Source organism: Vulpes vulpes, chromosome 7 (assembly GCF_048418805.1).
Source record: "Vulpes vulpes isolate BD-2025 chromosome 7, VulVul3, whole genome shotgun sequence".
Lineage (NCBI taxonomy): Eukaryota > Metazoa > Chordata > Mammalia > Carnivora > Canidae > Vulpes > Vulpes vulpes.
The window spans coordinates 73,386,777-73,949,156 of record NC_132786.1 but is presented as its reverse complement, the minus strand read 5'-3'; the positions used below and the strand labels follow the sequence as shown (position 1 = coordinate 73,949,156).

The window sequence follows — 562,380 nt, the reverse complement described above, 5'->3', positions numbered from 1 at the left end:
CTGGTATGGCAATGTTAAGTTTGAAATGCCCTATTAAATGTGTATGTGGCAGTTGGGCCCATGATATTGGAGCTGCAGGGAAAGTTCAGGGATCTGATGAGATCTGTAAATCACTGGGATAGGGTCAATGACAATCATAGTCAATAATTCTGATTAAGACCCTTCATCTCACAGATAAATGTAGCAGAAGCCCTCCAACCCAATTCACTTCGGATTTGTAGTTGGTTAATTAACATTCCTTTCACAGGGCTACAGGGCTCTTGGTTTCAACTGAATCCAGAATCCCTTGTTCTGGACCCAGCTGCCACAATCTGCCTTTGTGCCCACACCCTACATCTCTCACATAGACCTCCAGGTTTTTCCGGAGGACCTCCCATTGGTGAGGCAGACCTGCCCACCCACATATACATGTATATATTGCCCACATATGTGCAATTGGGAAGTGTGAGGAAACTAATGCCCCCTGGGGTAGGTCTTTGACTGACGCAAAATGGCAGCTGACAGATAAATTCTTCCTTCCACTAGACTTTATGAACTGACCTGAAAATAAAATACATCAAAGCCTGTCAGAAAAACAAAGAGATGGAAAAATATTCCATGCTCATGGATTGGCAGAATTAATATTGTGAAAATGTCAATGTTACCCAGGGCAATTTACACGTTTAATGCAATCCCTATCAAAATACCATGGACTTTCTTCAGAGAGTTAGAACAAATTATTTTAAGATTTGTGTGGAATCAGAAAAGACCCCGAATAGCCAGGGGAATTTTAAAAAAGAAAACCATAGCTGGGGGCATCACAATGCCAGATTTCAGGTTGTACTACAAAGCTGTGGTCATCAAGACAGTGTGGTACTGGCACAAAAACAGACACATAGATCAATGGAACAGAATAGAGAACCCAGAAGTGGACCCTCAACTTTATGGTCAACAAAGCAGTAAAGACTATCCACTGGCAAAAAGACAGTCTCTTCAATTAATGGTGCTGGGAAAATTGGACATCCACATGCAGAAGAATGAAACTGGACCACTCTCTTTCACCATACACAAAGATAAACTCAAAATGTATGAAAGATCTAAATGTGAGACAAGATTCCATCCAAATCCTAGAGGAGAACACAGGCAACACCCTTTTTGAACTCAGCCACAGTAACTTCTTACAAGATACATCCACGAAGGCAAAAGAAACAAAAGCAAAAATGAACTATTGGGACTTCATCAAGATAAGAAGCTTTTGCACAGCAAAGGATACAGTCAACAAAACTAAAAGACAACCTACAGAATGGGAGAAGATATTTGCAAATGACGTATCAGATAAAGGGCTAGTTTCCAAGATCTATAAAGAGCTTCTTAAACTCAACACCAAAGAAACAAACAATCCGATCATGAAATGGGCAAAAGACATCAACAGAAATCTCACAGAGGAAGACATAGACATGGCCAACATGCACATGAGAAAATGCTCTGCATCACTTGCCATCAGGGAAATACAAATCAAAACCACAACGAGATACCACCTCACACCAGTGAGAATGGGGGAAAATTAACAAGGCAGGAAACCACAAATGTTGGAGAGGATGCAGAGAAAAGGGAATGTGAACTGGTGCAGCCACTCTGGAAAACTGTGTGGAGGTTCCTCAAAGAGTTAAAAATAGACCTGCCCTACGACCCAGCAATTGCACTGTTGGGGATTTACCCCAAAGATTCAAATGCAATGAAACGCCGGGACACCTGCACCCCGATGTTTCTGGCAGCAATGTCCACAATAGCCAAACTGTTGAAGGAGCCTCGGTGTCCATCGAAAGATGAATGGATAAAGAAGATGTGGTTTATGTATACAATGGAATATTCCTCAGCCATTAGAAACGACAAATACCCACCATTTGCTTCAACGTGGATGGAACTGGAGGGTATTATGCTGAGTGCAGTAAGTCAGTCGGAGAAGGACAAACAGTGTATGTTCTCATTCATTTGGGGAATATAAATAATAGTGAAAGGGAATATAAGGGAAGGGAGAAGAAATGTGTGGGAAATATCAGGAAGGGAGACAGAACATAAAGACTCCTAACTCTGGGAAAGGAACTAGGGGTGGTGGAAGGGGAGGAGGGTGGGGGGTTGGGGTGATGGGTGACGGGCACTGAGGGGGACACTTGACGGGATGAGCACTGGGTGTTATTCTGTATGTTGGTAAATTGAACACCAATAAAAAATTAATTTATTAAAAAAAAAAGCCTGTCAATGAATGACCTCACGAGATTGAGAAACCAGGGGCGCCCAGGTGGCTCAGTCGGTTAAGCATCTGCCTTCAGCTTGGGTCATGATCCCAGAGTCCTGGGATCCCACCCCACAACAGGCTCCCTGCCCAGTAGCTCCCTCTGCTGCTCCCCCTGCTTACCTTCAATCTCTCTCTCTGTCAAATAAAGAATAATAAAAAAAAAATCTTTAAAAAAATATTGAAAAAAAAAGATTGAGAAATCAGTCATTCTTTTTAAGATTTTATTTTTAAGGAATCTCTACACCCAATGTGGGGCTCAAACTCACAACCCCAAGATCAAGAGTTGCACACTCCACTGACTGAACCAACCAGGCACCCCCAGAAATCAGTCATTCTCAGATCCAAGTGGAGGCCAGTTGATTAGTGCATGCTCGTATTTATTCACTCTCCTCTCCTCTCTCGCTTCATTACCCTTTTCCCCTCATTGTTCTCCTGGGATTACATTCAGAACGGAAGAGTCCAGGTGGAGGTGCAGCTGCTCTGCCACCTTATCACTCAGCAGATCTGGCGGTGCTAGAAGCCGTGCTAGAGGCCATGCTAGAGGAAGCTGTGATGGATAAGAATACTGTGTGGAGTCTCAGAAAGCTTCAGTGGTAGAGATAGCACAAAATACTAAGGTTAGAGAGCAAAGCCACATCATCTATGGCCAAGAACTAATTTCCATTTGAAAAACAGCTCCTAGGGCACCTGGGTGGCTCAGTGGTTGAGCTCAAGTCTGCCTTTGGCTCAGGGCGTGATTCCGCAGTCCCAAGATTGAGTCCAGAGTCCCTGCATGGAGCCTGCTTCTCCCTCTGCCTATGCCTCTGCCTCTCTCTCTCTCTCTCTGTCTCTCATAAATAAATAAATAAATAAATAAATAAATAAATAAATAAATAAATAAATAAATCCCCAAAAAAGAAACCAGCTCCTGGTGTGCCACTGGGTCCTAGTAGAGATTGATTGACCTTGGGATACCAACTGGCTATGCAGATAAGTATGAGAATTGCCCATTCACTGTATATGATTAGATTCACCAAATCATGAGGTCAGCTTCTTACTGAATCATGAGGTCAGGCAAGTACAGCAATCCACTAAATGATGGAAAATGAGGTCTGAGTAAATTACGTGCACAGGTCATCCAGATTCCCATTCACTTGTCTCAATGGCATCAATATCTCTTCCTCAACTCACTCCCATAGACGCACGGAGGATTCTTTAATACCAATTAACAGAGAGAGAAAGAACTCAAGCCTGGTTCATAGATGGGTCAATAATAATATATTGGTACAAAACCAAAATAAAGCAAAAAAAAAGGCAAAAAAGATTTTAATAAAATAAAAGACTAATAAAAATTAGTGAGGAACAGACATAAAAGAACTGTGATGAAGGGAACTTCTCCCTGTAGGCAGACTTCTGAGCATTGCACATGGTCACCCACTCCAATCTGGGATGGCCTAAAGTACAGATACACATAGATTCCTGAACAGTGGCAAAGAATGGCCTATTTGGTCAAGTCCTGAAAGGAACAAGCTTGGACTTTGGGGAATAAGAAGGTCTGGGGAAGAGGTATGTGAATGATCTATGGAAGTTGACACTAAGTGTTTAGATCTTTGGGTCCCATGTAAATGTCCACAGGAAGTGACCCTCTCAGACAAAGCTCTCACCAACCAGATGGACAGGGTGACTTGTTTTACAGACATGAGTCGACCTTTCTTTCTTGCCCACCATAGTGATTGTACAATTGACCCATGCTTTATCCACAGCCTCATCCAAGCTACCATGGTAGGGTTGGACATATCACATGGAACATTGCCTTGGACCAAGGAAACCACTTGGGAGAAGAGAAGTGTAACAAGGGACACATGCCCATGGACTCCACTATCTCACATGTACCTCATCACCCTGAAACATTCAGGCTAATAGAAAGTGTAATGGTGGGTGGAGGTGGGGGAGCAGAGGACATTGGTGGGGGTGGGAAGCAGGCTGCTGAGAACCCATCGGGATAGCAGGGAAAAGAGGAGAGACTGAACACACCATGAACAGAAACTCCAAGCCCCCACACATGTGCTTCACTATCCCTCAGACTTCTCTTACAAAACACACATTCAGAGACAAAATTATTAAGAATTTCAAGACAGCAACTACGGAACGTTAAACCCAGAAGTCAGCCCCTCCTGAGCTCAGGGTCCTGTATGGGTTGCCTGCCCAGGAAACCAGCCCTAGTGCCCATGGGTGCCTACACAGGGGGTGTAAACAAATCAGCACTGCACAGAGCAAACTTTTAACCAATGGAAGAGGGGAGGCAGCAAGTAAACTCTTCTCCCTCTTTACCCTAGATATACTGCCCTGAAAAGCAGCCACTTACATAGCTTCTCAGAAAGTAGTCGTATGAGATCAAGAAATCCCTCATTGCTTGCAAGTGCAGGCCAGCTCGTACTAGCACTTTTCATACAAGCACCCCTCATTCCTTGCCTCACTCCCCTTTCCTTCATCCTGCCTGGGTTGTATTCCTGATTACAGCAATAGCACAGGAGCCATTTCCACCGGCTCTGCATTCCGCATTCCGGGTAACCCAGTGTAAGACAAGCAGCTAACTGAAAAAGGAAGGAAACAGGAATGTACTTTAAATATTTTATTTTAATTTAAACATTTAGTTTTAATTTAAAATGTTATTTTGATTTAAAATGTTTAAGCATGCATTTGTTTGCTACTTCTCCAGAGGCTTTTGGGTTTTTTTCAAGCCCGGATCCACAGATTGAAGTTCTATTTTATCTTTATTGACTAAATCACAACCAAAGCACATCATTTACATCTTATAGCCTTGATTTATTTAAAGTAAAACAGTAATTTAAAAACTCTGTTCAAGCAACCTGAATGCATAATTCCTCTAAATTTTTATAGATTTTTTTTTTCTGGCCTTTAACAGTTGCCCCACCAAACAACATTATTTTAGTGAGGACCAGTGCTGGTTTTGGCAGCACATAAACTATTCTAGTGAGTACCTATATTAAGTCCTTGCAAAGACATTCAGTTTAATTTCATAGTAAGAGTCCTTTTTTCAACTACTCTTTTGTGGGTTGATGTGATATTTCATTAAATTACAATCACAAGTACATTAAGTATAAACAAATTTACACTCTTACAATTGTAAAGACAATCAGAAATACAGTATATATATACAGGTTTCAAGATATAGATAAATATAACATTCAGCTCAGCCTACAGTGACAGAAGGCTGCGGTGTCCTCAGATCAGCCTCAAAGAGTATCCCCAGACAGCAGCAGCAATGTCTTCTGGGAGCCCCTTAGAAATGCAAAATTCCTAGGCTCCATCCCAAACTTACAATCACAATCTTAAATTCTCCAGGTGATTCTTAGCACAGGCAAGTTTGAGAACGACCGTTCTAGAATATATAGTTTAGTAGGCAGGAACATTTATATGATGGGCAACTAGCACACATCACTGAGGAAGTGGACCCCCCCCCTCCCTTTTTTAAAGATTTTATTTATTTGAGAGGAAGAGAGAGCAAGAAGCAGCAGCAGGGAAATGGAGAAGCAGGCTTCCACACCAAGCAGGGAGCCCAGTATGGGGCTTGATCCCAAGACCCTGGGATCATGACCTGAGTGGAAGGCAGACACTTAACCAACTGAGCCACCCAGGTGCCCCTAGTCAGGACCCTTAATTTCACAAGGTCATTAATTGGAGGTCAGTTCAAAGAGCTTCTACTGTGTTTTAGTTAGAATTAGCTTTGACTTCATAGAAACAAAACCCAAAACGACAGCAGTTTGCACAAATATAGTTAACATTACTGAAATGTATACTTAAAAATGGTTAGGATGGGAAATTTATTTTTCTTTTTTACCACAGTTTTAAAATGAATATATTAGTTAAAAATTTTAAAACAGTGGCTTAAGTAAATACGAAATTTATCTTTCTTTCATCTAGAAGAAATCTAGAAGTAGACAATGCATGACTTTTTTGACACTCCACTGAGTGACCAAGGACCCAAGGTGCGTTCCAGCCCACTCTCCACCATCTCTAGCGCAGGTCCCTCCTCCTCGTTGTCTGAGAGGGCGGCTAGAGCTTCAGCCACTGCATAGCCATCCCAGGCAGCAGAATGGAGCAAAGAAAAGGACAGGGTACTTCCTCCCCCAACGCCATTTTGTGGGGAGCGTCTCCTTGTATAATAGTCACGTGGGCTTGCCTAGCTGCAGGGACCTTAGCAAATGTCTTTGAGCTTGAGGCACAATGTACCCACTTAGTTATTGAGATGTTCTTTCTAAGAGCTGGAAGAGGATAATAAATACAGGGAGACAATTAGCAGTCTCTATAACATATTGTGACTGTAAAATCATGTGGGCCATTACTCCAACCTCAAATGAAGGAATCTCTCATAGAAACATTTCTAGACATTGGTGTAGTAAAAATATATGTAAATCCAGCTCTCTTTTGAGGAATAAGGATTCTCATTTTTCATGAGATTTTAAAAGGGAAAAGGGGGAGGAAAAATACTTTCACCAAGGCCTATTACATGCCAACCAAGGTGTCTTTGTATCTGTCCTCTCAGTGATTATCCACCAGCAGGTGTGGCAGGAGGTCTGACCTTCTGTAATAGGGTGGGCTAGATTTGATACTGTTAAAGAGAAAACTCACTAGCCACTTTTTGGGAGGGAGACAGGGAAATGGTGGAATCATGCAAGAGTTCCTGTAGGTCAAAGCAAGGGACATGACCACGCCCAAATTCTAGCAGGTGACCAAGTGCCGGGGAAAGCTGGAAACAGTCACTAAGCTTGAGGTTAGAAAGAGGCTCCTTGACACCAGATGCAGTGTCTCACTGCCTTTGTAATTAGCGTCTGGCCCACAGTCCCTCACACCAAGGAACCCAGTACATATTAAGTTGAATTGTTCACTGATTGTAGTTTAAAAATCCCCTCCAAATCTCTCACGTGAACTTCAATCATCTTTCTGAAACCACTCTTCTCCCAAAAGAATTGGCTTCTGCAGCATTTCTTCCTCGAATTCACCCAGGTAATGAAAAAGTAAGAAATTGCTGAGAATCTGGTTCTGCCCCACTCCGTCCACACTGCCTGCTGCCCAGGGGAGAACTCCCCCAAACAGCGTGGGGACCAGTCCTCTAGTGGAGGAAACACTTACTTTGGTTTTCAGGCTGCGATACAATTTCATATGTCAAAATCCTGCCTGCCCTTTTACAAGGCAGTAATAACAGATGTTGCCATGGGAATTACATTTTTCCGATGATTAGATTATATGGCGAACTAATCGCTTTTGCTTTTATGAAGAATAAAGTGCACTACCACACAGCTGGAGTTGTTATTAGCAATTGTCAACTAAATAATGTAAGCGGTCCTGTTTGTGCAAGTCCCTAATTACTGCTGGGATTTGTACAGTAAGATAGAATTAATGATCTTTTCTGTCATATCTCTTCCGTAATGTGATGACTTTTGTGAGCTTCCTCCTTCTAATTGCATAAAACAAGGAAAGCACTCTGCTAAGAAAAAATGGGCAACTAAATAATGATGAGTCAAAATCCACCTAATTAAGCCATGAGTGCCAGAGCTGAGCCCAGAGCTACTTAGGGGCACACTTCTAATCATTACTGGATGTCTCAAAAACAAACTGTGCATGAATACACCAAGGGAAACGGCCAGCATTATCCACCCAAGCATCTTCATCCACACATTCCAGCATGTTAGCATCCTTAGTGATGGAATTGGATGACTTCACACCATGTTTAAAAATAAACTTAAAAAAAAAAAATAAAAAAAAATAAAAAAATAAAATAAACTTAAAAAAAATAAAAATAAAAATAAACTTTATTATGTGGATTCTCATCCCATCTCCCCAGCGTACTTCTGGACCCACAGACACTTTAAGTTTTTGTGTGTGTGTGTGTGTTTTTTTTTAATGGCCATTGGACCATTGCAGACTTTTGATCTTTCCCGTGATTTCATGGAGGTATTTGCTGGCCTAGACTCTGACCCGAGGCAGTTAAAGTGAGCCACGAGGGAGTACAGACAAAGCTCGGGACCATGACTCACACAGGAGGTTCGAGGCTCATCACCCTGCTGAGGTATGCCAAGAGCAAGGGCAAAAGGACATCATTATAGAGAAGAAGGGCAGAGCTTCATGCATAAAGGAGATTAAAGACAGCGGAAGAGTGCTTTTCTCTCCACTTAGGAGATTCTGAAGGGCTCAGCCTGGTCTGAGGGCAACACCAGGTGACCAAGAAGAGTAGCCTCTAAGTCAGGGCTAAGATCTGGAAAGCCACTAAGGTGGCTGGAAGGAGCTATTAAACACATTATACTTTAGCCTATGATTTCCTTAAATGTGTATTTTTGTGCCCTTAAACCACCTTCTATCATAATAAAAGTTAGCATGGACAAGCTTTGACAATCTACTGATTGCGTCATTCCTACACTCAACACATGTAGGAATTTTACTTTGCATGAGTTTTACTTCCTTCAAACTTGTTCAATATTTATCTTTTAAATCTTCACGAAAACTCTTTATGACTTCTTTATTTCAATAGAGGGCGGGTCTGTGGCTCTAGCTGAGGGAAGACACACATCAATCCAGTGCTTAGAAACACCCTGATTCACAAGTGGCTGGTACCCACCATGGGGAAACCTTGCATTGACCTATGAAGCTGGAGCTCAAGGAAGAGTCCTGAACTGGAGCACAGGTTTAGGGGTCATGTGGTGGGGGCAATCAGACTTAGGAAATTGGATGGTCCCCCAAGAGAGTTGTAGAGTGATGACAGAAGATCAAATACAGAACTCAAATGAACTACAACATTTTCAAGCAAGTGGGGGAGGTAATTAAGTCACAGAGATACGAAGAGAGGAAGTCAGAGGAGAAAGAAGAAAGAGGTGTTGCTTTCTAGGAGAGAAGTTTGGGAAACGGATGGTTCATAGTGTCCGAGACTGTGGCCACACTATGACCATCATGTGGTCAGAGGTCACAATGATCAAGCAGATCTAGGATCTGAAAAGAGAGGCATGAAGGATCTGAAAAATTTCTGCATGAAGGTGTGGGATGGGTAACCCCTAGAGAAGAAAATGTGGGCATATCCCATGGAACCACTGGGCAAAGTTTTTAGGAGGAATTTACACCTTTTGGTTCTTTCAGATAATGGGACAAATATTTCACAAGGAAATCCCATGTAGGCAAGACTTCACTGTGGGGAATAGAAGGTGGGGGTAACCTATATTATCATCTATACTAATTACTCATAAATTTTTGGATCATGTTGGGGCTCACAATTATAAGGCTCCAGCTTCAGGCTTCTGGCCTGCCAGGGACCAGGAATCACCCCAGTTTGAGGCCCGCCAAGCGTAGCTGGTGCTATACACCCTCCCAGCACCATCCCCATCAGATGTGTGGATTTCCTTAGGCCGCCAGAACAGAGAACCACAAGCTAGGTCGCCTAAAACAGAAAGGTATTCTCTTTCAATTCTGGAATCCACAAGTCCCAAATCAAGTGTCCCTCTTCCTGCCTTCTGATGGCTCCTAGCAATCCTTAGTGTTCCCTGGCTTATGGGTACATCATTCCATATTCTGTCTCCAACTGTACATGGCCTTCTCCCATCTGTGTGTCTCCTCTTGTTGTAAGGACAAAATTCATTGGATTAGGGTCCACTTGAATCCCGTATGACCTCATCTTAAGTAATTATACCTGCAAAGACCCTATTTCCAGTTACGGTCACCTACTAAGGCTCCAAATAGATGTGAATTTTAGAGATACTATTCAGCCCATTACACTAAATAGGTAAGCACCTGCCTAAGAAAACCAGTCACCACTTGAGGGGTAGGACAGCCTGCCAAGTCATTTCTCTCCCCTTCCTCTACCTCTTCAGTCCCTCTTTTTCCTCAGCAGCATCCCCCAGGGAGGTGGACAGAGGCATCTGGTTGGCCAGGCTGTCTACCTCTAACAGCTTGTCATAAGAAGTATGCTGACCCATTGTGCCCCCCAGTCAGAGATCTTGGAACCTGAACTCACTTCTGAATGACCCAGTTACATGGCTTACACACCCCAACCTTTGCTCATTCTCACACTAAACTCACGAGTTTGACACAAAGCCTGGCAACACTTTCAGCTCCTGACCTTTGGCTCTGCTGTGGATGCAAAACTTACCTGAACTCCCTGAGATGTGTTCTCATGGGTCAGTCCTTTCCTAACAGCCATTCGGACATGGCTCAGGATTACAACAGTCACTCGTCCTTCAAGGCCTCATCCCCTCTAGGACCAGAATGTGCACTTCTGCTCCAGTGTTCTCATCTTCCTATCCATTCACCCAGGATTTTAAAGTCCTGTCTTTTATACACAGGTAAATGGATCTTTTCCAGGCTACACTGATGATTCAAGTGGTATCGATAACTAGCATTTAAAGAAGTCAGATGGGGGTCACCTGGCTGGTTCAGTCGGTGGAGTATATGACTCTTGACTCAGGGTTGTGAGTTTGAGCCCCACATTGGATGTTGAGATTACTTAAACATAATAATAAATCTTTTAATAAATAAATAATAGAGAAGGATGACATTCTTTAAAATAGTCTGGCCAATGCAGAGCTAAATTCTCTGATGGGAATGGGGACATTATATTTGGGTATGATTTAATGAAGTCTTAATTTTAGAATAATTTTAGATTTACAGAGAATTTTCAAAGACAATATAGAGAGTTTCCACATACCTCAAACTCAGTTTTCCCTATGATGAACATCTTACATTATGGCATATTTGTCCCAATTAATAAAGCAGTATCAATACATGATTATTAACCAAGGTCTATACTTGATTCCTATTTTCTAGTTTTTACCTAATGTCATTTTTCTGTCCTAGGGTCCCATCCTGGATACCATGCTACTTTTAGTCATCATGTCTCCTTGCACTTCTGGCTGTGACCATTGGGACTCTATCTTTTACAATAGTTCCTCCATCTCAGGCTAATCTCTATCCATCTCCACACTACCTAGACTCCTGGGATCTATGAATATGGGGAGAAAGGTCATAGGGACAGACATGAGTCACTCAAGGTAACACATGAAGTCTAATCCAATCTGCACTGTTGACAAAGGCCTATTAGAACAAGTGAGATAGCTCTTACAGTGATGTCAGAAATAGTACTTGAGGAGTCATGGCTTTGGCAGTTATTCCCTGTGACCTCCTTATTTGCTACAAATGAAAGTTTCTTTGTGTGTGACAACTCCAAAAGAGAAAAAGCAAGCAAGCAAGCAAGCAGGCAGGAGGAATACTTGGTTTGTACAGCACAAGAAGAGAAATAAGAGACAGATCAAGAATAAAGCCACAGGGCTGTGAAGAGGATTCCAAAATATGTGTTAATGAGGAACTCTCTATCACTGGGGACTGGAGGGAGGACAAATGGCTTGAGGGCCCAAAGCAGGGTCAGCCAGGGCGTGCAGACAGGCACTGCTAGTTCACATTCCCCCGTGGAGATTAGGGACACAGGCATCCTTAAGATTCATCCTCCTCCAGTCAGTCACATAGTGGCCAACAGTGATCTATCAGGCTCACAGAGCTCCTCCCCTGCGCCATCAGGGCCAAGGACTCTCAAGGACATATATTCCCTTGAACCAGAAGTGCCTCCCACATGGGGACACCATCAGGATAGGGATTGTGAACCCTATTCCATTCTGTGTCCATCAGCACATTCTCTATTTTATCTCCATAGGGCCCAGAAAAGCCATCTCTCTCCCTGGCGAGGGCCAGGTCAGCCTCTCATAGTCAATATCCTCCTATTTGTGGGAAGGAGATCTAACACATGGGAAAGAAAGGGTCAACCACCCTGAGGCCTAGAGAAGGAACTGGGGGGGTGGGGAGCAAACAACTAATGGGAGAAACTTTTCCAATCTCTTCTCCATGTCCTCTAATTATTCATCACTCATTTTGCCTCCCTAGCCCTCCTAGCATGCTTTTAGTAACTTTATTGAGATACAATTCACATATAAAACAATTTACCCACTTAAAGTGTACAATTCAACAGCTGATGGAGTTTTTAGCATATGCACAAAGCTGTTCAACCATTACTGCTAATTCCAGACCATCACCTCCAACATAAACCTTGTGCTTAGCTGTCACTTCCATTCTTCCCTTCCTGCTCCCCAGCCCCTAGCAATGACTAATCTACTCTCTGTCTCTATAAATGTATGTGTCCTGGACATTTCATACACATGGAATCATGCAACATGTGGCCGTTGTGTCTGACTTATTTCACTTAGCATAATGTTTTTCAAGTTCTTCCATGCTGTAGTGTGTATCAGTACTTCCTTCCTTTTTATGGTTGAATAATATTCCATTGTGTGGATTATACGACATTTTGCTTATCCATTCATCAGACGGCAGGCATTTGGGTTGTTTCCACTTTGTGGCTATTATCTGTATTAAGAGACATTAATATACAAGTTTTTGTATGGAAGTGTGTTTTCAATTCTCTTGGATATAAACTTTGGAGTGTAACTTATGAGTCCTATATAACTCTATGTTTAACTTTTTGAAGGGCTTCCAATGACTACACAAACTCTTTCACAAGAACAATAAATGAATTTCTCTGCTATTGAAGCCAGTGTTCTTTTGGGTTTTGATATATGCACAACTAAGCCTCATTATAACTGGTATCCTTGGCCATTAAATCTCTAGTATTTTATAAATGGGTACATATATATGCTTTAATTCCCACAGTGTGTCTTGTCTGCTCAATAAGACTGAAGGCAATTTGAAAATGGAAATCATGTTCTTATCTTTCTTCTTCTGTCACAGAGCCCATTATTGTGTCATGCCCAAGCAGAATTAATTTAAATACCTCTGGATATATGCATGGATATGGGGGCCACAACTAGGTCTAAAGAACAGATAGAAGAGCTATGGATGAACCTTGAAAACATTATGTCAAAAAAAAGAGAGAGAGAGAGAGAGAGAGAGAACAGATAGAAGAGAGAATCATCAGTCTTCTTCCACTATGAATGGTGAGAATTTCCTTCCTCTGCCATCAGGAACTGAGCTGTACCTTCTATCTTTTTAATTATGGAACACTTTATGTTTTCTGTTGAAATTTATTTGAAGAGACACTAGGTGTTGCTGGTTTCCCATGAAAAAGTATATCGCTAGGAATATTCCAGTAGTACCCGAAGCTTTTATTACCAAGAAGTTAGAGAGAATTTTCATTTTCCATTTCTGCTCGCTAAAATTCTCTCCAGGTAAAATATTTACCAAATATATACTGTGGTAGGCAGAATAATGTCCACCACAGATGTTCATGTCCTAATTTCTAGAACCTGTTAGGTTACATGGTAAAGGGGAATTAAAATAGAGAGATGATCCTGGATTATCCCAATGACCTAATGTAATCATGGGGTCTGTAAGAGTGGAAGAAGGGAGGCAGAAGAGTTAGAGGAAGATGTGACTCTGGGAGAAAGGTACACAGCAATGTCACATCTCTGGTTTTGAAAATGGAGGAAGGGGACCATGGGAAAAAACGCAGACAGCCTCTAGAAGCTGGAAGAGGCAAGGAAATGGCTCCTCCCTCCAGCCTCCAGAATGGAATAGAGCCCTGTGGACACCTTGATTTTAAATTTTTAATTTTATGTTTTTTAAAAAAGATTTATTTGAGAGAGGGAGAGAGACAGAGAGAGAGAGAGATGGTGAGCACAAAGGCAGAGGGAGAGGGAAAGGGTCTCAGGCAGATTCTGCACTGAACATGGAGCCTGTTGCAGGGCTCAATCCCATGACCCAGAGATCATGACCTGAGCCAAAAGCATGAGTCAGATGCTCAACTGACTGCACCATCCAGGTGCCCTCAGCCCTGTCAGGTTTTAAATGACTTTACAACAGGATTTGAAATGGCTTTTTAACATTCACATGTATTCCGCTGTATAGCTCAGCCACTGTTTTCCATATTTCCATAATGAAACTCAGTCTACCTTGAATTCTCTGACATCCCTCCACTGGCTTTCTCCTCCTTTTCTGGTTGTTCTTGTCTGTCTCCTTGTGCTTATTTCACTCTGCCTGTTTTCTAAATGTCAATGAAACATATAATATTAATGAAACATTACAGGATCCATCCTAGGGTTCTTGCTGTAGAAGAAACACAAATATGGAATGGATGGATAATGCAAAAACACTGTGTGGAAATGGATCGGAATTAGAGATATCAGTGTGAGCTCATGATGTATAAAGTGTGTATTGCATATGTGTATAGCCACATGTGTACGTGTATCTATGTATATACATTATATGCATACATTTCCCAAGTCTGCCTACCTTGAGGACCTAAAAGCAAAGATACCCCAGTAACAATGAACTTCCATCACTCCCAGATATTGGTTTCTAATACCAGTCTTCTCTAGTAGGAACCAAGGACCCCCAGAGAAATAATTGATTTCATGACTGGGGTATAGAACTCAGAAGATGAGCCAGAAACACATTTTTTGCCAGAAATGATGGGGGAATGACACAAGAATATGGCAGTTTGAAGGGACTTTGACCAAATCTGAGGAAATTTGAGTTAAAATAATTAAGTAAAATAGTGAATTATAAACTGTGGAAAAATAGGAATCCATCAGTTCATACTAATAATAAATAGATAAATAAACTGTTAAATAAGCAACGGAGAAGGCAAGGCTCTTGCTTAGAAAATATCAAAGACCAAAAGATAAATGCTAGAGTTGAAAACCATTTTGCAACCATCACAGCCAATAGAGTAATGATTGGATTATCATTGGTTGATACTAAATTTAGAAGGGAAGCTTTGATGAGGAGCAGGATATCCGCAGGGACTTAAAGCATCTCCCCATAGATTGCTTGTTGGTAGCAAGGCAGAAAATATTAACTACATAGTGAAGAAATCAGATATCTGTGTGGGCACCACAATCAATATCATCAATGAAGGACAAATGGATACAATTTGCCTCTAGATGTGATATTCTGAGATCACATCACTTGTATAATATGCTGGCAGGGAATGTATAACCAGCCATCGAATCATAAAGAAATTTCTATTAAGGGGAGGCAGGGAGCTGTATTATCTAAAAATGCCTCTGTTGTAAAAGATAATGAAAAGGTAAAAAAAAAAAAAAAAAGATAATGAAAAGGTGAGGAACTATCCTAGATTAAAGAAGACTAAAGAGATAAAGCAATTAAATGCAATATGTGATCCTTAACAAGATCCTTTACAAGACGAAGAAAAATTCTATGAAGAATATTATTGGGTTAATTGACAAATTGGAATGCAGATGGTGGACGGGGTTATAGAATCCTATGAGACTGGTATTTTCAGCCTCTTTTCCATCCAGTCAGCTCTGTATTAAGCACTCAGTAAGTGCCAGGAATGAGAAGTCCTAATAGTACAAAGATGAATAAGGCATGGGGCATGACATTGAGGAATTTACAGGCTAGTCAAAAACACAGAGAAGTAAGTTTAAAAATAAAAGTACAAGAGGGGCACCCGGCAGCATAGTCAGTTAAGCGTCCAACTCTTGGTTTTTGCTCAGGTCATGAGATTGAGCCTGCCTAGGACTCCGCACTCAGTGCAGGGCCTGCTAGGGAGCCCTCCTCTCTCCCTCACCCTCTGCACCCCCGCCACAACTCCCTCTCTAAAAAAAATAATAATAAAGTATAGGAAATCACTGTGCCCAAGGTCAGTATGAAAAAAATTGCAAAGGACCTCAGAGAAGGAAGCACTGCACATGGCTAAGTATCAGAGAAATCAGCATGGAGGAAGTGACATTCCAGTCAAGCGTGAAAGGGCAGGAGCATCCAGGTTGGGATGGCATTGGGGGAAGGACCTTGAGGTAGAGAGAATGGTGTGGAGGATCCCAGTTTCGGGAAATGGAAACTGACCAGGTGACCCAGCGAAGGCCTGCAAACCCAACATGAACAAGCTTGGCCTCCAGACGCCTTCCAATCACAACTCAGCTGACTAAAGCCACATGCTGGGCAGATAGGCCAGTGGAGTATGCAAGCTGCCAGGATAGGATGCCCCGGGAAGGGTCTGTGATACTGTCTAGACTGAAGCTGTATTTTCAGAGACCTGATAGCTGCTGAATTAAGATAAAGACAAGGGACCCTACTGTAAATACTAACCTCCAAAATATTTTGACAGGGGACAGCACGGCCTCAGATAAACATGTTTGCATTCCGATTCTGCCATTACCAGCCCTGGGCCTTTGGCAATTCGTCTCATTTTGCCAAGCCTCCATGTCCTCCTTTGCAAAACAGATACACTTCACAAGATTGGTATGATAAGTAAATAAAATAATGTAGGGGAAATGTGAGCAGTCTGCTTCCTAGCAGGCACTCCACAAAAGGCCATTGTTTTTTGTTTTTTGTTTTTTTAAGATTTTATTTATTTATTCATGAGAGACAGAGAGAGAGAGAGAGAGAGAGAGAGGCAGAGACACAGGCAGAGGGAGAAGCAGGCTCCATGCAGGGAGCCTGACATGGGACTCGAATCCCGGGTCTCCAGGATCAGGCCCTAGGCTGAAGGTGGGGCTAAACCACTGAGCCACCTGGACTAACCCAAAAGGCCATTGTTATTTCTACTTTTGCTTACAGCAAGATTTGTGGCTAAGAAACACTGGACTTAAATCCAGAGAGCTCAGTCTAACCTCCATTCTGCCACCTAAACACTCTGGGTGGCGGGGGTGGGGGGGGCGTGTACTCAAACATGGTTTGGCACCGACTTTGTTTTGGGTACTGGGCTGGTTCTTTATATACTTAGTTTTTCTTTAAGATGAGGACAGAACCCTGAAATAGGTGGTATTACCCCCATTATAAGAAACTTAAGTAATATTAATTTGTTAAGGTCACAGAACTGACAGGAGATTGGATTGAGATTTCAACCCAGAATGTGTGAACCTAGTTCCTTGCTCCAAAACCATCAACCTGGGGTAACCAGGCTGCCTAGAGAAGCATGGAAAGACAGAGGGGGGGGAAATAAAAGGAACTGAAGATTAGTGACCCATTCATTAGTGTTCTATTTTTAATTCCCCAAGCTGTTTTCCCTCCTTACTAGAGGTCATAGTTGGAACCACAACAGCAATAGTTGATACCCAGCCCTCCTTTTGTTTTGTTAGTGATCCAAGTCCTAAAAATTAGCGGTCATCTAGAACCTGGGGGAGAGGACAGCTTTAGGGCTCTTTAGAAGGAACAAATGTCGCCTGTTTAACTCTACAGCATAGCAACATTGCTTGACTGCAATTTATGGCTGGAGACCTTCTCCCCATTTGAACCAACCCAGTTCAACCTAGCAATCCATCTCTCCATCCCTGAAGTCACCTGTGGAGATAGGCCCTGACCCTCACAAGTCCTAAGAAAGGACACCCAGATTGAGCAGGTGTTGGGTAGCCAAACCTGTTTCAGACATTTCCAGTTATGTGACCTTGGGCAAATTTAACATCTCAACCACCCTCTCTTCATCTGTAAAAATGGGAGGATAGCAACATGTATGTGGAGTAAATGATATAATGGGTGTGAATGGCTTGACATGGTGCTAGTACACTTGGCAAGTTACCAAACACAACCCTGTAGTGGCAGCTTCTCAAGACAAGGCCAAGAGCCCTAGAGTTCTGGGTAACAGATGGGGATTTACATCTGGGGCATAATTATATGACTATCTGCTCCCCAGAGAGGAGATCCCCAACAAGAGAGGAGAGAGGAGGAGGAAAGCTGAGAGCCCTTAGAATAATCAACTTGCCTTCCTGCTCCCTTCTCCCTGCATCTGTTCTCAGCAATCCTCCCAATTTGTGTGGTAATAAATAAGGCTGTCTCATTCCTTTAGTGACACATCTCATGTACTGTCCGATATTCTGGAACCAAGGCCAGGGGAAAACTTATTTTTCTCTGACTGTATCTGATCCCAATTCTTTTCCTCTCTCTCCCTTTCCTTTCTCAGAGTATGTAGTAGCACTGGAAAACCAGTCAGGCAACTGGAAAACATATTTGGGAGGAAAATGTGGGGAGACAAAGAACTTGTGTTCTTCTGAAAGGTAGGAAGGGACCATGCCTTTTCCACTTCAGTAGGGAGTAGTCATGGGCTTATAAATATCAGTACTTTAACAATTATTTATCAGAACTTGACTTGCTTCTTTGCCCCTGTGGTGTCTTCTCAAAAATAAAAAGCATAGGAATGATTGATTAGTCCTAGGAAAACAGCTATGACTATGGATCTTTCTGTGCTGTCCAAAACCACCTAGAAATAACAATAAAAATATATGCTACATTTGAGGGGATCGGGTTAATTAAGACAATTAAATGATGATTATGATTTTAGTTTAGTTTGAAATACTCAGAAATTTTTCCAGGATACTGTGAACCATGATTTGAAGCATAATAAAGCATTCAATACACTGATTATTTCTAAAGTTTCAAGCAGCAATTACTGAAGATTCAAGCCCATTCACCAAACCTAGGAGAAAGCTTTTTCTAGTGTAGCTGTTTATTTACAGTCTTGTAGCACAAATACACACACGTAATTCCAGGCTGAAAAATTTGTTTTGTAATTGAGGTAAAGCATTGAGACATTCCTCTCTAGATTCAAGCTCATGGATTTCTTTTTAAGATTTTATTTACTTGGGACACCTGGGTGGCTCAGGGCGTGATCCCAGGGTCCTAGGATGGAGTCCCACATTGGGCTCCCTGCAAGAAGCCTGCTTCTCCCTCTCCCTGTGTCTCTGTGTTTCTCATGAATAAATAAATAAAAGCTTTAAAAAAAATTTACTTAAGAGAGACAGGGAGAGAGCATGAGCAAGGGGAAGGGGGCAGAGCAGAAGAACAAGCAAACTCCCCACTGAGCACAGAGCCGGATGCAGAGCTCCAACCTCAAGATCCTGAGATCACAACTTGAGCTAAAGTCAGATGTTTAACCCACTGAGCCACCCAGGTGCCCCTCAAACTCATGGATTAATATATTATTTCCATCCTTTTTATTCACCATTTATATTCACATTCTGTGTGTATGCATGTGTATGTATGTGTGCATCTCATTAAGAAAGCACAGAGGTCAGGTTGTTCAGATTTAATGATTCCATGATCTGTTATCATTTGAACACATCACATCTGCTTCATTAAGTCTGCTGTTTGTAGACAGTCCAAGGTACCCAGTCTCCCAATTAGAACATGTAAGCAAAGTCTTCTGCTATCCCAAACCTACACAAATCAGACTTCTATGATGAAGTAACAGAAAGATACATATTAATCCAGTCAGTGGTAAAGCACTGGTCTTTAGGGTCCAAAGATCTCTATGCCAGGAAGAGCAGATGAGGGAAAGGATAGAATAGAGGAACTGATACTGTCTCAACCCAACTTACTTGAGTCCCCTCTTTCCAGATTGCCTGAGGTCCCCTTTCTTTATGCGCAGATCAAATCTACTTTCACAAGACCAAACATAAAAAAAATAAAAATTAAAAAATTAAAAAAAAAAAACCAGAAAGGAGGAAAATTTGTAGTAACACATGTGGGGAAGACGAGGATTGTGTACTGAAACTCTATTACCCCCTAAAAGAGTTGGCAAAACACCCTGGTGACAGCAACCCATGAATACCCTGGCTTGCAGGGACTGGAGATTTAGCTAGAATGCTATTCACGGGTCAGCTAGCACCCCAGCTCCTCCTAAACTTCCACCACTCTCTTGGGAGGGTCACAGCAATCTTCTGCAATCAGCAAATCTTCCTCCTCTTCTCTGTCCCTACAAAGCCGCAGAAACAGCTGAGGGGCGGGGGGGATGGTGAGGAGGCTGTAAATCTCTGAGGTAATTCTCTGTATCCAGACAGGATCAGTTTCCCAATCGGTCCCCTCTCTATAAGAAGCCAGGATTTTTTTTCTTAATGGAAGTTCAACACAGAGGAAAGCTAGCAAAATCATTCACTCACAGTCTCAGGCCATCCTGAGGCAGATAGGTGAAGGCAAGGTCAAATGCAAGAGGCCTCCGATAACCCTATCCAGGGCGAAAAGCAGGTTACTCAGGAAATGCCTAAGACGGACGTGGTGCTCAGGGCCTTCTACAGGATGGACACAGTGGTGTGTTTTGTCCAGACCGACCAGGCCATACCTAGCCCCAACTAGACCAAGCTTCCCAGTTCCAGAATGGAAGAATCTATGGACAACAGCAGACAATCTGTCACTATTTCAAACTTCTTGGTCCCTCTCTCCAGCCTGGATTTATGTCCCCAGAAAATTGGGGCAGCAGTGGACCAGACTCGGACTATGATGAGATGGGGAGTAAACAGCTGGTCCTTGTGGGGGTTTAGAAATAACTGAACTCCCTTTGGAGTCACATTTACTCCTGGTTCTGGGCTAGGAGCATAATACTAAAACAGAAAGTCTTATTTTAAAAGATTCCCACCACTTCCTCAACTTTGGCACCTCCCAGTCTTCATCTCGCCACCCTGTCCCCCTCACAAGCACACCACCCGAGGAAATCTTGGGGACATTTCCAGTATCTCTAGGGCCCAAGGACAATGTGGCTTTAATGGCGTTTGGCAGAAAATTCCACCCCACATTAAAGACTCTCCCAGTTCAACACAGTGAAGAAAAAAATTGATAATGTAATAGAAGAGGCAGTAGAAACAGAGTCTGTCCCTTCCCACACAGGAGGCACAGTAATGTTGGGAGTTGGCGAAAAGGGTATCATCTCTTGCCAGAAGGCCACCAGCTACCACCGGTTGGAAGCCGCATGATCACTTGTTTCTCCTCAGGACTGAAATGCAAGATGGTCAGGATGGCTGTGAGTGTCTGCCGGCGGCCCAGGGTGTCAGGCAGGGTCAGGAAGCGGTAGATGATGTTTTTGAGGTACTCCAGGTTGGCTCCCTCCCTGCTCTGGTCCCTGATATTCTTCTCAATGTGACTCTGTAGGGCTCCAACCCGCTCACGGTGCCGCTCCCCCTCCTCCAGCAGCCGATCCTGCAGCTGATGCACCTCCACCTCTAGCCTGTGTTTCTGCTTCCTCAGTGATGTGATCTCCACCTCCTTGCGGGCCAGCTGCTCCGCATACAGGAAGAACGTGGGCTCATTGGCTGCAGCCAGCTGCAGTGCCTGTGTCAGGCTATCTGGGGCAGACACATCGGCAAGCTCTCCTGGCCCTCCAGCCCCCACGGGGCTTCTGCGCCCTGGCAGCCCAGAGGACAAGGCTGCAGAGCGCAGCTGCTCCAGCTCCAAGTCCTTCTCAGCCAGCACAGCCAGGGCCCGATCCCGCTGCTTGTGCAGCTCTTCTTCGAGTTTCAGCGTGCGGTCCCTGAAGTCCAGCTGGCTCCGCTCTAGCTCCTGCCGGTGGAGATGCTGCAGCCGGGCCAGCTCCTGCTTCCAGTCCTCAGCCTCCTGCTGGTGCTGGCGCTCGAGTTCCTCGCAGGACAGCCGCAATGAGATATACTTCTCCTTCAGTTCTGCAAGCTGTTCCTGGGCCTCCTCCAGCTCCTTGGCCAGATTACCGTCTTTGGTGTTCTTGCTCTTGAGGACCACCTGGGCCCTCATCTTGTACCTCTCAAACTCCTCCTTTAGCTGCTTCAGCTCCTGTTGGTAGTAGAGCACGGAAGCCTTCTCCCCGTCAGCAGCCTCTGAGCTGGGCATGATCTCCAGGTCACAGAGCTTCTCCACATCCAGGGTCACCTGGCTTTTCCTGGCTGCCACCTGCAGCAACCTCTTCAGCTTCTCCATCTTATCCTTCAGGACATTGACATCCAGACTGGACTCTTCTCCATGGCTGTCTAGAGGGGACCGGCTGGAGGCCGCCAGAGCCAGTGTCTTGTTCTCCAGATCCAGCTGCAGAATGCGCTCCTTTAGCTTCTGGATGGCCAGCTGGTCCTTCTGCTTGGCTTTCTCATAGGTGCCCAGTAGTTCAGACACCTCAGATATTTGATTCTCCAGGGCCGCCACTCTCTGCTCTTCTACCTCAGATTGCTGCCGCAGTTGATCTTCTGCAAGGGCTGTCTGTAAAACAAAGGAACAGATGGAAATGCATCCCCAAAAAGCCACAAACGCCTATAGCAAACTGAGAAAGCAGGAGAGGGGAGCAAAAGGGTCATGGGATTGGGATGACCTAAAAAGAATGGAAACTGGGGATTTTTCTATTGATCTGGATACTAACGAAAGTTCCTATAACCTGTTTGGGTTCTGCTCCCAGAGATACATTATACCAAACAATATTAAGAACCTCTGTAAATCTGCTGTTGTTCTGCTTTAGTGCTTCCACTTTCTTCTACCATAAACAAGGCTCCCATACGAAGTGTATTATCTTTATGTTTCCCCAAATCCTACTAAGAAATCACATGACATTCTTTTCCTCTCCCAATATTCTCAGAAGTTCACAACTCAGTTGGATCTCTCTCCACACTGAAAGGAGCACTGTAAAATAGCACATCTTTCCTGAACAGGCAAACTGTTGAGAAGCAATTATAAGAGGGTACTTCTGAGAAGATTCCTTTTGCACCTCCTGATCCCCCAGGCATATACCACTACCTAAATAATACATATACCCGTAGGCATACACACTCCTTTCACCGCGCAGCTGCCACTCTACTGCTCCACAGAGCACAGCTGGTAAGATGCCACTGCCCAGAAGTTCAGAGGCGTCTGGCTCCAAACCAGCCTTACACTAATAGAGTCCATATCCTGTTGGAAGTGCATTCTGTGGATACTGTCAACACCCCACGGAACAGATTTTCCAGGATTTCCCATATTTCCCAGTGCAACATTCTGAATAGCATCAAAAATCGACAGTGCAGCCACTTAATTCTAATTACCAAAGGAGAAAAAACCCTAATGTTTTCCACTTCAGGCTAAATGACTAATGTTTCAAGGACATGACAATAATTACCTTTCTCATTTCCTGCTGCAACTGAGCCTGGAAATGGCTCTTAAGGCAAGCGGCCTCTTCCTGAAGCTCCTGCAGCCGAGGGTCTGGCCGATTCTTCTCTTCTCGAAGAGCTTGTAGCTCACCTTTCAAGTCCTCCACCTCACGGGTCAGCTGCTTGGTCTGCAGTTCAAACCCTTCCATCTGACCGGCTGCATATGCCCGCCCCGCCAGGACCTCTCGGGTCTCTTCCAGCCGAAGCTCCAAGTCCTGGCGCTGAGTCCTCTCCTCCTGCAGCAGTTTCTGGAGCTCACGAAGCATCACAGCATGGTCACTCTGCTCTTGGGCCCGATCATGCTGCTGGGTGATAAGTCGGGCTTTGGTTTCTGCTATCTGCTCCTGCAGCCCCTTCAATTCTCCCTCCAGACGGCCCCTCTCCTCCTCTGCCTTTTTACTGGTATCCTCTAAGTCCTGTTTCATCTTCTTCTTGTCAGCCAAGTAAGAAGCTTCCATGCGAGACTTCTCCTGGGTGACTGTGGCCAAAGAGCTGGTCAAAGTAGCCAACTGAGTCTTCAGCTGGTGCAGCCGTTTGTCCACTTCTCCACCCCCAGATGCTCCATCTCCACTGCTACTGCTAACGCCACTCTCTGATCCGCTGGCTTCTTCGGACTTTGGAGGTGGTAGGCCACGGGCCAGCCTGTCATCCTCTACCCCAAACTCACCCTTGGTGCTGGTGAGACTGGCCGCAGTATCCAAGCTCGTGGCTGTCCCAGTGCTATCTTCGCTGTGAGTGGAGCATCGGTCATCCGCAGAGTCAGGGAAAGAGAGGCCTGGAGGCTGGACACCTGTGAGGCCCACATCCGCCTCGTGGGATACCGACAGCACCTTAATGCTGGCCTCTAGAGCCTCCTTCTCTTTCAGTAGACTTTTATAGGCGCGGACCACATCCTTGAGACGTGCCTGGTACTGCAGGAGCTGCTTCTTCTGCGTCTCAATGGTCTCCAGCAGGTCCTTCTTGCTCGGTCCGCCCCCGAAATTCATGCCAAACTTCTCCATGTTCAGAACGGGTTGCTCGACGTCAGTCAGAAGAGGCCCGCGGAGACCTTGGCGGGGGCGGTAAACGACAGGGACAGAACTGTCCCCGAAGCCGCACACCGGCTCCTCCCCGCTGTCGGAGACCGGATGCAGAGCGCTGGGCAGCCGGGCAGAAGCGCCCGCGGGGTCCCAGGCACCGAGGGCGGGGGCGGGTCCTATCTTAGAGGCGGGGCGACGCGGGCGCCAGGAGCACACGGCCGGAGGTCGCCTGTACTGTCCCAGAAGCCGCTCCACGCTCCGCGCTCGCCCAGGCCACAGCAGTCCCGGCCGGCCCTCAGCCCACGGCCGGCCAAGAGTTTAAACCGAGCGTAATCCCATCCCCACTTCCTAACTGCAGTTGCCAGAGAAGGGCGCTTCCGGGTCCGCTGGAAGTGACGACACGTGACGCAACTGGGCCCGCCCCCAGTGGGCGCGTGGTGGGTGGGAGGCGACCTGTTCCGAACTCAGTGCGGCTGCGAGCGCAGGACCACCAAGCCCGGGATTCCGGAGTGACAGTGCTACGGTGGGGGCGCCTGAGCCTACCCTCGGGCTCCGATGAGCGAGGAACAGTGCGCAGCGTCACACTGGGTCCTCCTCAAACACCCGGATGAGCGACGCTTCCCCACATTTAGCTCTGTCGCTACAGATCAACAAGTAAGACTCCCATTTAGACCACGAAAACTGTAAGCCTTGATAGGACAGTTTTGGCACCTATTAGGTATATAGTATAAAAATTATCAGCACATTGGGCAGCCCGGGTGGCTCAGCGGCTTAGCGCCGCCTTCAGCCCAGGACGTGATGCTGGGGTCTGGGAATCGAGTCCCACGTCGGGATCCCTGCATGGAGCCTGCTTCTCCCTCTGCCTGTGTCTCTGCCTCTCCCCCCCGCCCCCCGCCCCGTGTGTCTCTCATGAATAAGTAAATTTTAAAAATCTTTTAAAAAAATTATTAGCACCTTTCCTGAGTTCTGCTGAGTTGATTCAACAAATATCTGTAGAGAGCACCCTATGGCCATGACCCTCATCGTATGTGCCAACTGTATTCCAGGACCTTCACGAGAGTTTTGATATTAAGCCCTTGGAGTTATTCTTCTCAGTGGATGGAAACATGAGACACAGGTTAAATAACATGCCCAAGGTCACACAACTAGGAATTCTACCTATATGTGTCTAACTCTCACCAAGTGCTGCTCCAGGTGACCACTATGAAGAGATAAGGTCCTGTCCTCAAGGAGCTTCTTCTATCTAGTGTTACAAACACAACTCCTGCTCTGATACCAGTATGTATGGGGATTTTCAAAGTGACATGTAAGTGAAGAGGAGGGCGGCCTGTCTAGGGGAGGCAGAGAATGTTCTCAGGGAAAATACTCAGGGATTTGAAGCATGAGTAGCAATTGTCCATCTAACTAAAGATGAGGGAAACAAGCATTCCTGGTAGAGGGGAAAGATTGCAACAGACTCCTACAGCATCAGAGAGGCTGGTTTACCCAGGAAGCATTGAGAATCATTTCATGGCAGTAACTTAGGGTATGTGAAGGAGGTGGCAACAGATGGGGCTGGCACAATAGGTGGAGACAAATTAAGGCCTTTCGATTTTATCTTGGGTGTTAAGAAGACACTAAACAATTTTAATCTTGAGTGGCATCATCCAGACTTGCATGACAGGTTGAAGATACCAAGGGGCAGCCGACTGGTAAGGACACTATTTTTGTCCTAAGGAAGAGGATATGGTAATGAAATAGGGCAATGACAATAGGGCAAAGGAAGAAGCTAATTAAAAGAGCTAAAAAGCTGTAGAACTGACCTGACTCGGTCACTAGTTATTATATCGAGAAATTCTTTTAAATGCACTCTTCAACCTTGTAAAAAGCCTTCTTAGGAATGCAAGTCTATGGCTGAAGAGTAAAGGAAAGTCATGGACTCACTCATACCTAGTGCCCAAAGTCTGTTCTCTTTACAGACTTTTCAGGTCAGGATGGGGCAGGAGGTCTATTCAGACCTAATTAGTTTCTTAGTGGCCCAGATAACATCCAGCTGCACCATACAGACATACAGATATATTATCATTTTAATCTTCACCATAACCTCATTAGATAGGGCAGATATTAGTCTCCTTCTGTAGAAAATAAATGAGTTGTGAGGATTGAAGCTAAACCCTCCAAAAGAGGGGGTGGGTGGGGACAGAACTGAGATTTGACTGAGACCTGGAACAATGGTCCATAGTGGGCATTCAATATTTGTTGAGTGACTGAATGAATAAAGGTTCTCTGACTCTCAGCTCCCCTCACCATGTCCAGTCCCTAAGCAATTGATCCTAGAAGCCTACTGGCAATCCAGTTTCAAATTGCTTGTCCTTGCTCCTCTGAGCAGCCTATTAGTCCATTCAAACCAGCAAGTACTGTATTTATTAAGCATATATTAGGTGCCTGGCACTGACCCAGTCTCAACCATAGACACAATTTAAATTAATTCCTGTTTTGCTATTTCCCCCTTCGTTGCTGAGTGGGAAAATTACTTACGAAGCACTTTGAGTCTAAAGCCACAAGAGTTTCATAAATTCCTGGATAGGTGTGCATTAAAAATCCGGGTTCCCAGGTCTCTGGCAAAGTGAAGAAGCTTCAGAAAAGCTGCCTGGATCTACTGAAAAGCATTGTGCCCGGGGCCATCGAGGCAAAGGCGTTGTTGTCCAGCATGCAGGAGTAGGTTCTGCTGATTGCAAAACCAAGAAGGCCAGCTAGCGCTTGGACACCCTTTTTCCACCACCTCTCTTTCTCACTCCTCTCGAGATTCTACAGTCACTTGAACTACCTGCAACGCTCAAAGCCCCTCTCTGGGCGCTGAGGGGCCAAAGCAGACTACGACGCGTTCACAGAGCTTCCGCTCCCCTAGGAGGGCGGTGCATACAGTGGATGATGCTAGTTCGCTAGAGCTAAACCAGAAAGCAGGGTGGGCTGGACGCGACAAACCAAAGCCCAAGAGGCCGGCCACTTAAGCGGAGGATTGGGGAGCACTGTAAACTTTCCTCGGCCCCGCTCGGGCTGCCGGCGAAGCAGCCACAGATCTGCCGGCCCTCGAGAAAAGGGGAAACCCAGACCCTTCCCCTCTTTAAGCCTGCGCGGGACGCGGCGAGCTTGCGGAGACTCGCTGAGCTTCCGATTCAGCCCGAGCGGGAGCCTGGGGGCGGGGAAGGGGCGGGGCGGGGGCGGGGCCCGGCCGGGGGCGGGCCCGCGATGACGTAGGGCGGGCCGGGACGCGCGGAGGCGGCGGCGGAGCCTCCTCCTCCTGCTGCTGCGCCCCATCCCCCAGCGGCCGGCCGGTTCCAGCCCGCACCCCGCGTCCGTGCCCGCACCCCCTCCCCCGGGCCCCGCCATGGGCCTCACCGTGTCCGCGCTCTTTTCGCGGATCTTCGGGAAGAAGCAGATGCGGATCCTCATGGGTGAGGCAGATCAAGCGCGCGGCCCGGACCGGAGCGTCGGCCCCCGCGCAGCCCTCCCGCCCCCGCGTCCCTCCGAGCCCAGCTCAGCCGGGTCTCTGAACCCGAGTCACCCGCCGCCTAACCCCCCTGCGGTCACTGCTCTCGGGCGGGTCGCGATCTGCAGCGCCGACCCCGGGGCCTGAGCCCGGGAGCTGCGGGCCTGGGTGGGGTGAAGCTCCCTCCGCCCCAGCCAGGCTGGTAAGACGGGAGGATTCCGCCCTTGGAGACGACTTTTAAAAGGAGCGCAGCCCTCCTCCTAGACCCCTTACCCCCACCCCTCTCCCGCCTCTCGCCCGCTTCGGGGCACGAGTTGGTGCTCACCACCCAGACTGCTCTCAAGGCCTCGAAGGTGGAGAACAGCGCGCACCTGCAGGCGCTAGGGCTCTCCGCCCCTGTCTCCATCAGCTGTCCTGGCCTCTCCCCTTCCCTGATCTCTAGAGGGCTCCCTCGCTCCCGTCTCCATCCCTATGCCCCTCTCCGTTGCAGTTGGCTTGGATGCAGCTGGCAAGACCACAATTCTGTACAAACTGAAGTTGGGGGAGATTGTCACCACCATCCCCACCATAGGTGAGTTCTGAGGCGAGGCGGGGAGGAGCGGGAGGCTGATGGGAGGCCGCCTCAGGGGCTGCTCCCCATTCTGCCTGAGGCCCTTATCTCCGTGCAGTGAGCTGACCCTGACACCAGACACTGCCACCTGAGAAGTGGGTCACAGTTACCTTTAGTTGCTGGATGGTGCCGAGGCAGGGTGAATGTGACCTAGCCCCGCCTGGTCTGTGGACTGCCGGTGCTCTGCGGTTCTGTTCCCATGGGACTTCGTCGTTGCCTTCTGGTTTTATATGTCTCTGATGAATCCACCCAGATTTAATGAGTTCCTTTCTTTCAGGACTTTGTTCTCATATTTTTTTTCCCATTATCTCCAGGCTTCAATGTGGAAACAGTAGAATACAAGAACATTTGTTTCACAGTCTGGGACGTGGGAGGCCAGGACAAGATTCGGCCTCTGTGGCGGCACTACTTCCAGAACACTCAGGTGGGGTGGGGCTCCCCAACCCCCGGAGAAAAGGTGTTAGAGCTCCAAACCAAGATGTTGGCATAGGCTAGGCCCCCAAGCTAGGAAAAAAAAAAAAAACCTTAACCTCCTTCTGTTCTCATTTGTAGGCTTGCTTCTACTCATCCTTCACAAATGGCCATAGTCTTCTGAGACTTAGCCACCTTATGCTTCTCCTGAGAAGCAGGGTTCTGAGGCCATGTGGCCTCGTTTATTTATTTATTTTTAAAGTAAGCTTTCACCCAATGTGGGCCTTGAACTCACAACTCCAAGATCAAGAGTTGTATGCTCTACTGACTGAGCCAGCTGGGTGCACTCATGCTGCCTCATTTAGCTCTGGTCTCATCTTTCCCTGTTCCCTTGCACTTCTTCTAGCTACACTGCTTGCCTGAGGGCAGAGTGTATCCTTCGCAGGGTGTCACCAGTTTGTGTCAGCATGTTTGCAGAACCTTAGTGAAAATTTACTAGATGAGAAGGTTTAGAGCAAAGATGGGGAAAAGAGAGAAAGAGCCAGACTAGGCTATGTCCCAGGTGAGAGTGATTGCTTGTCTTTTCTTCCTTCCCACCCAGGGCCTCATCTTCGTAGTGGACAGTAATGACCGAGAGCGGGTCCAGGAATCTGCTGATGAACTCCAGAAGATGGTGAGCACCCAGAGCCCTGGTTGCTGAGCCCTTGTTGGAGACAGATATCTGAGGTCTCTGTGCTAACATGAAAGTCAGGAAATAGCTTACAGGCTTTGAGTGTCTCCCTTTGTGGATGCAGACACAAGGAGTATCTCACCCTGTTTTGAATTTGAGTTGCGTGAAAGGCATATGACTGACTTTTTCCTTGAATTTTCATGTCTTCATATCTGAGAAGTTGGTGGGGAAAGGAGGAATTATGTGTGGTGGAGAGAAATATCATCTTACATTCTTGTTTTCCCATTTGGAAATGTCATTTTGACTAGGGCAAGTCATTAGAAAAAGGGTCTTTTTGGATATAAGTCCAAATGACTCCAAGCTGATTTATGACTCTGTCTTGTGTTCAGCAGTAGACTATGCAGTATTACTTTTTTTTTTCCCACAAATCTGGTAGGAGGTAGAAAAGGGTGCTCCCCTACACAGCGGGGAAGAGGAAGCCTGGAGACTCCGCTAGGACTCCAGACTCCATCCCCTTCACCTCCCTCAGCTGCAGGAGGATGAGCTGCGGGATGCGGTGCTGCTGGTGTTTGCCAACAAGCAGGACATGCCCAACGCCATGCCTGTGAGCGAGCTGACCGACAAGCTGGGGCTGCAGCATTTGCGCAGCCGCACGGTGAGAGTGCTGCCTCTCCCAAGGGAGCCACAGGCTGGGGCAGGAAGTCAGGGCATCCCCTTTTCTTCCTTGCTGCTGATCATTCTTTCCTTTCCCCCCCCCTCCCCCCCCCGCAGTGGTACGTTCAGGCCACCTGTGCCACCCAAGGCACAGGCCTGTATGATGGGCTCGACTGGCTGTCCCATGAGCTGTCAAAGCGCTAACCAACCAGGGGCCGGCCCCTGCTGCCCAGAAGCTCCCGCGTGCATCCCCGGGACAACCAGATTCCCGGACTCCTCAGGCGGTGCCCTTCCCTCCCACTCCTCTCCCACAGACACAGGCCTCTGCTCCTGCTCCTGCCTGCATGTTGTCTCTGTCATCTGAGCCTGGAGTCTCACTCTCCGGGCACGGAGGGGTCTGCTCTCCTGCCTGCTCGGACCGTGGAAGGGACTTCCAGGGCTGAGGCCCTTTCTTCCAGAGGAGGAGCAGGGATCTGGGTTTACTTTTGTTTTTTCCATTTTGGGTGTACCCTTGGGGCCAGGTGAGGAGGGGAGGTGAGGGCTCCGGGTGGTGCTATGATGGATATTGAGTAATAAATTTGCTGTGGTTTCTACACAGTGTTGTCTGTAGCCTAGAATGGGGGGTGGGTGTTGTTGGGTACAAAGAGACAATATGATATGGGGGAGACTCAAAGCAGCTAAGGCTGCGGCGCCAACCCTCCCACCAGCGTGCCTGCGGACACACTGCTGCCTTCATGTAGCTCAGCTTCACCCTCATTATTCTCAAGGGTACAAGTACCTCAGGTACCACATTCCCTCCCCAATTCCAGGGGACCTTTATTGAGAGTAAACAGGCTCTACCTTCGTGAATCTGTAAATCCCATACATCCTGTTCGTCTCTCTCTCCTAGCTACTTAGAGCAGTGGTTCTTAATGATTACTATGAACATTAATACGGGGGGGGGGGGAATATTTATTAAAAATACGGTCCTGAGGTGTACTTCAAGAAATATGATTCATAAGGACTGGTCTGAAGCCCAAGAATCTGAATCTTTAAAATTACACTGGTGATTGTGTCACTAGTAGTCTCTTAGCCTTATTTTATAAAACATTGGTAGGATCCTTTTAATCCTTGGGGGTGAAAGCTCCTCACTGTGCACTGGACCTCCTACCTGGGAAGACACCCCTGCCCTGTACTACCACACCCCCCACCACGGAGGACTAGGAAAATGTATGTATGGAACCAGGAGGGTGGGCTATTGTCCAAGTGTGGTTCACACTATCCATTCTTTGAATCCCAGCAAAGCTTAAAACCTACCATCGCCACCATTATTTCTTCTTGCCTTTCTCCTTTCATGTCAATTTCTCTAGGTTCTGGACTGATTTTCTCCATGAGCTTTGTAAGAAGTGAGTCTCAGAGGCTGTTGGCCAACAGGGACCCTTTGAGGGAAAGGGTGCACTAGCCATGTGCCCAGCAGCAGTGCAGCTGGGGATTCTGAGGGAGATGCCCAGTGCTCTTCCCATCTAGAACATTTTCCTTCCCCTGCTCTGAGCTAGCCCTTTCTGATGAATATGAGTAATTTGATCCTTGCTGGTTATCTATCTAGGGTTTCCTCACATTTCCTGAAAAGTACCTTCTGAGACATTTTGGCCTCATTCTCCCAAGGGCTGTAAAAGTTAATAGATTTTTCCTGGATATCTTGAACTTTAAAAAAACACTTGAGTCCCAAGGGAGCCAAGCAGAAGTTACTTCCTAGGGAGGAAAGAGGCTGGTTTTTATCCTGTGATTAAAATGGGAAACAAGTGAAGACGATGTTTGCCTATAGTCACAGGTGAGCGCCAGCACAGGCCAAAATTCTGATTCCCAGTCTCAGCTCAGCCTACCTTGGTGTCTGGAGTTGCGTGGGGAGGTTAACGCCAGAAGCCCTAGACCTACTTCCTCTGGGCTGTGAATTGACATTGCCAGGCCAGTGCCCTTTCCTCACTGTGCATAAGAGGCAGCCTTCACAGTCACAATGCTCCCGGGTCACAGAGGTGCTGGGCCCTAGGCCAGCCTCTGCCTGAGAAATTCTCTCCGGGAACTTCTTCTGGTGGGTACTACAGGCCTGATTCCAGGCCCTATGGCCTGTGGAACCGCACCACTGGGGGGAAGGCAGGGCCGGACAGAGTCATCACCTGTGGTGCCGGCCCCATGGATGAGGTGGAGTGGACACGAAGACCCAACCCTGAGGAGCTGAGGGTTGGGCTCATCAGCTGGGCAGGATCCTACCTCACTTCTGAGGCTTATAAGAATACGGTCACTGCTACTGCAAAGGGTTTGGGCCGGAGACAGGTAACAAAGCAAACCTGTACTGGAGTTGTTTTTCCCAGTGGCCAAGCTTGCTCTTTCACATTCTCTCTCTCTTTCTTTCATATGTGTGTGAGTGTGTGGTGCCTGGGGTACACTTTCAACCTAATCATTTTCCTAGCCTTTGTCACTACTAGGCTGAGACCCTCCTACCCCAGGATTTTGCTCACAGGTCTCCTTCTCTCTGTCTCCTCCTCTCTAAACCTGTTCTGAGGGGCAAAGGCTCAGCCCTTGTCTTCTCCGGCTGCTTTCTTCCCTCTGCCCCAACACTGGGTGGTTGTGTCATCACAATGAGTAGAGGTCAAGAGCCCAGGCTGGAAGGCAGAATTGTGGAAGTCCAGAGCAAGATGTATGGGTGGAGGGACTGTAGGGCTGGTGATACTGTCCTGGTTGTGGTTTAGGAATGGGGAACTCTAAAGCCCTAAGAGAGTGAAGCTCTTCATTTTAGGGAGAGATGTAAGCAACCCCACAATGGCACTACAGAGTGAGGTAGCAGCAAGGCTCTCGTTTACAACAGGGTTGATCACAGCTGAGCCAGACAATTGCATCTCAACTGTGTGTGTTCCCATCCTTATCCCTGGACCCTGGGCCCACCTGTAAGAGATCTTGATTTTCTCCTGCCACGCTGGGGAGGTGGGCTCTGGGGATGGGAGTGTTAGCTAGTGTGCTATCCAGGGACAACAGTGAGGAAGAGAAAAGTAAAACTTAAACCAGAGCACTAATTAGAAAATTAGGTATTGAAGGAAGCCACCGAGTAAGAGAGAAAAAGGTTTACCTTTGGTTAGCTAGAAGAGGTAGGCATTTAGAACTTCTCCTGGGATCTTGAGTAGTACTCTGATTCCAGTAGTAGAGACCTCCCGAAATCTTTCGATTACTGTTGGATGAGAGAGCGGGAGAGCTGACAGTCAACATGGAGGCCGATGTGGAGGGGAAGGTGGTTGGTCCCCATGAAGGTTCTAGGATTAGGCCAGGAGTAATGGTGGTAGGACTCCCTGGCCTAGTCATTTGGCTGTAGTACATTTTCTTCTCCCTCCCAATGCCTCCAGACCTGGGAGATCTTGGTGAGCAATGAGCACGACACCCAGGCTGTAGTACGACTGAGGAGCTTGCAAGGCCTCTACCTCCTGTGTGAGGCAGATGGCAGTCTGTGCTATGGCCGGCCAAGGACCAGTCACCATGGATGCTTCCTACTGCGTTTCCACCGCAATGGCAAGTGGACTCTCCAATGCATAATTAGTGGTCGTTATCTGGAGTCTGATGGTGAGGATGTGTTCTGCAACTCCAGGGTGCTTTCAGCTTACCACATGTGGACCCCCCGGCCAGCCCTACATGTCCATGTGATCCTTTACAGCCCTGTCAACCACTGCTACGCCCGGGCTGACCCCACTGTGGGCCGCGTCTGGGTGGATGCACCTGTTCCCTGCCTAGAGGAATGTGGCTTCCTGTTGCATTTCCAAGATGGATGCTACCACCTGGAGACCTCAACACACTTCTTTTTGTCCCACTTAGACCGGCTGGTCCCCCAACCCTCAACACAGACAGCTTTTCACATGCAGGTACGGCCTGGAGGGCTTGTGGCACTAAGCGATGGAGAAGGAGGCATGTTGTACCCACAGGGTGCACGCCTGCTCCTGGGCCTGGGCTCCAATCCCCACAGGGGCGAGGAGTGGTTCATCCTACAGCGCTGTCCGACGTGGGTCAGCCTCAGGTCAAAGACTCGGAAGTTCCTCTCCATCATTTATGGCAAGTGCTGGGTTCAAAACAGCTGTGGAGGGAGGGAGAGCTGGCTGCTGAAAATGTGCTCAAGATCAGTAAGGATTTTTGAACCTCCCAAGAAGGAAGATCCTGGGGTCCCAGCAGGATCTCTTAGGCCATGGAGCAGGGTGATAAGGCAGGGCATGGGCTTCAGGGAAAAGTCGCCTGGGTCTTCTCCAGGCTCCTACGGTCCAACAGAAGGCAGAGAAGGCTGAGGAGGGAAAACAGGGAACCCAGCCATGAAGTGTGGAGGAGGAACTGAGACTGAGGGTGAGGCCAGAATCTGGCTTCTTCTGACATGTTCTTTCCCTTCAGATGTTGAGATATATGCTGCCTCTGAGCATGTAACCCCAATGTCCTTGTTCCAGTTTGAATGTGATGATGAGAGCTCCACCTTGCAGCTTCGTGCAGCCAATGGCTGCTACCTAGCCCAGGTGAGACCTTTGCCTTCTGAGCAAGAGAACCCTTAATACCTGAGCGCTCCCATTCTAGACATACTTTCTCCTTCTTTAAGGCAGGTGAGCAGATGCTGAGGTGAACTGTAGAGGCCCTTGTCAATTTTCAACCAATGGACCCTGTTTCATCCAATGGGGCCTCTTTTAAAAAAAGAAAAATGCAACTTTATTGAGGCACAATTGTATAAAGTACACTCATTTAAGCGTACAATTCAATCAGTTTTTTAAAGATTTTATTTATTTATTCATGACAGACACAGAGAGAAAGAGAGAGGCAGAGACACAGGCAGAGGGAAAAGCAGGCTCCATGCAGAGAGCCTGACATGGGACTCGTCCGGGGTCTCCAGGATCACACCCCGGGCTGAAGGCAGCGCTAAACCACTGGGCCACCGGGGCTGCCCAATAAGTTTTGATCAATGTTCACATCTATGCATGCCCCAATCACAAGTTGGAGAATATTTCCATCACCACAAAATTTCCTCTTGCCTCTTTGTAATCAGTTCCCCTTTCTCCTTGCCCTCCTCTCCACCGCTGTTACATGTTCTGTCACTATAGATTAGAGTTGCCTGCTCTAGAATTCCATATAAATGGAATCACATCATATTACAGTATGTACTCTTCCTTTCATCAGCATAATGTTTTTGAAATTCATTCATGATCCACGTATCAGTGGTTTGTTTTCTACTGCTGAGTAGTGTTCCATACTACTACTCACCAACACAAACATAATTTGTTTCTCCATTTGCTTGTTGAACACTTGAGTCATTTCTGGTTTGGGCTACTGTGAATAAAGTTGCTAGGAACATTTATGTACAAGTTTTTTTGTGGGCCTATATTTTTGGTTATCTTAGGCAAATACATAGGGGTAGAAATACTGGGTTATGTGATAAATGTGTATCTATATTTTTATTCTTTTTAAAGATTCTATTTATTTGAGAGAGACCATGCTAGAGACAGGGAGAGAGAAAGAGATCATGATTGGGGGGGAGGAACAGAAGGAGAGAGAACCCACACAAGGCTCAAGGCTCCATCCCAGGATCCTAGGATCATGACCTGAGCCAAAGGCAGACACTCAGCTGACTGAGCCACCGAGGCACCCCATGTTTATATTTTTAAGAAAATGTTAAATCGTTTTCTGAAGTGAGTATACTATTTTACATTCTTGCCAATAATGTATGAGAGCTCTAATTGCTCCACATCCTCATAAACACTGGGTATTGTCTGTGTTTTTAATTTCAGCCAACCTAATGGATGTGTAGTGGCATCTTACTGTGGCTTTAATTTGCATCTCCCTTATAATTAATAATGTTGAGTATCTTTTCATGTGCTTATTGGCCATTTGTGTATCTTCTCCATAAGGTGTCTCTTCATATCTTTTGCCCATTTGTCATTGGGTTGCTTATCTTATTACTGAGTTGTAAGAGTTCATTCTATGTTCTAAAGTCAAGTTCTTTGCCAAATGTATGTATTTTAAGTGTTTCCTCCCAGTCGGTGGCTTGCCTTTTCATTTGCTTAATAGTGTCTTTTGAGCAGCAAGTTATTAATTTTGATGAAGTTCAATCTCTCCACTTTATGAAAGAGTAGTGGTTGTGTTGTCCTTTTTTTTTTTTTTTTTTTTTTTTTTTAGATTTTTATTTATTTATTCACGAGAGAGAGAGAGAGAGAGAGAGAGAGGCAGAGACACAGGCAGAGGGAGAAGCAGGCTCCATGCAGGGAGCCCGATTTGGGACTTGATCCTGGATCCCAGGATCATGCCCTGGGCTGAAGGTAGGCGCCAAACCACAGTGCCACCCAGGGACCCCCTGGTTTTGTTGTCCTAATAAATCATTGACTGCTCCAACATTGCAAAGAATTTCTCCTATGTTTTCTTTTAGACATTTTCATTTTTATGTGTATGATTAATTTTGAAATGATTTTGGAGTGTAGGCCAAGGTTTATTTCTCTCCATGTGGATATCCTAGTCCTTTTTTGATAATGGACTCTGGGATATAGCAAAGACTGGGGAAGTGGGAGAGCTGAGGTCATAATATGTTTTCCAAAAACAATGTGAAAGCATAAAGCATGCCCTGGGAGAATGAAGAAGGCTAGTGGGTGAGATGTAGGAAAGGGTCTAGAAATAAAGATGATGGGAAGAAAGCTGAGATTTTGTCCTTGTTCTCTTCTCTGCTCCCTATAATTTCTCCAGAGGCGCCACAGGACAGTGGTGGCTAATGGACACCCAATGGAGTCTGACACCTTCTTCCGCGTGCACTGGAATTGTGGCAAGATCATCCTGCAGTCTCCTAATGGACGCTTCTTAGGCATTGTGGACAATGGCCTGTTGATGGCCAATGCCACCATTCCAGGTGAGTAGAACAGCCCCTTCACCGGGTTATTCCAAGTCAGAGATGCTTTAAGGGGGAGCTGGGATATAATAGAGCGCTGAAGTTGGGACCAGAAGATTTAGGTCTGTGTATTTGCTGTGTCACTGAATTTTTGTCATCACTCCTTTGAGCAAACACTCCTTTGAACCTCAGTTTCACTGGTTCCATTATCAATGGAGATGATATCCAACCTGCCTGCCTCACCGGATTATCATGAAAATTAAACAGATTCACACATCTTGCAGGAAGAAAGACGATTAAAATCTCGGGCTCCACACTGTACTAAGTGCTTTCATAAACATTCCATAATCGCCTAGCCTAAGATCTGGCACATAGTAGGCATTCACTAATTCTTAAAATGTTAACAACACTCTGCAATTAGTGTCCCTTTTCCTGCTTCTATTTGGGAAAGCATCTAGAAGTTGCTCATCCAGATAACTCCATTCTATTTCTTTCAGGCCCAAATGAGGAATTTGGGATTCGATTAGCTAACCGTCGCTTCCTTGTATTGCGAGGTCGTTATGGGTATGTGGGCACCTCATCAGAACACGACCTAATGAAGTGCAATATGGATCAGCCCGACTGCATTCACCTGCTGCCTTGCCGCCAGGGCATCTACCACTTCCAGGGTGAGGAGCTCCTCTTTTTCATCCCTGGGTTCACAGTCTAGTCCTGCCTTACCCCCAACTCAGACTTCAGGACCTGCTGCTCAGAGCCTACTCATCAGAAACGGAGTTTCTGTTTGTTTTCACACTTCAAGTCCCCCAGAATGGGTTGGCAGAACAAAACCAAGCCCTCCTGCATTTTCATAGAGGCACCTGCCAACACAAGCAGGGAAGGGTAGTCAGGGAGGGGTGGCATGCTTCTCAGGAGCCTCCTCAGGCTACACCCACTGAAGGGCTTCATCCTTCACCCTTCCCTCCCCAGCACAGGGTGGATCCTTCTGGTCAATAACATCCTTTGGTACCTTTCGCCCTTGGGGAAAGTTTGCTCTCAACTTCTGTATAGAGCTTCATGGAAGCAACTTGCTCACAGTGCTGGCACCCAATGGCTTCTACATGCGATCCGACCGAAGTGGCACCCTGTTGGCAGACAGCGAAGAGATTACCAAAGAGTGTATTTGGGAGTTTTAGGTAAGATTAAGTGGGTAAGGACCTGGAGGTGGAAGAGCAGGAGCTGAGGGGCAAGAAAAGAAAGGATGTGGGGGAGAATGAGACAAAAACACACCAGTGGACTGACTTCTGTCCCACAGCTTGATCAACTCAGGACATTTATTCCAAATCTGTGCCTTTCCTTTCAGGGCTTCTAAACGCAGACTTGCTGGAGAAAGGAGGGGAAATCAGATCTAGGTCTCTCACTATTGTGCCACACTGACACGTGAGTGCAGGCAAGCTTGCAGGGGACAGAATCAGGGGTACTCATGTGTTTATCTCTCTTTGTTAAGACGCAGAGTTTTGCCCCATTTTTAGGGAAGACAGATAACTTTGAGGGTATGCTTTCTATCCTATGCACTTTCTGCTTCTACACCCCTGGATCCCTGGAGTGCTGATGGTTTCCAAATATTCATCTGCAACTCTGACCCTTGTCCTGATCTTTAACCTCTTCTCTTTCCAACTTCCTGATTCACAGCTGACTTGACTTTGTCCTGCCATCCCCTCAAAATCAGCCTCCTCACCCTCCCCTCCAAAGATGATTCTTCCTAAGTTCCCCAAGGCCATCTAAGGCATTGCTGTCCTCCCAAATGCTCTGCATCAAGACTTCAGCACCAAAAAAAAAAAAAAAAAAAAAGACTTCAGCACCATCTCTCTTTCCTCCTTTTCATTCCAATGACTTCACTGAACCCTGGAAATTCTTGGGTACTTCCTTAATGCCTCTTGAGTGCTTGTTCTTTCTTAAATCTTTTTTATTTTTATTTATTTATTCATAAGAGATACAGAGAGAGAGGCAGAGACACAGGCAGAGGGAGAAGCAGGCTCCCTGTGGGGAGCCCGATGCAGGACTAGACCCCCTGACTGGGATCATACCCTGAGCCAAAGGCAGACGTCCAACAGCTGAGCCACCCAGGCATCCCTAGTGCTTGTTCCTTCTTAACTACCTTTGCTACTGTGTAGATCCAGGTTTTTCACCCAAAGCCTCTACTGCAATATAAGGACTCCTCAGCAGCACTTCCTGACTCCAGATCCATCCCATCCAATCTCTTCTCCACACCAAGTTCACTTTCCTAAAGTGCTGTCTCTAATTCATCATTCCCTATTCACAACACTTTAGGATACCTCATTGCTCTTAGCTGTATTTCTTCATAGTTGACCTCGCTTCCCTGGCTTGGAAAATCATAAGGATGTTATAGGAAGAAGAGCTTTGGTTTTGATATCTTGGAACCTCAGGGAATTTGCTTTAACATTTCTGGGCTTTATTTCCTTATCTGTAAAATGGGAGCAATATCTACTTCATAGGGTGGTATGAAGGTTAAGTAACTATGAATCAAGATGTAGACCCTCAATATATATGTTCACTCCTTTCCCGCATTTTCTTCTGGTATTCTACACAAACCCTTTACTATGGCCAAACTGGAAAAAATCAAATGAAATCCCACTGGGCTTGTTTTCTTATCTGTTTCATGAAGGGTTTCAATTGAACTAAATTTCTCAGGCTCCTTCCAGGCCTGACATTCTAGTAGACAATGTATCATAGTGGTTAGAGCTCATTCTTGGATATTGAACTGGATTCTTATTAGATTTTTTATCAGTTAAACTTAAACTTGTTGTTTGACCTTGGAAAAATGAACCTCTCAAAAGCCTGTTCCTTGTTGATGAAATGGGAATACAGTATCTATCTCATAGGATTGTTGTGTAATGTGAGATAATGATTACAAGATGTGTAGTAAACAGCCTGGTGCCTTAATGCACTGTAGTCTATCAGAAGTCTTTCCTGATCTGATTGAATTCTTAGTAAATCTTATCTCTTGACTATAGTACCCCTTTGAACTCTGATGGTATTTTTTACACCATTAATTTGATTAGAAAAAGAATTTGTACTACCTTTTCCTATAAATTAACTTCACATACATCTGTGTAATCCTTCATCAAGCACGGCAAAACAGGGCACCTGGGTGGCTCAGTTGGCTAAGCGTCTGGCTCTTGATCTCAGCTCAGGTCTTCATTTTAGGGTCATAAGTTTGAGCCCTGTGTTGGGCTCCATGCTGGGTGTGGATCCAACTTAAAAAAAAAAAAAAAAGAATGGAGCAAATCACTTTATTCTATCTTTTCCCAGATGATCTTACCAGATTTTTCCTAAAAGCCCAAGATGAGCAAATGATTGACTGAAAGTTTCTATTTCCCCTTACCTTCTCAGGCCAATGGGATGCCACCTATGGAAATCCAAATCTTCCAGGAGAAACTACTGCACTAAACACAACAGGAACCTCAAAGTCAAGATCCATGAGAATATCTGTTACACAACTTTCCCTACCCAGTTTAGCAAAACACCTGTTTCGGGCAACAATACATCTCAAAAGGCCACCCCCAAGACCCCTGTGTGCTGTGCTCTTCAGTACGGAATAGAGGTCTTGATGTGGGTAGACAGAGGCCTCAGGCCACTCCCAAGTTCTATCCAAAAGAGACAAGACCAGATGGTAACCAGTTCTTCCATTCATCTTCCCCATCCCTGCCAGGACCAACAGAATTTTTCCAGTATTCCCATAAGGAGCCAGTTTTGCCCTGAAGGACTCAGAATCCAGAAATAATTAGATGTCCTTTTGGTTTTGAAAGAATGAAGTATTATGAGTCCTATGGGCACAGGGTCATTGTAATGACACACCTTATGGCTATAAGGCCCCCCTCCTGATCACCACCCCTTTGAAGTTTACCAAATATCCTGCTTTATCCTTACCTTTGATCTCATCAGTTGGGCAAGATGAGTACTATCCCTATCGCTGCCCACCTTTTTTTACAGGGACCTGAAGTGATTTGCCCAAAGTCCCATGACTGGGAGTTCTGATTCAATTCTTTGTTTAGAATGGACTATAATGTCCATTACTCTTTCCATCAAAACAGAGCTTCCACAATGACCATCATTCTTGTACTGTCTTTATAACTTTGGCCTTCATCTATCTACTATCTGTTCTATCAATGTCTTTATTGACATAGACTCTTAAGTACTTTTAATTGGAAAGGAATATTCTAATCACTATCATAAAATGGAAAATGAGAAATCACTTGCCATAAATAGAAAGCGACTTAAAAATAAATACAATGAAAACAAAGTGATGTTATCAAATTCTAGTTAGATTTCCCTCCCCTGCCCAAGGCTCAGAACCTGAGGTTCCCTTTCCCTCTGTTACCAAAAAGATTAACAACTGTTACAGAGGCACTAAAAAATAGAATCAAAGTGAAAGTTTTCTCATCAATACAATCAGAATTGAAAAGGAGTCAAAAGGGGAATAATTTCCTCATTTCTGACTAAATGTTATTTAAGGCAGTGTCTATATGCCTCCTAAAATGTTCTCAAATACCAACAGTGATGCCTGACCCCTACTTTTGGGAAATTGCATCATACTATAATGAGTGCCTGGTTTTTAAATCTATTGAGAAAAGAAGCTAATATCACAACATGAGAGAGATTCCATTTTCATAGAGAAAATGACCTCAGGTTTTTGTAAGTATGTTTCTCCTCAAGAGATATAAAATAATTCTGTAAAAATTTTAATCTAGCAAGTGAGGCTAAAGAACACTAGAGACCAGGGCATCTCTTTCCAAGAGAAAGTTGAGAACAGGCCAAAGATATGGAGTGGAATACACAACACCCTTCAGAGAGGTAGGACCTTAGAGGTCATTTAATGTAGATTAATGATTAAGAGATTCTTCTCTTCCTCGGCATTCCATAAATGCATGTACAAATTTAGATGCAAGAGCTTGCATATGCACAGAAATACACACATGTGCACACATACCCTACACATAGTCTCTTATCTCCCATTCCCCACAAGTGGCCATTTATCCTCCATTTGACTGTATTTGGCCCTGGAGCCTCAGCTGGCAGCTCCCTCCATGGCTGACATGAGTCCCATTGCTAAGTGAATGGCTTGTTCTTAGATTGTGCTGTGCAGATTGTCATCCCACAAAACTTCACTCATTTTCCTGGGCAGTCTGTCAGCAGGGCAGGGGTAGGGTGTACTCCACCACTCTTGGAATTTCATTCTAGAGCTATACTGTCCCATAGAACTTTCAGTGCTGATAGAAATGTTCTATAATGTTTATTCTTTGATACAGTAGCCATGGGACACCTGTGACTATTGGCCATTCCATATGTGGCTAGTGTGAATGAGGAGCTGAATTGTTCATTTTACTTAATTTTAATTACATTTAAATATCCAATGTGATTGGTGGCTATTTACTGAAGAGCACAGCACTAGAGTTTTTGATAACTTCTGGATGAGTACCCCTCCCAGATGGGAGAAAACAAACTTGCCCCCACTCCTTTTATCCTGCTTCACATCATCATCATTCTATCCCCAGCCCATCAAAAGGGCAAAAATTGGGAGGGATGAGCCCATCCCCCATTCAAAATATCCCTTTCTTCACCCTCTTTTCCCTGTATTCTTCTCTTTCACTACATACCGAGGCTTCCCAGGAGGAGCCTAGAGATTTCTCTGAAGAGAGACAGAATTGAGAAGATTTGGAACTTACTGCCAAGAAGAACCAAGCAAACATGCCCCAGGAGCATGTGGACAAGCAGAGTATGAATAATGGCATTTCTGCTGTGCTGCTTTGCAAAAAGTACATATGCAATTAAGGAAGTAATGTGTATTTTCTTAGATAAAGGAATTATTGTAAATTTTTTTTAGATGTTGTAGTTATCTAAGAAAAGTTCCTTATTTTAGGGGAATGTCTGTTGGGGACTTAGGGGTGACATGCCATGATCAGTGTATGGGTGTGTGGGTGCATGTGCATATGGGTGCATGAGTACCCAAACACTGTTATAGATCATATCTACATACATACATATGTAGATATATACACAGGTAAATATATAGATTAGACAGATTGGATAGTTACATAGACATAGATACATTAAATAGATGATAATTAGAAGCATACATACATAATTACATGTATAAATAGATCATAGATAAATACATAGATTAGATGGATTAGAAGATAGGGAGATAGGAAGATAAAGATGATAGGTAGATAGAGCAAACTTTCTTAAACGTAGGGGTGGGAGTATGAATGTTCATGGGAAAAACACTAACAGGAACTACTGCTAATTTAAAAAATGCTTTTATTCTTGCCAACTAGGAGCCATTTAAGGTCAGCGTGAGTAGTGGGTGGGCACAGTTTCTCCAGCCCCGGTGCTGCATTGGAGAGGCAGTGAGGCGGAGCCCAGCCAGGTCCACAGATGAAAAAGAGTCACAGGAAGGAGGAGGCAGCAATAATCTGCTTGGGCAGGATTAGGTCCTCCTCACCCTGTCTCCTTCCCAGCCTGGCCCTCCTCCCTCGTGCCAGGCTTTGCAGGGGTGGGGGGCTGGGCCAGAGTGAGGTCTAAGGGGCACCAAGACTGGTAATGGAGGCAATGGAAGGAAGGGCAAGGGTGGCAGAGCAGTACTGAATCCAGGGATCTCGGCTGCAGGAGGCAGGTAACCTACAGGGACAAAAAGAGGCTGAGTTTGCATTTGTTGCTGTCACCCCAGCCCTCAAAGTCACTGGTGGGAAGAGGGACAGACCTCAGTTCTCTCCCCTGAGGACATATATACTCAAGTCCCAATCCCATCCCCTCTTCCTGCTAAGGCTCTCAGTGATGCTAGAGACTCAGGGCCAGGGGGCTCTAGTGTCCAACCTTGTAAGTCATGCAAGGAAAGAAGAAAGCTGTGTCAAGATTTCTCGATGACCCCGACTGAAGATCCATGCCTTCTTGTAGGTCATAGAGTAAGTCCTCCCCACACTGTGCAGGAGTGAGGCCTGGCCTGTGGATTCTTACCCCAGCACGGCTTGAGAGAGGCTTGGGGTGGAGTGTCCCTCAGACACCTGTCTGGTGATGTCTCCCAATACAACTGATAGCAGGAGGGACCCAAGGATTCCAGGGCAGGTGGGACTGCTGTGGGCACACTGCCAGGGGACTGCTAGAAAAAGTAAGAGACCCCCAGGTGTCAGTGATGGCTCCTGTTCAGCAGACCTGGGGTTCTAAGGCAGCCCCCTGCCTCTGGCTGTATCCTGTACCACTCAGGAGGGCAGCATTCACAGGGTAGACTATGAGGATGGGGCTTTTCTAAAGTGTGCAGTGTAGGAACCTGAAGCAGTCAGGAATTCTAGCTCAGGCTCACTGGGAATGGCAGAAGCAGTGAATTCTTGTCTCCCCAGTTAACAAACGCCCCTCTCTTCCTGGATACCTGTGCAAAGGTGGTCCCTGGGGAGGCACTCGGGAGAGTCAGATCCTGGGAAGCACCTACAAGGTGAGAGCAGATCCACTCAGAAGGAGTAATGGGTCTAGGGAGTGGGGAATAGTGGGGAGTAGCTGGGAGGTCCTAAGAAAGCCAGCAACTTTTGGCAGGGATGAGAGGAGAGGGATGCTATGACCCTAAACAGCCTCCTCTCTAAGGCAGAGCCTTGGGAAACGGGGAAAGAAGGACTAAATCTCAGAGATGGTAAACTGGGAACAGTGTAGGTCTGAAGAACAGAGACTCTGAATGCCAAGCATCTAACATGGCCTTGCACATGGAAGATACCGAGTAAATGTTTGGTGGATGGATGGATGGATGGATGGATGGATGGATGGATGGATGGATGGATGGACGAGTGGGTGGATAGATGCATAGGTAAGTGCATGGATACATGCAAGGATTGGTGGGTAGGTGAGTGGATGGATGAAAGGACAGATGTGCAGAGAAATCACCTGAAATCTGCCTCTCCCACTTGAGCTTCTCTTGTCGGCGCCATTTGGCTCTTCGGTTGGAAAACCAGACCTGAAGGAGGGCAGAGACAGTGGACCTGGCTGTGCTCCCCACTGCCTGGCCCCTACTGCTCTCATCACATGTTCCTGGTCTAGACCCAGAGCACAGCCCTGTCCTCAGACCTGACATCCTCCCTCCCTGCTCTGGCCTTTGTTCTCTGTCCTCTTCCTCACTTCAAAGGCTTGGAGTGGGGAGGAGAGGAGAGCAACTAGCAGAAGGAGAACAAGGAGGGTCTTGTGTCTGATTTCGGCTACACAGATCTGTTTCCACCTTCCGGCCCCCTTCTCCACCTCACCAGAACTCAAAGCCTTCTCCATACAGACTCTGGATTCTTGTAGTTTGTGCCCCGTGTGTGGCAGAGCTCACTCACCCTCACCGTGTCCTCAGGCAGAGAGGTGGCAGCAGCCAGCTTCCCACGGGCCACCGAATCAGGATACTGGCCACGCTGGAACTCTGCAGAGATCGAGGCTTGCACAGTGAGGGCATGCAGAGAGGAACAAGGCCTGGGTCTCCCCCTCAGGCTCCTTGCACCGGCCACAACCCCACACTACCCTCCTCCCCAGGGCAGGGCCACCTACAGGCTCTGCTTCTCAGCCTTGCCCACAGGCCACAGGGCTTTGCCTCCATGGGTCACACCAAGCACCCTCTCACCCACTGTCTGCCCCAGCCCTGGCACCTTTCTCCAGCGCCTCAGCTTGGCCTGGGGAGAAGATAGTCCGATTCCGGTGGCCAGTCCCTGGGTGGGGACCCCGGGGAGTCTCAGAGCCACTATGGGGCGTGTGAGGAACTGGAGTTAAAACAGCTGTAAAGGCGGACAATGGCTTATGGTTGTTTGTGATAATCATTCTTCTCATCCCATGGGGTTCCCAAGCCCCTGGGGCTGTGGACAGGGGACAGTATGGGTATAAGAGCAGAGCCATGTTAGCAGGACATTCACAGCTCCTTGGAGGTTACTGCAGGGGCACTTAGGGGGAGGCACACCCAATGCCATGGTTGGGTGCATGCTTGGTGTTTGGGGAAATAGCAGCAAGGTTGGTCCAGGTTGCATGATCCCACAGAACCTGAAGGGTGCTCTGAGAAGCTGTTCTCGAGGCAGAGGGAGGGCATGGAAGGTCCAGTCCTTCCTCTTCCTCAGTAGATCCTGTGAATCTGAGGGCCAAGGGGCCTGAGTCCTGTTCCAGGACCTGCCAACGACTAGCTGGTAGCCTTGGGTAAGTCACTTCCCTTCTCTGAGCTTCAATTTTCTTCTACCAGGAGAGAACAATACTCCCTGCCGGGCCCTCCTTATTGTCTTTTTTGTGAGGGTGATCCAAGAGAGAACAAGAAAGGGCTTTGCAAACTGTAATAATCTTACATTTGTTCGGATCATCCCTGGGAGCAGTGCCAAGACCCACCTGGAGATCTGAGCTGTGCCCAGGGCAGTCTCTGGTCCTCCTGTAGTGCCCGCAGGACTCGATTGATGGAGGAGACCTGGGGGTGTTGGCGTGTGTATTGAGTGGGAAGACGGTGCGCAGACCCAGGGTTACATCCTGAGGATATTTCCCCAATAACCTTTCTCGCCTCTCTCTAGGCCCACACATCATTCCCAGGGTAGCCTCCTCTCTTCCCATGCTTGCTTTTACTCTCTTGTCCCACGACCCCACTTTTCAAAAGAAAGCCCATCAGCCTTGCCTCCCCAGCCTGGGATGGTCTCATTGCCAAATAAGAAGGGGTCTTCTCCCCAGATGGCCAGGTTGCCAGCCCTGGTGCAGGCAGGAGAGAGCACTTACACTGGGAGTCTTGTCCTGGGTGCAGAGTCCTTCAGCACAGAGCTGGCGTTGGATCTCCCAAGCAAAGAGGGCAGGACACTCACCCTTTAGCTGGGCAATTCGAGCCACCACAGGGGGTGTGGCCAGACGTGGCTTGCTTCCCCCAATCCCCTTGGGCTCCAAGACACCTGTGCGGTAGTAACGTGCTAGGATCTTGCTCACACAGCCATTAGATACCTGGGTCGGGTGAGAAGCAGGGACAGATGATGGCATGATGGGCAGAGGGTGAGCGTCCCTGGGGCAGAAGGAGGCTACAAGGCAAAGTGAGACCTAATGCCCCAGGCTGCAGAGTTGAGAATTCAGCGACACCTTTGAGAGCCTAAAGATCCCTACCCCGGACCCCAAGAGGGTCTCCTAGGAAGTAGCCCAAGACCCCAAAGCCCTCTGAGTCTGCAACAGCCTCACACTTGCCTTAGGAGGGTGTTTTGTCCCTGCTTCTTGTCCCCATCACCGGGTAAACCATACTACCTTAAGGCTCCGTGAGATGTCACAGGGCCGCATCCCGCTGACTGCTAGCTGCACAATCTGCTGCCGGGTGTCCAGGGGCAGGGGCCGGCCATTCACAAAAAGGCCCCCCAGCTGATTCACACTGCTGATCCCTGGGCATAAGAAGGAGGCATCCACACATCTCCCCTCTCCCCAGCCCACCTGTGGCATGGAGGACTCTCTTGGGGAGGGTTACTCAGGCTGCTCTGGTCTGGCTTCCCATCACAGAGAAAGTCCTCCCCTGAAACTCCCCAGCTCCCACTTTCTTTGGGAGGTGGCTCATGGGTGAACCTTTGCTTTGAGGCCACTTACACTGAACCCTGTGATCTAAGGGAAGCAAGGTGGAGCAGGAAGGAAATGACTGGATGAGGCTCCCCCAGAACACCAGCCAAGGGCACGGAAAGTGGTGGAGGGAAGCAGGGCCCTGAGGTATTTCCTCCCTCCTTAAGCCAACCTGTTTTTCCCACTTCTCCCAGGTGTCTTACCATCCTGCGGCATGTTCCTGGCCAACCCTCTTCACAGAAGGGCAGGGACTGGGAAGACTAGAGAAAGGAATTCCTCCGAGGAGCTCCTTCTTTGGTCTTGGGGTTGGGTCTGCAATGATTGCAATTATTTGGGTGAGGTCTCTGGCTCATGGTGGTCTTGGGTTGTAGTGTTTTGTGATAGAGGGTCAGGTTTCTCAAATTTGCAAGCAGGTTGGCTGAGAAAATTCAAATTCTCTCTACTTATACCCTTCAGTGATGAACTAACATATCACCAGTCCAGCAGAGGACTAGATCTTTCTGGATATCCTATAAGGGTGGGATAGAGGGTAGGAAGGCTCTCATTTCTCATACTTGCCATCATAAGAGGTCAGGGAAATAGAATAGGATTATGCTTACAAATGTTCAGGCTTTCCCTTTTAGAAGTCGGCGCCTGTTGTCTCCGACCCCTCAAAAGCCTTCTCAGCCCTGGGTGATATACTTGGGCCTCCTAAGTTCAGATTCAATTGGGTCAAAACCCAAAAATCTATAATATTCTGCCCAGCCAGAAGAGGGCATCATTGACTAAAGATCTCATTTGCTCTGGTCTGAGGCTAGAGACTAGGTTCAAGACTGCCTTCACTATCAGGCAGCTCCCAAGCTTAGTTTCTCCAAACCACCAACCACAGAGCTTTCCTCAGAGCACTTCATGGAAGGGTCTTGCTCCTGATTTTTTTCTTTTATACTCTCCAGGAAGCTCTGAGGAAACATGGGGGCTCAGCTCCACCCCTGGGCATTGAGGCTCTGGTCCCACACACTGGAAGTAAAGATGAACAAGCATGAATTCCAGGTTTCTCTTGGAAGAAACATCTCTTGACATCTTCCAACCTGCTGGGGTTGTTGGTTCCTATTAACTCTGGAGAGTTCTAGATCTTGCAGTGAAGCAGCTTCACTCTCAGAGACCAATTGTCTGGGATCACTCATTGAACTAACACTTAGGAAAGACATGTTGAAGGAAGAGAGTGAGGGGCAGGAGTGAGCACCATGCTACCGCACAATACCTTGTGAGCACAAGAGAGTCTGACCAGCAAAGGTTGCAGATCATGGGCCACCATGCCTTTCTTGCTTTTATCAGGGAGTAACAGGAGTAGAAACCACCTCCTTTCTCACCTGCAAACCTGGTAGGGCTGGAGGTCACCCCAGAAAATAGCTCATGAAGAGACCTTTCCTGTAATAACTATGCCGTCTTGGCTCAGCTCACTAATCTGCAGTTCTTTTCTGAATAAAGTATTAACCATTTGTATATTGCTGGTTGTTCAGGATGAAGGGAGTGAAAAGAGAAGGAACAAGGTTTTTGCCCCCCAAGAGATTACAGAGCAGCCAGGAAGAGGAGACCAGCACAGGTGAAACAAGGAACCCACAGAATATGGAATCTGGAGTTGCTTTTAACTCAGTGGCTGAATTCGCTTTTACTCACTCCTCTCCAAGGAGGTAGAGACATGTTCCCCCTTCAAGCTCTCACCTTTCCAGAAAGCCAGGATAGAAGGCAGAGATCTTTCCAAAAAGAAAGCTGAGGCACAGATTGGGGTTCCCACAAATCAGGGGGCCACCCAGGGAGTAAAACTCAAGGAGGTTTAGAAGCCAGTCCCTCATTGGAAGCCAAAATTTCCAGCTTCTATTCCTGAGGTTATTTCTCTGCCCCCTACCCCTGCTTCATGTTTGTGTAATTGCCATCAAAAGAGAAGAGAGTCAAGCTGGAAATAGAAAGGGCTCTGCCAGGGCAGGGGATGTGTGAGCTCAGGATATCAGCCAAAACTTTGCTATGACTATGTCCCCTCTAAGTGACCAGAACTCAGAGGAGGAATGGGGACTTGGGTTCAACATCCAAACCTCAGTCAGGTCCAAATGTAAAATTCACAAACAGAAACTCCATTCCCAACAGCCACCCCACTCCTCCCCAACATTCATAACTTGTCTGATAAAAGAGCTGGTTCTCACAAGATGGGAAAGCAGGGTAGGGAGTTGGAGGGGCAGGAGAGTGCAAGGCTGCAAAGACAGAGGAGGGAAGTTGGTTTTGGCCACAGAAAGACATGGAGACAGCATGGGAGGCAGAGCAGACAATGAGCCTGCAGGTGAGCTACCTGTGTGGAGGTAAGGAGGTGGGTGCTTCAGTAGGATGATCTCAGTCTCCTATGCTGGACTCCTGAGACCCCTGCAGGCTCCAGGGGTGATGATGGTGGTCTGGTCCTAGTAACAGCCTCCACTCTGCTCCTGCTTCAGTCCTGCCAGGGGGTCCAGAGCTACAGAGAGCCCGTGCTCAGAAGCAGAGGGCAGCCTTCTGGGAGCAGCCAGTGATGTCACAGGCCATGAGCAGAGGAGAGAGGAGGAGGGAGGTGTGCATGGGGCTGACTGACACTGGCCCTGAGGCAGAGCAAACCACAGCCAATGACCCATTCTGTCCTTCCATGGGAAGTCCTCAGAGCCCACCTGGTGTTTACCTGCCACCCTCAAGCGCACCCACTCAAGGGCCAGAACTCCTGAAGGGATTGGGGAATATAGAAGATGGGGGAATTTCAGACTGTATCCTCAATGTTTTGAATGCACAGAAGCCAAGGGTGACATCTAGAACCACAGACAGCTTTCCAGCCAGAATGCACATGCTAGAGTTTGGGAGTCAATTCCTGGGTCTTGTGTATATTACTATAAAAGATAATTGGTTATATAGACTGATACCTAATACTGGCCAAGTTAGCTCCTAAATCTCTGAGAGAATGATGGTACATGTAGAAAAGCATGTGTCACATAGCACCAGCTCTCTCCACAGAGCATCTTCACCAATACTCCAGTTGGCTCCTTGACTGAGGTGACACCAAGGATGAATTTTAGAAATAGGGGCACCTTGGACTATAGAACCCTGGCAATAGTGGTGATGGCAATGAGCCTCTAGGGTAGTTAGGATGCAGATGGGGTGTTTACGAGGAGGTGTGCAACTTGGTTTTCTTCTTCCATCCCTAGATATTATCAGGCTCCATTCCACTAATGATTTGGTGCTTTTAAACTCCGTGTCATGAATGATGCTCCTGTGCCCACAGAGGACACCACAGGTTATATGGATCATCGTTGGGGTGGGGGAAACCAGGAGCTGGCTAGGTGGTTCTTGTGGAGTGGGGTGCTTGGAAGTGAAACATAGCTCTAGTGATGAAAGCTTTGTTGCCACCATGGTCTTGTGCAGATCCTTTATGAATAATCCAACATGGAAAGTCCTTTGGGTCCATTCCATACCTTGGATTCTGTGAAACCCTCTCAGAAGTCAGGCTGAAAGTAAGCAGGGTGTAGAGCAATAAAGCTAGACCCAGAGGGTGGAAGAATGGATTTCACGTTTGGGGGTGGGGGAGATTAGGTGTGGATGTTGTATATTCAGCTTGATCCTAAGGTTGAGAACGCTTGTTCTCAAAGCAGGGCCAAATGTATCACAGAAATGGGTGTTCTATATGACCTCTCCTCTTGCAGACCCCTCCAGCCTCCTCAGGCTGGCCTAGAGCCCTGGGCCACAAGGGGAGACTGTAGCAGTTGGCTTCAGCACCATGGGCAGGGTGGCACATACACTAGTACCTATGGAGCCCATTTAATCCCTGGGCATCTGGAACTGCTGCTCACTCTACTCAGCCATGCCTGGGTGACAGAGGGTCTCATGTAAGTCCCATGGAAGCCCTGCTCTTAGTCCTCCTTTCCTGCCTCAGCCCTTCCCCCTCACATCTGCCCCTGTGTCTGGGGGCACAAGGCTCTGTGTCCTGACCTATTCCCATAGACAGCTGCATGAGGGGTGGGGATAGGGGTGTCAGGGGGAGAGGGGACAAGCCCTGGCAGATGGTGGTGGCAGCGATTTCCCCCATAAACTACCCTCTCCCCCCCGCCTTTACAACGCGATCTTGGGTCTGAACAAACAGAGGCTTTCGACCTAGAGTTGATGGAGGGAGGGAGAAGAGAGGAAGGGCCCTGGCAGGGGGGCCTAGCCAGCCCAAAGGCTCAGCCACTCAGCCCTCTGCCCAGCTCACCAGACTGTTTGAGAAGCAAATATCTGCCCTCACTGTCTGACTCTCTCAACCTCCCTCACCAGGTTTGGGGCTAATTGTCCCTCATTAGCTGGGCCCAGGCTGCCACCAGCCCCCGCCATCTGCTCGAAATTATACATTAACTCTGAGGTCTTGCCACCCGCCAGCCAGACTGCGCGCCCCTCTCCAGGCCGCCCATGGCCATTCTAGTCTGTCGCTCGCCCTGATGTAAAGCCCTAACTGCTGGCTTCTTCTGCCTTAGGGACCTCCTAGAATAAAGCCTGGTGGCTATGGAAAAGATCTGTCCTCAGGGGAGGGGGCAGGAATTCCCCTGACCTCCTCACAGGGCCAGAAGACAAGACAGGCCCGTGCGCAAAGCTGGAGAGGGCAGGGGCAGCCAGTGCAGAGACCCAGCGGTGACAGCGGCTTTGGTCTGACACCTCAGCCGGGGTTTCTGGCACTCACTGGAGGAGGTAACACCAGTTCCAGGCTGTTTCCACCCCCTCCCTGTGGCAGCTGTTAGTTGGCTGTGGGGTCCTGTCTCCCATCTTCCTTCTCTTCAGCAAGAACCTTCTCTGGCCAGCCCTCAGCTTTCCAGAGCGCACTGCGCTGCGCCACCTCTCCAACGCCACTCTCTGGCAGATGCGTCTCCGTTTACTGTCAGAGCAGTTTCCTTGCTACGAAAGCACGGGGAATCTTCAAGGTCCCTGGCTATTCCTAAACTGGATGTGGAAGTTGCAACCCCTCCCCACCCCCAAAGCTTTAGGTAGTTATCCTGCTCTGCCTACCCAGACCAAGCTCTAATACCTGCAAATCCTGCACTTTCCACTGAGTTTCTAGAAGGCCGGCTACCTGGCTCCCTCCCTCTGAATGGGCCAGGGAAGCAGTAACAACTTGTCCTCCCAACTGTGGCTTTGAACTGGGGCACCGAAAATGCCTCCTTTCCTCCTCTTTTTTCCAAGAGCCCCTAGCTTCTGAGCTCAACTCCTCCCCAAGGTTCTCTCAGGACTGGGCTCTGCAGGGGAGGGTGGTGAGTCTGCACTTCCCTAAGAGAGCTGGGGAGTTCCAGAATTAAAGCCTAGAAGCCAGAAGGCCAGGCAAGGAAACCCAAGGGGATACAAGGGCAGGATAGGAAGAGCCCAGCCCACCGTGCGCCCCCGACTGCAGCCGGCCGGGGTGGTCGGGTGATGCTCTGCCGCCGCCTGTGGACAATGTGTCCTCGGGCCACACGCGGGCCAGCCCTGCCCGGGTGGGGAAGCTGCGGCCCAGCTGGGGTTTTCACACCCACCCAGAAACCTGAAATTCAATCTGTTCCCTGGAGCCTGCTAGCTCTGTCAGAGCTTCCCCTCCTCCTCGCAAAGCTTCCCTCCTCCTCCCCTCCTCCACTTTTCGTGGGGTAGAGGATCTGGGAAGGCAGATAGCAGTCCATTTTTTAAATACACTTCAATAAACTTTATTTTTTAGAACAGTCTTAGGTTTACAGAGGACTTTCAAAGATAAAGTCCTCATACATAGAGTTCTTATACACCCTATGATGTTATTATTAACATCTTACATTAGTTTGTATATTTGTTGTAATGAAGAAGCCAACACTGACACATTGTTAGTAAATCCATCTTTTATTCAGATTTCCTCAGGTTTTCCCTAATGTCCTCTTTCTCTTCCAGGATCCCATACAGGAGATTACATTTAGTCACCATGTCTCCTTAGGCTCCTCTTGGCTGGGGCAGCTTTCTCAAACTCTCTTGTTTTTGATAACTGAAAAATTTGAAGAGTCGAGTATTTTGTAGAGTGTCCTTCAATTGGGATTCATCTGATGTTTTTCTTATGATTAGATTGGGCTTATGAGTTTTGAGGGAAAAGACCACAGAAGGTAAGTGTCATTCCTATCGCATCATGTTAAGAGTATATGCTGTCAAATGATGACATCACTGTTGATGTTGACTTTGATCACCTGGTTGTGGTAGTGTCCGTCAGGTGTCTCCACTGAAGTCACTCTTGTGCCTCCTTCCCATACAGTGCTTTTCTGAAGGAAGTCCTTATGCACAGCTCACACTCAAGGAATGGGGAGGGGAGTTATACTTTCAGCTTGAGGGTGGGCCACCTACATAAATTATTTGGATTTCTTCTGCCCAGAAGATTTTTCTCTCCTCTCTCATTTTGGCAATTCTGTAAGCGTGTGGTGGTATCTCATTGTTGTTTTAATTTGCATTTCCCTGATGACATTTGATGTGGATTATCTTGTCATGTGCTTATTTGCCATCTGGGTATCTTTTTTGGTGATGTATCTGTTAAGGTCTTTGGCTCATTTTTAATCAGATTGTTTTCTTATTGTTGAGTTTTAAGAGTTCTTTGTACATTTTGGATAACAGTTATCAGATGTATCTTTTGCAAATATTTTCTCACAGTTTGTGGCTTATCTTCTAATTTTTTTTGACATTGTCTTTCAAAGAGCAGAAGTTTTTAATTGCACTGAAATCCAGCTTATCAGTTATTTCTTTCATGGATTATATATTACTTGTTGTATCTAAGAAGATAATCACCATACTCACAGACTTCATTTTTTTTTTAGAGCAATCTTAAGTTTATAGTACAACTGAGAGGAAGAGACAGATTTCCCACAGACCTCCTGCCCTCCACACATATATAGTCTCCTGCATTCAACATCCCCCATGTTACAACTGATGAAACAAAGCTATAGGTTTTGTAGATGTTTTTTATCGAGTTGAAGAAGATCCCCTGTATTCCTAGTTTACTGAGAGTTTTTATCATGACTGGGTATTGGATTTTGTTAAATGCTTTTTCTACATCAGTTGACATAATTTTTTTTCTTTAGCCTATTGATGTGGTGGATTATACTGATTGATCTTTAAATGTTGAACTAGCTTTGCATACGTGGAATAAATCCACTTGGTCACGGTATATAATTCTTTTTATACATTGTTGGATTCAATTTGCTAATACTTTGTTAAGGATTTTTTTTCATTTGTGTTACTTAGACATATTGGTCTTCAGTTTTCCTTTCTTGTAGCTTCTTTACCATTCTTTGTCATTAGGGTAATTAATGCTGGTCTCCTACCATGAGTTGGGAAGTATTCTCTTGGATAGCCAGCTTTGAGAGTGAGGGCAGGGTCTGCCAAGGAGATGTAACTCAGGCTGAGAGACACACAAAATGCATCTCCTGTCACTGCATCCAGGACAGTATGACTCAGTAATTATCAGCAGGACCTTTAAAACCATCAAACCTCAATTCCTATCCTGTCTCTGCCATGATATCTGCATGATCTTGGGCCAGTTAACTGTTAATTTAACAAATAATTATTGAACACCTACTATGTGCCAGGCATTGGGATAGCAGTAGTTAATAGAGAAAGACCAATACCATATGATTTCAGTATATGTGGAATTTAAGAAACACAGCAAATGAGCAAGGGGACAAAAATAAAAGAGAGAGAGAGAAGCCAAGAAACAGACTCAGCTACAGAGAACAAATTCATGGTTGAGCAGGAGGGGGCCGGGGGAGGGGGAGACAGATGAAATCAGGGATTAAGAAGTGTACTTGTGATGAGCACTGGGTGATACATGGAATTGCTGAATCACTATATTTTATACTTGAAACTAATATAACACTGTACGTTAACTATACTGGAAATTAAATTAAATTAAATTAAATTAAATTAAATTAAATATAATAAAGAAAGACAAATCCTAACCCTTTCAGAGCTTGCTTTTTGGGGGCTTACATCTTAAAACTTTCTGTTTTCCACATCTTCAGCTTTCCACATCTATAAAATGGGACCATAGCAGTGCTTACTCCATAGGACTGTTGCATTACATATGTTAGTATATATAAAGAACATTCCATACAAGTATTATATTATTATTGTTACTACTGCTCTTACTACTGTTAGGCACCAGTAGGTAATCCCATTATCTATTGACTGAGTTCTGTAGCTCTAGTCTAGAAGCTTCCCAGCCCCACCCTTGCTGTCTGTAGTCTGCATTCCTGTCATTTCTGCCTCTATGCTTCTTCAGTTGACCCTTCTGATCTCCAAGTTCATGAAGCCTATTATATGAAATTCCTTCTCTGACCTAGAGTCACCTAACTTGGGAGATAATTGGGCGGCTATCTTTCAAAGGGCGGCCTTTGAAATACAGTAAAAGTTTTTCATTTTTGAAAGGGAGGGAATGAGGAACAAAAGTCATCAATGATCCAAGGTCTTTGTATCCTTTCTGATGGTTGCAGGGGCTTGGCCAGGCCCAGGACAGAGAGGGGACTGTGTTAATTTAAGCTAACCATCCCTGAAACTAGATCTGTCAAGGGTCCTACATAAGAAAGCTCAGTGCTCCAGCTCGGGTAAGTTTCCACTACTTAGTAAGACTCAAAGGCAATGGGGAAGAAAATTCTCTAAGGATAAGGATCTCATCTCTGTCTCAGAAATCCAGAGCTCTTATCTTTACTGTGCCTCCAAAGGCTTCCAAAGCAACACCTGCTCAAGCCCAACAGAAGTCACCCTATCTAGAGATTAAGCTGTGTAAAGATAGGTAGTTTTAAAGAAAGTCTCATTGCTATTTCTGGCTTGGCACCATCCAATACAATAACCAGATTCTGAATGGTCCATGGTCCCAGGTTTCATCCATGGTCCCAGTTTGCATCCCCATTCACCATCAACCCCAGCTCACCTGATTCCTCCTTACTGGTCCTCAGGTCCACTCTTGGTTCTACATCAAAGGGCTCTTACTCTCAAGTCTCCACTACCTGGAATCAATGATTTTAGACTTCCCTGCACTGCTCCACATTTCCCTTTTATTTTTATTGGAAGACACGCAACATTAATGTTCAGGGGAAGCCTCTGTTGACTATCTAATTCTTCTTCCCTCTCTCCCACTCTCCAGCATTTAGACCGCTGACTGCAGCCCGGACTTACTCCACCCACCTTGCCAGTTTCTCTCCAGCCTCCTGGTACCTTGATTTCATTCTCTTAATTTTCTTTATATTTTCTGTAATTTAATGTATAATAATAATTGTTCCAACCAAACAGTAGTTGGAGAGAAAGCTGGCTATCTCTGCTGGACCCCACGGAGATCAGTCCCTTGGGAGCCTGGCAGACCCAGAGGGCTCATTGGGTCTGTAGGCGGGCTCCCCCTGCAGCCTGCCCAGTGCCTTGCATTTGGTGGGGACAGCCTGATTGTAACTGTAGGTGACCCAGGCTTCCATCCTCACAACTTCCCTGAAAGTGTGAGCAGTGTGACGGGTGGGGGAGTCAGCACCAGGTCAGAAGGGGCAAAAGAGTTGCAGACTTGGGCAAGAACGGCAGCTGAGAGTGCTCTGGGATACGTGGACCCTTTCAATCCCACATCCTCCCAAACTGCTCCCCTATGCATCTTTCTGTCTCCAGGGATGGAATTGAAAAGACAGGCTCTGGAACCCAACAGAGTAAACTATTTTGGAACTGTTCGAGGAAGCTGGGTTTGAGAATAGAATTCTCCAGTTTTATTTTTTCAGGGGAAAACGGAATTTATTTTAAAACAAACAGTAAAAATATCGGTCAAATTATCTAACATAATTGCTCAAAGGCACTAATCTTAGTAACTCAGAAAAAAATTGTAATTATGTAGGATCTGTAGTAAAAAATGCTGATTTTTACCTAAAGCCTACCATTTTAACCACTTTTTAAATGTATGATTCAGTGACATTAAGCATATTTACAGTGTTGTGCAACTATCATCACTGTCCATTTCCAAAACTTTTCATCATCCCAAATTCTGTACCCTTTAAACAGTAATTCTGCATTCCTCCCTCCCCTAACCCTTGGACCTCTACACTACTTTCTCTCCATGAATTTGCCTATTCTAGGCACCACGAATGTGTGGGATCATGCAACATTTGTCCTTTTGTGTCTGACTCATTTCATTTACCATGGTGTTTTTAAGAAGGAATCTCTTGTGCATGCTTCCACTTGCCCTCCTCTTCATCATCACGGTCTCAAAAAGTTAAAGCTGATTTTGAAGCTATTGGCAGAGTCTTGCAGGGAAGAATGGAGGTGTTTGTCTATGAAGATGATGGGTAGAAGCAAAGCAAGTATGTAAATAACAAACTCCCTTAGGATTGAGTTCACACATCTTGAGTAGTGGGAGGGCCCCAGTTGAGAGAGAAGACAAGAGAATTTCATCAGTCAGTTCACAGAGAAACCAGGCAATTCAAATAAGATGATGGCAGCTTCTCTCCCCCGGATGCTTGGGGTTCTCTGCACTAGAAGGTGAGTTCTCTGAGCTCCAGTCTCCCTTGGCAGATGACAAAGATGTAGAGGCAAAATAGAGGAATAAAAATCTCCATTGAGTCCTGCCTCCTAGCTTTTAAATTGTTCCTCTTCCAATTCATTCTCATGAATTTTTTTTTTTAAATTCATGGAGTAGGAGATGAAAGGGAACAGTTTGGAGTAGGAGGAAGTAGTATGTAGGAGGGGAATGAGAAAGAGAAGACATGGGAAAATCTCTACTCTTGACTGCCTGGCATCTTCTGTCCTGCCCCATCAAGACAAGGTGGGAGAACACCATTGGCAAGTATGTGGAGGGCTAGAAAATTTAATTTTTAGGTCAAACTCTGCTACTTATTTGCCATGGGACCTCAGCTTTCTAGGAATAAACTATCTGTAGTTCACTTTGTCTTGTTGTTACAGGGAGTTGTATTAGTTTGCTATAGCACCTGAAACCAAATACCACATAGTGGATAGCTTAACAGAGATTTATTGTTTCACAGTTCTGGATGCTGGAAGTCTGACATCAAGGTGGCAGCAGGTCCATTCTCCTTCTGAGGTTCTAGGGAAGGATCTGTGTCAGGTCTTTCTCCTAGTTTCTGGTAGTTCATTGGCTTGTGGCTGCATGACTTCAGTGTTCCCACAGTGCCCTTCCTGTGTATATGTCCTTTTGCAAGGCATTCTTCAATTAAGATACCTGTCATATTGGATTAGGGGCCCACCATACTCCAGGATAATCAATTTTAACTGAACTATTACATCTACAATGACCTTATCTCCACGTACAGTCACATTATAAGGTACTGGGGGTGAGGATTCCATCACATTAATTTTAGGAGGACACAGTTCAACCTGTAACAAGACTGAGTCCATTGTTTTAATCAGGACCTCTTCTATGGTAACCTCTTAGCAGTGAGGCCTGGAGACAGATAACCAGGCCCTTCCTGGCCACATCCCAAGAAGAGAGCATCTTCCTCTCTATCCTGTCCTGTCTGGTCCCCAAGATGAGTTCCTACCCTGCTTCTTGGGAAGGGACTCTAGAGCAAGTGCCCAGCCAAGCTGGCTCTCACAAACATGACATCACTTTGTGCTGGTCATCATGTTCTTAGAAGTGCTTCTAGGACTCATTTTAGGTTCATCCTGTCTCTTCCTGGAGTTTCTAGGCCCCAGGGTGAGGAGATCAGTTGCTGCCCAGGGTCCATACGATAAACAGTCCTCAAGTTAACTCACTGCCTCCTGCAAATCCACCTTGACCATCCTATGACATCCACAATATGTCCGTTGGATGGAGAAAGAAGCCACAGGCCAAGCACTGGGCATGCCCTGCCCATAAGGCTTTGCTGGGCAGCTAGAGGGCAGCATTTTGATCACCAAGTACCTGGAAGGAAGGAATCCCCAAGAGAAGGCAAAAGCCCTGGAAATGAGGGAGGGGGCTGGAACAAACAAGGATCATTAAAGTAAATCCCCTCCTTAAAAATCATTCCCAGGACTTCCAACTTTCTCAGATATTGTCAGTTTTGTCTAAACCCAAGAGGGAGTTGAGAAGAGACTCCCTCTAATCTCTATTTTGTAGGAACAGAAAATTTCTTGGCAGAGAAAGGACAATCAAGTTGGATAAAAGGGGGAAAAAATTCCCAATGAGCTAGATAACAGTTTCTGTAGGAGGAAAGCAGAGAACTGCCACGGTGGCTTGCAACAATGACTCATCTCTCCAGCATTTTGTTTCTAGGACTGAAATAAAAAGGATTATTTGGTGGGGAAAATAAAAGATGGGCGAGCAAGAGACCTTGAACAGTAAGAAAAAAATGGGCAGATAAGGTGAATGTTATTATATGGAACAAGTCTTTGACAATGATTTCAACCTTTGGGCAGGGTGGGATGGACTCAAAGAGGCTTCCAAAATATACTTCATGAATACATTAAATGATAGAGGGGTGCCTGGGTGACTCAGTGGGTGAAGTATGTGCCTTTGGCTCAGGTCATGATATCAGGGTCCTAGGATCAAGGCCCATAGGGGCCTCCTTGCTTAATGGAGAGTCTGCTTCTCCCTCTCCCTCTGCCCTTCCCCCTGGATTGAGCTCTCTCTCTCTCAAATAAATAAAATCTTAAAAAAATAAAAAAAAGATTAGCTGATAGAAGGATTAAGATTTTAAATTTAGGAGTCAAACAGACCTGGGTTTGAATCCTGTCCTCCTGAGCCTCAAGTTTATTGTCTTTATAATGGAAACATTTCCCCTGTGGGATTATTATAGAAATTTCATGAGATAAAATGATAATATATTCAAAATATCTATTACTATGCCTGCTGCATTGTAGAGACTGAATAAAAGGTAATGTTTCTAACTTGCTTACGCACCAGTAGAAGGCAACAGGAAGCTGCTTTGCTATCAAAAATGAGCATGTGCGTTATGCAGCCATACTGAAGTGGTACACAACAAAATCAAGCTAAACAAACAACTCAAATAGAAAAGTCTTTTGTAGGTTTTCTAGGCTGATGGCTTATAGTCACATGAGGCTCTCCTATTCATTCTTTCTCACCTAGGCGCATTTTTTTTTCTTTTTTTTGTTTTTTTTTTCTTTCCCTTATTTTTTTTTTCTTTTTTTTTCCTTGACCTTAAGGTTGTGATGAGCCTCCAAGGCCCCCCGGACCACACTTTGAGAACCCTTCATCTCTTACAATGTTTCCCAACAAGTGGTTCACACATATCATTTGGCTTGATGTGGCAAAAAAAAAAAAAAAAAAAAAAAAAGGTTTTATTTCAATAATTATGTATTTCAAGTGCTTATTAGAGGTTACACTAAAAAAAAAAAAGAAGAAGTTATAACTGATGATACACTTGACCTATCTGATTATTCCTTCGGGTGCAGCAAATCGGTCCCAATTAAAAAAAATTAATAATAATAATAAGCAATTGTCAAGTGTCCTCGTCAAAGAACAACAGTCGAGCCAAAACGTTCTGCTTTGTCTGCATTTTCCAGAAGGGTGGAATTCCTTCCACAGAGTGAAACTATTCTCCTAAAAAATATCACCATTCGCATTTCGTGAAATCAGCCATAGGTTGATGTGGGGAGACAGGTCGGGCTTTAAGATTCCGGGAGCATAAAAAAAAAAAAAAAGATTTCTATTTCCAGGAAGAAGCAGAAAAGAGGAATATAGGTAAATGGCTAAGGGCTCGTGGCTGGTCATCAGCCGGGTCTGGGTGGGGCCCGCAGGTCTGGCATTGCTCTAGCGCTGTGATCGCGAACGAACTGCCATTCGCAATAGAGTCACCTACGGGCCATTAGCCACGATACCGCACGGGAGGCAAACGGCACAGAGCCCGGCCCCGACGGGCACTCGGCGGCTCGTGGGTCCCACGACGCTCGGCATCCCCGCGGGCGCTGCAGATGCTCGCCCAGGAGCGCAGGTGCTCAGCCTCAGAGGAAAAAAAAAAAAAAAAGTTAGAAAGGTATAACTATCAAGCTGTCACTAAGGAGAAGCAATTTGCTCTCTTTCTAGGGTGCACTCTGGGCTGTGTTGGCCAGTAGACAAGGACTTGCAGGACCAAGGACTGCAGAGGAGCTACAACACTATTCCCTGAATGAATGATTAGAGCTGAACTTCTGGGCTCTTCTCTCCATTATACAACCAGCACCCCTGTGGGAATCTGGGAGGGGAGGGAGGTGAGAACCTCTGTGAGCAACCAAGCACTTCAAGGTTGCCTCACTGGGGAGAAGTTCATCAGTACCACTGACCTCCTAACCAATTGCTACACTTTTCTGTGAGCATTTATTATGCTCCCACTATGTTTTGACTCCTTTTCTGTCTATTGCATTTATTTCCTGGCCCTAACAAAGTTTTTACATTTTAGGTTGAAAATCTGAAGGAAAAAAAATCCTTGGGGGTGGAATTTTTGTATTGGGGGGCATTCAATTACAATGTGTTTATTTTTGGTTTAGGAAAAGAGACAAAAGCATTTAGAAATGTGAAGGAGTCATAAGCAAGAAGAAAGATGAATGGAAGGAAAAGAAGAAGGGAAATGAATGACTAGGGGAGTCTGAGCAGCATTTAACATTAGGGTAACTGAAGAGATTTTCCCATTAGTTTGTCATGGTGAGGAAGAAAAAATTGGCCTCATATCACAGAGAAGAGCAGGTTGGAAATCTAACTTCACTGGGATTCCATGGGTAGTAATTCCTAGGAAGAGAAACAATCCTAATCTTTCCAGGGGAATTCAAACACTAAGATGTAAAGGTCTAAAGTAGAGTTAAAATGCACTGATATCCTCATGTTTGCCCCTAAATCTGGGAATCCAGAGTTCAGAAGAGTTAATAATCTTGTTCTGGCTACAAGGACTAGATGGGAATGGAAAAGCTTATGTTTATTTGGCTATCACAGTGAGAAAGGTGGAGAGCCATAGGCTCAAGTAGAACTTGGTTTGGAGGAGAGGTCTGAGATGAGAATAGAGTGGGTTAGTTACTTCTTTTACAGAATTTGGGTCCTAAATTAAGTTGCACCAGGCTGCTTGAAGAATAAAGAGTTTTACTCTTTAGGGGCATAGGATTTTTGTTTTATCAGTTGGTTTACAATGAAGAATTTCTAAGCTCTGGGAGAAGGAGAATATTCCCAGGATTAGATACTGTCTCTAACCTCATTTTGGATTATGATAGCATGTAAGTAGTTACAATCCCAAAAAAATAAATTGAGGAAAGACAAATGAAATGAGGTCACAGTACCTCTTGGAATTGTTACTAATAATATGATTGGTAAAATAATAAAGCTCCTGGAAGATAATTTAGGGGAATATCTTTATGACCAAATGCCAGATACACATATTGTAAAATGCTAACCCTTATTAGAAATTAGGAAAATTATGTCTACATGGAGAAACAAAAGAAATTAGGAAAATTAAAATTAAGAACATAATGAGATACTACTGTATGGAGTCTAACTTGGTACCACTCTGGTAAAAGATCGGCATTATTCACCAAAGTTAAAGATATTAATAACCTATGACCCTCTATTATTCCCCAAAGAAATTCATGTGCATGAATGTTTATTTATAATATCTAAAAATTGTATGCAATACTGTTCCAGACACTGTTGCTATGTTTTAAGCCACCCTAAACTTTGAAGCATAAAACTACCACCATTTTGTTATGCTTATGGATTCTGTGAGTCTGGAGTTTAGAAAGAAACAGTCTAGATATCTTATCTCAGCTCTGTAATGTGGCTTCTACTGGGAGGTTCAAACACTGTGACTCAGTAGTAAAGGGCTGGAGTCATATAAAGGCTTTTTCACTCATGCATCCTTCTGTTGGTGCCTGCTATTGGCAGGAATTCAGCAGGGGCTATTGACCAAAACACTGGAATGCAGTTTTTCTCTGTTGGGTTGGGCTTTCTCACACCATGGTAGCTGGATTCCTAGTACAAGCATCCCCAAAAAAACATGATAGCAGAAGACTAAGGCATATTTTATGAAGTGGCTTAAGAAATCTTTTCACTGTAGTCTATTGGGAGAGGCAGAGCAAAGGCCCATTCAGATTCAAAGGGAGGGGCATAAACTCCACACCTTAACGGGAGGAAGGTCAAGGTCACTTTGTAAGAAGAACACGCATGTTGAGAGATATATCTGTGGCCATCTTTGGAAAATACAACCTGCCACAAACCAAATGTTCATCAAAGTAGAATGGATAAATATATTAGGATATATTTGTTACGGAGGAATACTACACAGGAATGAAGATGAGCACACAACAGTTACATGAGACAGCATGGATGAATCTCGCAAACATAATGTTGAGCGAAAGAAGTCATAGGAAGGAACATATATTGTCTATTTTCAGTTATAAATTTTAAAGAATATGAAGAGCAATAATTAGGAGAGTGAGTTCTGGAGATGCTGGTGTCATTTTCTTGACTTGGGTGGTAATTATACTGGTGTTCACTTTGTGGTAAATCATTAAATTGTACATTTTTGTTTGGGGGCAACTCCCTGGTGTCTTACAGTACACAATAAGATAAGAAAATGAGTCCTGTAATCATATAATGATTCTTTCAAAATAAGAAATGAATCTCTTGGCACTGAGAATTAAGTTTACTTGAAAAAAGTATTCACTATGGACTTCAGAAACAGTAGCCAGCAAACTGACAGATCATTAAACTCTATTAAAAATTTCATTGGGTTATTTTTTTAAAGATTTTATTTATTTATTCATGAGAGACATGGAGAGAGACAGAGGCAGAGACACATCAGAAGGAAAAGCAGGCTCCCTGAGGGGAACCTGATGTGGAACTCCATCCTGGGATTCTGGGACCATGCCCCAGGCCAAGGGCAGATGCCCAACCACTGAGCCACCCAGGCGTCCCCACTGGATTATTTTTTAATGTAAATATGTCTTCCTACCTTGTTATAATCAATATGTAGAACTCTTTCACATAATGGCTTTTTACATTGCACTATAAAGATAGTCTACAACATGTCATTTTTAATAGCTACCTAGTATTTCATTGTTTTCACATACCACAAAATTTCTGTTATTTTCATATCTTTGGGACTGTGAGTGACTTCAAATTTTCAAGATCATCATCATTATTAAGAGCTTATTAATAGCTCCCTAGATCCCAGGCACTGTGAGTAGAACTTTTTACTCATTATCTCATTTATTATCAGAACAACCTAATAAGACAGGTTCTATTTTTATTACTATCTTACAGATAAGGAAGCTGAGACTTGGAGAGGTTAAGGTAACTGTAAGTTTTGCAAAGTATACGTTTCACCAACAATCCATACTCTGGCAATCACATCCCAGCACTCTTATTCCTTACCCCTTTGTCAGAACACTTGCTTTGGACTCCTTCCACCCCGACCAAAGAGGGACCAAAGAGCAATTTTTTCCTGGAGATTTCCCAAAGTGAAATTGCCAAGTTAGAAGTCTTAGGCAATTTTAGAAGGCTCTTACACATCCAGATTATTCTCTATGTATTCTAAAACCAATTTACAATGACATCGGGTAGAATTTAGTGAAGGGTCAGGGTCATGTCAAGTTTAGGGAATCCAATTATGTAGCCTCTCCATACATCTTCCCACAGCAAAATGGTATGTGTTAGTGAATGCCTTAATACACTTGATCCACTTAGAATATTATAAATCTCATTTTCCCTTTCTTAAATATTTTAGTTAACTGTCAGTACCTAGAAGGAAAGAGTTATTTTTGTGCTCTTTTATCAAGCATATTTTTTTCTTTATGATGATTGTAGTGTCCTATCAAACTCTCACTGAATTTTACTATCCAATAGTATTCTTTTAGGTTTTATGTGAACTTTTTATAAGAAAGAGCCACATTTCTGCATGTCTTTCAAAATTCTGCTAAAAACATCGCCCATTATATTACCCACTGATTGCTCTTTAGATAAGAGTCTTGTAACAAAAACCTTCTAGAATTCAATGTCAAGGGAAAAGTTTGTTGCTTCTCATAAAATAATATGCTTCCTTTAATCAGACCATAAGACTTACATAACCTTAATGTGTCCTTTTATTTTTGCCTTGTTTGCAAATACCTCTAATCCAAATTTAAAGTTCAGCCATCATAATCATCCCATCCTGATTTTCTGATATCAGAATATAAGCTCCCAGAAGGCAGAGATCCTGTCCATTTCATTCCTTGTTGCAGGGACAGAATTCCAGACAGAAACTGTTCAAAGGCCTTGTATTGAGAAAAGAGATTAAAAAAAAAAAAAAAGCATGTAAACATTACAGAACTTGATGGTCGTTTAGCCTGTTTAAATTGCAGCATAAAGCAACATCCTGTCCTCTGAAGTACTCTTAAGAGAGCAAACTCTATTAACTGCTCTCTGCTGAACAACAGGGTGTAGTGTAATTTTAGAATTATCTTGCCTTTTCATAAAATCATTTCTTATTGGAATTTATACCACTCTCAAGTATGTGAAACAAAGACTTGGGTAAAGAGGAAAGAGAAGTGATTTTCTGACATCAAAATGTCTCTGTGGCATTTATATGGAATGTGGCTGAAATAGGGTGTACTTTTACTTGAAATAGCTATCCTTTGAGTGAGTTAAGCTAGAGGAAATTCAGAAAAGGGCACCTGAAAAAAGATGCCTAGATCATCCTGAAATTCACCTTGAGCAGACCCAGACCATGAGTCCCTTCAAGCTACCACCGGAACCCTGTCCCCTTGCCTCAGCTGCACCCCTACTCTTTCACCCCCAGCAGATGACACACGTGCCTGGACTCTGGTCATTTAACACTGGCAGCTCCAACCCCCACACACTCCAGCTACCTTGTCTCTGTTCCCTAAGCCCAGGGCCCAGTTCTCTTCACCTCATCTTGCCCCTACATTCCCCACTGTCACCTCTCACCCCGATCCTAACCTCTTGCCATGCTTCCTCTTTGTTGCTCTGACCCCTCAACTCTAACAGCTGAGACTGGCTGTCCTGGTGGGGACTATGTCAAACCACCCCAGAGTTCTGAGCGGGTTTGGATCAGCTTCTGGCTATTCCAGGCCACAGACTCCCTGGAAAGGGCTTCATCTTCAAACCTGGGGTCATGGCTTCTGCAGGGATTCATCCTGTCTTCTGATACCTAAATTCTCTTAACTTCATGCAGAATATTGAGATTGTCCAATGTGACCATCTCATTGTTTTTCTTCTCTTCCACAAAATGTTTCTGCATCATTACATGATCCCTCTTCCTTTGCTCTTGACTTTAAAGGACAGTTCTGTTAGAGTCCCTGTTAATGGATGAAAGAGCTGCAACTAACCTGGGCCTTTGGATAACTGTGTGACTGGGTTGTTCTGTGAGAGAATTATACCTCTCTATTATTTAAGTCACTGAAAAATTGTTAGTTCTTTTGTTTCAGCAATTGGCCTATCATATCTAAGACAAGGGACAAATTAAAGTTAAGGTGAATGTGGTTGCCAGGGTTCAAGAAGAGGTGAAGACACAGATAAAATTCATGCCTCAGAAGAACTGTCTTATGTCCACTGCTGATAACCACCTATAATCCCCAACTTCCACCTAAAATACCCCAACATTCTCAGTTTGTTTCCAGAAAACACACATACACACAAAAACACATGATGCAAATATGAGAAGAAAAGAGAAAGTAAATAAGCCATCTCAATCATTCAAAGAGACTGAATACTTCAATTTCATTTAAAATATACTTATTGAAGAGCTACATTCTTTACAAGGCAATGCCCCACATATAGGGAACACAAAAACTAACAAGACTCATAGGAGGCTGTTATCAAAAAGATCACAGCCTCCTTCAACTGTTACACAAATAGCTATGACACAGGAAGAGTATAGTACACAAAATTGGAAAGGTAGAACCCAAGGGCCCTGGGGATACAGGGGAGGTGGAAGTCATTTCTAATTGCAGGTGTCTCAGAAGATTTTATAGGAAAAGCTGTATCTGCACTGAGTGGAAGGGCAACCTACATGGAGGGAATTGGGCCCTGGGTATATTTAGTCTGAGTTTTCCAGTGCAGTAGAGCTGCTGGGGCTGCAGTGAGCAACACAGGGCAATGCAACATGTGGTTCTGTCCCGCAGCAAATAGAAGGCTTTTCCATAGGCAGAGAAGGTAGAGAATGTTCCCTCCACTCCACAGAGGCAGGGATTTTAGTAGGGAAGGTTATAGGGAGGGCTAGAGTCCAGACACAGCAGAGATGAAACACAGGTTTGCTGCTTTAGCTTTTTTTAGTCTGGAAAGAATGAGGGGACAATATTCTCCCTTGAGAAATGGAATGGGGCTGAGAAATAGGCCAGAGTTCTAGGAAGGGCAGTCCAGGGCCAGAAGCAAAGAAGACACCCAATGCTCAAGCCGCCTCAGCACTCATTCTGGAATCCTTCTCCCTTGTCAATCTAAAGGCCTTCTCAGCCTCCCCTGCAGCAAGGTGAGGCCTAGGTCAGGGACTTCTGGGAAGGCTTTTGCTTTCCAAATAAAAATGGGCAGATATTTCTGGTACTGCTGTTTCTCTTCTTTCTTGCCTTCTTCTTCTTCCTTTTCTAGTGTCTGGAGCTTAAGCAGCTATTTTGCAACCACAAGGGAAAAGCTAAGAGGATTACAAAGATGTCCATCCTGAGATGGTTAAGCCTATAAACAAATGTCTCCAACTTCTTGATCTGTGAAAGAAAAATATACACTTAACCCATGGTTCATGTAGTTTGCTATTATTTGCTCAAATGTTCCTAACTCTTGAGTTTGCTAGCCAGCGACTTCAGGATTCTGGGGATAGAGAAAAAGGAATGCTTAGGTTCCATACTAACTTGATCATCTCAATTTGCATAGAGGAGAAGAGATTCAGAGCAAGATGCTTCCCTGTGATAAAGATGGCACCACTGGCTGGAGCTTTCCTTCTGCTTTCTTCCTCAGGGGTTTGAGTATGGCAGGGAGGGTCCAAGGTGACAAAACTTGATGGCAGTTAAAATGATGGCTGTAGCAGAAGAAAATCAATATACAATTATCTAAGACTACTGAGAACCCAGATTCACTGATTAATAACATTTGAGAGAATGGAATTAAGGTTGGTCTTGCCATCAAATGACAACAGGACAGGATACAAAGTTCATGTATTAACTAAGAGTTTTGAAACCATTGTCCAAATAATCATATAGTTGCATAAATGCATCTGACACCTTTATAAATCCTTTATGTTGACTTACTATATAGATATAGCAAATTGAGAAGAGTGCATTATCTTTCTTAGGTTGATACAAATTTTGTTCTAAGGTTCTTTTTCTTTTTTTTTTTTTAAGGATTTGAGAAATAATGTCTAAGTCTCAAGCACAGGATAAATTGTTCCTTTTCTTTTTTTTATTGCAAAGATAATAAAATTTCCACTTTTATTTTATTTTTATTTTATTTTTTTAAAGATTTATTTACTTATTTATGATAGACATAGAAAGAGAGAGAGAGGCAGAGACACAGCAGGAGGGAGAAGCAGGCTCCATGCCGGGAGCCCGATGTGGGACTCCATCCTGGGACTCCAGGATCGCGCCCCCGGCCAAAGGCAGGTGCTAAACCACTGAGCCACCCAGGTATCCCCAGAAGTTCCACTTTTAACGTTATACATTTATTTTGTTGTTTCTTAAGTTTTTTTTAAATGATTCCTTATGCTGTCATGCATTTTAATCAAGTTTGGACTACACGAGGAATATAGAAATCTCTTAATTTAAAAACTTATATAGAAAATTATGGTATTAGATATTCAAGTTTAATCAAGACTCAAGTTTAATCATCTAGACTGGTGCTGTGTAATACATTAGTCACTAGCCTCATGGGGTTATTTAAACTTAAATTAATTAAAATTAAATAACATGAAAAATTCAGTCCTTCAGTTGTACTAGCCAAGTTTTAAGTGCTCATCAGCCAAATGTAGTTGGTCTACTGTTTTGGGCAGAGGGTATACAGAGCAGTTCTGTCATCTTAGAAGGTTCTTTTGATCAGGGCTAATCTGGACAATTTGTGTTTGTGAGGCTTTTCTTTTAAGCAGATATACAGTGAAACTTTGTGTGAGTCCGTGTGGACTGCCATAACAACATGCTACACAGTGGATGGCTTAAAAAACAGAAACATATTCTCCTAGCTCTGGAGGCTAGAAGTTCAAGATCAAGGTGTCAGGGATGTTCTGGGGAGAACTCTCTTTCTGACTTGCAGATGGTCATCTTCTTACCACGTCCTTACATGGCCTTTCCTCTGTACAACTGCAGGGGAAAAAAAGAAAGAGGTCTGGTCTCTTCCTCTTCTTATAAGGACACCAATCCTGTGAGATGAGGGTTTTACTCTTATGACTTTGTGTAACCTTAATTTCTTCCATAAAGGCCCTGTCTCCAAATACAGACACACTGGGGTTTGGGCCTCAGCATAGGAATCTGGGGGAGACACTATTCAGTCCACAGGAAAAAAAAAAAAAAAAAAACCTTAAAAAAACGAGGAGGAGGAGAAAAGGAAGATAAGGAGGAAAAGTAGGCCAGGGCCAGATGGTAAGGGCCTTGTGTGCTACTGGATGGAGTTGAAACTACCCTGAAGCAGGAAGAGGGGCAATGCAGTGTGGAGGAGAAATTCTGTATGACTGAGATTGACCTTTTAGAAAAAACACCAGGTTAACAGTACAGGGATGGGTTGATGTTGGAGGTGGGTCAAGGAGAATGGAGACAGGAGTTACTCCAGTGCTGAGTGTTCTCCCTCAAGGAAGCTTACTAGCTTTGTCCAGCTTCTAGGTCCTACAAGTGCAGATCTAGAGTGAGGAGGGCATGCGTGGCCACCTTGGAAGCAGGCTAGCCAAATAGTTCAGAGCAGACCCCAGTCAGAAAGTTCTGGGTGTAGGGATGCCTGGGTGGCTCGGCAGTTGAGCGTCTGCCTTCAGCTCAGGACCTGATCCTAGGGTCCAGGGGTCCAAGATCGAGTCCCACATCAGGCTGCTTGAGGGAAGCCTACTTCTCCCTCTGCCTGTATCTCTTTCTGCCTCTCTCTCTCTCTCTCTCTCTGTATCCTTATGAATAAATAAATAAAATCTTTAAAAAAAAGAAAGTTCTGGGTTTAAATTTTGACACCATCCCTTATTAGCTATTGACCTAGAGTTGCTTGCTTACCTTTTTAAGCATTACTGTCCTTTGTAGAGAGAGATTGATTATGTATATTTCATAGGGCTGGTCTAAGAATTAAATTATGTAATGCAGATGAAAACATTTAGCACAAAGTCTGTTTAGTGTATATGTTTAGGGTTCAGTTCAATATGTTTTGCTTATTATTACTACCAGGGATATATTTCTTAAGTTTGCTCTCAAAGTGGGTACCTGGGTGGCTCAGTTGGCTAAACATCTGCCTTCAGCTCTGGTTATGATCTCAGGGTCCTGGGATTCAGCCCTGGGTAGGGTTCTCTGATCAGTGGGGAGTCGGCTTCTTCCTCTCCTTCTCCCCCTGCTTGTGCTCTCTTTCTCACTCTCTCTTGCCTTCTAAAATAAATAAATTAAATTTAAAAAATTGCTCCCAAAGGAATACAGGAAGCAGGGTGTTTTGTTTGGTTAAATGAATCTGGTCTAGAGATAGACAAGATAGACAACTGTGTGTATGTGTGTGTGTGTGTGTGTATGTGGTGTGTGTTCTCAACCACACATAAGGAGTCACCTCTAAGGACTTCAAAGTATCTCTTTTTTATCTCTGTCTTTTTTATAAGCAGCTCCACTTATTTCAGTAAATAGTTTGTAAATAAATCATTGGTAAATATTATAAGATTACATACATTTTCAAAATCATGCCAGTATACATAAAATGCACAAACATAGATCCTTTTAAAATTAAACATATACAGGGACCCTTGATATAAAATGCCTGACCCCTGTCTAGGGACAGGGCCACCTAGAGACATCTTACAGCAGGTATGGTTTCTGAGGGGAGGTGGGAGTAGGGGCTCTTGGAGGTAAGAAAGTTTGTATTCTGGCTTTTTACCCCATTCACATGCATCTGAGCTTTGATCCTTCTCCAAGAAGCTGCTATATAAACCAAGAAAGGCAGTTTTGGCACCCCAGGCCTAGTTCCAAGCAAGGGATTGGGGTGTATAATTAGGATCAGGAGCTACAGTTGTTACTGTATTCCACTGAGAGAAACCAGAGATGCAATCTCCACCATGTTTCCAAACCAGCAAATGCTCCTGGATCAACTTCTTGAGAGGAGGTGGGGCTTTCTCACCTCTACACCTGCTCAACACTCAGTTTACCCCCTCTGGTCTGATGCTGCCTGGGCATAGAAGTGACTAGAATCTACTTCTAAGGATGATCAAAATCTCTTTCCTCCCTATAAAGGCAAAGTGATCATGAGCTTTAGAGTCACAAGAATTGTGTCAAATCCTTTCTCTGCTACTTACTAGCTCTGTGACCTCAACAAACATCCTACATGAATCTCCAGCTCCTTATAGGTAAAATGTGTATGATAATACTTTTCTCCTATTTCTTTATTAACAAATATTGACTGACCAGACATTGGGCTGGGAATTCTACTGTAAATAAATCAGACTGAGTTTGATGACCTTTTAGAGGGCAAAGAGACAATTATGTTTCAATCTGATAAGTACTTTGATAGACCAAAAATAGGAAGAAAGAGAACTAAATCTGTCACTCTTCTCAATGCCTTTCAAGGGAGGCACTGTGATTTCTAAGTGGGAAATTGAAGAATGGGGAGCTGGTAGCCCTGTGAAGTGACTGGGGGTGGAGAGGAGGACAGAGGAGTAGAAAGAGTGATCCAGGCAGACACAAAAGTATGCAAACAGGCCTGAAGGCAAAGGAGTGTTTTCTTGAAAGATCAAAACCAAGTTTACTTGGCCCCTATAGCTGTTTGAAGGCTAAAACTGTGAGAGGAGATCTGGTGTGAAGAAATCACAGGAGGGAGTTGAGAAGAAGAGAGACATGAGCAGATCTGCATTTTAGAAATGTCACTTTTGAGGCCCTGGGTGGCTCATTTGGTTAAGTGTCCAACTCTTGATTTTGGCTTGGGTCATGATCTCAGGGTTTTGGGATAGAGCTTTGAATCAAGCCCCGAATCAAGCCCCACATCAAGCCTTCTTTGGGCTCTGTGCTCAGCAGGGAGTCTGCTGCTTTCTCTCTCTTTCCCTCTGCCTCACACATGCACGCTCTCTCAGGTAAAAAAAATAAATCTTGTAAAAAAAAAAAAAAAAAGAAATGTCCCTTTGGCTGCAGTAGGAAGAATGGATAGGGTGTAGGGAAGGAAGCATGGTATTGGGGAACCCTATTATAAGCCCTTGCAGCAGTCCAAGTAAAAGTATGCCAAGTTTAAGCAATAGGAGATATTTAATAATAATCATAAAAAAGTTAACACATAGATGATCCACATAGTGTTCTATGTGTTTAACATATACTAATTTACATAATCCGCAAGACCAGAACAACCCTAGGAGGTAGGTCCTATTTTTTTAAAAAAATATTTTATTTATTTATTCATGAGAGACACAGAGAGAGAGACTCAGAGACATAGGCAGAGAGAGAAGCAGGCTCCACGCAGGGAGCCTGATGGGGAACTCAATCCCGGGACTCCAGGATTACGCCCTAGGCCAAAGGCAGGCATTAAACCACTGAGCCACCCAGGGATCCCGAGGTAGGTCCTATTATCATATTTATTTTACAGAAGAGACTTCCATCAAATAGAGATACTATATAACTTGCTCAAGGTAATACAGTGTTGGGATGTGAACTCAGGTGGTCTGTTTCCAGGGCATGTATGCTTGGCTGTGCCCCTGCGGATCTAACAGATTTCAGAGGTTGACTAAGAAGTGGGAAATGAGTAAGAGGTGGAGTCACTAATGATCTCCAGATTTCTGGCTTGCAACTGGGTAACTTTTGGTGTCATTATCTGAACTATGACATACACTAGGCAAAAGCAGTTTTGGGAGGAAAGACACAGAGTTCTTTGTGAGATATGTTGAATTTGAATTCCCAAGGTGACAACCATGGGCAAACATCCAGAGTATTTTTGAACATAGGATTTAGAGCTCAAGAGAGAGATTTTGACAGGGGTTATATGTACCTATATTTGGGAATCCTCAGCATGCAGCCAGGGGGGTGGTTAAGATGTCTTGGGAAGAATATTTCAAATAAGAAAGGAAGATGCTTTGAGAAGGACCCAGAGGAACGTCAATATTGAGTGCAAGCTAAAGAAGTGTCTTTCACAATGTAGATAAGGAGGAGCAGCTAGATAGATGGGAGGAATACAAGGAACAAGGGAAGGAAAAAGGCATTTCGAAGAACAAATATCAAATTTTACAAATGGCTCAGCAAAGTGAAGTGTGCAAAGTGTCCACTGAATGTAGTGATGAGGTCAGTATTGACCTTGGAGAAAAGAGTTTCAGTAAATTGATAAAGAGCAAAAGTGAGTGTAGTGTGCTGAAGATTGAATGCAGGGTGAGGATGTGGGAGGCAACAAACATAAAGAATTTCACTGAGAGGGTTTGCCTGTGAAGGGAGGAGGAGAGCTGTTGAAAGAGGGATGTGGAATAAAGGAAAGATTATTTATTTGCAGTATACAAGAAATTTGAGAATATTTAAATGCTAATAAGAAGAATCCAGGATAGGGATGCCTGGGTGGCTCAGTGATTGTGCATCTGCCTTGGGCTCAGAGCCTGATCCCAGGTCTGGATCGAGTCCCACACGGGGTTCCCCACAGGGAACCTGCTTCTACCTTTACCTGAGTCTTTACCTCTCTGTGTGTGTCTCTCATGAATAAATAAATAAAATCTTAAAAAAAAAAAAAGAATCCAGGATAAACGGAGAGGATATAACAATAGGAGAGGGAATTATCTATGAGGAAAGTCCTTGGGGCACCTGGCTGGCTCAGTCAGTGGAGCTTGCAACTCTTGATCTTGGGGTTGTGAGTTCAAGGCCTCATTGGGTGTGGAGATTACTTAAAAATAAAATCTTAAAAAAAAAAAAAGAGAGTCCTTGACAAGGAGGAGGCGGTGGATCCAGAACATAGATGGAGGGGTTGGCCTAAGCAGTAGGAGGATGTTTTTTCTTGGTAACAAGGGAGAAGAAGAGGAGTGAGAAGGAAGGTAAGTTTTCAGATTTGGTGGTGGGAAGTGAAGAGAGTTCTTAATGGCTTTTATTATCTCTCTGAGTAGAAGGCCTATCACTATTTGAGAGTGTGGGAGCCAGTGGAATTGGAGTTAAAAGGAAACACAGGTTTAAACAGACTGACTTTATTTTTAATATATATATATATTTTTTTTGCGTCCTCCCTCTGCTCAGAGAGTAACTGATTTTTAGAGCAGTGAAAATACCCTGTATGATACCATAATGGTAGATACATGTTACACATTTGTTCAAATGCATAGAATGTACAACATCAAGAGTGACCCCTAATGCAAATTATGGACTTTGGGTGATTATTATGCGGCAATATAGGTTCATCAACTGTAGAAAGTGAACCACTCTGATGAGGGATGTTTATAACAGGGGAAGCTATGCATATTTATGGAGTCTACGGGAAATCTCTGTTCCTTCCTCCTCAATATTGCTTTGAACCTAAAACCTCTCTAAACAAAATAAAGTTAGTTAAACAACAACAACCAGACTCAGTGACCAAAATGGCTGAGGAAACAGAAGAACTCCAGGCAATATGTGAGGGCCCACAAATTCACCGTGGAACCAACCTGAACAGTCGAGTGTTTTCTCTAGCTAAGTGACAGGTTTGGAGAAGGCAGAGAGATGTAGAATTGGAGTTTTGACAGGTAAGTCCAATGGAAGACAACAGGGATTAGAGATGAGGATCCTGAGAAGAGAGGGCACAAGTAAGAGAGTCTAACCAAGGATCCAGGAGAAAGCAGATGATAACTGATTATAAAGATAGAGAGGGTCAGGGACTTTGAATTCTATGTAAAGCCAAAGAATAGTGTGTGATTGGCAGCCTCTAAGATGGTCCCCAGTGATCAGTGATCCTGCCTCTTAGTATTCTTGCCCTTGTGTAATCCTCTCCCCTTGAGGGGGCCAACCTACCGAAAGACTTTTCTAATGAATAGCATGTGGCCAAAGCAGTGGGATGTTACTTCTGAGATTAGGTTCAAAAAGACTGGTTTGCTTGTCCTCTCTTGCTCTCTCTGATCTGCCTGCTCTGATGGAAACCAGCTATCATGTAAGCTACCCCAGAGACCTGTAGGTAAAGGCTTTTCAGCTAAGCCATGCAGAGATTCCTGACAAATGTGGGATAATAAATGTTCACTGCTTAATACCTAAATTTAGGGGTAAATTGTTATGAAGCAATAGATAACTATAGAAGGTATAAAAGAAAGAACTGAGTGAGAAGGGAGAAAGGACAGCAATTAAGATCAGAGAATGAGGGATCTGGAGTTTACAATTTCAGCCATCAAACAGTTCCCATACTTCATCTGTACTGAAGAGGGTGGCTAAACTGGCACAGAGGTTAAGCTCACTGAAGATGAGGCCAAGGAATTGAGACCCCAGGGTACTGGGTAAGTCAGGTTTATAAATATTTTTTTTTTAATTTTTATTTATTTATGATAGTCACAGAGAGAGAGAGAGAGAGAGAGAGAGAGAGAGAGGCAGAGACACAGGCAGAGGGAGAAGCAGGCTCCATGCACCGGGAGCCCGATGTGGGATTCGATCCGGGGTCTCCAGGATCGCGCCCTGGGCCAAAGGCAGGCGCCAAACCGCTGCGCCACCCAGGGATCCCCAGGTTTATAAATATTTAAGCCATTCAGGGTCAGTGAGTGGAGAAGAAATGGGCACCAGGTGTTTATTTCAAGGAATGATAAGGTGGCAGTTGAGGCAGAGAAGATAACAACCTTAATGAAATAGGGAGTAGTATAAATCAGGTGGAATGAACCTTCACAAAGCTTTTATTTATTTTTTGAAGAGTGGCAAATTAATGGGATGCAAGGGGCAGCCCTAAGGATCTAGGAAGATGCTGACCCCCAAAACATGACCCTGGTCTATGTAAAGTGTGAAAGCATATACAACTTCTCAAAGAGCTACAGGGCAAGTAGCGTCCTCAGTGTAGAGTCCGATTTGAAGATTAAGATTAAATGGCTTAAAGGAGGGGATCCCTGGGTGGCGCAGCGGTTTGGTGCCTGCCTTTGGCCCAGGGCGCGATCCTGGAGACCCGGATCGAATCCCACATCAGGCTCCCGGTGCATGGAGCCTGCTTCTCCCTCTGCCTGTGTCTCTGCCCCTCTCTCTCTCTCTGTATGACTATCATAAAAAAAAAAAAAATTAAAAAGTGTCCTTTATTTAAAAAAAAAAGGAACTACAGAGAGGAGAGTTATAAAAGTCAGCCCCAAAGACTACTCAAGAGAATTAAATGCTGCTACACTGTTCCTAAAACAATTCAGAACCTACGGAAGAAAATTAAAATAAATAAATAAATAAATAAATGGCTTAAAGGAAAGGTCCTTGGCTCCACGTAGTGGCACAGAACAAATACTAGTAGTCTCTAGTTGTATGCCCTTGCTCTGCACCCCCTCCCCCAAACTCTTTATTCAAGAGAGATTAGGATCAGGTACCGGGTTGGGGTCTGGTGGTTGGGGGCGGTGTGGCTCATCACTAGAGGTGTCGGGAATGTCTCCTCCAGGCCCGGGGAGAGTGTGTACCGGGGCTTTCCCTAACCTGAAGCTAGGAAGAGCCTGAAAACGAGGGTCATTCTCCGCCGTGCACAGGGCACACCACCCCCTACGAGATTTATTTCTCCCAACGACGAACATTAATCGAGAGGCTTATGAGTGCTAGACACCCGCAACACAAACGAGATACTCTCCCCACTACAGGAGGGCGCCCGGCCGTGTTGCCTGTCAAAGCCAACATCCGTAGGTTTCGCGATGCTCAGGCTCAGACTTTTCCAACTTCTCCTCACACTTTTAGCTGAGGTAAAATGTCGGAATTAGGTGTGCAGCCGGTACTCGGAACTCCCCGATCTGGATGCTCCCTCCCGGAACCCCGCAGTCCACGTGGGCTCCCCCTGGCCCACGGGGCGGGCCGCTACGCGCGGGGCGAGGCTGGAGGGCGAGACTGGCCCCGCCCCCGGGGCTCCCATGGCCCCCCGCGCCCCGCGGCCAGATGCTGACGTGTCCTTTCCTTCCCACTACACCTCCCGACACTACCTACTACGGCTGCCCCGGAAGTCCCGCCCCAAACTTAGCCCGTCACCGCAAATCAGCTCTTTCAGCGCTTCCTGGAGCTTGCCACCCGTTTGGGGGCTAAAGGGCGGGGCTCCGCGAGCAGGGTGCCTATTGGCTTGAGATCCGGCGGGCTCTGGGCGCTAATTGGCCGGAGGGCGGTGGCGCTCTGGCACGCTTGCGCGGCGAGTAGAACGTGTGGCGGCGGTGGAGAACGCGTCTCCTCTTTCGTTCCCAGTCCCGCTGCTGCTCGTGTGAGCGCCCGGCGAGTCCGTGCCGTCCACTGCCCGAAACCCGTCGCTTGCCAGCTCCCTGCCGCGGCGGCCTCCCACCAGCACCGACACCCTCACTGACACCGCCAGGCCGGCCCACCTCCTTACCTCCTTACTTGCTGCCTTTCCATCTCTACACATGGCCTCCTCCGCGCAGAGCGGCGGCACCTCCGGGGGACCCGCGGTCCCCACCGTGCAGCGGGGCATCGTCAAGATGGTGAGAGCGGGGCCCGGGACACTGACCCCACCACTGCCCGACACCGGGCGGGTTTTGGCGCTGGCTCCTTTTCTCCTTCCGCCAGTCTGCCTGGTCTCCCAGATCCCCCTTTCTCTGTCTCTTTCTTCACTTTTCACCCATTCTCGGAATCCTCTTCTTAGACGGAACCCGACGCAGACTGCCCTCGGTACTTTGCTCCCCGCCCCCGGCAGCAGGGGTCACGGTGATTTCCGTAGTCGCGGCATTTGGATCTGCTGTTACCCAGATTGGTCACTTGATTGATTAACGGAGATAATAAGTTGCTATCTGCCCTCCCATCCCCCGTTCTTCTGTCCATTGACATCAGCTGGGCAGTGTGCAGCTTTTCGAGATCCTGACATCCGCTCTTTCCTGAAACCAAGAGCACTTAGCCATCTTGAAGCTTTTCAGTTTCTACAGACGCTCACTTACTTACTTCCAAGTTTTCTCGCTCTTTGGCCCTCATATTCCGTCTTTTTCTCTCTACACTTCTGTCAAGTGTGTAGTACCGGAAGTTTAGGATTTATGCCCCCCCCTCTTTTTTTGACCCTTAAATGCTAGGCCAGTAGGAATCTTAGCGATCATTACTGTTCCTTCACCCCGTACACACGAGGAGACTGGCTTGAAGAGGGCAGTGACTTGCCTAAGGTCATCACGTGGTGGCTTGGATTGGGGCCAGGATCAGGGCCCGGGTTCGGATTCCCAGTCTCTGGCCCTAATACTAGATTCTGCCTGATTTTATCCCTCCATTCCTTCCATTTTTGAATTTTGAATTTAAAACCCTACTAATTTTTAAAAATAATTTATCCTCCAGCTCCATGATAATTTTGTAGTATAAATTCTCTTTATGACTTGTCACCTCTGTTCTCTCCCCAACTCTCCCAAATCTTGGAACTTGATGTTTCTTGATTGTTAATAGATTTCCCAGTTGTGATGACTGCAGACTGATTACTTTAAGACATTTCAAACTTCAGTACTGACTTTCTTCTGGAACAGCAAATACCATTTATGACATTGTCTCCCAAAGCTCCACAAGTTTTTTGCAGTTGCAGAAAGTTTAAAAAAAAACATTCTGTTTTCTTGGCTCATTGTCTGTCAGGGTTAAGATGTTCTTTAGCTTGTGTGATGTGAATTTTTAAGATTTTTTTTTTCTCCAGCCTAATTCTCATGTATTTATTTCTTAGGTAATATTTTGCCACCAGCTGAGATTCCCAGGGTTTTCAGTATTGCTTTTCCACTTTATACGTAAATGGAAATTCAGAATTTATTAGAAGCTGAGTGAGAAGGGAATTTCCAAGGTCCACATATTTTTGCCTCTTTATTGATCTGACCCATGAGTAGCTCCTCTTATATTAGTTTTTTTCATTTGCACTGATTTTTCCCTCCACCATAAGGACACAGCATTGCTTGGTGGTTCAGTGGTGGGATTGGCAGCATTGAGTGGATCTTTCTGAATTTTTTCCTTCACTGAGGCTCGAATCTTTTTTTTTTTTTTAAGATTTTATTTATCTGAAGGAGAGAGAGCGAGCGCACAATTAGGGGGTGTAGCAGATAGAGAAGCAGGCTTCACGCTGAGCTGGGAGCCAGACTCAGGGCTCTATCCCAGGACCCTGGGACTAGGACCTGAGCTGAAGGCAGACACTTGACTGACTGAGCCACGCAGTGGTCCCAAGGCTTGAATTTTGCTTGATTTTTTTTTTCTTAAAGGTCCCTCTCATTAGTGAGGTAGGAGTGGAATGAGGCTTCTGTCGGTGCTAGAGGCTTCTAGGACATCTGGATTCTATGAAGTGACCAAGCCCATGGATTAACCCCCATGGATTAACCCCCATGGATACTGAATATCAACAATCATTTATTAAGGGTCATGTGTTGAGTATTCTGTTTATATTATTTCACTTATAACAGCTACCAAGTAGATAGCATTATTGGCTACAGTTTAGAGCTGTGTAATCTAAGGTTTAGGAAGAATAGTTCACCCAAGGACAGGCACTTTTTACTGGCAATAAGAAGCAGAGCTGGGACTTGAACCTAGGCCTGTCTACCACAGACATCATGCTATGCTGCTTCTCCCTTCAGGGTGTGACTTTATAATGTGGAGGGCGGGACCAGTGATGCATGACCACAAAATTGCAGGAAAGTGAAGCTGACTGTAATCAAGTTGAGGAAAGATTAGATGTTACTCCTTGTCTTATCCTTGAGCTGTTATTGTGGTGAGTGATTTCATTTGGTGCTTATGGTCATTATGTGCATAGGAGTGTGGTATGGAAGACACATTTGAATCTGGGAGGAAGCTTTGAAAATTTAGCCATTGAGTAGTCTATACTGCTTTTCTTTGTGGCCAAACTGCAGGGATAGGTGGGTGAATTGCAGGTAGGGGTTAGGGGAGGGAAGCCAGGTGAACTGCAGGGTGACAGGCAGATTGGTGCCAGGCGTAGAAGCCTTGTCTGGAATGAAAAATCGACCACTGACAAATTGCTCTGTGTGAAGCTCTTCTGCTAAGCAAAGTTGTATTTTCTTGGAGAGTAATCATTTCCTGTAGTACTAGGAACTGCTTTGTAAGAACTTTACAAAGGAAGATGGAGCTCTGTGACAAAGTGAGAAGGAAATAGTTACTGCCTTTTGGGAGAGGGGTAGAACCTGGATGTGTGCTTTTCAGGGCGAGCCCTCCATATTTGCCTAGACCCAGGCTGAGCTGCAGATATGAAACGGTATAGGGATGAGCTTTGCTACAGTGAAGAGGAATAGTCCTTCCTCTTTTTTGGAGAGCAAAAATAAAATTATAGAGCCATGGAAGATGGGTGTTTTTTCTGGTCTCTGTCTTCTAATCTAGTAAGTTCTCTGTTACTTTTTTTAAGGTTGAAGAAGAAAGAACTCGAAATCAAGTTGTGAAAAATCTTTGCATTGGACCAGTTTTAAAAAATGATGGTGAAGGTAGAGTCTGTGTCTGCTTTTGAGAGTGGGAGCAAAGGGACAGAAACAGAGTTGGTTCTGGAATGTGTTTAAGGAGGAAGTGGGCAGTAAGTTGACAAAAGCATTTTGGAGCTGTTCTGTTAGTGAAAAGGCAGTGAGAATGATGGAAAAACTGAAGGTGGGTTTTTATTTCCTGAGTTGGGATGAGACTGGCAAGAGTGTGGGCAGACGAAATATAACCTGGAAAAAGTAAATGTCTCTGTCAAATCAGATACTATCTTCTCAAAACTCTGAAAGATTTTAACTCTGGATTTTTTTGAATAATTTGCTAGACTTTAGCCACAACAGATTGTTACTAGCATATATTAGATGAGGTTGGTAGAAGTCTTGGGGTACTTAGTATGAAATTTGGTCACCCTACTTAGTTAGAAATGGCTGTTTTCTCTGGTCCTACACACTTTTTTTCTTTTTGGTCCTACACACTTAACTTACTTTCTATTTTGGGGGATAGAGCCCTTTTCTATGTCTTCACTCTGATTCCCATTCTAACTCTGTGTGTTTGTGTGTCTTTTTAAGCAGGAGCCATGTAGGTTGGTTTCAGAACAGCAGAATGACTCTACCACAGTTCTTGAATCTTTGGTGCTTTTCAGAAGCAGCTCTGGAAGCAGCATATCTTATCCTGCTTATGGATAAGATAGGCCAAAGGGAGGACAATGCCAAATCTCAGTTCATTTCACTCCACCCCATTTAATTGCCTAAAAAGGAGAAAGGAATCCCTCTGCCAGTCTTTGATTTTATGCTAAGAACCAGAATTCTCACTGGGTGATTAAGGTACAGGGGCATTAAAAGGAGGAGATGGCCACAGTTTCCTCCTTCAACAGGAATTGTGCTGTCAGGTTGTTCTAAAGTGGGATGTAGACTTCCTGATGAGTAGCTTAGTGGAAATTTCTCTAGTGTGCAGATTGTAGGAACTGCTACCTGTAATTTAGATTATTATAGCTTAATGTTTCTTAGGTTTCTGAACTAAGAAGTCTGTGTCTTTCCAGAGTATAGTAGGGATGAAGAGTAGTAGTCCATTAATCTGTTCCTTCCTATGTGCACTAAGCTCATGCAGACTGAAAGAAGAAAACATCTTTTCTAACCTAATTAAAATACTGTTATGCTACTACTCACAGGGACAAGGTAGCCAAATAACAGTATTTTAGTAGAGCCATTTGCAAGGAACTAGGTAGAACAGGATGGAAGGCTTTTCCCTGGAGTCTTAAAACTGCTCCCTTCTCAGCAGGTGAGCATGGTAGCTTTCAGTCAAGATCGTAAGTAAAGGAGCAGAAAAGAACTAAATTTCTACTGTATCTGAAATGTTTTCTTTCTTTTTTTTTTCCCTGTGTGAAAAGGAAGCATCCAGCTGGCTCTAGTCAATGCTCACAGTGGCTGCTGCAGTGTACTAACTAATGATACAGAATGATGAGCAATCATACTTCCTTTCTTGAACAGATTTTATTGATCATCTGCAGTGTTCAGCTTTGTGTGGATGTTGGAGAAACAGTGGTAAAAAAGTAGATCAGATTCCTGCCCTTATGGTTTATGGAGGAGACAGACAACAAAAACGTAAACAAGCAATAAGCATGGTATTACGGTGATTTCAGGGAAATGAGAGTGGTTGGGAGTAAGGAAAGGAGTGGCTTTCTTAGATCAGGTGTTAGGAAAGGCTTCTCTCAGCATTTGTGCTGAGATCTGATGGACAGCAAAGAACCAGCCATAGGGAAAGTGTGTTCTTCATAGAGGGAACAGTAAGTACAAAAGGTGTAGGGTCCCCATTAATGTTTATCTTCAAATTTTTTTTTTAAGATTTTATTTATTTATGACACACACACACACACACACACACACACACACAGAAGCAGAGATGGCAGAGGGAGAAGCAGGCTCCATGCAGGGAGCCTGGTGCAGTACTCCATCCCAGGACCGTGGAATCAAGCCCTGAGTCAGAGGCTCAACCATTGAGCCATCCAGACATCCCTGTCTTCAGTGTTTTTATAGTAGCTCTTTAACGCCTTCAAGTTCAGTGTTCTACATAAATAATATGGGTTTTAGGATGATAGAAGGCCAAAAAGCAGTAGAGGTGGTTGCTGTTCTGGTACCCCGGTAAGATCAATAGCTGACATTAGCTCAGTGTAAACAGTGAGAAACTGATAAAAATACTTGCTCTTGGTCATATTCATGTTTCTTACAGGGCCAACACTAAGGTTTTTTTGACTTCCTGTCAGCCAGTCCTGAGTATTCTTAAGGTAACCACCTTTCAGTGGATGGAGGGTACTTAGCTGAAAAAATAAATGCCAAGAGCAGGCTCAATGAGGGTCAAATTGTATGTAGAATTTGTCCTTGTTTTTGCTAACTTTTGTTCGCATTTTATTACTACATGGAATGTTCTGCTCTGGCCTCTGGCAACACTTTTTAACCTAGCAAGCTTTAGTGATAGTAATGGTGAAAAGCAAAGTAGCAGGCTTGAGAGCTCAAAGTAATGGTCTGGAAGGAGCTAGCTCATACATAGTGTGGCTTATTAACATGAGGGGAGACTTCTGAGGCTGGGTGGTGATCACTGCTGGTACTAAGTGGACACGGTTGTTGGGGTCTGTGCCTCAGTTTATTTGGAGTGTGACATTTGGGAAATGAGTGAAGGTTCTAAGTCTTGTTGTGTATTCACTTATCAGTGTAGACTAGCTGTCTAGCTGACAGGTGTGGTTCTAGCATGGGGTGTGTAGATGTCTTTGGATTTATTTTATTTCATTTCTCCAAGAAATGACATAGCTAAATATTGTAGGCAATTCTTTGCCTTATCCGGGACAAGGAATGAAGTAAAGGGATTCAACTCATAAGGGGTTTATGTAGCTTTTCCTCTTATTTCTTGTTGGAAATGGATAGACACCCAGTTTCTGTTGCTAATTCCTCTCTTGGGAGACTGACATGCTTTTTGTTTTTATAGCAGAAATTAATGCAGAATTACAGGCTTTGAACATTTGATGCAGATAGAGTGTTGTGGGATTTCACTTATTTCAGTGAGACTCAATTGATAAACAACTAATGTTTTTCACTCTTAGCTCTAATGTTTAGGAAAAAAACATTGGTTTCAGTTGGCATTTTTTGAAAATTAGGAAGTAAAACAACTTATAGGTAAAAATCTAATGAAAATTTAGGTGATGTTTTCATATGTCATTTTTGAGATGTCCAATCTATAATATAAACTGGTCTTGGAGCATTTTCCCTTTATATGCTTATGATGAGTGATTTTTTAAGGCACTATCTCTTCTCTTATGCCTTACCATATTTGGGGGTGCTTTAGATTCCATATGGGAAATAGTCTTCTTGGGATGGTCTTATAACACTAACCTAATGTGTAAGAGGAGGAATTGTAAAGATTGGAGAATCTGTGCCTCAAGTTAATTAATCTAATTTATTAACATTGTCTCTGGGAAGCAGCCTGGCAGAGAAGAGAGTTTAGCCTAGGATTCAGGGGATACAGTTCTAGCCCAGATGCTCCTATTCTCCACTTGGGTGATGTGGGGTAAGATATTTCACCTCAAAGATGCTCTTTTTTTCTTAAGTGGTAAACTCAATCTCTTAAGCTTTTAACAGTCTCAAAAAGGCTGTGATTGTATAAGAAACCTTCTATTGCATGTCTTTTAGGCATGATGAATCAAAACTGAGAAATCTACCTTATGGTAGGCTTCACTTTGAATTGCTGCTTATCTTGCATGAAACATGTTTTCTGTTTCCATTGCTTTTTTTTTTTTGAGACAGATGAAATATGAAATGTGGTTTTTATAGTGTAAAAGATGAGGAAGTTAGAATTTGAATTAGACTAAGTGATTGGGTAGCAGAGTTGGTTGAAGGTGATGGATAGAAATGAGCTAGGAGGTTCCTGGGCTCAGGATAGATTAGTGGGAGTGCTTGTTTGGAACCCAGAGGAACATGCCAGCAGATTTTATTTATACATTTTCACCTCTGCTTCAGAACACCCTGACATTCTCCTGGGGCAACAGGTCTTGAATTGAGAAGGGTGGGGATGAGAAGGGCACTCTGGGAACCTGTAGCTTATGAGGAGAGTTTATTCTCCTCCTGCTCTTAATTGGAGGAATCTGGGGGGATTGGTAGGGTTCTGAGTTCTGCTTTTCACACTTCAAGACTGGAGCTTCTTGCTTTAGATCATCTTAATTGTCTTTTGCAGATCTTTTCCACTTCATTTAATGTGCAAGTATAGGAATCATAATCTATTCTTGGGAGTTCCTCACATGGTTTCTTTTCTTTTGAGTTTATTTTTAATTGTAAGCTTTCTTGAATCCTTTCTGGGAGTAGATTTAGAGTGAAGCAGTCCAGTGATTTTTTTGAACAGATAATTGCTTCAGGACCATCTAGAAGCCCTTTCAGAGGCATTGAATTAGAATCTCTGTGAGCGCAGCCTGGGAATCTGTATTTAAAAAAAGCCTCTCCTAGGTGATTCTGCAAGAGTCATTTTTGGATCTGTTCAGGGACTGGCATTTGAGACCCAATGATCTTGTTTAACTCCTTTTCTATATGTAGTTGAAGGGGCAGGACACAAATGACAAAAGGAGCATAATATGTGTTGGGGTGGGTGCTTCAGAATTTTATGAGGGGGGATACTAGTTTCTCTTTCTTTTTAGAGCTTGTCTTGATGGCTCCCAGGACACTTTGCATTGCTTTTAACCTGTAGCTCAATATTGGGCTGCTGTCCTCAAGGGTCCATTTACAGTGATCTGAGATCCTATTCTTGGGTCATAACTGACAGCTAGCTAAGAAGTTGTTTTATATGCCTGATTTAGGCCATATGCTCATTTTAACACTCATCTGCCACTTTTTCTTCTATTTGCATAGATTCCCAAGATCTTTCTATAATTTGGCGCCAATAACTTGGCACATTGCTGCTGTGAAGTCTTTAGTGTCATCTACAAACATGAGAATTTTATGCTAATCACTTTTCTGCTTTTGTAATCCTTGGGAGCCACCCACTTGGACCTTCTATCATGTTTCTTGTTTATAAGCCCCATTCTTAAATATCAGTAAGTGACCTCTGGTGGTCTTAGTCTTTATTTTTTATACCACTAGTTTGTCTAATATGAAAATAAAATTTTCTTATAATTCTCAGGTCTTCGAGGTCCTTATGATTAAGGGTCACATCTACAGTTCCCTTAGTGGCTTTTCCTTATTTTGCCCAGCAGTTTTCTAGTTCATCCCTAAATTTCTTCAAAAAGTTCAGGTGAGGGATCCCTGGGTGGCGCAGCGGTTTGGCACCTGCCTTTGGCCCAGGGCGCGATCCTGGAGACCCGGGATCGAATCCCACGTCGGGCTCCCGGTGCATGGAGCCTGCTTCTCCCTCTGCCTGTGTCTCTGCCTCTCTCTCTCTCTCTCTCTCTCTCTCTGTGACTATCATAAGTAAATTAAAAAAAAAAAAAAAAAAAGTTCAGGTGAATGCCAACCAGCATTAATAATTTAATAATTACCAATATTTAAGTTTTGGACTTAATCCCTGCTCATAATATTTCAAATAGTATAAAAGTATATAAAAGTAAATACAAAAATATTTCTCCCTCTGGCCTTAGCCCTCAGTTTTCTGTCATTCATTCTCATTCCCCTAAGGAAATGTGTTTCCAAACTTGTCTCTCACATACACACACACACACCACGAGCAGGGGGACTCATTCCCCTAAGGAAATGTCTTTCTTTCTTTCTTTCTTTCTTTCTTTCTTTCTTTCTTTCTTTCTTTCTTTCTTTTCTTTTCTTTCTTTTCTTTCTTTTCTTTCTTTTCTTTCTTTTCTTTCTTTTCTTTCTTTTCTTTCTTTCTTTTCTTTCTTTCTTTTTTATATGACATACCTCCTGAGCATTTATTTTAGTTCATAAAGTTGGATTTTCAAAACAAATGACATGTCTTATCTAATGCTGTTTAGAAATATTTAGCTATGTTCCGCAGTTTTCAATAATGTTCTCTTAATGTGAAATTTAATTATGAGACTTTAATTCATTCATTTTCAAGAAGCTAGTTCTGAAATATGTGCATTTCTAAAACTTTTGCCAGTGTTACATATTTAAGATTAAAAACTACAAAGACTTGATTTTATACTCGTTGCTTCTGAGTTGGTGCATCACAATATGGCACATTTTCTACAAGGAGTTCTTTCCTAGGGACCAATTCTCTTCTATTTTCTTGGGAGAAGTTTCACTTTTATTACTTTTGAATTCTTCATTTATCTTTATTCTGGCTGCTTCTAATGCTCTGGTATCATTTTTAAAAACCTGTTGTCTGGTCCTTTGTAATGTTTTAAAGAGCTGTAAAACCTTGGCCGCCTGACCCATGGCTCTCCTCACCGCGGCGGCCACCTCTCCTCAGGAAATGTGTTTCTAAACTTTACACACACACACACACACACACACACACACACACACACACACACACACACGAGCAGGGGGACTCATTCCCCTAAGGAAATGTGTTTCCTAACTTTACACACACACACACACAGGAGCAGGGGGAGCAGAGGGACTGAGCAGGGGGACCGGTAGAGGGAGAGGGAGAAGCAGGCTCCCTCTCTGTTCCAGGAAAAGGCAGACACCTAACCATCCGAGCCACTTAGTTGTCCCCTGTCCTGCAACTTTTAAAAAAAATGACGATCATCTATGTCATAATTATAGATCCTATCTCATTCTTTAGTGGTTGAAGAGTATTCTATCATTTGGGTGTTTTTACTTACCCATTTGTTGATGTTTTTGGTTTTTCATGGTTCTAATACTGCTACACTGAGTTAACGTGCTTTTTACATCTTTTTGTTCTTGTGTTGGCATTTCCATAAGATACATCCTGGAACTGCAGTGCTGGTACCTTTTCATATCACTTAATGTTTTTGGTGGTTGTAGGGTGGTTTTACGTACACTTAACCTGTTTATTTCTTATAGATACCATCTTAGGTAAAATTCAGGGCAAAATACAGGTTAACCTCTCATTACTCATTAATTATTGCACGTTTGGTAGTCCTCTGTTTCTCCAATCAGAGTATCCTTGAAAACCACTTTATCTCTTCATTAGAGGGCAGGGCCCAACCGCCTGGGGATCACAAAATAACTACTTTTTAATTGCTTGAAGATCCTCAGGTGTTTTAAGGTCCTAGTATTTAAAGGAGAGTAGGTTACTTGAGCTTTAGCTTCATCTGCTTTCTCTGGGTTCTAGAGAGCTGTGTGACTAAGGAAGTGTGCAGCTACCTAGCTGCAAATGGCATGAGGAGGTGAAAGGCAAATTCATGTGAAAGGTTTGACTTTTTTCCTGTGGACTGGCACATAGCTTTTCTTTTTTCTTTTTCTTCTTGGATAAGAAGGTGGAGATGGGAGGTGGTAAGCATGACCACATCCTGTGTGGGGAAACCCTGCTATGTTTAGAGTTGTTTAGAGAGACAACCAGGGTAGTCAGCGTTGGTAGTCTTCAGTGAAGTGCTGAGCCCAGCCTTGGTGTAATGGCTTACCTCAGGTTTCCTGGACTTCACATGTGCGTGAACCTCTACCATGGTTTGAGCACTGGAGCACTGCCTCTACTTGTCTTTAGTTCAAAAGTCTTTTGAGCAATCAGCTATTTTAAAAATTGAAATATTTTTAAAGCAAACTTAATTTGGAGCACCTGGCTGGCTCAGCTCATGGTCTCCGGGTCCTGGGATTGAGCCCCACATCAGGCTTCCTGCTTAGTCTTCTGCCTCCCTCTCTCTCAAATACATAAATAAAATCTTAAAAAAAAAAAAAAAAAGTTTTTTCACTATTGGAAATGGAAAACCAGTGTTACTTGCCATAACTTGAAAGTACCTTAAAAAATGCACAACGAAAACAGTGTTATTAAATTCTAGCTAGGTACAGCATCTTGTGGAGAGCTATGAAGAAAGCTTAACAAGTTGTGAAGATGTGCTAAAGGCTCCTGCCACCAAACTGGAACTTTCTTCTTCATTTAATAGGAACGATTGAAAGAGATTTGGAAAGGAGTCAATTCTTATATATGTGTAAATATTAAATGCTGATATATACAGGGTTTACTTACATAAGGCAGTTTTTTTTTTTAACCCCACTCCCCACTTCTCCCCAACCCCGCATTGGGAAATAGACATTACTTGTGTCTTGGGGGTAGAACTGATTTCTGGAATGGCTGTGGTTCAAGTCATTAGCAACACTGATTACTAGCCATATGACCATGGGTAGGTTAATTTTATCCCTTCAAGTTGCAGCTTTGCGTGTAAATGGGTGTAATAAGAGCACTCTCCTTGTGAGGCTGTGGCTGATTGAGAGAATGCATGGAAAATGTTTAGCACAGTGTCCAGCGCATGTGACATTTCAGTGACCATTAGTTGGGTTTAGTCCAGCAGTTTCCGTATCAATCCTCAAGTCAGAGGGGGATGAAAGTGGAACTGCTGGAGCAAAATGAGGGAAATAAAGACACCTGGCAGGTCTTGTGCTGTTAAAGTTTTTCAATTTAAAGAACTGGCTTTAGTTTTGAGTTTATATTCTTACTACTTTTTCTTTTGCTAAAATATCCTTTATTTTTATAAATAATGTGACAACCTTTGTTTAATATCCTTAGCAAAAATAAAAACTAAGTAATGGGACATTTTGGGGACAGGGGAGCCTTGTCTATGAAATTTAGAAATCTGGGAACACCTGGCAGAAACGTGCGCATTGGCAAATGTGTAACTCTTCTGAACTTCAGCGATATTAGCTATTGAAGTATTAGGAAAGATTAGGATTAGGAAAAATGAAACAAATTTAGGTAATGCGTGGAAGATTGCAGTTGTGTGTGTGTGTGTAAATACTAGTTGTTGTTCAATGGCACAGGGGTGGCTAGTTAGGCAGAAACTCAACAGGGAAAAGTTTTGGCTCTCTTGGGTTCCCTGACCCCCATTCTCCCAGCAACCTTCTAGCCTCTGGTACTTTAGGACCAGGTTGCATCTCATGCCCTTCCGCCCATACCCTTAATCACCAGTGCCTCAACTCCATCTCTGCCCAAATCCACATCAAAACTTGAAGTTGATATAGTGACATATTTAGAACAAATTTTTTTTTTTTTTAGCTTATTTATTTACAAGAAACCCAGAGAGAGAGAGAGAGAGGGGCAGAGACACAGGCAGAGGGAGAAGCAGGCTCCACGCAGGGAACCCGACACGGGACTCAATTTCAGGTCTCCAATATCATACCCTGGGCTGCAGGCGGCGCTAAACTGCTGCGCCACCAGGGCTGCCCTAGAACAGTTTTTTCACTACAAAGTGAAACTTTTTTTTTTTAAGGCTATTTGAGAGAGGGTGCAAGAATGCACGACCATGTCCACAAGCTGGAGGATGGGGAGAGATTGGGGCAGAGGCAGAAGCACACTCTCCACTGAGCATGGAGCTCCATGTGGGTCTTGATCCTAGGATCTTGGGATCATGACCTGAGCCCAAGGCAGATGCTTAAGCTGAGTCACCCAGGGACCCCTTAAACATTTGTTGAGGAGAGTGCTCATGTAAGTGGGGGGAGGTGCAGAGGGAGAGAGAAAGAATTTCAAGGAGACTCCAAGCTGAATCAAGTCCCACTGGGGGCTTAATCTCATGACCCTGAGATCGTGACCTGAGTGGAAACCAAGAGTCAGTCACTCAGCCAACCCAGGTGCCCCTAAAACATTTTCTGTTTTCTTCTCCAAGGGGACTCAGTAATCCAAATTTGAGTTTTTCTTGGTTCCCTATGCCAATTCCCAGTCTCCCAGAGAAGGAGATAAATTCATTCTTTGCAAGGAATAGTTCCTTACCTGGCCTTGGCACCTTTGTAAGAACAGTCTGCTGCAGGCTGTTGCTGTTCACACCTGTTGTCTTGGCATAATTTTCATTAATGCCCCTTTTCACTTCGAAGTGCCCTGATTCCAGGGATAAAATGGATGTTTACTGTGCTTAGTAAGAACAGTCAAATCTGGGAGAGTGTGGGATGAAAAAGTTCATAGAGACCAATATAAACAGAAGGTAGATGTTTCTGTAAACCTAGCAACTGGGGTGGCCTGAGAGGAGGGTCTCATGGCTAAGAAAGCCTTTTATGGAGAGGAAGTGGCCTAGGCTTGAGACCCGAGGCTTTGGGCTGAGGAGATTTAAGTTGTCAGTCTCGTTAAAATGTTGCTGTTAAATAGAGGTAGGTAGCTTTGTTTTATAATGAAAGTGGAACTTGTGAGTTTAAATACTGATGGTTTTCTTGGAGGATGGATGGGTTAGAAAATCAGGAGTGATGTTTTCAGATCTGTTATAAAAGTTTAAAAAACCTTTTCTGGAGAGGTGGTGAAAGTGACAGGTCTTGACAGAGGCAGCGGAATAAAATGGATGAGATAAAAAGGAGAAATGGGTAAGTACAAGTGTGGGAATACTCAGATAGGCTTGGAAGCAGCTATGAGCAGTCTGGATGCAATGAGCAGGATTAAGGCAACTTGCTTAAAGCGACTAAGCACTGCTGGAAGTTTGTAGTAGAGAAAGGAACGAGAGGTGGGGCTTCTGAGTTTTTCTTTCCAGTCTCTGGAATGTGAGGTTAGTGAGCTTTTAAACTTTATGAATTCTGTTCCAGGAGAGGGAAAGTCCATTGTTTTATAGCCTTTAATACCAGGGCCATTTTTATTTTTGGCAGCAGCCCAAAATAGTGAATTATGCCAGGTGTAACTTATCTACTTAACTAACAGGATGCTCCCAGATCTTCATGAAGAGTCGTGCATTCTTTCCCTACCTCCTTTTCCTTTCCTCTGTGCGGAAGGGAGACTCTGGAATGCCTGGGTCCTGGAATCCTGTTGAGATCTATTATTCTGTGTGTAGTAATTGCTTGTGTTATTACTGTTGGCAGGTGAGCCCTTTCACAGCCCAGAGGCCAGGAGGCTGCCTCTATTACTTAAAAGCTGAGTTATCTTGTTAAACTCCTCTCTTGTGAGCACTTTAGAATCTCTTGAGACCTCCTGCAGGCTCTCTCTGGGGCACAGGCCCAGCTCTTGGGTAAGCCTGCCCTGCCCCCATGTTAGTCATCATGATTCCAGCTCTGGAGGACTAACTTTCCGTTACATAGCAAGGCAGCGTAGGGCTGCTAGCTGGACCTCTTGGTTTCCATTTAATTCTTAAGTGTTCCCGTATCAATGCTCTTAATCAAAGTACCTCTCTTGCTCTTGTGTCAAAGAAAATGTGTTTCTTTGATTATCAACAGGAGAAGCTGAAAGCCAATGTAGGGAGAATAAGAAGTTTGGGACTTAGATTATGTGAGGAAGTTAGAAAATTGGTTTTTGAAAGTGGTTGATGGCACAATGTGAAGAGTAAAGATGCCCTGTGAGTCTGAGCTATCTATAAACTTGGAAATTTCCTTGCTTTATATGTTAAATATATTTTATTATTCATTAAAGAGTGTGCTCCCCTCCCCTACCCCAAAAAGGAGAGGGGAATCAGAGCTGGTCTTTGTGGTTAGCATAGGATATGTAGAATATTATGGATGTTTCTATTTTTTTATTTATTTTTAAAGATTATATCAGAGAGGGAGAACATGAGGGGACATGGGGAAGGGGAGGAGCAGAGGGAGGGAGAAGCAGACCCCTTGCTGAGCAGGGAGCCCAGCAGGGCTCCATCCCAGGACCCCAGGGTCTTGACCTGAGCTAAAGGGAGCTAAAGGCAGCTGTCTAAGGGGCTGAGCCATCTGGGCGCCCTTGGATGTTTTTTTAATAAAAATGGAGGAGCAGTCTCTTCTGGGCAATAGCTGTAGTTAAAATAACACAGAATTCCAGGTAGGCCAGACAGCCTTCTGTTTGGCTTCTAGAGGAGGTATGCATTATCTGTGATGAAGGATGGAGGGGTCATGGAGACTGCAGTTTTTATTCCTCCATAGTAGTTTTCCTAGGATTTTAATGATAAGGAGAATTCTGGGGTAGTACGTTAATTTAGCAGTAAAGAACTCTGAAATGTTTAGGGTAGATTTGTGATTTGTACTTTATTTTGACATCTAAAATTGACTATTAATGTTGCAAATAAGAAAAGTTTCCAAACAAATCTAGAAAATAAAATGGGAAAATTAATGCTTTTCATGGGTAGCTTAGAAATTGAATTACATCCTTAAGTTCTATAGTCAGTTCTGCATATAAACCAAAATAAATATATTAGATATTCTTTAGAGATGATTCACTCTGAATCTGAGTATTCTCTATAAGCTAGCATCCTTTTTGCTATAAGTTCTTTCTAAGAAAAATACATAGGACTTTATGGAAGCAAACCTGAGAAATAATATTAAAGGCAACAATCTTCATTTCTTTCAGGTATTTCAGGGTCTCTGGTGTGCTTTCATTTTAGCAGGTGTCAGCCCTCCTTTCGGACTGTGGTGTGACATTCTGTACTCCCGGCCACTATGCAGGCAGAGCTGTGAGAAGTCAGACATGGCAGCTACAGCTATGGGGGCTAAGTAGAGTAATAGCTGTCCTCTGGCCACTGCCTCCTTGGATCAGAAATCAAGGGGTCCCTTCCCTCCTTCCTCTGAGCATTGAGGGTGCTAAGGAGGAAAAGAGTTGAAGTTGGGGATGGGGAAGATGGGTAGGCTGGGCCTGGACTGACCCAGTAACCGAGTAGCTCCCTGAATGCAGTCCCAGGCTTCTCCACCCTGCCTTAGCAACCCCTGCTTCACCTCCATCAGTTCCTGCACAGGGGAGGAATGGCCTTTTTTGTCATCAGGAACAACTTTTTCTTGGGTTTCTTTAAGGGAAGAAGTCTTTGTCTTTGGGGAACTGTATCCTCTGCCTGTGGTGGGGACAACAGAAGTTTAAGAGGCATATGATCTTCAGTCCTCTTCTCCTGTGACCACAGGAAGTAGTTCTGAAACAGAGTGGGCATGTGGATGAAATGTATGTGAACAGAAAAACTATCAGTTATTTGAAATCCATAAGACCAGCTGAGGTATCTTCTTCAGATAATCTAGAAGTGTGTATTTTGAAGTATTTAAGAAAAAGTACAAATCAGTGACTTTTCTTTTTTAAAGGAGTTTATTTATTATGAGAGAGAGAGAGAGAGAGGCAGAGACACAGGCAGAGGGCTCCCATGCAGGGAGCCTGGTGTGGGACTTGATCCTGGGACTCCAGGATCACACCCTGAGCCAGAAGGCAGATGTTTAACCGCTGAGCCACCCAGGCATCCCAAATCAATGACTTTTTAAAGTGCTTTCGGTGCTCTAAAATTTCTGGCAGTCCCCAACCAAATCTTTGGACTAGGGCTCCAGTCCACCATTGCTTGGTAATCACTGCTACATGTTGGGATGTGGAAAACATTCAGAAGGCATGGCCTGCTCATGATTGGCACTAGGACCATGCACGTACAGTGCTAGAAGAGACCTCTATATTAGAGTCCTAGAGTCTAGAGTGTGATGTTTCAAGTGCTGCATTGGACTCCATCTGGGATCAGGATTATGAGCCTGTCAGAGACTGCTGTGTGCTTGCTTGTGCCTTCTCTGAGGACTTCCCTCCCTGTCACAGTGTGCTCTTTGCCTATCCACTTAATATTTCTCTGAAGATAAAAAAAATAGTGTTACTTTCGTTGCTTTCAATTAAGACATTCAAATATATTTTCCTTACCTTGCTATTTGGATACAGGCTTTGGGGTGTAAATCTACCGAGACATTGTTGTCTGTTAAATAAGAATAAATGTAAGAATCATGGAGAATATAATCCTAGAAGAAATTATCGCTCTTGCTTAGTGTCCCTTTTAGGGATATAGGAAATGATTGAGGAAAGGGGGAAAACAATTGAATATTGAACATTTAATTGGGAGAGTCTCCATTGTGGTCTGGGATATAGATTTGAGTGGTTTCTGTTGAATAGAGTAGACTTGACAGCTTACAGGAAATAATTGCATGGTTAGAAATGAGTTAGGTAAGATGTTCTTGAAGGAGGTAACCAGGGAAATTCGACATCTTCTAATAAGAGGACTGATAAGGGAAGGGGGCTGAAGATGATGTTGACAGAAATAACACACTCCCAGGGGGAGAATGGAATGATGCTGAAGACTGTTGGAGCTGCGTTAGAGAGGGCAGAGAGAAGGCGGACAAGATACTGAACTCTTGGAATGGAGAATCCTGGATGAAGGGAGGAGGACTAGATGAGGACATGCTTGCCTGTGGGTCAAGCCCAGGAGATGGGTGGCAGGTGTTTGGGCTACCTGTTGTCATTTGGCAGAGAAATAGGAAAACAGCTGTGAATGTGGCACGTGCTCTTGAGATCCTAGCTCTTGTTAGCTTCAGCAAAAATTCACTAAGCTAGGAGTTAAGGACAAGGACCATGTCTTGATGTTCAGAGTCTGGCATTGTGCTTTTACATGGTAGAGGCACTCATTTATTAAAAAATAAACTGAATGCTTACTTTGTCTCCTGTCTTGTTCTGGGCTCTGGAGCTATTAGGATAAGTAGGGTAGACCTGGTCCTTGTCCTCCTAGATCTTGTTTTTGTTTTTTCTTGAAAGATTTTATTTACCTAGTCATGAGAGACACCAAGAGAGAGGCAGAGACCTACGCAGAGGGAGAGAAGCAGGGTCCTGGTGGGGAGCGTCCAGGACCCCAGGATCACAACCTTAGCTGAAGGCAGACACTCAACCACTGAGCCACTCACATGCCCCATCCTCATAGATCTTGTAGCTTCAAGAGGAAAACCAGTACTAAACAACTCTAGCGTTGTGATATATCCCATGGGAAGAAGTATACAGAGTACTCAGCACATATAGCAAATCTATCTGACCCAGTGTGGAGATTGGGTACGCCTCTTTGAGGAAACCATGTAAGCTGAATTTGCTGGAGAACATGCTCCTGAGCCCGGCAATTTGGGGATAGAGATCCGGAATTAATAAAACTTTATTGTGCGAACCCATGACTCAAGGATCTTATTGAAGTGCAGATTCTGATTCAGTAGGTCCTAGGTTGAACTGGAGTGTCTGCATTTCTAACAAGCTCTCAAGTGATTGCTGCTCTGTAGTTTTTTTCAGAGGCTTCCTGTGCATCCTCCTCACTTTTGCCTTTTTTATTCTTTTATTTCATTTGAAAGATCATGGGACTGGACTGGGTTATTTTTTCCTCCAGTCTGTAGCCATGGTGGCTGCAGTGCTATCACTGTTGAGTGTTTGTAGCTATAGTTGATCAGCAGTAGAGAGTCTTCTCCTGTCCCCTCCACATGCCAGGTGAAAATCCTACTCTGTCCTTCCATCACAACCTACTTTGTAGAGAAGGCCAAATGTATGGGGGATGGGAGGAGGAGGAGGAAATTTAGGTTGTGGTTAAGAACAAAAGAAAATCCAATAATGTCTTACATTATTAACAGAGAATTTCTTTTGGCATCTCCCAAAAGACCCCTTCTAGATTAGGGTGGGGTATTCAGGCATTGTTTATAATAAAGGCAGCCCACTCTGAGGGGTAAAGAAATTATAACCAAGATTACAAGGCTTCACTGAAAACAAAAGTGTGTGTGGAGTTCCTGTTTCTTATAGAACGTTCTCCATTATTATAACTGTATTCCCATCAGTTTTCTTTTTCTTTTTTTTTAAAAATTTATTCACGAGAGACAGAGAGAGAGAGAGAAGTAGAGACACAGGCAGAGGAAGAAGCAGGCTCCAGGCAGGGTGCCCGATGTGGGACTTGATCCCAGGACTCCAGGATCATGCCCTGGGCCGAAGGCAGGTGCTAAACCGCTGAGCCACCCAAAGATTCCCCCATAGCTGAATTCCCATCAGTTGTTTCTTAAAACTTTTGAGACATTAAGGAGTTTTTGACTTTTCTGAATATTAAATCTAATTAGATCACACATGTAAGTTTTTAAAATCCCTACCAGCATAGGAAGAAAGAGGGACTCTTTAAGACCCAAGAGATGCTTTTTGGGTGCAATAGCCTTTTTGAACTGTGTGCTCAGAGGAGGTTTGGATTCTGTGATTTTAAAGCATTTTATTTTGTGAAGAAGTGAATGGCTCATGTCAAAAGATGTGGTCCTTGCAACATAATAACAATTTGACATTTATTTTCTTAGTGTTGTATGCATAGAGCAGAAGAGGGAGGGAGGTGAGGAGCAAGACAACCACCAACTTCAGAGCTATCATGAGATCTAGTTTTAGTGATTGTTTTGTAGGCCTAGGGCAGCCTGTAGTATGTTTAGCACCTAAAAATTTTTTAAAGCTTTATTTTGAAAAATTTCAAACTTACATAAATATTGTGAGGGTAGTACAGACAATTTCTGTGTTCCCTTCATCCAGGGTCCCCAATTGCCCTGTCATTTTCTCTGTGTTTATTATAGTCATGTAATTCATGGTAGTTAGTCAAGTCATTCATGGTAGTTAGGTGCTGTGAAGTTGCAAACACTGAACTAGAGAATACTGAACCATCTCTCCTATGAGAAATACAGGTTTAGATTCCTGCAAGCCTCTGGTCATCACATTATCATCAAATGATAGATAGCTGACCTTGTTCCATATGTGCTTGTGCTTAAAGGTGCCTTATTTTAATATATACTCATGCCCGAGTGAAATTTAATCTAACATTTTCTCTGTAAGGCCCATCACAACATCTTTCTTTGTGCTTAAGAACACTTTAGGACTACACTTACGGGGCCATTTTAAATTTAAACTGTGAAATCAACAAGAAGCCCTGGTCACTGCAGTAATTTTCCTTTACCTTTAACATAGTCTGACTACTTGACCACAACCAGACATCCAAGTCCTTTAGTGATACTCTTTTATGTTCTGAAGTCAATTAATTTTTTCTTCTTTTGCTAGTTTTCACATGTGATTGTTGCTCACTTTGAAGTTTTCTCTTGACAACTGGAATGGATTTCTCTGAAATGACACTCCTGTTTGCCTGCCATATAGTTCTTCCTGAGTTCTTATTTCTGAGTAATTGTCTTGATCTCTGGGTCCTTGACAAGAGTAGAGCACATGAGTAGCAAGGACTTGGTTCTTCAGAGGATCATCATTCTGGGGACAGTCCTGGTACAGGCTTCCCAGAGATGGAGTTATTTCTTTCATGGGGAGATTTTATTTGTGGAGGAGTAAGCTATAACCTTGGTGCTTTATATAAGCTACCAAATTTTTTTTAAATATAATTGTTGTATACCTGAAACTAATATATCATAGTAGCCTGACTGTATATTATAAAATATTACCACAATGTCTAGTCAGCATCTGTCACCATACATAGTTACAAAACTTTTTTTCTTGTGATCTTTTAAGATTTCTCTTAGCAGCTTTCAAATCTGCAGTACAGTATTATTATCTATAGTTGCCATGCTGTATGTGACATCTTCATGGCTTATGTATTTTTAATTAGAAGTTTGTACCTTTTTGACTCTCTTCACCTACTTTGCCTACCGCCAACCCCAGCCAACCAATTTTTGGACTCACGGTTCTCATATATTTAGCATTTGGGGTTTACTGAAAATGTACTGGGAAAACCTGGGTTCTAGCTCTGCTGCCATCATGACTGTGCCACAGTTTCCTCCATTGTAAGATGTGGAGAACAGTGCCTGCTCAGCTTCTTCCGAGCATTGTTGTGAGGATGAAGGGAGTGGAGGGTAGGGAGGGAAGGGAAGAGAGACCAATGTACTTATATAACTTTTACTGAGTACCTGTTAGTGTCAGGGACTGTGAGGCCTCTCACTTAGTCATCCTAACAACTCAGAGAATAGTAGTATTGACCTCATTTATATGTGAGGGAATATCACAGTGCTAGGAATGATTTTTACTTGTTTGTTTTCAGACTCAAGACTGATTTCACAGTTCATCGTCCTCTGAGGCTGAGTGCCACCACACTTGGTTAGGGATAAAGTTCAGTGCAGATGTACATTATGATACTAATTTACCTTTATCTCTGAGGACAAAGATTCTGACATAAGCACTTAAATCTACTTTCCTAGACTGAGGGTATCTTAGCTGATAAATAGGAGAATTTTGGGTTTTAATAATTCAAAAAATTATGGATTATTTAATCCTTTCTGATTGAATTCAGTTGTTGGTGAATTTTCCATGATTTTGATATTTACTTCTATACCGCTGGAGGAAATGTCCACCTTTTTCTATTTTTTCTTTTTAAAATATTTTATTTATTTATTCATGAGAGACACAGAGAGAGGGGCATAGACATAGGCAGAGGGAGAAGCAGGCTTCATGCAGGGAGCCCAACGTGGGACTCAATCCTGGGTCTCCAGGATCACTCACCGGGCTGAAAGTGGTGCTAAACCACTGAGCCACCCAGGCTGCCCTACCTTTTTCAATTGTATATACTCTTACAATCTATACTTGAGACCACACTTTGAGCCATTTCTTGCTCTCTCTTTAAAGATTTAATTATTTATTTTACAAAGTGGAGAGTGTGTAGGGGCAGAGGGAGAGAGAATTCCAAGCAGACTCCCCACTGAGTGCGGTCTGATACGGAGCACAATCTCACAACCCTGACATCATGATCTGAGTCAAAATCAAGAGTAGGACGCTTAGTTCACTGAGCCACCCAGGCACCCCTGAGCCATTTCTTAAACAATATTGGCTGTTATTTATTAGGTCTTTTGGCCAGCTTCTATGCTAAATGCTTTTATTCTTACTTAGATTTCATAACAATTCTTGTGGGTATTATATATTTTATGAATATTTATAAGTGGGGAAACTGAGGCAAATAGAGGCAGTTAACTTTCAAAGATCACTGATACTGATTTGATTCGAAAACTAAATTTTTATTACCACATACCTCTGTCCCTTCTCTGATTACAAAAAGGAGCAGTTTGTATAACTTGAAGTGATAGTCCAGAATTTATTTTTGTTGTGCACTTGCTACTTAGACTACCATAAGACTAGTTTTCATCTCACTTCCTTGTCATAATATATCAGAGGTTGGCAAACTGACTTTGTAAAGGGCCAGGTAGTAAATATTTTAGGCTTTGTAGGCCATACGGTCTCTGTTGAAGCTGTTCAACTCAGCTTCCAATGTGAAAGCAGCCATAGACAAATGATCTTGGCTGTATTCCAATAAAACTTTATTTATGGATGCTGAAATTTGAATTTCATACTCTTTTCATATGTTACATAATACCCTTTCGATTCCCCCCCCCCCCCCCCCAACCATTTAAAAATGTAAAAGCCATTTTTAGCTCATGGGTTGTACAAAAAGCAGGCGGTAGCATGGATTTGGCCAGCCGGGTATAGTTTGCCAATTCTGTATTATCATCCTGGTGTTTTCTTCCTTTGTGTTTCCTTTTTGGGTGTTCTTTTGTAATATTGGAATCTTAAGTCTCTGCTTGCCTTGCATATGGTGGTATTTAACAAATGTTGGTTTGATTTTGAACAACTGGCTCATGGAAGCTTTACTTGCTTAGTGACTTAGTCTTTGACACTTGCTCTGCTGACACATATAAATGGAGATTGTAATTAGGGGAAAAGATTTAATTAGTAGGTAACTTAAGATACTTCTTTAATAGACGTCAGGTCCCCAGATACTTTTTTCTAACGTGTGGTGGTGTAGTGGAACATCAGGATTCAGGGACTTCATGTTCTAGTCCTTGCTTGGCCATCCATACTTTACTGTCCACAAAAGTCATTTTGCCTGTTTTGCTTGCAGATTTTTCATCTCTAAAATGGCCCAGATTAGATGTTCTCTTTAGCTGCTTCTTATCTGTAGATGATTGTTCTATTCCCTCTGAGATGTGAACTCCCCAATTTTCAAACTGAGGGCCAGTTTGTGGTATAGCTATTCTGGGGAGCAGCCACTTACTTAACGCTCATCTCTGCTAAATGTACTGGTGTGCCCAGAGCAAGTGAATGGCTTGTCATGAGGCCATGGGCTTCCAGTTCAGTGTGTTTGAATGCTGGGCCTCTAATTTAGGTTTCCTTCTGCTCTTGCCAGAAAGAGTTGGCTTGTTGGCGGGTATTCTGGGAAAGACCTCCGAGACCACACAGCTTATGTTCTTTTGGGATTGCTTGCTCTTTGTCTCAATGACTTTTTAATTTTCAAGTGATGATGATTCTTGTGGAGGCAACAGCTGTGGCTGCCAAGAAGCTTTTTTTGATATACTTCCTGAAATTTCCCCCAGTTTAGTTTCTCTTCAGTTACTCTTTAATTCTGTTTTTTTTTTTTAATAGAAGTTTTTTGCTTCATGAGAGTGTATCTAATAAAGGTTTTCCTATCTGATCCACAGCAGCTCCTTCCCCATCCCCTGATGGTATTTTTAGATAGAGAAAATGCCTTGTCCAGGGAAGGGTTCCTGGCCTGCTGCTTTGTCATTCTGACATGCAGTCCCTTTGTGTGTAGCTATGGTTGTGGCAGTTGCAGGCTTCCAGATGGCACTGTGGCTCTTTCAGCCCAGTGACTTTCCTGGTTCTTCTTTCTGTGCCACAGAGGGAAAGGAGTTCATTCTCTTTGCTGTAGTGTTTCTGAGAAAAAGCTTATATTCTTTTCTTCACTTTTAGAGTTTTGTAGATTTCATTGAACTTCTGCTTTCTTCCTGTGACTTTTCTACATTGTTATTTGTAGTGGACTTGAAAGTACACCGTAGCCCTTCATTCTTTGGTGAGTCACCATACCTCACTTTGGGTTCTGAGTCAACTGTCTTTTTAACGTATTTTTGTTAGTGTTGGTCAGCTAAGCATCTGATCTTCCTGGAAATGCTCTGTAGTGAAGCGTACATCTTAATGTCCTCATGTTTGTACTTCCATGTTGGGTGTTAAAAATTTTTTTTTGAAATAAATTCACATACCATAAAATTCACCTTTTTAAAGTATACAATTCAGTGGCTTTTACTGTATTTACATAATGTTCTCTGCTGTCAAATTCTAGAACATTTTCATCAGTACTGAAAAGATAAACCCTATACCTATTAGCTTCCCTCTCTCCAGCCCTTGGGAACCCACTAATCCTTTCTGTCTATGGATTTGCCTGTTCTAGACATTTTATTTAAATGAAATAAAAAATATGTGGCTTTTTCTGCCTGCTTGTTTTACTTATTGTAATGTTTTCAAGGTTCATGCATGTTATAGTATTGGTACTTCATTTCTTATTTCCGAATAATAATCCATTTTATGGATATACCACATTTTATTTATCCATTCATCACTTGAAGGACATTTGGGTTGTTTCCACTCTTTTTGGCTCTTATGGACAATGTTGGAATAACATTTGTATACAAGCTTTTGTGTGGTCATATTCTCTTGGGTATATACTTAGGAGTGGAATTGCTAGGTCAATGATAATGCTTTGTTTAATTTTGAGGGACTCCCAGACTGTTTTCCAGAATGACTGCATCATCAATAATCTAGGTTGGTGATTATCAACCAACAATGTAGGTAGGTTCTGATTTCTCCACATCCTTCTGAACAATTGTTGGTGTCTGTCTTGATTATAGCTACCCTAGTGGCTGTGAAGTGGTATGTCATTGTTGCTTTGGTTTGCATTTTCCCATGACTAATGATGTTGAGTATCTTTTCATGTACTTATTGATCATTTATATATCTTCTTTGGGTAAGTATTAAAATCTTTTCCCCATTTTTAATTGCTTTATTTATTTATTTCTAAAGATTTATTTATTTATTTATTTATTTATTTATTATTTATTTATTTATTTATTTATTTATGATAGAAAGAGAGAGAGAGGCAGAGACACAGAAGGAGGGAGAAGCAGGCTCCATGCTGGGAGCCCGACGTGGGACTCGATCCCGGGACTCCAGGATTGCACCCTGGGACAAAGGCAGGCGCCACACAGCTGAGCCACCCAGGGATCCCCCTTAATTGCATTTTTAAAAAATTGAGTTATAGTAGTTCCTTTTTCTAGATACTAGACTTTTGTCAGATATGTTTTGTGAATATTGTGTTTTCACTTCTTTAATAGTGTGTCTATTGAGTCACTGGTTTTAAATTTTAATGCCCAGTTTATCTTGTTTTTAGTTGCTTGTGCTTTGCAAGATGGCATCATATCTTAGAAACTATTGCCTAATCCAAGGTCATGAAGATTTATCATATATATATTTTTTTCTAAAGGTTTTGTAGTTGAACTCTTATATTTAAATTGGCTATTTTCTGAGCTAAGTTTTGTATGAGATGTGAGGTAGAGGTCCAATTTCATTCTTTTGCACACAGATATTGTTTTCTTGGCCCATTTTCATTGAAGATTCTTTCCCAACTGCATTATCTTGGCATCCTTTTTGAAAATCATTTGGCCATAAACATATGGGTTTATTTTAGGCCTTTTTGGTAATCTATTAGTGTTTAGGTGGGTGCCCTTTTTCTTTATATTAGGTCTTCATATTGGTGGGTGTTGCTAAGATATTTCTCTTGAATCTCTTGAATCTTAACAGACTTATCTGTTAAGCTGGTTGTCCTTGCAGACCTTAATCAGATGTTCTCAAGTAATAAGAGTCAATTCTCAGGCCAAGATAATTTTTACTCTTGGTACTCTGAAAAGAATACTGGTTTTATTGTCATACTAAATGGATTTCTTTTTTTCCCCTAAATATTTATTTATTTATTTGAAAGAGAGAAAAAGAGAGACTGCCATGAGAGTGAGTATGTTGGGGGGAGGTACAGGAAAGGGAGAGAGGAGCCCAAGCAGGCTCCTTGCTGAATGTAGAGACTGACGTGGGGCTCAGTCTCATGACTCCCAAGATCATGACCTGAGCCGAAACCAAGAGTTGGATATTTAACCAGGTGTACCACCCAGATGCTCCCTACCTAAATGGATTTCTATACTGTCACTTTTCTTTGCCCTAAGTATATAGCACGGTTAGAGTTTTGTATAAGTTTTCTATCTATGGTCTGGAGGTTTAAGAGTTACATGCACCAAATCATCTATCAGGATCTAGTAAAGGTTTAATGTGGTATTCTGTTGCTGGGCAACATTTTAGTGGCTGCCTATAAAATGTTTCACTGTTGGTAAATCTCCCCTTAAGCCTGTAAGTGGGTTTGAATAGTTTGAGTCCCTATTTTCCTACTTAGCTGGCTTGTTTCAGCCTTTGTCACCGTCCAGCTTGTGCCCTGAAGCCAGGTCTTCTGAATCAAACCAGTCCCTTTGCAACCTTTATTGGCAGAGCTGAGAAATGTCTAATCCATAACCTCAATCAAACTGATTCATGGTGACAGCTGTTTTCACAAACCTCCTGATGTATCAGGTAGGGCTAAGATCGTTTTTCTAGAGTATGTCATTTTATTAATATAATTGGGTAAAGCTGTTTACATAGGATTTGCTTTCTATGCTCTATAAATTAGCAATTAAGGATAATTACTGCATCTATGAAAGTTTGCAACATGAATCAGTACAGCTTTGGCAGAACAATTGTCTGTGACAGTTTCCTCTCAATCTTAACATTTTTCTTCTGACTTTAAATTCTGAATAAACAATATATTTTATTACTTGTTATGTTTATTGTTTGTCTCCTCTTACTAGAATGTCAGCTCTTTAAGAGTAGGTATTTTTATCTGTGTTATTCCCTGAATACGTCACTTGCCTAGAACAATACCTGGCACATAGTAGGCATTCAAATTTGCATTGATGTAATAAATGAATCAGTCAGCGAATACAATAACAATTACCTACTTAGATGTCAGGTCTTTCAGGGAGGAAAAATGATTTATTTTGGTGTGCTATAGGAGATACAAGTTAAATTTGATATATAAATATCAAATATATAATTTGGTCTTTTTCGTTTTTAAACACCCTTTAAGTATTTTTTTTTTTCACCAGAAGCTATTTCTCCTTGGGTTTATTTGGTGAGGAACCTTGGATAAGAGAAGGCCATTAAAATATTTTTTATTGAGGGGGGCACCTGGGGGGCTTAGTTGGTTAAATGTCCAACTCTTGATTTCAGCTCAGGTCATGATCTCAGGGTTGTGAGATCAAGCCCTGCATTGGGCTCCATGCTGGGTGTGGAACCTGCTTGGGATTCTCTCTCTCCCTCACTCTGTCCCCCTCTGCCCCCATTCCTTCTAAAAAAAAAAATTTTTTTTTTTAATTGAGGAACTTTAGTAAAGACTATTGGGAAATAAGACAGGTGGAAGGAGTTTAACAAACCTTAGAAAGTGAAATGGAGATAGTTCAACACACTACACCTGTTTTTTTTTTTTTTTCCAAGATTTTATTTACTTTTTCATGAGAGATACAGAGAGAGGTAGAGACATAGGCATAGGGAGGAGAAGCAGGCTCTGTTCAGGAAGCCTGATGTGGGACTTGATCCCGGAACTCCGGGATCACCTCCTGAGCTGGAGGCAGACACTCAACCGCTGAGCCACTCAGGCCAGGCATCCCTACACTGCACCTTCTTTATGCTATTTCAGTTCCTGTAAATAGTAGGAAGAGACACAGAGAGATAGAGAGGCAGAAGGAGAAGCAGGCTCCATGCAGGGAGCCTGATGATGGGACTCGATCCCAGGACCCTGGGATCATGCCCTGAGCCAAAGGCAGACGCTTTAACCTCTAAGCAACTCAGGCGTCCCAAAATAGGGCTCTTCTTTTTTTTTTTTTTTTTTTAAATAGGGCTCTTCTTAATGGTCTGCAGACGCAGTCTTTTCCTGCTTCTCCACCATGGCTATGGCTAGATGAGGGGGAGCAAGTTTCACTGGAAAGATGTACATGTGTCCTTTCCTCCTGGGGGAATAGGAATGGCAATGCCTGCCATGATGAGTATCTATTCTTGTCGCTTAGGAGGTTGTATTGATGCCTGCTACTTGAATTTATATACTCAGTAGTATAAAAGGGGTCAAACAACCTGTTAAGTTAAAGTCCTCTCTCTGATTAAATTAATCCAAGCATTGACTCTTGTCTGAATGGCATATTTGGCACAATAGTGCAAAGATACTCTCACAGTAGTCTTTAGAATAGCATTCAGGGATTGAGGAGGAGATAGGAAAATTTGCAAAATTCCTGTACACAAGTTGTTTGCCACAGCCCTCTTTGGGGCTAGGGTAATATTTATAGACCCATTGCCCCCCAGGGATCTAGTTTACTAGATAGAAGCGTTGGAGGTAGCACCTCTGATATTTAGGGACAAAGGAGATTCTTCTCATCAGTTCTGTTCTTGAGCTTCTCAGTGTTTTTTATTTATTTGTTTTTGTTGTTTTTTTGGGTCAGACTTGAGAAATAAGAATTTTTTTTTCTAGCCTAGATCAGTGCTCACTCATCTGTGTTTACCTTGATTAGCTAAGATGGGTTTTCTTCTAAATGGACCTTAGCTTTTTCCAGTTGGGCTCACTGAAAAGTACTGGGTCTCCTGAGAGTGCCTTATTACTTTCGGTGAAAGGTTGACTACAACTGAAGAGCAGGCACTGGGGACAGATGTTCTGGTTTATATGCTGTATGTAGCTTGGCTCTCCTCAGCCCCATTCAGAAATTGTGTGTGAATGATTTCAAGCACAGGTATTCTACAATGTGCTATTCTTGCTTCTGCTGCTTGTGAAGACTTGACTATAAACGAATCCCATCCAAGCTGTTTTCCTTTACTTCCTTTGGCGCTTCTCATTTTGGGAGCACCAGCCATCCTGTGCTCTAGTATACCTGTTCTTTCCTGGCTTCACTTGGAGAGCTTGTCTTTTTAGAATGTCCGTTCCTAGGGATGATGGCCTAGGGCATGGGTTCTCAGGAGAGGTGGTTACAAAGGCTGGTTGGAAGCTATAGAGTTTAATTGCTGGTAACACTTGATCAGAAAGGATGTAAATGAAGAGCATGACTTGTAACTAGATAAGAAAGACCGTCTTTTATTATATGTTATCCTGGTGTAGCCAGAGGAGAGCCATTTAGACCAAGGTTTGTGTGCTTAAGGTATTGAGGATACTGAGACATTAATCAGAGCACTGTTTTTTTTTTTTTTAATTGGAATAAGTATGTTTGTTGAACAGCTTCTGCAAAAAGGTAGTAGAATGGATGAATAAATTGTTCATACAATGAAATATACAGCCATGAAAGTGAATAAAGACGTTTTACATTAGCATGGGTGAGTTTCGCCAAGAAAAACAAAAGGCAGATGAAGCAAGTGACAAAAGGGCACATACAGTAGACTTGATTTATATGGAGTTCAGAAATAGGAAAAATGAAACCATGTTGTGTAGAGATGTATACATAGATGGTAAAACTGTACAGGAAAGCAAGGGAAGGGTTTTCATAATGGTGACAGGGAAAGGGGCTATAAGTAAACTGGGGCACAGAGGGGAGCCTAGGTTCCAGCAGTGTTCCTAGTCCTTTACTTGGGTGCTGTTTACTCAGTTGTTTGCTTATTTTTTAATGTGTATGTGTGTGTTTAAATGTGCTTCTGTGTTTATATTAATATTTCACAATTTAAAGCATTAATTAAAGAGATGAGGGAGAAATATCAGTTAAGCAACTGTATACAGGGGTTCCTTCCTTTCCAAGCATCCTTCTTTTACAGAGAACTCCATGGTATTGTCTACCATAGATCTCTATATTGGCAGAACTCTCCAACCTTCTATCCACTAATTTTTCAGCAGCTATTTGTTTTGAAGTGTGAGATTGGGAGTCTTTCAGAGCTAGTGAAGCCAGTGCTCGAGCCCATCTGTTCATTAAATTGTGCCTTGCTGAGCAAAGACAACTTGAATAGCTTGGGTGACGTTTGTCTTTTTTTTTTTCTGTATGGCTTTTCTTCTCTTCTCCCACTTGAAATCCTCCCTTCTTCTCTCCTGCACATATTTTAAGTTAAATTCCAGTGAGCTTCAGAGCTTTTTTTGCAAGGGGGTTCTATGCCTGGTGCCTTTGATTAGAAAGATAAAAAGTGTTACTGTTCTTGGGAGCTGTAAGATGCCTCTTTGATTTTTCTGTTTTATTCCTGGAGAGCATGGATTTTCTAGATCACTTTGTATGTCTCCCTTAGTCTAGACTGAGTGCTGTCTGCAACGGAAGTGTAGCATTAGGCATACTCTGCTCCTTGCCGATGGATTGTAGGGGCTTCTTCAGCTTCCCTTTTTTCTAAGGCCTTCCATTGCTTGCTTCCATCCTAAAATGGGATGTGTGGATGGGAAGACATTAACTTCTTAATAATTGAAAAGAACATGGGTAGTGGTGCTTGCTGGGATGAAATTACAAAGGTCATTCATCTCCATGTCTCACATGCCTCTTTATCCTAAACAGTCTATTTATTTTATGACTTTTCCATTGTTTGCTTAATTCCTACTTCTGTTTCTGGGTCTGTCATTTCAGAAGCTGGCTCAATGTTTCTGTAGGTATTTCTCTTATGCAATTAAAAACAATCCATTCGTTTAGTCACTCCACGAATATATGAATGCCTCCAAGGGGCCAAATACTGTTTCAGATGTTGGGGATACAGTAAGTGAACAACTTATATTATAGTGATCTTAACCTCCAGACAACTAATTTTCTTTTTCTCCCCCTCCGTAGGTCCTCTCAGGCTGTGCCATCATTGTCAGAGGGCAGCCTCGTGGTGGGCCTCCTCCGGAGAGGCAGATCAACCTTAGCAACATTCGAGCCGGAAATCTTGCCCGCCGGGCGGCTGCAACACAACCTGATGCAAAGGATACCCCTGATGAGGTAGGTGCTTCCAGAGGCTTCCCTGAAGCTGTGGACCCAGGTTATAGCCGAGTCTCCTAGTTTGATGCAAGTTTGTACTCTTTCTTTCTGTGTATACTTTGAGCATTTTTGTGTCACAGGAATGATGACTCTGGACATAACCCAACATGGCTTTTGTAGGTTTACACATTTGCCACCATTAGCAGTAATCCCAGCCTCAGGCTTTTTTCTTCTACCCTTTCCCATAAGCTAGGAGCCTTTTCAGGTTTGTCCATGTTTTCACTCCTTCTCTTGGCATAGGTTGAACTATTTCATCTCAGTCATTTGAGGTTGCCATTGATTATGGCAGAGTTCTTTTATTTATTAATTTATGTTTTAATTCTTCATGTCAGAAGGATAGAGAGTGAAACATCTGATGTTGTTAGTATCTTGTGTCTCCTTCCAGAGAGATTTATCACTTGTCCAAACAGGGACTCTTCCTTTCATAAGTAGTCACATACTGCATGCCTGTGCTTTATTACAGATTCTCAATTTTGGATCCATGCACCCCTAAAGGCATCTGTGAACCCCCTGAAATTGTTTGCAAGGATTTGTGTAAACATGTATTGTTAATGGAGGGAGGTTTTTGTTTTTTTTTAAAGAGTTTTGAAAGAGAGCACAAATAGGCAGAGTGGCAGGGAGAGGGAGAGGCAGGCTCCCTACTGAGCAGAGAGTCCGATGCGGGGGTGGGGGGAGTTGGGATCATGACCTGAGCCATAGGTAGACACATACCCAGCTGAGCCACCCAGGCGCCCCAAGGGAGGGAGTTTTTAATTGGTTTCTCAAGGCACCTTGTGGCCTAGTAGTCAAGAACCATTGTGTTATGGTACTTTGAGAGACTTCTGACCTTGTGTCCCAGCATCCCCTCCATTGTGCTGTTGTTCCCCTGCCTCTAACGCCTGCCCACCTTGTTGTCTTATTGGTCTGCCTTGAACTCTCCTAGCAACAACTGTGAGTCCAAATTTGGCATGGTTTAGTCTTCTTGGCTCTCCTAGTTTGAAACCCAGTTCTTGTCTCTTTGCAAGTAGTGCTTTTGGCTGTCATCAAAAGTGAAATTTCTGGGGCAGCCCTGGTGGCCCAGCAGTTTAGCACCACCTTCGTCCCGGGGTGTGATCCTGGGGACCTGGGATCTAGTCCCGGGTCGGGCTCCCTGCGTGGAGCCTGCTTCTCCCTCTGCCTGTGTCTCTGCCTCTCTCTCTCTCTCTGTGTCTCTCATGAATAAATAAATAGAATCTTTAAGGAAAAAAGTGAAATTTCTGGATTCTAGTTATTTGTCTTTTCCCCAACTTGATGATATTGGGCAAGTTTGGTACCTCCACTTTCCTCTGCTATTACCTGACATGGAAGTGAGGAAGGAAACACAGCTCATGGGGATGTTCTATTTAAGGAAAACTGTAGTTTTAAAAAATCTATAATGAAGGGGCATTTTGTTTGAATTATAATAATGAAGCAATATTCCAGAAAATGGAGAAAAGTCTCCCATAATTATGTCAGCAGCAATCCATGGGATGATGACAAAGTAGGCCAAAGAAATTATTTTTCATTGGTCCTCCATCAGTGACCACAAGTGTTGGGAATAGTGATAATGTAGACACTGGGGTTGTTTAGTGAGGATGAAATGATCATGTGAAGTGCTTAGCACATGTCTATAAAGTACTTGATAAATGTTACCTTTAATCTCTACTGCTGTTTGGTAATTTCTGTTACTCTGAATACTCCTAGTACTGTTAGACCAGACTCTAAAGATTAACTCTCTTGCAGTATTTTTCAGATTTTGGATGCTGAGTGCTTTTCTTGACCAACATTTGTAATAGTTCTTTTCGTTTCAGTTGTGTGTTGTAGAACAGCTTGAGTGCTTGTGAGAGAAGAGTTGACCCTGGCTGGCTAGGGCTGATCAAGTTCATTGCCCCAGAAGAAAGAAGCAATGTAGCCTCTAAGAAAGAAGGGGAGGGGGCTGGGTTTTAATTTCCTGATTCATGGATAGAAATCTAGGGCAGAGAAACACAAAGCCAGTTGGAACTTGTTCTGAAATATTTTAACTGTATCCTATGTAACAGTACAGTAAAGTCATACAGGAACTACCCTAGCTGAGAGAATACTACTTGATCTGATCCTAGCCCTCATTATAGTTCCATGTGTTTGTACAGTGTGCTGTTTTTTTTGTTGTTGTTGTTGTTTTTTCTCTCTCTTCCAGAGCAACTCCATCTCACTATGTTTCTTCTGGTAACTTCAGAGGTCCTGGAGACATGAAGTATTTGATAGCTACAGATTTCACCCTTGCTTAGCCACACTCACTACTTCTCTGCCCTGATAATCCAGTCTCTCTTTTCCGTGCTGTGATCTGGTTTTCTCCCCGTACCACACTTTTGAAACTGCTTTGGCTCAAGTGACTGGTGATGCCAACTGATAACCCAAATCAGAAACCTGATTTCCCTGCTCTACCCTTCCCCTGTGACATCCAGACCTTTATTAAGACCTAGAGAGTCTGCCTCCTTTAAGATACCTCCTCTCTATCCTTGAAACTTCATTATTCCTCCTACTGTTCTTTGTTCCACTCTGATGATGTGCTAGGAATGTTGAAATTATGGACCTTCTGCCTTCATTCTCTTCCCCTCTAATCCTTTCTCCATATGCTCCCAGATCTTTTTGAAACAAAATTTCATTTATTCCCTAGCCGTATTATTCCCACATTCATTCCATGTTTAGGTCTTTCTCTACTGCATTGTAAGCTCTTTGAGCGGGTGGGACCTTATCTCTTGTCTCTATTCTTGTGCTTAGGCAGTGCCTGACATGAAACAGATATACAGTGAATAAATACGAATAATGAGGGTAAAAAACCTGAGCATCTCCTTTCTGGGGATCAGTAGATTGTGGAATGTGGCCTTACCCTTTCTTTCTGGCTTTCCTTTGTCTTGGAGCATGTTTTCTTTTTCTTTTTCTTTTCTTTTCTTTTCTTTTCTTTTCTTTTCTTTTCTTTTCTTTTCTTTTCTTTTCTTTTCTTTTCTTTTCTTTTCTTTTCCTTCCTTCCTTCCCTCCCTCCCTCCCTCCTTCCTTTCTTCCTTCCTTTCTTCCTTTCTTCCTTCCTTTCTTCCTTCCTTCCCTTTTTTTAACGGATAGAGTCAAGGATGGTATTCCTCATTTGCTTCTCATTTTATCACTGTCCTGCATATCATTTGGTTGATTATTCTCTGCCTTCACTCATGATACTTTCTTTCAAAGAAGCTCAGATCTCTCCTAAGTTCTGTGGCAGTAAAAGCAACTCCACTGTATGTCCCCAGCCGTCACTGCCCTGTTCCAGGCTAATCCCCAGCGTTGCCTAGCTACTCTAGGCAGCTTAGATACTGCACTGATGGGCACTGTGGGAATTACACATTTATTTCCCATAGATTTACTGAGTTCCTATTATGTGTGAAGCTGTATGTTGGTTTCATGAGAAATACAGAAATGAGTGTTACAGTCTACGATTAGTGAAGCTTTTGAGAATTAGGGTGGTGGGGCAGAGAGGAACTGGTTTCATACATACAGAGTACAGTGAGTGAGGTGATTAGAAGATGGGACAGGAAGTATTGAACCCTGAGCCATGGACAAAAGTAGGTAGCTTTAAGGATTTACATACACTGTTTAGTAGTGAAGGAGTCTACCTAGTTCAAAAAAAGATTGGAATTAAAAAGCCTTATTTCATTGTAGTAGACCTTAGACCTTGCTTGAGTCGGTGCAGAGTGCCAGCTGCTCCGTTGCTTGCTGTTGAGAATTCTAAAGGGAAGAAGTAATTTTGAGACTTGGCTACTTAACAGCCATTTGCTTCTTAAATTGAGCTTTGGGACATCATGAACCAGATCACAGCTATCCTCCCTATGAAGCCATTCTGGATCTTATTTGATAAATGCTTTGGACATCTTTCCTTATACTTAATTCTTAGAGTTGTTCTGGGAGACTGTGTTGGGATAGCCTTCCCCAGCAGATAAGCTGTCTGCTGGTTGCACAAAGATTTGTCCTGGAGTGCTCTCTTGCCCTAGTGAGGAGTGATGTGTGGTCATTTGCTTCTGTGGGTCTCTTAGTTGCCTGTCTTCATAGCTAAAATCTTGTGCAGTTTGTGAATTTGCCCAACCTGGATGAAACACAATTGGAGAAGGCTGGTTTAAAAACAAGGTTATAGAAATTATTTTTTCTTAAAGGATTAGGCATATATCTGTCCTTTCCAAGATCTCCAGTGTGGCTTTCTCTTATTGCCCAGTGACTTACCAGCTGTAAAATATGAGGTATGAGGTCCTAAGAGAAGGGTGCCCCTTCAGCAAGTCTTAAAAGCTTTTAGTATTTCTTTCTTTCTTTCTTTTCTTTTTTTTTTGCTTTTAGTATTTCTGTGTAGTTGGTAGAAATTGCAGGTTTCCCCATAGGTGCTAGGTACTAAATAGTTCCTTGTGAACTGACCCGTGATAAATGAATTTTACCAAAGTCCTTTTTGTTTTGTCAGAGCTTTTCCAAGTATTTAGGAAAACAGTGTGTTACTGAATTTTAGGTATTAATGTGGTACTCAGAACTGGATCCTAACCTTAGATCTGTAGCTGAGGATGTTTTTAGAGTTAAGTGGATTACTAAGGTAATAAAAATGGAAGAGGCTGTGTTAGTTTGTTCAGTATGGTCTTTGTGATGTGGTTGATAATTGGGCTTATTTTTCAATTACAAGACTTTTTTTGGTGGCATTTTTAGGGAGTGGAGCAGGAGGGTGGAAATGGGACACAAAAATATGGTGAACTTTCTATGACCATTGAGTGACTTTGCTCTTTTGCTCTTGGGTGCTTTGAGGAAAGAGCATTAGATGAGTGAGGATAAGCTTGTTTTTGTTTCTTTCAGAAAACGTACACAGGATCAGTTCTTCCTAGAAGCATTACCAACTATAACTACTGTTATATAACAGTACTAGTTTTGTGAATACCAGTCCAGCGGGTTGGTGGACTGCCATCTTTTGATTGGCTTCTGCTTTCTGAGAAGTTATACAGAGGTCTTCCTTTTAGAAAAGCTTGTTGGATAACCCCATGGAATAATCTTAATAGTCTGAAAAGATTAGTAGAGACTTCCTTTCTAGACCAGTGATGTACTGTTTGCCTTTACTTATGTGTAGCCCGAGCTCTGTGGCTCTGGGTGATTGTAATAGACAACGTATGCATATCATATACATGCTTCCCTTTCATACTTCGGATGTTTTCTGCACAGGAACTCCTATATATCCTATATTCCTTGAACTCTTACCTCCTCCTCCTTCATTTCTGTTCTGAGGGAACTTGGGGGCACTGAGCTGCATCTGAATTATAAGTTCCAGTACAGGCAGCCGCTGACTGACAGGATGGCTTCAGAGGAGACCTCTCCCTTGTACTATCCTAAAAATGATGGGGCAGGCATCTGGAGATCACATGGAGATTGACCCCTTGTGTCAGGGCCTTAGGTGGATGAGAGGGGAGAACTATTCTCAGGATGACTCCTTACCAGGGCCTGTTACTGGTGTCTTCCTAAGATTCTGGGACTTGGGTAGCACTGGTACAGCTTCAGACAAGAGCAGGAAAGGATGTTTTGGGGAGAATAGTTCTTGTCCTTCTCAATTCTCCAGTTCTTAACAAAATAAAATAAAATAAAATAAAAGGTGAGGGAAATGATAGAAACAAGGCTCTTCCATGAGCAGGAGACTCTGAAATAAGAGCACTAGAACCTTGCCTTTGCTCTGATGGTGCCTTGAACTGGTTTCAGGCCAGTTTACTAATCAGTGAAAGCATTTTGTAAACTGGAAAGAGGCAAACAAATGGAGGTGGTAGTTACTAATGTTTTCCCTTTGACCAGGTGAGTTCCTGGAGACTGGACTTCCCATTCAGGAGTGGATTGATAAATTTAAGGCATTTAGAATAGTGGCTGGCTTATGGCAAGTGCTATAAAATTATTGGTAATTATAATTCATGAAGTAAACTATAGTCTGAATAGGAAGTGATGGAGGAGAAAGTACTACAGCCAGTATCTGAGCAACTATGAGACCTGTTTTTAGGGCCTGTGCTAGTTAAACCAACTGTGAGATCCTTTGTTTTTTATGAGCCTCCTAAGAATGCAATCTATGTTGTGTGCATTTCATTTTTATATTCCCCTCAGGGCTTAGCGTAGGGCCAGGGTATTAAAGGAATGAAGTTCCTTGAATGCTGATTGTGGTCGGAACTAGACAGTTCTCACGTGACGCATCTGTTTTGTCTTTCAGGCCTGGGCATTTCCTGCCCGAGAGTTCCTTCGGAAGAAGCTGATTGGGAAGGAAGTCTGTTTCACGATAGAAAACAAGACTCCCCAGGGGCGAGAGTATGGCATGATCTACCTTGGAAAAGGTGAGTTAGCAAGGAGAAAAGGACCGACTTCTCTCTGAGTCTAAAGTTTCTCCAAAGATCAGATTTTATCTGATGGAAGGCCATTGTGAGTTCTGGTGGAGGTAGTTCTAGGACAGTTTTAATAGGGTAATAGGAAGTCCTTTGAGTACCGGAGCTGATGGTGCATAGACCCCTGATTCCTGCTCCTTGTTTACTCCTGTGCCTGTTTTCCTGGCCTGGTTTATGTGTGCGTAGTACACCCATAGCATTCTTGTATTTAGACCATCACCCTGTGGAACTCAGTGGCTCTGTGCTTCTAGGTCCTAGTGCTAACTGAATTCCTATGGCATCTGCTATTTCCTTTATCTGTCTTGTGGCTTTACTTCTGCTGGGGCTTTTTAGGAAAGGAAAAGTTGTTTAGGGCTTGTGGGTTTTTGCAAACTACATGTTTTGCAATGGAATAGAAAGAACACAGGCTTTGGAGTTGTGTAGAGGTGGGTTAGAATTCTGACTTCTGTTGCCATGTACCCTTATTTAACTCTTAGCCTTTGTGAGTCCTAGTCTTTTCATTTGTAAGCTATTGAGAGAGTTGAAATAAATAGTATAGTAATAGTAAAGTACTTGGCTATCGGCACAGACTATGTACTCAGTAATTCTATGTGTACATGCACATATGCCTATTGTTTAGTTGGGCCAGATGGCTCATGGGGTCTTAGGTGTTCTGATTGTTTTGGATTTGGTAGAGGGAGAGGAAAATAAGATTGTGGAATGGAGTTTGAACAGAAATAGAACATTGAAAGGATTGGTAGGGTGTCCTCCATAAAGCAGCCATTTTGGGAGGTATTTTTAAAAAAATCTTTGATTAAATTCCGACTCTGATAAAATAACCTTTCAACTGAGCTGCTTTAGATAATCTTTTGACTTGGATAGTCAGTAAATACCTGCATGTAAGCAAGCAGCTAACAACATCCTCTTAAGATTCTGATTTTAACTGTAGAGGTCTTAGGAAAGTGAGTTAGGGACGACCCTGAGATATCTTGTTTGATTTACCCAGTAGACTAACACTCTTGTTAGCCTTCCAGACAGATGACCATCTGCTTTTTGATTGAATGGGAAATTATAGAAATACATAGAATCTTTTCAGAAAGAGAAACAAATTTGCCTTTTACCCAAAATTCAAATAATTTGGTAGGAAATAAAACACTTAAGCATTATTGTTAGATGGCTGCTGGTTAGGAAGACTAGAAGTGTGTGGTTTTCAAAATGCAGTCGCTCAAGGATTTTATCACTTTAAAAAATTGCAATTCCATAACAGCTGGTCAGTCTTCTGTTACCCTGCCAGAGACTTCACTGAAACTGACACAAAATGTCAGGCACAGTTACCTCTGTAAAGTGACCACCTCTGAGAGTTATTTTTTTAAAGATTTTATCCATTGATGAGAGAGAGAGAGTAAGCACAAGAGGGGGCGGTCTGGGGGTGGGGAAAGCAGAGGGAGAGGAAGAAGCAGATTCCCTGCTAAGTGACTTGGGGCTGGATATCAGGACCCAGGCATTGTGACCCAAGTCAAAGGCAGACAGACGCCCAACCAACTGAGCCACCCAGGTGCCCCAAGAGTTCTTTTAGGTAAACTTAGTCTTCAAATAAAATGGTCTAAGTATTTAAGAGAAGTTGACATTTAAAATTCTTTGTTTTTAGAAAGTTCATTTTTTAAATTGACCCAAATTATAAACTGAATATAATGTAGCATGGTAATGGACTAGTGTTTAGGATAAAACCAAGTATATAGCAAGTGACCAATAAATATATACTGAAAGAATATGTACTGAAACCTGGTATATAGAAAGTGCTCAATAAATATATACTGAAAGAATGTTTGGAATTATCTACATTTTTTAGTTTTAAAGGTTTAAATGACTCAAAGTTTAATATTTTCACTAGCTCGTTTAAGGTAATCTCCATACCAATTCTAATGAAAGGGTAGAGTGGCTTAGATAATCAGTCTCTATATGTTTATCCTATTTCATGGCTACTCACTTCTTTTTCTGATGGGGAAGAATGGTAGAATTTGAGAATTTGTGGTTGACCTAGAACTTAAAAAAAAAAAAAAAGATTAATCTTCTGACTTCTGGAGAAAATAGTCATTCTGTTGCTCAGAATACCATCCCATTTGTGACTTAATCAATTTTGTAATTTGATAAGTACTAAGCAAGAATAAGATCCTTGGCCTACAAATTCCCCATTTCAGTATTCTGTCCACCACATTTTGTTGCTGGAGTTCAGCCCAGGGAAATATATTTTTCTCCCTTTAGAAAGAGTAATGAGAACTCACTTTCTAGAAGTGGGCCAGCCAGTGGCCATTTCAGAGTGCCCTATGCCAAGACAGTGAAAGCTATTTGGCATGCATTTGATTGGCTAGTTTTAAGACCTACCCATCTTGTTTGTACCTGGGCTTCGTTGTTTCTACTCTCTGACCTCTTGCCACCTTACTGCTCAACTTTTCATTTATTTGTTAAACCCTTCTTTTTGACTTTTTACTCTTTGAGGTTCCTGTTGCTTTGAAACAACCAGTGTAATATTTGCTAATGTTAGATAGCTGTGTGTGTCTGTGTCTGGCCTCAACAGTAACTTCAGTGGAAAGGTCCTTGTGATCCATTATGAACCTGAGAATTCATTGTATAAATATTCATCTTAACTTTCCTTGGTAGGAAAAGAAGCTTATAATTTGCTTCTGTAGCAATTTGGGCGATGCTAATGGCAAGGCATTTAGGCTGGGCTTGAGGGTGATGCGTATATTGTTACTGCTTACAGAAGCCAATATATACTGTATTAAATATAAATCTTACAGAATTTTATTCTTTGCTGACATTACCTATTAGCTAGATTCCTCTGTTTCAGTTTATCTAGGATCTTGTTCTCTGCCATATTAAAGATTTTTATGCCACAGTTCCTTTACAGATGTCTTCCTTTATTGCTTTGTCTGACAAGAGGAGATTTAAGAGCATACAGAATCTGAAAGCTTTTTCAATAGCATGGAAATGCAATTAATGTTTCAAGTGCTCAAGTAGAACCTAATCAGGTTGGGTTTTAAGTTTAACTTCATATTTCTTGCCTGCTGCTTTATGATAGATTAGAAATCTAGACACCACCTCTGCCCCTGTGTCTCTGAGAGCAGGAGAAAGTCTTTGACTACGGTGTAGTTTGTCTTGGTGTCCTCTTGGAGCAGAGGATAGGGCATCCTGAGAGGAATTGGACTGTCTGTGTAAAATGTGATAGACAATCCTAAATGAATCCGTTTGATTGTACAGGTGTGGGTACTATTTTTGTTTGTTTGTTTGCTTTTAATTTCTGCTGTGTGCTGGGCACCGTGCTAGATTTACAGATATGGTAGTTTAATTTTTGCAAGAACTCATGTGGCAGGCACACTTCCCGTTTAATAGGTGAATGAATTAAGATACTGAAAGACCTTGTCTAAGCTATTAAGTGGTGGAATTTGTATTCCGCTCCAGGCCTCTGCTCTTTAGGTCAGTGTTCTTTATACTCTCTTGGGCTGCTGTGTGTCTTACTTTCTTTCAGTCTCCGTAGTTCCCAAGATTGCCTTTGACCTGGGAGATACACAAGAAAATTAGAAACAAAGTCTTAAAGAAGAAGATTTATAGACCTTGGGTCTTCAAGACTAAACATTTTCGGAGAAGAGATTTTCTGAAAAACCCAACACTATATTGCTGCCTTGTCCAATTCCCTGGCAACATCATTCTTGAAGAGCTAAGGGTGAAAGTGGTTCTATTCAAGCTCTGCTGCTATTGGAGACAGATTTGAATTTTGTATTTAATTCCCTTTTTCCTCTTCAGATACCAGTGGGGAAAACATTGCAGAATCTCTGGTTGCAGAGGGCTTGGCCACCCGGAGAGAAGGCATGAGAGCCAATAAGTAAGTATTTATTACTCTTCTGACCTCCTCAAACTTCCTTCCCCTCCACCATGAGAGAGCTGGGGTTGCCCAGGGGAGGATGGGTAGTCAGCTCAATTCTGGCTTTGCTATATTTTCTTTACCATTCCTTGGCATATAGTGGGTAACTTCTGGTGCTCTCCTGCCTTTTAGGGTATACCTGTCCCAGTGTGGATTATTCTGAGCCAGGAGGTCACTCAAGATTCATTAGTGGCATCTGACATGTATAAATCCTTTAAAAACAAGCTTTAAGACAGGGCACCTCTATTCTTTATATTCATAAGAGCCAACAGGCTATGCCATATGCCATAGATATTTAGTTCCAGAGTATTTATTCATCCATCCCAAAAGATTTATTGAGCACTTACTATGTGCCAGGCTATGTTCTGGGCACTAAATACAGCAGTGAACAAGCAAACAGCTTCTGCTAACATTTTAATGGGGAGACAGACAAGAAACCAATAAACAGATACATGATATATCACATGCAAGAAATAAGTGCAAGGAAAATTAAGTTGTGTTGAATTCTACAAAATCTGCTTAGAATCTAGGAAAACCAAAAAAGGGCTGAGTGGTACTGTTTTTTTTTTTTTTTTTTTTTTTTTAAGATTTTATTTTTTTATTCATGAGAGACACAGAGAGAGGCAGAGACATGGACAGTGGGAGGAGAAGCAGGCTCCATGCAAGGAGCCTGATGTGGGACTTGATCCCAGGACTCTGGGACTACTCCCTGAGCTGAAGGCAGATGCTCAACCACTGAGTCACCCAAGCGTCCCTCAGTGGTCCTGTTTTAAAGTCAGGGAAACTTTTCTTTTTCTCCAAAGCCTTTTAGGTCTGTTTTGGTCTGCAAATCTGTAAATGCTTAAGTAGTAGGTAAAAGTATATTTAGCTAATGGCAGTGTGAACGTAATGGGAATGAGTATTAGTTATGTAAGCTTTATAGCACATGTATCATGTTCAAGTTCACTAGTGTTGGCTCACAGTAGGATGGATTGCAGCTGGCTTTAATTAACACTTTAGTCTCTGAAAAGTGATGTGTTACATCAGTAATTTGGAGGCTAAAGATGCTGTTTAAATCATTAAGTCCTTGCTGTATTATATGACTGTTGTTGGTGTACAAAAGGCTCTAGGTAAATATTTGCATGAACTGTACCAGTGATGGGGATGAGCAAAGGCACTTTTTTCATTCTTCTGTCTTCATAGACTTTGAGGCCACCTCATTCACCATATACTTCTTTGGGTCCCTTCTAGCTTCAGAGAGACATTTTTTGGAACCTATAATTGGGGGGTGGACATGTGAGAATTTAATTGAATAAAGACATTTGTCTTAGGTGGTGTTTTTGGAAGCTGAAGTTGTATCTTAAAATCGTTGGCATGATTATCATTGCAGTATTTTTGGGGAATCCAGTTTGCAACCAGAATGAAAGTTTTTTAAAAGCTCGTAGCTCAGGATCCCTGGGTGGCTCAGCGGTTTGGCGCCTGCCTTTGTCCCAGGGTGCGATCCTGGAGTCCCGGGATTGAGTCCCACGTCGGGCTCTGGGCATGGAGCCTGCTTCTCCCTCCTCCTGTGTCTTTGCGCCTCTCTCTCTCTCTCTCTCTATGTCTATCATGAATAAATAAATAAATAAATCTTTAAAAAAAAAAAAAAAAGCTCGTAGCTCTATTATACCATCTCAACAAAGAAATTTCCCTCTGGAGTCCCAATCTTTTTTTTTCTGCAGAGCTGTCTCAACTTAAATTTTCCTTTTTTCAGTTTCTATGTCTGCTTCTATCTCTTAAGCTACATTTTTTTTTTATTGAATTCTGATTGCAGTATGGGATTCCCAAGAAGGTGACTGACTTTTCTGAGGGGTAATGGGGAGAAAACAGTACTGAAGACTTCTGGTTTAAGAAATTATAGGTCAGGGATCCTGTTCAGATATCCCTACTGCTCAAGGTGAGAGATTCAATTTATGCATATAGCTATTGATGGAACTGGGTATTGAGATTGTGGAAAGGCCTTGGAGTTCACTGTTCACTTTAGCTCAAGGGTGTGTGTGTGTGTGTGTGTGTAGTGTGTAGTATGTAGTGTGTGTGTGGTGTGAGAGAGAGAAGAGCCATTTCTGGTTTTGTTTTTTGGTCTGTCTTCTGGTTTCCTAGCTGATATCTATATTTGGTTTCCTGCTTCATGAAGGAAGAGTCTTCCATTTTCATAATGGAAGCTTTTCAAACTGCTTTTACTTATTAGCTGGTCTTACTGAATGTGTAAGTAGTTTTGGGATGACCTCTATGACTGTATCTGCTCTGCATTCCCCTGCCCTGTTCTGTAGACAATAGGGAGTAAGGGTGGTTCTTAGTCACTTTCCTTGCTCTGTGTCCTGCTGAGCTCTTCCTGGATTCCAGTTCCTGAGTCTAGCATAGTTAAATGAAGCTGTACCCCTCCCCCTCCAGAGGCTTCCCTCTGAGCCACCAACTTGTTCTCTTGTAATCACTGATGGTGGCAGTACTGAGATGTGTGTTCTTTGCATCTTCTCATTAAATGCTCTTATGAGCAAATCTGTTGTTTGAGGCAACAAGTCTGGAATTGGGAAATTGCACTCATGGTAATTTTTTTGGTTATATAGGCTTGTGTCTGCAGCCATAGATCTGAAACAAATGCTTTGGTCTTTTCAAGGGGAGCAGATGCTGAAGAAATCCAGAGTTCAAAGAAGAGCCTGAATTTTTTCCCCCCTGTTGTGAATTCACCATGTGTGTTTCTTTTTCCATGTCCCAGTCCTGAGCAGAACCGGCTCTCGGAATGTGAGGAACAAGCGAAGGCAGCTAAGAAAGGAATGTGGAGTGAGGGGAATGGTTCACATACTATCCGGGACCTCAAGTACACCATTGAGAACCCAAGGCACTTTGTGGACTCACATCATCAGAAGCCTGTCAATGGTAAGGCTGGTGGGAGAGGACAGACATGATGCAGAGTGATTCCTATTCTCAAGTTTTTTGAGGTTTTTTAAAAACTATTTTACTTGGTATCCAAAGGAAATTGTTAAGAGTCCAGCAGCACCATGGTATTTTGGAAGGTAACTTGGATCCAGTTCGTTGAGGTTACAACAGATATATTTGACAGAGGTTAGTTAGTCCTTTGCTGGTGCAGGGTAGTAGATCACTGGTAATTTTCCACATTGAGATCTTCCTGTTTTCTAAAAGCTGCTGCTTCAGTAATATCCCTGAAACTGTATTCTGTATACATATAGACACATTTTTACACACTCATACACACTGTAGTTCTTGGCCCAGTTTTGAGACCTTGTTAATTACAGACTGAGTAAAATTATTACCAAATCTGTATTATTACTTATTTTTTGCTGGGCACCTGGTAACTCAGATGAGCAGCCTAGCTTACCGATAACAAAGCTTTGGTATGAGCCATTAGATCCCAGAAAGTTGAGAAGACCTAGAAATCAATCTAATCTGTCTTCCCAGGAATAGTTTGTAGAAGAGTCTGTTATGTGGATATTCATGATCTTCTAGTGCACTTCTCAGGGGGAATTTGGGGAGAGGAACTGTGTTAAATGCAGTTGATTGGACATTGTTTATCCCTGGCACAACTTTTGCTAATGACTTAAGCTGTTTATTCTGTCACACAGCTATCATCGAGCATGTGCGGGACGGCAGTGTGGTCAGGGCCCTGCTCCTCCCAGATTACTACCTGGTTACGGTCATGCTGTCAGGGATCAAGGTCAGACCATATACTGGGCTATGGGGTGGATATATAGGGTTTGTGGAAGCATTCAGTGACAGTTATAGTCCTCTACTCTAGGATTCTGGATTTACTGATTCTTCCTAGTATGGGCTATTAACATTGATTATAGTACTTTACACTGTAAATTTTGCCGAGGGACTATTCTTAAGAGATCAAATAAAATTATTTTTTGAAGTACTCAGTGTTTGTTTGGAGTGGGCTGTGTGGAGAGGTTGTTGAGACAAAGGAGAGACGAGAAGCTCTGAAGTTCGCTGAGAATGGCTTGTCTCAATGAAAAATAGCCATTTTGATTTAAGGAAATTATAGAGATTTTTACTAGACACTGGTGACTCTTGGCAAGGGGGCATTCTTAAATGTGATTTAAAATTTCCCCATGATAGTGACAGGTGTTTTAGTTGCCTTCCCAAGAAGTCTAATAAGATGCTATTTCTAGTCACTTTTACCAATATGTTTTAAAAAGGGATTAGAAAGCCTGATTTGAGACCTTTGCTAGCTTAGCTTTATGTTTGTGGTTTTAGATGGTTTGGTGTGGTGTGAGAGTACCTGGCACTCATATTGAGGCTGCATACCCACCTACTTTCCTTTTGCTTCAGTGCCCAACTTTTCGACGGGAAGCAGATGGCAGTGAAACACCAGAGCCTTTTGCTGCAGAAGCCAAATTTTTCACCGAGTCTCGACTGCTTCAGAGAGATGTTCAGATCATTCTGGAGAGCTGCCACAACCAGAACATTTTGGGTACCATCCTTCATCCAGTGAGTGTGCACATGCAGACTGGGCTGTGTGGGGTTAGGAGTACATTTGGTGTTTGATGGGCTGTGGTTTGCTTCTCTTCTCTCTCTCTGTATTTAAAAAGCTTTTAAATATCTTGGCAGGATTATCCTCTGATTTTTGAGCCATTTTCTAGGGGGATACCAGTTAGCCGATAGAATTGGACAGATGTATCCAACTTACTTTTAGAAAATGAACCTCAGATTTTAAGTATGTCAGGGGAAGAGAAACTCCTATTTCTTCAGGTGTTGGTCTTTGAGGTTGAGAGTAGGTGATTTGAGGGGCTGCCCCACAGATGAGCAGGAGGCACTGAAGTGTGTAGAACAAGATTGCTGAAGTTTGTATGTAGGTCTAGGGGGTAGCTCTTTAGGTTTAAGGTATTGGTGGAACCCAGGGTGCCCAGGTGGTTCAGTCAGCTGGGTGTCTGATTCTTGGCTTTGGTTCATGTCATTATCTCAGGCATCATGAGGTTGAGCCCCTTGTTGGGCTCCCCATTCAGTGGGAAGTCTGCTTGGAACTCTCTTCTCTCCCTCTGCCCACGTGCTCTCTCTCAAATAAATAAATCTTAAAAAAAAAGTATTGATGGAATTCCGATGATGAAACCTTTTTATGGAAAAATTACTTTGTGTACTCCAAACCTTATCTAGTTACCTCCTAACTCTGCCTTTGAGCAGGAAATAGGTTCTTTATGTTCTTCTAGTTGTGCCTGTCAATTCTACTCAGACATAGGCTTTGGTTAGGTGGGTTCCTTCTGGAAAGGGAGTGACCTTATATTGTACCATCCAAGTGCAAGTGAATTTTCATTATTGTAACCTGTATCCAGGATAGGACATACTACTGTTACTTATTCTTTGGCTAGATAATTCTTTCATGACGGTTGTTGACAGTTGTTGTGGAGGGCTGGGAGGCTTGTTTTAGAAATGCACCAAGGTCTTGTCTTTTTCTTCTGGAGAACTAGCTGTCTGTCTATGCCCTACCAGCTGGCTCTTTGTCACAGTAGAATGGGAATTGTAATTCACAGGGCAAAATGGAGCTGCAGTTAACCCCTCCTCAACCCATTCTTCAGCTTTCTCCTTTTGAAAAGGGGAGTAAGAATTGATCTTAGGGAAGGAAATAATAAGGTGTAATCTCTACTAAAGAATAACATCCTCCAGAGGAACTATTGAAATGTCAGTTCCATTCAATGCCACTAACTTTTATCTTATTCCTATTAAGCAAGAGTTACTATGCTGGGTGTTGTGGGGATGGGAAGCCAAGGTTATTAGGACTTGCTACAGAGTGGTGTCTTCCATCTCAGGGCTGATTTCCAAATGGAGAGAAACAGCTTTACCCTTTTTCCTCATCTCATCCCTTCTTCCCCATCTTCTTCTTCTTCTTTTTTTTTTTTTTTTTTTTTTTTAAGATGAACTGCAGTATAGACTGTGGTTGTTGATTATGTTAGAAGTCTAGAGAAATGGATTTTCTTGTGTCTTCCTTCTCACGTGCCCTGTTTTTCAGAATGGCAACATCACAGAGCTCCTCCTCAAGGAAGGCTTTGCACGCTGTGTGGATTGGTCGATTGCAGTTTATACTCGCGGTGCAGAGAAGCTGAGGGCAGCTGAGAGGTAAGGTCTGTCAGGGAAGCCTTCCAGTCAAGGATCTTGTTTAGGGTCTTTAGGGAAAGAAATCTAGTGATCTTCTCTCACCTATCTATGTCAGTATTTGTTATATTTCAGTAAAGGATTAAGGAAATTCCAAAAGAGGCTAAGATCTCATAGAAGAGTTACTTATAAATCTTTGGGTTGTCTGATTCGCTGCTGTGTAGTAAGGCCTAGATTTTATTCAGAAATTGTTCTTCACCAGATTTGCTCTTTAATGTTTTTGAGTCACTTTTCTTCCAAGCCCCTCACTGAAATTCTGAGTTTCAGGCATTTGGAATGAAAATCTTGAGGCTCATTCGAGGATGATATAATCACTTATGAGCTACTACCAAACAGGCAGGCTGGAGGCAGGAGTATGATGGAAAGATAGAGCCTGTGGGTCTATCTTTATCTAACAGGACCATTCAATCCTGTTATTGTGAGGCCTCATGCCCTCATTTGTTGAAGCATGTTTTCTTTTTTTTTCTTTTTTAAGATTTTATTTATTTATTCCTGAGAGACACACAGGGAAAGACACAGTAAGAAAGGCAGAGACATAGGCAGAGGGAGAAGCAGGCTCCATGCAGGGAGCCTGATGTCGGACTTGATTCCAGGACTCCAGGATCACATTCTGGGCCGAAGGCAGGTGCTGAACCACTGAGCCACCCAGGCATCCCTGAAGCATCCCTAAAAATGTTAATGCAACCATTGTTGGACCCTGGCTCACGGGTGCCAACGTGTCCCGGTGGACACCCCAGAGACTCAGACCCCAGACAGGCAGATGCAACAAGCAAGAGGGTTTATTGGACGTTTGCGCAAACGGGCTCTCCGCCTCAAAGGTGGCAGAGCCCCGATTAGCAATTACAGGCATCTTTTAAAGGCAAAAAACCGCGGGAGTAGCATAGCATTCGGGTTATGACATGATTGATTTCTTTGAAGGTCAACACGACCATGTTCAGGGACTTTTCCAGTCAGGGCGGGGCGGGGGGGGATAGTTTTCTTATCTCGGAAAAACAGAATGTTTTTGTTGCTTGAATTCATGGGAGGCGCCTGGATGGGCTGCCTCTGGGTTAGGCCTGGTCCCACTCACGGAGGCGGGGGTGTGGGGTTTCTTCACCATGGGGTGCTGTTGTCACGTTTTTAGCTAGGTGCTTTGTGGTTAAAGCATATGTAGAAGTAACTTATTTCCAGAAGAACAATAGTTGGATATTCCAAAGATTGGGTGGCTATTTCAAGTGTCAAGGTTAAGAATATCCAGGTGTAGGTGAACTTCTTTAACTTAGTAGGGTAAATGGAAGAAAATGAAGCAGGTAGCAAGAGTAGATGAATAGAGCTGATGCTTGGGGAAAGGCCCAGCTACCATCTCCTAGCATACAATTAAGCAGAAGACCACCAAACATTGATGACAATGATCTGCTCTCAAGGTGTGTTGTATGACTTATTTCAGAATCATAAAATTATAATGGTCTTGACAACTTTACAATTTTTGCCTTTGAGGCAAAAACTAAGCTTGTGCAGCTAAGAGATATGCAAGAATATGATTGGAGGACTAGATTTTTTTCCCCCTTGGGTCTTTCATATCCTTCTGTGCCTATAAGCAGAAAGACTTGCAACTTTTTATAAAAGTAGATTTTAATCTGGGCCATTAGATAGATTCGGCATATCTGATTAAAAAAATGATTGTATAAAACTCTTTATGTTCCACAATTAAAGTCAAAAGATAAAATACTCTTACCAAATACAGTGTTCCAAATACCTGATTATTCTGTGATGCTCAAAAACTTTTTTGTTGTTCAGAAAATCCTGTAAGTCCATCATTCTAAATATAAATTTGGTTGATAATTCTTTTTGCATTTTTTAAGTTCCTGCCTCTCTTTGAAGAAAGCGAGTATAATGGCAGTAGTATCTACATGTTTTATAACATCTGTAGGTTTTATGGATTTTTTAGAGTGTTCATCATGAAAACACAGGTTTACAGCAAGGAATGCAAATCCTATTTCAATAATATGTGATTACTTGCCTGCTATTTTGCATGCTGTATTTGACTTGCTTGCATTGTTAAATCTCTGTCAACAACTACTACATGCTACTTTGTCTCTTTCTCAGTTAGTGCTTCTTTTAAAAAAAGTAATACTGTTTTCAGAAATAGTTCCTTTCCCTTGCACATGTATCCATTATTCATACTTATTTATAAAGACTTTTGTAAGTACAAAACACAAAGTGTATTTGTCAATATAGCTGTTCACTTTTTTTTTTTTTTAAAGATTTTATTTATTTATTCATGAGAGACACAGAGAGAGGCAGAGACACAGGAAGAGGGAGAGGAGAAACAGGTCCCATGCAGAGAGCCTGATGTGGGACTCAATCCTGGGACTCCAGGACCATACCCTGGGCCGTGCTAAACCACTGAGCCACCCAGGGATCCCCTGTTCACTGGTTTTTAAAAAATCTTTGCACATACTCCATTTGGCTCTCTTAGCCTGACTGAAAAATTCCTCATGATTTTGGTACTGTAAAACAAATGTCTTCCAACCTAGTTTTTTTCACTTTTGTCTGAACTGTTGGATTTTTGTCCCTTATTTTCTTTAGATGTACTACAGAGACAATTTTGTTCTTATTTTCCACGTAAATTTTGGTTAGCTGATGCTTTTTATTCAAATGGAAATTGGACTTATGCTTTTTTAAAAATATATTTGTTTAGATGAGGGTGTTCTTCCCATTTCTTCCCATTTAGTAGTCTCCCAGAAGATACTGGATAAACTAAAGACCTAGTTCAAGATGGACTTGTACTGTCTGGGCCTGACAAATTGCACACCTAGACCTCGATCTACCAGCCAAGGGTGTATGCTATATATGTCTCTTGGATAGTTCATTTCTATACACTCTTTGTTGAGGCTTTCACACTTGTTCTGGTTTCACTGGTGGCCTTTCTCTTGGGTGTCTTATCTGAGGTAGAGTAGGATTCTGTACTGTTTGTTCCCGTGGTGATGGCAGATTCCATTTGCTGACCCGTCTGAATGATTTGCATCCTCGTTTTTGTTGCCAGGTTTGCCAAGGAACGCAGGCTGAGAATATGGAGAGATTATGTGGCTCCCACTGCTAATTTGGACCAAAAGGACAAGCAGTTTGTTGCCAAGGTGAGTCATTCTTGGCATCTTAAGATGCATGGTGGACATTGTAATAATACAAAGATCTGAACAGTCAACCCAGAGTGAAGCATTTCTATTTTAAGGCAAGCCAGTGGTGTGGGGATGTATGTGCAATGATTGCATGCATGTGTCTGTTTATTGCAGGGGACTTAGAAACCCTAAGAACTTTCTTGTCATAATTTGCTTAACTTCATTTAGAAGTTCATGACTTAAAGTTGTGGATATTGCCATCTTGGAATATCTCCTATTTTGGGACTTCTGTCTGCCTAGCAGATGGATCTCAGATTTCCTATGTCAGAGTGTTATGTGACCTCAAGTTTTTCTTCTTCCTATTTTGGGACTTTCGTGGTTTTCAGTTTTTTTCTCATGTGATGTTTTTTTCTGAGAGCTCTCCTGAAGTGTCTGGAGTGTATTCCTTTGACAGGAACTAGTGCTGTTGAATAGATTGTTTGGGTCCAGCAACGGTGCTGTATGTTTTCTTAGTTGTTGGGTTTGGTACCTTGAGTGGTAGACCTGTTTTCCTCACTTTCCCAAAATGCTGCTGTAATGTTTTCCAGTCTTTTTTTTTCTTTTGGCAAGAGATGCTGGAAGCTTTGGTTTTATGAATTTAAAGAGCTTAATTAACGTATCTATATCTACTTAAAGGTGGCTGCCCCAAGTGAGTTTAAGATGGAAAGCCACTAGGTGGCACTGTCAGCCTAGAAAATTCTGGACTGGTTTCTCAGAATGATAAAATTTTAAGTCTTTGAGGAATTGGCTGAATTTCTTCACTTTCCTTTTTATTATGCCCAAAGCAATAAGGCGCAGAGTACTCAAGTGTCTTCTCTCCCTCCTGTAGTAGGTGGTCTCTAAGCAGCTGTCAAGTTAGCCTTGATTGGGTCTTTAGTGGACATTAGTAGGAATACTCCTCGTTGGATACTCCTCCATACATCTTCCAAATCTTGGTGAATAGACTAGAATGAACCCCTACTTCCTTTCTGTGTGAGGACAAGACTAGCTTGGAAACTTCGACACCGTTGCTCTACCTAACTGGAACTTACGTGGTTCTGCTTATATTTCCTGTAATCTGTTCTGTTCTAGGACTATAGCTGCACAGTGGAAGGTTGATCATTCACTCAGCAAGGGAGTCAGGCCTTCTGGTTTTCACCATCACTTTGAAAGGCTGGATATTAGTGATGTAGATGAGGCTTAGGAGGGTCCTATTCTTTTGTACTGTCTTTACTGGCCATTCTTCAGTTGAAACTGAGCTTCTAGAGAAACCCAGAAGATTTTGAATGGTTTTTGGGCCTTCACTGGTTGGGGGAACTAATGCATTGCTGAAGAAAGAAATTCAAAAATTGAGATGATTAAGTCAGTAGCTTTGTATTTTTCTTAAATATGACTTCATTGGTAACTAGAAAAGAGCTGGCACATTTCCTTTTTAAATTTAGGATTCCAGGATATGTTTGTTGTGTTTTGAAAGAGTGAGGGTTTTTTCATTACAATGAAGTTTTGTTTGTTAAAATGGCAGAATAGAGGAAGTTGCCTCCAAAAACTATCTGAGGATTATGGGGAATAGCTATTGTCCTATAGTATAAATTTAGGTCATTTGGATATAGGCCTACTTAGAGAGTAGAGAGAAATGTATTTGTAGGTAGATAAATGGTTTTAAAACTTCCTGAGTTTTAGAAATTCTTCAGCATTATTATTTTTTAAATAGGAGAAAAGCATAAAAAGGAGAAGAAAATACTACATGAAACTCTTATTCCACAAGGTGTTTAAAAAAAAGTTTATTATACGGGTCTTTCCCAGGATTGGCAAACTATGGCCCCGGGGCCAAGTCTGGCCCCCTGCTTGTTTTGTATGGCCTGTGAAATATGGATGGGTTTTATGTAGAAAAAAATGTTTTGTGGCACATGAGAATTATGACATTTAAATATCAATGTCAGGAATAAATTGGAACATAACCATGTCTGTCTGTTTACATGTTTACACGTTGTCTATGCATGTAATACAGTGGCAGAGGTGAGTTGTGACAGAGACCGTATAGCTTGCAAAGCCTACATGCTATCTGGTCTTGTACAGAAAAGTATGCCGACCCTTAATCTCTACCAGCCCTATTCAAAGAGCCTTGATAGAATATAAGGAGCTTGAGCCAGAATGTAGATCAAGGCATTGCTACTTTCATCAAGAAAAGCTTGCTAGAGAAAAAAATGTCAGCAATGTTCTCAGTGAAGTAGTTGATTTATGTTCTGGTACAAGCTCCTTCTCTTGTTGAAGACTGGCAGCAGCTTTTGAGTAGTACTAAGCTATATTCTTTTGTATATAATTTTTAAGTTTGTAAGTTTTTATTTTTAATGCATAAAGATTTTATAGAATTTTTTGGGCTTATTAAGAAATGTACTAGTCCATTTTCCCAGTCCCTTGAAACAGCCATTTTCAATTCTTAGCTAATCTATATTTTTGAATAAAATGTTTATATTATTCTTTCTTAATTTTTCAGTGTTAGGCATAACCCTTTTTCTTCATACCATGGAAGATGAGGATTCACATAAATGTGCATATGCTTTTCTGTAACCCTCCCATAGGACTGTATCCTAATTCTGGTTCAGTCTTTACTTTGTAAATGCTAATTACCACTGAGCCATATAATATATTATGATTACATTTCATTCTGTGCAGAACTTTTTGTTTACCCTGGATTTAATAATTTTAAAAGTTTATGTATTTTTTATGTACTTGTTAATTTGACCTCCAGACTCTACCTGTCTAAATCTCCCCTTAAGACACTGATTCATCAGCCTGTTAATTTTATCTTTTTCAGTAATACCCTCCAGGAGCCTTGTGACCTGTGTCAATCTGGACTAGTTCTTTGTTCTTTTTCACTGTTATAGAGCTGCCATCTTTGGATATCTTCACCATTTTCCTGGGGTTTTCTTTGCCTTACTCTGGGTTGGAGCTATGTTTGCTGGATCCCATGGCTTTATAATTTACTACTTTATTTCGGTGGCACACATTCTGTAGCTTCTTGGGAAGAGTGCTTGGCAGGTAAATGTTTTGAGACTTTTCATGTCTATTTTGTAATTAAACTTGATCGACAGTTTAGCTGGATATAGAATTTTATGTTAGAAGTTACTTTCCTTCAGAATTGTGAAGGCATTGCTCCACTGTCATTTAGCTATTGGAAATTTGTTTTTCTTTTTAAGAGGTCTGATACCATTTTGATTCCTCATCCTTATATGATTTGTCTTTTTTCTTTCTACAAAGTTTTTGCATATTCTTATTTTATGTGCATTGTGAAATTTCACAGTAGTGCATTGTGTATATCCATGAGTGAGCATATTATACTTTTTGATTTTTAGCCCTTTGTGTCTGGGAACTTCAACTACTTTTTGTTGTTGATTTCCAGCTAATTTCTCTGCTATTTTCTAGCAGGTGTTTGACTCTGTTGACTGGTCTTCTAGTTTTTTCCTGTTTTTCAATCTTTGTCTCTTGTTCTTAATTTTTTCATATTTACCCTTTAGCCCTATACTGAATATTTCATTTATGATATTTTAAGAGCTTGGTTTTTTTTTTTTTTTTTTTTTTTTTTTTTTTTGTTCTCTGGATGGTTCTTTTATTTTTTATTGCAATGTAACTGGCATATTATATTAGTATTATATTAGTTTCAGGTGTATAACATAGTGATTTGATGATTCTATACATTATACAGTGATTACCACAATAAGAGTAGTTATCATTCATCATCATATGAAATGTGTTATTATGCTATCATTGACTATATTTCCTATGCTTTTCATCTATGTTACTTATTTTTTAATCTCTTCACCTGTTTTGCCTTCACCATTTCCCACACCTCCCAGCCCCCTGGCAACAACCAACTTCTTGTTCTCTGTATTCGAATCTTTCTGTTTTATACGTTTGCTTGTCATCCCCCCCCCACCCTTTTTTTTTTTTAAGTGAAATCATGTGGTATTTGTCTTTTTCTAACTTGTTTCACTTAGCCTGATACCCCCTAGCTTCATCCATATTGTTGTTAATGGCATGATTTCGCTTTTTTTAAAGGTGGAGTGATATTCCACTGTGTGTGTGTGTGTGTGTGTGTGTGTGTGTGTGCGCGCGCACGCTTGCGCACACGCACGCATGCCTGTGCACCTATGTGTATCCACACTTCACATCTTTTTTATCTGTTCACCTATCCGTGGGCACTTAGGTTGCTTCCATATTTTGGCTATTATAAAGTTGCTGTAAACATTAAGGTGCATGTATCTTTTCAAATGAGTGCCTTTGCTTTCTTTGAGTATATCCAGAGATATAGTTACTGGGTTGTATGGTTTTGTGTTTTTCTTTTTTTTTTTTTTTTTTTTTTTTTTTTTGAGGAACCTCCATTGTGTTTTCCACAGTGGCTGCACCGGTTGATATTCCCACCACTAATGGGTAAAGGTTTCCTTTCCTCTACATCCTTACCAACACTTCTTATTTCTTGTCTTTTGACACTAGCCATTCTGACAGGTATGAGGTAATACCTTCTTGGGGTTCTGATTTGCGTTTCCTTGGTGATAAGTGAGGTTGAGCATCTTTACGTGTGTCTGTTGGCCAGCTGCATGTCTTCTTTGGAGAGATGCCTATTCAAGTCCTCTGTCCATTTTCAAGTTGGATTGTTTTTTGATGGTGTTCTGTGGAGTTCTTTATATATATTTTGGGTACTAACCCCTTATCAGGATACTTCATTTGTAAATATCTTGTTTAGTAGGTTCTTTTTCATTTTTGATGATTTCCTTTGGCCTGCAAAAGCTTTTTAGCTTGATGTAGCCCCAGTAGTTTATGTTTTGCTTTTGTTTCTCTTCCCTGAGGAGTCAGATCCAGAGAAAAACATTGCTAAGGTCTATGTCCAAGAGATTACTGTCTATGTTTTCTTTTAGATGTTTTATGGTTTTAGGTCTTACATTTAGGTCTTTAATCCATTTTGAGTTTATTTTTGTTTATGGTGTAAGAGAGCAGTTCACTTTGATTTTTTTTTTTTTTTTTGCATGTAGCTGTCCAATTTTCCCAGCACCATTTACTGAAGAAACTGTCTTTTCTCCATTGTATATTCTTTTTCTTTGTTGTAGATTAATTGACCATGTAATTGTGAATTTATTTCTGGGCCTCTTTATTCCATTCTCTTGATTTATCTGTGTATTTTTTCTTGTTATTTTTAATAGTAATATTACTTGTTTCAGAGATGAAATATCATCTATTACCTTTCTGAGTAATTATAATTTTTTGAGAATTTCTTTTCCCTGCATAGTGTATATTTTCCAAGTTGTTTTTAATTCTTTTTAGTTAGTTTGGTCTCTTATTTTTTTTTTTATTTTTTTATTTTTTTATTTATGATAGTCACAGAGAGAGAGAGAGAGGCAGAGACACAGGCGGAGGGAGAAGCAGGCTCCATGCACCGGGAGCCTGATGTGGGATTCGATCCCGGGTCTCCAGGATCGCGCCCTGGGCCAAAGGCAGGCGCCAAACCGCTGCGCCACCCAGGGATCCCTAGTCTCTTATTTTTTGTATGAGAGTCTTTCCTTGTTACCTGGTGGTCCTTAGCTCTTTATTTTATTTTATTATTTTATTTTATTTTATTTATTTTTTTCTCTCTTATTTTAGAACAAGATCTTAAACACTGGGTTAAAACAGTGAACTTATATATGGGATTTATGGTATATACTTGAAATCTAGTCCTAGGTTTTGGTCCAATTTTCATCTCCACTTGAGATTTCTGATTTGGCAATTTCTTTATCTTGGCCGGTGGGAAACTTTGCAGTATAAATCAGATTGGCTATTAGGTTTTCTTATCACTAGGCCAGGATTTACCTTATGTGAGTGTGTGGAGTCTGTTACCACTCATCTGCTTTCTAGCTTCCAATGTTTTGTTGCTCTATTCTTCTCTCTTGTTATATTTGTTCTATTGGACTTCTCCGCCCCCCCAATCCCTTTATTTTTATTTAAAGGTATTTAGAAAGGGTGCCAAAGTAAATGTTTGAGTTTGTTTAGTTTGTTCATAATGTTCCATTGTAAGACTGCATAATTTATGTAACCAGTCCCCAATAGGTCGATATTTGTATAGTGTATAATTTTTCCATTATTTAGAAAATGGAATAAATCTATGTAAATGGCAGTTATTTCCACAGGAATGTTTTAGAACATATTTACCAAATTGCTTTCTAGGAATGTTAACCATGTATAGCCAGCCCTACATGTGTTCATTTTCTAACATGCTGTAGAACAGAGGTGGACCAACTTTCTTAAAGGACCATATAGGAAAAAGTTATGTTTTATGAGCCATATAATCTGTTGTACCTGCTTGACTGCTGCCCTAGCAAGAAAACAGACTGTGAATGATATGTAAATAAATGAGCACGGTTGTGTTCCAGTAAAACTCTGTTTACAACCGTAGGGAATGGGCTAGATGGCCCTTGGGCCATAGTTTGCTATCCTCCGTTGTAGAGCACAGGTTATCAATGTTATGTCCAAAAACAAAAAAATGATCTGTGTTTCTTTTCATAACCTAGAACCCAACTGCTGTTTTGTAGTCATTTTACCTGATGAAAATGTCTGTTTATACTATGCTACTATTTTTTTAAAAGATCATTTATTTATTTATTTATTTGAGAGAGAGAGAGAGAGCACAAGTGAGTGAGCACAAGCAGGGGAGGGGCAGAGGGAGAAGCAGACTCCTCACCGAGCAGGGAGTCCAATGTGGGGCTCCATCCCAGGACCCCGGGCTCAATACCTGAGGCAAAGGCAGATGCTTAACCCTTTGAGCACCCCTATACTATGCTACTTTTTAAGGAAACCTCAAAGGGTCCTAAGGTGCCCTGAGACTTCACAAACACAGCCTGATGGTCCTACAAGTTTTTGCTGAAGGATTGTTTTGAGGCTCATGTGACTGTAAGGCCTGAACAAATAATGGTTCTCTCTTCAGCAGTCACCTACCCTGTCTCCTAGAAGCTAATTGTATAGGGAACAGCTAAAAGTAACCTGTGAACTCTTGAACTAGATGCCTCTTGGGCCCTATAGGTGATTTCTGGAACTGATGCTGTAGATAAGATGTATTGGTCAAGTCTCACATCCTAGGAACTTGAAATCAACAGAGTATTGTCTTGATACATGTAGCCTGCTGAAAGAATGTTTTCCATCCTCTGCTTAAACAGTTTCACTTCTTAAGGAAATGCAAGGGAGGACTCTCCCTGTCTCTCCAGGTTAGCAGAGAAACATGTTCACTTCACAGCGATTAGCTGAGCCTGCTTGAGACTTTTCTGCCTGTTGTGGCTTGCCAGTTTCCTGCCTGCCTTCCCTGTGGCGTTTTAGCTGATCTGTGCTGTTTGTAGCCATATGGTCCCCTGAGCACGTGGTTTGGCTTCCCTGTCCCTGCTGCTGGATTCTTGGGCCTTGCAGATTTTACAGACCCGAATAACACTAAAGGGTGGTGGGAAGGATGGGGAGTTGACAGCATGTTTTTAGGAGGTGGAGTCTTCTCACTGCCTTGATTAAAGGCCTCTTGCTTGGTTCTCTGTATTGAGTGATTGCTTAAACAAGCAGAGCCCTTCTGCTTTGAGAAGATGCAGAAGAATGAGAAGTGATTCCTGCTTTCAAGGGGCTATCATCTAGGGCTCTGTCTGGAAGATTATCCTAAATAGTCAACTGTCTGGACTTGGTGGCATGTGCAGTTTTGGAGGTCAGGTTAAAGCTATTCATGGAAGCATGCAGTGGATTCTAGGACTTACTTGGTCTTGCCCTGATCATTTTTTGCTATGCTTCTAGTCATAGCTCTGACTGGAGTTTTATTGTCATGCCTCTCTGAGATGGCTTTTAAACAAAGCCACCTTTTAATATTTTTGGTATTATCTAGACTTTCCCATTATATTTGCATTTGGTAATGTGGAGAGAACAACAACAACAAAATACTGGCTATTTCCTGGACTTTTGACAGAGAGCTTTCAGGTGAAGAGGAAGTTCTGGGGATGGTTTGGTTAGGAAGGTGGTCCTCTGCACCAAAAAGAGATCAAGACTTGATTTTGTAGCTTAAGTTAGTAAGCTGATTTGCTGATAGGAAAATAAAGTTGAAATAGAAAAGCTTTGTTAAAAAAAAATTTACTTGGTATTTTTCAATTGAGATTTTATTTTTCAAGACAGTTTTAGATTTACAGAAAAATGGAGCAGATAGTACAGAGTTCCTACATTACCCCTGCCCTCCTCCCAGTTTTTTCTATTACCTGACATTAGTTTGGTACATTTATAATTAGTGTACCAATATTGATATGTTATTATCAACTGAAGTCCATACTTTAGTTAGAGTTCCTTAGTTTTTCTCTAGCCTGTTTTTCTGTTCCAGAATCTCACCCACCATAGCACACTAAATTTAGTTGTCATGTCTCGTTAGGTTCCTTTTGGATGTGGTAGTTTCTCAGACTTTCTTTGCTATTGATAACCATGACAGTTTTGTAGAGTACTGGTCAGTTATGTTGTAGGGTGCCCCATCTGTTGGAATTGGTCTGATGCCTGGTTTCTTTTTAATTACTTATTATCAACTAATCTGCTTGCTCATACTTAGGTGCCTGGAATTACTTGCATCAAGATATTGTTGTGCTTAGTATTTTGTCAAGGGTATAGGGTGACCGCTGTACCCTTCTGGGGGAGGCTCAGGCATGTAGGGGGTGTGGCTCCAGGCCATTGCTGTTAACAGTTAGGACATACTTTTTACCCACTTCTGGTTCTGCTTCAGTGGTGTTTCCACGATTAGCTTTGGGGAGAAGAGACCTAGCAGCATTCAGTCTTAAGGAGCAGGAGAAGCAGCTGGGTGTCATGATTTTAGACAGTAATAAGGGTATTTGGTGTCGCATTCCCAGTAACTTCATCAGGGGCACTCCTTGGTGACACCCAGAGAAGCCCTGTGTGCGCTGATGGTCCTTTTATTTTTGTCCAGCACTGACAATTTAGGCAGCTTTGGGAGTATTGGTAGTTGTGTCTAGGGAGCTATTCTGAGGATCTCTGTAGCTCAGGAAACTGTTGGTGGCTCTTTTTGCTCGTTTTATATATGCTGCAGGGGTTTAGGAAGCTGAGCAGTAGCAGCCTTTGGCCTCCTGGTGAGCACTATGGACAGGCTCTGCAGATGGAGAGTATGGCAGCAGGCCAAGGATGGGAATGACTGTCCCTTGCCCCTGACAGACCTCTGCAGTTCTCTTGACTTGTGGCAGCCCTTAGCCTACGCTCATCATCATTAAGCCACTCATTTTTCCTTTTACAATTGGGCTTCAAGAAATGGAGAAATTGGATTTAGGGCTTGTATTTTGAGTCCAGCTAGTGAATTTTGTGGTGCAGAAGCCCCTGCCTCTTAGATTATATCCTGAAGTATGTGGTTTGGTAGGTGTGTATAGGGGTGGAGTGATTAGGGGATTCATAGCTTGTGGAGAGAGTGAGTGACGCAGGCATACATAGACTTACCCTGGTGAAAGCACCATACGAAATATCACGGTTACAAATGTGGTCTGCAGCAGTGCTGATGAGCAGGCTTTGAACAGTAATCCACTCTTCATTTTACTTATTGCACAGTACGTGACTGTAACCACTATTTTTTTTTTTATTTTTTTTTTTAATTAATTTTTATTGGTGTTCAATTTACCAACATACAGAAAAACACCCAGTGCTCATCCCGTCAAGTGTCCACCTCAGTGCCCGTCACCCATTCCCCTCCAACACCCGCCCTCCTCCCCCTCCACCACCCCTAGTTCGTTTCCCCGAGTTAGGAGTCTTTATGTTCTGTATTTTATTGCTTCTTCCGTGTCTGTGCAGGAGCTGCTTGCTTGTTCTCTGGACAGTAATGACACAATTTAAAGAGGAATAAAAGTCGTAAACCCCACTTACATACACACATGGACACACACACATGCACTCACTATACACCTCTTCAGAAAGCCGAGCCTTGTTAGGTTGCCAACATCAGAGTGCAGTTCCTGAAGAGGAGGTTTCTAATCAGGGAGATGCTGAGCAGAAAGTCTGCTGCTGAGGCCTGAAATTTACAGCTCTAAGAATCCATTTGCTGCTACTGCTAACACATTCTAAGGGGTGACGAATACCAGTAACTTGTCACAGGGGTATGCTTAGATCTTCACATTCTGTAATCAGGGGGTGAAGGTGTGAGCACTACAGTGCTTTCCCTGGTTTTATTCCTCTGAGCATGATGAGGGAGTGAAAACTGTCTAGGTATTTCTCATGTCTTGATCATGGGAATTTCTCTGTTTTTGGCATTTGATAATTTAATAATAGTTAGTTTTGGTGTGAGAGGAATGTGTAGCTCTGTCACTGAGATTTAGGAATTCTGTGAGATGTGTGCATTCAAGATGATAGTCTTGTACTTTTGAAGGAGGAGCAGTATTGATTTGCTGTAATAGCTGTTTTGCTTGGTATGGCTTTGTGGAATTTTTCTTCTCTGGTTTGAAGGCTGGATAGCAGAATCACATGTATCATGGATACTTTACCCCACAAAAGTTTTGTCATCCGTTTTATGATACTTCTCCTTTTACCCAAATGTGGGATTTTGAAGGGTAGAGAATCATCAACTGTGGTCTTTTTCTTGGTCAGTTGTCCAAGCCACTACTGGTATCTTTAGGGAGTGGGAGGAAGATTCTATTGTGACGGGCATTTTTGCTTGGTGTTAATGTGTCTAGATGGTAATGAGAACAAGATGTACTCTTTTTCTTTCAGTTGGTGAATCTGTAGTTTTGGTGATACCTTTTGGGCTGTTTTTAAGTTCTGCGTGATTGTTCTTTGATTTGGAGGGTCTGGTAAACTTTGGTACCACCCATACCCAGGTAACCAGCCCTGACCTTGTGGTCCTCGGGTGGCCACAAATCATGCTTTTGATTGCCCTTGGACTTTTTTTCTGGCCAGGCAAATTTTGGGTTCTTGTTGCCTTTGTGTTTAGCTTTTGTGATTCTCAGATCTGTCAAAAGGTTAAAGCAGAATGGCTATGGCTATTTGAGACGATCTTTTGCTGTGTTGAGGTTTGCAAGTTAATCTTAGATATTTGAAAATACCCGCTCTCTTAATTTACACCATTCTTTCTCAGACCTTTATTATTCTGCTGGTCACTGGCCTGTTTTTCCCTAAACGTGCTTCCCATTACTTGGGAATAAATCCCTGGGTTTTACCACATCTGCCAGCCATGGTCAGCCTTCCATGGACTACAGTTTAATTCTAACCATCATCTTTTTTTTTTTTTTCCCATTCATTCTGTCTGATGGCATTTTTTTCCCTGCTATTTCCTATCATGTATAATTTCTCACTTGCTTTTGGTTTTTGCTCTTCCTTCACATTGCCCCTTAAATCAGTCTTTACTCTTTTTGGTATGTGGTTGGCTTGTTCTTTGGAAAAGGTAGAGAATAGCCATTTTTGGAGGAGTCTGCAAGTAAATGGTTGTATTCTGTTTTAAAAGATGTGAAGCCTTCCATGGAATAGAGAGGACTCTTAGGATACTTATCAGTGTGATATCCACCATAGCAAAGGAAAGTCTAGCTCCTTTTGTTTGTTGCATGAAAGAGGAGGGAAATTTTGCGAGTCTTCCCTCACTGTGGCAGCTTACCCTGTAGTTTGTTTAGCTGCCTTTTGGCTCCTCATGGAGCCTGATTGAAACCTGGAAGAGTTGGTTTTGATTCTGCAGACAAAGTGGATGGTGACAGTGATTTGTAGTCAATAGCTGCCTTGTAGAAAAGTATTACTTGTGTAAAAAAACAAAAACCCCACCCAAAAAGCAAAAACCCCACCAAAAAATAAAAATCCCAAACAGCTTTGTAACAACAGGCTCTGACTATAATCAGGTGAACTGTAGACTGGAAGCTGAATTATGGGTTCTAGTTAAAACCCTGATGTAGTCCTAGGCTGGTTTCAATGCAATTTCATTCTATACACCCTGGTGGAATGTTCTAATAACCTCCACAGAGGAATATTTGTGCTTTTGTCTTTGGAGTAGGTATCCTTGTAGGTTTCTCAACAGTAGAAGTTAATCTTTTTTAGCTGAGATTGTGCTCCAGTGTTACTGATATTGTGGTCTAAAACAAAGTTGTCTATGGTAGTATTCTGAAAAGTTGGCTTTCAGAGTAGTTGAAGTAATGTCTTAGCATTTTGAAACGTTTACTATGAGATGAACAGCTGAGCCTCTCCTTTCCCCACACTGTGGTGACAGTTCTTTTTGCCCTTCACTTGTCTTTGATTTTTTTCTGCTCTTTAGGGACATCATATTTTGGTTCTTATCCAGTGCTAATGTCTTCTAATCCAGCCCTTACCTCTTTTCCTAGATTAACATTGAAATAGGGATTTTGATTTTAGTTTAGAATTTGTTTCAAAGAATATCTTGAATAACATGTATAGACTAGATTTCCAGTAAGCTTTGTAGTTAACCACAAGTCTTGGTCAGGGCAAAAGATAAAAAAGATCACTTTTATGAATGATACAGATTCTGTCTCATTGAGAAATCACAATATGGTCTTTAGAGGATTGATAATTCTAGCATTATTTTATCTAACATAGTTACACCTTGAAGGATGATATTGGATCTACCCTCAGATGGCTATTGATCTGACATTCCTCCCTGTGACTATGGTGGGCCTTACTCCTTAGCATGTGTGCTGTGAGATCTGGGCCATTGGAGCAGGTTTAAGTATTTTTGCCTTTTGCCCACAGGTGATGCAGGTGCTGAATGCAGATGCCATTGTTGTGAAACTCAACTCTGGTGATTACAAGACCATCCACCTGTCCAGTATCCGACCACCGAGGCTGGAAGGGGAGAACACGCAGGTGAGAATAGGGAGGCAATGGAGCCTCTTTTCAAAAACCAAAGGGAAGATGCTGGAGAATACTTAAACATGGTACATATATGTGAGAATGCTAAATGACAATATTTTATATCTCCAAAATATTTATTAACGTCTGTAGCCTCACTGTCATTGGGCAGACATCAGTTTCTCCTGGACCACATGCACTGCTCTGCTTCATTTTGGGTGGGCATTACTGGCATTCCTCCCTAGGGGGTTTGAGAGAGAGAGGGTTGAGATATGTGAGGCAGTGGTTAAGTTTTATTTATAACAGGATTTTACTTCTCTGAGAATAAAGAGAGGAGGTCTGTATCTCAGGTGCATGATTATAAGGCCCATTCATTTTGATTTGAAAGTTGCATATGTTTTGTTCAAGGAAGAAATGGATCTTGGTATATATATTCTCTGGAGTCACCTGCTTAATCTGTGAGTGGTAACTAATTATGAGTTACACTGTTTTTTGCTATTTGTTGGATCTTTTGGCCGCAAAGGTGCTTGCTCAACCAACGTGTATGATTGGCATATCAATTTTGAGAAATGTTTAAGATGAAAACTATAAGAGTTGGTAGTTTGCAGGCAGTTGTCTTTTATTTGTTTATATTTATTTATTTATTCTTGAGAGAGAGTGAGAGAGAGAGGCAGAGACACAGGTAGAGGGAGAAGCAGGCTCCCTGCAGGGAGCCCGAGTTGGGACTCCATCCCGGGTCTCCAGGATCACCCCCTGGGCCGAAGGTGGCGCTAAACCACTGAGCTACCTGGGCTGGCAGTTGTCTTTTAAATTTTCTTTCCATGGTTACGAAAAGTTGGAGATAGGGATTGAAGTGTTTCTTGAATTTGTTTGATTGTATCTTGTTTTTACAGACCTCTTTCCAACTCTTATTTTTACTCTCTGATAACTACAGTGTGTAACTGAGTGCCAGTGTCACAGGCAGATGTTTGGCCAGTTTTCAGAAATTAAACACAGCATGGTTGACATTAGTGCTCTGTGCTTTAATTTATCCCTTTTATAGTTCTAAAGACAAGAAATGTGCTTTTCTGATGTTTTGCACGTACACATGTCTTGGTGCATTTACAAGTTGAAATTCATGCCCTATTTTCATTTGCATGAGAGTTTACAGACAGCCCAAAGAGTAAAATAAAAATATCATGATTGTCTTTTGAATCAAATCATGCATAAGAAACATATACAGGATGGGTTCTTTGAATGTCTGGCCAATCAGTTCTTTTTACACCCCCCCCCCCCCCCCCCCGCCCCCAGACACACAGAGGAGGCAGTTTAATGCAGCAAATGGTATTGTGGTAAGGTTGAGAATTTAAATGCATGAAAGCCTAGAAATGCCAAAATAAGGTTCTCTCAGTAACTGTAGCTGTGCCTCATTGCACAGAGTAAATAGACATCTCCAATTTTATCAGTATTGGGAGTACTCCACGATTCGCATCTGTGCCGTGCAGTTGGAATTAGCGTTCCCACAGCAACCACAACTTTGAAATTCTTGAACGTTAATTTTTGTGTCTGCATCATTGGCCAAAGCATTATGTTAATGAAGACTATGTAGCTGTATTTCAAGCAGGTTTTAGGGAGGTGGGGATGTTGTAGCTTAGGTAGGGTGATAGCAGGTTTTCTGGAGTAGTAGGTACTACTACTGAGAATTTTTAGTTTTCCTAGGATGCTTTGGAACTCCTCAGGGGTAACGGATGGATTTTCCTCTTAGCCTAGTAGATAATGGGGAGTTAAAAAAAAAAAGATAATGGGGAGTTGTTGGAATATATTCCCTAGGTTAGGCAGGATCTTGTTTACGGAATTCCTTATTTTTTTTTTTTTTTAAAGATTTTATTTATTCATGAGAGACAGAGAGAGAGAGGTGCAGAGACACAGGCAGAGGGAGAAGTAGGCTCCATGCAGGGAGCCTGACGTGGGATTCGATCCCAGGACCCCAGGATCGTGCCCCAGGCCAAAGGCAGGCGTTAAACCGCTGTGCCACCCAGGGATCTCGAATTCCTTATTCTTTACCATGGTAGGCTATCACTTACTTTTTATTTTTAACTTCTGTTCACTCCTGAGATCTTACTCCATTTTAAGGAAGTAAAGCTCAAGTCAAAGAGTCTATAATAAGACTTAATTGAAGTGAGTAATGATTTTTATTTCTTCATTAAATTCTTTTGAAAGATTTTAAGGAGGCAGTCACAAGTTAACATAATGAGCTTTGAGTACAATGATGGAGGGTGCTGTGAAGAACCCAGTTTCAGTGTGCACTCAGGGAAGTCTCCCTAGGAACGACTAGTGTTGACTGATGAGAAGTTAGCAGATGGAAGAAAGGACACTCTAGACCAGCACTGCTCCATACATCTATAATGCAAACCATTAATATGAGCTATATTGGTTATTTAAAATTGTCTAGTAGTTGTATTGAAATTGATGTTTTTAGTATTATATATATATATATATATATATATATTCAAAACGTGTTATTTCAACATTTTTTTAAAAAAGATTTATTTATTTATCTTAGCATGCCCACATGTGCACCTGCACAGGTTGGGAGAGGGGCAGAGGGGGAGAGAGAGAATCTCAAGCCAACACCTCACTGAATGTGGAGCCTAAAGCAGGACTTGATCTCTATGACCCTGAGATCATGATCTGAACCAAAATCAAGAATTGGATGGTCAGCCAGTTGAGTGACCCAGTTGCCCCTCATTTCAATACTTAATGAATGTAAAAAGTTAATGAGATGTTTTACTTAATTTGATTTTTTTTTTAAACTAAGTCTTTGCAATCTAGTATATGTTTTATACTTGGAACATAATTCAGTTTGTTCTGATGTGTGCTGGCCTTCTGGCCTGAGAGAGAGAGAGAGGGAACAAGCATAAGCAGGGGGAGCAGCTGAGGGAGAAACAGGCTTCTGCTAATCAGGGAGCCTGTCTCAGAGCTCAGTTCCAGGACGCTGGGTTCATGACCTGAGAGGAAGGCAGACACTTAACTCACTAAGTCACCCAGGTGCCCCCGTTCTCATATATTTCTAGAGCTCAGCAGCCATCTGTTGGTAATGGCTTCTGTAATGGACAGCATAGATATAGAAATTAAAATGAATTTTGGGTTTGTCATCATTGATAAGTGTTTACTGGGCATCCACTTTGCACCAGGTGGTATCCTGGGAATGCAGCAGGGAATAAACTTACATGGAATCATCGTCATGAAACTTTAAAACCAAGTAGGGGAAATATACAAGTAATTTTATGTGAAATTCTATGGAAAAAAAATTTAGTTTACAAGAATGTATAATCTGGGAAAGCTTCTTGGAGGAAGTGTTTAATATTCCTTACTATATACCAACCAAAGACTCGAGGGTGACTGGGATTGAGCTAGGTAAAATGTTGTGAGTAGACTGTTTCTAACTGAGATAGCAGTAATGACAAGAGTTGAGTGAATTTGGGAAGAGGTAATGGTTGGCCATTATGGGTAGTACATGAGTGGTATGATACCTGTGTGGGACAAAACATAGGCAGGGCCAGATCATGCATGTCTTGTGAACATCTCAGGATACTCAGAGACTATTGGGTATTTGGTATGACTGGGAATAGAGGGTAGTTATGCTAGAGAGAACTGAGAAATGGTCTTGGGAGTTAGGCAGGGGCCACATGCTGAAAACGTTGCTATACTTTCAGATTTTTGTGTGAAGAATTTTAAACTAGGGAATGGCATGTTTGGATTTGAGTACTCTTGTGTTGGTGGCTTGCATTTACAAAACATGAAAGTAATTTGCATTTATAAGAGAAGATCGTACTAGATGAAAACTCATCTGCAGGAAGGAGTTGTGGTTTTTCTTTTGCTGAGCCCCTGTTGACCAAGGACCGAAGGGCAAATGGAGTACTGGAGGAGGATTTGGGATGTTGCTCTAGCAGTCTCTACACAGGATTTGAAGTGTTTGCCTTTCTGCTTAAAGAATTCCCCAGACCTCTGCTCTATGCTTACATTTAAGTTATCAGAGATTTACAATATGGGGGTAGGAATAAAAATCACCTGGGGAATCACCCCAGTGAGGCCATAACTATATGTATGTAAGGACTGGGAAAGTAGGCATCTCCTTGGAGTCTTTGGTCTGTAAATAGTAAGGAATATTAAAAAACCATTCTTGTAGCTACAGTGGGAGTCCAGTTAAATACTCAAGGCATAAATGTTGAGGCTGGGGCCTCTGTTAGCCATGTGGTTCCCTTGTGCAAATTATAGAGGGGTGCCCCTTCTTCCTGACAGCTTCTTGTCAGGGCATGTGGCTTGGCAAGCAGAATGGCAGCTGAATTTCAGCTCCATTCAGCCTCTGTCCCCTTGGCCAGTGCCCTTGCGCATAAGAATATGTGGCTGTCATAGCTAGAACAAGACTGATTATAATCTCCAGTGAGAAGGTTGGATGTGTTTCAGGAATTAGAATGGTCTTATAGTTGCAGAGATGTGGGGTGCTTGAGGATTGTTTGGAGATGACGGATGGACTGTAGATGGCCTTGCGTGAGACACAGATTGCCTTCTGCTTCTGGCTGGGGATCATTGACTTTGAAATGGGGAAAAAGGTAATCTGACAGTTTAGTATTGGAGCAGAGTGGGAGAAGGTGCAGGTTAAGGAACTAGAGGAGTAGGTGAAGAGGGAAGGGAAAGTCTTTGCATGAGTTCCCTCAAGGGCAGGCAGATGGCGGGTGTGACTCCTGCTGCGGCTAGGCCTCCCTATGGGCTCCCAGATGACCACCCAATGGGGTTTGCCCTTCAGGTAAGGAAGGGGAGATTCTTTTAATGTTTATCTTAACCAAACCCTAAAAACTCTTAATAATCTGTCATTAACTTATATAGATCTTCTGAGACATAACTACATTGTGGGGATAGTCGGGCAAATTGGGTTTTCCTTTTTTGAACACAGAACAAGTTATTTTCTCTTACATTATACATGAAGGCAAGGAGGTTTTTTTGCTCAAGGCTAACTGTATACTTCCATCCACCCCCCTCCCGCCCCCCCCCTTTTTTTTTCCTTTGGTTACTTTGTAATGCAGCCAGAGGAATGGCTCTGGACATAACAGCATGATCAAAGGAGCTGTTTTCATCCCTAGGCATTTGCCGTCCAATAATATCCAGGAATTCAGGGGTAGCCATTACTCCCAGATTTTGGTTAGAACTGGATTTGTTGCTGGAAAGTGTGACAGAGACTTAAAAGCAAGGGTGTGTAATACTTTCCTCAAAGATTACAGTTGGATGTCTGATGCTGTTGATTCTGTTTCTGTGGTATCTTGGCTTCTGGATTATTCAGGGTGAATCCAGTGTCATTTCCTTGGAGATCTTAACTCCTGCAGGCTGAGTGCCATTTTGGACACTGATGTGTGTATTCCTGAAGACCTGAATGTATATCGGGGTTTCTCTAAAGGTATACTGTAGTTTGTTTGAGATGGTTGTTTGCCACGAAGAAACAAGTGCTGAATGTTGGAGAAGGGTTGTGGGTTTTCTGAGCTACTGCCTTAGAGAAAAGGACATATTGTGCAGTCTCAGGACTTCCCAGGGAGGGTTTGGCTTTCACCTGAGACTGGGAAACCTAGTACTCTATGCCTAGAGCTGCTGTGGCTTCACGTCACACTTGGAGTGTTAATGACAAAGGACATGCAGACCCTCTGGTATCTGATGAAAGATCTGACTTACTCTTGGTTCTGCCTGTGCAGTGCTATTGTAGTGGATAAGGATACAGAGCTGCTATTTATCTTGAAAAAGGTACAGAATTTACCCAACTCGCAGGTGTTAAGCGTGGAAAGTTTGCTTTCAGTTGCAGGGCTTTCTTCCTCAAACTCTTATCCATAGAGCCTCTGTCCCCTCCCCCACCCTCCTCCCTCCTTCTCCATCCTCCCCACCCCCCACCTCTCTCTCTCTCCATCCCTACCATCACTCTCCCTCTCTGCCCTTGAGAGAGAGAAAGAGAGAGAGAGACACACACACACACACACCCCTTCAGCTTGGGCCTCTGGGAAGTCTGGAAACCTGAATGTGGAGCCTTTCCCCTGACCTTGCAGCCCCACGCTTTCAGCTTATATTTGATTCCATCATACTGTCTTTCACCTTTATCCCTGTGGAACTTATTTAACACATAAATGTTCTTTCACAGCAGGCCTCTAAACATTCAGATATGGGCACCAGAGGATCAGTTTTGTTCAAGCCATAATCTGCCTAATCTTCTGGTGTCCTTGCTGCCTTTTGAGGGGATGGTGTTTGTTTCCCAGGCTTGACCCCACAGGGTCTCCTCTGTAGGCAGTCATGGCAGACAATCTGCAGGTAGGCCCTGTTAGTGATACCCTGGGATTCCTAAGGGCTTTTTCTCAGAGGCAGGGCAGTTTCGGGTGCTAATAACTCCATTTGTTGTACAGGGCTCCAGGGTGCTTTGCCATTTAGACACGATTAAAAGCGGTTCTCAACCTATTCCCTTCAGTTGAGATTTCTGAAAGCCAGATGACTGGTCCCTCTGGACCCTAAGGCAGACGCTGCCACTACTGAGATACCTGCCAGCAGAGAGCTGTGGGACCACAGTCCCTAAGTGAAGCCGGGGCAAACCGATAAACCCACTGACTGTGATCTCGCGCTTGGGACTGGGAGCATAAGGCAAATAGCAAATTAGAGCAGGACTCCAGCTTGGCATTAAGGACCTTGGAGAAAAGCAAAAGCTCTTTGAAATGGATATAGCATTTCACTGGTTTCCAATGGAGAGACTTGGGGACTGCAGCAATGTGATCAAAAGACGTAGAATATGTCAGAGCGCTGGCAGAGGCATTCTGTACCAGTTTCCGATTTGTTTGATCTGGGCATTTTTGAGAAGAACACTTGAAACCTCCTTTGTTAGAAGACTGAAAAAAATTTACCATTCAGAGACTGTGGGTGGGTCTTAGCTCATGTATTTAAGATTCAGGATGTAGGTACTGTGTCATTTTTAAAAGATTAATTCCTGTTCCTCTGCTGGGGAGGGCACTGGGGGGCAAGCCTGACTTTTTGTGAGGTCAAGACATTTGGTATCTGGGTGGATAGCAGGGTTCCTTAAAAATGTACGTTCCACTGATCTCTGTAAGTGAATTATAACTGGGAAAAGACAGCAATTGCCTATCCATTTCCCTTTGATTTACTTTCTTTTTCCTATTAACAAATTATATTTTCTTTTTTTTTTTTAAGTTAATGCTTCCCTTTTCTCATGATTTTGCCTATCCCTTTCCAATAATTTTTGTTGAATTTTAACAATGTCATGGGGCCTGGTGCTTATCCTTCCCCGAATAATGTACATTTACTTCTTTGAATCCATCTTCCTCTCTTTCTTCTCTCTTCATTTAATCATCACTATTACACAGTTCTATATTTTCAATTTATCTAAATCTTCTGAGTGCTGGTGTGTTCATATTTCTTGCCTCTTTTCAGTCCTGTGAGCTGTAGTAATTCTTTGTTGTTTCCAGAGTTGACAGCACCATCATATTTACTGTCCTGTGTCCATTTACTATAGCTGCTGTGCTGAGGTAACCACATTTCTTGCCCTAGTTCAGGAAAGCTTCTTTAGGCCTGAGATTTCCATACACATAGTCTTTCCCTTCTCTGTATCATCCTGTACTGTTTATTGATGTCCACATGCTTTCCATTATGAAGCCTAAACTCCACTGTGGACAAGAGTGGAAATAGTTTTCTCAGCCTCATATCCCCTCTCTTTCAGAATCTTTCAGAGTGCTGTGACTAGGCATTTAATAAATGTTTATGTCAAAATATATACTGCAGCTTAAGACCCAATGCATAGATTGCTTTTTGAGTATGGATTGAATTTTTACCCAATCCATTGCTCATTTCCTTGACTGTTGATTATCATTCCAACTTGAGACAGTGCATCCTGGTATTGAACAGTCCTGGGAGGGATTTTGCGCTCCTGTTTTTTCTCCTTCCTAATTGGATTGCCATTTTTTTTTTTAAGATTTTATTTATTTATTCATGAGATACGGAGAGAGAGAAAGGCGGAGACACAGGCAGAGGGAGAAGCAGGCTCACCGCAGGAGCCCAAAGTGGGACTTGATCCTGGACCCCAGGATCACGCTCTGAGCTGAAGGCAGATGCTTAACCACTGAGCCGCCCAGACATCTTGGATTGCTTGTTTTGATGACCAGGCCACACCTGGCTTCCTTTTTTGTAGACACTTCCTCTTCCCCACTCCCATGTTTTAATCTAGTTGCTGCAGGTAGATTGTTTAGTCCTGCCCCTCTCTGAGCTCCGGTTTTCCTCATAATGGCATTCCATTAGTACAATGTGAATTGGGTTCAGCCCACCAGAGGGGTTAATTTCAGGATTTTAAGTGATGTTGCATTTGTTCCCCAATTGACTTTCTCTTAACACCTCTACTCTTATTCAGGCTTTCCCAAATATCCTTCCTCCATGGCAGTCCCGGTGTCTTCGAGTCATTGGAGTTTTTAGATATACTTTTTCCCCAAGAGCTATGTAATTTTTTAAAAAAAACTGTTGTCGACTTTGTTGGCTGTCAGATTATTTCTTTGCTTGGAACTAATTTTAAAATCAATTAGAGAGCTTTCCCTTCATCTTTCTCTTTTTATTTATGAGATACTGATTGCCGAGCTACCTACACGTGTTTAGACAAATTGCCTTTTTTTTTTTTTTTTTTGCATAGCATTTACATTCAAAGCAAGTTTAGTACAGTCATCAGTGCTTTCTACATCTTCAGGCCAGGGCTATAGGTTTAATTCCTTGGTGGGCTAATTAGCTTTTTACTGGGAAAATTTGATTTGGCTCAAAAACCAAACATTTAAGATCCTCATGTATTTTAGGTATTATGGATCTGGGAAGTTATTTTTATTAGGAAAGTGTTTATAATTTTAGAAACTGAATCTCTAATCCTGACCAGTTGGTGTGTGTTATGATCACAAGGTGGACTTCAGACCAGATGATAGATTGTGGAGGAAGAAGCATCATTTCGTGCCACTGCTTTGGAAAAGGCTTTTCAAGTAGGGAGACTAGAAGGGGAAGCTGAAGGACACAGATGCTTGCTTTTTTTCCTAGTAAATGACAGGTCTATTGCTTAGGCATATTTTTGATGTCACTTTTTATTTTGGCTTGCTCTTTGAAAATCTCTGGCCACACTTTATGGATTGTTCACATTTCATAGGCCTTCATTTCACCATCTAATGTGAGAGCAGTCTGGTTTTGGCTGCAAATGGCAAAGACCTTTGCCTGGTTCAGTGATATGTTGGTTGCCACCATGGTGCACTGCTGTTTCACAGGAGGATCTCTGTAGAGAGAAGCCAGTTGATATGCTCTCTTTCATCCTTGTTTCACTATATTGGGTCCTTAGGAGGCTAAGTGAAAATATCCTCTTTATGTGGGTATCCGCTGCATCTTTGTGTTCAGACATTGGTCCCAGAATTTGGGTCCTTCTACTTTTTGGATAACCCACAAAATGGATGCCTGTGGTTTCTAGTTTCTGCTTTAAAATGCTTTTTCCCTTCCCTACCCGCCCTCACCCCCCCTTCCCTACCCAAGTTTGGGTTTTCTGGGTCAAGTACATTCCTCATTTCTTTACATCTGTTGCTTGCTCCCTTCCCAGCACATAGTTGATACTCACATGTTTGTTGGGTAATGGCTCATTTCATTCTCACTGGCTGTCTTTTACTCTGGTTCATAATTTGGAACTGGAGGATGGGCAGAACACTAACACTTGACTCTGAGTCTGTAGCCGTTCCATTTGTAGGAATTTTTCTCTTCATTACTAGGGAGGCTAGTAGGAAGGTTTGACTTTTTTATGTGCAGTTGTCTTTTGTAAGGTGGTCCAGAATTAGGAGAAAGCCACATTCTTATTCATATGGAGCTGCCTTTAGCATCTGCTTATCCAGCTGGAGGGGCTTGTTTTAGAAACACTGCCATGCAGAAGACTGTAGGTGGATCTCTGCGGAAGGGCTGCTGATGTGCTGCATGCCCAGGGCTCCCTTTGCAGCCTACCTGCTCCCGCACTCTGGTTAGAAGCTGGTCCCTATGGGTGGGGATACAATCTGTACTGTCCGCCGTGTTCTTATTGGACCCTCTTTGTTTTTACCTCTTCGTGCAGCTGCTGTGAGTGAGCACACTGTGTTCTGCGTGGGAGAACTGGCAGCCGGCTCCATTCGCTGGTTTTGGCCATTGGGACAGTCAGGAGTATTAAGCCAGTTTGTGCTTTAAGAAGAGGGAGACTTCACATCACTTAAAGCAGTTTATTTTATTTATTTCTTACTTCTGGTGGAGGAGAAGGAAGTTATTCCAGCCCTTTGTTATTCCTTTCAATGTGTATTAAACTAACAGCTCAGTATTTTCCTTAGGAAAACATCCAGGGTTCCTCCCTCCATTTGGGCCAGGCTCTATCTTGCCTTCACAGATCATGTTGTGGTGCTGCCTCCTCACTGTTAAAGCTTTTTGGCTTTCTCCCCTCCCCCCACCCCCCTTCCAGTCCTCTTCTGTCAGAGGAGTGAATGGTTCTTTCAGTCTAGACACTCTTGTTTGCATACCAAGTTATAGTTACTCTGGAGGTGCTTTGGACTCCATAATGTCAGAGTTCAGAAAAATGTGTCTCAGTTGAGAAACCATTAAGCTGCTTCTGTACTAACAATTTGGCTCCATGTTGTTATTTTTTTAATTCAAGTATAATTTAATGTAGTTTCAGGTGTATAATATAATGATTCAGTAATTCTGTGCATTGCTCAGTGCTTGTCAAGATAAGTATATCCTTAATCCCCACCATCTCTTTCTCCCATTCCACCTCCCACCTCCTTCTGGCAGCCACCACTTTGTTCTCTGTATTGAAGAGTCTGTTGTGTTGTTTTTTGTTCTTTTTCTTTTTTCTTAAATTCCACATATGAATGAGATCATATGGTATGTATCTTTCTCTGAGTGGCTTATTTCTCTTAGCATTATACTCTCTAGCTCCACCCATGTTGTTTCCACTGGCCATATTTCATTCTTCCTTATGGCTGAATAGTATTCCATTGTGTGTGTGTTACCACTTTTTTATCCATTCATCTGTGGATGGACACCTGGGTTGCTTACATATATCTTGACTATTGCAAATAATGCTGCAGTAAACATAGGGGTGCATATATCTTTTTGAATTAGTGTTTTCATTCTCTTTGGGTAAACACCTGGTAGCATAATGATTAGATCATATGGCAATTCTATTTTTAATTTTTTGAGGAACTTCCATACTGTTTTCCACAGTGGAAATGTTATTATCCATGTTATTATTAGATATTCATAAAATACTGCAGGTAAAGAATAGTTATTGGAGCTCTGTTAGGGAGATATGTCTCTATCCTAAAAGATACAGATTAGTCCCAGGTATCTGATGTGGTAGATGGAACCTGACAAACTGAAAATTCAGCATAAAAATCCTACAGCCTTTCATCTCTTACCCTCATTATCCAGCAAGAAATGAATTCTGAGGGCAGAAGCTGATGGTGTTGGAGATCTCTGTCCTGGAATGTAATTGAATGTGAATGTGTTCTTGTGGAAACATTCTCTCTCCTTGCTGCTGTGCCCAACTCCGAGCTGGCTGTGCTGGAGACCTGTGGATTGATGCTGCCCCTTTCCCCTCAGGGGCAGTATCTTCTCCACCCCAGGCTCTCAAAAATTTTAATACAGGCTGCTGCCTGTTCTCTTTGTTTGCTTTTGTGTTTTGACTTGGAAGTATTTCTAAAGTATCTGAATGGTTAGAGTATTGATTTGTGTTTCTGCTACCTAAGTTTTAATTCTGATTTCTTTATCTCCCCCATCCCTCACTGTGATTCCTCCCACTCCCCTCTCCCACCTGTCTCCTGAAGTATAGAGATAGGGTTTGTAACTTTGGTTTGAATGAAGTCCTTTTGGCACATGCAGTTTGGTCATTCTGTTACCTGTTATTGCACACCTTACAACGGAGCTTGTGGCTGACACCCCCCCCCCCCCCCCCCCCCGATCCCCTTGGTCTTGAATATTGCTCTGAAATTACCTGTGCTATGTTTTGGATGCTACATGAGCCTGCAAATGAATGCTTAGCGTTGTTGATGTTCACTGTAACCCTTTAGCTGCCTTGCTTTGGGTTTGGCCAGGAGGTGGAACCTTTTTTTTTTCTTTCTTCCAATTTTTTTTTTTTTAAAGATTTTTTTTCTTTAGAGAGAGTATATGCATTCGTGCAAGCTGAGGTGGGGAGGGAAAAGAAGAGAGAAAGAATCTCCAGCAGACTCATGATAAGTGTGGAGCCCAATGTGGGGCTTGATCCCAAGACCCTGAGATCATGACTTGAGCTGAAACCCAGAGTTGGATGCTTACCTGACTGAGCCACCCAGGAGCCCCCAAGAGTGGCAACTTTAACCTGAATTCACTAAAAACATTGATGGCAACCAAACTGGATTGTTCTAGTTTTCTTGGATAACCATATTTAGCTGCTTATGAAATGTAATTTTATATTTTAGAAAACTACATTTGCTCAGTTTAAGCCAGGCCAATATCCTTCTGCTCCTAGAATTTACATAAATTGATATTTTCATTGGCCAAATCTCTAAATCTATAGCTGATAGATATTAATTTGAAGAAGGTGCCTCACTGGGTGGAGTAGTCTCTTGAGCCTGTACTGTGTGCTTGCAGTGGGGCAGAGTTTTTCTTCTTTTGGCTTGTGTTAAAGTGTTATTCATGACACTTGATAAAGTAAGGGACAACTGCTTCTTCACCATTGTGAGGGGTGTAGGGACCCATAGTGCGGTTTTGTATTGGGGGAGAGAGCTTGGGTTTTGAGTAAAGCAAAGACAAGTAGGAATTCATAATCAAGGAACAGGTTGTGGGGTGGGGATGGTGGAGGATGAGGAACCCAAACCCAGATATCGAGAGTAATCTGATATCAAGGTGGGGAATTGGGGCCAAACTGATCTTGGCAGGATTCTTGACAGAACTGGACAATGAGGAGGTGTAAATAGTGCCCAAAAGTCAGGGCCTAGTTAAGAATGGACTTCAGAGGAGCGTGAGTAGAGTTTGGTCAAGGGAGAATCTTTGTTGTTTGTGAAGGCAGTGTTATCCTTGCTGTTTATAACTAGTGGTAAAAGGTTTCAGAACTCCACTTCTTTAGAGACTGTAAGGTTCTCTTCCTTGGTACCTCTGGGAGAAAACAGGTCTTAGACAATTGCAGCGTCAAATACCTTTCCCAGCTGGTTTCTTGCTCCCTCTTTCACTGCTGTCTTTACACCTTTCCCTCTCTCTAGCTTCCTCCTCATTATTAGTATCTGGTGGTGGGTAGGATTAATGGGCAGGAGCAAAGAACTAAGAAAATAGTTTTATTTTTTATTTTTTTAAAACCCTAACTCCACAATGACTGTCTTTTCTGCCCAGTTGTAATATCCTGGGATATTAGATGTAGAGCCCTGCATGGTAGTAGAGATCACTGAGCTTAATGCAGTCAGAGTCCTGGGGGGTGTGTGTGTGTGTGTGGGGGGGATGTACGATCTAAAGAAGCAGTTTTTGACGCCCCCCTCCTCATGCTTATGTATCTTACAGCATTGTGGTGATACTGAGTTGAGTTTGGAAGCTGATGAATAGGGATTCATTGCTCTTTCTGGCAGCTGTTTGACCCTGGCACAACTCTCTTCTACCTCTGTCGCCTTCCATGCTAGGAAAATGATGCTTTTTTTTAATATATATATATATAAATAAATTTTCTAAACAATATTTTTATTTTTTTTAAAGATTTTATTTATTTATTCATAGACAGAGAGAGAGAGAGAGGCAGAGACACGGACAGAGGGAGAAGCAGGCTCCGTGCAGGGAGCCTGATGTGGGACTCGATCCTGGGTCACCAGGATCACACCCCAAGCTGCAGGTGACGCCAAACCGCTGCGCCACCGGGGTTGCCCCGAAAATGATGCTTCTATGTGTGGTTCAAAGATATTCCCTAATGGGAAGTTCTACAAAGGCAAATCATTTGATTGTTAACTGAAGTTCACTGCAAATATGGCTGGCAATACTGTTGCTTCTCATTTGCTACAGAGGAGCTCTGGCTTTCTGGCTTTTCACAGGACTGCTCCAAGGACAAAGATTAAGTGGATCCCTGTTGATGCCATATCTTTTGATTGAACAGCCACCTTGTAATGTGTTTAGGGTTCTGTCACTGCCCTTCTCCTGATTTCCCTTCCTTCTCCTCCCTCTAAGCCCCAGCTCAGATTACAAAGGTATGTGCATCCCTGACTCTCACAATGAAATCCAGATGAGAGCATTTCTTCTAGAGTAGAGACAAAGTCAGTTTTTCTGAGAGTGTGCTTTGCTTTGTAAGCTGTTTGTGTTAGAATCTCTGTGGTTAGGAAGCACTTGCCAGGTGTTTCCATTGTATTTCCACTTAGAGCTACTGTTCTAGATTGTTGTTCGTAGCAGTAGGAAGGTGGGGCTTTACCAATGCTGGCTGTCCAGGATTTGGAGCTCTGAGAATATCCGCTTTCTTCTTGGAGCCAGACTTAGATGCAGTAACATCTTTGCTGTTTCCTGTATGAGCTTTTCTTCTCTCAGGTTTCAGAGCCAACTGCAAACCAGATATATCCCTTCTTAGCTTAGAACATCTCCTGAGGATTCCAGTGAAAGGAGATAGGAGAGTTCTCCCTGAAAACATTTATCTGCTTCAGAGAACAACTCTCTGAGGAATAGGGGAGTTTCTTGGGGTTTATTGCATACGATTTGAGCCGGTTTAGTTTAGGTGGGGCCTATTCACAGTTTCTGGGTGAATTTCATGATAAAAAGTGAAAAGATTTATGAAGTGGTGCTTTGTTAGATCTGAGTCCCACGTCACACCTCATGTGCCATTATAGTAACTGAACTTAGTAAGGTGGAGAAGAGGGTACAGGATAAAGAATGTGCTTGTGTTGGACATGTGCAAGCAGCACTGGAATCACTGGAAGAAAATAACAGGTGCTTCATGGCACATACAGAGGAGCCAGAGCTTGATTGCAGTTCACGATACAGCACGGTGAAATCAAAGTGCCTTCTGAGTCGTGACAGGTGCACAGTGGTACATTGTATAGGTTTAGTGTTGGGTGATGATGACTCTGTATTAAGACTGAGGGAGAAGGAAAGCTTATCCGTTTTTTAAGACCTTACAGAAGATCTTCTTCTCAGCTTAGCTACTCTTGTAGGGCAGCTCTGAGCTTTATAAGCTGCAAAATGCTCTCTGTCAGACTGGTTAACTGATTTGGGCTAAATGAACTCACAAAGATGTGATTTTAAAGTCCTTTTGTAGATTTATTTATTTATGATGCGAAGTCCAGCTGCCAAGCAGACCAGAATGTTCTGATGGGTGAGAGTGTTCTCTTTCTTAGGAGGTAGTTGGTTTAATATTTATAGACTTGAAGTGAAGGGGGTTGCCGGATACTGAGGAAGGCTGAGTTGTCCTGGGTTGCCTGTGTGGCCCAGGCAGAGAGTGAGACACCAGGACCCAGTTCATGCTGTCTCCATTCCTATCCCTGTTGGACAGATAAACAAGAGGCTTGGGAAGAGAAGAGTTTGCCCAGGGCTTTTTCTCTGGTAAGTGGAAGATCCAGGATTTTAACAGAGATTTGTTTCACACATCTCCAAATGTACTCCATGGACTTTGATTTTGCCGGGGCCAGGTTAGTAACCTTACACGCTGCTGTGGGGAGGAGGGGGGAAAAACCACTCTGTCCACACTCTTGTTTCTCAGGATTTCTGCCACCTACCGAAGCTGCTGCTGGTTGTCTTTGTTAATGTAAGCTTTCTTATGGCCATGTATTTTTATAAAATAAAATATTTCCTGCGACCATTTTGGAGGTACCATAATTCTCACTGAGGGATTCTAATTTATACTTCAAATGGGTGTTTAGCATCGGAAAAGTGGATGTTCTTGTTCTTGAACATTGTTGTCAATGTCCTTGACTCCCGTATGAAGTTTTCATGGCAGTAATCTCCTTGTTTAGGTCAGGGCAACTCTATGAAGAGAGAAGAGATTGGATTCTTTTTTTTTTTTTTTTTTAAGATTTATTTATTAATGAAAGACACAGAGTGAGAGACAGAGGCAGAGACATAGGCAGAGGGAGAAGCAGGCTCCATGCAGGGAACCCCCAATGTGGGACTCGATCCCAGATCCTAGGATCATGACCTGAACTGAAGACAGGTGCCCAACTGCTGAGCCACCCAGGCTTCCCTGGATTCTCTTTTAGTAAGAGTCTCAACACTAGTCATCTTTGTATAGGTTTCTGAGCCCTGTGAGCATTTATTCTATACATTTTATTATTATTTTCTTTCTTTCTTTCTTTCTTTCTTTCTTTCTTTCTTTCTTTCTTTCTTTCTTTCTTTCTTTCTTTCTTGATTTTATTTATTCATGAGAGAGAGAGAGAGAGCGAGCATGCGAGAGAGAGAGAGAGAGAGAGAGAGAGGGGCAGAGACACAGGCAGAGGGAGAAGCAGGCTCCATGCAGGGAGCCTGATGTGGGACTCAATCCTGGGACTCCAGGATCAAGTCCTGGGCAGAAGGTAGGTGCTAAACCGCTGAGCCACCCAGTGAAAATCGCCTATTTTCACTATTTAATGTTCATTTAACCCTGTTAGATAAATGGCTTAGGTTTTGATTTCATCTAAATTTTCTACCTAAAATATCATTTCCTTCTTATAAGTAAAATGTGTTTATTTAATAAATTTTGGAAAGATTTTTTTTTTTAAAGATTTATTTATTTATTCATGACAGACAGAGAGAGAAAGAGAGAGAGAGAGAGAGGCAGAGACACAGGAGGAGGGAGAAGCAGGCTCCATGCCGGGAGCCTGACGTGGGACTTGATCCCGGAACTCCAGGATCACGCCCCAGGCCAAAGGCAGGCACTAAACCGCCAAGCCACCCAGGGATCCCCTAAATTTTGGAAAATTTAAAGAAGAAAATACAAATGAAATCTTACCATCTAGAGGCAACATCACTACTGTTAATATCTCATGCCCTTCTCACCTTCTTTTTGCTCATGTTTTCTGAGCTTATCTCTGTTGGCATTTAAGTAATTTTTCAAAACAATTTTTAAAAGATTTTATTTTTTTAAGTAATCCCCACACTGAGGGTGGGGCTTGAACCATGAGCCCAAGGTCAAGAGTCACATGTTCCACCTACTGAGCCAGCCAGGTGCCCCTGCAAAACATGATTTTTAATGGTTTTTAAAAATGTGGATGTACCATAGGCAGTTTCCACTAATTTTTGTGTATATAAATTACTTCCAATTTTTATAGATGTTCTTAATTCCTAAAAGAGAAAAATTGCCTTAAAGAAGAAAGTATGAAAAGGTCCATTCAGAACGGAGGTAGCTCTTGGGCAAGTTGTGCTGTAGTACAATATAGATACATGTAGTAGTACAATGTAAGATATTATAGTAGTACAATATAATATACACGTTCCCAGAGGGGCTGATATTTAGCTCCACTTGCAGTAAGTACATTCTCTAATCACCTAATTCCTTATCTATTTGTGTTATTTAGAAGCAGGCTGTGATCCAGGCCCTTTATGTTTTGTTGCCAGGATGGCTCCCTCCCCCCAATAGCTGAACTTGCTGCATCTGAAATAAAGGGTAGAATAGATGGTAAATCTTCTCCCAGGGACCACTGCTCTTTTCTGTTGCCCAGGCTGGGATCTGATGAGACACTTTAATGGGGAACACACAGACTCCCATGGCAGCTTTGCGAGTGCAGCTTGCAGAATTTGTTTTATCCCATGAGCTGCTCTGTCAGTGACTTCCATGGTGCCATGCACTTAGGAGTATTGGCACAATTACATTGCACCCTATTGTGATTAAAAACAATTATTCACAAATAAGTGTATGTACAACAATTATATTTAATTAAAAAGCAACAGCACTGGTGACTGGCAGATACTAAAATCACTAATGCTAGTTTAAAGGACCATGCCACGCCCCATCTTGGGGAGGAGGCTGCTGCCCATTCAAAGTTGGCAGGAAATGAGGCAAATGGGGGTTCTGCACAACCCTTATGCCACTCCATGTAGGAAGCCTGAGCACTGGCAAGATAGTCTTGTTTGATCTCAAGAAGTGGAGTGGTATTTACAGGGAGTTAAGGTTCAAAGCATTGAGGCTTTAAGCTACAGTCAGCATCACAAATACTCTTTCAGGCAAAAAAGGCAGCTATGGACAGATGCAGACACAGGTACTATCTGTGTTCCATGTCACTCAGCAGTTGAGCTGCTGCATTCTTATTGGCTAAAAACTGGGTGCCTTGGGAGCATAGAGCATATTATTACACACCAACCCAGAAGTTATAGTAACTCCTTAATTGACTATCTTTACAACAAATTCAGATACTCTCAGTCTATAAACTGTTCGCATGCACAATTTTGCATTCTTTTTTCTGATTACTTTTTGTCTTTTCTCTGAAGGTTAGTACTTGCTGTATTGGCAGACCCCCACCCCCAAGCTGAGGACTGTCACATTTCCTTACTCAGTGTGTTTTCCCAACCACTGGCAGAATAGCCCTGGCCACACTGAAAACTGTTTCTTTAAGGATCAGTTGTGTATCTGGGAGAACTCTGTCATTATGCGATTAGAGGGCCCCAAATGAAAGTTACATTTGTTTGCTTTTTTAATTTTTTTTAAACTCGGATCATTTTCATATCTGTCCTTCAGAGAGGATCGTCTCTTCAGATAAACATGGCCTGGGGATCCCAGGAAACTGGGGAGGATGAAGGGAGAACTGCTGAGTCACTGTTCTCTGACTGTAGGAGGTGCCCTGTGTGACCCCAGGAGTGGTCTTCACTCTTTTTACCCCCATCTTCCTGCTTCTGCTGGATAAACTCACCCTGTTCCCCTCTGGCTCTGGAGAGGTAGCTGTAAGAGCCAGTAGAGGGCTTTGGAAGGACACTTCCAGGGTTAGTTGTATCTGATGAACAGGAAGTATGAATGGAGATATTTTAATTTGTGCACAGGTGTGTAGCTTGGAGTGACATTGGCTCCCTCTGGTTTCTGATGAAACTGAGAGTGCTGGGTTTGTGCTGAAGTGTGTCTGCAATTTCAGGGAGGGAAAGAATGGGTTCAGGGCTGGTGATCATTTTGTGATATTGTGTTGTTCATGTGGGTCCTTCCCTGTGGTTCTGAGGAAGAAATTAGTGGTCATTTGAAAAAGTAATTTTGGCTCATAGACTCCCTGCTATAGTCGAGTAACTTTTGGAAAGTCTAATATTTTATCTAAATCCCATTAAATGTTGGGCACTCTTTCTATATTCCCTTTACTGTCCTTTAACTGGTTAGTGAAATATTTATGTGAACCCAGAAGGCTGATTTATTTATTTTATTATATTTTTTAATAACTTCTCTCTTGTGCTGAATGCTGAGGCCCAGACAACTGCCATGATTTCTCCTGCCCTCTCCTGGCCTCCATCCTCAAGGGACTGATTGGAGCTTTCTTGGCTTTGATGAAGCCTCTAGCTGTTCCTCCCCCTAGGTGGGTGGCAAAATGCCCCTACCAATGGACAGCGTAACTCATTTTGGGGTATATAGCAGATCAGTGGATAAGACTCAGGGCCCCCCCTCCGGCAACACCATGGAAGAGATGCCACATATCAAAATGGACTTGGACCTCTTGCTCTGGGAGCTTTTCTTGTTCTAGGTCTGGGGGTTTTGGCCATGGTTAATTCACTGGCCAAGCTGCTTCAGAAATTCTTAAGGTAATAAGGCACTTGCTAATAAGGGTGTTCTCTGAGATGTTACTCCGGAAATAAGTCACAGAACTTGGGGGCCAAGCCCTAAAATCATGGTGGTAAAAGACTAGTTGGCAGAGAGCCTCTGAGTGGGGAGATACATTTTGCACAATGCCTATCCCCCCAACCTTTCATTTTTGCCAGCATAAAGCACTTACGTACCTTCCTGGCAGATCCCTCCTTGTTGAGCTCTTGCTCATGTTGCTTTCCATGGTTAAATTCTCATTGTTGCCTGCAAGCACAGGTCTCAGGTGTTGTTTTAAGGTTCAGGGCAAAAGAGGTTTCTGTATCTCTTGCTCTAACTGTAACTGGCTGCATTTGTTTGTCATGGACACACGTCTGGCTGTGTATGGGGAGGGATGGGTAGCTTTCATTCATTAAGCATCTTTTTTTTTTTTTTTAGACTGTATTTATGAGAGAGAGAGAGCATAAGCAGGGGGAGAGGAAGAGGGAAAAGCAGGCCTCCCCCATGAGTAGAGAGCCCTGTCGAAGCGAGGGCTCCATCCCAGGACTCTGGGATCATGACCTGAGACAAGGTAGATGCTTACTTAGCTTAACCTACTGAGCCACCCATGTGCCCCATTAAGCATCTTTTGAATGTAAAAGGCTAACAGAAAAAGATAGTAACTTGGGTATTTTTTGCCGGGGGGGTATTTTTTTTTAGACATTAACTTTTTTATATGTTGATTTGGAATCATGGAATGAAAAGCACACACAACTTGGAACCCAATGAAAGATAAATGGGAAACAAAACCATGAACCTCATCAGTGTCTCAACTCCACTAAATTATAGTCGTAAAGAATCACAGTAACTCATCTGTGTGTCATGGAACAACCAATTATTGCCTGCTTCAACTCTGACTCTCATAACATGGCTCAGTCAGCAGAGCAGTGCAAAGTGAGTGTTGAGTAGTGAGGCTTTTAATGCAGAGGTTCTCAAACCTTGGCTGCACACCAGAATCACCTAGGGGTTATCTTAAAAATCCTACATGCCCCATTTCTACACATCAGAATTTCTAAGTGTAGGTCCTAGATGCCTTTTTTTCCCTTTCTTTTTTTTTTTTTCTTTTCCTCTCTTAGGTCCTTCTGATGAGCAACCAGGGTTGAGAACCACCTTTTTAAAAAAAAAAAAAAAAAAAAAAAAGATTTTATTATTCATGAGAGAGAGAGAGAGAGAGAGAGAGAGAGAGAAGCAGACACAGGCAGAGGGAGAAGCAGGCTCCGAGCAGGGAGGCCCAGTGTGTGGGACTCAATCCCAGGACTCCAGGATCACAACCTGGGCCGAAGGCCAGCACTAGACCGCTGAGCCACCCAGGGATCCCCAACAACCACCTTTTTTGTGTGTGTCCTAGGTGGCTGTGGAAGTGGAGATCTGGTGGCACGGCTTCTGAGTTGGGTCTTACTATGAAAAGTGATGGCATCTAACCCAAATTGTGTAGGTGTAAGTCTTGTTAAGCTTACTTTATGAATTGTTTAAAGGAATCATGTTCCTTTACACATTGGGGATTTTTTTTTTAATATTGGGGAATTTTAGCTTATTTCAGTATGAAGATGTCATAGTCACTTGTTTCTGACATGACCAAGTATTTACTTTCGGGAAAGCTGTTCCCTTATAAAGCATTATTACATATTCTTGTCACCTCTGGAGATAGGGAAAATCATTATCATAGTTGTGATTTATAATAATAAGTATTTATACTATAAATATATTTATATTATATAAATATATGATTTATAATAAAAATATATATTTGATATTCCTGCCTGTTCCTGGCAAAGAGGTCTTGGAATTTTTTAAGGGGTGAGCAAGATGACGATGTCTTTTGTTATGTTAATGAGGTAATGTTGGAAAAGCCAACTGTGAATGGGGCCTGGTTGTCAGAAGAACCAACTCTGAGATCTGAGGATTAGAGCTTCTGTCTGGCTGTTCCCAGAATTCTATTCTTTTATAATAAATCAGTAATCTAGTAAGGAAGATGCTTCTCTGAGTTCTGTGAACTGTTACAGCAAATTAACAACCTAAGAAAGAGATTGTTTGAAACTCCAGTTTTTTTTTTTTTTTTTTTTAACAAAACTCCAGTTTATAGCCATTCAGTCAAAAGCATAAGTAACTGCCTAGAATCAAAATTGGCATCTGAAGATAGAGGCACAGTCTTGGAGTCCTTAACCCTTAATCAGCGGGATCTGACGTTATCTTCCGGTAGATAGTGTCAGAATTGTTAAATTGTAGGACACCCAGCTAGTGTCAGAAAATTGCTTGTTGGTGTGTGTGCGTGTGTGTGTGTGTGTGTGCGTGTCCCGCCAAGGTAGAATTGGTATGAAAACTGTTAATAGTAATAATAGCGTCTGGCTTTGTCTTCTATTGTTTAGGCCAATAGTTGTCTTGAAAGCTATAATGTACGTCCTGATTTATGAAACTTACCTGGAAAACTCTAATTTCTCTTAGGAATCTCATAACCTATACAGATGCTTAGGTGGGTGTTTCATGTTCTCTATATAATTAGCTTTCTCAAGAAATAGAAGCTAAAATGACTTTTAAATCTTGTGATTTTAGGTTTTTGGCTTTCTCTTTTTTATAAGCTTGGTTCTTGAAATGCCCTATGTTTAGTTTTTGTCTGCTTGTTCCTTGTTTGTGACATTTTTATTAAGTTATTACATTAAAATTACCTGTGGAATTTTAAAAAAGAAAAAGACAACTCCAGGCCTCAACCAGAACAGTTAAGCAAAGTCTCTAGGAGTGGAGCTCAGGCGTTGTACACAGGCAATGCTAATTCTCCAACAGGATGGCAAACCACATACCACTATTTGAGTGTTGCTTGGTGGCCTACATCTTGAAGAGCCCCTTGCTCTTCCTCCTTCCTCTTTCTAATTGCCTTCAGCTGTTTATCTCTTATGGCCCTTGTGAGAGAAACCTAATAATTTCTCTTCTGCAGGTAACTTTAAAAGGCCCTCTTGATAGAATGGAACACAGTAGACCTACCTTTGAACTTCGCCTCTAATAAATGATAACACTGCTTATTTAGTGGTTTTTTGTTTGTTTGGGGGTGGGGTGGTTTGCTCAGTCTCTTTAAAAGCCTTATAATTAATCCCCACAGTGCTTCCCCAGAGTCAGGTAAGGTATTCTTTTTTGTTAAGTCTAAAACCCCGAAATTACTGGTCCTTGCTCCCTTTTTCTCAACTGGAATGCTACCCCTTAGGGTTTGGACAGGTTCCCAGATTGCCTTTCTGGTAATCTGAGCAGTAAGATTTATCACCTAGCTTATCTTTACCAGAAGATAAGGCCTGCAAAGTCTTCTGAAAGATACTCTTTCTAATCTTTGGTGAAGAGCTCTACTTGATGGGCCGCTGGTGGCTGGGCTTGGATAGTTGTAGACAGAGGATGTTGTAGTGTTAATGTAAGTGTGTGAAAGTGGGCATGAAAGCTGGACTGAGCCAAGGCAGAACCAGTGAGCCCAGAGGACAACATGTGCTACCAACATATATCTTTGGCTGATGTTTAAATTGCCTCAAATTAAAGGGTATTTCTCATTCTCCATTGTGGTGTCACCAAAGGGCTGAATTAATGTCATTTTCAGCAGCTTTGAGCTTCTGGAACTGTCACTCTCCCTGAGGGTCACTAGGGGTAGTAACTCAGCATTTCACATTCTGAAAAGGCAAGAAACTTCTCTGGAGGACTTCTTAGAGTTATACCAGTTCTGCTGAACCCTACTCATCATTTTTCCTGCAGTGCTTTTTTTAACCTGTAGTAAGAAGTTCATGTTAACTCCTGTCTATCATACTTACAAGAGCAAAGGTATTGGGTGGTGGGGAGAGCATGGCAAGCACCATGTGCTTTTTCTTGTGTGTAAATGCCTTACAAAGCATGGGTCATATGATTGTGTTCCACTTCTCCACATTTTCTAGTGGGAATGGTTCTCCAGGTACTTCCTTAGTTGTTAGAGCAATGCATTGTGTTGGGGGATGAGGAGGGCAGCAAAGATATGCAAAGTGAAGCCCACACTGTCAAAAGTTCAGTCTAGTAGTGGGACTGAGTCACGTACAAGTTAAACGAGGTAGTATGTGCTATTTGCTGGGAGGGCTCCAAGCTGAGTGCTGTGGGAAATCAGAGGAGAGAGAAATCCCATTTGACTTATCCTTTACTGCTTGGATTCTGGTGGTGGTCCTGCTTGTGCCCCTTGTGAGGTAGAAACCCAAACAGGGCCATTAGAGACTCTCAGCAGGGTGGTGACAATAACATGTTATATACCTCCCTACCCCCAAATTTTATTCTTGCTTCAGGAATTTGTTTTTTCCATTTAAATCTTTTAGGCAAATCCAGTGTTGCAGGAGCCAACCTCCTATCAAACAAAACAAAAAACAACAGTTATGAACTTTCCTCTTGGGAGAAGGAAAAAGATTCCAAAGATTGTTGGAGAGCTTGATACCAGGGATGGAACTGACTAGTAAGCTGGTCAAAAGCCACAGAAACCTGCAAAGTGTTGGTCATTAGTTGTAGGTTTTCCCTTTGAATAGATGTCTCCTGGTGTATAAGAACTTGAGTCTGCAAGGTGTTTTCTCTTGAAGTTCTGCCTTTTACCTAGGTATTTTGTGAAGGCCACTTCTCAGGCAGCCCTTGTCGTTTTGCTGAATGTCAGCAAGCATTTAGTGTCACCATTCTGATGCCAGGGAGGAAGGTGATGCTTTTACTTTCTTGCAAAATAGCCCCCAGCCTTTTGGTATCTCTACCTTTAAAGGTCAGCACCCTCTTTCCTTCTCTTGTCTCCTCCGTCTTCACTCTCATCTTTATAACCTGTCCCTTCTGGAAGCTGTTTTTGAAAAAAATCATTGGAGCTATATTTTAAAGAGCATGGTTTCAGCAAATCTGAAGGTTCTAGTGTGCACTGTGAGCTTGAGGTAGTCACCTTATTCCTCAGGAGGAAGTTCATGATTTATGATTATGACTTATGGAAAAAAGTAATACTGATTTTTTTTTTTAAGGGGGAATGTTTTTGACTTAAGGCATGCATGCTTACATTCTTGCCTTATCACAGCTTGAGCATATTATGATCTTGATTACCTTGGCCAATTTCAATGAAATAGCTAATCATGGTGATTTTAGCAGTAAAATCTTCACCTCTTGTTGCCCCATTTCACTTCCCAGGCTTTACCCCCGTCTTTATCAACTGGCATGTAAATTGCACAAAGATACAAATATTTTTCAAATGTGTAATGATGATGCTACTTATAATGAAGAACCTACAGTTACTGTAAAAACTTTTTAAATTAAGTTTGTATGTGGTGGTTTTTAATGATAGTAGATTATAATATATCTTTCATGATGGTGATTAAGTTGTAAGTTTAGTCAAACATCTGTTTATTGAAGCAAAGTGATCATGAATATTCCCTTTGCAATTAACACTGATTTAGGGAAGATCTGTATTTATAATTAATAGATATTGAAGGTGTGCTAAATATACTTAGGTTCCTCTTCGTTCCTATTTCTTTGATGTTCTTTTAATTAATTTTTTTTGGAGGGGGTGGCCTTGGAGACATTCTCTGCTTATGTTTGCTTCCCTTTATGTACTGAACTTATGATATTAAAAAAAAAATCCGTGTACTCTGAGATGATCACTTGCAAAATTAGTTTATTCTGTACAGCCATGCATGGCCAAAGTTAGAGTTGTTGAATGTACAGTGAGCATGGAGTAAATGTTAGTGCCTGATAGGACTCCTCCCTCCCATTTTTTCTTTTCTGTATCTCTTGCCTGTCCCGCACACGAAACATTTTGAACTGGGCCACTCAGGTTCCCATGTGAATATGTAAATAGTGGTATGCTCATTTCCCCTTAGCTGTCCTATGTTTTCTCTCAAAGGGACCATCTGTGTGTGATTATCTTTTCCCTTGTGTTTAAGAAAATAACATACTTGATAAAGTCCTTTGTCAGATGATGACTTTTAATCTTGGTCTCTTTCCTGTAAAATGCAGAAGTACAGAAAGAGAAGTGATTTCTAAAGAGTGCAAAATAAATAGTAGAGAGGGTTTGGAGAGATAATAAATACTCCTGTTTATAAAAACATACTCATAACTCCCCTAAATGCTTAGATGGCCACTTGGAGTCCATTTAAATTCTAAGATGACCACATGTGTAACTGAGTTTTCTCTAAATGCGGTCCCATTTGCATCCTGCAAATTATGTAATCCCTGAGCAGGATTTCCTTTTACATTACATTTATAAACTGATATTTAGGAAGATTAATTCCAGGAACATTAAAAACTATGTAAAAATAGTACTGTTAATCCTTTAAATACCCTTGATAAGTAGAAAGATACTCATGGGAGGAGTTGCTCACTCAACTGTGTGAAGATTTGGGAAAAGGATGGAAACAAGGGACTTAATTTGTTCAGCTCTTTTTTGTTGATGTTTTGTTTTGGTAGCAGCTTTAAGACTGTTTCTGTATCCTATTTTCAGAATTTTACTACTTTGCTTACCAGAATTTCTGATAGTTTACCTATTTTGGCATGCTGTAAATGACTCATAATGGTGGAGAGAGACTACTTAACAGAATGATAAAGTAAGTTGTGATTAGGTATCTTTGACTACTTGTAAAGTTACGGGTTGATACATATTTTCTGCTTGTCTTCCAAGAGCTGCCACAAATTTATGTGAAAGTGATTTTTATCTTCTTTTGCTCACGGAGTGGCTTCATCATGGACATAGTTAAGTCTCTGATGACCCTTCCAATTCACAAAACCTTGTATATTCTGATAAAATGCTGTATATAGTCTGGTAAAATGCTGGTTATTGATGATAGTTCCAGGATGGCCTGAGCCATTTAAAGGCTCTGAATGTTTGGGGAGGTATCAGGCCAGAGGACCTTCAGCAGAGCCCCTAATTTCAGCTCCTGTCTGTTTGGTCTCCAATATGTGCTCAGGTATTGAGAAGGCGTTGAGGCCATGATGGCCTACTCTGCTTTCTCTGCTGAGAAGGCTGTGATTGTGTGCACACCCATGTGTACTGCTGTTGGAACTCTTAAGCGCCATGGGGAAACTATAGGAAGTACTTGAAGGGAATGGTCATGGCTGAAAACTCTTATCTTTAGAAACCCCCCTTTATTTCATAGCATTAGTCTCTGCCGTTCTGATGCATTGTAATTTTACAGATACTTTTAAAAAATATATAGTTTGGCCATATCATTGCCTTACAGAATCAGGCAGAGGTCTTGATTTAATTTTCTTACACATTTCATTCAGCTCTTTCTTGCCAGCTAAACTAGCTTTTGAGCCCTCACCCTTGTGGTCTTACATTCATTTCCATAACAATGGGTTGTTGTGCCTCAAACTCTAGGGATTGTGATTTGAGGTGGGAGTGAATAGCAGGAACCCATGAATGCTTAAATGAGAAATCTGTTTGTAATGTCACAGACTCATCAGAGGAGGGCAAAAGAGATGGAAAAGAAGAATGGAAACACAGACATCCTGCTGGGAGATTGAAAGTTTCCCTCCTTCCCAATTTTCTGTGCCTTATTTCATTGGGAGATGCTTCTTATTGCTTTATGTGGCTGGCCTTTTCTTTACTGTTTCTTTCATCCTGTGAACGTTCATCCTTTGCGTGCAGTAGTGTTTTAGGCTAGACAACTGAAATCGTGCTTTGGCAGTACAAAAATACCCATTTATGTGCTGGCTTGTATGGCTTTGTTGCCATCCAGTCTCTTTCCCTTCAGTCTGCTATTTTGAAAGGGTTGCAGAAATGGCTAATAAAGGCAGCTAACATTCAGTCTTGCCACCAGAATAGTTAGCCTATGCTTAGTAATGTTTGACAATAGATAGCAATATGACTTCAAGGCAAAGTGCTCTGTGCTTCTTTGCTAGCACATTTTGTTCTGCATTTTCTTTGGTATTAAAATAATTTTTTTAAAAAAACTATGTTGGAATAAATAAACACTTTATGAATGGTTTTGCACTCAGTACACATAGGTGTCTTTTGTGTTTGTGGAGGATGGAGTTTGGGTGGTAGAGTTAAATTTTATGGAAGTAAAGGAAAAATGTGATTTGCAGGGCTGCCTTCCAGGTCGGCCACGTTCTTCGAATGGATAAACATCTCTGTGCCTTTGAAAATTATAGACATTCTGGTGTACCCTATCATTAAATGAATTGTCAAAGGCCCTGTGTCCTATGCTTCGGATATAAATAGCACATGTGGCTATAAGAGAGGACTCTGTTAAGTGTAAGATTGCCTGTAGCAATTCCTGCCCTGTGTCTCTGGGGAATCATGGACTTGAAATAATTTTTACTTCTGTATTTTACTCTTACAGATCACCAACACTTGTGCTAATTTAGCCAATTACTATAAAGCATCATTTCTTTTCCAGGCTCGCAGGGTATTCCAAGGAATTGGCATTGGGTGTTGAGAGATGTTTCTATGAGAATGCACTCTCTGGACATGAATGATTTCTCTAGTTACATACAGTCTTGGAGGGAAATTAGAATCCAGTAATCTAAAAACCTCATGTCCAACTTGGAAGATCCTTTAGAAGAAATTTTTTTTCTAACTGACAGCAGTTATCAGAGCCTGGTTGACATATTTGATAATACTGAACATTAGTGGTTTGAGGAAATGACTCTTACTTGTTTAGGCCCATAGCATGGTATTTTCTTATGAGGACTAATTTTTCAGGACATGCCACTGTAATAACTTTTCGGTTATAATAATAACTTCAGCTTTAGCTGAAGGCAACTGATGCCTATCTATTAATGTCCCCATATTGTCACTTACTTGGACTATCTCTCTTGACTTTTTATTAGACTAAAGTACGAAGAAACGGTATGTTGTAGACAGTAGAACAGTGTAGTGTATCTTGGTAATTGTAGAATTAATATATTTTTGTATGATGATGGGCAAGTGTAGTTATTGTCCTCCTTCCTCACCCCTTTCTGTGTATGTGTTGTATTTCCTTTGATTAGGAAACATCTTGGTCCTTTATATCTTACATATTTAGTTGCCAACTGTCTAAGTCAGTGTTGTCCTAACTTGTTCCTTTGACCTTATTTTCTGGCCCAGTGGTGGAAACACACACTTACCTGAATACAGGACACTGAAGCAAGAACCTGGCACTCAGGAGAGTCATTCTGCCTTGGTTGGATTTTGCCTACGGTTCTTTCTTTTGCTTACCTGACTTTGTCTCCTGTATCATTGCACTGACATCTTGTCTTCTGCCTACTGATTCCATGCAAATAGATATGAATACTTGGTAATATGATTTCCTGGACGAGGTCTTTGCACCTTTTCTTAGGATGTATACTGTGATCAAAGCTAGTATGCATGGTTATATGTATCCAGAGCACTGATCACCCTGCTTAGGGCACTGGTCCATAACCATAACAGCCTGGTATATGCTGGCAGCTATTTGTGGGAATTGGTAGCCATAAAGCCTGTTAACCCTTGGATATATGGCAGAAGTAATTTTAAAATCAATTTATAAGCTTTCAAAATATATCCTAATATAATGTGGGAGAATTAAACTATGTACCCAGTGAAAAAAGGAGTGTTAGTCTTTCTCTAAATTATGATCTAGTTGAACAAACTTAAACATACAAAAAATTTTTAAAAGAAGTATCTTATAAAATGTTCCTATTTCTGTAGAGAATAACTTCAGGAGACTATAGACTATATGAACTGGTTGTCAGAAATTGCTGTAGTTCAGAGGCAGAAGAGAGTGTTTCAAATAGGTTAGAACAGGCTGGCTTAGTGGAAGAAATGGTATTTTAGTAGGACCAGAAGGGTAGGTGAGTGAAAGGTGCAAGGCATACAAGGCTACTGGGAGTAAAAAAAAAAAAATTCTTCTTAAAGATTTTTTGTTTTAAACGTTTAAGTAATCTCTACACCCATAACTCTGAGATCAAGAATTGTATGCTCTACCAACTGAGCCAGCCAGATGTCCCTAAAAAGTTTTCTTATATCAGTGGCCCCCAAATCCTGAATGTACATGGGAGTCATGGAGGGACCTAAAAATATAAAGAGCAGTAATAACAGTCTGGGCCAATAGCTCTCTTAATTTAACCAAGATATTTGGGGGAGGTGGAGTGGGGACATAGACATGAGTATGTATCAAAAAATTCCCATTGATTCAGATGTATATCTAGCTTTAAGAAGATAAGCTTAGAAATTTTGCTTAGAACCAAAATTGAAAGGTCTCAAAAGCTACACTGTAAGGTGAGTAGTTTTGGCTTCATTCTGTGGGCTGAGAAGCCTATGATGAGACTTTAGAGTAGGCATTTGTGATGGAAGAGAAGGGTTAGGAATATACATCTTATGGAAAAGTAAACTTTAAATTGATGAAGACTCTACAGTGGAGTGTCAGTGAGGTGGCTTTTGGTGGTATTAGTGATGAATGGAGAGTCAGAATCAGGTAGAAGACATGGACAAGGAAAAGATGCAAGAATATTCATGCTATGAAGAGTCAGTGAAGTTTGTTGATTCATTAAATTTGGGAGGGATGGTTAAATTGTAGGTTAGTAGATATGGATTTGTCAATAGAGATGTAAGATTTTGATCCTGAGAGATAAGAATTTAGTTAATGGATAGATAGAAATAGAGCTGGTATGAGAGACTGGGTTAACCATAGGGAGTTCAGCTTCTGAGAAGTTGGCACAACCTGCAGGTGGGAGTGTTCAAGCAGGGAGTGAGAAAAAGGTGAGGTGTAACTTGGTAAAATGTGTGGCAATGAAAATTTTTTGATCTGCACTGAGATTTATTATTAATCCAGGGCATGTACTGCACATGGGTTAGAGAACAAGTCTTGAGAAAGCTTGAGAGTTGGGCTGGAGGATTTGGAGGCACTCAGTGTGCTGGTTCCCATGAGTAGAAAGAGTTCAAGCTGGCCACTGGTGGGGGTGATGAGAGAGTCAGGAGATACAAATCTGGGATCCCCTGTTAGAAATCTCCTTAGGATCACATGTTTCTGAATTCGGAGTCCTTTGGATTTGAGAAAATATATATTATATGGTACAGACATGGTATATTAATTGCACAGGAACCTCAGTGGAGTTGTGGATAGCACCCCTGTAATTCAACATGTTAATATATCTGCAGCGAAATACAAATATTCACACTAAGTGGGGTAAAGACTTTAAAGTTGCCTCACATCTAAGGTTAGGTTTTGTAGCAACTCAGTTCAGGTTAGGTTAAGTTACAATCTTTTGGTTCTTAGAGCTTTTCAAAGTTCAAATTGTGGATAAGGAATATTAAACGGGTAGTCTGAGGCTATTCTGCTAGAGAATTTTGACAGTCACCACCGCCACCCCCTACCCCCCAAACCAGAATCTGGCAGAAAGTCAAAAGTACAATGTAGGGAATCTCTTTTAAAAGGATGAATTTGTACTAGTATCTTTGCTCTCCAAACTCTTCCCTTCCATTTAGGGGTCCTCATTCTGGGCTGTGTGTAATGGTACTAGTGTTGATAGTAGGATTTTTTGGTTTACAAATGGCTCTGTTGAGTGCAGACCATTCTAGTCATTTTGATGTTACTGAAGCCAGTCTAAAGAATTGGACAATACAAGCAAACACATCCATTTTAAGAGGTGTTGGGATTTTGTTTCTATGGCAGCATTTTTTTGGGGGGGGGGGGGAGGGTCAGGGCCCATTTAGTTTCCCTTTTGTTGAAAGGGGCAAAAGCTACCTAACTTCAGGTTATAGATGGTCTGACTTGGTTCAGAAGAAGCATTCCCTGCTTCCCTGAATGGGTTTCGCAGCTTTTCACTTGGCTCTGAGTACTTGAGACATTTGGTATTGTAGTCTATTATGTAGGTGGTATGCATTGTTCGGAATACCAGGTGAGGAGTGGATGCTTGCCTTTCTGACTGACTGTACACTGTCCCTGTCAAATTCTGACATCTTGTGTTTTAACATTATATATGTATATAACATATATTTTATATGTTATTAATATATATACACATATATTTTAATATATATATGTACATTACACACACACACATATATATAACTTGAGGGATGGATTAGAAAGAGGAAGATTTTCCAAGGCAGACTAAGCTACTGATTAGTAGAGAGGAAGGAACTTGGTGGTGGGAACCTTAGGTTATAGCTTTTGTTTGGCCTGTGGACAGTCTTTCTAGAGAGACTGGCCTCAGTGTCCTCATTTGTTTGAATGATAATGTTGTGGGATTCTGTGTGACTCACAGCAATATCCCTGCTCTGACAAATCCTTGGCTAGGGCAGGATTTGGAAAATAAGGAGTGTCCTTGCAGTTTTCCAGGATTGTTGTTATGAACAAATGACCCTATTGAATTCCTTGGTTCCTCAGCACCCTCTGGATACTGGCCTAGTCATGGGCAATTGGCTGTCCAAATAACGTGAGTGGGTTTGCAGCCGGAGCTCTTAGTGAGTATGAGGCACAGTGCTTCCCCAGCTGACTGCTCGCGGGAGCATTACCCAGTGTGCAGCTGTTGCCTGAATCACAAGTAGCACCCGAGTGCAAAGCTGGCGCTTGCCCCACTCCCCTTCCTTTCTACTTGCTGCTCTGTGAATATCTGATCGAAGGGGCTGTGTATTGGTTGGATTCCAACTGAGCCAGCCATGTTGTTAGATGTAGCATTTCAGCCCTCTACCCTTCTCATCTTCTCCTTTGTCAACGTTCTAAGATACTGTCTTCCAAATAGAACTGGAGAATTTATTACAGCAGGAATTGTACTGTTTGTGCTGGTTTCCATATCAATCAAAAGAGTGGTTTTCATTCTACTCTCTGGTGATGCCCTGTGGTTTCTAAAAAATGATTATGTAGAGATTTGGAGGGGATGGGACGTTTTGGTAAACCCAGGGAGAAGCAGGGGGAGTTTCGTTGCAGAGCAGTAAGAATGCTTATATTCACAAGCCATCCAGTGACACACTCTATTAAATGCCTCGTGTGCCCCAGACATGGGAAATCTAAAGATGAATCTTACCACTTTCCTCTAGGGTCCCAGCTAGCCTCCCACTGCTGGACAGGCTACTCTCCTCTGCTTCTTGGTGGTTCTAGTGGTGAGCTCTGGCCTTATAGGCTCCATTCTTGGGAGGGGCAGAAGAGGAGTTTAGAGAGTAGAAGGTAGGGTTTGGCACATTTTCTTTTATAAGGGGCTAGATAGTAAATAGTTTAAGTAAATATTAAGCTTTGTGGGCCATACCGTTTGTCACAACCACTCAATTCTTTGACGACAACCCACCCCCACCCCCCACCAGCCCCATAAAAACCATTTTAAGCTCACATATCATACAAAAATAGGTGGCAGGTGAGATTTGGCCAGTGGGCAGAAGTTTGCTGATCCCCTGGTATAAGGGTTTGGGCATTGGCCTCTGTATCTGACTTGGCTTCCTTCTCCCCTCTTGCTCTCTCAGGAGTGTCTCTTTGAACACCGCTGGCTTAGCATCGATTGGGAGCTGTTTTTTGTTTCGGTTTTTGGTTTTGTTTGTCCCCTGAACTCTTGTTTGTGTGGTTTGGCAGCTTGGAGACAAACATGGTATTGACCCAGTGATCTTAACTGACTCCCAGCTTTTTTAGGGACAAGTAGCATCTCCCTTCAGGGCTTCAGAGGATCAAAAGTGCCTGCTCCTGGATAATAAATTCCTGTCAGGTATCTAAACTCAGACTTTGTTATAGAAGAGACTGGGTTCTGAACAACCTGTTTTACGTTCTTACTGGAATATGTTGTGCTTCTGGGAGGGTAATTTAGATGGAAATTTTTACTAACAGCCATAATGATAATAGGAAACAGTGGACTGTATAATCTTCAAAGAGCAGAGGTGGTACACAACAGGCCCATTGGAGTCTTGGATGCTGGGAAGCCAGATGTTGTATGTAGGTATGTTGGGCATGAAAATTGAGATGTTGATTTTTCTTTAAAAAAAAAAAATCTTTTTAATTGAAAAAGTCCCTTTTCCTCACACTCCCTGCCCTTTAGCCCCCAACCAAACTGTTTTTTTCTTTTTTTTTTTTTTTTTAAGATTTTATTTATTTATTCATAGAGATGCAGAGAGAGAGAGAGGCAGAGACACAGGCAGAGGGAGAAGCAGGCTCCATGCAGAGAGCCCGATGTGGGACTCGATCCAGGGTCTCCAGGATCACGCCCTGGGCTGCAGGCGGCACTAAACTGCTGCGCCACGGGGGCTGCCCCTGTTTCTTAATATGTTATGATTATTGGCTCTGTGAAAGGGCTATGGTAAGGGTAGGACAGGAAACATTTCTGGGGTGCCTAGATGCATAGTGCTCCTCATTTCTGATAAATCTTTTGGGTTTTTTTTTTTTTTTTTTTGGCAGAAAATCCAAATTGTGTAAACAAAGTAAGGTGGAACAGTCTGGTTCCTGGATTTTCCTTCCCCCATTATTATATTCGTTAAGATACTGCTTGTTATATTTTGCCTTCTTAGTACTCAGAGTTTTGCTGATCCTGAGATGTACTTCAACTCTTTACATCTTTTCTGTTGAACTCTGTATAGCTAATATAATTTTGTAACAATTCACTCCTGCTAAAATGGTTACTTCTCTTTGTCATACTTCACCTTATCCTGATTCCAGTGAGAAAGTAAAATTTTGACTCCTGAAGAACTAAAATAGGTAGCTTCTTAAAAATTAGCTTTCTGCAGGGCCTGGGTAGTTCAGTTGGTTGAGTGTCTGACTCTTGATTTCAGCTTAGTTCATGATCTCACAGTCCTGGGATCAAGCCCTGTGTTGGGCTCCACACACAGAGAAAAATCTTCTTTTCCTCTGCTTCTCCATTTCTCTCTCTCTCTCTCTCTCTCTCCCTCTCCCCCCTCCCTTACTCCCTCCCTCCCTTACTCCCTCCCTCTCTTTCTCTCTCTCTCAAATATAGAATTCTTTTAAAAAGTTAGCTGTCAGTAGAGGCCCCTGGAGCCCTCAGAGCCTATTTATTCATATTTTATTCACATTTAGCCTAAAGTAGATTATCAATTAGAAGTGAATTGGATCTAGCAGCCTTATAGCCAGATAGGAAGCAGAGAAAGATAAAACAGATACTAGACTTTCTGAGTATGTGTGTCATTTTGTATCATGGTATTTTCTGTTTTGAGAATAGAAAATGATTTCAGTTTTGGAATTGTATAGATTATCTTCTTGGGTGAAAATAGGGCTCAGGTTGAGAGGTCAGGTATAATGAAAGAATTTTGCTTTCCTAACATGAGCCATCATTCTTTGGAAGATACTATTCTGCTGATTAGATGTTTTGTTGCTTTTTACTGCAGCATTTGCTGGGACCAGATTTCCTGTAGCCTTTATTTAGTCCACATTAGCTAGGTTCTGTTGCAGTTACAAAGCTCAGTGGCTTATAAAAAGTAGGGGTTTATTTCTCACTCCTCTCTCCATCATAGGCAAGCTATGGCTCTGCTTCATGAGTTACTCACTTTGAGACTTAGGCTGATCATTCATTATCTGGACTCTTCCCAGTATGATAGTGGAGGGAAAGACGGGCATGGAAACCAAGAGCTGACTCATTTTCATTTCACTAGCCATTCTGAATTCACTAGGACAGCAATGTATAATCCTTCCCCGGGGAAGGTTTCTATAAACCACATGGCCACATTTGACAGTGAGGTAGGAGATTATTATCCTCTCCCAGTGAGAGAGCGAGACAGTATTTTGAAACAATACCACAGACTTGATGGATGGCCAGACTTATCCAGCCCCAAATGGAGAACCCATATCCCTTTCCTTTGGGGAGAAATGTCAAACTTCCTTTGGCTTGCAAAAATTCTCACTGGTCTGGTGGGTCAGTAATCATAAGCATTAAAAGCCTAAGGGAATAAGTCATGGGTCTTATTTTTCATTAGCATTTTGACTTTTCCAAAAGCTCATTTCTTTCAGACCTGAACAAATCCCTTTGGATCCATGGACTTTATCTGATTTGCATATCAGTATTTAGCTCTAGGGCCGAATTGTAGAGGTGATCTCTGTAACCTACAAAAAACAATTGGAGTATGGTCTTCCATCTGTCACCAATTTGTATTTTGGGTGAATGATGCCAAGAAGTCTGTTTTGTAACTGACATCTACTTCCTATTACCTGAAGTACTGAAGTAGATTCCTGCCTACTTAACTCAGTGTAGCATTGTTTATATTGGGTAGCATGGATCCTAAGAGGAGTAACATCTTGTTCTTCCACAGCCAGTGGAGTGACAACTAAATGCCTACCTCTGCAGTTGTAGTGTGGAGGCATCTGGTTGAAGCTAAACCAAAAGGAAGTTCTGCTGTTTGAAAGGGTTCATTTCTCTCCTACCTTCCCCTTTTCCCCCCATCTTTGCTGGAGAAGAATAACATTTGGTGATTTGACATGAGCCAAGTGCTGCTGTTAAAACCCACTATAACATCTGACCACATCTTTACCCTTGCCAGCCAATCTGAGTATCAGAATGAGTAGAATCTGTCTTATTTCAGATACTTCGTAAAATACAGTCCTGCTGATACCATGCAGCCATAGGTGCTTTGTATCTGGGAGTGAAATTTAAAATCTCTTGCTGCTGGTGAAGAGAAGGATGTATGCTGAGCTTCTGTGTCTGTGCCCTTCAGAGTGTGCAGCAACTGCTGCTCTCATTTGATGTGGTGGCTCTGGCTCTGAGAGCGGAAGCTGCTGGTTTCAGACCGGCTCCCTGTAGGATAATGAATTGTCATGCCTCTGCTGATTATCTAACAAGTTTGTACAATGTGTAACACAAGCTGACAAGACAAACAATTTTATTAATTTAAGCCTGGGGATAATGGGATTGCAGTGCTATATGAATGTAGGAGTATCATACACAAGTACAGGAGTGTGCTACCCAATGAATACTTGTGTTCCACGTTTGGTAAGGAATAGTCTTATTTTTAAGAAACATTTGTTCTCACTAAAATAATATTTATTTGAATTTGAATTGAAAAATACTTATGAATGTTCAGGGATTTGTGGAGCTCAAATAAAATGAGCTCTTGTATCAGCCTTTGAAGTATTAGAGCTGATAAATGCTGGTGGGCAGTAGATAAACTTTGGTTTTTACAAACCAATTACAACTAGAGGAGCTTTTGTCTTAAATCTGTCTGGGGTTTGGTCTTCAGTTGAGCAAGTGCTGGGGCCTTTGGGGAGATGGATTATATTTGTATGACCTCTGATCTGCAATATTTTAATTTCATATTCTCTCATGTTCTTATGTATGAATGTGACAGTTTGAGATAGTTGAATCCCGGATTGTTGACTAGAAGTGATTAACCTTATTTATGAAAGGAATTCATCATCCAGGAGAAACTGGGTGGGTCCAGGTAGATAAGAAAGAGGTTTCTTGTGAATTGTGTGTAATCCACTTCTGGGTTCTGAGAGATGTGTTCCCAGCATGGAAAGTGATCCAGCATAAGAACCAGGGAGTTTCAGAATACTAAGAGTACACAAATGTGGGATAATTTCAACAAGAGTGGTTACATTTCAGAGCTTCAGAGGTAACAGTGGGCTTCTCCTTTTGGCACTTTGGATAAGGAAAGTAGCAGGCTCTTGTCACTTGGGTAAGCCTACAGTGCGCAGACATTAAGAGAGTGCAGACTATAAAATGTGCCAAGTTAATGCAGCAGGCAATCAAGAATTTAGGGCACTGGCATTAAAAGAAACAAGAAAACAAAGAAGCAAAAGCAGCCGGTAAATCTAAAGTAGCAAGAGATGAAGGCTTTTGGAGTCATGCACTATTTACACCCCCACAGCTGTGACCTTGCTGCCCGCCAGTCAGCTCTCCTCTCCTCTCTCCCTGGTACCGCCTTCACACCTGCTTAGTGGCGGCTTATATACAGTTGACCATTGAATAGCATGGATTTGAACTACACAGGTCCACTTGTACACGAATTGTTCTCAATAAATACAGTATAGTACTGCAAATATATTTTCTCTTATGATTTTCTTAACACTTTCTTCTATAGTTTATTATCAGAGTGTAGTATGTAATACTTATAACATATAAAATACATGTTAACTGAGTGTCATTGGTTAGGCTCAAGTCAACCGGGAGCTGTTAGTAGTTAAAGTTTGAGGACCCAATAGTTTCATACATGGATTTTGTGACTATAAGGGGGTGGTCAGTATCCCTAATCCCCACATTGTTCAAGAGTCAGCTGTACTTCAGACTTGTGGGTTGGTGTTAAAGCAGATGGGGGAGGGGGCAGTAAGGACTACAAATACATTCTATAAGTGCATTTTGTACAATTTTTAAAAATTCACAAACTAGAGAATAGTTGTTTTGTATCTTTCCCAATTTACCTTCATTTTTCTGAAGTGGATGCTGTGTTCCCCATAATGTATAGCCTCTATTTCTTCCAGCATCCTTCCCTTGTTTCTTGTATCTTCCTGCACGTCTTTAATTTCCTTTTATCCCCTCAGCCTCTGCACTAGCCATTCCTCTTGAATTCTTGCCCTGCAAATGGCAATGTAGAACTTGGGCTTCCCCAACTTGTATACTTGCCCCCAAACAAATTAATGTACAGCTTCATTTTTAAAAGGTAGAATTGCCAGCTGCTACCTAGAAGTAACAATATATTTGCATAGTGGTACAAATTTCAAGTAATTTCCAGATTCTACTCCCAGTGCTAATAAAAGTTATCTTCATTTAAATGTAAATGGTATTGCTCTATCTTTGATACTGTCTGGAAACATTTTTAAAAGAAATTTTATTGAACTTAAACATTTAGTCAGTTTATTAAGTGAAGTAACCTTAAGTGTACAGCTTGATGAATTTTTAGGTATGTATACCACCCAGGTGGACATAAACTATTTCATCATGTCAGAAGGCCCCCATTCTTAGTATTTTTTTTTTTTTTTTTTTTTTTTTTATGTCACAAGGTAACCTTCATTCTGATATCTGCCATCATCAATTAGTTGTGTCAGTTCTGGAACTTTATGGGATCCTATATTAGGTGCTCTTTTGATTTTTGGCTTTTTTTTTTTTTTTTTGATTGATTGAAGATTTTATTTCGATTTTTGGCTTTTTTCATGGAACTTCTGCCCATGAGATTTACGCATTTTGTTACATGTATCAGTATTGGTTCTTTTCTTTTGTAGATAATACTCCATTGTGTAAATAAACTATACTTTGTTTACATATTCTCTTATTTTTTTCATATTCTCTTATTAATAGACAGTTGGATTGTTTCCAGCTTGGATCTGTTGCCTATGAACATTCTTGTATGTTATTTGGTGAACATGCACATTTATTTCTCCTTGTGTAGACCTTGGAATGGTATTGTTGGGTCATAGGGCAAATGAATGTGGATGGATTTGGGCTTTTTTGACTTCACAACTTCATTAATCTATTCTATTTATTCATTACTTGAGATACCTGATGATGAATAGCAAAGGAACAGACCTGAAAGGATTAGGATAGTGTGTGTCTGAAATTAGCCTACCACTAGTTCTGAGGCATTAAGATGATAAGGAAATCTGTTTTTGAATCTGTAAAATGAACATTATAATGATTACTTTTCTTGGTTGTTGTGTAGTAAATGAGGTTTAATTAAGATAGTGCATAGGAGGGGCACCTGAGTGGCTTAGTTGGTTGAATGTCTAACTCTTGATTTTGGGCTCTGGTCATGATCTCAGGGTCGTGAGATTGAGCCCCACATCAGGCTCTACCCTGGGTATAGAGCCTGCTTAAGACTCTCTCTCCCTCTGCCTTTTCCCCTACCCCTCCCTGCACGCTTGCTATGTGATCTCTCTCAAAAATTTTTAAAAAGATAGTGCGTAAGATGTAAGACGTTCCTAAGTCTTTTGTTTGTTTTATTTATTTTTTAGAGAAATCTGATTACCTGATGATGGGCAATTAGGAGAAAAGTGTTTGACTTTAATGTTATTAATTTTGAACTTTCCTAGCTTTGTCTAGGACGGTCATCCTTGTGCATTCACGACAATAGGGAAGATGAGTCAAGAAGTTAATGTTAAAACATTGTCAGTCCCAAAAGGCACCTCTCTGCTATATGGTTTGTCTTGCTATCTTTACCATTATTAAGGGATACGCCTCTGCAAACTCTTACCTAATTATCTTGATATCCATTGGTTCTTTTTAAGTGCTAGCTTTTTTGTCTAACAGCTTCCTCTTCTTTAGTTGTTTCTTCATACTTTTAAGCATTGTGGCCCTATGTGTCCAGACATTTACTAATTGCTGGTATTATAACATTATGGACTTGATGAAATAGAAACTGCATTGTAATTGCAAACTATATTCTGAACAAATTTTTATGTCATCACAATTTCAGTTTATAGCACAATATAATTTTTAGAGCACATTTAAAAAGTATAAAAAGATTTCAAAAATAGATTCCAAGTGGTTTATTGCTCTCCATATATACCTTAACTAGGACTTCTTGAAATCACTGTTTTCATGTCTCCATATGGTTTTCTAGGCCACCTACCACTACCGTTTTGGCCATCAAGTATAAGATCAGCATGCTGAAGAATTTTGAATATTTTGCCTGACTCTAATTATAATTCAACTTCTACTAAATTAATCCTTCCCAAACACAAACACATTTCTTTTTTTGTGAGGGGTAAAGGTTTTGAGGGAGGAAATTGCTGTTACCATTTACACGTGATTTCCTATATAAAGCAAATCCCTAGACTTGAGTGGTTAATAACTAATGCTGTGCATGGTTATCATTTGACCAGTTGCGGTTTTTTGGATTATTTTTCGTGAATTTCAGGGTGAGTAAGCTGTGCCATCATCTCATCTGGTATATTGGGGTACTTTACCTCCTCGATTAGCTGAGGAATGTATCAACTAAGAGCGGGAAGCTAAACAAATACTTAATATGCCAAGGATTTACAGAGACCTAGATATTTAAAATAAAAACATAGTTCTACTTAAACTGTCCTGTAATTCTCACCAGTCTCTTCCATCCTTTTCTATAAGTTGTCAGCTTTGAGAACCTGAAAGTTCTAGTTTTCGTCAAATTTCTTTATCCATGGTTCAAAGCTAACATCTATCTGGTATTACTGGTCATTTGACTTCATTCTCAATACCCATTTTTCCTTGAACACTGTTAGAATTAGCTTCATCTCCCTGCCAAGAGGAAGTTCTTCCTCGCATTCATTCAAAGGCCTTGTGTCTTTAAATTAACCTGTTTGTTTTTCCTTGAAGGCATGTCTTTTCTATAGTAGGTGGGTATGATTGGTATAGTATTCTCTAAAGCCTTACACCTAGACATATTGTTGTTTAAAACTACTGGCTGATTTTGAGCATCCTTAAGAATTGTGTTCCAGAAATTAATTGATTTAAGATTAAATTGTGGGTCTTTGGTATTGATCTTAGAAATATCTAGGCCTCTCATTTGTAATTATTCTTGTGATATGATGGAAAGAGCTTTGGTGTGAAGAAATCTACCTTGATCTTCCCCTTGCTTTGTAGTCACAGTGAAAATTCCTAACCTCAAAGAGCTTGGTTTCCTTATCTGTAAATGGAAGGCTTTGAAGTAGACTGGGGAGAACATGGGGAAATGTCCTCAGGGGTTAGACTGGTAACCAGGAGTTTGCTAGGGCTGCAGTGACAACATACCACAGACTACACTGCTAAAGCCACAGAATTTTTTTTTCTTACAGTTGTTGAATTTAGGTTCTTCTGAGGCCTCTGTCCTTGGCTTCCAGGTGGCTATCTGCTTGATTTCTTTTCACATGATCATCCCTCTGTACTTGTGCAACCCTGGTGTCTCTCTGTCCTAATCTCCTCTTCTTATAAGGACACCAGTCACGTCCTTAAGCGCCTACCCTACTGACTTCATTTTAACCTAATCACCTCTTAAAAGGTCCTATCTCAAAATGGAGTTTAGCATATGAATTTGGGGGAGACACAGTTTAGTTCATAACAGTAGCTCAATTTACCAGGTAGCTCAAGTCCAGCAGAGAGAAGACTTTGCTCTAGACTTTATATTCCCAACTATGACTGAGTCCCAAGTTAGGCTTGACACATCATGCTGACTCTCATCTGCCGAAGGCTAGACATTCTTAAGTAAATTATAAGTTGAACTCATGGCTATTTCAGGTTTAACAAAAAATCCTTTATTTTAAAGGAATACTTGAGAAAGAAATGGGATATGCAATGGCATCCTGTCCTTTGTTGGGACCAAGCAGTCAAGCTGGCTAAAGTTGTGGGTGGCTTTATAAGAGGTATATACTTTATAATCAGAATAGTCCCCCTCATAAAGCTCTGTTTAAGGAAAGGGTTTAAAGGAAGAGTCAAACTTTGTATCTGAAGATGTTCACTGTAATACGATCTCAGAAAAAGTAGTAGTAGTCTAAATAGCCAGAAATAAGGGCTAGGTTAAGTAAATTCTGGAATATCAATGGTCCATTAAGATTTTTCAAATTGAATTATTATTTTTTTTCAGTATAGTGTAGAAACCTTAAATGTAAGGTTTGCTGAACCTTTTTTTTTTTTTTTTGGTTTGCTGAACTTTTACATTTATACATAGCTATGTGTTGTAATTCTGTATTTAGGAAAATGATTATAGATCTGGGAAGATTGCTTAGGTACAGTGCTAAGTGATCAAAGAGGCCAGGATCATTCTATTTGTACTACAATAATTATTGTACAGAAATATAAGCACAGAGCAGATTGGAAGGGAACTATGTTTAGAGCATACTTACATAGTTGTATTTGGATGAAAAGTGAAATTTTAATTTTTAATTTTAATTTTCCTTCAAGGTTGGTTTTCTTTCTTTCTTTCTTTCTTTCTTTCTTTCTTTCTTTCTTTCTTTCTTTCTTTCTTTCTTCTTTCGTTCTATATATGTCTATAGATTTGTCTATATAACTGACTCTCCTCTATTTCAAAGATGAATTTTGCTGAAGAAATATCACATTAAAGCTTTCCTGCATTGGGCCTCTCATGCTGTAGGTAACTGTATCTATTGAGTTCCTCCAAAACAGTGGTTCTTAACCTTTTAGATTTGAGGACTCTTGTATATTAAATTCATTGAGGACCCAAAGAGCTTTTGTTCATATGTATTGATTGTATCTGTTGATACGTACTGTTTGGGAAATGAAAAATGAGACGTTTAAAAATGTTTAATTCATTAAAAGTAACAGTAATAAGCCTGTTATGTTAACATAAGTTTTTATGAAAAATATTTCCCACCAAACTGAGGAGTGACATTATTTTTATTTTGCAAATCTGCAAAATGTATGGTTAATAGAAGACAGCTGGAATCTTACCTGCTTCTGCATTTTCTGTTTCGATGTGTTATTTTGATGGAAACATTTGAAGAAATTTTAGCTTCACATACATAAGTAGTTGGAAAGGGAGGAAGAACAAGGAGCTGGGGATCTTTGGTTTATATCTGAGGACTGCTCTAAAATAGCTGTAGGTTTTTCCCAAATGACATTGTCAGTCACACTGAATGTACTACCTGAACCTTGTAGAAAGCTTTTGACTTGAAGTGTGTGTGTGGCTATAGATTGTGAGTGGTACTGTTTTAAAGAAAAGGAACCATCTACAAATCAATATCTTTGGACAGTCCACTTATATTCCCTTACAGTTGAAACTTAGATGAATGTAGTCACCTAAAAGAGCGAATATGCTCTCTAATTACAAGTAGGGAAGTTAAATCCCCAGAATTATTGGCTGACCACCTGAGTCAGGGAACAGAAATACTCTGTCTAGAATTGTGCATCTTGTGAGGCCTTTGTTTAATATCTAACAGGAGCTGTTTTTCTGAACATTTGGGACTCTGCCACCATTAAGTTTTAGAAGTATAGCACTGGTTTCCAAACCTGTTCAGGTGGCAAAACTAGAACTCTTGGTCTATGGAAATATTTAACGCTGTCATTTAAATTCAGAACAGTTCTCCAGGTAGAAAATGCATTATACATAAGTTATATAAAATGAAGCATATGTGTGCACTAAAATATTCATTCTATTAATAGTAATTAATGCAATACACTACTAATAATGATTTGATTCTGGTCATTGATTCACTGCCATTTGACAGCAGACGCTCTTTTTAAAGAAAAAGGGACAAAAATCCCAAACTGAGGCTGTTTTATTTACTAATTTTTGCTAACATTTTAACTGATGACACTTTTTCTGCATTCTGTTTCAGAAGCTACTAAAGTACTCTAGAAAAGCTACTAAAATTTTGTCAAGGCCTATTAAGTCTAATTTCAAATACTGATATAACTATGGGGTAGAACTTTTTTTGTTTTTTAAATTAAAAAAAATTTTTTTATTGGAGTTCAATTTGCCAACATACAGCATAACACCCAGTGCTCATCACCCAGTCACCCCACCCCCCCGCCCACCCTTATTCATTTCCCAGAGTTAGGTGTCTCTCGTGTTTTGTCACCCTCACTGATATTTTCACTCATTTTCTCTTTTTTCCCTTTATTCCCTTTCACTAATTTTTATATTCTATGGGGTAGAACTTAATTCCAATCTGATTATTATAGCTTTTGCAACAGTAATCTGTTATAAAGGTTGCAACTGACTTTTTACCCGTTGGTATTAAAGTGTTTCATTTCTTTTGCTAGAGGAGCACTCTCCCATCCTTTGCCCATCCCTACATAATGGGTACTTTCAAATTTCTTTTGGTTAGTTCCATTGAGTAGGTGCAGTGTGTGTGCCTGTGTGAGGTACTTGAAAAGGGTGATTTGGCTTTTCATGGTCCTGAACTCTGGAAGGAATTCCACATCCTCATTATGTTTCTGATAGTACCGTGTTATAGTTGCTGAGGGAGGCTTCCTCTGCCCTGGGCCGCTATCTTGAGTTTGCTCAGTGTAGGGTTAAATAACAAAACAAAGCCTACTATCATGTAGCAGGCTGAGACTTTTATCAGAATGTCTTTTTATGTTTGTATATTTGAGCTGATTTTCAGAAATCCTGTCATTTCCTCTTTGCATATCTATGTCAAAGTGAAAGATTTGGGATCAGAAAAAAGAATAATTTCTAAGTTGGTACCAAATGATGTTTCTAGGACTGGTTTGTAGGATCAGATGTGAGTTTTTCAAATTGAAACCTTTTCTAATGGGCCCTTGGGAAATGTCTTAGCTAAATTGCGACAGTGACTGGCGAAGTCAATCGAGGTAAATTGCTCCCATTGCTGAGGGTTCAGAAACCAGGCAGTCGAAGCTAAAATTCTCGGGGAAATCGGGCAGAACTATTGCAGATGGTTTCCCCCTTGAATAGAGAAGGGCGTTGGCGTCACTGTTGATGAATGAGAGGAGATTAAAGCCTGATTTTGCAATGAATTGGTAACATGGGCTTTAGGAAACTAAAGAGAAATTTATGAAAAGACCATCAGAATCATTTAGGTGATTCTTTTCAATATTGGCTACACATTGTGAGAACACTGGATTGTCAAATCGTTTGTACTATAGAAAGTAGCACCAAGAAACTTATAGTTGTTGTATACCCTCAGTGAGCTAGCTCAGAGGATGAGGGATTCCCCAGATTATTTCTACTATCTATTAAGTCAACTACTAAGCATTTAGATTTGCATTTAGAAAAAATACTGTATTTTGACTGTTCATGGTAATTATGTTAAAATAGTGGTCATCAAGAAAATACTTGTGATTGGCATTCTGATGACCTGGCTTATGTCTTTCTTAGACACCCACTACGCGCTGTATATTTGAGAAAGTCTTTTAATCTCCCTTCAAAATGGGAGATTAAAATAATAATAGTAATCATTATTGTAATAGTAAATCATAAAATTGTGTGACATCAGGTCTTTTGTAATTTATAAAATTCCATACTAACAACATCCGTCCATTGTGCTGCATTCCTAGTAAGTACAGAGAGCACTAAATTAAGCTAATACTTAAATTAACCATTTCAAGACTGAGGTCTTTCTGAGATCTGGCTCATCGAGTTGGTAGGGTACATTGTGAATGTCTGGGAATACAGGTTTTTGTGTGTTTTGTCAGTGGGATTTCTTAGGCATTAGTTCTGTGTCTCTTGGGAATACTTACCTTATAGATGTTTTGGATGCTCAAATCTTTTGTTTATCTAGGAGGATAAAGGACTTGGTGGCTCCCTGAGCTGATGAGAATTGTGCAGCTATCACTTGTAAGGGCTGAACTTCATAAACTTAGGTTTGCAGCTCTCCCAGAAGATCATTTTTATGACCTGTTTTCATTCCTTCTTTTTAAGCATTTGAGTGTTTATTCAGTATTCACATTTTAATATTACTTGGATGAACTTGTCATTATGTGATTAGAAAACCATAATTCATGTTTAATGCCAAAGGTGGAAATTGTCATAAGAAGTGCTCCACTATCAGTTCTTTACCTTCAGGAATTAAGGCTTTGGATTACTGATGATGGGTTGCTTTTGGTTTGTGTAAATTCTTCTTCTGTAGATCACTCTTTATTAATTAGTCATTTTCTTGCTCCTTCCCAGAATTATTCTTGCCAAGAATTTGGTGCAAGTAAATATTTTCCTGTTTTTCTCCCCACTCTGTCCATTTCTAATTCAGTCTGAGTTCCTCCAGGCTTTAGTGCCTATGTTCTATGGTTTGTAAAGAGCTGTGTACTTTTATAGCATCTATAAATAACACAATATAGCTCATGGCAATAACACTGTGGTGCTCTACATGTTTAGAGAGTGTATGTTGGAAAGATGGGGAGAGAGACCTATATCTTAGGTACAAAATAGCATGCAAATCTGTTCATCTCACATACATCAATAGTGCTTCTGATTTTTTTCATTTGATAGTAAATGACATCCCTTGATCTTTGGGACATTATATATAGAGAAACTAAATGTGATGCTATTCTCTCTTTTCCCTACTGCTTCCTTCTTTTAACATAGCAGAGATGAAGAGGGGAAAGCTGGTTTGCCAGTGTGATGAAATTTCTAAACCAGATGGTTGTGGGCTAGGGGCCCAGGTTCCTATCCTGGTATTCCTGGTTTTATTCGGTGGATTGCTACAGATGTCATCATGTATTTGGGAGATGTGAAGCTAGAAGCGATTTCTATTAGCTCTGTCAATATTGTTTGATAAAATGCAAATGTCTTTAAAATGGGTAGACTTCCAATTGAAAGGCTCCAGCAGGGAGTCTGTTTTGATAATGAAAGTGATTAAGAAGGCTCTATTTTTTCCACTGGTATGACTGTTCAGCTAAAATAGCTTGGTTTTTCTCTCTGTAATTGGACTTGCTAATGAGGATCTAATAACTCTGAGGTTCTAATGATTTTAGCAAATCTATTAGCTATCTTTGGTGATCAATGCTGGAGATTGAGACACACTTTCTGGATGGTAGTGGCATAAAGGATTCCTTTTCTCCCTCATTCTGAGAAATCAACAGGAGTTTATTTTCTTTTTAATTCTGTAATCTGAGTGCATCCTAGGTTAGAATAAAAAACATAGACAGTTGATCAGTGTTTATATTTGGAATTGCCTTTAAAATCTGCAATTTATAGGCCTGGAAGATTTGGTCTTGATGTGTAAAGGGGAAGGACAGAATAACATGGCTATGGAATTAGTTGTAGCCTAGGCTCTGAGACCTAATTTCTACAGTGTTTTATTTTCTGAACCCTTTCTTCCATACATAGCCCCAAGGAGGAACGTGGAAGAGGGATATGCTGATAAAACTGTGTTGAAGAAGTGAATATACTATAGCATAGTCTGGGACATGTATTGAGTTAGACTAGTTGTCAAAGCTGGGTTGCCTTGTTTATCTCTCAGCACCTCATTAACAGCCTTTCACCTTCCCAACTTTCCTTTAATAGGGTCAATATTTGTGTGTTCTCTGATTTTAATAAAAGTCTGTCCTTTCACTATTTCACTACCTCATTCATTACTCATTTCCAAAGGACCTAGGTGTTAGTTTTGTATCACTTTTACCTTATAACAAACTTGTGAGGCAGAGCATGCCTCTCTAGAAGGACAGGATTACAAAAGCTTTAGGGAGGAAATAACTGCTCCGTGACTCAGAATCATCTCCTAATTTGCTTTGTAATTTAGATTCATAATCTTTTTTTAAAAAATAGGATTTGGTAGAATTTTATTATTTTTTAAATTTTATTTATTTATTCATGAGAGACACAGAGAGAGGCAGAGACCCAGGCAGAGGGAGAAGCAGGCTCCATGCAGGGAGCCCAACGTGCAGGATCACACCCTGGACTCAAGGCAGGTGCTAAACCACTGAGCCACCCAGGGATCCCAGATTCATAATCTTTTTTCACTTTTTCTTGCTTACTTGCTTTTTTTTTGATGGGATACCTGGATTTTGGTGACCTTTTGATGTGCAACCCACAATCTCTTAGTTACACAGACAAGACTGCAACTGTGAGATATCTGAATGGAATCTATGGGGACTATGACAGAACAAAGAGGTTTTCTCTAATCTTGATATTTGAAGAATATTTTTTAATGAAGTGATAAAATGGACTAAAGATTTGCAGGTGATTAATCTTGACTTTGTGTGAGCATTCCTGTGGTTTGAAGAGCCATTTTTCACTGGTTTCAAACTTGAATAGATGATGTTCCTCTTCTCTGTAGCCAATTAAATATAGGGAAGTTACGGTTTTTAAATTTAAATACCAGAAAGACAAATTACAGTGGAGCTGTATCCTATTGGGAACTGGAGTCCAAGTTCAGAGTAGGAGATAAAAATTGTGTATAGTAAGAATCACTCATGAAAAATTCCTTTATTATTATTTTGCACAAAGAAGGGCTTTAGGATGGTCAGATATATTGTCTGAGACCAGGAACAGTTTAAAATCAAGTTCTTTCTCTGAGTGGAGTTAGGAAACAGGGATGGATAGACAGCTGACAATATACAAACATAAAATATATGGCAAATTCTTTGTCTTCAGTGCACCTCTGGAATCCATAAGGAATAGCCTCTGGAGAGGTAAATCCCATAAAATTTATTTTAGGGATTAGAAGAATGAAATGGGGATAGATAAGTTCTTGATACTGCTGGTGAAATTGTGTCAGACTCAATAATTAAAGTGGCTTCAAGAGGCAGACCTTGGGCTTGTTTCCAGAGGCCCAGAAGTATTAGGTGTAGTGTTTTTAAGAATTGCCAGCGCTAACAACTAAAGTTACTCTGCTTTCTCTGGATGGGGACTAATCAGTTCTTTTTTTTCTTTTTTAAAGATTTTATTTATTCATGAGAGACACGCAGAGAGGCAGAGACATAGGCAGAGAGAAGCAGGCTCATGCAGGGAACCTGATGTGGGACCTGGTCCCGGGACTCCCAAGATCACACTCTGGGCTGAAGGCAGACGCCTAACTGCTGAGCCACCCAAGTGTCCCTGGATGGTGACTAATCAGAAGCCTAGGCTGTCTGGCCACAAGTCAGGCAGGTGTATGCTATTTGCCCAGGGTAGGATAGAAAATGTGTTTTCCCAGCTCTGTTGGATTCTTCGTGCTGTTGCTGGGTGACTTTCTACCTAGGGTATTGCATTATTGCTAAATTCTGAGGGCTGTTTTGGTTTCTCTCTAGCAACATGTCCAATTCTGGTTACTTATTTTTCTGGCAGCCCCTCCCTGGTATCTCATTTGTTAGATAGGTTCTGACCAGCTTCTATCGCTTATCCAGGTCTATTCCATGTATCTTAGTCTTGAGTGGGGTTGTTCAAAATGTCCTTTCTGGTATAATGTTGGCAGACTTCATATATATGTATGTGTGTATATTTAATATGTAATTCCATATTCATGTATCTTCTTGTATCATTTTCTATTCTGTATGCATTACAGAGATGGCTGTATTAACTGGAACAGTGCCCTTTTGTAGCCCACTACTGGAGTGTGTGTTGCTTAATCCTCTCTTGATTTTTAAAGTCTCAGCCTGTGATAAATTCAATAGTTTTTGACTCTGCCTGATAAGGATATTTATGGGTCAGACTGGTAGAATTCCACAGAAGCACATTAGTATTGTCTTTGAGTAGAAGCATTTATGTAGAGGCATCCTTCTGAATGGAGGGAAATAGAAATGCTTTGGGACTTCTTGCTGCAACTGGCCTGCTTAGCCCTTCAGCTTTGTTCCACTTACCTTCATCAGAGTGCGCGCTGCCAGGCAGTGGATGCCGCAGACTGATGTCCATTCATGTTTCATTGCCCAGATATTTCTTTAGCTGCTTTAAAGAACTTAAGTATTTTTCAGTGCCATATTCGTTTCTGAGGGGACACAGAGGTATTCCAGAATGTAGATGGGGGTGGTGGGTGGGTGAATCAAGATAAAATACAAATAAAGACAATGCAGCATAGAAGAAAGGTGTTTTAGGAAACGCACAAAAGCAACAAACCAATGAAATTTAGAACAAGAAAGAGGTTTGAGGGTTGGGAAGTACATAGCTTCATAGTGCTTCAACTGTACTAATGATAAATAGCATGTACCATTTTGCATTTTCTCCTCTGTGCCAGATAATTGGTTAGAGTGTTTCTGCACTAATCATATACAAAGCCAAAGCCCCATGAGGTGAAGGTTTTATAACCTTTATTTTGCATGTGAGGAAACTGAGGCTTGGGAAGAAAGGTTAACTTGTGCAAGGTCATACCCATGGGAAAATGGAAGCCTTAGAAATAGAATCCAGGCCTGTATCACATGTCGTACTTTTAACTACTACATCTTACTGTTTAAATTCTCTTGATTTTTAATTCAGTGCTTTATCTAGGTCACCAGTTCTTTCAATTATAAAAAGTGTGGTGAAATGAATGTGTTGAGTAATTTGTGTTGTGCTAAATGCTTATTGCTATTTCATGCTATACACTTAATTGCTTCTATATGCTTATTGCTTAATTACATAAAATGCAGTAGTCCCTTTATCATCTCTCTGCAAAACTGCTCATTTATTATGGCTTAAGCCAATAAAAAAAAAGTGTGTGTGCTAATTTTAAATTTTGGTGGCCAGACTTGTAATGTTTTCTTTATTTTTGCACTGATAATTCATTGGCTAAAGTGTGTGTCTGGTCAGAATGCAGCTTTTCAGGATAGAAGTATGAAACAGCTGTCACTGTGTAGCATTGTTTCTAGGCACCAGGTTGACATCTGGATTCAGTATTTTGGTGCAAGAGAAATGGTTCTTGGTAAACGTGTTGTCACAGGATCATGTATCAAACAGAGCTGGGGGCTGTGTGTCTCTGCCAATTGCCTTCTGATCATTATTCACTCTGAGTTAATGCAAAGAAAATGATCAGCTTGGGGCCACGGGCTAATTCTTGGCATATACATACTATTGGGTTTCCCAAAGGAGCAAATTTAAGTTTATTTTCCCTAGATTGGTGTAAGTAATTTGGATGATGTTTGGCCAGGCTGTAAGCTAGCTAGGTATCTTCTATCTTCTTTTCTATCTGGTTGGCACATACAGTTTTAACTGTTTGAGGTCCACTTGCTGGGTGAGTGATTGTACTTGATATAAATGATACATAATGAGCATAAGGGGTGGGAATAGCTATAAAGTAAATTTACCAATAAGGTTTTTTTAACTGATAAAAATAATGCTTTGCATTTATGATATAATCCTTCCATCTTGACTTTATTGGAACTATACCACATTTCTTTTAATTCTTAAAAGTTCTATCCCCTTACAGTTTAGCATATCAGATTTCAAGATGGAATTTATTGTCATAACTGACAGCTTTTAATGGCTAATAAAATAATAGTTTATCTTACAATAAGTGGAGTTTTAAATTTGATTAAATATGATGGTTACGTCTTCATTACTTGGTTTTAATCTCCACTGTGATGTCTATTTCTGTTGACTTGGTAAATTGCTTTAGTAGATTTGGAACACCTGAGTTCTTTTGATTCTGGCTAGTCTGTTTACTTAAATAGATATTTACTCACTTTTGTCATGGGTGCTTTCCTGCCCACTAGATAATTTTTGTAATACTTGAGAGTTTTTGTAACATTTGAGAATCGTAGGTGATGGAAAAGATGCTAATATAAATGCACCAGAAGCATAGTCTTCATAAACATAATCAGTGCAGACAGACATTAGAGGAGGGGAGTGGAACATATATTTCGGTGATAATTTATTTGGATTTAATGGTGTTTACCAAGATCAAGAAAGAGCAGTAGCTGTGTCCTTGAATCTCGGACAAAGACTTTGAGGAGACTAGGTGAAGAGGTCTTTTCTCACAAGTCAAGATTAGATTTAAGTTCTTCTAATGAATGGTCCTTTTCCACATGAACAGAGGTTTAGTATTTCCTCACCCCCTCTGTAAGAATATTTTCCTATGCTTGCAGCACTTTTATCATAGGTAGTCGGCTTTGTGCCCTTAGTTCTAAAGAAATGCCTTTGTTTTTTATATCTATAAAACTTAAAAGAAGATGTAATGTTTTTGTCCCTACCCTGCTTATGGATGGTAAGTTTTAGGGTTGGAAGAAATGGACTGTGTTAGATATGGTGTCTTTATACCAGATCTAGATTCACTCCTAAAACATTAACCATATTTTATGCATTATTATGAATCATCAAAAAAAAATCACCTAGTTTCTCATCTGTGCCATCATGATGCTGTGAAATATAAAAGGATATGTTAGAGGTCCATTTTAATTCTGTTGTTTACAGGCTGCCTAAAAATAAATTAGGAAACGTATAGTTTCCATTTTTTTAATTACCGAATAATTTACTAGACAGACATCTCCAGGCACTGTCTGGCAAGCAAATCATCTGAGACCAGAGACCTTTATTTGATATATTGGCATTGATAGCAGAATGAACCCTCTCTCATCTGTGCATCTGAGAGGGTTTTTTTGAGGATCTGGTGACTTATAGCTTAGTCTTCAGATTATTCCTTAGTGATATAATGGGTGTAATCACTTAATTTCAGTTAATAAGTATTTCTCTATTTAACAAATCTTTTTTTATACTTGAAAATCTAGAGTATAGAAATCAGATTTTTTTAAAGATTTTTTTTTTTTAAGAATTTATTTATTCATGAGAGGCAGAGAGAGAGGCAGAGACACACACAGGCAGAGGGAGAAGCAGGCTCCATGCAGAGAGCCTGACATGGGACTCAATCCTGGGACTCCAGGATCACGCCCTGGGCTGAAGGTGGCGCTAAACCGCTGAGCCACCAGAGCTGCCCTAGAAATCAGATTTTTAGTGTGTTCTGTATTATGCTAAGCTAATTTGATTGGTACATATTAGACATTGCATGGAAGAGAAGAATGTTTGAGCTGTGGTAAAATCCTTTACTCTTAGCCCTGTAAGGATTCAAGAGTGCATTCTAACAATAGTGTTATGCATATGTGTAAATGAGTAAGTATGTAAACATGTTAAAGATCATGAAACACCTTTATAATAATGAAGGCTCTGAAGGACAAGACTAATACTGTAGAAGCAAATTCACTTCTAAGATGACACTTTCCCCTCCTCCTTTCTGGTTGTGAAAGTATATATGGTCCCTGACTTATGGCTGGGCTTTAAAAATTCTACTTTATGATGATGCAAAAGTGATATCCAGTAGAAACTATGCTTTGAATTTTGAATTTTGATTTTTTCTTGGGCTATTTATATGTTCTAAGATAATCTTTGGTGATGTTGGGCAGCGAGCTGCACCTATCTCTCAGTCAGCCACTCGATTGCAAGAGTAAATGACCGATACACTTACGGCATTCTCTACTCCTACAACCACTCTGGTTTTCACTTTCAGCACAGTATTCAATAAATTTACATGAGCGTCCTGAGCATGTTTAAGGTATGCTAGGCTCAGCTATGATGTTCAGGAGGTTAGATATATTAAATGCATTTTTGCCTTATGATATTTTCAGTACATGATAGGTTTATCAGAATGTAACCCTGTTAGAAATTGGGGGAGATTTGTAGATTCTTGGCCCCTAAAATTTAAGCAATATATTTGAGAAAGAAAATTGTTATTAGTCAGAGGGTGAATGGAATAAGGGTCAGGGATGTTTTGTTGCATGCATAATTTTGAAATTACAAAAACAGGAAACAGATTTTTGCATTTTGTTAGCCATATTGAAGTTCTTTTGATTCAAAGTGAGATTGCTGCAAGTATGTACTTAGACGGGAAAATCCTTATTGCTACATTAACAAAAATTTAGTTTTCCCTCATTACTGCCTCCTTCCTTGAAGAAAACTTTACTGTGTTAGATGTTTGCCCCCTCCCATCTTGTGTTGAATTGTCTTCTACCAATGATGAAGTTGTAATACTGAGTATCTGTGAATATGACATTATTTGGAAATAAGGTCTTTGAAGGATGCCTGGGTGGCTCAGTGTTTGAGCATCTGCCTTCAGCTCAGGCCGAGATACCAGGATCTGGGATTGAGTCCCACATGGGGCTCTCTGCCTGTGTCTCTGCCTCTCTCTGTGTCTCTCTCATAAGTAAATTAAAAAGATCTTAAAAAAAAAAAAAAAAAAAAAAAAGGAACTAGGGTCTTTTCAGTTGTTAATTAAGTAAAGATGCAGTCATATCAGATTATGTTGGGCCCTAAATCCAATGATTGGTGCTCTTACAAGAAGGTTGGCCACACACAGAAGGTGGCCATGTGACAACAGAGGCAGAAACTGGAGTGATGGGGCTGTAAGCCAAGCACTGCTGGCAACCACCAGAGCTGGAGGAGGGAAGGAAGGATTCTTCCCCAGACACTTCAGAGGCAGCTTGGCCCTGATTTCAGAATTTGGGCTCTCAACTGTGAGAAAATTAAATTCGAATTTAATTCATGTTTTAAGCCACCAGATTGTGGTAATATCTTATGGTAGTAGCTCTAGGATACGGATACCTGTGGGTGCTCCCTGCCCCTGTTTCTTTTCGTTTTACATCTTCTATCTTATAAGAAGGAATGACTTGCTTGTTTGCTTGCTTTCTTTTTTTCTTTCCTTCTTTCTTTCTTTCTCTTTCTTTTCTTACTTTCTTTCCTTCCTCCCTTCCTCTCTCCCTCCCATCCAAACACATGGTTTTCTAAGTGAACATCAGGTATGGCAAGACATGTTAATTTGAAATTTCAAAATGTTGCTTTGAAATGCTCCAGTTGGTCTTTAAAGGAACTGATACTTGTGGAAATGTGAGTGGGGGCAAATTTCTAAATATTGTTGTCCTTCCTGTGGGCAAGATATCTCTTCGTGCTTCACCTCTGGGAGCACTCTGGCTGCCCTGGTCGAATTAGGAAACATTTTTCTAGCTTCTCTGCTTGTAGTTCTTCCAAAGTGTCTGTCTCATTTCCAAGCATCCTGTTATTCTAAGTGTTGGTACTGGTGAAATTTAATTGAGAGTGATAAATGTAGAGCAGAGGTTGGCATATTATGAGCTGCATGGTATCTGTTTCTCTCCTATGACCTTTTCATGTACTCTTGGGCAAACTATCTCCCAGCTCTTGTTTCTGGAAAATAAGAATGGCCGTTCAGATTAAACTGACTCTGAGTGTAATTTTTTTTTTAAAAAGGTAATTAAGTGAAAATTCAAAAGACCTTCACAAACTTTATGTAGATCTCTAAACTTCTGATGATTGTAATATGTATGTGTTACTTTATATTCTGATATTTACAATTGTTCATGTCACCACTTTTCCCCTGTTTTTTCTCTGTTTTTACAGGGGGCTTTGTTGGGACATAATGGATATGCAGGAAGCTACACATATTTAAAATACATAGTTTGGCAAATTTTGAGAAATGCTTTTACCCATCAAATCACTACAATGAAGATAGTGAACAAACTCATTCTCCCCAAATTTTCTTATGTACTTTTGTGTCTCTTCCAGTCATTGATCAACATTCTGTTACTATAGATAGCATTTAAAATGGAATTATATAGCATCCTTTTTTTGATCTGCCTTCTTTTACCCAGCGTAATTAACAGATTCGTCCATATTGTGGTGTCTATCGGTCCTTCATTCCTTTTTACTGCTAAGTAGTATTCCATTGTAGGGCAGTACCATGGTTTGTTTGTTTGCCTGTTGGTGATTTGAGTTGTTTCTGCTTGCTTCTAGTTTTTAGCTATTCACATGTAAAGCTTCTATGAACATTTGGATACGTTTTTCCTTTGGATATATGTTTTCTCACCCTATGGGTAAACAGCCTGGAGTGGGATGGTTGGATCATCATTCTTTCTAATGCTTTCCTGTGGTTCTTTCCCTGGCCTCACCTGGTTGATATTTTCTGCACACCCCTGTGCTAATCTGTACTATGCTCAAGGGGGTACCCTGTGCAGATCTTAGCAGTTCTCTTTTGCTGCTCTCCCTCTTCATGTGTGCAGTGAATTCCAGCTGTCTTGGTCTCCCCAAACCCTTGTCTTTTCCCCTTAAAAAACTCTTTCTAGGTAGTAAGCAGTTGTAGGGCTCATTTGTGTCCTCTCTTTTAGGGATTGCTGCCCTTTGTTGCCTTTTATCTATTGTATTAGAAACCATGTTTCAAAATGGTATTGTGTTTTTGACTGTTTTAAGCAGGAGGGAAGATTTGATCCTTGTTCCATTTTGGTTGGAAATGGAAGTACCACATTTTTCTTTAAGGCATTTTTAATTTTATGTACACACACATATGCTAATACTCTAATTTATTGCTAATACTCTATTTTCTAATTATTACCGTGTTCCAGTTTCATTTTTTTAAATAGTACTAAACATACATCTTTTTGTTCTATTTAGTTATTTATTTTAGAATTATGTTCTCAAAGTGGGTTAATAGGCCAAAGGATATATAAACTAATTTTCAGAATATACCCCATAAATAAACTTTTCTACGTATAATTTGGTTTGGTTTGTTAGATTTCTCTATTAACTATTTTTGTTAGATTTCTCAGATTAATAGGACCTTAGAATTGTTTTTATTTGTATATAATATTGGTAGGAAAGATGTGCATTTTGCATGTTTTATCACATTTTGTTTCCCTTTGGGTATACCATTTATCTCCTTTGATTAATTAAAGGAGAATAATTTTATTGACTGTATGTATCTTTCTAGTGTGGCTTTCAGATGAGTGTCACTATATGGTTACTTTTCTATATTTGGACATGAATTTCCAATACATTTCATTTTATAAAACTTTTTTTTTTTTTGCTTTAGAGCATTGGTCATTTTATGTCTTAAATTTATTGTCTTCCCAAAGCCGGGCTTAAACCTCTATCCATCCTATCCCCCATTTATTTATTTGCTTTATTTATTTATTTTTTAAAGATTTATTTACTTATGATAGAGAGAGAGAGGCAGAGGCACAGGAGGAGGGAGAAGTAGGCTCCATGCCGGGAGCCTGACGTGGGACTCGATCCCGGGACTTCAGGATCGTGCCTTGGGCCAAAGGCAGGCGCCAAACTGCTGAGCCACCCAGGGATCCCCTATTTATTTGCTTTAAAGCTTAATTATGTGTTGCGACTAGAAGTTTATTGCAATTCCTGTTGAAACAAGCAGAGTTCTTGTTAGAATCCAACTCTCTTGGGATCCCTGGGTGGCGCAGCGGTTTGGCGCCTGCCTTTGGCCCGGGGCGTGATCCTGGGGACCTGGGATCGAATCCCACGTCAGGCTCCCGGTGCATGGAGCCTGCTTCTCCCTCTGCCTTTGTCTCTGCCTCTCTCTCTCTCTCTGTGTGACTATCATAAATAAATAAAAATTAAAAAAAAAAAAAAAGAATCCAACTCTCTTGATAGAGAAGTAACTGGCATCCCAGTTTATCCCAGCAGAGCTCAAGCCATCCCTTTAAAACTGCTTGTTGAAACCTTGGTTTTCATTCAACAAATGATTTCTCTGAAACAGCCATACAGATATTCTAGAAGCTTACTGAACTTCAGTAACTCCCTACTGGCGAAACACTTGTTTTTAGTGCAGAAGGTTAATCATTTCTGAAAATGAAAATTGGCTTTTAACATGGACATTGGCCAGTGCATGAGGTGGCAGGATTTAGTCTGAGTGTTGTGAATACATACATGTAGAGTATGTGTGCACATTTCCTCAGGTTGTTAGCTGCTACTTCAAACTCTCAAGTGGCTTAAGTTTGAATAGCTGTAACAGATATTTTTTGGTGTTTCCCAAGATTCCAGGTATTGCTTCTGAGTTCTTGACATATATTATAGATTTACTCCTAATAACAGTATGTGGTTGAAAGCATTTATGCTCACCAGTTACAAACAAGGAAATGGAGACACAGTTTTAGTAAACTTGCCCAAGATAATGCTGCTAAAAAAGTGTTAGCTAGTAAAGTTTGAAGGGAGAAAAATTAATTCTCTGACATTATACTTCACTTTGAGTCTGTAATTGCAGTATGGAATCATACAAGAGGAGGATGAATACCTAGAAAACCATTCATTTGGTCATGGCCCAGAAGAGAAAAGTTCAGTCACAAAGCAGTTTTCATGACTAAGCAGCTAAGACTCCACTGACCATTGAGGAAGAGCAAGGTGCTCTCAAAAGCTGTGAAAGTTGAATGGTGCCATACAATATGTTCCCATTCTGGCTCCCTTTTTCTTTGACACTGGAACTGTTTTTTTTCATAGGAAACTGAACATGGTTAGGATTATAATCTCTATCATCTTAATAGAAATGTATTGGTCTACATAATAGAAACTTACTGGCTATATAATGAACAGGTACTTCTAACTCTGCTTTCTAATGAACACATGAATTTATATCAACCCTTTCATCTTCTGGCCAAACTAGCTTCCGATCTTCATTTCATTGGCTCTTGTCTGGTTGTTCTAGGGCAAAGCCCTGTGGAATCTGAGTAATTCATTTGTTTGGATTGATCTTTAATGCATGGCATAGCATTTGAAATGGCTCTAGTAAAAGGATCTGCCGGTTTTCCTCATGATTTTTATGTGCCAACTTTGATTATCTATTAAAACTAAAGTTTATATTTATCTTGTTTCATTTAAGATTCAGTGATTTGTTGCTGTTTTAAGAAAATGGGATATATGTAGGGGCAGTGATGCTTTAAATTAGAAGATGAATGTGTTTGAAATGTGGTATCCTGGAGGCCAGACCATGCACTATGCAATTTTCTGGGCACAAGAATATTTTAATACAATACTCCTGTTTCTCAGGAAATAATTCTTCTCCTCCTACTCTTCAGACCTTTCCTGGGGATAGTGTGGCAGAGGTCTGTAAATATAAGTATTAAGAAAAATGTGTGAAAATGATATTTACCTGTCTAAGTGGATATAGTGAAGAAATTAAGGAGAGAAAATTCGTGTGTGTGTACAATTCCAGTTACTGTGCTTTGTAGACATCCAAGTGCAGGGGGTAGTACAAAACAGTGGGTATTTCTTAAAACCAGCAGTTCAAGACATTTCTGGCCATGGCACAGGAATGAGGATGTCAGGGTAGTAAAGAAGAAAGTCAAAGTTGTCGCAGATTTGTCTTATGATTAAGGCTTCACTGCACCTCCTTCCCACCTCCCCATAATGAGTGGAAACACATCCCTACAAAGAGAAAGTGAGGGACACCTGGGTAGCTTTGTCGGTTAAGCAGCTGGCTCTTCATTCCATGGCTCAGGTCATGATCTTAGTGTGGGGAACGAGCTATGGAGGGCTCCTGGCTTAGCTTACTAGAGAGTCTGCTGGAGAGTCTCCCCTTCTCCCTCTGCCCCTCCCCGCTTCTTGTGCGAGTGTGTGTGTGCGCGCGTGCACTCTCTCTCAAATAAATCTTAAAAAAAAAAAAAAAAGAGGAAGTGAGACCTTCTTTATAGGGCAGAAGGGATTGAATTTAGGAAAAAAAATGTATTGTAGTTAGACTAGTATCTTAACGTGATACACAAAATATCATCTTGTAGTTGGCAGAAATGTTGAAAAACGTAGAGTTGGTAAAACTGTTCGACTTAAGGGAGGACTTGGTAGGTCAAGCGATTTTGGAACAGAGATTCTTGTAGCACTGACTTGGTTGTTTATTCCTCCTGCTTACTGAGTAAATCCAAGAGTGAGTTCAGTTGTCTGTATTTGAGGAAAGTGTCAGGAATGAGCAGAAGTAAAAGGATAGCTACTATAATGCATAAGATTGGATTTTATGTTCTTGATTTCAGAAACACATAATCATGGTATGCTCTAGACTGGAAGTATTTTAGGGTATTGAAAGAGAAGCTCAATGTGTCTGTCTACTTACAAAAGAAAATCGATTGACTTCGAGATTTTTATACTCTAGCATAGAAACTTTTGGGTAGGGGATCCCTGGGTGGCCCAGCGGTTTGGCACCTGCCTTTGGCCCAGGGTGTGATCCTGGAGTCCCGGGATCAAGTCCCACGTCAGGTTCCTGGCATGGAGCCTGTTTCTCTCTCTGCTTGTCTCTCTCTCTCTCTCTCTCTCTCTCTCTGTCTGTCTGTCATAAATGAATAAGTTATAAAAAAAAAGAAAAGAAACTTTTGGGTATAGCAGACCACATAATGAATCTGCACACATTTCATAAAGGAGAGGAGAAAGAAAGACCCCTTGTTTGGAAGGTTCATTGTGTGTATCCCTAAAGACCTTGCTAAAATCAAGTGTCCCTCATTTCTGCAGTTACTGTCACTCAACTTTGTGGCTTCATTGGAATTTCTCAGTAGTTTGCACTTAAAACTTAAGTTTTATCCCTTACCTTCCATGTAGGGTGTCTTGGCCCTAACTGATCATGTTTGTTTACCCTCTTGCCAGTCCATTTATGTTTGTCTTCAAATCATGTGCTGTGTCATTGTTAACATTAATTTTGGATTGAGTGCCATCTGTAGAAAGAGGACAATTTGTAGTCCGACTGACCTGGGTTGCAAGTCCATTTCTGTGACTGAGTAGTGGCTAACCTTGGATGAGTTTTTTAATGTATTTGAGCTCTGGCTTCCTCCTTTGTGAAGTCCTATTGTTGAAATCTTAGACTTTGGAATATTAAGTGGATCATACATAGTGCCTGTGCATATTAGGCATTCAGATATTATGTAGTTATCTAATAATTATTTTTGTCAGTCATGCTTATTTAGTAGCTCTGACTCACTTTGGATCCCTAAATAAGAAAGTGCCTAAAAGCAGCTTCTGGCTTTTCATTGATTGCACATCCACCTCACCTAACTGTGAGCTGCTGGCTGCTTCCCTTTAGGCCTGATGGTTTTTTCCCTGTTGAAAGACTTACACTAGTAACCTTGGCTTGTATTTTGAATGGCCTGTTCTCAAGTGTTATTTTAAATTGGTTTGTTAGGCTAACGCCTTAACAAATAATGTGCTTTCTAATTAGTCCATATGTACAAGGCAAGATACCCTCGTGCATACCTGCATACTGCATTTTCTGTCTGTGTAAAAAACCCCTAGCTCAGCTTGCACCATGGTGGGGGGAGGGGGGATTATTGCAGCACTTAAAGAAATCTGTTCTTTCTTGGACATGAATGATGTAGTGACATATTATGTAGAATAAATCATGAAAGCTAGGGATACATGGTTGTTGGGGTCATTTAAAATTGGTTTGGACAGTGTCTGTTGAACAGAACACCTTTTGAGTAGTTCTGGTCCTGATTATATCTCTCTCAACCGGTATAATGGGCTCTTAACTGGCCTCTTTACTCTCCAATCCAGTTCGGTATATGCCTGCTAGATTAATCTTCCTGAGATATGCCTCTGATTCTGCCACTCTCCTTATACTAAACTTTCCTAAAGAAAAGGGCAAAACTTCCAAGGTCCCTTGATGTGGCCTAGGTTTCCAAACCAGTTTTTTAAAATATTCTTTATATACTGTTGTTTTTTCCAAACCAGTTTGTTAAAATATTCTTTATATACTGTTGTTTTTTAGACTAGTTTTTAATGAGAAGTTGGAAATTTGTATGGACAGTTTTTTGTGTATGTCTTTGGGGGGCATTTTTAGTGGGTGGGGGCTAAAAGTACTAGACCCACAGTCCTACTTATTGAAGATTTTACCTAGCCTGAATGGCCAAGGTATACCCATTGAGCAGTAGTATGCACAACTTTGACAAACTGGATTGTGGTTTTCCATGCATGCTTTCTTTACACTTTTCCTGATCTGTCTCCAGCTTTTTCCCCTTATCTGTATAACAAGTTTACCCCCTCGTCAGTATTCAGACAGCTGTGACCTTCTGCACAAAGTGTCCTCAGATTCTTTGTCAGAATTAATCTCTCATCCTGAGCTGCCATAGCATTTTAGCTGTAAACATAAACATATCTTGTTTTATGGTACTATTTTCTATTTTGCATTGTAGGCACATACCTCATCTCTATTACTAAACTTTTAGCTCTTGTGAAGGTAGATTTTATGTTTGATTCGTACTTGTTTCCCCAGCATATGCAACATGATTCCTTGTAGGTCATTAACACTTGTTTTATTTAAGTGGATGTAGACATCTATTCCTGCCTTGAAGCAAGAACAAGTTCAGGAATTGCTGCTGGTTACTTGAAAATCCCCAATAAAGGGCTGAGTCATTTTGTAGTAGTTTTGGTTTCTCATTTGTTTTATATATTTTATAATCACTTTTAAATTATACTGACTAAAGTGTGGTAGCTTCTACTTGTGAAATCTTGCCAACACATGAAACCATTAGAGGATTGTTTCATTTTATGGTGAGTAGGATTACATTCTTTGGAGGAAGCAGTAGGATAGTCAGAAGTCCTTTACCAATTAGGATAATGCAATATCAAAATTGCCAGCCTTTTAATATGCGTGGGCCCAATTTCCTGATGTTACAACTGTCGTTTGAGGCTCAGTGAGGTTACCTTGTCCAAGGCAACAATATGAATCCCTATGGAAATAATTTCAGCATTGTCATATTTATTTTCTTTGACATCTCAAATTTGTACTTAGAATCACCTGCCTCCTCTTTTGTAATTTTTTGTCTTGACATAATGAAAGCCGATCCCAGTGTTCTGTTTAGGATTTAACTCACTAATCATAATGACACCATTACTCGTTCTTATCTCTTTTGCTAGAATTGTTTCAGTGCTTTAACTGACAGATTAGACAATAATAAGACATCCTTAATTTTAGATCCCTTTTTGTCCAGCTTGGTCATTTAGATCGGAGCAACAGGCTGTCTAGTTCATGAAGAATGGGTTTCACAGTACACTGGGGTTTAGTAGCCTAAGCCGCTCTATGGAGGAAAAACACGTTCTTTATGATTCTGGCAGCATTTAGAATCCAACTGCAATTACAGATACTCTGGTTTCATGACCTCTTTGTTTGGCTGCACTGCACAGAAACTTTTTTATTGCCTAGTCAAGTAAGAAAGTTTACTAAGCTTGTTCTGTTGGGCATCAAAGATTAAAACTAGGACCAGTTACAGGGAAACATATTTAACCTTACTATGAAAAAAACAGCTGTTCAGTAGGAAAGTGTACCACCCCTAGCCAAGTTATGATTTCTGTTTGATTGAAGGCATTTCTACAAGGCTGAATAACCATATTGTAGGAATGGCCTGGGTGGGATTTGACCATGATAGGAGGCTAGATGTAAACTTTGAAGCTTCCATTCACCTCACAGACCTTGTGATTCTGTAGTTTATAAATTCCTGAACGTTATAAGACTGATTGAGTTCACTATGGGAACCATGCATTTGCGCCTGTTTTTTCATACATTTGTTCATTACAAGTGAGGTAGCTGTTTTTTGTTTTTTTTTTGTTTTTTTAAAGATTTTATTTATTCATTCATGAGAGATACAGAGAGGCAGAAACACAGGCAGGGGGAGAAGCGAGACTCCATGCAGGGAGCACAATGTGGAACTTGATCCCAGGTCTTCAGGATCACACTCTGTTTGGAAGACGATGCTAAATCACTGAGCCACCCAGGCTGCCCGAGGTAGCTGGTTCTTGTTGAATGTTGCCTCCACCATTTGACAACTGTGTGTTTTTTTTTTTTTCCTGTGTTCATTATAATGAATGATATAATTGAACTATAGAATTGTCAAGAAAAATGGAAACCTGTTTATTCCCTGTGATTCTGAATTTCCTAACTCCAGTTATGCCAAGTTGCTGGGGCAAAGGTAGCAGTGTCTTTGGCCTCTCAGGCATTAAGCAAGGAAGAGGAAACTTTTTTGCTCTTTTGAATTTTCATTTGGAATAGAAGTCAAGGTCTGAACCTTATATCCTGGTTTGATTTATAAGTCCTACTTTTCAATCCCAAGAATGACTTTTGGCTAGTTTAGAGCAAATTAGCCAGATGCTTATATATTTTATAGAGCTTTCTCTTCTGTTATTAATCATTAAAGTAAAAGCAATCATAATGAAATGTCATTCCAGTAATAATGAAAATATTCCAAAGCACATTGAGATTTGTAATCTCAAATATATGAGAATGATTGCCTGGATTATTCACAATAATTTCATATAGGAGAAACCCACAAGAGACTGAAATTAGGGAGTTATTTGCAGAACCTAGACCAGATTCTTTTTCTACTTAAGTTCCCATGAAGTTTGCCTGGGTTTTATGTATAGTTGTGTAAGTCCTGACCAGTTTCTTTCTTTTTTTTTTCTTCTTTTCTTTTCCTTTCTTTTCTTTTCTTTTCTTTTCTTTTTTCTTTTCTTTTTCTTTTTCTTTTTTTTTTTTTTGGTAGGTTTTTAAGGTATCTTTAGATATCTACTGTGATATCTGTGACCCTACTCAGAGCTGTACATCTTTTAGAAATGAAGGCAGAAAGTAGTTTCCTGCCTTGCCTGTCAGGATCCTCAGTAACTCTTCTTAATCCAGTACCTTATTTACCTGTCTGATTTCCTGTTGTTTTTGATTGCCTCTCTCAGACCAGGGAGATTAATTTAATACACTGACCTCCTTTGTGGCTGTTGAGGATGATTACCATTGAGATCTGATTTATTTTCCAGGGGGAGAAGGGAAGTTAACTTAAAAAGACTTAATCTTTTAAGATCTTTTAAGAATAGTGTTTCCTGTGATATGTGTGTATGAGTTTGAAAACCAATACTGGGGTCCTACATTCCAACATTAACTGCATTCTTTTTGCCAAGGACTCTGATAAGATTTTGGAATTCAGATGAGATGTGCAATTCCTTTGAGGTTAAGACGCCTTTAAACAGCTTGGAGAACTTATTTTTCTATTTAAACCTCATTCTGTCATAGGTTACAATCCTTTGGGTTGTTAGTTTGCTGAAAATAGAGCTTATGGCTACTGTACAAAGTAATGTTTTTTAATTTGGCAAAAGAGTCATTTGATCAGCCTGTTAGGTCTTTAAGATTGTATGAAAATTAGAAAAAAATAACTAAAACCCCACTTGGACCACTGATCCTTTGTAAACCAAGCATGTAGACGACTTTGTGTGATTGTGGGTTGTGCACACTTGAGCTTCTGACCATTATGTGTAGCTGAAGGGGGCAGTATCTGCCCCACCTCTGAGAAGTGTTAGTGACCATGTTCATTGGCCTGGACTGAATTTTTTCAACTGCTCTGCATTTATTTGCTGTAGAAATGCCAAGGACTAGAATTTCCCAGCAAATGAGGCATTATCTTCCTCTTCTTGACTTTATATTTTCCAATTTTGCTAAATAGGAAAGAGATCTGTTGGAGTGGTGTAGTAATATACATGGCCATTTATTTAATTCAACAAAGATATTACCGGAGGGTGAGAACTTGTGGTAAGCATCTGCTCATAGGATATTGGAGAGGGAAATCCATTCTGGCTACATGTCCTTTAAAGGATAGTTATCACTTTACCTTCTGAAGCATGCATGAGTCACTTTCCACTGTGGCACTCTTTTTCATTTGAATACGTAGAGCTTTGGTGACTGTTCCTAGCAGACTTTGAACCAGATGTGCCTGCTACTACAGAAGTGAAGCCCGACAGCTGTAACCTACCCTCTTTAATATCTTTATTCTGTCTACTTAAGCCATTTTAGATTTTTGATGCCTTATTAGATACGAGCAATTTTTGCCCAAAGGAACAGGCTTCCTATTCCAGTGATTGACAAGATGGTCAGCAGATGATGATTAATAGTATGCTGTGATTCCCGTTTTTCCCTGATGAATATTTGTGATAACAGACACTAACAGCAGTTTTGTGCCATAGCGCTGTTGTTTGGTGTCATGGGGCGATAGAATTCCTTCCAGTTTTAGCTTTTATATTGCCTGTACTCATTACAAGATATGTTGAATGCACTTAACACCTTGATTGTTAAAGTTTCCAAAACTAAAGGGATAGGCCAAGCATACTTGCGTGTTCCTGGGGACTCTTGTTGCAGCTATACTTGGGCCTTAGCCTTTCGTTATTCTTTCACTTCATGTGACAATTCATGAGATAACTTTCTCTTCAGTCAGTAAGTATTTACTGAGTGCCTACTATACCTGGATCTTTCTGTGCTCTGCTTTGAAGACTTCTTAAATTTTCTCTGGTTTGGTTGTGACTTTAGTCATGGTATAATACTATAATTAGAGTTTGGATAACTAGTATTCATTAAAGTGGGAACATATGCCAGTTATCTCTGACTTTTTTTGTGTGTAAAAAGAAGAACATGTTAAACATGTTAAACTAATCTTTGGGTTCTTAATAGATACTTATGGCTTAATGTAACCATATCTAGATGGGTATTCCTAGGTATAAAGAAAGCAAAGTGAACAGAAAGATACTGACTTTTGTTGAAATCACACATGTGGGTTACAGTGTGGTAACCCAGGCATTTGGTATGTTTTAATGGATTTAAACTTAAGAATATTATTTCAGAACTCTTCCTCCCCCACTGTTGGAGCCTCACCCTTTGTTTCATGTATGGCACAAGCATTTTGGTTGCATCTTTCACATATCACTCTCTCCAACCTGTTGTTCCACACTGTTGCTCATTTAGTCTCTCTGAAATTCAAAACCCGTCATTCTTCTTCCCAAAAAGTTTTGTTTGTATATTCCACGGGTTAACGTCTCTGTCTGGTTAACAACAGTAGGCCCTCGATGATCTGTCCATAGGATCCCTATCCAGCATTGCTTCCTGTTTCAACTGTCTTTCCTCATCCCTCCCTCTGGAAAAATGTCTCTCTTGCCTCTGACATCATTACTTCTTAGTATAAACAACTAATTCCCCAAAAGTTTAAAAATGGGTGGGGGGGATGCTTGGCTGGCTCAGTAGGTAGAGTGTGTGACTCGATCTTGGGGTTCTAAGTTTGAGCCCCCACACTGGGTGTAGAGATTACTTAAAAATAAAATCTGGGGAAAAAAAAAACCCAACAACATGTATTTTAAGAATAATAGGCTTTCAATCTAAGTAGTTTACAATAAATTTCTTGAAGCCCAGACTCATTACACTATTCTCCCTCACTTTTTTGATTTTTGCGAGAACGGGAAATTTTTACCGTAGGCAAGGCCTAGTTCATAGACTTGTGTTTTTGAACATCTTATGCACATAGTAAAATTGGCAGAAAGGTCAGAGATGTGAGGATGTGAATGAAGCACGAAAATTTTTTTAAAAGGTCCTGTTTATCAAAATGGAGAATATTGGAAGATTATAGTTTTAGAGAAAGCAGTGTGAGAGCAGAAAGAAGAAACCTAGTAATCATCAAAAGGGGCCTGACCTAAACAAAGGCATTTTAATTGACCAGTTAGTAGAAAATAATTGGAAGATGAACAACACGTAGAAAAAGGGGGAGACATGAAGCCCTTCTCCAAGACTGTTTAATGACTACCTGGAGTTGATTACCGATTATACAAAGACAGAAGTGGTATTGATTCATCTTGTGAATTCTGATGCATGCTATTCAGAGAGGAAAGAAAGAAAATTCTTTATACAAGTTTATTAGTCGTGAGATTACATTTTTTTAAGAAATACCATCCGTGGTGCCCACTGGGGAGCTCAGCCATCTTAATAAGTCTTTTGGCCTAAGAGTAATTTAACAATTCAGCATCTTTCTTGGTGACTATAATTGCAAGATGTTAGTCATGAAATTTAGTTAACATTCTCGCTGTTGAATTGATTTTTTAATGTTTATTTGCAATACCTCAAATGTGTGTCCAAAGCCTTGAATGCTTTCCCAGAGTTATCCATTGTACACTCCCTAGATATGAAATGTCAATTTTACAGGCTAGCAAAATGGTATTTAATGGTGGCTGACAATATAGTGTTTAAGGACAATATGTATTGGATACTTAAATTTTTCTATTATCTGACTCTTGGCACAGATCACAGAATTTAAGTTGTACTGAGATTGCAGAAGATCTGGCTGCCTTAATAACCCAAGCTATGCAGCATGTTTATTTAGTCACAGGACCTCCCTTTGCCTTTCTGCTTTCTAAGCATGTACAGAAGAAAATAAAACCATTTTGGTTTTTACCTTCACATCTACTTGCATTAGGAAAGATGTCTAAAAAATGTGAGGGACATTTTTAGGACACTTCTTGAAGCCTGGAGCATACCAGTTTGTGATTTGTTGACATCAGTTTGTTTTTTCTTTTCTCTAATGTTTGCTTTCCATGATTATACTTGAAGACTAAAAGTTTCACCACATTTCACCTTAAAATTTTGAAGCTACATTTAGCAAGCCTACAGCTCTAAAAGATATTTTGTTTCATACCTGTACATTTTGTCTTGAATTTCTTTTTAAATTGATTACTGTATTTTCGGCATATGTGATGTCGTCTTAATGGCTCCTTGGATAAAATACATTTTTCAGTTAGATACGTAAATGAAATCGCCTGGGTTACTGAGCGTGACTCACTTAAAATCTCATTTAGAATAATTTCTCTTTCCACCCTTTGTTACCCATATATCCTGCTGGTTTTGGGACTTTGCACAGGAGTTAAACCATAAGGCTTAGATTTGTGGATAATAGTCCCCTCCTCGATACAAATATTTTGATACTCTTTCCTTTTTGTTTTTCCTTTGATCTGTTTTTGGTTACTTTCATGCTTTACTGTGGGTTTCTTAGCTGCTTGTTTCTTTTTTCTTAGAAAAGTGTGAGCACATGAGTTAAACTACAGGGAATTTTGGAGTGGTTTGATGGATGTGATATCCTATACATAAACCATATGGGTTGTTTGAATAAGAAGCCCCTTTATGATAGGCCCATATTTGCATATTTATTTAGAGTTTCTCCACCATATCCTTGTGGGGGTGCCTGTGGCACACAGTGTAAGCTTTCCCATCATTGCCATGCATCCATCTGCTCATCAGAACACTTTCTGCTTACTCCTCTGCCCCTGCCACTCATAATTCTTAAGTTATAACCTCAGTGTGGAATAGGGAGGAATAATATCTGTTATCATTGAAGACTGGAAGCTGTTGAAAAAAATGGGATGAAAAAGAAGCAAAGTCCTCATTGTTTTCTTAATCTGTTATATCCTCTCTCCTCTTGAACAGTTTAACTTTATTGTTGTTAAATTTAATAATGATAATTTGTTAAATTTATGATGACAGTGTAAAAGCTTTGGAAGCAGAAAGAAGGTGTATGGCTCCTCACTGTGATGTTCCTGGAATGCTGCAAATAAAAATAACTATTGGTAAATCCATTTATGCTTTAGAAGCAGTGGGGAAATAACTTTGTAAAGAAACGATTTTTAAAGTTTCTATGTAGAGAGAAGAATCTTTTTGTAACACAAATAATCATGGTAGCATTTTTCCCCCTTGATAACTTGTTGCTTTTTTTTTTCCTGCTATAAATTTTAAACCCTGAAACCGTGCTACTTGATTTCAATTTGGATTGATCAACTAAATGTTTGTTGGATCAGTGTAGAAAATAAACAGGATAAAGTAATTTACCAAGTTTGAACATACCACCATTGGGTGATTCATTCTGTGCTCTTCGAAAATAATCCCAGGCAAAAACTGTATTGTTAAAACCTACAACTTAAATATTTCCCGTGGATAAAGTCCAACTAAATTGTGTCCATCTGTTCAAAATCCATGTAGATGGTGTCCTGTTATTTTACATTTAAATTTTGATTTTGCGGGACACCTGGGTGGCTCAGTGATTAAGTGTCTGCCTTTGGCCCAGGGCATGATCCTGGAGTCCCAGGATCGAGTCCTGCATCAGGTGCCCTGCATGGAGCCTGCTTCTCTCTCTGCCTGTGTCTCTGCTTCTCTCTGTGTGTCTCTCATGAGCAAATAAAATCTAAAAAATAAATAAATAAAATAAATAAATTCTGATTTTGCAAGTTAAATAGAAGTTCTGGAAAGGGTTGGCCAGATTTGAGGGGCCAGTGTGGAGAGGTACTAGGATTTTTGGGAATAAGGATTGTGGTAAAGGTGAGCAGTGGGGCAGTTTCATGTCACCGCCTCATCAGAGTCTGGTTCTTTTTAGTTTTCTAGTTTTTCACTTAGTATTGAACATAGTTGACTTCTGATTTTTAAGGGCACATGGCTTTATTAACCATGGAAATTGTTAAATTCATTTGAGTGCTTTGAGAAACTGATTAGTGTTGATGTTTTAATGTCTCATAAGTATTTCTTAACTGCTTGTAGATGTAGAAGACCTCTCTCTCTCTACTTTTGAAATTTGGGGTTCTTTTCTGTTTGTCCTTCCTGTCCCATCTCCCTAGCTCCAATTTGGATTAAAACTTAAACAGCCCAGGACTGGAAGACATAAGACATTTACACAGTTGCAGATTTATTACCTTTGAATTTTTTAAAATGAACTTTTAAAGATTTACCTTACATTTTTAAGTTTCCAAGTAGTGTCCATATCTGTGCAGGCTGCCAATTACATTGGAGGCAGGGAGAGGGCAAAGGAGTTAACACTCATCAAAACATTTTTTGAAGAGGTCTGTCTTCTGTTTCCTTCTGTGATCTGATTTAATGAAGATATTTTCACCTCAAAGGACCATCTCTGGATTAACATACAGTCTCATTATTTAGATGAATGAGTGTGACTGGTTCTCATGCCCTTGCCTAAATGTGAATGTTACAACATGGAATATTTTCAAGGAGTCATAGGGAATTGACCCATTTTATGTAACAATTACAGACTGATGGTCATTTATAGCTAGAAGGAACATCATTTAGATCCAGCCACCTTTTTCCCCCCTTTCCAAGAGGAGGAAATTGAAGCCCAGAGAGATTAAATAATTGTATTCAACAAACATTAATTGAACATGCACCATATGTTAGACCCAATACTAGGTGTTGGGGGCTACAGAGATGAATAAGTCTAAGTCCCTCCTGGAGATAATACATAGTTCTCAGATCATACAGTTTATAATTAGCAGGTCAGGAAGTTAGAATATTTATGAATCCTTCATATTGAAGTCTTTCTATATGGATGTGGCAGAAATTATGTCATCCTTCTGTTCATTCTCCTGCCTTTAATTTACTGCATCATTCAATAAAGATTTTCACTTATTTCTAGAATAAAATCCAGCCTTCTTTTTGACATCAGTATTTCTTAGCTATCCCTCTTTCTTGAAAGATTAGTGTCCGCTACCTGTCTATGTTTATTAAACCCCCTCGAGTCTGACTGCAACTACGGCTGAAGTCGTTGCCACATCTTGTAGGTATATTTGAGTTTTTATCTTAACTTCATGTCTTCCTATCTTCTTAAAACTCTCCATCGGATTATTGTTGCCCCAATTGTCCTTAACTCTTTCCTTTTTAATTTCCCTTAGAGTTTCTGCTGCTATATACTTTTTATACCTCAAATAGGCCCTAGCTTTGCACAAGTTATAGAAACTGGTCATTCTTCTTGAGTTAGGATTCCTGAGGAGATGGCATTTTAGCTATCCGACCTTCTCAAGATTTCATTTAGGCACGTCCATCTCTGTCTTTACAGCACTTTGTACCTATTTCCCAATCCTGTAATTTTATGTTGTGCATATCCAGTTTTTCTTTGAATTTTTTCCTTAAGAACTGAGACAGTTTTCTCCAGCGACTGGCACAGGATGGTTTTTTGAAAATGTAGTTGAACACAGAATGACTTCTCACTGACTGAGGCAGTCCATCCCTTTGTTTCTCTCTTCAGCTCTCTGCTGGGCTCTGTGAGCTATGTTGCTGCCGAGAAACACTCATGGTGGTTTGCTGTTAATGGTAGATTTATAGTTCTGTGAATTGTCAGTATATTAATTCAAGGAAGAAGCTTAAAACCCTTAGTTATACCCAAATCGATTGGCAAACCTCTTTAAAATTTTCATAAATTATATGTATGTGAACTTGAGCTTTTCATCTGTCTGATTAAATCTGCATTCGTAATTAGTATGAGACAAATAAGTATCTTACAGCTGAAACAAGGGTGTTTTCCAGTTCTCACTATGAAAGTGAATATCATACATGATGATGTTACTTCCATACTTAATCATAATCTAAACACTTGTAGTTCATTGGTGCTGAGCAGCACTCTATCCTACAAAAGACAGTTTCTGCCCTTAAGGACAAAAAGTATGCTGCAATTAAAAAAAAAAAAAGTATGCAGATTGATTTTTTTTTTCCCCCAGTTCCTTGTTTTGTGGCCATGATAGTTCTTTTGGGCCTGTTATCAAGCTGACCCATTTGCTGAGCTACAGTGTTTTTCCCTTGTTTCTCCATTTCATTTGAGTTGCTGACCCTTTATCCTTTGCTGTACACTTGTCCTTGATTAAAATTAGATCAATAAAGCTAAATCAAGGTAGAAACAGAATTTCCTCAGGAGTATAAATGACCATATGTTATAATTAAACTGTTCAGAAGGAAATATTGAGTGGGTTTTTTGGGGGGGGGGGGGGTTGGTTTTATTTTTTATGTATAGCCTCTTCTTTTATTCTGATTAGGACTGATAACAAAACTGTATGAGTTATACCTTATTTTTTGGAAGTATTTTTTGGAAGGGAGGTGTATGGATTTTTAAGCTGGTGTTTCTAAATTTTTTGTTTTGTTTTCCTGTAACCTCCTTGTCTTGGGTTGTGTTCAAATCTATAAGATTTATTAGGTGAACATTCTGTAGCTAAGTGGCAAGATGTTCTGGCTTCTCATTAGCAGTGACCCTGGGTAGTTTTCTCACATTCAGCAACATTTGTTAGGAGTCACCCAGCATTCTTGTCATCGAGTGGTGAGACTGAGCTGGAGTTCTAGGTGAGGAGGTCACCTTGCGCACATCTCCCCCAGGAGGGGGGGTTGCTTTGTAGGGAATGCTCAGGCTAACTGTGATTTCACTCTTCTTTTTGCACACCACCTCTACTCTAATAGGACAAAATACTTAGTGGTTGAAAGAAGGAAAATGGCTCTTCTTCCCGAAGCTGTTGTAGGTACACACAGGGTCTTTAAGTGCCCTGTAGTAGAATCTAGTAGCTATGGATTATGGAATCAGAGTCTAACTCTTGCCCCTGCCATTTTTTTTCTTGGTGGGACTGAGAGTCTAAATTATGCCGAGCCTCATTTGCTTACTCTGTTGAATTGTTCTGAGGATTAAATAAGTATTGTTGGATTAAAAAGGTAAGATACTGTTTTTAACCTGAGTAGCTTCCAATCACATATTGGATGTAAGAAGTTTACATACTGACTTGGGTAATATGTGAATATGTGGGAATTCTTCTCACAAGAAGAGAAAGCAAGGACATTTGGCTAAAGAGCTTAGAGAAAGTTTAGCTGATGGGGGTGGATGGCATTTGAACATGGCCTTACAGAAGTTTTTTTTTTTTTTTAATATGTATATTTTTTATTTATTCATGAGAGACATACACACACAGAGACATACACAGGCAGAGGGAGAAACAGGCTCCATGCAGGGAGCCCAACGTGGACTCGAACCCAGGTCTCCAGGATCATATACCCTGGGCTGAAGATGGCGCTAAACCGCTGAGCCACCTGACCTGCCCACTTACAGAGTTTTTGTCATTTTAGTAAGCCAGAGTCTTTAGTGCTGAGATTGCAGTCACATTCAGGCATAGGATATAACATTAAAAAGTGGAATAGAAAATTCCATTGTGGTTATTGTTCAAGAAGGAAACTGTTTGGAATATAGTTGTTGGGATCAGAATTGGGCTAGCATGTTTGATTATATCCATAAATAGTGACCAAGTAATCTTTTTTTTGTGCTGTCAACCAGAAATCTGGATTCATATCTGAAAACTCTCATGTTAACTTGGAATTTGATTGAATGTTGATACATCTCCCAGATTGTAGAGATCAGACTGTTACCTGGAATGAGCTCTACTTTTTTCTAGTGGTAAAACAACAACAACGACAACAAAAAAACTCCTAACTTAAGATTTACCATTTTGCTTATTTTTTAAGTGTGTAAATCAGAGTGTGTAAGTGTGTAAATCACAGTAAATTTTTTAAGTGTGTAAATCAGAGTATATTCACATTGTTGGGCAACAGATCTCCAGAAATTTATCTTGTAGAATTGAAGGCATCAATTGAATTGATGCCTTATAGCCCTTCAATACCCATTAAACTATACCCATTAAACAGTGTTTTCCCCCTTCCCATCAGGTCCCTAGTAACCAGTGAGCTCCACTTTGTTTTATTGGCTGATGACATAAGAGAAGTTTCTAGAATCCATTCAGTGACCTTTTATGATAAGATATATATCAAAAGCTGGTGTTACTTTTCCATCTTGCTGTAGTAGAAAAATGACATGTTGTTGTTCTTTATGCCTGTAAGTCTGGCCATCTCAACTGGCCCTAACTTTATTTTTATTCCTCTTTATGCTATAGTAATCACATTGACACATTTAAGGTTTTTACTTTTCCGTCTTTACCATCATCCCAACCTATGAAACCATGAATGTAGCCTTGGTATAGTTGAGCTTTTTAAGATCACAAAATGAGGTCGTTTTACAATGTATCAGATAGAAGTTTAGGATACATTGTTCCCATTGCTTAAATTTTATGTCTTGTTGACATTAAGCACATACTGGCTTGGAAATCTCTTTATTGTGGTGCTGTGTTATCAGTTAAATCTTTGAAGCATTTCTCTCATCACCAATTTTTTTTCTTAAGATTTTATGTATTTAGAAAGAGAGAGAGAGAGAGATCATGAGCAGGGGAAGGGGCAGAGGGAGAGTGAATCTCAAGCAGACCCTGTGCTAAGCACAGAGCTTGATCTCCTGACCCCTGAGATCATGACCTGAGCCAAAATCAAGAGTTGGACACTCAACCAACTGAGCCACCCAGGCGCCCCACTCCATCATCTATTTTAATGGTGGGAGCTTTAACTGTGCACTCTTTCTATTTTTCTTGGGTCTTTATGTACATTTTTACACTGTAGATGGCCCTGACATAGAGGTACTGGCCAGGTGCCAGTAGTCTAGAACAGGTAAGAGGCAGTGTTCTTGGAGGAAGGTGTTGGTTGTCAAGAGTGTTGAACTATCTGAAAATGTTTGTCTAGTTATATAGTAAGGAGTCTTTTGACCACTGTCTTAGGAGACAGAAACCATACTCGTTATTTTAACGAGTGCAACTTAATATAAGAAATTATTAATCAGGTATAGGAATACTAAAAAGGCAGAGGACCCTAAGGTTCGCATGGAGTTGTTCATTTTAAGATGCAGCTACCACTTGTAGAGGTGGGAGGACAAAGAAGAGATTGGAATATGAAAACTTAGAAATATGGAGGATGGACCCATTGGAAGGGGGATGCAGACCTCTTTTGAGCCAATATTTGTGTGTCTAAGCTTGAAGGAGAAACACCATTGAGCGGGACCCAGATCCACCAGGAGGGGCTGCCAGTCAGTTGGTTGCAGAGAAGCTGAGGAGGTGTGATGAGAGGACTTCTGGGAGTGTTGGGAAAACTATAAGCTGGAATCAGTTACTGCTCCTGGAGCAAACTGCCATTGCTGAGAGCTACACGCTCTGGAGAAACTGACAGGAAGAGGAAAGAGTTTGTCACTTCTTCCTGTCCATTTTCCTGCTAACATCCCCTATTGGCAGAGCCTAAACAGGGAACCAGCTGGCAAAGCAGAAACGTGCTTGGCAGTTTTCCCATCTCAGCATCAGAATTTAAAAAAGGTTAAGTTTGAAACTGAGTGACAGTACCTTTATAACTGGCACAAATACTGTGCCTAACTTACTTAGTCTCGATGAGCTTCCCAGAAGCTGGTGGCTTTGGGTGGGCATGCAGTACATGTTGAAACTAACTGACCTTTTCAGGGCTGTGGGGGATTGGGTGTGGAACCAGATGGGAGCCAAGAGCCTGTGGGTAATCTGTCAGTCCTTGCCACCTCAGTAGTAGTGAGGCAGATGAAAGAAAGAAACTAGTATGGGCTCTGGGGCCAGACAGTCTTTTTTGGGATCTTCTGCTCTGACATGTGTTATCTTGAGCATGTTTTTTCTCTGGGCATCTAACTTCCAGTCGAGCAAAGCTAATCATTTCAGCTTAATTGGTTGCTGTGGGAATTAGAAATAATTTTTAAAGTACCAAGCACATAGTAGGCATTCACACGGTATGGGATATTTGTTTGGCTTTTTAACAAAGTGTTGTAAAAATTGAGAATGGAGCCATCCCTTTGTGTTAGGGAGTGAAGTCAGAAGACCAGCAATAGGAACAGTAAGTGTGTGGTTGTCACAGTGGGATGGTGATGTGATTGACATAAAAATGTTGTTAAATAGGCACAGTTAAAGTTTCCTTTATGGCTAGAAGAACCAAGGAATTTAGAATGGCATTACGTAAGCCAGGAGCTTAAACTACATTCTCAGTGACCAAGGCACCATTCTTAGACTGATGTCACAAACAGCCACGAATGATAACCACTGTTGTAGAGCTCAGAGTGGGAGCCTCTCTACTTTGGCCCTCCTGCCCTCACTCAACTTTTGTGGGGAATCTAGTCGCTTGAATGCTTGTTCATTAGGTGCAATTGAATGGTACAGAACCTCAACCCCTTCCGGACTGAATTTATTCCAGGTTGGGTGAAAGGTTAGTTTTTCCCAGGAACAACTTTTAGCAAGTCTGGATTCAGCCTTGTCAAGGTCTCTAGAAAGAAATGGCCTTGCCAGGTGGGTGCTAGATATGAATGTCTGTGCTGTTTGTAGTTCTGGGAACTTGATTCGTCTGTTTCTCTGTGGTGGTAGTAGGTGATAAATGTCGTTTTCTGATAGATGACAGGTACACTATAGCGTAAAAGAGTCCTCTTTGTTCTGTAGGGCTAGAATGATACCTGTCCTGAAGGTGCAGGCCTCATTGTAGTGAATTAAAAACCAGACTGAGAATACTTTGAAGTTGGTGGATAAAATATGTGGCACTAGACCTGGCAGCCTGATTTAGACCTTAGAGTGATGCAACTGGCAAAGCAGAAGCTCAGTGTCTAAAGGGAGACCTTAAGCTGTGCATTTACATAATTCAGTCTTGGTTTTTGAAATGCATCACAATTTATTGCACAAATTTGACTGGAAATCTGGCTCAATTGAGGGTTCCACTGGCACCAGCTAAATAATGGCGTCATATCCAGCATCATTTTCTCTTCTGTGTTGTTCCAGGAAGAAACTTTTAATAACTATTTTTTAATATGGTGAAGAAGGATGGGAATTCACAAAGAAACATTTCTCTAACAAAAAATTATCTTCTGAATGGGCTTCCCTGATCCTGTGGTCTGTTAACAGAGAAAATTGGTTTCCTATTGTAAGAGATTTATTTTCTTTTCCTCCTTTTTTCTTCCTGCTCTTTTAGAACTGTGGGAGGGCTTGTGGCACATCACCGTGCTGGATGGGTTTCATCTGGCATGTAGCCTGTACTTTAAGTAACAGGGTTGTCTCTTCTGAGGGCATTGGCTCTCCATTTTTAGCTTAGGGATGAAGGGTAAGAAATGTGGGAGAAGATTTCTACATTACTAGAAAACATGATTTGGGGCCAACTGGTTAATTATGAGCTTCCACTGAAAGGGAAAGCAGTTCCAGAAGGGAAGAGCCAGTTGTAATATACCCAGTCCCTGCTGGTTTCCAGTACCTCGCAGACCTCCAGGCCTGTTTTTGTCCTTGAAGATGCTTTCTCCCTGCTCCATTTTTTCCCCTTCCACTTTTAAACTGTTTTCTTATTTGCAGACATTGTGTTCTTCCCAATGAAGGGGTTTCCCATGTTAACATTGATTCATGTTTGCAATCAATCTTCAGAAATACTAGCTCTGTAGAAAGAGGCCCTATAGAGAGTCACTCATTTTTTATTTCTTCTCGGCCCCATTTGCTCATCTGAACCCCACATGAGGAGTTTGTATGTCATTCAGCATCACTTTGCACCTGTTAGGATTGTTGCCCATCAGTCTCCAGAACAGAGAAAGGGCCCTGCAGTCTTCCCCTGGCCTTCTCTTTTCTTCCATCTTAGCCACCCAAAAACAGCACCCCAGCACAGGCCTTTGTCTAGGCTTAAGTTTATTTTTTTTATTTTTATTTTTAAAAGATTTATTTATTCATGAGAGACACAGACAGAGAGAGAGGCAGAGACAAAGGCAGAGGGAGAAGCAGGTTTCTCCCAGGGAGCCCAATGTGGGACTCAATCCTGGATGCCGGGATCACAACCTGAGCCAAAGGCAGGCACCCAACTGCTGAGCCACCCAGCTGTCCCTAGGCTTAAATTCAGTCTCAAATTTGAGTTGGGGTATGGGCACTGGTACTTCGATTTCACATTAGGAAATCTGCATTTATATTGTAGTTTACTATTATTTATTTTAATGTTGAACTGTCATACTTGATATTTTTAAAATATCGGTTCAGCTTTACTTAAATTCTGAGTGGTATTATATGTGCCCTTATAAGGATTTCTGGTAGCCATTAGCTAATGATCAAGACTATTTTTTTTCTTCAAAGATTGTAAGTAATAGAATTCATTATGTAAAACTTGGAGAGAGAACAGGAGATTGCTTTAAATTCTTAGGTCAAAAGAGAACAGACCAATTATTTGGATTTTGTACACTTGTCTTTTCTGACATTACACATTGCAGTTAAGAGTATTACTTTTGCATCACTGCTTATAGGGAGCCTAGATTTTATAGTCGGTACAGTGAGATATCTAGCCTAGAATCTTTTAAAACCATTATTCAGCAATACCATTTGTGTAGTATAGCATTTTACTTGGTAATACTAGCCAGAAGATAGAAACATTAGAATAGTTCATGGTCACGTAGTGCTGTATGAGGGGTCTTCATTCAATGTATCTGTTAACAATGGTATGAACCTACAGTGATATTGTCTCTCCCCGTCATCTTTTACATTCACTTTGATATTTAAGAACCAGCTCCATTTATTCTTATAATCACAAGAAGTACAGTTTGAGTTAAAAAAAAAAAAAACTACTTTTAGATAGGACTTTCTCTTTTCCTCATCTTATTTTCTCAGTGTATTGAATTTTCTAGGAATATGACACTATGCCAGGCACTTCCTGGCCAATATAAAGATCTTTTTTTCTCTCACAGTGATATTCCCTTGTGTGGTCTGGTTGGGAAGATAAGACCTATATGGAGTAATTAGATTACAGTAATAACAAGGCAGAAAGTGATTAGTGCTGTAACTTTGTCTTATCTCTTCTGTCTCTTTGACATTTTAACTCTTGTTAACATCCATGTTAGATGTTCTAAAACTTATCTAAGTGGCTTTGCTTCTTCATAACACTGAAAGTATAGATTTGGTTTTCCCATGGAGTTTATATTACCTGAAATGTTCCTTGAATGTAAACTTGGAGTTTCCTTAATTTGTACTAGTAAATCTAGCCCTTTTATGATTTTTACAGAGTTTTGAAATAATTTTGCCTGCTTTTCTCTCTCTTCACCTGTATAATGCCAGGTAATTCTGTAAATTGCTGATTCTTAGGAGGAAACTGAGGCATATGAGCAGCCAGGAGCTGCTGGTGCTAGAATCATTATCTAGAGCCTAGCCTCTTATTCTGTTGATCAGCAGCAAGCTGTGCACTTACTCTTGATCATTTGTTGCTATCACATGCTTGAGGAGTGTTTGATTTGAGGAGTGTTTGAGGAGTAGTGAACTTGAGCTTTTGTTTTCTTCAAGGATCAGATGCCCTTTCTGTCTCATTATCCCATCTTACTGGCAGAAACCTCAAAATTCTTTTAGGAAAGATGTTCCCCCTTGGAGCAGACTTCTATTTTCAGAGTAGTTGGTGAGTGGGGGAAAAGATTTCGCCCTCTGACTTGTTGGAAGCCATTCCTGTGCAGGGAGAAGAAGATGGGGCAGGACTCGAGAGTCTCTTTTATTTTCGGTTTTTCTTCCTGGGTCGGGGAGCAGCTTTGCTGTGGATTGCACACCTTCTTACTTGTGAGCTTTGGCATTCTTTAGCCTTGAGACCTGTGAGGGATAGTGCTGCTCTTTTATTTCACTCCTTCCTATGCCTGCAGAAGTATTTGTAGCTAAGTGAAGGGACCCCATATGGTTTGTTGCTTGGGTAATGGTTTTGGAGCTCTTCAGGCCTTTAAAGTATTTATTCTTAGGGGATCCCTGGGTGGCTCAGGGGATCCCTGGGTGGCTCAGTGGTTTAGCGCCTGCCTTCGGCCCAGGGCGTGATCCTGGAGTCCTGGGATCAAGTCCCACGTCGGGCTCCCTGCATGGAGCCTGCTTCTCCCTGTGCCTGTGTCTCTGCCTCTCTCTCTCTCTCTCTCTCTCTGTCTCGCATGGATAAATAAAATCTTTAAAAAATATATTTATTCTTAAAGTCTTGACAGGATCTTGGGGAGAAAAGACCTGATATTTGGCCTTTTGCCTCCCCCGCCCAAGCCTTACTGCATCTGAGCAATAAATAGCAAGTACTCCTGAAAATGCTTATAGTTGACTTAATGTAATTGAGTAGAAGAGCAGTCTCCAGAGACATTTTTCCTCCTTTCATGATGGTCTTGAAAATGGTACTTTAATTTTGGGATGTGCAAGTTCCTGTGGAACGTAATCATATGCTGTGCAGTGCAGATGATGGGTGAGTCCCTTCAAGGACATGAGGCTGCCTGAATCTGCTCTGCTTCTTTCCTTCTCTGGGTACTGTGAAGCCCTTTTCCTGGCATGTTGCCAGAAGACATTTGTAACTGGGCCTGTTTTGGGGAATTGTCACTTCCTCTTTTCTGCTGTCACTGTAGCTAATCTAGGTCTAGACCACTATGTGTCTGAGGACAGGAGAGAGGATATGCTTACTTTTGCTGTTCCCTGCTCACTGGCAGGTTGGTTTTCTGTCTTGATTCTCAGATTCCATATATTCAATCTTCCTGTAATTGGACTTGGGAATATTCGAAAGTCTTATTTTGGGGCACCTGGGTGGCTCAGCAGTTGAACGTCTGCCTTCAGCTCAGGATGTGATCCTGGAGTCCCAGGATCGAGTCCCGCGTCAGGCTCCCAGCATGGAGCCTGCTTCTCCCTCCTCCTGTGTCTCTGCCTCTCTCTCTCCCTCTCTGTGTCTATCATAAATAAATAAAAATAAATAAATCTTAAAAAAAAAGTCTTATTTTGCCACCATTACTAGAATGTTTTAAGTTATCTTACATAGAAGTTTAAGGAGTGTATTGAGTTACCTCCAGCCACATGTGTGGAGATACACTTGAATTCCCCAGTTATTTACTTGTTTATGTTTGATGAACCATTTGACATTAATCAAACACTTCAGTATTACTTTCTGACTCTTAAAACCTTTAACCTCCCTCTTCTCACCATTGTTTTAAGTGGGGCTAGGCACTTGATACAGCAGCATTTTTCAAGGTGTGGCCCATAGGCTTTCTTGCTCCTTATTAAAAACACAGCATTATGGAAATCACACACCAGACTTACTGAGTCACAATATCTGATATAGGCCTGGCAGTCTGCGTGTTTATAAGCTCCCTGGTGATTCTTAGGCACACCAAAATGTGACAACCACTGACAGGCAATGATTGCTTTTTGGAAATAACAAGCCAAGAGTATAGTGTCCCACCCACCAGCAGTGAGCATAAGACCCAGAATCCCAGCTCTACTATTACCTGTCACATGAACTAGGAACTTTTCTTTTACTTGCTGTAAAAGTGGAATCATAATCCTTGCTACCATGATCTGGGTAGCATTGCTGGCGGCATTCAGCCTGCTTGTTAGGGTTGTTGTTTGTTGTAGGGGTGATAAGGTTGTTGGTGTAGGGGAGGAAAGTTTTCCTTCCCCCATAGAGTACTTCTGTGGGTCTGAAAATTAAACTGACAAAGACAGATTAACAGGAGAAAAGCATACAGACTTATTTAATGTAAGTTTTATGTGACATGGGAGCTTTCATAAGGAAATAAAGACTAAGAAACAGACCTGGGTGTTTTTATGTTAGGTCAATGAAGAATGGACTAATGGGTATAAATATGATAGGAGAAAGAGTATGAGGGAAGTGCCAAGGCCTGTGGGTTTGGGTTCTTCACAGTGTTATCTTTGGAAATAAGGATTCTCTTTTCCATTTCCAGATATAGGAAGGGCATCTCTCCCATGAGGTTTTATGATCTGTTGGAGGGGAGAAGGGTAGGGATAAGGTCAAAATGACCTTTCTGTTTCTAGTGCCTTCTCAAACTGTCAAAAGGAGTATGAGAAAGCAGTAGAAACCTCATCCTTAATAATAGCATTTATTATTATACCTTAAATTCGTGTGTTTTTCATATGTACTATTTGGATCCTTAAACGTGGGATCAACAAGACCAAGTGTGGTTGTCAGAAAAATTGAGAAATTTGAGGGTCCTATAGAAGCATTTAAACACTTTTTGGGCATAATCATGGAGTTGAAATACTAGCCCCTTCCAGTCTTATACCTGTGCATTTTTATAAGGCGCTCCCCACCCCCGTTAAAGTTTCTATTGTTTACCATTCCCTCTTTGCTTTCTGGAAATATATTTGAAATGTATCGCTTTGTGAATTTGGGACTTACCTAGACTGTGTCTCTTTAATAGATTCTGTTGGGCAGCAGCCCCGGTGGCACAGCGGTTTAGAGCCGCCTGCAGCCTGGGGTGTGATCCTGGAGACCCCGGGAATCGAGTCCCATGTCGGCATCCCTGCATGGAGCCTGCTTCTCCATCTCCCTGTGTCTCTGCCTCTCTCTATGTGTCTATGAATAAATAAAATCTTTTTTAAAAAAATAGATTCTGTTTACCTTTGAGAGATACTTTGATTGGCAGAATGAAATGGAGCTAATTAGGAAATAAGCATCTTTTTTTTTTTTTCTATGAAACAATATCCAGGAGAAATGTTTGGATATATGCACTTTCTGTGTATGATCCTTTAGATGGAGTGGTACAAGCTGACTTCCACTTGGCCAAGGTGGTTACCTTACCAATTTTGAACCTTTCCCCAGGTACTAACTATAGCTTTCTGGTTAGCCAGCCACCTTTATTAGAAATACTCTATGGGTTAAAGACCATAAAATAAATAGTGGATATCCCTGTGGATTCTATCTCCTGGCTCCCAAGGGAATCGAAAGGTTCTTGATTGTAAATATGCCCAGGGCTTGTGGTAATGTTCCTATGTTCAGTCTATAATTCAAATGGAAATAGCAGCCTTTGTTTTTTAAAATGGCATGTGTGGCAGGGCACCTGGGACTGGTCCATTATTTACTGTTGGAAATTTTATCCATTTTAATCTGGTCACGTCTGTTCTTATTTTTGTTCAACGGCCAGTTTTAATATCTTCATAGAGTACAATTCTGCTCGGTTACTTTAATTAATATTATTATAGTTAAAGTCTCCTATTAAAAACAAAAATCAAACATGTTTTTGACCCTGGTTGTTTGAGAGTACATTTGTAGTTAAATTATTCCATTCTGCCTCCTGGAAGGATTCATCTGTGAACCCCCTTTTTTTTTCTTTTCTTTTCTTTTCTTTTTTTTTTTTTTGAGAAGAAAAAAAATGGAATTTCATGTATTTTTTTTATGAGGAAAAGAATGACCAGTTGTTTCATATTCTATTCCTCTGCAGTAAAATAATTGTGAACAAAGGGAAAATGTTGACCAAACAGGGCTTGGGGTTTCTTATCCCCGAACATTTTTTGCTTAAAAGACATTCCAACATTATAGAATAATATAACAGGCATTCCTTTTTCAGTCTTGGTATTATACCACATGTTCTTCTCTCTCTTTCCTTTAAAGACAGAAATCCTCACAGAAAGCTGGAAGTCTCAAATACAGCCTCAAACACATTTCTTTCCCCCTGCTCCTTTTTTTTTTTCCACTACCCATCCCACATCAGTAACCATTGTCTTTCATTTTTTTTTGCATTTTTATACTTTTGCTGCTTATATAGCTCTATGAATAATGTTTGCATGCATGTGTTTTCAGTTTCTGTGGGATTTTATTATATCATTCTACAACTTTTTCTGCTCAATTTTTTTTTTTTAATTTGTTCATTTGTTGAGTTGCTCTAATTCAGCTTAACTGCTCTGTAGTATTCTACTCTAGGGCTGTACCATAAATGTTATTGTGAATGTTATTACATTTGTCTTGTACATATGAGACTTTTTGAGTCTCTACTTCTGAGTAGAATTTCGTAATTCGAGGGATGCATATCTTCAGCTTTAACCAAATGACGATAAGTAGCAGTGTCAGGACGTCACAGTAGTTGAGCTATGTTTTACTCCCCACCTGTGCTTAGTGGGCACTCCCACTTCCCCCCATTCTCACCTTAAATGCTTTTGCCAATATAGTGGATGTCCTGTAGTGTCTCAATTTACATTTGCTTGATTATTGATTAAAAAATACTTTTTTCCTGGATGCCTATGTGGCTCAGTCAGTTAAACGTCTGCCTTCGACTCAGATCATGATCCCAGGGTCCTGGGATCAAGCTCTACATGGGGCTCCCTGCTCATTGGGAAGCCTGCTCCTCCTTCTCACTTGTGTGCACACTCTCTCTTTCTTGCAAATAAAATCTTTAAAAAATTATTTTTTTCTATACCTAATGTTCATTTGGAGTTCTTTTGTACAATGTCTGTTTACGTCTTTTGCCAATTCCCCTGTTGGATTGTTTCTGTCTCTCTCTCTCTCTCTGTCTCTTTTTACTGATTTGCTAGACTTCTTCCTTTCTTTGCAGAGCACATGAAAGTAATCAGAACTTCCAGTGACTTACACCACATCTGCCTACCTGACTGTATCTCTAAGCACATACCTGATGATGAGTTACGTACTTCTGTGTAAAGCCACTAGTGCCTTGCCTATTCAAGGATATTGCTTTGCAAGTTCTCTCCTCTCTATTACATTGTCACTTGTTTGCTCTCCACTGGACCATCACCTATCATTTCTGTCATCTACAATGGAAAACAGAAGCGCTTTCTCTTCACCCTGCTTCCTCTGCCAACTGCCACATAATCCCTCCATACTCCTTTATGGCACAGCTTTCCAAAGCATTGTGTGTGCTCACTGTTTCTAGGGCTTTGCTTCCTATTCCTGGTTCCTGTCAGCCTCTGCCCCTGCTGCTCCCCTAGAATTCTCCTTGTCCAATGACCTTCACTTAGCTTAATCTACCATGCAAATGGTTAGTCCTCCTCTCCTCTGCCTTGCTGCACTTGAGACCATTGGTCATTCCTTCCTTCTCAATTCACTTTCTTTTCTTCGCTTCCAGGGCCTGACACTCTGGTAGTTTCCTCCTGTTCAGCTTACTGAGTGATCCTTCTCATTCTGCTTTGGCAGATTCCTTCTCTCATTGCTTTTTAATGTTCCAATGCCTCAAGTCTCAGTCCTCAGCCCTTTTCAAACTCCTAGCTTTAACACCACCTACATACCAGCAGCTGCCAAATGTGTACTGCCAATTTAGAGAGCTTTCCTCCCAGCCCCACCCTGGTATGCCCAGTGTGTCTACTTGGAAGGGCAGCATGTCCAGAACTGAACTTCTGGCCATCTCCTCTAATGACCCCTTCCCTTTGACCTTCTGCAGTCATCCTTGGCTTCTCCCTTTCTTTGACACCTCTCATGCCATCTGTATGTCAGACTATTTCCCGATTCTGGCCACTTCCTACCTCTTTTACTGTTACCTCCTCAGTGTAATCTACCACCATTTGCTCCCTGGGTTACTGTCATAATCTCCTCCTTGGGCTCCCTTTGTTCTGCCCTTTCTTTGCCATAGTGTCTGTTATCAACACAGTGGCCAAAGTAATTTTCTCAAATAGCAGCTCTGTGTCTTCATTTCCTCTTTCTCTCCCTTTTTGCACACTGTTGTAGCTACAGCGATGTCTTTGCTGCTTCTTGAACCCACCAGACATGCTCCTAACTTGGGGTCTTTGCCTTGGCCGCTCTCTCTGCCCTTCTCCAGGTGGCTCTATCCCATGCCTTCTTTAAGTCTTTGTTAAAATGTAATCTGCTCTGTAAGGGCCCATCCTGATCACATGACAACTGTGGCCCAGCACTCCAGCTGCCTCTCATCCTGCTCTGCTTCTTCTGTAATCTGTTTCAATTATCAGCTACTAAGTGTTGGTGCTTTGGCCTATCCCTTTGTTCGTGAAATCTTTTCAGTAAAGAACTGCTTTAGTTTCTCTCTCTTTTTTTGCCCATGGTTTGTGTTTCAGCCTTGTTTAAGAAATCCTGCAGTATCCCTAGGGCATTAGATTTTTTGACTTTAATTTTTTGGCTCCAGGAGGAGCTAGATAAAATTTGGTCTGCGGTTGAGACCCAAAACTAGAGGTTGAATATAAAGCCTTGATTGGAGGTCTCTTCCATTCCCTTTAAGTGAGCATTGAACGGCAGCTGCTTTTTGGCAACCAGCCAAATACAACTCCTATAAAATTTCCAGGTGGGTCTTTAGATGCTGAGATATGGGTGTTGGGCCTCCCTTTCTAAACCAGTGAGAGGTACAGATAATTGAAGTTATCTCTAATGTGTGAGTCATTGCAGGGCCTACATACAACATCGTTTCTCATGATGAACAGTGATTACAGCACATATTGGTGTTGTATCATCTGCCCACCAGATAAAGCAAGGATTCTCTTCTATTTTTATTTTTTTAAAAATATTTCTGTGTAAATTAGAATCTAAACTAGACAGTCCTTTTTAGCAGGCAAGATTCTGCTAAAGTCCTGTTTTCTCAGAATACATTCCATAGCTCAATTGCCTCCTAGAGATTTCAAAGGCTTTTATGTACCTGGTAATTTGGAGGAATTGCTTTTATTTTGTGGTTTCCTAGGGACTTCTAATATCTCTCTTGTAAGATGTTTGCAGATGTCAATAGCTACCAGTTCTGAAGGGTTAGAGTAACAAGATCATTCTGTTTTCACTTGCGATACCTTGTTTTCTGCTTGTGCTATTAGTTCTTTCCTAGCTTCATGAGAGACATATAATCAGACTCTGAAGTTAGCCAGTTTTTTATTGGGATGTTTGTTAGTGTACTATCTATTTTCTTTCTTCTGAGAACATTTTGGCCTGGGCCAGTTCTGCTGAGTGTCTTTCTTGTTCACATAGGCATTTTCACTCATTTAGGTGTATCTCCTCTCATGATCTTCATTTGAATACTTGTTAAAACTGTATTTCTTAGCTTTTGTTCATTGTTTCACAGTCCAGTCAAGTCATACTGCCTTGTGATCTCTGTTGTGTTTCAGAATAAGCAAGGTAAGGTTCACACATTCAGGTTCTGTGACAAATCATGAGGCTGTGCAAAGTAAATGTCAATATTTTGTTCACTTCATTATAATGTTCACTTAGGCTTGTGTAATTACAGCTACTTTCTGTAAATAGAGTGCCTTCCATTGCATGGTGAATATGAATACATTGGCCCTTCTTTATTCCCGAGGGCTGATTCTGATAATCATTGATTTTGTCTTTATTAAAAATCTTATTCATAAGTGACACCTAGAATCTTCTGTCTGGTAAGCATTCTTACTGTATCGAGTGTCATCATAAACTCTGTTTTATGGCTTATATATTATACTTAACTCTCCAGTAGTGACTTACTATTTTGATTTGGCTGCTTGGATGTTTATAAAATATCCATAATCCTGTACGTTTGCCATTGTGTTACCCAGAACTCCCTCTATCCCAGCAACTCTCATGTATCCTGTTTTCCTCCCCACTGCCACTGCAAAAAATTAACCTCATGTTGAGGGCCATCCCTTGTGAGAAAGTGATTGTGACACCCCAGGACTTAGATTCGAGTGTGGCCATCCACATTGTCCCATTGCAAGCACATGGAGTCCTACACATCTGAGAAGGCGTAGGAACTTGCCTTCATTTCTGAACATGCTTTTTTAACCCCCAAGAAGAGCACTGAGTGCTGGAATGCTGCCTCACCTTGTTGTTACAGTTGTTTTAACCAGAGGAGCTAGAAGGCAGTTGGACGATGAATGTGAAGGTCAGACTCTATTCTGTGTATTCTCCTAGATATTTTCTTGGTGTCAGTGAACTGAAATGTTTAAATGATGTGTGTGGGCACCAAGTCTTGGTTAGGGTCTAGGAGGAAAAACTTATCCTTGACCTCAATATTGTCATTAGCATTAGTTTAAATATGGGGTATTAAAATGACAAGGTTTCTTAATAAGGAGTAGTTGACTACTTAAGAAAATAATTTGAACACGTGAGTATGGAGTGGGTTATAAAGAGATCTTGTTTTCTCAGGGGTTTAATAGATGGCAAAGGTGAGGCCAGGTGGGCTAAGTGTACAGGATGGGTGAGTAGCAATACACCTCTGGATTAGAGGTTAGTCCTTGATTTTTTCCTTTATTTGTGAATTTTCTCCCCAGTATGATCTGGGTCCTGGGGATTCCAAAACCTGTACATGTAGTCCTATTGTTCTAGCATACTTGATTTTTGTATATATGTCATTGTGGATATTTCTTTTGTAGTTAGTTCATCCAACTATTATTTGATTTGAGCATGTACTATGAGAGGAGACACTCTACTTGGTTCCAGGGTTACAGAATGATGGAAGTGAAGAGCTTCTCTCTTCTTGTGGAACTTAGGGGCTTAGCTGGGGAGAGACAGAAATCAGACCAAGCAATCTAGCTAACATCTCCCTATTTCGTGTAATGGCCTCCAGTCTTCCACATTCCCCACCAAAAGGCCAACTTCTCTTGACTTCCTATGCGTGTAATCATGAGTTAGAATATTGGATTCTTCTTTTATCCTCTCTATCCATCCTGTTCATTCATTTCTTGAAATGCTTCTCATATCTCTTTAGTTCCTACCCATTGCATCTTTGTCAAGTTCCTCTAGAACCTTCTCCCATACTCTCAAATTTACATTGCTTAGAGTAGTAACCTCTTCAGGAAAAAGGCTGGGATTTGTGACATAATCAAAGAATTGTGTTTGTGTTGATATTCATGTGTGTGCATGTTGTGTTGAAATACTATTTATTCCTGCCTCTTTTATTTTGTTGTTTTCTCAACTCTAATTTTCTTCCTAGTTTTTTCTTATCCTGTAAACTCACATTAAGTCAATGAAACCATTGTCACCTTGTCAGTGAAACATTTCCTGACTTCTTTCTTTCCACTTCCCTGAACTCTGATAGCACTTAGTCCCTAGTCTATATCACGCAATTTAGCACTTACTCAAAATTGTTTTGTGTTGCCATTTCGTATCTGTTGCCATGTCATAGCTTTTCTTGTATTACTCTGTTAGTAATACAAGAATTTTGAATCCAGGATTATAACATATATTTACAGAGAGCTTTATGTGGGGCTAAGAATTGGTAGGTGCTTAATAACAGCTTACAGAATAATAGAACTAGATTCATAGGGTATCTATAAATATTTGAAGGGCCCTAATACTTAGCTGGTTCTATACTACTGTTTATGTAGGTATTTTCCTTGTTGATGAACATTTGGTTGTTTCCAGTTTGGGTAATTACAAACATTCCATTACTTATTTTCAAGTCTGTCATGTGAAAAGATAATCCTATTCCCGTAAAGCATTTTATTCAAATATCTATTAATCATTTACTGTGTACCTGGCACTTAGCATTTGTGATACTGGGAAGTAGCATATTTCAGATGTATTCCAGTATCTCTTGTTTTATTGGCTGTATTCATTTGTGGGTTTTTTTTTTTTTTATGTTTGTTTTTCATTTCTGATAGGACATTTTGTTTTTCTTTTAGGATAAGAACAAGAAACTACGTCCCCTATATGACATTCCCTACATGTTTGAAGCCCGGGAATTTCTTCGAAAGAAGCTTATTGGGAAAAAGGTAAATGATGACGGAAACTTATTTGCAAATGGTTGGGAATCATTTTAAACTGAGCCTTTGTGATGGAATCCCAAAGACCAACAGATGACACCCCTCCGCCAAGTCAAGCAGAATTACTTTGGTAGGAAGAGGGGCGTGCCTGTGTATCAGGAAGTGGCATCCTGTGGGAGAGATTTAAAATTGAGGCCCTGACCACAGTGTGATTGCCAAAGCTCTCACAGCATGTTCTTTCCAGGGTCTAGGCTCAATTCCAGTTTCAATAATTGCATATTGCCCTGAGCTTCATTTACTTGGCTCTCTTGTTCTCTTCAGCCACCTCCATTAAAAGTCGGTGCTGGGGGATATGCTATTGAAGGAAGGCTGCTGGTTTTCTCTGCTTCCCTTACTTCTGAGTAATAGATTGGCTGTTGAGAAGAGAGGCTCTCCTGGAATGGGAACATGCTTATTAAAATGCAATGTGGTGCATATGCCACCCCCACTTCTTCAGCTTGTCCTACTTCCTATAGCTTCTACTGCAGGGGCTAGGGCAGCCTTGCTGGAGGAGGATTGCGTGGTTTCCCAGTGTTTCCCATGGAGCCTGTGGTGTTGTGTGGTGCAGTGACGTTCTGGTCTTGTGCAATGACTCAGAGGCCCTAAGAATGCATTTCCTTTTGTTCTTAGGGCATGCATTCTATTACCAGCTGCAGAACTTGCCATTTTGGGGGGCTGAGAATGAGCCTCTCAGCATTCCCTATTTTCCCTGACATCCCCTACACCCCTAAATACCCTGGTAAGGTCTGTATCTTTGATTGAGTGACAGTTGATGTTGATCTGTTCAAGGAGAGACTGTGATTTGTCTTTTCTGTACTTTGCTTCAGGGAGGATTCTTCTGTGAAAATACCATGTTTTGGGTTGATTTTTCTCCTGTCTCTATAAAGATAAGGCCATTCGGCTATATAACTGACCTTAGTACATTAATGCCACATTAGCATTCTTTACCTAAATGCAAGTTTTTACTGATGTGACAGGTTTGATAAGGCTCTGGCTTTTGAACTAATGCCAAAGTAGTCTATCATAAACATAACCAGTTTTATTATATACCATAGTCACTAGAAATATAAATTGTAGTAAAGAGATTTTAAAGTTGGCATGGGATGAAATTGCTAATTTGAAGTGGAGAAACTAAACTGGATTCCCTAAAAATGAGTGTTAAATATCTTCAGGTTCCTTCAGAGAATAGGCTCATTTGTCATTGTATAAAACTTGACAGAATGCTGTATTCATTCATGAAGTGCAGTGCAAATGATGGCTTTAAGCCTCTTTCACTTTCTAGATCTCCTGTTATCTGATCTAATGTTGACATATCTATTTCACCAGGTTTATATCCTATCACTCATTTGCTGGCTCATAAACAATAGCATAAAAACAAACAAGAATTCCCTCAAAAGTGTGGTTTTCTATGGGAATCCATCCAGAATCACCTTGAGGGGAGGGGGGGAGCAGCACTTATTTGACTCCTGTGCCGCTGTTTGTGAGCAGTGTGTTATGGCATCCACCTGGCTTCCTTCAATGTTGTCCTCAACCTGATTCTGTTTCATCCCTGGGAATGTAGAACACAGCATATTGAAGCCGCTGCTGAGTGGTCCCAGAGGGGTAGCCCAGGGTTCTGCTCAAACCCGATGTGGCAGCACTTTGTAAAGACACCTGTCTCAGGATAGAAAGACTGACCTCAAGTGTCAGATGTGGTGGTAATTCTTAAGCGATTAAGGTTCCTTCTTGGTGGAGAAGCCTTGTTTACTGGTTCTTCTGCCTAAGAATTGATTGGATTCAGTTTGTGCTGAGCCCAAGTTTTGTCCCCCATGGTGACATTGTATAAATGATGAATACTGTATCCCTGTATGGGGAGTAGGATGCTGCTCAGCTCTGTTGGGCTGGAACATTCCTGATCAGACTGCGTTTCATGACTCACCACCTGAAACCACTTGCCTGTCTTCTGGGCCTGTCAGTTGCGACAGTGAACACCCATGTTTTCTTTCGAGTCTGGGAGCAGGCAGGGCGGTTGCTGCCTTGGGGGTGGCTAGCACATCATTGCACATTTCTGCCAATTCCCTTCAGACCTCTGCAGCTGTTCAGCATGGCACATGGTGATTAAGAGGCACCGAGAGGGAGCATGTGTGCCTATGTGCCTCTGCACGAAAGCTGATTAGGGCAGCCTGTCACAGCTTAAGCAAGATAATGGAGGTAAAATCATCTTCTGCCCAGACTATTATTTGACTATCCCAGAGAGTATGAAACGACAGTTTTGAGGAGTTTCTAGAATGTAGAGAAATAGATTGAAAGTAAACTGCTAAGGTGCTTTGTTATATTCAGTGGTTTCCATTTCAGTTATGGAAATTCACTTTGATTCACTCCCAAGATTTAATTCTGGCTAAGTGCTTTAATTAAAGTAACCATACACCTCTCTGAGCCTTGGTTTCATCACTTGTGAACTGGGAATATTATTTGCCTTCCCTCTCTCATGGAATTGTTAATAAGAATCTAGGATGATATTAACCTTTCATGTTTTTCCAGATGCCAGTCAGGTAAGATGTGTTGTTTTGTTTAATGCTGCTTTTCTATAGAATCTACTACAGTCTTATTTTTTCTCAGTTCACCCCCCAATTTTTTTTTTAACTGGCTCTGAGGTCAAGAGATGTGAATCAGTGTGCAACTAATTTGACTGACACCATCCCATTGCACAAATTTTAGTGGGATCTGGTTAGATGTGGTATCACATTTCCAGCTTCCACAAAATGAGTGGCTCCTTGTGCAGTTTGCATATGTGTAAAAGTGTGTATGTGTTGTGTACAGTGTGTGTTTGTGTGTTCTCTGGTTTGAGGGAGACATAGAAGGATACGTGTGTATCTGGAAGTGTTTCAGAAGCTGTTGGAATTGCCATAACTGCCTGATAGAATTTTCTTCCCGTCCTCTGTTTACCATCTGCCATCTGTGCTTTCACTAAAATCTTGACTAAGGAATATACATGGTGAAGAACTGTCTTGCTAATTTCTTCTGGGGTTCTTTCTTCATGGCCCTAACATAATAGAATGTTAGAAGAAATAGAATCCATGGTAACTTCCTTATGTCTATCAGTTTTGTGGCATGACATCCTAGGTGTGTATAAGACGATGAGATTGATGTCCTAAAATAACCAGGGCGACAGTCCTCTTGTAGTAACAGGAGCAGTGTCTTTCTATGTATAGATATTTTATTTTTCTTAATATTTAGAGAAGGTCATCCCTTTGACAGAAAGAGTTTGTGTGCCTAAATCTTTTTTTTTTCTCAGTGACGGAAAGTAATCCTAACAACTGGGAATTTTTTCCAACTGTCTCAATCTCTAAAGTAGAATCTCCGGCAGCCCAGGTGGCTCAGCGGTTTAGCGCCGCCTTCAGTCCAGGGCCTGATCCTGCAGACCCAGGATCGAGTCCCACATCAGCCTCCCTGCCTGGAGCCTGCTTCTCTCTCTGCCTGTGTCTCTGCCTCTCTCTCTCTCTGTCTCTCATGAATAAATAAATAAAATCTTAAAAAAAATAATAAAGTAGAATCTCAAAAATATTTTAAATTCATGTAATGCAACATTTACAAATGACTTATGAATCACTACAACTCCTGCCCCTTAATTGTACAATTTCTATCTCCATGGGAACTGTTGTGTTTGGACTTGTAACTTGCTTGGACAATTGAGGGGTGAAAAATGGATGAGTGGGAGAGATGGAACTGCAAGGAGTGAAAGTGCAGAGAAGCTTCAGCCCTGGCATTATTAGCTTGGTCCAGACTTCTCCTATTTTCAGAATCTTCTGCCCAAAAATGTCTGTGCTCCCGAAGTGTTTTTGGCAGTATTTGTTGAATAAGCAGATTTTGGAGATGACTCGTTTGTAAACTAACGGCCAACTTTGGTTTCCATGCCATCAAAATTTGTTCTGTGAACTAGGCTGACTCTTTTTTAGGCACTTAAATTTGAGCGTTTTTTCTTGATAAATGCAGACATATGGGGGAGTTATTGAGCTATAAATAATACTGGCAGTTATTTCAAATTCATATTGCATTAGGTGGTTCTGCTCCTTTGGAAACTTTTCTTTCCTGAAGTTTGTACTTTTGAGGCATGGAGCTCTTTGGGATAGATGGAAATGATCTTTGTGTGCACCAAGATTAAGTCCATCATGTTCAAATCCAAACTCCTGATACTCTATCAGAAAATCTGGACTCCTCCAGTGTTCTGGAAGTCCCACTTTTCTGTTGCTGTCAGAGACCTCTTTGACACTCCCTCTTCCTTTACCCCCTATTCTAGTCCCTCACCAACTCCTGGTATGTAGATGTGTGTGTTTCCTTTTCCTTCCATTGTACTGCTGCTGCCTTATCTTAGATCCCCTCTTACCTAGACTCCTGGAACCTGCAGCCATTCTTTTTTTCCCACCTTAGTCCATTCTCCACCCACAGCTAAAAGGGAACTTCACCAATGACAGTCACATCATGCTTTTCCATTGCCTGACTTTTGACTTCTCTTTGCTTCCTATGGCCTACAAGGTCCAGTATAATCTAGTTCCACCCTGCTTCTCAGAAAGAAGCCCTTACCCCTTCTCTCCTCCACTTACTAGCCACCTTTCTTGCTGCCCTTAGGTTTCTAAAATGCATTCTGTTCCCACCTCAGGGCTTTTGCATTTGCAGTTTCTTCTGTTTGGGATACCCTTTGTCCTCCTTTCCCCTTATTTATCTTAACAGTCATCTTTCAGATTCAATTTAAACGTGACTTCCTGGGGGATGTTGTCCCAGAACAACCACCCCCCCCTTCCAGTAATTTGTACAAAATTTTTCACATCTTTTTTTTTTTTTTTAAGATTTTATTTTATTTATTCATAGAGACAGAGAGAGAGAGGCAGAGACACAGGCAGAGGGAGAAGCAGGCACCATAGAGAGAGCCTGACATGGGACTCGATCCCCGGTCTCCAGGATCACGCCCTGGGCTGCAGGCGGCGCTAAACCACTGCGCCACCGGGGCTGCCCAGTTTTTCACATCTTAATATATTTGAGAGATTCTGTGTTAATCTCTCTCTCTCTCTCTCTCTCTCTCACTCATTAGATACATTATATTAGGCCAACTGGGGCCCAGTCTGTTTTGCTCACCACCCCAGGGCTCAGGACATATAGTTTAGGATACACAGTAGGTGCTCAGTAAATTTCTTCTAAATTAATTAGCCCTGGGGAAAATGGGAGCACTGGGATGAAGGCTGTGTGGATCCAGATAAAGATCTATTAAAGGAGCTAGAAATAGGCTCTACCTGATTTGCCTATAGTTAGCCAGATATGGAAGAAGCAGCATGAGGTTGTCTCAAGTCAGTCTGGAAATGGCTGATAGTATGTAAATGATCTTCCCTCTCTTCTGGGTTAATGTGCTTTAAGAACTGGTTGGTGACCCAACTACTGTTAATAGCCTTGGTTTTTTGGGATGCCAGCTATAGAAGATGTTGTTCATTTGCGATTTGGTGAACATCTCTGTATGATTTTCATGCCATTCCAATTTGTACTGTGAACTAGACAGGCTATTAAGACATTTTACATAATGCTCATTTGAGCTTAACAGGGTCAGGGCTGTCATTTATTGAGTTGTCTCTCCGTGGTAAGCACTAATTATTTTCACTTCTATTTCATTTTACTTAATTTTCACCTCCATCCCAAGATATATGTATCATTCCTATTTTTATAGGTAAAGAAACTGAAGCTTATAGAAATTGTTTTATCCAGGTGTCTATGCCTTTAATTGCTATGCTAAATTGAAAGCCATCTAGAAAGGCCCATCCATGTTGTGTTTATTGAATAATATAGATAGCCAGGGTCACGCTCCTTTTTGGGATCGTGTCAGTTCTTCTATATAACACATACCTTATGTGCTATAAGAAGTTGATTCTCAGGATACCTGGGTGGCTCAGCGGTTGAGCATCTGCCTTTGGTCCACGGCGTGATCCCAGGATGCTGGATTGCCCACATTGGCCTCCTTGTGGGGAGCCTGCTTCTCCCTCTGCCTGTGTCTCTGCCTCTCTCTGTGTGTCTCTCATGAATAAATAAATAAAATCCTTAAAAAAAAAAAGTTGATTCTCCTTAACTGTATTGTCTTGGTTTACAGATATCAGCAGGTGGTAAGAGCACCATAGATCAGCCCTCAGAATGCCTTCAGCCCTCTAGACATGATCTCATTAGTCTTTGAGATGTCCCTGTGAAGTGATGTTTCATCAAATTGTTCTTCGGAGAAACCTGTGTCAGATTACATGTTCTTCTGCTAGTTACACCGACAGTGTGAGGTCATGGGTAACTTTGCTAAGCCATTGTTGAAGCTTGATTTCCTTTCCTCTTTGATCTCTTGGCATAGGTGTGGCTTGGGAGCATCTGGGAAAAAAGAAAGGTCACATTGCTTTTTTATGTTGGCCCAGAGCCAGGGAGAGGTTGAGGAGCATTCTCAGTACTCATTTCCCCTTGCAAAGACAGATCTCTGAAGGTACCTGGAATGACATTCCTTAGCAGAAGTGGTTTTTCACTCAGCCTTTGAGGGGCCAGGAGCTCTCTTGAGGAGGAACTCCTTCACTCCTTGCTGGCTATTTAGCAGGGCTGTCCTTTTCCTTAAAAACACTTCTAAGTTCTGTCTTTCGTATTGTATTACTTAATCAGTTGCATTAAGTGCAAAGCTGGCAATCTGGGGATTTTTGTTCTTAATACCTCTGATGTATTTTAGTTTGTTTTTTATAGACATTTCCTTTGTCATCTCCACATTTTCTACTTGATATTAATTTGATCCCCTCACGCTATGGAAAAGTTCTTTACATTAATGATCAAAACAGGCCCTAAGGTTGTGAATGCATTGTGATTTAAATTGACAGGTTTATACAGGATTGCTTGTCCTTGCCTTCTCTGTGCCAGCTGTTACCATCAGTGAGGTTGTACATTTTTTGAATAAATGACTATAGATATTTACCAAATCAAGAGATGTTTCGAATGGCTCATAATTTCTGACCGTGCCTTTTTTTTCTAGTAAGACTTCACGCACTTAGACATGAAGGCAACATGTCAGTATGCACTGAAGACCAGGAGTCATCTAGATGCCCTTTATCTTGTGGGTTTGGGGAATGATCCTTGACCCCTTCATTCCCTCATCTGGTGAAGGTAATTAGCAAAACTGTAGAGTTGTCTGTTTCTGGAAATTTAGCTGTTCTGGGCAAGGTAGCTTTCTGCCTCCTGCCATCTAAATGCTCTTTTAGGTAATGAGCTCTTGAATGTTTTATCTGCAGATTGTGAAAAGTATTTCTGCACCTTAGGGGCCTTCAGGGTTTTGAGCTGAGCACATTGCTCCTTGGTGAAGTGTAGTATTTGTATGATGTATATTGTAATATCCTCTTCAGAAAACATCTCTAAGTTAAATGAAGAAACTAAAACCATCAACTGCATTCCTGGAAATTTCTGCATGCTCACCTGTGGGAAATGATTCACTAGCTACAAGAATCCTCGAGATTCTCATATCTCTGGGTAATATTCATATATTACATTGCTTATTATTAAAGACTTTCTTCCCTGGACTCCCGAATTGCTCGAGGTTTTCTGGTGATAGTTCTTAGAACATGATTTGTAGTCAGGCTCTCCTCAGCCACCCTCTCCTGATCTTTCCAGCTAGGTTTCTGAAGTGTCGTCCTTGGGGCTGGAACTTTCCATGCTTATTCTCTGCAAACTAGGATTTTATTTTAGGGGGAGATTTGTGCTGAATCAGCTCAGCTGTGTTTGGGGGTAGGGAGAGGACAGGCTTTTTTTCCCTCTTTAAAAATAACTCTTATATGCCAAAAACCTTACAAAATGTGCTGAATTGCAAATCTTCGAACTTCCTATACCTTCTGGTTTACAGAGAATAGATTCCTTTGCACTGAGTTCTGTGATAGTGTATAGAATATCTTATGTTCTAGAAAGGTGTAAGGTGAGACGGTACAGATATGCTCAGTTGGAAAGGAAACTTGACTCTTGCTATCTTTTCTTAATATTTTTTTTCTCTAATAGTTTCATCTTCTTCAAAGGACCTATAGAGAGTACATACAACTTTTCTAATAAAAAAATCCTAAAAAAAAATCGTGTATGTTTGCAAAATAATACATCATTCAGAATCAATGAATTAAATTTTTAAGCACCGACTTTCTAGGATTGCTTTGATTTCTTTCTGTGTGACCTCTGCTTTTTTTAGAGTTAGAGAGTTAGGCATATATTTCTGTATTTCTTTTACAAGGGTATGAACAACCTGTGCATGTACAAGAAGGGGACATACACAAGTGTCTATTGGCTCTAACGTGGAAGTTCTGTCAACTCCTCACAGCTTGTGATAGAAATTAAGAAACCTCTATCTTCATACTTGGGGCCATGTAGTTGTAAGCTCCTTGTTTTAGTATGTTTAAAATCTGAAATTTTTTGGTGTTATCTGAACAAGTTATTTTATTGATACCTAGAACTGCCTTCTTGCTTTTACTTGTTTGTTACCTTTTCTCTGACAAATTTTCTAAAGTGCTGCAATTCTGTCTCTTGGGGATGGTTGACTTGCACAGTCTTTCCTGGTGTTTTCATGATGATAGGTATAGTGGGCTGAACAGTGTCCCCTCATAATTCGTGCCCATTTGGAACCTCCGAATGTGATCTTATTTGGGAATAAGGTCTTTGCAGATTATAATTTAAGTTAAAATGATATCATACTGGATTGGGATGGGCCCTATACCCAGTGACTGGTACCCTCATCAGAAGGGGATGGGACACAGAGACAAACAAAAGTCCACATGGAGGTGACTCAGCAAGTTCAGGAATGCCAGGGATGACCAAGAGCCACCAGAAGCTAGGAAGAGACAAGGCCAGTATAATGACTTGATTTCAAACCTGCAATATCCAGAACTGTGAAAATGAATTTTTATTATTTTAAGCCAACCAATCTGTGAGATCTTGTTACTGCAGCCCTAGGTAGGTGGTACAGTAGGTAAGTAGGTTAGCTGCTTCATGTATCTGGCCACTTGGCTCTTGGTCGGAGTTCTTGTTTATGAGTTTGTATTTTGATAAAAAGCTCCTCTGCAGAATTGATCCATAGGACCAAAGGGTTTGAATGTGTGACGTTCTTTCACCTATGATCCCCTGCTTGTTTTGCTTTTTATATTTGTGTTTATTCTTTTGTCATTACTTTTTTGGGTTTTAGCATTGTTTTAGCATTGCCAGGCCAGCTGATGATTGCTATAGAGTAATTGATAGACTTGAGAGCATGTTTCTAGTTTTGTCAGTAGGTTCACCCTCACACTTGTGCTATTTCTCTTCCTTGGAGGATGAATTCTGCTGTCCACTTAAGAAGGCTGCCATAGTCAGTCCCTCTATCACTTCTACTTCAGTAATTATTAGCATTTTGAAATATGGCATGCTCTGGAAGGGAATCATTCCTGGCAATAGCTTTTGATGAACTGTGCTCATACCATTCAAGGGTGATGAATAGAACATTAGGAATAATTACAAGTTTGGAGCACCATGTCTAATTACAAGTTCTGGAGCACCATGTCTAACGTTTTGCCTGCAGAGCTATGTGTGAATTTCCTTCTGTAACTATAGGAATCTCGGGTTTTGTCTTCAGTCAGACCTCTTTGAGCAAGGTATTTTTTCTGCAGTTTTGCCTTTTCTCCTCTTCTGGCTTCAGCAAGTGTTTGGACTGGGCTGTGCTGGGCAGATGAGCAGGTAGTCTTCTTTTGAAGATTTATTCTCTCCAAGGACTCAATCCCTAAAGCTTTGGTCATACCTAATCACTTGATATGCTAAGAAGGCCAGAGGTGGTAGCCTAGTGAAATCAAGTCATTTGTATTCATTTAGCAGATATTTTTTGAGCAACTACTATGTGCCATATTTTTTTCTACGTATTGGGGATAGAGCCTTCCAAACACCTGATCTCTTGGAATTAATGTTTTAGAAAGAGCACGTATGGTTATTAGGTACCCTTAATGGAGGTAAAGTAAAGATGAATAAAAATGTCATTTGTGTTACAAGTTGCTTACAGTCTAACTGGAGCAAGATTACATCAAAATATGTGAAGTTGGAAAGGAACAGATACGAATAACTGGTAAAATAACAGAAAAACGTATCTTTGGCTGTACTGGATTAATATTAATGTGGATTGTACAGATCATAGTTTTCTTTCAGAAACAGGAGAGGTGTCACCTTCTGTGTGACCTTGTGTACTTACTGGCTTCAGCTACTGCACATGCTGCTGATTGTTATATATGAATATTTCCACTCATAACTTCTTTCCGTTCCTGCAGATCTGTTTCCAGCTGCTGACCACTGGGTACTCAAATACAGTACCCAGTAAATAGGTGACATCTGTTAGGTCCAAAATGTAGCTCATGGCCTCCATATGATTTTTCTTCCATGCCCACAAACTGCCTTGGGTCCCTTTAATCTTAAGTAATGTCTCCCCTGCCCACTGTCCTGAACTTTAGTGTCCACACTCTGCTCATCCTAAGTTTGCCTCGTTTTGCCTTGGTTGTCTCTTTCAGATCTTCCTTTACATGGTACTTCCAGTGACTTTTAGTCTGTTTACTCCTTATATCTCAGTTTACTAATTGCAACTCCACCTTAGGTTGGTCTGCTCCTTCTGATCTTTACAGTCTTTCACATTGCTGTCAGATTGCTTTCTACATGCATACTCCTGACCCTTTCACAAACTCTGGGGGTCCCCAGATGCCTGCAGAAAAGCCTCTCATTCCTTAAATGAACGTAAAATCAGATGAAAGGCAGTGTGTGTAAAATATCATAATGTCCTTTAAAGATCTTGCTTTCATTTCCCATCTTCCTTCCTACTCTACTGCCCATATGTCACAAAAAACTTCTCCCCATTCCATGGACAGGGCCCATCCTTTTCACAGCTTCTTACTTTCACACTTGTTTTTTTATAAGAATCTTACCACTGTCCTGTATTCCTGGATCCCCGTGTGAAGTCTAGGTTCTGTCTTCCTAGTATATCTCTGTGCCTACTTTTCCAGGAGCAGTTCCTAGTTCTGAGCCCCCACCCCCAGTCATGCAGGACAAAGAGCTAGTCTTTTCTTCAGCTCTTGGTCCCTAATGTCAGGAATCAGGTTTGATCCCTATTAAGTCTTCACAGAAAAGATGGGATTTGGTAAATGGTACCTAGAAGGTCTTTTTTTTTTTTTAATTTTTATTTATTTATGATAGTCACACACACACAGAGAGAGAGAGGCAGAGACACAGGCAGAGGGAGAAGCAGGCTCCATTCACCGGGAACCCGACGTGGGATTCGATCCCGGGTCTCCAGGATCGCGCCCTGGGCCAAAGGCAGGCGCCAAACCGCTGCGCCACCCAGGGATCCCAGTACCTAGAAGGTCTTAAAGATTGGGGATATCTAGATATTGAGGAGGGATACAGAGAGCTCACCCTGTAGTTCTAAGCTAGGGAGATGGTTTCCTTATCACCTGCTTTCTTTAATTTTCTCATTCTGGTAAAGACTTTGAGCCTGACTTCACTGAAACTTTAGGCATAGCATTGTCTGAGAGACAAATGAAGTCATTAAAAATATGTTGAATAAGTTTTTCTCTTGGTTTTCTGTATATGGATTATGACTATGAACTTATCTCTCCACCAGATCAGTGGTAGTATGCTCGATGCCTGTGTGGTCCACCGCTCACTGTCAGGTTGCTCTTTGAAGTCTTCACATGGCTGCCTGAACAGTCCTTCCTTAGTGCTAGAGGTCTGCTCTGCGGCTGTTATTTCTGTGGCTTTACTTCATAATAAAAAATGTGCAGCATCTGTAATTTATTCTCTTTTAAGATGATCTGACAGATTTAGTGGGCAAAACTATTATTTTTTGACTTGGATCTCTATTATTTCAAAGCTCTAAATGACAGAAGCTTGATGGCCCCCCACTACTCCTTGCTGTTCCCATCCCCCCCTGACTTGGAGTTCATAAGGCCCCTATTCTCCAATAATAATCTGAGTGAATTGGAAGTAAGTCACTGACTTGCTCCACTTTGCCATTTCAGCAATGTATGGGGTACCTTTTAGCCTGGCAGGTTGCTGCTGAGCCCAGCTCCTCGGAGCTTGGCAGGCTTGACCTTGATGCATGGTGGAGTGTTGTGAAAGGAGAGGCCAATTAAGCATCTGACTTATACCCACTAGGCCAGATTTCTGCCATCCCTAAACCTCTGGCCCTTCTTTATTTTTACCCCTCTCTCTTCCCCCCCCAAAAAAAGGTGGGAGAAGGGAAGAGAAAATAAGGAATGAAAGAAGGGAAGGAAGAAAATCACAGAAATGGCTTGAGCACCAGTTAGAAATTAGGTGAACAAGTTTGATGAAACGTACCACTTGCAGCTGGAGAAGTTCTTTAGTTTTCTGGCTGAATCCTAACAGCTAAGAGATGTAATCTTAAGTGTTGGTTTGAGTATTTGCAAAACCTCTTGTTTCTTTATTTGTAAATGGGGTACAGTGTTTTGACAGCTGTGATTCTTTCAGGGTGCATTTAGGGAGGGAATAGAAGCAGAACACTGTTAGTAACTTTTAGGCAAGGCAGAAAGGAACTGTTTTAAGTTCTTTAGAGTAGAAATACCAACTAGTGTCTCAAATGTGGACCTCCAGGCTTGCCCACAGTTTATCAGCCCATGTTACAGTGAAAAGGTAGGACCTTTTTGTGACCTCAGAGGCAAGAAAGATACACAGCTGAAGATTGTGTATGTTCATGTTCTTACACTAGGGATGAATTCCCTTCTTTCAATGTTCCTTGTTTTCTCAGATTGTGAAATGTGAAGTAATTTATTTTCTATCCTCTAAATAGATAATCTTACTAAAAAAATCCAGAAAGCCTCAATTAGTCATCCTAGTATCTCTAATCAGACTCTGATATGACAGCATTTACTGATAAATGTGATCTTTCCCAGTAAAGACTCTGGGAGAGCCACATTAAGAAGCTGGCAGATTTCCATGGCCTGAACTGGCTTTACCTCACAGGATGGGTTAAAGGTAGAAAAACCTGGGTGTCTGGACCCCCAGACCTGAAGTGCATCTTGTCCTAACTCCATGGATTCTTCAATATTAGTCCTTAGTTTCCTTATGTGTAAAAGGGGAGTGGACTGGCAATCTCAAAGATCTGTTCCTAAATCCAGTAGTGAAGATTTTTTGCTCTGTTAGCACAGATTGACCTACATGATCCTTTTCATTTCTGAAAGTTTAATCTTTTGCTACAACGGTTTATTTTAAATGTCAATAAATGTGAATACCTGTGGTGTAGTAGACAAAATGATAAGATTTGAGGAGGATAGGTGTATAGATGTGTGAGACACACATACCTGAATCATGTGACCACTAAATGATTCTTTGTACTTACTAAGAACATTGAATACAGGACTGTTTGTTGGGGGTGCTGTAATACAATTCTTTACCACCTCTTTCTCCCTTCCCAAGAGAACGCTAGGAGATTGAATTCATTCTTTTCCTACTTTTGCTTCTGTTACTGAGTTGTAATCAGAGCATCTTTTACATCTTTCCATCTGAAATATTTATGGTTGGGGTTACAGTCTGGTTTCCATTGAGGCAGGGGTCTCTTTTCTCCTTTTCTAGGACTTATGTCTTGAAATGATTCTCACCCTTTTGAGAGCTGGTGTTTGTTTCCTTCCATCAATTCATCAATTCACTGAATTTTGAAATGATGACTTTAGGAGCCAAATCCATCAGAATGATTGATTCCTTGACATCCGCCTGGCACTTTTCCACACTTTCACATTGTCCACCAGTTTGCCTCATTGCCAGTGGTGTTGCCAGCTGTGTAGAACAGCAGCATGTGGTTTGAACTCCCCATATATGAAGTTTTTGAAGATGAAAGACAAAGATGAATGGTGTTGCTGCTCTTCTGTTTTTTCTGTTTTGGTAGTCACTAATCCTAGCTTTCCGAAAGGAAAATGGTAACAGGATCACTAAGTCTAGGTAGTCTTAACTATTTTCTCTACCACCGAGGGAGTGAAAATGGTATTGATAGTCTTTATTCCTCCCTTTACAGTCACAAAGTCCCTCTTCCTTTCCTTTCCTCTCTCTCACCTCCTTGTTTTCCTTCCTCAGTTTATTCTTCCTTTTCCCTTCCATCTCTCTGCCTTCCAGTTTTGCTCTCTCCTCACAGGTGCTTAGACCTTCAACACGAACAACTTCAAAATTCTTAGCTTGTAGTAGGTCTCATTTTCCAGTATACACACCCCATCTGCCATACTGTCTGACTTGGCTGTTGCAGTGGATCCCTGGGACCTTTCTGGCCTTAAGAGGAAAGAAGTGATTTGCTAAATGTCATTTTTTCTTGTTTCTGTTCTTCCTCTCAGCAGCATGAAACTTGGTTCAGTACCAAAGTTGATAGAGCATTTGCTTCTATCAGAAGAATTTTCCAGGATTGATAATATTGTGCTTGATTTAAAACTCCTGAGTGTTTTCACTGTTGTTTCTTACTGTTTTTGGCAAAGGGAAAACATGAAAGAAGAAGTAATTGTCAGTTATTTTTTTTAGTCTAGATTTCCCCTCCCCGAGGGATTCTAGCTGAATGCGCCAGGGTATGTGTGTACTTGCTAGGTGCTCTAATGACACCTCGGCTTGCTGCTGCCCCAAGTATAAGTACTGTGTGAGGTGCCTAAGTACTTATGTTGTACTTGTATGTTGTAGTGGCCTAAGAAAAAAGTAATATTTGGATAACTTCAGAGTATTTGGGAATCCTGTTTTCCTTGCATGGCATAGCTTCCTGGAATTCACATTCAGGTTTGTTTCTTCATTGACTCCATGTCAGCATCCCTGTGTGTCCAGGGTGGTGAGTAGTAGTGCAGGGTTGATGGCTTTGGCTCCTTGTTTTTTTCCCTTTCAGAGAGTACACTTTGCATTGGTGTGATTTCCATGACAAGGCAAAGATACTTCCCTTACAGGATTTTTTAAATTTAATTTTTAAACAGTCAGGACGACATAATTTAAAATATTTTTGTGGTTTTGTTTAACATAACATGTTCCTCACTTAAAAAAAAATAGATGTAGATATCCTTTTTAGAAAGCACATATATGGATAAAGCAGTGATTCTTTTTTTATTTTCTCCTAAAGATTTTCATAGTCAAATCAAGAAACTAAATGCTTTGGTTGCTTCATTTGCTGAAATAGACATTTTAAAGTCATTTGGCAAGAAAGCCAATATGGAAACCTAGAATATTTTTTGACAGACTATTGTATAAAATAGGCAGACGTTTAAATTAGTTAACATATCTTTATGTTTTAGACACTTTTAAGTTTTTCTCTTTTTGGTGTGGTGTTCACTTCTTATTTTAATCATTTTGAGTAGGTAATCTGTTTCATTTGGTTCAAAACTCAAATCTTGATAAAGGGTATACGGTTAGAGAGCTCCCTTCTATCCTATTCTAGTCCTTTGCTGATTCAGTTTCTTCTCAAACAGCCATTATTACTACTTCCTTGTGAATCTCTCCAGAGATATTTTAAGGTCTATATAGGCAGATGTTTGTGGCTGGGTGGATATTCTTCTCCCTTTTCGCACAAATGCTAGCATCATAAATACAGTTAAAATTTTGTATGTATAACCAAAAATAGTATCCTTGCATTTGTATCTCATTTTTATGTGCTTAAAAGTACTAAATGGTTGTCATTGTTGATCTGCACAATTTAGGGAAGGAAAGCTTACAGATTTCCAACAAAATTTCAGCCTAGTTTTCTATGTGACCATAATTTTCTGACTTGAAAATATAATTATGAATTCTGCTAATATTGGTAATCTTGTCCATTCTATCTTGGTTTTGATACTGCATTTTGTTTTTGCTGTTGCATTTCAAATAACATTTACTGCCCATTTTTGTCAGTTGCAAAAGCAACAGTGATTGTTCTATTCTAAAAAAATGTTTTTGAAAAAAAGAAAAATTAAAGCAAAAGGAAACAACCACCCAGGGATAGCATCTGTTAATACTTGAGTGTAAATATTCCAATCTTTTTATGTATTTGGGTATTTGCATAATTTTCAACTTAGCTAGTAATTATATGGTACTTACTGTTTTGTAACCTTCACTATGATGGTTTCCCTATGTCATTAGACTTCTACATGAGGTATTTCTATCATTTAATATCAAGTGAATGTTTAATCAATATCCTAATGTTGGCTATTTGTAGTGTTTAGCATATGGACTTTGGAACAGACATGGGTTTGAATCTCGGGTAGCATTACCTAACTCAGTCCTGTCATGAGCATTAAGTGAGATAATGTATGTTTAGCATTTAGTGCAATGCTTGGCATATTGTAAAAAATTAATCGATAATAGCAAACTACTGAGTCAGGGCTTAGGAAAATTAAGAACAAGGAGCAATATATAATATGACAAATAAAATGAGCTAGTTTTATTCTGTGTCTTGGTAAGGTTGGTTGTGAGAGAGAGAGAGAGAACTGAAAAGGGAACACTGGGGGAGAGAGGAGGAGCAGAGAGTAAATGCTTTTGAGGGACAATAGCTAGCTAGTTAGACAAAACCAGTCTAACAAGATTATAGTCTGTTGGTTCCTCCTCTTCTTAAGATTGTCTTTTTGATCTCCAGGTGTTTATTGGCCCTTACTTGAGTCGGCCCTGATTGGGTCACCCAATTGAGAGAGGAAGTGGGAGTGGGCTTGGGTAAGGAAGAAGCTTGGAGAAACTCTTAACATCCTGTTTCCTTCTTTTCTGAGAATTCTGGTACGTTTTTCACAGCCTGATAGAGTTCCCATGGGAACTGGCAGGAGATCTGATGAGAATTTAATTTACTGTGACCCAAAGGAAGGGAAATAAAGAGCCAAGTATGCCCCATGCAGCAATTACCCCACCCCCTTCTTTCTGAAATTCCAAACTTGAAGCTCAGGTTTGAGATGTTTCCTCCTAAACTCACCTATCCAATCAAACTGATCATCAGTCAGAAATAAACATTGGCTACCCTGCTTTTCAGTTCCCCAAATGAAAGCTCAATTAAATATTTCAGAATATTTCAAAATATTATTTATTTGCAGATTTGAAACATTTACTTTTAAATGTTGAATTGCAGAGTAGTTATTCATTAAGTTTGCAGTAATACTTTGAAGCAGGTTTGTTTCTAATTCCATAGGCAATACATTTTGTTCACAGTACTGCACCTGATACTTCCGGGGAGAGTTTTGTTATGATTTGTATTACAGAGTGATGATTTTTGGTTGCTCACATCTTAGGCAGCACTTAAGCAATTAAGGATTTACCCTGGTGCTAAGTATGGGGTATATTGCAAACAAAATGAAGTAGAAATGCTGGTTTATTTTTTTAAATATAGGTAAATTGGTTCTACAGATAGAATATTGATTATACAGTCATTTTTCCATAGCGTCACTTGTGCTCTGTTGATTCTAAATGACATTCTTTTGGGGCAACCTCGGTGGCGCAGCACTGCCTGCAGCCCAGGGCATGATCCTGGAGTCCCGGAATGGAGTCCCACGTCGGGCTCTCTGCATGGAGCCTGCTTCTCCCTCTGCCTGTGTCTCTGCCTCTCTCTCTCTCTCTCTCTCTCTCTCTCTCTCTGCATCTCTATGAATAAATAAATAAATAAAATCTTTAAAAAAAATTAAAAAGTGAAACATTTAAAAAAATAAATGACATCCTTTTTATAATTAAGTGCAAATTAACCAAAATTTTGATTGAAATAACTGACCAGATTTTATTTACATCCTCAGCATTTTTATCATTTGTTGTCTCAGAAGAATTATCTGCCAATTTGAATGTGTCATAGAAAGATGGTTATAGAAAGCTTCATTTTTTAAGGAAAGCAGTGAGGTTTTATTTTGTGTTTATAAACATTTAAGCCAAGTTCCCAGATTTTAATTAAATCTGTTCTCTCCTTGGTCAGTGGACACAGAACAAGTGTTAGATGCTACCTCTGTGGTTGCCCTCATGTTATCTGAAACGTCAAAAGCCTGCTTCTTTTAAGATCTAAGCCAACTTAGGTTAGGATTCTCTTTGGCTAGATAGCCTAGAATCTGAATTCCCATCTTCATTAATTTTCACTGTGTTAATCACTTTATCTGGTTTTATAGTCCCTTTGCTAGAGCTAGCATTCCCACTGCTAGGAAAAGATGAAGGATTCCTTTGCGGTTTCTGCAGATACAAATCTCTTTATGCATTCCCATTTTTCTCTATTTAAGTTTGCTTTAAAAATTAGTTGAGGAATGGAGTGTCTTTATTTTGGGTAGTTCTAACCATCTTGCTGATGTTTTTCATCCTCTTCCCTTAGTTCTTAAATTTGAAAGCTTTCTAAACTTCTAATCTTGACATTTTTTGTAATTAACCCCATTAACTTACATCTTAGGTTGTGATTTGCCAAATATTTTATCTGTCTTTTGGGTGGGAAAGGGAGAATATGTTCTATAGTTACCATTTAGTTTTAAGTTATTTTTGAAAATAAGGAAGTGGGAACATGAGCACTGAATAAAAATCAGTCAGTTGATTACAAGACCTACATACAGCCAGGGAATCTAGTCTCCCCTGTTGTCTGTGACAGCTTACTGCTTTTCAGGAATGTCACTAATGTTACCTTAGACTACACCTTACCTATGATGATCTCTTGCTTTTCTTCTGTGGTTACTTTTTTTTCTGGTTATAAAAGCAGAGTATGTTCATTATAAGTTTGGAAAGTACAAAGGAAAAATAAAAGTATTTCAAATTATTGTTAACCTTGGGATTTTTTTTCTTTAACTTATATTTCTTTTGGAATCAATCTGTATGGCCTTATTTTTTCAATTTACTGTATAACCTGAACATCTCCCTACATCTTTCAATGAACTTTTAATGTAATAATTTCAGTGATTATTATGTTATTCCATGATTGTATGATGATTTATTACACCATTTGATTCATCTTAATTTTTTAGATCTATGGCAGTGTGGTTTTATTTTATGTTTTGATAAACAAGCTATACTATATAATAGAATCAAATAAATTTCCTGAGCATACAAAATTACAGACTTCTACATTTGGGAGGATCCAAATTTTAGAAGAGTTATTCCTGTCTATTAATTGATGGCATTGAGTACTTTTTTAGGTAAGATTTTGTCATTTAAGAAGTGTATTCGTTTTCCTGCACTTCAGTCATGTGCATTTCATCTCATTCAGAAAGTCAACTTTGGGGATCCCTGGGTGGCGCAGCGGTTTGGCGCCTGCCTTTGGCCCAGGGCGCGATCCTGGAGACCCGGGATCGAATCCCACATCAGGCTCCCGGTGCATGGAGCCTGCTTCTCCCTCTGCCTGTGTCTCTGCCTCTCTCTCTCTCTCTCTGTATGACTATTATAAATAAATAATTAAAAAAAAATTCAGAAAGTCAACTTTGTATTTTTCCTGAGATGTTAATTCTTTAATGATTAACTTGAATTTTATTCCTTTTTTTTACGTTTCTTTTAGCCTAGTTTCTAATGCTTAATTTTTAACTTTCCATTACCATTTTCATTATTTAAAAACAACATAGCAACAAAATAGTCCTAGTAATTTTATTTTTGATTTGCCTGTATTATAGATTAGTAGGGATAGCTGTAAGCAGAGTAGTTTTGTAGGATCCAGAGTCAGTAACAGAAGCTGGAGGCCTCGGTCTCTCAGCCATCTCAGGAACTACTCTTTAGCCATCTGCTTTGTGTCATCCATTTATTTTAAGAGTAGCTTCTTAAATGATTCAGACTTGGAAGATTTTTGGGCTAACCCTCCTAGACTGTAATTCTCTCTAGGCATGTAACAGACTTAATTTACTGAAATGACTTCATTTTACTGTGGATTACTGTTCTTGTACTTTCAGATTTTATTTGCTCTGATATTTAGGATCTAGTCGTAACTTTCATTGAATTGCTGTTTAAATTTGGAGAATTCATATACTCCACTGAATCTGCTTTCTCTTGGATAGTGGCATGTGTTTGCCTTACCTGAAAACTGTGTCCCTTTCATTCTGAATTTAAACAGCATTACTTTTACTTCATCCCTTTAGAGCTCAATCAACTAATTTAGAGTTGGAATTTTAAAAATGGAATCTTTATAATAAATATAAATCTTAATCATTTTTAAAAAGTAACTTATTCCACAGATATATTTTCTATTTCCACTCTTTGTAAGCTAGCCTAATCCCAGATTGTATAACTCCACCAGTTTGTATTGCAGAAGGCCACTATTGCATAATTTGGGGACATATTATTTAACCTGTCTATATAACTGTTGTTGTTGTTACTGTGTCATCTTCTGCTCCACAGCCCAGCTGCTTACAAGCAGCTAAAAAAATATTCTCACAATGTTCAAGAGAAGTAAAAATGAAGAAAGGGATGGGATTCTTGCTTACAGATATTGATTGATTGCTAATAACTTGTAGAATCATTAAAAATTGGTTATATTCATTCTTTTCAGATTTGGGAGTTGCTTATTAGATCAATACCGATTATTTTACCGATATTACCCTGTTTGCTCCAGATCCGAGTATTTCAACATGCCTCCTATTTCTTAATGATTATGGGATTTTTAAAACTTTTGAACCCCATATTTACCAGTGAATATTTTGTTTTCATTGCTATATTATGTTTATCTTGATGTTTACTCACAGGAATTTTAGCAGATATCACTAAGAATACTCATTTTATTAGGTTATAAATTGAAATGCTTTACCATATCTGTTAAACCATTTCTTTTACAGGTTAGATTTATAAATGCATCACTTTATTTAAACATACTTACGCATATTGGTTTATCTTTTACTGAGAAAATATAAGGGTCTTATTGTAGACCCATCCTTTCTATTTCGGCACTTAATCTGAAATTTCAGTGTCGTTCTTTATTTAATGTTACTAGTTTGTGTGTGTGTGGTGTGTGTGTACATATATATGTAGCAGTTTTGCTTGCTCTTTTTCTAATACAGTAAATTTGATTTCTCTTTCCTATACTTACTGGTTGTTCTGAAAGCTACTTTTTAAGTGATTGGGATTTACATAATTCTTTTGAGATTGTTTGAGAAGTTTCTCCGTAGGGTAGTTTGCATGAAGTTCTTGGCCAGTTGCAATAAAGTCTTGTTACAATTGCTGATTTTCTAGTGTTTGGAGGTTGGAATTTTTGTGTCATCTTAGTGGTTGTGTCAGGAGCAGCTAGAAGTTTTGGCTTTGTTTTATTTCCCATGAAATTGTCTAAACTTGTTTGGTAATTCTGTATTTGGCAGTATATTTTAAATATCACCGTCTGCGTAGGCTGGTCTTTCAATGATAAGATTAATTTATAGCTCAAAAGATTAATGAGTGAACCAACTGCCATGTTCTTGAGATCACATCTCATGAACAGAGAGAGAGAGAGATTTTTAATAGCACAAGAACAAAAATTCTTTACATGCTCAATTGTGGAGGAGAGTTCATTGGGTCCTTCTGTTTATCCTTATACCACTATGCTGTGGAAGAATTTCTCATTAGTTTTTCCATTGTGGACTCTTAGAGGTGTAGGTCAGCTGGTAGGAAGAGCATCACATAGAAATTACCATACGTGACCCATCAGGGAGAGATATGTTGCCGTGTGTACCAAGGATGTAGTCAGAGAACCTGAGTAATGAAGACATAGGTGGCATTGAATCCTGATTCACTTTCAGTCCAGTTTACTTTAAGCAAGTCGAGTATGTGCAAGAAAACTAGAAGCACACACAGCTGGTGAGAGGGTAAAAGCTTGTAGAGATTGTAATTTTTGGAAGAATCTTTCCATATGTTGTATCATTTTTTTTTTTTTTTTTGGCATCCTAAACAGTGGTGCTGTGCTGTTTGTTCTAAGCAAAGGACCTGTTGTGAGGAAGTTTGCGTTCCTGTGAAGTGGCTGCTTGCTTGGTTAATTATTTGGACCATCCCCTGAGACTTAGGCACCAAAAGATTTCTTCCTTTTTACAAAAGAGTAGCTTTTGTAAAAAAGATGAATTTGGTTGAGGTTCTCTGAACTGGACAGATTAGGAAATTAAAATAGTTATTTGATTCTGATAGCTTAGTTGTGTTTGTTAGTGATAAGTCTTCTGCATATGCTATCAGTTGCTTTCTGAACTGATTCTCAAGGCACTTTATGGTATTACAAAAAGCAAGATTATTGTTATATAAGATCTTATTAAAGTGGTTCTCCATGCACTCTCTCCTAGGGCTCCAGTCTCAAAAGTGTATCGTCACGGACAAATGAAATATGGTATACCCATATAGTACACATACTCTGCCCTGAAAGGACATCATGTACTGACCTGTGGAACAACCTAGATGAAAGTTAAAGCATTATACCATATGAAAGAAGACACAAAAGACCACTTAATGTACATTTCCATTTTTGTGAAATGTCTGAAATAGGCAAACACAAGGAGATAGTAGATTAATGATTCCCAGGATCTAGGGGAAGGAGGGAATGGCAGAGTGCTTAATGGATAAAGGATTTCTTTTTGGGTGATGAAAGCGTTCTGGTATTAGATAATGGTGATTGTTTACAGAGTTGTGAATATACTAAAATCCACTAAATTGGTATACATTAAAATGGTTACACTGGAGAGTTTTATATAAATTTTATCTTAAAGATGAAAAGGTTCATCTGTATTTTGGTGGAATGGCTGCTGAATGAATGACAAGAAGCATTAGGTATTTGCTTCTTGATGCTATTGCTGGTTACCCAGTGAGTTAAGTAGTGAATAGTAGGGATGGCCCCTGAAATATATGAGGAGTCCCCTCCTTAAGGGAAACATACTTGTACAGTGATTTGATAATTCATAGAAAGTGCTGTTGGATAATCACCTTTAAGTTCCCGTTACTAATGGGAATGCAAGACATTTGGTTAACATGTGTGATTGATTTTATTCTCTTTTGTATGTTCGCTATGTTTTATCTGAACTTGGTTTTGAAAATCTCTGGCTTTCCTTTTTGGAAACTAGTTACTGGATTGCTGCCTAGGTGTTAGATTAGCAAGCCTTATACTTTGAGATTCTCTGTTAGATGCAGACTTGAATGTATGAGAGGTATAGTGCTGGTGGCAGTTTATTGGTATACCAAACATATTTTTACCATATTTGATCATCTTTAGATTACTTGCTGGTATGAGACAGTGTTCCATTACCACCAATTCTTGGCTCATGATGTCACAGCCTTCGCTTATCCATGTAGTACATTATACTAAAAAAGGAAACCCCATGGGTTGACATCAGGTTTTATCGACTATACTGTGATGATTTAGGGAGAGAGAATGAGTTCACTTTGTTGCAACGGGAAATCTATGCTCCTTGTCTGCTCTGCCAATGGGAAACAGGATCGGGGCATGAACTGGGGATGGGGCATAGCCCTTCAGACATTAGTAGCTCTTGGCCTTACGACTAAAGAAAGAACAGCAGATTAGCCCACTGCAAAATATTAGGGCTTAGTGAGTGGTCAGTTGGTAGTAATATTTTATATCTTTCATACACTGTTCCTCAGCTATATGAAGGGCTGCATAGGTATAACAAACATAAACCAGTAGTATCAGACTTGATCAGTGATTAGCATGCCAAAATGCAGTTCCTTGTTACGTGACAAGTAGAGAAGACATATGGCAGGCAGGTGGTGGCAGCAGCATCATTATCAGCTCACAGTGAGATTGGCAGTTCACTTGCAGATAGTGATGCCCACCTGCCATGGAAACAGTGCACCGCTGGGCACCCGGAAGCCCTCATGATTGTGTCCTAACAGTGGTTAGCCTGCCCTGCATAATTCTTATTGGTTGGCAGTCACTACTGAACAGTGACTCTGGCCTCAGCCTGGGAATGAGTGCGATATAATACATAATCAGTATTAAAAGTATCTGGTTTGAGCAGGCCAATTTGTTGTTTTTCTTAATAAAGGTACATGTTATCTTTTATATATTTTATTCCAACTAACCATTTGTTTTCTTAAATTTAATCTTTTTCTTCTCCAAATGTAACTTAAAATTTTAATCTCAGAAACCCATGGTGTGAAAAACTGAATGTACCCTATAATTGTACCTTTGTTGGATATTTTCCTCCAGATTCTGTTTCTGGGTCCTGAATTTCCCCCCAAAAGAATTTTATTGCATGTACCATTGCACATTTGCTTTTTTATTTGGACGTATTTCCAAAGCAGAGTATATAGGTCTCCCTTATTTTCAACAGCTATGGGATATTTGCTGAGAAGTGCTGGTAATACACTAGTAGAAAAAAATAGCCATGGCTGCTACCAACTTAGAACTTGTGGGTTGCTATGAGAGTTAGATCACAACTTGTAATTATGCATTCGTGCTAAACTACTGTGAATGCAAAGGTCAGAGTCCTTGCACATACATCTTTTGTTACTATAGACTAAATTACTTAAAGTGGAATTGCTAGGTCAAAGGACATCTACATAATAAGTGTTGGTACAGTTGTCAGTTTGACCTTCAAAGATGTTATAGCAATTTAGGTTTCTGCCAACAGTGGGGAAAATAGCACTTAGAGAAGCACATGAAAATTGAAGGCTCATTAGACAAAAGCATGGCAATAGTGATTAGATTCAACAGAGAACTAGACAGGAGGAAAAATTATGGTGGGATACAATGAAAATTCCCCCCAAAGTCTAGATCTACACTTGACAGATCTCTAAGGAAGGTCTATTCCTCCTGGAGGAAATGTGTCCAAGCACAACACATCCAAAATTATTTGACAATTTTATAGGAAGTCAATGAGCTGTAGATTACTCTATCTTACTCTGTGACTTGCTGCTGAGAAACAGTGAAGCAGGTAACATTTAGTTAGAATTGGGATACCTAGACATGCAGCTTGGATTGGCTCTTTTTCGGAAGCAGAAAAATACATAAAAGTATTTCATATCCTGAGAAGAGTGGAATAATTGGTCCTCTACAACTGCCTGAGACTGCTCTTTTATTTTAATGGGTTGTTGGACATAACTTCTCGTTATTATTGCCTTTGCGTACACATCTGTTTTTTGGGAATGTGATGGAAGTATTTCCTTCAGATTCTGGAGTTGGCTAAGTCTGAGATAAGAGTTATCTGACCTTTGCCTGGCTTGTGCTGCTGAATTATTGCCTAATGGAATGTGTGTGGGTATAAAGTCCTAAGCAAAAACAAAACAAAAAGCAAACCATGATATATTTAACTGTGGCAAAATGCACATTACAAAAAATTTATGATCAAAACCATTTTTAAGTGTACTTTGTGGTTGCAGGGTAATACTCAACACTGCTTAAACTCCAGAATTTTTCCATCTTGCAAAACTGAAACTGTGCACCCATTTAACATATCTCCATTTCTTTCTCCTTCTTGTCTCTAGCAACCACCATCTACTTTGTTTCTTTGAATTTTGAATTTGACTACTCTAGATCACCCATTTAAATGGAATCATACAGGGATCCCTGGGTGGCGCAGCGGTTTGGCGCCTGCCTTTGGCCCAGGGTGCGATCCTGGAGACCCGGTATCGATCCCACGTCGGGCTCCCGGTGCATGGAGCCTGCTTCTCCCTCTGCCTGTGTCTCTGCCTCTCTCACTCTCTCTCTCTCTCTGTGTGACTATCATAAATAAATAAATAAAAATTAAAAAAAAATTTAAATGGAATCATACAGTATTTCTTTTTGTGACTGGTTTATTTCACTTAGTATAATGTCCTTGGGGTTCACTGAAGTAATAGTATGTGTCAGAATGGCCTTCCTTTTTAAGGCTGAATAATATCCCATTGTATGTATATACCACGTTTTGTTTATCCATTTATCCATCAGTGGACGTTTTGGTTGCTACTGCTTTTTGGTTATTGTGAGTAATGCTTCTATGAACATGGGATACAAATGTCTCCGAGACCCTGCTTTCAATTCTTCTTCTTTTAATGATTTATTTTCGAGAGAGAGAGAGAGAGAGAGAGAGGGAGGGAGGGAGGGGATGTGTGTGTGTGCGCGCACACGCGTGCACGCGTGCACGCACACACACAGGGTTGGGGGAAAGACAGAGGGAGAGAGAACTTAAGCAGACTCTAGGCTGAGTGCAGAGCCTGACACAGAGCTTGATCTCAGGACCCCAAAATCACAACCCAAGCAAAAAACCAAGAGTTAGATGCTTAACCAACTGTGCCACCCAGTCACCCCTTCAATTGAATATATCCAGAAGTAGAATTGCTGGTTCTTATGGTAATTCTGCTTTTAATTTTTTGAAGAAACTGAGCAATCTTTCTGCTTCTTGTCTCTGATAAGTTAACAGTGGAGACTGGAGACTAGAAGTCTCAGAGAAGGCTTGTCTATATAGCTACCTGGAGCTTAGCTTCATGAACGTAGGCAGTTAGATATGCAAATGCTGCATTTGACCTAGGTTTATCGTCCATTTTTATGTTCACCTCGTTTCATAAATACATATTTATGTTTGTGGGCTTAGGGGTTAGCTGTATGCTTATAAACTAAACTAGTTACTGGGATCCCTGGGTGGCTCAGCGGTTCAGTGCCTGCCTTTGGCCCAGGGCGTGATCCTGGAGTCCTGGGATCGAGTCTCATGTCAGGCTTCCTGTGTGGATTCTGCTTCTCCCTCTGCCTGTGTCTCTACTCTCTCTCTCTCTCTCTCTCTCTGTCTATCATGAATAAATAAATAAAATCTTAAAAAAAAAACTAGTTAAAAAAAAAGTGGTTGCATACAAATCAAGATACCTGGATTTGGAGGTAGACACAGATGCAATGCAGGATGGTCTTTGATCAGTCTCTGTGTGTAGTTTCAGGCATTGACTTTAGGTGATATTGCTCCCTGCATGCTGTGCCTTTCATCAAGGAACTTTGTTTCATTTAGTAGGCCTCTATCTACTGTGTGAAATACAGGGAGAGGGTGGATTGTCTAAAGGAAGAAAGACCTGTAATGTTAACATCCATCTATCTTGGAATCTTTTCTTAGCATCAAAACCAAGAATAATTTATATAAAATACAGAAGAGCTGTATCCTTTGGCTGTTTTTCTTTGTGCCATTGGCAGCTGTTCTTAAGAATTATTACATTTTTCTTCATAATTCTCCTTAGAGGTCATGATACACTTCTTTTTAGTCCAGTTCACAATTCTAACTTTGGCCTTCAGTTAATTTACGTGAATATGTATTCCCTTCATCTGAGTGACTTTAAATGCCAGCTCATGGGCATGCTGGAGAAATGGGTGTGCTTTGAAATTTAGTGAATACAGGATGGCTTTTTTATACTGGCTTTGCTCACCCAAGCAACACCTAGCCCCCAGAGCAATAAGGTTTTATTGGAACTCATGACAAGGTGAATACGTTAGCCCCCACTTTATTGCTTATGTTCCCCAGCTTGGCCTTTTTGGTGAATGGAGACATTTTCTTCATAGAATGGCATATATTTGCAGAGAAAATGTAACCTTTTGTTTTTATCCACGTCTTAATCATATTCCCTTTTCCCCCAGTAATTCTCCTCAGATGCCATTATGCACATCCTCTTTCTTCATATCCCTGAGCTTCTCAGTTTTATTACTACTCTTGTTTTAAAGACTGAGTGACATTGTGTGTATTCTACACAAAGCATAAGTATCTCTGTGTATTTGTGCTGCTTGTGTGGCTGGAACTCCTCCAGGGAGAGTTCTGGACAAAATGATTTAATTTCCCCTGACTGCTGCTGACCTTGAAAATTTTGGACACAGATGCCTGTGATTGACACTTGTACAGGGGAGGAAAAAAGACCCTTGTGCAACTTCCATCCTCTAGAGGAAAGCATTGGGAGATGGTAGCTCAGATGAGGAATAAGAAGAGCCAGCCATATGGGAGACATAAAATAAAGTTTCCAGTATTACTTATGGGGCCTTAGCATTCATTGTTAGGGATCCTATCGTAATACAATTGGGTATGGGGATGAATTATACCATGATAGAGTAATGAACAAAATGATGGAACATTCGTGCAAACATAGATTATGCCTTTTACATATATTTGCATGCTTGTAAGGACTGAAGATTCTAGAGGATTAATGAAAATACTGCCAGCTGTAAGGTTATACTCATATAGTGGTCTCTGGTTTCTTCTGTGATCCTTATAAAATTGACTTGAAATATTTTCAGTTGTCAAAACTGTTATCCAATGACTTCTATATGTGCCTATTATTTACCTCATACATAAGCTAAGGAATATTTTGAGACCATTTTAATGTTATGGTTGTCAAGTTATCACTACTTCTAGAAATCTTTGCTAATCTCTAATGTGTCCTTATATGAAATGTCTTCATCTGTATTTGTGGATCTCATGCCTGTGTATGCTATTAATTAAATATTTACCAAGCTGAATATTTATCAGGAAGTCGTGATGTCCACTTACATGAATGCTTAATGTCACTAAAGACTCTAAGTATCTCTACAGGCCCTGTATTAAGCTGGATTTCTACCTTTCCTCTCAAAACACATAAAAGCATTTGTCCATCCATCCATCAAGGTGGTGGAGGGTAAGGAGTTCATTTTGTCTGAAGTACATCAAATAAGAATGCTCCTTGCCTCTGTGCTTATAGAGGTTTGTAAGCACTATACTATAGGTTAAGATTCCATTGATGCAAATGGGATATTCTGAGAATAGTTCTGACTCTGTTGGGGATTTGGGAAGGGTAACTGTAGCTGGGGGGAGAGCAACATAAATATATGTGAATAAATAACCAGCCTTAGTACCTAATTACACTGATTTCAAAGGGGGGAGCGTTGTTACACATACAACTAGGCGGATTGGAGAGGTAGGAAGGAAGGATTCGTTGTTTCCTTATCTTTGCAGTGTAGATGTATAATTTTTTGTCTGTTATCTGCAAAATTGCTTAGGTTTTCCAGTATGGCCTTCTGTAAAAATTGTTTTAAGAGAGCTCAGATCTCAGCAATTTCCTAATGAAACATAAATTTCAGCTTTTATTATTATGGTTATAAAAATAAATAGTTCAACATCTACCAATTGCTCATTTTCTTTCTAATAATATCAGTCAACACTCAGTAGAAGTATTAATCACTGCTACAAAAAGCAGATATTTCCTTAGCCAAGTTTCAAGCCACCATCAATCCAGTAGAATAAATTCCAGCCACTAAGGTAAAGAATTCTAGAATAATAGCAAAGACAAGAATAAATGAAGCTCAGCCATTGAATTGGTAGAAGTGATTGAAAAGTATCTTCCTCGGGATCCCTGGGTGGCTCAGCAGTTTAGCGCCTGTCTTCATTCAGCCCAGGGCGTGATCCTGGAGTACCGGGATTGAGTCCCACATCAGGCTCCCTGCATGGAGCCGTCTCCTCCCTCTGCCTGTGTCTCTGCCTCTCTGTGTCTCTCATGAATAAATAAATAAAATCTTAAAAAAGAAAAATATCTTCATCAAATACAAAACAATATATTTCATAAAGATAGTCATAATTTAAAGGAATTTTTTTCCTTTGTACAAATTTATCCTCACATCTGAAATTGTTTTTAGGAACTGAAAATTCCAAAGCTTCCTGATCTAGTCAGGTAACAGATTTTTTAAAAGAAAATGAAGAATAAACATTTTATTTTTCATATCTTGCTTTTCATACCATGTTTGTTCATACTTGGTTTAAGGATGTTTATAGGGATTCATAAAATATAAGAAAACAAAAGCTCCCAGGAAAAAAAATAGAGAAAGTTAGAATCATAATAGATAGAGAATCATGTAATAGAGGAATGACGCTAAGACACACTTGTGCCTTAGGAGAGTAGGTGTGTACAGTACAGTCTGGTGTGGTGACTAGAGCCACATGTGGCTCTCAAGCACTTGAAATGTGCATGGTCCAGATCAAGGTGTCCTGGAGCTGCAAAACACACACCAGATTTCAATGACTTCATATCAAAGAAAAAATAGTCTCAATATCCTTTTCATATTGGTTATTTTTTGATAGGATGTTTTGTATATTTTTAGTTAAAGAAGAAATATTATTAAAAATTTCATGTTTTTCCCTTTTTGATGTTACTAAAAATGTGAATGTACACATGTTGCTCTTATTTGTGACTCACGGTCTTTCTATGATCATGTGCCTGTCTAGGAGGAGGTAAGTTTTACTTCCTCTTCTGAGAGTTGAGGGGCTCCACAAGGGCTTGTATCTGAGTAGCTTCCTTGGTTGGGAGATAAGCTGAGAGCTTGCCAGAAGCAGGACCAAGAGGCTCCCCTTCAGTAATTTGTTTTGAAGCTCATCCTATATCTAGGTGAATGGGTAATTAAAATTTGTTTGCAAATTAAAAATATATACATCTAATATTTTTATAAGAAATACATAAGGTGCTTTTTATTTAGTAGGGAAGAAAGATTAAGCATACTTAAATATTGAGGAGTATTATAAAGGCCCTATTCTCTCCAGACAAATGGAGACCTTGGTCTCTTTGTTGATTATCTTCCTAATTTAGTAAGGCAAGGTGTAGCCTCTCAAAATATCTCTAGTTAACCTATTAATTAATTGAGATTATTCCCCACACTCTGCTTTAATTATCTTTGGTAAATAAAATCTCCAATAACTGGTACCTGCAAAATTAATCTAGAAGATGTGTAAATAAATACTAAATAGAGTATCATTCTTTAAAATAAGCCCTACTTATCTTTAAGTTGGAATGAATATGTATGAAGTACATATTCTTGTTTGCTGTGACTCCTTAAGGAGAAAAGTGTATTTAATGGAGTCTTTTCTACTTAATGATTTTAGCAGTCTAATGATTTAAGTCAATATGCATCCTATTTATGCATATATGTATGGATGTATTTATTTATTTCATATACACTTATTTAGCACTTACTTTGTGCCAGGCTCTCTTCCAAGAAAATCAGTACATGTTTATCTAAACATAACCGACACGTAGAGCTTACTGAGTCTGGCCCTATTCTAAACACCTTGTGTTTAATAATGCATTTCTTCCCATAACTGTGAGATAAGGAGAGTTGTCCATGTTAAACACAGAGAAGTTAGGTAACTTATCCAAGTTCACACAGCTCTTATGTAGAATTGCTGGGAACCAAGCCTTGCAGCCTCGTGGCTCCAGAGTCTATGCTCTTATTTAAGCCGTGGAAAATAGTTTGTTCTACTTACTTTTGTCTTCTGGGTGCATTAGCTGGACTTGCCCAGATGACAGTGTCTTTTTGGGGGGTGCATAGAAGCTTTTCATAACTACCTGGAAATTCTGTCATAAGAATGAAGGGTCAAAAAAAAAAAAAAAGAATGAAGGGTCATTTAAGAGCTTATTTCCAGAGGCAGGGTATTTATTACAGCTCTTTGTGAATTTATGATTGGCCATGTGGAATAGGGGGTGGGATTATATGGTAATCATGCAAAATAGCCTTACATAAGAGCCCTAGTTATATTAATACTAAACTCAGGCTGTGACCTGGAAATGTTGTGGATATGAGGTTTTTCTTACTTCCTTATCCTTTATACGTGGTTCAGGTTTTGTCATTTTGTCATTTCATTATCATCACTTTTATAAAGTCTACAAAGTTCTTTGGTAGTCTGACTTTTTGAGAGATCAGTTGTATGAAGGATATCCATCCATAGAGCCTTAGAATTCTTTAGCTGTGGCCCAAAGCTATTCTGTTGAACTAAATTACTTCCATGCTTTATAAGAGATTGTGATTTAAATTTGGTCTTAAGTTTCCATCTTCATTTCTCTGAATGGTCCCTGAAATTCCTTTCAGGGAAGACTCCACAATATTGGATGACTCCAATTAGATCGCCCCCTACCTACCTTTTTGTTTTTCTTTGAAAATGTGTTTGAGAAACACATAATATGGAAAATTACATGTAATTTGCTTGCTTTACCTGTTACAGGAATGGCTGTGATTAAAGCTTTATCCTGATTTCAGGATATTCTTCTCCTCCATGTTTTAAATACATTTTTGTCATATAGAAAGGTGGAAAGATCAACAACCTGACAAATCAGCCCTCAAAAATGAGCCTTCTCATTTCAAAGGTGTCCTTTAGAATTTTATGTCTGAAAGGGCTCCTGATGGATGACATATATCCATTCATGAAACAGATATTTACTATATAATCTCCTACTCTTGTACTGGCCCTATGACAACAGTTTTAGGGAGTAAAAAGCATGCCTGCCTTCTCCTGGAACTTAAAATTTATGTGTTCCAATATATTACAGTAAGGGTAAGGTAGGAATTGCAAAGACCTAAGAAAATGCCATAAAATACACCATGTCTGGCTAGCTAGGAATTTGAGAGTTTGGTGATACCGTAAAGTTCTAGTCTAGTGATCTAAGTTTTCCAGGTGAAAAAGTGAGACCCAAAGATGAGATGTGACTCTTTTGAGAAAGAATGACAAGTAGAATCAAGCAAGAGCCCAAGGCTTCCTCAGGTCATTGCTGTAAAGAAAGATCAGAGATCAAGCCCTGTCTTTGTCTTATGTACATATAAAATACTTGTATACTCAACATTTCAGGAGTATCTATAAGCTTGATTAAATGAGGAACCTATCTGCATTGACCTACTTACTTACTTATTTAAGATTTTATTTATTCATGGGAGAGGGAGAGGCAGAAACAGAGGGAAAAGTAGGCTCCCTGTGGGACTCAATCCCGGGACCCTGGGTACATGACCTGAGCCAAAGGCAGATACTCAGTGGACTGAGCCACCCAGGGCCCCCTAACCTGCTACTTTTTTTTTTTTAAGGATTTTATTTATTTATTCATGAGAGAGACAGAGACAGAGACACAGGCAGAGGGACAAGCAGGCTCCATGCAGGGAGCCCGACGTGGGACTCGATCCTGGGTCTCCCGGATCACACTCTGGGCTGAAGGCGGCGCTAAATCGCTGAGCCACCTGGGCTGCCCCTAACCTGCTACTTTTTAACTCCTGCCATTCCTGTGTACTTTACCCACAAGCACAAAACTCAAGTTATAATTTATTCAAAGACCTTGCTAAGATTTACAGTTTTAATTGAAACTATTTAAATTGTGGCTCTTTTTTAGATGATTGACAAGGCAGTGATGAGTATCTAGAAATGGCTCCAAGGTAGAGAAACTGATCTCAGAATCCACAGGAGAGGGACATAAATGCTAATTACACATTGACTTTAATTCCTGGTTTGTCACAACTGCCTAAGATGGGTGTCTTGGCTGTGAGATGTTATCAGGGCCTGATCATCTGTACTTCAGGTTTGCTTTAACAGTGTTGTCTCCCCATTGTGCTCATTAATCCCTTATTTTCAGTTCTTTTCCTAAATAGAGGAAGAAGTTAATTGGGAGATGAATTTAATTATTGATTCTTTAGGTTATTGAAAAGTAAAGTTTTATTTGTTTGTTTGGTCTTCTCACTTATTTTCCTGAAAGACAGTTTTGGGATAGGGTGCCTTTTGGCCTTCCGAGCTGGAGGATGGTCAGATGTTAATTTTTGTTTATTATCGTCCCCCCCCACCATACCCCCCAATAACTGCTGAGCCACCCAGGGATCCCCTGTTCCGAGGGATTTGAGTCAGTAATGCTTCTGTTTCTAGCCCCTCTCAGTCCTTGTCCTGTCTTTTGGCCAGTAGTAACTCTAGCCAGCTGCATACAAGGAAACTATTAAAACCTCTTTGTAGGAGGGACTAGTTGTTAAGCCCCATCCTTACTCTCGTCTGATCATATCCCTCAAATGTACCGAGCTCCCTAGCTTTAGACAAGTTGATGAGACCTAGCAATAATTCCAGTGTATACACTTGACTCTAGAGGTCTTCTGTGTATTTTCTTTTTGTCTGTCTTGTTATGTTATGTTATGATAGTACTTCTCGTAAGAAAGATTTACCTTACCTTCAGTCCTTAATTGGCTTTCTCTCTGATAGGGCTCCCTGTTGCTTTTAAACCATGATTAGATGGAATGTTCAAATGAGTGATCTGACAGTCCAAATTTTGAGGCAGCTGTCCTTTTCAAAATTTCTGTATTCATTTTTAACATGAGTTTTTGAGAAACAGACAGTTTGAAAGGATTTTAACGGTGCTCACCAGCACTGTGGCTGATTTTGATGTCTATGCAATATGCTTCTTTAAGCTGATCAGTGGGAACTAAAGATGTGTTTAGAAAACTAGGTTCTGAACTTAATGAAGTTGATCATATCCCTCACTATGAGGTTGGCTTCAGGATCTAGTGTACTTTCTTTAATGCAGATATGTAAACCTTGACTGTGACCAAAACTGGACATATACCTTAATGCTATAAAACAGACACTGCATGCTTGTTAACGGATACCACATGCTTGTTTTTTCTTAAAAGTTTTCATAGAGAAAGATCATTGTTCAGTATGTCCATATCCATATATTGTATATTAGGGTTAAACAACTTTCTCATTTTAGGTTCCTAGCTTCCTAACCTATTTGTATACATATCCTTTCTTCATTCAGAATTTATTTATTTATTTTTAAATATTTTATTTATTTATTCATGAGAGACACAGGGCGGGGGGCAGAGATACAGGCAGAGGAAGAAGCAGGCTCCATACAGGGATCCCGACGTGGGACTCGATCCCAGGACCCCAGGATCACACCCTGAGCCAAAGGCAGACGCTTAACCTCTGAGCCACTCAGGCGTCCCTTCATTCAGAATTTAAAGTTTTTCTGGTCCATTCGATCTTTGGTTTTTTGGTTTTTGATGTTTTCCCCCCCCCAAAACTTCCTAACTCCAACTGTATTGGTCCTGGGTGCAGTTAGCTTGTAGTTTTATTAATATACCGTGATACCGGTCCTGAGCATCCTGTCCCGAGCATCCATTTGACTGTCAGCTTGTTCTTGATGTTTCTTAACTTGATTCTGGAGAAGTTATGGTACACTGAAATTACATGCAGTTTTTCCGTAGAGTAATTTCATATTTTAAGAAACAGATCTTCCAAGGAGTCTGAAAAGGTTAAAGAATTGCTTTATGTAATGTTATCTAGGAGTCCTCCAGGAACATTGCCAACCTCCTTTCTATCAAGTATAATACCCATGGGACCTTAAATGTTTAGCCATTTGTCTTTCTCTTTTGGTATCAGTTATTTAAATTTTTAGAGCAGTTTTAGTTCATAGCAAAATTGAACAGAACGTACAGAGAGCTCCCATATAAACCCTACCTCTACACAAGCACAACCATCCTGTGCCAGAGTGGTACACTTGTTATAGTTGATGAAGTTACATTGATACATCACAATTTAAATTCTGTAGTTTACATAGGATTTTTGTGTTCTGTGTTCCCTGGATTTTGAGAAATTTATAATGGCATGTATCCATCATTATTATATAGTGAATTGTTTCACTGCCCTAAAATCACCTGTGTTTTCCTGTTTATCCCATTCTCTTCCCCCTGACTCTTGGCAATAGCTGATCTCATTGTTTTTATGATTTTGCCTTTTCCAGAATGTTACATAGTTGGAACCATGCAAAATGTAGCTTTTTTTCAGATTGGCTTCTTTCTCTTAGCAATATGCATTTAAGATTCCTCTGTGTCTTTTCATGGTGTATTGGCTCATTTTCAGTGCTGATTAATATTCCATTATCTGGATGTATCACAGTTTGTTTATATGTTCATCTACTGAAGGACACCTTACACATCAGTTTTAGCTCATTTGGATAAATACCAAGGCACGTGATTATCGGAACGCATGGTAAAATATGTTTAGTTTTGTAAGAAACCACCCATCTTTCAAAGTAGCTATGCTATTTTGTATTCACACTAACAATGAATGAGAGTGCTTGATGCTCCATATCCAAGCCAGCATTTGCTGTCAGTTTTTAGATTTAGGCAATCCTAATGTGTAGTGGTAGCTTATTAGTTTTGTAATTTGTATTTCCCCAGTGATCTATGATGGAAAGCATCATCACCATCTCAAGGTCTTTGGTGAGATGTTCAGGTCTTCAGCCCATTTTTAAATTGGGTTGTTCACTTTCTTACTGTTAAATTTTAAGACTTTGCATATTTTGGTTAAAAACCCTCTGTCAGATAAGGGTTCTGCAGATATTTTCTGCCAGTCTGTGGTTGAGCTATCTTTTGGTTATTGTTGTTGTTGTTGTTTGATGTTTTTTAAAAAAAGTGTTAAAATCAAACTGGATGAGGTGGTCTTTCACAACTCGGCAGACACAGGATGCTGCTAGTGAGCTGTGTTGCAAACTCTCAACCTTAACTCCTTTGATTCTTTATTTGCAGGTGAATGTGACTGTGGACTACATTAGACCAGCCAGCCCAGCCACAGAGACGGTGCCTGCCTTTTCAGAGCGTACATGTGCCACTGTCACCATTGGAGGAATGTGAGTGTTCCGCTGGCAGAGGCTCAGCCATAGCTATGAGTTGTTCTCTATCAAGTCTTTACTTCCTTTCTTCCTGAATTGCTTCCTGTTGCTCTTAACACAGTGATCTTAATTATATCTTGATAGCAGTTTGCATTTGCAAAGCATTTTATAATCATTCATTAGCTAATCATATTCTTTCATTATTGTTTAAGATTTATTGGGCTGTGGGGGATCCCTGGGTAGCACAGGAGTTTGGCGCCTACCTTTTTGGCCCAGGCGCGATCCTGGAGACCCGGGATCGAGTTCCGCATCGGGCTCCCTGCGTGGAGCCTGCTTCTCCCTCTGTGTCTACCTGCTCTCGTGCGCGCACTCTCTCTCTCTCTCTATCGTGAATAAATAAATAAAATCTTAAAAAAAAAAAAAAGATTTACTGGGCTATGTAGCTTGGCAATATGTAGCATGCATTATTACTATTAATAATGCCATTTATTGAGAGTCAGGTCCTAGGTACTATCCAACATTGGGTAGAAAAATTATCTACACATTAATTTAGGAAGTTCAATTATAGGCACCCTCCACTCCTCAAAAAGGGGGGAGGGGTTCATTCGACATTATCTTTGTATAGACATATGTTTTCAGTAGATCATGGGGCCTTTCTCTTCTGTGCTGGCCATATCCTGTTAAATTCCAAAGTCTCTTGGGAACTTTGTTGAACAGTTTTTCTCTCTGACGGGGGAAGGAAGAAGCCTGTAGCCTGCTAGGCTATGCTTCCACAATAAATATTAAAACAGTCCCCAGTAGCAGTTCTAGTCATTGTTTCCATTTCTAGTTAACAATCTTAAATGCTGTTTGTTACCAAACTGATAGTTTTCTTCTTTTTTAAGGGGGCATAGTAGAGGGAAAGAAAAAAATAGGTTTCCCATCAAAACAGGGGTTGTCTTGTTGAAAGTACAGTGGAGCCATTAAGAGAAATACCTCTAAGCTACAGTGTGACTCTGAAAGGAAACAGAAGATCTTGTAGCTAATTTACCTTTCAGAAGCTCTCCTACCAAATAGGATCCTTTTCTGCTCATTCGCGCTATGACATTTTGGCAATAACTTTTGGTCATGGTTATCACTCCTATATTTATGTAAACGTTACTGTACATTAGAGACTTCATGGAGAGGAGCTTGATGCAGACTTTTGTTGTCACTACCTTAACACCATCACAAGTGACAGGTTTTATTAGAAGCAGAATCTTGACAAATCTTAGATAATATTTTTGACATGGGAGAGACTAGGATGTATATTTTGGTCATTCTTCTGTCTGTGTAAGTTGCAATACTGATTATTACTATTTTGTCACGAGGAGCTAGATGCGTGCTACTCTGTTATGGGGAGCTGGAAAGTTGGTATTCCTATATATTAAAATTTTAACTGTCGCAAAAAAGGAGTCATCTCAGGAAATAACTACTCCTATCTAATACACTGGTAAAAACGATTGCATCAGTACTGTAAAATCCACATCTTTATTTTTGTAGATGGTTTCCACCCATATTTAACAATCCATTAGTGCAGGTTATTTCATTTAGTTACCACTGAGGTATATACTTTTAAAGTAAATTCACACTGCTTAAAATTTATATAATCTGGTATAAGATTTTTCTTCTTTAGGACAATTTGAAACAGCTAGTTAAAAATTCCATAGTAGGGTGTTTTGGGCATGTTCCATGCCACGAAACCTTAAGTTTCAACTGTGTTGATATTGACTTTGATGAAGATTACTCCTTCAGGCTAGTATGCCTTTCTGCAAAGGTTAGGTGACTCTGTTCCAGCCAAGGTTATGGTCAGATTCTCAAGCTTTCATGAGAAGGTATCAATGTTTTTTTTTCAGTTTGGTTAGTTAACACAAGTTGATGGGTCTTAATTGACAGCATAGACTATCTGTATTTCAGGTTCATGCCAGAGATGATAACCTTGACCTTACCTTTCTCTACCTTTCAGTTCTTGTAACTGGATTATAAGAAATACTATTTTTATATGATTTACCAAAGTATTTACCAGTGTATTGATTCTTCTAGATAACTTAAATTGTCTCCTTGGATTAGACCAGCCTAGCAAGGTGCCTGGGAAGCATTATGAGTTTCTTTACAGACTTGTTTCTACTATACTAGACTTTGTGAAGCAACTACTGGGCTGCATTCAGGAGAAATAATTGAGATCTACAGATACTTTTGAGACAAACTCTCACTAGACCATGAGCTCCCTAAAGGTAGGGATTTTCGTTACTTATATTCCCTGTTACAGTCTCAGTATTCAGCCTGTGGTGGGAGTTTCAATACGTTTTTATTATATTGTAGAGTGTCCTTTTAAGAAGCATAACAGGGAATACTTAGATGTCTCCGTACCTTGGACACTTATTTCTACTGAGCCCTGATTTTGTTACGTAATCAATACTGGAGAAGTTGTATTGGATAGTTTTCCTTTTTTGTTTGGTTATTGGGATGTCCTTGGCAAAGATAGGCTATTTCTGGAAGATCAGCTTTTTGATACCAATTATGCTTTTTATATTCTATTTGTAATCATAGCTTCTCTTTACTCTTCTCACTTTGATTTTGTTTTTAATTTATTCTCCTGAATTTTCTGTCCTTTTGCAAATCATTCCAAATAATACTATTAAAAGACTTGTATGAATAAATAAGAGTGTTCAAATAGTTCATAGTCAGAATCTAGGTATACTAACAGCCTTCTTTCTGAGTGTAATGGTTAATTATTTGAAAGCATTGGCTAAGGAAGGGATTTTTTTTAAATCTAAAATATTTTCATTTCATTTAAACCTGAAAATGTATGTATATTTCCAGATTTTTGGTCTGTAGGCAGAGTAGGTCAACTCTTTGCTAACCTGATAAATGCATAACTTCCTCTTTAGAATGAGTCTTTAAAAACACTAATTATGAAACTCTGGATTTTTGTGATTTACACCCCCCTCATTTATTTTGCAGCCATTTAAAGCCATTCATTTTGATAAACCTTTAAAAAGCATTCAGCTGTTTTCATAAACACATTTTTTGAGTACTCATTTCAGTTATTAATAAACCATTTAATGAAGTACATAATTAAAAATAACAAGCACAACCAGTATAAATAGTTATGAGGACAGAAACAAATGCCTCAACAGTTTGGGACAAAAGTGCACAGGTGTCTGAGTGGCCCTCAGTCATTCTGATTGGCATCAGCTGAAATCCTAGAATGTGCAGGTCAGCTCAGAGAAGGTCACTTAGGAGAGCTCCTATAATGCATCATCATCTCTCTGAAAGACAGTGTTCAGGCTTGTAGGAATGTAGAATTACAAAGTCATCCGATCCAAATTATGCCTGTCATCCTCTGTGGACTTATATACCTATATATGGGCTTGTGTAGCATTTTAAAGGCTTTCCTGTTGTTCAGGAGATCAGCTGGGCTCCTCTGGCTATGAAAGAGCTTCTCAAGCTGCTGATCACAGGGTAATGAGAAAGAAGAGGCAGATGAAATGGAGTCTCTTGCAGTTATTTTAGAGCAGATTCTCAATGTATCTTACATGCCAAAGTATGTGAAATGTCTGTATCCTCAATAGTGTTCGGTCTATCTAGTCCTTCTGTTTTTCTTTTTGGTATGGCGAGAGGGAGTTGAGTCATAGGATCTCTTTGAGACACCTGTGATGTGACCGTGTTCTGTTCTCTTCTCTTGCCCTTTGGAGAATCAAGGAAAACGAGGTTCATCATTCCTCTAATAGATTAAAATTTTTTTCTTGATTAACTTCACTGTAGAGTTGGCAAGAGTTGTTATCTGTTAATCAAAACAGTTTAAATAAAAAATAAAAAGATCAAACTTAGAGTTGTTTCTCATTCTCTGGCTCCCGGGCTGGGAATTAGCTGAACCTTTTAGGCTTGGTTTGTGACATGAAGCTGTCAAGATGGCGCTTCTTGTTAATTACTTTTTATTGTATTTAAGATGCTTAAATAATTCTTCTTGTGATTTAGTCTTCTGTGTAATTAGCTTCAGTGATTAAAATCTCGTTCTTTCTTTATTGTCAGAGCTTTCTTGAAGAGTGAGATTTTTTTGAAGTGACCTTTTCTTGTGCTGGACTTCCCGATTACTTGGAGCTCCAGTTTGGCAAACCCCATATATTATAGTCTATTAACTGGTTGCTCACATCTTTCTGCATGTCACCTTTTCAGAGAAAGGTGTTAAAATTTGTTCACGTTTATAAGGCGGTGCCTAAAAATTACGAGTTAGGGTTAAGCCTCACATGCTCACAGTCACACTTAGTGTCTGTCACTCCAGCCCTGGAAAACTATAACAGATCCAGCAGATATAGTATCGCTTAAGATATTTCCCCAGTGTTTCTCATTATGTGAAGTATTTCACAGTGCCAGTAGACCATTGACATGACCTGTTTTTGGATAGTAAAGAATGGCATAGAGATGAAACTATAGAATAAGAACAATTGGAAAATGCCTATTTTTGTACAGTGTCATATTTTGGGGGGGGGGGGTGATTTTTTTTCTCCTAACCTTCTTTTTGAAACCATGTTTCCCTCTATTGCTTTACTGCCTTGCCTTGTGCTTTCTGCTCACTTGTTGCCCACACAAGTATGAGGCCTTGCTGCCAGAGGTATTTTCAAAGATCTTTTGGACTTGGGACATCTTAGTTACCTCTTTGTTTTAATGACTATGATCCAGGAGCCACAGAGCCATCCTTATGAACTTTCTTTGTGTCACTTTGGATTCTTCATAGACAGAGCTTGCCTTTTATTATGTTTATGTAAACCAGATAATCACACTTGCAAGGAATGAGACTTGTGCTGCTTTTTTCTTCTTCTTTTCCTTTTTTTAAAGATTTTATTTCTTTATTCATGAGAAACACAGAGAGAGGTAGAAACATAGGCAGAGGGAGAAGCAGGCCTCAATCCTAGTATCCCGGGATCATGACCTGAGCTGAAGGCACTCACTCACCCAGTGAGCCACCCAGGTGCCCCTTATCTTTTCATTTTCTTTGGTTCCAGTTTGTAGGAATTTTCCTCAAGTTTCCTCATGTGACTGAAGCTTGAAGTCAGGTCTAGTCCTTCTAGAATAATCCTTTTCTAATCCTATTTTGGCTTTTCTCAGCCATAGTAGAAGTGTCATACAATCCCCAGCTTTTCTAGCTTGAGTTTTCTCTCTAGCTTTAAGGCTTTCACAATCAAGCCAAACCTCCTCTCTCTCAAGTTTTCAAATCTTAAAACATAACTAATATCTGACTTTTAAGCTAAACATAGGAAGAAAGTGGCCTCTTGAAACCCAATTTTCTGGACTAGTGTTCTTACTTAGAGTTGCCTACAACATTCTGAAGATATTCTTTTAGCACCTGAGAAAGTATGGAGACATTAATATCACTGACTGGGCCACTGCCTCCCACAAATACTCTCATGGAAGCATAGACACTAACTTCTTAGTCATGTCTACTTTTTACTTTTTAGACAGTTATCCTTATAAATTTAACACTACTAATTTAAAAATGCTTAACTTTAAGCTGTATCTATTTACTTATATAAAAGATGAGTATTTTTGAATAGTTACACTATTACTTCATCCTTTAACTTCCAATTTGTTATATTATTTAAGTTTTACCATTAGTGAACTTCATAAAGTTCAGTTACTGTTGCTGATTAACATTGGAGTATTTTCCTCTCTGAAAGCTTAGAAAGAATGCTACCTTTTTTGGACTCCTCCTTCTTTTTAAAAGTTTTTCTTCTGGGACACCTGAGTGGCTTAGTCCATTGAGTGTCCCACTTTCAATTTTGGCTTAGGTCCTGAGGTCATGCGATTGAACCTGCCCTGCCATCTGGCTCCACACTCAGCAGGGGGTCTGCTTAAGATTCTCTCCCTTTTCCTCTCTCCCTACAGGTCTCTTTCTGTCAAATAAATAAAAGTTTTAGATTTCAAGATTTATTGCATTTCTCCTATTTGTGTAATTGTCTTCTAAGCTTTGCTTGTAAGTTTAACCCAAAAAATTTACCCTCCACCCCCACCCCATAGCAGTTCTAAGTTATTGTTGGACCAAGTATGATAATTCGAAAACCTACAGAAAAAGAAATCCTATGTTATTATATCCCCAGAGAAATGTTAATTCCCTGTGTGTTTCTCTCGTGATGTGTGTATGTCTGTCTCTTTCTCCATATTGTACTTCTTTTTCTGTTTTTATTTTGTTGTTGTTGTTTTTAAATAAGTAGACTCTATGCTGGGTGTGGAGTCCAACTTAGGGTGTGAAGTCATGGCCCTGAGATCAAGATCTGCACTGAGATCAAGAGTCAGATGCTTTACCAGCAAAACCACCCAGGTGCCCCTATTTTGTATTTCTTCTTATGCACCTGCCACTTGTATCTCAATTCATTCTTTTTGTGGTATTTCCTTCTGATTAAGTGAAGAACCTTGATTTTACATGTGAGGGTGGTAAAACTTCTGAATTCCTGCGTGTCTGAAAATGTCTTCATTTTGCCTATATTCTTGATAATATCTATATGAAATTCTAGCTTCAAAATAAATGATTTTCCCAAGAACTGTGAAGACATGTTGTTCAGTTGCTTCAACAGTGTTTATGAGAATTCTATCTCCATTCCTTTAAATTTCCATTTCTTTTAACCTTTTTTTCTGGCTCTGGAAGATTTTCTCATTTTCTGTTTCTCTTTGGTTTTCTGAAAACTTATTAAAACGTTTCTAGGTGTGTCCTTTTTTGCTGCGTATGCAATGGGCCAAACACTCATGTTTTCAACCGAGATTTTTTTTTTTGTATTACTTCTTCAATTATTTTCTTTCTCTCCGTTTTGCCTCTGACTCTGTAAATCCTATCAGTATTGTATCTTACGCTTCATATCTCTGTAAATGTTCTTCCATTCTTTTAAGACCTCTTTTACATTTTTGTTCTATATATAAGGAGCTGTCTTCAACTTTATGTTTCAGCTTGTTTCACCAGCCAGCCACCAGTCATTTTCATTCATTCTCACTTTCTTATTCACTCATTCACTTACTCATTAGTTCATTTTATCAAGTAATTATAAAATATCTGGTATGTACTAAGCATTGTGTTAAGCATCAGGAATGTATTGGTAGGGAACCCTGGGTGGCGCAGCGGTTTGGCGCCTGCCTTTGGCCCAGGGCGCGATCCTGGAGACCCGGGATCGAATCCCACATCGGGCTCCCTGTGCATGGAGCCTGCTTCTCCTTCTGCCTATGTCTCTGCCTCTCTCCCTCTCTCTCTCTGACTATCATAAATAAATAAAAAAAAAAAATTAAAAAAAAAGAAAATATTTATTAAAAAAAGGAATGTATTGGTAGTTCTAAAACTGGAATGATTTTTTTCTATGAAATTTACAGAGACTGTTCTCTTAATCTAATCCATTTTAATTGGTTGTTTTTGTTTTGTTCAGCCCTTATTTATTTATTTATTTATTTATTTATTTATTTATTTATGAGAGGCAGTGACACAGACAGAGGGAGAAGCCTGTGGAGAGCCTGATGTGGGACTAGATCATGGGTCCTGGGATCCTGTCCTGAGCCAAAGGCAGACAGACGCTCAATCACTGAGCCATTCAGGCATCCCCTAGATGTTTTATTCCAGCACTCATGTTTAAATTTTTTATTCAAGTGTTTTTAATGGCATCCTGTTCCTAGTCCACAAATATGATATTTTCTCTGAGAATAATATTTAAAAATTCAAAAACCCTCTTCTATTGAATTATCCCCCATGACTAAATGTTCTGTTTATTTTGTTTCTTTTCTTTCATAAATTTCAGACCCCACTAAAACTGGGAAGGCAAAGGCAGCATTCTTGGCTGGAAATGAGCTTATGTGTACTTCACTGGGGTGTAGTAAGAAGGGAATGTGATGTGTTTGTTTGATTCAGTCTCATATGCTGTACCTCTGTGTTTCCTACAGACTACAACCTCCATCTGAGGTCCTCCCCCAGTTAAATCACCTACCTTCTGTTCTATAATTGTGAATTATCCTATATGTGACCTTGGTAATGCTGGGGAATCTCATTGGCTTAATGTCGAAGTTGTGTTGGTTTAGAAACAATATTCCCAGATACTTTAAAATACTGAATCAATAAGAGGAAAGCCGTGTCCCACCTAAAGGAAGAGCTTTAGCAATATAGAGACTTAGAAAAATCTCAGAATGTGCAGTTCAGAAATCTACCGCAGTGACTTCCTTTAGTATAAGTCATAACTACTTAGGTGTCTTCAGGAACCTGTATGCTTTCTGCTTGGTTAACCTTAGTAACACCCTGCTATGGTAGTTAAAAAAAAAAGCTGTGAAGACACTTCCTCCAGTATTTAAACAGTGGATTAATAAAGAAGGCTATACAGTCTGAGTCAGATTTTATATTTTGATTAAATGGTCTCTAGTAGAAACAAAGCTCCTCTAGAAGGAGGAGAAAGCCAAAGTATAATTTAGCCCAGTAGAGATTTAACTGTACCCCTGTTGTTATTAGGGTTTTTTTTTTTTTTTGGTTTTGTTTTGTTTTGTTTGCTAGTGCTTGGGCTAGAAAGTGTCATAGGGTTTAAGTAGTCCGCCCATAACCCAGTTTTTCTTCACAAGCTCTTTTTTTTAGGGGTTTTAGGTGGCTTTGTGGAATGTGAACTGTTGAGGAACACAAAATGTATGATATAAGAAATGCCTGTGCTTGCTGGTAGATTACTTCTTGAGTATTTGCCAAGAGTCAGAAAACTCCTGCTCTTAATAACTTTGTGGGCATCATTGGGACAGGACAGAAGAGAGGCTTGGCTGATCCAGTTCTTTTGAACTGGGTCCTCATTAATTGCTCACACGATGTCCACAAAGCCTCCTCGCTCTGGTGCTTTGTATTTTGTCAATAAAGGCCCTTGAGGCACTGCCAATTCTCTGCCAATCGGATCCCATCTGCTTTCTGTCTTTCAGGATTTGTGCAAACTTTCTGATATGCTGTTAACACACTTTCTTGTTTTCTAGCACCATTAGGGCTCTATTCTTGTCCATATCTGTCTTTTCTATCATTTCAGTGGGACCTTGTAAAGGATGTTATGTAGACAGAAGTTCCCAGTCTGCCGTTCTGACCTCCCCCAAGCATTCTTTCTTTATTCTTTTGGATAATTCAATTGATGTGATAAGGAGAGGGGACATTTGACATGGTTACCAATAAGCAAAAATACCGTGTCTTTTCTATGCCACATCTCAGCACCTTTCTCTTTATATTTCCTGTGGCCAGCACAGTACAAAGTGGTAGGGTGAATAGGAATGATGTTTTTGTAGAATCTACTATCTGCCAGTAGTGTTGCTGCTTTACAGGGGATTTGCTCCAGTTCATACTGAGTGATTTTTTTTTTTTTTAAGTAATAAAAAATCGTAACTTTTTCAGAAGTTTGGAAAATAAAGGGAAACTATCCATTATTTAATAAGCATGCTAATAGAATGGCTGTTATGTGGGAGGTATTCCTTTTGTGTGCTGGTTTTTCTTGAGAAATGAATCCAGGAACAGGAAAATTGACTACTTGGTGTTGACATGAAATCTAAGGCAAGTTGTTGGGAGTCTGGCTGTTGATAAAAGCAGGCTTTGGAGATGAACAGACGTGAAGTAAAACTTCAGCTCTGCTTCTGGATAGCCGTGTGATCTTGGGCCTTAGATTTTTCTTATGTAACTTAGATTTAATAATCTCACATCTCATCAGGTGGTTGTGAGGATTAAATATACTAATGCATTTAAAATAATCAGTATATTTACTGAGATCTAACAGACAAGTTCTCACATCAGCTCCAAGCCTCTAAACTTGATTGGTCACCATTGATGTAATTTCGTATTTAGTGGCTTTTGTACTTTCCCTCTCTTTCTGTCTCCTAAAGTTTATTATTTATGTAAATAATCTCTACACCCAACGGGGGTGGGGGGGTGGCCTTGAGCTCATGACCCTGAGATCAAAAGTTGCATGCTCCACCAACTGAGCCAGCCAGGCGCCCGCTGGCCTTTCTTTGTCCTTTCTCGCACATTTCTGACCCTTTTTTCCCCCTATTCAGCTTCTTTTTTTAAGATTTTTTTCTTGAATGTTTTTATATTTCATCCTCTGCTTAGTCTTCACACTCCTCCTGGCTAAGCTAACCCACTGATAATACTGTTACCTCTCAGAATGTTCTAAGTGTTAGTTTAAATAAGATATAGGAAATACCTGGTATGTAGTAGTTGTCCATAGGTTAATTAGAAAACAAAACAAAATACCTCATTGTACTGTGGCTTAGGTTTTGTAGTAGTCCATTTTTTAAAAGGAAAAAAATGGGTGGAGAAGGGGCAGAAGGAGAGGGAGACAAGCAGACTCCCCACAGAGCAGGGAGCCTTTTGTGGGGTCCAATCCCAGGACACTAAGATCATGACCCAAACTGGAATCAGGAGTTGGACGCTCAACTGACTGAGCCACCCAGGCACCTCTGTAGCTACCCAGGCACCCCTGTAGACCATTTTTATTGTTCCATGCCAGGCCCTTCGATTGGATTTATCTCTTTTCTCACTTTTTAAATTACCATGATGGCTAACATATCCATTTTTTCCTCTAAATTTTTGATATATACTATGTTTACACAGTAATGATTGATAAGTACTTGCATAAAGGTACAAGTGATACTTGTAAGTTTTCATGTTTTAAGAAGATTAGCACACATATAATTTATCCCTTAATAAAAGTAATTTATTAAAAGCATCTTGGGATGGCTGGGTGGCTCAGTCAATTAAATGCCCAACTCTCAATCTCAGCTCAGGCCTTGATCTCAGGATACTGCCTTCAAGCCCTGCAATGGGCATGGAGCCTACTTTAAAAAAAAAAAATCTTGCAAAGCAAGAGGTGTGCTAGCAAACAACCTATATGGATATAATGTTATAGCTAGTGATCTGCCTATCTACATATATCAAGTAGTTGAAAAGCATAGGGCTACTAATCTTAAGTGTTCTAGGAAATTGTATTCTGTGCTTTCCACCTGAATAGTTCTACTGAAAAGTTGTATTCTGTGGAGTTTACTGAATGACCCTCTCTGTGGTGACACCCTTGTGAATTTTTATGACATCAGTAAATGTGTTTACAACAAGTGGAACTCCACGAGACTAAATAGTTGGACCTTTGAAGTCAGTGTGTATGATAGAAATTGGAGATGTTTAATAGCAGCATGAACTTCACAACAGCTAAAAGTCGCTGTCTTCTCTCAAGTTTCCAGTGTGGGTTTTACATGGAGCCTTTTGGATTTCTGACCTATCTGCTTATATATCAACTATGACTCAGCAGACTGTTGCTTTAATGTGAGCTTTTTTTGAGTTAAAACTGTGATTAATAAACCATGATAGGTCAACAGCAAGGGGAATTATATGGTAGTTCTTAGACCATCTCTTCTTCACTACCACCCCCACCCAACCACATTGGCATTGATTGCAAAATCTTTTTTTCTTTAAGAAGCAACTATGCAAAACATTTATTCTTGTCACCACTTTCTCAAAAACCTCCCTCTGAAACTGTTCCTTCACTTGTCGCTTAGCACAGCCTGTGGCTGTGGGAGAGATCAGACCACTGAGTGAAGGTTGACCACAAAGGCTCTCTAGTAGCTAACTGTGTTTCAAAGCCAAGAACCAAAATAACCCTGCCCTCCCCAAAGAGTAGGAGAGAAGAAATTTCAAAATCCTTAGCCTTTTTTTAGGGTCATTTGTTGCTTTTACTAGAGCTAATAATCATCTAGTGAAAAAGTATTAGGTCTTCTAATTCTTAGAGAAATATGTTGACCACCAAAAAACAGTTTGGTTTTGATGTAGTTTTATAAGTGGAGACTCATCTGGAGCTTTTACTTGCAGAGGTTCTGAAAGCAGTTAAGTCTAAAGCCATTACCTATCCTAAACTTACAGCCACACTGACATTGGTCTTGGTCCATTTACTCATGAATTCTAGGGAGTAAGAACACCACTCCTGTTCCTGTGGTGTCCACTGGCTGGGTTTTGGAGCATCACCCATAACGGGACTGGTAGTGGAAGTCTTTACTGGGCCTTTTTTTTTTTTTTTTTTTTTGTTCCTCTCTGAGCCATATGCAAAACTTCTCTTGAACTTCCACCCTAAGAAGCAACCTGTGTAAAGATCATTTTCTTCTAACTTCTCTAGATGATTGGGTTTATTAAAAGAACACAGAGTTACTCTTCCACTTAATAGAGACTTGGTATTTCTCAGAGCAGAATGACAACCTTTAAGAACCTAGAGTATTATTTTGAAATTCTTTTTCTAAACAAAGCATTATGTATCTTAACATTTGGGTAAACTATAGAGGACTTGAAAATGACTCTCTGGGGCTACCTCATGCCCATTTTGGTCTTTACTAGACCTCTGATTTGGCTGGTTCTACTTTCACTGTCAGAGCAGATCATTCCAGATGCCATTATGTAATTTTCTGTCTTGGGGTGTGTGTTTGTGTGGGCGGGTGGTTTTGTTTTGTTTTTAAGTGGTGTTTAATGTCAGGCTAATAATAAACTGGGTATGTAGGCCTGGTTTTGTCATAATGGCCACGATTGCTTATTTGTTCCTTATTCCCCTGAGAGGTGGGGTACTCTCCCTCCCCAAGTGATGCATACATTTTGGAGGGGGCTCATAACAGCTGCCTAGAAAATGCTGCATGGCAACTGGCAGTTCTATTCTGAAGAGAAAAAGATGGGGAATCTTCTCTCTGGTTGCTCTCACAAACCATCACTTGTCTTCCTCTGACTTAAACCAATAGGAATGAATTTGCTGTTCCTGAACCAGTTCCAAAAATTGGTCTGTGCTTACCCATAAACCTTAGGTTATTGTTCTTTGGGGAGTGCCAGGTTCTTTAACATATTTTATGATTTGGGGGGCCTTAGGTTGTGTGAGGTCACTCATGGGTCCTTGAAATTTGGAAGAAGAGAATATATTAGTTGAACTTTTCTGTCTGGGCAGTTTTCCTCAAAACTGTGTGATAGAACCATCTGGGGCACTTAAGAAAAAAATAATGGTTGCCCCATATATAAAATCTAGGTACCTATATTTGTTCCCCCTTTTGAATAAAAAGATTTTATTTATTTGAGAGAGACAGCAAGTATGGGGGCGGTGGCTAGAAGCAGAGTCCCTGCTGAGCAGTGAGCTGTATGTGGAGCTCCATCCTAGGATCTGGAAGATCATGACCTGAACTGAAGGCAGGTCCTTAACCTACTGAACCACCCAGGCACGCGCTCCCCCCCCCATATTTGTTCTTTTAAAAATACTGTTCTGCACCCCTAGAGATTCTAGACTTACTGGCCTGACATAGGGCCTGGCATTGGTATTTTGAATGGTAATTCTAATGTGCAGCCAGTGTTAATAAGCACTATGAAAAGAAATCTGAAGGAAACAGGAAGTTCCAAAACCAACATTTTTCTCTCTTCTCAGATAAGTATAAATATACGTAAGAGAGAATAAAAGAAACTTTACAAATTATTTTTTCTTAGATCAGTTTTGGTCCCTAAGCCTAGCCTTTTACCTCCACTAATTTCTGTCGCATTAACTCTGCCTAGAAATAAGTACAGAGTGGCAGAGCAGTGGAGGGGCTAAAGGGGTAATGGTTATTTCCAGGTCTGCCTCCAGCATGTAGCATGACCTTGGTAAGTCATTTACCTACTCTCTTCCCCTAAGGCCCTAATCTGGCCTTTTTTGAAGAAAAAAAAAAAACTAACAATATTGCTAATATTCTTTAATATCTTAGTGTCTCTTTTTAGTAATTTAAAGTTTCTTTAAACCTGTTCTCAACATTCTTAGGAAAGAGAACTTGAACTAGGGGTGTGTTTAGGGGTGAGAGAAGTAGTAGCAGTGATGCGAGAGGTTTTCCTACTGGCTTTAAAGTCTAGCCATGGATTTTTGTTTTCTTCAGAGCAATAAGCTAGAACTCTAGCTTCTTGTCCTCCAGCTCGTAGCCATCTCCTCAGCCACACTGGCCTGGTCTTGAAGTGATGCATGCAAAAAGCTTGCCTTAGTGGAACTGCTCCTCCAGAAGACTGGCATTCTTTTTCCTTTCATCATATTTCTTAATTTTCTTTGATGGTTTTTTGATTAAAATCTCTTCCTCCTCAGGAGTCAGCTTGTGTCCCTTCTTGCAGCCCCAGGGCAGTACATAGTGGGACTCCTACCACTATCTGTAAGGTGTGCTGTCATTCAGCACGATGCAGTTCTTCACCAGAATCTTGGGGCTGACCAGTTAGTTCATTGGCAGATGCACTGTAGACAGCATCAGGAATTTTTGTTTTGTTGGTTCAACACTCGGAGCCCCAAGAAAAGTTCCCCATGTCCAGCCTCAAGGCACAGTTCTTTTTACTGCCTGCCTGAACATGGATTGTATGTATGCAGTGAGGGCCAGTCTTAGTATTGGCAGCAGGATGTCCCAGTTCATACTTCTCTTCTTATGATAGGCCTTTCTCTTGACCCTTGTCTTGTGGCTTTTGTGCCAATTGTCCTGAGTGAGGCCTAAATCGCTCTCTGCGAAAGAGCTAGCCTTGGATTTTACCTTATGTAGCCCTCCCTCCCCAGATTTTAATCATAAACACTAGATTTAGTTTGAAGTCTGTGAATTTGCAGAATCAGACTTTATCCAAATAATTATTTCTTAGTTATTACTGCCAATTGACTTAATGGCTTTATTGCCTTTCACCACTGACGTGACCTCGAGTTAAATTGTGTACCTGAGGTAACAAGGTGTAGAACATTGGAAAGAGCTTTGAACTTAGACTTCTAATTTTCCTTTTACTTTATCTGTAATTATCATATTCATAGGTTTTCATCTAGTTGGCAACTATTGTTTTCATTTTCTCCTTAAGAGGAATTCTTTGGCTATATGAAGTGTTGTTGCTAACTAAGCCAAACTATATCTTTTAAATATTTTGGGGGACCAAAGAAATTCAAGTATAATCTATTTGTTGGACTCAGTAAATACCAGTTGTGGGGTTTACTAAAGACTCGAGCCGATAGTTAAATATTGAAGAAGCCCTAGAGTTGTTTTCTTTTGGGAGTGTAGATTGATGCATCTGAAACTAATGATGTATGTTTTGATGATTGAGGCATAATTATTTGGCAACCTTTAATCCAAATTAATATCCTCAAGATATTTGCTATTTTATCCTAATGCCCTTCTAGATACAACCACATTTATGACTCTAGCTGTTTTGTTGCATACCTTTCTGTTTTTATAAACAAAACTTACACTCAGCTGGTTTATACAAGTTTGAAAAACTAGCCAGTGCCATATGTTAAATATTTTGAATATTATCTGATTATAAGACATAAGAATTTGCATTATATCATCTGGTCTTAGAGAATCCTTCAAGACTTGTTTTCAGGGAGAGATGTCATTCTTTCTCACAGTAGCTTGGCAGAGAGGGGAGGAATCAAGAACAAGTATTCCTGTTTTGGTTTGGATTGTTTGAATCACGTGTGCCCACACACACACACACACACACACACCTGCACTCAAAAAAAGTAAAATCTGGCCAGTGTCAGGACTCCCTTCTCCATCTTACTGTCTTTAGGAGATTATTCCCCCCTCCCCCCAAATTCTGTTCCTTGTGATTTTGAGATGATAATTTCCTGTTTATGACATAACATATATGTTAGCCACTATCTCTTCTGTAGTAGCAAAATTGCTGTGACAGCCATCCAGTTAGTTTTTTAAAAAACCAGGTAATTCATTTCTAAATTGGAACTTGTTTCTTTCTAATCAACCTGGTAATGTATTACAGACATCACTCTCAGCAGTGGCTACAGAAGTGATTTAATGCTGGGTTTTAATGACTCCTTCATTAATCTTAGTATTCTGGGATTTATCACTCACTGGCCTTTGACCACTGGAAATGATGAAAACTTTGATTTCATGCATATTGGATAACACTGGCCTGTTGCCGCCAGAGCCGTGAATCTTGCCTCGGCAGTGGCATGTGTGATTGAGGGTGCTGCGGATGGATGGCTGCTCTCTCAGGCCATGTGCTGCTGCCGAAGGGGTGAACACAGTATCTTTATCAGCTCAGGGTGACCTTTTCCCAGGACAGCTGGATTTGAAGTAGGAGTCTACTCTGATAGCTTCATCTCCTGGACAGATCTCTCAACTTGTGAAGTCAGGCTCACCTTATCAGCTATTTCCTGAAAAATGCTTGCATTGAGAATGTGTATCTTCATGTCTTTACATAGAACATTTTTTTCCCCTAGCCAAATAGATTTTATAGTAGGGAAACATGTTTAAGACTGTCAAGTCTACCTCCCTCATTTTATGAACAAGGCTAGGTCCAGGATGAGTAACACAACTAGGCCAGTGGCAATGATAATGAAAACCAACCAGAGTAATCACCAGCCCACAATACTTACTATTTGCCTGACGGAATTGAAGTATAGTCTTTTATTTCTTGCTCACCACTGCTTCATGACGTAACATTCATCGTGCTGCAAGTCCAGTTTTCCATGTGACTTTTCACTGTACTGCATGCCTTCTGCTGCCACAGAGATGACAGTGTTGGTTGCTTTCCTTACTCTTAGTGGTGGCACTGTGAGTGCTCCTTGGAAGAGAGGGGCTAATTTGTGTGCTCTAGAGTCTTGTACGCTAGAGCATAGTACTCTAAATGCCAGACACAGGCCTTCCCTGCCTGCCAGTGCTCAGAAGACAGGAAGTCTTCCTACTTTGAGTCTTCACAGAGGCTCATGTATTACTGAGTGCTTCCTCAGTTAATTTTTTTTTTTTAAGATTTATTTATTTGAGAGAGAGTGTGCACTACCGTGTGCCCGCCGGGGTGGTGAAGCAAAGGGAGAGAGAGAGAGCATCTTAAGTAGACTCTGGGCTGAGTGTGGAGCCTTACACAGGATTTGATCTCACAACCCACTGCACTACCCAGGTGCCCCAGTTAGTTTATTTTGAACACACCAATGAGCTTGATAAAACCTCAGTCCGTGGTACATGAAGATCGCATTGCAGAATCATAAAAATGAGCCAAAATTTTTTTTTCCACAGTGTAATACTTATTCTGTTGAGTATGTCTCCCTAACTGCAAGTGCTGGATGTCATAGGAAGTGACCTTTTATTTATTATTTTTTTAAACAGGTTCCATGTCCAGCATGAGGCTTGAACTCTCACACTCCTGAGATCAAGAAGAGCTGTGTGCTCTGTGACTGAGCCAGTCAGCCAGGCACCCCAGAAAGTGACCTTTTAAAGTTCTCTCTCTCTCTCTCTCTTTTTTTTTTAAGCAGTACTGTAAGGCAGGGGTGACAACCTTTTCTGTAAAGGACCAGATAGTAAATATTTTTTGCTTTGAAAGCCATAAGGTCTTTGCTGCAACTATTCAACTCTGCTTTGCAGCCACAGACGATATGCAAACAAGTGGGTGTGGCTATGTTCTGATAAAACTTTAGTTAAAAAGAGACTGAGTCTGTAGGGACTTAAGCTATGGAGGAATGAATAGATACCTGTAGAACAAGTAATAAAACCAGCCATCCAAATATTATGAAAATGAATCCTTGTGACTTAAAGTATTTCTGATAATAACATTGTATGTAGATTCCCAAACAGTTAAGTGTAAAAATCTTAAGATAGATAAGTTGAAAGAAAACAATCTTAGAAAGTGGCTCTGATGATGGTGTACATTGTATATTGCATACACTTATAGAGAGTTTAGCTTGAGGACTACTGTTTCTGAAATGTTTTAAACAATACCTCTAAAAAATAAATAAATAAACAATACCTCTAGATTAATAAGTATGTTAAATATTTGATGGTTTCAATTATATCCAAAGAGTTGTATATTCAAAATGAACAAGAAACCACCCCACCTTGGAAACCTGGTATCCCTTTATCTGCAAGTGCATTTCTTATAATGTTTTCTCTTGACCCTGGATGCTCACTTTCTGAGGAATTGCTGGTTTTGGAAATTATTTTCAATACATTCTGATGGCTTTTCACTTCCTTCTAATTGCATTGGCTCTATACTAGTCACCGGTGATAGGACAATTCACTTCCTCTTCCATTCTACTTCTTAGGGATTGTGCTCTTCTAATTATTTGGTTCTGTGAACCTGTCCTTGTTTTTCTAGATGTCGGATTCCCATTTTTTGTTTAGTGCTACCCTGGGTCAGTCTAGAACCCCTGAATCTGTAAAACAGCAAAGGCTTTCCTGTTAGTATTGTATTACTTGCTACCATTTAACTTTCTGATTTCTTTTTGCATTTCTCCCTTTGTCACTGTCCCCAGATCAGCTCTGACTTCACCTTTGTCTTCCCTTTTGAAATTTTCAACCTGATCTAATTCAAGGCGGCATTGCCCTGCACACTAGGTTAGCCAGTCTCCTAGAGACAGATTTTCTTTTTGTTCAGCGTGCCCCTTTTCAGATGCATCTGGAATAACAGCTGTATTCCCACTCCTGAATAAAATATTTTAGGAAAATGTCTCACGGTGAAGCATCTGGACCTTTAGGCAAGATTGGGGGTAAACTTCAGATCAGATTCATCACCAGCAGAGTGGGAGGACCAATTTTTATGGGGCGGAGACAGATCACATGAATGAGGATATGACTGAACTGGTGTTACAAGAGTGCCATTTGTATCTATTAAATGTAAGGGATTAGATAATCTGTCATTATGCTATTTCTGGGTAACAGATGGTGGAGAGTTCTGCATCTCAACAGCAGTATTCACCATGGGGGAAATTAGCTTGCACCCAGATCAGCAGTCAGGCAGGAATTCCATTGAGAGAGAGAGAGAGAGAGAGACAGAGTACTGGTGATTAATTAGTGCGTCCCTCTAAGGACATCTGCACGTATGCTGGCTTTCTCGAATTTCTCTAGAGCTTTACTTATTCTTGCCTATTGCCCTTTGTAACTTACCAGACCTCTTTGCTCCTATAAAGAATTGGAGGTGGTTTTTCTCCATTTGGTTAATTTAGAAAGATCAAGATTAGAAGTAGGTTAGGTAAATGCGGCTCAGAGCAGTAGCATACTGCATATTTCTTCAGAGAAAAGATGCCATACAGCTACCGAAAATATTGTTGATGATCAGTCTTTAGAAATTAACTTCAAAAAAAATAATAAAAATAAAAATAAAAAAGAAATGAACTTCAGAGGTGAATTGAGAAGCAGGAAAATGGATGTGCTCTTTCTGAGTGCTTTTGATGTATATGTATTTAAAAGATATAATGAAGTGTCCTTTGGCTTCACATGTTCTAAGGGTTAATCTTGATCCTGGTATATTTTCTCTGTAAATGGTTTCCCATCGGTCTTTTGTTAATGCAGAGTTTCACCTATCCCCTGAATGGTGGTGGTTATCAGCTTTATTACTCTTTGCTTATCCCTTCTAACTTAACCACATACCTGCTTTCCATTACCATTTGTATGTCCTGCACTCATCTCAAAGCTAATATGTTTAATACTAATGTTGATTTAAAATGGCGGCTTTCCAACTTGTGTGCCCTGGAATCCCCTGTGTAGGTTATTAAAACACGCCAGGCAATGGAATGGACTCTACTTTTGTAGGGCTCACTGATTTTATTTCTTTTCATATCAGTCTGTGACGTAGTGAGCTTGGACAGTAACTAAGAATCTAGGATCATTTTGAAGAATTGTCCAAGTTGATTGGACAGCTGTTAGAATTGATCACTGCTCATACAGGGTATAGTTACAGATGTACTTCAAATAGGCATGGTCATTGAGGTTTAATGGGTCGATAAATTGGATTATTGCACCATCATTCAAGAATCAGAGCAAACATTTTGGACTGCAGTGCCTGAATGTTGGGGGCAAAGCAGGGACAAACTATCCATAGCTTCCGTTCCTAACAGGAGCTGAAATAACTGAAGATGTTGGATCCTGCCTTCATGGCTCTGGAGGCCTTGGGAGGAGAAGCAGTTTAATTAGGAAGGGTTGTAGATTCATTTGTTAACAAATTCCTATATTGATTCTTTCCTGTTACTTTTGCCATTACTCTACTTCTTGTACTCAACAACTCAGACCTCAGTTAATTCAGTAGCCTTTTCCATAAGCCTTTCCTAACTGCAAGTTATCCCATTTCCATTTCTTCCTGCATACTGATACTGGCTTGATTCCCCATTAGTGCTTTTTTTGTGTTATTTTACCACAGTAGCTATTTCAGATTTTCACAACTATATTCAGTCCAGCCCTCTACTCTCTTCTCTCTTCCCTCATTCTCAGCAGACAGCCTCATCTCCTACTTTATGGAAAAAATAGGAATTTCTGTAGAGGATGCCTTAAACTGGTTCTCACAGCTCCACACCTGTCTTTCCCCTGCTTGCTTGCTTATCTCTTGCCTTCCCATCTACATGGAAGATTTCAGCCTCTTTCTTTCTGAACTAATTTTCTTATATACTCTGAATTCTCTCTTTTGATCTCCTAGGGATTTTGTGCCATCAGTTATCCCTTTTCTTTTTAACTAATTTTTAAAAATTATCCTCCAGTCCTCTCTATATTATAGCTACTTTTCTACTTCTTGCCTTCTCTTCACAGCCAAGTTAATTAAAAGAGTTAAAAGAAATTTTAATCCTATCTCCATTTGCTCCTCTTTCCTTTACCATCTGCTTTGACCTCTCCACATCATTGACAATGAGCTTACCTAGGAGACCAGTGCTTCCCTTAAGGACATTTCTCAATCCTCGCTTGTACTTGATCTCTGCATTATTTAAAATTTACCACAATCTTTTTTTTTTTTTTTTAATTCTCTCCTTTCTTTTAGTATGGCATAGTTGACTGGCTTTTCTTCTACAACTCTGATTACTTCTCTTCAGTTTGCTTTTGAGTGTTCATTAAATATTTGTGCTTCACAGGCTTCCATCTTTGTCCGTTTTCTTACCCCACCTCCGTCTCCAAGGGTGATCTCATTCAACCCATTGCTTCAGTTTTTAGGTAGATGTTGCCAATTCCCAAACCTAGATCTCTAGCCCAATTCTTTTTACCAGGCTTTCCCCACCAGTATATCCAAGTACTTAGTGCATCTCACTTCTTAGACAGCAGAACTCAATATGGTTCAAAGTGAGCTCATGTTCTCCCCTTTAAAAAGCTATTCCTTCCCTTGAATGATCCCATATCTTGATTGATGGTGCCACCATTTATTCAGTCTTCCCTTCCACTAATCAAAGTGTCATCTTTATCTCCTTCTCTCTCACTCTCCATACCCAATTATCTACAGGTATATATCACGTTCATTCAAGCCTTTTTCTCCTAACTGCCTGGTTTATGCTGTCTCCTTCCTGGTCTTACTCCCTTCTGATCCATTTTCCCCACTACTGCTGCAGTTGGCTTTCTGATACACAAATCTGATTGTTATTCTCCTGCTTAAAAGTCTTCATTAATCATCCACAGCCTCTAGGATTAATACAAACCTGTGATCTAGGCCTTGCTTACCTCTCTGTGTTTATATTTAATACTCTCTGGCTCTCATCCATCATTTCTGTAAAAAAAAAAAAAAAAACTCACTATTTTTGAAGTCCTTCTGCTCTCTCTGTTTGGAGCATACATTTCTCCTACTCATCCTTCAGCATTTCACCTCTTATGGAAGCTTTACACTTAGGTACCCTTCCCAGACAAGACCCTAACTGGGCCTCTGTGCATGTGCTTCATCAGCACCCAGTGCTTACTTACTGTGAGGTTCTGGGCACTTAAAAGCCTCTCTCTTTTTTTTTTATTCCCGGTCCATATTGCAATTTTTGCCACATACCGGGTCTTTGAGATAACCAATGCTCAAATACCTTCCATGGCTTTCCATGTTTATCTGTCTCCTTTCTAGACTCACCTGGGTTAGACCTGAAATGTAAATGTTCTCTGCCTCACATGGAACCATTTAGATTTTTAGCTTTGTCTGGGACCCTAGAGGTTATTCACTTTAGTTCCATTGGTATGATAGCCCAGAAAAATGGGACTTTAAAGGTAAATGTCTTTTGTCAGGTTTCTTCTAATTAAAGCCAGAATTGGTCTCATGATTGCAAATCTAAACAAAATGCAGCTTCATTTATATGTAATCCCTAAATTGCACCTTTTCCATAGGCCACATAAATATAACATGTTTGTTTTACTTTTCTACTTTGGTTTATGGGCTGGGTTTTTTTTTTTTTTTTTTTCTTGTCTATTCAGCAGGTTAATTCTTTAGTACATGGTGTGCCAGGTACTCTTGTCACTGAATATAAAGTAATGAATACTCTAGAGAGAAATCTGTCTTTTAGGCAGGAACTTCCATTCCAGTGGTGGCAAACAAAACAAAACAAAACAAAAACAAAATATGTAGATGGTCAAAGTGTTGTAGAGAAAATAAAGCTGAGGAAGAGTGGAGGAGGTATTCCAGGGTTGGAAGGAAGCAGATTTTCAGTAGGATACTCAGGCCTCACTGATAAGGTGACAGGAGCAAAGACTTGAATGAAGTGAAGGAGCAAGTGGTACAAAGGTAAAGAGAACAGCAAGGACAAAGATCTTGTGTGCAAGTGTGCCTGGATAGAAAGAATGCGTGTGGCTGGAGCAGGGGAACCAAGGCATGGCCAGTGAGAGATGAGGTTAAATAAGCCTGGGAAGCTTAAAGGGTAGCTGATCCTATAGGTTCTTGTAAGCCACTCAAGTATTTGGCTTTTACATTGAATGAGATAGGAGCCATTGTGAAGGGTACCTGGATGGCTCAGTGTCTGCCTTTGGCTTATTTAGATCAGGATCCTAGGGTCCTGGGATTGAGCCCCACGTTGGGCTCCCTGCTCAGTGGGGAGCCTGCTTCTCCCTCTCCTGCTGCAGCTCCCCCTGCTTGTACTCTTGCTTGTGTTTCCTTCTCTCTCTCTCTCTCTCTCTCTCTCTCTCCCTCCTTCTCAAATAAATAAATAAAATCTTAAAGGAGCCCTTGTGGAGTTTTGAGCAGAGAAGTAATGGCAAGTTTTGTTGAAATTAATCTTTAAAGGATTATTCTGGATGAGGATTATTCTGATTGAGAATGGAGCTTAGAATCTTTGCTTTTGTTTTCTTTTTAAAACTAAATTCAAGTTTTTTTACTTTTTTCTTTTTTAACTTTTATTTTGAAGTAATTATAGTTTTACAGAAGTTGCGAAAGCAGTACAGTGGTCTATTCCATATACCTTTTAGCCAGTTCTCCCCAATGGTTATAATTTATATAATTATAATAAAATGTCAAAGCCAGGAATGTGGTGTTGGTGCAGTGTACGTGTCTGCCATTTTTAGCACATGTGTAGATTCATGTGCACACCATCACAATCAAGGCAGAAAACAATTCAGTCATCAGAAGGATCTCCCTTGTGTTACTACCACGCCATTCCCCTCCCAACATCCATGACAACCATTAATCCATTTTCCATCTCTATAATTTTGGCATTTCAAAAACATTATATAAATGGAATCTGACAGTGTGCGATCTATTGATGTTGACATTTTTCATTTAGCATAATGCCTTTGAGATCCAACTGAGTTGTGTGTAGCAATAGTTTTTCCAGTCTTTATATGAAACTGGAGGCAGGTTATCATGATGGAAGGATGCTTGTTTTATGACTTGAGACCTGAGTTCTAATCCAGGTCAGTCAATAAATAGTTTCCTAATCTGAGATTTAGAGACCTTACAATCCATAAAATGAGAGAATTGGAGTAGAACAACACTAAGGCCCTTTCAGTTCAAAATTCTGTAGTTAAAATGAAGTATTTCTGATATTTCCTTATGGCCTGTAGTAATGAAGTCAACGTCTCTTATTAATATTTACTGTGCGGTAATCTTCTATATTCTCATAAGGACTACTCAAGAAACATAATTGTTTTATTGACATGTTGCTGCTACTTCTATTACTCAAGTGAAAGCATGATAGGCCAAAACAGTACTTGGCAAACTATGTAAAGGTGAGTCTTTGATTTTTCTTCACTATGTTCAGTGATAAGATTAGAAGTAAACCTCCTACTCTACCTGATCTAGTGAGCCTCAGAGGTTCAAGAAATGTAATAAATTCCTGCTAAATGTCAGTTCTACTCTTGAATCCCTTTTTGGAACACATTTCTACTAGTGCGTAAAGGCAGTTTCTTGCCATTGAAAAGGGTACTTAGCCTAAGTATAAGGAACTAGCCAGATGTTACCAAAATGTTGGTCTTTAGTTTCTTTCGTAGAAGATATACCATATACATATATTCTTTTATTTACTCCTCCTTCTGTCCTCTTTTTTAATATTCCAGAACATTTGGGAAATGCATTATATCTTTAAGAAATAGTAGACATCAAACAGTTGAATAGAATAAATATTTGTCAAGAATAAGTATTTGTTGAGAATACATAAATATCAAACATCTTGCCTCCCACCCTTTTTCACCCCTATCCACAGAAAGGATAGGGCTATTAAAGTCCCTAGTAGAAGGGTTGGAAGAAATTGTGCCTGCTTCCACAATATTCTACAAACCACAACCAGAAATGTGTATTAACACACCTCAGTGTTTATATACTTACTGAAACAATACATTATCTACTTTGCTTTGAATATTATCAGCTAGTGCTGTATAAAAATACTTGTAGAAAGATGAAGCTATTATTGAATATATATGACTATTGATCTGTAATTGCTAGTTCATTTTTTTTAAAAGCTTAGTTTGTTTTTTTAAGATTTTATTTATTTATTCATGAGAGAGAGAGAGATAGAGGCAGAGACACAGGCAGAGGGAGAAGCAAGCTCCATGTAGGGAGCCCAACATGGGACTCGATCCTAGGTCTTCAGGATCACATCCTGGGCTGAAGGCGGCGCTAAACCACTGAGCCACCTGGGCTGCCCTGCTAATTCATTTTTAAATTATGTTCTAGTTCCCATATATTCTAATTTATTTTATAGAGAATTTAGATCTGCTCCCTTATTTTATAGATACAGAAGCTGGTACAGACTTAGCTTCTTCACAAGAGTTTAAACAGCCAGAGAGCTGGGTTAAGAACTGAGATCCTCTGCCCTGAATCACTGCTCTGTGTCATGAGTTCTTTATGAAACAAGCTCATAATTGCTCTCTATGGCCACAAAGGCTGGAGGAAGTGAGAAACATTAAGTGGCTTTCACTATTGAAGAATAAATATAAATGCTGCATATAACTTCTCTCGTTGGATGAAGGAGAATTGATCAACATTTTTCAACATTTCTTTTTTATCATATTCATTTGTTTTACTATGTTATTCTTTTTACCCATTTTTCATAGTTTATCTAAAGATTTTTTTTGCCCTATTAAAGTGCTGATATGAAATAATGCCTTGTGTTAGACCCTCTTAAAAACAAGCAAACAGGGATCCCTGGGTGGCGCAGTGGTTTAGCGCCTGCCTTTGGCCCAGGGCGCGATCCTGGAGACCTGGGATCGAATCCCACGTCGGGCTCCCGCTGCATGGAGCCTGCTTCTCCCTCTGCCTGTGTCTCTGCCTCTCTCTCTCTCTCTCTGTGTGACTATCATAAATAAATTAAAAATAAAAAATAAAAACAAGCAAACAAAAACCTCTGCCACGCTATAAATGTCTTTTAAAAAGTTGGTTTCCTTTCATGTGCATTTTGAAAGGCCATCAGACCAAACAAAGCTAATATGGAATGTTTTTAGTTCCTAAACATATAAAATTGTTTTAACTGGTAAGCATTTTATCACCTCTAATTTGTTTTTTTCCATTAAAATGAATGTAGTTGGGACATCATTTTTGTTTAGAAACTCAAATAACTAGTAGAATATCTCTTTTACTAACAATAGGCCTTCTTTACATTGACCTTGTTCACCCATTCTTAAAAGCACTTATAATTGATCCCTGCACCTGAATATAGTAGTACTTCTGTAAAGGCATAGACCCATGTTTTTTTGACTTTATGATATTTGCCTTTCATATTACACATTTTAATTAATGTTTATGGACATTCTTCAACTGACTTATAGTGGCAATATCCTCAAAGCCACCCTTCACTACTCTCCTTTTCCTGCACTTCTGCTTTTCCTTAGGAAAGTGGCTAGAACTGTTAGAACTGTTAGAACATCACTCCTAAAACAGTTATAGATTGGTTGGAGAACATCACAGAGGATCAAGTGTTCAGTTACAGATCATACCAATAAGTCCTTAACTCAGCTAGTAGTGAGAGCAAGATAGAGTTGTCCTCCCTAACACTAAGTACCTAAGCAAAAAAGGTAAAGGTTAGTGCTGTCCAGCCACCAGCCCTGGATCCTGTGGTAGGATGAGATTTGGGTGATTCAGTGGAACTCTGGAAGAGAACACCTTATATGGCCTTTTTCTTTTCTTTTTTTTTTTTTTTTTTTTTTTTTTTTAAGATTTTATTTATTTATTCATGAGACACAGAAAGAGAGAGGGGCAGAGACATAGGCAGAGGGAGAAGCAGGCTCCATGCCGGGAGCCTGATGTGGGACTCATCCCAGAACTCCAGGATCATGCCCTGAGCCCAAGGCAGGTGCTCAACCACTGAGCCACCCAGGTGTCCTTATATGGCCTTTATCGGGCTTGCAGACCCTGCAAGCCTCACTATGGCACCCGCCTCTCATCCTAGGCCTTGGCTTCCAGGACCTGGTTTAAAGGACCTGTGACCTATGTAACCCATGCTTAGGGACTTTTCCTTTAAACTCTTGGGATGCAACTTCATTTTATAAGTTAAATCCATTAAGATGTTGTTAGTTGTAAGAAACGGCAACAACTCTGTCCTAAAGAAGAGAATAGGTTGGGAAGTAATGAGGAGCTAAGAGAACTGACCTAAGGCTGGAGTATCAGACTTGGAAAATAGATAGGGATCAGGGCACCTCCAAAGGGGCAGGAAGTAGGATAATTGTCTTTACTTTGGTGCAGTGTGCCTAGGACACCATCATCATCTGCATGGGGCGCTGCCCCAGAGGAAAGACACTGTTGTAAATGAATTCTGACTGCGTCTTCTCCTTTGCATCACTCCTAAATCAGGAGCATTTAACTGAGAGAGCCACTGTCAACACGTCTGTGCTCTGGCTGCTAGGGACAGGGTCAAGGACAGGCATCTGATGATTTTTATCTTCCTTGGTAGAAGCCTCCAACAGTGGAATATTGCCATTTGTTGAAAGGGGGATTGCAGTTGTCTCTTATATCCATTGTCTAACACATGGATAATTGTCTTTCAAATATGTGTAAAGACCATGCACAAAAGTATGGAATGACTACAATCACCTTTTGTAGTAGGACCTCTTCCAGCTCAGTGAATTGATTCATGAGTCCAGGACAGTGGTAGGCAAAGGAGCTGGAGCAGATAAAATAGGGGATAAAGAAAGCATATTTATGTCTACAATGTACATTTCTACCTCGTGTTGGAATATATATTGGGAGAAAAATCATCACACATCTTTGAATCATTTCTCCTCGTCTCCTAGAAAAAAGTCCTCCAAATGCTCAGAAGACAATTACTATAATAAGCAAATAATTATAATTGTTAATATATTTATTGTAGCTAATATTAATAACCGTGTGATCAATTTATAATATGTGGCTAGATTATTTATTTATTTTAAAAAATATTTTATTTATTTATTCATGATAGAGAGAGAGAAAGAGAGAGGCAGAGACACAGGCAGAGGGAGACAGGCAGAGGGAGAAGCAGGCTCCATGCCGGGAGCCTGATGCAGAACTTGATCTCGGGACTCCAGGATCGCACCCCCGACCAAAGGCAGGCACCAAACCGCTGAGCCACCCAGGGATCCCCTGGCTAGATTATTTTAAATGTCCTGATAAGTTTTTAATGGATTAAGGGCATCTTGGATAGTTCATGTACACAAAATACTTATTCCTATTTTATAAAATTTTTAAACTTTTTTTTTTTTACTAGAGAAAGAGAGAGAGGACAGAGCAAGAGAATCTTAAGTAGGCTTCATGCCCAGCATGGAGTCCAACGCAGGACTCAGTCTCAGGACCCTGAGATCATGACTGAGCCAAAATTAAGTCAAATGTTCAACCAACTGAGCCACCCAGGTGCCCCCTATTTTATATAATTTTTAAAGGACAGCTGTACCATAAAGGGAAACAGGCTGAGAATCTGAAGGATCTTAGTTGCCTATTGTGGTGGTGCTGCTCTCTCTGTTTCTGTTTCTCTCTGGGTCCATCTTCATTTGTATATGGAGGTTTTTGGATTGGATTATCGTTTTGGGCACTTGTTGCTCAAAAATTCTCTGACTCAGTTATTGCCTTGTTTTCATCTAGCGCCCACAGAACCCCCCCCCCCCAACCCCCCGGGAACTCAAGAGTGCAATCAGTCAGCTAGCCAATAAATATTTATTGAGTGCCTACTAAGTGTTTGGCTTTTTTTTGGACCAGTAAGGGATGTGATGTGGTTGGGAAGACAAGATATATACACAAAGGGAGATAATAAGATACAGCAGTGCAAAGATGAGTATAAAATGAGTGGCACAGCCAACAGCATAGAGATGGGGAGAGTGCAGCTAGCTTGCTTGGTAGCTAAATGGACTGAGATTGAGAAGATTGAAAGGTGTTTAATGGACTAGGTTTAGAGAGGTATTTGAAGGCTCTATTGCAGAATGCCTTTAATAGTCTGTTACCCTGTAATTTATGACACTGTATAGTCAAAGGAAAACTGGAATTGGAATTTAAAGATCGGGCTTCTAATCGTGCCTCTGCCACGTAGAAACAGGATTACTTGTAAGTCTGAACTGTTTACTGTTTATACATAATCACTTTGCGCATCACAAGCAGGAGTAAATTAATGTGTTAAATGCCTATCCTCTAGTAAACTCCCAGTTGATGTTCATTAAATTTGAAATTTTCTTTTGAATGAAAATCAAAGAAATTGTTCTGTCATCTGATATTTACGGCATGGGGCTCCGGTAAGGTGATTCGCAAGATCCTTTACATCACTGAAATGCCAAGTGTCTGCATAGCCTTTCTTGGTTATAACTATCACTCGTGACCTTTATAAACTTTCCATGCCTCATGTGTCTCATCTGTAAAATAGGGATGATAAGAGTTCCTAACTCCTGGATTTTGTGACCATTAAGTGAATTTAATAAATGTGTAAAGCATTTAAGTAGTACTTCAAAAAGTCAGTGTTCCCTCTAACCATTTTCTCCTAACCCTCACCCTCTCGTCCTCCTCCCCACTTCTCTCTCCCTTTCTTTCTGTATCCCCTTTTCCCCCTCCACCAACCTTCTCCTCTCCTTTCCCTCCATCAGCATTTCATATATGGTAACTTAATATTGTTTCCATGTTGGAAAATTTCAAACAAAAGGTCACTGTAATTGTGGTGGGTGTGAGAATGAGGATCACTCGCGAGGCATGCTTAAAGATGCTTCAGCTGACAGTGTTGAGAATTGGTAGGCATTGCAAGGAGACCAGGGAGGGGAAAGCTGTTGTAAGTAGTCCAGGTGAGAGGGAGTGGGAGCCACAACTGGGTGAAAGAAAAGAAAGCATTCATGAGGGAAAGATTGGAAATTTGAGTTGAAAGTTTTGACAACTAATTTTATGTGGAAATAAGAGATCAGGCAGGCCTAGGTGACTGGGAGTGTGATGGCCCTACGGTTAGAGATGTTAGGAGAATGAGCTAATTTAGTAGGTTTTAGAAAAGCTTAATTTGGGGAAGGGAATTTTATTTTTGTAATGCTCAGTTTTACATGGTGATGAATCATGTGAATTCACATGTCCTGCAAATAGTTGGAAATGTAACTGCGTGGCATATTTAGCATTGAGGGGCCCAACATGGCTGGACTGAGAGTACATATTTGTTAGACAGTTTGCTTTCTTCAAGCTAGATCCAGTATTTAATTGCTTAATAGTGTTTGAAGGATCTATTTGTCTCCTGGGAAGGAAGACAAATAGATGTGTCACTTTGGGTACCTACTCTGTATTCTGTCCTATAGTGTAAGGGAGATTCAGAAAAGTCTGAAACAGACATTTTTCTTTCCTGTTTCTTTTCTGTCTGATTTTGAGGTATGGAGATTGGGGAATATATTAGGTATTTTGAAGGTGGACGTTGTTTTATTGCCACTTATATTTAATATAACCCTCCTACTTCATCCAGGAGTCATCTCAGATAGGACTGGTAGGTGCAGTGAGACTCAGAGGAGCTGACATAATAGAGTATAATAGCAGTTTTCCTTCTCTTAGAAAGCTGTAACCATGATACTGCTGAATAAATGAAACTATCATGTAAGAGGTGGCAATGAGATTACAGCACTGCAGAAATCCTGGGGGCAGTATAAAATTGTCTGTTTAGTAAGCATAACTATTTTATATATAACTATTTGATCTTATGCTGCTTCTCCTTCCTTTTCTAAAATCACTTTGACCCATATTTTTCAACACTATTCTCTCCACTATCCAGGGTTAGATGTTAATTCTACTGCTTCCAAGTATATTTCCATCTTCTTTTCCTGTTAGTTGTTCTTTCAGGAGATCAAGAATAGATATGAGGTGAGGTGTGAGTGGAACTAAAGTAATGGGTATGATGTGGCACAGACCACCTTGGGGTAGAGAATTAGCAGTTCTTGACAGGTTGAATATGAAGTGACATCTCTTCATCACCCACTTTTGAAACCCTGCTCCCTAGATATCTTTGCTTTTAGTTCTTCCTAAACTGAGGAGTACTGTTGGTTGCTCAGTGGGACATGGCCTCTGAAGCGAGAGGCTTTTGTCAGTGCTCAGGAGTAAGCCTATTATTAATAATGAAGTTTTGATGGATGTGTACTGTGGGGACTCAAGGATTTATCTGTCTCCAAAGCAGTAATTTATTCATGGAATGATTTTTTTTTTTCTTTCCCCTCCATCTTCCCTTTCTTCTTTCCTCCCTCCCTCGTGCCCTCCTTTCTTTCTGCCTGCCTGCCAGTCTTGTTTATGGGCCTTCTTCAGTTCCACTAGAATTGTGTAACCCTTTGAGTTCTTCAAACTGAAGTCAGCCTCCATCAGTCTTCTTCCTTCTTTCCCTCCAAAGCCCCCTCCTGCTGAGAAAGCAGGATTAGGATTCATTAAAGTACAAAGAGGAGACAGAGTCCATGTTTCAAGAGTTCTTGACTTTCATTTCTCAACTGCAGTCTAGAAAATGCTCTCATCAACAAAACAGTTGTGTTTAGAACCTGTACATATTCTGAATGCTCATTAAAAGTGAACTAAAACTTATTGGAGAGTTTTGTTCAGAGGAGTGGGGGTTGGTTTCTTGGTTTTGTTTTGTTTTATTGCTTAATTTGCTTCTGTGGGTTCAGATCAGTCTCATTCCATACTTGCTTATTCGTGAGTCTGACTTGCTGGGGTCATGCTTCTCTGTGGGTTATGTTGTGTCTTGTGTTCCACATAACCACATCTGAGTTGGTGGATATCCAAGTCAGGAGCAAAGATGTCCTATCCTAAGACTCCAGGTGCCTTAATACAGCCCTTGGTAATTATTGCTTTTCTTCTTCATTTTACCATAGTTCCTGGCTGAGCCTGTCTAGGGACATCAAGAAATTTTTATCTTCTTGTTTTCAATTTGTGTCATGAATTCTGGGAAAGTCTCTAGCCACTGTTCAGATCCTTTGGTGGTCGTCCTGGTGATAGGACTTAATAAAATAAAAAAAAGGGAACTTTTAATGATGAAAAAATCCAAAAAAAATCCCATTTTATTTTTCAAATTATGTTAGTTCAAAGGTATGGTAGGAGAGATTTGGTAAATCTTTAGAGGGCGTTGTGTGCCACCTCAAACGTTTCTAATTATTGATGCTTTTAAAACAGTTTCCTGTCGACATATGCTGCTTGATTATGTTGGAAGTGCCTCTTGAATGTATTTTAAGAAAAAAATGGTGTGTGTGGGGGGGCCGCATTATTGTTCCAGATCCATAGGACCTCAGTCAATGGAGATTGGAGGATAAAGACATTGGGTGGGAGGGGCAACACGTTCCCCCTTGGTGTCATTAACATACTAGGTTTGGGAAGCTACCTGTTGCTAAGACTTTTTCCTGGTTTGAGACCTGGTTGAAAACAGTAAATCTATTCATTGACCATTGTCTGTAGATGCCTCTCATCTAGAATTTCACTCTCGCCCTTTATAGCCTATTTTGTCAGCCTATAAAAAAAACAAGTCTGTCTCAAGCCTGAAATTGTCAGGTTCCTGACTCAAAGGGCATGGATATTAGAGGTCTTAGTGTGAACTTGTAAAGAAGATCTAAAGGGAGCCTGGCTTTTGGGCCTGGTAGCCGTTAATCATTTTCCCCATTTCTGCACTATCTTTTTAGAGTGGAAAGCCAACCATATGAGTAAAGGTAGACCTAATATTCTAAAGGAAATAGCTTTCTAGTCCTTACTGCTTTCTATCTTCTTATCAAATCCTATGGTGACCTCTTTCTCCTTCCTTTTCTCTTACCTGTTTGTGAAGAGAGACATCAGCATTTTGTAGTGTCTCTGGTTCAGCCCCACAGTAGTACATCCCTTGTATAGCTGAGGAAAAGTGAGATGAGCCATCTGGTATGTTAGAAATCAATATTGAAACCCTGTCAGCTGGGGATCTCCATCCCAGCACTTGTGAGAAAGCCTCTCCTTATGGCAAAGGTACAGCCAACGTAAAAAGAATGTGAAGGTAGTTTTCTGGCTTTAAGACACTGGAGTCTTCAAGGGTCATGGGTGACAGAGAGCCCAGCTATATGCCCGATGTCTTGTTTGTTGGATCCATGTTGTCACAGTGAATAGCCGTGGGGAGCATATTGTACTTGGCATATGAAATTTGACTACGGAGCCTTAAAGTTACTGTAAAGGCATTGTATGGAAAATGTATGTATCTGTATGCGTGCACACATGTTGAGATATGAACCTCTGATACAGATGATGTGACTTTTGTGAATGAATTGAGCTGTTAATTATCTTCAACCCTTTTCTTTTGCCTTGATTTGAATGTAGGCTAGAGATATTTCTTTATAGGCTTACATTATTCTGAATGTGTCCTTGTGTATGTTTACCAAGAGGAAAATATTCTGCTTTTGCAATGTCCATGGACATGTCAGTGACTGATAAAATGTAGATATTTTCTGAGTGGAAAGTGTTAGGGTCAAATATCTAGATAAAGATCTGTGAGACAGAGCTATTGAGTTATCTGTTATCCCTAGTCACATGGAGAATGAAGGGGGGGTGTGCATGCATGTGCACAAGTGTGTGTGTTATGGAATTACTCTTTTCCCACTCTTGAAATACTTATCCATGTAGCAGATTCTGTTTTATCAAGTAATGCATTCTCTTTAAATTAGCTCTAGTGTTAGGACCAAATCATAGAAGTCACAAATGTGTGAGTGACTGAGACTGTGTATGTGTGTATATATAGTGAAGGTTTTCATATAAGTAAAACTATTAAGGATAATGGAAGCCAAGTTTCCATCAGAAGGGAAGTAACAGATATGGAAAGGAAGAAAATGAAAATGAACTCTGTAGTGTTGGAGTGAGATTGTGGGTATCTTTGTGAACTCATGGTAGATGGTTCAGGTTCTCTAAAACGCTGATGCCAAGACAGAATTAGACATGAAAGAGATTAATTGGTGGAAAACCCTTCTGTGGGAAAATGGGAGGGGAGCTCAAAGAGGCTGGGAGTGCCATCAGACTGCAGTGCAGCCCTAATATCTATGGCAAAAGATGGGAGTAAAGGAAGGTTGAATGGAAAAGTCTGAGAGTTACCACAAAGCCAACAAGGAGTCCTTAAGCCAAAGTTGCCATCAGAGAAGTCCCACATCTCTTAGCAATAGGCCTGCCTTAGTATCTGCTGTGCCCACGCAAGGAGCAGCTGGTGGGAAGCATAGCTTTGGCCGAAACAGTGATGGATTTCAGAGCACAGCAGCTGGGACTGTCCATCAATTATGCTTCCTGCAGTCAGAGATCCAAAAGGCACATTTTCATGACTGCCACACACACAGTAGTTATAGATTGATCTAGAAATAAATGTATGGGAATAAAGATGTAAATGTGGGCTCTTTAGATAAATGGCTAATTTCAGAGCTGCAGAAAACTGTACAAGAGAAGCCTGGAACATGTTGTTATACCAGAAAGCAAGGAAGTACTCAAGGAATGATGGGGGTGGGAGCATGTCCAGAGGAAACAGAAACCAGCTTGACATGGCTCCCACTGGCCGAATTGGGAACCATTTCAGTATCACAACAAATAATGATAGTAGTGGATTATGACTAAATGAAATGACATTCCATGATGTTATCTTGCTATAATTAAATAAATGAATAACTTTGGAATTTGAGGGATGAAAATTATATAATTCAAAGTCTCTTCAAAAAATACTTATCAGGGGATCCCTGGGTGGCTCAGCGGTTTAGCGCCTGCCTTTGGCCCAGGGCGCGACCCTCGAGTCCCGGGATCAAGTCCCACCCACGTCGGGCTCCCGGCATGGAGCCTGCTTCTCCCACCCCCTGTGTCTCTGCCTCTCTCTCTCTCTCTCTATCATAAATAAATAAATAAATCTTTAAAAAAGAAACATCATTCATAAAGAGAAAAAGAGTAACTTTACAGTGGAGAAACCTGATAGGCACTACCTTATGAACTGATCAAAGTGAACATATCAGTAAATTGTACATTTCATAGAAGGCCAAGGGAACAATACATCCATCACTTCTATGATATTCCTGCTAAAAATACGTAACTTGCATCTGATCACAAAGAAACATCAGACAAACCAAAATAACTGGGCTGTACTCTTCAGAAGAGTCAAGACTGCAGGGTAGCTTAAGAAAGATGGCAGAATTGGTCTAGACTAAAGAGACATGGATCCTTTTTCCCCCCTAAATATTCTATTGGAATAATTGACAAAATTTGATTAGGGTTTGTGGATTAGATGATAATAATCTATCTTTATTGGTATTCTGGTTCTATTATTTTTTGATTTTGTAGGAAAATATCCTGAATTGTGGGAAATGCACACTAAAGATTTGGCGGGTGAGGGTATAACAGATGGGTTACTCACTACCAAATAGATGAAAGAGTAATGACATGTTCCTTGTTACATGCAGTATGTCCAACTTTTCTGTAAGTTTGTTTCAGAATTGCACACATATACACCAGTTAAGTAATTGAGGTAATCTTAGACAGTTATCTGACCTATCAGTGTGTTGCTGTTCCATCCTTGGGGTGGGGTTTCGGGATGGGGAAAGGCAGGCAAAAATGTGATGAACTATAAACTACCATAATTCAAATCGACTTTTTAAGAATCCTCTTTTGTATGGGCATAGAACACCTGTTCACCCTGTTGGCAGAGTTTACTACCCCATGGTTTCAAAGGTATCTTATGAGGGGAAAGTATGAGCTTTTTGGAATCTGCTTGCTGAGGAAACAGTGGGCAGAGAAGGTGTCAACTATGTGGAGACCTTTTGAGAAAGCCTGTATGTGAGGTCAAAGTTGTTTGTGCTTGTATCAGAAACATCTGATCATGCCTGATGGCAATAGTTCAGTTTTACCAGAACCTAAATTTCTCTTTTAGCTTGGAGAAGAATTTCAATCTCAGCACTAATTCTTTGTGTTTCTAGCTGATACAGAGAGATGATTTCCTGTTAGACTTCCAAGGCTGTTAGGTCCCTTTTTATATGCTGATTATGAATTATCCATTCGAGCCAGACATGTGTAATTTGAGTAGAATGACTGATACACTCAAGAAAGCAGAACTTATAAATTTGTCTAAAGCACCCTAATGCCATGGCACATAATTTAATGTTTTCTTTTTTTCCACTGGGCAACTGGTCAATACACCCATGTCAGGTTTTGAGCCATCTTTGGCCAAGGGGAAAATCTCCTGACCTTTCATTAGTGGCCAAAAGAAATGAATGAGAGAGTCAAGTACATGGATCTAGGCTAATTCCCTTTCATTCTCTTTAAATTGAAATTTTTAGATAATGTAGAGGAGAAAGACAAAAGTTGGTAAGGCACATAGAAAGTTTTTGTCCTTAGTTCTATGCTGGGCAAGCTTGGTTAATAGTTGCTTAGTATAATAATGTTCCAAGGCTGTATTTCCAAAACCATTAGGTGTTTTTCTGATACTCCAAAAGAGTATCTCAGAATTTTCAGGATGTATTAAAACAAAAATAAAAGAATGTACTGTGATTTTTGCCACATGTAAAATTACCCTGAATAAACTAAGTTTGTTCAGAAAATATGTACTGCCTATTTTATGCCAGCTATTGGTCTCAGCACTTCAGTGTAGAAAGATGCAGCCCTGGCCCTCTCAGAAAGACAGATAGGCAATTAATTAATAATTGTAAGATGGGGTGATGAGTCCTCACAGAGGAATATACACCAAGAAGAAAATATATGTGATGTTATTTTCACATGTCTGCCTCGTAGTAAACACCCAGTAATGACAGCTGTTATTATTTCACGTGTTTTTACTCTCCTTACTGCTCACTAAGCACCAGCACCACTGTTCCTCCAGGAGAAATCTGTAATTAGGGATAAGAAGCAAAGAAAACAAGGCTTACGCACTAAGCCATGGAGAGAAGGGAGAGGCTGGTTGTGGACAGGTTGTAGAGTGGGAATCCTAGGCCTTATCTGCTTTGTCTAATAATGTCTGTTAGCTGACAGGATACAGAAGGGAAGGACTGTGCCCTTGGTTGTTTGCTGGCTATGTAAGTTCTCAGTTCCATTCTGCGGATTGATGTGAGCAGTACTAACAGGAGTGTATCACTGAACATTTGTGCTATTTTGCTTCATTTTCTCTCTTCATGTAGGGGCTTATTTGTGTGGATCTTTTCTTGCCTGCTCAGTCATTCCAGCTTTCTCCTTCAATCCCCATGTATTGACTGTAAAATGTCAGCGTGCAGTAGTTCCAAATGCAGTAACAAATAAGTCTTTGTTCTTTGAGCATTTCAGGTCACCAAGACATCTCAACCTGCCATAGGTGGAGCCATCCCCCTAGTCTCTCTCACCTGTTGGTGGGTGGAGCTGCTCTCCTGCCCCTTTGGGGTTCTTGATAGTACCCTTAGTTAAATTCTCACCATAGATCAATACCTACAGCTGCTGATTTGGGGCTGTTGGTATTCTCCATGCTGCCAAACCCAACTCTGTGATAATGAGAGCATTTGCCAGCACACTTATACGGTGACTCAGGAGACAGGGTGGCCGGCAAAGCAGCCTCTTTGTGGGAGTGGATTTTGAGAAGTGCTAATTCTGTGGCAGTTTGGAGATATTAATATCATGCTGGCAGTAGAGGGGCACATAATGAGAGCGAATCAGCCATAGAATCTTTTCCTCTTTTCTCTACCTGCACATATTTTTTTCTTCTTCTTTTAAAAAACTAAATACCTGGGTTTTGATGAAGAGAACCCTTCAGTGGTTTAAACATGCATGTAGAATGGTTAGTCTGGCTTCCAGCATCTCTAAAGTCTGGGGTTCTAAGAACGTTAGTGTGTTAAGAGTTAACTACATTTCCAAACAACACTAAATCATAGCATATGGTACAGTAGCCTATTGCTTACCCTACCTCCTCCCTGTAGGGCAGCTAACCAGATGGTCTGAGTGGGGCCTTTGGTGTAACTATGACAGACACAAAGAAAGACATAACCATCACTCTCCCCCAATAGTATCATGCCTCTTGTCCTACAGTGCTTGCTGCAGGTAATTTTTGAAAATTTATTTTTGCAGTTTGCAGCTTATTTTGCTTCACATCAAAAGTCTTTTTCCATCTTGGGGAGGAACCATGCAAATATGCTCTATTTGTTGTCTGAGAGTATTTCCAATGTACTCTTCTCTAGTTAGAGTATATGGAGGCCACTTAGAGTGGCACCTCTTATTCTGGTGAAGAAGACGACACATTTGAGAATTGCTTTAATAAACAGGGTTTTAAGCTAAATATTTCTGTAGTCCTAAAAGGACTCTCTATTTGGAGTATTGCTATGAAGCTGGTCATCTCAAATTTACACTTCTTACCTAATTTTTTCTTCTATCTCATGCCATTTCTTCATAAAGAACTTCCATTTTTACCATGTGAACCATGCACCAGCCACCAAATTCATAGTTTTACCTTCCAGAAGCCCCTTTTGGGTGGAAGAGCCACTGTCAGGAGTTCTGAGGAGAAGAGAAGCACTGAGGTATTAGGTTAAACTACCCTTTCTAACATTGCCAAGCTGGAATGAGGCATTTTTCTAGTTACAGTATAGACTAGAAAGGAGATTTTAAGAAATTTAGGTCATGCTTTTACGTGTTTTGTTTTTTATCTATGTGCCTGATATTTTAGAGAAGACTTTTCTTGAGGGTAGTGGCTTGTTTATAACATTCTGTAAATAGCCCTGCCTAATGTGGGCTTTTTACAGATATTTTCTGCTAGTTTTTTTGTATGGATTCATATAGCATCTGACTGTAGTAACCAGAAAGGTGCTGAGCGAGGTAGGAACTTTGGTATTCCATCTTTTATTTGGATTTCTAGTTAAGCAACTCATTGGTCTTCTCCCTGCCTGTGTCAGGATGTATTAAGACCTCCAGGTGCTAAATGTTATTATTTCTGTTGACTGAGCCCTGTATGCAGCTCTAGTGCTCACTGACCTATCTTTTCTGTTGCAGAAACATTGCTGAGGCCCTTGTCAGCAAAGGTCTAGCCACGGTGATCAGATACCGGCAGGATGACGATCAGCGATCCTCTCACTATGATGAGCTGCTTGCTGCAGAGGCCAGGTGAGATGAATAATTCCAAAGTGAACACACTGGGACCAACAGTCCCACTTTTTCTTTCCCACTATCCTGCCTATTCCTGAGCAGAATGTGATGGAAAGCAATATGCTGAAAAAGCTTGTAGTACACTTTTATCCCACACTTTAGGGATCGAAAGAAAAGGGCACACTTTGAATGTGCTGTGTAACCTTGATTAAATACACTTGGACCTCCATTTTCTTTAGATCTGCAAAATAGACATATATTAAATATGATCTCCTGTAGATATAAAATGAAACCTAGGTGAGAATTTAAGGTATTTTTACCACCCCCATCCTGTCGTTCCATGGGACTAACAATGAAGTTCTGCTTATGTGTGCAGGACATTTGCCTCAGGTTCTTACCTCTAGAGACCTCTGCTCCTAAGCCCCTCCCATTAATCACCTCTCAGCCTTTCATCATGTACAAAGGAAATGAAAACATTTATTAGGAAATGAGTTTTTGTTTCACACTTCTGACAGCTGGCAGGAGAGCATTTAAGAAGCCCTGTGACATTTTATTCTTGTCCTTCATCCCTGTAGCTGGTTGCCCCAAGGACATGCGTTCTGCTCAGTGTTATTTCTTAACCAGTGACATTCCCTATGGCTCTTACTCACAGAGGCTTCTGTCACTGGGTGGTGCTGGTAGTTTAGTGATTCCCAGACTTCTTAGGAAAGAACAAAAAATGAGCTGATGCTGAACTAACTTGGGTAGTTCAGCCGACTGCTTGGTCTCAATCAAAATATAGCCACTATTTCAAAGAGGCATGTGCCACACTCAGCCACTTATTTAGTTCTAGAAGTTTGGTAGTTGCCAGGTTATACTCTTCAGTTTGAGGAGGAATGAGTTTGGGCACATGTTATCTATACTCCAGACTTTGTCATTGAGATCACTTCTTTTGCTCTTTGGCACAGAACATTGCCCTGATATGTGACATTTACCTCTAACATCATGTCACATCCTGATGGATAGAGCATCTATAGAATGTCACACAGAATGTCAGCTAAGAAATCAGTGTGTCAGACTGTTGTGGCTTTTTGGATTCTTTCTTGTGGGCTTTTCCCAATAGCCCTTGTCTAAATAAAACCTAATTGACAGGGCAGCCCCTGTGGCGCAGCGGTTTAGTGCCGCCTGCAGCCTGTGGTGTGATTCTGGAGACCCTGCATGGAGCCTGCTTCTCCCTCTGCCTGTGTCTCTGTGCCTCTCTCTCTCTGTGTCTCTATGAATAAATAAATAAAATATTAAAAAAAAAAAAAAAACCTAACTGACAAACACAAAGAGTTCAGTGAAAACACCAGTATCTTTGTTGTTTTAAGACTCTTTAATGGCCAGCATAAAATAATATGATATATAATCCATAATTGGTTTTTCTCTCAATTATTCCTCACTTTTCCTTCTCTCCATGCCTATATTATCACTAAGGCAGCCTGGCTGAAAGAACCCATATTGGAAAAAAAAAAAAAAAAAAAAAGAACCCATATTGGGAAATGCAGCTTCACATTGCTAAGTACTATTTGATGATATAGATACTCTAGGAAATGGATAGCGTTTAGACCACACTTCAGTGGGATTCAGAAGGTGAGTCTGTGCTCAGCCTGTGTGGGTGGGCTCAGTGTGACCTGGTGATAACTTAAAAAAATAGGTTATATGTTCCCAGCATAGCAGGAGCACTAATTAATACAGTGGGATCTAGACTCCTGTTTTCTGCCCTGGTGTCACTCTGCCACTAGTAAATATATGTAACAGGCAAATATTTGCTGGAATTATGAAAATAATTGGTCTAGCTTCTCTGGAAAGTGAGGCCACAACAAACTTTCTTTTTTATTTTAAACTTTTAATTTTTCTAATTTATTCATGAGACACAGAGAGAGAGAGAGAGGCAGAGACATAGGCAGAGGGAGAAGCAGGCTCCTCCTGGGGAGCCCAATATGGGGCTTGATCCCAGATCCCAGGATCATGACCTGAGTCAAAGGCAGCTGCCCAACCGCTGAGCCACCCAGGCATCCCTAATTTTTTTTTTTTTTTTTTAAGTTATGCACCCATCCATTGTGGGGCTTGAGTTCACAACTCCAAGATCAAGAGTTGCCTTCTCTTCCAACTAAGCTAGCCAGCCACCCCAACAAGCTTTCTTATGCTGTTGAAGATAGCTACTTGTGCTATGTTTAATGAGTATGCATAGATATTGAAATTGTTTTTATAGATTATGTTCTAAATATATTTTAAGTTTTTATTTAAATTTCAGTTAAGGTACAGTGTAATATTAGTTTCAGGTGTGTAGTATAGTGATTCAGCACTTCCATACATCACCCAGTGCTCATCTCAGCAAGTGCAGTCCTTAATCCCCATTACCTATTTCCGATACCCACCTCCCCTTTGATACCATCAGTTTGTTCTCTATAGTTAAGATAATGTTTTTTGGTTTGCTTCCCTCTTTATTCCCCCTTTGCTCATTTGTTTTGTTTCTTAAATTCCACATGAGTAAAGTCATATGATACTTGTCTTTCTCTGACTTATTTCACTTAGCATAATACTGTCTAGCTCCCTCAATGTTGTTGCAAATGGCAGGATTTCATTCTTTTTTTATGGCTGAGTAATAGTCCAGTGTGCGTGTGTGTATGTATACACACCACTTCTTTATCCTTTCATCAATCAGCAGACACTAGGGCTCTTTCCATAATTTGGCAATTGTAGATAATGCTGCCATAAATATTGGAGTACATGTATCCCTTCAAATCAGTAGTTTTGTATTCTTAGGGTAAATACCTAGTAGTGCAATAGCTGGGTCATAAGGTATTTCTATTTTTAACCTTTTGGAAACCTCCATACTGTATTCCAGAGTAACTGCACCAGTTTGCATTCCTACCAACAGTGCAAGAAGGTTCGCCTTTGTCTGCATCCTCACCACCACCTGTTGTTTCTTATGTTTTAGCCATTCCAACAGGTGCAAGGTGATATCTTATTGTGGTTTTGATTTATATTTCTCTGATGATCATTAATATTGAACATCTTTTTTTGTGTCTGTTGACCATGTGTATGTCTTCTTTGGAAAAAAATGTTCATATGTCTGCCCATTTTTGAATTGGGTTATTTGTTTTTTGGGTGTTGAGGATAGTGACATTTTTAAACTTTGAGGTTTTAGGAAGAAAACGGCCTACTTAGCACTCATTTTAAAGTGGAATCAATGTAACAACATGCTTGTCTGGTAAAGCAGTGAGCAGCCTAGAGATAATTGTGTTGAGCCCTTGCTTTCAGACTGGTAGTGGAAAAACTGGCTTCGGGGCCATTGCACTGTTGCAGGTTGAGTAAACAGAGAGGAATTAACCACTTCCCAAACCGGTGAAGCCTTGCCATAAGGCAGTACAGACCTCATAAAAGAAGTAGGAGAAATGGCCAGCATGACCTGTGAGTCTTCTTTAAAAGCAGTATGGTAGCCCCAGGATGGTGGCCCAGTGCTATCCTGTAGATACGACCCCTCAGTGAGGTAAATGAAGATCCGAGAAAGATTGGAACACCTGCCAGATGGGAATGGTGGTTTTGTAGCCATCCAAAAAATGTTTTCAGTTCAGAATGTATGCTCCCCCATTTTATTAGTGGTAGAATTGACTTTGCTTTAAGACCACCTATTTTCTGCCACTCTGCTTTTGGTTTGCTTTCACTTTGAAGCCCTCCATTTCTTCATGACATACATTCTTTGTGTTCCCTTACCATTCTTACTTGGTTCTGGCACATTACAGCATGTCTGAACTCTTTTTACATGCTTCTGCTGCCCCTTATCTGGCCTGTCTGCTGAATATTATTTTAGTATAGGGTTGTTTTCCCCTAGATAGATGAGCTATTTTTTCCAGTTGAACTCTGCCTTGTAATTTTATGCCCCTGTCAGTGCAGTTCCTCCACCTCCCAGCTTCGTGTCCTCTGCAGATCTCATTAGTGAGTTGTTTACTCCTTTCCTGGGCCCTGAATAGAACCCCTAAACAAGAATGGCTTTGATGCTGACCCCAAGTCTCTCACTACATGGACTGTCACTTCACTGTCTTTTAATAATCATCCTTCAGCTACTTTTTAATCTTCGGTGATTGTGTGCCGAACCAAGCCAATTTGAATTAATTTCCCAAGTATAATTTCTTGAGGTGCTATATCTAATGCTTTAGCAAAGACCAAATTAATAACTTCTGCTATATTCATATCAGTCTTTCATCCTGGAACTCACTAGGTAAATAATACATGGATAACGGTAATGTAGCAAGGCTATCACTTTCTTTAGCCCTTCCCTACAGGGGTATTGATTCTAACAGATTGCTTTGTCCCTGACCTCTAGATTCCTGTTTTTCCCTCTGGTTATCACTAGCAGTATCGGCATTGGTACACAGTGCTCTTCCATTGACTCTGCTTTCCACAGCACTGCTTGGCCATTAATCCTTTTTGAGAAACATTGTAAGCTTTGGGGAAAGAGCAGCCTGTTAATGTGCTTGACTTTGCAGGTCAGCGTGGCTGCCTGTCCAGGAGTTGATGAGCTTTCTCAGGGCTCTGCAGCCGCTGCTTCCTCTGCCAGGGACTCTGTCCTGCCACAGTTTCTCGGACCACATGGTTCAAGTTCAGGAAGTGATGCATTATGTGCTCACTGGGAAGCCAGGAGAGAGAGAGGGGAGGGAAAGTACCAGTTTGAAGTCAGCCCACTACTTTCAAGTGTATCCACCTGCCTGCCAGGAACAAGTTCATACCATCTCGGCCACTCTCTTCAGCATGTCTGACCTTCCAGGCCCCTTTTTTCACATGCTTCTCTACTTCTGGGAAACCCTCATTATACCTCCAATACCTGGCATATTTAGAGGAAAGCACATCTTCTTTGTTAGAGGGATAAATACACTCGTAATTCCCAGTAGGCACCTTCCTTTCCAGTTGGGTTGTCTGTCATCAGCTGCCTCCTCCTTCATTACCTTGTGTCCTGGCAAGATAAGATTTTTGGCATTTTGGCTGGTGCTCTCACACCTTGCCTCTCTTATGGGCTCCATTGAAAAGCCCTTGGTTTTGTCCCAGGGTTCTGAGAGTTTTAGTGTGTGTACTTTGTGTTTTTAGTAAAAAAAAAGACCTTATATGCAGCTGACCCATGCTTCATGTTGTCACTCCTGAATTTGGTTCTCCCTTTTAGGGGCCTTGTATAGGCTTCACTGGGAACCTGACACATCATGTCTTTTCTGCACTCCCCTAATTTTTCATTTCCATGTGGACTTTCCAACACTTTGAATTCTTATTTTATTGTGGTATTTCTCACTCAGCTGGCTCACTGCTTTACTTGGATTGATAGGTGTCCTAAGCCTAGGGTGGGGCTTTTGACTCCTTTAGAGGATCTGTCTCATATCCTTCTGAAGTATTTCTAAGATACTGAGTGAGTCATTATTGGGACCTTTTTTATTTTCTCTCATATTCTAGCCTATGTATTTGGTATAACACTTCCAGTTTAATTTTAAGTAGGCCAGAATGTGAATTTCCTTAGCATTCTAAGAGGTCTTTCGAGTGGGCTTTTGTTGAGCTTGTTATGGGCACTGAAGATGAGCTGGTGGTAATGCTTGGAGCCAGATCAAAGCCTGGCTGTGTGCCTTGTCTTGGACATCCAGACCCGGGGGATATCATCTGTGCATTCTCCTGAAGCTACCAGTAACGTGATTTAAAAATGTAATATTTTAAAATTTCTTAGAAACTGTTAGAATCTGTGGCTTGTTACTGGAAAACACAGAAGTTCTGTTAGCTCAGCGTTGGGGCTTTATTCCTTTAAGGCACCTTTTAATTCTAAGATTTTGTAATTAAGGATGTATATATTCAAAAAAGAAATTGATACCCCAGCTTGACTGTGGGAAAGCAATTGCATCGAACAATCTAGTGTCTGAGCAGATTTAAACGAATTTAGAATCATTCTGGACATACATAATGAGGTTAGGGTTATCTCATGAGAAGAGAAAAGGGCAGACTGTCCCTTATCTTTTTGTGTGTATGCTCCTTGCCCTGCACACTGGAGATTCAGGAAACTGGTGGTGTCCTCTCTTTAAAAAGCAAGTGGAAGCCTGCCCCTATCTCATCTCTGCCTGGGCTCCTTTCCAGTCTCCATGGGGACTTATGTTTCTTATGGAACAAATCTTGCAAGATCCCTTTTCTTTAAAAATATAAACAAATAAGTAGTAATCCTGCCTTGCTGACCTCTGCACCTCTAGTCTCCAAACCCCATAAACACCAGTCCTTGATTAAAATCCTGTCATTTGTCTCTTGTGCTTTTACCTAGTGTGGTTGACAGCACCCTCCCTTGTTGCAGCTTCTCTCTGCTGGAACCTCTAGGAAATCCAGACTGGCATTTCCATCACAGACTTTGATCAGAAATCTAGAACTTGCTACCCTTTCCTAGGCCAATATCAGTAGTCATTATGAAGAGGAAAACAGTTTGAAGTAACATTCTCCCTTGATGATGCAGTTATTGGGGGCCAAGGTGGACCTACCATTTCCATGCGTTAGTAGCAGTGAATTACAAATGCATTTTGCATTTCTACTAAAGTGCTTTCAGTACCACTGGGAAAGAAGTGTTTTAGTCTCCTATTCTTAATGTAGCCAGAGCACCTTCACTTTTTTCCTGATTTATAGGAGTTTTTCCACAAAATTTCAATAGGTGAAAAAAAATTTTTTTAAGCTGTTTCTTGGGGGGAAAAAAAACAGAGCTTTTGGATAGAGTCCCTCCTCTCTGTATCTTTAACCTGCATTTACAGTACTGGTTATAAATGAAATGTGAAGACTTACTCACCAGCACTTTCCATTGCTAAGTTAAGACCTCTGGCTTTAGGATTCTTAAATGGAAGAGTTCAGCACTATGCAGTTCCATTTGTTAAGTGTGTTAATAAAAAGCAAGTTTCATCTGTGTTATACCTATCCAGTGAGGAAACTGGTATTGAATTTGAGTGTGTGTTCTGAAATTTTGATACTAATATGTCCTATCACAAGATATAGATTATATGAGTTAACCACTTCTCCAAGAAAACAGATCATTCCTCTACTGGGAATAGTGGTTCAAGGCAGGTTTCTCTTAATTTCATTTATTCATGAGAGAGACACACACACACACAGAGAGAGAGAGAGAGAGAGAGACACAGGCAGAGGAAGAAGCAGGCTCCATGCAGGGTGCCTGACGTAGGACTCCATCCCGGGTGTCCAGGACCACAAACTGGGCCGAAGGTGATGCTAAACCGCAGAGCCACCCAGGCTGCCCCAAGGCAGATTTCTCTTGCCAGTGATGGCTTTGCATTCATTTCCTCTCTCCATTCTCATTTTCTTGAGTGTGTCCTGGGTCCCGGCATTGGGGATAATAGTAAAGAAGAAGAAAGATAATAGACTCCAGCCTTACAAAGCATGTAATCTCAGAAGGACCGACATTAAGTAACTTTAATAGTACCTCTGGAAATTGTGATTTTTTCCCTATTTCTTTGCTTTTCCTCCTGTTTTCTTAGCCCCTCCTCCTTTCTCCCTTTCCATTAACACAGCCTGCCTTACATCTTTTTTTATTCCATCTCTCATTTCTATTAAGTTTTCCCATGAAAGCATTTCCGTGAAATTCATCTCTTCTATCCAGCCTCTGTTCTTATCTTCTCAATAGTTTAATGGTACAGCTTTAAGTAAACCAAGATTTCTCACTTTCAATCTAATGACCTCAACAAGTGAAATTTCTCTTTGAATAAAACTAGGGCCTCCTGAATACTGTGAAAAACAGCTTTGATTGGAAGCTTTCCTCTCTCCTTTACTGTGGAGTTGTAGAATTCTGTAACACTGGGGAGCTGTTGGGTTTCTAGCCTGAGTATCCTAGAAAGCTGGAGTTGGGTGAATGGTCTTCTGCTGCTGTCTCCACTCAGCTGCATTACATCATGCCAGTACAGGTTGTAGACCAATACAGAGAAAGGAGGCTGTTCTTTCTCTTCAGTATCTTGGTGGCTTCCTTCCTTTTTTAACCCTGGAAGTGCACACCTCACTACATTTGGGGCTTGCAGTTACATGTCATGGTTATGAGGTTGTTAATGGGATTCAGCACATGTTAGTGGGCCAGGGGAGGGATTCACTGTTGAGTGGGGTAGATCAGCTATTGCAAGTGGATATGATAACAGGAAAATGCATTAAAAGAGCTGGTGTGGGGAAGTGATTTGACGATACAGCTGAATGTGGGGAAATTTAGCTTTTCCCTTTCTTCAGAAAAGATGATGCACTCAACATCCAAATAGCAGTAATCAATCTGCATTTAAAGCAACACAAATGGCCACTTCTGGAGAGCTGCGTAATGTCTCCATTTCCAGATAGTTTACTCCTTCAGGATATTATGAGGATCTGCTCACTCTCTTTACCATATCCTTCTCTTCCCACCCTACCCCCAGTTCCTTCTGGTAGAACTCAGACTGTGAGATGTTTCTTGATGACTGGTGTGAAGATTTGGGGTACAGTTGGAACCCATTAGGTTTTTCTGCTATGTTGTACACAGAGACATGGGTGGTTCTATAGGTCATGGTCAAATAATGAACTCATAATAAATCTTCCTTGCCCAGTGTTTCCTGTATTCATTGGTGTGCTCTGGCTATAGTCATTCAGAGGAAATTCTAGAGTTATCTTTCTAGATAACTTTCATTTGTTAGAAGTGTGAATTCATGGGCTTCTCCCCTCCCGCCAATTTTCCCCCCACCTGAGACCTCCTGATTCAGAAATTCTGGAGTTAAATCACAGCAATGTCTTGTAACACATACTTCAGGTAATTATGGTGCACACTGAAATTTGATAACCACTGCCCAATTCCTGACCACTGTAAAACAAATCGAAACATATCCTTTTATGAAAGATTAATAATCTTTATTATAGTTGGAATTAAGATCATGATTCTGAGTAATAGAGAACAAGCCAGGGAATGGGGAAGCTTTGGATTTCTTTGGACTTCACTGCCTAGTAGTGCCTTCCCTGTGATCACAGCCATACCTGTTCTCCACCAAGGCAGTTGAACAGCTGCTTATTCCCTTTGACTCTTGTCTCTATCCCCTTCCTCATACTCTGCATTCATGGCTCCTTAATTTGATTCCTTTTGAGTAGCCTCCACCAGCTCTTGGCTAATTTAACATGAAATCATCTTGAGAGTTGCTGTGCTTACTTTTTTGGCTCATCTGCAATGTCAGGTGGTTGAGTGGGTTAGAGAGCTGAGTCTCTATTACCGACATCCCTATCCTACTTCTGCTCTAATCCTTGAAAATCTCTCAGGATGACTGTAGTTCGAATAATTAATCACTGATACATCAATGTACAGAACTTTTATAGCTGCTTGTGAAGAGGAAATCCTCTTCATAGCTTTCTTTCATTTGCAGGATTCTCTGCATCCAAATTTCTTATAAACTCTCTCATGCACTTCTGCTTTATCCTAAGCTGCCCTTGACTCTCCCCCATCCAGCTTTGGGCACAGAAGTTGAGAAAGATTATTTCCCATTCCTCTTGCTTTTGCATCAAGTTCAGAGAGCCAAATCTTTTGTGGAACAGCAATTAATCTTTTCTAGTAGGTCCCCAGTAAATGTAGCTCATATTGGAAAAACCATTTTCTGAACTGTGAGTCTGTTGCTTTTTTCTCAGTGAAAAGATACATTAAAATTTTCTCTGATTTGTTCATATTCCAGTGACAAATATTTCGTCAAGTGCATTGGAGATAAAAACAAACACATAGTGGTTTCATGGGGATTTGAATGAGCAATTAAGTCATTACAAATACAGTTGTAATACTGGAGATAATATGTAGGTATCTGGATGCGTGGAGAAGAAGCACCTAAGTCACAGCCTTATCCTCTCAGTCCATGAGGCAAAATGTGTTTTGCTGGTTCACCTTGGGAAAGGGAGATTGAAACCAGAGTCTGTATTCCATTGCCCTATGAAACAGCATTTCCACTTTTAGGGATTTATCATAAGGAATAATTAGGGGAGACCCAACAGTTTATTTAAAAGCTATTCCTCATGGCATTGTTTATAATAGTATTTTATTCACATAAGCATTAGCAATAGGCAATTGATTAAATTACAGGGTTTACATCCATGTGATGGATTTATCTTCAGCTATTAAAATGATGTAAACAATTAATAACATAAGGAAGCATTCATTTAGTTATCATTTCTAGCAGAAAAAAAGACTACAAAACTATTCCGTAGTTTTCTTAAAATATAATGGATGAGTGTGTGTGTGTATAAGCATTTAGAAATTATGCTAGTGGTGCTTTGATCTTAGAATAAAATTATGGATCATTGTTTTACCAGTTTGTTTTTTTCTGATGATCATGTATTATTGCCTTGGTGACATGGAAAGTTATAAAAAAGCAAGGTCACTGGGGCTATCATTGTTTCCGATCTCACCTGTCTTAAGGCCTTGTCCTCTCAAAAAGACTTTAGACTGATACTATTTCTACCCAGCTCTAATAGTCCTTTGGTCCTAATCTGGGACAGTAGAGTTTGCTTGTGTTTCCCATCAGTCTAGCACCAGGGTATCTCTTTTCCAGTAGTTACCAGCCACAGACCTCACAAATCCATCCATCCTCCTTGTCACGCACCCTGCCCCTTACCTAAGCACTGCACATCTGTTTTCACACCTGGCACAATGGCATGTGTCTTGGTTTCTTCTATTAGTTTTAGAGGAGATGATGGCTTAGAGTTCTTTATTTGGTTTATTGCCTCATAACACCTGTTGACTCATTAGTCCACCTATGTTCCCTTAACCATACAATTCAGTTTTCTCATTTCCAGTCCATGCACTCTCCATATTTTCTGTCTTTCTTATCAGTAAATTCTGATTTCACTGAAAATCTAGCTACACAATCTTAGCACCCCCATCTACCATTGTGCACCTGCACCTGCTCTGTATCTGATTTTCTAAGCATCATCAGGACCTGTTGCTTCCTCCAGCTACCAAAGAACCAATAGAAATGCCATAAGGATTGTTTATTGCCACTGTGTTTCATTGATATCTATGTTTGGTTCATGCTGAAACACTGTGTTCATCAATGTGAACTGAAACAGTGAGAGGTGCCTTAGAAGTTTAGCAGGTTATTTACTTTGTTCTGCTTTTTAACCTTTTCTGTTGGAATTGTTTTCCTTTACCCTCAGTCATCTATCCTGTGCTATCTAGTAGGAGTTTCATAAAATCCTGCCACTCTGTTCTGTTTCATTGTTTATGGCAGTCAGGGCTTTCTTTGCTCCCACTCACTGCCATTCTGATGGTTGCCTATCTCCTCTAGTCCTTGATGTACTTCTGCCTCTGCTCAGAGGCCGGACTCTAAGCTCTTCTGCCCTGCACCATTCCAAGTAGCAAAATCAAGATGCCTTAGAACTGGAGCATAGATCACAAAACTATATCCAAGAGAGCCAGCAAGCCTCACGTTCCTGCCCTGCTGTCACTTGGGCATTACCCATATCTCTAATTTGAAATATCTTCAGCATTCTGCATTAGTCAGTTGCCAATCATTTATTCAGCTTTACTTGGCATACAATAACAGAACTAGATGACCCTGAGTTATAGGACAATGTGAACATAGCTTCTGTGTTAAACACCATAACAAATATTAAGGACCAACCGAATTCTAACCCTCAAAGAGCCTGAGGTTTCCCTATAAGAAATAAAGAGTAACACATAATGAACTTTGAAAGTAATGTATTATATGTCATAATTTCATGCTGAACTGAATGATACACACTCATGTATAGGTCAAATATTATATATATACATTTTATATATATATATATATATACACACACACACACACACATTCACATACAGTTGTAAGACTGGAGATAATATGTAGGTATCTGGATGTGTGGAGAAGAAGCACCTAAGTCACAGCCTTATATATATATATGAATATGATTCTACTATCATTTCAAAGTATAGTTCTTAGAGACCCCAGCATACAAACTACAGCTTACCTAGGACCCTAGATTGAGTATTCCCGAAGTGATAACTAATTTTTTATTATAGTGAGGTTGTTGCTACAGATACGCTATGACTTTTGGGCCTAGCTAGGCACCCATAATGAATAACTTACAAGACACATGAGATAATGGGCCTAATTGGATTGGTAGGATTAATACGGAAATCATATGATGACATAAACTGATACCGTATGATAGACGCCCATGAAAACCAAGCATCATATTTTTTTTTACTTGATGTCACAGGGTGGTGGTAGTCTTTGTTTTGGGTATAAAAGTAAGTCAACAAAATAACAAAAAAGATTTTTATGGAGAAGTCATGCAGCACTGTTTGCAGTGTCCAAAGGGATTGAGTGAGTTTAGTTAAAAATTTTCTGATGTTATCTTGGAATAAATTGGGAAGGGCCTGAATCCATAGGGTTATAAAAGAGCCAAGTGAGTACAGTTAGGAAGGAAGAAAATATTGGATGTAGGCGATGAAGCAGAAGCAGTTAAGGGACAATTTGGTTCCTAGTTACCAAGAAAGTGTTGTTAAAGGGAAATTATGGATTCAGGATCTCCTGATCTCTTAGCTCTCCATCTTCCCTTGCCTCATCATTCTCTGGCTACCTCTTTGTTGTATGCAATTTCTACTTTCCATTACTTTGTTTTCTTTCGATTTCTTTCTTTTATGTATGAAAGTAGTTGTTCCGAAAGCCTTTTGGAAGCTTCTACTCCTGAGAAGAATTCACATGTGTAGTTCTACTGTTTCAGGCTAGTTTATAGATATTCCCAGCATCCTAAGTGTGAAGCTCATATATGTCCCCAGGTTAAGAATCCCTGATCCACTGTTCTATGATTGGGTCAGATTGGATCTAACTGTAAAGCCTTTGGTTTTCTTTGTAATCACTCAGAAATATACATTGAGAATAACAATCTGCCATCATTGAGTTGGAATTAAGACCACAGGCTCTTTGTTGGCACAAGATGAACTGTTGTGTGTCAGTAGTGCCTTGGATAGGGTTCGTCTTTGGGTTTTACTGCCTGAGCAAGGGACCCCAAAACCTTAAAGTAAACTCTATTCCTTTGCATTAAGAGTGCTAAGATTCTCATCCTGTGGTGTTGAGGCCCATAGCTCACTTAAACAGTATTCTTACCTGTCCTTGAAAAGTTCATGTTTTAACTTCTACTGGGGAGGCAGTAACATCTAATACATGAGAATTTCAAACTTTAAAGAAAGAAAAGTGATTTCCAGTGACTGGAATGGGACTCCTCTCCCACACTGTGGCTTCAAGATGCTTCTAAAAGTAACCTAGAAAGCTGAGTTTTTCATTCTTCTTCTGCCCTGTTACCCCTTTGTGTATGTAGGTGGACATATACTCACTTTTCCTGTCTGGTGATTTCTGTCCATTACTGACACCTCTTGGCTTTGCCGTCTTTATACTTCTGCTTCCTGGAGACGAAAGCTTCTGAGAGGAGCAGGCTATATTCTGCCCCACTGCTTCCTTTCTCCTGGCTGGCCTGAGCACCAGCCTGCTTTTGTGAGAAAGCAGCTATTAAGCAGACACTGCAGGAGAAGTTTATAAGTCAGGAGTTTCATTCCTTGCCTAATGAAAAGGGATGTTGAGCTGTGGTTGCAGCCTGCAGGGAGAGGGATAGGGTAAAGGGAGTGTAGGGAGAGGAGTCAGGTGTTAGCTGGGTGGAGCGGGTTCCAGTACCTGACCTGTCCTCCCAGTCTCAAAGACGGAGCTTCCCAAACCTATCCCAGGGAAACTTGGTTACATAAGATGCAGAGGGGTCCACTGAGAAGCAGTGACAAAGGAACAGACGCTGGATCTCCACTTTATTTACCATTTATACAACAGTTAGTAGGCAGTCATGTCACATATCCCTTATAGTCCTGGAACAAAATGTATATTATATTTCCTTTGGCAGAGAACCATGCAAGCCTGCCACTCTCAGTATTTGCTCCTTTCCTTTCCTCTTTGAGCTACATGCATGAATTTCTATACTGGGCACTTCCCCCAGATACTCTCTTGAGAAAAAGTTCTTGCTGTGGCATCAGCCTCATATCAGGCTGAGGGAGGTTTTCCGACGATGCCTCCTGGGTCATTTCTATGGCAGTTTGGGAACAAGAGCCAAAACAACCTCAGCACAGAGAAGGAGACCCAAGCTGAATTAGACTCTGTTGCTGATTTCTCTGAGCGCTCTCAGCTTTTTAGCCTGGGTCTGGTGAACCACTTACCTTTTAAAGTGCTTCTTAGGTGGGCATTATTTTGCTTAGTGTTTATAAATTATTAACTTTCAATTTTGCCTCTGTTTTCTTAAGAACAGAACTGTTTCTCTGTGCATGATGATGATAAAATACTGCTTTCTTGCTGCCTCTTGAATGTGCCCGAAATTGATTTATTTTAGCAATCAAAAGTATGAAAAGATTAAGTCTTTGAATTTTTCCCAAAATTAATGCCTATATGCAAATAAATAACTAATAGTATCCTTTTTGGGAACAAGGTGAAGCATAGAGTTTTCCCTTTTTTCAAGAATTTGTTTTTTAATTTTAAAGAATTTTGGTTTTTTTTTTTTAAAGGACATGCTTTTATTTATTTATTTATTTATTTTAATATTTTATTTATTTATTCATGAGAGAGAGAGAGAGAGAGAATGGCAGAGACACAGGCAGAGGGCAAAGGAGGCTCCATGCAGGGAGCCTGATGTGGGACTCGATCCCAGGTCTCCAGGATCAGGCCCTGGGCTGAAGGCGGTGCTAAACCACTGAGCCACCCGGGCTGCCCAGAATTTTGGTTTTTAAATGTCATCTACACTATTCATGTTTTCTGGTCTTAGGGTATTATTTTTTTTTCTTCCCTTAAGCATGCTTACTCTTGTCCTAGGTTTCTGCTTTGGGCATGGAAGTACTCTGGGGTCACAAAAAGAAAACAGAATTATAGTTTATCACCTAACTGCTTTTGCCTCAAGAACCTTTGTTTTCTAACTTACTGCTCAGACCATCTTCTTTTTTCCTTGTAGTTTATGAGATGCTCTCCAACCCCCAGGAAATGCCACAAGTTCAGCAGTGCTGTCACATGAACCCATCTGTTTATAGGGCAGGTCCATTTATTTTGGTTGTCCTTGTTGTTAGAAGAGGATAAGGCTGTAGGCATTTTGTGCCCCCAGAGGACCTGCAGAAGACCTAGCAGGCCTCACCTTGAAGGAAGGTGAATTACAATCAGGGTGGCAGTGAGCTTGCCTCACCTCACAGAGGCTGCTTGTTCCCAAGGCTGCTCCTTTGAGTTTATGGTAGCAAAATGAAAAGAGCCTGTTGATGGCAGAGGATGTGTGCCTGGCTTTGTGACTTGAAAGAGTCAAATCTGTTGTTGGCTTCTACCCATTGGTTTTCCATGTCCTCCCATCCTCTGCCATTAGTTTGCAAATTCCAAGGTACTAACTAGCAGCACACCTTGAGAACCAGCCCTGATCTCTGATCATTTGACACATTCCCTGAATGATAAATCACCGCACTAAATTGTAAATGGAAAATTCTGACCCATTTGCAATTTGTAAAGCCTAAGCCTTTGACTCAAATTCAGAAGGAACTATGAGAATTCAAGGGACTGGGAAATGGTTTTTCTGTTAGCAGTGCAGATCAAAGTCAGTGTTTTGCTTTGTCTTTCTTATTGAACATCTATATCTTCCATTTCCTACCCTTTTTAATGGAATAGGAAGTAGGTAGTAAGTTATTTCTGAATAGAAGGTATTTCAAATTAATTGAGGGAGAAATCTCCAGAGATGGAGGCAGGCAGGGATTGAGGGGTGGATGTTCACAGCCAAGTATATAAGAAATAAGACTGTGCCTCTTTGCATTGAGCAACACCTGCTCCATTTGGTATCTGTTTGGTTTAGAAAGTTAGGATCTCAGAGTAACCCCTGCAAAGTAGTGGCCTCTACTTCTGGTCATTAATAAGTAAGAGCCTGAGCAAGGGAAGAAAGAAGTGTGGTTGCTAGTGTATAGTATAAGGATCCAACATACCCATCCTGGTCTGGGCAGTTTTCTCTACACTTTGTTTGGAATTCAGAAACTTTATAAAGGCTAGTCCCTGAATCTCTATTTCCCATTCTCTAAACTCAAAAACATTCCTTGCTTTTGGTCTGCAGTATGTAGGAAAGTTTAATCTAATAGTGTTCATTGTTAACATGAATGATCACACCCAGTGATGCTTAGGCTTCTGTCCCTGAAGTTACCACTCAGGGGATTAAGAGATAAAAGATGGGAGATTGGAGCAAACCAAGCAGTGATCAGATATGTGACAGAGTTCCGCCACTACATCTGCTGTTGTAATCTGTTATAACCTGAAACTGATTTAAAATGAGGCTTAATGTCACTTACTGTAGCCTTTGCTAATTTTTTCCCCCACTTTTAAAAATGACTTTTCTGTACGGTACAGTGTTTCTTTGTTCAGGGCAACTTATCTTTCTACCTGGGAGGAACTTATTTCCATTAGAATTGGAACACTAACTGCATATTTTGCATTTAAAATGTTTTGTGTGATTAAATGCAGAAAGAAACATTATTACTTCTGTTTCTTAGGAGTGTGTTCTTCCAACTGATTCTTCTTTTGTGCCTGGAACAATGCCTTTAATTTGGAAACAAGTTCGGAAGCTCTCTCTGATTACCAGGCACACTGTTAGCTGAAACTAGCAGCCAGGTCCTTGGAACTGGGCTTAGAAGAGCAAGCTTGTCTTCTCCCCTCTACCAAATGCTCCTGCAGAGACTGGCTACTCAGCATTGTGCAGTGTGACTTGTGTGGTGATAGGCCCCCCGCATTTGAACAACCTCTCTTCTCACCCCTTTTTTCCCACCCTCCTACCCTTTTTAATGTGATTTGTGTATTAATTGAGTTTTTTCTTCTTCCTTTACAGAGCTATTAAGAATGGCAAAGGATTGCATAGCAAGAAGGAAGTGCCTATCCACCGTGTCGCAGACATATCTGGGGTGAGTTGTGTCCCTGAATAGAGCTGTGTGGTTCAGAGGCGCCAAGAGCTTGGCTGCTTATTCACCAAAGGACTTCAGCTTATGTGTTTTCTGTAGCTCGTTTGTTTTCAGACACAGAATGTGAATTTTTCCAGGGCTGCTGCTTATGCATCTATGGAGATCCTGTTCTATATTCTGAAAAAGCAGAATTCAAACTAGGGCATAAAACCTCCTCCTGTCTCTTCACCTGAACTATTACTCTGTTGCCTTTCCATTTCTTAATTATGAGGAGTAAGACGATATTTCTTGCCAATTGTGTATGAAAAAATTACTTCCTTTTTTAATCTCTGTTTAATTATCGCTATGACTGGAAAGTCTTAATGGAAAAAAGTTAAGTGTAGATTTTAGGACAACCTTAAAAATTTGTCATAATTTCCTTATGGCTGCTTTTTCCTCTTGTTGCCTCTAAGTGGGAGGAATGTGTATGCATCCTGTGAGCTAATACATATAGATGATGTAGAAGAATGGGAGGCATAAATACTTAGTGAGCTCCCAAAGGGCTGTGTCCAAGTGACTACTTAATGAATAGGACTTTACTTTTGCACATTTAGAATCTCTTGGCTGAAGAAGATACTTTTGTTATTTGAGAAGGTTTATTCATTTATTCAGCAAGTATCTGAGTGCCTATTGTGCCTGAACTGCTGTAGGCACTAAGAATGTGACAGTGAACAAAACTGATAGAAGTCCTTGGCATCCCAAGTGGGAAAGGGGAGTGGCAGAGTCAGGTAGCAGCAACTGCTATGAAGAGAAACAGAACCAACTAGGGGAAGAGTGAGCCGCTTAGGTGTTGATTTGAAGGTGTCCAGAGGTTTGTTGGCTCATCGGTTTACCCTCTCTTCCTGGGACACACACAATCCATTTCAACTCCATTAGTAATTTATGGTTAAGGAGAGGATCCAGGTCATGTGTAGGGGGCACTACATTGCCCAGGGAAGATGACTGAGGAAGGGCTAGTAAATCTTAGCATGGTTACTCAGGGAGCTTGCCTTGGGCACCCAGAAGAAAATGCTCCTATAAACAAAAGCTTCTTGAGCTCAGCCTGGCCCACGGCAATGATGGATTAGAGTGTATTATCTTCTTGTTATGTTCTGTTCTCGAGCCTGGCTGAGACTTTGCTTATTGTTCCTTGTGATTGCTTATTATAAATGTGTCTGGCCAGCTGTCCCTTGCTTGGGTATAGCAGTACCGTGTTCATTTTAAGCAATGGGATTCTCTTGAACTTTTCTTACTCTGACCAGTCACTTCAAACTACATATTAAATAGTATTCCTTACATTGAGTGGACTTTTGTCAAAAAGTTGTGTGTCTGTCTGATGATGAGTGCTGTACATTGATACACATTCTTTGTAGCTAAGATTCCTCTGAAGCCCAGAAACCTGTTGGCAGTGGCCTTCAAGCCCTGGGTGACCAAGATGTATCTACTAAAGGCTCCTTGTTAAGAGGTGTGACTCCTGGCCTGCTAGTTTTAAGGCCTGTTTTCCCTGTGGCTCACCTTGTCGTTAAACATACCTAACAATTGCCCCGTGTGTCTCCTGTGGTATTCTCAACAATATTTCCCTTAATACTCTTTTGTTGAAGATGGTGGAGTAATCTGAGATGGTGAGTAATCTGGCTGTTCAGATGGAAGGAGAAAAAAAAAACTTACGTCAGGCCTGCACTCCAGGGCATTCTAGAAGCTGAAATACACCTTCGGGATGGCGATACTTTTGGGCTGTGGAGTTCATGTTCTTGCTCACCTTACCCATTGGCAGTGAGGTGAAGGTCCTCAGCAGATTTTTGAATGGAGTCACACTTGCCTCAGGTCTGTGCTTTTGGCCCTGCTAGTGTAGTATCCTAATGTTCTTTATTGCCATCTTCGACTCTTCTGCTTATGCCTTGAGGCATTTGGGTGTTTTCTTTTTTTCCTTTTTTCAGCAAAGGTCTTAATGAAACTTGTCTTCATCCCCCCCCCTTTTTTTTGGCTCCTCCCTCCCCAACGATAGCTCATTTTCATACATATCTTTATTCTCCTTTCTGTCTTGATTTTGGAAAATTGGTTTGCTCTCATGTTATTTAAAAATACGTGTGAGTTAAATCTCCCTCAGTTATCACATAAATAAACAAGGAAAGCTTGAACAAGTGTGAGAAAGTGAAAAAGCTGTTCCATTTAAATAGATGTCAGAGTGACCTTGTCTACCTCCATCACATACGATTCAGCTCTGAGTGCAGGCTTCTGTGTGTGTGCCCCCCCCCCAATAGAGGAGTTTTGTCTTCTGCTTTTAACCCTCCCTTCTTTCCATTACAATGTTGTATTAACGTATGTGTGTGTTGGGCTCCCTTATGCCATTTCAGTGAAATGTATGGCTTTTCAGCTTCCTAAAGCATGCTGGTGATGTTACGGTCCAAGGGGGACATGCAAATAGCTTACAAGCAATGAAGACAACACCCTCAATACAGATACATACATGCATAATGGTTTTGTAAAATTTTCTGAGTTCCTTTTTTTTTCTCCTTCTTCTTCTTTTTAACTGGGTCTGTCCCCAGTTCATATTTCCCCCTCTTAAGTGCAGGTCATGGTAAATGGAAGTGTTGGTTGAACTGATCAGATATGCAACATACTGCCAAAATAATTTAGTGTAGACCAGTATTTACGCATAATGCCTCTTCCCATCCCAATACACATCCTTGGAATAAAAACAAGACACATATAAACTAATCACATTTTTGTCTCCTAAACACCCTCAAGAAATATGCTATACAGACGATGTTATGTCATAATGAAATTTGTTCTAGGCTTAATGGCCTTCTACTTTTAGGGTTGAGTTTATCCTCATTGTCCATATCTCTTCCTCTTGCACTTTCAAAGACAATTTCACTGTGTAATGGTCAAGAGTACCTTAAAAGGCCTTGTACAGAGTATTAACAAGAGTAAGGCCTGTGTAGCTGACTTCCTGTGGTAAAAAGGGAGTGTAGTCCCAGCATAGGAGTGGGAGAAAGAGTGCCTGCTTTGGGAAGAGAGACACTAGCCTTTGGGCAGTGAGACAGGGGTCCTTTTCATATCCACTCACTGGCTTTCTGGGACTGGACTGGACATTTATTGGCTACTTGACATGCTTTTTAACTTCGTGTTCCGCTATGCTGTTAGAGCCTTTTGCAGCACTTCCCATATTATGAGCTTGTTACAGGTTTTTGATTTTTCAAAAATGTTATTAGCTCCCAACTTTTGGGTGGTTCTCTTCTCTGTTGTTTTCTTGTTAATACAGATGATTTTTGCCACTAAGGTCAGCTGAGTGCTGTGTTTTCTTTCATTTCATTTCATTTCATTTCATTTCATTTCATTTCTATTTATTTATTTATTTAAGTGCTGTGTTTTCCTTTTTTTTTTTTTAATAAAGATTTTATTCATTTATTCATGACAGACATAGAGAAAGAGGCAGACACACAGGCAGAGGAAGAAGCAGGCTCCATGCAGGGAGCCTGATATGGGACTTGATCCCAGGTCTCCAGGATCACACGCCAGGCTGAAGACGGTACTAAACCACTGGGCCACCGGGGCTGCCCAGTGCTGTGTTTTCCATAAGGTATACAGCATCTGTGTGTAATACCAACTGAGTGAACCCCACCCTTGGACAGGGATATTTTAGTTAAACTTGGTTTTTCTGCATCTTTTGCATGTGTTCTCAGGGTACCACTAAGAAAAGAATACTGCCAGTCCAGTAATTTGGATCCTGAAGAAGTTTACTAGTTTCCTTTATTTCTGATGTTTCCAGAAGAAAGTGGTATCTTTGTTGTCTTTTCTGTAATCCTCTGGTTTTCCTTTAGGCCAAGATGTTCCTCCTATGAATTTATTTATTTATTTATTTATTTTTAATTTTTTTTATTTTTTTCCTCCTATGAATTTAAAACCAGTGGAAGAATTTGACAGGCTTGGCACTAGATCAGATTTGTTTTGGAAGATGGTTCTGTGGTAACTGCTTCACTTTATAGGTTCATGTTTTTATTCTTAGTGTGTTTTGTCTTTCCTGGATCCTGTCTCCACTCCTCCCTTACCAGAAGACGAAAATTGGAATGTGCGTGTCAGTGGAATATAAGGCTGTTTCTTATCTTAGCTTTATTATTGTTTTTGCTGTAGCCTGCTCTGTAATAAATATGATCCCTGCAGATAGAGAATGTAAAACAGGCAATAAAATGGGGCTGGTGCGTGGCTTACTGTTGTTCTGGTAAATCAGACACATCAGTTATTGTTCTACGGAACCTACCCACTCCTCAGGTCACAGCCAGCAGGCACTGAGTTTTTCCTGTGCCTCCCTCCACTTCTTCCTCTTCTGTTGGTGTGTGAGTAGTACTCAGTGAGTCACACCGTCTGTTTCCCTCATCCTCTGTTTCCTATTGTGTCTGTTCTTTCCTTCCTGGTGCGCGAGGAATTAGGAACTTTGTTTTTTGACAGCAGTGCAAGGGGATAGAGCAGGGACCAGCACCCTATCTAGTCGAACTTCTGCAGGTCTGTCAGATGGAGTTTCCCTCCTCTGAACATCTCTGCCTCTTGATTCAGAGTCATGGCAGCTCCTCTGTTCATATTGCTATTGCTTGCTTTCCTTCCTTGCCTTCAGTAAATCCTTGTGTCTTTTTTTTTTTTATGTTAAATGCTGCTGTGTTCACTTGGACTTTGGTTCCTTGCTCTTATTACATGCAAACTTTCTGGTAACCTCTTTGTGATGATTTTGTTGGACATGCGTAGTATTAATAATAAGAATTTCCTTAAAGCAGGGCCTGGAGTGACCCACAGGCTAGCTCTGGGGATAGGAAGTAAAATGTCAAAAATTTGGGTCTCTCTTGCTCTAGAATATCATGAAAGATGGGCTTATAGAATTGACCAGTGAGGTTCTAACATGAAAACCTCAAGGATCGAAGTTATTCCTTTTAAGATAAGTAAATAAGGGTGCCTAGGTGGCACAGCTGGTTGGGTGTCTGTTGGTTTTGTTTCAGTTTGTGATCTCGGAATCCTGGGATTGAAATGCCCCATGTCAGGCTCTGTGCTCAGTGCATAGTCTGCTTAAGACTCTTTCTGCCCTACTTTGTGTGTGTATGCTCTCTCCCTAAAAATGAATGAATGAATGAATGAATGAATGAATGAATAGGATTTTTCTTCAACATCTTCTCCTGACCTTTTCTTTAGTTCTTGAGTTTTCAGTGTCTTCTTATACAAGTACTGTCCTCTTTTCCTTAGGGTATTTAAGCTATCTTCCTTTTGTAAGAGACTAGGGGCTCTTTACAGAAATTCTCTTTCCCTATTTCCCCATGAAGTTGGGCCTTATTGGAAGAGTTAAATAATAATATTCTTTTTGGCTAAAGAGAAGTTTAAAGTGGTTTGCCCAGTAAGTGTAAAGAAGGTGAAAGCCACACCATCACCCAGAGGCTATGTAAGTTAAGTCAATGTGAAATTAGTTTTCCTTTCATGTCTTCTGGCCCACATGGATAAATGGTCTTGCATTAATCTACAGTCTTCTTCAACAACCCTTCTGTTCTTTCAAATCACTGTATCTTGATGGCACCATTACTCATGTTTGTTATTTTTGTCTTGTTTAAATAGCCCTCCCTTCTCTTACTCTTTCTTAGCCTCAGAGCTTGTTCTAATGTCCCTTTTTGTACCAACTACACAAGGCCGTGGCCTGTGGTTCTGCCTGGTGGGCTTCTGTGACCTGGAGGTTTGTTTAGCACTAGAGCTCCATTCATAGCATAGCCACTGACCCCACAGGTGGGCTGTGCATTTGCCACCCTGGGGAAATCCCACAGAAACCCTCACTGTCTGCTGACCTTGCTCTCTAGAGCCAGCATGATGTGCTTCATAGATATGATGGCCCCTTGTGGGGAAGCCATGATTAGTACTGGTGGTAGGTTCTGGTGGTGGTTTTCTTTCATTTCTCCTATATATTTAGAAGGCTCGTTGACTTGGATTCTCGTAGCACAGAAACATGTACTGCAGCCCTGTGGCACAGGGACCTATGATGCCAAATTGGCAGCTACTCTGGAAGTTTCTCAGCTGCTCAGATGGATGGGGGTCTTTTCTCTTTAATTTGTTTCTTTTTTCCCCACTCCTCCCCTCCAGAGTTGGATGTTTTTAAGGTGACCTTGATTGTACTGGGGGAGTCTGCTTTCAGCTAGTTGCTCTCCCTAACAGTTGAGGGCATTGCTTCATTGTCTTTTGTCCATTGTTCCTTTCAGCCATAGAAGTCCTTTGTGGCCAGTTCTTATTTTTTTGAAGCTCTTTATTCAAACTCCCCAGAACTGCAGGGGTATCCCCTTCTCCTTCTAATGAAATTTGAAAGGATTTATGCTTTCAGTGGGCATAGGAGAGAAGTCTTTCTCAGATTGAGTGAGTTTCTCAATGAAAACTGGAAAGAAATGCTGGAATTGTTTCAAGATTGTGTTTCAGTGTTTACCACAATTCGTGATGGTTATATTTAAGGCACCTCCTTTTACAAATTTAATCCACTTTTCCACTGAGTTCTGTTCTTTTTATGTGTGTGTGCATGGTTTTGTTAGTGGCAGTACATTTTTTGTTTGTTTATTTCTTCATTTTGCACCATAGGGCACGAGATACATAGTATCTCATCTTTAGTTGGGAGTATCAGAAGAAATTATTAAAGATTTTGGGACAGGCACACAGATGACTCGGTAATCTTTGAATTCTGGGTTCTGCCTAGAAAACCCCTTGGGGTTATCTGATTCTGTCCAAGTCTGTTCCTTTGTGTCTGGGCAGTTTTGCACCTCTGCAGAGAGAGAATTTAACTCGTAAAAGCCCATGTGATGCAAATGATCTCCTGCTTGTACAAATGTCGTCCTATACTTAACACACAGTTGATTTCCACCCTGTAAAAGAAATAATTTCAAATTTTACATGTTCACTCTAGTTTTACTGTACAGTTTTGCATCTTTTGTAAATTCACTTCTGTGTCCTAGTTGCCTATATATATATGGTCCTCAAATTCTCTTTTGAATAAGTTGTAATATCTTCTTGGCTCCCTCATTAATTTGTGGGTTAAAATAAATATTTGATGTGTTCATATTCTATGTTTGTATTAAAGTTGTGATTTGGAGATACCGAGGTGGCTCAATCAGTTGAGTGTCCCAAGTCTTGATGTCAGCACAGGTCTTGAACTCAGAGTTCTGAGTTCAAGCCCCACACTGGGCTCTGTGCTGGATGTGGAGCCTACTTTAAATAAATACATACATACATAGTCATGACTTTTCCCTTTTGGGGAATTATTCTTTAAAAGGGGAAGCCATTACAGAAACAAGAGAGAACTAGAAAACCAATTTATAAATTGGCCAATAAGAGATCATGTAATCATGTGCTTTGAAAGGCCTTTATTTTATTGCCTGCTATATGCCTAGAAATGTGAAGATCCATTTGGTTGTGATAGTAATTTTTTTTAAAGTTCTAAAGTGAGTCTCTCATCTACAGAATGCATGGTTCTATGCCTGTACCTTACTTGGTCTGCCATTATGTTCACCAGTAGGCTTTTGTAGAAAATTTAGGCACCATAGCCAATTGAAGTAAAGAGATTGGACATTGAAGACAGGGCACAGTTTGACATTTGCTAAGTGTGTCCCAGCTGTGCAATTCAGCACCTCTGAAGAAACATCTGATCAAGTGACTTGCCCAGAGGTGGAGCACTATCAAAGACAGGCATTCTTAATTTGTTGTTTCTGATAATAAAACCTCTTCTTTCCAAAATAATCAGACTTGATATGTCCCTGCACTGAACTCTGTTTCAGGAAGTTATCTGCCTCAGATTTTTTCTGATTCCCTTCTGATTCTTTATTTAACTATGACTTCAGGCACAGGAATGCATGCAAATGAGCCCCTTAGAAACAGGGTCCTGGCTTTCATTTCAGTGTCCTGAGCTCTAATAATGACTCTACTTTATTCCTTTGTTCAGCATGAGGAGAAAGAAAATTGAGGGAGTTGAGGAGCATTTTTTCCAAACAATGATGTGACTTCCCTTACTTGCTGTAGGTGCTTATTTTTTGAGTTGCACAGGTCCCTAAAACCAGATTTTGAAGAATTTGCTGGGAACCAAACAGCCTCCCTCTTAGACTAGTCTGCAGGGCACTAGTACAGTGGCATAAGTGTCTATGATGTGCTTGGAAATAGAGACTTTGAGACTGTATGATGCAGTGGGGGAAAAGAGGATATGACGAGAGACAGAGAAAAAGAATGACAATCTATGCACTGGTCACTCCACTGAACTTTTCCAATGTCTTTGATCCCATGATATTTCTAGTCACGCAATGGGCACTGCTAATCTGAAAGCTCAAGTGAGTTCTGGTAGGAAGGATTCTGAGCAAGGATCTACAGGGAGTGGTCTCTAGGATAGATTTGGGTATCAGTTCATGGTCTTGAGTTTTCTTTCCCATTCTCTGGGTGCATGTGGGTACTGTTCTTTGATTCTATTTCATGGGTCCAAATTGGTTAAATGAGCACATTACAGGCGTGGCTAAATGAATGTTAGGGTGTTTTGAGGGTAAATAATAAAATTTTTTATTCCCAGGTTCAGGTGTGTGATTGTGTTGTCTTCTCTGTCCCATGGCTGCTGAGTGATGTGATAGAACTTGAAATATTTCTGACCAGCCCTGTCTTCACTCTCCACTTCACCATCATAACACTAATTAGCCCTAGATTGAACTCATTTTGTCCTGTGGCTATTGCTTATATAAACATCTCAAAATAAGTCATTTTAGAGCTTACTCGTATTTTAAGGCTTTATTTAGCATGCTTCCAACATATTTCCTACAGAATATATTGTACAGAATTTTGGACATGAATGCAATGTTGATGTCCAGATAAATATCCTTGAATCAGAACTCAGCCTCAGCTTGAAATTACCTAGTAATTTTGTGCCTCAGTTCTTCAGAAAATGGTGTTCTCAGGAAGAAATGATAAAGTTCCTAAGACAGTATCAGATTTGGGAGGTGTCTGAGAATAAAAGCTATTACCAACGTTTTGAATTTAGAGTTCTGTTGATAATACATTACTGCAGCATGCCCAAATACTTCACCCACTGTAAAAACTATTTATTTTCTTTCAGGTCATATTCAGTCTATACCCCTGTTTCAGTTTCTCAGTTCTTAACTATTTTTTTTAAGGTTTTATTTATTCATGAAAAACGCAGAGACCTAGGCAGAGAGAGAAGCAGGCTGCTCACAGGGTGCCCGATGTAGTACTCGATCCCCAGACCCAGGGTAATACCCTGAGCTGAAGGCAAATGCTCAACCGCTGAGCTACCCAGGTGTCCCTGACTGATGATGTTATTAATTAGCATTTCTGGAATGGGATTTCTTCTTGGAGTGCTGTCCCTTCTCTCCTGACCTTGCCTTTCTCCTCCTTCAGGGCATCTCTCTTCTTCCAGGTAGTTTCCCCTTTTTATTTTCACTGCCTTCTGATCAGGCCTTTCTTCAGCATTTATATAATCATTTACTATCATGATTATGCATTTATTGGTATATTGACGGTAACTATTCTCAAGTTGAAATGTGCAGTGGTTTTCCTCACTAGTTTCTAAACTCCTAGGAAGGGGAGGTCTTTTTTGTATCTCTTCACAGAGCCTAATTTAGATTTGACTTGCTAGTATGATGGCAGATCATCAAAAAGCAGTATGATACCGTTTTTGGAAAAATATGTGACCCTTGCTGCTAGGTACAGGGTTAACTGTGATAGTTAAGTACCCTAGAAGTGGACAGGCTTATAGAAGGATGCAGCAGAAAGTGTGCATGTTTCCTACCATATAGTGGCACTATGGAATCCTGAGTAGTAGCATGGGTCCAATATCTAATGACCCAAGCTCAAGTCCCAGCTCCATTCCTTATTACTTTGTCACTGTGAGGTGGTGATTTTACCCATAACTCCATGCCATAGTTTTTCCACTATGAAATGAATACTCATGGCCCTTACCTCATTAGGTTGTGGTATGAGCAAATGCCTTAATACATGCAGAGCACTTAACAACAGTTGACACAATAAGAGTTCAACAGGGTAGTGGTTCATGTGATGGTGATTATTATTATTAAATTGCTGAGCATACAGAAAGTCTGCTATAAATGATAACTACCACCATCATCATCAGTTGTATTTGTATTCTAAACTCTCCATCCAATTCAAGTCGCAGATCATAACCCTCCCTCTTCTGAGTTCTTTTACCACCTCTTTATCTCTTTAGACATTTAACATACGCCATCTGGCCTGTTTTTAAAATGCATTTGTCATGTTGAGTCAGTGAATGAATGATCAAACAATAGTATTTATCAACTGCTGCTTATGTCAGACACAGTGCCGGGTGTTGAGGATGTAACCTTGAACAAGACGGTTACAGTCCTTATAAGGCATATGCAATTCTTTCTATAATTACACTTGTGCTAGTAGTGAGTGTGTGTGCTCAGGGCCCAAACTCATTCCACATTGTCAGAGACAGTCTTTTAAATGATTTTAAAGTGAGGTCAAAGAAGAAGTTAGTTGAAGATCTTGTTCAGGGCTAAAGAATGAAATTGCATGGGATCCCTGGGTGGCGCAGTGGTTTAGCACCTCCTTTTGGCCCAGGGCGCGATCCTGCAGACCCTGGATCGAATCCCACGTCGGGCTCTCGGTGCATGGAGCCTGCTTCTCCTTCTGCCTATGTCTGTCTGTCTGTCTGTCTGTCTCTCTCTCTCTCTCTGACTATCATAAAATAAATAAAAATTAAAAAAAAAAATGAAATTGTACAGGAAAGTTCCTGAAATAGGAACTTGCTTAGGTTCAAAAGGCAAGGCCATTATTGCTGGAATGTTGAAGATAGTGATTGGAATTAAGACAGCAAATGATTGAAACATTTACTTTGTGATCATTGAGGAAAGATTTTGAAATTTGTCTGAAAAATAATGAGAAATCGTTAACAAGGGAAGAACTAATTAGGTCAGCATTTTATCATTATATCTCTGTATTATGATATACTTACCCTACTGCCCCTACCCTGGCTGCTTTTGGATATAAACTTGAAACAGTGACTTTAGGACACTAGTTACTGGAGGACTAGACAGTGGCTGGAACTGGGGCTGTGACAGTGGATGTGCAAAAATAAATTTGACATCTAGTTTGGTGGTAGGACTGTTAGAATTTGGCCATTGCTTGCATCAGGGGGATAAACCTGGGTGTCAGGCATAAGCACTCTAAGTGCCCAACTACAGATATTGGGTGATTGGTAGTACTGCTTTTTCCATATGGGAAACACTGGTGGTATAGATTTGGTGGGGGCTGGGGGAGGCACTAAGAATTTCTAGACATGTTAAAATTGAGGTACCCATGAACCATTCAAGTGGTCCAGAGCCCCAAAAAGTAGACTGGATTCATACATGAACTTAAGGGCTGTATATATATGTGTGTGAATATACAAAGTTCCCAGAGAGTATCAAGAGAAGAGTTCCTAGGCCAAGCCCTTTATCTCCAAAACTTAAAGATCATGTATAGGTGGGATGTCACCCACCAAACAGACTTTGAAAGGTGCTTTCTGAGCTATCAGAAAAATCCTAGTAATTAGGAGGAGAGAGCCTTACAATACAAGACTTGACCATCTTGCTTTAAGGTCAAGAAAGATGATCAAGAACTGTCCAGTGGATTTAGCAACACCGGTTACTCGTGGCTTTAGTTAGAGCAGTTTTAACTGCCTGAAGGGGCATAGGGAGCAAGAGCTAATTGTCCCAATTGGATTATCCCCAAGACAGTGTCTTGTGGCTCTATGCCATCACTGTTGGGGGTTTCCTAAGAATAGCAAGTAGATAAATGTGTGTAATGATGGTGTCTGTGTAGTTTTCTTTTTTCTTTCTTTTTTTTTTTTTTTTTTTTTTTTTTTTTATTTGAGACAGATTGCGAGAGAACAAGCAGAGGGAGCCGCAGAGGGAGAGGGAGAAGCAGGCAACCCACCAAGCAGAAAGCCTGACTTGGGACTCGATCCCAGGACCCTGGGATCAGGACCTGAGCCAAAGGCAGATGCTTAACCGACTGAGCCACCAGGTGCCCCTCTGTGTAATTTTCAATGAGTAAGAAATCCAGAGTATCCATAATTACATATGTACTCTTGAAGAAAGATATGACAAATTTCTTTGGGTATCTTGATCAAAAAAACTCTTTGCATTGCCATTAACTCATGCATTCTGGGGTACATGGTTTCCATTGATAAGCTAGATCCTGAGGGTCATACTTACAGAACCCCAGTACCGTATCCACATCTGGTGACATGAAACCAGAATTATAAAGTCACTAGGTGAGGCAGAGTTAAATCTGTTTTTGTTTTTTTTGTTTTGTTTTGTTTTTTGTTTTTTAGGAGAAATTAGAATTCCCCAGTATATCCAAAACACTACATTTCAAACTACCCTTTTCTGTAAGGATAGTTTCATTACAATTTAAGCCTGTTATCACTGTGGAAAATATTATATTGGGCTCTTAAAAAACCAGAGAGACAGTTATCTGACCTGAATAATTTGTGAGTTTGTCTGGGCAGAGCTGAATCAGCACTGAATGTTAATATATTTTCTTTGGAAAACAAAAACTTAACACATTTCTGTACCAAAGATTTTCTGTCAAATTTTTTTTTTGTTTTAAATGCATCAAATATAAATAAGCCAAAAGAAGAAAATGATCTCTCCTACATCAGAAATTTTTTAATAAAAATACATCTATTTAATAAAAATACAACCCTATTATCAAAATGTAGGTTTTTAAATTTTATTTACCCCCTCCTTTCCCCCTCTTTAAATGATATAAACTATTTTTAGGAGAGAAGCTTTGTTTTATTCTTAACTACACAGCACCTTGAACAGTGCCTGGCACATAGTAGGTACTTAATTGCTTTTTCCGGTTAATTTTATTTTTCCACATGAATGCCTTCTTGAACCATACTTTTTTTTTTTTTCTTTTAAGGATTTTATTTATTTATTCATGACAGAGAGGCAGAGACACAAGCAGAAGGAGAAGCAGGCTCCACACAAAGAGCCTGATTCAGGCAGGACTCGATCCCAGGACTCCGGGATCACACCCTGAGCCAAGGGCAGATGCCCAACCGCTGAGCCACCCAGGTGTCCCTTGAACCATACTTTTAATGTCTATCTGGTCTTCTTGATGTACTGTAATTTATTTCATCAGCATTCTGTTCTTAAATATTTAAGTTATTTTGATTATTTTTTTCTTTCATAAACATTTTGTTCCTCTAGCTAATTCATAGTCTGTAATTATTTTCTTAGTATGATCCCATAAAGTGGACACTTATGCCAAAGGATGCATGTAGGTTTGTTTTTTTTTTTTTAACATCACCTATAAATCTTTATTGAGTGAAATGACTAGAGTTTGGTTTGATATATTCAAAATACTGATCACCTTCTGTCTTAATTAGTAATAAACTCCTGCTGTAATAGTTGTCATTTTTCTCCATATCTCAAAAACTAGAACTTCCTCTCCCACATTTTTTGTCTATTTTTATTAACTCTAAAAATGTAGGACTTGGGGATCCCTGGGTGGCTCAGCGGTTTAGTGCCGCCTTTAGCCCAGGGTGTGATCCTGGAGACCCGGGATCGCGTCCCACGTTGGGTTCCCTGCATGGAGCCTGCTTCTCCCTCTGCCTGTGTCTCTGCTTCTCTCTCTCTCTCTCTCTCTCTCTCTCTCTCTCTCTCTCTCTGCCTCTCATGAATAAATAAAATCTTTTTTGTTTTGTTTTGTTTTGTTTTGTTTTAAATAAAATCTTTAAAAAAAAATAAGATTCATTGAACCTAAATTGCTATGTCTCCAGGCAAAAATGAATGTTCAAAGTACTTTAAGGAAATATTGGAATCATTCTAATCCTTTAACCTTTTATAATATTTATTTTGATTTCTTAAATTTTATGTCACAGATTGCTTACTGGTTTTTTTTTTTTTTTTTTTTTTTCCCCTTTATCCTTTTCTGAGGTTTGGTTCTTATCTCAGGTGGGGTAGAGTTTAGCATGACATCAATTTCCTTGCCCTTGAGTTCTTGATTTGCCCATGAAATGAAACTTGTGCTTCATCGGGCAGTCTTTTAAATTCTTTACTTTGCACGTATTAATTATCTCTCGAGCCATTTTCTGCTTCTGTAATAAATTCTTACCTCTTGCCTATAGAGACTTTGGAAGTGATAAAAATTGATCTAAAACTTTACAGAAAAAATGTATTTCAAATTTGTTATTTTTGATCATGGCCTTGTAATTAATATCCAAAACAGTAGACTGGTTGGTCTGCTTTGTTCCAGATTCTCACTGTCACCTGCCATGTATAAGCTGTGTTTTTAGACTAGTCTCTTGTCCTTTTTCCAAAAATGTTCAGGATGTCTATTATGGTTTTCCTATAAAGATTCATCATTTCATTCTTAGAAAAGTAACAGAACAGTTGTTTTAAAGATTTTACTTATTTAAGAGAGAGAAAGTAGGAGGAAAAGGGAGAGGATCTAAAGCAGACTCCATGCTCAGCCTGAAGCCCAACGTGGGACTCTGTCTCATGACCCTGAGATCCACGACCTGAGCCAAAATCAAGAGTCAGATGCTTAACCGACTGAGCCACACAGATGCCCAAACAGCACAGTTGTTTTAAATCTATATGGTCTTTTTCTGTTATCATTAGTTGTACTTATTTTTATCAGTTTGACATAGAAATGCTTCCTTTATTTTTTTAACCAATTTAATTCTTTAGTACAAATCATATGTCTACAATTTGAATAAATTACACGGTTTTTTTTGAAAAGTATTTAACCTGAAAATAACTGGAAGATATGTCTTCCAGTGTGTGAAGTTCCTCTAGTTTCCTTATTACTATGCTGATGGATTATAAAAGGAATTTGTCTGTTGACTCAAAGTACTTATGAACAGAATAGTGTATCTCCTGAATAAAACTATGAAATCAATACTATACTTACCTGACCTCAGAGAGGGAAGACATTTTCTACGTGAAATAAGAATAGGGATTTTTTTTTTTAATGGAAAGGAAGTATACCAAGAAAGAAGTCATGGATCTAGGAAGCACAGCCCAGGATAGGATGTGAAGGGAATTGAAGGGAACGCCTGGGACATCCATTGTGAGGCAGACCTCATGAGGCCATCATGCAGAAGTCCGCAGGAGAAAGGAAGGGAGCACTCTAAGGAGGGCTGTAATTTACAGTCTTACTGAACACTGAATATCAATTTAAGAAAAAATTGTAATAATCTGGCGGGAAGTTAGAGTATGGAGAAATGAGAAAAGGGATGGTTTGGGATGGGAGAAAGGTAGGTTTTATTTGTGGAAACTTTTTTGGACTTTACCAATTACAAGTCATAACTTTTAGGTAATTCTGTGGATTGGCAGACTTGAGGAAGGACATCCCTTGGCATACCACCCTAATGGGCTTCACACGCTTCATCCAAGTTAGGGAAAGAGGATTGAATATTGGAAGAAAGCAGGGTTGGATAGTTGATAGTTTATTCTAACTAGGTAAATACTTCTCCACTATTTGTATGAGGCACACATATACCACCATCTGCTCTTTCAGTGCTAAATTTAAAGTACAAAAAGAAGTCTTGTAGAATAAGCCAAAGGCATTGTATTTCCTATTGATGATAAAATGCAGATTTTTCCACTAAAAGGCAATGACTTCATTTCTAAAGGTTAAATTGAATGGTTATCACAGTATAATTTCAGCTGGTTAAATTTGGGAAATTGAAAGTCATTCAATAAAATAATTTCTGAGCTAGTATAGAATTTTCATTTGATAGAGAATTTGATATTATTTTATTCACATTAAGCCATATCACATGATTTTATTTCAAGGTAGAAAAGAAATGTCAATAGGGGTATGTACTTAGTAGTACTTTTTTTTCTTTATTTGAACAAAACATTTCTTCTATTTAGCCAGTTGAGGAAGGCATCATGCTTTCCTTTAGCTGTTGCCAAGAATTAATACTTTCTTATGCTGCTTTTGGGAAACCAATAGAATTTTTTTCTATACTCTTCTCATGATTTTTCTCATCTAAACTATTTTCGGCTTGAATTTTTTAAATAATTTATTGAACAGTTAGAAGCCTTAAAAGTGTTTCATTTTGAAATTGTTCCTCTGAGATACTTACAAACTAGTTGACTAAGCAAAAACACTTTAAGTTAAATAAAACCTTAATTTTTTTTTTTAATTTTTATTTATTTATTCATGAGAGACACAGAGGCAGAGACATAGGCTGAGGGAGAAACAGGCTCCCTGCGGTGAGCCTGATGCGGTATTCCATCCCAGGATCCCTGGATCATGACCTGAGCCAAAGGCAGACGTTCAACCACTGAGCCACCCAGGTATCCCAAAAATCAAAATTTTGTATAGGCTACCTATCTAGGCCATTTTTTTTTTCAAATTTAAGTATAAATTTGAAAATTTAGGTTTATCATTTGTAGTATATAATTCTATCAGTTTTGACAAACATATACATTTTGAGAAGCAACATATACATGTAATCATCACCATAGTCAAGACAGTAGAAATATTGGATCATCCCAGAAAATTCTTCCATCCCCCTTGGAGTCAAACTCTAGCCCTTCCCTAATCCCTGGCAGCCACTGATCTGTTTTCTGTTCTTATACCTTAACCTTTGCAACAGTGTCCTATCAATGGAATTATGTATTTGAGAGCCATCTGTGTTGTTGGCCATATCCTTTTTATTGCAGAGTAGCATTCCACTGTGTGAGTGTACTGGTACTGCTCCCTCCTCTCTTGAGGGAGCTTTAGGCTATTTCCAGTTTGGGGTGAGTACAGATGAAGTCCAGGCCATATTCTGGGCTACCCAAATCTATTTCTGTAATTCAATTTGACTTCTTCCTAGTCAGGCTGCCATGATTGCCCATCAGAATGCTGATTGGCTATTTTTCTTCTAAACACAGGTTGTATCTTCTCATCTTGGCATTGCCAAGCCCTGCTTGCTTTTATCAGTATTGGACCCTTTGGAAAGAAAATAGATAGTAGACATTTTCAACCAAATGCAAACATTTAGAGACACCTGTTCTTTGCAGGGCTCCAGCAGGCATGTCCTCAGAGTTTCTTTCAAGTCTCATTGCAGAGAAATTGCTTTTCCTCCATATTTGGGGCATGAAGCTGCACTTGTACTGACATGCTCTGCAGCTCTCTTCCAACTTGGAAAGCACACCATGCTGCTCCTTCTGCCCTTTGGTCTGTCCTTAGCTTGCAAGTTTGAAAGCTTTGCTTAGCCAGGCCATCCTAAGCTACTAATTGCTAAAGGAGTAGAGCCAGGGGATCCCTGGGTGGCTCAACAGTTTAGCGCCTGCCTTTGGCCCAGGGCGCAGTCCTGGAGTCCCAAGATCAAGTCCCACATCGGGCTCCCTGCATGGAGCCTGCTTCTCCCTCTGCCTGTGTCTCTGCCTCTCTCTCTCTCTCTATCATGAATAAATAAATAAAAATCTTTAAAAATAAAAATAAAGGAGTAGAGCCAGGGAAAAAAACAGAAGGTTGTATTCTCTGTTGAGGGTGCCACAGATTGTTGGAAGACCAACTTCCCAAGCTCAAAACTGTTTTATAGCTTTAGTGCTCCTGAGATTGTCCTGATTCATGCTCCCAGAAGTGGAGCTCAGAGCAGAAAGCCTTGCTTCTCCTACGCCCAGATATGTTGGAGGTCTGAGTGAGATTCTGTGCCAAGCAAGCAAATAGTGTAAGAAACTAAACTATAGACAGCACTTAATGAAAGATTATTGATGACTTAGCTTCAGCACTTTTTTTTTTCTCTTGTTTCCTTGTAATTTTGTTGGTTTTTCAGTAGAGTGTTTTATTCTGGGTTCTCTGCTATGTTCACTTCATTCCTATTAAACTTGACCCTCACTGATGTTTACACCCTCAGTTCCCTCACACACACCTCACCATGAAACATCGATAAACTAGCCAGAGAATGGTGGTTTCAAATTTTTAGGTACTCTCTGGTAATGTTGGAGCTGGAGGGCATTCCCAAGTGTCTCCCTCCAGGGTCCCATTTATATCAAGAGATTATCATGTTGTACAGCTGGTTCCTCACAGAATCACAGCCTCATTCTGCAAATTAAAACATTAGTGGTGGCCATAGAGCCCAGGTTGTAGATAAGAGGAAGAACGTGGAGCCATGGATGGTTTTTCTGCCTTTCTGGTAGGGGATATATTTATAATTTGTCTTCCACATAACTGCAGGAAAGATCCTCCTGGCCTGGGGAGGCCTGAAAAGATCTATGAGTATGGCAATGAGTTATCACAGTACCTTCAAAAGCAAGTGTGTTTGGGTCCTATCCTTAGCTATTAGTTCTGATCTCCATGCTCTTTTTTTCCCCTTTATATCTGTTCTTTTGTACAAAGAGCTTCTGCTGCTTCAGTATTAAAATTGGTTGGACCCAGACAGCATTGTGCTCTAGAGGCTGTTTAGCCTCTGGCCAGCCCAGTATAGAGGATAGTCAGCGCTCACAGGGGAGAAGCCTTCCTGTTTTGCTGGAGTGGGCAGTGCAGGGTTCTGTTGTACTGCCAGGCAGCTGCTTCAGGTTTGATAGGCCTCTTTCAAATTTAGTTTCTCAAGTGCTGGTAAAGTACCCCCATGGCACCCTAATAAGCTCTGCATGTGTTTGTTTTAGTTCTTTCTGCTATGATGTTAATCAAAGAGTGATTGTGATGATGAAAACTAATTAGTGAGCTTCATTATTAACAGTTCCCTTTTGAGACTTGCCCATGATAATCCTGATTAATGGTTAACTAATAGGTTTACTCTGATTCCCATTCCTCTGTGCTGTTTTTTGTGTTGTGATGTTTGCTTCTCACCAGTAACTACGTCTATGCCTACTATATGGATATTTTCAGTAGGAAAATCATAGAATTCACTTTGCTAACATCCAGCGCAAACTGACAGCCTAAATCCTGTTCCAGAAATCACAGAACTTTGATTTATGTAATTTGTGCTCTTCTAGGATACAGAGGACATGGGTATCTAAGTAGCATATATGTCATCCTCAGTCAGTCCTGTGCATGCCATATAAGGATTCTGCTTCTTCTGCCTCTGCCTCTCCTCTGCCCTCAACTTTCCCACTCTCCCAAACTTGATGATTCATTGTACTAAATTAGTTTAAACACCTGTTTGCTTACAGAGCAAAGGTACTTTATAGAAACAGATTGCAGTCTGACTGCTGAAGGGCATTTCTTATAGGCATTAACACATATACCTATATTTGGAAGAGGTATGGCCTGACAGGCCAGACATAAGGACAGAGGAGAATTGTGTAATTAAGATGTCTTTACAACGTTTCCCTCTAAGGATCATCCTGCCTTTTTTGGGGTCAGTCCAAACCCCGTTTCAAGAAGTCTGAGGTATAGATATTAGCATCCTTTGAAATGAAGTCACCCCAGGCACATTTGTTGCACCATTACTTTCTCAATTTCAAGGTGCATTGAGGAGGCAGAAACATTCCTTAAAGAGGTGCCATCCACAATAGCAAGTTAAATTTAGCTAATGCAACCTTAAATTAGCTTTTCTAGGATTACAGGAAAATTCTTATGTGTGGTTTGTTTTGGAGCGCAGGTAATGTGAAAACTAGCAGTGCAATAAAAAAGGACTCACCTGCTCAGAAGTACAGTTGCTTCTTGATTATTTATACCAGTGGAGGGGAATATTGGTGCAGAAAATTATAGCTAATTTATCTGCTTGGATTCTTAAAGCCTTGAACCAATGTCATGCCAGATAACTATGGTGGGTAGATTCCCAGGCCTCACATGCAGAAGTCACAGCATGGAATATCTGTGGAGGAGAGTCTCTGCAATTAGACTAGACAGAAATATTTGATAACTGAATAACCTTAACCTTGGAATGAGCCTTCTGTGCCATAAGTTTCAGTGTTGTTATCACTTTAAATCTGAGGCCTTTAATCTTTAATTTTAAAAATACCTTTTGGAGTTATAAGGTTATAAAGAAACTTTTGATTTCACTAAATCTCCCTAGGTGCTGCTTCAGGATTACTGGAGAATTTCAAATGTAATATTAATGATGTCATTTGAACTTGCTCATTCTGCTGTGCTTAAGATCCACTTGGCTGGCATCTTCACTTCCTCACTGGGGCCTAAGCTTCTCTCTTACACTGCTTTGTATAATCAGGTTTTCTCTTATTTACGTAGCATTGAAACTTAGAAAGGAGTGTAAGAGACTGAAGCACATTGCCGTACTGGCATGGGCTCTTTGGAAGGCAAATCAGAGTTAAACCACATTCAGTCAATTTTATGGTAATAACAATCAAAAGCCCTAAAATAAATTCCATAGCTAAATTAGCAGGGAATGATGTATGGCTACATCACTTGAGGCAACTTCTCAGTCTGATTTCCCAGTCTTTTCATAAGAGCCACTGAAACATTGTAAAAGAACATGTCAACCAAAAGAAGCACTTGAGATGACAGGGAAAGACCGACACCATTGTCTGCTTGTGATAGAGATTTGAAAGAGCTGACATCTTCTGGTGCTTACGCTTAATTTAATTGACATGATAAGAATTTTTTATTTTTAAAAATCTATGAACTTGGGTGAAATTTTGTATTTTTTCCCGTAACGGATTGTTCCTAGGCATATCATCTTTAAGCCTTTGGAATGATGAGGGGGCTGTGTGTCCTGTCGCGCAATTTGGCCTCTGGAAGTAAACATGGATAGTTATGGTGGGCTTTTAAAATTTGTTTGCATTCCTTCAGTTGTCATAGTTGGCTTTCAGTTCTAATCTTTGTCATCATCAGTGGCATGTCACATTCTCGTTGCTATCTTCCCATATATTGTTGTTTCTGGATTAGGACTATTAAATTGTAGGTTGAGACTTAGGAGGAGTACTTTTTTATATATAAAACAAAATTGTTTTAATTGCATGGCTGGTAGTAAGGTATCTTCGTTTCTCCTTGGTTCCCACTCTGAAATGATCTTTCTTGGTAAAGTAGGTAATCGTTTAGCAAAATAGGATGAGAGGCTGCTCCAACCTTCTTTTTGTATTAATACTTATGTATGCGCGTGCTGCTATTATTCCTACAAGCACTTTTTTCCCCCTCCAGATAAATACATTCATATGACAGTGAGTAAAATTCTGTTTCTGCAAAATATAGATTACTGCAGTTTTGAGGGGAAAGGCCCTCTCTTCAGAGACACTATATTGCCTCATGATTTGCGATAATCAATTTGATAATTGTTGTTGACTTACTGGTTCAGCTCATGAATAATGTCCCAGATTTAGACTAGTGTGGCAAAAGGATTTTAATCAGGTAGTGCTTTCTTTCCCATGGAGTATTTGTCTTGCTTGACTGTTCTGGACTTCAGCCAACTGCCAGAAAGGCATTGTGCCACTGTATGTGTATAGTAGAATACGTGTTGCTTAAATGTTCATTGGGGGAGTTCCCAACTCGCTAAAGCTCATTGTTACTTTACCTTTTACCAATGTGCCATTAGAGACACTGAGAATGGATGACTGTCTCTCCTTTTCTCTGAGAATCTGTTTGAAGGGAAGGATGAATCTCATTACTATAAATACTGTTTTCATCCCAGCCTACCTCACTGCTTCTGAATGAGAGAAGCCCCTCTGGCTTCTGTGAAAGCTCTCAAATACTTGATGGCTTGTTAAAATTTCATTATCTAATGTGCATTAATTTAGATACAAAGCTCTGTTGCTAGGAGCAGAGTCAGAAAGGAAGAGCTTGGCGGATTGCAGGCTGCTTGTGTCGCAGGAGTCAGGAAAGTATGCAGAGTTTGCTGTCCTTGGTGGGAGTTTACAGTTCTGGCTGGGCTGAAAACCTTGGAAATTCTGACATTCCTGACTACTCCCACAGCACATGCACTGTGATGTTTTTGGTGCTTGCTTACTCCATCTGTTTAATGAGCTTGAAAGACCAAAAGGATTTGAAGCTCTGTAGCTGAGAGCTCTGAGGTTCAAAATGTCCATAGTTTGGTTATTCTTGAGGGTAGAGGGCATGCACTTTGTGTTTTATGTGTGAAAAAAAGTTTTAAAGTGCTACCTGGTTTCATGTGTTTTTCTTGTTTCTATTATTGTTCATGCTGACATGATGTGGTATATGTCCCCACCCGGCATGTCCTACTGTCAAAGATTTCCCAGGCTAGGATCAAGAATAGTATGCTCATGTCCCAGCTCACTCCTGAAAAGCCGGTAGAGCAAGGCTTGCTGCATAGGCACCCAAAGAGGGCTGTACTCTTCATGTTCAGAAACAATGAGCTCTGAATCTACATAACCAATTAATGATTAGAGGTGAACTGCTTGGGTTTCTTGGGAAGGGGCTTTATATAACATAGCCTGGAAGTCACTCTTTTTTTTTTTTTTTTTTTAATAAAAATTAAAAGTTAAATTAACCTCCGCAAAAGGTTAGAATTAGTCTTCTCCCATCAATTTTATTGAAGAAAGAGAACCTTTCTCACATCCTGTGAGGAATGAAATTTTCATTTCAAAGCACCTTTGTAACTTGAGTGCATAGTAGCAGAACAGAGGGAAGCACTCAGAATGTTCTGGAAACTTCAGATTAACTCTGTTTCTTCTGTGGGAGCCACATGGGTATCTTGCCTATGTCATAGTTTCAGAATTGTCTGATTTTTTTCTAGGATTATTTGCCAAGCTTTCTGTTGTCTGCCAGACTTTTTGCCCTAGAACAGAGAGAAAGAATCATTTGCTCAGATTCTATTACGTTTTTCTAATGATTCTTTTCTTCTGTCCACTAGGATACCCAGAAAGCAAAGCAGTTTCTGCCCTTCCTTCAGCGGGCAGGTCGTTCTGAAGCTGTGGTGGAATATGTCTTCAGTGGTTCTCGTCTCAAGCTATATTTGCCAAAGGAAACTTGCCTTATCACCTTCTTGCTTGCCGGTAAGTCTTGTATGTTATATGTTCTGATGATTCTTCTTGGAGCTCAGAGGTCATGCCTAGAGGTCACATGCCCTCCTTTCCCTTGTGTTTTAGATAGGACCTTGAGCCCTTAAAGGTGTTTTAGTCTTTAATTGAGATGAACACAAAATTGCTAGATCTGATCCCTCTGTCACTGCAGACCAAACACTCTTCCTGTTCCTCATTTCCACCAACCACAGGGCATAAGAGTAGAGCAGCTTGAAAAACAACATGTATCCTTTCACAGCCTGAGTGAAGGGAATTCCAGACAAAGAAATCTATTAATGATGGAATTTTCAGTTGGTATTTCCCATTTGGGATAGACCATCCTTGCCATGTTAGTCACAGGCAGTCCACCAAGGAGCTAAGACACCCTCCCCTTGTGTCTCCCTAGGCACTGCTGTTTGTCTCTCTTCTATTCTTTCCAGATGTCATTGGGATCCAAATCTTTTATGAAATGTCAGATAGGACATTACCTTCCCAGGCTTCTGCATCTATAGTATTTCTCTGTTGCACTGAGCTTGACATGGTAGGGCAAGCCACCCTTTCTTTGCTGACTCAGTGTTCATCTTTCTTACCCTGTTTTTTCTAGTAACTTAATATTTCACAAACCAATTTACATTTATGCATTGAAAGAGCAGATTGCTTTATTTCTTCCCCAATGGCAGATAATAAAGTTATTTGTTTCCAGGCAGTACTTCACAGAGACTATGGTTTTTGAGAGAAAGTGTCCTTTTACTTCAGCGGCCCACATCCTTGCCTCGTAAAACACACACATTGACTAACTCACCAAGGACAGGACTACAATGTTTGCCTGGTGCGCGTTGCCTTTTCTCTTGCTGCTCTGCTCCCTCAGTGCTCCTTCTGAGAGCACTCAAATTCTTGAGTAGAATTTGCCACGGGAGAAGAGAAATGGGAGCAATGCTTGCTGTCCCCTACCAGATTGCCTCAGGCTCCTTCTCCTAGAAGGCACCAATAGCTTCTCCTCTGGATAAGGGTGTCCCTCAGGCCCTAACTAAGTGGGTTGTTATGTGAGATAAATCACTCACCAAACACAGGGCCCTGATGCTGCTGGGCCACTACCTCTGACTGAAGCTCTCTCTCACACTCTGAGAAGTTAATGATCACTGCACAGTTCTGCAGGCTTTCTGAAGGGACTAATTGAAGTATGACATGAAGCTTGGGGCAGCCGTGGAACAGAAGGGCCAAAACAAATCCATACCTTACTGAAGGGCTATACTTTTGTGAGTTGTAATAAACTGAGGGGTGGCACAGCAGTGTGTGACAGAGGCCATTTGTGCCCTTTACTTAAGATTTCCAGAGCAGAGAAGTTTCTTATCAGTGAATTCTTGTTATTACAGAGTTTGAAGTATATATTCTCCTTTGTTCTATACTTAGAAAACAAAAACATCCTCTTGGCAGCATGGAGCTTTTTCCCAGAGGTGAACAAGAGAAAACGTGTTATTCTTTCTGGGAAACTTGGCCACAGGTTTGTAAGGGAAAGAAAACAGTAAAGTTCTGGCTTCTAAACTCAAAACTACCTGAATGGAGCCAGCTCAGAGCTTGAGACCTATCCTGGTGGGGTTTTCCTGAAGAACCCTTCTGGTTGTACTTTCTTTCCCATGGACCATTTGTCCTGCTTGACTGTTCTGGGCTTCAGCCAACTGCTAGAAAGGCCTTGTCCCATCTATATGTAAAATAGAATATGTGTTGCTTAAGTGTTCACTGGGCCAGTTTCCAGCGCACTGAAGCTCAGACACACAGACTGGTCACTCAACTCCATAGCAGCCAATTCCTGTGTGTACTTGGCATTATTCTAAGCAGTTTGAAACACAGTGCCTGATTACCAAAGCAAATACATGATAAAATAGAAGCTTTTATGTTTTTTCTCCTGCCATACCTTATGCAGTTATATTCTGCATCTTCCAATTTCTTTAGAAACCTGACAAGGATACAGGATGGTGAAAAGTTGTAAGAGCATGCAGACCTCAGTTTGAATCACAGCTCTACTCTTCACATGCAGGTGACTTTAGGGGAGGTTTTTTTTTTTTACTCTTGAAGCCTTAGTTTACACACCAGTTAACTGGAAAGTGTTTCTTGCCTCTTAGGATTTTTGTGAGGGTTTAAGGAGATGTGTAAAGGATTCAGAACAAGCCTGCCATAAAGTAGATGATTCATAAATAGGTTTCCTTCCCCTTCCTCTCACAAAGACTTGGTGAATTCATAACTAGAGCTCTTCTTAATTCTTACATGGAATAGTATACTTTTAGAGCATGTGTGCGCATAGCTATGGATCTTCCTTCTCCATGACATATCTCTTAATGGAAATAAGGCAAGGAAAGTTGCTGTTCTAGCCTCCTCCTGAATGAGCAGAAGGCTCACTGAAAGAAAGGCTACTGGCTTTTCCCTTTAGATTTACAACAAGGAATTCTGCATCCTGGTAAGACATTGTCCTAGGTCTCTGGAAGCTTTAGAGGGAAGACAGAAATATAAACAAACTGCTGGGCTCAAAACGAGAGAATTCATTTTAAGGCACAGAAGTAACACAGAGGAGGGAGTGATTGGTTACTTAGAGGGAAATCGGGGATTGTCTCCCTGAGGAGCTAATACCTGAGCTGCTTTTGAAGGACAAATAAGAGTTTTCAGTGTTAGGATAGGAGGGGGAAAGGAGGGTAGAGAGGAACATTCTAAACTGAGGTTAACAGCATGTACTAAGGTGTAGAGGTATGATATATCCTGGTGTGTCCAGCCAACTGTGCCCCCTTTTGTATTGATGGAGTATAAAGAGTGAGGGGTTGGTGTGGGATGAGGCTAGAAATGCATACAGGATGTATTGTGGACCCTCAGAGTCACTCAGGGTATTAAGAGAGCAGCATGCTCACATTTGTGTTGAGAAAGTTTATTTTGGTGAATACATTGGATCCCCATTGATTACCAGTGCCTATCTCAGCTGGAGGCTGAGAAAGCAGTTAAGAAACAAAGGTAGAGGCCTAACATCTGGCAATGAAGAAGAGGAGAGGTTGGAAAAGTATTAAGGAGGAAATAATTAGAGGAATGACTGGATTTTTGGGGCAGAAATGGGGATGACATTGAGTGTAGGAGGGAAAGTAACTTGCCCAAGGCTTGAGTATTTGGGCAGACTGGGATATCAACACAAAAGTAAGAATAAGTTTTAGGAACAGATTGGTGGTCAGAGGATTAGGTTGAGAATACTGCAAGTAATGTTCAGGAAGCCAAGAGAAGAAAGAAGTCCGAGGAGTCGGCAGTGTCAGATTTTACCTAAAATGTCAAGTCTGTAAAAACTATGAAGTGGTGTTATATTATTTATCAATTAGAAAGTCACAAATGACCTTTGTCAGTGCAATTTCATCAGAGTTGATTCAGCTAAAGGCAGATTACAGGCGAGTAGGGTGTAAATATGGGAAATGAGGAACAGAATCAAAAATAGAGTGCTCATTACAAAATTCTAACAGATTGCAAAAGGAATGCATAAAAATGAAAGCTAAAGGGTCACAATAACATTGTAAGGATGTCAACAACTTGAGTACTTTGATATTGGTAATTCTTCCTCAAGACTGGAGCAAAACATGACATGTAGTTGGAAAAGCTATTCAGTACACCAATTGTTTTCATAATACCATTACAGAATGTAAAACTCAACAAAATCTTCTTGGCAAATGAGGATATTAAAAAGACGGAGTGAGAAAGTATTCTAGGAAACATGAGAAACACTGGTCTGAAGGCTGAGGAGAAGAACGAAGAAAGGCTGCAAGGAAAGATTGACAGAGCAGTGACCTAAAGAAGACGGCAGGGATGAGATGGATGGGGAACAGAGTGGAGGGAGGATCCTTAGAGGAGGGCCCCTTGGTCTTCTGAGACCAACTACAAGGAACGCTGAACGTGAATGTAGACACAGACACAACATTCACATTGTGGGGTGATTCACCTGGACAGAGAGATGAATGGCACAGCTTTGCAGGTATCTGTGGGATGTGCTTTACGTCATGGAAAAAAAAAAAGAAAAAGGCATTCTGCTGGAAATGATGTCTCTGCAGCCAAGATAGAGTTTGGGCTGTGATTCTCAAGGGGAAAGTCAAGATAATTGTTCAGCAATCCCAAATGTGCTGCTCTCATTAATCCCAGCCTTTCACAGAGCCCTCTGGACATCAAGGTGGGGTGGACACTTTGCATTTTTACGTGGCCTTTTTTAGGCAGACGGCCCCACAGCTTGATAGGGAGTGGCATTTGGCGCGAGCCAGCTGGCCTCTCTGTCACGGTTCCTGCACCCCTGTATGTGGAATGATTGGTCAGATGGACTAGCAGGTGGGGCTGGCCAGAGTCAGCTGGAGCTAACAGGTCAGTACCTCCTGAAGGCTCTTGCCCTCTAGTCCTTTGAGCACCTGGCTTAGGTTTGGTTGGTGAGCAGGTAATCTTACAGCATCAGAATAGAGACTGTTGATGGTCCCTCTGACTGCTGCTGTGCAGACTTCGTTCAGTCGTGGAGGTGATCACAGCCAGGTCTTGTCCCGAGTTTGCAGGGAAGTCAGGATCCCCAGGCAGCCCACATTTGTTTGAAAGCACCCTTTTTCCTCATCTAGCATTTAGTGTGCCCCATGCTTTTCCTTCCATTAGAACAAAAGCAGTTTGCTCCCAGTCTTTATTTTTCACTTATTTTCATTTGTCACATGTTTCACGTTTTTGTTTTTTGGCTAGAGGGATACTGAGGTGCACATATTTGCATATCACTTGGCCTTTGATTCACATTTTTTATTTAACAGCGCCATTGGGCATTTGGTGTGTGTCATATCGCTATGACCTTGATAGTACATTTCCTTATTTTGAATTACTTTCTTGGCTTTGGGATATCTGGGTCATGCTAAGGGCATAGTTTAGGAAGTAGTCCTGTTGACTAAGCAGAACAGGTATCAAGTTTGTGAACCAGCTGCCTGAATTGGAAGAGGATAATAATTTAAGGTTTCAGTGCAGTCATCTAAGTAGTCTCATATCAAGTATTTGATGTCTTCTGTTAACTCACTGACCCCAATTGCGTTTCTATGTTCCTAAAGCTAGGGCTTTATGTGGAATTTAGAGTATGTGGAATTGGGGACTGAAGCAAGTTTGGAGTGTGGGGGAGTAGATGTCACCTAGGAGGCAACAGCTACCTGGCAGGAGGTTCCCATGTAGATCACAGCAGGTGACTTTTAATTAGCCAGTTACCTAGTCATATGAAACAAGACTAGAAAATGAGACTTCCCTTTGCCTGCCCTTTGGCATTTTTCAATTTTTTTCTTTCTCTTTCTTTGATTACAACTCCCCACTGGAGCTGCATTATGACAAGGGATGCAGTGAGAAACCCTAGGTATCTAGGGTTTGGTAAATTTTGATGGTACCTGATGGATAAACTGAAGGTTCGGCTGTGTGTCCTTCGACCCTGAATGCCTTTGAGGAAAATATCTCATGTCCTCCTTTCTTTTTAACGCCTCTTCTCCATTCTATTCCTATTAGAATATCAACTGCTTGTTTCAATAGACCAAAAACTTCTAATGAGGAAGGAGAGGGAAGGTGAACAGGAATATCCTTCCCATCTCCTGGCCCCAGAAATGGTGGATCCCCATTGATTACCAATGCCTAACCAAATTACACAATTAAAGCCAATGTATGTTTAAGTGAGAAATCCCGTTCTGCTATCACAGAGGTGCTAATGAATCAGACTGTTATATAGTTGTGTTTGCTGGGTTTCTATCCTTAATTAAGCAATTACAGGGTCTGCTGATACTTATGAATTCCTTTCAGATGCTTTAATTGAATTGCAGCTTAATGGGTATTTGCAAAGTGGGGTATTCTTTCTCTTGGGATTTGCCATTTTGATTCTGTCTCCACCACCTACTTGCTTTCAGTTGGGTCCCATTACCAGAAATGGGCAGCTTAACAGGAGACTTTTATGGAGCTGCTCTAGTTCTTCACTTTTAAAGATAACATTGTATGAATTACATTCATGACAGAAGGTCCTGGAGGATCGCCCGTTAGGAAAGCATTAACACGATAAACAAGTTGGGGACCCTTTTTTAATGAAGCCAAGATTATGCAAGCCCACTATAAGAGAAAGCAGTCTTTGATAGATAGATTTTGGGTGATGCATAAATTAATATGATAGTTCCTGCTTTCTTTTTTTTTTTTAAGTTAACTCTTTTTTTTTTTATTTTTATTTATTTATTCAATCAGAGAGAGACAGAGAGAGGCAGAGACACAGGCAGAGGGAGAAGCAGGCTCCATACAGGAAGCCCGACATGGGACTCGATCCAGGGTCTCCAGGATCACGCCCTGGGCTGCAGGCGGCGCTAAACCGCTGCGCCACCAGGGCTGCCCCTAGTTCCTGCTTTCTTTTTCTTTTCTAGCTTTTTTTTTTTTCTTTTCTAGCTTTTAGCCTAGCAGTGTAGACAGCCATATGAATAACTTGAACAAAGAACTTAAAAGGAGTTATGAAAACTATGAGCAACATACCATGAAAATGCAGAAGAAAGTACAATTAATTGGGGAATGGCAAAGACCTCACAAGGGAGGTGGCATTTGAGCATCCAAGATCAGGAACATTTTCTTTTGGCAGGCTAGGTGTGATTCATCTAGGCAAAACAACTTAGCCTATATCATTAGTTCTCAGGAAGAGTAGTCTAAAAGAAATGGATGTACTCATCAATCATTTTCCTCTCTCTGTAAATCTCCTTCTCTGCTCCCCTGCCATTGAGCATTCAGTGCCCTGCCCTCCACTGCCATCTCTGCATGCATACCATACCACCACCCCTGTCATGTCACGTGGATAAAAGTGCAGGCCTACAAAGATAGCCTGATTATCTCCTGTCTTTAGATTGTGAATCATCCCCAGAATGATCCTCATCGTGTTTGTGGGTCATTCAATGACATGGCTGTTTAATAATTTATTTCCACTGGCACTATGCTAGGAATTTAGGAACATAAGTTCTAGGCTTCAAGCAAAGTAGTTGTGTCTACTGAGGTAAAGAATGTATAGACATGAAGGGGAAAAATAAAAACCTCTGTAAGAAAGCTAAGAGTAAGAGAAACATGCCTTAAAAACCATATAAATGAGAACAACTCCAATTTTTATAAACAATAACATATATTGAGATAACTGGCAAAAAGGCTAAGGCGATCCTAGTTTATAACCCAACAGTACAACCATCTGGAGAAGGGTGGAAATGAATGCTGGTCTAGCCCAGATCAGAGCAGGCCTGGAGTGTGATCTTCTGAGGACCACCCTTTTAGGGAGGACATTAGCAAATTGCAGAAGGATCAGAGGAGAGTGACTGGATGGTAAGAGACCTAAAAATGCCATGACCTGAAGACCAGTAGTAGGAACCAAAGGAGACTCTCAGGACATAATGGAATATTTCCGGGTCCAAGGGCAGGGATATTATCTGCTCAGTAGCCATTTGGTTTGGTTTGGTTTTTGAGTCAGAGTAATGAAGACATCAATAAAAATAAGATTTGTTCATCATGGTTTAATGGCAGTCACAGACCTTGGAGCTAAAAACATTTTAAGACGAATTCCTGCTCTCCTGCTTCCTGGTTAATTATTTCTATCAGACCAGCCTGCATCTTGGTCTGATGCTGGGACCCTAGAGATGATGGAGACAGCAAGGCCCACATAGCAGTTCTGTGCCAGCCTGTCTAGAGACCTGCAACTGAAGGGAAGCATGTTAGCAGTGTCACCACCTTCTGTGGAGCCCGTCAGACTGCTGAGGGTGGTACAGCCTCCTAATGGGGATGCTCAGCTCTTACCATTTCAGTAGGGTTTTCTATGCCAAGAAAAAAAAAGTTGTTGATTTCTCCTCAGCTGTTAGAGGATGGGCCCATTCATTCCCTCTGGACGGATGGGTCAAAATTAAGAAAAAAGAATCCTTTCCTTCCAAATCCTCGGACTCCTGCCTTCTATTGCTTTTTACTCTTGATGTTTGAGGGTTGGTTGGTTGGTTGGTTGGTTGGTTTTTTAGTTGAGACAAAGGCGAAAATATTCCTAATAGGAATCAGGCCTATTCCATACAGAGCCAATAAGAGCCAGTAGAGTGGCACAGAATGATCAGACCTGGGAGCTTTTCCTCTGGGAAGCTTCCTCTTCTATTCCTTCTCCTCCCCTCCCACTGGATAGCTCTTTCTGAGTCTGTTAAAAGTTATCGAGGCTGCCTTCTACCTCATGGGCATGGCGGGTAGGGAATAGGAAGCTTACAAAAGTCAGATCACTGCTCTCTGCTGGAGTGTTTCCAGTACTAGCACCTGTCCCTGGTTGTGCCCAAATACCTCACTTCTAATTCCATCCTTGTGGCTTTCCCAGAAAAATACATTTTAGTGTGGATTTTTCACTGTCATCTTGTCAGCCTGTTGGCATTTGTCAGCAGCCATTTAGTAGTAGTGGTGGCAAGCAGCAGCATCCAGAATTGGGCTACCCACCACTACCCCTGCCCTGTGGGGTGTCTATTTGGCCAGCCTAATAGTAGAAAATGGCAGGACCTGGATGCAGGAGAGGGAGTATAAATGGTGTGGTAATTTGAAATTAAAGGGAAATGCTTTGAAATCTGGTAATGGGCAGCCCCAGGGTGAACAGTGCAGACTGCCTATAAGACTTAATCCTAGTTGCTATGGGAACCACCTCTCACATCCCCCTTTCAAGCAGAGATATGACTGGGTTTAAAAAAAGAGTTCCTCATCATGAAAAACTATCTTGGCCCCCAAACTCTGGTGATCATCGCTCACCTTGGATTCCTTTCAGAAAATTTTCCTGAGGCTTCCCCAACCTTGCAGGCTGGCTATGCCAGTCTAAGCCTGGCCCTTTGTATAAAATTTCAGTGAATGGCACTAACACGAGAATTAGAACATTATAGGTGCTAGCTATGGGCAACTGATCCTAGCACACCCTCCTGTTGCCCGAGCAGACACCACGGGTTTTTACTCAAAGAACTGGATAAAAGCACTGGCCACATGTTGCATGTCCTCCCGCCTCCTGCCTGAGGGGCTCCAAGGAAGCCTCAGTCTTGAGGCTGCGCTCAGTCTTGGTACCATGGGATTGGTCCCAGATTCTCATGTAGAGCTGCCAAACACAGAACTTGTAGGAGGAAGAACAATTCATAGAAGTTCTTTTCAGATCTCGAAGGCGTCTGAGACACAATTGCATTCTGTTATTTTTTATTTTTTTAAATCATCAGAGCTTTTACCCATTTATTTAAATTACCACATTAATCCAGACTTGTTAAGTTTGGGGTTTTTTGTTGTTTTGTTTTTTGTTTTTTAACTGCTCTTTGCCTATGTTAAAATAAATGAGGTCTGTATCTCTCTTCTGTGGCCTTTGATTTTTGGACATATGGCTCCCTTCAAGGTTGGTTTATGGGCTTCCAAGTGGGCTTTGGAGAAACTTTAAGCTTTCTGGATTCCCTGTAGTTTTTCCTTATTATACTTGTGTTTTACAATAGTAGTCCTGAATAAACCCTAGTAACTCCCATACTTACCTTCACTATATGTAGGAAGTTATTTAAATTGACTACTTAGTCTACAACGGGTGGAGAAGTTCCCATTTCCCTGCCCTGGTGTGCCTCCTTTTCCTGAGCTTGTACATCTGCTAGTGATTTTTCTAGGGTTAATTTGGGTGTTTTTATTTTTAAATTGGAACATGGTGTCTGTCTCTTCTCTGTGTGTGTTTTGGATGCAGCCCCTGTGCTAGGCATGCGGTTATTAACTCCACTGATATACCAGTTCGCTCATTAGCATTTGCATTTTAAATTACAAGCTAGAGCAGACGACATTTATGCTATATTTGTACCATTGCCTTCTTCATGAATGATGTCGTATGTGCAGGGAATTCAGAAATAACTCCTCTAGGGCCCTGATATATTTTCGTCTCTCTTTCAGCAAACTGTTTCTTTTTCACTCTTGATTCTCATTGTTTGATAGGGATTTTTTTTTTTTATTCTGTTCCAAGTTTAGACCTATTTGTGAGTGCTCTGATTGGGAAGTGCTATTTGTATCAAAATAGGCATATTGCGTAGAGTGGCCATCTTTCCCTTTTGCGTTGTGCTCCTGGTAAGCAGTGTGCTTTGATTCGAAAGGAGGGAATTTTCTCCTCCACAGTTTGGTGGGTGGGAAGACATGGTAAAGGGTACTTGTTCTTGCTGGTATTCATGCTCCCATCCCTCTTTTTTATTGTTGATTCGTCGGTGAATATTTGTTAAACCTGTTACTGAATGACGCTTGCATGGGAAAGATTGGGAAACTGTGTGCCTTCCTTTTGAGAGGAAGAAGCGCACGCTACAGGACGTCATATATAGATATATAATATCAGCATTCATGAGACTGGGTTAGAGGTGACCTGCTTCAGTAAAAGTTCAGTCAGTCCTCTTGGGGGAACTATTGCTCTTGGCAGATGGTGACTTCATCTTGATTAACAGAACCAAACTTTGCTTACCCAGAATGCACAACTTCCAGTGTGACTTCCTGGATTTTTTATGTTTTAAAAGTCGAATTTCACCAAATGGAAAGGTCCCTGCAATAGAACTCAAGAGAACCAAAACTGAAGATCACAGAGAAAACAGCACAGTGGCATGATCACAGACCTAACTGCTGTAGCTCTGCCCCTAATCTGCTGCTAAAAACCATCAAAACACTAGCTTAGGCTAATTTGAGTGCACTAAGCCTAGGAAGGCTCTACTCACAGGTCCGTGACCCATGGCTGGACATTTCTGTTTTGGTTCTTGTGGTCAAGATGCTGCAGTCACCACATCACATTATAATAGCATTTTAAACCTACTCTCATGTTGACCCATTTCATACTATGAGACTGGCCTCATAGTGAACATATCATATTCACTTTTTTTTTTTTTTTTAATTTATTTATTTGAGAGAGAGGGAGAAGCAGGTTCCCCTGCTGAGTGGAGAGCCCAATTTGGGACTTGATGCCAGGACCCTGGGATCATGACCTGAGCTAAAGGCAGATGTTCAACCACTGAGCCACCCACGTGCCCTCATATTCATCCCTCTTTATTCCCTTAGCAAATAGGTCTTACCCAGTGGAATGAGTGCTGGGAAGTTAGTAATTTTTTTTTCCAGTTCCAAATCATACCTCACACTTAATATAGCTCTGTATATCTTCTTGGATTCTGTTAATCAATCTTGTAATAATTTCTTACCTGGATATCTGCTGATGCAGTATTTTCCAAGAAACCCACAGATCTCCAAATGGGCTCTTTTGTCTTGTGAGGGGCCCATAGTCCTGTGAGGGGTTTTTCCATTTAAACATGTTCAGGGATGGTCTTCTTCACAACTTTTCCAAAAATGAAAGCACTCGTGAAGTTCTTTTGAAAAGTTCACGGATAAGATAAAATTAACAAGAAATTCTTACCTACTCTATATCCCTTTTCTTCCATAGAGATGGTTCCTGTTCGGCACACTCATTATTTGCTCTGTACCTGAGTGGTTTCTGTGAGCTCCAGGCTCCAAATCCACGGGCCTTCGGGCCTCAGTGTTTTCTTCTAGTCTTTAGCTTCTTTTGGTCTCTGTGACTTTTACCTGGCAAAATTGTTTTCTGTGAACTTAAGCTGTGCCCAACAGGGTGTGCACAGATAGCATGGAAGAGATGAGTGGATCCCTAGAGACTTGGGAGTGCTAAGACTGGAGTCACCTGTGCTGTCAGATGAAGGTGTATTTGGTTGTGTGGTGGCAGGCATCTAGAGGGCATTCATACTCTTCATTTACAAATGCCCCCCTGAATGATACTGATGGAAGCAGTGGAGACAGCTCACTAAAGAACCGAGGAATCCCACACACTGTCTTCCATGTTTTCATTGCCTGTGTTATCCAGGTGGAGGGCTGATTGCTGCTGTCACTCCCAGTCCTGCTGAGCTGGTGCTCCGGAGGGGAGGGCTAGGGCTGCCTGCATTCCCCTAGCTGCCCAGCCATCCAGCCCTCTCACGCTTCTGCACCTTCCTCCACTATGTCGTTGGCTTCTGACAGAAACCTTGAATTAAGTGGGTTAGGAATAAACTGCTTGAATGCGTTTGTGCAAGATAGCCTCTCTCACCAGCTATCTGAAGTGCTTTTTGAAATACACGGGAGCCCTTTGTAAGCTGCTTTATAAGCTGTGAAGTCCATTGTTGCTGCTCTCTGCAGCCAGAGTGTCTCTAACCTAAGTAATGTCGACTTGGATCCGGTCCAGGGCTTGGTATTGGAAATTCGCGTAAGCAGCAAAGCCGCCCACCAGAGTCAGTAGCAGCTGTTGCAGGTTGGAGGATTTGCAGAAATTGAGATTGCTGTTCCCAGATATTGGCACTTGCCTAGTGATGAATGACCGAGTCTGTGCGAGGGGACTCTGTATGATTTCCTTAGGACTTTTCTTCTCAGCCATCCATTGTGGCGCCTGCTCAATGGTCCCGTTGTGGAGGAGGGCGGCTGAATGAAGGGGTGAGTGGCCTGCCTCTACTGCCATTCCCTCCCTTAGTTGGCCTAAACTGAGACCTTAATAATAGCTCTTTGATCCCCTGAACTGGTTCTTGGGGCAGGAATTTCATGGCACCATAGCACAAATGCCAGGGGCTAAGCATCTAACCTCCAGAGGGTAAGAGAAATGCACTTCACCTAAAAGAAAGTGATGTGAACTTTGATTATCCTAGTGTCCTTTTGTCTTAACCCGCCTATCTGCACTGGATGGAATAGCCAGGGAGGTAAGACAGAAGACCAGAAAAGGTTTATTATGTTAAAGTTGTAATGGCTAGTGTGTTTATTTCTGATATGATTGCCCCAGAGAAATTTTTAGAGGTTGATGCCACTTTGTCTAATTTCTTATCACATGTACTTATGCATATTCATATATGCATATGCTAAAACCGATGTTAGAATGTCATCTTCCTAGAGATTAAACTGCAAAGAAATCAGCACAGAAGGCCTCCAGAAGAGAATTCTGCCCTCCCAACTGCCACTCGCTTTCTCATATCACCTTTTTATTTCCTTTATAGCACTTGCCGTTATCTGGAATTACTTGGTTTATTCATCTGCTTTTTTGCTGACTTACAGCATCTCCAGAATGCAGGATACTTGAGGGCAGGGACCTTGTCTGTTTTGTAGGTGCTGAAACCCTATAACATTCCCTAAAATATCGCCTGACTCAGAGTTAGCATTCAGTAGAGAGTTCTTGAGTGAATGAATGAACAAACACTGAAGTTTCTGGGCTGACACTTACTAACTTATTTTTATTTGTTTGTTTGTTTGTTTGTTTAAAAGATTTATTTATTTGAGAGAGAGAGAGCCATGCACACTCTGGGGAAGAGGAAGAGGAAGAAGCAGGGAGCCTGATGTAGGGCTGGTCCTGGGATCGTGAACTGAGCTAAAGGCAGACATTTAACCAACTGAGCCACCCAGGTGCCCCTTATATTAGCTGATCTTAAAATTCAGAAAACAAAATAACTCTGTTCCTGTAGAGAATGAGTGCTAGAGCCACAGCAGCCCTAAAATAGCAAACAGTACCAAACTGGGTCTGGAGAACTGAATTAAGACTTAGAACTGTCCCCAAAGTCATTTAACCTTGAATAAGTCACATAGCGTCTCTGGGCCTTGGGTTTGTGCACTGAGTTGAGGGAGTGGATTAGATTTCTCTAGGGTTCGTTGTAGGACTGAATCTCAATAGGTTTAACTTAATGGACATTTATGCTGTGGATTAACTCATTTAATTCTTACCACAGCCCTAATAAGTGGATATCATTATAGTCCCCATTTCACAAATGAGAAAACTGAGGCTTAGAAAAGGTAATTAACTTCCTAAATAAGTAGTGCACATGTTCTTGATCATGTTGTATGTCCTGTCATTTAGAATGCAGTGCCCAAATGGATATTGAACATACTGTTCCCAAGGTCTTAATCTTTTTTTACTCCAGTCTTCCCTCCTTTTGTTGCATCTGCCTATGTTCTCTTCTTGGCCAGGAATCAAGCCTTTGGGGATGACCCAAAGAAAGGTTAAGGGGACATTGGAAGTGTCCCTATTTAGGAAATGTAGTAATGAGGGTATGAGATTTTAGCTGCTGTTGGAGTTTGAATTTTTTTGGCCCTCCAGATGACACTGATAAGAACACATCTAAGATGAGAGCATGGCTGGGACATGTAATTGTGGAAGAGCAGGCAGGTCAGACCTGTGGGATGGGTTTATGAGCTAGGGCATTTATGGACAAATTAAACTTTAGCCCTGAGTAAGCAAAGTCCTAAGCCAGTTATTACTGCTCTGGCACTTCTAATGGGTCCTGTGCAACGCTTATAAATTATTCAGCTGCTTTACTAATAAAGCCTAGTCCTGGTGATACTTAAGCATAGCTTAGAACAGGTTAGAGGGACAGAATATTTGCTGACCATCAGGGAACCCTCCTTTCTAATTTGGAGATGAAACGGTTAAACTGACTACCTTGAGTAGCAGAGTTTTGAGAGCTTAATATGTGAAACTGGTGTTGAATGTTAACGTTGTAGACTAACAAAGGTCTTTCCTTGGAGGGGACTGCCCCTGCTGAGTTTCCCTGGACTGACCTGCTGCACCTTTCACAATGTCATGATTAAGTGCCCCGGGATAGCCAACATTTAAGCACCAGAAGTTGTTGGGATTTAAAGGGGAAAAAAAGTAATTCCTTTAACTTTGGTATAATTTTGGTATAATTTCAAGTTCATAGAAAAATTAAACCGTAGTACAGAGATCTTGAAGTTACCTTTATTGAATTTACATATTGCCCCATTTGCTATCGATGTATTTTTAGAATCAGAAGATTTTTGCCAGATTGCCTCTCATATTGTAAAATAATTTCTTCCATACAGAACATACTTAAAAAGTTTGTGTAGTCACCTTACTTGTTTTCTGGTGACAACCATGAAACATCATGTTTGGAAGATGGGAAGTTATACATCTTGGCTTTGCCATTTACTTTCAAGTGTTCAAAGTTCAGGCGTAGTGTCCAGTGGATCTTTTTGGTTCAGAAGATCTCATTATAACAACTTTGGGGACCCTGTCAGGTTCTGCTGTCTCCATGGGTGAGAGATCCTGGAAGCAGCACTTCTGTGAGGTAGTTAGAGCTCCATCTATAAGCCATTGGGAGCGAGCACACCTTGGTATCTCTGTATGCTTGCTGTCCTGAATTTTTCATGCTGCCCCTAGAAATGATAGGGGCTTTATAGTCTTAGTTCCTTTAAGATTTCAGTAAGTAAGGGATCAGAATAAAGCAAAATGATTCCTCCACGTACACCTACCTCCATGTATGTTGGGGTTCTGTTTTTTAAAGGTGCTCTGTGAATATCAGTGATGTCTTGGTGAAGTCTACATTTATTTGAGTTGTAAGCTGCTGCAAGCTACAGAACACCACAGAAAGGAATCTCAAGGTTGATACTTCCCCACGTGCCAGCTAAAAAGCATGACGACAATTGAGGGACCTTGACTGCTTAATCTCATGTTTCATGGCACAGAATTTTAAAAGTCTTTTTTCTCTTTGCTTTCAGCTTTGCATATTTTTATATTTGCTCTTCTGAATCCACTCCCTGTCTTAATGTCTTCCTGAATTTTCACTGAAATGAAAACTGTGTTGGTATGTGTACTTGTCCTATTGCTTGTGTCTCTTTCAACTTCACTGGGATTTGTTTTTTTCATTCATTGGTGAATAGTCTTGATTTTATAACAGCAAGAAATTTCACAATAATGATGCCAGCATTATTTGCATTTGTACATCTTAGTCAAGCATTTTGCCCCCACTGCTTTTCATGATCCTATAGGGGACTTCATTGAGATCATACCTTTCATTATAGCAGGAGATTATTAGTAGCTTAATAGAGTTGAGATAAGTCTAATTATATGGAAATAGAATAGAGGAAAGGTGAATTTGAAATACTTTAAAGGAAAATGGGTAATAGTTCACCAAAGAATTGGAAGACCTGATTTCTCATCCAGACTTTACTGTGCACTTTATGGCCTTAAACAATGTTCACACAGGTGTCTGCTCCCACTTCTCTGACTCCCATTGGCCTATACTTTTATGTGTTCTGCCCCACTATTGTTAACTCCAGGATATGGTCCTAGCTCTGTGGCCTTGGATTATATTAAATGGCAGCTGACCTTCTTTCAAGCCCTAAAAATGCCATAATCTTATGAGCCCTTCCCCTTACTCTTACGTTTGGGGTTTGAAATCAAGTCAGCTGACCAATAAATTGAGTTGATAAAGTTTTCACCTTGACATAAATGTAATCTGTGCGAGTAGGAGATGAGAACTTCTAAGACAGCCAGGGTCTTCTCTTTGTTCATCAGATAAATGCTCTAATTGGATGACAGACCTCAGTTTTAAAGTATCCTGAGCTCAAAGGTGAGCTAGCCAAAGGCTAACACTAAAGCCATCAATCAAGTTCTCAGAAAAGCAATTAGGACCCCAATGAGATGAGGATGGGGCTTCTGGGATAGCACCAGAGAGAAGTCTGGAGGCAAGCTGTTTGTTTGAGATGCACCCTTTGCTCAAATGTCTTCCATGTGTTCATGTAGGATCTGGGGCGTCTAACGTTCTTATTCCTCTTTTTGGTGAAATTAGATGTTTTGTGCTAAGCATTGGCTTCATCTGGGATTTGGTTTTTCTTCTTCACGTGCCCATTTTTTTAAAGCTACAGATGTAAACACAGAAGCTGAGAAACACTTAAGCTTAAAATTCTGTTGACATGCTGGTTCGCCCACTTCACACGTGAGGTATATTAAGGATTCACCTTTAGCAGCAACCCAATTAGCAATTGCCAATACTGCGTATGTACCATGTGGGATTGTTAACGGTTGCTATGTGGAAACCTTAACTTTTGCATTCCCTGACTCATTTTACATGAACAATGCAAATGTGAAGAAATGGGGGTGATAAGATGTGGAGCTGGCAAATAAATGGAACTCTTCTTTCTTGAATCACTTTGAATGGTAACTTCTCAGTGATCATTCAGTTCTTCAACCTCCTGCCCTTGTGGAAGTTTGTTTTCCCTAAATGTTTAAGAAGGAAGTAAAATAGTTTGACCTTTATTTGCATTGAGCTTCACAGCAGTTCAAGTTCAATACTTAGCAGGAAGATTGCCTTTAATGAGCCTTGTTTGAAGGAGGTGGATTTTAATCTCTTAATGTTTGGAAGGAGATGAGATGCGTGTACGCAGTGAGAAAGTAAGCTTGCAACCTTAACTATTACATTCGAAACTGAATCACTCTCCCAGCAACATTTAAGAACAAAAAACTGTGGGTTCTTTTTGTTCTTGTTTTGTTTTTTGAGGGAAAAAAAAGCATCTCATCTATAGCATGTGCTTGTGTGTGGAATCTTGAATTTAAAGGGAAAATAAATAGAAAAACACTTGGGTAGTTCAGAAATCCTCTTTCCTTGTTTTGTACTTGATCCGAGAAAGAAATTCTGGTTCCAAACCAGATCCTTCCCTTTCTTTTCAGCTCCCTCCCCTCCTCAGGGTGAACTGTGGGTTAGATTCTCTAAAGAAGGGAAAAGGTGCTTCCTCAGCCTTTGTCAGCACTAATCACCAGCTGTGTTTAGTGCTCTACCACTTTGTTTTTTCTTTCCCTTGCTATTTGGTGGGCCTGGTTTTATGCTGAATAGAAAATAACTTAGTTATCCCTCCCCTTCCCTCTCAACTCACTCCACTCCTCCTCCTCTCCCTGCATTTGAAAGAAGATTGTCCTGCTGGAGTGGAAATTCTTGATTGCAGTTTGGAGCAGGAGCCTTAAGGGAGAGCCTGGAGTCCTCAGGACCCAGTGGAAACTGGTAGGTTTCTCACCACTTGTTACTGTGGGCTGTGGTGTGGCCTCAGAGTCACAGCATTGTGCCCTGGCACTTCCAGGTAGGGCTTGAAAGCCCATCACTCCCAATGAGTTCTAGTATGGTGCTTCTCATTACCTGTTCTGTAGGTCTAGAGTGGGCTAGAGATTCTACATTTCTAACGTGGTTCCAAGTGATGTCATTGCTGCTAATTTGCAGACCACTCTTGAAGGGACACACTTTAGGTTGTCTTCCTATTTTGTTTTCCCTTAGACTCAGAAATTATGAAATAACATTGTACACACCAAGCCTTAGTGGCTAAGAGAACAAGTTTTGGAGCTCCCCATCTAGTCTTGAGTTTAGGCTCTCCACTTCCTAGATATTTGAAACTCTCTTTCCCCATTTAAAGAGGTAGGGATGAAAAAATAAAATAAAATAAAGAGGTAGGGATGAGGGCAGCCTGGGTGGCCCAGCGGTTTAGCGCCACCTTCGGTCCAGTGTGTGATCCTGGAAACCCGGGATCGGATGAGTTCCACATCAGGCTCCCTGCATGGAGCCTACTTCTCCCTCTGCCTGTGTCTGCCTGTGTGTGTGTGTGTGTGTGTGTGTGTGTGTGTGTGTCTCACGAATAAATAAAGTCCTTAAAAATAAATAAATAAATAAATAAATAAATAAATAAATAAATAAATAAATAAATAAATAAATAAATGAAGTGGGGATGAAATGGTGATCAGCAAATCATTCATGTGAGGCTCTTCTTATCCAGTGACCAGCAAAACCTTAAGTGGCCATGTTGACCCATACTTGATGCATGATTTGAATTCTGTTCTTGGAAATGCCATCTAGGGAGGCCTCATCCTTATATTTTAGGGGAGTGCTGTATTTGAACCAATGCCCTACTTGGCTTTCTTTCTCAACCATGTACCTCAAACTGTGGTCTTAATGATGTGTTCCCTCCCACTCACAGTAGCCCTTGCTTGTTCAGAGATGTGGGGCCCCTAGCACAGCATCCTAAGCTGGTCTGTCACTGAGGTCTAAATATCATTTCCAAGATACTCATGGATTTTTGTTCTTAGTTGTGTTTATGGCACCAACATGCATTTGTAAGATTCTCTTGAAAAAAAAAAAAGATTCTCTTGAGAGTGTATTCTGCCTCAGCCCATCTTCTGGAGCTGGAATGGATGTTCCCTACCTTGATACCTGTACTCAAGTCTTCTATATAGAACAGCAAAGTGGGGAAGTTAGCCCTCCATGAAGGGTCCCCAGGCATTGTCTTCAGTAGCAATGGTAGTTGCCAATTCAATCTCAGACATACAAGGTTACACACTCTGAAAATAGATTCTGTGTCTCCAGAGGCTTTCTAGGGATTAAAGCATATTTGTTTAGGACAGAATGTGATGATTTAAAGTAGAAGATGGAAATGGGGAGCTGAATTGGTTGAAAAGCATGCCCAAGATCATGAGGCCTTTTACACATCCTGGTCCCTTCCGTAGTGAGTGTGGGAACCTCAACTAACCCCAGATATTCTCTTGTATTATGGGGTGAGTGGGGGGGTCCTACTTTCTCTAAGAGAGGATGTTTTAGTTCTTATTTGGACTTACTTGGCCCTGCATGTTGGAAAATCCACTTTTGCCACATTGAAGTGTAGCTAGCTTCTTTCATCCTTCACTTCTCCACTTCTCATTTTTTCCCAGAGAACTTTGCTGGCTCCTGGACTAGATAGAGTAAGCCCTTCCCTCCCACAGATTCCCAAGGTTCTACCTTATGCTTGCTTTTATTTTGTACGTAAGCCTTCTGCAGTAGCTGCTAAGTTCCCTTTGTCTTCGTGTTGCCTATGTTGTGCCCCCAGTGCTTATTCAGCACAGCCCCTAGTTCATAGTATGCACTCAGTAAGTATGTATTGAGTAAGTGGAAACTTTGCCCTGCTTCTGAAGCCATGCCTTCTTCAGTGGAATATAGGGAGCAAGAAGGTGATGCATAGTCTTAGATATAGGTTAATCGTACAGCAGCTTTCTGTTGAATACATTTCCAAGGTACTCATGGATTTTTGTTCTATAGTTGTATTTGTGGCACCAACATGCATTTGTAAGATTCTCTTGAGAGTATATTCTGCCTCCAGGAATCAGGACTGTACATAAGTAGAGATCATCACTGATTTCCAAAGAGCCGGTATCAGCCACAGAGGGTGCAAATTGATGGAGCAAGCTCAGGGAACGGGAGAAGCAAACTTCACTTAGAAACTATTAGCTCTAGGCAAAAAATTAAGAACTCTTAGCTTTCCTGTATTTTTCAGACCTGTAGCCTTTGCAGCCTCTGGAGATTCCTGAGCTGATCCATCATACACTAAGGAAAACAGCTGTGTTAGATTTTATGGCTCTTTGCTTTAGTTTTCCATGTTCCTAATTCATTTTTGACATGACAGTCTACAACAGTCCAGATTTTTTTGTGAAGTTGCTTATCAAAATTAAAAGTGTCAGATACCCAATATTTTGAGGCCAGTAATTAACTAGGACATTTTTATTTACGTAGAATGCCTGTAAAACATCTTTATCAATACAGCCTTGACTTTTTTTCCTCGAATGGCTAATTATAACACAAGTAAGAGGAGCATACAGTTAAAAGAGAAGAAAGCATTTGTGGTAAAAGTGATTGACTTACTTAGGAGTTTCCTCTCTGCCACTGAGGTCTGCTGATGAGAGCAGAGGGCCATGTGCTAGAATGTTCTCTTCCTCCTCGGTGAACTTTTCCTCCCTGCAGCTTGACCACCCACACACGCTTCTCATTCAGGGATTCCTCTTCCGAGCTCTTATAGTTTCAGTCCCATTTTCTCTTATTTATTATTATTATTTTCTCTTATTTGTCCCAGTTACTTTTCTTTTTCCTGCCCCTTAACTTTTTTTTCTCCCATTTCCCTCTAAGAAATAAACCTTTCTTCTGTGTGGCTGTGAACCAGCGCATGTGCTCAGTGCTTTTACGTGGATTGCTCATTTAATCTAAACTCTCTCAATCTGCCCTTTATTTAATTTACTGTCACAATGATAGTTTGGGGGATAGTAAAAGGAATCAAGGAAAAGTTTTAAATGCTTTGAATCAAATGAATTTTTTTTTCCTTTTACCATCAGTGAATCCTTTTCACTTAGATTTGAAGCTATTGGAAAGCAAGTCTTGTTAATTTTCATTTATTCAGAGGCTGCTTATCCAATTTGGCAATTATCACTTCCTTCTCTGCACTCTCCTGCTGCTACTCTTATCTTAGCCTTTTCACTGTTCCTTCTCCACCATAGGGAAGGAGAGGGGAAAGGAAAGAAAATTTAAACAGTAAATGTTGTTCACTATTTTTAATTAGATTATTCTGAGGCAATATGTAAAAATTGACAACGGTTTAGGTTTAGGAAATTGGATTGACTTTCTCAAATTCACTAACAAGTACCTCTTGGTTTTGTGGCCAAAGATGGATTGCCTGATTGATCAAGTTGAGAAGCTACAAAGGGCAACTACACAAGTGCCTCTCCATGGAATGAATCTAGCAGAACCTGTCTCCTTCCTTCCCCGGTTCTCTTCCCACTTTCTGACAGGTATTTATTGAACATAAACTGTGTTCCAGGGACACAGCAGTGAGCAGGACTAAAGGCCAACCTTCATGGAGCTGCCAGTGGGTTTTGGTATGGCGTTGCAGTACTGAACATTTGATTTTGGAAATATATATGTTGATCCCCCCCCACCAATGTCACACACAAACCTTCTGAGCTCAGGAGCCTTTGTTATTACCTACTTCAGTAGAATTGTCAGTCTTTCCTTCATTGCTGCTGGATTTTTTCTGTGTGATTAAACAGAGGCTCTGCTGGACTCTGGAAGCAAGGATTGAGAGAGACCCTGGGGAGATTCATTTCATCCTCTAATCTCTTATGTCTTCAGTTTTGTCTCTATTCCCCTGGAAACTCAGTCTCCATCCACGTGACCACTCTCTAAGAGTATTGTGTTTGTGTTGGCAGAAGTTAGGATCTGGAGAGCAATACTTCTTATGGATTAATTGCCAAAGTAATTATATTGCAAAATAATACGCATGATTGATACTTAATATATCCCTCTCTGGGGAGCTGGAGAGCTTCATTGATTTGGGGAGAAGAGCCAGTTGCTTGTTTAGGAGCAGAGCTTTTGTATGAAAAGCCAAATTAATAGCCTAGACTTAAAAGCAGGAGCAGATGCTGGGAGTTGGTTAACATCATAAAGGGTGTTGCATAGGAAGGAGCCCACCGGTTACACTCAAGAAACTTGAATCTTTTGGTGGTGACAGGTAGTGGGTAAGAGAAGACGGTAGCAAGGTCTCTTGCTGAGAAACAACGTCCCTGGGGTCTACAGTGGGCTTAAGAATCTCCTCCCGGGGGGGGGGGGGGGGGGGGGGGGGATCTCCCCCCGACCCTCCTGCCACCGCAGCTGCTGGCGCTGGTTTGAAGGATCCTGGCTCTAGAGCAGCAGCTCTGTAAAGTCTCTCTTCTTTCTTGTTGGAAAGAGCACATGCAGCCTCTCCGTGTGGGCGATGTCCACATAACGAGAGTGCCTTATTTATTTTGGGTCCATGAGCTTGCGTAACGTGCCTATTTAACACCCTCCTAAAAGCGCTTTTCAGCACACGAGCAAGTAAGGAAACCCACTAAATCCTGCCTCTTCTGGGCACAGTGGGCTGTTTCAGGTTGTTCCTGCTGCTGTATATTTATGGACAGGGGCTGGAGTTATGACATTTATCTCTGTTCGTTAGGCTGATCTATATCTGCCTGCAGCTCCCATGGAGGGCTGCACCTTATCTTGAGAGGGAGCTGGGAAAGTACACCCATAACTCATCCTCCCTGGGCCCTGGGGCTGTCACTGTGGGAAACTACTTCACCCCCTGCTGGGGTCAGGGCGGCTCACCATCATACTTACGAGGGAGACTCTGGTGAAAAATGATCTAGGATTGAAGAACAGGAAAGAGGAAAACACAACTAATAAGCTTTCCTCGGGGTGGCATATTTTGACCTGCTTCCTGGCATGTTCTCCCTTCTCTTTGGTTTAACCATATAGATTCATGTTTATTTTTTTTTAAAGATTTTATTTATTTATTCATAGAGATGCAGAGAGAGAGAGAGAGAGAGAGAGGCAGAGACACAGGCAGAGGGAGAAGCAGGCTCCATGCAGAGAGCCTGACATGGGACTCTCTCCAGGGTCTCCAGGATCACGCCCTGGGCTGCAAGCAGCGCTAAACTGCTGCGCCACCGGGGCTGCCCTAGATTCATGTTTAAAAGAAAAGTTTGAGTGATTTATTGTTCTGTTTTTTGTTTTAAGGAAATACATAGTAACATTCATAGTAATGAATAATCACTAATAACTCTGTCATCCGGTCTCCAATATTTTGCATGTAAGTGCTCTCCCGAAGTGTTCTCCGCCTATTCCCTGCCTGCTCTGAGAGCCAGGAGAGACCTGGTTTGATCTCTGAATCTGATGCAAAGGACCTCAGTAACTTGGATTAACTTGTCTCTGCCCTGAAAATATAAGACTGGTACATTTAAAGGAGATTAAGAACAGAATGGAGAGAGAGCTGGATAGAAGACAGCCCTAAATCCTGTTGTTATATTGTCGTTGGTCCTGGCCTTTGGAATTTGTGGTTGAATGGAAACTTTGGGCTCCTTTGGAACTTCTGAGACCCCTTCTTCAAGGACCACCAGCCACCCTCATTTCTTGTGTGTATCGTCAGGGATCCTTAGTATAGAGAATCAATTTAATCTCCCTTCCCAGACAGGATCCCAGTCTCTTGTGAGTCTTTCTGCTTCAATTCTCGTGACCCTCCTGGTCTGCCTTCCATGTACCAGAGAGACCTTTCTAAAATGTGTACCTGCACCTGTTTGTAACTTTTCAGTAGTTTCTTTGCCTTCAAAATAAGGCATTTATGGCTCTCTGTGATCTAAGCCCTGTTCATCTTTGGAGCTTTGCTACCCTCCACCCTCACCAAGCCTCTTCCTCGGCAGATGTACTTGAAATATCCAGAACAGCCATGCTGGCCACAGGGACTGTACACATTCTGTTGACTCAGGTTAGTGTCTCACCCCTTCTCTCCTTCTATCATCACTCCTTCACCCCCAGGAGTCTGTATGCTCTCAGAGAAAGCTCAGTTTAACATCCTGACTCTCCATGCACATGTCTGTATGTTTCTTGTTCATCTCAGTATCTGGCACAGAGCAGAGATGGGGCTCATGCATGCTATGTGCATGGAGCAATGCACAGGTGTCATCCAGTCATCACCTGTCAGGTCTCTGCTACCCTTTGCTTCCTGTGGGACTGTGCATGTTCCCTGAAATCCAGAACCCAGGCACCCTACTTGCTTAAATTTCTCCACTGTGTGCAGAAGAACTGTGGAGGATACATCACATGGCATCAAAAGGAGTGACAAGTCCATGTTGGATAAGGTAGCGTACATGTTAAATCAGGTTAGATTATCAGGGAAGCGAGGCAAGGATGAGATTACAGAATGGAAGTTCATGTGAGGAGACATGATCAGAAGAAGCTCTGTGGAAGGCCTGGAGCCTAGCCTCATCAGAGTCCTGAGGGCTGTTGCCTGGTCTGCCAATGATTATTACTGGCCTACTGTTGAGTTCCAAGGACAGAAACAAACCATAATTTAGGACAAATCATCTTGTCATCCTAGGCCCAGGCACTCCAGGTCAGGTACTGTGTGTGCATGCATTTTTTGGCTGTCTTCTCCCTAGCACCCACCACCTCCCTCACTTTACTGCATGTCACTCATCATCAATCATGCTATGCAATTTGCTTGTTTATTAACTTTTTTTCTCTACTCAAAATATAAGATCCACGAAAGCAGGGATTTTTTGCTCTTTATTCACCACCATAGAGGGAAACCTAGCACCTAGAACATTGCCTAGTTAGAGCAGGTCTTGAATCAATAGAGACCATTTCCCTAAAAAAGGAAATACTGTATAAGGAGCCATAGAGAACACTAGCATTTACCAGTCTGCTACTCATTATTCTGTGGCCAGGAGAACCGCAAATAATTAAAATGTGTGTTCCTAGAGTTCTATTCCCACCTCCCCAAGAAAGTAAGTCGGAGTACAGTTTTTCTTCAAAGGAGTCTTGCCATGTTGTCCCTGCCACTTTTGAGCCATGAAAATAGAGATGTGACAGTATTGGGACCACATCAGCATTGCGTTTGGAGCCGGCAGTAATATGCTAATAGTGTCTTCTGCTGCAGAGATTCCTGGCATCTTCGTGGAAGCCCAGTCCTTCAGAGGTGCTAGCCAGTTAGATGGCCCTATCACTGTGAACATGCCTTCGATGAACTGAAATTCATTCCCTCATCTTGTTCTTTTAACGCCACAGCTGCCATCTTGTTGATTTAAAACAGGCATTGAATATGACCTTGTAAATACTCTTGTTTCTGACCATCGTGTTCCTTGGAAAGCCGTAGTTTCGATTCTATTGGTATGTACCTTTAAACAGCATCAAAATTAGGGGCCTGTCCTTGATAGTCTTGGCTGTATAGTAGAGGTTGTGGGTCTTCCTAGAGCAGAATTACTCAGGATTCTGAGACTAAACAGGGGGTGATGAGAATAATGACAGCAGTTAATTGTTGTGGTCAGCAAGTATTTGGCGGCTTCTTCACTGGTGCACGGCTCTGCTGAAGGTTGAGGGGAATGAGGATACATGGTGAACTGTGTGGACCAACAGACCCCGGTAGAATCTGCTTGAAGTCCAGTAGTACTAGGCCAGTCCAGATTCAAGAGTCAGATCAGCTATGGGAAGTTTCCTCCCTATCAAATCACATTGGTCCTTGCTGCAAAGGGTTTTAGGTTGAAGTGGTTTTCTCTTCTGACTTACCGTAGTAGGCAATTATTATTCCCCTAACATCGTTAGATACTTAATAAATAGTACCTTATCTGACTTAATATGTTTAATAACCCCTTAATGCATTTAAATTTTGATCTCTTTCGCAGGTAAGGAAACTGAGAGCAGTTGTCCGTGTGAATGGCACCCCTGGAATTAATCAGGGCATGTGGGGCATAGCCATGTGTGGCAGCCCTGAGAAGCAGAACTGGCACTAACCCTGACTACTTTGAGCATCAGGGTTGGCCAGCAGGTTAATAACAGAGTCCTTCCTGTAAGATCAGAGTTCAAGTTCCTTCCTCACAGATTCAAGCTTCTGTGTGAAGCTACTGGCAAAATAAACATCATTTTAGATAGACTCTTTTATTTCATTCCATCCATTCTTATCCATCCAAAGGGCCTGCTGCTTCTTGTGGAGCTGTATCTGCTCCACTTTGAAAGAGGCAAGTAGGCTTTTCCTGAAGTAGCAGTTGCCTGCATAGATTGCATAGGTGGGGAGCATTGTGGAGAGGAAACTATGGGGCCACGTTCTAAAGCCACAAGCATGAGTACCAACCCAGAACCAGTGACTTCTCAGCTGCCCGGTATGTGTCTGCACACACAGAAATATGGAGGATGAGAAAGAGAGTGTATGGAGGGATGGAGAAAGAGTGTGCAGCATGCTGGTATGTTTGCTGATTGCCGCTCTCATTTCAGATCTAAGGCAGTGTTAAATTAGCCAATTAATAAAAATGAATATGCCATTGGAAGCTACATTTGTGTGGGGCTTTTTGTTGTTGTTGTTAAATTGGCTAATTTAACACCATCTTAGAATGGTAGTGATTGTAATAGCAGCAGCCCACGAGTTCAGGAGAAGGTGGGGGTGATTCCCTCCAGAGCTTCCCCAGGCACTGCCACATGCCCTGTGCCTTATTCCATAAGGCAATGGGAGAAACAGGATCTACACATCAGCTGGCAGTGGCTTTTACGATTCTGCAACATACCGGTCAGGTCTTCATGGTCATGGGGTACCACTAGGGTTTTTTTTTTCCTGGCAGATTATGTAGCCATGCCTACACATGTAGCTGTTTGTATACTGATTTGTCCCTGGATGCCAATCTAACACAGGCTCTCCATTTCATTCAGAGTAAAAACTAGAGTTTTTATTGTGGCCCTATGACTATGCCCCATCTACCCCTCCAGAATTTGTGTATTCCCACCCGTGTGGCTATGCTTGGCATGTGGTAGGTGCTTGGTACATATTTGTTGAAGGATGATGACTGTGCTTCCCCATAATGGAGAGATCTTGAAAGCTGTGTTGGCAGTCAGGTTGTGAGTGTAGTCCTCAGTACTTGGCAAACACCAACCAGTGGAAGAGTCCGTTCCTGTTCTGCCCTGCTCCCCCCATTACTTCTTCCCCAGCAGTCTACTATGTATTCTCATCAGGTTCCCCACCTGATGGGGAAAGAAGTTGAAATAGACCTGCTCTTCTAGCTCAGATGTGCTCCTGAACTGGCTTGGGTGGGGGAAGATAAGGCAAACAGTGCCTTTGCTTATGTTGCCTTTTCCTCTCCCAGTTCCATGCGGTAGTCAGTATCTGGGCCAATATCACAGCTAGTGGCTGAGACACCCTGTTTTTCTCAGCTTTCCAGAATGGACCCTCATTGCTGATTCCTAGCCATACTGGAGGCGTAGGCTTTACCTAAGACAGTAAGTTTACTGTGTGGAACTGGCCAGATCAGCATCACAGGTCTTTATCATTAAATGCCATTAACAGCTCCCCTTCTTCAGCCATTGTAACAAGCAAAACATTTCCCCACATATTTCCAAACTCCCTTTGGGAGTTGATACAGCTCATGATTAAGAGCCACTGGTCACTAGTAAAAGAAAAAAGAAAGTATCACATCTATCTAGAAATGGGGTGGGGTACAGAAGTTTTACTGAGCATGATAAATTTTTTTTTTTGAGGCCTCAGCTGAGGTTAAATAAAGATGCATTAATAATGCAGTCAAATCAGCATGGTTATAGGGCTAATCCCTTTCAGCTGTGCTCTGCAGCCCCAGGGGCATCACTTGCTGAGGAAATAGACATTAAATCTGTATTCACCATGATCCTTCTGTGTTGATCTGTGCAGCAAAATGGACCAGGTTGCCATCTATAGTTACATCTTCTCTGAGTTATATTTTAGGAGGGAGATTAGGGCCAGACTCTGAGAGTCTTTAAGGGATTATATCGGATGCTGCAGTGTTACAGTGAAATTGGAACAAAAGCACAACTTCTGAGAGGCTGGATGCTAGGCTGCCAACTGCCCAGGATCATTCTGGGATAGAGCTTAGGGGAATCCCGAGAGGTGCTAGGTCTCCAGATGGACTTGGGAGGCATAGGCAGGTCCTTGTCAGAGGTGCCTCAAACCACAGTCAACTTCTTTCTTTCTGCAGGAGAGGCATTCATTAAATGTATCCCCATTCTTTCAAACCATGTAAACCCACCTGTATGTGGGCCCTCTCCAGGTTTCCCATAGTCGGTATTTTATCCAGATAGTTACAGAATTTGTGGATAATGAGAAATATATACTTACCTGCTTTGCAGAATTAGATAATTAAAGAGCATGAAATTTTAACGTATTACCAAAGTACACTTATAAAATAATCTTGTTACAGTCAATCAGTGGCAATTTTTTCATACACTAGCTATAAATGGTATTTACTTACAAATATTTTTTTCATTTTTTTACAAATGGAGCTACATGATGATGAGGTCTAGATTCAGGTTTCTATTCTGAGCTGCTTAAAAAGCAAGCTGAAGTAAGTAAATAGAAGAAAACTTTGGATGATAACAAAGCAAATAAAATTAAATTCTTTGATTGCCACTGTAGCAAACACGTGCAAAAAGTACTCATTTTCCAGAAAAGAAAAAAAGCAAAACCTAAAACCAAAACAACCAAAATTTAAATACCACTTTTACCACGTGAAATTGTCTAATCAGCCTCATTTTCTTCTATTGACATCATCAGCTTCTGTTTGTTCTGATGCTTCATTTTTAGTATCTTTATGGGCTTATGAAAGCAGAAAGATTCCCTGGGTTAGAATAAGCTTCTCTACCATTTCCTGTGGGTCCATTCTCAACCAAAATAAATCAACACAAATGCCAGTGTCTGTTCCCCTGCCAGGCCTTTGAGACCTACTTGGAAGGAAAAGGGTATATCTTATCAACTTAGGTGAAATCAACAAACAGATTTAGCCCAGAACACCCTCCTGCAACAACACCATTGCTCTTTGGAGTCAGTAGGTCATCCGACCGTCACCAGAGATAGCTGATCAGCCTGCTCATTCTCAGCACAGAACCTGTGAGTTGCAGGGATCTGATCCTGTGAGCATAATAAGGTTATTTTGCATAACTTTTTAGAAATTAAAAGAATATAAAGATAGGGTCACTACATTGGTGTGCATAATGTATGCCTTTTCTCATTGTTATTAAAAAGAAAAAGTAATTCCAGAGAATCTTAACGTAAAGTAGAAGTACTTTTGTACATAAAGCAGTATGGTGAGTTCCCTCACTACTTGGAATTGCTGTGCTGGAAGGAAGATGGGGAAAGGAAATGAATATAGTCAAATAAATTAAACCTCGAAACCCAAATAGTGCTGTGTAAGCAAGCTGACTACAAATCAAACAGAAGTGTTTGCCAAAGAATATGTGATCTTAGTTGAGGCTGAACAAAACCAGCCTCTTTGTACATATGTGTATATTTCTCTTGACATGTGCAAAGAGTTGCATTTCTATTCCTGCAGTCCCAGATCTCTTTGGCAAAAAGTATCCTCTATCCAAGAAGAAGAAAACTGCAGAGCAGATTTCCCCAAATGGCAATCTTTATCAGACATAGACAAGCCCATTGGCAAAGAATAAATGGGACTTGTATGTTTTTTCTGGCTTTAAGGATCCTTAGATTTCCTATGTTTGTTGATTGTTTTTAATGTGAGTTTTGTTTCTTAATATTGTTCTGGCTGGCTGCAGATCATTGTGGGTCACAATGATCAAGCCCAGTGTGTTCATCAGGCCAATCCTACAGGCAGCTTCTGACGGCCTTTCCAGAGCAAGTATTGCAAACTGTCCAGCTTCTCATTTTACAGAGGAGGAAACAGAGACACAAAGAAATGGAATTGTAATGTCATGGTCACAAACAGGTTTATTTGTAATAAATCATGGGCTTCATCCCATGGACTTTCAGCTCTATAGCTTGCATTCAGGCATAACACGTTTCTTAACTCACCTTCTTTGAACGGATTGCTCCCAACTCAGAGCCAGAGCTACTTTAAGCATCAGTTCAAATGATACTATGATCTCTTGGAGTCTATGGAAAACTTTGGAGTGGAGCATATTTTCCTTCTTAGAACCTCAAGTCAAATCAACAATTACTTTTAGCGTATTCTGATGATTGCATTCTATTTGATCTATTTTTCTCTAAGTTGTTCAGCAGCCTTAGGCCAAAATCATTATGTTCTGACCTGAACAAGAAGATTGGGGCAGCTTGGTTTGAAACTGTGAGACGCAAAGCATGAATAGGCAGCAAAGTCATTGTCTTGGGATGAGTGTAGATGGCAAGTGAGGGGGTCTGGGAGGTGAGGCTAGAGTTGCAGATTTCTCATAGGGGGTCCACAGTGGCATCTTGGGTGGAATACTTTCTCACCTGGACTTTCTATGAATTGCAGGGTATTTAGCATCTTAGGTTCCCCCTCAGAAATCCCATAGCACCCTCTGCTATCAGGAATGCTGGGCACATTAGTACACCACTCCCACAGTTTTCCAAGTGCTCCCAGAGGATGTTGCACAGACAGACCTGTTGTTTGGTACTGATGATGGAGAAGGCAAAAGGTAGAAACTGAGGGAACCCTGACAGCCCCTTCTCCTGCTTCAGGAGCCAGCAGTACCCTTTTCATAGGTTCAGTGTTTAAGGACAGCAGCATCCAGAAAGCTCGCTCATATGTTACCCTGATGCATCATGCACAAGATAGTGGCAGGCATGGGAATGATGAAAAAAGTTTTTTACTGAAATCAAAATGGAAAAAAATCAGTACGGAATGTAATTTCTGTTTTCATGTAACTATCACTTGTTGCTATCTGTGCTGTAGCTTTCCGAGAGCATGAATAACAGCAGCTTGATTTACTCTCTCCCCGATTCCCAGCTGTTGTCTGTTCTTCATGCTTCACAGACCTCAGTCAGAAACAAGTCCTGGCATCTAGGAGATGCAGGCCATTTCTTCCTGTGCAGCACCCTACCCCTCCCAGCTGAGCCTTACTCCTGCCATGCTCTTCAGAATCCAAAGTATTCTCAAATTAAATTTTTCTTGTTGTATCCTTTTACATTAGGTACGGGTTTATTCTGCAGTAACTAAATTTCCTAAAAATATTTCCAAGAAGGCCATCTTTGGGGTTATGTGCTCTCTAGTCACCAGTGTGGCCATTTTCAAACGGTGGTTTAGGCCATGGTTAAATATGCTAACATTTATCAGGATGATTATCATCTAGAGTATCAGTTTGTATAATACATACTTTCTAGAGTGCTTTCACATTCTTTTTCTTTATTACAGTGCTGTGAGGTAGAGAGGGTGGTTGTCGCCATGTAACAAGTTAAAACATGGAGACTCAAAAGTTGTTTCTTGGCCAAGGTCATACAGCTTAATTAAGGATGAAACTGGCACTTACTCCTCCACCATTTCCTCCCTCTCCTTTTCAGACACTGAGGGAGGAGACCAATTTGATTTGTCCTCTTCAGATGTCAGAACAATGTTTCTTTTTTAAAAAGAATATTTTAAGCTTTTCAATTCTGATCTTCCATTGAGACAAGTTCTTTATTCTTCTGCCAACGAATTGTGACCTCCTGTCAATCAAATATCTCTGTCCCCCTTTAACCCACTTTACTCTTGGTTTTGAAAGTTGTCTCAGTAACAGAGACCTGTAGTCCCTGTTGCCTGATAAATGTGTGTAATTTTGGGAAAAGCCATCTCCATAGGAATAGGAAGCTAATGAATTTTGGAAACTGCGGATGAATCTTTAAAAAGGCCCCCTTAGGGGATCCCTGGGTGGCTCAGCGGTTTGGCACCTGCCTTTGGCCCGGGGCGCGATCCTGGAGTCCTGGGATCGAGTCCCGCATCGGGCTCCCAGCATGGAGCCTGCTTCTCCCTCTGCCTGTGTCTCTGCCTCTCTCTCTCTCTCTCTCTCTCTCTCTCTCTCTCTCTCTCTTAAATAAATAAATAAATAAATAAATAAATAAATAAATAAATAAATAAATCTTTAAAAATAAAAAAACAAAAATTAAAACAATATAAAGGCCCCATTTTACCCTTTCAGCCTCCTTTGAATTTCTCTGCAGAGGTTTGATGATTAGACATTGACAGAAGAAAGAAGAAGACTATGACACTGGTCCTCAAAATAGTTCATAATTTTATTACAAAGAAATCGATAACATGAAATGCTGTGTATACATAGTAGTTATACATAGTGTGTTTGAATAATTACTAGCTGTTTTGATTTTATGAAATTATAGCAAAATTTGTTGGGACAAAGAATGCATAGGAAGCAGTCAGTGAGTTGTGTTTTACCTACCTGGTTCCTTTCCTGACTCTAGAAGTGAGTTGTGACAGGAAGATTTGATATTGTGCTTTCCCAGGGATCTGCTGTCATATATCCTGACTTGGGCCATGGCTCTCAAAAGGAGCTCGAGTGACCTGCCAGGGCACATGTATAGACTTTGCTCTTGCTCCTCCTCCCAAGTACCACAGCACCCTTCCACCACTTCAGTAAACCACTCCCACTGTTTTCCTTGATGCATGCTCCCCTGGCCAGTTATTATTCATTCTTTAAGGATAAGAATGCCAAAGTTGACCCCTTTACGAGTCTTGCCCTGCCCCGTTCCCACGGCGTCTTCTGCTACCTCTGCCATCATGTGACCCTTGTAACTTCATTGTCCTTGGATTGCCTGGTGACTGTTGCTTCATCTGGAGTTTTAATACCTGGGACCTCATAGGGACTTAGTAGGTTGGTGATCTCTTGGTCAACCTACCCAACCACTGTGTCCTAAGGAAAAAATGTCATCATGGAGTGTCCCATCTCTCTAGTCAGTCCCTGTGAGTGCCTTCAACCTGGGAAAGAGGGTGAGCAGAGCTCATTCTTCTATCACGCATATCCAAGCAAGCAGAATCTGCAGACTCCATGTGGAAGGTGGTGTATAGGAAAAAAGTAAGATTTTAAGAGGACAGTCCCATGACACTTTGTGTCTAATCATGGCTCCACTCCCTCATATATAAAATGAGAGTGGTGGACAAAGATAATCTCAAGGGTTTCTTTTAACTCCAGCTTCAGGAATTCTGTGGAAAGTCCCTTTTTGAGGAGGACACTTCAGTGGGCCTAGAGACAGGCATAGGCCCAAATTCTGGATTTTTCATTTATAAACCCCCGTGGTCAAGAACAAGCTATTCAACCTATCTTTGCCTTAGTTATCTTATCTGTAAATTAATTTACTGTCTGATGCCTGGCACAACAGAAGTCAACAAATTATTATAGTAACTGTCGTTGCTCTACTAATTTCTTTGTGATCAGTCTGTATTCTCTTGATATACATCAGAAAACTATATGTAAGCCTAGCTATGATAATACCAAGTATTTCCTAATAAGTTTTTAAAAAGCCCAGTGTAGCCTATCAGATTATCCACTCAGAGACATATAAACACAGAATTCCATAGGCTAAACTGGGGCACTGGGCAGTCTGAGTGAGATGAAGTGCATTCATCCTGAACGGATGATACAATGGAAGAACAACTGTCTATCAAAAGATATAGTTTATAATCTGTACCTTATAACCAAGTTGGCCTCTGACCTTGTATAGGTCATTTAACTCTTCTGATGTCCTGTTCCTTTGTCTGTAAAAACAGAGTTGGGGCTCAACCATTTGGAAGGTTCTTTCCAGCTATAAAATGTTACAGTTCTGTCAACGCGTAAGTGATAGATGTAAATGACTTTGCCATCATTCGCTTTCCTTTTAGGCTGGAAACCCAGGAAAGCTAGGCAGTGTGAGTTTCTCTCCCAGGTTTGCATATTTTATACATGAGCTTAAATTAAACCATGTCACTCACCCCACCCCCATCTTATGTGCAGCACTGGGTGTTCACCCTTTTCAATGTTAGGTTTTAACATTGACCCTAGCTTCTTGCCTATTTGAATCTTTTTGTGTTTGTTTTCTTGTTTGATTTATATTAAGTAAGTAGATCTTCAGTACCTTCACCTCATTTTTGAGTAAATATCCTGATTAGACCCAAGTGTGCACTATCATCACTTGATCATTTTCACAGGACCATGGGGCAGTGAATTCAAGTGCTCACATTCATTCATTCCTTCAACAGCATTTACTGAGCTTTCACCCAGCCCCAAGCCACTCTTTGCAGGCAGATTATTTTGCTAGGATTCAGCTCTGAGTTGTTTAGATGTCACCTTACCCTGTAACTCAGCTTCCTTGCTATTTGGGTTGGTCCTCGACCTTTTTACCCATTTTAGAAAACTATAGGCCTTCCCTCTAGAAAATGCCACATATGGGAGAAGACAGGGGTGGGGGTGGGGTGGCCAGCTAAGGAAAGTGAGGGCCTTGAAAAGGCATTGTTATTTAAAATGGGAAATAGGTTAAAGTGGCTGTCATGTCAGCTGGAAGAGGGACAGTGGTTAAGGGCTAGTTTGGAAAGTCAGATACCCAGGTCTTTGAAGGGCCCTGTGTCTGCAAGTTTGCTTAGATTGTACCACAGAGATAAGTTGTTGACAACTTTGAGTCACAGCTGTTCTTAGCAAATATGAATCTGAAGAAGGCTGTCAGTCTTCTCTTCAGAAAATACACGTACACATAGATTTCATACAGTTTCATTAGATTACAAACACTAGCCTCCAAGCCTGTCCTTGAACCCCTCAACCCCTGGCTAGGAACTCCTTAGGAAGCAATCTTAAGTATACAGCTTCATTAATTTTTATGTGCATGAAATTATGCTTATAACACAATATATAATATTTCTAGCATCCTGGCATGTTCTCTCATGGCCATTCTCTCCAAGATAACTAGTATTCTGGCTTTTGTCTCCATAGATATAGTTTTACCTGTTTTGGACTTCATACCAGAAATCCTAATCTTAGTTTGCCCTATTGTCTATGAGATTCATCCTTGTTGTTAAATGTAGTGTCTTTCCTTTTTCATTGCAGTATGTATTTTTAAGCAGTTGGTGTTACCACAGTATGAAGACTTAGATTGGAGAGCATCCAAACTCAAGTCAGGAAGTACAGCTAGGAGGTGATTGCCATTGACCTCTCAAGAGATACAGGAGCCTAAACTAGGCTGCAGGGTGGGAATGAGGAGGAAAGAACAAATCTGAGAACTGCTTAGGAGGGTTCTAAACTATAGAATTCTGTTGGTTACTTGATTATAGAGGATGGGGAAGAAAGAGGATAGCTTCCTAGCTTAGCTTGTAAATAATAGAATATCTGCAAGTACCCTTCTTTTTTATACTTTTAATGTTAGTTGCCTATGGATTCTTGCAGATCCAAATGACTTCAATTAAAAAGGCCAGGATTAGGGATTAAAACTTGAAGAGTCACCAGTTTATCGTGGAATTTGAAGCCCAGGGAGTGAATTTAATTGCCTAGGAGTTGGGTTTAATAGAAGCAGCTAAGAACAGAGCACTGTGAAGCTCTAAGGCTTAAGGTAGGGTCAAGAGAAGAAGGTCTGACAGCAGAGGCTTGGAGAAGCAGGGGGAACGCCATGAGGACGGGTTAACAAAGAAGCCAAGCCAAGGGCAAGATCCATGTCACAGAATTCTTAGATTTGGGAAGAGAAGAGGCTTTGAAGGTGTACCTAAGGTCAAGTGTTGTGTAGCACTCCTCTTCCTGCCCCTACTGTAGCTTTGTATCATGTCTATATAGGTGCCTGTAGTATGCACTGAACTGTGTGGATTCTCGAAGGAGAAGGGTCATGTTCTTTCCATTCCTCATTCCTGTCCAAAATCTACCAGAGTAGACTTTTTACATAGTAACTGGTCGCTGCATGTCCAGGTTGCACTTGTCTCTAAGACAGCCCCGAGTGGGCTGGATGACCTTCCCAGATCTGACTGCCTGCATCTCCTTGGGGGCTCTCTTGCTCAGGAAGGAGCTCAGACACGGCAGCCAGACCGAGTTGTGTGCCTTTTGGCCAGGGACAGGGATAGGTTTAAAGCCCAGCTCTGCAGAGCCTCCAGGGCAGTGAGCTGTACTGCTCTCTGGGAACGCCCTCCTCTTCCAGCAAGCTACGTGGCTTTTTTGGTTACATAAGATGTGTGTTTTCTGGCAGGAAAGAGCTGCCTTGAGTGAGTGTTTAGCAGAAATGATTTGTGTGGAGTTATTTTGAGACCCCAGGGGAGGGAATGGCAGCCAAACCCTGCAGTATTTTAAACCGCATCACTCATCTACAGAGATTAATACATTATAGAGTCTCAGCCAGAACTCCGGTAACAGAGAAATAAGAATGCTGAGGCCCTCTCAATTTTGAGTGCTGGTTCTCTCAGTGTACATAAGGTGACTTCAGGGGTTTGGACCAAACTTGGTGCCTCAAGATTCTCCCACACTCCTTTGACCCTGTCCTCCCTATAGGCAGGAATTGGGCATGCAACTGTGGGGTCAGCCTCTGTTTGGAGCTGCAGTCCATTTGTGCTGTCCTTTACTGTATAGGGAGCAAGTTGGTTTTCTAATGGAGAAGTGAGTCCACTTTTCTGTGGCAGCCCAAAATGTGACACATTTACATGATTAAGCTTCTTGTGGTTCCAGGCTGGCTAGGAGAAATCCCTCTTTCTCCTTCCAAAAGCATTCACCTTTTTCTCCTGACTCAGGCATAAACAGCTGTCCGCTAAGGGTGGGTGAATTACAGAATGTAGGATTTTCCAGTTTGGTGACATTAGGAGAGAGAGCCTCCATATGAAACATTTCTCTGTTTTTGTTTTTCTCCTTCCTGTTATGTTGTGAAATTTGCTTCATCGCTCCCCATCCTTTTGCTGACAACTGTCCTGTTTGCCATTCAGGAGCTGGCATCTCCTCCCTAGGATAGCTATGTGAGATGGGAAGTGCCTTCTCCACGCCGCCGCCGCCGCCCCCCCACCCCCCTCACCTCCCAACCCCCCCTACACACACACACACATCCATGGCTGTAGAGCCGAAGAGTTCCTTGTGCTGGGAAATCTTATTGCCTTCTGACCCCAAAGGATCCTTTTGGGCCAGAGGACATCCAGTCACTGGCTAGACTTCAGAGGAAGGCCCCAGAAAGAAAGAACCCTATCCATAACTGTCCATTAATCTAGATGCCTTCTCACAAGCCTCATAGACCCCAGCACCGGGCACATAGGAAGATATGGGAGGAGCAAGCACTGCGGGTGGAGGGAGGGAGAGATTTCTCCCCACCTGCACCCCCAAGGAGCCAGTAAGCATTGTCTAGAAGACTTCAGCTGATGGCATTCCCCCTCCATTTGTGACGATGGAATGGGGCTGGGATACAGTGGAGAGAAGCAAGAAACAAAAGTAAGTGAGAAGGCACTTCTCAGGCCAACATCTAGTGCAGATTTCAGGTCAGTAGAGGGGACTGGCAGACAGCCAGGTGCTTTGGACGAGATGTGAAGGGCACGAAGCAGATGGAGTGGCTTCTCTCCTTGTCCCTTAGAATAAAACCAGATTTTCATGTATGCTGTGCCGAGGACTCCCCCCATTCCTGTCTCTGGTGTCTGCCACATCGGACACTCCCCACTGAGTGTGTGTGTGCCTGTCAGTAGGTAGGAACAGCCCCGGTGTCCTTCTCCCCACAAATCCCAGTTTCTGATCTGGGCCCCCTTACAGCAGATGCTGTCCCCACCATAGGCTGGGACACATGAGCTCAGCCTTTGGAGACATGCACTTCTGTTTCTCCAGTGCTCCCTCTTCCTCCTTAGTGGACCTTCCTCCTCTCCCTCCCCCTTTTCAGCCTTGCCCCCTGCCCTCTTGCCTTGAGCAAGCGAGCACACGCAGGTGTGCACACACTAGACAGGCACAGGAGTGCTCTTGGTTGTGATGGGCACCGGGAGTCATCATTGGGCAACCTGCCTGACTTGGAGCTGTGTTTGGGAAGCATAGCGCCCACTCCCTCCCTAGACACTCCACCACTACTTCCTCACCTGTTGGGCCCTTCTTAACAATGATTTTTGGCAAGCTTCCCTTCCAGGGACTTGTGCCATCCTTCGGTCATGCAATAAGCAGCACACTAGAGCAGCTTTCTTCTCCCTTGAAGACAGGCACAGCCTGATGAGACTGGTTAATATCTCTCATCCGGCTGCAAAAAATCAAGAAGCTTGTCTGTCAGGTACCTGGTTTTCTCTCTTGCTGTCCTCCCTTGTCTCCTGCTTTTCAACTGAAGCTTTGTATCCAGCATCACAGTTCAAATCCTGGTGCTTTGGTGCCCTGTTGCCACACTGTGACAGGAGCTAAAAAGCCTCAATTAAGTGCAAGCCATGCTTTCCTTGTCCCACTGGCCACAATGATGACTGAAATAGTGGTTTCTGCAACATTGCATCCGTGGAAAGTAAAGGATGCAGAAATCCTGTTCTTTCCCTTGGGTCTCCCAAACAGGGAAAATAGTCACTTCAATAGAACAGTCTTTTCCTGAATTCTGCAAAGTGGATTCTAGACAGTGGTTTGGATTTGCTGTTCCTTTTTATCCCCAAGAGCCCAGTGAATGAGAGAAGGAAATGAATAGACTGCTTGTCACAACACCACCAGGGTCTCCACAGTGCCTGAGGCTGCTGCTGAGAGATAGACAATGGAAGTGGGCTGGAATGGAGGCCATGGCAGCAGGCAGCCTTCCACAGGACGTGCTCTGCCTCTCCCACACAGTCCCTCGAGGGCTTCCCTTCTCCCTCAGCCCAGGGATTCCTCCTGCACTAATGGAGCTGTCTGTATTGCCGCAGCATGCTGCCTAGAGTAAAAGTCCAGCTCTGCCCCGTCACAAGGAGGGAGGACTGGTATGCCATCTCTCCACACCCCTACCCAGTCAGTCCCGCAGAGGCAGCAGATTTCCCCTCCGAAGATGGCTCTCAACAACGGCACGTAAGAAGGGACATCCCCATTGCACGTGCCCCAGCATCCCATCAGAATTTTAATTAAATCAACCAGAAAGCTATTTCCTATAACGATACCCTTCATATTATCTGGGCTGAAAGAGAAAAACAAGTAGAAGAGTAGGAAATCAAAACCCTCGTCCTGTGAGTACCTGGCAATGTTTAGCTTGGAGAAAATAAGACATGAGGATGGCAGGAACTAGAAGTACTGTCTTCACATATTTGAGGGGCTATCAAGTGTATAATGGATGTTTTATATGGTAAAGTGAGCCAGATTTTAGAAGGCCTAGAATGTCAAGATTGTGGAGTTCTGATTTTATAATAAACTATAGGAAGCCACTGACAGCATATGCTTGAGGAAAATTGATCTGCTAGCTATGTGTAAGAAGAATCCATATAGGGCAAAATTGAAGGCAGGCAGATAGAAGATTCTTGCCTTAGAAGCCTCAAGAATCAGAGTTATGTTGATAGTTGAGAAGATTCGGTATACTGAACAACAGCTGTGGAGGTAATTCCTGGACTTGGTAAGAGGTAGAAGTCATTGAGTCACGTGGATAAAGTAGGGACAAATCAGAGATAAAGTTTTTAGACTGGGAGGATGGTAGTACTGAAACTGAAATAGGGCACAAGGGAAGGAAGACGAGAAGGAGTTTGGTTATAGACATCCTGAGTTTGTGAGGTTTTGGCAAGACCTCCCAGGGAACATGTCTTTGAGACATTTGGGTTGGGTCTGTGGCTTAGTCTGTGGGTTCTGTGGGATCACAGTGATCGAGAACACAAAAAAGGGTGGGCGTTCCAAGAGATAGTGCAGAGCATAAAAAGAAAGTCCAGGACGTGAGGGAGGGCAAAGCAGGAGACAAGACAAGCAGCCCAGAGATCTAGGACACCAATCAAGAGAAGCAAAGGAAGGAAAGCGTTGCACTACAAGACTGATGCATGGTGTTGAAAGCCACGTAGAGATCTAGTAGGGCTCCCACTGAGAAGAGATTATTAGATACTTGTGAGTGAAGAGGTTACTTTCCTAGTAGAAAGATAAAGTCTGAGTACAAAATCATAGGAGCAAAGGCTTTCTGTATGTACAAGAAGAGTGATAGTACAAGTGTAATGTCAGGATGTGGAGAGAAGCCATTGTGGCAAGGAATGAAGAACGGCAACTCTGGAAACATCAAGTTTAGAGCTTATGGGATTCAAGTTTTGAATGGGGAAATCTGAGTCGGGTGGAGTAGATCGGGAATAAAGAGGAAAGATCACTCGTGTAGGAGAGGAGACATTCCTAAAATGAGGTGCAGAAGAAGAAAGCTGAACACGGGCCTGTGGTCAGTGTCAGCTATCTTGGCCACTCTCCTTTGAGCCACATTGTGTTTCCTCTTCTCTGCTCCAGGACTGTAGGCTTTTTTTTTAGTATTGTTTTTACTATTTAAGATATTCTTAGCCTGTCACCCATTCTAATGTTCTAGTCCTGGGAAGTTGAACTCTGCCTTAGGTAGACTTTCTTTTAACCAGCATATAGCTTTCCTTAAAGCTGGAGTTGGCAGACTTTTTCCATAAAGGGCCACAGAGTAAATGTTTTAGGCATTCTGGGCCAGATAATCTCTGTCACAAATACTCAACTCTTCTGCTGTACCATGAAAGAAGCCATAGACAACAAATGAGCATGGCTATGTTCCAGTAAAATTTCATTTATGGAGACTGAAATTTGAATTTCATGTAATTTTCACATGTCACAATTTTTTTTTTTTTTAACCATTCAAAAATGTAAAACCCAGTCTTACTTAGCTCATGAGCTGTACAAAAGTAGGTAGCGGGCTGGATTTAGTCTACAGGAAGTTGTCTCCTGACCCCTTTATGTTATGCTAACCAAAAAATAAAAAGGAAAAATTAAAGCCACTCTTCACCCACAGCCCAGAATTCAAGCTACTTTTCAGGATAGGATGGGTTTATGTATCAAGATCAGCCTCTTGAAGAAGCTTGCCCTTTCAGAATTCCTTTCTTTTTGCTTGTTTTTATTTATTTATTGTTAGGTTTGTTAGGTTACGTCAGTAAAGTAAAGGGCTCTTTATGAAAGATTGTCTGCTCTCAGAGTTTTATTCATTCCCATTGGTTTGGGGGTCTTAGTATTCCTGACACTAGCTAGTTCGTTTTGCTTCAGTTCTGATAGCCAAATATACTGATTGCTAGACATTTGAGTTTCACTTGCCTAAGGAGTAGAAGCTCAGAACAATTTTTTTCTATGAGTGAAGGCTCAAGAAGGGCAATAGATTGGAAGTACACTCACGCATCTCAGAAGCATTTTGTTCAATAACACAACACAGCTTGGTTTAGAAAGTCACTAAATTTATTCAAGTAAGTAGCTTTTACATTTGGCTGCCAGATGTGTGTCAGAATACCTTCTGGAAGCTTGTACTTGCAAGATCCACGTGGGCATTTCCTATTGCTTTCTCCTGGCCCAGTGGCTATTCTCTATCAGCCTGGACAGTAGATTCTTATTCTCTTCTTTATCTATTAACATGGAATTTAAAAGACCAAGATTAGAATTCCTTAATGCCAAAAATGAAAGGGAAAAAAATACATCTAAGTTTTATTTGATTCAAAGATAAAGTTGCATGTTTAAAATAAGTCAGAAAAAGCAAAAGTTGAGGGTTCTCATAGAAACCAACTCCTCCTCATTGCTCAGACATGGGATTTGTGCTTGTTGGGTGCTGTCGCCATGGTGCCACGGTGTTACATAAAAGCTAAAGCCCTGTTGATTTCTTGTCATTGAAAAGACCATCATGACCCTTGCTTTTGATCTCCAATGCTTTGTTTTCTATGTAATGTCCATATGAGGTGGATGTTTGAGATGGGCACTGAAGAGAAATTCAAAGAGACAATTGGGGGTCGGCATGGTTCTTTCTTAGGCCCGCTTGTTTCGTTCCTCTCCTAGCTGGTGGTGATATTATTGCAGCTGCTACTTATAGCAAACCCAAAACAAATGTGTGTATTGGGAAGCAGACAGCCTGCCATCTCCAACCCGCCCCCCCTTCCCACACACCCCCAGAGCCAGCCTGGCTGGATTGTTTACCACCCGTTACCACCCGGCTCTTAAGATGCCACCGGGAGGGAAAGGTCTTGTTAATCAGGGAGCATTTCCCTCCCCTTAAAAATCATTTTCAGTCCCTGTTCTGCAATGGGGAGAATTATAAAAGGTGGTTCTGATGCTGGCCCGATTGTTATCTGAATTTTTTTTTTTTCATTTTGGGAATGATTCTTTGGTGTCTACAGCCAATGATAAATCAAGTTTGATGAAGCCAGTTCTGCACACTGCCTGGCTGGACTTAGAGCCAGAAATCCAGTAGAAAGCCCCTAAGCCATCCCTTTCTTGTCATCTCCTTAGAAGTGGGCAGTGGTTTAGCATTTAACACCCACTCACCTTAGAGTCCTAGAAATAAGAGTTACTAGATTTCCTTAATGAACTCCCCAAGTGTTCTGAATAGGACATTGTTATAACAGGTTTGTCGCATCTGTTTCTGCTAGGTTTAATGTCTCTGGCTTTCATTTAGCAAAAACAATTCTTGAGTACCAACTGTGTTCCAGATACCAGGGATAGACAGAGAACTGGCATTTACTTTACCTCAAATAATCGCAGAGTGGGGATCCACCATTAAGAGGCTAACAACAGCTGGAGGTGAGACCTGAGAAGTCAGCCCTGTCCTGGTGATATAAAGCCCGTGACTTACATCAGAGAAACTCAAGACATGTTTAAAACCAAGCACTGTACAGTGGCCCTGCCTTATGCGCGGAGGGGTCATTCCAAGCCCCCAGTGGATGCCTGAAAACCACAGATAGAATCAAACCCTCTATACTGCATTTTATCCTGTATCTACATACCTGTGATAAAGTTTAGTTTATAAATTGGGCACTGTAAGATATTTATAACAATGATAACATAGGACAATTACAACAGTATGCTGTAATAAAAGTTATGTGAATGTGGTCTCTTGAAAGATCTTATTGTACTGTACCCCCATTTCTTGGGATGATAAAATGCCTACATGATAAGATGAAGCAGGGTGCATGATGCAGGCACTATGACATAGCATTAGGCTATAATGACCCTCTGACAGTACATCAGAGGGAGGATCATCTGCTTCTGGACCACACTGGACCATGGGAAACTGAAATTGCAGGAAGTGAAACCATGGATAGTGGGGGAACTACTGTACCTCCTTTCTGTAGATGCCTCCCCTTCCTTTCTTCAAAAGAAGCTGTAGTTCCCGTGGCATTGTAAAGATGGATCATATTTGTGACCAATTGGTCAATTGTAATTATGAACTAAAAACAGCTTCAGTCTCCACTCTTACCCAGTTCTGACACCCTGCCTACAATTACCTGAGGAGTTGGATCCCTTTAATTAGAATCCCTTCATTCTTCTTTTATGCCTTTATTCTGATCACTGAAAGAGCTTTAGCAGTGACATGTTCCAAAATTGGCCCACAAGATGCTACCTCCCCTAAGGTAACAACATAGCAGTTCAGAGAACAAGGGAGAGAAGAAAGAATTTGAGACTGCGCAGAATCCTTGTTTCATTTCTGACCCTTTTAATACAAGTTGAGGCCTCATATAATTGTAGAACTAACTCTTAGAAGTCAACTAGTCCACCATTTGCCTTGCTCTTTGGGCCATTTTAGGTAATGTAGGACCAGCTGGCCCGAATGGGATGTTTTATAGTTCTCCATTATTAACAGATTAATTGATAGTATTTGCAATTTGAGGTCTCCAAATTAATTCCAATTTAAAGCTTATGAGAAAACTCAAAGCAAGCTTTTGGTGCATGAGGTGTTACACATATGTTGCTGAAAACCAACAATGTGGTTTGTTAATTTGGTTTTATATGTATATTCAGGTGATAACTACATTCCTCAAAATTAAGCAGATGGCCTATCTGCTTCTGTATTTTGTGCCAGTGGCTTAAGAGTTCTAGATTTTGTTCTTGATGCTTAGGGAAGAAATAACTGTCTAAACATTGTTAACACCTAAGAATTTTTGAAATTGCCTTGGACATAGTTAAGTATTACATTAACTTGGACACAGTTAAGTGTTACTTCTCTTAGGCTACATACAGAGTTCAAGTGTCTTATTCTCTATACAGAGTGGGGTTTTAAAATTTGTGTTTAGTTTTCTGGTGGTGTTGGGGAGGATGGCAAAGAAAAGTATAGAAATGGAACTAAATGAATCTGGGAGTAAAAATCTCTACTGAGAGTCTGTGAATTATAAATCGGCTCGCTGCAGCAGCAGGAACTCAGGTATTGGAGTACAGTTGGTATGACAGGAAGCTTATTTTGGTTCTTTCTGTGCCTTGCCTTGTCCTTAACGTTTACTCCAGGGGACTGTGTATTTAAAAAGAAGGAAGAGGTGTCTGCAGTTTCCATCTGGGAAACTTTTACAGCATTCTTACCTAGGGTCTTAAAAGGCAAAGGATGAAGCTGTCCTGCTAGATGAGACAGTATATAGTCTCCCATCCTCTTCCCAGCTGTCTGCCACCTGGCTCTGTACCTAGCCCCCCTCTAGCTGTCAACCAGGCATGTGGCACATACTAGCAGATAAAGCCACTGTTCTGAAAGTCTCACCAAGACAGCCATTTTGTCTGATTCAATCAACAAAAAATGTGTTAAAATTTTCAGGGAGCAGCATTTAAAGCAGAGATATTTAAACTTGAGTATTATTTAAGAAATCTTTCCCAAAATTGTAGAAAAGAAAATAACAGCTCCCTGGTCTGGGCTACTTTCTTGTAAGAAGAGGGATGGGCTTAGTGGCCATATTTCAGTTTTAGGGTCAAAAAAACAGTATTTTCATTTCAGTTGGGAAGTTTATTTATAACCCAGTAGTCATCCCCACACTTAGTGTTTCTGATATTTTGTCCAGATTTTTCTTTCCCCTAATAATTACACCTCCCCATTCTCAAGCTAAGCATTTTCCCTCCTTTCTTGTGTTTACACCTTTCAAATATTGGCAGATTGTTATCTTGTCACCCTCTTAGTCACTGCTTAGCCGAACTGTACAGATTTAGCACCTTTTATCTTTCCTTTAAAGGCAGGCCTCCCCGCCCCTGAGTCATTTCCATTGCTCCCTTGAAATGTGCTCCAGTTTTTTTCATTTCCATGTAGCCACACAGCTTCCTATAGCAGAACTCGGGGTTATAAGTGGGGATGATTTCCCTCCTTTGTTGTATTGGAAAGGAACCTGAATATCTCTACCATGCTCCATCAGGCCTCCCTGGCATTGCTGGTCAGCGCTGACCTCTTCCTCTCTCTAGTTCAGCTGCACTCCCAAGTGAGCCAAGCTAAAGACCATTGGGGTACATGGATGTAGCTGTGCTCACCTTTTTTTTCTTGACGTATTATGTAACCAGTGGGAAAGTGGGAGGCATGTAGCCAGGGGTTCTTTGGGCCCCTCCCCTGGTATGTGCGGAATATCTGCATTAACCCTGACAATTCATTAGCCATTTCCTTTTCTGTATCTTTACTTCTTCTCAGAAGTATTTTCACCCATACTCACTCATTCATCATTTCTTGAGGATCGACAGTGCCACTGTGTGCTAGGCAATGTACTGGACATTGGGAAGAATAATGTCTAAATGACACAGTACCCAGCCTAAGAAGCAATTTAGTTTTAGTTTTATTTGGGTTGCAAATACCAGGTTCTCCTAGAGGCTTGCTCATGGTAGCAATAAGAGGAGAGAGCTGATTTCTGGGAACATCCCTGAAAAATCTAACAGGATCCAAGGTAAAGTCCAGTGTCTCCACTCCTAGAATGGGAGGTGGTCTGTGGGTATGCGGCACTCCACAGCAGGACCTCAGGGGGAGTGCTCCCGTGTTGATGCTGGTAAGTCCCTTCTGCTTATTGCCTCCTTCCTCTGGCTCCTGATGGGCTTATGTTTTGCACACTGCTGGGTTCAGATTCCAGAAAGAGAATCTTTTTGGCTCATTCATGATCTCCCATTTCTTTTTGGACAGAGCTTTTTTCCCTTTGCCAGACCAACTGTAGATTGGCCACATCGAATCACATGCAGCAGCAGCAGCTCTCTCCCTCTCCTCCCAGCCCCCTGTCAGCTCCCCAGTTTGTGGTGAAGGGAGAGGCCAGAGGCCAGAGTCAAGGGCTAGAGAGTGTAGTTGCCTGATGCCTTAGCAAGGGACTTGGTGTGGTGAGCCCCATGACTGACCTGTCCGGTACATTCTACCAAGTCTCCCAGGCACACATGCATCTGCCTAACATAGTCCAGTTAGCATGTGTTGTTTCTCAACATTCTGCAACCTGTAGGTTTAAGAGTAAATTCATTCACCAGTCACAGACCTTATATGATGGATATAATGTTTTCATTGCTGGTAATTAAGCTTTATTGGCACAAAGTCCTTTTTCCTCATTGAGTGCTCAGCTTCCAGCACAGTGCCTGACCCAGAGTAGGTGCTGATGATATGTCTGTGTGAAATGGAACTGAGTGAACTGTGACATTTTTAAGTATCCAAAGCAGGCAGAAGGCAAAGATCATGTCTGCATGCTTCCTGTGCCCATCTCTCAGTACTATCCGATGCAGTTGTGAAACACACTGGACATGAAGTCAGCATCCTTGGCTAATACTTCCAGTTGGTTGTTGTTTCCACCTGAGTTTTGTTTCTTTTAGTTAATTCCTGATCTCTTGTTTGCTAGACAAAGTGCCATTGAAAAGCTGTCACTTCTAGCCAAGGCAGATTTGCCACACTTCCTTTTAGCGCCCAATAAAGGGAAAAGCAAACACACTTTAAGCGCAGAGGCTTAATTATCATAAAACTCAACATACAATGTAAAATATTCAGAGTGATACATGACTCTCACATAGCCTTCAATAGAATCTCTTATATAGCCATTATTGTGTCATTAACAAGAATTTGTACTTCTTGTTCCAAAGCTGACTGACCAAAGTGTTTGTGTTAATTGACCTAGTTAGTCAATGTCTCTGAATGTATAATTTCTTTTTAATAGAATGCTCTATAGCCCAGCATTTTTAATTTGAAAGGGGGCACCCTGAACTCCAGGAGTCAAGCCTTGTGTGAGGAATCTCAAAACGGCATAACCAAAATTATAGGGTTTTATCACCAGGGGAGGCTTTGGAGGTCCTTTATTTTATAGACAGAGACCATGAGGCCCAGAAAGGTTTCATATTTCATCATTGGCAGAACAGAAACCAGAATCATGATGTGGTGATAGCTAGGGTATGCATTTTATCTTTCTAAACCAAACAAAATCAGATATATCCTCTTTTATTTTAAGCGGTCTTGGGCAATCATCATATCCCAGAAAGCATTAAAAAAAAAAAGATATTAAAAAGGGGGGGTTTTAGCTATAGGCGGATGGGTCTGTCGGGCTTTAAAGAGGTCAAGGATGGGGCGCCTGGGTGGCTCAGTCAGTGAAGTGTCTTCCTTTGGCTCGGGTCATGATCCCAGGTCCTGGGATCAAGCCCCACATTGGCCTCCCTCTGTCTCCCTCTGCCTCTGACACTTCTACCCCTCTTCTGCCCTGCTTGTGCCCACCCCTTCTCTCCCCCCTCCCCAAATAAATAAAATCTTTAAAAAATAAAGAGGCCAAGGAACCATATGTAAGGATTAGGAGAGAGGGTGTGTGTCTTAATCTGCCCTTCATGGACATCAGCTGAAAAACTCCACGGGGTACAGGGTGTCTTCATTCTGTCACACTCCATAATAGGGAAGTAAAATGTTTTAGAATGTTTGGGATTTTTGTAATGCAGTTTTTGGTGATGTTTTGTTTTGTTTTAGGCAAAATGTTTGTTTTTTGAATGGCTTGTGTCAGGAGTAAGTTTGACAGTTACCCTGCACCTGTGGTGTTTGAAGCACAGCAAGAGTTGGTATGTCCTTATCAGCAGGCAGCACTGCCCCAGTGCACTATCAGAAAAGACAGCTATTAGTGGTAATGCACACCATCCAGAATTACCGGCACTTTCTCACTTGGCTGGGGAGAGCTTCTGGAACTCCAGTGATATCTCACTTCATATTTACAGTCTTAGGAGCTCCCCATTGCTGCGTGTCAGCCTGCACAGCTCAACAGCTACAGTTGAGGGTTTGCTTTCTGAGAGCCCAACTTTCTTTCCTTTGACCTGTTTGCTTGCTTGCTTGCTTGCTTGCTTGCTTTCTATTGGTAACAAAGCAGCACACCAGGACACCAGCCCAGTAGTGCAGTCTTTGTTTGAATAAAGGTGCAGTATAGACTTACTCTCCCGTTGACTTACTGGCCAGTTTCTTGGGGAAGGTGGGCTGAACAGAGCACTTCCTTCACCTGGTATCTTCCTTTACCTGGTGTTTAGCAGCAACAGCTGTCCTTCTGGCTTTAGAAGTTAACATTTGTTTGCTTTCCCCTCTTATGAACGGCCTATTTCTTGCCCTGTTCCTTGATCCCTTGGGACACAAAAGCAAGTCCGGAAGCTGATAAATAAGCACTCACTGTAACCTTTGAACTCTAAGAGGGCCATCAGTACCCTCCCAGGCCTTTATCTTTTTTTTTTTTTTAAGATTTTATTTATTCATTTATTCATGAGAGACAGAGAGAGAGAGAGAGAGAGAGAGAGAGGCAGAGACACAGGCAAAGGGAGAAGCAGGCTGCATGCAGGGAGCCTGATGTGGGACTCGATCCCGAGACTCCAGGACCATGCCCTGGGCCGAAGGCAGGCAATAAACCGCTGAGCCATCCAGGGATTCCCCACCCCCCCCCACCCCCCCCACCCCCCCAGGCCTTTATCTTAACACTTTAGTCTACACCAGTGTCAAGCTGAGGGCCTTGACCCACTGGAGTCTTAATTCAGTGTCATAAGCATCTTTTTTTCTCTTTAGTGAAATAGAACAGAAGAGATACAGAGCATATCACTTGTAGTCGAGACTAACCATTGTTTTGTGGAAACCTCACTATGTGTAAGTGTATATACTTATATGTAAATGTATATATGGGTCATAATAAAATTAAAAGTTTGAAAATGCTCAACTACACAGTTCTGTATCTGTAGAAGTACATTCTGCCTCTCCCTGCTGAGGCCCTGTTTTAGTATCCTTCCTAGTGCCCCTTCTCCCCAGTCTAGCAATTTCTCCTGAGCACGGAAACTGCTACTTTGGTGACCCCAGAGCCAAGCACCCCTCCACTTTACGTCCCAACACCAGTTGTGCCTGGACTCCCTAACCCTGCTCACCAAGAAATGGAGGACCACAGACCCTGTACTCCTACCTAGTCTCCATTATAGCTTATAACGCCCTCTAATTTACAGTGTTGTTGAACTCCAAAACTGGACTTTTTCTCAGTGGCTTTAGCATCTGACAATCTAGGGTTCAGATAGGCCACTTAGTAGCTTTGTGATCTTGGGCTTTATGTCTATATATAGGTAGAGGGTACTCAATAAATACTCATTTTGCACCCCTTAGCACTAATACCCAGGTTCCTACTTCCATTGCATGTGTTTTTAGCATACAACTTCTTCCTGTCTGTCTTGAGCTGAGATGTGACAGTTTTGACTGAGTTTCTGACTGAGAAGGAGTTACTTTATAAGAGACAGCCCAGAAGAAAAGGTAGCAAATGAGAAAAGCAGAGATGATGCTCCTGTTCTCAAGCACTTTCTATTTCCTCTCCTTTCTCTTGCCCACCTTGTCTGACAGGAATTAATGTGCAGCGAAGTTTTTACATTTTTCCACTCAAAAAGGAACAGGGAGACCACCTCCTTCTGCTTCCTCCATTTGAAGAACTGAAGCTGCTGGCAGGTGGAGGAGCAGCATAAGAAAGGCCCTCCTTTGTCTCTGAGTCTGCATGGAGCATTTGGGTTTGAGTCACCTCAGGCCTAACGGTCTCTCTCCTGAAAGACATTCTGAATTCATTTCAGGTTGATTTGTTTAATTCCCTGGGCTTGTTGAGCCATCTTGTTTTCTGAATGTAATTACTTTGTAGTCTCCCAGGATTGAGAGAGAGCTACTGGGATCTCTAGATTTCTTGAGATTTCTGATTACCAAGATCATGACAGCAGAGTAGAGTGAGTACATCTACTCAGCCAGAGAGTCTCAGAAATCTTCTCTGCCTTTTTTATGCAGTCATTCCCCCAATTCCTGCTGCCCAGTTGTTCCAGCCTTTTCCCAGTTCTGGCTCCCAGTCTGCAACCACGCCACCAGCAGCACCCAGCTCAGTCCCACCCAGATGGTTGCTAAGGGTTGGAAACAAACTGGAAACTTACTTTAGCATTATTCTTGTTTTGCAGCAATGCTTTGTGGTATGTGGCCAAAAAGTTCAATAGAATTTTTTATTTTTTCCTGACAATTCTGTTTTTGCTTAGTTTGCAGATATAAAATGAAAAGTGTTTTTGGCTGTTGTTGTAGAGATTATGGGCTTTCATTCAGTTTTACTCTAGCTCCATCTTTCCCTTCAAGGTTAATCTCAAGCTCTTTGGCTCGGAGTTTATTACTTTCTTTTACAAAAATAAGTTCCACTTCTCCCATGCAGCCTGGCATTGAAGTACCCAAAATGAGGCAGCCCTGGTGATCTTCTTACCTGTGGGCAGGGCCTGTGGCTGTCCCATCTTTGCATCGGTGGGAGAATGGCCCTGGCCACCAGCCCAAGCTGCTGTCCTGCTCTCCCACTCTGCTGTTTCGTTTGATGTAATGTATTCCTTTTGTGAAGCCTTGAGGCTCGGAGAAAAGGCTCTGTTCTTGAGCTTCTGAAAACTCAAGGTATAAACTATTCCCTTTCCTCTGAGCTTCATGACCTTGAAGGTGCTGTGGCCAGAAACATGAGCAGCCACCCAGCTTCATCCATAGAGATATATATTCTCTCCCAGCAACGGTTGCCCCTCTTCGCCCAAAAGCTCCCTGGTAGGTGTTGGTAGTAGCCTAGACACCCTGCTACTCTGCCTTGTGCAGCAAGAGAGACCAGCGGTGCTTCAGAGACTTGGGCATTAAATGCATCCTCCCCCATATTTTGATCCTTTCCTTTTATTGTGTCTCTAGTTCAGCTTTTTGCTTTAAAATTACAGCTACAGTATGAATTTTTTTTTAAATATTTATAAGTAACTCAGTTGTCAAAATGTGACATATTTCATGGTCTGTCACTGGTGACCACTGTAAGTGATAAATGGCAAAATGAATGGCTGACTCAAAGAGTAAGAAGAGGCAGTCTGAAATGGGTAGTAAGCATGTGTGTTGTATAAAAGGCTGTCCTTGGAGGGGCACCTGGGTGGCTCGGTTAAACATCTGCCTTTGGCTCAGATCATGATCTTGGGGTCCTGGAAATGAGCCTGCTTCTCCCTCTCCCACACCCCCACTTGTGCTCTCTGTTCCCTCTCTCTCAAATAAATAAATTAAAAAAAAAAAAAAAGGCTGTCCTCAGATATAAAGAAGTGTGAAGAACGGGATCCTCAGAGATTTTTATAGGCTAGGTATGGAGTGAAAGACAACTGAGGCATTATGAGGCAATAATATTAATAATAATGGTAAAACAATAAGAGTTAAAATGTATTATACCTCTCCATATGCGAAGCTACTATCTACTGTGTATTTTACATACATAATCTCCTCTAGTTCACACAGCAACCCAGTGAGGTAGATATATTATTTGACGAGTTTTACAAATAGGACAGCTGAGGCTTTGAGTGGTTCAGTAACTTGGCTAAGGTCACAAAGCAAATAAGTGACAGAATTAGAATGTGAATCCAGGTCTCTCTGGTTCCAGACACCTAGTACTTTGATCAGTATTGTCTTTTCTGTTTCTCATTCTGAATGAAAAACTGATGGTACTATTATCTAGAATATAGCCAGAGGACAGTGGGGGAAGCTTATGAAGGGAAAATGACACTGAGTTAACACTTTGAATTGGACGTTAAAGTCAGATCATAAAGAGAAGACGTCTAAGAGTCCACTGGAATGGCTCTCAGAAGGCAGAATGCCTGGGGGTAGCAGTATCATTTAGGTGAGAGAACCATTTATGTAAGTGATCATTAGGACAGACTCTGAGACTGCAAGGAGGACAAGATGGGGGTGGGGTGCATCCTGCATCTGGGTGTCCTGTGTTCCTGCATGTCTTATATGGAACTCCCTAGGTCGTCATGATAATTTCCAGGTGCTGACACTGAGAGTTACTCTCCATTGTTGCTGCCCTGGTGGTGTTGGTTTTTCCGTCTGGGGTCCCTTATCTCAGATGTGATGGCATTCTGATCTGACTCCTGCCTTATTGGAAAGGTTAGGGGCATTAGGCCTACTGGGCCCCTTTTCATCACAAATTCTCCTTCTCTCCTGACACAGGCATCGAATGCCCCAGAGGAGCACGAAACCTCCCAGGCTTGGTGCAGGAGGGAGAGCCTTTCAGTGAGGAAGCAACACTTTTCACCAAGGAGCTGGTGCTGCAGCGAGAGGTGGGACATTTTACAATTGCTTCTTGTCTGAAGAGGGGTGAGAAAATGGGGCTCCCTTGGTCTAATGTTTTTCTGCCACGTCAGGGATGAGCGTGTCACTTTTTTCAGTGCTCAGCCTTCCACATCCGCCATCTGTTGTGTGTCTGCCCACATCCTGCTTCCTTGAGCCCTGCATCATTGACCAGCCACCCTTAAGTCGCCCCTCACCATTGGCGACCCAGGATACGTGGTGTACACCAAGCCCGCCTAGCCAGCGTCCTAACGCAGAGAGGGTTTACAGCTTTGCAGTTCTCCTTCTTGGCGAATTAGCCCGAGCTGCCTGCCTCCAGCTGGATTTAGAAGCTTGACTAACCCTGTCAGAGGCCAATTTTCTTTGAACATTTATTTGTATCTTTGAGTAATTGCATTTTCTGTAGCGGGTTTTCTGACTTAATTTAATTGTATTTCTGTTTCTGCCTGTTGGGCTGGCTCTTGCAGGCAGGAGTCAGGATTCTTAGCTGCTGTGGTGTCCATCTACCTGCTAATTTTTTATCAAGTCATAGTCAACTGATCCATCTTCTTTCCAGGAGTATTCCAGTCATTCATCCTGCTAGGTGGGCACAAGAAAGGAACAGTGGGGGAGTGTGTGCTAGGCTCAGACTGAGGATTTTAGATCTGCCTTTGTCCTCATTTCTTTTACCATCAAACCCATAGGCTCCCTTCAGCTTTCATGCAATATCATAATATGCACAGAACTAAAAGATTATAGAGTCTAGGAGGTTAGCTCGCTCATGGGTCTTTGTAGATCCTTGCAATCAGACATGAGGGCTTTGGGATGTTCATAAGCTTCAGCATCGCTCATTTTGATTTGAATCACCAGTGAATATATTGGGTACTAGGGGCACAAGAGAACACACTAGCCCAAGATACTGCATTGAACTGCCCTGGCCTGTAGAAAACCACCTCTTTGACTTCTGGGTGAGCAGTACTATTTGCTTTTGGTTGCCACCTCTTTAAGATTTCTTTAGCACTTACCTTCCCATTTCATGAAAAGTGATATGGCAAAAGAAATCCTGAGTTTCTTAATTCAAGAGCTATGAGTTCCAGTTCCCAAAAACAAACTGCAGCTTCCTGGGCATTGCGCCAGCTCTGTTGGCCATCTGTACAATGGAGTGCTTACCCCCTCGGCTGTCTCTTCAGTCTCACCTTGACCCCTATTTTGGTTTTGATAAGATGCATTCATTCATGTTTGTGAAGAAGAAATCTTCATATTGGCATGCAAAGTGCCTTACACCTCCCCTCTATTTTGTAACTGTGCAACGTAGCTTGAATTTTTATCAATTAAAGATAGGCCCCTGCTAGAGAAGTATTTTAAGAATCCAAACACTCCAGTTATCTCTCAGTAGCTGTTGCAATTTGGGGCATGGTAATGAGGTAGAAGGGACAGATATTTTAGAATTTCCTCCATGTGGGCCTTTGGATAATGAACTACAGAGCAGTTCTGTGTTGGAAAAAGCAGGTAAGTCCACACAAGGTCTGGGACTTAAAGACATCACAGAGGTAGCAGCAACAGATGTTCATTTGGTGGTTGTACTTTGAATGGAGGGAGGAAAGGCCCTCCTTGGATCCCGTGAGACCTGCAGTAGCAACATTCTCATCACTTCCTGCCCCTCCCCACTTCTGTGTTGTCCTCCCTTTTCTCACCACCACTTTCCCCCTCGTGTTTCACGTCTCCTGAAGTTTCTTTCCCTTTCTTTTTCAACTCTCATTTCCCCAGCCACTTTTCTACCTGCTCGTGTTTCTTGCCCGCTGATGATATCCAAAAGCAAAAGGGGGTCAGAGAGAACACTGACCAGAGTGAGTGGCCCAAAGTTCTTTTACTCTCTTAGTTACTGTGACCTTACTTTATCTGTATGTTTGCTGATATTTGATTGTGGGAAAAGATAAATTTTTCCTTATCTTCTTTGATGCCCCTAACATGTGCATGAGATTGTAGGTCTTAGTATAATCCAGATTGATATTTAGCATTCTTGGCTGTAGTGGCCCAATCTTGCAGACCCCTAAGTTGGGGTCTCCTGATATAGAAACTTTCTGCCTTTTCTTAGCTGCTTATATGATTACTTGGCCTGACTGTGGTTTGTTTGTTTTTTTTTTTTAAGACTATATTTATTTATGAGAGAGACAGAGAGATGCAGAGACACAGGCAGAGGGAGAAGCAGGCTCCATGCAGGAAGCCTGATTCGGGACTCGATCTTGGGACTCCAAGATCACACCCTGAGCCAAAGGCAGATGCTCCACCACTGATCCACCCGGGCATTCCTGGCCTGTTTTGGAAGGTCTTTATCCAGAGGAAAAAGGAGTATGGCCTAAACTCAAGATAATTTGGAAGTTTATTTAGTAAAGGACATTTCTAGCCTGTTCTCCTGGGCATTTGCCTTCATATCATGTATGAAAACTGTTTTCTGAATGCTGTACAAATGAAGAGCATTTTTTGTTTTGTTCTAGATTTATTCACTTAACTTTTACCTGTATTTTTATTCCGTACATTGTCTTGGAGAACATTTTTCTTGGCGTTCTTTCTCTTCCTTTCACCCCACAAGGATTTAAAACAGCCTGATGGTTTGGCATTCCCGGATGCAGAGATCCCTCCCACCCTTAGGAGAAACTACTGTGTAATTGGATGTCTGAGTGTGTATTCACAACCTCTCACCCAGTAGCTCTTACCTTCAGGGCTGCCTCCATTGTGCCCCACTCCGGTGTTCTTCTAGAGCAGAACTGTTGCTGTCATGACCCCTGTTGAACAGGTTTTTTGTATCTTGTGCCTATTCCCTTGATAATCAGATTTAGCTAAAGTAATCAGCTATGATAATGATGTGATTGTCCTTGACCCCCATCCCTCCCCTTTAAATTTTTCTTTTTATTATATTATTTTTGACCAGGATTTCTCTACCCTCTATCCACTTTCCCCAGTCACTAGAAACTTACAGTATCATATAGGAGAGAAGTACACAGATTTCATGATTTCACAGCATGTCCTGGGTCCCCTGTGTGATCCCACAGTGGTGCTTCCATCAAGTTACTCACATGTATGAACCAGTAAACTGACTGGAAGAGGATGTGAAGGGGGGGGAGACTATAATGGATACTGCCCCAGGTTAGCCCCCCTGCTAGGAAGCAGACAGACAGCTGGGGTACAGATGCCTGACTCCCTGTTTATGAATTGCATTGTCTTGGCTTTGGGTAGCCAGAGGAGAAATTGCTGCCTGTGTCTTTCTCTGTTTTGTGTAAAGAGTTGTAAGTCATAGTCTTTCCATCCCATAGCCTCATGTAGAGCCTGCCAGAGTATCACACAAGTCTCTTGTTGACATTTCAGATGGTCCCTAATGCCAGAGACATAATAGCCCTCCTTTCTTTAAATGTGTTTTATAGTGACACTAGCACACTAGCATGGAACTACTGAAATTCCTGGCCACCACTCAGCTCCATTTTCCTGTCACCTTTCATGTATCATTGTATTTCTTCTTATTTATTTATTTGAGAGCACGCATGTGCATGCGACCTCGCACACAGGTGGGAGGAGGGGAGAAGCAGACTCCCCTGCTGAGATAGGGCTCCATCCAGAACCCTGACTGGGATCATGACCTGAGCTGAAGGCAGATGCTTAACCAGCTAAGCCACCCAGGCACCCCAGTTGTCTTTTGTTGCTTTCCCTGAACTAGGGGTCTCAGAGGACTATTCCACATCAGGAGTTTGAGTATTCTGGCATTCTTGCTCCAGGGCAAGAGAAAGAGCAATTTAGACACCAGCTTTTTACCTGGCTCTTTGTAGCCTTGGCCAAAGCAGCCAAGGAACTCTGAAAGGACCTCATACTTATTTTTTTACTCGAAGGAAATCCAATTAGCTCAGCAGTTCTTCCCACTCTGACTCAGTATGTAACAGGGGTGGGCAGATATGGCCTACTGCCAGTGTTTGTGAATAAAGTTTTGTTGAAACACCGCCATACTAAAGAAAAAGAAAGAAATACTGCCATACTAATTGTTTTATGAACTACGGGTATGGCTGCCTTTATATTCTAACAGCAGAGTTAAATGGTTACGACAGGCTGTAAGGCTGGCAAAACCTAAAATACTTACTTATCTGTCTTTTTATCACAAGAAGTTTGCTGACCCTTGCTGTACAGTAGGTATATGCTGAGTGGGTTGGTTTAAATAGCTTGTAGCCCTGAAAATGACAATTTGCTCTTATGCCCCTGCCTTTGAGGCTGGGCTACTTCTGGGCCACGCAGGAGTGAGATCATTGTGTCCATTGCTGTTGCTGTGACTGTGAGCTATATGAGTTCTGTGTCCCCCTGGATGGCATGAACTTGCAATCCCCCCTTGTGGGCCCTCCTCCCGCAATACAGCTGCCTCATTCAGGCAGTTCTCTGCCGCACTGCCAAGAACAGGAAGATCTGGTGTAGCTTCCCAGATGGGGAACTGTGCCCATTGCTAGCATCTTCCCAGAAGTAGTGGCAAGAGATAACATTAGCTAATGGGTAGATAACTGGCTTAAATGTGCAAACTCTCAGTTTTTGTACTCCAGTTATCGTGTGGCTCTGGATGATTCTTTCCTAACTTGGTATTCCTGTCTAAAGTATTAATCTAACAATCCAAAGCCATCTTCTTCCTTTTAAGGGCCTTCCTATGAATAAAGCAGTCATCTGGGATCTTCACACCTTGCCAGAAGGCCAGCTAGCCAGCACTCACTCACTGACCAGCTGCTGCCTGTACAGCACTCTGGTTGCTGTCAGGAAATCCTGCACTCTTAGAGAAGGGGCTCTAAGGTATTAGTAGAGATCAGTGTCACAATTAACCCTCTTCACAGTTCCAGGCTATATTGAGGTAAACATTTCCCCAGGGCAGGAGGTGGGATGTATGGAGGTTTGGTGATCATTTCCAAGACCTTTGTCAATGACCCCATTGTCCTCTTGAGATCTCAGAAATTACCCTTTGCTGCTGCCTGGAAAATATCCTCATGCTGGGCAGCCTGAGCTGAAAACTCTGACTACTGCCCTGACCTATTTCCCTTTTCCCTGCTGGCATCAAAAGGGAGGCTGCCCGCCTGCCTGCCCCCCCCCCCCCAAGTGAGCTCCTGCTGCAGGCTGCCATGGCCAGGGCATAATCTGGATCCCCTCTCTCCCACTACCCCCTGCTTTTTTAAAAAAACAAAGATGCACAAAAGATCACAAGCAACTCTTGGTGTCTGAAGAACATGTCTTTACGTTTCAGAGGACTATGGACTTGGCAATGAATATTGGTGTGTATTTATGGAGAGAAGTTTGGAAGAGAAACCTTAGCATAAAAGAGATGGTTTCTTGGGTTTTGGGGGGGTTTTTTATAGCACCAAGTGTGCTGCATCATGTCTGAAAAAGATAATAAACAGTCTAAGCAGTTTACCATTGAAACTGTTGCCCCCCGTTTCCCCAAAGTGCTGTGGTATATGCTCTCACCCTTGCTGTTCCCAGCTGGCAGGTCCCTTCCCTGTCCAGGAGACATATGGGAGGAGGGACAGTAGCACAGTTAGATCTCTGGATCAAAGCAATAAGGATATTTCAAGCCATGGGGAAACCCAGAAAGGTAAAGGAAACCTAGTGCCCATAAAGCCAGTGAAACACTGCTCTTAGAATCTCCCTTGGTTCTGTAACCCTCGCTGAGCCATAAATAATAACCTGCTGGAAAGGCAAGCCAGCTCTCTACCAACATTTCCCTTATTGCCAAAGAACACCCTATTCTACATCTCTGCCACTGCCCAGGTAAAAGGGAATGCAGTAAGGTCACCTTTCTCAGCCACTCTCCTACTCCATGAGGTGTTGAGGGCTTTTGGAGGCTAAGGCTTTTCTCTTACCTCCCCACACACTCTTGATGGTTCAGCCCCTCCCAGTGGTCTTTCAGTTAGTTTTCCATTAAAGGCTATTTTGTTTGAAGGGAGCTCTGGTAAGGACCTCCTGTCTTAATAATGATCACACTTTCCATTTATACAGTATTTTCTACTGTAAAAGTGCTTTCATTTCATTTTAATCTCATACCTACACAGGAAATATCCCAGTTTCACAGTTCAGGAAACTGAGATGGATGGTGACCTGCCTCTATTCAGAGTTTGTTGTAGCACAAATACCAAACCCAAATGCATTCCAAATCAGATGCTTCTTCCCTAAATTTTGCCAATTTTTCTATTAGAATGTGGTCATTCTTTTAACAGTATATACCCTTTCTCAACCCTCAAATATCAGGACCTAATTAATTTGTAGAGGACTTCCCTAAAGGTCCAGCAAATAAACTGAGAGTTCATATCCAGTAAGGAACCACTGAGTGTGATTCTGGATGCTCATAAGACTTGAGGGAGCTGAGGGATTTACATTTGCCTTCAGCTGAGGGCCCAGGTTCCAGAATCGAGTCCCACATCAGGCTCCTTGTGAGGAGCTTTCTTCTCCATCTTCCCCCTCTTCCTGTGTCTCTGCCCCCCCCCCCTTCTTTCTCTGTCATGAATAAATAAACTTTAAAAAAAAAAATATATATATATATATATATGTATATATATATTACTCCCCATTGTCCCTGGGATAAAGTCTGATTTCCTTAGTTTACATATATCCTTGATTACTTCTCCAGCTTCATATTTCACCATTACTCATTTCACTCACCTTATTATACTCCCAGTTCCCCATTTTTACCATTCCATTTCACCTCATTCTTTAGGTCAACCCAGGCTCTCCACCCAGTATATCAACCACCCTCTCTTTGCTTTCTTATTCCTACCTGTCCTTTTAAGATACAACTCCTTTTCTGAGAAGGCTTTTCTTGATCACCCAGACTGGGAGAGATGCCCTTCCTTTGGTCCCTGTAGTGTCCTGTGCACACATCTGTCATGCACTGACCAATATCATTGAAGGGATCTGTGGGTCAGCCTCCCCCCTAGATCATAAGCTTCTCAAGGACAGGATCCATGCATGCTCTTGTCCTTGTGTTCTTTGTACTTCGCCTAGTGTCTGAGAGATAATTAATAGATTGACATTCATTAAGTCTACTACTTGGTTCCCTGTGACCTAACTCTAGAGATTGGGAAGAAGGCCTGTTATTTTGTTGTTCCTTGTAGTACTTTGGGAAGGCTCTCTAAGCTCAGCATTTGTGGGTCAGGGAGGAAGACTGGAGTATTGAAGCCAGACACACAGCTGCTAACTCAGGCGCTTCTCATTGAAAAAGTACATTATCAAGACCTGACTCTGCTATCACTCTGGGACTCTGACATCCCTGGGTCTCCCCAGCTCTCCAACCAAGATACTTAAAGGTAATGAGATTATGATGTGTGTTTTTGAAAAACTTCTAGTATTCAAATAAAAATCATTAGTATCCCTTCATCATTCTCCTAGTATGCTACTCCTCTCTTTCACCCCATGGTGTATTTCCTGTCCTTTGCTTTTGTGGATCAGAGGGTTTATTTTGAAGTTCAAGTCAACCATTTCTTGTTCAGTGATAGGCTGTAAGCACCATGTGAACTAGGCAGGTAACTAGGCTGTTACTGGCCTACTTATAGCTCCTTCCTTTCTGGGCTATTGGCTCTTGCCAAGTATCTCTAAAAGCCCTAGAAGGAAGGTCCTCAATTCCCATTCCAACGCCTAAATGAAAACGGCATCATTTCATTTAGAGGTGAGGTAAAAATGAAGAATGGAGGATACTGTCAGGTCACCCCGTTTTTTCCTTCCCCTGGCTGCTAAGTCTCCCGTCAGCTTTTAAATTCCCCAGGTGTAGACAGTCACCAGTAGCCTTCCCTAAGCTAGTTCAGCAGCATATGCTGATAGGTGCCGATAGTGTGCTGGCTCCAGTGGGATTCCTCTCTGCAAAGCTGCTGGCTCAGCTTAAGCTGTTGTCTGTTTCCCTGTTCTGCTTGGAACTTTCATAGCCAGTCAAGCATAGAATTGCATCCATTCTTCTGAAATAGCTCCTGGGCCTAATTTTTCATTGGCTTGGCCAAGAGCCTGTTACCTATAATTATGTCATACAGGCTGACTGGTAAAGTTTGATAGGCCTCACTGCCCTCTCGAGACTAGTGTTCACATCCCAGCCTGCCTGTTGGGACTGGGGACAGAATAAGGTAGAATAAGGTTTATGGCCACAAGGGATTTGGCCTCCTTGGGGACATGTAGGAAGGTCTCAAGGATGTAATCCCATCTCAAGGAAGAAAATCCTTTTCAGCAGAGGGATTCTTCCTTTCCCTGGGGAATTGGTCCTTACTACTATGAACTCTTCCTTCAGAGACACTAATGTTTCCTCTGCCAGTTCAATTTGTTCCTACCAGTAGAAGGAAATAGAAAGTATAGGCCTTAGACCTCGCAGATGTTGTTTCCTCCATAAGTAGGTCCTTAGCAATGTTGAGGCAGGTCCCTGGACTGATTTTTTTTTTTTCTCTCCATCTTTACTTTTGACCGACATCAGTCTTAGAGTAAAGGTGCAAAAGGCTCAAACATTACTTCCTCTTATATCTTTCTGCTAGAATGGTCCACAGTACGTACTTTGAACCTCATCTAAATTGAAGCCTGGAAATGAGTATAGTGGACGCTGATTGCCATTGGAGAGTGCATTTATTGGTTCACTACAAGATTATCATTATAAACACATGACCATGAAAATCCTTCGGACAGAGCTTTGCTAAGCAGAACTCCTGCCACCTATGGTATTCAGTACTGTCTGCCTATCTGACGTAGAGTTCTTTATGAGCCATCCCTGTGGACAGCAGCTATTGCCAGGGTGCATCCTGGTGTGCCTTCTCTATAGTTATGTAGAGCCTGTGACCCAGAACAAATGGAAAAATTCTATCAAGAGGTAAGAAATAAGAAATTTCTGGACTACTCCTAGGTTAGGATTGGGCTATGAGAGCTGGGTGCCATTTATTTATTTGTTTGTTTATTAGAAACACAGAGAGAGAGGCGCAGAGACACAGGCAGAAGGAGAAACAGGCTCCATGTAGGGAGCCTGACATGGGACTCGATCCCAGGTCTCCAGGATTACACCCTGGGCTGAAGGTGCGCTAAACTGCTAAGCCACCGGGGCTGCCCCCATTTATTTGATTTAGTTTTATCAGGTGCCCCTAGTAATAATGCCTGGTTTTTCCTGCCTCTTCAGTCATCCTGAATATTCACTGCTTCTTGAGCTTTGGTAAGGATTCTCTTTAAAAAAGAAAAATGGGGAGAAAAGAAGCTAATATCCAGAATAGAATAGAAGAGAAGAGAAGAGAAGAGAAGAGAAGAGAAGAGAAGAGAAGAGAAGAGAAGAGAAGCAGCTCCAGATTTTTTTCAGATGAAGTCCCTTATTTGTGAAGTCTGTCCGTTTCCTTCTGGGAGCCTAATTTGGAAAACAGTTCTTTATTTCATATCTTCTGACTAGCAGATCATACTTGCTTTACACACTAAAGATGACCTCATGCAGACTTGCCCCATTCTCTTGTTTCCAGAAGAGCTTCACACAGGACCCCAAGACATTGGCAGCACCCATGTAAAATGGAGTGTGAGCTTTCATGCTGTCATGTTTGGGGGTCTTTAGGCATCATATCTCACTTTTCAGTTTGTCCTAACCATTACCAGACACACCCACTGCCTGAATGTTCATATCTTCTCCTTGGAATTACATAATTCAACAGATATCTTTTTAGAACGAAGCCCTTAATATATAATAGCAAGGCTGCCAGAGCTGCCAGCAAAGAATAAAGATTGTACATTTCATTTGCTCTTCAGGTAATACTAACATTCAGGTGTTTCACGTGTGACTCCTCCAAGGACATAATAGTGACTGTTCTAGAGCATGAGCCAACCTTAACCCTGCCCTCTTCTTGCCATTAGCATGCTCACTCCCTGTGTCTGTTGCCAACGACTAGACAAGATTCTCTGTGTTCCAAATCTGGCTTTATTGATGAACTTCCCACTTGCCACTCCACCTGTGACAGTTTCTGGTCAGCTGAACTTTAAATGGGTTTTGAAAATGAAAGTGACCAATGGTCTGTTATGAAATGCTGTGGTGCATGAAATAAGATTATGAGCAGGCTTGAGAATTAACAGCAGATACCCTAACCGGGTCTAAACAACATGTGTCCCTTATTCAGGAAGGATAAGTTCATCCTTAGACCAATATCTCAAACATTTAGGGACGTTTTTTAAAAACTCCATTAGTAATGTGTTCAGAGTCAGACCTATGTTCTTGTTCTGGCTTCACCATTCACTGAATGACCTTGGACATGATCCTTAATCTTTCTAAATCCAGGACCGTCTCAGTGCATAATGGAATTCAATAGAATGGTGCTCCTAGAGTTGCACAGGGCAGCAGTCCTGCTAAACCTAACTCCTTCACCTGCAGCAAAGGGTACCTTCTCTCTAGGGTTATTGTGGATATCATGTATATATGTAAAATTCCCAGCAGTGGTGCCCTGTTAAATAGTAAACACTCGGCGAACAACAGCTTGTGTCATTATTTTTATTATGAATGAAAATTCTTCCCTCAGACGTTAGCTAAAATCTAGGACTAGAACCTCAGTACGGACAAACTGTGATACCAAGTAGGGAGGTAGGCTGGTCATCAGCATATGTGTTGGGAGCAGCATTCATATTAGAATCAACAAAGAACAATGGTTAGTCCTCACCAATGCTCTTCACACACCAGTCCTGTCTAAGCCAGTGATGGCAAATATGTGTGCTCCCCGCATCTAGCACCCATGGCACATGTTTACAGTCACAGCACTGTTTTGGCTTAGGGCTCAGAATCTTCTTAAAACAGGACTCCTAGGAGCTTCTACCAGTTGAGTGAATTTGGCACTTTGATACCTATTTGCCATTCTTGGTTTAAGTTCTCAGAGGGCAGTCTAAATACCATCAGGGGTTATCCAGTCCCTTTTCTCTGAAGAAACAGGGTCTTTTTTTAAGATTGTTTATTTATTCATGAGAGACACAGAGAGAGAGAGAGAGAGGCAGAGACATAGGCAGAGGGAGAAGCAGGCTCCATGCAGAGAGCCTGATGCGGGGACTCGATTCCAGGACTCCGGGATCACGCCCTGAGCAAAAGGCAGGCGCCAAACCGCTGAGCCACCCAAGCGTCCCAGAAACAGGGTCTTTTTGCCTGTGCTTCCACATGGTCCTACATGTTAGAATCTCATCTTTCTAGGCAGTGTCACATTCAGTGGAAAAGTGAAGGTCTGGAGGGTAATGGCCACAGAGTCCTAACCTGTGCACAGAGCCTCTTCTAGACTTTGGAGAGGTAAGGCCAACCCTCACCAAGAGCCAAGATTCTACAGATTCTTCATAGACATCTAAGAAATAATGGCTTGGGTATATTTGCCATTCAGTCGAACTGCCATATGAGTATTTGGAGGATGATCTGCCAATCCTCAGGGTTCTCCATGCTTTCTTTCCATTTACACAGGACTTCTGACCTTGCTTATTTCTTGGTGTCCCTGTGACTTGAAAATCACGGATATAGTGATGACCTATCTAGGTCCTAAATGGCCCAGGCTTCCTTATCCTCTGGAATAGCATTTGCTCTTTTTTGGCCCCATGCCACCTTAGCCTGGCCACAGCAGTCTAAGATTGTCATAGGTTTATCTTTGATCTGTATTAAATTTGAGGATTGGAGAATAGTGGAGTGCCAGGCACGAGCTCTAAAGAAAGATCTAGGTGTTAACCAGGATAGAAAGAGACAAGAAAAGGACCCTAGATGAATCTTTTGGGATAGTCACTGCAGGAAGAACAAAAGCTATCTATTGAGCCAGTAGTGAAAAGTTGAATTGGAAACAGCTTCACTGTACCATTTTTCTTTCCAGGTTAGCGTAATGCCTCCCTCTTTGCCTTCTCTCGATGCAGTGAATTCCTATCAAATGGTACCAGAAGAGTGTCTTGGCATTGAATATACAGCTCGAAGGGGAAGATTATGCAAGTAAAACCCATTAGGTCCCTCCACCACTACCAGCAGCCTGCACAGGTTTCTCCAGTGCTGGCAATGCTAGGATGCTGGTACCTCTCTGGTTAAATAAATCTAAAACTACTGACCCAAGATTTTTATAGCAGTGCTGCAACCCTATATGAGGAAATTCAACAAATAGTCCATTACCACTGATTGGATATGGATTTTTTGGTCTGGCCACTTGCCACGTGGTAATTTTAGAATAGGGTCACTTTCGTAATTGGAAGATTCCGTGTAGGAGGGTACTGGTGTTTGCTAAATAGTGTTTCTCATCTTCATGCCCTCTCACTGCCATGCTCCCACCTCCTGAGTGTAGGACCAATCTCTCTGTCTGCCTGGCAGAGACAGCCGGAGCTCATCCTTCATCAGCTTACAGGGCTGCAGACGTGGCCATTTCCAAACACCCAGGGTACGCTTAACCACTTCCTTCTAATATCAGCACTTCCACTCTAACCACATCAGCAGCTTTGTAACTTGCATTTTATTTTGCCCTATGTTTGGCCCTTCAGGTATTTGTGGGAGGAAGGTGAGGGGACTGGCAAACTGGGTTTTCACTGATTTCGGAATTACACAATTACACCCTGAGTCATTGTCTCTGGAGAATCATTTAAGCAAGAGCACCAAGAGCATCCTGAAGGGCTTGCACTCTTTTCACGTACGGGTTTTAAAGGTTGGGTTTCTCTTTCATATTTGATATGTGACAGCCTTCTTGGTTTCACCATCTGCAGAACAGGAGCATTCAGCCCTGTTCTGCCTGGAGAGAGAGCTGAAAGGTGATTACTAAGGCATGGTGCAGAGGATCCAAGGAGCCCTAGTTCTTCCCACCTAGGTAGAAGGCGAATCATCACATACAAGCTGAGGCCACTGTGTGACCTGAAAAGCGACCTGTGGTTGCTTTTTTTCTTCTCACCTGCATCTGAATAATTAGACCCAGTTAATGAAACAGAAGACAAATTCTGAGATCTGACCATTTTTTACCTCATGGGCTTAGCTCTAGTCAGTTTTCACTTTTCTCCCTGCCATAAAATGTCTGTTACGTTGCCCTTTTCTTGACGTGACTTTGATTCTGATAAGCATTATATCTTAAACAGAAGCTGTCCCAGAGCACTGAAGGATTCTCACAAGTCTTTCTTATAGCCAGCTGGTTGGACTAAGCCCTGAAAATCAGACACTAAATGTATATCTTTCTGTTACTAGTTGTTTATGCCTATCTGTCATAACAATGTGTACTGCTTCCTGATTCTCTGGGTAAGACCGTATTTACATACAGTATGTCATCTTGCGTGTCTGTGCATGGTCATTGTCCTGGGATTCAGATCAAAATTCTCACATTTTAGCCCCAACCTCTGATCTTTATGATGTATCTTTCAGCCCAAAATGTTTCAAAGGATAGGCTTGAACTCCTAGAGCCATGGTCTTTGTTATTATCCAAGTATGTTGCAAGACAGTTCTACTTTATCAGCTTTGTCTGGCTTCTTTTGGCTATTAACCCAGGGCTGGGGGTCAGTATGACAAAGCTGGAGTTTGCCCTCAAAGCTTTTGATTCTTGTTTTCCCATCCAGAATTATATTAGTTGTTGAGAGATAGCCCAGCTAGACACTACTCAAAAATGACAACTTTAAAAATTCTGAGGCCCTGGGACCTGTAGCACCTCTCAACATGCAGACTTATAGCCTTGCATCAAGGGAAGCCATATGGTTTCACTTGCCCTGTTGCCCTGATGAGGCATAGCAACCACATGAAGTAGAGAGGGAGGCCCTGAAACTGCTCTCCGTGGCCAGCTCTTCAAGGTGTGAGGAAGGGCTCTTTGTGAAACATTTACATATACACCCAACCATGGCTAACATCCAGTGACGTGGAGACTACTGGGAAGATGCAGCATTCTCACCCTGCCTAGACTTCTTTCATCTGTCCTTCCTCTCTGATGCTTTCACCCTCCCCCTTGTGTTTCTGTAATTTGTACAGTTTTGTTGAGAGGTATTGAAGAGATCAATAGCAATTCACCTTTTCCCTTATTGATTAAAGTGATGGCAAGTAAAAATGGCAGGCAGTACCAGTTCATTCATCATGAGCTATCTATTTCCTACCAGGCCACCAGTGACCTCTTCCTGCCTGTTAGTTGCTGAGCTGCAGCTGAGAATTTTAGGCTGTTTCAACAAGAATGAGTTTGTGTTTGGCTCCTGTACTCAGAGCTGAGTGAGGAAGGAGACTGCAAGTAAGGAGCAAGAAAATGACTGTGGAGCCTGTTCTTCAACTCCACAGCTTTATTTGAGGGGTTCATCACACGTGCAGTATTCTCAAGACTAAGACTAAGTCTCTAAGACTTCTCTCAAGAAGAGAGAGCATGGTATTAGTTGATGGACACTACCACCTTACCCAGCACTTCCTCTCCCCTTTTTCTAAAGGGCACAGCCTTCCTTTATGATCCTAAAGAATGTAAACGGAGTTGGGGGAGCAAAAAGTCCATGACACCTGTGAACTAGCTCTGGTTTTGCTGCACATGCAAATGTTTGTCATTCCCTTTGAGACTTCAGGTAGTAACTTTGGCTCACTCTAGGGGACTTGGGGGTGCCTAGGGTTCGAGCTTGAGTCGTGGTGAAGGAAGGGCTCTAGTGCTTAGAAGGGGTCTGTATCTACCAGCGGATGGAGAATGGAGACAGTTTTTAGTTTTTATCTGCTTCTTTCTCCACTCTAGAAACAAGCACAGGAAGGTCATGTGTGTCTGTGGGTTGTTCTGTTCTCCCTCATTGAAATACCTCTGACTCTGTTGGAAATGGTGATGGAAACACAATCCATGACATTTCTGGTGCCGTGCACTAAAGAGCTCATTTTTAAAACTGCATCTTGAATGGCAAATACTTATTTCTTCACTCACCTGGTGGGATGACCAAGAGTCTTTCAATCCCAGGGCTCTTACAAGGGAAGTTAGCGCTGACTACAGAGGCAAAACGTGGTTAACTTAGCTGCTTTTCTCTTTGTGTATTGTAGTTTGAATTTTGTTGGTTCTCTAACGCATAAATACACAGAAGCAACTGCTGCCTGGCACACGCCTGGCAAGGTTGTTCAGCACTGCGGAGGGGTGGAGAGAGCTTGAGTCTGCTGCCTTGCACAGCATGAACCAATTCCCGAAACTCCTGTGGGTAGTTTTGGCTGGGGGAGTATTTCCAGGGCCACCTGGAAGCTTACCCTGCTCCATGACCTCTACCCAGCAGAGGGAGCCACTTACCTGAGCAGGCAATTAATGGTGACCAGTGGGATTTGCAGTTCCCCAGAGCTGGTTGTTGCCATCAAGGAGGTTGGAGGATTTTGTGTCAGCCCACGTACACAGTCAGGCTTCCAGAAGAGCACTGCCATCACAGTTATGTTTCCTGAGTGCCCAGTGGGTTTAGGTCACTATTTTGGATGCCCCTTTCCCAGTAGGAAGATTTCACTAGAAACCCATTGTCACTATGTCAGGTAGCTCTGCAGTCTGCAGATGCCAGACCTGGAGAAGGCAGCCAGCTCTCTGTGAAGCTGGTTAATTACATGTGAAGCTGCCAGCAGGATGATTGTTCTTTTCCCATGGATCATTAATAAACCATTCTGGCCTGCATAGATGGGGCAGGGGAAGTCTCTGACAATTCCATCACCTTCTTCAGCTTTGTTGGACATGTCTTCCTCCCTTTCAGTCTAAAGCATTCAAAATGGCTGGGAATGAGGAGAGGAAGGGAAAAGAAAAATCTATTTCCATATAACACATGTTTTTCTCCTAAGATGGAAAGTGGCCCCCTGCTTTCAGATTCTCTTGGCAGCCAGAGTACAAAGGGTTCAAGGCTTGCCATCATGGGTGGGAAGTGCTAGTGGCTCAGCTCCTAATATTTGCAGCAAACTACAAACCAGGCCTGATTTGGAGACGAGGCAACTAGTACAGCAGATGGCAAACAGTCCTGCCCCACTGGGGCCCAAGATCCGCACCATCTTCTTCCTTCAGCCAAGGCAGCCTCATTCCTGCTATGCCTGAGCACAAAAAGCATTTATGGTTTTTTAGAAACTTCTTTTTTAGGCAAAGATGGAATAAGGCAAAGCAAATATAATATGGGAAACTCAATGTAGTTAGAAATATTTTCCTGTCAAACAGCTTAAAATAGAGCTTTTTCTTTGTTGGTTAGAAGAATTTAGAATCTACATTTCTCCATAGAGCATTGAGTGCAAAAATTAAAAATGGATTATAAATAGAAATAAACATGACCCATTCAGTTTCCAAGGACTTGAGTCGTAGCCTTCATAATACTGAATTAGAGCCTTTGAGAGCTGTCAGGGCTCTAGAGGTTACACAGTCCAATCAAAGCAGTTCACAGTAGTTGAGAAACTGAGGCATGAGGAAGGTAGTCCTCAGGACACACATTGTCATGCACAGGAAAGCTAACGTTAGCTTACTAACGTTACACATTACTGTTGTATTGATCTTACCTGCACCCTCACCTGCCTCCCAGACAGCCACCTGTTCATCCACTGGCAGTACAGATAAGTAGGAGAAGACTGAGAGTGTCGTATAAGATGGAATGGGGTGTATGTGATAGAGGTGGACAGAAGAGGTGAACACATGCATTCTCTAAATTGTATTATTTTAGTAAGAAAAGGACATAGGGCTAAGTCAGAGGAGGAAGTCATCCGTGGCCTCAGCATTCTGTAAAGAAGACTCTTAACTAGACAGGGTTGCAGAGAGAATGCACACAGGATAAGAAGGCATGCCAGGGAGGGAGGAGTACAGGTGTCTTACAAGCCTGGAATTTTCCATTTGCTTTTCCTGATTAGTGATCATAGAAAAGCTGTTATCTTTTCATGCCAAAAACTAAGCTTCAGAAATGCCCAAAAGAAACAACCAAGGAATACTAAACTGTTTTAAATTGAGGGGCTTTCTTTTTTCTTTCGGGGTTGGGGAGAGGCTTACATTGCTTGCCTTTTTGTTTATTTTTTATTTTTTTCCCCAAACTGAGAGTTGCAGGGCAGAGGTGAAATTTATTGCCCTCTAACTCCTTAGGCAGGACTTCAGCTCAGGCACTGTTTTCTGGTTGCTTTCTGCCAGACCACAGGGTGGACCCCTGGGTATCATCCCTTGCCCCTAGGGCCCTGTGCTCTTGGGGTTGCTCCCTCTATTCTCTCAGAGGAGGCAGATCTGAAAGCCGTAAGCCATGTTAGCAGGCTCTGGGCCTTGCCCCCACCTTGTAGCTGAGGCTGCTTACCCATCTCATTAGTGGTGATGTCTGTGTGTCTTTTAAGGGCTTGTCAGGTGGGGGAGGAACAAATCGCATTTTCCAGCAATTTAATTTTATTAACTCTTAGTCCCCTCTCCCCCCTTTTCCAAAGCACAGCTAAATGGAGCTAACTAAACATGCACACAGGGGCTATATTTAGTCCGGATGGTGTGGTAGAGTAAGGAAGACACAAACACAGAGGTTTATCCGCTACCTAGTAAACACAGGGAGGTGTCATGGCTGGAGAATTCAATAGTAATAATAAGCATTTATATGGTACAATGACAGCTTTGATACAGGGCATAATTTTCTGGGGATTGCTATTAATTGTGCTTCTGCCTGTGAGCGGCCCCCTAGTGAGGGGCTTGGAACACCATGCAGAGTAAAGCTATATTAAACATCAATTAAAACAGTGTAAAATAGAAACCAAGTAAAATATGCAAAGGTCAGAATGGCTTTGAAGGAGTAGACAAGGCCCTGAGGGGAGAAGAGTTAGGGCCTGGTGAGTCTAGTACACTGGGGCATTCATGCTTCCAGTTGCTCTAAGCTTCTTTGAGTTCCTAGGTTTAGTAGGTCTGCTGGAGAGTGAACAATGTACCCTCTGGCTTCCCCAAGTTCAGCACTTTCCTAAAGGGTTCTCAGAAACAACTCACTATGACCAGCAAGGAATGTAAGAAGACAACCAGAGTCTATAGACCACACTGTCCAATAGGACTTCTCTGCAGTGATGGAAATGTTCTTTATCTGCATTATCCAGTACAGTAGCCACTAGCCACATATGGAAATTGAGCACTTGAAATGTAGTTAGTGCAACTGAGGCACAGAATGTTTACTAAAATTTTAATAGCCACATGTGGCTAGTGGCTACCATATTGGACAACACAGGACTCTAGACAGTCTTTGCCCATGATAAACACCCCAGAAACATTGTTTTTGCATTGTACTCTTCTTCCTGAACCAATCTGCACCTTCCCATATACTTCTGAATGTTTAATGTTTTGGAGTTTGTTTGTTTGTTTGTTTGTTTAATCCAATCATCCCATGCTCTTAACTTAAGCTTCCAGATTCTTTCATAAGGGTTATACACAATGTCAAGAAATGAGAAGGGTCAGTGCCTGCATCCAACCAGGCAGCTATTTGTCCTTGCCCCTTTTTCTCCTGGTATCCGCCAGTCAAGTGTTTCCCACTCCCCCAGGCAGAAATGAAGAGAATGGCTCTGGATCTCTGGCTAAATGAATTATCACCCATCTGTGGTGCTGTTCCCACAGAACATCTGATTCAGTTGTGAGTCTGACCCTTGAATTCTGCAGAACCAGGGGATTATAAAATTCCCAGGTCATCCAGGGAATTCTCACCTGACATTCTTTGGTCCCTTAAACTGAAAATACCTTTTCTAGTAGCTCTTTAAATGCTTGTAGAAGGGATCCGTTCATTGGGATGACATAGTAAAGTAGATGAAGCACTGTACTTGTAATAAAAAATCCCATGTTGTAAGTCCTGCCTGGCTCGTCTATTTACTAAATCTGTGGCCTTGACAAAAAATCATTTAACCTCCCTAAGGTTTCATCTTCCCACATAAAAATGAATGTGCTAGATTAAATGACCTCTAGGACTGAGAGGACGTAGAAAAGAGATCCTAGAGAAAGAAACCCTAGTTACTATAAAGTCCTATACCTCCCTCAGTTTCTCCCTTCAGATGTCAGGCCTGCATTTCAAGCAGGCTTTCCTCCTTGACTTTCCTGACTCTGCCAAGATGCCTCACCTGTGTCTAGTTAGCACTGACTCAAACTTGGAAGTTGTCTGGCAGCACAGACACACCCTGAGGTAGACTAGGTGGCATTATCTCATCTGGTTATTATCACACTCATGTGAACCTCAGGGTTCCCCAGTTACTTTGATGCATCCTCAGAGGTAGCATTTTGGTCCATCCTGGAAAGAAGGCAAGAGGTTTCTTGGCTTGGACACTGGGTCCATAAAGCAAAAGAGGGGCTTGGGATTTACCTCTGTGTGCCAATCATGTTGGCTGGCTGGTTGTCTGCCACCCCCTCCACCCAGCAGTCACTGGTTACTGCTCCAGGGATTGTCCCTAGCCGCCCAGAGCCCCTGTGGAGCTGCCAACTCTGCACAGCTCACAGAGGGCCCTGTAACATCTCTAATTGAAGAGCTGGTAAGCGGACGCCCTCGGTAGAGGTATTTTTAGCTGCAGTGATACAGCCTCATCTTTTCTGCTGGATGTTTTGTTTAGTTATTTTTTAAATAAAATAAATAGTTAAAATTGAAGACTGTGGTCCCAAGCCCTAGTGCCAAGGCCCAAGAAATTTTGGCACACCCCTTCACCAAAGGCCTAATTAATCCTAAGACCAGGTGCTGAAGCTCTGAGTTTGCCAGAATATTAGGCCAGAGAGACAGCATGTACAGAAAGGGAGAAGGGCTAGAAATAGAGAGGAGGCATAATGCAGGCTGGCCTGGTGTGAGGTGCTAAGGGCCCTCTGAGCAGCCTTGGCAGCTGGGAACAACTCTTTCCAGGCCTCTCAGACCTTTGATGGATCTAGAGGATCAAGTAAGCAGGCCTCAGCTCCTTGCATTATATAGTAGATCCCATTCTGTATCTTGCTGACTTAATTCTTTTGTTTTCCTTCTCTTCCCACCACCCCCAGAGAGTGGGTGTTGGGTCAAGGGGAAAGAGATAACCTTAAGTAGGCTCCACTCCCACATGGAGCCCAACTCCAGGCTCAGTCTCACAACCCTGATATCATGACCTGAGCTGAAATCAAGTGTCCACCATATAACCAACTGAGCCACCCAGGCTTCCCTTATTTCCTTCTTTTTACCCTGTTCTGTGACATGCCACCTTTTCCTTAGCTTTTTTATTGTGTACCATGTGATCAGGCGTAAAGGCACATTCTTGGAGCTCACATTAGGGCCTATAGCAGGATTCTGGGTTGATGAGGCAATGGTTCTCAACCTCGGCCGTACACTAGAATCATGGAGTGTGGGAGCTTTAGGAAAGACGCTCGTACCTGGGCCTTCCTTACAAGATTCTATCTTCATTAGGCCCCAGCTTTTTATTTTAAATTCCCCAGGCATATTAGGTGATACCAAGGAATAGTTTGTTGATTTTGTTCGATGTGATAATGGCATTTTGATCATGTAAGAAAATGGCTGTGTTTTTTAGAGATGCATTCTGAAGTATGGAAAGGTGAGGTGACATCATGTCTGGGATATGCTTTAATATATATCAGCAAAGAAAAGGGGATAGATGAAGCAGATCTGTTCTGATAATTACTGGATCTGGATGGTTGGTATATTCTCTCGTTCTAGTGTTTCAAATTTTTCAAATCAAAGTTTTTTAGTAATTAAAAAAAATGTTAAAAAAGAAAAAAACCACTTAGAATCTCTCCAGGTGATTCTAATGTTTAGCTAAGATTGAGAACCAGTGGTTTAGAAGACTGAATTTGGGGCATCCCTGGTGGTGCAGCGGCTTAGCGCCGCCTGCAGCCCAGGGTGTGATCCTGGGGACCCGGGATCGAGTCCCACATCAGGCTCCCTGCATGAAGCCTGCTTCTCCCTCTGCCTGCATCTCTGCCTCTCTCTCTCTCTCTCTCTCTCTCTCTCTCTCTCTCTCTGTGTGTTGCTCATGAATAAATAAATAAATAAATAAATAAATAAATAAATAAATAAATAAATAAATAAATAAAATCTTAAAAAAAAATAGAAGACTAAATTTGGATCCCCACACCCTAGATCAGCTCTGACTTGGGACTTTGGATAACCTAAGTCTTTGGATAAACCAAAGTCTTTAACTTTGGATGACCTTTCAGGATAAGTTCCCATAAGTAATCTGGACCCTCAGCTCTTGAGGAGGTGAAGAACAGCATAGGCACCTAGAATCAGAATTCAGAGTGGACAGACACACATAGACAGCTTTGTCTGTTCTATTGAGAGACGTCAGTATCACCCAGCCCCAAGGGCTGTTGTACTTAGTGGTGTTTACCTGCCTTGTCACTTGCCAGCACTCCTGCATACTGACCTGAGAACCTTTCTTGCCACACCAGGGAAATAAAAGACCACTGCAGTGTGCTGCATGCACGGGAGGACGCTGATTTCTGTAGTGTTCAGCACTTTATCTAGTGGGATTTAGCTGAAGCTAGGGTGGGGGGCAAGGGCACTGAAATTGTACCTCCCTGTCCTTCCCGGGAGTCTGCATGCTCTCAGTTCTGAATGCAAGTGTATGAGGGTTCTTTTATGTCCTTAGCACCAGTCCCAACTCCCAAGCAGTATTTTGCTCGGGCTGCTCAACAGGTGGGATAAACAGAAGCTTGCTGCAGCCCAACTAAATGGTGCTCTGGAGCTTTGGCTGGAAGTTTCCAGGCCACATTTAAATATCACAGCCTGGTTTAAGACCCTGACTTAAACACCCACCTCTCCATTCTTGAGCAGGCTGCTGGCTCTCCTTTTTTCTTGGGGCTTTGTGATGTAATCTATTAACAAGTTGGTGTGGTTGTGAAGGGAAGTGGAGAGAAAGCTATAGACTGCCCAGGATCACTCGACCAGCCCAGAGCTTTGCTACCAATAGTATTTACCAAGTGCACGGGTGCCCTTCTCCCCACTCCCTTGGGAAGACTTGGGAATGGTCCTTTCAGCAAATGCCAACTTGAGAAAGGTGCAGAAGTCTCCCCCTGCACCTCTGTAGGAGGGCCCAGAGCATCTGACTTTCCCCAGGGTCGAGTCACTATTGGTCCTGCCACTCTCCAGTGCCTACATCCAGAATTCAAAAGGACAGTTTCTTCCTCTGCCCGCTCATAAGAACTTTCAGCCTCAGAGTCACTAGAGTCACTAAAATTTAAAACTCCAAGCCATATGGCCTTCATTGGGCTGTTTGGATGGGAGGAGGCAGAAGCTTTCACTGACTGTCTTATGCTCCCTAGTACATATCTCCCCTGTTGTCACCCTTAGGCTGTTCATTGTATTGTTTCCCCACTGTAGGAACTCCTTAAGGGCAAGAATCAGGTCTTTCATCTCCATTGTTCCCAGCACTTGGCACAGTGCCAGTCACTCTACTGGCTCTAAGTAAGCATATAGATGAGTAAGTGAACCAAAGGAGGGTTATGGCAGGGAAAGCCACTAGGCTAAGGGTCAGAAACCTAGCATTTTAAAGAGTAGTTTCTCATTCATTTGGGCTTATGAACTGAACTGTGTGGTAATGTTGAGCTCTGCCTGAGTTAACTTACAGAGCAGCCTATGTGTTTGGGAGGGTTTCTGACTGGTAATGGCTAGAGAGAAGCATGCTATTTGGTTCTCTTTCCACTTTCCTTTGGAATAAATGGACATGTTTATGGAGGGTTTCCCTTTGTTTTTCCAGGGTAGTCAGTTGATACTTGGCCAGCTCTCTCACAGGTTCCTCCTCCAGAACCTCAGGGAAACCTCAGGGGCACTAGCTCAGCTACAGCAAAACTATGTATAAGAAGTGCTTCTGTGGTTGGTGACAGGACTGTCCTGCCTCAGAAACCAGTGTGACCACTGAGAATTTCCCTGCTCCCTCTAGACTCAAGAGCAGAGGTTCTAATCCTGGGCCTGCCCTTGAATCACCCAGCTAATATTTTTTAAATATCAAAATCCTGTCACCATCACCCTTATAGATGTCTCTGTATTTGATCTAGAGTCTGGACGTTGTTGCTCAGTGCTGGCAATGTATACTTAGGACTGAGAACCATTGTCTCCAAGAGTCTTCGCTAGAAGGAGCTATAATAGCACTTAAACATCTGCTGGCCTTGCCCTCCCCCCACCCTAGAAGGTGGAAGAGAAGAGCATGTGTTTGCCTCTTCTGCACACCCCACATCTCCTTCCTCAGCTAGTTCTCAGATACCATTCCCAGACCGTGCAGAACTGTCTTTGCAATTTAAGATGAATATTTCTTTTCAGACTTTAGCTCAAATAATGCTTGTCCACTGACTCCCAAATATCACATCCCATCCTTTGGTAGCAGAAGAGTCTGCCTCAGCAATGAGAAGCAAGGCCAGACACCAGTTGAAATCCCAGACAGCTTGCTACCCTCCTTCCATATCTTGTCAGATATTTCAAGCTTTAAGTCCTTATTCGTGCTCTGCCTACTTGGCTGGCTGTTCTTGCACTTGAGCGGCTTGTTTGCCTGGACAGGTCCAAGCTGTCTGAGCCATCAGCAGCTGCACCTCCTCCCTCGCGCCTTCTGTCTGGGCCAACCTTGATTCACAGTAGTGCAGATGGCCCCAGCCTCACCAGCAACGTCTGCCACTCCCATCCCTCTCCTGCCCTGCTTTCCCCCAGATGCAGGGGCTGGGCCGCCTGCAGATCAGCCTAAGACTAATATGAAGATCACTCTTGTTAGCTCATGCTCTGGCATACTAACCTAGGAAACATGATAAAAATTTTATCTGAAACACACAGGACAAAGGTACAGGAGGGTCTGATGCCTACATCAGAGGTCATCTATTTTTGCAAATATGCTTAGTTCCACCCACCCTGCTTCCTAAATATTATTGGGAGCTGAGAGAGCAGGTGCCAGAAATCATCTTTCCTGCTCTGCCTACCCTCTCCTCCCTCAAATGCAGACTTGACAGCTTCTCATGGCACCACCCCTCAGCCCCTCCGTCTAGTTCAGGGTGCTGAAAGGTAGTGCGCTGTAATACACTTTTGTAATCAGTTCATTTCCCTTCTCCCTGTCCCTCTCCAAGAAAAATGAAGTGACAGGTAACAAATGCTAGAGGGGGTCATGGGTGACCTTGTATATGAGAAAGATGTGCTGCAGTAGCCTGAGGGCCTCACTCTGCTTCTCCCTGTGGTAGCTCACTGCTGAGCTGAGGACAAGACACTGGAATCAGGGTGTCCCATCTAGCAGGCTCTCTCTGATACAGACCTACAGCCATACCCTCCAGCCACAGCCAGCTGCAGGGAGGAAATACTGTGGTAGCAGTCTGCTCCACCTTTTGGATGGGGCATCCAGAGCCAATGCACCAGCTCATTTGGGTCATCTGTAAACCTAAACCCCAGCAGCTTTGGAATGCCTTTGGTTCAGCAGTACTAATATTCACATGATTCATCCTGAGGCTTACTCAGCTGTTACACATATGATTTCTCTATGGAGAAAACTGTCCCAGTCCTAGGCTGCTTAAACAAGAACATAAGCCCCCAGCCATCCATTTTTATAGTGGAATATCAGGACTGAGATATATTAGCCCCTGTAGTGTTTTCTTTAGGATAAGGATATTTTTAATCCTTAATAATGATAAAATATGTCCGTTGGTGCCCAACAACCAGTAACATACTGACTAAAGGAGACAGCGACTACCTGAAGAGTTACCTACTTTTGTCTCCATAGTTCGAGGCCAGGCATTTGGTGAGTGCTGTTTGTCCTCTTGAGCATGGGGCCATGTGAGTGGAATGGAATTAAGGGACCTTATTCCACTCCAGATGCCATGGCTCCTACAACCTGAGGATGGGGTCTCCTCTCTTCTATCCCACTTGGCAGGTAAGGAAGGAAAGATCCTTGGGCATAGCCCAGTACCTTTTTGTTTCTCTGAAGCCACATAATCTAGATCACCAAGCTGGTCAATTTCTTGTTCTTCACAACTGGCCCTGCCCTCCTAGGCTTCCTTCTTTTTTTTTTTTTTTTTTTTTTTTGGTGTGTGTGTGTGTTTAAATCTTATTTATTCATTCATGAAAGACAGAGGTGGGTGGGGCGCAGAGACGCAGGCTCCATGCAGGGAGCCTGATGCTGGACTCGATCCCAGGTCTCCAGGATCACGCCCTGGGCCGAAGGCGACGCTAAACCGCTGAGCCACCCGGGCTGCCCCCTAGGCTTCCTTCTAACATTATATGTTGTACTCTCTTCCTGCTGCAGTTGTTGCTTACCCTCTTAATAGGATACATACTCTTTTGGGTCCATTGTTTTCTCCTTTGACCACATTTTAATGACTGCCTACTTTTGGTTTTTGATTCACAAATTCTAGTCAAAACTGCTGGGCTGAGTGACTCATGGCACAGTCCAGGTCCTTGAGTTGGGTCCCAAGGAACCCAAATTGACAGGATTTGCCTTAACTCTTAGAGTAACCATCAGATTTGTAGCTAAAAACCTGTGGCAGATACATTGCTAACCGTATCCCCAATTACATGAAGGAGAATGGCCCTTGAGCTGCTTGGCCCAGGTCATGTTCTCCAAAGGGGCTTGCTGCCTTCCCCACCTTGCAAGTTGAAGAGATTGGGATAAGAAGGTCCTGCCCTGCATTGTCTGCCCTCTCTACTCACTGTGGCACCGTTTGCCCATAAATCTGCCAGAGTTCCCAGAGCTGCCTGCACTGCTCACATTGCCTGGGGGTCTGCTCCATGCCAGGATGCCCTGACCTGAAAGGGTGGAGAAGGATAACTCCTTCTGTCGTCTCTGTACAGGGCTGCGTCTCAGGCTCCACATGCTGCACTAAAGTTTTAGACATGAGAGGTGGATCTATTCTCTCAGGGGATAAATGGGGAAAGGATTCCCCCCGCTGACATTTCCAGGGTCTTAATTCCAAATGGACAAACCCATTACCAGGCTCCTGCTCTACACACCACACCTGATTCCATCTCAGGCCCTTTTTGTACCAGCAGAGGGAAGCCCTCAGTCCAGCAGCGACAGTAGCAGCACTATTCGGGAGCAAAGTCTTTAGCCTTGTAGTATTTTGTAAACTGAAGTAGTGAGACCTTAACTTCCACAACAGAAACAAAATGGAATGACCTTGTGGGGTGACATGTACAGCCCAGCCGGCATTTATTTGAGTTGTTGATTTACACATATTAAATGGTTTTCATCACTACTGAACTTCCTTGCCTCTGTGTGATGGTCAGGTTCTTTTGTGGTTTTTTGTTTTGTTTTGTTTTGTTTTGTTTTGTTTGTTTGTTTTTGATGGTCAGGTTCTATATCAACCATGGCATTCTTGCAGGGATCGGGGAGAGAGAGCTTGGCTCCTTTACTTTGGCACCTGAAAATGGTTCTCCATGCTGCACAGAGTTGCCAGTGGGGAACTGCTGAAGTAGCACTCTGGAGAATCACTAGGGAGACCCCTCTGTCTCCTGCCAAGCTAAACGAACCCTGCTCATGCACCACTCTGAATCACATTTCTCTGCAGCTTCATTCTTCCTTCCCGAGCTCAGCACACGGCACCGCCTTACGGGAAAGTCCTGGGTGTCAGCAAGAGAGGCATTTGAGGAGAGATGAACTGATGTAAGAAGGGGGAGTGCTGCTCGGTCATCTTTTAAGCAGAAAGGAAAAGGTCATCAGAGCCGTATGGGGCCCGGGTTAGATTATTGTTAACTCTGTCTTGCTGCAGCAAAGGGTCCATCTTCAGTAGGGCCAGCGCTGGGCACTGCCAACCCCATCCAGCTGCTGACAGCCCAAGCACAAAGAAACACATTCTCTGTGTACACAAATGGGTCTGCATGTCAGCGTGAGCCCATTTTTAGCCCTTGCCCAGAAAGGGCAGCCCATAACATAGTAATTTAATTAAATTTGCCTCCCTCCATGGCCCACATATTTGAAGAGGTTTGGGGGGAGGGGATGAATCTGGCTGAGGAACATTACCCTGCCGCTCTGGCACTGCCCCAGAGCCGAGCCACAGTACCATAAAGGGTCTCACCATCCTGAATCCGGCCCAGGGCATCTGTCTGCACTGCAGGCTCTCTGGCGGGGCTGCCTGCTGGCACATCTGGCAGAGGCAGCCTCTGGAAGCATTCCGTCTCCATCACAAGAAAGCCACCAGGGGCAAAATAAGGGCTCCTTGCCTCCTACTCAAGACCTGCTGGCAGCAGCCTCATGAAAACCTAGAGCCACAGCATTAGCTTTCCCCACTGATTTCAGTGTATAGGAAGGGAGGGGGCAGAATGGGAGGACCCCACCCCTTCAACCGACACCATAGCCTCAGTAATAGCTATCACCCCAATTTCTGTGTTGGCCCACATCCCTGTACTTCTAGAAAAGATCCATATTTAGGGACTCGAGGTTGATTCAGTAAACTTATCACCATGTTTTACTTCTCAAATGCTCAGTTTTTGTCCATTGTGTCCAAGCTCAATCCACAACCACAGTCCACACTCCAGAGCCCTCCCTCTGCCTTTCAGCCCACAAGTGCTTGTCTCACATTGAGACCATCACTCCTCAGAGGTACCTAAGCTTTCACTTTCTCTTGTCTCCTCTCTCTTGTCAGAGTGCCTGCTCATTTCATCTTCTCACTAACCTCTAGCCTCCCACCCAGCCTTTTCTATCCTAGGTCAGCAGTACCGTGGCCACTGAAGAAGAGCACACTTTCCTGTTACCCTCACTCCCCACCAAGAGCATATCTCCTCCCGGCTGGCTAATCTCTCCTGCATTATGATAGCAGCACCTCCGAGAGAAAGGGAATTTCTCTGGCACAGTTTGTCTCATCACCAGCAGAACACAGGCTTTTGCTTAGGAGTGGGAATCATTAGAGTCAAGCCATTATTGAAGGGGACCAGTCTCTAGGGGAGCTAGCAGAAATTACCACTCCTAATAGATGAAAACTCATTTGCTTGAAGCCCCCGCCCTCTTCTTTATTTCCTGCATTCTCCTCCCTCCCTTCTCTTCCCAGCTTTGAAGTCAAAAAGAGAGGTAATGCTATCGTTATCCCATCCAAGATGGCAAATTTCTGCTAAATTAACTTGGTTAAAAGATCCTTGGTTGATAGTGGCTGTTCTTTTAGAATGTTTCTGTTGGGACTTGGCTTGAAACCATCATGAAAGGACAGATTCTAATTAAATGTATGTGATAAAATTATAGCCAGGACCACTCCATTTCCCAAGAGAGGATTTATTGACATGGCTGGGAAGAGGAGACATTCACTAGCTTCCCAGACCAGGTTTCAGAGAAGGCCCCAGAGTCAACCTGAGCTGTCTGAGCTTTCCCTGCAAGGGTCCCCTTGTTTACATAGTACCAGGGAAGGCAAGAGAAGTGGAAGCAGGACTCCAGATTTCTCTGCTTCCCCAGTGGTCATCTTGACCTTGAACAGACCTCTAACCTGATTTAGCTTCTGTATGCCTTCCCTGCACAAGAGGAGTACATGTTCTTTATCTTACAGTTCTTTGCTCTTGTAGGGGAAGGTGGGGGGGTGGCATAAGCAACAAATGCTCCTTTTAATTTATTACCTGTTTGGGCTGCCATCAGAATTCACCTGCCTTGGAACGTGTCTGGTTGAAGAGAAAGGAAGAGTTGCCTGATTTCTCAGCTCCAGCTATTTGAACGATGTCATGAGTAGGCACCGTGTCAGAGAATCAAGCCCAGATAAGGTACTGGTGTGAAAGGCTTTCCCCTTTTCTCCCTAGAGGCCAACTGTAAGGGACTGTACCAAATTGCAAACTCCAGCAGGCACTAATCATTTTGTAGTTTCTGTAAATAGCCCCCCTGGATTTGTCAGTCACTGTGGTCCTGCTGGTGTTCCGTAATAGTGCTGAGTTGGGAACCCAAAGACCAGAGATCTGATCTCTGTATCATCAGCTGTGTGATACCTGAGCAAGTCACATCTCCCTGGCCTTCATTTTTCTCATAAATAGAAAAAGTTTTCTAAATTAACTTGGAGATTCCCTTCTCTGTCTCCACATCTCTGAATTTTGAAGCTATAAATCATCATTCTATCTTAAGTGTCTTGCCATCCTGAGGTTGGCTAGCCTTGATTACACACCCGTGATGTGAAGGTGCCCTCAGCTGGCATGATACCATTGGTCAGAGCAGATGTGGACTTAAAACAGGAATGTGGCAGAGGGTACTAAGGAAAGGGAAAGCTACCCTGCAGGCACAGCAGGCTGAAACAAGAACACTGGGATAGGCCAGTTCCTTATGCTTCTTGTTTTCATACTTCTCTGTGGCTTCAGAACCTTCTTCTGACATACACGCACACAGTACACCCAGTAGGTGTAATCATTTGCCTCATCAGAATAACAAAATGAAATGCAAATGTGCTTTGAGATATCTCAGTCTTGCCAGATATCTCCCAGCCCCCCCTTCCCATTTCTAATTAAAAGATTGTCTTCTCTTTTCCTGATTCCTTTGGCAGTCTCTTCCTTTGCCCTCCCTCCTTACTCCAGACTCTCCCAATTCATCCCCTTAAAGAGATGAATTGGAAGAATATGCTGTCATGTCAGAAGGAAGCCATTGTCAATTCACACAGGCAAAGCTAATAGGATAAAGTATTATCCGACTTCCTTTAAGTCCAGAAATTAAGTCTTCTTGAAATGGTAATAGATTAGAACTTGTAACCACTGCAGCTGGTAGGCTGCAGAAACAATCTGTTAGTATCTGAGGCCTCAGCTCCATCCCTGGACCTGTGCTGGGCCTTTTGTGAGGGACACACTGAGCATTCCTACAAACACTGCTGTGCCATCAGGGCAGGGACCTGCCTCTGTGGAGAGCTGCCTGGAACTCATTCAATTCACCTACAGGGTGGAATCTGAGTGGGACAAGCTGTCTGAATGGTCTTAATGAATCTGGTTGAGTAGGTAGGTGAAGGGAAGAAGCCAGGGCCACGAAGACTCTAGGAAGTAGCCGGAGGCCAGGAAACCAACCTTTGCCTAGAGACTGGTTAGTGTATAAAAGCCCTTCTCTGTCATCCTTGCTGACTCATTGAGCAGGTAGAGTGACTTATCCAGTGACTAAATCAGCACCAGCGCAGATATAGGGAAACCAGAGGTGAGACCTTAAAGGAACTTGAAAAGACTACAGATGAAGGACTTGCTTTGGAAGAGGAAACCGCATGAGAACTGTTGGAAGAAAGAGTCACCAGTCTTCTAGAATGGAAGGATCTTGCAAAAATGTCCTAGGTCCTATCGTGGCAGATGATTGTACTCAGATGGGGATTATGGAGGGAAACAACCTGATATAAGAAATTGGAGGATGATGCTTATTAATGGGGTTATAAGGAGGTGCATGGGTATTAAAGAAACAAGTGGATCAAGGACTGTTCCTTTGGTATATAGTAATCAAAACTTTAGTAATTGTTCTAGTATTGTTAGTAGGTGCACAGAATGACCATGAAAGTACCTAAATCCTACTTTGCTCCATCTCGTCCCTACACCTGGCATTAGAGCAGCCTTTCATCTCAGTGTTTCCCACTGGAGGGTCAAAAATTTTAGTGGGATAAGTTAGGGAAGACACCATCCTCTCAAATGATAACACTGTTTGAAAGAGAGCTTCTCCCAGGGATATCCCCTACAGGCCTCGGCCTAATCTCTCTGACCTACTGCCAGCATCCATGTGCACTGAAAGTCATCACCATTTTTATGGGAAAACACAATTTATATAATATCCTCCCTCTGGAGTAATATTCCTTTTGTGGATAAATAGTGACTTGCACCACCCTCTTCTGTGCCCCTGTGACTTTGCCCTAATAGAAATGAAGGATCAGATTCAGAGCAGACCTCTGAGTGAGCTGGTCAGGGTCAGGATTAGATTGCAGTCCTAAAAGCTGGGTTGCTTCCCCCAAGCAGTGGACAGCCTGCGGAATAGAGAACAGGACTGTTGTGGGTAGGTGATTTGCCCCAAGTACTGACAGAGCTGGCATGTTCTAGAGGATAAAAACCTGTGATCATCCTAAAATCTAATTCTAGCCACTCATTAGGAAATCAAAATGCATTCTCTCTTAGGCTTCTCTTGGAAAGTTGATCTCCCTGCTTTTCTTCACTTCCATTCTATGTCATGGATTTCACACTAACAGTCCTCCCCCATCCAGGGTCCAGCCAGCCTCTTGCTTGCTAGGACAGAGGAATCTCCCTGGCTTCCTCCTTAACTGCATTGCAGACCCTTAGCCTGTGCATCTGCCATGTAGCTCCATTCTGTTCTCACTTGCTCAAATTATGGTACTTTTTCTTCCACCTGTATCTTCTCCAAGCCCTCTGATTCTGTTTTAAGGCCCTGATAGCTCCTCTCTGTGCTGCCTTCTCCTTCCTGGGGCCTCACCCTTCCCCTTGCCCTTCGTAAGGCACCCCGACAGAGAAACAAGGAGAGGTGGAGAAGACTGTAGGAAGTTTGTACTCTCAGTAAAGGACCGAGGTTTCCAATATAAATGTTTCCTGGCCCAGCCCTCAGCTTGTGCATCATATCAACAGTAGCACCTTTCCTTTCTTCTGGCTTACCTCAGGGGAAGGTAATCTGATCCTGGACTAAAAATGGTGCCTTGGGCCAGCTAGAGAGTTGAATTAGGGAACAGAGCACAAGGCATTGCCTTCCTGGGGACAAAAGTACAACTCCTCTTTTTCACTGGGTCTGGGCTTATATAGATAGTGCTGTCCCACTGTCCCAGACTTCTCGATAAGCATCCTTCCTCTCTGGAACAGCTTAGTAGGCATATTCTCTCTTTGGGCACAGATGAGGTTCTAGAATAGAGGTAGTGACTGAGGAAGGCTGGTCAGTTGGTCTGTATCCTTATGTTTATCACCAAATAACTACCAGCAATACAGAATTACTGTATGATGTCAGTTACCATTCTAGGTGTGATTTTATTTATATAATTTCAATTCTCACAACAACCTGTGAGGTAGTGCAGTGCAGATACTACTATGTCCATTTTACATATGAATAAACTGAGTATTTGTCCCAAGTCACACAGGTAGTAAGCGATGGAGCTGAGATTCAACCCAAAAAGACCAGATCCAAAGTCTATACTTGAAAGCACTGTGCTGTGTTGCTTTGCAAATATGTATGTTTCACTGATCTGGTTCCTGAAGCATTTATTCCTGTTCCAAGAAACAATTTTTCATTTTAATTTATTTTTTTAATAAAATTTTTTTTAAAGTTTTATTTATTCATGAAAGAGAGAGAGACAGAGACATGGGCCAAGGGAGAAGCAGGCTCCATATAGGTAGGGAGCCCGATGTGGGACTCCATCCCGGAACTCCCAAGATCACACCCTGAGCCAAAGGCAGCCACCCAGACGTCCCACTTCATTTTAATTTAAAACAAAGATGAAAACAACCTTAATCTACAGCCCAAACCATTTTCACCCCCTCAGGTGTAAAGGGTATTTTCTGAATGATAGAGACCAGGAGAGGTGCTTTTGAGCCAAAAGCTGCCTTTGCAGTTTAGCTGAGGCAGGATTTAGAAATGGCGTGAATAGTGCCTGCATTAGCCGATGGCATGGAGTGCTGAGTGCCAGCAGAGGAGATAAAATCAGACATATGTTTGGATATAAATGTTCTCTCTCTCTCTCTCTTTTTCTTTTCCTCTAATTTTAATCCCCTGCTGCTTTGTTGCAGTAAAATGTTGGGGCCTTAATTGTGGGCTCTGGCCCTCTCAGGTAGTAGTCTGGGCTGTGTAAGGCCCCCTCAGCCCTCTCCTAGTTGATGTCCATCTCTACAGAAGTAAGCCAGAGCTCTTTACTATTAATGGTCATGGATTCTGGACCTCTTCCCCCACCAACAACAGGAATTGTCTTACCAGGGACTCTTTACTACATTGTTCCACCCAGCAAGTTGCTGGCCTCAACATGTTAAACAGCCATGATAAAGCTAATGTCTCTAGGCCTTGAAAGTATCCTGTCTACTCTCCTTCCTTTGATAAAAAGATGCAGCACAACACTAGAGAGTGATAAAAGGCCTAGAGCATGGCACTTGAAGGACTGGGGCTGGGGTAGGTTTAGTGGAGGAGAGGAGTTAAGGAGCCTCCCCCAGTAGTCTCATTGTTGAGCCAAATAAGCAGAAACCTTTCCATTATGGAGAACTTAAACTGATCAGTCCTTTAAGACCTCCGCCACTCCTCTACTCTGCAAAGCTTCCAAGGCTGAGGTCTGGGAGAAGGCCAAGCTACCTTTCCCTTTGTGAATACCCTGCTTACCTACATCACCCTTTCTCTGGCAGCTGTCTGCCATTGAACCTCAGAATCAGAAGCTGTTATGGGCAGTCCTTAGCACACATGGCCCTTGGGCCAGCTGTGTGGGACCCCTGTGGTTAGAACTCTGGTCAGTCCTGGGAGGGCAATAGAGCCAGTCCTGAAGGAACTTGAGCACCACTAAGAAGAGAACACAGCAGTGTCTGTAGGAAGGTCCCATTTTCACTGCATATCGGCCAGGAAAGAACTAGGTTCTTGAAGGCCCAGAAGAGCCTGAGTGAGGAAGGCACATTGACCTGGGAGTCTGGAGATCTGGGTTTCAGTCCCACCTCTAGACTAAATAAATGATCTTTCATGTCCTTTAAAAAATTCTCTAATGAAAATTCTCTAACTGCATATAATCAGCAGCGGTCTTTCCCTCTAATGTGTTGCTCCAGCTACTCCCCTGAAGAGCTACCAACCCATGTCCCATTCTCAAGTAACAAATCCTATAGCTTGGCCGCCAGGCCTGAGGATGAGTCACCAACACGGCATGAAAGGCTGTACTCTCGTTGCTCCTGGGACTCCTCTCTGAAAAGCTGTCCCAGGTGCCTGCTACAAAGGAGGATATACCCAACATTACGGCAGTGGAGCCCTGCCACTCTACAAGCTGCAATACTGCCCAGGTCAAGGAGTGGGCCCAGTGGGGAAAGCAAACTAACCTTGCAGCTCTAAGGCCGCTTACACCCAGGAACCATATTCTCAGTCTCCCCCACCTTCTTTCATCTTCCTTCTGGAAAGCACTTCTCCCTCAGATCCCAAGATGGCAACATGCTCAGCCCCCAGGACACATGGATTTGTCCTTAGGACTCTTCCCCAGGACTGTTTTGAGACCATTTCTATATCCTTCCCCTCAGACCTCTGGTACAGCCACAGACACTTCATTCCAGAGTGACTGTATAATCCCTAACTATCCAAGTAGCTGTCACAAAAGCAGAGGCGTGAGCAAATCGGCCCCACATCCTTTCTTCAGCTGGTCCTGGCCAAGTCCCACCCTTTACTCTGCTGCAGTTTCCTTGTCGTATTGGGGGTAGGCTGGTAAAGGAGAGACAGAGAGAAATATATATTCAGAGCCCAGAAATGTGAGTGGCAGTTTCTAATTGTGCACCATGCGTGCATGCTGCCACACACACTGATACCCAGAAATGACATGTATATGCCCAGGGGATTAAGAATTGGCCCTTTCTTAGCCAGCTGCTGCAAAGTGCTGCCTGCCTTTCTCTCCTTGTTCAGTGCCAGAGAGATCACACCCACTCAGTCCCAATTCCCTGCAGTAGTATAAAAGCGCTGAAGAGACGCAGGGTCCCAGTTCATGCAGCCTCCCTGGACATTATCACTGGGGAAGCATCAGGAGACAGATACCCACCACCACCAAGACGCGTTTGGCTATTTGGCTCCCAGAGAACGGAAGGAACAGTGCCTGTGGGAAATTGAAGCCAAACAGCATTGCTGCAGACCTCTTAAATCCAGGTCCCCTAGGGTCCCTGGGTAGAGCCGGTTGCTGCCTGACCAGCAGCTTCTGCTGAGGTGGCATTTAACTTCTGGCCTGGTCCCAGGATCTGAGGCTGACCCATTTCCCCTGCTTTTCCAGGGCATCAGGAATTTGGTTCTAGCCCCAACAAAGCCAGGTACCAACACACTTAGCTTATGGAAGGTGCACTAGAATTGGGGTGCTTTTATTTAAGCTAAGGAAAGATTGTTGACAGCTTTAGCATTTTTCACATGGTCTTCCCCTCCGATTTTACCTCTCCCCTCCCCTCCCCTTTTTATCTTTAAATAGAAAAGACTTGGTTGATGCTTGTAAGAACCTATAGGATCTTATTCAATTTAACCCTTTAGGGACATTGAAGTAAAAATTGAACAATATTTATTAAAATACAAAAATACACTTTTCTCACATTACAATCAGTGTTCTTTTGTTGGCATTCCCCACCCCACCCATCCCACCCCTTTCAAATCTGAACCCTTTATTTCTTTTTAAAGCTAAAATAATAAATGAAAGAAGTTACAGCATTAAATGGACCAGAATAACAGAGATCTCTGCCTTCACCACCACACCCTTCCCTTTCTCCTCCACCTCCTCCTGAAGTAGGCCTGGAAGAGGGAAGCCTTCCCCCCATTCCGCTACATTCAACAGGACTCCTTGCAGAACTCACTTCTCGTGTGCATGTGTATCACTTTTGTTTTAACTGTGTATCTCACATCTTTTTTGTGAACCATCCTGTTGAGTCAAGGCTTCATCGTACTTTAAATGAGCCTGTGCCCTTTTACTCTCTCCACCCGTGTTTTGCCCCCACCCCACCACCACAGCCAGTTGACATCAGCTGTAATAATCCCTAATGAATCAGCATTTAGAATAGTCACCAAATCACAAGCATGAGAAAAGCTTCCACTCCCCCAAGCTCCCCAATCCCAGCCTCTCTTCCTTCTCCACCTTAAAACAAACAAAATCTTTATAAAAAGCAAAATCGTAAAATGCCATCATTGTCTACAATCATTTGTCAGATACCAGGAACAACAGGTGGACATAGCACAATGCTAATCTCTGGCCTCCTATGAATCCATTCTGTCTGCTCCTGCTCTCCTTTCCTGTCCCCCCTCTGCTGCCGCACCCCCTTCAGGGGCCTCCTCCCTCAAGGGAAACCCTGAATAGACACATGCCTTGCAGAGAGTGGGTTAAACCCATCTGCAGGAATCTGGTGCAGTGGGAAAGCATTTGAGAGCTACGCCAGGTCCCTTCCTTCTCTGCTCCCTCCTGAGGTGCACTGTCAGGCAGGTCGCACGCGTGTCCCAGTGCACAAACCAAGGAGACTTGTGCACACAGACAGATGGGACTGAGCCCCTTTTAGGAGTCACTTGAAGTTTGGTGGTTTTCCTGTTTAAAATACATTTACACGTCTATCTTCCCCTTGGCCTCTGATGAAAAAAAATTATTGCCTCGCCACACTTAGCACAGTACAAATTCTTGGTGCTTTCTTTTTTTTTTTTTTTTCTTTTTTTTTTTTCTTTTTTGTATTTTTAAAATAAGAGAAATTTGCAAAGACAGCTCTCAGCTTAAGAAAGGTGTCTCTAGAAATGGGTAGTCCTGTATGCTATGAAGCATCTTCTAAAAAATAACCGTCTGCCCCCGACCCCATCCGCACCCCTCAGCAGCCCACACCCTGCCTCTTTAGGGATGTTTGTTGTTTTAGTTCATCTTAGTTTCAACCTTAGATCAGAAATCCCTTCTGGCATCATAGCAGGTTGACTTGTGGCTTCTGCCCCACAACGTTCCCAAGAACCCCACTCCCCCTTTAAATAGAACTTACAAGTTAGAAAATAGTTTTGTTTTAACTTTTTGTTTTTAAATTTTAATATAATCTGTTTCTTTTACCAGCCCATAGATTTAATATATAAGCATATACAAGAAAAAGTCTCTCCCCACTCTGTACAAAAGTTGCTGTCTTGTGTGTGTGTGTGTGTGTGCATTCTATTGCATTTTATAAGTTTTTTGGGGGAGGGGGAGTCATATTTGAGTTTCCTGTACCTTGTCCTTGGTATGGGTCTGTATTATATAAGGTTCAGAGATTGTGGTAACTGTGGGGTGCAGAGAGTTCCCCAGGCTGTTTTCTGTCCAGTGGGCCCCATGTGCTGGTTTGTAGGTGTTGTAGTTAATATGGTCATGAATTGTGGGCAGCACTACTGCCCCCTCACCTGATACACCGGATGGAGCTGCTGTTGCTGCTGCAGACGCCGCCGCTGGGATATCTTCATCCACCTGGATAATCTCAACTGTCCGGGCGGCTGTGACTGTACTCCTCTGCTGGTGCCGCTTCCGAAGTTTATAGAAGACAATCAACATGGCGGCAGCTAGCAGAGTCACTGCCACAAAGCAGCCAATGATGATCTTGGTGGTCTTCATGACTTCATCCAGGCTGGTCTGCATCTTATCATTGGTGTCTGTTGCGGGTACCTGCTTGGGCACACGGGTGGTCTGAATGAGCACCGTGGTAGAGGTGGTATATGCCGGCTGATAACCTGTAGATGTAGTAGGAACAGGCTTGTACTTGCGCGTTGTATCCTCAGGTGAGATCTCGGTGGTCTCCACTGTGACAGTGGTGAAGAAGCTATAGTTGGAGGTGTTGAGCTCGGCCGTGCTCACATTGAGGTAGGCCGAGGCGTTGGAGTTACCTGCCACGTTGGTCACCATGCATGTATATACCCCAGTGTCTGAGAGCAGCACGTGGGAAAAGTTCAAGGTGCCGTCATTGAGGACCGAGATCCTTGGGTGGCGGGAGGCATGGCTGAGCACTGTCCCATTGGGCAGCAGCCACTTCACGGAGGACATAGGGGGAGTCCGACACTTAAGTTCCACCATCCGACCCTCAGAGATATTGAGGTCTCGAGGTGCATCCATGATGAAGGGGGCAGAGCACTGGAAGGAGGCCTGGTCCACCTCCACCAGGTAGCGGCCACGCATGTGCAGGGGAGCATGACAGCGGCCACAGCAGGTAGAATTGGTGGGGATGTACTCCCGAAGCCACCAGGCTAGCCACAGAATGTCACAATCACAGTTCCAGGGATTGTGGTGTAGGTGTAACTCCACCAGGTACCTCAGTGGGGTGAAGAGGTCATGGGGCAAAGAAGAGAGATTATTGTGGGCCAAGTTGAGTTCCACAAGTGAGGCCAGCCCATCAAAAGCATTCCGCTCAATCAGACTAACCTGTGAGTTCATGACCCATAGCTTTTTGAGGGAGCTTAGGCCATGGAAGGAGCCAGGCCTGATCTCAGGGAAGTGGTTCCCTGACATCTCCAGCTCCTCCAGCCCCACCAGGGGGGTGAGATTGGGCATATCTTTAATGTTGCACATGCCCAAGTTCAGGTATTTGAGGTTGAACAGTCCCTCAAAAGCGCCCTCAGAGATATACTCCAGCTTCTTGAGCTCCCCCAAGTCCAGGCGCATGAGGGAGGGCACCCGGTTGAAGGCATAAGAGGGGATACTTTCTATGGGGTTGTTGCGAAGCCAGAGCTCCCGCAGCTTGGACAGGTACTCAAAGGCCCCGCTGGGGATGACTGTCAGCCAGTTGTCGAACAGCTCCAGGGTGTTGAGGCTGGCCAGGCCATTGAAGGCCCCCACCTCGATCTGCCGAATGGAGTTCCTGCCCAGTTGCAGGACCTCCAGGTGGTGGAGGTGGCGGAAGGTGTCGGCCTGGATCATCTGGATATTGTTTTCCATGAGGTTGAGGTACCGGGTGTTGGAGGGGATACCCTGAGGGACCTCGGAGAGGCCCCGGCGGGTGCACACCACCTTGCTGAACTGGTTACTGCACGAGCAAACGGATGGGCAGTTCTGGGGCCCGGCAGAGGCGGCAGCGGCGATGGCTGCACACAGAATCCACACTTGCGCCGTGAGGTAGACGACGGGGAGCAGGACGGCATTCCAGGTGTGGTGCACAGTTACCTGCCACAAGAGCTTCATGGTGTGGCACGTTCATAATTCACCATCGCCTGGGATTTTGGCTCGGAAAGGAGAACCAGCCCTACCCCGGCTTAAATGAGCTAGGAGCTCCTCTTTCCATCTGGAGAAGGAGGTGGGGAGGGGGCGATTAGAGAGACGAGCAGACCGGCGGAAAAAAAAACATGCCCAACGAAAGCGTGGCCAGTGTCTCCAGCCCCCCTCAAGGCAACCCCTCAGAGAGCTGAGACTTTCTCTCCCCCGTGGCAACCATCCCCATCCAGTCGCTGTCACCTACCTCGGAAGGAAGGGATTGGCGTGGTGTCCTTAAGCGTTCTCCACCGAAGCCGGCCACGTCGTTGCCATTCTTACTTCTTAGTTTTAATTAACAAAAGGGGGGAAGTCGAGGGGGCGGGGAGGGCAGAGGGGAGGGGAGGGAGGAGAGGGGTGGGGGAGACAAAATGGCTTCTAGTAAATCCGGAGCAGGCTACGACGAAGCAGCGGAGTTGAGGCGTTGAGGCGCGCGGGGGAGAGCCAAGGCCCGGCGGGCTATGCAGGTGCATGCCCCCCCCTCAGCCCGAGGAGCGGCGCCACCAGCGCTTCGCTGCTTTGTCCTTGGACCCTGGCACCGGCTCGCACCAGCCACGGGGGAAGCCGCCTCATCGCCGGAGCCTGCCTCCGGTGCCCCCGGCCCGCTCCCGCGGCTGCCACCCGGCGGGGTTGAGGGGGCACCCTGAAGCCTCCCAGGCCGTGCTCGCTCGCTCGCTCGCCCGCCAGCAGCTGCCGCTGCGCTGCCCCCTCTCCGTGTGTCGGCGGCTCCCGGCCGGAGGCAGCTGATGCAGTCGTTCGCTCTCGGGGCTGTGAGAGTTAAGAGGTGGTGTTCGTGGCTCCTTCGCCCTCCCCAGACACACACCCCCTTCTCTCCTCGCCTCTTCTCTTAAGGGTTAAAAAGATCAAAACTGGGCTTAGTTTCCCAATTCGCCGTCTGCCGGCGCGAGGAGCAGCAGTCCGTCCAAGCCCCGTGAGGGTCAGCGTGGAGGCAGCGCGGGGACCAGGTCCGCTGCCCAGGGAAGCGCACGGCAGCCGGGTCGCGCCCGCACCGCAAGGCCCCTTCAGCGAGTCCGGGGGCGGGCGCGGGTCCGGCGGCGGCGGCGGCGGCGGCAGCGGCCACAGCCCCTGGTGGCGCGCAACCGCCCGCCGCCGCCCGCCGCAGCCGGGCCCCCGGCGCGCCGCCGGCTCCGGCTTTGTGCTGAGGGAGCGAGTCCCGGGCTTCGGCTCGCGGCGCCTTCAGAGGCTGCGCCGCCTGCGGACTGCTGCAGCGGCCCGAGCACTGGCGGCGGCGGCGGCGGCAGCGGCGGTGGCGGAGTGAGCAGCGGGGGTCGCGGCTGCGGGGAACGCTCCGGAGCTCGAGAACATGGTCCGAGCTTGCTAGCGGCGGCGGCGGCAGCAGCAGCAGCAGCGGAGCCCCTGCGCTCGGCGCCCACCGTTTCCTCCTCGCGCCGGGCTCGCGGTGTTGCAGGCAGCAGCCACGCAGACTGCTCTCTCATCCTTTTGTCCTTCAGTCAGAACGTGAATGTACTGCTGACGCATAGTGTTCTGGGGAGAAGATTAGCGTGATGCAGTGCTCTTATGTATTAACGCCGCTCCCCCTCCGCTGCCTGCCCTCGAGGGGTTAACGCCGGCGCCTTCCAGCGCCGCGCAGCCCCAGCTCGCTCGCGCCTCCGTCCGACTCCCTCCCTCCCTCCCGTCCTTCCTTCCTCCCTCCCTCCCTCCCTTCCTTCCTCCTTCCTCTCTCTCCCCCACCCCCCACCCCCCACCCCGGCACTTCCTCCCCGCCCCCTCTAGACGAGGGGAACGGAGCGGGCGAGCGAGCCGGCCAGCGAGCCGGAGTGAGCGTCAAGTGAGGGGCCGCGCGCAGCAAGTCGCAGGCGTTCGCAGCTATTTTGGTCCAGCCGAGGGAGCCGCCGGGTGGCTGCTGATAGGCTGGAGCAGCGGGGCTGCTGCGGGAGAGACCGTGGCTGGTGCCCCGCCCCGCCCCCGGGCGCCGGGCCCCGGGCCCCCTCTGGCTCCGGACGCGGTGGGCTCCGGACTGGGAAGCTGGTGGCGCGACGGGGCTGCTGCAGTTGGCTGGCCTCCCGTCCGGACCGCGTCATCCTCACCCCCGCCGACTGCTGACGGGGCGCCTGGCCGCGCGGCCCAGGCAGCATACGCGGAGTTCGGAGCTGCGCGGTGAGGACGCGGGGGCGGCCGGGGCTGCTTGGAGCCAGAGGACCGAGAGCCTGGGCTCCGCAGCAGCAGCAGCATCGATGCCTCGTCCTGCCTCCTCCCTTGCAAATTTCCTTGCCCCTTCTCGGTTTTAACTTTTAAATGGCAGTTTGTCGTTGTCGTTCTTGTTTTAATGAGGGTTACAGAGAAGGCAAACAGTGGAAGAAAAGCCCAGGTGTGAGGAGCCCGGGCAGTGACAGCCTGGGACAACACAGCGGCCTGCAGGAGGGTTTGAGGTGAACTCCCAGAAACCACTGGAGAACCCATTCATTCAGGGAGCCTCAGCCTCAACCACTTCTCACTCTTTGGCAGTCCTGTGTCGCCCTTCCCCTGGCTAAGCGGGGAGAATTGGAGTAGGATGGGTCTCAAGCCTTCTGCCAGAGGGCTTCACTAGCTCCCCTTTGTTGCTGGATCTCCCGAGAAGTACTGCATAGCAACCTGCTTTCACTGCTGGTGAAGTGACACCCTGGGGCATTTCACAGACCCGTGTAGGAGAACCCAGACTAGGTCAGCCTTTTCCCACCCCAGAAAAAGAGTGCCCTTTTCTCTGCCTAGTGGGGGTGGAGCCATCTGTGGCTAAGCCCTGGAAAGCCCTAGAATATGGCACTGGTCTAGTATTGCTTCTTTTCAGGGACTGCCACCAGACTCCTCCCTTGTGCCCCACCCCTCCACCTTGGCAAGCTTGCCTGTTAGATAAACCACCCCCTCTGCCTGTGTATGGGCTAATGCTGAGGAATGAGGCGGTCCTGGATTTCTCAGCTCTCTGCATTCTACCACCCCTGTTTCTCAGGATTGTCTGCTGCCCAGTAACCTGGGCAGGGAATATGCCCTTAAATATGCCAGGGAATTCTTGAATTCCTGGAAACAGTTCCACGGTAGGCAAGCTGGATTCCCCATTGATTACTGAGACATTTTGATCCTGCCTTTGCAGTCAAATAACAACAACTTCAATCGTTAATATGCTGACTAAAGTTACATAGTAAATGGCAGAGCCAAGATGTGAACCCTGGCAGATTGCAGATGTATAGAAACTTGGGCATGGAAGTAATTCTCCAGTTTGTTCCCAGTTGATGAGAATTCAGGTTTCATTCCTCCACCTCAAAAAGTCATTTACAAGGATGTTCAGAGAGAGAGAGATATATATGTATATATATATAATATATCTGTATTCTTGTCTAATCTTTGCTTATTCAGTGAAGCAATTGCCATAGTTTCCTCCATTTTACAGATGGAGATACTGAGCTCATGCAGGCAAATAACACACTTAAGGTCATACATCCTCAAAGCAGCAGAGCCAGCATTTCAATCCCGTCTTCTCACCCTGAGCCCAGTGTTTTCATCACTAACAAAAATGTCCATTGTGTCTACGTTGCAGAGGTAAGTGACAGAAGCAAAGGGAGGGAAAGGCTGTATAAAAAAGTTCAGTGACAGGTGTGTGAGAAATAGAACAAAGGGTAGGAGTGGAGGAACTGAGAAAATACATCCTTTAACTTGTTTTATTCACAATGATTCATCAAGAGAAAGAATGAGAGAGAAGAGGAGATAAGTTAAACCCTGATACTAGGCTTTATCTGGGCTCTGCAGTGGCTCCTTTTGCTTTCCTGGCTGAAGCCCCATCTGCACGTCATCAGCTTCAAGCAGAACCCTACCATCTTATAGATCTGGGGAATGTAATCCTATCCTGACAGGGAACTGTGGAGGAAAATCAGAAGCTTACTGGTGAGTGGTTCTTCTCCTTGCCACAAATGGCATCAGGCTGGTAGAATGCCAGAGGACACCCCGGCCAGGGTGTGATGGTACACTGGGGTATGGCTGCCCTTACCTCTTCAGGCAACAGAGAGACTCTGCCCAGATGGTTTCCTGCCAATGGAGGCAAACTCAGACCCCATCTGTTCACTCCAGGCACTGAAAATGAAAGGTTATGCCCCCTTATGGTATAGGTGGATGGAAGGGTGGGCTGCCTTGGATCCAGCCAGTACTTAATAATGAGGTTGTCTCCCAGTAAATATTTGTGAATGATTGATGACCATGAATAAGCCCAAGTTTGGTGAAGCCCATGGAGTTCTAGATGGGACTGCTTTGCCCTCTGGAGGCCGGCTAAGCCGAGCACCAGAGCACCACAGAAGATACAGGCTTGACTGATGAGGCTGTAGAGCCATGGCGCCCCACAGTCCTTTTGAACTGAAAGTGGCCCTAAGATCTCTAACCCCAGAGCCTGAATGTCTAGCCATCATCCATTGCTCTTCAGCCCCTGGTTCTGACAGCTTCCTTGATTTGGAGTGGTACAACCAAGAAACAAAGAGGAAAGCTTAAACTTTGAGAGGAAGAGGAAGAGGAAACACTGGTTCAAGAATGTTGTCACTTGTGGTTTTGCATAGAGAGACTGCTATGATAAAGCCAGAGAGAACTGAAGAAGCCAGCCAGTGATTAGGCAAGGCTTTTGTCAGCAACTTGGTACCTGCCCTAAAGTTGGGATACCTGCGTTCTAGTCTCCTTTTTGACACTGGCTAGGCAATGTTATAGATCTTAAAACAGCTCAAAACACTGGTTTCTTTATTTGAAGGAAGTAGACTAGAATATTCCCTCCAACTTTCATAGTCCCTGATTCCCACCTCTTCTCAGATACATAGCTCTTTGAAGAAGGTTAATCCATTGGGGTGGTAGCCAAGACTTGGAAATGAGCCACAAAGTTGAAGAGAATGCTTTCTTTAGTTGAATCTAGAGATTCACAGTGCCACAGCAGAGTAGATCACACTTTGTTTTCCCAGCTACTAAAAAGGCTGATAGATCACAGAATGTTGAAGTGAAAGGTATCTTGGAGAGCATATTGACTCAGCCTCTCATCAGAGTCATTAGTGAAGTTCAGAGAAGCATAGTGACTGACCTAAAGCCACAGGATTGACTGATAGAGTCTGTCATTCCTGAGCTCTGCCCCTTGGTCGGGAGGACAGCGTAATGATGTTTAAGCCTGGAACTTGAAGACCATGGTCTTCTGTGGTCTTATACGGTGTTGTCATTATACTTTGTTGGACAGGGATCAAGATGGGTCTTCAGTAGAACCAGTCTGCCATTCTGAGTGACTTTGAAATCCTAATAAGAAATGAAAGAAATAGTCACCCAGGGAACTGACTGTAAGGGGACACAGGATCGCCTCACTCAGTCAGGATAATTGGGCTCCTGATAAAGCCCAGAGCTAGACTGCTCCCTACACTGATGTGCATCCCTGAGCCATTATCCCGAGCAGCCACTAGATGTCCATAATGCCTCATAGAGTTTGCCAGGAGTGAATAATCTTTGGCCAAGTGCTATCTTGGCCTCCAATAGGCTTTTGGTCCCTTAAGGTAGATCCACCAGTGGTAGGAAGATCACATATGCTCTGAAACTCTAGTTCCTATTTTCAGTACTGTTGGGCTGCCAACCTCTACTCAAGCACCTTTTCCACTTTTATAGATTTTACTCTTCCATTCGAGGAAAGAACAGAACAAGAGCAGGGGTGGAAAAGGGACTTGGGAAATAGGAAGAAAGGAAAAGAAAAAAATAGTACAGAAATTATCCTCCACAAATGAAGGAAAGACATCAGTTGATTGGTGAATTAGCAACAACAGAATAGTATAAGAAACCATCCATATGGAAATAGTCACCTCCTCTTAACCAAGCAGAGAACACATCATGTGCACTCAAGCTCTCATATGTTCGCATCTCTCACTCTCCCCCATGTATGCAAATACCCCTACACAGTCAACTGATCACGATGTTTTTCATGGATAAAATCACTATTGCAAAATAATAATAATGTTATTTTTCTTGGTTGTGATCCTTTTTTAAAAAAATTTTTTTTAATTTTATTTGAGAGAGCATAAATGTGGGGAGGGGCAGAGGGAGAGGGAGAAGCAGGCTTCCTGCTGAGCAGAGAGCCTGATGCCTGCTGTGGGACTCCATCTCGGAACCCAGGATCATGTCCTGAGCCAAAGGCAGACACCTAACTGAGCCACCTAGGCACCCCTCTTGGCTGTGATTCTTTAGTGAAGCTGTAGCTATACCATTGCTGTATATACATGATCATAAAGGAAATGGGTTTTATCCCTTGAACCCAGATATTGTAAAATTACTCTTCTGAGTGCCCTGAGAATCCACTTTTCTTCCCCCACCCCCAAGAACTCTGTTCTTTGAGGAAATCAGAAGGAAGTGGACAAAAAAAAAGCACTTTCTCTGCAGGTCCCATCCAGAGTAATTTGCAAAAACCTCAGCAAAGAAGAGACGAGATGCTTAATAATGGCAGAAAAAACTATAGAATAGAAGGGCCTTTCTCTCTCCTGAGGCTAGTTTCCTGGGGCTTAAAATTTCTTTGTGGGCTGGTAGGCCTTAGTAAAGGGAGAAACCTCCCAAAGCTCCCCACAGCCTCCTCTTTTGGAATAATCGGTTTGGTGCCCATTTTAGCCCCAACCTCCTCTGTGTTTAAACAGGCCCGAGGTCCAGCCAGAAGCCTTAGAAATGTTCACCTCTGCAGGTGCACTGGCCCACTACAGGCTCTTCCTTCTATCCTTCTCTTTAATTCCCTTTGTACAGCAGTAACAGTAATGATGTGAACAGCAATATTTACTTGGGGTTCACAGGTACGGGGCACTGTGTCCTTACCCATGTAATCCTCACAGTTTTCGTGTGGTGGGTACCATTAGAGTCCCCATTTTGCAGATGAATTTAAGCAGCTTTCTCAGGGTCACAGAACTAACTAGTAAGTGACTTTAGTAGTTTCTTGAGGCTGTCATAACAAATTACCACATATTTGTGGCTTAAACATCAGAAATTTATTTTCGCAGTTCTGAAGGCTAAAATTGCAAAATCTGGCAAGGCCAAGCTCCCTCCAAGGGCCCTAGGGGAGAATCTGCTCCTTCCCTCTTCAGCTTCTGGTGACTGTTGCATTCCTTGACTTGTGGCTGTATCACTTCAATCTCTGCCTTTGTGGTCATGTTGACTCTTCTGCCTCTCTCTCTCTCTCTCTCTCTCTCTCTCTCTCTCTCTTTCTCTCTCTCTCTCTCTCTGCGTTGTGACTTAATAAGGACACTTGTCATTAGATTTAGGGCTCACCTAGGTAATCCAGGATGAATTCATCACAGGATCCTTAACTTAATCATATCCACAAAGACCCATTTTCCAAATAGGGTCATAGTCACAGGATTAGGATATGGACATACCTTTCTGGGGCTCACTGAGCTTACTACAGTGACAGCTAGGTTTCTTTTTTTCCTTTTTTGAGATTTTATTTATTTATTCATGAGAGACAGAGAGAGAGGCAGAGGGAGAAGCAGGCTCTCCTCCGGGAGCCCGATGTGAGACTCCATCCCTGAACTCCAGGATCACACCCTGAGCTGAAAGCAGGGCTTAACCTCTGAGCCATCCAGGCATCCTAGAGCCAGGTTCAATCTCAAATCTGTCTAGTGCCCACATTATAAACCACTGTGAGGTGCCACTTAAGAGGGAGAGGAAGGGAAGGGTGCATCTGACAGCCAGCAGTGTGCCCCTCCACATGCATGTGCTTGAGAAGTAGAGAGGAGCAGCATGGGAGCAGGACAGCCCCCAGGAGGGAAGGAATCTGTCTGTCCCTCAGTCAGCTCAGCAGCTAGGACAGATCACATGAGCCAAGTGAAGGGGGCAGGCTGACTAGACCAACATGAAGCATCTGCATCCTGTAGCTTGCCTTACGCTTCTCGTGATTCCTTGTCTTGGTAATTTATTCACTCTTTACCTGGCCTCTAGATTTTATTTCGAGCATTTGCCAGTATTTTATCCCGAGCATTTACCAGTAATGCTAGAAGTACCTTTTGACATTACTACCTAATCTGGCTCAAGTATAACTATGTCACATATATGTTGAGCTTCCTGTTCATTGAAGACTAAGACACATTAAGATCAGAGTCCAGCAAATACAGATGTGGGACTGGGAGTTATGCATAGAATGACTTTTCAACAATTCATATGTGCCATCATAAATTGGATCCTTAAGTAGGGGTCCATGCCTATAATTAACCTTTTCACAGATTTGCCAGTGTGTATAAATGTATTCATATTTTAGTTGGGAGAAACCCAAACAAGTTTTCCCCCAAACTGACTCCTATAAGATAGTGTGGAGCTCGGGAGGAGGAGGCAGACATACATGTGCTTGCACATGTGCTAGTGGGACATTATAGTGGCGGTTATGAAAGTGTTCTGGAGTTAGAGGCCTGGGTTCAAATCCTGGTTATGCCTTTTGCATACTGCATATGTAAGTTACTTCTGTAAGGCTCAAATTCTTCATGTATGAAGTGGAATTCATAACTATAATTACTGTGTGGTATTTTTGGACAAGAAGGGAGTAAGGGAAAACACACTCCATCTTAGTAGATTGTGACCACAGCAGCTATTATTTCTTCATATGGAAACTAGTGTTGAAATGAAATAATTTATCCAAAGTCGATTCTTGATCCTTTTTTTCTCCTCTCCCTTCCACCCTACACTTCTCTGTCTTTGGCAGCATACCTGATTTAGACCTTTTAATTCTCCATTAACAATAATAAGGTGGTTTCCATTGTTCTTACCAGTTAATTTTTTTTTAGATAATTTCTTGACTTACAGATCAAAAATATACCCTCTCCCCAGCTTCCCTTAATGTAAACATAAGAGATGACCACAGAACATTACTTCAGAACTAAGAAATCTACCTCTTAAAGGCGTAGCTTTTTACTCTTGCCCTCAACAGTGTATTCTCCACAGCTGCCAAAGTGATCTTTGTGACATTCTATTACACTGTTATTGATTTGCTTAAAATGCTCCTGTGTCTTCCCTTCATAATTAACTTGATAACCAAACTGCTTACCATGGACCACACGTCCTAAGCCATCATTGCCTTGCCTGTACCTCTACCCTTATAATTTTATCATCTTCCTCATTTCTTCCACTTAAGCTATACTGCTCTGCTTTCTTCTCTTGGAATACTGTAAGCCAGTTCTCTCCCTATTAGGTCCTTGCCTCTGTCCTCTACCCGGAATGTCCTTCCGCTACTCTTCAGGTGTTTATTCCTTCCAGAACAGGTCTCTTCATAGAGACTTTCCATGACTGCCTTGTTTAAAAAAGCCCCACCACTCACAGTAACATTATGTTACAGGTTTTATTTTCTTGTTCTTTTTTTTTTCCCATTATCTGAAATTATCTTGTTTATGTGTTTATTCGTTTATTACACATCCCCAAGAAAGCAGAGGCCCTTCACCCTTCCCATCTTATGTCCAGTACCTCTATCATAATAGTGAATTATTTCAGAGGAAAGAGGAATGTTCTTTGGCCCATGTGAATAAGAGCTCAGGCTTCCCCAGCCCTGCTCTATAAATCTTTGAAAAGATAGGTGAGGAATCACCAGGGTTTGGGTTTTTTTGTTTTTTGCTTTTGATGTTGGGAAAATTAAGGAGGATCCTAGTGACCTTAAGTTTTCTCCAGTCCTCAATTTTTAGAATTCCTAGCCCCTTACGGACAGATTCATGAGAGTTTCATGGAGTTACAAAGCCTCACAGGTTCTTGGCAGTTTGTGATGTGTGAGGACCGAGCAGAAGAGTGAGTAGAGAAACGCAGATACACTTAACTGTGCTCATGTACACACATGCCGGTCAATTTCAAATTTGTTAAAGTGCATTTTCTCCAAAGGGAGTGGGGGCTGTTGAGCCTGAAATAGGGAACACCGGGACAGTAAGATCAAATGTTTTGAAAGTGGCTGTGCCAACGCTTTTTGCTAATTAAAGAATGTTAGGACAATCACCACTAGCAGCAGTAAAGGGCGCCCCATTACCTCGCTTTATGGAGAGCTGGGTAAATATAAAGGCAGCTATAAATATCCCACTGAGTGCCTAAGCTATAGCACAGTTGGTGGGCATCCAGCTGAGCAATGAGAGGTGCCCAGAGCTTCTGTCCAGGGTCTTCATCTCTGTTAGCTGTCAGTCTTCAAATTCTGTATGCCTAAAGAACAAACAATTCCATCAACAAACTCTTAATTTAAAACACTCAGGCAAGACAAGGGAAAGAGCTATGTGGTGAGCCTGACTGGGAGCCCAGACCACCTGGGTCCTTCACCAGCTTTATCATTAATTTTGTTTCCCTTGTGCTTTGAGAGAACCTGCTTCTTCAGGTGGTGACTCCATTTTACTCAACTATGAGTGTGTCACAGAATTATTTTTTTTCCAGTCCCATAGCTTTGAACTATCTTCCTGGGAATATTCTAGGGTCTCTTATGGAGCAGCTCACTGCTCCAGGGAAAAACTTAGTTTAGAAAGTATGAACAAGTTGAGAACATACTTTTTATACTTACCCTAGGGAATTTCTGACTGAGTTTAAGAAGTATGCTCAGGTTGGAACTACCTCTGTTTTAATCTGTTCAATTTAGCTTGAAACCTGTTGTGTCCTTTTCTGCACTTTCTTCTTGCATCTCTTGTGTGGTCTCCAAGCCACTCTAATCCCCTCAGTTCATAGGCAGTGCTATTTTGGCATTACCTCTTCTCTGCCAGCCTTCTTGATCTGCTATTTGGTTTCTTTGTGGCTCAGCATCTGTAGCCATCAAGCTGGCTCACAAAACGTTGTTTTCAGTTTCATGCTTCCAGCTTCAGCTATGGCTAGAGTTTTCTTAGTTCCAGTTGGTGTGGCCTTATTCGTTTTTCATCCAGTACCAGCCTAGTGCTCTGTGGGTTCTTTTGATCTCCTCTAAGGAGCTTCAGAGGTAGAATTGGAGGGATCCTAATGGAAACGTGAACTTGAATTCTGTCTCTTAGATGCCATTGTGAGCATCTTCACTGTGCCCCCTGCCCCTTCAAAATCCTTGAGCAGAGGGACAGGCTCTCTAGCCTTAGAAGTGGAGAGGAATATAGCATTGGGAACACCAGGAGACCAACCTGGAGCTCACACCACTGGCTTCCCCATGAGTCATCAAAGGACTGACGGGTAGGTTGGCTGACACCCAGGTTCCTAGATGCTGCATTCCTTTCTTATTGTGATGTGAGCCTCTTCAGGAGTTAGATTTTCCCAGCCTCCAGCCTGCTCTTGGTCTGTGTTTTTAAATGCAATTCTATCTGCAAATGCTTCTAGTGGGAATCACCTTTATATCTAGAAGAATTTAGGATGAAAGAACTTGAAATAAAGAAGCTAGCACCCTCCACTCCTCTAGCAAGTGTAGAGAAAATTAGAATTCCTCAGTTTGTTGGTTGGTTGGTCAGTTGATCTGCTCATGTTCATATTCTCTCTCTTTTACTTACTGTCTCTCACACACAATTCTAAATTTGGCCTGAACTGACAGGTAGATTTGTTTGTTTCTATACAAGAATAACATGACTACCTTGAAACTTATACTCCTTTACTTCAGAATGCCACCCCCTGGCTATGAATCCCCACTTTTTCAGTTCTTGCCTCACTACCAGCCAAGAATGGTAAACTGTGTTCTCATGAACCTGTCACTGATCTATTTTAAACTTCTCTGAAGGACAGCACACTGAAATGGCTGTTTCTGATGAGGGATGCTAAAGCCCACACTTTTGTTGGGTGATGAGATGGGGATCTGGAAACCACCTATCACAGTATCTGGACCCTGGCAGCCTGGCTGGGAGGAGCCCTCATTCTCTATCATTTTCTTGGTGATTTGGGCCAGTTTGTGTGGCAGCCCAGTGAGGCTGCTTGATTTGTATTCAGTGCACAAACCATGGCGGGGTGGGGGGAGTCTGTTAGGAGCCCTGTCAGCCAATAACTCTGAAAGGTTTCTTTGTGTAAGTGAGCAGTCTCTGGGCTGGAGAAGGGCTGCCTGCCCTACCCCACCCTCCCCGCCCCACCCCCCCTCAACTGGCCCCTCTGGCCTAGCAGCTTGGTGCTTTGGAGCTGGCACCAAACCCTCGGAATCCCTCCCCAACAGGAGGCCATCTTGGGATCCCAGGTACATGGAGAAACTTCAGCTTCTTCCCTCCTGCTGTGGCTTCTCTGGCAGTCTGCCTCCAGATGCCAGTCCATGGGATCTATTTAAGGCCATGTGTGTGCACATGAGACAGTAAGTGAAAGATGAATATGAAAATACCAACCAACAAATTGGGACATTCTAATTCTCTGTGGCAGAAACCTCAGCTAGGATATAGACTATGTGCAACACTGTGCTCGACTGGTCCAGCTGTCTATCAGCCAGCAGGACCCTGTGTTGGCCTGAGCTTTCTCAATTTCCTGACCAATTAAAGCAGTCTTTTGCTTCTGTATGTGCAGAGGGACAGGAAAAAGATGCTCTGCTGTGTATCTGGGAGCTGCAGGATAAAATTCTTTGTCAACTTGAGACCAAGAGGAGCTCCTACTCTGATAGACCAGGCCCAGCTCTGGCCTTTACCACTGTGGACAACCTTACCCCATTTTCAGCTGGCTCCCTGCCAGCTCCTGTCTCCACTAGTGTCTGTCTCTTTAAGAATGTTATTTGTTACTAATGAGTTTTCTAAACACATAACCTTGACTCACTTGCTTAGGTGAACAGGACCATTCTCATTAAATACTGTTTTCTGGGAAGAAGAATTAAGTAGGTATTGAATTTTTCTAAAGCCTCACATGTGAGCTAGAGCACAATAGCACTGGCAAGTGAGGCAGGGGAGGGGTCATCTCAGTCTCTGGCAGACCCCCTCCCAAACATCTCCATATTAAGCTACATCTTTGTTGGAGAAACCAAGAGAGCGGCTGAGTTTTGTCTTACATGGCATATCTCAAAGGTGACTTCGGTTATCCCTGCCCCTTCATTTCAGTTCTGCAGGGTTTCTCTGTTGGTGTCTCCTTTACCAGGGCTAAAACCCCCTTTGTATCTCATTTTCCCTAATTATGTTGAATATTTTGACAAAGGGCCTGATGTCCAGCTCTTTGGCTACAAATATGATCAAAAAATATGGTTGCCCATTTTTGTAGTCTATCTTAAATAATGTATGAAACATTAAAACACTTTGTAAAGAGTGTCCATGAAGTAGGACGGTGTAACCAAACAAACACTTTGTTGTTTTCAGAAACCTCTAGGAAACACCACGGGCCTGAAAAAGGCTCTGTGTGAGGCCAAGAATCTAGCAGAGTAGGGTGTCCTGCACTGGCCTGTACTTAGCCTTTCCCAAGGAACATTTGGTCCCCAAAAGGAGCAGATGCTGCCCCACTCAGGGACTCACCCACAGACTCAATGCCATCATATCTGGATGCTCGGAGGAGAAGAAAACCCAGGGAAATATTTCCATCCAGCTAAAGGAACATTTCCCCCAGACCCAGCTCCCATCTCCAGTGCTGTGTTGCCTTCACCAGTGGTTTGTGTCTCATTCACTTCTCTGCTTAGTGCAGTTGAGGAGCTTTGCTGCCCCGATGGGTAGCACAAACAGATTTATTCAGGCCTCATCCAAAAAGACACAGGGAGGCCTCTGAAGAAATAGGCTTTGTAGTCGAATCTAGCCCTGCTTCTCTCACAGAGACCCTTGTCATGGGTGGCAAACACCCCCTCACCCCCAGCCCCAAGCAGGTCAGATAAGCAGAAATTTTAAAACCAGTGACATGAAAACTGGTGACCAAGGAATTTTCTATGTGGGACCCATGTATAGGCAAGATGCTTCTTTTTAAAAATTTGTCCTTCTTGCTCTCACCTTGCTGAAGTCACTCATTGTTTTTGCCCCAAAGAAGATAATAAAAAAGCACTTAGAATAGAGGTTTGTCTCCCTTTTTACCTCCTTTCTCCGACCTCTTATTCCTCTTCTTGCTCCTACTTCCCAAATTTACAGTTACGAGAACCTTCAAAAGGGATGGCTTTACTCTCCTCTTCAGCCTTTTCCCATTCAGTTCTTCCTTTCTCTACATGGTTCACATGGAGCAGAAGGAATGTGCCCGTTTCTGTATTGATGGATCTCATTCATTCATTGTGTACATTTGTCTCTGGGGCCTGCTAATGCCATTTGAGTTTCCAAAATCCTTATTTTTGCAAATCCACTTGTGTCCTGGGTTTAGCTCCTGATTACAGGATTAGCAGAGATTATAAAGTCTCTCTGATGTCTTCTCCAAGCTTTCTATCAGATTTATGGCTATGAATTGAGGAATTCATGCAATGATAGAATGGAAACTGAAGGTAGATGTGGGCTGCTGAGGGAGAAAAAGGGAAAGAATCTCTTGTAAAGAACTGAAATGGTATATACCCTGATATTTGAATCAGAACCACTTAAAAACCTGGAAACCTAGCCTTTCTGGCTGTCCATTTATAGTTGTGCTGGACCACTTGTGCCCTCTTTCCTAGACCGAGTTCATGAACCCTGATTCTTCTGCCTGTCCACACAGGTTGTTGCACCCACAATAAAGCTCTAGGCCAATGCTCTGGGTGGCATCCTTTACTAAGAGCCCTCCTGCCATTAGCAGTCCCATCACACTATAGAAAACTCTCCTGCTCTACACTGAGGAGCCTGAGAGGCTGACAAAAGACAGGGGCTTGGGATACAGAGCAATCCTATGCCTTGGAAATATTAGGGGATCCGCCTACCTGGTTTTTTTGTGGAGGTTGTAAAATGACCTGTAACCATGGAAAAGGCTCATGGTGTTTAGGCTATAGATGGTTTATGCTTCAAGTAATAGAATATCCAAGCATGAGATTGATTACTTTATATAAAGATATAAAGTCAGTCCCAAAGTAAGGGAGCTCCAGGGTGGGTTGGTTTAACTGAGAAGTGGCCCCATATCAGAACGGACACCTTGGTTCTTTCCATCTTTTCTGCTGTGCCATTCTCTCAGCATGACCACAAGTGTTTTTCTTGGCTGCAAAATGGTTGCCATAGCTCTAGACATTGCACACACACACACACACACACACTAATCTCCAAAGGCAGGAGAAATTAGGCTTTTTATTTTATGCCTTCTCTTTTTAAAAGCAAAAATGTCCTTTCCCACATGCCTTTCACATGACTTCTTATATCTTATTATCCAGATTTGGATGACACTTTCAAACTGTTATGTGGGATCAGGAAAGGGTGTTCTTTTCTCCTCCACCCAAATGATTGACTGAGACCAGGTACTCACGGGGTCCATGAATTTGGACGGGGAAAAAATCACATCTTTTTTATTAAACTCTAACTCAAATTTAGCATTTCCTTTAAATATGAATGTAAGCAACAAATCAGTAAAACTAGTGTATCTATGACTTCATTACCAAAAGAAATCAGAAATATTTTCCTATCAAAATTGTACCAGGAATTCCAAAATAATTGTTTGCTCCTATCACTGCCTTGAAATTACAATTTTTATTTTTTAATTTTTTAAAAAAATATATTTTTTTTATTTATTAATGAGAGACAGAGAGAGAGAAGTGCAGAGACACAGGCAGAGGGAGAAGCAAGCTCCATGCAGGGAGCTTGGTGGGATTCAATCCCGGGTCTCCAGGATCAGGCCCTGGGCTGAAGGCGGCACTAAACCACTGAGCCACCTGGGCTGCCCGAAATTACAATTTTTAGACCTTTGTTTGATCTTGCTATTTAGTGTGTTAGTAAAGAAGCACATATATATTTACATATATGTAAATATGTATGTGCATATATATTATAATTTATATTATATATCCTGATTTGGATGGCTTTTAAAAATATTTTAATAACTCTGGGCATAAGTGGCTTCCTTTGCAATCCTGTATGTTTTAATTTGTTACACTCAAAGGCATTATTCTATGAAGAGGTCCATAGGTTTCCCTCCCTCCCTCCCTGCCAAAGAAATCCATGGCACAAAAATATAACTCAGCATTTTCCTGAGTCACATACAGATGTCACAAGGAAAAAATGATAGTTGCCAGCAGAGAGAAGGGGAAATGGCCATTGAGTGGGCAACCAGCGGGCAGCCCTCACACCACTGAGTGGCTCCTTCCCTGGTTGTGCCAGCCTGTGTTCAGTTCCCAGCATTCCCTCCGAAACTCCAGGTATCTTTATACCACCTATGTACTATTGCCAAATGCAAGTACTACCATACTATAATTTCCTAAATACTTTAAATCTTTCTGTATTTTTTCTGAAATAAGTTATCTTAAAGGAAACGTCCTTAATTGGAAATATATCACCTGCTGTAGGTGAGAGGAAACTTTGAACGTAAATACAGAGAACACAGAAAAGTGGTACTGAATTCTGGCTACAGCCTGTTGGCTTGCCAGGCTCTGAGCCTGAGGGCTGCCCTCTTTTTGCTAAAGACAGTTTAGCACCAAGCCGGGACCTTCTCGCTAACTTAAGAAAAGAGTTGAGAAAAACTTGAGAGGGGGATAACTGTGGTTATCGTTTTATGCCCTGCCACCCCCCTAAAACAAAATAGTTCAATTCCCTGGGGAAAGCAGGTATATGGTAGACCCCTCATCATATGGCTTCATGACCCCCAACAAAGGAAATAGGGTTAGTCTCAAATCAATGCTTTCTAAGAGCTCACAAACCACATCTCAACAACTGGTTCTGGGATTTGGTCCAGGACAGACTTTAAGCTTTCTTACCTGTGGTTTATGAATTCACCATTTTTCCTTTTCTTTGATCTTTTCTCCCCCTTTTTAAAGGTTAGACTAGCATTTGCCTGTCTCCCTGCTAACAGTATCTCTTCTCTGTGGTCCCTGAAAGCATACAGACTATAATACAGCAACTTGTGGTGAATTGATTAGGCTTGCTGTTACATAATGGGACTTTCCAGGGGAAAGCATCGGTCTTGGAATCCCATGGCAGAAGAAGCAACTCCTCTCAGCACCTCAGGTACAGCGCCTGAGCTCAAAGAGAAATGAGCAAACACCCTAAAAGTCAGATTACTGCCCCAGCGTTCCAGGCCCTGGTCCTGGCAGGTGAGGCACGTGCTGGAGAGGGAATAGAAGGAAGCCTGCAACTGGAAGGTAAAGAAGCAAGGGTTGGAATCGGGTGTTTGCCATCTCATCCCATGAGGAAACACAAACCCAGGGAAGTTCAGTGGCTAACCTGAAAGTTACACTGGCAGAAAGTAGTGGCAGAGCTAAGATTAGGACCAGGGGCTATTTCCACTCATTATCTTAAGTCTCCTGTCCTGCCTAGGGTTAAAATTGATTTGGGGTCACGGGCCCACCTCCCCTTCCTCAGTTCTTCTTCCCCTTTCCTCACTTGTCACTGGCGTCACCCCTTCGTCCTCACTTTCTCCACCACGCTCCTGAGGACAGAGCAGCGCCCTTGATCCCTCTCCTCACGTTTCTGGGGCCTCTTAGGGCTTGGAGGGAAACTGTTCAGCGGGGATATTCTTGTTGGTGCTGTCAAATCTTTGTGCCCCATGGACCTCTCCTTTATGTAATGCTGTGGCTTATGGGCTTCCCTTATGACAGGGGAGACTAGCAGGAAACCTCAAAAGGATGCAGCAGGAAGCACTTGTTTCTCTGCCCATCCTGCCTCCTCCCAGAAAGGTTCTAGCTGCCAAGTGTGGTAGCATCTGAGCTCTGCATCTCTCTTCTTTCCTTCTCTTTTCTGGACCTCCTAGAACAGGAGGTAGAAGCTCTTGGTTGGGGAGGGATAAGCACACAGCTGCAATTTCCAGGCCTTGAATTGGAGCTGGCAGTGATTTTTCTTTTTTTCTTTTCTTTTTTTTTTCTTTTTTTTTTTTTTTTAATTCAGAAAACCCTGTTAAAAAGACAGGCTGACACTTTTGCTGAATATACTTCTGCAGAATTTCTCCTAGAGCTGTTAGTCGTGTGTGCGTTTACACATTGAGTATGTCTTGTGGGCATGTTTGTATGTGTGTACTAACCATCCCCCCTAAGCAGGCCTCATGCATAACGCCTCAACTGAGATGCTTTCTTAATGGTTTGAAACACAAATGTTATTGTCTTTGAGTTAAGTGGTTCAATTAGCCCTGATTGGAAAGAGTGGGATGAACTGGGGAAACATGCAGGCTGTTTGTTAACAACCTCGGGAATGAACGGAGGGAGGGAGGGAGGGAAGGTGTTCCCACAGAAAACTGTTTCAAGGGATGACCTGGCCTACTGCATGGCTTCAAGGGAGAGCGTCCAGGACCAATTTTTGTTTTGGGAGCAAGAGAGCAGAAAGCCATTAGGAGACGGGTAGCGTCAGGTTCTCAAGCCATGCAGAGTGTATATGTATCATCCCTGCTGTTGTAAGCTATCTTCCATTCCCCACATAAACTATTCATCACTCTGCGCATGCTGCCTCCACTCCGAGGGCTCCAGGCTGCACATTTGCCCTCCATGGAAAATGCTGTCTCTGGTTTGCAGAACTTTCTAGCCGTTTGCATGGGTGTGTGTCTTTCAGTCTCCCAGAGAACAAGCCATGTGGGGAAGCTGAGCAGGATTGCAAAGCCTTTCAGAGCTTATCATCAACCTCAGATATCTTGCCTTGTGGTCATTCCTGGGAGTAGATGGGGGGCTGGAACTTTCACCCTTGAGGATCTGCTCCCTTGCCGGTCTTTTTTGCCACCACAAAAGGAGCAAACACAGCATCATTTCAATGCCTGGAATTGATGACTCTTCCCTTTCCATCCAGGTCTTTTACAGGAAGTACCATAGAGGGCTCAGTGATTGATCTGTTGTTCTGCTGTGACCCCCAGAAGGTTTCCCCTTTCCGGTCTGGATAAAAGAAACAAGGCCCAGCTGCTCCCTGCTTTTGTCCCGCAGCCCTCACTCATTACCCCAAGCTGCCCGTTCTGTTCTTCCAGGGCCTCCCAAAGAGGACAGCTTTCTCCTTAGGTGCCACCCTGACAGGGCCCAGCAGTTCCCCTCTTCCTTCTCTCTTCTGGGCCCATTGTGGCTCTAACCACCCACCACCTCAACTTACTGATGAGACCAGAAGACTTGAAGAGCTTCGAGTCTAATGACATGTCTGTGCAACAGGATGGTACGTACGATGGTTAGCAACCATCATGAAACGGGGAAACGGCCCCGCTTTTCCCTTGTGGGGAAAATGTGCTGTCACTCAGTAGCTGTGTGTCCTTACACCTAAGACACTGAACCTCTTTAACTTTCTGACTCCTCCTTATGAAATGGAGTACAGCTCCAGGAAGTACAGCTAGGGAGGAAAGTACCCAGAGAGCCCAAGGTGTAGGAAGGGAGAGAATGGTGAGGTCACAGGAGCAGCGGGTCTCTTGTGGGGTTGTGAGTGGGAAAGATGTCCTGAGTTGATGCTGTAGTTTCACACGATGAAAGCTTGGCTGGAACCAGGGAGGCTGAGGCAAGCGTGCACAGGAGAAGTTTCCCAGAGAGCACTGCATTCTGTAGTAGGAATGAACCTCAGGACACCCTCTGCCCCAGGCACATGGCCTCAGGTACCATGTGATTGGTCCCATCCACTTTTCATAAGGAGGCTGAGCCAGGCACTGTGTGTGTGTAGTTAACAGAAGATGTTTACCCAGTTCATGCTCTTCTTTCTCTCCTTTTTCTTTTTGGCCTGTGGAAAATTCTTGTTTGTATACCCCTATGAGGATAAAGAAAAAAACACTGTTTTCTGGTGATCTTACCTCCATTTTTATATCATTTATAGACAGATCAAGTCAGTGTGACCCAGCAGGTCCTAAAGAATCTCCATGCCTTATCATTCCCCTGCTGACCCCCTTCCCCAGACAACTCTCGTCTAGAGCCTATGCTCTCACACCCAAGAAAGAAAGCTTTAAGTCTTGCCTTCACTGACTTGAGTGATTCAGTTCCTGTGCTGTCTATCAGGGAGCTCCCTGGTGTAAAACCCATTTACCCAGAAGACCTTACTGCTGTGTAAAATCTGGGGAATTGGACCCCCAGTAGGTCACATGTGCCCTTGAGATGTCTAGGGGTTTGCCATCAGAGCAGTCTATGAAGAAAGCTCACTTTGGCCTCAGGTTCCTAGCTTAATTTAATTATTTTATTTTATTTTATTTTATTTTATTTTATTTTATTTTAGTCCTCTCTCACATCACTTTCCCCTGGTCTTTCGGCGCAAATTCCTCTTCCATTTATCACGTCACTCGCAAATCCACTGTCTGTGCTGCTGCCAAGATCCTTCTCTGCATTCCCACAGCCATCTACCTGTGACCTAGCCAGCCTTCCCCAGAGAGTTTCTATAATTACCAGAGAGAACCATTGTTCCAAGAAGATAGGCAGAGCTGCCAAGAGGAGACAAGGGGCTTTGGGAGGCGACAGAGCCAAGTCAGCCCTCCTGGGCAGAGGAAGAATATCATTCCCTCGCTATTTCTAAGTGCTTTTCTGCCTCATCTCCATTTTTAACATAGACTCTTACCCATATCCATCTGTGAGTGCATGTAAATGGCAGTAGCCTTACTTTTCTGGAAACCTTGAGTCCAGTAAATATGAAGGAGAAAGGGTCTGGGTTTACAGAGTGTAAAATGCAGACCCCATCCTTCTCAGCTCTGCCCTGCCTCAAGAGCTTCCGCAAGCTTCCACCAAGTGCTTACCTTCTCGAAAGCACTTACCAAATCCTTGGATGTTGGCATCTTGGAATCACAGGACAAGTTTTAGGTTTCTGCCCCTGGGTCTGTCTGCCCTTTCTAAAACTTGGGCAAAGGCCCAGAAAGCATGCTTATTACATTTGAGATCAACAAGACTGTGTTCTGTTTAGAACAGAAAACCAGGGTTCAGAATTTCTTACAGGTATGAAGAGAGATGGGCTGCAACTTACAAACTGAAATGTAATTTACCAGTTGTGACAAATACCATGTCCTGTGTTGAAGTTCAAAAAATCAGTTACATGGTTACAAGATGAAGGTGACCTAGCTTGATGGCAATTCATTTGAAAATTACCCCAGGGTGTTTTGTTTACTACAAAGTGTACACTAACAACAGTGTGAAGTGACTGATAAAAATTGCATTAATACAGAAATAGTATAGATCGAAGGAGGCAATTATTCTGCTTTGCTTAAGCAATATCTGGGACATTGTGTTCAGCTCTGAGCTTTGCATTTTTAGAGAGTTCTTGATAAGAGAGCATTCCTGGAAAAGGACTGGATGGTACAGTATGTGGGATCCAGGTTCAAGGAGTAATGGGAGATGGAGAGGACAGAGTAAACGATAATAATATGATTGGTTGTTTCACAGAGGGAAGCAGAGAACAGACACTTTTTGTAGACTTGCTATGGCAAAGCACTGTGTTAGTCACTCACAAATCTCACAAATGAGTCTTTTCTCTTGTAACTCTCAAAGCAGTCCTAGGAGCTAAGAGGCATTTGGACTTAAAGAACTTTATTTGCTAGTTAAATAAGAGAAAGGCATCAGGTTGGTGGGTTTCAACTTGAAAGAGGACTTTTCTAAAGCAAAATGGACTTTGCTTAAAGTAGAATGCTCTCTGGTCTGGAATATTTTCATAGAAGCTGACCATTTCCCAGAGGTGTGGGGAGGGAAGACCACGATGACCTTTGGTTTGGGTAGGGTGTTCTGGAATTCTCTTGGGCTCTCTGAGGGCAGTGTTGGGCACAGGAGAGCTGTTTGGCGGGTGCAGGGCAAGCTGGGAACTGCCAGCGCCCCTTCTGCCCGGGCTCACAGATGACAGGCTATTTATGCCAGCCTTTGCCCCTTTGCTTTGCTTTCTAGTCTCAGTACCTCCAACAGGCTGTCTTCCCGGTGGCCTGTCTGTCGGGGCTGGGGCTGGCTTCCTCCCCTTTCTGACTCTACTGGCACAGCTTGTCTTCCCACCCAGGAATGGGCACTTGGAGGAAGCTATATCCCATCTCTTCCCTGTCCTGCTCCCTGTAACCTCCTCTGTGGCTGCATCTAGCAAGGGGGGTATTGCCCTCCTTGCCCCAGACAGAACTGTCTTTCAAGCCAGGGATGCTGACGAGGCCTGTGTGTGTATCTGCATGCTCACACTGCAGCCTGATCGATGCCTGTCAGAGCTCCACATCAGAGTGACAGCCGCATGCTGGGCTGTTTGCTGAACACAACTCGTCCGTCAAAGGAAATCAGACGAAATCTATCTCCTTGTCCAAAGCTGGCCCGATGGGCTGTGTCTAGAATGCCAGTCTTACATCCCACCCTATTTTGTGCCCTGAAAATCATTCCCTCTGGGATTTCAGTGATACATTGATGGGCCTCCTAGGGCAGGAGAATCACAGTTAAGAAAATGATGCACAACTACCCATCCCAGCCCCTACCCTTTAGGAACTTGCAGTTTAGAGCTAGTGGCTACTGTGTGGACAGTGCAGGTCTAATATATATATATATATATATATATATATATTATTATTATTATCTCGAATTGATTAGCATAAAATAGAGCATAAATAAAATGGTTTTTTTTTTTTAAGATTTTATTTATTTATTCTTGAGAGACACAGAGAGAGGCAGAGACACAGGCAGACGGAGAAGCAGGCTCCATGCAGGGAGCCCGACGTGGGGCTCCATCCCGGGTCTCCAGGTCACACCCTGGGCTGAAGGCGGCACTAAACCGCTGAACCACCCGGCTGCCCATAAAATGGATTTAATTTAAAATTTTGCAGGTGTATTTTGAGTAGGGCATGACCAGATTGCATGGTGTGTTGTAGACAATTGGTAGAGAAGGGTCTCTTTAGAAGGTCTCATTAGAACAGCAATTATGAGGTTTTAAGGCTTTCAAATTGACAAGGACAAGTGTTGGCAAAGGTTCTGTGTTTGTAAACCATTTGGGGCTGCAAGAATCTCTGTCACCCTGTGTCTTGGCGGTAAGCCAGCCAGCTGCTTCTCTTTCTTCTCTCTAAAGCCTCTTTCATCCCATACAAGCCTGTACCTGAACCTTCATGAAGACCTTCTCTAACTCTCAGCCACTCCAGCACTCTCATTGCCCAAGGCTCCTGGCTCTTAAGTGAAGAACTCTCCTGTTTGCCACCTCTGGTGGTGGCTGCACCAAGTAATTCTCTTCCCTTTGCTTGCCCTCCCATCAGGGTTCTGAATGACTCACAGGTGTCAAAGAAAAATGTTGCAGGAGGCCAGTCACTTTGGAAGGTAATATTTTTTTTCCCCACTAGCTAGAAGACCAGAACAGAAAATTTTTTAAAAGATAGAAGCGGAATGTCTGGATGGTGAGGGAAAGAGGTCAGCCCAGGAGCAGAAGGGTGGAACACAACACCTGAGAAAAATGAGGTGGTTTTGCGTGGGTATAGGGGATTGTAAAAATCAGCAGGCAGAGGGTGGGGATCCTGGATGAATGGGAGACTAGGGAGAAGCCAGAGTTTCGGAGTGGCCCCTTACTGCTGCTGCTGCTCCTACTCCTCAAAGGGCCTTTCAAACTCAGGAAGAATCTTCTGATATCTGTCACCCTTCACGGCCCTACTTGAGCAAGTGCAGCTCTCCCCCACCCTAGGCCTGTGAAGCGCAGCATGCAGAGCTTTATTACCCATGCACGGGAGCCGTTCTGCAATAAAATAACATAAAATAAACCAAAGTAATGGGAATGATGGGTGCAGATGGCGGCCCCTCAGAGAGCTGGGCCCGCTGCTGCCCCTCTTTTCTGCACCACTGATCACTGTTAAGGGTGCCATCAGGAAGTCATCTGCAGTCCCTTAGGCCGCCTTTCCAGGATTGAGTGAGCAGCCCCACGCAGTAGTCCATCATAGAAGCAACAGCAGCATGTACACATGCATCCTGGTTCAGCCCTCCATATACTCAGGCCTTGGGGCCTTCTCACAGCTCTCTCAGGGCAGGAAGACAGGGAATTTCACTTAAGGCAAACCAGGGTACAGAGGAAAGGAGTTCTGCCCTCAGGTGACCCCAAGACAAGCCTTGATAGTAGTACAATCTCTGATGGGGTATACCTGGGGTAGGTGCCTGGCAACACAAAACTAGCTGTAAGAGGGGGAGTCTTAGACCTGGAAATGCCCAAAGGGAGGTGGAGGGAGGCACGAGCACCTGGCTGACTGTCCTCCCGAGGTCCCCACCTTGCACAGACATTGTTCACACAGCAGATATTTATGCCTTGCACAAAGGTTGGTGTTAGCAGTGGTTCAGAGTCTCAATAATTTTCATTTTGTCACACGGCGCGTCTGGCCCTTTGACCAGAGAGCTTTTAAATTCCTCCTCCCTAGCCCTTTCTTCTCTCTGTCTCCCTGGCTCCTCCATCCCCGGCTTGATCCAGTCTTGTTGATGAGCCTCAGCTTTTCCCACACACACGAGACACTAAATCTTGCCTGCCTGCCTCCCGACCCACCATCATTTCCCAAGCTCACCTACGCCCATGAATGCTTAATTTAAAACTTCTGCTGCCATGCAGCAGTTTGTAATTCTGAGGCCGCCTTCAACAGAAGAAACAAAATGGGCTGATGAATGTACTCGGAAAGGTGAGCAGAAAACCATCCAGCATTTCTGTGATGCGGGGGAAAGGCTTTCTTAACCATTTAGTTTAATATGATGGATATCTGCAGTGTAAAGTAATCCTAATAGGATGGATATCAGCCTGATCTATTGGCTTGCAGGGTGGTTATGAGTTTTAAATTTCCTCATCTCCACAGCTATAAATTCTCTGGGCTTTTCAATTATAAACTTCGTTTTCTGTGGGGCAGCCAGAAGGATTTTGTTTTGGTCAAGGGATTAAAAAGGCAGATCCAGTTGAGGCTGGAGAACAGGCAGATATGCCAAGTTTGGCTCATCCTTCATCTTTACCTTTACTGCTGCCCGTACTCCTCCCTTGGGCACTTCTGTTGGACCATGGTTTCCCTTGTCCTTATCATCTCAGTGTGGCTGGTGTCCCCACCACAGGGATCTAAAGGAGCCCCTCTGTGGGTGTCTGCTAGAGCATTCATACCGCAACCTCCTGGCCTCATGGTGAGAGGATGCCCCTAGCCTGACAACCTCCCGATGCAGGCCTGAGGGAAGGGTTTGCAGCCCGTGGCTCTCCCAGACAGTCAGGGAGGTGGTGATGCATTCCCAGGGCTGCACTCATGCTGAGCAACAAACGGAGAGTAGCTGCAACAAGTCCCAGAGGGTAATGAGCCCAGAACACTGCTAACTGGAGTGCTCAGCATGGGATCATTGGGAAACAAGCTCAGGCAAATCTCTGTAGAGGGGAATCAAGGCTTTCTTGATGACTTTCTTCCTTTATACTGACATATCACCTCTTGGCCCAAGAGCAGAGTGGCCAGGGCCAGCAAGAAGACCAGTGACTCTCCCCAAGTCCACTTCCTGGCCTTTCTCGGCATGCCTTCGTTCCCCATTCCCAGTCCCTAATGTCCTCCCACTGCCTGGGTCAGAGCTTCAGAAAACTCTCAGGCACCGAGGAGTGTGATTCTCTTGGACGTCAACAGGTCGTTCTGCAATTAGGCAGAACTGTGTTCAAATCTTGGCTTCTCTCCTTAACAAATGACCTTGGATAAATTCTTCAGCCTCTCTGAGCCTCCATTTCCTTATCAGTAAACTGAGACTAAAAATAATCACTTCATCAAAAGGCTATGAGGATTGACCAAGGCAACATGCATGTCAGAGAACCTAATTCATTGTGTGGTACACAGAAGGTACTCTATAAATGTTAATTCCCTTCCCCCTTCCTTATAGTGAGGGGCTACCATTCTTCCCTTCCAGATGTGGAAGTGGGAACTGTTGAACCTTCTTGCCCGGAGTGTTCATGATCTACCCAGCACCCAGCCTGGCTGTCTGACGGAGCTTGTGTTCAGGACAGTAGCTAGAAGGGTATAGCCATAATGCTGTGGATCCTCAGAGCAGACCTCTGCCCTAGACACTGTGTGCCAGGGACCATGTTGGGACCTGTAATAAGAGAAAGGCCTTGTTTCTCTGAGATTGTCTTCCTTTCATGTTCTTTAAATGCATGCTTTAAAACATGCTCAAAAGTGAAGACAAATCAGTAGATAAGTGCCAGTGATTGGCATGTGGGTTTTCTTTTCATTCAGTTTATTTAACAAACACGTTTTGACTTTCTACTGTGTGTCAGGTGCCATGCTAGGAGTTGGCACCACAAAGTCAGGTACTATGTGGTAATGTTTTCTGTCATCAAGGAATTGGCTGGCAGGCTCAAGAGCTCATGTACAGGATGATACATGCTCGGAAACTCACAGGATTCCTTTAGGGCACAATGAAGAGTTTAGGAAAGACCTTCTGGAGACAGTACTGCTTAGGCCAAATTTTTAAGGGTAAGTATACGTCAGCCAAACCAAGGGTAGAAGAACATGCTTTCCACAGAGAGACACTAATGCACCAGTTAGGAATTACATTCAGTTGCTGGTATAGTTCAGAAACAGTAATTGCTTAAACAGGATTAAAGTTTACTTCTCTCTCATGAACAATTGCAGAGATAGTCTTGAATTGGTACAGTGACTCTCAGTGTCAACAGAGATAGAACTCCCTTCATTCTTCTGCTTGGGTCATAGCACACATGGATTCCAATCTCAGGGTCCGGGGTGCCTCTGGAGCTCCACCCTTTCACATCTGCCTTCTAGTCGGGACACCAGGAGAAAAGGAAAAACCCCATGATGGCAAATGCTCTCAGAAGTCCCACTCAAAAATTTCAGCTAAATCTCCATGGTGTGACCAATGAGAGGGACAGTCTTTCAGCTGGTCACACTGACATGTGGACTAAAAGAATACCTGTTACTGAGAAGGAAAGAAGGCCACTTGGGAGGTCTGTGCCACAGACAGCATGTGACGTGACATTTCAGTACTTGCTTAGGGACCACCTATCTCAGTCTGCCTGAGTCCCAGAGCCCATGTGGTTAGTGTAAGAGGGAGAAGTGGTAGGACATGCAACAAGAGAAGAAGTCCACATTTCCCTCTGGGTATGAAAGCTCTTGTTCCGGTGAACAGGGAAATCGCCAGAGCTCAGGCAGGGAAGGTCAGGTGGCATCTGCCAAAGCCTCAGGCCACAGCTTAGCACCTCCCGTTCAGACCCTTCCCTCTCAAAGGAAAGCATCCATGTTGGTCTAGAAGTCACACTGCTAAGGCTAGGCCCCAGCAAATTGGACTGGATACTGGACAAAGGCTGTGATTTTTCCCTGAGAAAACCAGAGTTTGGTCACTCTGTGTGACCTATGCCCACTCAAAATACATTTCTGTTCTCACCGTCTATGCTTAACCCAGTAAGAAGCACCAACATTATATTGAGTGTTTATGACATGCCAGATGTTGTTCTGAGAATTTCATGTATACTCATTGAAACTTCAGATTTTCCTTAGGGAGGTATTCAGTTTTTTGCTCCCATGTTCAAGTTTGAAACTGAAGCCCAGACTTAAAAATAACTCAGTTTACTAAACAGCAGAGGCCAAATTTGAATCCAGATAGTCAGGCTCCAGAGGTCTGGCTGGTAACCATTATGCAGTTATGCTCATGGATGAGGTTCCCCAAATCAGGAGGCATGTCGGAATTGAGACGAGTAGATGAAGGTGGGACCAGGCACAGAGCATCCTGCCTATCCGTTATGTAAGAGAGCAAGGGAAATTCATGCTAACAGACCAAGCCTGGTAAAGGCTTTCCTCCTCTTTGACTTCGTTGCCTCCTCCCCTCTTTGCATTCCCTCTGCAATGCACGATCCATTAACAAGCTATGCTGCGCTTTTTCCTTCTCATTCCTGCCTCCCAACCACTGTCACTGTATGTAACAGGACTACTGTGCATCTTGTTTAGGTTCCCATCCTTCCTGCCTTCCTAAGAATGTACAGAACCCACCCCCTGATCCATCTGTCCCAGATCTATATTAAGAAGGGGCTAGGGCGCCTGGATGGCTCAGTCAGTAGAGTATCTGACTCTTGTTTTTGACTTGGGTCATGGTCTCAAGGTCCTGTGATCAAGCCCAGCAGTGGGCTCCATGCTCAGCGCAGAGTCTGCCTGAGATTCTTTCCCTCTCCCTCTGCCCCTTCCCACGCTCATGCACTCACTCTTTCTGTGTGTGTGTGCGTGTGTGTTTATACTATCTCCATCTCAAAGAAAGGGAGGGAGGGAGGGAAGGTGAGTTTGGGATCTGACTTGTCTCATCACCCTGTCCTTCAGGGTCACCCTCTTGAGCTTGTCTTCTGAGCAACTTGCACTTCTTCCTGGTCTGCTGTCTTTGTCACCCCTCCCCATGTCCCCTCAATATCTCCTTGTACCCCCACTGACCTCAGCCTTCCTTTCTGTTCTGAAATTCTACCTTCTTCCTGCTTTTACCCTACTGATCATGCATTATTTCCAAAGCATGACCCAAGTAATTCCATGTGCTAGAGCATGTTTGCTTGGCCCCACCTGTAATGTCCTGCCTGGCCCCTCCCTGAACTATCTAGCACTCAGAGTTGCAACTCCTGTGACTCAATCCCTCCAGTACCTCCACTCAGTGGTCATGTGTTTTACATGGCATTTTGTTACTAGTCGGCAGGATGTGGCTCTGTGGTATCTTCTCAACTTAAGCTCTTGGAAGACAGAAGTTATTTTTTTCTGTTTGCACCTATTGCAATGCCTAATGCAATGTCTTTCTACTTAGTAGATGCCAAATAGCTATTTCTTGGTTGGTTGATTACAATAAGTCCTAGGTCTCTTTACATGTCCTTAATGATTATTATACATTTCAGTTCCTTCGGCATTTGTCTTTCCATTTTGAAGAATCCTAATCATTTCTGCATGTTCTCATCTCTTTAATTAGCTCAACTAGGCATCCCTGGTCCTTCTCCAGCCCTGCTGTATCTTTCCAGAGATGCAAGGCCGAATCACAATGATCTCTTCTTTCAGGGTACATTGTACTCTATTATCACTGTAACCTGAATTTTCTGATGCTTGCCTGGCCTTGGAAGCTGTCTTTAGGGAACCTCTGGACAGCAACCAGGATTATAGCCATGTAGAAGGTGTTGCCCAGAAACAAAAGAGCCCTGCCAAGCACAGTATCTCCCAGAAGCCTAGGATCCCCTTCCAACAAGCACCTTCCAGCACTGCCTAGAATCCTGATGCTTGAGCATACGATTTGGGGACTAGGGGTGGGTTCACAAGAAATAGGCAACAGCCTCATTTGGAGGGCATAATGTAAAAGCTAATGGATTAATGAGCAGTCTAGCTGATTCGGGACATAACATGAGCTCTAAAGATGGAGTTGTCAGGAAGAGTGAATCAGGGAAGGCTTCCCAAAAGACAAAAGTGGTATGGGGGAAGTTGCCCCTTGCAAACAGCCTCACACATTTCTCTCAGTACTCCTGGGCAGAAACTTCCTGAAACAGAGGGTTGTCTTAGCATTCCCTTACTGGTAAATGACCAGGCATCTCCCTGAGTATGCTCTGCACCTCTCTCTGCTCGTCCCTTGGCAGGACAGGGGCTGCTGCAAATCTGGCTTTTACAACTGAGATGTAGGGTCAAGGCCTTAGGGACTAGCCAGGCTACAGGAGGCAGGTCAGGCAGATCACGTGGACCAGAGTGTGGGGGTGGAGTTGGGGTAGAGGAAATGAGGTTGGCAAGAAGGGGAGTATGGTATACTTTAAGAAGGTGCATGATGCTGAGAATCTCTCCTCACAGCACTGCTTTCTCTCCTCCCTAGAGCATCCCTGTGAGCACTGCCTAACCTAGAGGATGGTGCTGGTTCACACCACTCCCCACCCCACTTTTTTTTTCTTTTTTTTCTTCTTTTTTTTCCTGCTTCTGACCTGCCCACTGGCTCTAGGCAGCAGCTCAGGAGCAGTGGGCAAGTGAGAGCGTCTTCAAATAGCATTAAAAGAAATCAGGGACACTGGGTGGCTCAGTTGGTTGAGTGCCCAACTCTTGATTTCGGCTCAGATCATGATCTCAGGGTCCTAGGACATAGCCTACATCAGGCTCCACACTTAGCTGGGAGTCTGCTTGAGATTCTCTCATTTTCTCTCTCCTCTGTACCTCCACCCCGTGCTCACATGCATGCACTCATGCTCTCTCTCAAATCTTTTTTAAAAAACCAAATTGCTGGGATCCCTGGGTGGCTCAGCGGTTTAGTGCCTGCCTTTGGCCCAGGGTGTGATCCTGGAGTCCCAGGATTGAGTCCCACGTCGGGCTCCCTGCGTGGAACCTGCTTCTCTCTCTGCCTCTCTCTCTCTCTCTCTCTCTCTCTCATTAAATAAATAAATAAATAAATCTTTAAAAAATAAAATAAAAAACCAAATTGCTTAAATGATGTTTACAGGGAGTGTCAGGGTGGGGGTAGGAGCCTCAGAGCTTTCTTTCCAAGGACACTGGTAGAAAGTTTACAATGGGAGATGCTATACTAACAGTAGTGACTGCAGCCAAGCTGTCTTCTGCCAGAGGAGCCTTGAACAGGCAGCTAGGCTTAGGCAAGGGTCAGGTTCACTATGCTTGCTCCAAAATCAAAGGAACTGTCTTTAAAAGCTTAATTGTGTGTCTAGCTAGAAATCTTAGCTAGACATGTTGAGCATCTTCATTTCCTGTCTCCATTTCAGAACGCACCTACATTAGAGGTAGCACTCCCCACATAGAGCGGGAGAGCAGATGTCAATGGAATTCTGCTTAGTGCAACAGAACTAGAAGGTGGAGCGAGGCAAATGAGGCCACTCTGGCCCCATTTAGGGGAACATACGATAGCTACTTCCTGCCTGAGAACAGCAAAATCAGCCTGAGCAAATTGAGGGACCACCCACTAGCCCCTGGGACCTCATTAAGCTGAATTTTATTTGGGACATTTGGTTGAAATGGGAGAGATAAATAATTGTGATTAATGGCACCGTGGCTCCTGTCAAGAGGATGGACAGAGTTGTGTCAACAACAACCTGCTGACCCCTCCTACATACTGTCCTTTCCTGCCACTAGTGTTTTTCCCTCTCCTACCTGTGTTCACTCCAGTGGCTGTGAGTACTCTCAGGAGGCAATTCCAAGGCCCAAAACAGCAATAGGAGGCCGTGCCCTGGGGAATGGGTAAAGACTAAGAAGAAGAAGGAATACAGTCCCAGTGTGGAGAAGCGGTGGAGTCAGCATGGCCATGCTGGCCCGTGCCCATTACTCCCAGGCTTTCCCTGTACAAAGAAGGCTGGGGCCAGCTGTAGACTGGAGGGGTTTGGGAGGGCTTATGGTATGCAAGAGTTCCAACTGTGAAAGCATAAGCAATGCCATATTTTAATTGTCAGCAATAAAAACTGGGCAATGAAGAAGTCTAGCCTCAACCCACAGACAAGGGCAGGGGCCAGGGTCTCTGACTAGGCCAGTGTGGCCTCTGGCATGCTGCAGTTAGCCCAATCTGGCTTGTATGCACTCAGACCATATAATGGCAGCTTTTACCCATAGGCTTTTCTTTGTGTTATGGAGAGACCACAGAGATCATAAGCTCTCCAGGTCCTACCAAGCAAGGATCCAGTTTGCCCATGTGAGAGGAGGGTGAACACACAACAGCCCTTGCCCACTGGCATTGCTGGAGCATGAACACTGTATCATCTCAGAGGATTTTTTTTGTTCTCCTTACTGTGTTGAAATAGGTTTAAAATAGAGTTTGAGGACATGCATGAAACACAGAGTCCCTGAAGAGACTGAGATCTCCTCTCCCCTGGGCCTAAGAGAGCAGCCCCTCAGTGTGGTGAGAGGGGAGCAGGGGACTCTTTCCCTATGGCCTGTCCAGGAATGTCGATCACAGGGCTGCTGCCAGCCCAGCACATGTCCATCCCTGGGTGGCAGAGTGCAGAGCATACATGGCATATGGCCTGCTGAGGACAGACAGCAGGCCGAGGCCAGGCTTCCGGCTGGCAAGTGAAGGCAGCATGAGCTTAAGGAAGGACACAGGTGAACACAGGGGCAGGCGGCTCAATAAGAGGAGCCCAGAGGAGATGATACTTACCTAGCCAGGTGGGGAGGGAGGGAAAGAAGAAGAGGTGAGGGCCCCATAGTCTGGTGGCTTCTCCATCATCCTCTCAGTGCCTTCCACTGTGCCTTCATGCAGGTGTTCTGACATTAGGGATGGATATTCCATGTTTTTGTGTTGAAATCGGTTGCTATTTCTTATATTCAGTTTAATAAAATAAGCAAATTGCCTGGTCCCTAGCTGCAAGTATAGGATTTCTGTCTGTTCCAACTTCTTTTCTCTCTGGTGCCTTTCTCTGGCCTGCAAGAGGGATTGGTGTCTGTGTTCCTGTTTCTAAGAGACCGAGTGATGGTGACAGAAAAGGAGATCCTTGTTCCCTTTCCCCCAGCTTAGGACATCCTTTGCCACAACCTGACCACTTTTGAGTGACCCCCTTGGCCACAGCCCAGTTCTGAGAACTCTGGAGTGGCTGAGCCTCTCCAAGCCCCAGATGCCCTTAAACCCAACAGCAATTGCCTTTCCTCGAAGATTTCTGTGGTCTTGTAGAAGGGCCTGAGACCTGCCCACACTGGCAAGGGACTTGTGAACTTAAGGTTTTCTCAGCCTTGTGCTAAGATACTGCCTCAGGCAACCAAGGCCTAACTGGACATCTGCCCCCTGGCTTGGAGGACTTAGCAGATAGGGTCTAGGATCCTGTCCTGTCCTCATAGCTCTTCTTCTAGCTGTCTCATGTCTGCTTTTGCTCTTCGCCCCTTCCTTGCTGAGGGATGGTGGCCAGGAGTGGTAGATGTGTAGGAGACCAGAGGGAGGCATACACAGCTGCTGCCTGTGTTCATGCCTGGATAAATAGAAGAATCCATCCTCGCTCCAGTTATATTCAGTACAGGCAAAGCCAAGTGCGAAACAGCCCCTTCTGCTCGTGACGTCTGGGAGCTTCTGAGTCATCGGTGCTGGCTGCACTGACCAAGCCAGTATCTGCCCCTCTGGGCTCCTATGAGCAGACCTGCCCTGACTGGGGCAGCTATGGGTCAGCCCTGTCACCTTAGAGAGGTTCTCAAAACAGGCCTTCTCCAGTCGGTTTGGTTCCACTGGATTTCCCCAGAAATAGATAGATAGTTTTCTGTCCTAAGACCTTTTACCTTTCATCGTCTGCTTACTGAATGCCTACCATGTGCTAGCAATAAGATACCATTAATAAATGCTCATTAGAATACTGTAAGTAATAGTGGTATAAACAAAGTGCTGTGGGGAAAAGCATTAATTACTAAGTAAATAATGGAATGGTTTGAGTGAAATCCCATCTGTGCAGAGTCTTGATGTGTTGAGTAGGAGTTCACAGGTGCAATAATAGAAGGAGCATTCTAGCCACAGGGACTCGTGTGTACAGAGGCCTGGAACAGTGCATCGTGTGTGGAGCTAGAGTTGGTTTGGCATGACTAGAGCAAAATAATGAGGGCCAGAATGGTAGAAGATGAGACTGGTAAGAATCCAGTTGTAAGCAGCTTGTACCCTGCTGTGCTGAGGAATTTGAACTGTAGCAGAGAACAAGGAAAGGATTTCAGCAATGGAAGAAATTACCAGGTTTGGATTTTTTGTTAAGTAAGAACAACAGTTACTGAGCATTTGCTATATACCAAACTCTTCTTGGGTGTTTAAATCAGTCACTGGAGGTCACACAGCTAGTAAGTAGTTGAGCAAGGCTTGGCCCCAGGTAGTCTGGCTCCCTAGCCTGTCTACCCATCAGGCCATACTGGCTGCGACAAGCCTCTCCACAGCATTGTGGCAGGGCCATTAGGGAGATAGGGATACCAGTGAAGGAGATGGCTACCCAAAGTAGGACCCGCACTCAAGGAGAGATAGTAAGGGTAAAAAAGGGGCGGGGGGGAGAATCCAGAAGATATTTATGATGTAGGAGTAGTGTGCCCTGGAGTTTGATTGTGAATGTAAGGGAACCAAGGATGATTTCCAAGCTTCTCATGCTACCAACTGGGATAAGAAATGCAGATGGAGGAACTGGTTTTATAGTGAAGATAGTAGATTCAGGATTCAACTTGTTATATGTGAAATTTCTCAGGTGGAGTTGAATTCTGAAGAGAGGTCTGGACTGGAAATAAAAGTTGTGGTGTCCTATAATTCTGAGAGCAGTGAAAGACAGGGACTGTACAGCTTAAAATGACCCCCTGGAGAATACCCATATTCAAGGAGCATGTTGGGAAAGAGTTCACAATTGAAACCAAGAACAGGGAGAAGAAACCATGACTGGGAAGCACAGAAGCCTTTACAAAAAAAAAAAAAAAAAAAAAAGTTTAAAATGAAGAGGGGTTCTTTACTGTCAGATCCTTCAAAAGGATCTGACAACAATGAAACGCGAGAAGAAATAGTTAAAATGACAAGAGTTCTTGAATGACTGTGTGGTGCTAGTTATGTTGGAATACCAACAGTGGTGAGCCACCACAGTGGACCGGGAAGGAAACAGGAGGGGAGCAGAAGTCTGGGCAAGGAGAACCCGGTCAGCCGGGTGGGAATGGAGACTGCAGCAAAATTTTCTAGGATGGGCAAGAGATTCATAGGCAAAGAGGCAGACACTGACAAAAAAAGGGAATAGGAATGGTAGAAAAGAGGTGATTGTTGCCTGAGGAAGCGGAAGAGGGTGTGATCTAGAGTCGGCTTCATTTCCTTTTCTCCAAGGTAGAAAGGAAAGAAGTCATTAATATAAGGACTCTTTAAAGGCGAGGTGTGGGTCCCCATAGGAACCTAGTTGAGGTGAAGAAGCCTGAGAGTCAGGGTAGTAAAGCAGAGTGCCCGTATCCCAAAGCAGGCCTTGGGATCAGGGAGATACAGGTGCTTGCAAAGGGGGAACTGGCATTTGAATCTAATGTGATTGGACAACATTCGGTTCCTTTCAGACCAAGTCAGATGTTTGATAACCACTCGCAATTATGCCACGGCATGCACACGCTGATTTGTCCTGACCAGACGCCAACCATCGTCTTACCACTAACTCAGTCCTCACGGGGCTTGGGTACAGCCTGGGCTTTGGAGAACACCGCTGTGGCTGCCTCCCTGGCCCAATGAAAGCAGTCTTCGCGGCTCTTCTCCACGCCAGCCAGGGAGCATGGGAGGAGCTGGGCATGCCCTACTCTCTGAAGGAATTTCAAAGCTTGCCTCAGGCCCAGGAAACCTGTGGGAACGGCTGCCACCAGTGGTGCCCTGGACAGGGGGCAGAATGTGGGCAGCTTCATTCCCTGCATGAACCTCAGGGAAGAGAGAGTTAAATCTTCCAGCCTTTACCCTGGGTTTTCTTGGGAAGATGAACAATCTACTTTCCTCGTTGTCTGCACCAAAGGAATAGATTGCGTCAGTTTATAAACTGTGTTACCGTTTGCAAAGGCCTGGAGTCAGCAGGTTTGCATTTCCCGGCAGACTCAGACACTGCTCATCGCCTTGGCTGCTGCTTCTCTGCCTCAGGCGGGACTGGGAGCTGCCCTGTCCCCCCCACCACTACCCCTGTCATCCCACCCTTCAACCCTGAGGTAGTCAAGGAGAGAGAGAGAGAGAGAAAGAAACACTGAGCTTCTGGCTGAGCCATCTTGTTCAGTGCTCAGGCCTTCCATCAACCTCCAGGAGCTCCTTGGCCCCTCTTGCCACTGTGCCAACCCAGGCCTGATTTCCAGGCATTCCTAGGGCTTTGGCTTGGGCCAGCGCACGGATGTCAGAGAAGAGGTTTTCTGGAGAACAGTTGGCACTGTGGGTTGGACTTGAAAGAGTCATCTGATCTGGAGGTGCTGAGGGGTTAGGAGCAGAGGCACTGGTAAGGACTAGGGCCCCGCTGCTCCAGCACTGGGAGGATTTGTATGGCTGCCTGCCTCTCTCCCCTGCCCACTCCCTGCTGGCAGCCACCGGTAATGAGACCCGGGAGGTATTTCATGGGCACTGCCTCTCTAGCTCCCAGAGCGTTACATTATTAATTGCGTTGTGTTAATGTTCATCGTCTCTAAGAGACGGTGTATTTGCGCGTGCTTGTGAGTGGAGAGGACACGTTGGCTGTGTTAAGTTGCTACTATATTAAGGTGAGGTGTCTCTTTAAGTTCACAGCTGTAGCTGTGGCAGCACATTATAGCCTTCGTGCAGCATCAGTGATGGTGGAAAACCCAGCTCTACAGAGACGTGGCTACCTCTGGGTAGCAGGCAAGGAGTCCCAGTTGCAATCTGGTTGCCCTGGATCACTACTCACATTGTGGCCGAGAACTCTGGTGGGAGGCACGGGTGGGGAAGAGGATTGAGTGCCTTTCATCCCCCTCTGCAAGTTTTTCTGCGGGTCTTGAGGGTTCCATGGGGCTTCCCCGCTAGCCCTCCTCCCACATAACCCACTGTCTCCTCTCTCCTCTGCCCCTAGTCATACTAGTATACCGCCAGCCCTCTAGCCAGACTCTAACCTCAGCTACTTCAGAGCTGAGAGCACCGTAAAACCCTGGTTCCATTCACATTGGCACCTGAAGAAACTGAGCCTAGGGGAGGGTTTTGACACACACAGACACACACACACACAGACAGACACACACACACACACACACACACCCAGCTCAGATCACAGTTCCAGTCTAGCTTTTTCTTGGCTTTCTCTTTGCTGTTTGGGGCCTTCTTCCTATCCAAGCTTTCCCATTTTGTTCCCAGTTCCAGGCTTCTGCCCCATTCTTGTTGCTGGTGGCTTTGGGGGTGTTTTAAAGCAGGCTTATGGCTAGAGGCTTCTGCCTGTTGTTAGGGCCCCTGATGTCGCCTCCCCAGAGACAGCCCTAAGCATTCTGCTCTCTGCCTGTGGGAGGAACTGGTGGCCTGTATAACCCTCCCCCAACACACACCTCCCTTCCCCCCCCCCCCCCCCCAACACACACACACCCGGGAAGTCCTTGTTTCCAGGTGTTTCCAGGTGCCAGGGCAGGGGTGACCTGCGCTGCTCCTGGGGCCTACCTGGTTTCACCTGTCCTGCCTGAGGCAGCCCACTTCCCCTGTGGGAGGGAGCATCTCCCCATGAGGGAGGGAGCATCCCCTCGGCTATTCTAAACACTCTCTCTCTCTCTCTCTCTCTCTCTCTCTCTCTCTCTCACACACACACACACACACACACACACACACACACACGCACACACACGCAGCACGCACCCGCATTCCACAGCCTTCCCTGTGCTGCCTCAGACACTGCTGAGAGATGGGGCCAGTGCACTTCAGGGAGGCTGAACCTTTTCTCCATCCTCGACACACAGAAAAGGGAAGATGGATACATATGTATGGGGTTTCTTTGCCCTGAGTGTGGTTTGTGGTGGGGAGGGGGATAACTAGCTGCCTTATTGTAGCTTGCCTTTCAGTGGAGGCACCTTCCAATACCTTCTTCCTTCCCTGGCCCACACCTCCCCAAGACCCAAAGAAGGCTACGGGAGGACATATGTGTTTTTTCAGCTTTGTCCCAGACTTGAAACCAGTAGGCATCCAGTTTGGTTCCTGGATCAGGAGAGGTAGAGCAGCTAAATGAACGCCCAGAGCAGTCAGAATTTTCTCTGTGGTCTTATGGTGACCTTTTAACTGATATAGCTCTCCGTGCTCCTTTACACACACACTCACTTAACAGAAGGTTTAGAATCTGAAGGCTGACTGGGTGGGAAGGACCAGAACAAGTTGAGAGAGAGGAGGAGTGTCTATAAGAGCCTTGTCCCCTGCCTCACTTGGACTTCCCTTCCTGTGACCCCCGGCACCGCTCTGGCCCAGCACTGTACCCCCAGGCTCAGCAAGTGCTGCTTTGCCTAGAGGAGGGTGACTCAGACCCCACTGCCTGCCTGATTGAAGTAGTTCCTAAGTTAGGAAGCTGGACAGAATCCAGACAAGTAGAAAAAGGAGCATTTTGGGAGACAGAGCAGGACAGGGACAGAGTATATTTCTGGAGGCCAAGGCACTCCAGCCCCTAAGGGGAGGATTATAGGCAGTGAAACAAATTCATGGCTACCGACACCTTCTCTTCCTTGTTTGTTCCCAGCCATGGAGAGTGAGCTGGGGGCTGCTCTGATTCTCCCCTTTCCTCTTTCCCTTCTCCCCTTCCTCACCCACCCACAGGGTGAGGCCACAGCTCGGTTGGGTGGGCCCTGAGGTGTGCCAGTTGCCTGGGCATGGGAGCTCTTCCTCAGTAATTAGGAGACATGCAAATTAACAGCCTGTGCCGTTTGTATTAATTTGGTAAATAAGCCAGAACAATTTCATTAGTGGCACATTAATGTGCTTGGGAGCAGGAAGACGTGTCCCACTGTGAGGCAGCAGGGCCTGCTACCCCAGCTCACAGGCAGACTGAGTCCAGTGTGTCTAGCTGCTCTCTGGCTGGGCACGGCTGGCTGGACTGCACCGCCACCACCCCTCCCTTGGCCCTAGGGTGGAGAAAGACATCTGCTTGTTCGGCTGGGTTTGAGGACAGTCACACATTAGCTCTTCTTACTTGCCTTCCCTCCATTCTGTCTTTCACATGAGGCCACCAGGGCTTAAGAAACCCAAAGCTTTTTTAGGTGGGGAGAGAGCAAAGGGGATAGAGCTCAGCCCAAGCAGAGCTGTTGCTGCTCCCTATTTGATGAAGGGAAGAGGAAGCCGTTTTATGTTACTGCCTTTATTTAATACACAAGCCCCACTTCTCTTTTTACATAGAAAGAAAACTGGCTAGGAAAGAAAAGAGGTCATGTGACTTTCCAAAAATTCACAGCCGGAGATTGGATTTGAACCCAAATCTGTCTGACTCCAAGATCCATGCTCTTCCTTGCTATGTCACTGCCCAGCTCTGAGGAAGATTCAGAGTGGACAACTAGTTTTGTTCCCCTTGGATCTGACAGTCTAGTTGGAGAATAAAGACATTTGGAAGTAAAATAAGTGCCCCTATTACAAAGTTGATGATGATGATAATGAAGCATTTATGTGTCAGTGCTTAGTATATTTGTATTAGCTCATTTAATCATAACAAATCCTTTGAGATAGGTAATACTTCAATTCCAATTTTGTAGTAAAGACATAGAAGATAAGTGACTTGTCAAAGCTCATGCAGTTAGTAGGTGGACTTGAACTGAGGCATTCTAGCTCCACAGTCTAAGCTCCAAACCTCTGTGCTACACACTGCTGCCTCAGTGCCAAAGGGTGGGGGAGCCCATAGGTGCTCAGAGGGTGATTCACTTGGTGGGTTAGAGAAGCCCTCATAGGGAGGTGGTGTTGAAACTGAACGAGCTCAGCTCACAGGGCCTCTGGTCAAGTTTACAGGAGAGTTAAGACTTTGGTCTTCAGAGTGAATTCTGTGTGCTCAGAATAGACACAGCACAAGGCTTGGCTCACCACCTGCTCTGTCTGCCTCAAGAGCAGAGGGCAAGAGATGCTGGTGGCTGGCCAGACCAGCAGGGGTGCTCAGTGAGGCAGCACCCAAGGAGCAGGTCTGACCTTAGGCTGCTTGCTGCTTCATTCTCACCCAGCCACTTCCCCAGTGGGATGCCATGGCCCCATTCATCTCTCTCAGGAAGCCTTCTCCTCCCCTCTGTGCTGTTTTCCTAGGTCTCAGCTTCAACTTGAACACTGAAGAGGGGAATGAAGAGAAGAGCCTCCATCTGTTCCCTGCTGATGCCGCTTGTGTCCATGTGTACACATATCCTGTGTTGCCCTCAAGGCCGTATCAGCTCACACGTGTACACACCAAATGCCCACCCACAAATCAGCCATCCTGGTAGCCCATGGTAGTCACCCAAGGCTTGAACTCCCAGATGTCACTCCCTGCCATTGTAGGGAAGTTGTAGAGTCCAAATCTCTCCCTAAAACACTCCACAAGACGCTGAAGAGACAAGTAACAATGTTGTATAGCACTTTGCAGTTTACACAACACATGATGAACAATGGGTCTCATTCGTGATTACAATAGCCAGAAAAAAAACAGAAACGGTTTCTTGTGTATTTGACAAGAACAAGCCTCCCCTAACTCTTGTCTTCAGTTTGAGGAAAACTTGAAAGAAATAGCTCTCTGTGCATCACTATATAGTCAGTCCTCGTTATATACGATTCCATATTTGCAAATTCGCTTACTAAGTTTTATTTATAACCCAAAATCAGTACTCATGGTACTTTTTGATCATTTGTGGATGTGCAGAGTCATGAAAGATTGGAGACTCCAGGTGGGTACATTCCCAATTAAGGTTGCAAAAGGTGATGCTCTGCCTTTTTGTTTCAGCTCTCACACCATAAACAAGTGTACTTTTCCTTAGTGCCACGTTGCCTCCCCCCGTTTCTTTTTGGTGTGTGCTTTTTCTTGGCAATTTTGCAGTTTAAAATGGCCTCCGAGCAGAGTACTGAAGTGCTGTCTAGTGTTCCTAAGTACAAGAAGGTTGTGATGTGCCTTAAGAAGAAAATACATGTGTTAGATAAGCTTTATTCAGGCATGAGTTACAGTGCTATTGACTGTAAATTCAATGTTAATGAAACATCAGTATATATTAAATAAGATGTCTTTAAACAAAAACATGCACAGAAGCAGGTTACATATTGATAAGTTGTGACCAGAGTCTTGGAGGAACCTAATCCTGTGTTTCCTCTGGGAGCAGTGGCTCAGGATTCACTAATTCAGTGTTCGTGGTAACTTTATAGAACATAAGTACTACAAATAACAAGAATCAACTGTATCTGTATATCTCTATATGAGTATGTATTTATATGTATTTTTTTAATTAAGAGAAAATACCAGGGCACCTGGGTGGCCCAGTTGGTTAAGCTTCTGACTTTGGCTCTGGTCATGCATGATCTCAGGGTCCTGGGATAGAGCCCCGCCTCAGGCTTCCTGCTCAGTGGGGAATCTGCTTGAGGATTCTCCCTCCCACCCCCATAAATAAATAAATCTAAAAGAGATAGAGAAAATGTAATTAAAAAAAAAAAAAAAAAAAAAACCCTGAGTCTTAAAGTTGATCAGAGAAATAGAGCATATACAGACATTGGCCCATGAAATGCTAGAGTCAAGCCACAAATTCCTGGCAGTTAATCTAAGAGAAATGTGATGAACAATGAACACATATACCAGCCTGGGAGCATTATGCTTATTAACCCTTGCTTGCTCCCTGTGAAAGTTTGGTGAGGTTTAGAGGAGGGTTAAGACTTTGGTCTTCAAAGTGAATGCTGTATGCCCAGAATAATAGACACAGCACAGGGCTTGGATAGAGAGGCCACAAGCCAAGAGACTTGGGAGTAGCCTCATCCCTTCAGTGAGCCCAGTCCACCTTCCCTTGAGTGCCTTTGGGAAATTAGGAGTTTGCAGCAGCCATAATAAAAGGGGAAGTGGAGACCTCCAGGCTACAACTTTATTTCTCTCTCTAAGGCAAGATGGATTCAGCTGGAAGACAGTGCCCAAGGATAGAGATTTCTTTCCTCTGCAGCTGGCTGGGCCCAGGGACTTGTCAAGCCCAAGTTAGTGTATCGATTGCAGGCAGGGAGAGGCTAGGTAGTGTGAAGGCAGTGTTCACCTGCCAAGAGAGTTGGCAGTGTTGACCCCAGGCATGGCTACTCATTGTTGGAGTCTCCCGCTAGTGCAAGCCCTTGCCAAGGCCAGCATCTGGTTTGTGGCCTCCAGGGTGAGGTGTGGTTTCAGGGTTTGCTGGTGAGTTGAGGTCTCAATCTGGGCACCCTCTAAGATGAGCATGATTGTACCTACCTGGGTACTTCATCAGTTTGCCTCTGAGGTTCTTGCCTCTGTCCTAGCAATCCGGTGCCAAGAGAAATGACGTAGGTAGCCATCAAGCTTCTTGTTACAACCACACTGGCCCACTACAGGCTACTTGAAACTAGAAGGAGGCCTTGCATTCCATCAGGGCAACCATCAGTTTTAGGAAAAGGTATTGGGCCACTAACATGGTAAAAGATAAGATGTCCAGGAATGGGGGACCTGTCTACCCACATACAGAGTCAACTTAGAATGGATCTATATAGAATCTTTTTTCCTAAACTCTTCATATCTGCTTCTGGGCCACACCCCAACCTCAGGTATCGTTGAACTTGCATTTCCATTGGAAAGGTAAACTGTTAGCCTTAATTAAGTAGGAAAAGGGTGCTCAAGGATAGGGAGAAGCCCAGGTCCTGCCTGCCTGGTCCTGTCTCTCTTTTTCTCCCCACTGCCTTCTCTCCATAAGCCCAAGCCACCTCCATCTCCTTAAGAGTTGTCCTGTCCCCCACATTGCTCCCCATTCCCCTATACTCACCTCTCTAACCCTTTGGCCTAGGCTGCTGCCACAGGCTCCAGCCCAGGCTCCAGCCCAGGCTTCAGAGAATTCCCACGTATTTAGACATTCATTTTATTGCTTAATCGAGCTTGAAGCTGTTTAAATTAATACAAGTTTTCATATTTGGCAGCAAAGGCTTTTACAAGCCCCTTTAGCAGAGAAAGGAGGAGGTTGGGAGAGAATCAAAGAAGAAATTTACCCTGGGCCATTGCCTTCATGAGGTGGGAGCCGATCAGCCACTGCAAAGGCTGTGGCATTGAGGCCACCTTCTTGGAGGAGCAGAGTCCGTACTGTGTCTGTGGTTCTGGGTCTTGGGGAGGCCCTCCATGGAAGAGGTTCAGGAGCTGTAGAGCACCGCAGGGGTCCCTGAGGGTTCTGAAGTTCAGCCACAGTGCACAGCCCCCAGGACTGGACTTGGAGTAGTGACTACACCCTTCCTGGTGCTCCCTGTTGGGCAGCTCCCTGCTGGGGTCACCCCCTAGCTGCCCAGTGTGCACTTCCTGCTCACGTCCTTCTGCTCACCTGCCCCCTTACCCTCCTCTCCTCACCTGGCTTTCATCCAGCCACTTTCATTACCTTTGTTCCTCATTAATTCTTTCAGCTCTGCACCCTCGGGGATTGCCCTGCTCCTGGGGCCTGCCTGTCTTTCTAGAAGAGCTGGGCCAGGTGGGTGCTGAAGAAGAGAGTGATGTTCCCTGAGTCGTGTCTACTGCTTATCTCACTCCTCCCCAAGCTACACTCGCACGCGTGCGCGCAGCAATGGCCACAGACTCCCTCACTTGAAAAGAGCTGAGATGAGGGGAGTTTTGAAGTTGCTTGGTCAGTGACATTTCTGTAAAGGATGATTCTGGGTGTGAGGCAGAAAAGCAAGAATCACACTTATGGAACTGAAGCAAAGGGTTCTAAGAGGGGTCAGCAGTGCCAGAGCTCCAAGAAGCTCCGGCTCTTTGGGCCAGATGAGCCCCTGTCCTGTGGTGTGAGGGCCTCCCTGGTGGCCCAGAGGCTGCCCCCTACAGGCTGACACCCCCTTCCTCTGTTCCCCAGGTAGAGGTGGAGGTAGAGAGCATGGACAAGGCCGGCAACTTCATCGGCTGGCTGCACATTGACAGCGCCAACCTGTCCGTCTTGCTGGTGGAGCACGCACTCTCCAAGGTCCACTTCACTGCCGAGCGCAGCTCCTACTACAAATCCCTGCTGTCTGCTGAGGAGGCCGCCAAGCAGAAGAAAGAGAAGGTATCATGGGGAAGTGGGCCTGCTGGGGAGGAGGCGGGTGCCACCCCAGAGCTCAGACTTCTTCTCTCCTTCCCTCTCCTCCCCCAAAACATTACAGCCTCCGCACAGCAGGCAGAGTGGTTTTGTTATCCCACAGTGTTGGTCTGAGACCCTACCTTAGGAGCCACACATGAGCAAGAGAGAGCCTGCCAGCTTAGGCATCCTCGGCTATAGGCCTACTCTGGTGGACCTGGTGGAGCAGAAAGGTGTCTGGAAGGTGATCTCAAAACCATGAGAGGAATGACTGGGGGAGCCCCTGGGGAGCAGGAACCCAGGGCGTTGTCCCTTCTCCAGCCCAGCCCTTCCCCCTGCCCTCAGAGCTACCTGGACACCTGCAGCCCCCTTCTGAATTTCCTTTACATGGCCCTGCAGGGAGCCCCATTGTGGAAGCTGCCCCAGGAGATGCATAAAGCTGTTAAGAAAACAGATTTAGAGCCCATCAGTCTCTGCAGACACTGCATTGAAAAGACAAGGGGGGTGGGTTGGAAAGCAGCTTTTGGAAACAAATGGACGATTAAAGAACCCAGTGGTTTGGTGGTGGGAGCTGGGCTTGGCACCCTCCAACTCAGCCTGTCACCACTGACTTACAGCCCAGCCCTGATAATGGGAGTAAATCAGCCGGCCACCAATTTGTCAGGGCTTCTCTGAGCTTGAGGAGGATTTCATGGGACAGCCATGCTGAGCCATAAATTTGTTCCAGGAATAAATGTTTCCTTCCCCATGGGGCAGCCATCTGGCTTGCAACTCGCCTCCCAGAGCCAAGGCCCAGACACCTGCCAAAAGGAGTAGGGGGCTTCAGGGCCCCAGGGCTCCCCATTGTCTTCCAACCCAGAACAGACACCACCTCACTCTGCCTCTTCCCGGCTATCTTCCCTCAGGGACCCAGCTGAGGGACACCTGCCTGGATCTCTCTATTCCTTTTCTTCCCATCCCCTATCCATGACCAACCCCCAGTAGGGGTGAAAGAACTCTAGGGAGAGATGACCCAAAAAGATTGGGACAGATTGAAAGGGATTGTCCATGCCTTGGAGGAATAGGCCACCATGAAGCCTCTGAGGAGGCTTCTAACCCTTTCTTGTCCCAATTCTGCTCACATTAAACCCCATCTTCCTAGAGTAACAGGGAACGGGCAGTCTTAGCTTCTAACACAAAAGAACTGCTTCTTGGGTTTCCTGTTGGTGACAGCTGAACTTAAGGCTGCCACCCCCATGTCTTCTGCCTGCTACAGGGGCAGGAGGAGACGTGGTACTGACTGGGGCCATGTGTGTAAAGGGCTGAGCCTTCACTGAAGAATTAGCTGGGGGTCTGTGTGGAAAGTACTGGCTCCTAAGGCTCAGGTTCTGAAAGCATCTTTGTCCTCAGGCTCTGCTCTCTGAGATTAGAGACCCCAGAGTGACCCAGGAGAAGACAGAGGGGGGAATCTGACCTGAGATGGAGGGATGGCTGCCTTGCTGGGTGTTACCCTAGCATCACTATTTACTACATGGTGGATTTGTCTGAAAGAGCCCAGGACATCATTTCATTGGTGCCGCACAATGATGGTGAGGAGTAATCCTCAGTAGTTACTTACACAGGCTACGTGTTTTTATTCCAGGCCAGTTAAAATGCAGTGTGCTCCTCTCAGTGTGAGGCCCTGCCAGCCTCCTGGGTCCCTCTCCTGCACATCCCATCCTCTTCGAGGATCCTGGCAGAATCTGGTGTGGCTTGCCTCTTCTGGTGGGGTTGGTTCCCAGGAGCAGCATGTGTAGAGCATAGCACCACCCCTCAGAGTTGGCTGGACTCAGAGAATTTGGTAGCCAGCTGGAGGACAGCAAATGGCATGTCTGAAGTGTCTCCAGGATTTCCAGCCTTGCCTTGCTTGTGACCCCAGGAGGGCTGCCTTCACTGTCCAGGGACAGGCACGTGTGAGGTTACGAGATCATGGTGGGTCTATCTGTGGGAACCTGGCAATGCTGGTTTCCCAGCTATGAGAATTTAGTTGCCTCGCTACTGGGCCCAGTTCTTTCCTGTACCCTGCAGACCCGTCTCCTCATGAAGATGCTGGTCAGGAGATGCTTTCCTCTATAGGAGGCTAATGCCGGGTTATCCCCTCCTCCTGCAGGAATACTGGGTTGGTCTGAGGACCAAAGACAGAGCCATAGATGGCAGGCACCAGGACCACCCTCCCCAGCCTCCCTTCTGCCCCAGCAGGGCTCTGGACAGGGCTGGATTGGCCATTGATTGCCTTTTATTGAACTTGTCTTCCCCACTGTGAACTTGAAGGCCTCCACCACCCTGGTCCTATGCCAGCCCCACCCTTGGAGCCTCCTGAGCAGTGATATTAAATAGGAAAGCCTCTAGCCAGTGGAGCCTCAGTCCACATCGCCCATCTTCTGCCAGGCGAGGATCTGGGGGGCTCCCTGGGGGGGAAGTGTGGGAAAGAGGGAGGGCCAGGGATGGGTGAGGATAGGAGGAGAGACAGCCTGTGCTCCTAACCTGGCCCCACAATGTAGAGGGGACCTGAGCAGAACAGGAATTGGCATGACAGAGTGGCAGTGGAGCAGATAAGGGAGGAAGGAAGGAGTTGCTTCCCTAGCCATTCCCCCGCCTGGGTCTGTAGCCAGGGTCATGGAGGGCTTACAGAGGAACCCCGCCCCAGGACACAGTGCCATCCTGGCCCCCAACCTAATAACAGACCCTACTATAAATTAGAGGAGCTGAGAAAGACCTTTCCACACTAATGCCACATGGGAGTGGGCCCAGAGCAGAGCAGATCCCTGCCTTGGGTGGATTTCCGGGCATCCCTGGGCCCTGCTGCTGACGCCCAGATCAGGCTGGCCTCCACCAAAGGCCAAGGGCATTTCCAGCTCCAGAGTCCCATCCTCTGCTTGGCATCTTGGCCATGCAGGTCCTTCCCCAGCTCTTCCATCTGCCCAGAACCTGGAGGAGAGTCGTAAGGCACGGAGTCTGTGTTCAATGTGTTCAGGCACAATTACTGTTCTCTCTGGAAAGGGTCTTTGGGTTTTCCTTGTCATCACCCCGTGGATCCAGGATGAGGAGCATCTCCCTGGGAATTCCCCAAAACAAGCTCTTTGTCAGGGATCTGATCTGAGAAGGGCTCAGCGTGGCTGTGGGGAAGTGGCAGTTGTCTGCCAGTATGTCTGTCCTCTCTCTGCCCCAGTTCTGCAGAAGGGCAACATAAGCCAATATGGGCAAAATGTGCCCTTGTTTTGAGAGTGGGTCAGGGCCTCAGCTGGCTAGCTGGTTCCCACCTAGAAGCCACTTAGCCAGGCTGCATTTACCAGTTTGCCAAATGCCATTGGCTAGGTCCCAGGGAATAGATGGTCACCTCCACCTTCTGAGGGAAACCTGCAGGGCTCTACTGAGGGGCCAAGCCAGCCCTCCCTTAGAGATTCTTTATCTGAAGAGCAGCTTTCAATGTCCTACCCTTAGGCCACCTCATACTTCTGGTGTCTTCTCACCTTGGGAAGCAGCAGAGTACACCCTGCTGTGCCCCTCCCATTCCCCAGTGAGCTGTGGAACTTGTCACGGGACTGGCCCTACTGCTACCCTCCCTGGTGGGAGCTGGAGGCCTGCAGGCTCCCTGGAGCTTTTGTTTGCATCATCCTTGACCTCAAGCTTACTGCCCACCTGAGCCTGCCAGAAGAGGAGCTCCTTCCCCCCTCCCCCAGGAGGAAACCTGATGCTGTCGCCCTGGGCGCTCTAGCTTGAGGAGTCATTAGCAGTTTCTGCTCTCACCCTGTCAGTCTGTTCCCAATTCATCAACACTGCTGAGGAGCCTCCTTCCCTACAGCGGAGGGATGCAGGGTGGGGCTGGGATGGGGCCCTGACTTTCTAATGTGCTTTGGGGAGATAGATAGGTAGTAAGAACAACGAGGTGGGCCAAAAAGGACCCACTAACCTGGTTGGGGTTGTGGGGGGGATGGGTTGCAGACAGATTGGAAGATAGGTGCTGGCTGGAGAAGGGAGCAGAGGAGGGTGGGGAGGAGGGGGCAGCACTTGGCTTCAACTCATTTAAGGCAGTGCTGGCAGGCTTGTGAGAGTCCCATTGGCCCTCGAGCTGCACAGATGCATCCCAGAGTGGGGGCGGGAGATGGTGCGGTGACTAAATAGTCACTTCCCTGGGGACCTTCCACTCTCGGGTCTGGGGAGAAAGTGCCTCAATAGGATGTCGGCCTTGGAACCAGAAATCATTGTGGCTATCCACCAGGATGCTTCAGCTATCCGTGCCATGGCCTCTGATTGAAGAGGCCCTTTCACAGGGAAGTCTGAAAGCTAGAGACCCCTTTCGGCCTGGAGGCTCTGATGTGACTAAACTAAAGCCTTACTGTCTGTCTGTCTCCTCTCCTACGGCACCCAGGCCTGGGCACATGCAAAACAGATGTCTGGATGCTAGTGAGGAGGGAAGTAGCTGTGTGGGACCAATATTGGGAGTAGGTGAGAGGGTAAGGGAGGGTTGGGTTGGGTTAAAGCCCCTCCCCAAAAGTCAGAAGGTGATGTCACTGCTGTGTGTGACTGGCAGAGGCTTGCACCCAGGTGACATCTCTCCCATCCCCCTCAGCCACTCCCTAGCAGCCTCCCCCCATGCTCAGTCCCTATTGCTCATGCCAGTTTGCAGGGCCCTGGCCTCCCCTTCTAGTGGAAGTATACTCACACCACACTGAAGGCGGGAGCAGGGCTTCTGCAGGTGTGACCCAGGGAAGTTCAGTAATTCTGACATTCCTGCCCTTGGGCTGCTTCCACCTGCCGCCTGGGGATCTCAGGATCACCTGAGTGATTATGTGGTCAGACTTACTCCTCTTGCAAGGGAAAAAAAGAAGATGCAGGAGGCACATGGCTTGACCAAAGTCCAACAGCAAATTCAAGAACAAGACACCCCATCTCCCACCTACAACTTTTCCTACTGCTCAGTGCTGCCCTCCGTTTCTAGATGCCTGGTCACTGTCGATACACCCCCTCAGAGATCTCTGACACCCAGATGTCTGGGTTCAGATCATGGTTCTGCTGCTTCTAGCAAGCCCGGGTGCTTCCAATTCTTGTCTGTAAGACAGGGCAACATTAATACCTATCCGAAGGGTTGTCATGAGGATTCAATGAATTTCTGCTTGGAACATGTTTTGAATAGCGCCTGGTACCTAGGAAGTGTGTATGTTTTGACTAATACTTTTGTCACCCTCTGTTCTTGTGTATCTGTGGGGACCCTGTGTGTGGTCCAGCCCCTCACCCCCTTCTCACTACTCAGCTGGACAGCCCCCGCCCACTCCTACTCTGACAGGCTTCATTACTGGGATAATCTCCTGGCCGCAGGATCGGACTTGACGCGCTGTCACACGGAATCAGCTTCTGAGCAGCTGTGGCCTTGACAGTGCAGGGCCAGGGGAGGAGGGGAAGGGCCCGGGTAGAGGGGAGTGGCCCAGCTTCTGAGCTGCAGTCAGAGCAACCTGCTTGCAGTGAAGACAGAGAAGGTGCTGAGAGGAGGCATTCTCAAAAAGTGACAGACCCTCCCCTCCATGGCCTAGGGCTGTCACTTGGAGAGCCTCAGGAGCACCATGGCCCTGGACAGTGTGAGAGCCTGGGGAGTTCAGAGTGACCCCCTCCGGAGTGCTGTGGAGGAGGGTGGTGGGGATCCAGAACCACTGCAACACTAAGGTTCTCATGCTCTGGTATGTGTGAGGATTGCCTGGGTGCCTGCTTTGGTTTGTTTTACTTTCTCTGAGTACAGTTATAACACATCCTAACTTGGTAGACTGTGTTGGGACCCAGGTACCAGCATTTTTAATAAGCTCCCCACTTGCTTCTGATATCTGCCAGCATTTGAGAAATGATTAATCAGAAGAACTTCAGAGTGCTCTCCTTACCCAGTCAGAGGTAGGAGAATTCTAGGGGCTCAGTGTGATGTGAGTGCCCTGTGGTGACTCTACAGTCTCATCCCAGGGGTGGCCCCACTTGCCCACAGCCCCTTTCCTGTGTCCTTTCTGGCTTTACTTCCTAACCCCCTAACCCCCTAACCCCCTTTGCTGACTGCACATGCAGGTCTGGGCCCATTATGAGGAGCAGCCCGTGGAGGAGGTGGTGCCCGTGCTAGAGGAGAAAGAGCGTTCTGCCAGCTACAAGCCAGTGTTCGTGACTGAGATCACTGATGACCTGCACTTCTATGTGCAGGATGTGGAGACCGGTGAGTACGCCAGCCCGGCCCGCCTCCAGAACCCCCTGGGCTCTGCAGGGTTGGGGAAGGGCACAGCCTGTGCATTCCAGGGGCCTCTCCCAAATAGCCTTTGGCAACTGGCCATCCCCTGGGCCCCACATGCTGCTCTGTGCCCTCAGGTTATTTCATGTACCACAAGTACCATGTACCATGGGAGCCCTGGTACAGGGCCCAAGTGTGAGCCCTGGAGTGGGTGAGACTAAGCAGGGTCTCTGAGGGCTGGTGAGGTAACCCATCTGGTCTGGGTGATACTCAGAGTCTTAGGGAATTGTTTTGCTCTTCTCAGACACCCCTGGCTGGGCTAGGCATGGGGATTTGTAGCCCTCAGAGTCTATCAGGAAGCAAGGAAAAGATTGACACAATGTGGTCAGGAAGCACAAACCAGCATCACTTAACCCTCCTCCCCCTCAGCTTCCTTGGGAAGGCAGCAGGAGGAGAGGAGCCTGGGCTTTTTTCTCTGGGGTTTCTCCTTCTCTAGAGGTTACCATAGCCCTGAGTGGTAGCCAGTTGCCATGGAAACAGGCTGCGCTCAAGGGGACGTCATCCCCTGGCAGTCTTTCTGAAGGACCCTCTGTCTCCATCCTCCTCCTGCCTTCAAATGCTGTGTCCTGTGACCAGGGGACACCTCAGCAGATACCTCAGGCTTCTGGAGGACAGAGCAGTAGAAGCCACTCTTGCAGCCATGGCCCTGTGACCCCTCCGGCTCAACTTCCCACCTCCACTCCCTTTGCTCTCTACCCTCTCCTCCTTCCTCTCCTTGAATCCCTCTGCAGGGAACCATTTTAGTTGAGAGTAGAGGGAAAAGCTCTTATAGCCACCTCTGGGTCCAAGAAACCAGATCCTTGCAAGGGAGAGGAGCCTGAGGATGTCAGTGGCACTCGAGGCAGCCCCATGGATGGCAGGGTATGGCCTGCCCAGACCCCCAGTGCCCCCTTCCCCTTGCCTGGCCCCTCCAGATCATCAGCCACTTCCCTCTAATGACATTTCTCAGGCACCTGTTCTGTGGCCATGTCAGTTCACCAAGGAAAACCAACTTTCTTGAGCCCTGGGCTGGCTCTGCCTGGGAGGGAAAAGAGCCAGAGAGGGGTAGAGATGAGCTAATGAGCCTTCAGGATGAGGTTCCCTTGAGGTCAGCTGCAGTCCTGCTGGGCATTGCCAGGTCTGGGTGGTGTGACAAAGAAAGGAGTCTTTGACTGGTGGTCCAGGCAGGAAGAAGAGCTGTTTCTGAGCACAGGAGCCAGGAAGAATGGGCCTCAGGAAGCTCAGGAAAAAGGGAGCTTGAAGAGCTGGCCAAGGTTCAACAGCTCCCTAGCAGGCTCTTCCTGGCCTCTCCAGGGGACAGAGCTTACAGGTTCAAGGCTTCAGCCAATAATCTCAGAGGCTTCCTGGGCATGCTCTGTGCCCCACCTGGCTATCTCGGTCAGCTCTAGGGAGCCAGAACACTGCAGCGAGTAGTGGCCAAGGTAGGAGAAAAGGAACCAAGGGGGAAACCATGTATTCTTGAAACACTAGGGAAGGGGGTGAGGCGCTTGTTGGCATGCTATCTGGAGGGCTGTAGTGGACTCCTGAAGAGAAGACCTGACCTCGGTTCCATAAAATCCTTGAAAATAAACTTCAGCAACTACAGCCTCCCTCTTCTGAAACCTTTCATCCTCTCCTGGGGGACATTCTCTTGCCTTGTGTCTCTTCTCTTAATTAAAGCCTGCCTTCAGGAAGGATCTAATGAAATGATGAAAGCGTTGCCATTAGCTGTAAATGACCAGCCAGGCTCTGTGTAAGGACTTGTTTGCAGGAGGCAAAGTCTGCTTCTGTTGCCTTAGAGCAAAAAAATAAAAATAGACCAAGTATGGAAAGAATTTGTCTTGTAGAAAGTTTACTGCCGGGTGGGGCGGGGAGAGGACAGCTGTTTCCTAAAAGTCCCTGTTCTGAAACTGGGGCTTATGAATGCTGGGACAGTGGCCCATGCAGAGGTCCAAGAGTGGACATGTCTTTGTGTGTGAATGCAGAGTGCATCTTCAATACAGTTGAATTCTTAAGCACTCTGCATGTGTCAGGGATTTATTAAGCCTTGCAAGAGCAAACAGAACCAAGTGAGCAATGGTCTGTGCCCTGAAGGAGCTCACAGCATAGTGGCAGAAACATAAACCAGACAAGGAACATATAAGGCCAACTGTTGACAAGCGTACCAACAGCCAGCATGTGTTAGGCACCTGTTACAGTGTGGCCATGGGCTCTGGAGGTGGAAAGAAGAATCCCATACCCACACTACACGAACCCAGCTACCCTTAACTCAGAGAGCAAAGGTGGCACAACAGGGCTGATGCAGAGCTAGAGGCAGGGCCAAGGGGGATGGGAAAGTAAAGTTACTGGGGACTGATGCTTAGCTGAGTGGGGTCGGAGGACACAGCATTAGGGCTTGAGGAGGGAACCTGAGAGGACCCTGGGTGTTGCCAAACGTGATTACCAGTTGATGAGCAACAGGGACTCAAGATTGGGGAAAGATAGGCAGGGAAGAAGACTCTCCCCCACCCACCAAAGGGAGCACAAGTTGGAGTGGGAGGTTGGAATGCCAGCAGTACCAAAGCTTGCTTTTGCATGTACTTGACATGGTAAGCAAAGCCAGAGTAGCCAAGTTTGAATATACTCTGGGCTCTGCTCCCCATCTTCTGTGGTTCAGAGTCTGAAGCTCTTTCCTTGCCCAAGGTTGTGTGGGGCCCATCCTTCATGTTTGTCCCCGGGAGACAATGGCAAAGAATGGCTGCAGCCCTCATGGGAATGGGTGTAAGCTGTCCCACTCCCACCCTGGACGAGGCCAGCTGGCCTGGCTCCACATCCCCATGTTTCGTCCACCTACTTGAATGGAGCCCAAGAACATCCCAAGTGACTTCCAAAGCCCTGGCTGGTGGATTGGAGAGCTGACGTTGTGTGGTTGTGTGCCTCTGAAGCCCAATGTGTCAGCAAGTCCCTGTCCCACTTTTGAAGACAGTGTAAACCTCTTGAGCAGAGACCAAAGAGGACTTCCCTGTGGAATGGGGCAGTCCAGTGCCACAGGCAAATACAGAACACCATGCCCTGCCTGCTCCCCAACCCAGGTCTCACTCCTTCCTCCCCTGCAGGCACCCAGCTGGAGAAGCTGATGGAGAACATGCGAAATGACATTGCCAGCCACCCTCCTGTCGAAGGTTCCTATGCCCCCCGCCGGGGAGAATTCTGCATTGCCAAGTTTGTAGATGGAGAATGGTAAGCCACTTGGAACTGAGCAGAGTCTTAAGCAGGAGCAATAGCAGGTCTGTCCTCAGGGCACAGGCCTGCATAGCTACCAGGTATACTTCAGGCATTTGCCTTAGCAACCTGGTTTCCAGCGGGTTGTGGTGGTGATTGACTTTGGCCAGCTTTCCAGTATGACCCTCCTCATTGCCCACCACCCATCTGGGGCCTATGATTTTCCTGCAGCCCAGTGAGCCTCGTGTATAGAAGTAGTGTCTCTTCTTGTTCCTGGGAAACTATTGAGGGAGCCATGGCTGGCTGAGACTCTCCGACACAGCCTTCACCCCACATGGGAAAAAATGATGTCACACGGGGTAGGGAGGGTAGAGGCTGACTCTTAGTGAGTCCAGACCAGCCGCCCGACCCTCCAGCCCAGCTGTCTGGAACATGAGCAGGAGCACTCACAGGCTGCAAAGAAGGTCACTTATGTCTGATCTACCAAGAGTAGGGCCCATGGCCTTCCCTGGGTGACGAAGTGACTTGGATGTGTTCCCTGCCGCGGCCTCCCAGACAGATCTGCCGGCTAATTACAGCTGCTGTTCAGTGTGCTGGCTTTAAACAGCAGACATCAATCTAGTCATTAGTCTTGTTGCTTTATGCCCCAAGGACACATTAATCTGCTCCACATGCTCCCTTCTCCCTCCCCCTGCTCCCAGCGAGGCTCTGATTCCATTAGATGGTGGCCACCATGCCCCGCACCTGGGCCTTCATGGAGTCTGAGAACTGCCCTCTGCGACACCCAAGGGTGTTCACTCTGAGCCCAGGGCAGGGAAGTATTGTGCCACTTCCCTGCTGTCACTAAGGCTCCAGGGAGGCCATACTCTCCAGGGCTGGCCCTTGAGCTCTGCCTGTACTGCCATTGCAGGTACCGCGCCCGAGTGGAAAAAGTCGAGTCTCCTGCCAAAGTGCACGTCTTCTACATTGACTATGGCAATGTGAGTGTGGGGGACCAGGAAAGTGGAAGAGTAGGCAAAGAGGGGGCCCCGGGGGGCTGCCAGGGTCATTCAGCACAATAGTCCCCTGTGTCAAGTCTCTCTGAGCTCTCAGAGATTCCTGCAAGCTCTGAATCCCTTCCTGACTCCACAGTGAGCATGTAAGCATCTCTGCGGTTCGTGTTACAGGCCACTGAACCCTGAGAGACCAGGCACAGCTGATGTATCTCATCAGAGGTTTCTGAGCTCTGAGGAGTCTCCTTTCTGGGCGCTAAGGATGAGTGCCCAGCCACACCCAGGGTTGGCTCATCTTCTGCCCAACTTCTTTGAAGAGAGAACCCATGGAAGTTCTCACTGCCCCACAGCTCCTGGTCCTCATGCTTGACTAGGTGCTTGTGTGCTGATCCCCAGCACTTGCCCAAACCTAGGCATGCTGGGAAAGGACAGTCGTAAGGGAGCAGAGTGACGAGCACCCTTGAGAAAAGCCCATAGGGCTGGGCCTGGGAGTCTGTTAACAATTCTGGAAGATTCCCTGTGGGCACGGCAGCAAGCAGCAAGGAGAGAAATTTGGAATTCAGAACCATGCTACTCCTGATGTTTGTCCACTTTCCTCAAAGGCTAGGGTTGAGGGTCAATTAGCAGAAGCCCAGAGTTGGGCCATGCTCCCAACTTAGCACCAGGGGATACACAAAAGAGGTCCTGCTATGTTGCAGGACTGTCGGGACCCTCAGTGTGCTTTTCCAGCAGAGCACCCCCTGGCCTGTGGAAAAGTATTCAAGGAATCACAGAGGGAAAGCATTGGGAAAAGGTGGAAATCGTGGCTAGAGATCAGTGATCAAGTTGATTATTTATTAGACACCAGGTGTGCCAACACCAGGCCCAGGGTGAGAAGGTGTGAGCCATGGCTGCCTGCTTGCACATGGGGCTAAGTGGGAGCAAGTCGTGGCCGGGGCCTGAGTTAGAATTCCAGAGACCCAGTCACAGGAGTCATCTTGTGAGAGAGTAAGGGCAGGGGTGGGTGGGCATCAAGTATGTAATGCTCTTGCCTGACATGTCCTCTGCAGAGAGAGATCCTGCCGTCCACCCGCCTGGGGACCCTCCCACCTGCCTTCAGCACTCGTGTGCTGCCTGCTCAGGCCACAGAGTATGCCTTCGCCTTCATCCAGGTGCCCCAAGACGTAAGTCTTCCTTCCTTCCTTCCTTCCTTCCTTCCTTCCTTCCTTCCTTCCTTCCTAAGAAGGCTGTCCCGTGACATTCAGCCACTGATGGCGGCCCTCACAGGCTACTAGGAGATAGAAACAGTAACCATTAGTCTTTTAGTGACAGGACTTGAGAGATGGGAGTGACCAAGGAAGTTGAGGGAAGGTGCCACAGAGGAGGTAGCATTAGAGCATCTGAGCTGATTCTGTAGATGGATGGGCCCAGTGGGCCAGAGCACTTTGGGCAAAAACTAATCCACATGGTTGGGAGTCTGGGACCTTGTGGGCAGTGGCAAGAGATGAAAATGGAAAGATAAATCAGGGCCTGATGGGTAGGGGCAGGATTTTCGGCATAGGTGTGACACGGTCAAATCTGGTTCTGCAAGTTCCTCCAGGGGCCATTGTCAGAGACTGGATGGGGTAGTAGTGGAAGTCCAGGCTAGACACAGTGACAGCCTGATCACACCAATGTGCCACAGGGGCACTGTTTGGGGAGGGGAAGCAGGAAATGCGGAACAGAGGATGACTGGGTTTCTTACATGTGGCTATGATGCTGTTGGCCAAGATACTAGGACAAAAAGGAGCAAATTAGGTGTGGGAACTCTAGGCAGCTTGATATTGTTCAGTTTGGAAAGCGAGGAGACCTAGAACCACAGAGTTGGGAGCCAAAACCATGGGCACATATAGGGCAGTATGTGGAAGACAGGTTGTGGAAGAGAGTGAGTCTTGGCAAATGCTGGCCTTCTCCAATCCAACGAAGAACCTGAGGCAATGTGCATCCAGAGAGGAAAATATGGGCTCAGGGTGGCAGAGCCACCCAGTTTCCAGAAGTGGGGAGCCAATCTGCAGTGTCCAGCTCCCTGGGGAGGTCAGGCATAAGGCTTGGCGAGTACCCTTGGCTTCAGCCCTAACAGAGGTCCCTGGTGCTCAGAGCAGGGTCTGAACAGCCTGCTTGGAGCTGCTGCCAGATGGAGGGTGCTAAGGAGCAAATGGTAGGGTAGGAATTGGTGCCATAGAACATTTTATGCCTTTTCATGAAATTTGCTGAAGGGCAGAAGAGAAACAGTGGGAGAAAGTGGTGACAGCATAGGTCAGGGACATGATGGAGAGAGCCTGAGAGGTCAGTGCATGCACAAAAGCAGGACTATGAGGGGTCAGGGCACTAGAGCACAGTCTGGTAGGGGTGGGAGATGATGGGGGGCCAAGACAGCAAGTGGAGGGTCAGTTTTGGATGGACAAAAGCCACTTTTTCTCAGAGACAGAAGGCAGGTGGGCAGAGTATAGGGGTGGTGACAAGGTTGGGATATATGCAGATAGGCTAGGTGGGGAGGGAAAGGACAGGACAGAGGGGATGCTTCCTGTCTGGAGGCTGTTTCCTTCCTTGTTAGGAAGTGGGGAATGAGATGCTTGCACCTGCTGGACACTTACTTGGAGGTCCATGAACAGGACCTGGGGCCCACGTGGCTGTCTTTAAAGCTCACCCTTCTGCCTCCCACTAAGCTGCATGTGTGTCTGCTCCAGGAGGATGCTCGAACAGACGCTGTGGACAGTGTCGTACGGGATATCCAGAACACTCAGTGCCTGCTCAATGTGGAACACCTGAGCGCTGGCTGCCCCCATGTCACCCTACAGTTTGCTGATTCCAAGGGGGACGTGGGGCTCGGCTTGGTAAAGGAGGGCCTGGTCATGGTGGAGGTGCGCAAGGAGAAACAGTTCCAGAAAGTGGTACGTGATGTGGAACCAGGCTTCCAGTGCTCCCCACCTGCCATCACAGAGGGGCTGGGGCCGCATCAAGAGCCAGTGACAAAGCAGGGAACTCTCCATCCTGCTGTTACTGCTGGAGAAAGATAATGGATTTGGGTTTGTTGGGGTTTAAAAAAAAAAAAAAGCTAATTACATCTCAAATTAATTGGCTGCAGGCTTGGCTGAGAATGCAGCTATAAGCTAGAGCGGGAGGGTCCCTTAGCATGTGCCCCCAGGTGGCAGGCTGGAAGAGCCTTGCCAGGGGTGGCCTGGAGAGGGCCTACACCTCCCTTTATCATTCCTTCTCTCTAACATAAACTCCCAAGTCTGGAGCCAGCTGCTCACTTGCAGTGCCACTTGGAGCCAGATTCAACTGGGATGGGCCTAAGGGACTGCCCCTGCCACCCTCCTGCCTCTCTGAAAAGCCACCCCCCCTCTCCCCCCCCTCCCACCCAGAGTGTGGAGCTGGGCCTGAATCTTCCGGTGCGGGGACGGGGAAGGCACCTGGGGCCTCGCTGCTTCACAGGCTGGACCATGAAGGGCCTGTGGCTGACACTTGGGACCCACCTGCACTGCCTTTCTTACTAAGCATTGGGAGTTGGGATGGGCATCTCCCCCTCAGGACGGGCTGGGGGGAAGCCTGTGCCCTCCTGCGGAACCCAGCTCCTCCCCATAGTCTCTCTGAGAGGAGGGATGAGAGCGGCAGTGCTGAAAGCAGCCTTCTCTCTCCAGTGTGCCTTTTCCCAGGCCTCTCTTTCTTGCGGCCTCTGGATCTATGGCACTGGTTGTGCAGGATGGTGATTCATTTGGAACAAGACCACAGTGTGAATTGCTACTGTGTCTCCTCTGGACAGGAGAAGCGTGACACCCCTAGTCTTCTCACTAGAGACCCCCAGTGTCTTGAGATTGCCCTTGGAGTTGACATAAGTTTCCCTGTAAATGTTTGAGCTCTCACTGTCTCCCCTGGGAAGCTACCCATAACGTCTCTGGTGTCTAGAACATTCCTTTGCCCAGTATCTGAGAATAAACACCCTACAAGTGTTCATTCATTCACTGATTTTCTTTCAACAAGCTTTTATTGAGGGCCTACGAACCTCCATGAGTAAGAGACATTTCTGCCACTATGGAGCCTCCATTCAAACATGAGTTGACAAAAAAACGTATATACTGAGTCAGTGAAATTGACTGATAGGAGATAAATGCAAAAAAAAAAAAAAAAGATAAATGCAACGGAAAAAGAGAAAATAGAAATAAAAGGAATCAGGAGTGTGGGGGAGGGATGATTAGAATTCAAAATGGGATCATTTGAGGCATCACTGAGATGGTGATGCTTTATCGGTTCTCAAAGAAGCAAGATTAGTAGCCAGGTGGACATGAGGGGAAGAGCATTTCAGGCAGATGGAAGAGCCAGTCCAAAGAGTCAGGGAACAGCAAGAAGGCCCATGTGACCATGCACTTTGGATTTTGTTCTGAGGGAGCTGGCGACCCGCTGAGTGGGGGAATGACGCAGACCCGACCCAGGCAGCCCCCAGGGTCATTCTGGCTGTTCCGTGGCAAATACCCTCTTTGTGACCTCCCTTTCTTCCCTTGTCCCTCCAGATCACAGAGTATCTGAATGCCCAAGAGTCAGCCAAGAGCGCCAGGGTGAGTTTTTGCCTCAAGGGCTCCACGGGAAGCTGAGAAAGGGGGCTTAATTCTAGGGTTCCAACGGGTCCCACCTCACAGTCATTTTCTGCCTTTTCACAGCTGAACCTGTGGCGCTATGGAGACTTCCGAGCCGACGATGCTGATGAGTTTGGCTACAGCCGCTAAGGAAGGAAGCGAGTCTGGCCCCCAGCCCCGCTCACACCAGTACCTCCTCCTCTGCAGGGAGGGTGTTTTCAGCTCCAGACCCCAGATCAGGGGTGTAGATTGGGTCCAGCTTTGCTTCAGTGTATGGAAATGTCTTGTGGGGCACCATCTGGGCTGGAGGTGGGATGGGGGAGCCCAAGGCTTTCGGAGGGCAGGCCATTGTCTTCTGAGATGACAGGCACTGCTGTCCATAGTCTGTCCCAGCTGATTTTGTGTTTTTATTTGGCAGTTTTGTTTTTAAAGTTGTCCTCAAATCAGGAACATGAAAGACTTTGTCCTAACATAGGGCATGATCCTGACACCCAAGGCCAGCTGGCACCCCACTTCTATCCCAGATTGCCTTTCTCCCCAGCTCTCTGTCCACCTGTTGATTGATTATGTGATTCTTCTGATACGTCCATTCTCAAATGCCAGCGTGTCTACATCTGCCCCCTGCCAGCCCTCCCCACTTCTGTATTTAAAGCTTTCAAGGCCCAATAAAATAGTACCTGCTGTCTGCAGCTCTTATTGGTCATGGTGGAGTCCAGAGCCTGGGGTCTTGACAGCCCCAGCAGGAGAAGACTTGGGCACTTGATTGACCCTCAGCATAGTCATCTGCATGCCTGGCCTCAGCCCTAGAAACGGCCAGTCAGGGGAAGCAGAGCAGTTCTTCAAAGTCATGGGCAACTCCCAGGACCTGGGAGGCATGATGGCACCTGGCCATCCTGCAGAAGGCTGGAGAGCTTCTCTTTTAACTCGTCAGTCCAGACTCCCCACTGCACGTGGCTGCCCTCAGGACCTGGAAGATTTAGAGCAGCTTGAAAAGCAGTGCCCAGGAGTGGCCACACACAAAAGGCTGGGCTCGGTCTCACCAGGCCCCTGTGGAGAGTCGCTGATACTGTCCTTTGCCAAGTTCTGCTGGAGCCCCGGCAGGGGGCCAGAAGGAACTCTCTTCCCTCTCCTGCTGTGGCTGGAGTAAAGGCTAGCACCAGATAAGCTGGCACAGTGTGTGTTAAGGATTGGGGGCCCCAGTGCCTGCCCATCTCCTTCCACAGTGTGTGTTCGTTGGAAAATGGAGCTGCTAGAGGACAAAGGCAAGTCCAAGAGGGGTCTCGGCTGCTCGCCAAGGAGACCCTGACATTCCAGGTTAGTTCCTGCTCTGTTTGACTTAACAGAGTAACCTCCAGGGGATTGAGGTAGAGCTGGCCACAGAGCTCAGAAACCCCAGGCCACTCCACCCCACTCCCCCACCCCCCGATGGAAGAGGGAGGCTCAAGAGCAGCCACTGTCATGTGCAATGAAGAACCTGTTGTGTGAGTCCGAGAATGCCAGGGAGAGAAATGAGGTATGCGACAGGTCACCACAGTGTCCTGGGAATCTGCCTCATCTATGCAGCCCTGCCCTTCCTAGGCACATAATCCTGTGAAACATGGCATACCTTCCTGGTGGCCCCACATTCAACCCCCCATTTCCAATCTGGGATGGTGCTCCAAGCTGCCATATAAGGTTGGTCCTTTGATCTTGAAGAAAGTCAGGGGAGGTGGTAGGGCCTGGCTGGCGAGCTCTTATCCCTAAACCAAACATCCTAGATGTCAGAAAATTCTGGTTCTTGGCAATTCTGCTCCTACACTCGCTTGTTGAGGCCCAGAGTTTACATGGGGTTCTACCCAGAACCTGTCTTTTAGGTGAAAAGATATGTGCTTCCTGAACTCAGGGTGCATTCTAGCTAAGGGGAGAGGTTAGTGGGGGAGAAGTGTGTGTGCATCTCTAGAAACTGTGTGCTTCCTTTCCCTTGAAGACTCCCATTTCTGCCTGCCTGCCTGCCAATCCCTCTGGGTTAGAGAGCTTATGGTCCTCAAATCAGACCCTTTACGGCCCAGAAAACTAGTTTCCCATGACTTACTTCATATAGCCCCTGACAGGGCCCAAGCAGTCAGCAGAAGTGTGAAGGTCCCTGCCTGTCTCCACTCCTGGAGAAGCTGTCCTGCCCGCAGCAGGCAAGCCCATTCCCTGTGGTCTTACATTTTCTTGTCATGCATGGGGGAGGCTAGTCATAGAGAAGAGAACTCCCGCCTCCCCCGTTTCTCTACCTCCTGGTGGGGTCCAGAAGTCGGTCAGGATGTACTCCCCATGAGCTCCATTGGCAGGGGCAAGATGCCAGCCCACTCTCTAGCAGAAGGGTCTGAAATCAGCTCACTGTCTCCACAGTTGCCTTGGTTACATCTGCGCCCAAGGATAAGCCCTCCATGGCTCTGCAATTGAAATGATGCCTGAACCTTCCTACTTCTTTTCTGTCTCTTCCAAGGCTGGTTTCAACTCAGGCTAGACCGTTCACAAGGCTGGACGGTGCGGCTGCCAGTTCATCTCAGTTCCTCCCCTGCACATCTGTTGAGTTCCTGGGGTCTGTTGTAGGCGGAGCTGGGACTGGGGTGATGGGAGCCAGGCACATAGGATGCAGAATTTCAGGGGGGCACTCAGTGTGTGGATGCATTAGAGGCTTTGCCTTTTGTCCATACTTAAGATCAGCCAACACCAGCACTTGCACCAGTAGCACCAAAAACTTCTCCAGAGTGCCTTCCCCTGCCTTCCTTTCCAGTTGAATCCGAAAACCTCCTGAGCACCTATTATCCATCCATCCACCCACCCACCAAGTGCAGATTAAGACCCAGACAACACTGGGTCCAGTGGATGCCAAGGCTGTCTCCGTAGGCCCCCAGGAGCCATGCAGGCCAGGCTGGAGTAACTGAAACCTCCCTAACAAGCCACAGCCATGGGCAGTGCACCAGGACATGGGGAGGGCGGCAGTCAAGAGCTAACAGGTGGAAGGAAAGCAGCATGCTAAGCTCTGGACAGGCTCTGGAAGCTTCCCAGTCTCTGAGGGCTGATGCATCAGAGCCCCGGGTTTGGGCTAGCCAACAGGGAAGTACTGCCACCCCAAGACCCTCACCAGTGACTGTCATCTACCTTCTCCCTGCCAGCAAGCAGGACCAGAATGGAAAGCGGGGGGGGCTTCTGCAACTGCCTCTACTTTATTTATGGTTTTGATTATTTCTGCATCCCAGGGAGAGTCAATGGACCCCTTTCCTTGCATTAGCTCATGTTGGGAAGCATTGGGGAGGGGCTGGAGAACTGGTGCCTCAAGAGTAGTTATTGATGTCCTAATTACGAGAGGATGCTAATTTAATTTGAACCTAATTACAGTGCACTACCCTGGGTGGCATGTGTTTTAATAATTAACGTCCTTCAGATGCGTAGGAGTATGATAATATTTACACTGGGTTGGCTAGCAGCCTGGGGAGGCGGGCTGGGGGCCCATCCGCCACCCTCCCCCCGGACAGCTTGGCTGCTAGCAGGTGGGGAAGATGGCATATGAGTCTTGGTTGGCTAATATCTTGTCATCCTTCCCAGGGAATATGCTTGGGCCTCATTTCCAGCCACTTCCTTGACCCAGCAGGCTGCTCTGCTCTGTGGGGCTCCAGGCTGGAGCTCGGAAATACACAGTGACCAGTAGGATCAGCGCTCAGAACGCCAGCCTTCCTCCCCCAACCGAGGCCGAGCTATGCAGATGAGAGCCCCATCCCTGGCTTCCCCTGCCTGCCAGGGCCCATCCCATCCTGGGGAAGGGCTTGTTTAGGCAGGAGAAAGAGCTGCTTGGTTTCTCTTCTTTTTTTTATTGGGGATACTTATAAGGAAATAAACAAATTTGGAAAAGTCCACAAATTAAAGGATACAGGGGTTTACAAAGTGAACATAGCCATGTAAATATACACAAGTCAAAAGAACATTACCACCTCCTCAAACTTACTCTTCAGTCACTGTCCCCCTCCAAAGTAGTGCCTCTCTTGACCTTGCTCCCCAGTCGAGGGTTTTGTCTGTTTTGTGGTTTTTTTTTTTTTGTTTTTGTTTTTTTTTTTCGATTTTGTCTGGTTTTAAGTTTAACATAGGTGGAGTCCTGCAGTATGGATTCTTGTGTGCCTGCCTTCTCTCGCTTTGTATGTCTGTGGGCTGTGTCCTTGTTAGGTTCGTTTTGCTGTGTACCTTGTTTCTGTATGTACTGTTGTCTGAATACACCACTTCTTGGTTATTATGAAGGAGTCAGATGCTCAACAATCTGCTAGAGCCAGAGCTATGCCAGTCCCTAGAGGAGAAATCTGCTCATTCTAATTATGCAACTGGGGGACAGGAGGTAACACTAGATGAGATGGGGTAGCAAGAGGACAGGGCAGGGCAGTTCCACCCACTACAAACGTGGAATAGTGTGGTTGCCAGAGTGGCTCCCTTGCCCTGCCTTTCAAAGCTCCCAGAGGTGGGGAAAGGGTCTGTCAGCATGTTCTAGAAGCCAAGCAGAGGAACCAGGTGCTTAAGAGGTGATCTAAGGAAACATGAGCGTCTATCAGAAGCCACTCTGGACCAGTGCTTATTTAAGTGTGGCTGACCGACCAGCTAATTCAGAATCACCTGAGGTGCTCGTTAAAACACAGCTTCCAAAAATTGCCAGGATTCACTGGGAGTGGGAGTGTAACTGAACCATCCATCACAGTAGGAGGACAATGGGTAATGTTTGTGCAGTTGATAAAACAAGAACTGTCCTGTTTAGCAATGATGGTAACCACCAAAAAATCTGAAACAGATGATTAAAAGTGGTTGCATATAGGTAACAGCTGAGGGTTGGGAGCACTTATTAGAACTCCCTGTGTATCAGCTTTTTCATCATCAGTGAGTATTTCTGATTTTTTATTTATTATCAGGTAAATCTGCATGTATCGCTTCCCACTCCAGAACCATTCCCTCAATTCTTGTGGTCCAGGGCCTGGGAATCAGCACTTGTAACAAGCTTCTTTGGTGATACTGATTAGTTCTCAAGTTCAAGAATTAGCTATCACTGTCCAAACTCATTTTATAAGGTAAGGAAGGAGACAAAGTGACTTGCCCATCTAGCTTATTTATGGCAGGGCCAGGAATAGAAAACCAGTCCCTAGCCTATGTTCTCTACATCATGGCTTTCACCTTGGCAAGTGTCCGTCCCCATGGGCCTGGCTCCCAGGGGCCTGAGGACCTGGGTCAGTTGAAGGAAGCCAGGGTGCCCTTGCCCTGGTTCAGTTGAAGGAAGTCAGGGTGCCCTTGCCTAGGTACAGGGAGGCGACCCCTCCAGTGAGCAGAACACTTACAACCTTGCTCTGTGCAGAGCCACTGCACTGACTAGCATGAGCAAAATGCCACTGCTTGTCCTGCCCTGGCAGCAGCAACATCCTGAGGTGGTTTTCTCAATAGGAATGGGTCTGCCCTGAACCCTTAACCCTCTGGTAGTGAGGCACTTAGCACTTAGTGCCCTCTTCCCCACTGCCTCTAGGCACTGTTCTAAGTGCCAGGATAAAGGGAAGAATCATCCCTCATATCCGCCTACAAGCTGCTGAGGACATCAGATACTGGTGATAGGAAAACCCAGTTAACCTTACTGATACAGGTATATGTACAAACATGGTGGCATTAGCTTGTCAAGTTGACAGTGTGCATGCCCACGATCCAGCAATTCCCTCCTGACTGCGGCCAAGAGGTTCTCTCTTGTTCTGCATGTGTGAGAACCACCCCCACCAGGAGTTGTGTGCAAGAAGGGTCACCAGGGTTGTGTTCCTGCTAACACAAAACCGGCACCACAGACGCCACAAGGTGTATACATACAACGGAATATTATTCAATGAAAATGAATTGTGAGCATGCAGAAAAATGGGTGAATCTTAAGAAACAAGAAAGCACATCTCAGATGACTTAATGCCATTTGAGCATTATTATATAAAGTTCAAAACCAAGTAATACACTGCTTACATACATAAATAACTAAGTGATAATGTATGGGATGTGTCTAAGAGTGTAAGGGGCTAGAAGTTATGGTTAGAGAAACCTCAAATAGCACTTGTCTACCAAGGAAAGTTATGGGAGGTTTTTCAAGGACGAGGTGACTCAACAGGTTTGCCAGATGGAAGAATGGGTCTAGTCCAGGGGCCACACAGCAAAGCTCTCTGCTGGCCTGTGACACTCTTCAGACTGCCTGCCCAGGTTCCAGGGCAGCATGTGGCCACATAGCACCAAAGGCCTGTCCTCGCCAGCCCTGGGTGCTGACCAGCTGAGGTTCCATTGGCCCTGTGGGGAGAAGCAGCCAGTGTGAGTGGGCAAGGCCTGCATAAGACACTTCAGGGTTCCCACATCACTTTTCAAGTTGATGTATATCTTTAAGATACACAAATTTAAGTATATGGCTTGCAGATGTTCATAAATCTGAACTTCCCTGCAACCACTCAGATCAACAGCGTCCCAGAAGGTTCCTTGATAGTCCCTGCCCCCCTAAAAGTAATGACAGAAGTATGTCACCATAGTTTTGGCTGTCGTTGGTGCCGGGCTCTTTCAAAAGACATTTTTCCCAAAAACAGCCCCGGGGGAGTGAGGCTGTTGCGTGGTCTCTAGGGACCTTTATGAGAGCATCTTGGGACTGGAATCAACTCTGGGCAGGACAGGGGCCTCACAGCTCCATCATGACTGCCTCAGGACCTTGGAAACAAGAAACAAGAGGACCTGGGTCAGCTGCCACCCTGACAGCGCAGATCCATCATCCCAGCTCGATGGAGTCATTCTATGCCCTGGGCTCAGTCACTGTGCCCTGAGAGTGTGACATTGATGCGGTTCAGTGAGCAGGCAGCCTCAATCCATAGGTGTTATCTGGGTGCCTGGGCCAAGGACACCAGCTCACCCTCTACTCTGGAGTGGATGTCTGGTGCTCTTCGCAGCCACCCAAGTGCTGTTTCAGGCCAGGTGAGTGTGGCCCAGGGACAGAGCCCCCAGTATTAACATTTCACGTTCCCAGTTGTCCGCGTGGAAGCAGGAGAAGACACAGCTGCAGTTAATCTAAACAGTCCCCCTGTTGGACTTCGGAAGGTGGTGTTTGCACACACAGATGGCCGTGGGCAGGAGTGTCTGGGCCTCAGGCTTCATAAGAGGCAGTGGTGTCGGGGCAGGCGGCACGGTGGCCCATGATCCCAGCCCCCAGCTGCTGCCCTGCCAGGCTGTACTCTCTCCAGCCTGTCCTGCGGCACCTGGCTCAGAGTCTAGAACTCGGAATTAATTGCGTAGTTTAGGCTGCATTCAAAGGCCAAGTTGCTAGATAGTCAACCAGATTAGTAATCATTAGGCTGAGTTGATGCTGGTAGAGTATGTGGAAATGAGACTTACCTCAAGGACTCAAGACAGCGTAGGGGCCGAGGACACACCTCTGAGGGCAGACAGGCTGCCCTAGCTTGCCTTGTACTCGTGGAGTGCCCTTGGGCAGGTTAAGTAAGCTCTGAGGCTCTTTCCTTATCTGTAAACTGAAGCTAAAAAGGTAAAAGATCCAGCCTTTACAGGTGATCTCAGGATTCAGGGCTGGTGAACGGCCCACATGTCCTGAGCACCTGCATTGCACTGGAGATAGCAGTAAACACAGCAGAGGCCTGACATCACAGACTAGTGAGGGCGCAAGCCCACAACCAGCCGAAAGTTCCATCCACATGGACACCTTTCCTTAGAGCTAAACTCTGGACCTAGTAGGCAGATGGGAAAGATGGTGGTAGGGGTTGGCTGTGAGTATAGGTATCTCTCGACGACTGGCAGTTTGATTAGTAGACCTGATAACATGCCAAAGAAAATGACTCCTCCCTGCTGGTGTGGTGAGTGTGGTGGGGCAGCCAAGGGGTAGTGGGCAGAGACCAGGGTGCAGGGGCAGTGCTAGGAGAACAGGGTGCTACAGCAGTCCAGTACAGAACAGAGCTGCCCTGACCCATGGCAAGAATCCTAGTACTGGTGGTTACCAGGGCACCATGCCAGGGAGGAGATGGCAACACCCTTGGGTGGGTGCTCCCTAGAACCCCCTCATGTCCACCAAAACCATGGGGTCAGAGGGGCACACTCCAGGACACCACAGTGCATGACTGTTGGGAGCATTCCCATCTGACAGGGTAGCAGGAGAAGTCAGTAAAGGGCGAGAGCATCGAAAGCCTCATGGAGGCCCAGTTATGTGGTTTCCTACCCCTTAGGGAGAGAGGCCTGTGTAAGCAAGACAGGTCTGGGGCTGGACTTCATCCCTCCAGCTGTGAACATTTGGGGAGGGCAGTCCCCCAGGGGCACCAGCACACCCAACCAGGGGGCTTCCGTGGGAGGGTGGGAGCAGTAGCCATCAGTAGGAACTGGCCCAGTCTCCTGTCTCAGCTTGCCTGATCTGTAGAGGGCAGCTCCCAGAGGAAGACCTGAGGCAAAGATCTCCAAAAGTGCCATGAGATTGATTGATAGTGACTCCCTAGGGTGCTATGTAGAGAATGATTCCAAGGTCATGCCAGAAAGTCAGCTGTAATCAATTCCTGATGTCTACCAAGAGATTGGGAAAGAGGATCATCATGCATGTCCCATATATTTGCTCTTGGTGTCTTCTGGGAAGGGGCTTCAGACCCATCAGAGCAGGGGTCACTTGCTTCACATTTCTGACCGCAGGCATCTTACCCTATTACTGAACTGTGTTCCAATTGCAAGGAATGTGTTGCAGTTTAATAAATATAAGCTAAGCACCTACTGTGTGCTGGCCACAGAAGACCCACAGCTGAGTCCATCAAGTTCCCTGCCCTGTTGGCATCACCTGCAGATATTTGAATCCTGTCAACTTTAGCAGAACTAATTTTCCTAGGGAAGGAGAGGCGCCTAAAGGTAGAAACAGGGCGTTCTCCAACAGCAGAAAGAGTTGAGGCCCCAAACCTGGAAGTATCTGAGTGACTTGGGCTGGGGGCATTTCGTGAAGACTAGCTCTCCATTTTCCTCTGGTTTCAGGCCAGTGGGCCCTGGAAGGGTGCTTCTCAAACTTGAACATGCATATAACTCATCCGGGAGTCTTACTAAAATGTAGGTTCAGATCCAGGAGGCCTGGGGCAAGGCTAAGAGTCTGCATCTCTAACAAACTCCCTGAGGAGGCTCAGGCAGTAGGAGCAAGACCTCCCCACTCCCCTTTTCAGAGCCTACCAGAAGGAGGTGGGTAGAGAAACTGCCTGGCTATGAGACCGTGCTGTGAGGTGGACCAAGGCTTAAGGTTGGAGACCAGGAGAGAAAACAGTTCATGCTGTAAAGAGCTAGAAATCTGAGAGAAGGATCCAGATCCTGACTCGGCTCTCCAGGCTGGTTAACTCTCTCTAGGAGTACCAGTGACAGCATGGGAGAGTGGCAGACCTACATGACGGAGTGGAGGGTCTCTAGATGACAAGCTCCCTCTAAGATTATGATGTCAGCAATAGCTAACAATTGCTGGGTGCTAGGCTAGGCGCTAAGAGAGGAGGACTGTTTGCCCCCAATTTTACAGATCCCCTCCAGAGACAGGCCAGGTGTTATTGATCTACGTATCCCCGTTCCTGGCACAGTATTTGTCAGAGAAGCATGTATGCAGTAAGTGATTTATAAATGAATGAATGAACGAATGGATGAATGAAGTGCAGCTCAGCCCCGGCAGAGGGTACTGCATGGAACCAGGCAGAGAGAAAGAATGGGAAGCAAGGCTGGAGCACCCAGGATTCCCCATGCCCCCACAGCTGTCACCCTGCCACCAGCCCCTGCAGTACTCTGTGGCAACAGGCCAGCCGGGGGCCTGTGGCCAGCCTTTGCTTGGAAAAAGAAATCCTTAAGCCCTGTTGTTCCAAGTCGATGACACCCTAGTTCTTTTTGGAGATCTCTAAACCCAGGTCCACTGTGCTGAAGCGGGCAGGGCGGCACCTGGTGCAGTTTAGGCTGACATTATCCAAATGTCCTTAAACACGGCTGTCCTCCCTGTGCCAGGTCTGTGCCAAGCACATCACATGCCTGCTTCCCACAGCCACTTTCCTGCGGTCCAAGGTCGCAGACCGAGGTGGGGCTCCAACTCCAGCGACCACGCCCGCGCACGAGGAGCAGCGCCCCCTAGGGAGCCGAGGGATGGCCGCGGGAGGCCCCAGGGCCGGCAGTCGGCGCCGGGTGTCAGCAGCCAGGGCACCCGCTGCCGGCTTGCGAGCCGAGGTGAGGGGATCGATCCGTGGGCTGGTTTCTGCAGGAGCTCCCCGGTGCCCTCCACCGCACAGTGCCGTAGGGCCTCAGAACCGGAAGCCGACATCCCCCCATTTTACAGATGAAGAAACAGAACCAAGGAGAGGAAGCGACTTGGCCAGGGCCGCGGTGGGGCGGGGAGGCGCCCAGGGCCCGCCGCCCGCCTCCCGCCGCTGCGCCGGGCGCCCCACCCCCACCCCGCGGACGGCGGCTGGTGCTCCGCCGGGGCTCGGGGGCCGCGGGGCGCGCTCGGCCCGCCTGGACGCTGCGCCCCCGCCTTCGCCCCGGGCGCCACCTCGGGCCGGGGGCGGCAGGGCGGGGCGGCGGGGCCGCGGGCGGGGGCGGCCTGGGTGCTGGCCGCGCGCACTGGGGTCCGAGGCCCGGCACCTCCCGCGCGGGGAACCGGCGCGTTCTGGGGCTGCCAGGGGCCCCGCGACCCCAGCCCCAGAGAAACCCCCCGTCTTCTGGTCCCCATCCTTCTCCCTGAGGTCTCTGGGCACTTTCTAAAATTGTCCTTGCTCTCCCCTCCTCCCTCCCCCCGACACCCGCCCCATATTCTCCACTCCCAGGAACTGATGCAGGCACCCAATTTCCCCCACCTTCCCGACTCCCTACTGTCAATAATCCCTCCCACTCATCAGGGTAACAGAGACATAAATAATCGGAGCGGTTCTAAAAATATGGTCCCGGATCAGCAGCATCAGCATCATTTGGGAACTTGTTAAAGATGCAAACTCGGGCCCCACCTCAGACCCACTGAAACAAACAACTGCAAGGAGCCCAGCGGGTGATTGCGAGGCACACCAAAGTTTGCCAGCCGCTGACCTAAACGTGCCTTCCTTTATTCATTCATCACCAGACCTATGCAATTCGTCCAGTGGAGGAGTCGCACCCTGAAGCCCCAAGATGCCCCCCTACCCAGGCCCCACCCCAGCTGCCCACAGGGAGATGCTGTTCAGTAGCTCACGGGTGCAGACAGGGCAAACCAGGGACTCAGGAACAGGAAAGGAGGCCCCAGGTCCAGGCCAGGAGCCAGCGAGTGGCTGCTAAGGGTCCCCCTGGAGTGAGGTGTGATGCACTCACAGCACCCAGCATGGAAGCCATAGGGACAGAGAATGAACCTCCTCTGCCCTTGGCAAACAAGGACAGTCTCTGGAGGGTCCCGTGTCTTGCCCGGAGTAGAGAGGAGGCAGTCTGGGGTGTGTGTGGGGGTGGGGTGATGGACAGGGGGAAGGACAGGTTTTTCTGCAGGACAGGACCCTCCTTCATCTCTGGATGCACTCCTGTGGGCTGACCACCTGAGGAGGAACCCAGGCTCTGGGACTCAATGAAGAAAAGGTCAAATTTCTGAAGAGGAAGAGGAACTATGAGCCACATGGATCAAGCCAGTGGGGTTTGAACACAGCCCAGAGCATTTCCCTTGGCTGCATCATGGCAGGCAGGGGACAGGAGAGGTGGGAGTATACTGCACCCTCTGGTCAGGTGGGGGGGATGGAGCCCCTCCCTGTTTCCTGCCTTCAGGAGGGCTTTAAATGGGCATGAAACCACGCCCCACCCCGCTCCAAATTGTGTTGTCACTTGGAGCCTAATGTTTGATGGCATTTGGGGTACCCCAGAACTCTGCTTGCCATGAGGTGATGGCTGTTATTTATGCCTAGGCCCTGCTCTGATCTCAGGGAAAATATCTCATCATAAATTGGCATGCCATGGCAAACAATTAAAAGAGAAAAATAAACCCCAGTGCAATCTCAGGGTGCTTGGAAATGAGGAATTACAAGGTGGTGGCATGAAAAAATTATATAAAAATCTATTTTTACATCACAATAATGTGCTTTTATACGGGTAGTAATTTCTGGATGTGCAATAAAGTGGCTTTTACATCAGGCAGAATCAGAGTTTATAGGCAATTGGTGCTTTTATCTGGGAAAATATAACTCACCCATCCCCACATCATCCATCCTGCAGGCAGCAGGCATCATCTTCCCCAGCACCATCAGTACTGAGGAAATAATTATGCAATTAAAGTGTCTGCCTTCTGGCCCCCATATCTCCCAACCACATCTTCCAGCTTCTGTCATTGACTTCCCCAAAGATGGGACAGGCCATGGGCCCAGAAAAGGGTAATGGACCACTGTCTCCACTGGGCCAGAACAGATCCCAAGGCCTAGAGCAAACGCTTCCACCCCCAGGGCCAGCAAGCATTCCACAGCCACTGGTCTGCCACCAGCCAGGCACTGTGCTAGGAACCTATGAGTCTGGGGCCCAGTGCCTGGCTTGGAGAGCTTGCAATCTGGTGACAGTTACACTGTAAGCAAGTGGATGAAAGCTACCTATGGCAGGTAAGCCCAGCGAGACAAGAGGGTGCAGAGGAATTTGGGGTGGGAGGGGTGAAGCATGGCCCTAAACCTGAGGCGTCTGTTGGGGAGGGGAGAAGTGAGCTCTGGAGCTCTGAAGATGAGTGTGTCCTGGAGGGCAGGCCCCAGGCCAGGCAGTGTCCCCAGTGGGACACCAAGGCAGGCGATGAGAGCAGGCGCTAGCTGTCCTCAAATGCAGAGTGGGGCCACTGTCCTCCACTATTACCTAGTCTAACCCAACATTTTATGTATTCTTTTCAAATAGCAGATGCTGTATCATCAGTCAGAGTCCCAGTATAAACAGGTAACACATTCCATTCAAGAAAGCCATATGCTTGAAGGTGTATGGGTAGAGTTGAGGGAAGTCAACAAGAAATGACCCAGGATCCCAGGGCCAGGGAGAGAGAGGGGCTGTTACCACCCTGAGGCCTGGAGGATGAAGGGCAGGGACTGTAGTTGGATGGAGAAAGCCATCAGGTGACCAGACTCGCCATCACCTAGAAAGAAAAACAAAGAAGACCAAAGGGAATGAGGCAGGTTTTGATGGAAGGGAGAAGCCAGGGGAAAACCCTGCTTCACTCTCCCTGGGATTTCTGGTCTCTGCCAGTGCCTTCCAACGGCCACCCCCAACCCAGAAGCCAGCGATCAAGGGGGCGGCCTGGTGCTGCCCAGACGGGTCAGCCTCAGGGCAGAGAGCAGAGTAGAGAATAGATCTGGATTTGCAAACAGAAGACATCCAGCCACTGGCACATAGTGGCAATTATTGGACAGTCTGGTGATTTGGCAAAAAAGTGACTATGATTAATATTCCTATACAGTGAAATTCTATAGTTTTCTCACATTTTTAAAGATATTTATTTATTTATTTATTTATTTATTTATTTATTTATGGAGAGAGAGAAACAGAGAGAGCACATGAGCTGTGGGAGGACAGAGGGAGAGGGAGAAAGAATCCCACACAGACCTTGTCCTGAGAGGGGCAGCCCGATGCAGGACTTGATCCCATGACCCTGAGATCAGGACTGAGCCAAAACCAAGAGTCAGCCACCTAACGGACTGTGCCACTCAGGAGCTGCTCTTCTCACATTTTTGGTTCACCAGAACCTATATTCAGCGAGAGCCTTGGCAGTCTTCGTGACCAGGGAACCCATGTGACGTGGAGGAAAAGAATTCACATGGTAGCACATGGGGTGTAGACCAAAGTGGCTGTTGTGGGCAGGGAGGCGGCAGGCCCGAGGCAAATGCAGCTCTGCCTGTCCTGAGGCCTGGCGTTTCTGCTCCTGGCACAAGCCCCAAAGACCTCCTCACACACAGTCTCCTACGGGGGCAGGCAGATTCCGTGTGGTGACAGTAGAGGGAGAGCCACCCTGGGCGGCTGCACCGGTTAGATGCCCGGGAAGCAGATTACAGGCCCTCTGCAACGGCAAGGAGGTAGCTGCCCACGTCAGCATGGGGTCCTCAGAGCAGGACGGAGGAGGGAAAGCAAGACAGATGAGATCCATAATTCTGAAGCACTCAAATAAGATTAAAAATACATGCACGCAGGGCACCTGGGGGGCTCAGCTGGTTAAGCATCTGGCTTGGTTGGGCTCAGGTCATGATCTCAGGGTCCTGGGATCGATTCCCACGTAGTTGGGCTCCCTGCTCAACGGGGGTCTGCTTCTCCCTCTGCCCCTCCCCCACACTAATTTTTTCTCTCTCTCTCTCTCAAATAAATAAAATCTTTAAAATAAATAAAGTAAAATAGGAGGAAACAGTAATAAACAGATCCCAAGGCATGTTTATGAGACCAGATGCTAGTCCAATGAGACCCTTTCTGAGGTGCGAGGTCCCCGAAGGCCTCTGGCCTGAACATGCATGGCAAGGAGTTGCTCCAGCTGTGGGAGATGGCCCCACAGCAGCCACGACCATGACCATGGGATGACTGGAGGGCTGACAAAGTTCTCAGCACAAAACTATGTCTCACCGACTGGCCTGTCACAGGACTGACAAGCCACCATTAGGGTTTCTTTGCTTCCACCTAAAGCCTCTTCTTTGCTAAAAAGCAAAATATTTCCCCCCTACACACCAACCCATTTTGTTGTTAGCAGTCATCAACAGGCTCAGTATTAACTTCCATGTTGGTTTGAATTTGTTTACAGGATTAGCTCCCTAACACTCGAACAGCTGAGAAGAGTGGCCTAAGGGATGAGCTGGGCACCTGATACATTTTGATGAAGAAAGGAGAATGAGCCTCTGGAGTATGTGTCAAGGAAAGCTACTCAAAGTGGGTGGGATGCTGAAGGTGGGGAGCTTGGGGTCTCCAGGGGAAGGTCCCTCAGTTTGAAAAGTGTCCAACAGAAAAGCAGGAGAAGTGAAGACAAGCCAGAGCTTTGCCAGGAGCTGGGGGGGAGGAGGGGCTGAGGTGTCCCCTGCACTTGACCCCTCTGCTCATATCCCAGGGAGGGGCAGTTTCCGGGCTGCAGCTCTCCTCTCCCTGGAGCTTCTGCCCTAGGCCTCCCTGCGGAGCTGGGCACCCCCTTAGTTTATTCCTTCTTTTCTCTGCCCAGGTGGCCGCACATTCTGTAAGGCTCCGATTTCTTTTATTTAATCCCTTTTCTGCTTATTTCTTCCTTTTTTCTCTGCTTTCCAGGTAGGGGAAGGAGAAGGGCTTGCGGTAAGCTTTCACTGTGCTCAGGGCTCAGACGTTCGTCAAGCTTCTCATCTGCACCAGGACTGCGAGGTAAGTGAGCAGCTCCACACAGAAGCAGCTCTTGGGCAGACACCTTCTTCCAGGAGCCTCATGCCCTCTGACCTGGTCGATCTAGAGCCAGGGAAGAGAACCCAGCAACATCTCCATAAGTACCTGGCTATAGTGGGTTGAATAGCATCCCCCCAAAGGATATGTCCATGTCCTGACAACCGGTCTCTGTGAATGCGACCTTATTTGGAAATGGGTCTTTGCAGGTATAATTAGATTTGCACTTGAATTAAGGAAGGCACTCCAGATGCCATCCTTCTGGATTCAGGATGGGCCCTAAATCCAGTGCCTGGTGTCTTATAAGAAAAAGGAAAAAAAAAAAAAGAAAAAGGAGAGGCAGAGGCCAAGTGATGAAGGCAGTAGAAAAATCACCCTCCCTCCATCCCTCTGCATTCTTAACCGACACCCCTTAGCCAAGAATAAATAGAAATTTATTAACATGTACCTCATGTAACATGGGAGAGACCCAGAGGAAACTGGGTAACTCCCAAAGTGCCTTAGGGTTCAGGATTAAGTACCATCTGAATAGGGGAAGGGAAGGGGGAGGCTGGCCCCTTAGGGGAGACTAGAGGGTTTTTAGGAAAAACAAAGGGGCCCCTAGAAGGCAAGGTGGGAGTATGCTTGTTTCTGACGAAGTCTGCATGGGTGTGGGGGTCACTGCTGGTGCCCTCTCCTGATGCAAAACTCAGTCTCCCCAGATGCAACCCCTGGGAAGGGGATTGGTGACAAGTGAGTGCCTTGCCGATGAGGGGGGTTCACAGAAAGCCTCTCCCTGCATTCAGTGTTTTCAAGCTCCTGAAGCTCAAAATAATCAATGTGCCAAAGCAGCATATTTGGGGATGGCAAGTCCTGAGCTCGTCCAGTTGTCTTTTGGGCTCTGCCACCCTCAGCAGGCAGAGGGAGAGGTCAGAGCTGTGCCAGCACAGGTCAGAGCTGTGCCAAGGACCAGGAGCCACCCTGGACTAGAAGAGGCAAGCTCTCCCCTGGAGCTCTCCGGCAGGGAAGGCACAGCCCTGCTCATCTGACAGAAAGGGGAAACAGAGGCTCCGGGCCACCTCTGCTCCCCTTGGGCGTGAAGGGGGCCCGCCTTCCAGCAGCACCTGCCAGGGCAGGGAGGGGGACTGGGCCGGGAGCTGCCTCCCCGCTGACGCCTTCCTCTTGCTTCCCATTGCCCACCTTTCCCAGTGCTCCTTCTGGGGCCGGAGGGCAAGGAGCACAGAGCGGCATAGGAGCACCCCTGAGCCAGGCCCCAACCGCTGCCCCCTGCCGCCCTCGGCCGCGCCCCTGGGAGATGAGGGCCCGTGCAGAGCCCGCAGCCCCCTGGTGATTTCACGCTCCAGAAGACAGACGGGCAATCAAAAATAATAGACACGTGGCCACCTGCCCGGGGCCTGCCACGGCTGCCCGCCACGCAGAGGTGACTGCCTGCAAAAGAAACCAATTCCCGGGCCTGGTGGGGAGAAACAACAGCATCAGGGAGGAGCAGGAGCCACGTCTTGGTCTGCAAAGCCCCAGCCAGTAAGTGGGCTAAAAATAAGCAGCCTGTCCCTGCTGTCCCTGCTGTCCCTGCTGCCCTGCTGCGGAGCCCTCCGCTCCCTGGCGACTCGGCTGGGAGGTATCTGGAGCTCCCTGCTGGCAGGTGTCTGCCTGCTGCGCACCGCCCAGGCTGGGGCGCCTGCAGGAGGTGGGGGGGCAACGGGCAGGAGGTTCCTCTGACTGCAGGGTGGCCCCCTGGGGGGCCTTGGCCGGGTCACCTGGCCCCCAGCTGCTTCCTGTCAGTTCCGAACATCCAGCTGCCAGCGGGTGAAAGACACTTTCTGAACAACGTGTTGGAGCTGGGCCCCTAAGGAGCCTGAGACAAAGCCCCTGGGGCCCAGCGGCCGGCCCTTGGGGGGAAAGAACACGCAGGACCCCCGCCCCTCTGGCTCTCTTGGAACACTGTGCTCACAGAGAGGAGACCCTGGAGGGCAGGGGCTGCCGGCTCTTCCAAGAGCCTCTAGTGGTGTCCGGTGTGTGCACCTGTGTCTCTAAAGAATGAAAGGTGTTTTGTTTTTTTTTTAATTTCAAACAAAGAATGAACATTTTAGTAAGGAATTGGATGAGTAGGGATTCTGCAAAGCATCCCCTGGGGCCAGGAGGTGGGACAAAGATTTATCTCGAATCATGACCATGCTGCCATGGCTGAAGCACACAGTTCAGTGATGCCTCTTTTGAAACAGAGTGAGGGTGTGAGCCCCACAGAAATATTGCTAATGTTGCCTTTTCCTGCCACTTCTGTCCCCCTCCCACCTTGGGATCCTGCATGGCCCTGCCCAGCGCGGGTCTAGCAGGCTGGCTTTCCAGAGTGTCTTACTTGGAGAATGGCCAAAGCCCTCTAGCCATCTTCCCACCTTCGACCCCATCACCCTCAAATCCCTTCTCCAGCTTAAAAAATGTAAAAGGCTGCCCAAACTGCTTGGCCTGACCCACATGCTTCCTCAGCAAAGGAGACACTCATCTCTTCATTCCTCTCTGCCTTTACAAAGGCAGTTCCCACTTTCTAGAACACTACTAGAACACTACTTTTGCTATTTCTTCCATTCCTACAAAAATTTTTTTCAAGTAGTCTCCGTGCCCAATGTGGGGCTCAAACTCATGACCCTGAGACGGAGAGTCCCATGCTCTACTCACTAAGCCAGCCAGGAGGTCTGAATTCCTACCATAGCCCAGTTTACATGGTACCCTCTATCCCCGATTCATCCCAAAGAAAAATTGTCATTCTCTCTGTGTCTTCAGGCATGTTGGACAGTTTCTATCACAGTGTCACATTTCTCATTACAATTACTGTCTTGTGTATGTCTCCTGCTGACTCGCTGGATCCCCAGGGCCTGAGACTCAGAACAGTGCCCGGCACATAATAGACGTCTAATCAATGCACCGGGTGGCTCAGTCAGGTATGCATTTGCCTTTAGCTCAGGTCGTGATCTCTGGGTCCTGGGATGGAGCCCCACATGGGGCTCCCTGCTTCAGGGGGAGCCTGCTTCTCCCTCTGCCTCTGCCTGCCACTCCCCCTGCTTGTGCTCACTCTCTTGCTCATGCTCTCTGTCAAATAAATAAAATCTTAAAAATAAATAAATAAATGCAGCCAAGCCCCAGTCGACCTGCAGACCCGTGATATAAACGTGTTTTGCAACAAGCCACCCAGGTTTCTTCGGGTGCTTTGTTACACAGCATCACTGTGCCAAGAGCTGACTGGGCCAGCGGGTCCAGGGATAATGAAGCACTTGGGAGGAGCGAGCAGTGCTGGTGGGGGCCCGTCTGCAGGCAAGGTGGGCGCTGAGGGCTGGTGGGTGCAGGGTAAGGATGGGTGGGTACGGGGGTAAGGATGCTCTTAATATGGTGACAGAGTCAGAGCATCCCACTTTGAAGTCCTGGCTCTGCCTCTTGCTGCCATGTGTGTCCATGGACAAGTGAGTCATTTTCCTCATCTATAAACTAGGGATGACAGTAAAAGGCTGTGTCTCGCGGGGCCGAGGTGAGGAGTGAGAGAGGTGACGACAAGCCGGGGGCCTGGCACACAGCAAGGGCTCTGCCAGCGTCCCTGTTAGTGATTATGACTAATTGTGATTGATGGTCGTGTGCCCCTCCTTCCTGGTGGGGTGCTCCCTGCCGGGAGGACGCACCACTACCTGCCAAGGGGAGCTCCCCGCTCCACGGGAGGGAGGCAGTTTCCCTCTGTCGTCCTCTGTGGTTGCTCTTGAACTTGGATGTTTCACGAGGGGCTGCCAGCAGCCTGTGCCCCGTCTTCCCGCAGAAGAGCTGAGCATGGCTCCAGCTCCCGGCTTGGGGGGAGGAGAGAGTAGGTCACCGCTCAGGAAGGCGGGGCTTGACAAAAGCCAGGGATGGCTAGTGACACGGGTGGTGATGACTTCAAATCCCTGGCTCTTGTGAGTCACGTGGAGCCCCCAGCAGACCCCCAGCTTCTAGAGATGGGCTAGAGGCTTGAAGCCTCCGTGTAACCTGTGCGTTGGTCACATCAGCAGACATCATGCTAGAAGGTAGGGATTCAGAGTCCAAGGTGGCACAGGCCCCACCTTCTGGGACACAGGAAATATCTGAGCAAGTCACAGCGTCATGTACCAAAGTGCCAACAGGACTCTCAAAGCCACCCAGCAGAAGATGGCATAAGGGATGCTGGAATCTTCCGGGAACACCTGAGAGGGGCCAGAAGGATTGCAAGGGCTTGCACAAATGGAGATGAGTGCAGACAGAGGTATCCTGGGCACTTTGGGCTTGCAGCCGCCCCTCTCCGGTGACCCACCCTGTGCAGAAAGCTGTGACTGTCTCATTGCCGCCACCCCAGCTGTCCCCACAACTCTTCCAGGAGGGGCCCGGCCTCCCTAGCAGTCTCCTTCTGGGCTCAGCTGGAGATGATCCCCAAACAGAGAGAACGCCCCCCCCCCCTTCTAGGCTGTGATTTGCTAGGTCTTCTAGAATCCCAAAGCCAGAAATAGGAGCAGGAAGAGGACCCAAGTCCTGTAGACATTGGTGTCTCCTGGAGCTGATGCTGCTGTGAACGGGACTCCTCGGAATCGTGACCTCCGACGTGACCACAACATGAGATGGGACATTGGCAGCAAGGTGAGCTGGAAGAGGTGCCTGGGGGCACAGTTGGTCGAGCGCATCCAACTCTTGATTTCGGCTCAGGTCGTGATCTCAGAGTCGGGAGATCAAGCCCCACCTCAGGCTTCACATTGAGCATGGGGCCTGCTTAAGATTCTCTTTCTCCCTCTGCCCCTCTTTCCCCGCCCACCCCCAACCCTTCACACATGCTTGGGCTCTCTCTCTCTCTCTCTCTCTCAAAGAAAAATAAAGAAAGAAAGATGGGCTGAAAGAATGTTAGCTGGGGAGCATGGAGGCCTGAGCTACCTGGCTGACCCGGAGCTGGTCCTTTCGCCAGCTGGGTCAGAACAATGAAAAAGAAAGATGTGGAAATGCAGTGGAAGGTGAGGGTAGGGGAGGAGGCAGATGCTAATGTTTCCTCTTCTAGAAAGGATTCCAGGCACATAGCCCTCCCCAGGGGAATGGAAGTTTCCCCCTAGCCCACCAGTCCCCTCCACAACTGGCAGCACAGAGGCCAGCATAGTACTAGCAAACACGCAGCATTCGCTATGTGCTAAGCCTTGCTCTAAATAAATGCTTCCTATGCATCGTCTACTCATTTACGCATTATACCCCATTTTGCAGATGAGGAAGCTGAAGCTCAGAGAGGTTGAGTAACTTGGCAAGCTCACACAGCTAGTAACAGATGAGGTCAGATTTGGACCAGGCCATGATTATAACCCCTCTCTCTCTCTTAAAAAAGATTTATTTATTTGGGCATCTGCCTTCAGCTCAGGTCATGATCCCAGGGTCCTGGGATCGAGCCCCGTGGTGGGCTCCCTGCTCAGTTGGGGGGCGGGGTGGTGTCTGCTTCTCTTTTTCCCTCTCCCCCCGCCCTTCCCTGTGTGCTCTCTTCCCAAATAAATAAAATCTTTAAAAAAAAAGATTTATTTTTTTTAAATTTTATTTATTTATTCATGAGAGACACACACAGAGAGAGAGACAGAGGCAGAGACACAGGCAGAGGGAGAAACAGGCTCCATGAAGGGAACCCGACATGGGACTCGATTCCAGGTCTCCAGGATCAGGCCCTAGGCTGAAGGCAATGCTAAACCACTGAGCCACCTGGGCTGCCCCCAAAAAAGATTTATTTGACAGAGAGAGAGTGTGAGCACACACACATGAGCAGGGAGAGAGGCAGAGGGAGGGGGGAGAAAGGATCTCATAGCAGGCTCGCCGCTGAGCACAAAGCCCCACGTGGGGCTCAACCCCATGACCAGAGGCCATGACCTGAACTGAAGCAAGAGTCGGACGCTTAACCAATGGAGCCCCCCAGGTGCCCTGTAGCCCCTCTCTTTGGTTGCCTCTGCTCCTCCGTAAACCCCGGGGAAACTCAGAACAACTCTTTGGCCCAGAACTAGGAAGACTGAGACAAAGCCAGGCCCCAGGTTTGATCAGGATGCAGTTTCCTCCGTGTGGTGCTCAGCAGAGTCGCCTGGAGTGACTTGGGGCAGGGACAGGGACAGGCGCAGGGAGCAGGGACCAGAGAGACACCCTGAGGCATGCTAAGGTCCTCCATGACCTGGACCGAAGCCGAGATGCACAAGAAACAGAGCAAATGAGAAGCCAGAGATGGGGCTGGAAGCTGATCTGAGACTCTTTTGAAAGGAAGGAAAAGGAGGGCCCTGGGGAGACAGCCGGGAAGCAGCGCATGGCTCCCAGGGGCCCAGCCACCCCTCAGAGGCCTGGGCATTCTCACCCAGCACCACCAGCCGTGAGGGACACCAGGCAGGCTGGGGGACTCAGGGGGCCAGGGGCAGGGGTTAGGGACCCTCTGCCAAGGACTTGAGTGTTGCCCTCAGGCCTGAGGTGCTGGCCGGGTCAGGGGAGGCAGGGCAGCATCAGGGACAGACCAGAACCAGACACCGCATCCTGCCTCTTGGCAGGTGTCCTGGCCTTGGCAGACAGGGACAAGGTGGGGACGTGGGGGTTCTGAGCAAGGCTCCCTCACTCTGCTGTCTGGCACTTGCTGCTGCCTGAGGTTGGGATCTTAGATGAACACCTACGTGTGGCCTTTCTGTGTGCTCTCTTCACAGCGTGCCAGCCACGTGAATAGCTGCACAAGGGTATTCTGGGCAGAGGGAGCGGCTGGTACAAAGACCCTGTGGTCTGGGATGAAACCAACGATCTTCTAGGTTTTAGATTTAAATATCTATATATATATATATCTACCTCTGCAAGGGCAGGTTCTTCCAAAGATGAGCAAAGGGAGAACCGAACAGCATCGACCGAGCCTCTGCTTGGGGGATAGTCCTTTAGGTCAGCAGGTGTCTGCCCACCTGGAGCAGGTCCTTGTCTCGCCCCACACAAGCTACCTGGCTTCCCAAAGGGCTCATTGCAGAACAAAGGGAAGGCTAGTCCCCAAGACAGACAATCTAGGTTTCCATCCTCCAAGACAGAGTTTGCTTGTAATCCAAAAAGAGCTATCTTCCCAACATTGCCACATTTTAGGTCCAGTCTCTGCTAATCCCTTTGCACTTGCTTAATTTTTTTGAAGCCCATATACCCATGAAACCCTTTTAAGAATGATTATCACTGCCTTTTGCAATCTGGGAACTGAGTTTCAGAGAGGATAATTCCCCCACCCAAGGACACATAGCCAGTCCCTCCTCCTCCCCACCCTCTTTGCACTTAGAGGTCATATATCTTTAGCCAAACAACTGGGCCTCGAAGGCTCAGATGGCTCGCTGGGAGATGGGACGAGTGCCCGCCGGCCGGCATGTGCCAAGAATCATGAGCTAAGAGGACTTGGTATATATAGCAGGTGCTCAGTAGATTGTCAGTGTTACCACTGCTTTCACTGTATGGATGGGAAAGTGGTCTCTGGGTCCATCAGAGGCAGTAACCCCCCAGTCTAGCCCCGAGGACCCCAAGGGGGACCCCCAGGGCAGTGTGATGGTGGTGGTCAGGGTCTTGGGCTTGGGGATGGGCTCCTCCAGGCTCTCTGACCATTTCCCATCCTCCCTTTCTTCATGAGCTGCAATCATTTAACCACCTCGGGAGTGAAAAAAGATAGCTGGGGGAGCAAATGTGGAATAGCTTAAAATTAAAATTAAATTGAAATAAATTAAATTAAATGGGCAACTTTCTGGCTCTCATCTCTCAGGCCAAATGATTGTGAAGCACACTGGTAGCAGAGGAGCCGGCCCAGCAAGGGGTTCTGGGGCTTGCTTACCTGCAGCTTCCTGGAGGCCCGGGTGTGGGGTGGCCCTCAGCTCCCTGCCTGCCCTCCTGGCTGGCTGCTGCCTCTGACAACCTCTCCTGCTTCGGGGTGGGATGCTGGGGGAGCACAGGAAGCTGTCTGCTTCCACCATAGATCCCAGGTTACCAGGGAGATTTGAATCCAAGCCAACCAGTCCCCAGCTGCAGGTCCCTGGGCTGGGGAGGTGCGTGTCTGATTGGCAGCAGTGGGGCCTAAAGAGGGCACCCTCTAGATCCCTTGGGTGTTTGAAGCCTAAATGATACTGTGGTGTGGCGCAACCCCATTGCCCTGCAGGGTACAGGCCAGTCAGCTGCCCCTTCCCTCCCAGGGGCACTTCAGGCCCAAGCAGACCAGTTCCCCGGCTGGGACTCAGGTTCTTGGGCTTGGTTCCTTCAGCTTCCCATCACTTCCCCTTAGGGCCCAAGGTTGGAGAAAACTTGCCACAAGCACAGAATTTCTTTCAAGTACCAGTTTTGAGTGAAAAATTCATGTGCATTTTACATTATGCCTTGTAATATATTCGTGTTTATTTTCATGTATAATGCTTTACAATATTTACCAATGAGTAAAACTGACATGCCCAGAGGCCGTGCCCCTTTACCCTGAATCTTCCTGTGTGAGAAGGAGTCTTACAGCCCGCCTTTACCCCTCCCCACATCCACCCCCACCCCAAGCTGGAATCCTAGAAGGTGGGAAAAAAATCCCAAAGTCAAAGCCAAGGGCATTCACAACATGGATGAGCCAAGGACATTATGCTAAGTGAAATAAGCCAGTCACAAAAGGACAAACACTGAACGATTCCACTCACATGAGACACTTAGACTAGTCAAGTTCATAGAGATAGAAAAATAGAATGGAGGTTGCCAGGGAGAGGGGGAGGGAGCCCTTGTTTCATGGGTACACGGTATCAGATTTGCAAATTGAAAACATTCTGGAGATGGATGCCCCAACAATGCAAATGTCCTTAATACCACTGTTCTGCACGCACAAAAATGGTTAAGATGTTAAAATTTCTGTTACGTACATTTTTACCGCAATTCAACAAAAATGAAGGCATCCAGGGTCAGATTGGTTAACAAGACCAGATCTTCCTGCAGGGCAGGTGCATGAGCAAGGGGCTGGACCTCCTTTCCCCAAAGAAAAGCCCACACCAGCCCTGCACCCCAGGGAGGTGGCAGTAGATAGGGTTCTCTGGCCACCTGGTCAGCCCCAACACTGGGGCTGGAAGAGGCTCTGGAAAGAGATGATTCCAATCTCTGAATTTGACAGATGAGGAAACTGAGGCCCAGGGAGTGGGAGCCAATTCACATGCCACCAGCTAGTGGACAGCCTAGAAGAGTGCACTCTGAGGGCTGGCCAGAGCTCTCCTCCAGCATCTAAGAAGGTCCAGGGTGAGGCCAGCAAAGCCCTTCCTCCCACTGCTCCCACCCCCAATATCTAAAAGGGTGCCAATCACCCTTGTCCGTTTCCCAGGCTGCAAGGAGGCTGATTAATTAATTAACCCTCGTTAAGGGACCAGGCACAGGCTAATCGACAATAGGCATTCTCATTATTATTTTTAATCAGACTTTGCAATTTTATAGCTCCCATCATCCAGGGCTATCGAATGTCTCTGGAAGTTAATTAAGCCTGCCAGGGATGAGCTCCTAAGGGAGGAGGAGGTGAGGGGCTGGGCTGGGGGGACAGCCTGGGGACCCTGATTCCCTTCAGGCTAGCTGCGTGTTTGCAAGTGCAAGCTTCCAGGGGAGACAGAGAAGGAGCAGGAGCAAGAACAGGAGAGGGTCCCCAGCTTTGGCCTCTGGTTCTCACTCAGGGGAGGGCCCCTGCTCTCAGTTTGCCTCACTGAGGAATGGGGATATCTGGGAACAAGAGATAGAGAACAGGCATTTCACCAGCGAATACATCCTCGGTGTATCAGGCCTGTACCTGGAGCTGGGGTAATTGATGGGTGCAGGCCCCCTCCTCCCCGCCCAGCGCCCACAGATCTGGGTGAAAACGATGTGACCAGGATGGTGATACTTGGGTGGCCCGTGCTTCCGGCTGGGATGAACAGCTGGAAAGGTTCTGGGGACACTGGGTCTCTGGGGGCAGGGGTCTTGTTGCCAGCAGCACTGCCACCATGCAGGCCACCATGCAGGCCTCCAGCAGCCCAGGAGTCCTTGGGGCCTGCAGCAGGGTGTCCCTGGCTGTGAGGGACATTGTACCCAGCATGTGAGGTCCACCCTGGGCCGCTCAGAGCCCTCTCCCAGAGGCAGCAGCAGGAAAGAGCTGCCACAGCTTTATGGTGCTGGGCACAAAGGGGTAATGGGACCCCAGGGGACTGCGAATAGTAATCGTGACCATCGAGGCAGGGTGTCCAGCGCCCACACTTTCGGGGCTCTATCTTCTCAACAGCAGGAAACACGGGCGGGGCCACCAGACACCCAGGGCCTGGCCGCAGAGATCAGGACAGCGTGGGAAATAGGATCGCGCAAGGCCCCCAGAGGCCGTTGGAGCCTCTTGGAGCCTGCCTGGCCACGTCAAGGTGTCTAAGGACTCTGCTCCCTGGCTCTGTCCCCTGTCCCCTCGGGCACCTGACAGGCGCAGCCCTCCTGTGAAGGGAGCCTTAGGGGAAGACAGCAAAAGGATTCCCGCTACTGGCCTGAGAGCCCGGTACGGTCTGCTCTCAGTGATCACAATTATGTGCGTGAGCCTATGGGCGATATACAAACCATTCTGATATCAATTTCTGTTTTTTATGATTTGGGGTTTGAATTTATTTCAATACATGAATCTATTCGCCTTAGAGATGATAAAAAATAAATCTAAAGTATCCTATTTTGCCCCTCCCCATCTCCAGAGAGAGCCCCTCACTATCTGATTTTGGTGTAGATCCTTCAGATTTAAAAATATATATATAGGGACACCTGGGTGGCTCAGTGGTTGAGCGTCTGCCTTCGGCTCAGGGCGTGATCCTGGAGTCCTGGAATCAAGTCCCACGTCAGGCTCCCTGCATAGGGCCTGCTTCTCCCTCTGTCTATGTCTCTGCCTCTCTCTGTGTCTCTCTCATGAATGAAAAAAATCTTAAAAATTTTTTTTAAATAAAATAAATATATATATTTAAATCTATTAGATAGACCAAAAAACATATATAATAGTATTTTAGGTTTTAGGAAACAGGTTTAGGTTTTAGGTGTGTGCTTTTTAAAAAATAGAAATGCTATCACATATGTTCCATATAGGGAAAGAAAAATAATTTTCCCTCTACCCTTCTAGGCTCTTGGCTGAAATCCACTGTAAGAAAGAGATTGAGGAGAAAGCCAAATTTAATTATATACATCCGGAGCCCCACAAACATAAGAGACACAAAGAAATGATCAGAGCGGGAAACTTTTATATCTTTCAGACAAAGAAACAATAAATTTGTGAAGAATTGACAAGATGAAGGTGTTTGGGCTTGGGGCAATAAAGTGATGTAGAAGTAACAAGGTTGGTTATCCAGCTTTCTCAGCCCCAAATTCCGTTGTCTCTGGTGATAAGGAGGCCTGCTGCCCTCGTGGTGCAGGGTGGGGGCCTTTCACACGGGAGATTGATTTCCTGCTTACAGAGGTACAAAGGAGGCTCAGAGCGTCCTTCTTGCACCAGCTGTCTCTCCAGTACCTTTAATTCAAAATAATCAATATGTCGAAGTAGCATATTTTAGGGTGACATATTCTGAACCCCTACATCTGCAACTGCCCTTTTCATCACTGCTATTTTGTACATCTGTATACACTGACACATTTAAACCTGGTTTATTCTTTCTGGCTGCAGTCATCATCTATCCTAAGAATATACCACACTTTACTGCTCTATACCACACAATGGGGTAATGGGACCCCAGGGGACTGCGAAATAGCAAAATAGTCTCCTATTTTGCTATTTCAGGACTACTTCAGAGACCATTCTTGCTTGCGCAGGTATCAGGGTGCATGTATGAATGTTTCCACACATGGATCTCTCTAGTGTGTGACACTGACACACAGAATGACAAGGTTATAGGATATGCACACTTTCCATTTTGTTTTTAAGATTTTATTTATTTGAGAGAAAGAGAGCACAAGCAGTGGGGAGGGGCAGAGGGAGAGGGAAAAGCAGACTCCCTGCTGAGCAGGGAGCCCCACATGGGACTTGATCTCAGGACCCTGGGCCACAACCTGAGCCAAAGGCAGATGCTTAACCAATGATTGAGCCACCCCGGCACCCTGTTTTGTTTTGTTTTAAGATTTTATTTATTTATTTGACAGAGAGAGCACAAGTAGGATAGAGTGGCAGGCAGAGGGTGAAGGAGAAGCAGGCTCCCTGCTGAGAGAGTCCAATGCAGAGCTCGATCCCAAGACCCCAGAATCATGACCTGAGCCGAAGGCAGATGCTTAACCCACTGAGCCACCCAGGAGCCCCTGCACTCCGTTTGGACAGACATCATCAAACCCCTCACCAATGTGGTTTGTACCAATTAGCGTCCCTTTTCCTGCACCTTCACTAGCGCTTGATATTATAAAACGAGGGGTTTTATGCCAGCTGCAGATTGAAAGTAGTGTTTGATTCACGTTTCCTTGATTAATCCTGGGGTTAAGCATCTTTTTGTTTATCAGCCATTTATATTTTCTTTTTCGTGAATTGCGTACTTAGAGCCACTGTTCTTTTTTTTTTCTATTGGGTGTTTTTTCTTTTTCCTATTGATTTATAGATGTTATATAAATGCTAGATTTTAGTTCCTTTTCTATATATTTAAAATGTTTGGGCAGCCCTGGTGGCTCAGCAGATTAGCGCTGCCTTCAGCCCAGGGCGTGATCCTGGAGACCCAGGATCGAGTCCCACGTCGGGCTCCCTGTGTGGAGCCTGCTTCTCTCTCTGCCTGTGTCTCTGCCCCTCTCTCTCTGTGTCTCTCATGAATAAATAAATAAAATATTAAAAATAAATAAAATAAAATAAAATAAAATAAAATAAAATAAAATAAAATGTTTACCAGGGCACCCGGATGGCTCAGTTGGTTAAGCTTCTGACTATTGGTTTTGGGTAAGGTCATGATCTCAGGGTAATAGGATCAAGCCCCTGTGATGGGCTCCACACTCAGTACGGGGTCTGCCTGAGATTCTTTCTCCCTCTCCCTCCCCACCCCAAAGGGTGTGCACACACTTTCTCTCTCTTTCTTTCTCAAAAAAGAGTTTGCCATCACACTCTGTGTTGTCTTCTAAATGTGTTTCTGGTATTTTGTAGCAAAATTGTAAAGTTTTTTTTATGTAAAAATCTTTCTATGATTCAGTTTGCAGGCTTTGTCTTGTTTAAATAACCCTTCCCTACTGGAAAGTAAAGAAGATGGTCTTTTATCATATATTCTAAAATTTTAAAAGTTTTTCCTTCTACGGTTAAGTCTTTAATTCATCTGGAGTATTTTTTTAATGGCAATACTGTACTCAGATAGAACTACATTTCCCAGTCTCCTTTGCAGCTAGGGGCTCCATGGCACCTAGCTCTGGTGGGAGGCAGGGAGGCAAGCAGCCAGCTATGGGGGACTTGGAAGGAGGGGGGAGGTTCACTTTCCTGCTACAGGCACTGTCCTTTTCTCTTTCTCACTTCTTCCTTTCACTGCCTGGAATGTGGGTGTATTATTTTTTCACAAGAATTTCAGAATTAGTTTGTCATGTTGCACAGAAAAAATGTCCTTGGAAGTCTAACTGGGATTTGTATCAGCTTTCAGCAAGAGACAGATATATTTAAAATAACAAAATTGTGAGTGTTGCATAATTAGTAAATCCACAGAAATGCAGACCTGAACTGGTACAGAGAAAGCCCCCCCTCCCCCAGGATGTCAACACGAAACTGAGCTTCCTTCTTTCTTCTGCACTTTTGTTAATGTGCGCTTTTATGCTGTTGGACTTTGGATGAACAGTACCATCAGGCATGGCATCTTTTTTTTTTTTTTAAGATTTTATTTATTTATTTATTTATTCGTGAAAGACACACAGAGAGAGAGAGAGAGGCAGAGACACAGGCAGAGGGAGAAGCAGGCTCCATGCGGGGAGCCCGACGCGGGACTCGATCCCCGGTCTCCAGGATCACACCCTGGGCTGAAGGCAGCGCTAAACCACTGAGCCACCCCGGCTGCCCAGGCGTGGCATCTTAATGGCAACATAACTAAAGAACTAGGAGAAGCCCAACAAAAAAAGTCCAAGACGTATATGGAATCTTCCCACCCATGAGCTCAGTATAGCTTTTATTGTTCAGCTCTTTTCTTGCATTTTCTTCTGGAACCACCCTACCTGATCATTAATTGATCCGTATTTTCGTATCCATGCTAACAAGTGGCAGGGATCTCCGGTTTTCCCATGTGCTTCCTATGTCTTTGTTTAGGGGCAAGGTGGTCTCAGAGAATGAGATTGAGACTCTCATTCTGTGCTCTGGAAAGTTTATACAAGCCGGATACTCTAATAATTTGAAAGTTTGGTAGAACTCCTCGAATACTGTCAGGGTTTGTCCATTTTTGAACTCTTCACCTGACCACCATTTCAGTTTTATCTCTGTTTCTTGGCCTATTCGGGTATTTTGCTTGTTCTTGGCCTATTCTTGTCATTAGTTTTGCAGAGGTTTTCATGTTTATTAGTAAAAAGTTGTGGGGTTTCTTTGTTTAGTTTGTTTTACATTTTAACAATCCCTTCTGTCTGTATTTACCTGTCCATTTTTCACTCCTACTGCTGTTTTGTTCAAGCTTTTCACTTATTTCTTTAGCTAAAATTACATTTGCCTGAAATTTGTCTGTATTAATAATGGTTTTAAAGAGCCATGTTTTCTTTTTGTTGAACAATTCCTCTACTGTTTTTCTCTTTCCTTAAATCTTCCTTTTTATCATTATTAGTTCTTTTTCATTTCTTTGCATTACTTTTGTTGTTTTTTCCCCTAGCTTCTTAATTTGAAAGCACAGTTCATTAATTTTTACTCTTTCTTATTATCAAATAGATGTATGAAGACTATAACTCTTCCTCTGAGTACGACTTGGTTATATCCCATAAGTCATACAGTCTCTCATATTGTTCAGTTATAAGTAGTTTAGAACTTTGGTTTTACTGTTTTTTGTTTAACCTCAGTTATTTAGATGTCATAAATGCTTGCCACCTTGAAATAAATTTTGGCTGATATTAATATTGTTAATTTTTTTTAAACTTTTTAAAAAGATTTATCTTTTTATTTTAGGGAGGGGTAGAGGGAGAGACAGACTCCCCACTGAGCACAGAGCCTGATGGGGGCTCGATCTCACCACCCTGAGATCATGACCTGAGCTGAAGCCAAGAGTTGGATGCTCAACTGACTGAGCCACACAGGTGCCTCAATATTGTTAATTTTTAATAGATCTTATTAATATCAATCTGACCATATGCTTTTATAGACAATATAACTTTTTTTTTTCAGAGAAATTTCTTAGGCTTTTCCCTTTATTTTTGTCCTTAAATTATACTAAGATGTGTCAAGGTATAAAGTTATTACAACAGTGGGCCCTTTTGACCTGAAACTAATATCTTCCTTAAGTTTTGGGGAATTTTATATCTATATTTCTACTCTATACTCCATTAAATATCACCTTCTTTTTAATCTCTTTTTTCTTATCTGAATACCTAGTACATGGATGTTGGAATTCTGGATTTGCTCTCCACATCTTGTATCTTTTCTCTTATGATTTGTATAACTTTATACCTTCTACTGCATTCTGGAAGAATTATTCATCTCCATCTTCTAGTTCACTAATTTGCTCTTCAACCAAGTTCCTTCTGTTATTCCCATTTACCAAATTTATCTTCAACATATTTTATAATTTATGTTTTTAATTTATGTAATACCTTGTTAAATATTTTTCAAATAGACTTTTTTTTTCATGGATGCCTTATCTTTTTGTCCCTCTGAAGATATTTTCTTTTTCCTTTTTAAAAAGATTTTATTTATTTATTCATGAGAGACAAAGAGAGGGGGGTGAGGGAAGGAGGGAGATAGAGGCAGAGGGAGAAGCAGGCTCCCCACGGATTAGGGACCCCGATGCAGGACTCAATCCCAGGACCTTGGGCTGATGACCTGAGCTGAAAGCAAATGCTTACCCGACTGATCCACCCAGGTGCCCCCTTCAAAGATATTTTCAATATTTATTTTAAAATTCTTTCCTGCCCACTTTATTAACTGTTTCCTAAGGTATCAGTCTTCTATGTGTTGTTGTAGTCAACAGGCATGGCTTTCCCCAAATATTTGCAGGAAAGTTCTAGATCTGTATGAACCTCTTGTCTGCCCTTGAGAAAAGGGCAGGGAACAATTGTTTTCAATTAATGGGGAAGGTGGTGGAGGGGAGGACTTACAGTCAGAAGGGTTTCTCGGTAACTTGTCTTCCCTTGCTATGGTTGCTCCCTATTCCTCCCAACAAGTAGGGCTGGGGTACAGCCCAATTTTATAACCTAAGCTCTCACATTCATTGCTTTACCTGAGACAAATGCCCAAATTATTGTTACCTGACCCAAAGTGCTGTGTGCGTGCGTGCACGTGTGTGCGTGTGCACATTTGCAAGTGTACACCTGTGTGTTTGGACGTCTGAAAGCTTCACCCCATTGCCAGTCAGTTGTCCCTGATTCTCTCCTCCTAGGATTTGCCTCCTCTGGTCATGAAGCTTCTTTTGACACTTAGTCATACTAGGATATGTTTCTAAGTTCAATAGTTTTAGTCAATCTGTCCTTTCAATATAGAGATATAGAGATTTAAGCCTTCTCTTTTGTTTCTTTAATTACTTTCTAAATAATTTTTTTTGTTCCATGGTTTTGGTTTTCCCCTTTGGGGACTATGATTATGTGATGTTGGACTGCCGTTGCCTGCCTTACACAGCTGTCATTTTCTCTCTAATTTAAAAATCACGTTCTTTATTTCCATGGTATTATGTTTTCTTTTCTCTTTTTTTTTAATTTCTTTTTATTGGAGTTCAATTTGCCAACATATAGCATAACACCCAGTGCTCATCCCATCAAGTGCCCCCCTCAGTGCCCGTCACCCAGTCACCCCCACCCCCCGCCCACCTCTCTTTCCACCACCCATTATTCGTTTCCCAGAGTTAGGAGTCTCTCATGTTCTGTCTCCCTCTCTGATATTTCCTACTCATTTTTTCTCCTTTTCCCTTTATTCCCTTTCACTATTTTTTGTATTCCCCAAATGAATGAGACCATATAATGTTTGCCCTTCTCCAAATGACTTATTTCACTCAGCATAATACCCTCCAGTTCCATCCACGACGAAGCAAATGGTGGGTATTTGTCGTTTCTAATGGCTGAACAGGCCAATAACCAGGGAGGAAATTGAAGCAGTCATCAAAACCTCCCAAGACACAAAAGTCCAGAGCCAAATGGCTTCCCAGGGGAATTCTATCAAACGTTTAAAGAAGAAACCATACTAAAGCTACTAAAGCTGTTCGGAAAGATAGAAAGAGATGGAATACTTCCAAACTCGTTCTATGAGGCCAGCATCACCTTAATTCCAATACCAGACAAAGACCCCACCAAAAAGGAGAATTATAGACCAATATCCCTGATGAACATGGATGTAAAAATTCTCAACAAGATACTAGCCACTAGGATTCAACAATACATTAAGAAGATTATTCACCATGACCAAGTGGGATTTATCCCCGAGATGCAAGGCTGGTTCAACACTCGTAAAGCAATCAATGTGATTGATTATATCAGCAAAAGAAAAAACGAGAACCATATGATCCTCTCAATAGATGCAGAGAAAGCATTTGACAAAATACACCATCCATTCCTGATCAAAATTCTTCAGAGTGTTGGGATAGAGGGAACATTCCTCGACATCTTAAAAGCCATCTACGAAAAGCCCACAGCAAATATCGTTCTTAATGGGGAAACATTGGGAGCCTTTCCCCTAAGATCAGGAACAAGACAGGGATGTCCACTCTCATCACTGCTATTCTTTTCTCATTTATATGGTGTCTATTGTCCTTTTGTGCTCTTTGTCCTTTAGTCGTAAATTCTGAAATTGTTTTGCCTTTTCTATTCTGGGAACTGGAAGTGGGATTTACATTTTAGCAGAATCACTGTGGCTCCTGGGGTTGGAGGGGCGGGGAATGGAGCATTCAGAACGAGGGAGGAAGCAAGGAGGCTAGTGAGGAGACCTACAGACACATTCCTAGGGAAGTGCAGACCTGGAGTAGAGGGTAGAGATTGTGAGAAGTATTGGTGTTGGGATATATTTTGAAGCCATCACTGACAGAATATGCTGTTGGATTTGATTTAAAAAAAAAAAAATGGAGAGAGAGCTTTAGGAGTTGGTTGGGGGGTATGCTAACTTGGGATTTCTATTAGACATGCAATCCGAAGAGACAATTGGATATTTGAGTCTGGAAGTAGAGGAGAGGTTGGAGCTTGAGATAAACATTTGGAAGGCCTCAGTATATGGTTTTTAAAGTCTTAGGACTGGATGGAATGACTTGGAAAATGATGTGGGTGGGTGGGGAGAAAAAGTGAGCTGGAGCCCAGGAGCCCTCCAGAGTTTACAGATCATGAAGCTGAGGAGGATCCAGCCCAGAAGTCTGCGAAGGAGCAGCCAGTGAAGTAGGAGTGGAAGAGTCTGGAGGGGGTAAACAGCTGTGTAGCATGCTGCTGGGGGACAAGGAATCTCAGGGCTGATGCGTTACTAGGGGAAGTAGCTGGTGACCCTGTATTGTTTCCTGTTTAAGTGGAAGAAAAAAATGCATCCTTCCTCTTCACTCTTTCCTGAATAATTCGGCCCTAAAGCTGTTTAGTCCAACAGCTGGGCTGGATGGGTATCTGTGGTTGGGGTGTGGAGGGGGTCAGCCTGGGGCAGGGTGTTAGAACCTGAGTGGAGTGATGAGGGCATCTGTGGGCAGCAGGGGAGGGGGGCGCGCTGTGCTGACAGCATCAATAGAAGATTTGTTACATATAGGATTCATCAAATAAGCAAGTGTATTGAGGATAATGGGATTCAGGGTTCTCACTGGTGGCAAAAAAGTTATAAATGTAAAAAGGATAAAATTAGAATCCTATGGTGTTGGACTGGAATTAAATGTAGAAACAAAGATAGATGAAAATTTGTGTAGAGAGACGGATTTTCTAACTCTCTCCACTGAGAGGGTCTGGGAGCAACACTATCTAAAATCAAAGAGCACACCAAGTGCCTGGATCTTGGTTTCTAAATACCACTGTCCCCTAAAATGAACCAGAGTTCCTTGAAGAAATGGCTGATTCCAAGACTGAGGTAGGAAAAGTACAAGATAAGCCTGGAAATCTTGTACCAGAAAGTAAGGAAGTGCTCAAATCATGTCAAAAGGACAGAGAAGCCAGCCTGATGAGCTCTCACTCATTGACTCTGGGGCTATTGGAGCATCAACTTAATAATAATAACAGCAGATTATAACCCAGCGAATAAAGTAGGATTCCATGAACCTGTATTGATAGAAAAAGGCAGGGTGGGGAGGCAATGGCAAAGCTCATCCTTATGACAGAAGTCCAACTAATAAATACAGAAGGAATGACGGTATTAGAAAACTTGGCAATCCTCATAATAATAATGAACTCATCCAAGAAATATCAATGGCTGCTAAAACTTGTGAGTGGAAGTTTGAAGAAGCTATTACAGAGCTTCAAGACACTTATTGATTACCAAAGGCAAAAAAATAGCTTTCAGAGAAACCTGGCAGTCACTACCTCAGTCAACTCATCAACGTTAACATCCTCGGTAATGGGACAAACTGAAATCACATACCACCCGCCAGGACTCAATGAGGACACAGAACCACCTCTGAGATACTCCTGCTAAAGATGCATAACCTGAATCTAATCATGAGAAAATGCCCAACAAATCCAAATTGAGGTGCACTGCCCAAAATAACTGGGCTGTAATCTTCAAAACAGTCAAGGTCCTGTAGGTCAAGGAACTATTCTAGACTGAAGGAGACCTGACAACTAAGGTACACACATGATTGTGGATTGGATCCTTTTGACAGGAAAGACATTATGAAGACAATCAGTGAAACTTGAATGAAATGTTAAAATTAGGTGGCAGTGATGTATCCGTGTTGATTTCTTCATTTTGCTGGTGGACCTAGGAAAATGTCCTTGTTTGTAGGAAATATCCACGAAAGTATTCTTGGGTAGTGGGGCATCAGGTCAGCAACTTATATTCAAATATTCCATGAAGAAGAAAATTTATTATACTATTCTTGCACTTTTTCTTTATGTTTGAAGTATTTGAAAGTGAAAGGAAAAAGAACAACAAACAAAGACATGAAAGAATACATGGATGAGAAAGCTGGCAGACAAATCTAGAAAGTGGGTTGTCATATGGCACAACTGACTAGGTTTTCTCAGAATATCTGGGAGGATTCAGGAGGAGGGGCTAATCTAGACAAAAGTTGCTCTAAGAGACACAATAAACCAGTGTGGATCTTGATTCCAACAAAACAGCTCTGAAGACACATTTTATTTATTTATTTTTTAAAAAGATTTTATTTTTAAGTAATTTCTACACCCAACGTGGGGCTCCAGCTCACAACCCAGAGATCAAGAGTTGCATGTGCCACCGGCTGAGCCAGCCAGAAGCCGATGAAAAGACATTTTAAAGGCAATCAGGGAAATATGAACAAGGATATTAAATATTACTAAGTAGTTCTTGCTAATATTCTAAATGTGAAAAAGCCGTTGGGATTACGTAAGAAAATGTGCTTTCCTCTGCCAGACGCATATTCAAGCACATGGGAGCTAAATAACATGAGCTGTGGAATTGGCTTTAAAATACTTCAGAAAAAGGGGCCCCTGGTTGGCTCAGTCAGTAGACCGTCCAACTCTTGATCCTGGGGTTGTGAATTCGACCCCCATGTTGGGTCTAGAGATTACTTAAAAATAAAATCTTTTGAAAAATAAAATAAAATACTTCAGAAAAAAGGAGATAGAATAATCAAGCTGAGAAAAACTTTTGAAAATTCTTGAATCTGGGTGATGGGTATTATATTAAACAGGTCAGGGTAATGTAACAAAATAGCATGGCCTTAAACAACAGAAATTTATTTTCTCACAGTTGTGGATGCTAGAAATCCAAGATCAAGGTTGTCTAGAGGTCTAGTTCTTCTGAGGCCCCTCCCCTGGGCTTCCAGATGCTGTCTCCTCTCTGGCGCTCACACAGTCATTCAAGGGGCTGTATTGTTTTTGCCCTAGTCACCTCTCCTGAGGACACTAGTCAGATTGAATTAGGGACCACCCATATGACCTAATTTGACCTTAATTACCTCTTTAAAAGTCCTATCACCAGGGGCCCTTGGGTGTCTCAGTCAAAGTCAGTTAAGTGTCTGCCTTTGGTTTTTTTTTAGGATTTTATTTATTTATTCATGGGAGGCACACAGAGAGAGAGAGAGAGAGAGAGGCAGAGACACAGGCAGAGGGAGAAGCAGGCTCCATGCAGGCAGCCTGACCTGGGACTCCATCCTGGGTCTACCAGGATCAGGCCCTGGGCTGAAGGTGGTGCTAAACCGCTGAGGCACCCCGGCTGCCCAAGTGTCTGCCTTTGGCTCAGGTCATGATCCCTGGGTCCCAGGATGGAGCCCCGTGGTGGGCTCCCTGCTCAGCAGGGAGCCTGCTTCTCCCTCTCCCCCCTGCTTGTTTGCCCTCACTTTCTCTAAATAAATAAAATCTTAAAACAAAATAAAAGCCCTGTTTCCAAATTTGGTCACACTTGGAAGTACTGGGGGTTAGGATTTCAACATATGAGTTTGAGGGGGGTACGAGGGTGGGGGGGTGGACACAAGGCAACTTGTAACAGGTACATAGGATTTTCTTATACCATTCTCTATTTTGACGAATATTTATTTATAATAAAGCCTTTTTCATAATTAAAATAAATGCAGAAGAAGTAAGTGAAGGTGGCCACTGTGATGGATCTTTGGAGGAGTTTTGCTGCAGAAGACATCAGAGAAATGAGGTCATGCCTGGAGGTGGGATATGAGGTCAAGGGAGTTTTTTTTCTCTAAAAATTACTGTTATTATGGCATATTTGTATGCTAATAGGAAGGATCCAAAAGAGAGGAATTTTGATGTACAATGGAAGAGAGAGAGGATAATTGCAGAGGCAAGTCTTGGAGTGGGCAGAAGGGCTAGAATATTATGATCCAAAGAGAAGCACTGCCCATCTCTGGGGCCCCTCCCCGGAAGAAGCTGCGGGAGGCAGCTGCTGGGGGCGGCCTGTGGGAGTCCTCTCCCAAGTGATTATGTGTCCTCGGTGAAACACGAGCAAGGGCATCCATCAGCTGAAGGTGAGGAAGTGTTGGAGATTTGAGGGGAGTGTAGCAAACAGGGAAATATAGAGGGAGTCCTGGGATTGAGCGAGTCCCCCTTCAAGGGTCAGATTTATGATTTGCAAATATTTTCTCCCCATCTGTAGCTTGTCTTCATCCTTTCAAAAGGGTCTGTCTCTGAATGAGTTTTTAGTTTTGAAGAAATCCAATTTGTCGATTGTTCTTTTTCTGGATCCTCCTTTTGGTGTCAAGCCAAAGAACTTTTTGGCTTACCCCTAGATCCTGACGGTTATATACTATGTTTTTCCTAAAAGTTTTACAGTTTTTACATGTTACATTTAACCATTTGATTCATTTTGAGTTACTTTTGGTATAAGGTGAGCCACCTAGCTCAAGGGTCATTTCTTGGCCGATGTATGTCCAGTAGATTCCATCTGTTGAAAAGGCAATGTTCCTCATTGAATTGATTTTGCACTTCTGGAAAAAACCAGTCCACCATCTTTGTGTTGGCTCTATTTTGGGGTTCTCTATTCTGTTCCACTGATCTCTATGTCTATCCCTTTGGCAATATCACATAGTATTGATTACTTTAACCTATATACTAAGTCTTGATATCAGGTAGGGTGATTCCTCCCACTGTATTATTCTTTTTCAAAATTCTTTTAGCTCCTAGAGCGCTTGTGCATTTCTACATAAACTTTAGAATAAGCTTGTCTCTTTCTGCAAAAAACCTTGCTGGGAGTTTAATAGAAATTGCTATAACCTATAGATCAATTTGTTTAGAATTGACATCTTCGCTATGTTGTCTTCCAATGTGTGAACGCAGTATGTCTCCCCAAGTATTTAGGTCTTGTTTGATTTCTCTCAGTGGCATTTCATCGTATTAATGGAGCCCAGGTGGGGCAGAGGTAAGTGTTGTGTCTGATGCCTAGAACTGGAAGCTCAGTGCAATTTTCAAGTGAGGCTTAGGAAAAATTGGTGAAGACCTTGAAGGAGTTTGACTAAGAGAATTTTCTCAGTCTGGTTCAGAGTAGATTGTTCTTCAGTCACTCGTTTTCTGCTGGAGCAGAAACCCCAGAGAGGGTGAGCTGCAGCATGAAGGAGGAAGAAGGGGCCCTTTTGCAGGCAGGTAGGGGTTGGCCACCAGCGTCCAGGAAGGGCGAGGCGTCTGGATCGTCGAATCGGACCTTGGGGACCAAGGGGGACGGAGGGCTCCGCCAGGCACCGCCCGCGCGGTCCTCCCCTGGCTTTGGAGGGACCCTCGGTGGCCCGCCCAGGGTGAGCGCCCCGCCGCTCGGGGTCGCGGGGGCCGGGCCGGGCCGGACCGCGCCGCGGCTGGAGGCCCCACGAGGGGGCGCGCGAGCTCAGCGCCTGCGGTCGAGGCGGACGCGGGGCGGCGGGAGGGCCGCCGGGGTGCAGCGGCCCCGGCTGCCCACACCCCTCGGGAGCTCGGGCTCTGCTTGCCGAGCCCAGCGGACAACTAACAAGCTTTTGTTGATTGAATGAACGCATTGTAAACTCCTTACAGGCAGAAACTCGAGGTTTAACTTCTATCCCACCCTATTACATCCGCAGGTAGTTGCATATTAAAAGAAGCCTCTGGAAGAGAGCAGCGCTCCCTCGGAGCTTTGTGCCCTCGGTTTGGAGACGACGCGCCTGAAGGATGGGATGGTGGTGGCCGTTAGCGCCTCTCCTCAAGCCGCAGCTGGGATGGACTCGGGCCCCGGGGAAGCTCCTTACCCCGCGCCGGTTGGCACGGAGTGTTTCAGGTTAAGGACAACATGTCAGGGCCAGCGGGCAGGTGAGTTGGCAGCTGCGCGGGGCAAATAGCTTCAAACCCGGGAGGGCCTCTCCTTCCCCACCCCTGGCTCAGACACAGGCTCTTTCTGGATGCTCAGCCCTCCCAGCCTTGGGCATTTCTTCTCCACCAGGCCTCTTTAACCAGCTCCCCCAGTGCCCCTGCCCGCTGGGATGGCAGCGCAGGGCTGGTAGTCCCGCAGACCCGAGTTCAAGTCCCGTTAACCAGCTGGGTGACGTGCAAGAATTTACTGTTAAGAAAACAAAATCCAGGGGCGCCTGGGTGGCTCCGCGGTTTAGCGTCGCCTTCAGCCCAGGGCCTGATCCTGGAGACCTGGAATCGCGTTGCACGTCCGGCTCCCCGCATGGAGCCTGCTTCTCCCTCTGCGTGTGTCTCTGCCTCTCTCTCTCTCTCCTCTCTCTCTCTCTCTCTCTCTCTCTCTCTGTGTGTGTGTGTGTGTGTGTGTCTCTGTCTCATGAATAAATAAAATAAAATCTTAAAAGCAAAACAAAACAAAATCCAGCCAAGTAAATCTGGCCATCTAGTTGGTTTCTTTTTTTAAAAGACTTTATTTATTTGACAGGGAGAGAGCACAAGCAGGAGAATGAGCAGGGGAAGAAGGAGAAGCAGGTCCCTGTTGAGCAGGGAGCCTGATAGGGGACAGGATTCCAGGTCCCCGAATCACCACCTCAGCAGAAGGCAGACGCTTAACCGACTGAGCCACCCAGGCTCCCCTCTAATTGTTTTTTAAATATTTTATTTATTTATTCATGAGAGACACAGAAAGAGAGGTAGAGACACAGGCAGAGGGAGAAGCAGGCTCCATGCAAGGAGCCCGATGTGGGATTCGATCCTGGACCTTGGGACCATGCCCTGAACCAAAGGCAGGACACTCAACCACTGAACCACCCAGGAGTCCCTCTAATTGGTTTTTAAAGCGATTCCTGAATAGGGCAACATCTCTAGCAAGCCGGAGAGGTGCTCTGAGGAGTTGTACAAAATGGAATGTTTTGGGGCAGCCCGGGTGGCTCAGCGGTTTAACCCTGCCTTCAGCCCAGAGCCTCATCCTGGAGTCCCGGGATCAAGTCCTGGGACAAATAAAATATTTAAAAAACAAAACAAAATGGAATGTTTTTACAGGAAGGAGGGTGGGTTAAGACGTCACTGGGGGGGCACCTGGGTGGTTCAGTGGTTGAGCGCTGTCTTTAGCTCAGGGTGTAATCCTGGGGTCCTGGGATCAAGCCCTGCATCAGGCTCCCTGAGGGGAGCCTGCTTCTCCCTCTGCTTGTGTCTCTGCCTCTGTCTCTGTGTCTCTCATGAATACATTTTAAAAAGAAGAGGAAGAAGTTATTGGAAAAAGTAAAGAAAGGATTGTTTCAGGCAGGGTCTTCCTTTTGGGGAGAAGGGATGGGCAGGGTTTTTATCATACACATGACTTCACTAGGGCTGATCAGAAAATTTCAGATTGACTTTTATTTTTAGTTTATTTTTATTTTTAAAAAGGTTTTTATTTATTTATTCATTTATTTTATTTATTTATTCTGTGGGACTTGATCTATTCTGTGGGACCCCAGGATCGCACCCTGAGCTAAAGGCAGGTGCTCAACCACTGAGCCACCTAGGTGTTTCCAGATTGCCTTTTAAAAGATCACATTCCTTAAAGCACCTGGCTGGCTCAGTCCACAGTCTGTGGAACAGGGAACTCTTGAAATCACGGTCGCAAGTCCGAATCCCACATTGGGTGTGGAATTTACTTAATAAAAAAATATATGTATATATACTTAATAAAAAATAAGATAATTCCTATTCCTGGAATAGATTGAAACTGTAAGTCTTGGTTTGCTGTTGTGGGGGGCATATGACTCCAGTTTGGGCTTGTTTTTCCTTTTTAACATTAATCTTCCAATCCTCTTTTTCCTCTCAGTTACACTGAGAGATGGGATTACTTAAGGCATTACCACAAGAGTCGCCTGAGGATTAAATGAGTCATTTAGCTTAGTGTCTAAATGTGGTGTCTGTCCCAAATGTGGGGCGACTGTCATGTCAAGCCCATGGGGCGGCCATGGAAGGATTCACCTGAGGCACAACAAAGGAGATAGAAGTTGGTTGAGTCCACCCCCCAGGGAGCAGAGGAGCTGCTATCTGCCTGAGGCAGTGGGTAGAGGCTGTTTTTAAAGGGGGAAGAGGAGGAGGTGTGGTGACATATAGCATTTTCCCTTTTTCCGTTAAGTGTGCCTAGTGGTACGTAGCCCATTGGTCAGTTGGGCCTGTGGCTATTGTGAGGTGGGCCCCGCGATGGGCCTGTCTGGATTCAGCCAGGGGGTGGCCGCGGCCCCTTTCTGCCTTCTACCATGCAGGCCTGTTTGCCTAAAAGCGGCCTCTGTGTTTTTAGGCTGACTGTCCCTCTTGGCTAACCTCAGCTGGGGCCACTCTGGCACCTTTTTTAAAAAGATTGTTTATTTATTTATTTATTTATTTATTTATTTATTTATTTATTTGAAAGCGAGCAGAGAGCACAGTGCTGGGTGGAGGAGCAGAGGGAGAGGGGGAAGCCGACTCCCTCCTGAGCAGGGAGCCCCACGTGGGACTCCATCCCAGGATCCATGATCGTGACCTCAGCCAAAGGCAGGCGCTTAACCCACTGCGTCACCCAGGCACCCTGGCACCTTTTCTTTGTAGTAGAGGAGGTGGCTTTTTCACCCTCAGCCCATCTAGGCCCTTCAAGGGCAGTGGCTGATTCACCCAGTGCCGGCTCAGTACATGCTCCCCGGGAGGCAGCACCACCAGGGCCCAAATTCTCACAGCCACTGCTCACTCCTGTCCCCCAAAGGCTCCTTGGTTCCCTGTACCTCCAGGTCCTAGGAAGGATCCCTTACTTCTGCTTTTCCTCCTGCCACAGCCAGATCACAGCCTGCAGCCCTGCAGCTCCTCAATCTTCATAGGCCATCCCGTCTGGCCCTGCTAGCAGCTCCCCGGCTCTGTAGGCAGATGGTTCCAGCAGGAGACCCACCCCCGGGAGGGCTGCGCCCCAGTCACCCACCTCATCTCACCCAGGCTCCGCTGCTGACTCCTTGCTTCACTTTAAAGTAAATTCTGTAGCTCCCTGCGCTCGGGAGTGCTCATGGTTCTCAGCTGATGTCTGAATATTGGTATCAGAGGCTTAGCAACCAGTGGGAGAGGGCTGCACCAGGGGGTGGGGGCAGAGAGCCAGCCAGTCCCCTTCAAAAGGACACCCCCCCCCCCCCCCCCGCTTTCCTGCACCCTTGCCGGCTGGCTTCAGCCTGAATCCTAGGAGCATGCTGGTCTCTGCTCAAATGAACCCCCACCTCTGCAACCCTTGTCTCCTTATCCTGCTTTATTTTTTCCATAGCACTTATTACTACCTGACACGTAGATTAGATTTATTTGTTTAATGTCTGTCCTTCCATTAATATTTAAACTTCAGAAGGGCGCCTGGGTGGCTCAGTCAGTTGAGCGTCTGACTCTTGATCTCAGCTCAGGTCTTGATCTCACGGTGGTGAGTCTGAGCCCCCTGCTGGGCTCCATGCTAAGCGTGAAGCCTACTTTAAAAAATATATATTTAAACTCCACAAAGGCATGGGTGATGGCTTATTAAAAGATTTAGTTCTGAACTGGGGTCCCTGGGGTGCCAAGTAGGGACTACTACAACAAAAAATGCCAAAGAGAGGGAGGGGAAAAAACCCAAACCAGTGAAACTTTCCACTGAAAATTAGAAGACATAGAGGAATCCTAATGCTAAGAAAGACAACAAAAATCTACAATCAGAAGGCAAACTCATGAGAACCGCATTAATTTTATAGAATAGATTGACAAATATTTTTGAATAAATGTGTTTAGGGGCTCAAGAAAGAGTATCTTCTATTAAATAAAAAAATTTTGGGGCTACCTGGGTGCTGCAGTCAGTAAGGCATCTGACTCTTGGTTTCTGCTCAGGTCCCGATCTCTGGGTTGTGAGATTGAGCCCTGTGATGAGCTCTGTGCTGAGCGCAGTCTGCTTGAGATTCTTTCTTCCTCTCCCTCTGCCCCTCCCATTTGTGCTCTCTCTCTCTAAAATAAATAATAAATCTTTAAATATTTTTTTTAAAGAACAGGATGTGCAAATAGGTGAAAATGAACCAAGAGGTAAACTCCTGGAAATGAGGGGAAAAAATTAACCATAAAAAAATGTGAAGTACACATTCCACAATTGAAACATAGAGTATATTAGTGAATCTGAAGATAGTACAAAATAGCCTAGAATGCAGTGTGAGGTGAAGAGATTCAAATAAGAGCTAATTAAGACTCATGAATGCTTGAAAGAACCTCCAATATATGAAAATAGGCATCTCAGAAGATGAGAAGGGAGAAGTAACATTTGGAAAGATAAAACCGAGTATTTTCTGGATTGAAGAGGACATGAATTCTTTGATGATCAGTGCACTCCAGGTGCCAAGCAGGGTCAAGAAAAATAAGTGTGCACCTAGACACATGGTACTAAACTGCAGAGTATAGAGAATAATGAGATTTCAGAAACACTACTGACTTAGTCCATTTGGGTTGCTATGACACAGCAGCACAAACTGGGCGGCTTACAAAGGACAGAAGTCTAGTTCTCACAATTCTGGGTTTGGAGGCCTGAGATTGCATGCCAAAGTGGTAAGGTGAGGGTGCTCTTCTGGGTCTCAGACTTCTTGCCATATCCTCACATGGTGGTAGGGACAAGGGATCCCTCTAGATTCTCTTATGTAGGGGAACTAATTCCACTTACGAGGGCTCCACCTTCATGACTTAAGCTCCTTCCAAAGGCCCCACCTCCAAAGGCCATCCCCTTGGAGGGTTGGAATTTCAACATCCAAATTTTAGGGGGCACGAACATTCAGATAAAATAAAGGCCCATCCATTAGACTCTCAGCCAACTTCCCATTAGCAACAATATCTGCCAGAAGACAATGGAGTAATATATTTAAAGCTCTGAGTTTATATGCAGCTAGATTGTCATGCAGGAACAAAGACATTTTCTGACATAGAAAGAGAATTTACCTCCCTCGGGATGTTGACCACAAGAAAGAATAATTCAGCCAGAAGAAAAATGAACCCAAAGGAAGATGTGGGATGCAATAAGCAATTAACTGCTAGCTGTATTTTTATTCTTTTAAATATTTTATTTGTTCATTCATGAGAGACACAGAGAGAGGCAGAGACAGGCAGAGGGAGAAGCAGGCTCCATGCAGGGAGCCCAATGGGAGAGTTGGTCCCAGGACCCCGGGATCATGACCCGAGCTGAAGGCAGACGCTCAACCACTGAGCCACCCAGGTGCCCCCTAACTGCCAGCTTTAAAAAGAAAGTTTTTGTGATTTAAAAAGGAGTGAAATTCAAACTAACAAGACAATGAAAAACAGGGATGGATGAGAAGTTGCTGACTCAGCAGGTCCAAGGAGGCCATACCGCACACTGACTGGTTAGCAGGGCACCAGCTCTGCAAACCCCTAGCTTCCTCAAAGGACTCAGAAGCTGGCAGCCCCTACACTGCTGAGACTGGGCGTAATGGGTGGGGGTACACAGGGATAAGTGGCTGAAAGCTGTTCAGGAACCAGTTGAACCCTAGATCTCAGCCTCCCTCCTGCTCCAGCTGCTGAGAAATGCCCATTCCCACACTGGCAGAAGTCTGAAGGATGACTTTTGGGATGGAGAAAACCAAGTTATGAGGGTATGAAGACTGTATCCAAGAAAGAAGGAATTTAGTTAACGCATGCTTTATGAATGCAGAGACTGCCTTGCCTTCTTCCCTACTAGATTCCCAACACGAAAGACCTAAAAAGGGGGCAAGATGAGGCCAACACCAAACGGTCCGTCAGAGGACTCTACAAAGAAGCTCAGAGTTGACACCACCACCTCCCATACTCCCAAGGGCTCAGAGCTTCCAAACAGCTCCATGGCTCTGGCTCTTGGTCATAAACACACAAGCAAGGATCATCAGCATCTGAAGAAAGCCTCCAACATGAAAGACAGAGGCTAAAACGACATTACAAGGCAAGCCAGCAGAAACAGACTAGGAAATCAGAAGGAAAAAAAATAACAGAGCTATCATAAATACCCTCGGAGGCAAAAGAGGTTTTGCATCCATGAAATGAGAAAAGGATGCAGTTCCGTTTCTGACCAAGGTGCTGAACAAGCACAACTTCTGGCTCCTTCCATAGAGATCAGTGCCCAAGAAGCTGTATGAGAACACCAAGAAGGCTCTGAGGACCCCCTGGGAACTGTTGGGGTTCCTCTCTTTTGTCTCCTCTGCCATCACTTGGGGAGAAATAGTACCTGTTCTGTGCACTCAGACTTTTGGTCCAGGGGTCAGTGGGAGTGAACTAGAAGCCCTCTACCTGTGAGCAGCTGAGGAAAATAGAGACCGATTATCCCTGGATAGTCTCTTCCCCACCCTTCACTCTGCACACCCCCAGGTCTGCTAAATGATGATCTAAGTATCACCTCCCAATCCTTGGGGGGAGTGTGTGTGTGTGTCTGATACAAGAAGTTGTTTTGTGGGGTGCACACTGAGCTTTTCTGATGTCTGGGGCTTTCCACCCCAGATCTCATCTGCCCCACCCCCCTGTCCACAGAGCTAATGGGGGCTGACAAGCACAGAAGTCTGGGTGTCCTCATTGCCTGACAGGGTAGCCAGAGCCCCAGGGGAAAATGAACACTGAGGAGCACAAATATTTCAAAAGAAAAACAACATATTGGATTTCAGATTCCATCAGAAGCATAAATATTAGAACAGATGGGCCAAATGTTCTAATTAGCCTCATAAGCAGAGAAAGATAAAGGAAGATATTAGTAACATGAAACAAAATAAGAAAACATTAAAAAGGAACCAAGCAGAAACACAGCCCTGGATATGAAAAATGTAATAGTTAAAATAGAATATTAGAAATGGAAAATAGAAGTGTTGCGATAACAGGATAGGGTAATTACAGGCTGAGGAGTGACTTGGAAGGTCTGATTGAGGAAATCTTCAAGAAGGAAGAAGGAAAGGACGAAGAAATGGGAGATGAAGGGCACCTGGGTGGCTCAGTCGGTTAAGTGTCTGACTCTGGATTTCGGTTCAGGTTGTGATTCAGGGTTGTAAGATTGAGTCCTGAGTCAGGCTCTGTGCTGGGTATGGAGCCTGCTTAAGATTCTCTCTCTGCACCTCACCTCCCCTGAGAATAAAGGGAAAAAAAAAGAAATGGAAAATAGAGAAGAAAAACAAAGAGATGTAGAAGTCATTAAATGAAACTCATATTCAAGGAACAGGGAATTAGGCTCCCCTTTTGAAGAGAGGAGTGTCCAAGAATTGTGGATGTTCTATCCACCACATTGGGGGTGGATTTTTCTTCATAATACATCCTGCTTGGGATAAATGAAAATTGATTTATTTCATCAGTTTTGGCAAATTCTCAGTTATAATCTCTTCAATTCTCTATTTCCCCTCTTGGACTCTTGTCAAACATATACCAGATTATCTTATATCTTTTAACTTCTTTTATAGTTTCTATGTCCTTGTCTGGACTAAATTATTTGTAATTCCTTGTATTGATCTTCCAGTTCACTAATCTCTCAGCTAAGTCTCCAACTGAATCCAATCTGCTAGTCAGCCCTGAAATTTTTTTAATAGATTTTATTTATTTATTCATAGAGACATAGAGAGAGGCAGAGACATAGGCAGAGGGAGAAACAGGTTCCCTGAAGGGAGCCTGAAGCGGGATTCCATCCCAGGACCCCAGGGATCACACCCTGAGCCGAAGGCAGATGCTCAACCTCTGAGCCACTCAGGCATCCCCAATCCTGAATTTTTTTATTTTAAAATTATATTTTTTCATTTCTCAAAGCACTACATGCATGTCAGGAATGGTCAGTTCCCCCCACTTTTGATAATCTTTCATTGCTGGCCCATTTTTGTGATTTCGTCTCTCATTTCTTTATATTTCCTATGTAGTTACTCTATCCCTCTGTCTAATGACTCCAGTATCCGATATCCTGAGGGATTTAACCCTCTTGTTGATTGTTTCTCCTGACTCTCACCCATGGGAATTTGCTTTCTTTGGAGATTTTTTAAAAAATATTTTAAGTAATCTTTACACCCAGCATGAGGCTCAAACTTACAACCTTGAGATCAACAGTTGCATGCTCCACTAATCAAGCAAGCCAGTCACCCCTGGAGATTTTTTACTCTAAGTTCACATTGATAAATATTAATCTGTGGAAATCTTTGGGCCCTAATTGAGGATAAATTTCTCCAGAGAAGGTTTGTGTTTGCTTTTTCTAGATGTCTAAGGGTGTACTGAATCAGGGCTGGTGTCACCTTAGCTACCTTTGAGGGTCCCGGTTTATTGCAGGAGTTTGAGTTTAGGTTGCCTGCCTGCTGGCCAAAAGTTTCTCTTGCACCTCTTACAAGCATGGGCATGTGCACTCAGGATGATGCCATCTCTCCTCTATGCTTGTAACCTTACACTTTGGTTTCAGCTCATGTGGTCCCCTGGAGATTTTACTTAAACTCCTGCAGGATAGACCTGATGGTAGCAACAAGACTTGTCAGGGTATCTAGACTGCTACTTCCCAGAAGTGAAAGTGCTAAGAATTATTTACCATGAAAATATTCAGAAAAAGAATCAAACTAATGAAGAGAACTCAGCAAATTGCTGAAAGAGTCGGACATAAAAAATGCATAATATTTCTATACATAAGTAATAACCAATTAGAAAATATGACAGAAAAAAGGTCATTCACAATTACAATAAACTTTAGGACACTTTGGAATAACTCTAACAAAAGATATGCAAGATCTTTATGGAGAAAAATCACAAAATATTATTGAAGAACATAAAAGAAGATCTGAATAAATGGAGATTTTTAAATGTTCATGGGCAATATTCATGGGTTGGAAGATACTCTCGTAAAGGTGTCAGCTCTTCTGAGTTTAGTGTATAAATCCTATACAGTACAAATGAAAATTCGTGTGAAATCTTTTTGTGGAACTTGACAAGCTTATTCTAATATTAATATGGAAGACCAAAAAAAATTTTTTAAATGGAAAGCGAAGATAATTGTGAAGAGGGGTGGAGATGGGGAGGGGGAAACTTTCCATACAATATATGAAGATTTATTATAAAGTTGTACTAACTAAGACAGTGTGGTATTAGCACAGGGACAGAAAAGTAGCCTCATGGATGCAAACAGACTACAGTTCAGATAATAAACTCACTCATATTCGGAAACCTGATATATGAGAGAGGCTGATTACATTAGTAAGGAAAAGAAGGACTATTTTATATGCTGGGACAAATTATTATCTTTATTGGATAATCAATCATCATAGATACCAGACAAAAATTCTTTCTAGAGTAAAGACTTCAATGTGAAAAGCGAAACTTTGCAATTCTTGGAAGAAACCAGAGTAGAATATCTTTGTGATTTCGGATTGGGAAGAGAAGGTATCTTAAACAAGACACAAAACCTCCCAATTACAGAAAATGATCGATAAATTTGACCTCATTAAAATTAAGAGGTTTTGTACAACAAAAGATATTATGAACGCAGTTAACCACAAAACACAGACTGGAGAGACTTTTTGCAATGCAAATAACCAGCAATGAGTTAGCATCTAGAATGTATTAAAAAGTCCTCCAAGTCAATTTTTTTAGAAAGACACGCTAAAAAAATGACAAATGGTGCAAATAGGCACTTCAAATGGTGAGAGCCCAAATGGTCAATAAGCCAATCTGAAAAACTGCTCAACATCAAGTCATCAGCAATTGCACATTAAATATACATCAAGCCATTGTCAGATAGGAGACATTTAGTATTAATACACACTTACAGTTTTATGGGTGTAAACTGGTATAACCACTTTCAAAAGCAATTTGGGAAAATCCAGCAGAGCTGGAGGGGTATGTCCTTACTCCCACCAATCCCACTCCTGGGCAGATTCCTTGGAGAAATCACCATGCATATGAATAAAGAGACTATAAACAGGAATGCTCATCCCAGCACTGTTTGTAATAATGAAAAACTAAGATCACAAGAGAGTGGATAACAGAATACAAGGCCGCTATTAACAGTAAGTGAACAAGAGCTACATATATCAATGTAGATGCCTCTGAAGCCAGAGGATTTAAATCAAGTAAGTAACAGAAAAATGCATGGTGTCTAATGCCATTTATAAAAAGTTCCAAAATATGCAAAACTAGACTATATATTGTTTATGGTTATGGTTACCACATAAATTTGTAGGAAAAGTATAAAAACATGCACGGGAAGTAAATACAAAAAATGTTAAAAATTGATAAAGCTGAGTGTTTGATAAAGTGGGAGTATGGGTGCTTTATTATAGTATTCTCTTTACTTGTCTCAGTTTTTGAAATATTTATTTTTGAAATAAAAAGAGCACTCCATAGCTGTTGTGGGGAGGGAGTCGAGGAGCAAGCCCTGTTGGTGGCTTTGGCAGTGGTGGCAGTGAGAGGTGGTGGGTGGCTGGAGGAGGGATGTGGAGAGATGGAGAGGGAGGATGGGATTTAGATTTCTCCTTGCAGATGTGGGTTTGTTTTTGCTTCATTTTGTTTTCTCTTGAAAACTATGTGGAGGCTAAGTAAAAATTTTAACGTCTGACCATTTCAAGAGTTGTCACTGAAGTAGGGAAATAGCACCCTTGCACAGCACTGGCCTAGGTATAAGTCTGATCACTGGTTTTGTTGGCAATCCAGCGGTAGCTCCACTGCCGTTCATTCAAACCCATGTGCAGGGAGACCCACGCAAGGACCTTCAGTGTGGCAACATCCCAATGTCCCTTGAAATCTTGAAAATCTTCTGCACAGCAAAGGAAACCATCGACAAAAAGCAACCTATAGAATAGGAAAAAATATTTGTAAATCACATATCTGATAAGGGGTTAATATCCAAAACTTATAAAGAATTCATACAACCCAATAGAGAGTATGGGCGCGTACCTCTCTCTCTTTCTCTCAAGTAAACAAATAAGATCTCTTTTTAAAAAATGGGCAGAGGAACTAAATAAACATTTTTCCAAAGAGGACATACAGATGGCCAACAAGTACATGAAAAGGTGCTGAACATCAAGGAAATGCTAATAAAAACTGCAATGAGATATGACTTCTCACACCTATTAGAATGGCTGTCATAAAAAAGACAACAGATAAGTGTTGGTGAGCATGTGGTGTGCACTGTTGGTGGGAATGCAAACTGGTGCAGCCACTACGGAAAAACAGTATGGAGGTTTTCGAAAAAATTAAAAGTAGAACCACGATATGATCCAGCAACCATACTTCTGGATTTATATTCAAAGGAAATGAAAACAGGATATCAAAGATATCTACACTCTCAAGTTCATTGCAGCATTATTCATAATAGCCAAGATATGAAAATAACCTATGTGCTCCCCAAAATGTGAATGGATAAAAAAGATATGATATGTGTGTGTGTGTGTGTGTGTGTGTGTGTATACACATATATGCAATGGAATATTATCCAGCCATTTCCAGCCATTTGCAGCAACATAGATGGACTTTGAGGGCATTATGCAAAATGCAATAAGCCAGACAGAAAGACAAATACTGCATGGTACCACTTACATGTGGAATCTAACAAACAAACAAGAAGGGTCAAACTCATACAGAGTAGAAAAGTGGTTGCCAAGGGCTGGGAGTAGGAGAAATAGTGAGAAGTTGGTAAAAGAATACAAACTTACAGCCATAAGATGAATAAGGTCTAGGATTTAATGTGTGACATAGTGACTACAGTTGATACTATCATATTGTATAACTGAAATTTGCTAAGAGAGAAGAACTTAAATGTTCTCATTAAAAAAAAAAAAAAAAAAAGATAAGTAGGGGCTCCTGGCTGGTTCAGTTGGTAGAGCAACTCTTGATCACCAGGTTGTGATGATCACCAGTTTGAGCCCCACATTGGGTGTAGAGAATTATTTAAAAAATAAAATCTAGGGATCCCTGGGTGGCTCAGCAGTTTGGCATCTGCCTTCAGCCCAGGGCGTGATCCTGGAGTCCTGGGATCGAGTCCCATGTCGGGCTCCCTGCATGGAGCCTGCTTCTCCCTCTGCCTGTGTCTCTGCCTCTCTCTCTCTCTCTGTCTCTCTCTGTATGTCTCTCATGAATAAATAAATAAAATCTTTAAAAAAAATTGATGTGTAAGGTGATGGATATGTTAATCAACTAGATGGAGGCATCCTTTCATGATGTATACATATATCAAATCATCACAATGTTCAATTTAAATATCTTATAAATTTATTTGTCAACTTCTCAGTAAAACTAACAAGAGGGAAATCATCCATTTTCCCATGATATGAAATGTAAATGCACATGTAAGTAGTCATCGTTAGTCATCTGACTCTTCTTATGGTGGCTTTTGCTTTACAGACTAGTTTTTGTTTCTACATAGCTAAATCTATCAATCTTTTTTTTTTTAATTAAGTAATCTCTATGCCCAAAGTGGGGCTTGAACTCACAACCCCAAGATCGAGAGTCATGCTCTCGCTACTAAGCCAGCCAGGTGCCCCTCTCAATCTTTTCTTTTATGGCATCTAGGTTTTGTTTTGTACTTTTTTTTTTAAAGATTTATTTATTCATTTATGATAGACAGAGAGAGAGAGAGAGAGAGAATGAGAGAGAGAGAGGCAGAGACACAGGCAGAGGGAGAAGCAGGCTCCACGCTGGGAGCCCGATGTGGGACTCGATCCCGGGACTCCAGGATCGTGCCCTGGGCCAAAGGCAGGTGCCAAACTGCTGAGCCACCCAGGGATCCCTGTTTTGTACTTTAAAAGATTTTCTTTAAGTTATAAAAATTTATCCTATGGTAAAAAATAAATTAGATCAATATGTATCACTTTGAGTAGATCTCAAAAGACAGTGTTCAGTGAAAAAGAAAAAAATAAAGCCCCAGATGATATGTATAGCAAAACTTGGTTTATGTAAATAAAACTGCAGAACAGTTATATATTTTCTGTGAACACAATTATGTACATAAAATGCATTTTAAACAATTGGAAGGAACTCATCAAATTCATAATAGTGTTTCTCCTGGTGGTTGTGGAAGTCTGAGGAGATGTTAGCTTTATTCATTATGTCTCCATTTTCTTGGTAAAGGACACTATATTCATATGTTATTTATATACTTTTTAAAGGTATAGACAAAATGTAAGAAGGAAAAGCACAAATGCCAAGATGTTTTACAGTGATTATTTCTTAGGGGTGAGAGCATAAACAATGACATCCAGGGTGAACGCTGGCAGAAAGGGCAGTGATGGGATGCCTGGGTGTGCAAGGTGGCAGTAATGGTTAGAATGGAGGAGGGGGTGCTCCCAGGCAATGACTCAGCTTCCACTGGGTGCCAAGGTTTCAAATAACCCTCCTTGCAGTGGGTTTTGGCCAAGTCTACCCAGGGTGCTCTTTTCAGGTAAGACTCCTCCTCTTCTTAGGAAACTCCTTCTCCCTCCTCTTTTATTTCAGAATACCATCTGATGGCTCAGCAGCCTAGCACTCTCTGCCCCTCTGGGAAGACAGAAGCCCCCTACCCTTCCAGAGCAGCAAAGAAAAGGTAGGCAAAGGGAAGACAGCCGGAGCTCTCACACCTGCAGCAAAAGGAATGGAAACCATGCAACACCTGGCAGACAGGTAGCAGGAGCTCACCAGCATAGCCAAAGTGCCTTTCTCCAAACACCAGGTAAGCAAGTGATAGTGATAGGTGTCCAATAAATTGAAGAATTGCTGATTTAAACAAAGTTAAACAGGCTTATTGAGGGATTTGCCTGAGTCTTTAAATTCTACTGCACCTTGTGGGTTTCTGAGGAGGTTTTTACACAAGAGGACTGCACACGGTTCCCTTAACTTCCTGCATGGTGGGGCTCATGTTCAAGGAATACATGTTAAGTGTCTTGTGGAGCTAGAGTCCCAGGACGCCATATCAGGAGTAGATGATATGATTATATTATAGCAGTTTTGATTATCATTCTTTCCCTTATGAAGCCCTGGGCTTTATTTTTTTATTTTTAAAAAAGTTATTTATTTATTTATTTATTTATTTATTTATTTATTTATTTATTTATGATAGACATAGAGAGAGAGAGGCAGAGACACAGGCAGAGGGAGAAGCAGGCTCCAAGCCGGGAGCCCGACACAGGACTCAGTCCCGGGTCTCCAGGATCACGCCCTGGGCCAAAGGCAGGCGCCAAACTGATGAGCCACCCAGGGATCCCCCATGCCCTGGGCTTTTAGACTGCGGCTGAGCATGGAGGGGCCCTTAAGCCCAAAGCACACAAGTTCATCCTCTTGGGATAGATGGGTGATTATTAATTGTGGAAAGAGGGAACAGGACACAGGTCCCATATTCAAATCATCTGAAGAACTCCTTCAGTCCACACCATCTCCACTTCCCTCCTCCTACCCATCTGAGCACCCCATGGCCTGGGTTCTTGCACTCATCCCTGAATCTCTAACTTTCAAATGTAGGGGCTGGTGCAGGATAGGTGCTTAGCACATGTTGTTTTTACCATAATACAATTCTTTACCTGGCATAGTGTTTAGAGAATTTTCTTATTTCTATGGTGAGGTAGATTAAAGTTTCTCAATTTTGACAAATAGATGATTGAGTTTGGCTAGTTGGGGGGATAGATTTGTTGACCTTTATTTAATGAAAAATGTCAGACATAGGTAAAAGTAGAGGGAATTGTTTGATGAACCCAGTGAGAGGATTTTGCTCACTCACAAGGTTAAGTCAGCTTCTAACTTGTTGAGTGGGACTGACAAGCCAAGAGACAGAGAGAGAGAGAGAGAACCTCGAGCCAGGGTGGGGTGGGGGAGGAGCAGAGGCAGAGGGAGAGAGAGAATTTGAAGCAGGCTCTATGCCCAGTGGAGAGCCCAACTTGGGGCTCAATCTCACACAACCCTGAGATCATGACCTGAGCCAAAGTCAAGAGTCAGATTCTTTTTTTTTTTTTTTTTTTTATTGATTTATGATAGTCACACACACACACACAGAGAGAGAGAGAGAGAGAGAGAGGCAGAGACATAGGCAGAGGGAGAAGCAGGCTCCATGCACCGGGAGCCCAACCTGGGATTCGATCCCGGGTCTCCAGGATCGCGCCCTGGGCCAAAGGCAGGCGCCAAACCGCTGAGCCACCCAGGGATCCCTAAGAGTCAGATTCTTAAACCAACTGAGCCACCTAGGTGCTCCCTAAGATTTTTTTTAATTACACTTTTTATTTTGAGATAATCCTAGATTCACATGTGCTTGTAAGAAATGATACGGAGAGGGGATCTCTGGATGGCTCAGCAGTTTAGCACCTGCCTTCGGCTCAGGGCATGATCCTGGAGTCCCGGGATCGAGTCCCACGTCGGGCTCCCTGCATGGAGCCTGCTTCTCCCTCTGCCTGTGTCTCTGTGTCTCTCATAAATAAATGAATAAAATCTTTAAAAAAAAAATGAAATGATACGGATCCTATGTGTTCTTTACCCAGTTTCCTCCAGTGATGGCATCTTACTAACCTATAGCACAAAATCACAAACAGGAAAGTGACTTTGATACAATCCACTGATATTCCCAGTCTTACATGTACCTTTGTGTGTGTGCGTGCACACACACATTTATGTGGGTCTATACAATTTCATCATATGTGTAGGCTTGTGTATCCATCACCACAGTTTTTGTTTTTTTTTTAAGATTTTATTCATTTATTCGTGAGAGAGAGAGAGGGAGAAGCAGGCTCCATGCCAGGAGCCTGACATGGGACTTGATCCCGGGACTCCAGGATCACGCCCTGGGCCAAAGGCAGGCGCTAAACCGCTGAGCCACCCAGGGATCCCTCCATCACCACAGTTAAGATACAGAGCAGTCCTAACCCCACAAGGATCCCCTTCCTCCACATCTCCAGTCAGGGGTTTTGAGTGCATGATGTGAGAGATTAAGAAGGGTGGAGGGAAGGGCAAGACCCAGTGTGACAAAATAAGATATATATGATCTCTGTCCTAGTTCCTGGCACAGAGCTCCTATAACCTTTGTAATTTCCTAAGAGATAGGGATGCTATGAGTATCTTTTGTTCTAACATTTGGTCTTTGACCCAGAGCCTTTTTATTCTAATGAGGAGACTCTTGGTGGCTTGTGGGTAGGGGCTGGCCATAAGAAAAACTAAGCCATAATTATGAGCTTAGAACTCTCCACCCACCCTCTATTCTCCGAAGAAGGGAGAAGCGTGTGAGATGAAGTTAATCTTTGATCTTGCTACATGATAAGGCCTCCACAAAATCCCTGAGGTATGGGATTCAGAGAGCTTCCAGGTCGGTGAAGGCATCCCCGTGCTGGGAGGGTTACATACTCCAACTCCATGGGGACAGAAGCTCCTATATTTGGGACCATTCTGTGCCATGCCCTGTGGACCTCTTCTTCCAGCTGTTCATATGTATGTATCCCTTATCATTTCCTTTGTTAACAAACCAGCAAACATAAGCAAGTGCTTCCCTGCATCCTAAAATGGCAAAACAAAGTATCAAACATGAGGAGAGGATTATGGGAACCCCTGATTTGTAGCCAAGTTGGACAGAAGTGGAAGTAACCTGGGACCTACTACTTGGCAATTGGTGTCTGAAGTGAAAGCAATCCGATAGGACTGAGCCCTCAGGCAGTTAGTGTCAGAGTTGAATTCTAGAACATCCAGTTGTGTCCAGAGAATTGGAGAATGGGTCATTGCGGGTAAACCGCCCCCCATATTTGGTGTTGGAAATGTTGAATAGAAAGAGGAAACAGTGAGTGTTTTGTTTTCCTGAGGCAGCTGTAGTAGGAGAGGCACTTCGTGGAAAGAACAGAGAAGATTAAAGGGGGTTATCAGTTGTGTGGTGACTGATTGCAGCTTCTCCATTTTCCCCCAAATCTAAAGAATCACCCATCAATTCATTTAGAGTTGGATTTGGCTAGGAAGGGTGTGCTGAGTGCTGACTCGAGTTCAAGTGAAATCTCAGCTGAAATCCACTATGACCTAGACAGGGATGGGCAGGAGGTATTATCTCCATATTGAGAGCAGCAAAAGATTGAACAGAAGGGATTTGCCCAAGGTTATACAGCAGGTAGGCAACAGGCTCTGGAAAAAATCCAGGTTTGGAATGCACTGCTCCCTGGGCTCATGTCTGGCTAAGTCAATCAAGACAAAAACAAACTCAAAGTTTCTGTTTCTGGCCCAGGACAACTCCTGCTTGCTCCAGCCCAGGGGTCTCTCAGTGAATGGAGCTACCACCAAGTCATCGTTGACTCATGTCCTGCTTTCACCTCTGCATCTTGTAAATCAGCATGTCCTAGACCCCAATACCTTCTCATCACCTCCACCGTAACCACAGGAGTCAAGCCTCATCACCTCCTGATGGATTATTTTGCAAAAGCCTCCTAAACAGTTTCTGGTTTTGTTTTTAAACTCTACCCCCAACATGGGACTCAAACTCACAACTCCAAGATCAAGAGTCGCATGCCATACCGACTGAGCCAGCCAGGGGCCCTCTAACTAGTTTCTTTGCTTCATTTGTCCTTCAGCCCGAGTGATCCAAGTTGGGGGGTTGACCAGCTGCAGCCAGCAAGCCAAATCTGGTCCATGAGCTAAAAATGATTTTCATGTTATTAAATGGTTGGAAAAAAATTCCAAAGAATAATATTTTGTGACACATGAGAATATGAGATTCAGATTTTATTGTCCATACATAAATTTTATAGGAATACAGTCATGCTCATTTGTTTATGTATTGCCCATGGCTGCTTCCGCAGAGCTGAAGAGTTGGTACAGTGATCATACAGCCAGCAAAGGCTAACTACCAGGGTCATCATCCCCTCCCCAATCTCCTCCGAGGGCTTCCTCCTCCCCCCAGAAGGAGACCCAAAGTCCCAGAGGTGCCCCCTGCCTCTCTGACTCTTCCCCTGTCCTCCGACCACACCAGCACCACCGCACTTAAGTCTACTGACTTTGGGTCCCCTCCCCTCATTCATTGTGTATGCTAACCTTTCCTCCTCAGAAATGCTGTTTCTCTCTTGTGATGCTCTTCTGTTCTTTGTGTAAGTGGCTCCATTTTCTCCAGGTTTCCACTCTTTTTTTTTTTTAAGATTTTATTTATTTATTCATGACAGATACAGAGAGAGAGGCAGAGACACAGGGAGAGGGAGAAGCAGGCTCCCTGCAGGAAGTCCAATGCGGGACTTAATCTCCAGTCTGAGGATCTTGCCCTCAACCGCTGAGCCACCCAGGTGTCCCTCCAAGTCTCCACTCTTACGTCACCTCTTCTGAGAGGCCTTCCTTGACCATATCTGCCCCTGTCCCTCCATCTCATTCCCTCCTCAACTCCTCCATTGCACTTTTGTCTGTCTACTTATGCATCCTCTGTCACCCCCACCCGGACATAAGCTCCACCTGGGCAGAGCATATGTTAGATGCTCAAGGATTGTTTTCTAATGAATGAATGAATGAATGAACATGAGGCCTGTATTGGCCCAGGAGCTATGTGTCCATTTCCCTAACGGGGTTACTTCTGTCCTAGGGGACATATTCCCATCAACTCCTCCCTAGTATTTTTTTCTCCTCTTGCGCCCACTGCTGTTACTAACCGCCATCAGTTCCTTTCCCGAGGAAGTTGTCAGCCTCAAGGTCATTCTGCAAAAAACCAAGGAGACAGCAGGTACTTAACCAGTTTAAGGAAGAAATGTCTCCCCTTCTCAGCAGGTGAAAAGGCTCTTTCTTCTACTATCAAGAGCCCCAATCCGTAAAAAAGATTAATCATATAAACATTCAAGTTTGGTGACTGGTACAAATATAAAAAGTTTCAACTCACTTCTTTTTCTTTTCTTTTCTTTTCTTTTCTTTTCTTTTCTTTTCTTTTCTTTTCTTTCTTTTCTTTTCTTTCTTTTTTTTTTTTTTACATGATTTTATTTATTCATTTGACAGAGAGAGCAAGAGAGTGCAAGCAAGGGGAGTGGCAGAAGGAAAGGGAGAAGCAGACTCCCTGCTGAGAAGGGAGCCTGATGAGGACTCAATCCCAGGACCCTGGGATCATGACCTGAGCTGAAGGCTGACGCTCAACCAACTGAGCCACCCAGGTGCCCCTCATTTCTTTTTCTGAGTAACAGGAAACAACCCCAGCCAATGGACATGGCCAATTGCAATGCTGCAGACAGCTGGGGGTATGAATATGTGAAAGGTACAGGGCATGGGGTAAATTGGCTAGATTATGCCCCAGTAAAACAACAATTCCCAAATCTCAGTGTCTGAAAACAACACAGCTTTATTTCCTGCTCACATTACATTTCCATCAAGGGTTGACAGAGCCCATTGAACATGGTGGTCACCCAGGAACCCACGATGGCAGAACAGCTGCCAACTTGAACGTTGCTGGTTGCTGTGCCAGAAAGGGACCTTAAACTCTGATGGAGAAGTACAGAGCATTTGCAGCCACTAGCCAGAACTAGTCACATGCGCTCAGCTCCCAGTCACGAGGGACGAGAGAGCAATCCTATCCTGTGCCTGGAAGGCAGAGGGTTGGGAATATTTGATGAACAGCAGTAATGACAACCACACAGGGTGAAGAAAATTTGTTCTCTTTAGAGGAAAAATAAGACCAGGGAAGGATAAGGGAGGGCAAGAAAGATAGAAGCTAAGGAAGAAAGGCCTCAGAGGCCCCCATGGGCATGCCAGTCAGCCTAGCAACTGGTCACACTCATTTGTTCACCTGAGCTGTAAATTTCTGTGTGTCATCTATTGTCATGGTGTTTGAAAAGCTCATTATGCACTATACAGAGCTCTTCAACTATTCTTTACTCTTACACATTTATAGCACCCTTCCAAATGGGTAAGTCACAGCAATCCTCCTCAGGTAAAATTATTCTCCAAGCCCTCGCTTCAGTGAGCAGGAGCATATAATCCCTGGGTGACATTCCACACCAAGGCATAAACTCGGGAACAGGCACAGTTGCTCACAATATTTCACACATACCTAGCACTAATGACTGCAGATCAGTAAAAGACAACTCCGATTTCTCTTTAGGGCTGACCCTAAAATGTATTTTCCATTTATATCCGATCCCTCTGGTTCAGTCAGTAATTTCCTTTGGAGCAGTGTTGTTCAATAGAACTTTCTGCAATGATGGAAATGTTCAGCACCTGCACCATCCCATACGGTAGCCACTAAATACACAAAAGCTGGCCATGGTGCATTTGATTCCAAGAGCCCCTTCTGACTCACACTGCCTTGGTTCAGCTCTCCTATCCAGGGAATATGTCTAGACTATTCCTTATAGGAGTGGCCTCTAATTGAATGGGGTAGGGGGAAGAGGACTGCTGACCAAGCGGTATTATTCCATGGACAAGCTGGCCAGAGCTCCGGAAGGTGGCCCGCGTGCAGAGACTTGGAGCAGTGGTGACTGGCTAAGCCTATCAGACTGCTTTTCCTGGAATTTTAAAAGGCTTGGCCAATCAGCAGTGAGAGGAGGCGGGAGCAGGCAACTAGAAACAAAGAGGTGGTTGAGAGAGATGGATTCCTGACAGCTGTCACGGTTCTAATCCCAGTCCCCAACCGCTTAGATCCTTCAATAAACATGAAAATAAAGTACCCTTTCCCTTAAGGCGCATGGATTGACTATTTGTTCTTTGCCTCAAAAGAAATAAGTAATTAAAATTCCTCCAATTCAGGGTCTCTCAATCTGGCACTATTGACAGTTGGGGCTTCATAATTCTTTGTTGGGGGGGCTGACCCCTGCATTGCAGCATCCTTAGCTTCTACCCACTAGGTGCCAATAGCACTGCCCGCCCACCCTCTGCCTGTCATGATAACTAAAAATGTCTCCAGACATCGCCAAATGACCCCTGGTAGGCGGAGGCAGGGGAGGGTGTGTGTGCAAAAACCCCGACTCCCCACCTCCTGGAGAATCAACCCTGCGGAACTGTATCCCAAGTCGACCTCCTCCGGCCTCCTTGAGGACAAAAAGATAAAAGCAGCCCCGTTTATTCCTAGCAAATTCACAGTTCTCCCTCCCTCTCTTCTCCAGGCTAAATAAAGATAGCTTTTTTAGTCTTTTTCCTAGAGTCTGTTTCACAGATATTGATGGCGACATCTAAAGATGAGACTAGAACCATTTGGTTGAGAGGGACTCTGTTCCCTTAACTCTACCTATTTATAGAGACAGGGGAACAGACACATCCACGCAGCCCTGTGACAGTGGCAGCTCTGTGGTCAAGGAAGTAGCATCTCAGAGCTCAGTGCTGGGCTGAGCCATTCTGCCCGTGAGCTGATTCAGACCTGCTGAGCCAACAAACTGCTAATTTACAAAAAAGGGAAATGATCCTCCAAGGGCATTGACATTTATGTCTTCCCATCCCTCTGAGTATTTCAACTGTTTCTGCAGTCTCTCCACCTGGTATTCTCATAGATACTCAAACTCAATCAAAATCAACCTCCTTGTCTTCTTCCTCAAATCCATGCTTTTTCTATTGTTTCCAGTGTTTTTTATTGTGTCCACCCCATTTCTCGAATCAGAAGCCTGAGAGTCAACCTCTGAATGGATATAAAAGGAAAAGAGTCTGGAGATACAAGAGTCTGGAGAGTGAGATCATGGCCAACTCATGGAGAGTTTTGTGCACTGTGCTAAGGCCTTTCGTTGTTAATGTCTACCTCCCCTTGCTCATCAGCCATTTCCTCACAAACTTCCCACAGTTTGACTTGCATCCCATCAGGCCTCTAAAGGCTCCCACCATATTCACACATCCCACCCACAGGGAGGGGTTTATACAGGGTGTATACACCAGAGGGTCAGAAATCCTGGGGCCATCATAGAATTCTACCTCCCACAGCCCCTAGGCCTGGACCCGACTGCCCCTGTTTCAAACTCAGCATATTCAGAAACAAATACTTTCCTAAACTGACTCCATGTATCAACTTCACCATTTAAGGAAATGAGGCAATGGCACAGACTGTTAGCTCTCCCCTCACTATCTAAATCCCTCTTCTTTTATAGAAACAGAATCTACTTCTACCATGGCCGATATCATGGAATTTTTAGCTGGGTACTTAGAAAAGGCCACTTAGAAAACAAAGATCACACTCTTAGCATCTCTTGCAAATAGGTGTGGTCACAAGACTCATCTCTAGAAGTAGAATATGAGTGGAAATGATGAGTGGCAGCTATACGGAATCTTCCTCAAGTGGCCCTGCCTCTTTCCTTTTGCCAGTTTTTCATCCCTTTCTCCATACACTGGAGACTCAAGTTCCATCCACTGGAACTCAAGTGCCACCAGATGGTACCATGAGAATAAGGACCACACCCCAGGATGGCAGATGAGTGAATTGTCAGAACCCTGGATCTCCAAGAACTTTATGGAATAGGGCTGCCTTCCCAGCTTTGAATTGTAGATCTCTGGACATACAAACAGTAGAGAAAGAAACTTCTATTTTGTTTAAGCCATTGTTGATTTGAGTGTCTGATACTCAGAGTTTAATATAATCCTAACCAACGTGGGGGTTATTTCTTTAGTCTCGCTAGACTTGAAAACTTAAATATCTTTTTCTTCCCTCAATCCTCTAAGCTCTTATGCCCACAAGGTCCTAAGTCCTGTTGATTCTTCCTTTGCACTTCGCCTCACACTCACCCCTTCTTTTGTAATTTCCATGGCCTGTTTTGATCCCAGCCTGTTCTCTTGACTCCATCTCTCTCCCTCCAAGCAAGGCTGCATAACCTCCAGATTCCTGAAGTGTCACATTCATCATGTCACTCACCGTCCTTAAACCCTAAAACCTGGGGTCCTGTTGTGTTTAACAGGATGAAGCCCCAACATTTCACCCTGTCATTACACTGTTCCATAATAGAGCCCCAAGTTTTCAACTCCTCCTTCCTCTAATATGGATCTTTCCCAATATCCACGGGGGTATGTTGTCTGGGGAGTCCCCCAGACAGCCCATTTTGTCCATCACTTTGTGCTAGAGATCCTCAGTGCTGGCCACACATTAGAATCATCAAGAGCTATTGAACATGAGCAGAGCCCAGCATTTTAGCACTCAACACATGAAGGCATTATCTCCTGTGAGCCACAAAGCAGCTCTGTGAGATGTAAGTACTCTCATCATCACCATTCTACAAAAGAAACAACAAAAAATTTAGGAAGTTCAGGATATTAGTCCTGGTCAGAGTCCAGGATTACAACAGAAAGGACTTCCCTCTAAACCACTACTGTGGGGATCCCTGGGTGGCGCAGCGGTTTGGCGCCTGCCTTTGGCCCAGGGCGCGATCCTGGAGACCCGGGATCGAGTCCCACGTCGGGCTCCCGGTGCATGGAGCCTGCTTCTCCCTCCGCCTGTGTCTCTGCCTCTCTCTCTCTCTCTCTGTGACTTATCATAAATAAATAAATAAAAAAATTAAAAAAAAAGAATATTTAAAAAAAATAAATAAATAAACCACTACTGTGTAGTCCCTTGAACTATATTAGAGATAATTACAAATTAAAAATAATTTCTGACAGCATGGAACACGATTAATTGCCAATAAATCACAAAGTACAAGTGAGCATTTAAAAACTACAAATGCCTGGTCCTCACCCGAGACCATGGGAATTGGAGTTTCTTGAGAGTGTGGCCTGAATATCTTTATACCATCTTCAGATTTATTCCAAGGTGAATCCAAAGTGCAAACAGAGTTGAGATCCATTGCTTAATACAGTTGCTCTCACCTATCTGTCTTCCTTTCATTCCCACTCCCCACTCCAGGCCCTACTTACCTTTTGGGGTTCAGTCCAAGTGTCAGTGTGTAGCCGGCCAGTTTTCTCCAACCTGAATGATCCCTTTTCTGAATGTTGGTTGCAAAATTTGTCCACACCAGCTGAGCTGGCACCTACTCCACCTCTCAGTTTGAATCCAACTCTTGGCTTTATGCCACTGGATCCTTGGCAGGTTTTCCAAATTTAATCATTTTCTGCTCAGCTACCTTCACCTCTGCCCAAAAGAGCAATGAGCACAACTGCTCCTCTATCAGAAGCAAGACCTGAACTTAGGGTCCTGCAATGTTGTAACCTTGGCTCAGCTCTCCCCTCCCAGTGATTGGAAACCAGATATGGGGAAACAGATTGTGGCTAAGTGGGAGGAACACCAGCACAGTGGAGGAGAAGAAAGTGGACAAGGATTTTCCAGGACTCTCAGATTCAGATGTGGACATTGGCAAAATGATGATGGGGATGATGGTGCCTCTAGAAAACAGGTTGGACCCATGTACAGGGAAATGTTGAGGGCAAAGCCTCAACTGTCAAGGGCAGGGCCTGGGATAACATTTGATGGTCAAGGAACAGGTACTGAGAAAGCAATCTGAGTAAAAGTGACATTGTGACTAATTGAAGTTGTTGAATGATGGAATGAATGGATTTTCACTTGTGTTGTTAGGAAGAATTTAGGGGCTGTGGCATCCTCGCTTAATACAGAAAGCTGCCAGCCAAGAGAAGCTAAGAAGGCATAAGATGGAGGGCCTGATGTGGAAGAGAGAGCCCATGGCCACCAGAAGCTCAGCCACCCAGAGGCCAGATCCAAAGAGAGCAGCCCACTCTGCTACTTGCCGTTCTATAGTCCCAGATTCCAAGGTCTTGGGATTCCTGCTGGCTGAGCCAATTTTTTTTACTGAAGACAAGGGTATGGCTAGGTTTCCACATCTGTGCTGACAACCCTGCTTGGTTATTCTATTCCACCATGAAGCAGGTGATGAAAAGAGTCTTAGGGATGGGGCATCACTTGTCTTGACTTACATGATAACTTACGGCAGTACTGGAGTCAAAGCCAATTTTCCTAATTCCAGCCCAGAGCTCTTTCTTCTTGACTCTGTGGCCAAGTTAGTCACTTTGCCTTTGCAAGACTCAAAACAAGGCCTCCACTGGGAGACTAGGGGGCTCTCCTTCTGACCTGCATTCAGCAGGAGGTCCCAGGTATTCTCCAACTGAACCTGTTCTTGCAAACGAAGTGGAGGCTGAGTGTGACACAGAGTAGCCTCTGGGGAGACAGCTGGCAGGCTTTTTCCTAGATCACTGGCCTTCTGATCCCATTGTCATCAGCAGCACACAGTGAGGTCAACCACTGCCTTCTGGGCCCCAGTGGGAGGCCTGGCATGAAAATCAACTCCACAATGAAACCTGCTGCCCAACAATATCTTGATATCAACAATATCTTGATCTTCCCAGGCTAAGGGTGGAGGAGGGTGGAGGTCTATTCCAGAGTATAACTATATGGGAAAAGCCAGCCAGAGTGGTCAACGTATCAAAGAGGTCTTTTCAAGGAACTCGCCATTCTTATAGTTCTGCTGGTGGGGAGTCATGACTACTTACATTTGAGCAACCCCCAGCCTGCACTGGGCCCTAATTCAGCCCAGCTGACTGGACCAGTGGGGGGATGTTGAGCCTAGGGTTGTGGATCTCTGCACATCCCAGGAGCCTAGAGGTGGCCTGGGTCAAAGGCTCCGGCTAACTGGGAACCTTGATATTCACTTGGGTCATCAGATTCTCCCCTTGTTAGTAATTTAAACTGGAACTGTGGAGAGAAAGCCAGAAGGAAGCAAGTGACAAGTTAAGTTGCTGAGCAGCCTTCCAGGCAGCACGCCAACATGGGATCTTACAGCTCCTGCTGCTTCGGGCTGGGAGACAGCCCAAGGAGTCAACAGAGCCCCCCTGGATCCCAAACAGCCTTTCTGGCTCCCCTTGTATCCCCATGTCCGCCACCTCTGAACATACCCAGAATATCTTTGCTGCCTAACTCCCACACATCTCTTCACAACATGGCCTGTTACCTAAGGCAGCAGGAGTGAGTCCCTGTCACCAAAAGGCCCCTGTGATGGCAGCAGAGACATACTTATGGAAAGCTGCATTTTGGAGGCAAAGTAGGGTGCTGCTGCCCCCTCTGCACAGAGCACTCCTCTAGTCCCCAACTTGGAGGACAAGGGGTGCTACATTAGGGGACCCAGAAGGACCTTAAGGACACACAGTCTGAAAAAATAGATGTGCCCCCCAGCCAAGGATGCACAGCTGAGACAGTCTCTGGAAGCAATGCAGCAAGTGTGGAGCCTGAGATAGTCACAGGTCTGTACCTGTGTGAAGGGGGCTGGTGGCTGCCACATTTTCACTGGCAGGGACAGAGCCCCTGCCTTACTCTGGGTCTCCAGTTTATTGTTGTTCACTGAACAGCAGATGCTGCTGTGGGCCCAGGAGAGACAAGGGTCTGTCCTATAATTGCGTTCCTGTCAGAGAGCTGATTGGTGGATTGTGGCTTTGCCCCTGTGGATCTCTTCCTTCCCTCACGTCCCCCTCATCGTCCCAGGTGGCAAGACATACTCTGTGCTTTCCCCCAGGGCAGGAGAAAAGGAGGAAGGACCCTCTCCCAGCGCCTCTGTCTTCAGGGTGGGGTAGAAAGGGCATCTTCAGACTGACATGTCTGAGGTCTCTCTGAGCCCGGACCTGCAGAGTGCATCAACAGCATTATTGTCCTTCTCAGGCCAGGCTCACGGCTGAGAGATCGTGAGCGGACCTGCAGAGTTCAGTTCAGGAAACATCTCCTGAGCATCTACCGTGCCTGGGCTGGGCACAGCTCAGCTATGTGGGGCACATGGAGATGGGCAAGACCCAGTTCTGGCTCTGAGAAGTTACAGCGCAGCGGGGAGGTGTTCAACTTACATAGAGAACGGCAATTTAGGACAGAATATGGTCAATGCCAGGAGAACTCTTCTAACTGATCCAGGGACTAATGATGGGTGAGTCCGTGCCCCTGAGGACCAGAAAAGCCTGTGTAGGGGAGTTGGCACTTGACCCAGGGCTTGGGGACCATGTGGACTTTGACTCTTTGTGGAGCGATAGGTGGAAATAGTGGGGTTGGGGCAAGAGGCTCCCAAGAGAAGGACTGTCAATCTTTGGCTTGCCAACAATTAATATTAACTATTGTGTCAGGCACTGTGCCAGGGACTGCTGGGGGTGCCACATGGTCCCTCTCATGGTCCAGAGAGGAGCTAGACAAGTTGATGGTGGCTGCAGTTCAGTGGGACAGGAGCTGTGGGTGAGAGAGGGCAGGGGTGAGGGGAGATCAGATCATGTAGCCCTGGTGCATGTCCTGCTGGGAAATAAGCCTAGAGAGGAGGCAGAGCCTTGCCATGCCCCCATCCCCCACCCTCTTTGATTGAACCTGAATCTGAAGGCATTAGAAACCTGCACTGAGGTTTTGGTCAGAGGCTGATGATGTGGGAGAAAAGAGCACACCCTTTTGGGGGCTAAGACACTTTATGTCACTATTTCCCCAGTATCTCTTGATCAGCTTCCCCCAAAGATGTGGACAAAGGAGTGTATATGTTAGGGAATGTGGGTTTTTTCACTGCTAAGAGAATCACTCACAGCCTGGCAGGGGCAGGAACAGGGCGTGCCATTTCTCCAGCACCTCCTGTAGGTACCATCTCTTGTCATCTTCACAACAGCCTGTGGAGTGGGCTTCATGATGGGCTTTTACAGCAGAAGCTACTGCAGCTCAGAGAGGGAAAGTCACACGCAGAAGGAGGACGCACAGCTCACAAGATAGGGGCAGGCCTGTCTTCTCCAAACCTTGTTCTTTGTTTTTTATCTGCTCAAGACAGCTGGGTTTGTCCACAGAGGTCAGTGCATGACCTCCTGTTCATCACCTCTGTAGCCAACAGGAAAAAAGGCCAAGAAGAGGATACCTGGGGTCTGTGTCTATATGAGAGGCATCACTCCCCCTTGCTGTAGGAGCGGGATTGGTGCTGTATGAGCCATGTCACTGCCGTGAGCGCTGCACACATGCACAAAGAGACAGAGTCCTTGGGGGAACGCGTCCCCAAATCCCAGGCACACCCCCTCATCGCCCTCCCTCCCCAACCAGAGAGAGCAGAGCCGAGGGTGGAATGAACAGACCTCTCTGCACCCTTCAACGGATTTCTGAGGGGCGTCCGGGGAGGGAGGGGAAGGCTGAGCACTCTCAAGTGACCCTCCCTACTTCCTGACCTACACTCAGGTGCGCGAGAAAATCCTCGAGCCCCCTGCCCGGCGGGCGCGGCCTTGGCGCTCGCTGGGAATCGCGCGGCTGTGCGCCCCGCCTCCCCGGCTCCCCGCCTCCGCCGCCAGCCCGAGGCTAAGCGCTTGCTATTTCGATCCAGAGCAGCGCTCTCCTCGCTCTCCGAGAGGCCGAGTCAAAGGCCCGGTGAGGGGAGGTCGGAAAGCTAATAAAGAACCTCAGAGGCCCAGCGCTCACGTTTCAGCCCCATCCCCATTCTCCATTCTGAGTGCCCGGCCCCGCCGAGAGCGCGAGCGAGATGACGCCCCGAAAAGTCGGTCGCTCCCCAGCCCAAACGACTCTGGAGCCTGTGACAGCAACCCTGGCCCCCAGGCTTTCAGTCCTAAATCACTCCTCCCCCCCCGCCCCCGATGCCAGAATAGCGGGGTGCAAGGTATAACTCGGCTCACGCCCGCCTGGGGCCGCAGCAGGCGGCTGGCCGCGTCCCGGGGGCTTTCCCCCACTGCAGGGGTCCGGGTGAGCCGGAGGGGAAAGCGCAGGGTGCGCCTGCCTCTCGAGCGAGGTGCCTTCCTCTCAGGTCCGCATGTGTGGGTGGGGATAGGAGTGTGGAGGGGGGACGCCCGGCCGGACCGCCTTGCCGGTCGCAGGCCTGGGGAGGGAATTCATCCTTCAGCAGGGCAGGAGGCCCTGACATGTCCCTTTGCCCAGGAGATTTGGGCACACACACCCCAGGAGGTCCCTCCTGAAAGAGCCAGAACGTAGGGAGCTCCTGCCCGAAGGTGGACAGACCTAGGTGTGGTGTGCATAAGTGTGTGTGTATGTGCGTGTGTCTCTGGGTGTGCGCGCGTGCAAGGCGAGAGGGTCTCCGCGTACCCCGCACCCTCTATCTGGGATTCTATATTTTCCCTTCCTTTGTTCTCAAAATAGTAGGCTAGCGCGGTCTGCGCTGCC

General features: G+C 43.2%; 6 protein-coding genes and 2 pseudogenes across 8 annotated transcripts; 3 read left to right on the top strand and 5 right to left on the bottom strand.

The window, feature by feature from the left end:
- Positions 1 to 19,286: 19,286 nt before the first annotated feature.
- On the bottom strand, positions 19,287 to 27,243 carry GCC1 (GRIP and coiled-coil domain containing 1). The gene is made up of 2 exons (XM_026010778.2): positions 23,094 to 27,243; positions 19,287 to 22,207 (listed from the first exon to the last, which is right to left on the bottom strand). Exons 1-2 carry the CDS (start codon positions 24,123 to 24,125, stop codon positions 20,912 to 20,914), a joined length of 2,328 nt encoding a protein of 775 aa, XP_025866563.1. The 5' UTR covers positions 24,126 to 27,243; the 3' UTR covers positions 19,287 to 20,911.
- On the top strand, positions 27,231 to 30,552 carry ARF5 (ARF GTPase 5). The gene is made up of 6 exons (XM_026010781.2): positions 27,231 to 27,577; positions 28,103 to 28,183; positions 28,537 to 28,646; positions 29,235 to 29,306; positions 29,833 to 29,958; positions 30,075 to 30,552. The coding sequence occupies exons 1-6, from the start codon at positions 27,511 to 27,513 to the stop codon at positions 30,159 to 30,161; spliced, it is 543 nt and encodes a 180-aa protein (XP_025866566.1). The 5' UTR covers positions 27,231 to 27,510; the 3' UTR covers positions 30,162 to 30,552.
- Positions 30,553 to 31,189: 637 nt separating this feature from the next.
- Positions 31,190 to 42,687, top strand: FSCN3 (fascin actin-bundling protein 3). Of its 2 annotated transcripts, XM_026010780.2 has the most exons (7): positions 31,190 to 32,267; positions 33,329 to 34,025; positions 34,353 to 34,471; positions 36,678 to 36,837; positions 37,314 to 37,484; positions 37,783 to 37,988; positions 40,207 to 42,687. In XM_026010780.2, the coding sequence occupies exons 1-6, from the start codon at positions 32,127 to 32,129 to the stop codon at positions 37,986 to 37,988; spliced, it is 1,494 nt and encodes a 497-aa protein (XP_025866565.1). In that variant the 5' UTR covers positions 31,190 to 32,126; the 3' UTR covers positions 40,207 to 42,687. The 2 variants fall into 2 exon arrangements, with proteins under 2 accessions (XP_025866565.1, XP_025866564.1); XM_026010779.2 differs by lacking the exon at positions 31,190 to 32,267 and having other exon boundaries at positions 33,129 to 34,025; positions 37,788 to 37,988.
- A 627-nt stretch (positions 42,688 to 43,314) lies between these two features.
- On the bottom strand, positions 43,315 to 61,234 carry PAX4 (paired box 4). Its single transcript, XM_072762716.1, is given in 13 exon segments — positions 43,315 to 43,479; positions 43,481 to 43,494; positions 43,831 to 43,972; positions 44,240 to 44,295; positions 44,743 to 44,812; positions 45,171 to 45,253; positions 45,477 to 45,602; positions 46,195 to 46,270; positions 46,570 to 46,785; positions 47,077 to 47,207; positions 52,756 to 52,876; positions 59,095 to 59,242; positions 61,140 to 61,234. Coding segments are annotated over 13 exon segments (1,443 nt in total).
- Positions 61,235 to 77,497: 16,263 nt separating this feature from the next.
- On the top strand, positions 77,498 to 494,791 carry SND1 (staphylococcal nuclease and tudor domain containing 1). The gene is made up of 24 exons (XM_026010782.2): positions 77,498 to 77,990; positions 108,312 to 108,461; positions 114,712 to 114,832; positions 118,661 to 118,739; positions 121,510 to 121,670; positions 122,375 to 122,466; positions 123,084 to 123,242; positions 124,756 to 124,862; positions 127,924 to 128,014; positions 140,720 to 140,833; positions 230,194 to 230,283; positions 266,429 to 266,529; positions 305,015 to 305,125; positions 321,995 to 322,067; positions 344,833 to 344,974; positions 397,052 to 397,161; positions 478,867 to 479,055; positions 485,128 to 485,269; positions 488,416 to 488,539; positions 489,432 to 489,501; positions 490,563 to 490,676; positions 492,219 to 492,422; positions 494,040 to 494,084; positions 494,187 to 494,791. Exons 1-24 carry the CDS (start codon positions 77,913 to 77,915, stop codon positions 494,250 to 494,252), a joined length of 2,733 nt encoding a protein of 910 aa, XP_025866567.2. The 5' UTR covers positions 77,498 to 77,912; the 3' UTR covers positions 494,253 to 494,791.
- On the bottom strand, positions 86,861 to 87,386 carry LOC112928902 (complex III assembly factor LYRM7 pseudogene; annotated as a pseudogene).
- Positions 280,426 to 282,707, bottom strand: LOC112928956 (small ribosomal subunit protein eS8 pseudogene; annotated as a pseudogene).
- LRRC4 (leucine rich repeat containing 4) lies at positions 386,080 to 436,497 on the bottom strand. 2 transcript variants are annotated; one of them, XM_072764119.1, is made up of 3 exons: positions 435,956 to 436,351; positions 433,917 to 435,781; positions 386,080 to 386,261 (listed from the first exon to the last, which is right to left on the bottom strand). In XM_072764119.1, the coding sequence occupies exons 2-3, from the start codon at positions 435,679 to 435,681 to the stop codon at positions 386,191 to 386,193; spliced, it is 1,836 nt and encodes a 611-aa protein (XP_072620220.1). In that variant the 5' UTR covers positions 435,682 to 435,781; positions 435,956 to 436,351; the 3' UTR covers positions 386,080 to 386,190. The 2 variants fall into 2 exon arrangements, with proteins under 2 accessions (XP_072620220.1, XP_025866568.1); XM_026010783.2 differs by lacking the exon at positions 386,080 to 386,261 and having other exon boundaries at positions 433,546 to 435,781; positions 435,956 to 436,497.
- Positions 494,792 to 562,380: the final 67,589 nt, after the last annotated feature.

Bases quoted from the DNA above. Each gene is read 5' to 3' on its own strand.
- GCC1 (XM_026010778.2), bottom strand. From the start codon at position 24,125: ATGGAGAAGTTTGGCATGAATTTCGGGGGCGGACCGAGCAAGAAGGAC. The intron at 22,208-23,093 runs GTAATTATTGTC...TTTGTTTTACAG, and splicing joins TGCAGCAGGAAATGAGAAAG to ACAGCCCTTGCAGAAGATCA.
- ARF5 (XM_026010781.2), top strand. From the start codon at position 27,511: ATGGGCCTCACCGTGTCCGCGCTCTTTTCGCGGATCTTCGGGAAGAAG. The intron at 28,647-29,234 runs GTGGGGTGGGGC...CTTCCCACCCAG, and splicing joins ACTACTTCCAGAACACTCAG to GGCCTCATCTTCGTAGTGGA. The intron at 29,307-29,832 runs GTGAGCACCCAG...CACCTCCCTCAG, and splicing joins CTGATGAACTCCAGAAGATG to CTGCAGGAGGATGAGCTGCG.
- FSCN3 (XM_026010780.2), top strand. From the start codon at position 32,127: ATGGATGAGGTGGAGTGGACACGAAGACCCAACCCTGAGGAGCTGAGG. The intron at 32,268-33,328 runs GTAACAAAGCAA...CAATGCCTCCAG, and splicing joins AGGGTTTGGGCCGGAGACAG to ACCTGGGAGATCTTGGTGAG. The intron at 36,838-37,313 runs GTGAGTAGAACA...TATTTCTTTCAG, and splicing joins GGCCAATGCCACCATTCCAG to GCCCAAATGAGGAATTTGGG.
- SND1 (XM_026010782.2), top strand. From the start codon at position 77,913: ATGGCCTCCTCCGCGCAGAGCGGCGGCACCTCCGGGGGACCCGCGGTC. The intron at 108,462-114,711 runs GTAGGTGCTTCC...TTTGTCTTTCAG, and splicing joins CAAAGGATACCCCTGATGAG to GCCTGGGCATTTCCTGCCCG. The intron at 118,740-121,509 runs GTAAGTATTTAT...TCCATGTCCCAG, and splicing joins GAAGGCATGAGAGCCAATAA to TCCTGAGCAGAACCGGCTCT.
- LRRC4 (XM_026010783.2), bottom strand. From the start codon at position 435,681: ATGAAGCTCTTGTGGCAGGTAACTGTGCACCACACCTGGAATGCCGTC.